Source organism: Artibeus jamaicensis, unplaced genomic scaffold (genome assembly GCF_021234435.1).
Source record: "Artibeus jamaicensis isolate MK-2021 breed Jamaican fruit bat unplaced genomic scaffold, CSHL_Jam_final contig_464, whole genome shotgun sequence".
Taxonomy (NCBI): domain Eukaryota; kingdom Metazoa; phylum Chordata; class Mammalia; order Chiroptera; family Phyllostomidae; genus Artibeus; species Artibeus jamaicensis.
In genome coordinates, this window is record NW_026521842.1 from 22,753,893 (window position 1) to 23,330,608 (window position 576,716).

Here is a 576,716-nt window from a genome sequence, read left to right on the forward strand (position 1 = left end):
GATCATGAACAAAGAGTGTGAGGAAAATATAGAAAATGCGTGGGTACATATCTACCTAGCTATCTTGACAACACCCTTACGCATGCTGTTGATGCATGGATCAATAAATACATTTCTGTACTCATTTAACAGTGTATTATTGAAATTAGTCTATAATTATAAATACTAATTAGAATTCAGTCCTTTGAAATGAAATGTGCCTGGCACATTTTACCAGGCTGCTGTAAATGAAGACGCTCAGATCAGTGGCCATTTATCAATTTTTGTTACACACTTTTATTGGGGTTTTATAAGACATAAGTATGGGCAGGGGGAGTCTCCAGGCTTCAAGAGACTATAAAATCTCATTAAAGTTGGTTTTCTGCAAGCCCAATAAAAAGGGGGAAAAAAGCCTCTTGAAGCTCATGCACTGCTGAGTTGGTTGAATTGAGCCAATTCTCATTTCTCAGGGTGTGGAACTCACCAGGGAAGACATGAGCAGACAGATGAAGCGCAGTGTATACTCTATGATCAGCTTCAGCAGAGTCCAACTGGGTTCTCAGCCTGTACTTTGAAATCCCCTCACCCTGGCTCTGAGAGCTGTCTAACACTCTTCATGGAGTCCCTGTGGTGCCTCACTCAGGCAGCCCTGCTTCCTTGATCATATAATGTGACATCTCCAGCCCTGAGCTACAGAACCTCAGGCCAGAGCAAGGTGGACCTCTGATTGCAGCTTCTCTAAGGAAAATGGGACGCTTTGGAGCTCAGTAACTTCAAGGGTCCCAGAGTGGAAGCAGACACATGGGGGAAATCGGAGACATCTCGGAGAAGAGGGAGAAAAGATACATGTTGAAGACTGGGGAGGTAGAATGTTGTGAAGAAAGCTCACTAGTCTATGCCAGGGTTTCTCAGCCTTGGCACTACTTGACATTTTGGGGCAAGTAATTCTTTCCTGGGAAAAATAGAAGGCAACAGGAAAAGAGGAAGACCAAATATGAGATGGACTAACTCCATAAAAGAAGCCATAGACATGTGTCTACAGGAGCTGAGCAGGGCTGTTGGGGACAGGACATTGTGGACACCATTATGTATAGAGTCACAAGGAGTGGACCTGACTTAACACATAACACACGATTCTTTCCTGTTAGTGCAGTATGTAGTGTGGTTGTGGGTGTGTGGTTGTGCTGGAGGATGTTTAGCAGCATCCCTGGCCTCTACCCACTAGATGCCAGTAGCATCTCCTCCCAAGTTGCACAAATCAAAAATGTCTCCAGATATTGCTTAATGTGCCATTGTTTAGGTGGAGCAGTGGCAAAACCCACCATGGTTTAGAACAGCTGTTTCCTACTCTACCTCTTAACAATCATGTCTTCTCTTCTAGAAAGAAGCAAGCCTTTACTTGCTGTGAGATTCAGATGCCCACCACACTTTTTTAAAACTACTCTTGATTCATTCAACACATGTGCTTTAGACACCTACTATGTACTATGTATGTCCTAGAGTTGGGGAGCAAATCATATTGACACAGTTCCTATCCTGGAAAAGCTTTCATGCTGGAAGGGGGCACCGAGACTACAGTGCACACCCAGAAGTGAGTGAGATGTTTGTGGTTATTGGGAAGGAAATGAATGGAGTGATGGGATGGGAGAGCTGCTGAGGAATTCAGGGAACAGTTTAACGTGAGTGGTCACAGCCCTGGCAACTGAGCAGGCACCTGTGAAAAGAGGAGATCAGAGCAGCCAGGCTGAGGAAGCATCCGGGGCAAGATCCCTGGCGTGGGAACAAGTTGGGTTTATTTCAGGAATCATAGGAAGGCTGGTGTGAGCTACAGTGTGTGAGCCATGGAATAGGTAGACAGATCTCAGATGAACTGTAAGAGGTCACGGGCTGACTGATACAGAGTCTACTGGACCAGGGTAAAGCATTAGGTTGTATTTCAGTGGCCTATCATGGTTCCTAACACACTATTTATTGTTGGAAAGAGACATCGTCTCTCCCTGATTAGGCACGTGGCCTTAAGAAATTTATTCAGTGTCTGTTTCTAAGCTGTAAAATAGCTAACAACATATGTCTTGGATTAAATAAAATGTGGTGACACTAATGAACATTATTTAATGAAACAGTAGAGTATTGCATGCATTATATCTGTTCATCCTCATAAAAACAGGCTTTGTTCCTACTATAATCATAGAGAAAAGGCAAAGAGTCGATGTTGAAGAAAAAGAAGAAGACCATTAGTGAAAAAACATGAGGAAGAGGACAAGGCATTCCAGGAAACAAGAGTAAAATGTGCAAAGTACATTTGTCCAAAATCCTGGAGTTGGAGAGAGTGACGTTAAGTAATTAGGTATGGCTGGAGTATAAGTTGCAAAGAGCAAGAGAAGAAAAACCTGCAGAAATAACTTTAAAAAAAAAGATTGTATTTATTTATCTTCATAGAGAGGGGAAGGGAAGAAGAAAGAGAGGGAGAGAAACATCACACACCCCCTCCCTGGGACCTGGCCTGCAACCCAGGCATGTGCCTTGACTGGAAATCCAACCAGCGACCTTTTGGTTTACAGGCTGGCACTCAGTTCACTGAGCTGCACCAGCCAGGGCAATAATTCTTAACATACTTAGTTTCCATGATGTTGCTAAAAGAAACTTTACTTCTTTGAGCCTTAATTTTCTCGTGTATAAAAAGGAGCAACAACGCTCCTTTCATAGCACACTTGTGAAAGGCAGCATAAAATGATCTTTTTTGACAGAGCCCAATGCAAAGCAAGCTCCAAAATTTTTAGAGATATAGCCATATATCTGAAGGATGCTTATTAGAGTGCCAATGCTTTTCTGAGCTTATTTCCAGTGATAAGCTGAAGGACTCGGCTCAGGTCTTTCCCATTCTGCATGTTGATGAATGACTTGAATGAGAACACAGATCAGAATTCTTTAGATTACCCAAGTTAGAATGGATAGTTAATAAACCAAGTAACAAAAACCGTATCTTGACAGGCCGAAGTGATTAAATTTAACACAGATAAATGCATGGCCCTAAACTCCTAGCCAGAAAAAGAAAATGTATCTCTTTGAGATGAGACAGATGTGGGTGAACAACCATTCATATTACATATCAAAGGGCATTTTTGTGGGTGAATGCACTCAATGAGTTACGAATGTGATCTATTTGCCCAAAATGCAAATGCAATGTTATTTTAGAAGCATTCATGGAGGTATGTGTCCGATAGAAGGATGTAATTATCTCATTTCAGTAGAACCAAAGAAACTTATCTTTGTGACAGGAAATGGCTGGTATTTATACATGGCTTGAATGATTGCACCTTTGAAACTAATGACTGAAGTGGACAGTATATTAATATCAAAAATCCATCTGTAGTTAGCGTCCATTTAGAATGGAAGGTGGGAAAGATCTTCTAAAGATGTGAAGAGCAGTGAGTGCCCTGAAAGGAAATGGAGTCCGTGATACTGACCTTTATCTTCTCTTTTGACTCTTGTAATTCCACTAGTGTTAAGGAGGCCAGTAGACCAGCTGGCAGATCTTTTCAAGGAAGCTGACCCTGGATAGCTTGCTTTTGACATATGGCCAATGGAAAGTCAGACTGCAATTTATCTGGGGAGCCTGGCTGAAATGTGTAATGATGGGCACGTCATGTGCTCGGCAAGAGTGGCGCGAGCCCACACACGGAAACAGGGAAGCTTACAAAGAGGGCACTCCACAGAGAGGGTGCAGAGAAAAGTACAGCCTTCATTTGAAATTTACTCTTAGTGAATTTCAAGAGACTGGAACATGTTTTAAGGAAATCTGGGCTTTCTTTCAAAAACAGGATCCATTTATAGTCTGAGGAGGATGCCACAGGAGGCTGGCTGAGGTTTACTTTGAATGCCTTGATTTTCCAAATTTGAAGCTCAGAGTCAAGTTCAGGCCCTGCTAACTGCTAGAACCATGAAAGAAGTTAAAAAGGTTTCTATAAGTCCTTGAAAATGTCACTACGGCTTGAAGGCTTTAATTCCGCCACATTAGTAATGGCGCCTGGGTTTGGTAATCCATGTGATACCACTCCATTTTACTCCCTGGTGCAGACTGCATTTCTTCCTTGTTTTGGGAAGGTATTGCTCACACAGGAATCACTGTAAAGTGTTTTACGTAAGACGATTCTTTTGAAGCCGTGCGAGTCATGACTTGCTTTGCATTCTTAAGGTGGATTTAACCCTCCACAGCCATGAAATTTTATAAGACCACATAAAAACTCTTTTAAGATGCAAGTAGAGGAAAATGGTGAGCATACATTAAGAACCGATGCATCATTGGCATATGAAATCTGGGCTTGAGAGATACATGATAAATAGGCAGGTAGATAGATAGATAGATAGATAGATAGATAGACAGATATACCCTTTTTGCTGTAGACTTCCCTCTTTTCATTTCTGTAATGTTTCACCTAATATGGCTTCTTGCTGTCAGTTTCACAGAGTGCTTCCAACTTAACTGGTCTTACTAAAACATCACTTGCTCAGCTCTTTTCCATATGTTAATGCCTATGTTCATTTTTACCCTTATAGCACAGTGCAGCCCTGTCAGCCAGGGGGCCTGGCTGACAAAGACTATGCCATGTTACGGTCGTACCTGTGAAGTGATCTCTCTAGTTGCGTCTCTCTAGAAGTATGGTATACATCAATTATATCCCCAGTTATATATCTTGCTGTACTAGAGACTTTGTTAAAACTTTCACCTGCAATGAACAGAAATGTAATACCACTGGAAGGAAAGCACTGTCAGAAGCAAAAGCCCATGCAATTAAAAAGTTTGGGGGAAGTGGGAAAGGTGAGGACTATTGTATAATGGTTCAGAAAAATGATGCACTGAATAAGATAGGCCAAGGGTGAGTAATCAACAGGTAACAGTTGAAGGCTGAGCCTAAACGCCAATGAGCCTCTAGAGTAACACATGAAGAGAGTTTCATTTTCTAAACTCTGAGGGCATAAAAGGCTGTAGTTCAGGCCCAAAGCTTACTTTTAAGAGTATCTCAACTCTAGAGGAGGTGGAATTTTCCATGTCAGCCATACCAAGCAAGGTCTGGCCTTAATGAAGCAGGAATGAAGTTGGAGGTCTGAGATACGGATTTCTGAGTCACCATACAAAAATCTTAAATCTCACCTCTCTCTGAAATCCCTGGGCCTAGAGAAGTGGTTACTTCTTATTGTGAAAGGCTATTGCTCGTTCCCCTTTGCCTGAAGATGATTTGGAAGTTTTTGCTTTCTATGCAAATGTGCATACCTTTAAGACCCCTCCCCAACTTCTACTCTGACACCACATCATTCCTGGGGTAAAGTCACAGATGGCGTGGCTCAGTGTGTGTGTGTGTGTGTGTGTGTGTGTATGCGTGCATGTGCATGTGCGTGTGTGTTGCAACAAAACACCAATGGATACATTCTTGAAAGAGCAAGCAGTGAATATTAATCTTGCCGATGGATTAACCTTTTTTGTAAGGCAATGGTTATGGGCCAGGGAAGAAAATAATTGGGAAATCAAAGAGGTTCAGAAAACATGGTTTATTCAGATCATCAGTTGTGATGATCTTTGAATCACATGTTAGTGCCCAATACAGTGCACTCACCTGTGTAGTGGGCAGAGTATGGCCCCTTGCCCCGAGATGCCCGCCTCCTTGTCCCTGGGATTGGTGAATATGTTACCTGCCACGGCAAGAGGGACTCTGCAGGTGGGATTAAGGTAGTATTCTTGAGTTGGTGAGGTTGTCCTGGTGTATCTGTGTTGGTCTAATATAATCACAAAGCTCCTTATAAATTAAAAAGTAAGGTCACTATCAGAGGCAATGGGATGAATGAAGCAGAAATTGAAGTGATGTCATTGCTGGTAAGCAGTCTTGAGTCCAGAAATGCTGGTAGTTTCTAGAAGTTAAATAAGGACTAAGAAATCTATTCTCTCCTAAGTGTTCCTCGTGGGGGCGACTTCCTCTCATGAGTTGCCCCCCCCCCCCAGTGGCACGGATGAGAATGAATGTGACAGAGATATGATGTGATCTGCTTGGGGAGGAGGGATGGCCAATTTCTCTGGGGACACAAAGGCCAGCAGCGGCCAGTTTCTCCGAGGAGAAAAAGGCCCAGAGCACCCTCTTCCATAGCCTTTTATTGGGTTGTAATACACAGGAATACAGGGCAGCAAGGATCAAACAATAGATAACATTTCAAAGAAATCTGAGGGCTTACTATGAGTCAGTGTCTGTCAGGAAGAGAGTTGCAGAAACTTTGGGAGACATACCCATTTCCTCTCAGACCCTTATCATATGAATGAAAGCACTCTTAGCAGAGCAGATTTCACAGGTTAATCAGCAAGTCTTTGTGGTGCCAGATTTTTCCCCAGGACATGCTCTAGGAAGACAAGGAGCTGCACCTCTCCCCAACAGGTATTCAGGCTTAAGGGGATTAGAGCCAGGAAGCGCTTCTCCCAGATGACATGGGGACTCGGGCTATGTCAAAGCCAGGGGTCGAGAGTCCATTGCTCTTTGTTGCAGCCCCCGAGTCCTTCCATGAAGGCTTCCCAGGTGATCGAGTCTGGCTTGGGTTGCCCCCCACTGTGAGGGGTCTTACCCATCACTGACTTCCGACCAAGCTTTGGGGGCAGGGAGAGGAACTGAGGCAGCATTTGCTACCAGAGACAGGCTTTGTCTCCTGCAGCTGGCATTCCAAAGGTCGTCTCTCACCCTTAGCCACAAGGAGTAGAAATACAATTCCTAAAATCAGGAAGAGCGGTCTACAACAGTTCCTAAGAAAACGCTGCTGACACCTTGATTTTAACCCTGTAATACCCTTTTCAGACTTCCGAAATCATAAAATAATAAATTTGTGTTGTTTTAAGAAACTAAGTTTGTGGCAGTTAGCATATACAGAGTACGGGTTACCCTTTCCTGCCTAAGGAGTTTCAGCCAGCCCTGTTGTCTAGAACTTATAGATGGTTGGAGACATCAACTTGGAATTTAGATAACATTGCATCAGGCCAAGGAATCTACTTTAGAGCAAAGCTGTTATGGAGCTGGCCAAATATCTTGGGATTCAGTGGCTCCATCACCTATGTACTGTACAAGCTGTCCGACTAATAGAGCAATGGAAATGATTACTGAGACACACCTTGAAGATGCTCCCGGTGTATATGAGACACATTCCATCCATACAGCGTACACCCTGAATCAATGTTCATTATGCTCTCCAGTGTACCCAATAGGTACAGTAGATGGGTCTGAAAAACATGAGGCAAAAGTAGAAGGAGCCACACCCATCATCTCGTCCCAGTGATCCACTAGGAATTTGTGCTTCCCATAATGCAACTCTTGACGCTACAGGTTTAGAAGGCCTGGTCTTTTGTCAAAGGACACACATAATCTCATTCAATTTTCAACTCCAGCTGCCATCAGGTTACTGCAACATATGTGTGCCAAGAAATCGGCAGTCCAAAGAGGAAGCACTAGCCTGGCTGGTCTCATTGATTATCAGAAGGAGATGGGGCTGCTTTCAGACCATAGAGTGGCAAAGAATATGGATGGTATGCACCAGATCCATTGGGCACCTCTTTCAGTGGCCCCTTGCCCAAATTTAGCAGGAAATTAACAAGCAAAGGAGCTTAGACTGAAAAGGGCCTGGTGACTAGGACATAAGAGTCCTTCAAATTGAGCATCTGGGGCAACTTGAATAGGTAAGCTATGCAAGACCAACAGAGGGGCTAGCCAAGGCTTACTAGAATCTAGAATGTGTAGTAGAGAGAGGAGAGGATGGCTATGAGTTTTGGCCTCCAGAACAGCCACAGCAGTGGGTGCTGACTCTGCAGAGTTGTCCCACATTGAGACACAGTGGCTGGGTATGTGTGCTCTGACATAGATTGTTCTTTGAATTTCCAGGAGGAAGCAGAGTCTTGGGCATGGTCAAGGTTCAATCCTGGTGAGGGACTCGTTTGTGAGCCAGCAGTAGCCGGCATGCCCATTCTCAGCAGCTGTGGGATGAGTGCCTTGGGAACCATGGAACCAGGCCACGCACTACAGCATCCACTAGAGAAAGCGATTCTACTAGCAACCCCTGGGAAACTCTCTGCAGCTCTGCATGGGTCCTTGTTGCAACCTGCCTCTCTGCGAGGGCTTACAAAGCTTTCGGTGAGTCAGCTTCCCCTCCTGTCTTCCTTCCAGTTTGCTTCGGAGGCCGTATCTCAGCTGCTTATGCACTCTTAATATATGCATTTCCAGTTCCTAGGGAGAGAAGCCAGTATTAGGTAGTATGCTGCTCATTTCTTGCTTAGACCTGGAAATTAAAGCTATCTCTTCATTTCCCTGTCCTGGGCCTCTCCCAAGAGGAAAATGTTGCCAACATCAAAGCACAGTCAGACCATGGAAAGCTGACTTAGTTGTAAAGATTTCTCATTGCTGTGATACACATGACCTTTTCATTTTGCTTCCACTTAATTCTGCCCCCTGGACTTGCCTCTAAGGTGAAGAGAAAGAATCAACTCTCGGCACTTCAAGGAGGATGCCTTTCTTCTCAAATTATCACTTGAGTGGACAGAACGATCCCTCTCAGACCCTTTCAAGTTACCCAACAGGCTTCCCAATATGAGAAATATAAATAATCATTGGTAATTCAAGGCATCTGGAAAAATGTGTTGAGGTGAATTATCAGTGAGAGTATTATAGGTTCATAAATATTTTATGTTTGAAGCTACTTTATTGATTTTTGATTAAAAGCTTCAACTTTGCACACACTGTGAAGGAGACCCATTTTAACTGTTCAGCCTCTACCTGTATTATTTTGAGCATATTAATTAAATACACTGAACCTCAAATACACCATTTGTTTATGGGGGGTTGCAATAGGTTACATATGGTGTTGGTGTTCTGCCCAGCATCCTCTTCCATGGCAGCGGACCCCTCCCCCCGCCACAGGTGTTGATTGCTCCCAGCATACACCTGCACTGTTCCTCAGATTCTTTCCTCCTGCTACTGAGGTTCAATGAGAGTACCTGGGTAGCTACTCACCCGCAACTCAGGCCAGTCGTGGCTGATGCTGAGGTGGGCATGTGTCCCAATTCTGACCAAAGAATTATGAAAGCTATCTACTGGAAATTTTTTCAACATTAGGGAAAGGCAATCTTTTTCATCTTCTGTGTGTTGCTTCCATGTACTTCATGAAACATATGTGAAACAGAGATTGAAGTTGTCAGAGCAGACAGAAAAAGAACACCCCCCAAATTGAAATTCTTGGTAATACAAATGAGTGCCTACATCAAATACTCTAGAGATTGTTCTGCCACTGGACTTCCTGCTATGCTTATTTTTTAGTGAGTTGATTCAAGGTTTCTCTTACTTGCAACCAAAGACAGGCTCACAGATACATTCTGTGTGTGTGTGTGTGTGTGCGTGTGCGTGTGTGTGTGTGTGTGTGAAGGTGAGGAGGAGGGAAGAAGGGAGAAAAGAGAAGAGAGAATATCTCTGGCATCTACCTTGACTCCCAATCTTGGTCTCCAAGGAAGCCTTACATACTTCCCCACACACTGCCCAGCTTTCTTTTCCACTTGAACTGGATTGAATTAGGTTTCACTAAAGGGGCCCTGAAAGAAAATATTGATTAATTTATATTTCAAAGTGCTTGGAACAGATACACTGTAATAAACACTCAATGACTATTAGCTATTCATAGCACTCTTCTTTACCAAGATAATCATTATTTTCTTTTATCTCGTCACAGCTTATGAAACCTAAGTGGTGGTTCTTAAAGTTAGTTTCACATTAATATTACCTACCAAGTTTTTTAACAATTAATGCAGCCCAGATTTTCCACCTCTTCCCCTATAATGGAGTAACTGATTCAGATCTTTCTTCAATAGAAATAACTAGGAAACTGGACAAGACACATACATCCACTTTTATCAGTATGATAGATATGTCTTTGGTCTTTGTCCTCAGTCCTCACACACAGCTCATACAAAGGGCAGAATCTCCAGGGTGAGAGGAGTATCCTTAGTTCTCATGAGCCCATTCCAGACAGCTTCTGGATGGGGGCTGGTTCTCAGAGACACCAAGGCATGACTAGAGGGTTGGAACTTTGAGCCCTGCCCCCTGACCTTCAGGGAAGTGGGACTGGAGGTGGGGCTCATTATCAAAGGCCAATGATTTAATCAATTGTGTCTACTTAATGACACCTCCATAAGCACCCCAAAACCACAAGGTGCAGAGAGCTCTGTGCACCTCCCCTTTACCTTGCCTAATTCATCTCTTCCCCATGGCTGTTCCTGAGTTATGTCCTTGATAATTCACTAGTAATACTAAGTAAAGTACTTTTGGAATTCCATAAGCCTTTTCGAAATGATCAGACCTGAGCAGAGGGTTGCATTTGATTTATAGCTGGTTGGTTGGAAGTGCATGTGGCAACCCTGACTTGTGACTAGTGTGGGGTCAGTCTTGGGAGACTGAACCCTTAACCTGAGGGGACTGTATGAACCCCAGATAGTTAGGGTCAGAATTCAACTGAATTCTATAACATCCAGTTGGTGTGCAGAGAGCTGGAGAATTGGTTGAGATAAGGGAAAAATACACACCCATACATTTGCTGTCAAAAATGTGGTGATTAAAAACAGCTCAATCAGATGTTGTACAGCAGGTGGCATAGGATTATAATACTTGAGAGAAGGAAGTAAATGAGGTAAACCTTATAATTTCCCATGCTTTCAGCACAGGGATCTTTGTAGAGATTCCCATGGGAATCTAGGGAACATTTCTAGACAGACCTAGGGAATGTTTCTAGACCTAGGGAACATTTCTAGACCTGCTTCAAGGAGAAAGAACTCCTGAAATTGAAGGCAGTGGAAGCAGATATCTGAGTTACGTATTCTAAGGTAGCTACTAAATGCAGAATACTGGGCAGAAGGAAGCTACGCAGAGATATCTCCAAGGGGCGCCATGAGTCTGTGACTGTGTCCACAGCTGTGCATGTGGGAGGGATAATTCCAGAAACCCAAAGGCACACTACCAGGGAGCTGTGAAGAAAGCAAATATCAGAGTCCACAGAAGGCTGGTAGTCTTTGAGTTCTGCCAGAGTGAAGATGGTTCATTGAACACCCGGAGCATTCTGTTGTAATGAATGGGTTACACCTTAGTAGTAGGGCAACGCTCCCTCCTGAATAACTGGTGGAGACCAACACAACCACAGTTTCAGAAGAAGCATGCCTGGGAAACCTCAAACTGATCCACAAGTCACTCTGGGCCAAACAAAACAACAATCAACTTTCATAAAGGAAGACAACAAAAGCCCTGTACTCGCCAATGTGATATTTACTGTGCTCAAAGCAAGTTCTGCTGAAATTACTAGGCAGATCATTTGTCAACAGAATATTAGGTACAAAAATTTGATATGCCCAATTTCTCCAATACACTAAACAATAAAGGACAAAATAACAAATAGAATACAGAAAGTAAAGCTAACAGTATAACTTGAAGACAATGAACAACTAAAATTGCCCATAAGTAGAAAAATAAACACCAAATTCTGGCAGTTCCCTCTGTGCTTCCTGCTGTAAGAATTTGGAAATCCAAGTACAGTTTGGGGAAATCTCTATTGAAGAAACAGTAGAGGGGCTGTTTGGGTCTTTTTTTTTTTAAAGCCAGGAAGAGAAAGTCCACCCTCTGTTGAAAATGCTTGTGGTATACAGGTAGATCAAATCAGGGAAAGGCTAAAAATTATGTGTGTGGGGGAAGGGGTAGAAAAAAAAGGAGAGACATTCCTTGAAAGTACATGGGGAAAGGTGGTGGAAAAGCAAGAGGAGAAAATTCAGGATTCTACAAAATGAAAAAAAGTAAAAAATACCAAAGACTGTATAACCCCTTTCTCTGCCCTTGAAAAAAAGAAAGAAAAGGAAAGAAAGAAAGGAATAGAAAATAAAAGAAAAGAGAAAAATAAAAGCAAGGAAAAGGAAATAAAACAAAACATGCATTTCTACTCTGACAGAAGAGGGCACTATTGAACTAGGAATCTAATAACCCATCAAGAAGAGGCAGGTCCAAGCATAAATAAAATAAGGTTGGACAGTCTTCCTCCACCTTGTGTGTGGGTCTCTCTGTGTGTATCTCAAAAATCTCTATAACATTCAAAGCTGAATCAAGCACACTCAAACATGCATTTAGGAATATGAAAAATAATTTGAACCAAAAATTTAAAATGTGAAGATGGAAATAGTTTTAGAAAGGAGAAGAAATGAAAATAAATAATGTTCTGAAAGAAATGAAAGAAAAAGACAAAGTCATATTAGAAATTATGACTAAATGACAAAATACTCAATAAAAAATGTATGCAAACTGAAACATTAACAAAGTATCGAAGAAAACAGGACAAATCAATGCCATAAAAATGAATTAAATGAGTAAAAATACAATATATGAGAAAATGATTGAAACTAAAGACAAAGAGAAAATAACATTTGTATAATTGGAGTCCCCAAGGATGCTAAGATAATGGAATACATCTCCTATTAAAATTGTTGTACAAGAACACTTTTAAAACTGATATGAAACTTGTACCAATATATTTAGAGTTCCCACCATGTACCTAGAAAAAAACTACCTGTGATGGTCAACTCCATGACCTAGTCTAGTAAAAGTTAGAGTCTCGAAAGATGCAAAATCTGCCTGTAAGGCATTCCAGTAAAAGGATGAGCTATCTCACAAGGGAACATGAATGAGACTGGCTCTGGACTTCTCCAAAGTGATATAATGAGAGGATAGTATGGACACTCATGTCCTGTAAACTGAAGGAAAACAGCATGAGACAAAGCTTTGCTTTTATACTCCCTTTTCCTTCTGTTATTATCACCAAAGCTGCCCTTCAAATATCAAAGTTATTTTTTTTAAGAAAGAGAGTTTTGAGAATTCTGAAACTAGAAACTCTTCTTGAGAAATCTACTCGAATATGAGCTTTATCCAACCAAAAGATGTCTGGGGATATTAAGCAAAGGATGAATGATAAGCATTGAATGTATTCATATATTAATTAACACTGTGTTCAGTATTAGACATTGCATTTATAAGACTAAAACTAATGAGGGCTGATATATAATTTATCCATTGTATGTTCTGACAAGTAGTAGTAATGCCACTGAAAAATGAAAAGAACAAAAGACAATGGAAGGTAGAATAAACTACCTATTTAAAAAGAAATATGTATGAGTAAAAGAATGTCATGAATAAATGAAAAGCCAAATATAAATACTTGAAATGTAAGAACTTGGGGTAAAGGGCATTTAAATATATATAAATAAAATGGTATCCACTAAACAAAACTACTCTCTTTCTAAATACTAATAAACTACAAACTTACAGAGCAAAAAATATATATCCCATAGAAAAAATATGTAACGTATAGCTGTAAGTACTAATTAAAAGATTAATATGGTAGAGTTGAAACCAAGCAACTCTACAACATAAAAAAAAATTCAGTCTGGCTCACAAAGACCCAGCTATATACTGTTTATAAAGGGCACATTTGAAACAAAATCAGTGATAGAGTTGAAAGTCTTAAGATATATCAAGCCAAAAAGAAAGATGAGAGACCAAGAGAGACTGGAAATTTCTTCAGGAATTTAACTAAGGGGATACTCTAAGAATGCTTCCACTGAGGATAAGAGACTAACATTACTACTACCCTTTAAAAAAATAGGTTAGATGTTCTTACATTACCTGTAACCAGGTAACTTGCCAGAGAAGTGTACAGCACACTGAATACCCAGATGGAAAAATCACATCAACTGGATGGAAAATACATTGATCTGTCTGTTCAGGAAAATGCACGTACTTAATACCAGCTGCATGTGAGGTACTCTGATAGATAATAGCCCCGTATATTTGTAAGATACAGTTCGTGTCTTCCAGTAACTTATCTGTTGAGAGACAAGTTCACAGATGAGATATTTCAGTAAAATGGACATACTGTGGACACAGCAGCAAATGCAAAATCGTGCTTGAGATGGAGGAGCAAATCAAGAGATCACGACAAAGCAAATGGAAATGGGGGTACAGCTTTGACAGATCAAAAGGTGGTTTCCTCGGATGTACAAGTGAGAAAGGTATTTGTTAGCTATTTCTGCAACTCTACTGTGTAATATGCAATCTCAAGACCTCAATGAAATACAATAGACATGTGTGATGGGGGACCCTCTAAAAATCAGAATTCTCTTCTGGAGGGTGGGACCCTTATAGTCCAGGCTCCTCCCACTAGGTGTGTTTTCTAAGAACCCATCTGTATCGATGTACCAGTTGGTGTTATTGTGAGAGGCTGCATTTGGCATTAGTGAATTTTTTCTGAAGAGTCTTGGAACACCTATTGCCCATTTCATGATGGGTGATTTAGGAGCGTACCTGCCCACACTGTGCTGAATGTTCAGTAGCTTTTGACCAAAAACATGAACCCAATGCCCTACCGTTCCCTTCTCACCCAATATTGCTCTAGGCAACTTTTATTTTTTGTCTCCCTGGATGAAAAATCCTCAAAAGAAAATATTTTGCTGATGTGGAAGAGGTGAAACAAAAAAAGGCAGAAGTACTAAAAGGCATTGAAATCAATGAGTTCAAAAACTGTTTTGTGCAGTGGGAAAAAATGTCTTGATAGGTGTATTATATCAAATGGAGAGTCCTTTGAAGGTGACTGAATTTAAATATGTAAGAATGAATACACAACTTTTCATAAATCCATTTTGTTTTAGGGGGAGTTCCCCCTCATACTACGTCATATACATGTGGTTAGGCTGGGCCAATTCCAATGACTGCAGCTAGACTGACCTGTATATTTCAGGGTGGCTGTGAGGTGCTCTGATCTTGGCTCAGCTTTGGTGGGTGGCTTGGCTTTGATCTGTGGGGCTGGCTGGGCGTAGTTCTTCACTGTGCCTTGTGCTTGAACTTTATCCAAGTATTGACTCTGTGACCATGCTGGGGGCAGCAGATCCAGAGGCAAGTACTTCTCATAATGTGAGCAGAAGGGCAAAAGTGTGAGCAGAGAAACTCCACGTCCCCGGGTCTAAAATGGGAACCGAGAAATGGCAGTGTTACTTCTTCCCACAGTGCATCATCTGTGGTTAGTCCTGTGGACGGTCTGGTGTCAACAGGGTGGTAAATTCATCCCCATCTGTTGCATGACACTGAAAAGCCCATGACTAATAGAATGTATAATTCTAATATATTGGGAACCGCCCTGCCTGGTTTCAGGAATAGGAAGTGCCTCCCATGGCTAAGTGAGCAACCTCTGGAAAGCAAGCCACAGGAGACAAAGCTTGTCTCTGGCAGCAAGCGCTGCTTCTGCTTCTTCCCTTGCCCCCAAAACATGATCGATCTCCATAGCAGGTACGACCCCTCAGAGAGGAGCAACCTAGGCCAGACACGATCACTTGGGAGGCCATCATGGAAGAACTCAGGGGCTGCGACAAAGAGGAAGTGATGGACCCTTGTCCCCCCTCGGGACATAGCCTGAGTCCCCATTTCCATCTGGGAGAAGCACTTACTGGCTCTAACCAGTAAGTGCTTAACCTTAACCTTTCAGGCATAGGTTAAGCCTGAAAACCTATGATGGGGAGGCGGTGCAGCTCCTTGCCTTGCTAGTGTGTGATCCGGGGTAAATCAGGCATGAAAGAATATGTAAAATCCTGTGAAACCTGCTTTGTTTAGAATGTTCTCATTTAAATGATAAGGGTCCAAACAAGAAGTTTGTTGCTCAAAGTCTTATGGCTCTTTAGCTATCTGACCCTGACTGAGAATAAACCCTCATAGTTCTTTGAATGCTATCTATTGTTTGATTCTTACCTGTATTCTTATACAAACGAACCCAACAAAAGCCCACTGAGCAAGGGGCTCTTGGTCCTTCCCCTTTGAGGGATTGGCCACCTCTCCTCCCCAAGCAGATCCTGTCTTGGTAGTTTCACTTTCATCCATGGGGAACAGGGGGACTTTGCAGGCAAAGTTGCCCCCACACTAACACAGGGAGGAAATGAAGAATTAGGAATAAGTGATTTAATCTACCACAGTATTTGCAGCTAATGAAATAGGATGAGCCAGAATTATTTTTAAAATATATAATACATAAACATATTAAATGTGGAGATTATAAGAATAATTAAATTGCTACATATACACATGTGATTATAGGGATCTTATACTTGTTCCTTTGGATTTGAAGGGGACAGGGGCATTGGCAAATGATGAAGAAAGAATCTGAGCTCTTTTCCCCCAAAAAACATTTAATTTCATTTTGAATTAGTGTTTGTTTCATAATCAAACATTTTTAAAAATTTGTTGTCTGCCATCTCTTATCCACAATCACAACCAGTTTTTTTTTTATTCTTTTATTAATGAACTTAACATATAGGAAAGAGAGAATGATTGTAATTTTTAGTAGGTGGTAAATCCTTGCCACATCTTAGTTAGCATTTTCATTATTATTGGTGGAAAAAAAACTCTGCATATCAGTTTGTGCCCTATGCAAGGCCACAAGGAACACAGATATAAATTGGAAATGGGATGAAACAGAATATTTAGAATTTGGACAACTAGCGATTTCTGGTATAGCAAATACTACAGGCTATTTTGTGAAATGAAAAACTCTGACATCTCTACCTTTCATCAGTTGGCTAAAAATGACACAGGGTGAACGTTTAAATATTTAAAACTGGTATAAATATTCCGTTACATTCCATTTCCAATTTGCATCAATATCTCTCCCTCTGTATCTCTCAAATGAAAATTCAAGTGTACCAACCTGTGGAGAAAACTGTATGAACAGGACTGTTAAAAGGAAGGAAAGAAAATGTTAACTATTTAAGTCTGTACTTTAGGGACTAAATATGACCCTGTAAGAGTTCCCCTGAACTGATTTTACAGCAAAATACTTGGGATCACATGGAATAGCAATTCAATATGATTCAAAATAGAATCATACATTACTGTTGTTGCAAAGGCTCTTTATTCATAATAATAAACTAAACCTTTTACCGATATATTCAGAGACCTTGATCTAGGTTATACTTAGCAGCTGCTAATCCAGTTTTACTTACATGATTTTATACATGAAGTCTTCAAAAAGGTCAGCTGGGGTGGGGAGCAGTTCACCGCAGTGTGTAGAAAATTGGTTTCTGCCCCTGACTTCAAGCCAACAGCACAGGGCAAACCCTGCTCACAACCCGAGTCTCTCTTATATCCCTTTTGCATCTATCATCCCGTCTTCCTCTTCTGCATTTGCAGATTCACATGGTTGCATTGGACCCACCCAGGTACTCCAGAAAAATTTCCCTGTTTTAAAATCAGCTGACAGCAACCTTAATTCTACCTACAGTTGGTAACTTCATTCTATTTACAAAGTCCCTTTACAGCGCTAGCAAGGTTAGTGTCTAAGAATGTGGTTTTCAGGGGAAGAACAAGGTGTCTTTAGATTCCATCTGCTGAGGTCGGTGAGTACTTCCTGTGCTTTCACAACAAGCCCACAAGGTCTGCACCAGTCCCCCACCCAGAGGTGCAGCCTGTCCCCTCGAGCCTGGGCAGCCCCAGGGTTCTTCTGGGACTGAGTAAAATTATATGTATATACATACATATATATATGTATGTATTTTGTATAGTGAAGGCACACCTAACAGAATCTCCATGAATAAAAGCTGACATCATTGCTGGTCAGTTGATAGAAACTCAGATGCTTGTGTAGACTTGTCTCATTCAGTCACCCTGTAAAGACTGGCAAAGGGAGCTTAAATTTTGAGGGCATGTGTGTAGATTAAAATCACTGTGATCATTAGAGTTGTCAGTGCATATTAAGAATTTAAGTAAAGCTCTTATTTTAGACTTTGGAGTTCAGATATATGACTAAAGAAAAACAAAGTGTTTCAATGGATAAGGAAGCTACAGGTATTTGCCATATGACCCTGGGAGGTTTACCTTGCTTATCTAGTCATCAGAGTTCTCAGCTATGAAGTGAGCAAAATAATACCTACAAACCTGAAGAAAAAAGATTGGAAAGGTACTATGCATCTTCTAAATAATAAGTGACTTTTCTACCCCTTACCCCCATTTGATTCCAACACAGATTTTGGAATCAAGACAAAAGAAGTGCTCTTTTTGGGTCAGATCATTATGTTCTTTGAGTCTCTACAATGGTTATAATTATGCTTACCTCATGGAGCTTGGGTCCATTAAATGAGAAAACGCCGTGATTTAGCGCTTCCTGACTTTCCCTGCTAAAAGAGTGAAGAATTTGTATGTGTTTAGAAACCCTTTGACTGACACATTTCCATCTCTCAGGTCACCTGTTGAGTAATATTAGTGTTCCAAGGACCATAATAAGAATGATTGTAAAACACAATTCTGTTCAGAAAATGTGCAGCTTAGCTCAACGCATTCCCAATATCCGAGCCATCACCCCGGGGGTTTACCCACAGTGCTTTTGTGAGCAGGAAGCTGTCCTTAAGTCTTTAGTTGGCAACATGCAAAAGAGCAGTGTCTTGACCCTACTGTTTATTAATATGTGTTATCTGTATTCTGAAAGGAATGTTCTGCATTTGTGTACTTTGTGATCACTAACAATGTGGCAAGCAAGGTCATGGGGGATTAGCCGGGATTTAATGTAATTTGATGTTTGACAATGATAACAAAGTGTGTGCTGTCTTGGAACTTTGCTTGTTAAACAGGAATAGATTTTAATCTGGAAAGTTTCATTCAAAATGTAATCACAATGCCAAACCCTAACACCAGCACGTTGAAAAAGGGAAAGAAATAACAACTTAGTTATCTGAGCTGTTCAAATATTTTTCCACTTTAAGGAATATATATATTCTATCAGTGCACCTAAGTGCCAATGTGTGTGAGGGTATGCGTGGGTGTGTAATGACATGTGAATTATTATTAGCAAAGGTATGTAAATGATATACCTATAAGGAGTACTATATATACATGTATGCATGTGATCAATGATATGCGTATAACTAGAATAGTATATGCTACGTAGGAGGAAGTGATCTATAAATATAATTAATTATTATAAGTATAAATTATATATGTAAGTTATATACAGGGTCCGCCACAAATACTTCCCCTTTTTGTTACAAAATGATAAGCATATAATTCTGTAACATAACAACATCACATTCAAGGACACTATATGACAATTTAGGCGAAATGTTCAAATTTCTGTCCATCTCATGCAAGGCATTCATGTACCCCACCAACCACACTCAGGCAGGCGTTACTTCTGCCAGACCCCAAATATTGATTATATCAATTCAGGGGACAATATTGAGCATGTACAAAATGGCCAATAAACTATTTGGATGGACAATAAGTGGCCCTCTAGGAAGAGAAGGCAAAAGAAAATGTGGAGATACAGCTCCTAACATGTGCTAGATAGCACAGTAGGTGCTTTCAGTAGGTCCTTCCTGAAGGACACATGCTTTTTTACTTAATCACTCTGCCAAAACTGTGAGATAAACAGCATCCTAATTTGTTTGATTACACTAATTAATAATTTCCATACTGAGCTTCCTGGATCAGAGCATGAAAACATTTCTATGGTTCCTGTGTACAATAATTTGGTTTTAGTAACTCTCATACAGAAAACACCAAAGAACTGTTTCTAATGTGAATAGGTTTTCCAGTCCTCTTTATTTCAAAGTTTTATTTCCTATAAAACCCAGTTGGGTAATAATGCTTTATTTCTAGATAGCAAGTGGTCTTTTTCAAAGTATTTGATGGGAAAAAAAAACAGTTTGTTACTAATAATTCTCCTTTTACTAGTAGATGTTGTCAAGGTAATTGGATTTTATTGTATTTGGAGATACCAGTGGGTAACAGTTAGGAGAGGATACTTTACAGAGATTAGCAGGCCATAAACTGGCTTCTGCCTGGGCCTTCGGACCAAGGGCATCCCGCTTAATCGAACAGCCTGCGGTGTGGAAACTGTTTCTTGAGGTATTCTCACTGAAATGCGGATTCTGAGAAGTGTCTTTCCGAGGTGCAGCACCACTGTGCTTTTCCAAAATACCACTGCCTGAAATATCTTCTCTCAGGGGATGGGAATGTCCATAAAGGAGAATCTCACAAGAAAGAAAAAAAGGTCTTATTTTAGAAAAATGTATTCATGCATTTAAAAAGCATTGCATTCTAGACTGGTGCTGGGACCAGGGGTACAGAAATGAAGAAACACATAGAATGCAGTTCCTTCTTTCAGAGGAACCTGAAGACTTAAAAATGATAGCATGTGTAAACAAGTCATTATCATATAGTGCTTACCAACGTTTATCCCAGTGATCCAGGGTACCTGGTAATCATAATAAAATGAGCAATCATTTATTAGGCACCTCGTCTGTGCCACACACTGAATAAATATTTACAAATATAATCTCATCAGAAGTTCACGGCAGCCTGATGCGGTTGGTGGGTATACTGCGTTCAGTTCATTCCTATTTTCCTGAAAGTCATCTGGGGTCAGAGAGTTGACTGATCTGCCTGAAATCACGTGAGACGAGCCCGCTCAATCAGAATCTGAGCTGTCCAAACACAAAGGCCCGGTGTCTCATCACTGGGCTTTGTTGCTCAACGGAGCGTGATATTATCTTTATTTTGGGGTAGTGGGGAGGCACGTGCTGGTGGCAGGCAATGATATTCAAGAATTCACAAAAGAGTAAGATATTAAATAAGCTGATAATAAAAAATAATAACATATGGTGAGCAGAAACTTGACTTTGGGTGGTGGGCACTCAGTCCAATGTACAGATGATGTAGCATAGAAATGTGCACCTGGAACTTCTATGATGCTATTAACCAATAAATGTCATCCTAATAAATGTCATAAAAATGAATAACAATTCACAAAAGAGTAAGATATTAAGCAGCTGATTTGAATAGGACAATAAATACATGTTTTCCAAGCAGACTTGGTAAGCATGGAGCATCCCAGGAGATGGATCCATCTCGTGCACAGATGGAGAAGCCTGAGACATCGTGGCTGGAAGGAGACAGACAGACAATTCAGCTTGGCTGGAAATAGGCTGTGAGGGAAGTAAGTGGCCTTACATGATTCTGGAAGGCTTGTCATGCGGCAGAGCTATAAAGCTTTCAGATTGGACATTGTCACTGGCTGCCATGGAAGAGGCCTAAGCAAAAGAGTCGTATGTCTGATTTAGGTTTAGAAAGACGGCTCTTCAGAGTGAGTAAGGGATTAGAGGGACAGCCTGAAAAAGGCTTTCCCAAGGAAAAGGCCAGTGAAGTAACTACTGGGGAGAGAAATTATGAACTAAGGCAATGGCCGTGGGCGAGAAAGGGAGGGGGAGACTGAGAAATACCTGGTTGGATAGGGACCAGTGATGTCCCTGGATATGAAGGATTAATGAGACTGTGCATTTCTAACTCAGGTGCCCATGTGGGAGAGAGGCTGAGTGTTGGTGCGGGGTTCTGGGGAGGGAGACAGGAAGCAGCATAAGGATGAGGATGCTTTGCTTGCATCAGACACTTAGTTATGTCAAATTCTGGGGTTACTCTACCAGAATAAACAAGGGGAGATTTTAATCCATTTTATTTCCAAATTAAAAGGGATTGATGGTTCAGCATTATCATTTAACAATCCCCGGCCCCATATTTTAAATCTATAACTGATAAAGCATTGTTTATCCAAGTCCAATTTTCTACTCAACAGGTTGTGGGGCTACATTTGATTTCATAAGGTTTCAGCCATACTGGATGCTCAGGTGAAATGAAAACCAGAGCAGCAATAATGGCAGTAACCAATACCCCAGAAGCACATTTGTCGCCTTTCATACCAGCACCCAAATCTTACTGGTGACTGACCTTCCTTTCTCATCATGACCTCTGTGGTGGAGAAAACTCCCTCTTCACTCCTAGTTTTTTTTTCACTTAGCTTCCGTACTTCTGTTCCCCACCCCTGTTGATGAAATGCTCCCTGCCACCACAAACTTCTTGTACAACAATTTTCCAAAGTTCATTTGGCATTATTCTATACACAGAGACTGCATGCTTGCCTGTTGACACATTACCTATTTAAAATATTTTTCTGTCCAAAGATATTTTGTTGAGAAGCTTTGAAAATAGGCAGCACAAACTTTATTAGGATTTGAAGATAAAGATGAAGGATACGAGTTATTCAGGTTCCACTCTCTGCATCCATAACACACACCACAAGATTGGCATGATTTGCCCATATTTTTAAGAGGAAGGGTGTAATGTTTAATGAGGTTAAATGCCTGATCACCATGCCACAACTTGGGAAATTTAATTCAGTCTTGCGAGGAGCTACAATACTGCTGCTTTTGCTTGCTTCCCTCTGGGAAGATGCTTAAAATTCATTTGTTTTTACCCCCTGCTTTCAGCTATGCCCCATCATGCAGGTGATAGACCTCAACAGAGTAGAGATGAAATGATCACTTTAGGGCCAACATGCATTGTCCTGAATCATCTTACTAATATATTCTAAAGTGATCATTTTATCTTGCTGTGCAGAATACAATGGGGGATTCACAGAATCCATTTCCTGGGTTCCTCAATCAACATCCAGATATTTGCAGAAGAGTTTCGCAGATGACTTATAAATGTTTGAAATATCCCCCTCCCTCTCACCTATGGGAGAATGATCCTTCCATCCTATATCAACTACCTTGTTCTTTTGGATTGCAGAGGATTCCAACATGCATGTATGCATGGGATGATTGGAAAGAAATGTGGCGACTCAAGTAATCTGCCTAATAAAATGCTGAGTTAGAAAGGGAAAAAGGAGAGAGAACTCCTCCGAGAGCTGGAGTTAATGACATTTTAGGTGTTTGGGGTAAGTGCAGAGAAAGGGTTCAAAGGGAGGAAAATATTGTGGAGAGATGGGAAAAGCATATTCTCACTAAATGTTTAGAGCCAGAGATTACTGTCTATCATTTCATTGTCTTTTAAATCCTTTTCCCTGCATGTTAGTATTTCTTTGGCATCTTATGGAAAAGTGTCCACATATTTAGTGGCTTACATTAATTATACCCATACAAGGTAGAATAAGGAAATGAGAAAAATTTAAAAGCAAAATGTGCACTTTAATTTCGGTTTTACCATTTTTTAATTATGTGGTTTTACAGAAGTAACTTAAACTCTGGGCCTTCATTTTCACATACACACGTTGAAAGAAAAATACTGTCTTCCTTCTGCTTTCCAAAGAGTAGCAATGTGAGTGATTCTGGCAAGAAAGAGCCATGCTGATGTTCACCGACTCAGCTAAATAATGCAGGAAGTTGCCCACCTCCTAAATAATAGCTTTGTAAAAATGCAGCCAAAATTCAAAAATGCAAATTGTAAATATTAGAATTACAAATTATTATGGTAATCTATTTCTAGAAAACTAAAACATGATATATCACTGATTTCACCTTATATTGTAGATGTGGTTTTACATGATATAATACCAGCTTCTTGTATCATTCCCTGAATTTTGTTCCTTTGATCTAAAATCAGACATATTGATAACTGGCTTAAGTTCAACCTTGTCCAGCTAACTCTAGACATGTACTGCTTCTGATACTCATTTTACAATATTCTATCCTTTTTATTTCATTACACTTCTATGGCACTCTACTTATCACTTCTGTAGTTACTTTTTCCTGTTGTCCATTACTTTTATAGATCAGGCAAATTTGCTAAATATTTAAGTGGTTGCAGAAAATGACGTGCTACTAATGTGGGAGGTGACATTAGGTGGAAGCGCTATGTGGAAAAATTAAATGTCGGTTGAATACAAAAGCCAAAATTAGGCATTAGAAAGGAAGTCCAGGGTGGCCACAGGTAATATGCAAATGACAAGTGTTTTGAAAATAAAATCTATGCAAACGAAAGATTAGACCTTATTTCTGTATGCACGGACAACAAAGATCCGGACAAGAGATGAGACCTCTTCATGACAAGCTTTCTGAAAGAAGCAAGTACAATCAGCAAAAGATTTCCAGAACAAAGAGAATATACAAAAGAATTACACAGTTTTAGCAGCTTTGATCAGGGAGCAATTTCAGTGCAAGGGAAGTTATGAACAGAGAGATGCAGAGCAAAGCTCTGATATATATTTCAATACATTTTGATATGCATCTGAATAAATTTCATTTGCAAGAACTAAGATAACTCGTGGAAATAGTAGAAACCAAGGCATGGCGTGTAGAACATTTGATAGAGGGGCACCTTGGGGCCAGACGGAACAGGATTCTGTGCCCCTTAGAATGTCTTCCTCCCCTGTCCGTTCAATTCTCGGTAATCTCTGAGTTTCTTAGAGGTGGAAACTTTGAATTACTTTTCAATCCATGAATATTCTAGTACTTCTGGAATCAAAAAGCAATATAAATTGATTCTAAGGTGAAACAAAAAAGAAAAAGAAAAAGAAAAAAGAAAAGCATTCTTTGTTCCAGCAGATTTTGGGTAGCAAGCCTCATGCTACCTTTCAGACCTGACTTTCAAACTTCAAACCCTTCCATCCCCCACATCTGGCCCTGAAGGTTGGGCTAAAGTTTTAATGACCATCTCAGCCATCACAGATGCACCCTTTTTTTCTTTCTCCAGCTAGTGGTATAATAAAGAAATTTCAAATCTCATGTTGCCTGGAAAAAAAAAAAAAAGGCGATATAGCCCTTTCCAGACATTTTTTAAAATCACAAAATATCAGTGTCTTATTGGTAGAGAGGGAATTTTTAAAAAAGAGGCATCACATGAAAATTCTTTGTTCTGTGTTCAATTTTGAGACAAACAAACATAGACACAGTGGGAAATGTAATAAATTATATAAACTGTGTTGAGCCTTGAAAGATTACATTTTTCAATAGACCATCAATTGAACATGTTTAGATTATTGTCTCTGAACTCCCTATTGTATTTTTCCCCCAAATTGGAAGGTTGTTGTTTCTTTGTTTGCATTTTCTTTTTAAATTTTAGGTGGTATGCCTAAAGGGAAAAACACAAGGAAGTGAATCAATAAAACTCAGTTTTGAACTTTCCAAGCTGATCCTGGAATTTTAAGTCAGACATTCAACTTTTTTGACCATCAGTTTTCTAAACAATAACAACACATTTTGAACAGCATAGTAGTATATAATTTTAGGGTAGAAAGTAACCTTATGTACTTCTATTTAGTTAAAGAATGACATACAAATTTAAATTTTTCCCTTCGCTATTCACATCCAGAGTGTAGGGGGATTCCCACAGGTGCAGCTCTCTGCTGTACTGAGGGATTTCAACCTCCCCAAACTAAAACCTTAGCTCATATGGCATTTTCCATATCCCCACATGGAGAGTATGTCCGAGCAAACTATGTCTAAAATCTGGCACAAGGAGCTAGTCAGACATAGTGGGTCCAGCATATCCTCACTTGGCTTCCAGGAGCCTTTTGCCCTGGCCTTTCTCTCTGGTGCATCATAAAGGTACCTTTTCACTTTTCCCCACCTCAACCCAGGAGCTTAGGACCTCTGCTCAATTATCTTGAGTCAACAATGCTAATGAGCATTTTTAATGGTGTTCATTTCTACCAGAATTTCCCCTTGACTTTTTACAACTCAAGGACAGCTACACTCCTTCCTCCCTGGAATGAGCTCTTAAGCCAGCCAGATACTCACTATCAACAGTTAGCAAGAAATGTGTGGTAGGGGAAACAGCAAGTCATTAAAGATGGTCAGTGGTTGGAGAGGAGATTGGAGAGTGGAGGGGATTCTACTGTCTCCAGAAGGCCAGAGCCTTTTAAGCCACCATTTAAGCTGCTTCAGGTCTGAAATAGTGTGGCAGTGGCTACGCCAGCCAGGGTTTATGCACAATGTTATGAACTTGCTTTCAATAATAAGCTGATGAATATCTAGTCTAAATAGCCCCATTTCTTCCTCTGAGGAGGGTGATTGAAGCCACTTTTGCAGTGTGTTTTGTAATGGCAAGACTGACTCAATGAGCACTGGTACCTGGAAAATCTGTACAACTCTATGCCTCCCCAGAACGTTGTAATAGTCTGTGATCTTCAGAAGAGAAGGCGAATGTCTCTGAGACATTCCAAGTCTCATCAGACAAAATGACCTCATTTGCTATTCTAGCTAATTAGTAGCTCTTTTTTTTCACACTAATTTATTGGAATCTAGTAAAATGAGTCTACTTGCAAACAATTGTTTTGGGGGGTGGAGGGCTGGCTCTACTCCTTCTGTTTTGAAATAGTTGGGGATACACAAGATACATGACAGTTGTGACCCGAAGATACCCTGAAACCACCTGATCCTCTCTGACATTCCATCTACATTAGTCATAGCTGATGGGACCAAGCGTGTCAACATATAGAAAGGGATAAGGTAAAACATGGACTTCTCTCGATATTTTTTTTCTGACAAAGTGAAATCTATACTAAGAATAGAAAGATGATCCTTGAGAAACATATTACTATATTAATATATTTCACCACCTTTTCTTTTGCTAAAAACTACATAATGTTGATGAAAAAAGTCAATGAAGATCTTAGTAAATGAAGAGACATACTGTGTTTATTGATTGAAAGATACACATAGTGAAAATGTCGATTCTCCCTAAATTGATACACTGGCTTAACACAATTCACATAAAAAAAACCCAGCAATGTTTTTTGTGGATAGAGACAAGATTGTTCTAAAACTTATATGGAAAGACATATGATCTAGAATAGCTGAAACGATTTTGAAAAGGAAGCCTGAAGGAGGAGGAAATCAATCTATGCACTTTCAAAGAGCATTACATGGCTGCATTAGACAAGACTGTGGAATTGTGGGAGGGAGAAACATAGATCAATGGAATAGAACAGAGAGTACAGAAATCAATCTATACTTTCTTAATAATTTGTATTAAAAGAAAAAATGTTCCTGAATCAATCCGATTATGGTGGTCATTTGGAGAAGGAAAATGAGGCATGGGACAGGCATGTTCTGATTTAAGCATTGGTGGCCAGACTTACAGACAGCAGAAAGCGGGACAGATCAACAACAATTTGGGAGAGGTTGGAGGGATGGAAAGAGAGAGAGAGAGAGGATTGAGTTTTGGTTTCTATAAGTTCCTTTACCTCTAGAGACTCCTCACTCTTTGCATTATAAAGGGTATTTTATTATTGTTGTTGCTATTGGCCCAAGCTACCAGCAACCATTGACAAAGACCCATAGACAAGTTACAAACAATTCAGCCAATGAACGCTTTCAGGTACAATAATGAACTGAAACTGGCTGAGAATTTCGGGTTTCCAGGGTCGGCCTGCAGGTGTCTGTGCAGAGTGTGATAGAGAGCAGATTCCAGGCAATATCGGGAGGCAAAGGTACATGACTTTCAGATTTAGGATAAAATTTAGAATTCTGAGGTGGCATATAGGAGGCCATAAGGACCAGTGCTTTAGGGACACAAGCAAGAGATGGAGCTTTGCGTGCATGAGAGTCCCCCTGACCAGGGCTGGACACCAGGTCTACAGGAAACCACCCTGGGCAAGTCACTTAACCTCTTCGACATTTAGTTAGTTGAGTGGATATAATAACAATAGCTATTCCACAGGATAGCTGTAATGATTGACATACGGCATATCTTTGGAATGGCATGCTGAATATTCAAAAGAGTTTTGGCAGTGTTAATATGGCTGGTTTTAATTTTTGTTGCCTGTCATTCGGTGAGCTATTAAAGAATGTCTATAGATGTAGACGTTAAAGTATCCTTTGTCAAAATTTCAAAAGTGGACGTGCAAATGCATAGCATTTACCTTGCCACTTGAAGTCACATGAACTTTGTGGGGGGGAAAGCCCAAGTTCAAAATGTCACCTGTTCATGGTTGAACTGATTTAGGGGTTTGCTCAATGCCGACTCTCCTTCATTTGATATGATTAACATGTAACAGGAAAGTAATGACTTGGCCCTTAGAGATGGATCATTGGTATGAACAGATAAAATGTATATTAAATGATTTACAAAGTTTTAAATACTATATAAGTATGTATGGTTATGATTTATAATTTTTGGCTCCCTAATGTAGTGCAAACGAGTTTGAAAGAAATTCCATTCTGACAGGCTAAGACTTTTTTCTACATCTGATTGCAAAATATAACTGCTCAGGAGTTGTTTGGTTTATGTCATATGATCTACATTAGCAGAAGTAAAAACACAAATTAATTGTATTTATTAAATAGCCCTTTTCTGACTGGCCTAGGAGATCTATGGGATTTGAGAGTCAAAAATGCACTGACTCAATTTAAAGTATATACTGTTTTTTTAAATATGGTACAATGATTGGTAGACATCCTGTTAAATGTTGTTAGACACGCAATTGATTGTGAAATATTTAATTAAATGAAGCATAGCCATTTAACTCACCTACCATGATTCCCAAGAATGTGATACAATTGAAGTCAAGGTTTTCATTTGTTACAGTTCACTGCTGTGAGCTTTCCTGCAATCTCTGCCCAGTGAATGAAATGAATATGGGTTACTTATTCAACTCCTCTGCAGTACTCAAAGATCATCAATATGTAAACCACTGGGCAGTCAGCTGTCTTAGTTTATACACCAGGCCTTCACTCGTGGGAGATCCTGGCCATTGCTTTTGATTTTACCCTCCCTGCAAAAAAAGATAACCTGAAAAAGTGTTTAGGATATAAATGGGGGTTAGGGGATAAGAAAAAAAACAGGGCAGAAAGCTAAAGGGTATCAGAAAAAGATAGTAAATGATGAGATAATAGATATGGGATAGGGAGAGAGAGAGAGGTATTGGGAATATTTTATCTTGTAGCTAAAATTCACACCTTAGAAGACAGATAACCTAATCCTGGACTAAAACTGACTTGGAGAGAAAGGCTTGAAAAATATTTTATATAGAATTCTAAATTGCAATTACTTTCCACTCTGTTCTCACTGGTCCAGGCCACCTCCCAACCATTTACTACATTATCATTCAAATCTACCTTCAGGATCCCGTGTCCACTCCCCTAATATTTCCACTCAGTCCTAATGCCCTTCACATCTACAGACTCTGCTGGTAGAGCTTGTGTTTGCAGTGCTCACAGCCTGCAGGGAGGGTAGCATCCTGACATATGAACTTACATTTATTTTAATACCCAATGCTTAGTAAATGTTTTAGGATGTTGTCGATACTCGAAGAAGGTTGGAAAACAAATAAGTGACTGAATAGACAAATGAATGGATGATGGATAAGTGGATGAATGGACAGATGGGTAAATGGGGGCACGAACAGATAAGCAAGATGACTGTCTGACTTTTGGTCACACTGTACTATTCTGTTGTCACAAAAATCAAAACATAAAGCATTAACAATAAATATCCAGCACCCTATGTTTATAAACGACCTCTTAATTATATACTTTATTGCCCTTTAAATCAGCATATTAGGGCAAATCATTCTCCTTAAAGTGATCAAAAACAAATTTGGAGAAAAAAACCCTTTCTTGAATTCAAGAAATATTGAACAACTGCAAACACCCTACAAGAAGCGAGATGAGATCCATTGATTCCATCAACAGTGTGCTTAAACATAGCTCCTAGAAATGAGACACTGATGAAAAGGAGTTTCAAAGCCATTGCCTTTACACCGTTCCAAAATAGTTGATGTTATTTCTTTCTTTCTCTCCTCTGAGCTTTCAAATACTCATGCTGAGATACTGAGATTGTATTCAGTTTGTGAAATTAGTGCATAAAGCTTCTCCAGCCACCCTTGTTATCTAGCACAAAGACGCTGAGGCAGAATTGAAATCCTATTATATATATTGCATTAAATTGGTTCCCAGCAGGGGATCTTAATTAAAATGTGCTTATTACCTGGGTCCGGATTAAGTGGCGTGGGCTGTAGCACAGTCTCTATAGTCAGAAAGCAGGGTGAGCTTAGGCCCTGATTTGCTAATGAAGGCTAATTGCCTGTCTCCTTCCTGATAACCACCGTGGAGGACTTTTATTAAAGAGAATACACATAACCCTATTGCCCTTTCTTAAGTAAATATGTGTAGGTTTTCAAGCATTACTCTCCGAAAGAGACATTCGCATCAGACCATCACTTTCTGCAATGTGGCGATAATATGGTTCTTCTACTGTACCTGGGAAGATTAGAAATGTTTACTAGTTTGCATCCTCTCCTTCCTATTATAGTCCCACTCCAATGCTCATGACATCACACGTCCTCCCACCCCGCACTTGCCGTCTTCGGACAAGTCTTCATCTCCCCTTTCAATCTGTCTAGAATCCTCCGAGCAGCAAACCAATGACCGATCAAGAAGTGGTTTATGAAGTTAGACTACACGTCAGGTTCAGTTCCCGAGACACAAGATGGCTAAAATACTGAGCTCAAAACTTTCAAATGGATTTTTATATATTATCTGTGATATGGGAGACAGAGAGAATTTCCATTTGGGCCACCCATACGACCACAACCATGTATTTTTGCAATGTCTTTTTTTTCCCTTTCGTTGTACTAGAAAGTACTCCCTTTCTATTCTGATATACATCTGGATGCAAAAACAGAGGAGAAGCCACACCAGTTGAGTATAACACATGGGAAAATCAGGACACTTTCTCGTCCAGGTAAACACCCTCTGGTTCATCCTCATCAATCTGTGAGTAAAATTTTCTCAAGTGACCTATTTTTCCCTCACACTTGAGTGCTTAGAAATCCTGCATATGAACTAAATATTCAGCTGGGTACCAAAGATCCAATGAAACAGCCCATCGAACACCTTTAAAATCCGTGTTGTTGGAAGAGCCAGCATAGCTACATAAATATTTGATGGCAGGGTCTCAGTTATTGGTGCTGCAATAATTACCTAAGTTGTAATGGTAATCCACTACCATTACCTACTTGTAGAGGGAAGGGCATTATATACTTCACTCAGAGATAGTAATAACAATATTAACAAAGTTCTGACACTTGGCAAGCCAATCTCTCCCGAGCTAGGCTCACTTGGCAATCAGGACCGCAAGATATCTTAGCAAACACAGATTTTTTTTTTGGCTGTTGCTCAGTTACTGGAGTGTCATAGAATATTTGGCATTTAATGCTATGGAAAGCGCTGTTCCTGTTTGATTGTTGTATACTATATAAGCCTTGGAGCATGACGTGAAGTAATTTAACAACTGGATAACAGGCATCTGGGACAAAACTGATTTCATAGGAAGGCTGATGACAGACACTCAGCCTGTTCATAAACATGTCACCTTGTTCTGTAATATCAAGTTGAAGATCAAGCTATGAGAGGGAAAAGCCAGTTATGGGAAAACGTCCCTCAACTCCCATCCCATGAAGTCTGTTTTTCACAATAATGCTATCTCAGCTCTCAGCACCACAATGCGCCTTGGTCTTTCTTGCATGTCTCTGTTCAGCTTCCAAGAAGTGGACAGTCTGGCTAATAAGTTTGTGTGTTTTACTGAGCTCTGTTCCATGCTTCTACAACATAGGACAGCTCTTCTTCCTGGTCACCTCTAACAGGTGCTGAAATAGTCTCTCATCAGTGTCTCAGACAGAGAAGAACAAAAGAAAAGAAAGAAAGAAAAGACAAGAAAACACAAGTGAATAAGGCAAAGGAGGAGCCATTTCTGATGACAGTTTCAGGAGCCAGTCCCCCTACTATTGCCACATTTCCAAAGTCACCTCCCTGGAGTACCTGTTGGGGAAGAGAAGGGTTCATCTTATGATTCCTAGACTCACCCACCCTGCGGCTGCTGTTCTGTCTCCTGCCGTCTCCCTACTAACGGATGCTTGTCACTGTCAGTAACTGTTTAGCATTGAGAGGACTGTGATATTGATAGAATCCCCCATGTTGAGCAGAGGACTGACTGTGAGAAAAAGCCATACTTCCCTTACTGCCTATCTGCTTTTCTTTCTTCAAAGAGCTGCCATGTGTTTTAGAATTCAGTGAACCCTTGGAGTGTAAGACCTGAAAGTTCCAACTTCCAAAATTATTCTTTATACACCTGCTTGCTCACCACCCGCACTCACAACAACCTACTCCAGGCCACCTTAATCTTTCACCTGGATTATTGGGGTCATTTTTCTTCTGGTCTTCCTACTTTTTCTGTTGCATGCCTAGATCCAGCAATCAATATGATCTTTAAAAAAGTTAAATAGGTACAAAACATCACCACACATATAATAAGTTAAGTGTACATTTAAAATAAAACAGACCAATGATACATATTATATACATAGACTTAGAATATATCTATCTCTCCCAGTTCAATGTACACATGAAGAGACAGGGACCTGGGTCTTGTTCTAACTAATTATTCTTGCTCTAAGTATTCACTTTAATACTTCTCAGTAACTAGACAACTTCCTAGCAAATTGTAGAACTCAATATACACTTGGTGAATTAATTACTATGGAGTATTCAACATCCCTATCTTTGCTCTCTGATTTTACAGAAAATTCTACATATTATCCTTAGGATATGGTCTTGTCCATGTCTTTCTTCCTGGTAATATTCCTCCCCAGTATGAAATGAATTTAGTCTCCAAATCAAAACCAAAAATAAACTAAGAATAAAAACAAGCTAAACACACAAGGGGAGCCTTTTGCTGGCCATGGCATAAATTCATTATGAGCTTTAGTAATGCCTGACCCTTAGAAAACTTCCCTATGGAACAGCCCAGGTCTCCAGCCTTCCAGTGAGCAGCTGGATTGCACGCACACACACTCATACACACACTCCATCTCCCACACACAACACAGACCTGGAAAGGATACATTTAAATAACATTATATTTAAATGTCACCATGAATACAACGTGCATAAGTTCGATAAATTCAAACCTGTTAAAAGAGAAGACCAAACTCCTGGTTGCTCCCCCATAACTTGAAAAGCCACTTCTCTACAATGTGGTTGCTACTTTACATCACCCTCATGGTGCATGCTTTGCATCTGGAGGGAAACAGGAGCACACACAAACTTGTAGCGCTCATTGCTTTTCCCTGAGATGCATGAAGCCAGCTCAGGCTCTGGAACTGTGGCTCATCAGAACCTCTCACCCCCTTCACCAAGCGCTGCCTTTCTCTCCAAGACCAGTTACGGAAAGAAGATGTTGTGCCAATGACAACCAGAATATCGGTGTTCTCTTTAAACTCTTCATGTTTTAAGGAAGGCACAATACTAAAATATTTTTAAATGCTTCTTTGGAGATACATTCATTATATTTTCTTTCATTTCTATATATCTTATGATGTTTTGGTATTTCCCCTTGGGCAATACTGACATACTAACCCAAGGAAAAATATCTCCCACCTGCCTCCCCTCCCCTCCACCCCCCACTCTGCCCAGCTCCAGCTAATTCCTGAGGGTGGCAGACAATTTGTCCAGGACATGTGTAGACTGGCCAGTCATGGCTGTACCCACTCACCTTCTCACTTAAATCTCGAACAAGCCAATATTTCCACTGCCCTAAAGGAACCCGGGGCTGGGTACCAGATGACCAAGGACAGTCCCTCTGTCCTAAAGCCTGCCAGAACTACTTAAACTACACAGTCCGACACTACTCACCTCATGCTGCTTTGCCTTTCCTGGGAAACCCTTAAAAAGCCTCTGGCCTTGGTTCCCCTTCATTTCTGCATCTGTCTGACCTAACCTAGCATTTCCCCTGTGGTCCTATGTCTTGGGCCAAGGCCTCCTCCATCAGGAGACACAAGAAATAAGTCCTTCTTTCAATGCCATTGACCTCTCCGTAACTTCAGATCACCTCAGGTATGACCACTTTGAGGCAGGGCTCCGTCTGGAGTACAATGACACATTTAAAGGGGCTCGTTAATGAATTAGATACTAACAAGACTTCTCCATGACTCGACCATGAAATTAAGGCAGAGCTGCTCTGATTGAAGTGCACACCGGCTGTTGTGTCCATCGAGAGAAAGCCACTTTTTGAGAGAAGTCATCACGCAATAGCCATGCAGAGTTCACAGTTTGGTTTTCAGAAGTCTCTTCTGCCACAAGCAATCGGGTCGTGTTCATCAACGTACCTTTATCAGGTGCAGCATGAGCAAATTGCTGGTCTCTGGAACATGAACTTCATTTCCTCTATCTGCTTTTCTTTTCTTTTAGTAGCACCTTTCTGGGGCCCATTAATTCCACTTTTGACATCTTAAAATAAGATAAGGAAAAAAAAAAAACCCAGCACTTAGTTCTGCTGCCTAGTCATTGAGTGTTCTGAATGATTGGCGGGAGGACAGAAGTATTGACAGGTGCCTGGTGGAAATCGGGTTTGTTCTCTGAGAATCAGAAGATTGAAAGTCAGGCAGGGCCTTGTGGTGCATGAAAGAGGCTGGTAGGTGCTTGGAGGGGTGGTAGCAAAGTGGAAAGACATGGCGTAGGGGCGGGGCACTGTAATAACTTTGAAGGCTAACCACGTACAGGATTATTAGGGGTTATTTTTAAGTGAGCATGGATTACTGCCTATAGTACAGAACTTCTGTTAACCAGAGTGTTGTTCCTTGTTCATCTATAACTTAAGAAGTGGAGCTTAATTACATAGGAGGAGCCATGCCTGGGTAGCACTAAGAATCTTCTTTATATTACTGATGCTTCTTGTGCGCTTTTTTCAGAGCTGACGTTATAGTCTCAGTTTTGTTGTAGCTGCTGTTCTGGATGAATATGAACACACTCCTGTGTGACTAATACCCTGCATTTTAGTACTCAGAGACTGAGCGGTTTTCATACTTAGAGAGACCCAATTTTATTCAAGGCTTTCAGGGGCTTTGTCTTCCTTGTCACCATGAATACAGCATGCAGAGGCAATAATTGGAATGCAGACTTTCTGACCATGGGGCAAGGCCAGGCAAAATTTAAGACTCAGTCCAAAAGGTCTGAGAGAGAGCAGACTGCATGAACTTGGGGCCCAGCAGCAACTCAGAATCTATTCACTCAAGGAGACTCTATGATGGAGACTTACATGCAGAAGGTTTGCTGGGGGAATGTGTTAGGAGATAACCCTGTAGGGAAGTGATAGAGGCAGAATCGGGAGGAGAGAGAAGCTGACTGACAACCAAGTTGTAACTATGAGGCTTCAGAAGATCCTCCAAGGAGCCAGCAGTGGGATTGCCCCGTAGAGTTGCCCCATATTGAGTTAAGGTGGCTCAAATCCGGGTCGGCCAAGAATGACCTGTGGCTGAGCTAAGACAACGCCCAGCGAGAAGCAGAGCTGTGAGCTGCGGCAGCCAGTGTTGCCCGCAGGTGGGGAGCGAAGGCTTCTATCCGAAGAGGAATCTGGGCAGGGCCCCATCCTGTGGACCACACTCAGCCCGGGTCTGGAAATCTAGAGCCAAGGGAATAAGAGAACCAGAATGCACAGAGAAGAATTAGTTGCTGTTTTTGTAATTAAAAATGTTCAATTACAGTTTACACTGAACATTAGTTTGCATTAGTTTCAGGGGCACAACATAGAGGTTAGACAATCCTATACTTGACAAAGTGTTCCCCCCGATATTCCCTGTACCCAGCTGGCACCAGGCATCACTCCTACAATATTATTGGCTGTAGTCCCTCTGCTGGACGTTACATCCTGTGACTATTTTATTACTACCCATCTGTACTGCTCAATCCCTTTGCCTTTTTCATCCAGTCGTCCAAACTCCTCCCCTCTGGCAATTGCCAGTCTGTTCTCTGTCTCTATGAGTCAGTTTATGTTTTGTTTTCGCTTTACATTATTCTTTAGATTCCACGCGTAAGTGAAATCCTATGGCATTTGTCTTTCCCTGACTGATTTAGTCCACTTAACCTCGTACCCTCTAAGTGCATCCATGCTGTCGCAAATGGCAAGATTTCATTCTTTTTTGTTGCTAATATCCTTGTATTATAGGTACGACAGCTTTTTTATCCACTTGTCTATTAAAGGGCACCTGGGTTGCTTTCATATGTCAGCTATTGTAAATAAAGCTGCAATGAACACAAGGGTGCATACATTCTTCCGAATTACTGTTCTGGGTTTCTTTGGATTGGTTTCAAACGGGGGGTGTAAACTTCTGAATGAATTCTGGGTCCCAGATAGACCTCCAGCAGGGAGAGTGAAAGCCAGCATTTTGGGGTGGGGTACATAGCACCAAGGCAGTCTTTATCAAGGTCAAGATAGCTGATTTACAAAGAGTGGTTGCAGGACTTTAACATATCCATTTCCTGCAGTTATTTTCTTGGGTTAATAGGGGATGCTAGTTTCATGGACCAAAGCTGGGGTAAAAATCAGAAATTTTATTCTTCAGCAGTGCAGACTGACTTCATGTGTGGTGGTATCAAAAAAAAAAGATTTTTTTCTTCACAAATAAGAATCCCCTTCTTGAAACAGCAACATTTAAAAGAGAAAAAAAATGAATAGAAATAAACTTTGGCTAAGGAAGCACCAAACCTAGTGCAGTAAGGGGGCGTTTTAAGGAACTCCCATGGGGTTCCTGAAATGGGGCCAGAGTGACATTTTGGAGTGGACAATTCCTTGTTGTGGGGCCTGTGCCCTGCTTTGCAGGAAGCTGGGCAGTGTCCCTGGCCCCTACCCCATAGACACTGGTGGCAGCAACCACATTTCCCCAAAGTCCTGGTGACCAACCATGTCTGTAGACGTGGTCACGTAGCCAGCAGGAGACAGAGCTGGCCCAGCTGAGAATTATCACTTGAAATACTCCTTTTTCCCTCCATTTCAGTTAGGGTTACCAACTCTCCCAGCTCGCTCAGGTTCCAGAGGTTCCTCTGGACTTGAGAATGTCACTGTGACCACGGGGACAGGACCAGGCGCACTGTTCATGTCTGCCACACCAATAGGGTGCCGTTTTGGAGTGCAATATGTTGGGCCTGAAGAAATATGTTACTGTATCAACTTAAATAATATGCAGAATTGCCTAGCAGGAATTGTCTTTTGCACCGAAAATGAGCTTCTAATTCTTCAGGCAATGTTGGGGTGACGAGCTGCAATTAAGAGAAGTGAATTTAATGTAATTTACCTTATCTGCTAAAATATATTTTACTCAAACTTAATTATATGGAAAAATGAATAATACTGTTTTTACTTACAAGAAAATGACAAAGTATATCTTTTAAAATGGCATATTTAAAAGCTCTTAAGAGATAATGGTATTGATAAAGAAGTTCTGATGTTGAAAATCCAAACATTTGAATAAAAATTAAGTCCAATGATTTATAACTGGGTTTCACCATATGTTTCTTAAATATATCGCATTATTTATCTGCTGCATTCATTTGCCCCAGTAAATTAAGCCTGCCAAAGAGAAAATGATTTACTCATGGGTACTCAGCTAGCATTATAATGTAATATGCAGGCATTCTAAATATAGTAATGCAAACTAATTGAAAATTTACTAATGATAGTAAAAGGAGGTCAAATTACCAATTACCAAAAATAAATTGGTTAATCATTTAACAAATACTTATGAGCTCTTACTGTTTGCTAAGGACACTGTCAATGTGGAAGGGAAGAATTTAATAATACTTTCCCCATGAGAGTGTAAACTTGATGGCCAAGAACGAATGACCAACTGTTGAAATAAGATCAAGGATTATTAATAACAAAAACAATAACAATAAATTTTATTTTTCACTGACTATGTGTTAGGTATTATATATATATAATTTATTAATAATCACAATAATCTTACAAAGTAAGTATAAGAACTATTCAAATTTTAAATATTAAATTATATATACTTATATATACATGTTTATATAAATACATACATGTATACACACATATATACACATATATACACACATACATACAGGGTCCAGTAGAAGTGACACCTGCTTAAGTGTGGTTGGCAGGGTAATAACATGGCTGTAATAATTTATAGTTTTACTTTGAACATTTCACCTAAAATGTCACATGGTGTGCTTGAGTGTGATAGTGTTAGGTTACAGAATTACATGCCTATGATTTTGTAATAAAAAGAGGGTGTTATTTGTGCTGGACTCTATATTCTGACCCTCAGAATCTGTGTGTATATTTGTCCTAAGTCACATAGTTTGCAGATGATGAGGCCAACAGTTTAACTCTAACTCTGAAACAATTATGCTTTTAAGAGCAACTCTGATTTTTAGCAAAATACATTACCTCTATGATTTTATTTTCTATTAATTGTAATCTATTGACATTTTAAATTGATAACTATGTGATCATTGATTTTGCAAATAGCCATATGAAGTATGTGTACAATAACCTTTCTTACATTTTCCAAAGTAGCCTTCATTTCAAGCATTTGGCTTTGTTTTGAGACTGTATTTGTCGGTTTGTGGTTCAAAAAATGTGGGCACTCTAAGAAGCCTCATTACTACTATTTATCCACTAATAAAAGAGGTCCACAGAAACGACTTGCCCAGGGTCTCCAACCTGGTAACTACGAAACCCGAGATTAGAACCAAAACACCGGTGTCGAGATCACTTTATCTAGTCCTCTCTCCCATGAAGTCGTGAGGAAGAATGAGAGACAAAGCTAGAAAAGAGATTTGAGAGAGACAAGTGCGTGCAATTTTTCTTCCGTGACTTTATGAAACACTACAGGTATTTTTTTTCTTACACTATCAATGAAACTAGTGTTAGAAGCTGGAACTAGCGTTAGAAGCAAGCAGAGGAAACCTGCCACAGGCACTCGAATCCCTCCACCATCTTGTCCCTAACTAATCTGGGAAAGGCACGTGTGAGAATTAAAGGATGAAAACCTTTCCTTGGGCTCCCTCACTTCCTTCTTACTATCATCACTAGTGAATACTGAGAAAACCTATTTGTTGCTTGGGTTTTATTTTACATTTGAACGCAAATACTGTCTTGACTGTCTTTGAAGGCAAGCGGGATTCTCTGTTGCTTCTTGGAGCTCCTGAACCAGGTCTTCATAAAAAAGCAAAACATGATGCTCCTTTATGGTTCATGAGTCCATGGTCCATGGAGCATGTCTCCAGAGCAGATGATTGGATGCAGAGGTGAATGGGACATGGTTTCCCCTGTCTGAGCACCTGTTGACCCAGCAGCTCATTACCAAATATAGAGCAGAAATACTATTGTTGTGAACAACTTGTTTTGCTTTAATCTTTTTTAACTTTATTTTTGTTATAGTACATTTTTTTAAAGCCAACTGAAGGAGACAGTCAAGGTTGTAGAAGGCATTCTTATAAGACAAGAATATGTATTGATCAGAAACGGGATTCTGATGAGGGAAGGGGTTTAACTCGCTGTATTTTGCCATGTATAATGTGCACTTTTTACCCAGATTTTTGAGGGAAAAATAAAGATACACTTTATACATGGGTAGTACTAATTCTGTATCTATATAAATGTTTTTAGTTCTTTTACTTATGGGTATACATTAAAAGTGTAACTCAAGAAAGCAATAACATTATCCATATGCAAAATAATACCCTAGAATATGATAACCAGTTTTTTCTAAAATATAAATAAATAATAATTGAATTAAAAATTAAAATAAAAGCTTTTTTTTTTCTGAGAGTTTGGGCCAAAAACATGAGTATGCATTATATACGACAAACTATGGTATTCTCTGGGCCCTGAAGCCCAGCAAAGTCATTGCCACATGCTCGGCAACCCTCAGCTCTATTGAATGGAAATGGGTTTCATGTACCACAACACAATCAACTGAATTTTACATATATCTAGTTTAAAGTAAAATAGATATTACTATTAAGTAACTACTATTGGTATAACTGTTTATACAGTACAAGTAGTTTAAATATACATAATAGTACTATCTATATATAGTGCTATTATAGAGTTCAGAAAGTAAGTAGGAGAACTTTGCATCTCCATTAAAAGGCACGATTTGTTTAACAAGTGACAGTGATAGGGAGCAGGACAGACAGGGACTTGAGTTCAGTCCAAGTTCTGACACTGACTAGCTGAGTAAAGACGGTAAGCCTTTTGGTCCATCTGCACACCAGGTATCAACCACACTTTTTTCTTTTGTTTTGTTTTGTAAGTTTTAAAAATTTTTTAAAATTATTTATTTATTTAATTGTTGTTCAAGTAGTTTTCTGTCTTTTACTCCCATTCCAGCCCACCCCCAAAATTGCTCCCCACCTCCCTCCCATTTCCACTCCCCTTAATTCTTGTCCATGTGTTCTTTATACTAGTTCCTGTAAACCCTTCCCCTTTTCCCCTGAAATTCCCTCCCCTCTCCCCTCTGAACACTGTCAGTCTGTGCTCTATTTCAGAGTTTTGCTTGCTTGTTTTGTTGTTTAGCTTCCTGTTAAAGGTGAGATCATGCGGTATTTGTCTTTCACTACCTGGCTTATTTCACTCAGTATAATGCTTTCCAGTTCCATTCATGCTGTTGTAAAGGGTAGGAGCTCCTTCTTTTTTTCTACTGCATAGAATTTCATTGTGTAAATGTACCATAGTTTTCTGATCCATTCATTTACTGATGGACACCTAGGTTGCTTCCAACATTGGGCTATTGTAAATTGTGCTACTATGAATATTGGGGTGCATAGGTTCTTTTGGATTGGTATTTCAGGGTTCTTAGGATATAATCCTAGCAGTGGAATTGCTGGGTCAAAAGGCAGATCCCATTTTTAGTTTTCTTAGAAAATTCCATACTCTTTTCCATAGTGGTTGTACCAGTCTGCAATCCCACCAACAGTGCACTAGGGTCCCCTTTTCTCCACAACCTCTCCAACACTTGTTTGTTGCTTTGTTTATGATGGCCATTCTAACCGGTGTAAAGTGTTATCTCATTGTGGTTTTAATTTGCATCTCTCTGATAGCTAGCAATATTGAGCATCTTTTCATGTGTCTCTGGATCTTCTGTATGTCCTCCTTGGAAAAATGTCTGTTCAAGTATTTTGCCCACTTTTTAATTGGGTTGCTTGTCTTCTTAGAGTTGAGTTGTAAGTTCTTTATATATTTTGGAGATTAAACCCTTGTCTGAGTTATCATTGGCAAATATGTTTTCCCATACAGTTGGTTCTCTTTTTATTCTGATACTGTTTTCTTTAGCCGTGCAGCCTTTTATTTTGATGAGATCCCATTTATAAACTTTACCAGCAGAATTTTCTTTTCAAATCTCAGGTCCTAGTATTATCTGGTCACAAGCTAATCCACACTCCTTTAGCTTTATGATGAGAAACCAGTTGCAAATTTTCTGACTTCAGAGCTTTCAAGAATAAAGAACTTTAAGCTCTTTATTTTCAGCATGTTGTAGATGCAAAAAAAAAAATGCAGTCACCTCCACTTTTTCTTCAAATTCTCAGCACTGTTCTGCAAATGGCACCATATGTTCTATTTTATAAACTCTGTTTTATATCCTTAAGGTGTTTTGTTGAAATGCAAAGTAGTAATTACTATTTAAGATCTGCAAAGATAGATTCGAAAGCAGGTTATTGTATTAAACATTGGAAAAGGAAATATATTGACATATCTAAAAATGTAGAAAGGAAAAGAACAGAAAGAAAACAATCCCTCATTATGCATATCTCCCCCTGGATTTTTTTCTTTCTTCTTAAGACTGCTCAGTCCTTCTGTCAATCTCCACTAAAGTGGATGTCTCTGTCAATTGTCTGTCACTGGTTAATGTCATTCTTAAAAAGATTTGCAAACTTTCTGAGTGACATCGTACCTTCAACTGATTTGCATTTCTGCCACAGTGAAAATTATTTTTGAAAGCGTGTGCATCCTTCCTAGGCTCTTTGAGGCCTTAATTGCTGAGAATGTCATCAGATCTGTAAACCTGCTGCAAGAGGTTCCATCAGAAGGGAACTCTGTGTGAGCATGTTTTTCATGAGACATTTTTTTTAAAGTTCTAAAATCTTGTCTGGTACATCATTATGAGATATTGAGATGACCTATTGCCATGGTCCATTGAATTACTTTTTGATATTGCAGACTTGGCAGGTGCAGCCTTCAAACCGGTGGTAGTCACTACACAGACTTAGAAGCCAGATTAAGTGACAACTGTGGACCTTTTACCAGTCCTGTGACTTCAGGTCCTTCCTACCAACTCTGTTAACCTTGCGTTCTACCTGGTAACCTTGGAGGTCAAAAGTGCCTAACTCACAAGGTCACAGTGTTGATGAAGTACAGTTCGACTTCATCCTTGGAACATTGTAGGCAATCAATAGCCACTTTTCTTGCTTTGATGGCTGTCTATAACATAACTTTAAGGGCCATTTCATAAGGAGCCCCAACCATGACACTCCAAGTCATGGGTGTGGTCATGGAAGTTTCTGAATATTGCTACCAAGTTCTTTAAAATGTTCTGTTCATTGCCCTGGTTGAGTGGCTCAGTTGGTTGGAGCATTGCCCTGTACACTAAACAGTGGCAGGTTTGATTCCTGGTCAGAGCACTTATCTAGGTTGCATGTTTGATCCCTAGTCAGGGTACACATGGGAAGCAACAGATGGATGATTCTCTCTCACATCAATGTCTCTCTCTCTTTCTTTCTCTCTTCCTTTTCTCCCTAAAATTCATAAATATATTCTTTTGGGAGGACTAACAAATTAGAATAAAAAATAAAGTGCTCTGTTGTCTCCATATATGCATTCTTGTCTGAGTGTATATACCATTCCTATCCTTTATCCTTCCCCCTTCCTCCCCTTCTTCTTTCCACTCCTTGCCTTTTTTCGTGTAAATGCTCCAGAAAATATGTACAGGGAACTGATGTAAAGTCATATATGGGTTGGCATTTACATTTTGCAGATGCAGAAACTGAGATACAGGTAAGTTTAGAAACTCACGCAAGTTCACTCAGCTGGCTAATGGTAGATCTGTGGACACCATTTCTCTTTGGTTTTTCTCCTGTACAAAGCAGCTCTATAGCAGCATTTTTTCATGGACATCCTATTAGTTTCTATGACCAAATAACACTAAGCCTGCACCCTCTTTTTCTCTTAGGGAAAGGCTGATTCCAGACCTAACGGCGCTATTAGCATTCTCATACAAGGTCCTCATACAATGAAAGAATAGCTTCAAGTTTAATTTCTTTCAGAGCAAACTTGAACTTGCTTTTCTATGGATGCTATGAAGAGGAAAATAGTCTTGCCCAAGGTCGACAGAGAATAGAAAAGTGAGGTTAATATAAAAGCAGAAGTAGAAGCACTTTCAGTGGTGATATATCATGTGCAAGCCTACAAAATAAATAGCAATTATCACGTTAGAAAAATGAGGTTCTTGGAATAGAAACTGTTTCTGACAACTCTATGTTCTACTCTCCTGTGTGTCTTGCTCACTTTGTGTTTCTTGTTGACTAAATCAATTCATGACACTCCCCACCCCTTGCTTAAGAAGAAAGCTATTTCATTCCATAACAACTCAATAATTAGGGACCGAACCTATGTTGTTCCCCAAACACCCCTTACATATTGACTTAATGGATTAGAAAGAACACTCTGTAGTATACTTTACTTGTATAGGAAACAAAGATTATTTGCTCATGTATAGTCTATGACATGGAAAAATAAATTCTTAACCAATGGCATCACATATTACATTACAGTATAGAAATGATAAGTGCTTGTTTTTTCTCTCTGAATCATTACAATAGCCCAGTTGTCAGATATCATTATTGCCATTTTACAGACCAGAAATAAGAGTTCAGAGAAGTGTAATGACATATTCAGTTTTATGTGCTGAAGAGCAGCCGATATAGAATTTAAACTCAGTTTTGCAGGGATACCATTTTAATCTTAAGTGTATATCACCTCTCTAGGTTTATTGTATAGAATATTCACATGTAAGTAGATTCTGGTCACTACCAAAGTCAAGTTTAGTTTTTTCAAAGCTTGGAGTCATTACTTCTGAATTTTTAGTAAAGTCTGATAAGAAAATAGTTCAGCATAAGTTCATTGTCACAATTTCCAAGTCATTTCCATCAAGTGAAAAAACTCTAACTGCTCTGAGACCCCTTAGGATGGACCTGTTTCCCCGTTTCGGAAACCACATGTAGTGGGAAACTTCCTGTCTCTCTCAGAACTGGAGTCCTCCAAGTAGGGTAGGACTCATGGAGGGAAGTCCTCTGCCCAAACTCTTCCTCCCCTGAGTGACTCGTTGTCATCATGGCCACCACCAGAGAGACCTCCAGTTGTGTTGTTAACAGAAATGCTAACATCATTGCGAATAATGGGCACTGATGTCTCCACAACAGAGGAAAGTTACATGTTGAACCACCAGCCAAGACAAAAAGGTTTTCCAAGGCTTGGAGCAAAGTTTGCCCAAAATAGCTTTGCCTCACTGAAATCTTTCTATGGAGCAACTGGCTTGGCAGCTGGGTGGAGGAGGAACAGAGAAGGGAGACTTTAGCTCCTTGACCCTGTTACGAAGCTGGAACTATTGTAGACTTTTTGTCTAGCTGGGAATGTCTGGAGGCCACTAGAGCAGTCCCCCCTGGGACTGGATCATTCACTTCAGATAAAGTGCAGGCCTTCCAGAAAGCGTCCGGGGCTGGAGCAGTCATTCTCAATGCGCCATTCTCAATGCGCCATTCTCAGACCAATGCTATGTGTAAACCTCTCTCTCAGAAAGCTGTGATGGGGAAGCGGGAGGGACGTGGTGTCTTCACGCAGAGGAAGGTCTGGCCAGTCATTAGATGTGGTCCCATGGTGACACGTAATTCAAGTGTCTGAGCAATTACTCCCCACAGCCACCTACTAAGAGGCACGACTAGCAGAACTTTCTTCGTAGATTACATTTTAAGTCAATGGGATCTGTTAGAAAAAAGTACTGCCTTGATGTCACAGTGATTAAAAGCAGCAGCTCATTGTCTAGTCACATTCTTTACAATGCGTAAATCAGACCAGGACTGAGTGAGGGAGATGCGTTCCCTGTTCTGGGGGCTAGAAATCCGAATCGCAGTGTCGGCCTGTTTGGTTTCTTCCGAAGACCGATCCTTTGGCTGGCAGATGGCCGCCTTCTCACTGTGTCCTCAGGTGGTCTCCTCTCTGAAGGCTCACATTCCTGTCTTGGTGTGCCCAAATTTTCTCTTCTCATTAGGACACCAGGCAGATTGGACTAGGATCACCCTAAGGGCCTTGTTTTAACTTAAGCTCCTCTTCAAAAGCCCTGTCTCCAAATGCAGTCGCAGTCTGAGTTGCTGAAAGTTAGGATTTCAACATAAGAAGTTTGTGGAAACACAATCTAACCTGGTACGCCCCATTACTAAGTGCTTTCTTTACACCACAGAGTTGGCTGGGTGCTTCACAAACAAAAGCCACCTGCCCGGCACCTATGATGTTTTCGGTTATATTTGGCCAAGTACTTTACACGCGTTATATCATTTAAATCCCACAACACATTTAGGTAAATCAATGATCAACCCTGTCCATAGAGTAGAAACAGCCACAGACAGTAATTCAACAAGAATTCTAACACAGATCATCACGTCTAAGTCGGCCTCCCACATTCATGATCTCATGTATCATTACATATCTGTAAAACTTCACGATAATTTATATTTGTACCTGGGCTTTACCCCGGCGATGTGGTATTTCTAGTCTGTGTCATGTATGGGACTCTACTCTCCTTGTAGTTGATATTAATATGTGTAAAACTACTTAAGAATAGACTGCAGAGTAATGGGGACAACTGTAATTGAACCCCAATAAAATTTAAAAAATAAAAAACTTCTAATAGTTGTACATGCATAAAACTAAATGCATTAACTTCAAACATGGTAATGTGATATACACGTATGTGCATGTTCCTACATGAGACTCAGATGTGTTGTAAAATGACTAAGTGTTTTTCACAGTGCAGAATTGGTTTTCAGTGAATCTCATGTTTTTCGATGAAAGGAATTAGAGAACAACTTCAGTTATAAAAGAAGGCTGATACTAACATTTACTGAAGGTTTTCTATGTGTCAAAACCTTTGAACATTTATTCCATCCTTCCTGCAGGTCTTAGAGAATCAGCACCTGAGCAGATAAAAAAAACAGATCCCTGGAGAAGTTAAATAACAAATCAGAGAATCTGACTGATACTTGCAAACTCTCCCAAGAGACCCTAAAGTAGGAAAATTCGGGAAGGTGGTTACTAACAGACTGGGGCTGGACAAGGGCTTTCAAAGCCCCTGACAAGCTGTCCTGGACACTATTTCATGAAGATGGCAGGGAAGTCAGTCTCCAGAATTAAAAGGGAGCTCTACATTAAAGAAACAGCCCATCAGGGATATTGGGAAGTCAGATGTCACATACTCAATAGAGCTTGCAATTTCAGAATTTTTAAATTACTGACTAACACATTCACGGTACATATGTATCAGCCAGATGCTTATTTAAAATATTTGTCTCTGACCACCCCCTCCCCCATGTTAGAAATTGTTATCCAGTAAATTTTGCTAGTGTCTAGGAATTCATATACTTTATGAATTCCCCCAGGTGATGACTAGAGAAGTTTGCCCAATTCTAGTTCCTATTTCCAAGATACCATATCATTAAGAAATATTTATTTATGTCAGTGGTTCATCAGCCTGGCTATTAGAACAACACTGAAGAGTTCTGCAGGGTGGCGGGTTGTTTGTTTGTCTATAGTTACCATTGCTGTGGCCCACACCTGAAGATTCTCCATTCATGGTCCACGTTGGGGCTTAGAAATCAGGATATTTTTAAAGCTCCCCAAATGTTTCTCATGGGTAAGAAAGGAGCAGGAGCTGACAATAGTCTCCCAGGCATATTATAATGGAGTCAGGAAGATCTTAAAGGCCAAACTGATTGTCCAAGTGAAGGTATCCCATTTCAAATGCTACTATTAAAAATAGAGACTAGGCTGACAGTGTCCAGAGGGGAAAGAAGGGGGAATTTCAGGGGAAAAGGGGAAGGGTTTGCAGGAACCAGTATAAAAGACACATAGACAAAAATTGGGGGTGGGGTGGAAATGGGAGGAAGGGGGGAGGACTGGGTGGGCAGGTGGGCTGGGATGGGAGTAAAAGACAGAAAACTGTACTTGAACAACAATTTTTTTAAAAAGTAAAAAGAATGATTATTTCCTCCAAGGTTAAGTACTGCTTTCTCCACTAATGACACAACTCTTCCAAAATATGATACTGCTATACTTAAAAATATAGCAATTTAAAATTCCTATGATGCAAAAAGTTACAGAACTACAGACAATTTTTATTAAAAGGAACTTAGGGAAAAGGAGCTTCAAAGAAAGTGAAATTGTCCAGAGAGATTAGAAAATTAAAGACAAAGAGACAAATTTGGAAGAGACTGTAGTTGTGACATTTGGAGAGTTCTTACATTTTTGTCAGGTTCAGTGCTAAACTGCTACCATGCAACACATTATTTAATCCTTGCAGAACTACTGTGGTATGTGCATCATCACTGGGTACATTTTACACTAAGAAAACTGCCCAGATTCTCAGAGAATGTAAAGTGATCCACGGGGACTAAAGTTGAAGGCTCACTGTTTATTACAAGACACTATGATTGCTGACTCTTCCCAGATCAACTTGTGGGGCTTCTCTGTGGACGGCAGAGATTTGGGCTCTGAGATTCCAAGTGAGACCATGGTAGCCCAGATGGGAAACCTACATGCCCCACCCACACCCCCAGGGATGAGCCTATCCCACTGCAGTCTGGATGCCAAGGGGGCATGTAAGAGACACGTGGGCTTCCTGACCCTTGCTTTGTTTTTGGTCTAGATGCATCTGCGTACAAGTCACTTTGCCACAACTTAACAGTGTGCTGAGTACTGTAGTCAGTCTGAGAACGTACAGTGCCATCTAACCTTCCAGTCTTCCCCATAATGAGGAGGAGTTGCCAAATACATTAAAGCAAAGGAGCATCTGTGCTAAATATGAGTGAAACCATTTTTGTGCAGGACAGATGACACAAGGAAGGGAGAAAAGAAAGAAGGAAGGAAAAGAGCAAAGAAGGAAAAACACCGATTTCAGAGACATAAAATAGCCATGTGGGGAGAAAAAAACCCTAAAAAATTGAAACTAGTTGCCTAATACAGTGGACTCCCCACAGAGAACCCACCCTCCTCCATTTCCTCTTGACTTTTTTTCTGAAAAAAGTAAAAGTCAGTATCTTGTGAAGCCTTATTGATGACAATATAGCGAACCTTCCTTTCTCCACACATCCATCCGTTCAGTCCTTCAAAAACATCCCAATGGATAAGAAGTGCTTTATAAACCACCCATTTCTTCCGAGTACTATCATTATGGGCCGATTCCTTTGAAAGTGTTTCCTAAAAAAACATTAGCTACTGACGAACAGGGATCACTCCATCAATAACAGAAATCTTTTAGCAAATATTTACCAGTGCTGAAAAGACACAATGCCTATGCCCTTGTTGATTTTTTTTCCTTCAAGTCTGATCTTTTTTTTTTTTTTAAATAACAAAATGTACTATACGGGCACTCTTTTTTTCAGATCAGTTAAGCAGCTCTGTTTTTTCATTCTAGAAAAAACTTTTTACTGGTTACTCCTGTTGGCTGGGGCTATTATTGAAAGAGATAGGAAAAGTAAAAATTCTAATGCCCTTCAATTGGTCCCAAGGCTTCTGCCCAGAAGTGTTTGCAACTCTGCTCAGTACCTGGCTCAGAGAATCTACTCAGAAACCACACACCCAACCATATGTCTTCTATTTCACTATATTTTCATTTTGATGGATTTTCATATTTCTTTCTGAACTTTATAACAGAGATAAAACAAGCTTGACACCAACCACTTGATATTAAAAAATGTACTGAACACTTACTCTTAAGGGAAAATTGGATCCGTGATGACTCTTTCTATTCAATGTCCCATGGTCACAACTTGTTAAGACCTGCTTTTCTTAAGACTGAAATTACACTTATAATGAAACTTCATTTTTAGTGTTTGGTGTGTGTTATGCAGCAGAACTCCATCTGTCAGTTACCTGTGGTATTCTTTTGCTGGACTGGTTCCTAATGTAAAGTCCTAATGTTGTAATGTTGTTCATTTAAATATGCAACAATATAAATTATTTTAAAATAACAGTGACTGACTGATACCTGCAGTCTAGATAACCATATCATCATACCAATGTCGAATTCCTGGCTTCGATACTGAGAAATGACATAGGATGTTATCATTGGGGAAATTGAGGGAACTTTATGTGCTATTCGTGAAAATGTCTGTGCACCTATAATTCTTTTATTTTCATTGTACTTTTTTACTTTTAACTTTATTGTGTTTTTCCCATTCATATAGCTTCTTTATACCCCCTCCCCACCACCATCACCACACTGCTGTCCTGGTCCATGAGTCCCTTCACCTTTTCTCTTGATCCCCTTACCCCCCAAACTCCCCCCACACAGCTGTCATCCTGCTCTCTATCGCCGAGTCTGTCTCTATTTTGCTTGTTAGTTCAGGGTTTTTTTCATTAGATTTAACATATAGTAAAAGGAAACAGAGAATAATATAAAGTAATAAATATAGACTTTGGAACAATGAAATTTGGGTTCCTGGCTCCACCATTTCAGAGCTGACTTGGGGAGAATTATTTGATCTCTCAAAGCCTGATTTTATTCATCTCTAACATGACAGAAATAGTCTAGGTTGTGAAATTAAAGTTAAAAAATTCTCCAATAAACCTTGTCTGGAGAAGCTGCTATAAAATGTGATGAGCCATTAGTGACATAGCATAAAGCCATCAACAAGAAAGAAACAAAGTCTGTGTTGAATTTCTTACATGTATGAGTTATCTATACCATACACAGTGGGCCTTAGGCAAAAGATGCATTTTAAAGTAACCTGGCCTTTAAGTCCTTCCTCACCTCTGAATTCCCTATTTGTGTCCCTGTCCTCTGGCTTTAAGGTGATTGGAAGATAAATGACTAGTAACAGGAAGAAGAATTTAATCTTTCTTCCTTCCTGTGTCCCCATTCATAATCCCTCCTTTAACCACCAGGTCGAGACCCAGACTTGTTGGCTAAATAGATTACCACTGCAAGGCCCTCTGATGTTAAAAATGACAATCTTCTGAATGCCCTCTTTTGCAAATAAAGCTGATAATCCATTGTAATTAAAGTTAACAATCCATTGCATTTCATCTTTTGCAATGAAAATATAAGCACTGTAACATTATAATCCTGAAGAGCCAAGAAGCCACAATTTTTTCCCACTGTAATGATAGAACATAGCATTGTAAAACACCATTTGGAAAGTGATATTGAGGCCCCTTCCTTGTTTTTCACTGGTTTCTTATTTAATTAAGAATGTCATATTATATTGGGATTCTTGTATTTCTTAAAATTTCTTATCATATTAAGTATGCCAGTGCATTCCTAAAGAATATCATCATTACAGACCAAATTCTCTGAAAAAATGCTCACAAGAGTACCAGATACAATAAATAGTCTAACATCTACTCTCTTGATTATGTTTTTTTAAAATGTATGTGCTAGTGCAAACATGTACAGATAGCATGTTTAATTCCCTTTTTAAAAGAAGCCCTCCCTCTCAGGTGAATGGATCCCTTTTCTTCATAGTCATAATGGAGTTTCATCCCTCTCTGTAGAATCTCCATGTCACTGTTCTTATCTTATCAAATCCTCAGTGAGGGGTTCGCCATCAATTATGAACCAGTGACTGAAAGTTGAAATTAGCACAACTCCTAGAGGTGTGTGGTCTTGTCAGTTACACGGAGATCAATTCTCTCTGTGTATTTTTGGCCTTGATTTCCATAAGTGTTCTACATCCTTTGACAACCACATTCCAAAGTTTTCACTGCAAGGGATGTTGATGAATTAGATGAGCGCTCTCACATGACCAAAACAGTGCTGATGGCACATAATGTACGAGCCAAAGGATGTCTATGATCTTACATAGGACCAGTAGGTAGGCTGAGACTCGTGAAAACAAGACTACCAGGCACAAGAGGCCGGTACCGAAATATTTTAAAACCACATTGTGAAAATCGTGTCTCATTTTGACTCATTTTGAATGAAGCCGACCAAGTCACCGAGATGTTGAAACCCAAACTCTAAATCAACACCCTCCCTCTTATTCCCTGAGTGAGCTCAGGTAAGTTATTTAGCACCTAAGTCTCAGTCTCACTTGTAAAATGAGAGAAACTTTAAAAAATAGCATTGCCAACTAGTGTGTGGGCAAAATGAGGCCATGGTTGAGAACTACTCCACATTACTTTGTACAAGTGAAGCTGCAATTGTTATTTTTTCCCCTAAATTGTGTGGACTTGACCACCAGCTATATCTAGTCTCAGTCTCTTGCCATTACCACCCTTTCTTTGTCCTTAAAGACTAAGACCCCTTGAGAACCCTAAGAGTTAAAACATCAGTCAGGCTCCTAGCCAAACCTGTGTGTGGAGAGAAAGGAAGGATTCTGGGGCTATCAGCTCATAGGACAACCAATATCTTTGCTATTAGAGGCCGCAAACTTTGATCTTCTATGGGATCTTCCACTGTCCACCACTGTGGCTTGTCTGAGTGAAGTCTCTCTATCCCAAATACTGAGAAGTCTTCTTGCAACAAGTGGGAATTTACTTTGCAGGTAAAGTGCTTTTATCAGTGATTTCTTTGAATAGAATTCCTTTTATTTTACATAGTGGAAGGCTCCTGCATGATCCCCCCCTCCCAGGCTGATGGGTTTAAGTCCATCAGGCAGGGCTATCTTCCCTGAGTGACTCCATCATCAATATCCACATTTCTAGTTCCAGGGAGTCCCTTTCCAGATGTCAGTTTCCATTTTTTTTTATTCCTCTAGAAACACCTATAGTTTTCTCCCTAGCGATGGAGCTCTCAATCCATATTAGGACTCTGGAACTCAGACACACAAAAGCATAGTTGGATTGCAACAATCACAACTGTGAATTAATTTAAGAGGCCAACCTTAAGCATCTTCCCCAAAAAAGGTTGTATGGTCTCTAAAAGAACCCTATTTTAATTCAAAAATATTTAAAATGCCAACGGCTACTACCTCGCCTTTCTTATGGTAACCAATCACAACTCATGGGGAAAGATTTAGATGGTGGGATAGTTGATTTTATGTGTCAACTTGGCTGGGCCATGGTGGCCAGATATTTGGTCAAACATTTTTCCCGGTGTTTCTAGGGGGTAATTTTATGATGAGATTGATATTTAAATCAGTGAGCTTTAAGTAGAGCAGATTGCCCTCCATAAGGTAGGTGGGCCTCGTCCATCAGCTGAAGGTCAGACTAGAACAAACATTGATCTCTCCTGAACAAGGAGGAATTCTGCCAGCAGACTGTGTTTGGATGCAAACCACACTCTTTGCTGTGTCTGCAGCCTGCTGGCCAGGGCTGCACATTTTGAGTCACTAAGACTTCATGATAATGTGTGATAATCTCTTAAAATGAACCATTCTTCTCTCTCTCTCTCTGTCCCCCACTCCAACCCTGTCAAAAGAGAGAAAGACATGTATACCCTATTTTGCCATGTATAATGCACACCTGTGTTTTTGGCCCAAATTTTAAGGGTAAAAAAACCCTTTTCTTTTAATTTTTTAATTTAATTTTTATTTATTTATATTTAGATATGTGGTTTTTTTGTATTGTAAAGGCATTTTAGCATTTATTTTTGAACATATGATAGTACGAGAAGTTGTCTGTAACAAATGATTACAAAACACTAGTCAGTAAATGAATGGATCAAAGAAGTATGGTACATATACACAATGGAATTCTATGCAGCAGAAAGAAAGAAGGAGCTCCTACCCTTTGCTACAACATGGATGAAACTGGAAAGCATTATGCTGAGTGAAATAAGCCAGGTGGTGAAAGACAAATACCATATGATCTCACCTTTAACAGGAAGCTAAACAACAAAACAAACAAGCAAGCAAAATAAAAACAATGACACTGAAATAGAGAACAAGGGGACAGCGGCCAGATGGGAGAGGGGAGGGAATTTCAGGGGGAAAAGAAGGATTTACAGGAACAAGTATAAAGGACACATGGACAAGAACTAAGGGGGGTGGAAATGGGAGGGAGGTGAAGGGCACAGGGAGGTGGGCTGGGCTGGGAGTGAAATACAGAATACTGTAGTTGAAAAATAATTAAATTAAAAAACACACACAAGAACAGATACAAGGTATTCCAGGTACTACCCATGTATGATGTGCATCCTTATTTTTCCCTCAAAAATTTGGGCCAAAAAGTGTGCATTATACATAGCAAAATACATATATACATCATGCTCATACAGGATATGTCTCTGTAGATACTGGATGTAAAGGTGTAGTTGCAGACGGTGATACCAGGTGGAGATGTAGAAACATGTAGGAATAAATATAGAGATAGATATAAATATAGATACAGGCATGTACACTGTTAGTTCTGTTTTTTTGTAGAACCCAGACTAATAGAGAAGGCTTCCAAGCCTCTTGCTGACTATAGCAGAAATGAAATTAAACCTTTACCTGGGCATAGTGCTATAACACCAGACAGCTGGTCTGATATACATATTAGTAGTCTTCTGCGTAGAATGAAATTAAAGCCTCTTAATAAACGTGTGGTCTCATCACGGTCCAGTCTTGCATTGTCTTTGCAAGCGTATGCTCCACCGAGCTCCATATCTGTAGGTGATGCTACTGCCCTGTCTCCTCGTCTCCAGGTCTTCTCCTAGGAGCCCTAGCATTCATTTGTAAACATCACAGGCATAGACAGCAGTCACATGGGTGGGAATCAACTGTAACCAGGGAAGCACTACACTCACGTGCTCTCATTTTCACCTGTAATGTGAAGTCCCGTGTAGAGAAAGAATGCCATCGTTCACGGGGACGCTACTGAGAACCTATCCCAAGCAAACTGAAGTTCACAAAATGAACCCGTTTTCGTGACTTTCTTCATTGTTTTACGGGTCCTTTTTCTCTGTTCCCTCAAGTCCCAATTGAACCTAGTCTTGTGGTCTAAAGTATTTGTTGAGTAAATGAGATCTCATTGCCTCTCAGGAGTAAAGCGAATTAGCCTTTTCTAATTTGCACAGATTGACAAAAGAGGCTTTGTCCTGAGTAAACTGAGGATGGATATCCAAGGTAGTGGGCTCCACATAATATTGAGTTTTTCTATGAAAAACACAAGAAGCAATGGATTCTGGTGCTGATCGTAGGATGGTAAACATTATGCTGCCTGCATCTACTTCCCCTAGACTTAATGTTGCAGATCATAGATTAGCAAAGCTTTGTTTCGGATATTAATTATAACACATAAGCACTGGATCAGTGATACTGAACTTTGGTGGTACTTGGATAGTTCTATCTTTTCTTTCTTTTTTTTATTTTCAATGCAAGACTGTGTAAGCACAGTATTTTAACCTTGATATAGCAAAACTATAATATAAAACACAGTACTTGACTATTGCCAAAAGTACCCTTTTACTGTGGCATTCTTGATTTTTACCTATTAGCTATTGTCAGTGTTAAAGTTATTCGCTGAAACTTTACTTGAAGAAAATAAGGGAGTTTCACAACTGCCTCCCAGTGCCATTCTCTAGGGCATGTTTTTAAAAAAATGACTCTGAGCCTTGTAGAAGTAGCCAGATACCAATGTTTATCAGAATAACAATTTCGATGGTATTTTTCGAAGACAGGCTGAGGAAGGCAGAGGCTAGTTTCTCAAGGCCAGACATAAACGTTCAAATTGTATATTTATTTGATTTAAAAGTCAAGTGAATAGTCACATTTGTAAAGAAAATGCCCATGGGTTAACATACAATTGAAAATGCATTGCACAATCAAAGTTATAAAATCCTTTAATTGTTCTTGTAAAATGCTGTAGACTTAGGCGTGAGCAAAGAGGACAATTCTTATGGAAGGCCCCTGACATTTAGAAGTATGAAATGTGTGTGTGTGTGTATGTATACTTATATGGAGAGAGAGTTACTCTGTGTCAGAAAAAAAACAACCTACAAATTTATTTACTTCCTGTTCTTAGATAACAATAATAAATGTTTAGAAATATCCAGCATTGCTTTTATTGTTAGCCGAGAACAAAGTTAAGGAAGGCACACTTTTTGAATCACATATAACAATGCAATGCTATTGAGCAGCAACCTAAGTAACTGCCGGAAGTTCTCCAGTGACACATGTTGGCGCTTCGTCTGCACAGTAACTCTGCAAGAGAGAACAGTTCCTAAAAGAGACAATTTTCGTAGAAGCAGCATAATGGGAGTTCAGTGAATAACCACCCTTCCCTTAGAAATGCGTTGCTTCGCTTTGTTTATTTAAAATCTTAGCAGGTATACAGCAATGGAGCCTTTTAGAAATGAGTAAAGCAAGGCTCAGAAATGTTAAAAGGCATTCTTCATTCACACATTTATTTAAAAACATTATGGAAAAACATTATTTTTGTCTAGTAGCACAAAGCATATCTTGTCAAGATAGGCAGGCAGATGAGTTTTTAGATTTTGTGGTGTTCAGAGTCAAGTGAGGGGCCAGGCATTGAGTAGGTGTTCACACAGTGAACAAAAAACGAAAGGTTGGTGCAAGCGTGATGAAAGAAGCCATGCCCTTCGATGAGAGTGGGTGCTATTCAAACTTGACTGAGCCTCCCAGGCCACTGGAAGGTTTTCCCAAAAAATGTCATCACTGGGATGAGATATACAAAAATTCATATTCTGGAATGGGAAGCAGGAACATTTCAATGGGTTCAAGCCATGAAAAAGTTTGCTATGTCTTTAGAGATTTATGAATTTAGAAAATAAAATGAACCAAGTCAAAACGAACAAAAAACTTAGCAAATCTCTACAGTCCACTTCAGTTGAAATTTGACTGCCTGTGTTTTTAGAGAGAGAAGGACCATAACAAGTACAGAGATTAAAAGTTTTTTTCCTCATGACAATATTATATATGATGTATGATATAATATGATATGATATATATGATATGATATGATATGATATGATATGATAGCCAGTCCCCCACACCCCTTCCCAGCTAAGACTTCTGGGCAGAGAAAAGCCCATCGATTTCACCACCACACTTTCATTTTTACTCTTTTTTTTTTTTTTTTGCTCCTGAGAGTCTTTTTTTGCTCCTGTAATTTATAGCCCAACTGGCCCTTCATAAGTAAACACCCCGATAAGCCAGTGTTGACGTTTCCACTCTGGTCAACGCTTTTACAAAAGAAGTCAAGCTGTCTCCACCAAACACCCTGTCCTCTGAGCATCCCTCCGATGAACATACCAGCGGGGTTGTTTCTAAGCACAACTACTCCAAAGGTGCAGGGCATTAGGAGGAACTACCTGGGCTAGCTGTAAAAAGGCTTCAGGAGAGACAGGTCAGATGGAGAGAAAGCCGGGAGGTCAGCACTGCCCTGACCAGCACCGGGCCCCCAAGCTGCCTTCCCCTGAGGCTCCAACCGCCCTCTGCCTCCAGAAAGCCCTGTGCCAATGAAAGTTGCCTCGGATCCTGGTGTAGCAAGACAGATAGGTCTTTGGATTGGATCCAGGAGGTAGTGGAATCAAGAATCATAAATTCCACGGGTGCTTTTGCCTGTGAACAGAGAAAAATACGGGGGACTGCGAGTGTGGTAACGGTTTCCATCTGTTCTCTTTATGTGTAAATGATGTAAGAAATTAGTGACTGCCAGAAGTCACTTGGTTTGCAATTACAGTGTTTAATGATATTAGTATAAACTAGGAAAACAAGCCACTCTATCCTAGAATGGAAAGCTCAAATGAAGGTGAAATTAGCATTTGAGATGCTCTCATCACCTTGACCTCCTTTGTTATTACCTAAAGCAATGAAATATTCTTACCTTACTTGCATAGCAGATGGAAAATCCCTAAGACCTGCTGATAGAAGACAAAGGAAACTATCCCCAGAGCTCACAAATTCTCATGGCTCCTAGGAGTGGCCTTATTTGTTTCTCGTGGGTCAAATGGGTAGCTGTAATAGAAATTAAATACGGTACAAAGCTGATCTTATTAGAAATTAAACTTTGACTCCTGGTGCTTGTTCTGTGTCAAAATGAGGAGCTATAATATTCATTCTTGTTTTTCGTCTGACTCTGGTAGATCCCATATTCTGGGGTTCTCGCTTTCACTAAGCCTCCTCACCAGCAGCATAACTGTCCCATTAATCCAGCGCAACCCTGGGTAAGCTATTTCGGTAAACTGAGAGTCAGAAAAAGCATGTGCGGAATGGATTTATTAATCTCCGCCCTAAACAAGTCACAGAAAAAATGGTACAGTGATTGCACATAGAGGCTGAGAATGGTCTTGATTAACCACACACTTGTGAATATTAAAGGTCAAAAAACATACTGTGTTGCTCTGGCTGGTGTAGCTCAGTGAATTGAGCATAGGCCTTGTGAACCAAAGGGTTGTGGGTTTGATTCCCAGTCGGGGCACATGCCTGGGTTGTGGACCATGTCCCTGGTAGGGGACGCACGAGAGGCAACCACACATTGATGTTTCTCTCCCTCTCTTTCTTCCTCCCTTCTCCTTTCTCTAAAAATAAATAAATAAAATCTTAAAAAAAACACAGTGTGTCTCTTAAGACACAAGTGCAGTGAGGAGTTATCTTTACAGACTATCTTTTTGTCAACAATGGAAAGAAGAAATCTTCAAGGCAAGCCACTATTTTAAGTAAATATTTGTCTGTGGGTGGCAGTAGATTTTAGCAGAAAATGTATGCACTTTGGAGGAAGATGGATAAGAGTTTGAAGGCCCAATCGGTCACTTGCTAGCTATATGACTTAGACTTCCTAACTTCTCCATGTCTAAAATTTGTAATTGTGGAACAGAAATAATTCCAACGCTCTCAGTATACCACACTGAAAATTATGTGAGGTAGTGAACATAAAGAACATGGCATGCAATAGGTCATTATTAATACTAGTCTTTTTCTTTAAACATCAAACCCCATACTTTTAGTAGAATTTTCTGTTTGGCAGGTCCCTGGAATTCTAATAAAAGCTTTCTTAAAAGTTGTAGACAAATATAACTGCTGAAGTTGTAATCTATTACAAGTCACAGGTGACTTGTAATCTATTAATAGATGCATCCATTTTCCATGCTTCCTGGCTTACACTCAGTGACTAGACACCAAGAAGATGTTTAGGGTGTTCAGAAAATTCTTCAGACAGTTTGAGAAAAAATTCGTAGAATATCTTCTATTAAAATATTCAAGAAGGAGTATTTCTTGGAGACTCGTTGTATGACGACTAACACTTTCTGAAATGAGCTACTGGAGTGTAAGATCACAACAAAGAACAGACGCATGTTTTGCAGCAAAACATTTTCTTCTGCTGCAGTTAAGTTAGCGTGATCAGAGTTATGATCATCAGCTCCCTTGCTCGAATGTAACAACCCGGCTGCTCCTGAGAGTACAGAGCATCTGGAAGCGGGAGAGAACTTCGGGACCACAAAATCAAACACTTGGGACATCCCTACTCCCGAATCCCTAAACTAATAAGTAATATTTCATAGATTTCTTCAGACATATGCTCTTCTGGAGGCTTTAAACATTAAAAAATATTCTTTGTTATTTATGGTACATAATAATGAAAAAAATCATTTCAATCATTGGGGTGTTTCTTTGAGTTATTAGGAAAACAAGTATTGGGGGAAATAAACGCATCTTTATATACAACTGAGTTTCACATTTATTATTGTACAATGAATAATTATATTATTAATAGCCATAATTACCATAGTTTTGCAAAGAGTCTAACTTGGGAACTACGCACGATTATTTATAACTACCCTTTTGAATAAAATGCTTCCTACTACACATTTATCTTAAAGTATTAAAAGTACCCTTGCAGAGTTTCTGGGTTTTTTTTAATATGCAATCTAAATCAATGGCATAATAAAACACTCTTTGTCTTTACTCAGAAGCAAAATAGAGAAATTGAAATAATTTCAGTATCAAAGATCTGCTTCTTTGGTTGCATTGATTCGGGACTAAGGTGGGCATGTCCTGCTATGTTATTCAGAGCTGGTAGCGTTCAGAGGCTGTGCTGCATACAGAGCAGCCTTCAGAGCCCACAGGGTGTCAACAAACAGGCTCAGAGCCCCATCGTGATGACCACGTGCTCTAGCGATGGAGAGCGCCACAGAGCATCACTGAACAGGACAAGCTGGTCCTCACTTGCACACCCGGGTTTCCACTGAGAAAGAAAACGTCTTGCTACATCTTTCATTTCCCACGTTGGTCACGGCTGGGTGTTGCTCTGCACTGACCTTTCCAGTTACAACTTGCATTGAAATGTGCGTATCTGTGAGGGAGCAGTACCACTGGTCGATGAAAGGGGAGGATTCTTCTGAGGACACAGGTACACTATCTAGCAGGTGCAGTCACATTGGCCAGTGGTAAAAGCAATACACAAATCCAAGTGCAAGTGCCCCCTTCCTGCATTCCTCAAAGAGCTCTGGAGAAGCCAAGGTCTCAGGACATTTTGGAGATGAGACTTGCAGGGATGGGGGCTCCAATGACTGGGTCTACCACCCCCATTTTCTCTGCAGCCCCAGCTTCCCTACATGCTTGGTCTCTCCATATTGAGCTCTGCAGGAAGAACCTATATCAAACACCTATTATGTTTGCTAACAGGCTCTTTGCTAAGAACCACAGATTCATAGGTGAGTAAGTGAAAATTGCTGCCCACAAAGACTTTACAGGCTTGCATGGGAAGAGTCACACCCAGATTATTAGAGACCAGGAGGTTAATAGCCCTCAGAGGTGGGGTATTGCAAATGGGAGCTCAAGACAGGGGCTGAATAACTCAGCCAGGGAAAGAATGGGGTTTCGAAAGTCTTCTTTTATAAAACGCCAGGCCTTCTCCGCAGAGTCCCCTGGAAGAGCCAACTACCTGACCCCACTCAGGAGAAATGTATCTCCACTGCCACTCTACCCTCATTCTGCAAGCAACGGTGACGGCAGTGACAGGAAGTCAATGGGAGCCTTCCTGCTGACTAGAGCACAGCAAATTATATGGAACTGCCTCGGGAGCATCCTGGAAGAGATTACATCTGAATTAAGCACCGAAGAATAAGAGCTGGTCAGTTGGCCAAACAGGGAGAAAGGGAAATTCATTCCAGAAAGAGGCAAACCCATGCCTCTTTGGTCCAGAAAGCAGGGCCAAAGTTCCATTTCTCTATAAAGAAATGTTGGTTTTGATTCAGCAGGTTGGCTAAGGGTCAAGACTGGGAAATGTCTCCAAGGAAATAGTAGTTTTAAGGGATATCGCAGGAAAACCTGAATGGGATGAGGATGTTGCCATGCTGTTGGAAGAGGGGAAATTAGATATGGTTCCTCTCTCTGCCACAAGGGCCAGGTGGGTTTCTATAACTCAGGGTTTTCAGAAGAAATAGATGAGATAAATTCTTGTCCCCATGCCTGGCGACTCATCAGCACTTAATAAATCTAGTTTCTTCTTTCCTTCACACCCCTCCCAAGTGTTCATTCTCAGTGCATGTGGTCTGAAGACCTCTTTTATGTGTCAGTAAACATCCTGAGAAAACATACAGAAGAACCTTTGTTAGAAAAGAGATATTGGATAGGAAAGAAAGATGTTGCTTAGAGTAATATGTTAGTTTTATTCTACTCATAGCCTTAAGCGCTGTCTTATAACAGACAAGAAAATAAATGAATTTCTTCACTCCTGCCTAACTTTCATGTACATGACACATAAATAATGTACAAAGGTGACTTCTGGCCTGGCTTGCTTTCTTTTTCACTCATTTCCCAGTACCTTTTCTGAATTCTAAGAATGTTACCTTATTATGAATAAAGGACCACATTAATCATATTTCCAAGACAGGTAAAAGCTGACCTGTAATGCTAGTTAGAATCCATGTAGAGCTTACTACATCTGGACGCCATTCTAACCCATTAATTTAACCTTAAATATAAGCCTATGTCCTGATGTTCTTATTCCCATTTTAAATATGAATCACAACAAATAAGCTATTTAAGGTCACGTGTCAAGTAGGCAGCACAGGCTGAACTTCAACCCAGGCAATAATGTTGATGTTTATGCTTCTAAGCACAATTCTAAAGAAAGAAACACATGACAGAGAAATCAACAGAGTGAAGATTTTTAGTGTCTTTCTTCTTCCCTCCAAACTCAGTTGATTAAGGTTAGGTTTGAAACAAGCCGTCCAACACTCCCTAGGCACACCCTTTTGAAGACTAAGAGAGTAGTGTGTGTAGGTGTGCGTAAGCATGTGTGTAAAGGCGCTTGTCTATACACCAAAGATGCAGATCCACTGAAGGTAACAACCAAGCAAACATGCCCACCACTACCTCTGTGACCTCCACTTATTCCCATGCACATTCTCAATGTGGATATCATTGTTCTCACGTTGCCAGTAAGGAAGCTGAGCACGGAGTGGCTGGGAGACTTCTGCAAGGTGACAGAGTTGAATGCAGCAGAGCCAGACCTGAGTGCTAATGTCTACATAAATGAGGAGACAGCATTATAAGAGCATTTAACAGAACGCGTCACATTTGCTGGAGGCAGAGATGGAATCAAAGAAGGCTTCCCAGAGAAGAGAGGATGTGCAGTGAGACCTGAAGAGTGAGTGACGTGAACTCATCATGGTGGAGCAGTGAGAGCAAAGAGACCCTGGCTTGCATGGGCGACACCGAGGAAAGGCCAGGGTCCCCCACCCTGGAGAAGAAGCAGGGCTGGTGCAGGAGGAGGACGGGTAGGTAGGGCCCGGACATTCAGGGTCTTGTGGTATATGACAAGGATGCTAATCTGTGTACTGAAAGAAAAAGACAACAACAGCACGGATGGAGAGAGCCTTTTGAATGGGCAGCAAAGAGGTGGGTAGGGCAGAAAGGAACAGATGTGTGGTTAGTGGGAACAGATTTGCATTCCTGAAAGCTGACTCTATAGGTAGAATAGCACAGTGGGTTCATGTATCCCGGTTCGGCAGCTCTGTTCACTTGGAACAGAGCAGTGGCAGGGGATGCAGATGGCTATATCTGAGGAATTATATAAGTCAACTGAACATACTGAGAGTGAGATAGGTGGCTAGAGGGACTTCAACGTATGGGCCAGACTTCTGGCTAGTTGTCCTGCAGCTTTGCTCACTGTGAGGAGCAGCATGGTTTAGGACGACCCACCTGCCGAGAGACACGTGACAGATACATTTTAAAGGCTTCTGAGTAATATGCATGTATTTATATCCAAACATTTTCATACACCCACCTACAGGCATTAAAAAAGAGGAGAAGCATCATGAAACCAGAACAGTAAAATCTGGTGAGCTGCATGCATGGCATCCCTACAATGGACATAAAAGAGAAACCTCCACCCCTTCCAGATCTCAACAACTGATTCCCTGCCTGTCCTGAAACCGAGGGTCTGGCAAGCACAAGAGCTCTAATTCCTCTGAGAAATCAGTTTTTCACTCTCTAGAACTTGATTCATTCCTGAGACAGAAGAGCAGGTGCTGTGCCAGTGATGGTGACCCCATCTGCAATCATCCCCCACTTTAGAAATGAGAAAACCGAGACTTGGGAAGCACAATACACGTGCAAAGGCCGCAGACTCATGGATCATGCGCCTCAGTGAGTTCAGGGTCCTTTACAACTTCTTGTACCATTCACTGCAGGCCCAAGGCACCCTGGTGCATCCAAGATTTTACACTCAAACACTGGCATTTGCATGAGACGCTTTTCTGAATGGAGTTTTGCTTCCTGATGGGGTTATGTGGCAGATTCACTGATGTTATGGACGTGAATCAATGCCAAGTCCAATATCCTATCATTGAACTTACTCAAAATCATTATATTCTATTTTGTAAACTGTGAATTTTTTTACATTTCCTCCTGTTCTTTTTATTATAAATAATAACAGTTGTCTTTTGCTTAAGGTTAAGATTTATATCAAGAAATTTTTGATTGTTTATTCATTTGTATGTACGTATGATGTATGCATATACATTTCACTTTTAAAAAAATTAAACATTTGTGCATGATTAGGAGTAGAAACCAGCATAGGTCATGGGTATTGGATGACCCTGTAATTGACTGACACCCAGAACTTGATATGACTTGTCTTCTTGGTTGTACACTAATCTTGAAGAGCCTGGGAAATGAAAAACTAAACAGTATTCATCAGGAAAAGGGCGTGCTCTTGTATCATATAACTTTAGGATTTCTCTCGAAGGGGTGAAAGAATTAAACCTAGATGCTCTGTTGACAAGGCCTTCCCTACCTATGGTATTGGCAGAGTTTAGGACCGAGGAAAGCCTTGGTCCAGGCTTGGGATGGATTCAGACTTTTGGGATTCCAGTCCTCATTGTTTATGCCCAGGCCCCGTGGCTTCTGGCACAGGTGGCAAACACAAGGCCTGCAGGCCGATTCTGGCCCTCCACCTTGTTTTATCCAGTACGGCACCTTGTTTCTACCCAGTGGCAGTGCCAAGCTCCTTGTCCCTAGTTAAGGAGTAGTTACATTTATACAGCCCCAAAATTACATTTGGCCTTTTAAAGGCAATGGTGAGGCTGATGTGGCCCCCCGGTGAAAATGAGTTTGGCATACTTGGCTTAGGGTAAAGTGCTGAAGTCTCTGAACTTAAGTTTTCTAGTCTATAAAGGAGAATAATAATTGTATCTACTTTGTAGTGGTCTTGGGAGGGTTAAATGAAAAAATTGCAATGAAGTATTCAGTGTGATTCTGGCATAAATGTTAAGTATGCTGATGATGATGACGAATATACATAAAGAGATGAGAAATACTGACCAGCTGGCCTAGTCAGTGCTCCGCAGACAGAGGTAATTCATGACCATGCTATTGGAAATTAAGACTTCTTCAGGTATCTGGGCCAAAGAAAACCAGGTTTGCGGTGGTATTCTGAACAACACGTAGTTGCTTCTGCAAATAATACCTAATTTCTGGGCAGGCAGGCAGTGTTCTGTAAGCCTCTCCCATTTGCTCTGGTGTACTACTCCATTGATTAGCCTCAGAAGAAGCATATGATAAAATGTGTATAATTGATTAACTGAGTGTATATTACATGGAGTGGGGTAACTGTAGATTTATAGTTGTTCATATGGAAAATAATGCAATAATGAATAAATAATAATACAAAAATAAAGTGTCACATACAACTGTAAACCTACTTTTGCCCCATTCTGTACACTCACATTTAATGTATCTCATATGCATATAAGTATATATATTGATATGTTCAACCTTTTTCATTCAGGCCATGAACATTAGGGGATACTTCTCAACGGGAAAACTGGCATAGGATGACTACTTTTACTCGGGGCACTGTCATGAAAGTACCTGAAAGATTTAAGTAGCAGAATGGATTTGTGGACATTATGATACAGGGTGCAGCCAGGAGGGGCCCCCAAAAGAAGTTTTGGAATGGTGTCAAGAATTCAGTGTATAGGAATATTGGAGAGACTTTATAAGATGTCCTCACCCCGCCCCCAGGGGGAAGGGACCAATACAGCCAGGGCCATTGAAAGCTGTTTTGCATAGCAATAGTTTTGCAGCTAACCTCTGGAATGATTATTTAACATATCTATAACCTTTAACTGGTTTCATAGATATGTTAAATAGCTGTGGCCAAGTTTGGAGCCAGGGAGAAGGGAGTAGCTGGGGACTCAAGATGAAACTAGGGGCTGCACTCCTGAGTGAGAGGGCCTGCGTGAGAGCTTGGAAAAGACTGGCTCTGGGACATGAGGGGATAACTGCCCAGGTGAGGACAGGGCCACGCCGTTTGGGGCAGAATGGAGATCCCTGCAGCCAGGTGAAGAAGAAAGCCGCATGCTTTTGGTGGAGTGCGGACTCCTGCAGCTTTGGTAGAAGAGTCCCACGAGGCTTTGGGGTGCCCCCTTTGGCCGCGGGGCCTGAAAAGCAGGAGAGACTTTGACTAGAACTTGGTAGAAAGAACTCTTGCCAGTGGACCGTGAGAAGGTGCCACATGACTGGATTAACTCGAGAGATCCTGCCTTCATGGTGATACAGCTGATGGTGCCAGCGGCCTGAAAAAGGGACGTGTGCTCTTTTGCTGATTTACGGTACCCGGAGTTGGGACAGTGGGAGAAGGGAGCTGTGTGGGTGTAGGTGTATAGTCCTAAAGGACTTTGCTATTTTAGTGGTGGTGTTAGGCCTTGAATAGCATTAAATAAACATTTCATTTCCTTTTCACAAATCTCTGGCACTGAGAGATGTCTTTCCAATTGGTGGCGGACAGAAGAGCCCAGTAGATATTAGTATTCTGTCCTTGGAAGGGGCCCCTGTTCTGTAGCAGTTTTTGGCATCCCTAGGTGGGCCAAATATTGTATTGCCCCTCCCTCGGACCTCTTGTGTGGTAACAATTATACAGGCTTTCAACGAAACATAGGCCAAGCCAAATTCCAGGATTTTTTCTGTTTCCCTGGGAAAGTTATTTAACCTCTTTAGTCCGCCTCATTTCAAAACCTGCACTCCTATAACCCATCGTGCAGTTTTTGAAATAGATGACAAAATAGATAATATACGTCACGTGCCCAGTGTATGGGCAGAGCTCAAACAGCGTTGATGCCCACCCATGTGGACTAAAAATACCACCTAAGTGGTGCCAAGCCACTTGTCTCTTCAGCAGATGAATGAAAGAGTAGATCAATTCTGAAACATACATGACATGAAAGCGCCCTGACCTGGGGGTCAGGAGACCTGGGTGTCCATTCTGGCCCTGAGCGGTTGTGGTTCGGAGCAACCGCCCACTTGATTGAGTAGAAAGTACGTGGCACTAAACCTGTGTGCCAAGGCCCAGCTATACCGGCGTTTCCAAGCTCCCTGTGTGACCCCCAGCAAGTTAAGTGAAGGACACAGACCTCAGCTCGCATATCTCTAAAATAAACCAGGGCCTAAGTTACCTTTAAGTGCTCTCCAAGCTATGAAATGCATCCTAATGCCTAACTTTAAAAATACTTCAAAAGGAACCTCCCTTGATTTTTCCTGGCTGTGTTTTAACATGGTGCAGAATGTTGGGCCGCTGGAGGGAAGTGTGAGGGGAGGCAGCCCCTGTACTTGCAGTTGGCACTTGAGTCCTAAGTCAGCTGGGTGTTCTGTTAGAGTTAACTTGGGAGAGCTTCTGGTAGTCCTGCACCTTTTTAAAACAATTTTTTTCTGTCCTCGAGGAAAACAAATGTATGCCCAGTCAGTGGCAGTCAGCCAGTGTCAGGAAATTCATGCGTGGCTCACTGTCCCTTTTACATTTGCAGAGTCAATGTGCATTTTAATTCGGAGCCCTTATACCACCCGGCTGCCCTCTCTACCTGCCTCTCAGAAATGAGTGGGGATGTGTCACAGGAGACAGTTGTCCTAGGTGAAAAGAACCAAGTGTATCTTAGAAAATTAACAGATACCCATAGAATAAGGGAAAAGCCCAGAGAATTCCCTTAAAATACCCCATTGTGTATTGAGCCAATATAAACATCCCAATGCCAGGGGCTCGGTTGCCACATTCAATACTCAGAGAAGTGGTCACTGTCACTGTTGAAGAGCCTCCCCAGGCACCAGTGACACTGCACACGTGTTATTTCACACATGTGGACATTCAAGTTCACGGAAGTAAAGGTATTATACCTTGAGAATGGAGAGCAAAACCTATGTCCCACTGTCTCTTTTTGCCTGATGAAATGTCCACTTCGGGGACTCGTATAGTGCTTGCTGTTCTGGTGACCGTGCCATCTGGTGGAGCAGAAAAACCTCTCTGAACAAAACAGAAAAGAACTGAATTAAGGGAGAAAAGGAAAACAAACGAGTGGTGAAAAAAAAGGAGAACCCAGACAAAAATTATCTTTGCCACAGTAGGTGAAAAGAAAAAAGGAAGGAAGGAAGATGGAGAGAAAGGATATAGAATGGAAGACATGGAAAATTATTGCTAAAAAGCTGAGAGCCGAAAGGAAGTCCCAGAGATGGGAATTTTGAGTGGCAATGCAGAAGCAAAAAGAAGGAGCTAGGGGATGTGTCTGTATGCATGTTAAAATCTAATGGTTTCCCTTAAGGAGTGGGTATTAATGTCTCTTTTGATCAGCAAGTCAATGTTTCAACTGTGTTATCACTGCCTTCCTTGTGGCTTTTCATAATCATTCTCGAAATAGAAGTGTTGTTGTGGAACGTACTGGGAGATGCTCTTCTGACTCGACTGATTATTTAATTCGCCCCAAAGCTGTCTGTCTGTCTGTCTGTAAGCCAAGGCGTTCACGCAGATCTGAAGCAAAGAAAGCTAAGAACAACAGTGACATCTTAGAGCAAATGAACTTACACAATGGCCCTGCCAGTCCACCCTCTCCTCAAAATCTATGTTGTTGGTTTATAAAGAACTACATGTGACATTCACTGGGTTTGCTTTTTTCGTGCACCAGGAGCTGTTCCAACTCCTACTAAGTGCCAGGCATAGATTAGTGCCATAGGAAATATAAGGAGTGATTCCACCACCCAACAGTAGTATACAGATGTTATGGACTGAGTGTATCTTGCCCAAGTTCATGTTGAAGCCCTAACTCCTAATGTGATAGTATTTGGGGGCGGGGCCTTTGGGAGGCAATTACATTTAGATGGGAGTGGTGTCCTTATAATGGGATTATTGTCTTCATACGTAGAGAAAGAGATATGAGAGCCTGTCTCCCCCCTTTCCTCCCTCTTCCTTCTGCTTCCAGTCTCCAGGAACGGCTGTGTGAGCACACAGGGAGATGGGGACCATCCACAAGCCAAGGAAAGAGCCCTTACCACAAAACAAACCTTCAAGCACCTTGATCTTGGACCTCCTAGCCCTTAGAACTATGAGAAATATATGTCTATTATTTAAGCCACCCAGTGTATGGTATTTTCTCGTAGCATCTCTAGCCGACCAGGACAATAAGTAATGCTAGGCACAAAGGTAGCTGTAAGCACCACAGACTGGAACAAGGAAGCCAGACGGAGAACAGCAAGGATTTTCTGAGTGCTGTTGGCCTGTGCTACCGTAGGACAGGAGGAGTGGCTGCCCTTGAGTGGCGGACATCAAGGAAGCTTCGTGGAGGAAGTGAGCTGGCAGGCTTCCTAAGAGTGAACCTGATGAATCAGGCTACTGCAAGCTGAGGGGGGCATGCAACCATATTTGGCAAAAAAAAAATTAATTGTCCAATTCGGAATGATTTTCTGTGGCTGTCTTAAGTGCAACCCCAACATAAATCATAAGAGTGAGTCCATACTCAGCTGTGATCAGTTAGATGCGTCTGCCGTGGTCACAGGACAGAAGAGGTACCTGTGTGAACTGCCATCACCAGTGTCTGGAGGACCCAGCATTGTGTCTGGGGCGGGCGAAGGGAAGTCTCACACTGGGGTATAAGAGGTGGTCAGTTAAGGGAATCTGGGGCGGGTGGAAAGGCCTGTGGACGTCAGGCTGAGGAAATGATACACAGTGAGAAAACAATACAGTCATAGATTTGGTATTCACTACATTCTACATAAAAGTCCAAGGGGACAAACTTTGTTTGACTTCAGCTCACAGCTATTCCATCCGTACACACAGATGTGGTCCACCCTTTATCATTCCCCAAATGTGAACAATCCTTTCAGACATTTTATTGTCCCTACTACATACTCCTTGCCTACAGGGTCCCTCTGTGGGTTAGTGACACGTTCTTGATCCCCAGTTGTTTAGTAGGCATGAGAGAACTGACATCAGGTATCTAGAAGATACTGAAATGTGCTCTAAGTCATGATGGAAAGACTGTGGAGGGGCAGAGACAGTGAGGGCTTGTTACAAGAGCTGCCTGCCAGGGTTTCTAGCTGGATCTCAGAGGTCGGGTGCATTTCTGGGTGTGCAAGCTACCAGGGACTGGGAGGGAGAACTTCTAGGCTAAAGAAATGAGCAATAATTTGGAGAAAGAATGGACAATAGGGGCTGCTGCCTGCCTGCCTGGCAATCCAGAGTCCTGTGTTACAGTCGAATAGTATACACAGAACCCACTGACCCCTCTGACCACATCCCGTGGTGCGTTTGGTAAACTGTTGTAAGCACCTGCTGTTTGCTGGGCACTGGGGCAGGCTCCATTAGAACACAATAAAACTAACAATAATTCACAGAACTCAGAGGGCCTGTACTGGAGCCTAGGGCTCCAAGAAAACATACTAACAATATGATAGGCAGAAAGATAGCAAGTCCAAAATGCACAGTCAAATAAAAAGCACATTTCACAATGCTTCAGCTTGGTTCAGGCCCTCCAATTCTCCTGCCTGGACTACTGCGGTGTAATATGATGGCTAAACATAGGATCTCTGAGTCACACTAGCTGTGTGATCAATGGCAAATTCCCTAACCTCTCTGTACCTCACACTTCTGGGCAGTCAATGAATTAAGTGCACTTAGAACAGTGCTATTTTACATATACTGTTGTTTTGTTATCATTGCAGCTATTTTAAAAGTGGTATTCCTGCCTCCCGTCTCCAGAACTATATTTTTACATGATTACCATAGAGGTGATGGATATGTCTACATTTCCTGGATGCTTTTCAGCGGAGGCTTGATAGATTAATGTCCAATTTTCTCAGCCTAAGAGTTAAGGCCCCTTGAGCTGGTCAATTTAACTTTCCCAACCCGCAACCCATCTTATATTCTCCCACGTAGCTACACTCCAGCCACGCCTGAGCACCTGTGAGAAAAGTTAAGTGATTCCCAAGGTTAGAGGGCTACGAGGATATTCTGGGAGGTTAAGTGACATCTCCAAGAATTCTCTCTAACTTGCAAGCCATCCCCATTTCTCTCAATCCATTCTGCGGCTGCTCCTGAGAGCTGTCATTGCGCCCAGATCGTTCACATTGCGTTTGCATAGTCTCTGCCACTTGACTGAGCTTTGAAGGACATTCTGTCTCATTCATCTCTGAGTTACCTGCGCCTGGTACCAAGCGGGGTAGCAACCTGGGAAAAACGCCTGCTTGATGAAAGCAAGTGGTCATGTAGACGTATTCATATGTGCCCTTATTGCTACATCAGTGAGACCCTGACTTCTAGTGGGTTAATCAAACAGATGAAATATTGCTACTGCTAAGCACTCACACGATGCCTTAGCTCTTAATGGGAAATGGCCCATAGTGAAATTTTTAAAGGGAGTGACGAGCCAGACAAGGGTGCCTGCTGACCAGGGAAACACCAGCCCTCACACACAGACCGTGGACTCTGGCCTCTCTATTTGCAATATCATTATGGAAAATGATGGATAATATGTCACTCAGAATTTCAGAAAATTAGGAAGAGTTCTACTGCTTTGTTTTGTGTTTTGATCTTCTATACCAACATAAAAAAATCGTAACTGTGCCCGTGTGTACAGTGGACATAGTTCTGTCACGTATATTTCACATTAGTAGCTTTTTACTAAGGTCTAATGACAGAGGTGAGACAAAGGTTATCTCTGCCCGGTTACGAACAAGGAGCCTGAAGTTCTGGGAGTTTTAAAGAGGGGTCATACAGCGGGTAGAGCGCAGTGTGATTGCGGAAGAAGAAAAGCATGAAATCTGTGTAGATATCCAAGTGACGTTGATAAAAGACCACTTTCATAAATTAGCATTCCCATCTAGACGGACTCAATCAGCAGGAACAAATTCACAGGGCAGGTGGAGGAGAGGACAGGGAGGGTCCTGTTACAATGTATCAAGCAATACCTACCAGAACCTCATTTTTCAAAGACAAACAGAACAAAAAGACATAGGAGCACGAGTTATTTCACTTTTTTTAATATAAATTCTATTTTTTGAGATTTTATTCATTTATCTTTATAGGGGAAGGGAAGGAGAGAGGGAGAGAAATATCAGTGTATGGTTGCCTCTCATGCGTCTCCCACTGGGAACTGGCCTGTAACGCAGGCATGTGCCCTGATTGGGAATCGAACTTCGATCCCTTCGTTCACAGGCCTGCGCTCAATCCACTGAGCTACACCAGCCAGGGCCTATTTCACTTTCTGAAGGTCTTGTACCCTAGTAAGCAATAGGGACCAGAACATGTCCCAGATTCTCTGACTCCAAACTCATGCATTTCCAAAATGCTTTCCGGAGTTGTGGCCTTGAAAGGAGATGTGTCTGCGTGTGTTTTAAAATTGGGAATATCCGCAGATATTCCCGAAGTCCCAGGGACCTGGCCGCACCAGGCAGACCCAGGGATCAAAAGAAGATCAGATAGAGTTCAGTTCTTTGCCTTTCTATTTTTCTCATCTCCTTTTCTTTGTAAAGTGCTTCTTCCTTTTTTTTCCTTTTTCTCACTCGGTAGAGTGCTAGTCAGTAATTCAAACAAAAGGAAAACATAAATGGTGCCTCAGTACTAAGTCCCGGGGGAAATACAGTGATTTATATTCTCTTTCTTCAGCAATATTTGCTGTAAAGCTACTGAAGATAATATTTAGAGGAAGTAGATATTTTCCCACAATTTCACCTTTTAATCCTTAGAGCCTTTCCTTGATATCTATCAGCAGTTCATAAAGACTTTAACATTTTATGAGCAATATGTTGACTTCCCTGTACAGTGGCAAAGAAAAAAATAAAAATAAACTCTTGTTGACGAGGACTACAATGTCTCCCCATATGAAACTGGGTAATAAACCAAATAAAATAGGAATAAAAAAATGGGAGTAGGTTCTAGTTTTCTGTTCATTTGCTTCCCATAGACTCTGCTACAAATCTGTATGCTGGAAAGGCTTTTCTAAGAAAAAGAAGAAACGACAGTAAGATTTCCATCCACCTATGTCGAGGATATTGACAGAAGGTGATGGCCATGTTCTGCAATATCCGTGGGGGAGGCAGGCAGAGATACAGTAGCGCCATACTGTTTGCACGTGAACTCTAAAAGCAGTTCTGCAGTGTCCAGAGGAAGAGATGGTACTGCTTACATTTTTCATAACTCCCAGGCCTGACATTTATATCTTTAAGAGTTGATTTTAGAGGAAATCAAAGTTGAGAAATCTGAAACATTTGGTATCAGAGAACAACTTTTTAACTCAGGAGGAATTCTTCACATGTGTATATCTTCAGGTTCAAGGGGACACTTGACTTGACAAATGCACTTTGAAAGGATGCTGATTTAACAGTTTTTTCCTCCCCTACCTGTAATCATTTGAATAGTTTGGGTGGGTGTTCCTTTTTAAAAGTCCGTATGCCATCTGTACGATGTAATTTTTTAATCAATTCACGTCTTTAAGAATATAAACATTTGTTTTAAAAGGGAACTTATATCTACACCTAAAAATAAGAAAATCATTTTTACTTGCCATAAATACAAGATAAACTTGGAAATAAAATGAATGAATACCAAATAATGTTCTTAACCTTCTAACAAGGCACTTGGGCTGTGCTTAAGGCTCTGAGCCTGAGGCGAGCATTCTGTTCAGAGAGATCAGCACTGGGAGGCTACTGAAATCTCTCTTGAGACGACCAGAGGGTTGAAAGAGAATAGAAAAGCAAGTACCTCCCCCACCATGAGCTCCAATGGTATTTATTTTCCGCATCTGTGTTCCACCAGAAATCACCGCGGGGTGCACACCTGCAGCGTGACAAACACTGGGGCCCCCTAACAGGTTTGGAAAGCCAGCGCTGGAATTGGTTTCAGTTTGTCTTTGACTGAGAAGTGGAGGTGATTTTACCTGCATTTCCAAACCATTGAGAGGGTTACGTGGAGTAGTGTTCTGTAAAAATGACGGCATACACTCATCGCTCAATTAATTCTGGTTTCCCTGAACCCTCAATATGGTTTGTGCTTTAATTCTGTCTATTCTATGAGCATTCAGGCTCCATTCATTTCAAGCCCATATATCCTTTCTTCACTCAAAAGTCTTTTTTAACTTGTGTAAGCCACCCCTCATTTTTCTAGGACACTCTGAGGCGTTTGTAGTCCCAAGGAAATCACATCCAATATTGTGACAACTTCCTCAAGTATATCTGTCTGTGCTATTAAAAGCTACACCAGCAGAATAAACAGCTAGACATGTTGGGTGCAATGAGAACAACACCAGGTGTTAGGCTGGTGGAGTCAGACCAGACCTTGGTTCAGCAACCTCCGTACTTCAGCTCTGGCTAGGAAAGAATTCAGAGCCAAGACTCCAGCTATAACAGAAAGTTTATTCAGAAAGTCACAGAGGTAGAAGAAGCAAGCCTTAGAAGAAATGGGTTCAGGAAATGAGTTAGAGGCAAAAGAAGGACCCTTGCGGCTTAGGAGGAAGGGACTTAATGCACCTGGGGTGGGGAAGAAGCTGGGGAGCAGCAGAAAGGAGCAGGCGTGCTCCTGGGAGGGAGAGTGCGCTGGATCCTCCATCTTAAGGGCTTTTAAGGGTGGAGAGTTTAGAGGAGGTCCCAGAGGAGGATCGCAATAGAATATTCATCAGCTTTCCAGGTGTGTCCTTTCAGGGTCTTGGTCTCCACTGATTGGTTGGCACCAGGGCAGAGGGTTGTTGGTCAATGTGCCTGATGTTAGCTCTGGCATTGCTTGTCTGGTTTCACTGCTTTTCTGGACCTGAAACAAGGGAGGTCCTTATTTTCCCACTTCTGCCCGTTGCTAGGCAGCCAGGGAATTCCCCTCTGGTGACCCACCTCCCTCTGGCCCATCCTCCTTGCTCAGCTCATATCTTTCTAACTGCCTACCACAGACAGATAAATAAAAAAATATTAATAATATAATAAAATACAGGTTTACTACCTCTGGGTAAGGAAAAGCGGAAAGATTTCGAGAGCCATAAGATGCTGTTCATAAATGAGACTTTGAAATCACATCACTTGGGTGTAAGATCTTGGGGGAAAAGGAAGTTTCTTTCTTAAGGCAAAAACAGCTTTAAAGTCTCATTAGGCTCTTTTTAAAAGGTTTCTTGAATATCAGATATCTTTTCCTGAACACTTCATTGATTTAAGTGCAAATTAATCAGAAATGCATGGTTTCCATTTCCCTGAGAATACACATGGATTTTTACATCCAGATGCAAAACACCTTCCTTGTTTTCCATCACTTCAACATTTGAAGGAGTACTTTAGGTACTCGAGACTGACTCAGTGCCAAGCCTTACCCTTGATTTTTATAAAACATGAGAAGCTGTGACTTTGACAAGAGATTTCTCTGGCTCTCTCAAGGAATGCTAAAGGAATGTGCATTCTTAGATTTCCTACCAGAAAAGAAGTAATGAATAAGCAATGTGACCTTGGTAATCTTTCCAGACGGTAGAGGCAAAGTAAAGAAAGCTAACCTGTGCCCTGACCAGTGTGGCTCAGTTGAATGGGCATGATCCCACAAAGTGAAAGGTTACCTGGGCTGCGGGTTTGGATTCCAGTTGGGGCAGGTACAAGAGGCAACCAACTGATGCTTCTCACCTCGATGCTTCTCTCCCTCTCTTTCTCTTTCCCTTTCCCTCTCTCTAAAAATAAATAAGTAAAAGCTTTAAAAAAAAAGCCAGTGTGTTCAAAGATCTCAGACTGGTCTCTTGGCTTTGACTCTGACTGGCTGTTTCTGGTTTCCTCATCTGAAATACGGGGGCACTGGACACCATCTATTTATCTTGCAGCTTGCCGTGGGGTAGATATGAGACGGTAAATCAACAAAAATTCACGGAGCATCACTTCTGTGCTACAGGGGATTAAAAAATAAATGAATAAAACACTTCTCCCAGATCTTCAAGGAAACTCCTCACTCTGGAGAAAGAAAGTCACTCTTTCCCTCAGAGTGAGGATGCGGGAATCTGTCTCCAAGCCTGTTCGTTGGGGCAGGGGCCCGTGTGAGAGAGTCCAAAGCTACAGAGACTGTGCACTCTGCCTGGAGGGCCACTTACTTCCTGCATGTGAAATTGCTTTGTAAACACTGAGGTGCAGACTTATGAGGCACTAAAGAGCAGATGAATTCTCATTAATACTTGGTGTCATTATAAGGATTGTTTCCACAAGTATTACTACTCTATTATGCAAATCGCCATTTGGGATCTGAGTTATTTCTTGATGTTCGCTCTTAATTGTGTCAGTTGGAGGCATCTTTAATTTCTTTTCAATTGTTCAGCCTCTTAATGCGTTATCTTTACCGGTCTACTTCTGTCCTCGGAGACTGAGTTTCCTGGTTGTGTGTCCTTTCCTTTGCTATGCCATCCTCTTCTATCCCTCTCTCCTTTCCAGAAAAATCTGTTCTGCTTGTTGAGTTCCCCTCAGCAATCTGCTAGGCCATCTAATTTTTCTGACTCCAAACCTAGATCTATTGCTGGCTAACTATTGACAACAGTACTCTAGTTACCTGTGTGGTCATATGTATTTGTTCATGGCCTGAGATAATGCAGTTCTTTGGCATCAAGAATATATCAGGCTTTGGGCTAAGTTTGGGATAACACAGATAGGGACAATCCTGTCTCGGCTTTCAAGGCGCTCAGGATCGATCTAGTTAGGGTGACAAATAAAGAGTGGAAGTCATATCTGAGATCCATCTGGAAAGATACAATGGCCACTATCCATTGAGAAGTATCCAGAGAGAGGAAGAAGGCCATTTCTCTATGCTCGGGGTCTGTTCAACCAGCTGATCCCAACGGCATCCTCAGAGTAGGAGTTAAAACCAGTGGCACTTCCAAGGAGCATCTCAGGGGTCTGGGGCTCCTCCAAAATTACAGTAGCACAATACACACACACACACACACACACACACACACACACACACATACTATGTATACACATATATAAATTGTTTTCTTTCTATGGAAATTCAGGTTCTAGGAATGTTTCCAGAGGAGCCATATCTCCTTATAGCCTCTACCCAGGCATTTCTTGGTCCCGACTTCTTTCCCCAAGACCTTTCCTTGTGCAGGCGGCTCATGTTCTAGTCTCCAAGGTCCATGACCTCTAGATAATTGGATAAATGAGAATTTTCCAGCAGAGTTCACTGATAGGAAAGAGAGTGTGAGAGGTAGCTCCTTCTTTGAAGCCCTCAGCTGACCAAGGGCTCACCTACCAAATGTTTGAACACAAGTATGAAGCCTAATGGCTTGTGCTTATCCCTGTCTGACTTCTAGTACCTTCCTGACTTAAAACTGATACCACGGCCTGCTCCACCAGAGGAGCAGAAGAGCTCTCTTCCCAGAAGAATTTTGGCCCTCACCCTTTTTTCTCTCATTTAGGCCTTAGGATCTTATGATTTCTCCTATACATCATTAAATGTAAAATAATAACTAATATATTGTTATCAGATCATGAGACTGATGCCAGCTTCCTTTTAATATTAGCTGCTTTAAGCCTCTTATTAATGAAGGGGTGAGGGGGAGTGAACGAAATAAGACAAACCACTCTTTTAATCTCAGGAAGAATTGCAATTGTGTGTGCAAGGTATAAGCTGTTGAGAAGTGATGCTCTGAAGGCAAGAGGCTGGCTTGCCTGGAGCTTGGGGTGCAGTGGAGAACAGTGGGTGAAACCATTCCAAGGGCTGACCGAGGTCTGACTCAGTGTCCTGTGTGGCCACAGGACAGAAATGTACAATTAAGAGGAGCAACTTCCCTGTAGGGATTTCTCCAAAGGCCCATGTTCTGGCCATCTGCTCTTTTTAGGTGGCTATTGATGGACTCATCTGAGAAGAAAGTAACGTATACTGAACACTAGACATTGTTTCTTTCATTACACCTTTTAATTAAGAAAAACCCTATGATTTCAACAGTCCAACAAAGCCTACAATTCCTTATCCACAGAGAATGGAGGAGACTCGGAGCAGTTATCAAACCAGTGAACCAGCTAGCTGGTCTGATTTACAGAACAAGGCATGTGTTCAGCCAGGACTGGAAACCACACATGTATATATATATATATATATCTCCAAATGCTTTGCTTTTTCTTGCAGGCATCATGCCTCCTACCCCCAAATAAGGAAGTGAACATTTTCGAAAGACCAAGAAAGGTCTCGTTTGGCTAATGCCTACAGGGCAAATAGATTATGCTATGAAACGATAGCAGAGAGATGAAAAGAGGCCTAATTGGGATTCAGAGAAGTAAACTACATTTCCCTTCGTCGCTTCTTCATCTGAAAAATTAGGAAGGTGTTGTGGAGAATAAATGAGATAACATATGCCAGTCAATCCCTGCAGAGCTTAGAAGGATGTTAAACATCCCATAATAAGAATACCTACAACTGCTAGAGCCATTTATCATCATGTTTTCCTCCAGGAAAGTGATCATATGTTTTAGGGAACTTCAGGAAAGAATACGACCTGGTGAATAATTAGGGTGTTCCCTGCTCGGGCTCAATGAGATCATTTGAGGGAAGAAAGCCAGGATAACATTAGGCGAGAAAGAAGGGCACAGCTCAACATCATGTTGGCAAGCCCGGCGCATCTGTTTTCTGCTGCTTTTGGAGAATGTGGGAGTCTGTTTTATCTCCACATGAAAGGAGTGGCTTCTATTTGGGTTTCCTATGGGAAGGTGACAGAATACGTGTGGGAGACATCAGAACATATGAGGGCACAATTATTTATTTCTAATGTGGTTGTCTTCCTCCAATTTCCCAATAACCCTCACTCCAAAATACGCAGCACACAAGATGGCTTGGATAGAGTGTTTGGAGCCGCATTAGTGAGCGAGGCTCCGGAGTATGGAAGTAGTTCACCCGAGACAAGACATGCTAGACTGAGCCAATACTAAGGGAAGGGGTACAGGTACTCTCACCAGCCAATGAAAGAAGGCCTTTTCTAGACTGCGTTAATCTGGATCTGAGTACCTGAATGATCTTTTTCCTTTGCTCCCCAACCCACCCCTCTCTTACCTCCTGTTCTCCTGACTTCATATTTTGAAGACTACTCAGGGTGTTAGCTTAATGGGCTTTTACTGGGCTGTATTTGCTGGGACAAGTGACAACCTGACTTCCAATGACCTAGGATCCGGTCCTGCTTTCTTTTTTGTTTTTTTTCCAAGAGTTAGTCATGTTACCTTAGGCTCAGAAGTCAAAAGCCTTATCCAATTCTTTTTCTATAAAATGAAGAGGTTGAAGCAGACAATCTCTAAGGACCCTTTTGGCTTTAAAAGCTTGTAACTCTATAACACCACGGAAATAATACCTCTTCTCTCCTCACACGATTATTGCAAGGATCAAATAAGAGGGCAGATGTACTTGGAAATATATGAAGGGCTATACAGATCTAAACAGTAATAGCAGAAGTCTGCCTTCACCTTGGACTCCAGTGCTGAGGAGTTAGACAAGACCTTGGAGTCCCTTTGGCTTCCTGTTCTTACATGGTCTCCAGAATGGTATTTGTTATGCTGAATCAGAATCACCTTGTTTGTTTTTTAAAAAAATACACATTGTCCTTGGAGACTCTGATTTAGTTGGTTAGCCATGGAATCAGGTTCATATTTATAAAACCACATGCAAGGAAGGAATTTTGATCCAGTTTGAGAACACATAATGTTCAGTTCATTTTGAATTGCAATGCATGAGTCTCTCTGATAATGAGATAATGTTATTTTAAAAGTAGGTTATGATAGTTAGTAGAATTTTAATTTCGAGAGGGAGTACTAGATTATATGTAACGTTGGAAATGCTGAGTTTAAATTGCACTCTTTAACTTAGTAACTGGGTATCCTTGAGTAAATCACTTAACTTCTCTGAGCCTCAGTTTTCTCGTACTTGAAAGAATACCAACAGTAGCCTATCCATTGATAGTGCCTCAATAATTAGACGGGATGGGGCACATTCAGGGTGGTATGGCCGTAGACTTTAGCACCTAATTAAAGAGACACTATATGAGAAGAAACTAATGGAGTGTATTATGTTAACTTGCCTCTTTCTTTACTTACCCATTAAAACTTCATAGCAATAAGGGTATTGGCAAAACAATGCTGCGTAGTAATCATATTATTAGTAAATAAATCTCTTTAGTTGCATAACAGGTGTTTAGATATCCTCCCACCTGAAAAGATTTCAATGCACAAGTTTGTTTACAGGTATCCCCTTCTCTCTCAGAGACTAAGTGTTTAGTGGGTGGCATTTGGATGAGTAAAAGTGCCTTCTGTTATTGTTAGCTTGTTTTAAAATTCACCGAGATATGCCCAAATGCATGTCTTGTAGGAATTTTGCCTTGACTTTTGCTATGTTTATTTACGCACAGACATTTTCCTTCTCCAAATGGTCCTTCTCATTTCCGGCCATTCTGTGTCTCCCCAGCAAATCCCCTATTTACAATACAGTTGTTTTAATGACTGGTTTATGAAAATAGAGATCCTGGCCATAGTTCCCCTATCAACTACCAAAGAATGTTTGAAACCCTCCTAGTAGATACAAGATGAAAGGCAAGTTCAGCTGTTTATCACGTTGTACCTGAAGAACCAATTTTTTTTTTTTTTTTTTTAGAAACCTCCATTAGGCCGAATACCACCCCCCTGAGGCAAGAAAGAAGTATTAGGCAGGTTTTTGGAGACACAGGCTGAAAACCCAGGGAGGGGCTAATCAATTTGCATCGCATGGCTTCTAGCTGGGCTGTGGTGAGTGAGGAGAACAAAACGGAATTTCTTCCTAGGCAGCGACTTACCTTCTTTTGATTTGTCTGATTACTGGAGTGTATGCAACTTCTGGAAAATGATGATGAATGCGCAAAAGAAACCCCTGAGAAAGGATTAGCGCGTTCCTTTACCGGTTTAGCCAACGAGAGATTTGTTTTTCATGCAAAAGCAACAGCACTTTTTTTTGTTTTGCCAAACACTTCTGTGGAAATGACCCCTTTGAGGAAGGAGAGAAGGGAACGCTGAGCGGTTCAGGAATGAAGACGGCGATTGGCAGGGAGTTCCTTTTTCTCTCCACCTCCTTTGCACGGAGCAACCTGCACAGATACTGCACGCTAGAGGGCACTTGAGGAAGCGGAGAAAAAAACGCCTGCACAGCCACTGCCACGGGACCGCTGGCCGAGGCAGGCTGCGGATGCATCCGAAAAACCGTGCGGGGTTTTGCACGGTGGCATAGCTTTCATAATTGAGCAAACAAAAAAACTCCTTAGGCAGCATTAGGCCACTTGGATTAATAAAGAAATACTGTTCACATTCTCGGCAATGCAATGTCCCTTCAACTTCTCGGAGCATTTGTCGAATACCAGTCTTCCCCGGAATCGCCAACTTGATAACAACTGATCAGCCCTGTAAACTCTATTTTAGGCATAATAAGAGATACTGGGCGGGGCTTTTCCACCCAGGCATCTGTATGCCTCTGTACATGCGGGGTAATTTAGCATGAGTGTACGTGTGCAAATTCCAAACGCTGGCGACCTCCTCAATCAGACTGGAGATCAATGAGATTGAATGATTAGGTTTTAATTTTGAATGCAATCAGATACGTGAAACTTGTAGTATTTCTGGGGAGGAGGGAGACTCCCCTTCCTTCCTCATTCTCTTTCTAATCTATTTTTTTAAAAGCACAACGTGAACTCTTTTTATATTTATTTTTTCGTCTTTATGGCTCCCATTTTAAAACAAGAGGGGTCTGAAATCTTCATCAAACTGCTCTTCTCTCGCTGAAGAAAAGTAAAAATGCTGAGTGAGTCCACAAAACCTGGGCTGGCTGATCTGATAGCTTCGTACCAGTCCCTTCAGTGACTCTACTGCCCCCCTCCCTCCCCCAGTTTCTGTTTAGAAGCAGAATCGGGGCTTATCTCTTTCCAAACACCTGGGGAGATGGGAGATAATGCCATTTTTAAAACCTTCTCCAAAAGGCTCTCAGCATGGATGTGGTTTTCACGAAAGTGTTTATACCTCCATTTACTGAAAATATAATGGCCAGCTCCAGATGAGTAATTCCAGTCAATATTAAGAGATCCAGGCCTAATTTCAGGGACAGCTAAAACCAGCCAGTGGCCGGCCACGAAATGTAGAGCATCACAAGCTGAATGGCAAGCTCACTGGTGTTTTCAGTTTAAGAAGCCACAACCACTTCCAAAGACATCAGTTTAGTCTTTCATATGTTATACTAACCTTGATGAAGTAATCACATGATACATTTAGTGTGTATATATGCTTTCATTTTATTTTTTTAAAGCTAGTATTTTGTTTCAGAATCTTCTTTATCTTCGCATAATTACAGAGGTGGAGATCACCAGGAAAAAACAAGACAATACATAAGGCAGTAGTTTCTTAAAGTTTAGCAAGCCAGAGAGTCCTCTGGAGCGATTATTTCAAACCTAAGTTTTTCAGCTGCACCCAGATGCAAGGCACAAGAATTGAATTTCTGGCAAATTTCTCAAGAATGGGGAGGCAGGACCTGGTTCAAGCTTGAGACACACTGTGGTTGCTCACACTCACGTAACTGGAGAAGCAGTATATCAGTGTATGATTTTAAGGAGGAAAAAAACTGGTTTAAAACAAACTCTAAAACTTAAAAAAAAAGTTTCTAAATTTACTCAAACATCAACAAACTTCTTTAGGCTGCTTTCTAAATTTTTTTTCATCCTTACACAATTGGAGTTGAAAATAAAATGTTAAACTTTCTTTTGTCTAATGCCACAGTTGCAATATATTACTGAGTCTCCCCCCACCCACAAAAAAAGAAAAAGGACATGGTTGCTTTTAGATTTCTTTATTAGGATTCCTTAACATAAAATGTAAAATAAAAAAAGGACTGAATTTCCTTAAAATATTACATATTAATTGGTGTACATTTATGTTTTGGCCATCTTCCTATTTTACACTATTAAAGTTTTTATTTTTTTAAGATTTTACTTATTTACCTTTAGAGGGGAAGGGAAGGAGGGAGGCAGAGAAATATCAATGTGTGGTGGCCTCTTGTGTGTCTGGGAACTGGCCTGCAACCCAGGCATGTGCCCTAACTGGGAGTAGAACCGCAGTCCCTTGGTTCACAGGCCCGGGCTCAATCCACTGAGCTATGCCAGCCAGGGCTTAAAGTTTTTAAAACTCTTATTTTCAAATACCCTTGGCAGGTGTTTCACATTATGAAATCCCTTTGTTCACGGAATCCAGACACCCCAGCTTTTTATGTGTAGGAGCAATTTCAGGAATGAATGAATGAATGAATGAGTGAGTGAGTTACTCTAAATTTGAAAGCAACTAATAAACCTGAAAGTTCTCAGTAATCATACTATGGTAAACACATTTTATTTGTGTTTGGTATTTTTTTAAAGATTATTTTAGTTTCTAAGCATGCACTAAAGAATGAAAAGGAGAAAAAAAATGAAGTCCAATGCAGCAAGTAATCTTTGTGTTTTATTCTACCATTCCCTGCTCCACCTATAGACGTTGGAGTCTCCCCAGCTCTTCTCCACCTTCCAAGCCTTTGCTTCCTATAAACCTCCTGATTCCCTACTCTCCAACTAACTAGCACTTCATTGGCTGTCTCCTGCAGTCAAAATGGTAGCCAAAGTCCCGCCCATAGTGGAAAAGCAGTGTTTTTTACTACTGGAGTGCCTCTGCATCTCATTCAATTGCTGTAGACTCCTCTGCAAAATTGCCTGCCTGTCATGAAACACAGGCTGGGGAACCTTTGCCTCATCCCACTCTGGGCATCAGTCGGCGAAGGGTATTCTGGGTGCAGTCCTCTCTACCCCATCCCCTGTATCAGATTATCCTCCTAACCCTTCAGATAACCCCCTTTCCTCCCCCCAAATGCTCCACAACACATGCAATTTCAGTGTCCATTCCAAAAAGCCTGTGTAACACAAGCCTCTTCCTGCTGGAAGTCTCTAACCCTGGAAAGGATGTTGAAGAGAAAAGACTTTCTTAAGGAGTTAGGCTCTCACCACTGTGACATTACACTGCATCTTATTAGGCGTGGGTGGAATTGTTAAAGAGGCAAATGCCTTGTCTTTCAGCATCCCTGATTATTTTAGACATATCCTTATAGGGCTTTATAACATTATCTTCATCCTCTTTCACACTGCTTAATCATCCAGACCTCTCCTAAGAATCAGGAGGCAATGAGTAGGAAGTTCCTACTGCAGTGCTTGGAGCAGAGATCCACAAGGATAGAGGGGACTACCGTGAATTCCAGTTGGCCAAAACTCAATGACCATGGCCATAACTGCTCTCAGAGTACCTGAGGACAAGGTGAGTCAAAACATACTCATCCTAACCCCAGGTACCAAAAGCCATTGGATTCTGATGACTCTCTTCACTTTGTCAAAACTGTTCCCCCCTGCACCCCACTTAAGAAAATGAGATTTGGGGATATTGTCTATCTCTACCATTCTGGCTTCCTTTGGGGATGAGTTTGTTGTTCGTGACAATACCCAGCCTTCAGCAAACACAAGCTTTTCTTTAGTTCTACTGATGGAAGAAGGTGCCCCAAGGAGAGATCCAGACCATTTGTTTAAAGTGCAAATGAGAGACTTGGGGGGGGGGGCACTAACTGGACTGGGGGAGGAAGGGAATGGGAACATCTGCAATAGTATCAACAATAGAAATAAAGAAAAACCAGTGCCAGTGAATGCCTGGAAATGAAGCCCAACCCAAGATGGGATTTATTTCTTTGTCCACGTGGGACTGCCTGGTCTAGCAGTTATATTGTGATTGAGGTTTGATGGCTGTTCTTTTTTTCAAGACTGAATTAGCTAGTTACTGAATTACTGTGCAAGCACACAGAGTCTGGGGAAAGAACAAACAGTTATTTAGTGGCTGTCTGGGGAGGAAAAGGGTACCTCCCGGTTCTCTTCAGCTCTCCCTCTCTGAAATTACTCACAAGTTTCTTGCCCATGACATCTAGAATGTGAAAGACAGATATGAGACTGAGTCAATATTCTTTTCAACATTTCACAATGGGTGTTAGATGCAGCACACGCACACACACACACACACACACACACACACAATGTCAAACCTGCATATACATTGTAAGCACGTTGTGTCTATTTTCTCATTCTGCCCGCTCTATCTCATTAATTTGAGTCCGACCGTGCAAGCTCTGCAGACCTTGTGTCTGGTCCTCCGCACCCTTTCCTCCATCTGTTTGGGCTCTGCCCCCAGATGGTAAAACCTTTCCTCAGAAAGCACTTCTCCTGCATAGGGAATGGACTCAATTGGGGCATTTCTATAGAGGGAGTTAAACAAAAAAAAGTAAGGATGACTTTATCTTTTTTTAAAACTAATTTTACTAAATGATGATCATAGTGGATGATCACATTTCCACATATTAGCCTCAGTGATAGGAAGAAAATGGACCTCCTAATTTATGATCCCTTCGTCTTACACCGGCTCTCCCAGAAGATGGCCATTTCTCAAGATCAAAGTGGAGTCCATCAGAGGACTTGAAGGAGCCTCAGACAGGGCATCTCTTGGCGGAGCTGCAGGCATGGTGCCTATGCAGAAATCTGGAGGCAGGACACGCTGAGACCTTTAGCGACGCCTCCCTTTATTCCCAGGCAACTTCTGCTCCTCTTTCCCCACCTTATTGCGCACCCCTCTGCTCTCCCTCATTTTGTCTCCCCAAAGGAGTAGAAGCCTGGGGATATCTGGAATGCGCTCCACCCTCAAGACCGCGACACTCGGCCTCTGAATATCATCTGAAAAGAAGACAGCGGTCTTACAAACATCTCACTGTTCGCAAGACGCTCTTGGAATGACAAGGAGATAAGCTACCCACGAGACGCCACTGCCCTGTGCTCCCTCTACCCGCCCCCCTCCCCACGGAGAACAGTTGGGGTCGCTGAGACGCTTTTTAAGCTAACGCCAGCCCCAAAGCTCAGGTAAGCCTGGAGAGAGAGCGCCCTCGGGTACTTCCTCCGCATCCTTTTAGCATCTGCCAGCTCTCTTAGCTGGGAGCTTGGCCCTCCGCAGGCTGCGCGCACTGCACGGAAGGGCGCATCTCCACCCGCCGCCGCCTCTGGCGGCGGAGACGCGCGGGGCGTGCTTGGTCGCGAGCAGCTAAAAGTTGTGCGCCCACTTGCTAAGGGGGAGAGCCGAGGAGCCACGAGCGAAGAGGGAAGGCTGGGAGGGGGCGGGGAGGGGGACTGCTTACACGAATTTCCAAGTGGTAGACCTGCCTCTGCGCTCTGCCCAATGAGATCCGTCAGGGGAGGCACCCGGTTCACTTTTCCACATCACTTCACAGTTACATTTGGCAGGCAGGCGGGCTCGCACGCCGGAGCGCTCAGCCCAGATTTAGAGGATTTATTTGGAATCTCCCTGCCTCCTCAAAGCTCGTCCTCAGTCGCCGGTTTGCGCCCAGACGGTAGAGTCCACCCCGCCGCTCCACTTGGGGTTGCGGACACCCGGAGCCCAGCGCGCCCGGTCTGCGTCTCCGCACCCAGCCCCGCAGCTTCTAGAGGCATGAACGGAATCCGGAGGCACCTGCCCAGCGCGCGGGGACCATTTGGTGCTCGCCGCCCTCGGGAACCAACCCCGAGTCCCTCCAGCCATTTGTGAACCAAGAGGCTTGAAATTCGCCAGCGCGGAGGCAGCCCCACAAGAGTAAGTGAGCCCCCTTTCTCCCATTTTTCACCATGCCCCGAGGACCCAGAAGGAGCCGTTCCTTTTAGGAATCCCCATGCCCCTTCGGACACCTTGCGCGCCTCCTTCCGCTCAGATGGTGGATGCGGGTTCCCTGTCCGGGTGGCGGGCTGTGCTGGATCTTCTTTGCTGACATGCACGACAGACCTGCCGCCTCAAGTCTTGCCTGACGATTTTTGCAAACCTCTGTGACAGTCGATCCTGGGGATTAGCAAAGCAGGCTGTGCCCCTCCAGTGTTCCTGCCGGTCTCCCTCCTTTTGGTCGCCCGGCGATTCCACCGCCCCTCGACCCAGGCAGGCGCAGCTGCAGCCGCGCGCCTTCACTGCAGGGGGCTGCGCGGTGAATGGGAAGCACCTGCCGCTGGTGGGGAGGCCGGTGAGAGACGGCGAGGAAAGGAGGGAAGGGGAATGGGGTGCCCTCTCTCTGGTCTGCTGCGTCTCTCCACCCCCGAAGAGAGGGAGGGATACACCCCCGCCGTGGGGCTGCGGATCACGACTCAGCGGCCAGAAACCCAGCGCCAGGCTTTCCCACAAGTGGCTGCTCCAGCCTGGGAGGCGCGGTTCCGGCTGCAAACTTGCGGGATCCCGCGCGCCGCCCCGCGGCTCTGCAAGCTCCCAGACGCTTCCCCGCATCCAGGCAGGACCGTCAGGCAAGGTCCTTTCTCAGGCGGCGAGCCTGAGCTTACGGAGGCCCCCAAAGCGGGGGACTCCTCGGTTCCCCCACCCTCCTCCCGGCGGCTGCAGAGCTTGAGCTGCGCTTTCTGTCATCTCCCTGCTCCCATCCGCCAACCCTTGGCGGGGTGGGGGGGTGGGGTGGCCGCGCCCCTCGCAGGGCCGGAGGAAGAGAGGGCTCTCGCCTGGGTTCTGCCAGCGCGTAACAGGTTCCTAAGGGACCTACTCCCGTTCTCCTACGCTCCAGCCGAGGTCGGGAGACAGTGAAAATCTGCCGCCTCCAACAGCGATGCCAACAGGTATCCACATTTCCCCCCGCCCTTTCCCTCCCCAAGACCGAAGCCTTCTCCTCCCCAGTCTGGCCGCGACCTCAAAGTTTCCTTGTGGTCGACCTTTCCCCACAAGCACAGAGCCGGCGGCAAGTCAAGGACTAGCCCTTTGCTTCCGCGAGCGGAGATGGCAGCTGTTTGCTTGGGTTGCTAAATGTAAGAAATCAAACAACATTAATTGTTTATTGTAGCCAACGCACAACATTAGTCTGCAATGGAAAGTCGGGCTGGCAGCTGCTCACTTTAGCTCCGATTAGAGGCTGGGGCTCGTAATCGGACGAGCGGGAGGGAGACAAGGACCTTTCAACTTTACCACCCTTTCCTGAAGATTCCACAAGAGTTTCCTCTTTAAGAGGCACGAGCTGGCAGTCCCTTAGCGCGCCCGAGCTGCTAAACACATCAGCCGGCTGCTTTCTCCGCCCGGCTTCTCAGCACTTGCGAGCTGACAATGGGAAGGAGGGGACGCGGGAGAAGGTAGGCGACAGCACTGCCCTCTCTGACTTCCGTAGGGTCGCAGAGCCCGGAGGAGGGACTGGGTTCGGTTGGGGCCCTTGGGAAGCACCTGTCCTCTTTACAAAGCTCCTGACAGCCGTCTCAAAGGTTAACAGCCTTCCTCGGGCTCTCCCCTCCGGCTCCATGATAGGCGCCTTTCAACTGGGAAACTATACGTGGGAAAGAGATATTTATGTAAGACCGGCGAGTGGGATTTTCCATCCATTCAACCTCACCGCTGTACCTCGCTGCAGGCACAGTGAGCCCTGTCGCTCACGCTAAACGCCACTGAGATTGCCGCCTGGCTACTGCCTTCCTCTGCCTGCCCACTTTTGCAGGGGTTTTATCTGGAGTGCGTGTGTGAGAGAGAGAGAGAGAGATTTTTGTAATGGGAGACCTGATGCCATTGAAGAATGCTCTCTGAGGGTTACATTGTTTTTTCCCCACTCGAAGGGAGTTCTCCATAATCATCATGTCCAGACATGTTTCTCCACTTTCTGGAGCTCTGTGGTTGAAAGGAATTGTAGAGCTACCCCCGTATTCAATAAGAATACTGATAGTAATATTCTGCCATGCTGCTTGAGCCCATTAGAAGTGCGTGGTCACATTAGCCATCCTTGCTGGAGCAGGTGCGGGATTTTAAATCACCTTTGATGTATTATTTTCTGGGCTCGGAAGGGGGCTTAGAGTTGAGAGGATCTCTGGAGAAAACAGAGGTAAGAGCCTCCCTGGTGGCTCCGAGGGTTGGTCTCCGCAGTCCGGGCTGGTCAGTGGCTGCTCTGCGCCCCCACACCACCTGCACCAGGGTGAGGGCGTCCCGTGACCATCACAGTCAGGCCAGGTGTTTTGGAGACCCAAGCTCATGTTTTCTGAAATTTGTGCAGAGATGCGGTGGTCCAAACTTCTGAATCTTCCTCCCTTGCAGCCTGGATCTTTTATTTCCAATTATTACTATCAAAGATCAATTCTTTATTTTAAGATCCTGCAGTCTCCTAAAACTCTGGAGACTCCAGACGGGTGCATCTCTCCACCCAAGACACTAGCCTGGCTGGGCTACATTTTTGGTGTCTGGTTCTCGATGGCATTATGAATTAAGCTGTAGCCCTCACTAGAAGGACCCTGCTCTGCAGGTATCAACTCTAAAGGGAAGTCTTTAACCTGAAAAATAACTTTACTGGGGTAATATGCAGAACTCTGGTTAAGGCAGTGGTCCTCCAAAGCATCCCCTAAAACAGCACTCTTTAAAGAACCAATGGTGGTATGCTGGGTCAAAAAGCAAAAAACAAACCATCAGATAAGTCCATCAGAATTGCTATACGCCACTTGAGAAAGCATTTTCAAAGACTGTTATATGACTGTGCTTGTGACACAACATTTCTTTGTCAACTAGTTAAGATACTCCTGGTTCCCGGGGAGCATCAGTGAGCAACACCAGGAAACCCCAAAGAATGAGGGAGTTATGATTCTATTTGAGAAGTTGTACCTCTGGGATTTGCTTTCTAGGTTCCTTTCACTGTTTGTTGGTGAGGAAAAAGAACAAGCACATAGAGGAAAGTTAGACTCCACATTCCATCAGCCGTTCAGAGAAGCTCACTCATGCTCCAAAGATAAATAATAATCCTTATTTTTCTACTCAAGGTGGCACACTTTATGCTTTATCAACATTCCAGTTTGAGCAAATTTTCCATGCCAAGACAGAAGCTTTTCATGGGTAAAATGACCTTCCATATGTACATCAGCAAAGTTTTGTGTTTGACAAATTCAGGGCCAAATAGAATCAGAGCAGCCTTTTAATGATTGAGGCAATATAAGGTCCCAAGACTTTCTTGTGAAAACACCATGTCCAATGGTGCTGCTGGTTTCAGTCATTTTGTATTTCTTACAACATTCGGAGAAGCAGAAAAATGTAGATTTCAGCACTGTCGGCACTGTCACCGCCGAAATGGACTAACTGCTTTTCAGTTTAGGAAGAGGCTCTTGACTTGGGCGTGTTGGACACCTCCTCCGCAGCGTGGGATGAAACCACGCTAATTCTAGTGCATACATGCACACACAAACACAACTTCCAGAACGTCTGCAAACATGCCCAGATGACCAACTCATTTATCGGTTCAGGTATGAGGTGGTTTTTTTTTTCATGTTCCTTTGCCATTCCATCTGCCTTAGATTGTTTGATTTGCCCTTCTGGCTCTTGGATTTGTATACCAACCAGTCTCTTTAAATTCAGTGTATCTGTTTGTGGTGTGGGCATCTGATCTGTGTATATACTTGTGAAACAGAATAATATTTTGATGTACTGAGGCTGTCATCTGATTTAGTGAGGTCTGATCAACCCAAGAGCTATAATATCGGTCCTCTCTCATTTCATTCCCATGGAAGTTGTGATAACCAATAGATTTCTGCTGAACTCTTGTTTCCCGCCTCTGGGACCCACTTCAGATGTAACCATGAGGAGCAAATTAGTTGAACCTGGCAACTTCAAAAGGTCAGAAAAAAAGTAAGTTCAAGGGATGCCCTGTAGCTTTTACTCCCCTGTGTTGCCACAAACTGAATTTCCCTCACCACTTCCCGGCAAAGCAGTAAGGCCCGTACAGTTCCTTGTTCTGATTGTATCCCAAGCTTTTGTTTCCCAAATTTTACATCATATGCTATTCCCTCTTGTAAATATCTCCCACCTTCTTGGTTTTAGAAGTCTTTTTCTTTCAGTCTGATTAGTAGGCAGAATATATAGATCTGATTTGAGGGTATCTTTTTGGAAAATCATCATCAGAGAGTCACACTTGTATTTAGAACCTTCAAATTCTTTCCTTGGCTACCTTTGCTGCCAAAGAGAACTGCAAACGTTAGCATGATGGCCAGTTGAGGGCTAAGCTCAGAGTTAGGGCTCAGTAAATGTTTATTTGATGCATTTGCATTTAGCAAAGATAATGCATTCTCAGTACAAGGGAGTGGGGGGCAGGATACGATCCTATCCAAAGTCTCATACTGTAATGATCTACTTCAGTCTTCTCTACAGAAGTTTTGTAAATTCCCCTGCATTTATTTTTAGACAGAGTGTCTCTCTCTCTTTAAAAAAATCGATTTTATTCATGTCTCACAAGGAATATTTTTCTTCCTTTTCAATCACTTTTAAATGATATGGGGATATAAAAGTGACATGAGTCGGCTTTGTAACAGTGAGACTGCCTCTAAAACTAGAGTTGCATCAGGCATGCTATTCGACTGTATGGGATGCAAGGTTATGTTTCACTGGGGAAAACTGCTCTAATTATGGAAGCGTTGCCTGTGTGAAAGGGTCCACTCCATTTCCTTGCTGGGGCTGTCTACAAAAATTACCAAGAGAAATTTACTTTTTATCTCCTTTCTTTGTTCACTTCCTCTTTTCTTTCTTTCTTTAATATGCTTTCTGTTTAATGAATCAGTTCATATTACCCTCTTGTGAACTGCAAGTCTGGGTGGCTTAGAAGATAATTCTACTCTCCTATATACTGCTTTTAATAAGCAAAGTACCTGGCCCTCTCATATATACACAGAGGAAAAATGTATATATTTATATATCATTCATTTCATGGTAAGGTGCTTTTGTGGATGTGTCTACTGATATTTTAAGCAAATTGAATATCTTGCAAAAAAAACAGTAAGTGGAGTCATTTTAATCCTTTCTATGTATATAATTAAGTGAAAATATTATCAAAGTATGTTCATGTGCTATTAGCAGTAAGAATAATATTTTCCGGGCATTGTTCTCTCCTGGAGAGAGAGTAATGCATAAAATATGATTATCTGATTCCTGATGTGACACAAAAAACATAAAATATGTAGATGAGGAATCATGCAAATACCATAGCGGCCGCTTTGCTTCCTGGTACATGCACCTTATCTCCAAAGTTGATATAACAACCACAAGGGTACGCCGGACTCTCTATTAGTCTATTACCGTTCCAGCTTGACAAACAGAATTTAACTTTTCTCTCTCCAAATAGGTCCATCTTCAAAATGGGGATGGTCAGAAATAGAAAAATATATATATCTATTTTTATTGTAGTGAAACATACTTGCTCTTGAGTTTCTCTAACATATCGTAGCTGAAGAAAGTCTACTTTTTTCAATCTGTATAAGCAGTTTAGTTCATTTTTATAAAATCAGTGCTCTTTGTGAAATCTCAGTGATATTTTTGTCAAACGATTGCTTGCTCTTTGACTGTCTACCCCATCATCCGTGTCTGTAGTTCGTGGTAACTGTCAGTGGGTGGTGTTTAAGCTGTAAAGTCTGAGACGCGAGAGAAGAACAGGAAGGCATACTTGCACGGTGGCTACTACACAGTCTGATCTAATGGGCAGAGTCTTGAGTTACTATCCTGGGTTACTTTTCTGCACTGCAGTCCCACCCTCACAGACTCTGCAGCCCTGGTTCTGTAAGAGACCTGATTATAACTATTTCCACCTTTCTTCAGCAAGAAGGGAGAGCTTCTAGTTTCTAACGATTGTCAGTTCTGCCAAAACTCCTTGAAACACATGAGAAAAGTTTGTTGAATACTTGTGGAAGAAGACACTACTTGAATCAAATCTCTAACTGGCATTATCTTTGCTGAGCTCCCTTTCTGAGAAGTGTTTAGAAATCACCTTGGACTCTTCTTTGTCTTAATAGGGACACCCTACTAGCCCCGTTTCACAGAAATATGCATGGTGATGAAACACAATGGGATTTTTCTTGTAGAAGAAAAGTACTAGGTCGTGTTTTTCATGAGTTGTTATAACTTGGTTGAAAGTGAACAGCTCTGGTGTGGATGTGCATTTCTTGCCCTTGGCCTTCTCAGGAGAAGATAGTGATGGGCAATGCCACATCTTGGATCAAAAAGAGACACTGGGTTGATATGGGGAGGGTAAAAATACTACCCTTTAGAGGCCTAGGAAAACTATTAGAAGTCATTAGTCATATGTTAGCAATAGGCAGGGAAAGCTATTTGTAAAATGCCATTTTATTTATACCTAACTTGGTTTATGCTATTCATTTTAAAATCAAGGGTTGGGAAATAGATCATTTTATTTATTACCCGTCTACACAGAACACAGCAAGAAATTGAAATAAAATCATTTTATAAAATTAGTTAAGATTCTTTGTAAAGCACATGTAACATCCAATAAATAGTATTATTTCTGACAAAGAGTTTTACATACCGTATCTTGTTTAATTTTTTTTCTGCAACCCTTTAGTTAGGTAGTATTAAATATAGAGAATCAGTTTCTTTCTCTGCTGCAATTGGAATAAAGTCACCCAGACCACTTATGTTGCAGACGATAGAACTGAGATTCTGGACTACTTCCGTCTGAGTCCAAAGTCAAAGTTCTTAACCACTGTGCCTGCGACCTCCCCACCGTTCATCTGTATTATAAACTTGGTGAGAATAAGATTGGCTCCTATTGGCTGCTGTGATTTGAAGGGTGTTGCTGACTTGCAACCTGGAAACCTCTGGACTTCTCCAGATGAGATTTGAAAGTGGCCCCATACACAGGGGGCAAGGAGAGGTGAGAAAGAGACCAACCGTTCCACATTGGGAGGTGGCGGTTTTAATCAGCAAGGGAACTCACATGGGGAGTTTAACGTGGGCAGCCACAGAAAAGTAGCCCTCTGCACCCTCCCAGGAGAATCTTAAAAGTTTACACAGAGGCCTCGATGGGGTCCAGCACCATGTTCAGTCTAGATAGATGGTTTCAACAATGCTTGCTCTGCAGGCTACATTCTTGAAGTGGCTCCTAATGTAAGAACAGTGAGCATAACCTACGTTCCAAGGACCAGGAAAGGGTAAAGAGCCTCCTCTGATTGCCCAGGTCCAGCTGGAGGGTCATTGGTGGTCCCATTCTCTCCATGGTCTCCTCCAACAAATCGGCAGTATAAATTGCTTTCTCTCCTTTCGTCTCTGACTATTCCACTTCGAGCAGGCGATTTGAAGTCAGCGAAGGATGTGGCTTTTAAATAAAGAAAGAGGGACTTAAAGTAGACTTGACCAATGCCTTCCAGGCATTGCCCTGTCTTTGATGAGCTTTGACTCACACTCATCTTTCTGAGATGATCTCAACACAGTTCTGCTTTAAGCAAGTTCAACACAATAGATTTATCTTCAATAACTTAACTAATGTTATCACTTGAAGAAAGTTTTTATAAATAAAGGCCCAGCTCTATAACTCTAGGAAAGGGACCTTATTTTGACCTTTTGGACTTTGTCACAGACCATGTTTCCCCCTTCTGAAAGGCCTGTGAGTTTTAGAAAAGCTTCTATGACAAAAGAAGGTCCTGACTCCATCTTGGGGAAAAACAGAAGGGATTTATTTATTTATTATTGCCAAAATAACCAATAATTATAGAACTTAAAGAAACTAATACTCCTGGCAGAAAAAGAGGAGCATGTCAGTAACTGAGCAAAATCGATCTGACAGGTGTTATTTTGGCAAATGATCTGCTTTTGGGTAGACAGACACAGCTGGATAAGGAGACCATCTGATGCTTAGGAAAAAACAATCAGAAGGACTGGCTGCTGGGAGAGAGAAATAAACAAATACGTGTATATGTGTGTGTACATAAAGCATTTGAATCCTGTTCTACTCAGGGAATCTGGTCAGGGAATCCTGAAGGCTTTAGGAAGGGTGATTCTCTCGTATTATTTATGCTTGGACACCTGTAAGTGCCATACCTTTCCAAGATCTAAAACCCATTTCTACCTGTTCTGCTCTGGTCTCCCAGTGCTCTGCCTGAATCGCACGGGGCCATGCCCCGAAACACATCCCCTGTGCTCCCGAAACACCACTTTGAATGCCGTGTGCATTACCTGTTTTTGAAACAGCCTGCTAATGGCTCTAAATTCAAGGTCAGAAACATTTTAAATAGAAACTCTCTGGTCCTGTGTGTCATTTTTTTGCCTCCATGAAATATCGTGGCCACTAGGCGCAGTGGATAATAAAAGCATAATTTCCTGTCAACCACAATAATCTTCTGGATGGAATCCTAAAGTGACTGTACAAGCCCATTTTTATTTTAGACATCACCTGTCTGTGTGTGGCTTATCATTTGGAACTTGACATTGTTTGCAAATCCAATGGTGTGGTATGTTTTTGCATAATGACTTACCGTATTTGAGAATTGACTGAGTTCACCTTGATCCAATGTTGGGTCAGGAGAGTCAGATCCGGGTTGTAATTAGAACTGAAATGTGAGCGTGAAAGAAAAGTCGGATTGCAAGTATCTTACCCAAGAAAAGATAGCTTCTTATGGGGGAACTCTAAAGACTTTTTTACTCGGAGGAATTCCAGAGAGGGTGTAAAATCTCTTCATCTCACTATCTGGGTATAAATCAATGGAGCAGCATTATAATAAAGTGGCCTGGTTGGCCAGGCATACATATTGTGGTTGGAAAACCTAAAAATAAATTGATTTTTTAACCCAAGCTTTACACCCTTGCGCAATTTCTTCTTCCTTGTATACAGCAAAGAAGTTTGGGTATGCCGCTGCCATTTAAAATATTTATTGATTCTGGTAACAGTGACAATAACACACGGCTGCGTCTCGAGAATTCTTTAAAACTATTATTGGATCATCAGAGAGACAGTATTAGCTCTGCCCGTGACAGAGATGCAAGACTGTAAATAATGTGATTCTAATTGTCAGAGTAGAGTTCCATTTCTCTCCAAGTGGCCGATGTTGCTGAAGTGAAGGGTAAGTCTCGCCACCTCCTGATAAAATGCATTCATATAGGGACATACCAGTCAGTGGGACAATTGTTCTTTTGTCACTCCCGCAGTTGATACGAAGTGTGGGAGGAATATTATGACATCATACAAAATCCTATATATTCATACACCTCAGTGCCGGGTTTTCAAAAGTCTGATGTCTGTGTGTGGTCTCAGGAGTAGTAAGTAGTTGATGGGCGTGGCTTTAAATGAGACAAGCCGGAAGTGATTTTCCCACCATCGAATCCTTCAGGTCATCAAAAGGAGATGGTCTGAATGGGGCAGCTGGTCTTACTCCCTGGAACCCCTGGCTTCTCAAACTGTGGTCCTCAATCAGTAGCCCCTCTCATCACAGGAGAGATGATTAGAAATGCAAAATCGCATGTCCCCACCCCTAGAGTCACTGGTTCAGAATCTGAGTTTTATCTGAAAGTGAACTAAAGTTTGAGAAGCGCCCACCTGGGCTGTGCTGAAGGTACCTCTCAAAGGACACATCAGAGCTGACGGCCTGATATTCAGGAACTTCTCCAGAGTTGGTTCATGGTCATGCTAAGCTTGAAGTTAGTCATGGTAGAAATATTTCTATCGTGGAAATCAGAAGTCAAGCATTTTTCAAATGTTCCTTTTGAGAGCTACTTATTAAATACTTAACAGCATATTCTTGCCTCTCATTGTCACTGGTCTGCCCTTTTAGCAAAGAGGGAGGTGTAATGCTTTGACAGTGTCTGGTTAGGAGAAAATAAAACATTGCTTATCATACCAATTTCTCTGTGCTTCCATTTGCTTTTCCTTAAAATGGGAATAATGCTGTTAAAGTCATAGTAACACTTATATTACAGGGCTATTTTGAAGAGGAGATATAAATACACACATGTCTGTAACACCTAATATGTGCAGGTACACATTGGTCTATAGTCTTTGTTGATGACTTACCATATCCAGACATACAGTGTGTGTGTGTCCGTTTGGTTGATGGATCATTACCCAAACATTGTCTAAGTGTTCAGTGTTCACTTTTATGTTTTACAAAAAATAATATTGCCTTTCCATTATTAAGGAAATATATTTTTTAAGATTTTATTTATTTATCTTTAGAGGGTAAGGGAAGGAGAGAGGGAGAGAAATATCAATGTATGGTTGCCTCTCGTGCGTCCCATGCTGGGAACTGGCCTGCAACCCAGGCATGTGCCCTGACTGGGAATCGAACCATGATCCTTTGGTTCACAGGCTCGGGCTCAATCCACTGAGCTACAACAGCCAGGGCTATTAAGGAAATATTTTTTTATAAGAAACTGTTTTAATAAAATGTGAAGTGATAGTAGAAGTGATTCAAGAACATGGCAACATTTGAGGAGGGGTAATCGGAGTGCTTCAGGTGCCAGTAGCTTTGCACAGCGGGGCATGGTGGGGATGACCAATAGGGAGGCAGAAGGGTCCCCGCAGAGTTGGGCTAATTTCTTCCTGGAGGTCTGCCAGGGCCCTGCCACCAACTAGAGGACCCTGGCCAAGTCATTTCCCCCTTTTCTCTGAAAAATGAGGGGTCCGTTGGAATAGCACTCATCTGCCTCCCATACGATCTGGGTGGGAGGGCATGCATTTTCTTCACAAAGCCTTGGAGAAATCAAATGTGCCCTTTTCACAAAGAACTGGCAGTGAGGAAGGCACCCTAGTTGATAAGTACTCTGTAGCCACCATGGCCAGGGTGAATGTGGTACTTAGGGAGGAGATGCTGTGCTCATGGATTGGCTGAGCTAGCAAGTTAATGATGTGAAAGCTACCCTAAGTGCTGATTCATTCAGAGATCCTGGACTAGTCAGTGGGCTTGTTCCTGTCCAGTGCTCGACTTAAATGTCCGTTCACACCTACCCCTCCCCAGCTGGGTAATCACTTCTCAAGGGGTAGATGACACGTCCTCCAGGAAGCCTACTGTGACGCTGCCCAGATGAGTGTCATGTCCATCACTCTGTGTGCCCCTCAGTTTTCCCAGATGGTGTTTCACTGAATATTGGGGGTAAATATTTCTTAGTCTTTACCCTTTAGACGCCTTGCTTCCTGGAGATAAGCTCTCTGACCTGTTCTCCTTTCTATTCCCAGTATTGGACACACAGCATGAAGCTCATCAGATATTTATATAATGAGGGGAGGGGCTGTGGTAAGAAGGAGAAGTTTGGAGTTGGACTACCTAGCTTGAAATAATGATCTGCTTATTGGAGGTATTCTTTGGGCGAGTCATTTAATTATTCTGTGCCTCAGTTTGGAACAAAACAGCGCAAGGCTTACTCAGATTTCTCTAATTGTAAGCTATTGTGTTAATGGATGAGATCTCTGGCTCTGCCTTTACTTATTAATCCTTTCTCTCTGACTCCTGAAGTTATGGCATTGTATGAAATTGTCTCATGGTCTATTATTACTTTTTATCTCAATCTGGTGAGTTCAGGAAGGACACCGATCATGTCACATTTCATCCTGGGTGCTACTTGATGGCTTCCATCACACAAGTGTCTGTTATGAGTTTAAATTGGGATTAAGGGTCCCTATCCCCAAATCATTAACAACACAGCAGGTGCCAGAGTACTCTTGCAGAGGATTTGGCACAATTTAAAGACAATGGTACCTTCCAGCTTTTCCTAATAGCTTTACCAGGATTGTAATCTTCTAATTCTCCGGGTAGGTATTATTATTATAGTTACTGTTATTGTCCTAGCTGGCCCCCCCGTTACACAACTGGCAAGTGTAGTTTTTTTAACTGGAATTCAAATTCCCAGCAGGCTGGTGATGCCCAGAAGAGACGACCACACACATCTTAGGACTCTGCCTCTTTGCACTCAGGTCAGGGGTCTTGAACATTCAGGTCTAGCCTACCGGCAACAAAATGTCTTTGTGGCAAGCAGAACGTCTCCTTTCCCTGAGCAGTGTTGAGGCTGAGGCCCCACGACTAGAACGAGCCCCCGCTTTGGTATAAAATGGTCCAGCTCCTTCCTCACCCCCATCACCCACACCCTCCCACATACCACCGTAGGAAGCCTTGTGTGACTGCCCCTCTGGTGCTCCAGCACCTTGCTAACCCCCTCTGCAGCGGTCACACAGCTTACTTCTTGCCTCGTTCATCTGACCTTCTGACCAAAGCCCCTTCAGGGCGGGGACCACGTCAGCACCACCCTCATAGTTTAGTGAGTGCTCCCCGTGTTCTGGCCGCTTTACGTGGGTCTTGTTTCTGAATCACCCTCTGCCCAGAGAGTTAGAATGATCCTTGTCACTTGGCAGAAGATGAAACAGATGCTCAGAGAACTCTAGTACGACTTCCATCATGGCAGGGGACAACGGGAGAGCCAGGATTCCGACCCAGGCTTTTCTGTCCCACAACAGACACTCTGTAGCGTTTCCACACTCCTTCCTCGGCACTGTCCCGCCCTCACAAACAGGAGACGTAGCCATGGCCTGTGACGTGTGCGCTATCAACCCTAAGTAAATACGTGCACTGGCAATTCAGAAATGTTTTAACATTTGGGGGTCACTTATCCAGACCTTTTGAGTTTTGCTTTTGAAGCCTGCCTAGGCCTGTCCCCACGCTGGGATGAGGAGAGGTCCTGGCGGAAATGGGCTGGAAGGCAGGCGTCGTTCTGAGCTGGTTCCCTGTGGAAAGCTTCTCCCCAGTTTCCGAAATGGCTGATGCAGGCATGGGCTCCTGTATTCAGCCCCAGGGTGGAGCCACTTTCGGGGTACAGAGTCCTAGGGATTGATCTGAGCCCAGGCAAAATGTGGCAAGCAGATCAGGTACCGCTTGCATTGACAGCAGGGTCTGGGTCTGCCCTTGACAGCCAGCTTCACTCAGCCTACGGACTAGCCTCTTCCCCCCCCACACCCTGCACCCCCGCCAATGCCAATGACTTTCTTGCCTTCCCACCCAGAGACAGAATAGCACCACGAACCCACAGGTGAAAGGTTCCCCACTTCATTATGAATTCCTCGAGCTACACCATTGCTAGTGGTGCCCTGAGGAATTATTTTCCCATTTAATTTAATTCAGCAAGGCTTCTGTCTGGGATCTGCAGTGAACATTATTTTTTAAATAATTTTTTGAGAGGGAAAAAACACATTTTGCCATGCCAAAGGTAAGCAAAAAATGTATTTGACACCTGAGGTAATGGGGATATATTTTTGGCCCATCCCTTTCTGAATCTCTTCAATTGAAAATTGTATTTTTACTATATTCTGTTCCCCAAGGAGCTTTTCATAATTTAAATCTCCTGTTCCACTGTGGAATGGGAGCCCTGACACTGTCCTGATTATGGCATACAGACTGGACACTTCAGGGTTTCTCTCTGGGGGCATTCCAATTTTATTCACTCAGTATTAGCATCCTGGCGGAGAGTTGCACTCTGCACCCGGAACTGGATGATCCCTTCTGATGGGTTGTGGCAGCGAAGACTGTAAAAAATTGGGGAAATTTCCCTCCTCATTCTCAGGCCTAAATTTAAACACACACACACACACACACACACACACACACATTAAAGGCTGGTTTCTTCACATGGTTCAGCATAAAGTGAACTAGAACAGATCTTTACAGTGGTAAAGAAAGAAAGAAAAAGAGAGGCAAAGGCAGAGGAGAAGGAAGAAGAAAACAGCAGATGCACACATGCTTTACAAGAATACAAGAGAGCTTCATTAGCACACAACCAGGCTTGCATTAGAAAGAAAAAAGAATGTGAGAAAAGTGAAGGGAAGGGATGGAGGGAAGGAAGGAAGGAAGGAAGGAAGGAAGGAAGGAAGGAAGGAAGGAAGGAAGGAAGGAAGAAAAGGGAGGGAAGAAGGGAGGGAGGGAAAAGCCAATTTCTATTACTATAGTCTAAGCAATTTTTGGTACGTAACATAGATAAAATATTAACACTAAAATCTAAGTGAAGCTTGCACAATAAAAGGGCCTGTTATTAGCTTACTTGCTCTGAGTTCTCAGATCAACTTCCTTAACTCAAGTTTCAGGAAATGTCTGGTGTTGCTCATGTAGCTGATTATGAAAAGCAGTGATTTTGTTTCAGAACCTATTTCAGTGGACTTTTTCCTCTTTCTTCCTCCTTTTTAAAAAAAAATTTTGCAGGACATTTCAATGAAAAGGAAAGCCGATGGATCTTGGCCTCAGACACTCTGCGTAGACCATGTCTGTGTCGTCCTGTGAGCACGAGGCAGACCTGTAAGTAAACGCTCGGCCCCGCGTGATGAACTGGATGGCTGCGGACCGGAGGCCAAACAAGTAATTGTCTCATTTCCGTGGTGATTTGCTTAACCGGCGGGACCATGCCAGAACGGCTCGTGCAAATGCTCTTGGATCTCTGGACCCCTCTAATGATATTATGGATTACTCTCCCCCCTTGCATTTACACGGCTCCGCTGAATCAGTCTCAAGTTGTGATGAGTGGATCCCGTTCGGAACTAAACAGGCTGAGCGAAGAACAGCGGATTTTGAACCGCTCCAAAAGAGGCTGGGTTTGGAATCAAATGTTTGTCCTGGAAGAGTTTTCTGGACCTGAACCGATTCTCGTCGGCCGGGTAAGTTTTGTCTTTGAGATCCCCATTTCAGGATCTGTCCCTTGTCTTTCCATCTTAACATCGGGCCTGTTGAAGTTGCTGACACACTTAGCTTTGAGTCCTTTTGGCCAGATGGTTTGTTCCTTTACCTATTGGCTTCCTTAGGAATATGAGTAATCTCATGGCAACAGTTCTAAGTGGAGACAGGCTGTTCTGGGGAGAAAGCTCATCCCCCCCATGCCTTCCACTCCATCATAGCCACAATAACACTTGTGTAATACACACAGAAGTAAGATGTTCTGTCTCATTTCATACAAGACACCTCTCACTTACAGTGCTCGGAGAGGTATACGTTGTTTCCGGTTTGAATTTATACCACCTTGATCCTTAAACTGTTATTTTCTTTCATTTTGTTTTGAGGCCATGCTTCTCTGACTTCAGGTAGAGTTGCTTCCTTTTGCATGTTAGTGTTTTGCTGTGCTACTCGTTAACCTGGGATTCAGGAAGGGAAATTTCTTGCCTGGAGGCCCGACAGCACTTTGTACTGTAACTCGATAAACTTGGCAGTAGGGACCTCGTTCGTTCACTGTCAGATGGAATCCAGTATATAGAATCCAAATTGTTCTGTAGGGGTGTATGTGAGTGCATGTGTTAGACTGGATTTACATTCGTTTCGTTGGTGTTGGCAGGTTAGACAAGTGTTTCTGGTGCAGATCAGTGCCGCCTGCTTCCCAGAGTCACACTGTGGGTTACTGAAGACCATGCATGTTGATTCTGCAAAACTGCTCATGAGCTTCTGTTCATTTTGACACACACCAATTTTGTAGGTAGAATTCCAATGACGAGCCTGCCAATGGCTGATTTTCTTGATAAGTCACATTCAGAAGTGAATCATGCCAATGGTTTTTATTTGCCAAATGCAGCAGTTTAAAAGAAAAATAGGAAGGGAATTCAATGTTGATCTTTAAGACTTCAGTTAACTCTTCATGTTTTGCTGGGAGCTTCTGCTTGCTTTTCTGCTCCTGCCTTGCAAAGTAAATTGAGCCCGTTCCAGGGGTTATTTTCTCATTTCGTATAGTTCTCCTTGGGCAGAGGAGACCTGAGTAAGGAGGTACAAATCATTCAAAGAACATTTATTGAACCCTTTCTATGCACCCGCCACCCTTTCAGGCCCACAGCAATGGTTCCTGCCTTCAACGAACTCACATTCTGGTCGGTACTGGGTGTTTTCTATAATAGTGTTGAGTACTGTTATAAAAGCACTTGGTGTGTATAATTCTATTCCAACAATAGTTTCTTCCTCCTCTCTCTGTGCACATGTATACCTTTATTTCATAAGTCCAGAAGACAAAGATCTCTGAAGGAAAATTTTTGTATGCCGGCCACAAAATCAGGCAGCAGAAGGACTTGGAGCTATTTATAGTCATCATGCATTCCAGGAGTGTGACTGTTCCTGTATCTGCCCGCGGAAATGTTTATGTGTTTGATTACAGGGTGCAGCCCCAGCCCCTACTGAGGGTGTTACTTATGGTATAGTTTTCATAGTTGGACATGTTTCTAAATATGAAAGATTCTGAATTCCAAAACACATTTGGCCCAGTGGGCTTTGAATACAGACTTCTTTTTTTTAAATAAATAAATAATTCATTAATTTTTAATTACTTTATTGTTGTTCCGTTATAGTTATCTGCATTTTCTTCTCACCATTCCATCCTGACCCCAGCCAAACCCACGCCCCTCCCTTGCTTCCACACTTTCCCTTGGTTTTGTCCATGAGTCCTTTACAGTAGTTCCTGAAAACACATCCCCCCACAGTCCCCTCCCCCTCCCCTCTGGGTAGTATTAGATTGTTCTTAATTTCAGTGCCTCTGGTTATATTTTGTTCGCTTTTTTTCTTTTGCTGATGAATACAGACTTCTTGACCAGCATCCTTTTTTTTTTTTTAAATAAATGCAGGAACTAAGACTTAGATGGATTAATAAAGCAAACCAAGATCATAGAACTAGTAAAGGATCTGAGTTTGAATTGAGCTGGAGATTCCCAAAGCCATAATTTTACCCACCGTATGTATTCTGTTATACCTTAGTCACTAGCTTCCACCTGTTTAAACTATAATTTGCACTTAAGAGTTACTGAGCATTGAATGTAGAGTCCTTACATTCTTAGTTCCTGGATATTGAGGACTCCTTTAGCCAGCTGAAAGGCAAATTATTTCATACCATGTGAAATTCTGGGTAATTTCAACATGCCTATGCAATAGACATCTTCCCCCTGTTTTTATTAGTTAACTCTTTATGGAGGGTACGTCATCACACCAATGGTATCTGTATAATATAAATGAACAAGTATGACATTCCCAGGAGAACTTTTTCCTTTTATCTGAATAGAAGAAGTAATTAAATTGGGTTTTATTTTAGACTCATAGACTCTGATGACTAAATTCACTTCCATTCTTTGAATGAAGTAATAAAGGCATTCAGCATCTTTTGTGACTTAGTAACACTCAAGAAATTCATGCTTCTTTGAATGGCAGAAATGTTGTTAGTGAACCCCCAGGACTTTGAAATAGCCAAAATGTTCCTGCATCTTCATGACCGATTTTATGAGTTTTCTTTTTTCTTTTCTCTTCTCTTCTCTTCTCTTCTCTTCTCTTCTCTTCTCTTCTCTTCTCTTCTCTTCTCTTCTCTTCTCTTCTCTTCTCCTCTCCTCTCCTTTCCTTTCCTTTCCTTTCCTCTCCTCTCCTCTCCTCTCCTCTCCTCTCCTCTCTCTCCTCTCCTCTCCTCTCCTCTCCTCTCCTCTCCTCTCCTCTCCTCTCCTCTCCTCTCCTTTCCTTTCCTTTCCTTTCCTTTCCTTTCCTTTCCTTTCCTTTCCTTTCCTTTCCTTTCCTTTCTTTTCTCTTTCTTTCTTTCTTCCCCTCCCTCCCTCCCTCCCTCCCTCCCTCCCTCCCTTCCTTCATTCCTTCCTTCTCTCTCTCTCTCTCTCTCTCTCTCTCTCTCTCTTTCTTTCATATTTTAATCACCCAAGGACATGATTGTTGGTTTTAGAGAAAGAGGAGGGGAAGGGGAGAGACAAAAAGAAATACTGATGTGAGAAAAAAACCTTGATTGGTTGCCTCTCATATGCCCCTGACTGGGGACTGAACCTGCCACCCAGGTATGTGCCCTGACCGGGAATTGAACCCACAGACTTTCAGTGTACGGAAGGACACACCAACCAACTGAGCCAACAGGCAAGGCCAATGAATTAGCTCTTTTCCTGCTCCCTTCCGTAGCTAATTCCAGAACAATTGCTAAATCAGAGTAAAACTTATTTTCTCAATAACCTCTTTCACAAATATTTCCGATCACCCATATTTACTCTTAAAGAAAAGTGCTCCTGAATTTTTACAGTTTAGCCTTTAAGGATCTCGGGTTGTAGTGAAGCCAGAAATACATCTCGGGCGGCTGCTTCTGATTACAAGGCAGGCTGAGTGTGCGGGTGATCGTATCAGGGTGCCCGCGGGTGCTTCGCAGCACTTTATCTCTGGGCACGCTCTTCCACACCCGGCTCTGAACCACTTCATCACGGGGCTTCTCCCCAGGAACTGGCTGAGAAGCACTGGTTGCTTTTGAACACACCTGCTCTTTCAAAGGCCCTCCTGGGAATCTCAAGGGTAAGGGCCTTTGGCCCAGCAGACCGAGTTCAAGCTCAAGGGCAGAGCTGTTTTTGAGTGATTGGCTCTTCACACATACCCTGAAGTCCTCCATCCTGTACTTTTCCTGTATTCGGTGGCAGCTGCATGTAGAGAAAGAGCTTAGCCTTAGAGACGCACTCTGCCGAGGTTTCAGTATTGGCTTTGCCGTTTTCTGGGTGTTAGGCTTGGAAAAGGTACTAACGCTTTCAGGGTTATGCAAGTAGGATACCTAATAAGAGTAAATAAAATAATGTATGTATGGTGCCTGCACATAATTATAGCCGTGATTATATTAATTGTATATGTGTGTATGTACATGTAGTTGGAGTGGTGGACAAACTGAAAATTACATCACGAAGTGAGCAAAGCCCTTTCAATTAGTCCTTAAGGGTGAAGGGGATTTTTAGGGGTGTCCTGAAGGATGACTCTCACTTATCCTGGAGGGGTGGGGTGGGGTTGGAGGTCAGGTGCCCCAGCTGGACAGAAAGGTCTAGGCAGTGTCACAGGGGTGGGGCAGGACTGCTGAGGGGTCCCTGGGTCAGAAGCAATAGAAAAGCCTGTGCATTTCCTGTTGAATTAGAATGAAGTTGAAGCTGAAAACCGTATTTGTAAAGAAGCCTTCCCTGTCCCATTCTGTCTGAAATATAACTGTCCCATTTTTGGTATTTGATATCCTTTGACTATGCTTTATTTTCAGTTCTTCTTGGTGACCATTATCTCACATTCTCTATTCTTTATCTTGTTTATGATTTTACTAGAATGTGAATGCTACAAAGAAAGGTTTATTTGTCTCCTTTCTTCTTCACTATATATCCCCAGGATCTAGAACATGGCCTGCACACAGGAAGTGCTCAGTAAATACTGTGCATGAATTAACGAATTCACAATGTACCTAAGCAATGGAGGAATTTGCACAAGAAATATAAATTCCATCAGATTTCATGCAAACAGCCCTTTTCAATAAAAAGAACTCCAATGCATTGCTTTCATGCTCTCTCTTTCTTGATAGTGTTTTACAGACCAGCTGGGTAGTGTAAACATTGTTTCAATCTGTTGAATTTAAAAGTCTTCCATTGAGGAAGTGACAGTCAACAAGTTGACTTACTAAAACAACTCTCCATTTGGAGGTTGCAGGCTTCCTACTCTGGGGACTGACCCCTTACTAGTGGCAGACTAGTGGGGGGGTGTGGCGGATTTCATTATCTTCCAATCCTTCTGCAAATTTACCCCTCGTGTTTGTAGCCCCAAGTACGCCAGAGTCTTCTTTCTGAAATTCTGCGAAGCAAATACCAGCCAAATAGGCTCCAGATCTCTGTAGAACAGGGCGGTTCAGAGCCTGTTCATAAACACATCCATGCCTAGTATCCCACATGGCCCAGGACCTCCAGTGTTGCCTTTCTCTGCCAACACGGCCAGAGATAAGCTGGTGCCCTGAGCCCTTTACCCCATATGCTTATTTGTTCTGCTTTCAGGTGCGAGAGAGAGAAAGACCATGGTGGTTTTTATAAATCTTGCAACCGAGACCAAAAAGAGTATCATTATGATAAAGTGTACATGGGCTCTTTCATAGCAACAGCTTGACAGCGTCCTGAGGGCCCTTCACTGGGAGCTACCAAGAGAGCCCCTCAAGGCATTCAACAAATGTTTGTTGAGCACCTACTATGGGATAAGCATTTTTACCTATGGATTCTCAGGTCTGAGTGGACAAGTGCATACCCCTCTCATGGAGCTAATGTGCTACTAGGGGAAGACAGGCATTAAAAAATAATTGTGAGTATAATTGCGAGAACAAATATCACATTAGCACAGAGATAAGCACTCTGAAATGAAGGAACATGGTTCTGTAGACGCTCATACAGAGGAAGCTGTCCTATTCTACGGAGTGATGGCATCTTCCCTAAGCTAATAACTTGTGAGCTGAGCAGCCATAACCAAGTGGACCAGGATATAGGAGTAAAAAGAGAGAGCATTCCCAACAGGAAATCACGTGTGCGAGAGGCTATGTGAGCAGCTGAGCGTGGGTCAGGGTAACTGGAAGATGGAGAACTCTGAAGGGTTGGAACCTTCAGGGTCACAGTGGAGAAGGTAGGCAAGGCTCTCCTGGAGACCTGGCTTCTTTCTTATTTCTCTGCTATAAAGTAGCCAAAAGATAAAGTCACAGGGCTTCTCTTGGCCACAGGTCTTCCCCTGTATTGAATAATTATATAGCGAACTGCAGAATGGTATTTAAAACATACATTCCTATGGAGTGAGGGGTGGGGGGAAAGCATTGTTAAAAAAAAATGTGCATAACATCTATCAATTTTTGGTCCAAGTTCCTTTAGCTCCCGTTATGTGGTTGTGTGATCCTCAGTTCTTCCGATTGCTTTATTTTGAGGAAGAATGGGTTTGCTGTCGAGGTGGTCAGAGATCTGTCATAAATCCTCTCTCTTACATAAATTCCTCTGCTCTCTTTCTCCCTGTCTTCCCTCCTACCTGGGCTTGTGAACAGTTCCTTATTTGGATATAATTCTCTGGATGGTGCTGCCACATCTATTTATAATTCTCTCCCTCCAAGGCACTGACTCATTTTCTCTCTTTAAATGTGACCTTCTAACCTCCCCTCTTCCCTGTAACATGGAAATCGTTTGGGTGGTGCTTAGTATGAAGGACACAGGATGCCAAATAATTATACTGTGTTACAGTTTACGGTGTCAGCGGCCGGGAGGAGAAATTGCATTTGACATGCCATTATTTTTGCTGGCTGTTTGCATGTTCAGAGCACTGGGCTACGCAGTCACAGCCAAATTGTCTCTTCGGCCTTGCGAGAACAATTCACTGTCAGTTTTGTGAAGCTTCTGCCTACTCAGACAGAGCCTTGTGCACCAATAATTTGGCAGGGATGCAAGTCAGCATTGCGCGTCTCAATCTGGCCCAACAATGAGGTTTGCCTGCTGCTTGCCCAGTGTCCTAAGTTACAAACAGCAGGCACCCCAGAGCTGTTGGAAATCTTTCGATGCTGGTATAAATAAATGGAATAATATTAGTCTTGTAAGTCAGCAGAAACCCTAACCACACATACACACATGCACACAAATGCATACATACAGTTTATTAGCTGAGTTTCTATGTGAGTCCATCCCCACTCATCTCGTAGTGAGGTCTTCCTGCAGCCCAGCCCCTCAGCCTGTTCATCTCATTCCCTAGCATGGGACCAGATGGCAGTATATGTCATCTTTGCTCATCTCTGTAGATGCACTGAAAACTAACTCACTCAGACTTCTCAAGAAAGGACTCCTGTATTTTTTGCAGGTTCTCTCGGGGTCATCTCATTGAGGCAGATTGTTTTCCAACTTGAAGGAAAACGAATGTAGCCATATGTGTATGGGTGATTATGTAAGCTTATGTTATGAATAAGTGATAATAATAGGCAGTCAGTATGAAAGTAAAAGAAAATAGGGAATTGATTCCCGGCACAAATTTGAAGCCAAAAGTCACAGGGAAGAATTGGGCAAATAAATGGTGAACATCTTGAAAGAATTTTATTGTATAGTCACACAGTACAATAGTATGAACCATTCAAAATTAGTATGATTTATAACCTGGAAACATGATTGCAACAGAGGCAAGATGTAAAATGTACATAGAATATAATTTAAAAATACAAGGGTGATATGAACAGAGTACCTGGCACCTATGTATTTATATACGTACATATGCATAAAATATGTATATATGCAAACATTTACAAAAATAACCCCTATGTACCATCACCACGATCATCCATATCCAACACTCTTCAGTATTCTATTTTTTAAATTACCCACCCATACCCTTGATTTTAAAAATTAATGTAAACAGAATTTTTATTATATCTATAACCACTACCTACTGTTTTTGATGTGCAAAAATATCCCCAATTGAAAATAACTAAAGATTATTACAAAAACCCAAATGCATGATTATATCTAATGAATAACTTATATTTAGTTAACACACATAAAATAAAGTAAGTTAATTTATGATATTGATTCATATTAATAACTATACCACAAATCAATGAGGTGTATCCTGTAAGAAAGTACATTAATATATTAAAACTTTTCCCAATACATGTGATTAGATTATCAGGTATTTTTGCTTCATATTTTTTTCTTGCATTTTATTTCCTAGGATATGCTATTATTGCATTATGAAACAAAATAAAATAGAGGAAAATAAATGACAATGTTATATTGTTCCATTTGCTTCAAATCAGTGCAATCTATTCATAGAAAATTCATGGGGACCATTATTTAATGTGAAACGCATTTAGTAAATAGAATCTTTATTTTTTTAAAGTACACCTGTAATATACACTTGGAAGGCCAGTCTCATCAATTCATAAAGTGCTAGAAAATGTAACTATTTTTGCAGAGGTATGAAGAGAGGAACAGCAACAGCCTAGCTATGCAGCTAAAGGCAAGTCAAATGATTCTCATTATCCCAGGACAGCCCACGGAGTAACCGGGAATGATTTTATTTCTGGTGTGAAATGGAAACTGTCTTTGGAAACTAGTTGGCCTGCATGTGGTTTGTAACCTTTCAATACATGAAAAGTTATTTATGGAATTATGTTATTAAGAAAGAGAAACGCGTTACAGGATTGGCTTGGCTCTGCGACTTTTTTAAGACAGTAGTTCCTTCAGCATATTTTTATCTAAACATATTATTCCCACTCGAGTTAATTTACTCCTGTCCACACCCGCACCCCCCCACACCCACGCACTTTGGCGTTATTTGCTCGTGCATCCTCTCGTTTCTGGCTAAGTCTCCATGTGTTTTGAAATAAGGGGAAGACAGTCTTGCCAACACTCCAGGATCTGGATATTCAGCGAGGATGGGATGTGTTTTCTCATCAGCGCTTGCTTTCTCACCTCACACATCCGAGCATTTAGATGCTGTGTCTGGGGGGAGAAATGAACACACTGTATTTCCATTCAAAGTGAGGCTCTGCAGACCAGCAGCAGCAGCAGTACCTGGCAGCTAGTTGGAAATGCAGAATTTCATTCACTACTTGGGTCCCTGACTTATGGAACCAGAAGCTGCATCTTTACCCATATCTCTAGGGAAGGCTGGTGCATGTGAAAGCATTCAAATAAAAATACATCTTTTTGAAAGAAACCAATCTATCGCCAAGCTCGAATCATGTTTTTTGCTCTGCGTAGCAGGTGGAGTAAAGTTTGAATACCACTCAGAGAAAAGGGTCCTGGGGCCTGAGGTTTGGAAAAGCCCCGGGCAAGGATTTTGGTAGAAGCTGCTGCTTATCTCATTTGAACCCCATGTGGTAGGTGCAGGACACCGTAAGCTGTGACATCAATTTGCAGATGGGACACCTTTCTGCCACAGGTGATGGTGGAGGCAAGAGCCTGTGGATGCCCCCAACCTCGATGAGTTAACGGAAACTCTTCCCAGCTCAGGTCCATGACCTGTTCTTCCTCTTCTTTTTCTCCTGCTTCTACTTATCCTTTTTCCTTCTGCTTCTCCTCCACTTCCTTCCTTGTCTTCTCCACCCCCTGCATGTATTTATCGCAACAGGCGGATGTGCTCTGAAATTTGCAGAATATCAAATATCACTGGGCTTCCGCAGGAATCAATAGCGAATCCAAATGAGCTTGATCAGAGAGCTGAGGAATATTGGGGGAACAGCAGGGAATAAAAGTCTGGGTGCATCTTTCTGTTTCTCTAAATCCTGAAAAGCCCACCTGCCTTGTAGAGATCTTTATTGCCATGAATATAAAGTAAAGACCAGGAAAGTCATAATGTTGTCCAGGGACATTAAAGTGGTGGGGGAGGAGAGAGAGGAGGTCTTAATTAACCAAAATAAGCAGATAGTATTATTGAGTGTTTATGATAAAGTTTGCTTGTCCAGTTCTCATAGCCACCCTCTGTTCATTGCCAGATCGGAAGAGAGTCACTGAAGGGAAGCATTATTTGCATTAGAAGTTATAGGTTAGACAAATAGTGAATAAATGGTGAAGCCAGGAGTCAAACCTGGGTATGGCGATCCTAGAGCTTGTTCCAGTAGCCATGGCAACACATCAGCTCATGTGAACCCCATGTGGGCAGTTCTCAGTGAGCTGGGCTGCCACACCAACTTGCAGGTAAGAGAAGTAGGACTCATTGAATTAAACCAAGGTGTGGTCTCACGACTACAACATAAACAGTTTAGTGAGGTTGGAACAGGCACAGCTGCCTATCTAACTGCAGAGCCACTATAGTGATTTCTTTGCTTGCCTCTTTAAATGCTTTGCTCAACACAGTCAGGGGCGGATATAAATCCTCTGAGAGAAGAAAAGTGTCCTTGAGACTTAGGCATGTGGTGACCCTTATTTTGTTTCTGGGGAGATGAAGCTTTCACAGTCTGCGCCTGAGCAAGGTCAGGACCAGGGGCAAAGTGACTGTGGATTGTTCTTGGGATACAGGGGCTAGTGTAGCATTTAACTGTCTTCTTTGCTTTCCCATTTTTAAGTATATATTTTAAATGATTCTGATGATGCAGTAAGAGAAAAATGATGCAGAAGAAGGGACAGCAAAAGGAGGAGAATATTTTTTGTAATCCTCACCGGAGGAGATGTTTATTGATTTTAGAGAGAGAGGCAGAAAGGAAGAGAGAAAAAGAAAGAGACATCGATGTGAGAGAGAAGCATCGATCAGCCACTTCAGGCTCTGACTGGGAAATGAACCGACAACTTTGGTATGTGCCCTAACCAGGGACCAAACCCACAACCTTTTGGTGTACAGGATGACACTGAGCCACCTGGCCAGGGCAGAAGGAGACTATTTTTATTGAACATTTCAGGCACCTGGCTACATGCTTTCAGCAGGTTTACAGAGAGAGTTCTTCTCCCCATTGGACAGACGAGAAAACTGACTCTTTGGACTGAAGTACATTCTCACTGGTTAGGTGCCTAGAGCAAAATGATGCTAGCTCCTGTCTGAGTTGAGTGGAATTCTTAACTACTCTGAGCAGCAGCATTACGTCAGAGAGTTCTGGAAGCTTCAGGCATGCCTGGACAGCATTGCGAGTTCCTCTCAAACCGAGAATCACCAGAACAACAGGAAGAAGAGTGGGACAGTTGAGTGGAAATGGAAACCCTGTCCACACAGGCAGGAGGTTAAAAGAAGACAGAAAGCTCGCTCCTTTCCATTCATTGAGCAAACCGTGTTGTTGCTGAGTTATTTAGCACCCATGCCTAGGGTGCTTGGGAACTGGGCTGGCGAACAACATCACAGAGGCTCCCGAGTGGGGTCTGCAGCTTACTCAGCTCTTTGCAGGGACTTCCCCGGTGCCTCGATCACCTGCAAGAGGCTTTTCCAAACGCACGTGTGTGTGCGTGCCTCTCTGTTCCATCTCTTCCTTCCGATCTCTCCTCAGGGTGGCCTTCCTCAGGATGCTGTTGCTCATGTCCTCTGCTACTGATGCACTTTGGCCACAGAGAATCACCCCACCATTCCCCTAGCAGATTCTTTGAGGACGTGTAATCTGGTGAAGGAGCAAACCTGGCTATTCCGAATGACTAAATCCTGTAACTCCTCTAAGCAAGCCAGACTCTCTAGCCCCTCAAAGGCTTTATTTGGAATGTGGCAGGGTTATTTATAGTGGAGTTTTCTTTGCTTTTATTTATTTATTTAGTGTGCTTCTGGGAACCCGAAAGGAGAAATGAATTTCTCATTGCAGTTTGCCTTTTGTCTTACTCCTGTGTGCCCGTGTGTGTGTGTGTGTGTGTGTGTGTGTGTCCTATTATTTCTCTCTGAGAGCAGTGTTGTTTTCACAGGACTCATCCTCTGATTGTGTCCCTGCCTTTGCAGGAACATTTATAATCAGCCTCACGAGGTGCTTTCAGAAATCATTATACATTTGCAATGGCTGGTCCTATTGATCACGGCCACTGTTTCTCTCGTCTCCTCTGCTTTTCCTGTCATTAGACTCTCACTGTAAAGGTCTTAGGGGTTTTTTTATAGCTGAAGCCATAGTCCGCATCCCAGCTAGTCCTTGGGGAATGCATTTCAATGTTCCAAGCTTTTCTTCCATAGCACGAGTTAGAGAAAACAAGCATAAAGGAGCCAAGAGATAAAATAATGAACATGGAGACGTGCCCAACCTTGCACCCCACCTGGACATACAAATACACACAAACAGAACGAGCTAGGGAGACAGGAGTGATGAGACAAGAATGCCGTGGCTGAGCAGCAAAGACAGTGAGACAGAAATCCCGAATTACAGAGACAGAATCCCATTACCAATGATAGAACACAAGAAAGGAGCCCTGAGGCAGAAAACATAGAAAGTGAGGAAGTTTCATAGGAGCACGGAATTTTAAAGCCACTCAGAGGATTGGAAAGCAACAAGAGAAAGGGAATGAGATAGACAATGGAGAGAGAAAAAGCAAACAGAGAGAAGCCAGATGGAGTGGATTTGGGTCCACTGGGTACCAACCAAGGCGTTGCCGTAGCCCCGGACGGATGGGTTTCTGCACACAAGGGCAGCATTTCCGATTACGCAGGTCTGCTTTTCCCGAGAAGGAGGCCTCTGATTCAGGCACTGCGGCCTTTGCTGAACAAGTGTGACCAGCAAGGCCAGGCAGGGCGTCAGGACAGTTTGAGCGAAGCAACCAACAGGATGATCTTCCCTCCTTCTAATTTTTTTTTCCCAGAGACACAGTTTGGCTTTTAAGTTTATTTACTTCTCTTGCAGTTGGTGCCGGAAACTAGATCTTGATCATTTTACTTGAAATCAGATATGGATTATAATAATTTGATAATGGGTCTTTCAGTGAAATCATCACACAGTTCATACTTCTGTACCATGGCGCTAAATTTACTTAGTAACTATGTGAGTTTATTAAAGAGGTAGGGAAGTGAGAAAGGATTATGGGTAAGCCCTTGGTCTGTTTTTGTCTTCTCAAACTCTCTAAAATTATGGAATAGGCTTTTCAAACATTAGAAGAAAAAAATGTTATTATAGTAGAATTTACATTTCTAGTATAAAAATTTAATTTATGCAAAGAATTTTAAATAATCTAAAATGACCATAGAGAAGGCTGAGGGTTTCTATTTTTGTACTTTACAGATATATTTGAAGATGTATATGTTTTGTTTTTTAAAGATTTTTATTTATTTACCTTTAGAGGGGAAGGGAAGGAGAGAGGGAGAGAAATATCAATGTGTGGTTGCCTTTCGTGTGTACCCTGCTGGGAACTGGCCTGCAACCCAGGCATGTGCCCTGACTGGGAATCGAACCACGATCCTTTGGTTCGCAGGCCTGTGCTCAGTCCACTGAACTACACCAGCCAGGGTAAAGACCTATATGTTTTAATGGCTTGAAAAAGAGTTGGCAAGGTAGAAGTTGGAGAATATGTACAGGTGGGACCAAGGGAACTAACACTTCTTAAATAGCCGGTGCCTTTCAGGATGTAAAATAATCTTATTTAGCCTTTACTTGGACTGTGAGATGAGGATGTGAACATCGCCCCATGTCCCCTTAACAGATAAGGAAACTGGGGTTCAGAAAGACTCAGTCACTGTCCCAGAGTGGCCATTTCAGTGGGGAACAGGGACAGGAAGGCAGAAGGAGCTCATTCCCAAACCTGTGCTTCTTCCCATCTCCTTTCTTACTTTATTTGGTTCTTTCTTATGTTGTTTGCACATGGATGTGTTCTTACGGAATAGGGAAACATCTCACTCTTATACAACACAATTGGCTCTTCCAAATATTTCTCTGCATCATCCCAACCACCCAGAGGGCTAAGTGGGGTAACCAAGATGCTCCTGGACCCACGCTGGAAACCAGGCTCTTGGAGACCTTCAGTGTTTCCTCAAACAACCTCACTGCCTGCCCAAAGTCTTCTTCGAGTCACTCAGTATCACAGAAGGTAGCGTTTCCGTCTGTGGTGACTCACCTTCATGAGGAAGTCTGCTGAGATGACCACGTTTCCAGGTTGCACTGCAGAGCAGGCTCCTTGACACATGGACTCCGAAAGCTCACAATGTACCACTGCCACCGGCTAGGCGTGGCCTGGTGAGATCAGCCTTCAAGTATACCGTGCACTCATTTGGTGTATGTGATCTCCTAAATCCAGAGACTGCATTGTTTTCCTTCTTGCAATGGAAGATGCAGACTGAGGATCGGGTTAATAACAGACATCCTCCCAGAGGGTGTCACTGAATGAGGCTTTCAAAGGCACGCCCTGCCTTGTGAGCTCCTAGCGTCAGGTTCCCCAGACTGTGCCCCTTGATACAGCCTAGCATGCCTGGGTGATGCATCATCCAGGTCAGGAAACCCCAGATGTAAGCATGCTGGAGAACTGTTTTGTGAAGGTGGGGGGCTGCCTTTTGTAGCTAAGTCTTTCCTTAGGAACATTCACCAGGCTTGGGTCTGGGTGGCAGAAGGTGGAGCATTGCTGCGTCACTTGGGAGGGCAAGCCCCGAGAGATGCTTTCATCCTATGACCTGGCAGAGAAGCTTGGTTGGATTTCCAAAGGAAATCTGCAGCCCGGGAGCTGCTCCCTGTGATGTGATGGGGAAGGAAAAGTCTGTATGTGAGGCGCGTCTCCCCTGAGAGAACTTTTGCAGTAGATGAAGAACGGCTTTCTACTTTGGGACTAGAGACTTTGAAAAGTCTCTGCAAATGCATAATCATCTGGCCCTGCTCATCAGCAAGTTCCACAAGGTTCTGCTGTTTTCTTTTAAGTTTTATAAAAGTGTCAGCATAAGAGAAACTTTTCTAACTCATTGAGTAAGGGGTTGCATGTCCATTCTCCCTCCCCCCAAAAAAACAAAGCATCAACATACCAAATATAGATTTCCCCTTTGGTGTTGAGTTCTGCCCTGGGCCAGTCCACCAGAGAGGAATACCACACAGAAGGACTACTATCTTTTGAGCTGGGTAAAAGTCAAAATGATTTCCTGAAAGAAAAATACAGTTGGGTATGACAAAGTGTTCTTGGCCTGCAAATACTGGCTCGCCATCATCATAATATGCATTGCAATGAAATATTAAATCTGTAACACCATGTAAGGAGCTTGCATAAAAGGAATGTTATTAACACATACTTGATAAAAGCTATTATACTGCAGTAACTTAGTGCCATGCACTTGCTGTTTTCTGCAAAATTTCGAAAGGGATGATCTTTCAATTCTTGAGCAGGTAAAAAAAAGTCTATAATTTGAAGTGTTCATTGAGGTAGAAGCTAACATTGGCACTTTTTATAAATATTGAATGGAATGAAACTTTGGATGCATAATTATTTAAGCATTTTTACAGCCATTCCACACATACATACCACCCAAACCCCATTTCCACTCAGATAATTAACTTTCCTACTAATGGATAATTATTACACTCAGTGTTTCGGATGAAGTATTTTTAGATACAGGGAGGGTTAAATTTATTCTCTAAGATAAATTATATTATACACTTACCTAAAATTTGCATTGACTTTTGTGTTTATGAAAATGAGGTATTTTACAAGAAGTCTAGACTGTTTCATAGGTATTTCCAGCCTGTAGACCCCTCTGAAGAAAATCAGGAAATCCGGTTGCTGTTAATAGAAAACTTAATGGTCAACGTTTTGAACACTTTTATGCTAACACTTGGATGAATACCATGGCATACCTTGTTGAATGCCTCCAAAATCCTTATGAAGTACTCTTGTAATATATTTCAATTTCTATAGACATAAACAACTTTAATGGAATTGTGTCATTTGCCCAAGGTCAGCCAGCTAAGAGTTGCTGACTCAGATCTCAAACATCACTATATTTGCTATTAAATGTTGCCCCCAAACTTTGCTAACATATCATCTCCCATAAAAACAGTTGAAGTTCATGGGTAAAATATTCATATGTATATCATTTGAAATAAACACACACAAGAGAATTCAGAAACCAAGATGACACTTTATGGATTTATTCACTTTTTACTTTCAAAATCAATGCAATTGATTAACTTGTTATTCTGAAGTGCCAACAGATAATTGGACAAAAGTAGATGAATGTACTTATTCAGCAGTATTTTGGGGGGCATACTATGCACCGTGGCCTTCACTGAGATGATCCAGGACTCTGGGTGACATCGACATTCTCTGTGAAGGAACAAGGCAGGAATCTGCAACAGTGAGGTGGTATTCACTCCTTGAAATAAATTTACCTATTTTTTAAAAATAATACCCACCCATCTTCTCAGCAGCAACATTGCTTCCAGCTCACCTGCATTACCCAGATTTCATATCACCCCTGGAAAGGAAATGACAATAAAACCAGCTCGAAACGGGGAGGATTTCTCTGCTCCTGACTCTTAACGGAACACATAGCTTGAAGCTAGCATAGCTTTCCGGGCAGGCAGAGAGAGGATCACTATGTAAATCATTAGCACTGACAAGTTAAGCCTGCAGTCAAAAGCAGAATATATAGTTTGTGTATTAACCTGAGGCTATTTGTCTCCATGTGGTAACTTTTTGAAAAGAAATACGTGCAGCAGGTTGATAGTCATACATATCCACACACACACATCCGTGCACACACACATACAGTGTTTTGTTCACGTCGTCATGGATCGAACGGCATTCCAAGGTTTAAATGACCCTCAGAGATGTGGACATCCATCTCTCCATCCTGACCCAGGAATCCCAGGTCAACAAGATGAAGTGAAAATTCCATCCGGAATGCGTTGTTATTTGATAAGCTCCAAGTATACTTTAATTAAGCATAGGGTTGGGGGCCAGGCAATTACCCGAGTTAATCTTCTCCTTGTAGGTGGTCACATCTGCTGTTCTAACCTAACATTCTCTGTTGGATCCAAATCATTTTCCTACATGTCAACACAATATGGAATGCTTGTGTTTCTTCACTGCTTATGTTGACGACTCCAGAATCTTTCCTGACCCTCCGTGAACAGCAGCTACCAGGCTGTGACCTCGGGGGTGTCATGTAATCATCAGACTCATTGAGAACATTACATTCAATGAGCTGATAGAAAAAAGATAGTGCTTATAAAAAATAGTACTACATAGTAGTGGCCTGTAGTTGTTGACTATAATAATGATAATAAAAATAATAATTGTCATTCACCAGCAAATAACTGGCACTGCAGTTACTACTGGAATTATTACTACTGCTCCTGAAAACAGTATGGAGTTGGTGTCTACAGATATTGCTAACTTTTCTCAGCAACCACGTGAGACATTGAGCCCAGAGAGACAAGAAAGGGGCTGAAACTCAGATGTCAGCCCACGGCTTGATTTCTCCTCTGTGCCAGGATAATCTGCTGCCGCCTCTTTCTGTTCAGTTTTTGGCAGATTGTGGGTATGTGATAAATGTATCTTAGTTGAGATATCTGTGTATCATTTTTTAGAACTTATAAAACCACTTAACAGCACTAGTGGGTGCTAAATAAATGCATGTTCTCTTTTCTTCTGGATGTCTCACATTTTGCAAACCTGAAGAGGTGGCGCATGAGCTGTTTTCAGCCATGCATTTCTAAGATAAGAAATTCATTATGACTAGTTTTTTTCTGAAGGAACACCGGACTCGCATCCTTACGGTATTTCTGTGAGCACAGTATGAACATCAGAAACATATGCAATGATATATGTACACACATTACCGTCTCCAGGGTCCTTGCCTGTCGTAATTACTACCCAATGCTTTACACACATCCTCTCACTTAGTTCTCATCATAAACCTAAAATGTAGGAGCGATGGTCTCCGCTGCCTGATGAGAAACTGATAATACTCCACCAGGTTAGGTAAACGTTCCAACTCAGTGAAGAGGGGTCTGGATCTCCTGATTGCCGACGTTTCTCTCTCTACCTCCAAAGCTCTGTTTTGTTCATCAAGCTGCCTGTTTATAAACAGCCTGTCACTTCTATGCTTTTCTTGCTCCTTCTACAGAGAGTTTCTACCCCCCAGGTCTCCAACCTCTGTTTGAGTAACTCCAGCCTGCAGATGTGATGACGTAGCAACACTGTGACGAAGTTCTGTTTCAGCCCCAGATGCTTGTGTCCCTGAAAAGTTAGTGTGACTTCTCTGGGCTCACTTTTTTTCATCTGTCAAATATGTGGTCATTTAACATTGTGCATGAAATGAGAGAACATAAGAAAACTACCTCACACAGGATGTTTTATGCATCAGGCACTTGGTACATGGTAGCTACCTTTTTATTTTTCTTAACTCTCCTGATCATTGTTGATAGTCTGATCATGTAGAGGCACCATGAATCGTTAACATTTTCTTTCTTCTAAGGCTGTGCTTTGGTTCTGTTGGCTAATGAAACTCTTGTACTAAACTGAATTTATCTGCTTTGTCATGGCCCAGCATCTTAGTTCTAGCTTGCATATAATATTTATCCTCCTGATTTCTTAGAACCCAATCTTTTTCCTTGTTCTTTACTGGTCTCACTACATTTTTGGCACAATGAGTCATTAGAATAATAGCTCTGCTCTCAGAGAAAACAGTCTTTGGAAACAGAAATCAGTTTTGTTCCTAACATCAAATAGGTGAATAGGGAAGGCGGTGACTTGACTGTCTTTTCCAGATGACAGGTAGCTTCTTTGTGTATGGCAACGCTATTACCCATCCCCAGTGGTTTTTGACATGAGCTAAGGTTGGATAGCTCAGCATTCTCAGCTATGCCAACCAGATGATGGGCATGATTTATTTATTTATTAGACCAGAGCTCAGGCACAGCTGGGAAGCAGAAGCAAGAAAGGGTTCCATGGAAGTCCATACCAGCCCTCTCTCTCTCTGGGTACATGGGGGCCTAGCTGAAAACAACATGGGAGGTTGGGAAGTCTTAGATTTATATTATAGTTTTGGATTGAAATTCTGATTCTGCCATTGAACTAGTCAGGGTTATCCGGAGAAACACAACTGTTAAGATCTCCAGAGACACATGGGAGGAGATTTCTTACGAGAGATTGGTGCATGTGATTATGGAGGCTGAGAAGTCCTGTGGTCGGCCGTCTACAAGCCGGAGGCCCAGGAAAGCCAGTGATACAATCTCACTCCCAGCCTGAAGGTTCAGGAACCAAGGGAGTCAATGGGGAATAAGGATTAGTTTGAGTCCTAAGGCCTGAGAACCAGGAGTTCCTGTGTCCAATGGCAGAGAGTGGGTGTCCTGACACACAAAAAAGCAAATTCACTCTTCCTCTTTCCATTCTGCCCCAGCCCTCCCTGGGTTGGAGGACGCCCACCTGTCTGGGTGGTGAGGGCCACCTGTTTCATTCAGGCTACTAATTCAAGTGCTAATCTCTCCCAGAAGGGTTGTCACAGACACATTTTACCATCTATCCAGGCATTTGTTAGCCCAGTCAAGTGGACACATAAAATTAGCCATCGTAGCCACCAATTAGCCAGGTGTTCTTATTGCAGAGAACTTGGTCTCTCTGAACTCTTGATTTACTCATCTGCCCGATGAGGAAAATGATACCATGTAGAGACTTAATGAAAAGCTTTAATTATTATTGCCATAGAAGGCTACATTTTATTGTGACATAATTTCAACTTTACATAAAAGTTGGAAGACCAATACAAGGATCTTTTTTATATTCACCAGTTTACATTTTGATCCATTGGTTGTGTCACTGGTTGTTTATCTCTACATATTATATATATTTTTCTGAATCATTTGGGAGCAAGATGGGGACATTTTGTCTATTACCTTGAAATACTTCAGTGTATTTTCTGACCACCATCTCTTGATTATGTAATTAACATAATCAAGAGATGTAACATCCACACAATATGATTATCCTATCTGTAACCATATAAAATGTTGTCAGTTGTCCCCACAATGATCTTTATAGATGTATGAATTTCTTGGTCTAGGTCAAGTGGGCATCCTGTGTTTGGCTGTTGTGTCTTTTTAGTTTCCTTTGATCTAGAGCAATTTTTTCAGTCTTTTTTGAATTTTATATTTTTGAAGATTATAGGCCAGTTATTCCGCAGAATGATCTTCACTTTGTGCATCTGACGATGCTCCCTATGAGTGCGTGGCATGCATTTCTGGGTGTCAAACCTGTAGAAGTGATTTTGTGTTCTTTTCTGTGCGTCATATCATGAAACGCGTAATATCGATTTGTCTCAATGTTGATACAAACTTTGCTCACTTGGTTAAGATGGTTTCTGTTAAGTCTTTCCACTGTAAAGCTACTATTTCCCCCTTACCAATCAATAAGTAATTTGTGGGGAGATACTGTGTGAAAATTTTATGCCTCATCAGACTTTCACCCAATAATTTTAACATCAGTTGGTGATTTTGTATCTATATTATTCCTTCCATAATTAGTCATTGGGGTTCTACTCTGAGGAGGTCCGCAGTCACTTGGCAGCTGTTCTCTGTTAGAAGAAAAAGCACAATAGGAACAAGAGAAAATATTGGGGCGTGACAGTCGGTGCATTGACCTTAAGTACTTTGATAGATAACTGTATGTGGGTACCTGATGAGTTACTTGATGGCCTGTGCTGTGTGATACAGGTAGGGCCTCAAAGAAACATGTATTGTGTTCTCAATTCAATAGGATATCTTAATTTTTACTGCAGACAATAGACCATAAGTCAGGATTGTGGAACAATGCTGGCGGGGGGGGGATCCCTGATAATCAGTAGAGTAGGCACTAGGAGACTCTGGATTGGTGGAGGGGTGGGAGTTTGATTTCACATTAGAATTATGAACTGTTTTTAGGAAATCTAGATCTTGAGAACAAAGAGACTAGAAAATCAGAAAGAGACTATTTAAAAATAATTACAAGTCTATAATCATAAAACACTTGACGAGTATTAACCTCACATATGAAAGAAAAGGAAGCGGGGATTGAAATAGCCAACGCTCACAATTGTTTACATTGTAGACCTCACCGGGGATCCCATAAACTACCCTCTATGCCCTTCCATAATCCACTTTGTCTTTTGAGAATTATTTTATAATTTAAATTCCCACCATACCACAGGTTTAAGGTAAAAGTGCTCCTACTTCTTGGTGATCATCTTATCTAGGTTCATGTTTCCAGGATCATTTCGGATTCTAGAATGAAAGCCGCTACCGCTTCAGGAAAAATATTAATATTATATGACTTCATATTTTCCCCAGCAAAGCCTATTGTAGATAAGCATTCTTAAATGTGCTGTTATGTCTCCCAGGAATGTGCTAATGGTCTTTCGAGAAGGGAAAGGGCTAGAGCGTGCCTTGGCTTCACCTGGCGTGGGCTGCTGAGCATCCTGAAGTGCAGACAGTCTCCGATGGAGGCGCAGATGGCCCCCACGTGCAGTGCTTGGCCCTCCCTGCAGCGGCAGAGAAGAATTGTGCGGTTCAATTTGGAGACCCGATTCTCCCACCCTGGGTCCAGTGGCAGCCTTGACGCTGTTATTTTTATCTCTGCTTCCGGGGATTGGGTTGGATGATCTGTCAGGTCCCTTCTACTAAGAAACAGAGAACACCCTGGTAAACATTTCCACAGGCCTTGAGTTTTGATGAATTTATCTGCAAGGATGGATTAGGTTTATTTTTCTTTGTCTCCAGGCGAAGGAGACATATGCCTTTAAAGCTGCCTGGCTGGACTGTCTTTTCAGCATGATTAAAGAACACAGGAAACTTTCACACAGGATTAGGATCAGTCGGAGCCGTCTGAGGATGTTATGAATTCGTTTTGGAGGGCCAGTGGTTGAGAGGACCAGGCGTGGATGGATGGTATCGACCAAGTCAGGCACATGAGAGGAAAGCTTGTGAGGCTGAACACGTTTTTTCCTCCATCTTTCTTTTTAATATACCCGTTAATTCGAATTGCTCAAGAATGAGAAAACACAGTATTAAGTATTTTAGCACCCAGTCTGCCTAGAAGATGCTGTTCTGTTTCAGTTTCTCTGAACGCAGGCTGAGGCGTAGGAGAGGTAAAAGGAACATCAAACACTTCTGCTCCCAGCATCGGCCCATCTTGGTTCTTAGAACTGAATGATATTTTGGGGGGAAACAGGAGTTGCTTTCTGTCACCTCTTTGAAAATTTGTTTTACATAGTTTCCTTGTTTCTGTAGTTTTTATATAGTTTTTCCTTCCTTCTTTGTTAGAACTGTAGGTAGATTCAAATGCAGGGGCTTTCTGTCATTCTTGATCTTTTCCCACAAGAAGTGCTGTGTCTTGCAGAGAGGGATGTTTGTATGTGTATGAGGCCTCTCTCTTTAATGAAACATTCCCTATGAGCACTTTGACTAGGTACAGGGAGCCTAGCATGATTTCATGCAAGTAATCACCTCTTTTGAAACTTGGTTCGTCTTTCTTAATCTCCCTTGAACCTACAGTTGGCCTTCAGACAGATCCAACTGCGGAAAGTAAGTTGGGTAGGGCACAATTAGAACTACCACCGCAAGACGGCGGAAGGAAATAGCAACAGGACAGGTGATACTCCGCCGCTTTGCCCAGCGGGTGGTTTCAATGTGCAGAGCAGCACTGATCACAGGAGGAGAGAGGATGCGAAAGAATTGAGGGACATATGCTCACACAGTGGTTCTGGATGTCGAGTGGTCGCTGGAGTCACACAGAGAAGTTGGTGAAGCAGGTGGTGGGCCCTGGCTGCAGCCTCTGATGCCTGTACCTCTGACTTGTGGTGTGAGAATTTGCATTTCTGACAAGTGCCCTTGTGTTGTTGACAGTGCTGGTCTGGGGACCCCACTTTGCATCTCAGGGCTTGAATATGTCTCTAGCATAGATTCATCTGGGTAGCTTTTGGCCGTAGTGGGGAGAACAATGGCTTGGAGTCATAAATCACTTTGTACTTTTGGTGAGGCATGCAATGAATTTTTCTTGAACAATAATGAGTAAGTGATGTGCTATGCCTATTGATAAAGAGATTGATAAGGCACGGTGTTTGCAATTGATGGTTAAGCAGAGGAGATACTCCAGGATCTCCACAATCTCCATATAGTGTAATAACCAATCTAATAGAAGTTAGTACTGGTCACTGTGCGGCTATGGGAGCCACGCACGACTCACTCTGTACCTGAGGCGTTCAGACAGGGTGTGCTTCCTGGGAACAGACATCTAAAATGAGTTTAAACACCATGTACGACTTACTAGATTGAAGCACAGTATTACGAGGCAGAAGGAGAGGGTCGAAGGCCTGAATGAGTGAAATGAAAGTGTAGTGTGAAACAATGAACAGTTTGGTAGAAATAGAACTTTCTCCCGAATGACTTATTCACTGTTCACTTCCCAGCCACGTGGATTGCTTGCTTTTCTTTGGGGTTTGCACTTTATTCTGTGGGTGGAGGGTGGTATAGGACATTGAAGATTTTACACAAAGGAGTAATGAGGTTAGACTTCCATTATGAATTCTTAAATAAGTTCTGACACATTCCTTCTGTAGAATAGTATGCAGCTGTAAAAAAGGATGAGACAGTACTACATATGTTATGGTCTGGTCTCTAAAACGGGATAGAAAAATACTGTTTATAAAATGGTCCCATTTGTGTACAAAGGAGACTGGAAGGAGAAAGAAGAAAGAATGAAGAATCCACTTCTGCATTTGTGGGTTCTTGCACTTTGAATATTTCTTTGCTTTAAATACAACAGGTACACATGTGCCAATGTGAAAAATTGAACTTGACCATAGTAGTTGCCTCTGGCAAGGGGAATTGGAAGGCAGGAGTGTATGTTGGGAAGGAGACTATACTTTGCGTGCTTTTTGGTACTATTTGACATTTTTTAACATGGACACATTTCATTTTTGATATTATCACATGTGTTTACTCCTAGTATTGACAAATCATTTTAGAGTAAAAATATTACTGTTATCAATATTTAACAAAAAAATCCTGGGAAGCAAGGCCAAAAGCAGGGCAGTTGTCTACTCTTTCAGTTTACATGTTGCTTAAAGTTAGAAAGAAAGTGGAAAACAGGATTTCGATCTGAGAGAGCTATAAAACCCAGGCATGTTCTGGAATCGCTGTATACTTATCAAATTTATCTTTAAATTTTGCATTTGTACATTAAAGATCTGTCTTCCTCACCAGAAGTTCAACTGAGGACAAGGGATTTATTTTTATGATTTCTTCTGTATGCCCAGGACTTTCTAGGTAGGTGCTTAGAAAATATTGTTAGATGAACAAACCCCAGGGCATCAATTTTCTCCTTTGATGAATTTTAATTTTCTGAATCACATATTAAAGATATTCCTCCCTCACTTTGGTATAGAGCCTCAGACTGAATATATTTCTTTCTATTCCAGAGCCCCAGATGGTAATATTTCCATTGTATTTCCTGCAGGGTTGACTCACACAAAAGACTTAGCACACATTTGGTTAGAAGCAGGTGGTTGCAGCGATACATTTAATATATTGACTGGCCAACATGTTATAAAAGCAAACCATCAGACAGTCTGTTGTCACTTAAGAACAGCTTGCTTCTCCCAAATAGTAGGTTTTGGAATTACCAGTTTTTGAAATCATATTGAGAGAGACAGAGAGAGAGAGAGAAAGAAGGAAGGAAGGGAGGAAGGGAGGGAGGGAAAGGAAGAGAAAGAAAGAAAGAAAGAAAGAAAGAAAGAAAGAAAGAAAGAAAGAAAGAAAGAAAGAAAGAAAGAAAGAAAGAAAGAAAGAAAGAAAGAAAGAAAGAAAGGAGGAAGGAAGGAAGGAAGGAAGGAAGGAAGGAAGGAAGGAAGGAAGGAAGGAAGGAAGGAAGGAAGGGAGGAAGATTGATAGATTTTGAATAACTCCCCAGTTTTCTGATTTAGGCAGAAGGTCGAAAGGACTTGACCACCACCTGTATCTCTCACATGTGTTGCTTTGGGCACAACTCTTACTCTCTCAGAAACTCTACCGTGCTCACCTGCAGAGTGGATGACCATATATTCTCCTTCTGCCTGCGAATGCCATTTTAAGCACCAGGTTAAGTGACCTATGTGAAGCATCTTGGAAGCATCCCCACTGCTATGGGAAATTAATACCATGCCATCCCCCACCTAAACTGAGTCTTTCCACATTTGCACGAGGTGTTCCAAGCACCTAGAAGCTTATGATCATAAGCATTCCTGCTTCAGTGGGTTTCTGTGGGGACGTGAAAGCAGAAATTTGCAGAAAAGGAAAATCTGTGGTACAGCCAGAGCGCACAAACGTCCTCATGCTCTGGCCGGGCAGATGGCGGTGCCTTAACCAATGTGCATTTCCTTCCCTTCCGCCCCTGCTCACCCCAAACAACTCAGAGATGTTAATGGTGGCCATTGTAGAAATTGGATCCCTGAACTTGCTGAGTTGGTTTAGGCTATGCATATATGATTTTTCTCTGAGTACTGTTAGTGAAAACATACTGCTCATGATGTCACAGAGGCCAGGGGTCAAAGCCAGACTCTATTTAAGGTGACTCAGCTAATGTGCACCTTCATATCTAACTCAGCTTCCCCTATCTGTAAAATGGGAATACCTTCCCCTTTATTGGGGTGTTAAGGAGTTGAGCTAAAAGGTGACTTACTTGTGAAAGGATTAGCAAATGACAGGTAAATCGATAAACAAAATGCATGGCATTTTTGATTCAGTGGCCTCTTTTTTTGATCCTTACTTGAGGATATTTCCATTGATTTCCAGGGAGAGAGAGGGAGGGAGGGAGGGAGAGAGAAAGAAAGACATTGATGTGAGAAACATTGATTGGTTGCCTCCCGTATGTGCCCCAACCAGGGACCAAACTCACAACCCAGGCACGTGCCCTGACCTGGCATCGAACCTGCAACCTTTTGGTTTTCAGGATGATGCTCCAATTAGTTGAGCCACATGGGCCTGGGCAGTGGTCCTTTTCCTAATCATTATAAGAATAGCTAATACTAACCCCCATGCAGTAAGAACTTAATGACAACTACTATGCTGTGAAAAACACTGTGCTAACCATTGAATTTGCGTTTCCTTGTCTTTCAAATGGGAAAATAATATTACCTATTGGTTAGTCTTCTAATAAAAAGATTGCATATCCTGCTGATAGCCAAAGATCCAGCATTTTGAGATACAGAGGTTGGACCTATTCTTGCTCGCCTCTGGAGAGATGGCTTTTACATAGCATGTAACATTCACTTTCCTAGGGGCATGAGAAGAATACAGGAGCCTGCACTCTGGTGTGTCTCAAAGACAAAATGCATCCCCTTGGACAAATCACTTAATACCATTAGGATCCTAAGGTTCATGCAGACAGCAAAGAAATCAATGGATTATGGGAAGGACTTAATTCATCTGCACAGAGTGCTTATTTGTCTAAACAGGAATGCAAAAGAAGGAATAGCAATCAGCCCATGCTTTTCATTCACTGGGCTCTAATGTAATTGAGTATAGTTAATTTATTTCACCACCTCCAGAATCACTCACAGGAGCAAAGGATGGCAGTCTGAACCCTCGGCTGAGACATAGCTGTAGGACCTGATGCTTTGGCTACACAAACCCATCTCTGGAAAGGATGTTCCAGGAGATTTGTGATGGGGCCCGGGGCACTGCTTTGATCTCTAGATGTTGTATGTCGCTCTCCTCTGCCTTCTTTAAGGCACGGTGTTAAAGTTGCTGTGAATCTCAGCATTTCGCCACATCATGGGAGTTCACTCTTCCTTCAAAGCTGTCTGTCCAAACTTGAGCATCAGTACTTGGCCAGTCACCAGCCTCCCTCTGTAGGGAAACCAATTTCCATCACTCATGGTATTGAGTTATTGGGAATATTTTGAATCACTCTTTGTCTTAAAATAACAATGTATCCATGGCACATAGTGACTCTTGCCAGAAGAGTATAGACATGTGGAATTAGAGCTGCAGCCTCCCTTCTGTTTTTCTTCCATCTGGTTTTATCATGCCACTTGACTTCAGCTGTTAGGATCTGTTTCTGGGCCCATTCACTTCCCAGGGTTTGCAGAAGTGCGCAGTTCCTTGCAGGTCTCCCGTAACGGAAGGAACTTGGTCAGTGAGCCCACAGAGCAAAACAAAAGTGCCGGTGTTTTCAGGAGCTCTATCCAAGTCTTATCTCTACCCTGACCCTTTATTCTTTCTCCTGCCAAAAAAAAAAAAAGCCAATTCCTTTTAGAATTAAATTAGATCAATGCAGTGATCTCATGTGTGAATATTACTGGCCTCAGCAGCTTTCTTTGTTGCTCCTCAGCCTAAAATTGGGATTTTCTGGATAACATTTCACAATCTTAAAGGGGTTTGAGCCACAGCACTAAAAGTTGTCAGCAAACAGTAGCTTGGCAGCCTTTATTACTTATTTGGGTTTAACACAAAATATTTTCAAGATACCTAATCCACATTGAAAATTCCTCACCTACTTGTTACAACCAATGCAATAACCTGAATTTTACTCGTAATTCAGTCTTGGTATTTCTTTCACAATGGAAGCATCTGATCGTGAGTGGTGTCTGCTCGGATTTGTAGCTCAAGGAAACAGGTCCAGGGAGGCCGCTGGGTGGTCAGTAACCACAGCCTGTTATCAGAAATGGTTTTATACTGTCATTTAAAATATTTACAATGAAATTGCAGGGTTGGTTTAGAGAGCACCTCTCCAATTAAGGATAGAAAGTCACATTTTGTACATGCCACTAGGTAATTGGTTGCCTTGCCTACCGATCCTATCCCTGACTGTCTCGCTATGGCCCTGTTTTTGTGCAGTTTTGTGTCTTTGGAAGAGAATTCTTTTTGGAACCACTAGTGAAATTTTGGGACAGCTGTTTCCCTGCTGAGGGTTGGTGGGGCACTCAGTCAGCTGTTTTGTTTTGCTTTTGACTGTAACTTCTAATGTTAAAAGTTCGCCGCCTTTGCCTTTAAGAACTATTTCTCAGAGAAATGAGGAACCAATAAAAGCAAAGTCCTGCATCTTCTGCATGTTGTGTTGATAGGACATTTTTGTTCATTGAACAACCTTATTCTAGAAGAATAAATATAAAATAAATTGATCAAAGTCCGGGCTCCTCCTGCTATGCGGTTAGAGAGACTTGGGTCATTGACTAGAAATGTAAACGTAGGAAATTCACTAAACTGGACTTCCTCCACTTGAAAAGTTGGGAAGGTATCACATCCCTCACAAGATTATTGAGAAAATGAAATAAGGCAATTTACAAAACGTGCCCAGCACAAAGTTAACACTTAGCAGATGTTCACTATTACTACTATTATTAATATAAAACTAGGCAAGGGTGAACAATTTTTAGAGACTCAGTGTGTTTTCCAGTCTAAAATACTGGGCTGATTGTAATCACATACATAGGGAGAGTCATGTTTTTGACATCAGATTGTAATGAGAGGAGCAGGAGACTACAAAGTCAGCCTGACATGTACTTAAACTTCCCTTCCAATACCTACTAGCTAAGCTTCAGTTTTCTACCCTACCAAAATGCGGTAATAGTCCTCATCTCCAAGGGTACTTCTTAGGAGTTAGTGGTAATGTCTTCAAACTGTATCAACCCATAGGGAAGACCCAGTACATTTTCAATCCTTTATACACTTTATTTTAAACTCCTCACTATGAATTAGTCACAGTGTGTAGGTTAGTACAATGGGAACACCTTCTTTCGCCTAGGTAACGTATTTTGTTTAACTCCCTGTGAGCCGAGAGCAGAAGACACTTGTTTAAGAGTCCAATCTTAGGCGATCTGCCTTGATTGCCTAGTAGAAGTAGATTGGAAATCTACTTTTCCACTGTTGTTGAGAAGGATGGGTAGGCCAGTCTACCTGAGCTTTGTCTCTGAAAAGCAGTCACAAAGTAGGAGTTAGAAAACTACATTAAAATGCCACAGGGGAGGGAAGTTGTGGGACTGGGTGAAAACGGTACAGGGATTGAGAACTACAAATCTGTGCTCACAAAATAGTCCCAGGGATGTAAAGTACAGCATAGGGAATATAGTCAATGATACTGTAATAATTGTGTACGGTGCCAGGTGGGTACTTGAAATACCAGGGGGAACACTTTGTGAAGTATATGATTATCTAATTACTATATTATGTACATGGAACTAATATAAAATGATATTGAATATAAACTATGATTAGAAAATGAAATTATACAAAATAAGATGCGTAGACAATTTCCCAGGATTTTATATATGAACGCCTCTTCTTGATCCTTTCCATGGTAAATGGCCTTCCCAGGCAAAAGCATTCAAGGTGTTTCTCGCCCAGCGGCCAGAACAGTTTCACGGTCAGTGGCCCCTAGAATCCATTGGCTCTGCTGACTTTCTCATCTACTTTCACACAGTCCTGGGCTCCCTGCCTCCTGCCTCCATGGATGCTTCCCTTCTGCTCTACAGGATCACATCCTGACCCTGTAACTCCGGTGGCTCAATTTTGAACACATGTCCTCAGTAGTTCTCACTCAGATTTAGTTCTCGTAATTCCAGGGATGTGTCACACACACACAAAGTTTTTAAGCCCTTGTTAAAGAACAAAATCCAACTGAATAAATTTCAAAGATTTATTGGCTTTACTCAGTGATTTGTCAACCAGATGGCATCCAACTTTAGCAGATAGAAAGGAGCCCCGAGGAGATGTACAATGCAAGAGGGTTTTATACATAGAACCAAGCGAGCAGTGATAAGGAGGTTGTACCGGGCATTTGCTGATTGGTTGAAACAGGGTTACTCTCCTTATTTGGGGGACAAGGAAGTCTTGGAGCCAGTCAGATAACTTGTGCTGATCAGGCAAGTGCTGCTTCGTTGGACTAGGACTTTCTCATTTCCTTTTCTGAGAGAGTCGAACATAGGAATGTAGGGAAGTTTGCATTTGTTGACTTGGCCTTAGTGCGGGTGACTCCATTCTGGGCCTACTGAGGCTACATCAACACCCCAAATAGTATATACTCTTTCTTTTATTATTACCTATACATATGTTGTAAGCCTCACTGCCTTCTTTAGCTATTTCAAGGCAAACAAAGACCCTAAGAAAAGTTTGTTATTACCAGGCACAAACTAGTAGAAAAATCTCACCCTAAAAATTACCCAGGAGATTCAAATATGAAAAGAGTGAAAAGGAGAGGGAAATTCAAATAGGGGAGCCATGGAGTCCAACTTATTTTTGGGGCAATTGTGGTATTTCTGCTTAATATACCTTTATTTTTTAGCTCTTCATCTATTGGACTGAGGATAGTTATATTCAGCAACAAAGACATTCCATGCAGAGATTGTCAAGAAATGCAACTATTAGGTAATGTAGAAGATGAAGGGGAAAAGAACACTGAAAATCAGACTTTATTGGGTTTATTCCTTTGTGTTTACTTCAAAAATGAATGAACTAACCATCTTTGATGGTTCTGTACTGATGGTCTAAGGCATCTCTCTCTAATAAAACCCTCCCTGGTAAGGAATGGTTTTATGTTCAATATTTATGTTTTCCAACATGGTAGTACCACCTACTTGTGGATCTTGAACTTGTGAAATGTAAATAGTGTGACTAACTCAATATTTAATGTATTGAACTTTGACTAATATAAATGTAATTGGCTATATGTGTGTAGTGACTACAGTTTTTGTGAGCTCAGATCTAGAATGTCTTCTGGCTTTGTCAGAAGACCTTAAACTCCTAAACGGTTAACTTGCATACCTCCCCTGCAATAAGATTTCAAGCTTCTTATTCACAGGGGAGACAATAGGCATCATTAAGAATCGCAACAGTTGAAAGAAATGTTATAGAAATAAAGGTGTGGGTGGTTGCACTAATATATTTCAAGACTCATTGGAAAAGCAACGCACATCGTGGTCCTGACTTAGTGACAGCCAAGTAGGCAGTGGAACCGAATAAAAGGGTCCAGAGATATGCTGTTCACCTGCTGAAACTCGACACACAACAGAAGTAGCATTGCAGGTCAGTGAGGAAAGAGAGGCCAGTGGATAGATAGCTCAGGGGTGATTGATTATCTATATAAAAATGCTGTTCTAGGTGTGAGTTTCGGAAGGCATATGAAAAACTGTGTTTGCGCCGTTTTCACAAGGAAGCATCTATTAAACAACCAACAAATAACATAAACCTTAAAGGGAAAAATTAATCACTTTTACTGCATAAAATTAGGAGCTTTGGTTCAGCCATTATAAAGTTATAAAAAAGTAACGGGGGGAAGTACCTGCTACATGGAACTGTCAAAGGATTTTTAGTGGAATTGATGACAAGTAAAATGAATGAGTAAGAGACAGGTAAAAGTGAGCAAAAGAGGCAGAAAAAGAAGCATGTTTTACCCTTAAACATATTAGAAGGTACAGAGTTCACTAATTACCAGCACATTGAAAATTGCAGTTAAGTGACTATGATTGTGTGCTCACCCAATAAATTGCAAAAATTAAAAGTTGAACAATACCAGGTGATGAAGATGTTGAGCAAAGTAACTTCTTATAATTTACAGGTAGTGTGTGAACTCATAAAATGATTTCATAAAACAATTCAGTACTCTCTGGGAAAACAGGAAAATTGAAGCAGAAGCTATATCTATTAGTGATTTTACTATGAGGTAAATGCACTTTCATCACTCTCTTAGTCACGGGCACCAGAGTTCAAATGAAAAGCACACATAGGCATTGTTGGTAATGCTAACATAAAGTGGGAGTAACCCAGGTTTTCATTTACTGTTGAATGGATAGGTTTGGCACTGTCTTACTCTAATTTGGTGAAAATGAATGAACTGCAACTTAAGCAACAGCATGAATCTCAAGAACATAGTTAAGCAAAAAGGCAGTCAGAGAAGTATTTATAGGCTTGAGCTCCAATGGACAGAAGGGTGTATTCAATACAGAAACCAGGTGCTGGTTATTGTTATTAGTGAGAGAAGGGAATGCCCTAGAGTATGGTCATATCTGAGGCTTTGAAGACATTAGGATTGCTCTGTTTTTATCTGATTGATTAACTCATGAGTGTTCCTTTTAGTATCATCCTTTAACCTTGCTTTTATTGGTTACATGTATATTTTCAGGTAGAGAATTTATTAACAATAAAAGTGAATATTAAAAACAGAAGCAATGCTTTTATGGCAGGGTATAAATTGCTTTATAGAAATGTACTTTATTAACAAACAGTCTAGCCTCACTCATAAGCTAGTTTAGATGTTCTTTTATTTTTTTTTCAGGCTCAGATTCACAGTTTCTAAGATTCCATCTGTTTTAGAAAATTTACTAACTCCTATATGTTAGCAACCTCTAAGCATCATTTACAGATGGCTAAAGTAGCTCGCATTTTACCTGGAAATAAGAATGGCTTGTGTCTGTTGAGTGATCACTGTGGATTGGGTATTTTCCAAAGCTGAGCACACATGAATTTATCAAGTCCTTACAACAACTCAAAGAAGAGGGTATTACTATTATTATTACTATTATTATTATTATTATTATCCATCTCCTCTCTGCTGGTAAGGAAGGTAAAACCCAGAGTTTAAATATCACCTGATCTCCCACAGCTAGTGAGAAGAGAGGACTGTTACTCAGGCCGTATGACTTCAGAGGAAGAGCTTCAGCTGCTACATTGTAATAATCTCCTATAAATAACACCTGGTAATTTTTATATATGAAGTGAATTTGCAAATTTCGTTACTCAACACATATTATTAAGCACTTACCATGTACCAGTGATTATCCTAGAAAATGAGGGCATGGTGACAAGAAAAAGAAAAAAATGATAACGCCTCTCATCTGAAAGCATGCTCAGATGGAAGGAGGGCGGGGAGAAAGGAGAGAGAGGAAAGAAAAAAAGAAAGGGGTTATGAAGAAATTTTATGTTCTCATTACCAACAGAAGGTAATTAAACAGGTTCAGTGGGACAGACAATGTCTTTCACTTTCTGATTTGAAATTATTCCAAAACCTGAGATTCTTTATTATATTGCTTCTTAGACATTCTTTTTTATTTTTAGTTTTTAAAAATTTTTATTTTTTAGAAAGACAGGAAGTGGGAGGGAGTGGAAAGAAAAAATTGTATTATTCTACTTATTTATGCATTCATTGGTTGATTTTTGTATGTGCCTTGACCAGGCACATACAAAAGGTCGAACCTGCAACCTTGGTGTATCAGAACGAAGCTCTAACCAACTGAGCTACACAGCCAGGGCCCCCAGGTACTCTTTTTTTTTTCTTTTTTTAATATATTTTTTATTTTATTGATTATGCCATTACATTTGTTCTATTCCCCCCCCCTCTGTTCCCCTCCACCCTGCACACCCTTCCCCCTCCATTTCCCCCTTTAGTTCATGAACACGTGTCTCAAGTTCTTTAGATTCTATATTTCCCATACTGTTCTTACCCTCCCCCTATCTATTTTCTATCTACTGTCTATGCTACTTATTTTCTGTACCTTCTCCCCACTTCTCCATCCCCCACTCCCCTGTTGCTAACCCTCCACGTGATCTTCATTTCTATGGTTCACTCCTGATCTAGCTGTCCTCTTAATTTGCTTTTGTTTTAGGTGTGGTTGTTGATAACTGTGAGTTTGCTGTCCTTTCACTGTTCATCTTTTTAATCTTCTTTTTCTTAGGTAAGTCCCTTTAACATTTCATATAATAAGGGCTTGGTGTTGATGAACTCCTTGAATTTGGTCTTATCTGAGAAACACTTTATCTGTCCTTCCATTCTAAATGAAGACTTTGCTGGATAGAGCAATCTTGGTTGTAGGTCTTTGGATTTCATGACTTGGAATAGCTCTTTCCAGCCCCTTGTTGCCTGTAAGGTCTCTTTTGAGAAATCCGCTGACAGTCTGATGAGGACTCCTTCGTAGGTGACTGTCCCCTTTTCTCTTGCTGCTTCTAGGATCCTCTCCTTCATTTTAATCTTGGCTAATGTCCCCAGGCACTCTTAATGCTGTCACTTCTGCCTGGAATTCTTTTCTCATCTCCATCCTCCCCCCCCAACCCCCCCCCACACGTATACCACAATAATAATATACATCTTTTTAAGGTTCTGCTCAAATTTTATGTATTCTTTGAAAACTTGCTGCCCCCTCCACTCTTGCTCTCTGAGAAGAACAGATAGATCATTCCATGTTCCTGTTGCATTTAGAGATAGGCAACGGACTCCACACAGTATTCTAGAGGCTCTTTCTCTGTACCCCTTATTTGATGATGTGTTTTGACATCCCATGTTCAAGTTTAGATTCCTACAGACCAACCACACAGAAGCCATGGAACTGAGAAATAGAAATGTTCTTGAGAACTGTAGGTTGAGAAAAACAGTACTGACTAAGTGTGTTACAGTTATAAGAAAATGATGCCACAGCCTGATAAATAAAGTCAGTGCCCTTGACTGTTATTGCATGTTAATATAGTCACAGTGGACGTGGTACTTTTGGTTATGATTTGCATTCTTCATTAGACAATTTTCCTATGGTAGAAATTTCCTTATTTTGCTGTTAAAATACTGTAGATCAGTTTGGTTCTGTTGCCAAGAGGCATGAATCATAATAGCTCATTTTTCTTTAGTGCTTCCCATGTGTCAGGTACTCTACTGAATATTTTGGATGTTTTCTCTCATTTAATCTTTGGCATAGGTAATATTATTCCTACTTGCTGTGCAGGTGAGGTGTTGAGCCACAGAAAAAGCAACCTGTTCAAGGTCACCTCTCTGGTAAATTGCAGAACTTGTTATCAAACTTAGGTCTTCCTGAATCTAGCTTCTTTTTGTTCTTTTATATGTTTTATGCATGAGAGGAGAGAATATCTACACTGTGTAATTTTCTGATATTATGTTTTAACAAAAATGCATGTAATCTAGGCAGTGCTCTAATCCAGGAGTTGGGAAGTATTTCCAGATAAGGCTATATAAGTAAATACCCTAAGTCCTGCAGGCCAGGCAGGATCTGTTACAACTATTCAGCTCTGCCCATGGACAGTGAAAGCCACCACAGACACATGCCCATGAATGGGGCAGCTGTGTTCCAACTCATCTTATTTACAAAAGCAGTCCATGACCATAGTCAACTGGGGTGGTAGATTGTAGATTATGGTTTCAGGGGGTTTATGAATACTCCCATTATTCTTAAAAATAAATCAATACATAAATAAATAAGCAACCAAGCAAACAATATAAATTAAATTAAGAAGAGATATTACTATTATGATGATAAAAATTTTAACATATCAGGAAACTGAGGTGCGTAGAATTAAAGTAACTTGACTGGTATGCATTTTCATAGATCTTTTATCCCCTAAAAGAGAGAAAGAGAGAGAGAAACCAGTGACTGTTGTAGAAAAACCTGGGGGTAGAAAGAAAAATGAACAAAAACATTGAGTATATTCTCTATCTTTCATGTTTGTAGTGGCACTTAGCTTTTTTTCCCCTTCTTTGTGCCTATTCCAGTTGATTGACAGAAGCTGATTTGGAAGGTTGTAGTTATAAGGATGTTTAAACTAATCCCAGCCCAGTGGAAATGAGTGCCTCAATCGATTAATGATGTCTGCCATGTGCACAGGAAGGCAGAGGCACCATGCAAAGTATTTTCTGATCTTTGTCTAGAATGGATGCTGCTCTGTAAATAAAGATTCTCACTTTCCTAGTCAGTGGGGAAACCTCTAATTTGATGACAGGCTTTATCTGGGACTGGGCTTGTCTAACGTTTCTCAGTTTCACTCTTTGCTTATGTTCCTTTATCCACAGGGGGCACGGGAAGCCTTCTACCTCAATTCTGAAAGTGCTGCACAGTGTCTCATCTTTGATATCTGAAATGCATGTTGTGAGAAGCTAAGATTTATGGCAGCGCCTACCTTACTGACTGCACTTCTACTTGGGACCTATCTTTGCTGGCTCTGGCTCTGGGCTGGGATTCTTTATTTCTTTCCACTTCCTTTTTTTTTTAGGTCTGAAAGCAAATTGCTTTTCAAAAGTTTGAGGAGAAACTAGAATAGTTTTGGATGGGTTAGAAATGGGAAAAATGGCTCATTTCATGAACAAATATTTGCCTGCGGCTCTCCACCTCGCAGACTCAAACAGGGATTAAAAGGTAAAGATTGGCAGGAGGGAGGTGAGGAGGCTTTTAGGCAAAAAAGCAGCATGTGTGTCACAGCTCCACACACAGAGAATGCAATTTCTTCTTTGTTAAAAGTAAAACCAGCTATAGGTAGCCCTTTGTAACTGTCAGTGAAGAAGATCAGTCTAGTGGAAAAAGCACAGGTTTTGAGCCAAAAATATCTGATGGATCACTTACAAGAAGTGGGAGCTTGTGCAGGTAGCTTAAGGTCTCAGAAGGTCAGTCTGCCTATCTGTGAAATGGGACCAAAGCGTGCAAAGTCTCCCACCGAGAGCCTGCTATGCAGTCGATAGTCAGCAGTTAACCCTGGGTCTCTTAATGTTGCCGTAAAGGAGAATTGAAAAGGGCTAATTACAAGCCAGTCAGAATTATTCAGTTTTGGAACACTCATTTGAAGCAACATCCTTAAGCATTGTATTTATCTAATATATTTTCCAGGTAGAAACATAAGACTATCACCACAGTCACCACCAACAGCAACATAGCCACAGCAGGAGCAATAAAACCATCAATGGTGACTTTCCTGTGCATGAACAGTCAGGGAGACAGGTCTTATCTTCTTTTCTAAATGGGTCAAGGAAAGTGTGATTTGTGCAGAGAGAAATTCACACACAGGTATAATGAGAACATTGTGTTTCAAAACTGCCAGGCTGAAAGGCTCACTAAAACCCTGGCTTATCTTTTGAAGTTGCATTCAGATTTTAATAGACAATTAAAAGAAACTATTGGTGTATACAAAGATAGTACAGCTTCCTTACCAAAAAAGACATTATAAATCTATCAGCTCTGAACCTCAGTGGAGCATGGATATAGGTGGGAAAACCTTCATAATGTACTAGGCATAGTTGACATGATTTTGTGCTGGAGTAACAATGTCCACAAGAATAAATATAATATGAAAAATGACCAAGAAGTGCTGAAGGTAACATGTCCTGAATGCTTACTATAGCCAGGCATGTGGCAAGCTCTTTAATAAACTGATTAGAATCTCTGTGCTGTGATTACAGAGAGAAAGGATCTGTTAATAAATACAGTCTGTCCATGAACACACAGTTTTATGCGTGGCAAATCCAGTATCGGAAGCCGAGTTCGGAGGCCTGATGGCGTTGTTATGGACACCTGTGGTCGTAAAGACTATCCTTCACTCCTACACGCTTATCTAACATGTGAGGAAACTTACCCAGATCTTTCCACTGCATCTCCTAACACTTTTTAGTGGGGATTTCTGGGGTATTTTTTTCTCCCAAGTTGAATTTTTCAGTTTCAGACTTTGAAATATTTCATTATATGTATTCTATTTGAACTGATTGCAATTTCCCTTAACTGCAAATTTGCCTTTTTCACAAGGAGGAGTGCTCCTTGACAGTTTTTGACATCGTGTTTCTTTAGGACACATCCGAAGGAAGAGGCTTCTCTTTGAATTGTTGGGAGAAGTCGTCGAGGTTAATGGTCTTAGGAAAATGTATTTAGAAACATACCTTCTTATTATGGAATCTTCCACTAATGATTTTCAAGACCTGTCCTCCCCAACTGTCTGCCTCATGCTGTCTTTTGTTACCCAGACACACAGGCGAGCATTTATTATGCTGTAGGTACTGCTTGGGGCTGAAGCATCAAAGGCAAATCGAGTGTCTCTCAGCCCTGAAGGGGTTGCCAGCCCAGTAGCTCTCAGGAGTTTAACTGCTGCCAGAGTGGGAGAAGAGAGAGGCACCCCTTAAAGGAATTTAAGTGACTTATTGTAAGCCCACAGCTGCGAGAGTTCACCCCTTCTTAGACAGATGTCGCTGGCATCGCGTGGCTGTGTGCTCTTTGCTATGATGCTGGCTTCTCACATTCTGCAGTTCAAGAACCCATAGACATGCTGTAGGTGTTCTGGAAGGGAATATTTATACTGGAGGCCTACATTCTGGAATGTTTTGTCAAATGGATTCGTGCGTATTTTTTAGAGGTATGTCAATTGCTTGTTTGTGTGGGCCCCCTAAGGATAAGCATGAGTTACCATGGATAACAAGGGATCACACTTAAGAACTCTTTAGATGCTCCTGTTCTGCTAAGTTTGATTTGCAGTTAAGGTCTCCATCACTGCCCAAAGTGACATAGATAGATGCTGTTGCATTCTTGGTGCAGCTATCACCAGATTATAAGCTATCATTCTGAATACTGTTTCTATCCAGGAATTTTTTGGCTTAGCAGAAGCAATGGCAGACTGTAAAGAGGTTCACAGAATCGATGAGAAATCCATTTGAATCTTAGAAAGCACATTCAGATCCTGAAATGGTGATTTCTTGATAGTAGCCCTGGTCCCAAAGCTCAGTCCTGGAAGTCTCAAATCTCTCCCCAGGTTCACACATAGTGGTGGATTTCCAAGATATCAGGAGAATGTTCAGAAGCTGTGTAGCCTGAGAGAGAGAGAGAGAGAGAGAGAGAGAGAGAGAGAGAGAGAGAGAGAAGGAAATCTGTTACTCCTCCAAATCACTCTGGACTATTGAAACAAGCTATATATCACTGAAATATAGCTATGAAACCCAGAGAGATTATCACATATATACTGCTACAGAAATATTTGCAGAATGATTTTCATCCCTGTTTTGCCAACTAAGAATTGGAATTTAAGCAACCTCCCCAGGTTGCACGGCTAATAAAAGGCTGAACTCGGTTTTGAAGGAGAATGCTTCAGTATAACATTCTCTCTGCAGTGCTTTTTTGAGTCTTAAGCATAGGGCAAGCAGTACAGCCCCAGGAGGCAACTGGGACCAGGGAGTTCTCTCAGGCACTGGAGAGGGCTGATGCACTTCCACCAGTGATGTTCACTCTACTTCTTATCTTCATTCATTAGAAGAAACTTACAGCTCCTTGACCCCATGTTTCTATTCTCCTTTGGGTATTTATACCCCAGATATCTGCTGGAGCCCCTTGTTTTACCACCATGCACCCAGCAGAGTTGGGTAGACATGTGGGAGTTAGATGACGTTGGCCAGACGTTCTCTTTCTTACACTGACCATGTTTGTGACCTTCAGGAAATCAGTCTTCCTGAGCCATCACTTCCCCTGTATGCAGGAATAATATCCTGAAAAGGAAAGCTTCCTAAGTTCAGGGCCAGATCTAATTTTTCTGCCAATTTTGAGCACTGTGTGAATGAATGAGGGAATGAATGAATGTTAATTCAGTCATCGGTAACACAGCTCTATAATACATTGAAAATGGCTTTTCAAACTTTCATAGTAGGTATTTTTCCATGCTATTGTATTCGTGCTATTTGATCGTTTTTCTTAAGTATATCCCATCTATTATTTTCACCATTAGTGCTCCTTAACAGCTGCCTGCTATATACCAGTCCCTACACTTCCCCTACAGCATACCCTGAATCCCTAACGGAGACAGTCATCCCCATCATTCAATAGGAACACTGAGGGACAGTGAGCACACTTAGCTGGATATCAGGTTGCCCTTGAATTTGAGCCCACTCACTATGTTCATGGCTACTTTTTTTCCTACCCCAGCATTCCACATCTTTCAATAAACAACACACCGGTATGTATTTTCCCCTTTGAATTTCCAGGGTCAAATGCTGAGCAGCCTCTTCTTCTTTTCTTTTTTCCCTTTTTGAAAGGAATATCTATGGCACTTTCTGTCCAGCTTCGTAGACAATCACAGAACCTCGATGATCTTAAGGAAGACAAAAAAGATTTACAGCTTCTTGAGATAGTCTCCTGCTTCACTGAGAATAAAATGAAACTCTTTGTACCACACTTCAATATACTTGACATCCTTTATTATTTTCAGGTCATACACATCTTTCTTCTTATAAAGAGAGTCATCCTGTAAGCATTCATTCATTACTCTTAAGGTCATGCCAGAAAGAATCATAGACTTTTTGTCAACACACTCAGAGTAAAAATACAGAACTTTTTCCCCCCACAAAAAGCCTTCCATATGTTCTTACCCAGAAATCAATGTGCTCGTGGGGCATGGAGGACAGGGAGACTCGGAGAAATTTGGTGCACTTTGCCATCTGCCCGAGCAGATGGAACTGGGATTGCGTGCACGCACTCTGGTCTCAGATCCGCTGGATATTATCATCTTGGATGTCATCAGTGCTAGAGTTATCGCCCATGAAAAAGGTACCATTTAAGGCACTGCAAACATGTGCAGGAAGCACTTTGCTGAGAAGCGGTGTCTATATTTTCTATACTATTTAATTTATTCCACATGCCTTGGGAGTTTAAAAAACACACACACTGAGACTGTCATACAAATTTCTTTCTTTTGAGTATGTGTTCAGACTTCCCAAAAGCTGGGATACTAACAATGGCATGGCAATATCATGTTCTGAGTGGCTGGAAACTTACAGAACTGGGTATCTTGCATTTCATGGTATTTATTGCATTTCATGGTATCTATTGCAACTTCTCCCACATTACTTCTTGATTTTTGTGACCATCTCTACCCTGAGTTGCCAGGTCTACCAGAAGCAGATGCTCTTCTATACTCAGACCCTGATCCTTGATACAGGCTGGTACCCACCCTTATTCTCAGGGTAACACAGGCCTAGTGCAGGGAGGGATATCTGTCTCTATTTAATAAAATATTCCACTATCCAATGGCTGGCTATTACAAACACAGTATGAGCCCTCATTCTTCTTCAAAACTCTCTTTTATTGAAAACCAAATGTATATTCTCATTTCATGAATGCATTTCTTTCTATGGTCCTGCTGTTCATAGCCTCTTGAATTATTATATAGAAGTATCAGCTAGGCACATTATGAGTAGCATTGGTTAAGTTATTTACTTTCTCTAAACCTCAGATTCTTTCATCCAAAATGGGACTAATTTTAATCTATACCATAAAACACTTGTGATGGCTAGTACTTGCCAAGTGCTTGCTATATTTTTGACACTGGATCAGTGACTCACAAATGATGAGTCTGAAAATAAGGCAAACCTGATGGATAAGACAAAGAGAGGAAATGGGATCTAAGGTTCATTCAAAATCTTTCAGGTACAGGCATTAGGTCATACGAGGTTCTTAATGTATGAACAACTTGAAAACTTGTTAAGTGTAGAATGGTTGGATACCAATTTACAAATTATAAATCTGAGGGCAATTTAGTCTATAACTGAAGACTAAGAAGTTGTGTGTCTTTTCTTCAGATCATCATGCAGGAAATTATGTCTCTGGGTTTATCTCGTTTCATGACCTCATTTTAGTGGACCACGCTCCAGGTTTCTTAGCAACCTGTGGATGATTCCTCCATAGTTCTGTGCATGTGGCTTTACTGGGCCATGAGCTCTGTGATGTAAACGAGAGGTGGGCAGAGCTCCAGAAAGTCAAATACATATTATTCAGGATTCTGAATACATATTTAGCCACCTAGTTGGCTTCACCTAGTGAGAGCATTTCCTCAATCTGTTTCCACCTCTGTGTGCAAAGGCTCATGTGACCTCGGCAAAGCTCCGTATATTTTTCAATGTGTCATTTCTGCTTTCCTCTCTGAGTGGAAGATGTAAGGTAGAGTGCTTTTGCTAGGCACCCTGGTAAGGGGTTGCTGACACCTGTGGGTTAACTTTTTCTTCAGACTCAAAGGACAATAAGAAAAGTGATGTCTATTATCACTGAGCAGTCTATGTTATCCCTGGAAAGATTCTGATTAGTCTTGATGGCGTGATATGTTTGCTCACAGTTCAATCATATTATTATGGACAGTGATATTTGGATCATTCTAAGAACCAGACCCAGTTTTAATAAATGAGTGAAACACCTATACACATCATACACAATGTGTTCTCAGGAGACCCCATGTGTCTTGCTAATAGAGTAGAGGAAGCACATATACTCTCACTACATGGTTGACCCTCTCTTCTCCTCCTCACCAGCTCTCCTACTGCCTTCCAGAATAATACATGATGCCAATACTATTCCACCCAAAACCAAATCTGCTGCAAAAACAGAATCCCCTGTATGATGCTCCCCAGGGAGGGGACAGTGTTTTTTTCTATTTTCCTCTTACTTTGATGCACTTCATTCCTGTTCCTTCCTTGGCTTTGGAGATTCTGTGTGGGTGTGTGTTTTTTTTGTTTGTTCATTTTTGGGTTTTTTTTTTTTCAGTTATCTCTGCTTTTTTCTCATTTTTTTATGCCTTTGAAAATCTGTCTTCAATATCCACTCATAAAAAGAACCACTCTCCAATATTAGCAGTGTCCAAACTGTTGGTGTCCCTGGGCCGCACTAGAAAAAGAAGAGCTTTCTTGGGCCTCATAGTAAATAGACAAAAACTAGAGAAAACAATAGAATCTCATAGTGTTTTAAGTAAATTTATGATTTGTGTTGGGTTGCACTCATAGCCATCCCAGGCTGTGTGCAGCCCACAGGCTGCTGGTTGGTTGGACGCTTCCGTTTGAATATCCATTTTCATCTTTCCCTTGAGCTTGGGTTCTCTTTAGATCATGGTAAACACATATGCATCCCTAAACCAGGGCTCTCTTTTCAAATTTTCTAAACCACGTGGATAATGATAGACATATCTTAGTGCAACTAAAGTACGTGGATTATGATCCTTTATGCATCTGCAGTATGCTAAATTTAGTCATGAGGTGATTTTGTAGAAAATAATGTATATTGCATAGCATGTTTAACATGGAGAGAATAACACAGGCTTTTGAGAAGTGGTTGCAAGATGAGAGATACCGTGTGTGAAATCCTGAGCACATGGCATTGAAGAAAGTTACCATTGTTATTAGGACTGCAAATTAAGAGAATGACTTTCTTGCTCTTATAGCATCCACACATCAATCCTAGGGAAGCATCTTAGTTGGAGGCCTTGAATCACATAACTATGTCTGGGTCAAAACATTATCTGAAGGTAGGACCATGCTTGACTCATATTATCACATCAGAACCTAGGATTGAACTTTCACGTACTGCTTTTATATCCATGCCATTGCACTTAGAGGTCACAACATATGGTCATGGGAACAGGAATGATATTATATACATTCCAGCCCTCCAGTGGTCCAGTACAGAATGAGTCTGTTAGCTGCTCGGTAAGTTTTTACTAATGAATGAATGAATTGCAAACAATAACAAATATGAAAAATCACAATTGGATTATTGTATGGCACTCCCAAAATTAAGTCTATTAAGAGCTGGGAGAGATTTCAGAAAGGCTATTTAGTACGTTCTACAGACACCCATGTAGGACCTCTCTGCATGCTGGGTATTCTTCGATGGATTTCAAAACAAAATTTAGACAATATTCAAGGGACCTTCTACATGCTAAAACATGCAATAGCTCCATTGTCCCAAACAGTATGTGATTACTTGTCTCATTTAGCAGTGTCTCCAAGCAGTAACTTGAACAAAAGTACACAGACTCCAGAATCAAGTCTATGCTTCTATGATTTTGAAAGAGAATACTCTACTATGAAATCTATTCTCCTCATTCGCAACTTTGTATTTTATCCTACCATATCACACAGAAAGAAATTCTTTTCAACACCTCAAGGCCTCAAGGAAAGATTCATCTACCCCAAAACCCAGTCAATGCTGGATCTGCCACCGGAGTTCACGTTTCCTAGTGATTTACCATGTGTGTGTCTGTTTACATTCCTAAGTTCTAAGGACTCTCGTGTCAGATGTCAGTCTCCATGCCCTATCTTCCACTCTGCCAATAGGAAGTCTTTATTTTGAGTCATCTGTATCATTATTGCACATTTCAGCATAAGGACATTTAACTCAACACAGAGCAGCGCAACCACATTCATTTTTCTTTCTCCTTAAATAATATAACTCTGCCTGGGAAGATTGGTTCTGCCTTGTGTATGTGTAAATGCAAGCTCTAGATCAGTGGTTCTCAAGAATCTTGGACTCTGAATATTCTCCTGTGATCTTTTGCCAGGAAAAGCAGTCCGTTTGTGGTACAGGGGTGTGGGGAGATGCCCCATCCTTTTGTGGACTGGGGGACTTGTTCTAGATGAGCAGACAGCACCCGGGCAGGCTTCACGCCGTCTTCTCAAGCAGCACTAAAGAAAATGAACTAATGATAGCTGATGTTTGTGAGAGGCAAGCTCCCTCCCGCCGTGCCGAGTTGGAATGTGAGCGAGAGCTGTGGGGGCCTGGGCCGAGCCTGACAGAAACAGGTTTTTAACAGCATGAATTTATGAATCCAGTCAATGCAAATGAGAGTTTATTATGCTTGAAGTCTAAAAACGATGCCTCATTGATTGAATTAAGCTGCAGAAATTCTATTCAGATAATGTTAAATGATAGTTTTTGCTGTAAAAGCTAGACTTCTGTCGGTGTATCTGATAACTGGATGTTGTTATTTTATTTTATTTTATTTTATTTTATTTTATTTTATTTTATTTTATTTTATTTTATTTTATTTTATTTTATTTTACATTCTTGCTTAAAAAGAAGAAGAGAGTACAGATTTGGGGATGGAGCATGCTGTGACTGCAGCCTAGTAAAACTGGACTTGAAATGCAATTAGGACTTTTATCTGCTCTGGGTCTCTCAGCTTTTGACATAGCTCATATCGTCTTTAAAGTAGGCATGATGACATAAACTGTAAGACTGATGAATAAGAGTAGGAAGAGAGAACTGGACTGATAGCGCAATAGGCCAGAGTGAATAAAAGGACAAGAGAAAACCTACAGAGACATACATAATGTAGATAAGTGTTTCTCACAAAGCGATTTCTAGGCCATGTGCTATAATTCCTAGAACTGATCACGGGAATCTGCATAAACTATCCTCAAAAGAACCCTTAGTCTAAAGAACCACTGGTTTTAAAGTTGTGCTTTCTGTTTCAATCTGGCTATATTATAAGTAATATAAATGTTTTAACCTTGGCATGAGATCTCTTACTAGGTTATTAACGATCAGTATTGACATGTTGGGAGGGGATGTGGTAGAAAGACAAAAATAAACCCTACACACTGTTTGAAGTCAGCTGTATGTGGAGTCTTTTCCTAGCATGACTGTCTTTCACTGGTATTTGATTCGGGTTAGTATTTGACCCTAAGACTCAGTTTTGTCCTCTCTAAAGTAAAAAAATCCTCATGGAAACCTGCTTGCTTTGATGAACAGATGAAATCATGATGGGGAAGGTTCTAGAGTTTCACAGGTGGTGCTTTTAAAATGCCAGCCTTTCCTCTACCTATATCCTAAATCAATGATTGCTCACTATTTATATCTGTACTTGGGAACATAATCAATTTGATTAATGTAACTTTATGGTTTGACTCAATGTAGCTTTTTGTATTCTTGTTTGGACACAAATTTGATAACGATAAGTTAATTATCAAGTTGAATATTTAGGTGCCTGTATGTATGTCCCCAAATGACCACACCTTTTTTTCATTGCTGTTTTATATCAGTATACAAGTCGGTTTGCTCTCTAATTAATAACACCCCATGTCTGTACATAAGAAGCTTAAGAAATATGTCAACTAGAGCACTGTTTTACATTCTTTTAAAAGCAACATTTTTAATAAAGCAGTTCAGCCTAACAAGGCCCCTATGCAATAAAACTGTTCACTAACAGGAGTTTTAATTGATCATTTCTTTTGAATCCTGAAAACATGGCTTTTCATCCCAAGAAGCCGATTTTGCTAACCCTTTAAGGGTGTCAACATTTGCAAACAAGGCATGAGGTGTTCTCAGGACAATTAGCTGTTCGGATTCAGGTATAAACAGGAGGGTCATTCACAACTCTGCATCCTCCATCCATGTTCTGCTAAAGTGCCACTGCAGATGAGGGGGGCTAGCCTGCCTCGTGGCCCATTTTCATGAAAGCGCCTGCTTGCAAATGAGCGTGCTGGGTGGAAATGTGCAGGCACAGTGCTCCCCAAAGGGCACTAACCTCCCCCGTCCTTGTCAGCAAGGGCGTTTTACCAGGAAGGCCAGCAGCTGCAAGATAATCTTGTGTATATATGTGTTTTAGGTCTTACTTTTGTCCTTTCACTTTTCTTCTACCATATTTTACCATGTGTAATGTGCACTTTTTGGTCAAATTTTTTAGGGAAAATTCAGGATGTACATTATACATGGGCAGTGCCTGAAATACTTAGTATCTATTCTTGCGTTTTTGTAATTATTTATTACCTAAAATTCCTAGTACCATAATATGTTAAAAAATAAATGCTGAAATTTCTTTATAATACAAGAAAGGATTTAAATACAAATGAATAAATAAATAATTAATTGAATTAAAAAATTAAAATGGGAGATTTTTTTTTCACCCTGAAAGTTTGGGCCAAAAATGTGGGCACTCATTACACACAGCAAAGTGTGGTGCTCAGAATTGAGTTTATTTGGCACCAGGAGACAGGAGTTCCTTTATGAGGCATCCATCCCCGTTATGCGGATTCACTGGAGAGTTCACCTTCTCGTTTAAGTTTTTGGAGCCCTTGTGGCCTCCTTATCAAAAATTGGGTCACAGACACTGAACTGAGAATGCCTTGCTGTGACAAGAACTCTGGGAGTCAGCACCGTGTCTTTTGCTGGAGACACTGAATACACCTGTGTGACATAGGCCGTCCTAGGCCTTGCGCTGGCCCTGGGGTCCCCACAACCCCCACACTTAAGTGATTGTAACCTGCAGGTTAAGGTGCCTTGCTGCCAACCCTGCTTTTCTGAGGAGGATATAACCACACTAATAAATTAAGCGTCAGGATGAAAAGTCATCTGAGGTTGAAACAAACAGGGTGCTGATCGGAAGTAGCAAAAGGGTAGGCGTGGTGAGGAAGGGAGAGCTTCCTGCAGATGACGCGGCCAACCCTGGACCATATTAGACCTTTAATTAGACTGCATTGCCGCCCATTGGAGGGAATTTGAAGGTGCCGTTTCTTTCTTCCATGTTTTGAGCACTTTGCCCTCAGCTTCAACCCCCAAAGTCGTAAGAGCAGCAGATGTGGAGTTTGGCTGGTACGGGGGGAGCTGTTTCATACAAGAAGAACAGCACACAGCAAAGGCTTTGAGGAAGACAGAGGTGGGAAGGCAGGAAATATGTACGAGGAACTGAAAGGCTTCTGCAGGAGAGGCCAGAGGACGCCGGCCAGGCAGATGTGGATTTTATTGTTTGTGCACAAGAAAGCCCTTGGAGGATTTTAAGTGACAAGGGACATTAAGTAATTTACATGAAAAAGAAATCAGTCCATCTTCTACCGAGCAGTGAGGTGAGGGGAAGAGGAAACTAGCCAGTGGACCATCTGGAAGGGTAAGACTAACCCCGGGAGAGGGTGTGGATGACGTTCATGGAGGGGAGAGGGGGAAAGATGGCCTCACTGGGTATTTGGGGGCAGAATAAGCCCCAGAGAGGGCAGTGATTTGACCAAGGCCACAGTCAAGACTGGAGCTGGGACTACAGCCAAGTATCGTGTTCCCTGAAGGCCATGCCCACTGCAGATAGTTGAGGTTTGAAAGACTTCCTAGAGGGAAAGGTCCCAGCGTTTAATTGTGCTGACCCTGGCTGCCTCTTGTTTGGTCCAGATAAGCCAGATGGAAAGATGTTAAGCAGCCTTGAACGTGGGTTTCTAAGTGTTCATTTACATCAGATGTGTTAGAAGAGTCTCAAAGAAACAACCCCAAAAATCGATTAACATTACTGGAATATTTGGTCCACTGAATTTCAGAGACTGTGGGAGCTTGGGGGAAATGTTAGAAATCGGGTAGTGTGTTATTCCCCAAGCCATTCCTCCTTCCTTTGTCTTTCAGCCCTTATCACAATGGAGAAGAAAGCCTCCGTTTATCGATAGTCTTTAGTGAGAGCTGGGAACAGAGATTAACGCCTCCCTGGGCCCGAGGTCCACCTTTTGCAGGCAGCGGCATCTAGATGGAATTTAATATCGCTGCTTTATTTTCATTGAATTTATTTTTGTGATTACATTTATTTATGGCCTATGATATAGGTTTTCCATCATAGGAGTGATATAAAGTTTTCCTTTGAAATAAATTTCAGTAAAAGTCAATTTAAAGACAAAAGTATAAAGAATATAATACATGGTATGGGCATATAACCGGCATAATGCAGCATTTTAGATCCTTGTGCCAATCACTCGGGGAGGGTCATGGTGGCTTAGCAGTGACATGGGGGGGGGGGAGTTGCGTGCCAGGGCCCAGCAGCTGGTGGCTGCAGTCCCCACCCCCTGTTCCCTGCCCTTTCTCTACTTTTCTTGTTACTCTTGGGGAGGAAACTTTTCCTGTGCAGCGAGATACTGCATAACTGGGCTTTATTCCTCCCATTTCTATAAAGAGAAGAAATGGCGTATTCACATTAACATAGATGTATATAGAAAATGGCTCGGAAAATGCACATGGGGAAGTTATCAATTACTACCCCAGGCAGGGTTGGGAGGCAGATGTGCAGAAAAGCTTACTTTTATTCTGCACAATTTTGTACCAGTGTTCCATTTTGCTCTCTTATGCCATACTTGACTCACAAAAATAGGAGAAACAGCACATGTTCAATTTTAGTAGGAAAGGAGTGAAGTACCAATGTTAAGTCCAAGTCCACAAAGCCCAGCAGTATCAGAGACAATGCTGTAGGCTGCAGCCCAAGACTGAGCGGCTTGTAGCAGACTGCTCAGCACTCTTCAGAAAGCAGTTCCGTGGGGCTCACGTGGTGGGAACAGGGAATGCTTAGTGGGGCAAGGTCATGGTCGTGGCTCTATCCCAGTGAAAACTCAAGGCCACACCCACTCACATAGAGACATGCCTTCTGAGTATTTGCATTTTCTCCACTTTTAACAACTTGAACACACATTGAGTGAGTGTCTGCCTTTTGTGAGGTGCCATTCTAGGTATAGGAATTTAAAAGTGCACCAGACAGTGTTGTCTAACACTAAGCATGAAGCAGATGATTACTTGGGGAGGGAAGAGGACTGTACTTGCATAGGTAAGTGTCATGCATATGGCGGGGTAGGAGACAGAAGTAACACAGTTAGAGGTTTCTGCAGCAAAGAGGTAATGTGAGCCCAGGGAAAAGTCTTCCCCTGAGATGGGGTGCAGTTGGGCAGGTCTGAGGAACAGGAGGAGACAATGACAGCAGGCAATGGTGTGGGAGGAGAGGGAAGGGGAGCCGGAGGGCTGGAGCCTCAGAACCCGGGAAGGGCTTTGATTAGGAGATGCGGGATCCTGAGTCACTGCCCTTGGAGACCGGGGCTGCGAAGGAGTCACATGATCCAATGCAGGATCCAATGCATTTAGGGGAATGAACTGCAGTGAGGCAGGACCCCATTTGGGATGGTGCTCTGATTTCCTTAGAACTTTCATCTTAGGAATTTAGGGAATGCAGATCCTCAGAGAACACGGTGCAGGGAAAGGGAGGGAAGTGAAGCTGTGGTGTTAAAGCTAGCAGAGAGACCTCTGGCAAATATGTATCTTTTTAAAGTACGAAGTATACTGCTCAGCTTAAACACAGGGACCCAGCCAGTCAAGGTTGTGGTTGGTGATGAATGATAAAGGAAGGAATGAGAAAGAAAAGAAGGGAGGGAGGGAGGAAGGAAGGAAGGAAGGAAGGAGAGGAACAGGTAAGCAGCTTGAATAAAAAATGGGCACCGGCTCTGACTTGCAGCAATTCACCCATTCTTTCCATTATTTACGCTGCCTTTCTTCCACTACTGTTGTTGAGCATTAGGTTATGGGTTCACTAGGCCATGATGCACCACCCAGAAAGATCTTCAATAAGCCTTTATCGGGTGTTACAATGTGATAGGCTCTACGCCAATGACAGAAAACAAAAACAGGTGAGGACTCAGGTCCTGGGGAGTCTGGGCTGGCTTCTTGCACGTGCAACCTGTAGACTCACCCAGGTGTTTGTTGCTCAGAAGGACCCCATGCCTGGACTAACACTCTGCTGTCACTGCCTTGAAATTGTGAGTTTTTGTCACTGAGGTCCGATGAAACACGGGAACATACACATAAACAGAAGCGCTGGGTGGAAGACAGGAAATACTTTATATTCGATACCTAAATATTTCTCCTGCTTTTTCTCCACATTGCATCGTGTGCTGAGCATCCCCAGTTCTGTATTTGACCTGGCAGCCAGGCGCGTGGAAATACGAACCAGTCATCACAGTAGACCCTGGCATTTCCCGCGTGGGAGGCGCTCATGGACAGGCACAGAGAGAAGCAATGGAGTTGGACAGCATGGGGAGGTGCAGGGGCTCAAGGGAGGATTTCAGGAACAAGTGAGACCCGGGTTGATTTTTGAAAGAAGGTCAAGCGTGGGACAAATGTGAGAGAGGGCTTCAGACAGAAAGAGCAACCGTCTGATGTGTGAATGTGGAAAGTCGTGAGGGTGTCGTGCCTGGGGATGGAAAGTTGTCATTAAGGCTGTCGTCCCGGGAATGGCCTGGGAGGTTCTGGTGACTGGAGACGGAGAGAAATGGTCAGGCCTGGATCACAGAGGGCCTTCGGTGCCACACCACTGAATAGGGAAGCAAACTGTCTGTGAAATACCACTCTTGGGAGATAACCTCCTGATGCTCAGGCAGTACGGAATGTTTTCAGCAGAATAGAAATTAGTGTTGGGTATTACATGACCCTTTTTTGCATATCTATTCATTGCATTACTTCTTAAGTTGTTTTGGAGATTTCTAATATTCCGTATCATGGCAGAGAAACTGAGGTTGACTCTGTTACTCCCCACGGAGGTGACCTTGGAGAGATTATGTGGGAGACTGAGATTCATGTCAAGTATTTTGAGCCCAGAGTACGTGCTCTTACTCTCCATGTTTTTTTTGTTGTTGTTTTTTGTTTCATCTTCCATTTTTTTTTTGTATCTCTATGGAATGGTCAGTAAATAGCAATGGTCTTTGATAAATGGACAAAGCTCGGCCTAACTTACAAAGATGCAGAATTTTTAGTGTTGCTGTTTTGGATGAATGTGATGATGCTGTTAGCTCAGCTCTGGGTAGCTGCTGTCCTACCTGCCGCCACACTCATACAGACGATTCGACTTCCACAGAGGTCAGAGGGCTCTCATCACTTCAGACCTGCGCAAGGTGCTTCACTTTGGGTGCCAGAGACTTCCAAGCACTCTTCTATCCGGCTCAGTGTCTAAGGGCCCGCGGGAACTACCGCCAGCATCCAGAATTCCCCCCGCCTCCTGTGCCCCAGATTTGCTTCTCTTTCCCAAGTTTCCTCAATCCTCCGTGCATTTCTATCTATAACCACAGAGATTTCTCAGTTTACTTCTCTCCCTTTCCCACTAGACACGAGGTTTTGGAGGACAGAAACTGTTTTATTTCTGTGCACCATACTCAGGCCCTGGAACAACCTGTGGTATAGTTGATGCACAGTTATATTTTAGCACGTGTTACCGTCAGTTACCCAAGTCGAATTCCCCATGGAGTGGAGCGCCTGATGTCAACAGACAGACGTATGGAGTGCCTACTATACGGCAGATGCCGTGCTAGGTTTGGCGATTATAGAGATAAAGGAAAAAATAGGATAAGGAAGGATGGGAGACGGGAGAGGAAATGACTTTCAATCTAGTGGAGGTGGGCTGGCATATGTAACCTGAGAGGAGAGAAACCAGCTACCTAAAGTTCATGGCAGAGTATTGCATGTATTGAGGAAATACCAGTTGCAAAGGATCTGAGTTACAAGAAAAGTTGTCCTGTTCAGAAAGTTTGTGTGTCTGGAACAGAGCAAATAAACATTTAGGTGTGTGCACACACACGCGTATGTGCTTGTGCTTGTATACCTATATAAAGTTCGCACATATTTGTCCACGGTGTCACTTCCATGCTTAAAGGCACCCTCATCTTTTGTACCTGAGCTGGATGGCTACTTAAATAGCCTGGAGTCTCCTGAAGTCACATTCACTGGTGTTCTTTTTCACAGAAATAGCGAAGCTGACAGATAGGGAGGGTTTTTGATGTGTGCCTTTTAAGCTACACTTTGCTGCTGCTTCAGGCTCTTAAATCGACATTCTTTCTGGCTTCCTTGAAGGGAACAATCAGATAGACTGTAGGTGGTCTTGCTTAGACATGTGAAGCTTTATTCTTAGACAAATACTGCTGGGCCACGCTTTGATTCCGGAGAGCAGCTAGAGCGTTTCAAGGGGTGTGTGAGTGTGTGTGTGCTTATATGTCGAAGGGGAGGAGAAAAGACTGTTAACTTTGATCTCTCGAGTCTCTGATTGTGTAATTAAGAATCAATTGACCAATACCTAATTTTGAGTACTCACTTGGCTTCTGCTGAAATGATTTGCCAAGCAATATTATATTAACATCTAATCTGCTCTGCAAATCAGTTTGACATACTAAGTTACCCAGGTACACCTGATGTTTTCAACGGAGCGTCTACATTGTATTAAACACAAGCCTTGCCTACTTCACACTTATTTAGCATGAGGGATGACCTAGGAACAGGGATTCTGTTGACCACAAGGAGGATGAAAGGGGATTAAAGAGACAATGTAGATAATCCTGCAGCGATGTGCTTTCCAGACCCTCCAAACCCCTGGCAGTCCGGACCTCCTGCCTTAGTACTTAATGGTTCCTCTCTGTTGGCACAAGATGAGGAAAATCAATAGCAATAAACGCAGTATTGAAACTGGAACGGGTGGCACAGAACTGAGCATTTCGCTTATCTTTTTATTCTTTTTCTTTCTGTTTTATCCTAAAGAAGTAAAATAACTTCTTCTTGCCAAGCAAGTACAAACTTGTTAAGAGGCACCATAAAAATACTGTTCAGGGAGTTGGTATTTTTGCTGTAAAAATAGATACTGCTTTGTGCTTATGCAAACGAGGCTTAATTTGCCCTTATAATGTAGAATTTGCATTACCTTGGGTCTGCTGTTTGGAAATTAGGTAACATTAAAGGACATAATAAAACACGATGTAAATTTACTCCTCTCTTTCCTTTTTCCAAGATGGATTTTCTTAAAGTCTAGTGATTAGGTGAATCAATTCCAGGCATTTTTTTCTATGTTTACCTTAGGATTTTGCTGGGGGAGGTTTCTGCTTTTTCAAAGACTGTCTTGCCCGATTTAAAAACAAACACACAACACTTCTGTTCTGCAATGAAAACTTTCGAGACATGGGATTAAATTAAATCTATTGTTTTTAACTTTCAGTGTGTAGATATTTATAGATAAAGGGTGGATGTGTGTATGTATGCATGTATACCTTTTTGGCAACTAATTTACAGGGTTGATACTGCTATTGTCAATCAAATTATTAAAATAAATGTAAAAATTTATATTAGAGAAATGTAAACACATTTAAATCATTTCTTTGAAGGTATTAGTGTTTATTTGAACATTGACAGATTACATTTAAGTGATCGGATATAATTATTCTTAACCTTAATGGTGTTTGTATCAATAAAGGGATTTAACTTATTTTAACATGGCACTCTGTATCACTCAGTTTCAGTGTGAAATAGTTTTTTCCTGTTGTTACCAGGGATGCCCCCCCCCATCCTTGTTTTGGTTTGTCTGCCTGTGTGCACCAGTCCAAAGAAAGCGTGAGCAGGAGTTCTCAGTATGGAGAAAAAAAAGGTTTAATATTGAATTGGCCAATCCAGAGGCAGGAAGCTCCTGATAAAAGTCCCACTCTCAGAGGGTGTGTAGGTTACAAATTATGCAGGGTAAAGTCATGAGGCACCCTGGGGTAGGGGGTTTGAAGTCATGCTGGGAGCTGATTGGTCAGAGGAGAGGTAAAAGTAATGAATACTTTCTTTAGGTCTTGAGGATACTTCTGAGGTCTGCTCTGGAGTCCCTCTGTATGGTCCCATGGGAAAGTAGCCAGCGTGTGCTTCCACTTTAGGGCTCGGGAACTGATACGCAACTTACGTCAAGCTATGAGCCTTGGGTTGCCAGAGGTCGGCACAGGTGCCCTCTGTAACCCTTGGGGGTTGCAGATTGTCTGGGGGAAAGGCTAGGTGTCCAGTGTCAGGAGGAGTGGAGAGGGCGGGAAAGAGAGATGATTTCTAAAACTAACGTTAACACTGCATTCAAGCAAACACGTGAGGACCCTCAGATTCACTGTTTCACATGGCAACCTTGCTACCAGGGCTGTCTCGAGTGGGGGGCATTTGCTGGTCACGTGATTCTTCCAGTAGTACTTAAGCATTTGCCATGGAGAGACCCAAACTGTTCGGATTTTCCCAAGGGCCCTGCAAGACACATCATTACAAGATACTAGGCATTGTGGCAGAGATGGCTTGATTTCCAATAGGATAGCAAAAAACAAAACAAACAAACAAGCAAAAAAAAATTCTTCCTGTTAGGATTTCCCTGTTCAAACTTATCCATGTTTCTTTGCAACCACTTTTCAATCATGTTATACTAAAATCTTCCTTGTAAGTTGTCAATAAAAAAAAAAGACAAAATGAGAAAATAGGTGAGAGCTATAAGGCTAGGTCTATGAGGGCATCTGAGTGAAAAGCAAGGATCCTTTAGTTCTATGAATGCCAGATATTCTGCAGTACAGGATAGTATGGTCTTTATTAAGTGGAATTCTACTTCTTATGCACTTAGTAGGTCAACGGTATTGGTTAGGTTATTTCCCTTACACTCTTTCACTTCCTTTTCTATAAAATGGAGCCAATACTTACTTTAGAAGGTTATTGTTGAAATACAACAGTGGTCATTTATTATGTGTTAATTTTTAGGATTGTTACTGCCAAGCAGAGTTTATATTTACAGATGTTCACATGATTGTTTAGATGTTTCCCTTCTCACACAGTCAAAGTCTGGGACTCAATTTTCCACAGTCAAATATAATTGTGTGAGCTTGAACTCATTGTCACAAGTATTTTTGTTCTGGAAAATTGTTTGGAGTATTTAACATGGGCCAAGTTTAGTCCCAGTGCTAAGGGTATAAGATGTTTCAAGCGCTGTCCTCGTCCTTGTGGAGAGCACAATATTGAAATCACTGTTGGCACTGGGACTATAGAAATTGTTTCAGTGCGAAATCCTGAGTAGGTGAGAGACCGTGAAACCACCAGCGGCAAACACTGTGTCTAGTGTTTTATGCCTCCTTTCTCTAAAATGGATAAATGAGAGGTAGACAATTAGCTTAGAAACGTGTTCTCCTGAGATGTGGGAAGCCCTGCCCTAAAAAGATTTCAACTTTGTGGAAGACTCCACTCATCAGCCTCTCCATAGGAGAAGCGTATTTTCAAATGTGATGCACACATTGAGATGGAGTCATGAAGCTGACCATGATAACATTAAGGGAAATTGGTAGCAGTTACTCTTCATTCAATTGTCAATGCTTTGACATTTGAAGGAGAATTCCTCTATAGAGTAACAGTGTGTGCTGAACACGTAACACTTAACCAATATCTATTTTGAAAATAGGGAATCTGTCTCCTGCTCAGAGGTTTTGGGGGGATCAGAGCTAGTGTTTATGTGTAGAGTGGGACAAAAGTAAGTTTGCAGTTGTGAGTATGTAAAACACAAACTTTATTTTTGTGTTATTATTTATTGATTATTGTATTTTCTATATGAAAAACTATAAGCCTACTTTTGCCCCATCTTGTATTTTTACTCTTTCACTGCATTTATTTTTAATGTGCTTTTTATAACACGATGCTAGTCTCCCAACAACAATTGGATATATTATTTTAAATTGTATTTTAAATAAATATTTATTTTACTTGAAGAACAGCAAAGTAATGGTATTCTGGTACAGAAAAAGATCAAGTAGAAGGAGGGCCAAAGCTGAAGTATGGCAGCTACCCTGCTCTGGGGAGACTTTCTATTCTAAATACGTCTTGAGTCCCTCTGCTTACCAACTGCCCTCTTCTACCCTTGGGGCCCAAACAACCACCTACTTCCATGAATTGTTGGAAAGGTATCCCAGAGGATTTCCTTGCATTGTTTGCTCCTTTTCCCAATCTGTATCTCAGCATTTTATCATAGAGCTCATATGAGTTAGTTTCCATTTTGGGAAGATCGTACAGATTATGAGAAGTGACTAATTTTTCATTGTTTAGAGGAGATGAAATCCCGAGAATCTGTAATAGACACTGCATGAGTTTGCCTGCCTTTTTACTCAACCTTCTATGACCACGCCTCTTCATCCAAAGTATCTGTGCTCCCCCGATTCTGACTTCCGTTCATTGCTTGATGTTTGCATGGGTAGTTTCCTCTGGATTTTTGCATAGGCTTCTCCTTCTACCTCGGAATTGGCTCCTATGCCTTTCCAACACCAGCCTGTGAACTCCCAGCCTTTGTGGAAATATCATTCAAATACCTATTTAATTGAGAAGTCTTCCCTGGCACCCCTGCATGAAGCCAAAAATTTTTATTAATTTTCATGTGCTACCCAATACCTATCTTTTGTAACACTTAGCAACACAAATACCAAAAGTAAACACAAGTGAAACCCTAAGTCTGTCTCTCAAATCAAATTGTATACTATTATTTTCTTGGTGTTCACCATTATGACCTCACCTCTTACTGCATGAAGAGCGCTAAAATCTATTTATTTTTTAATTAATTAATGGGATTATCCTGTGGTACTCTTTGTCTGGGGTCCAAGAATGTTATCTCTATATGAAAAATTTATTCAAGAAACTATAGTTTATGTGCTTATGGTTTAACTCATTAATGATGAGAACAGTTTTTACAAACCTCAAAACAATGTTTGAATTAATCAGACAGTTGTTAAACATCAGCTCTAAAGAACTCTGCTTCAGAAGCTACGCAGATGAGCAAGAGTACATGGCCAAACCCTTCAGGATGTCCAATAATATCCAGGAATTGATTTGGATTTATTGTATTTTTCTGCACATCAAAGTTTTCTACCAGTGAATTCAGTGGATGAATTCCAGCAAAGTTGGCAAATTTCAGTGAAGCCAATCCCATTTTCTCATGGACTTCCATTATTAAATTGGAATTGCATTTCTTTTTGGCACGAGTGCCTGCAGTATTCTCTTGCTTAGCACAGGGGTTCATGGGAAAATCATCTCACTTTAAATGAGTAAAGAGAAAAGGAGGGGCAAGAGGCCTGATAGGTCTTGTTGACATCCTCTAAAGCAGCTACGGTTAAAGCATTGTGGTGGTTTAGAAGCTCTTCCAGGCTTTTAGCAATTAGCATAATAAAATGTGAGACTCAGTGTTTCCACACCAGTTGAACGATCTAGCACAATTTACTTCGAGTTCTATCTTCTTCAAACATGAAAAGATAATATGGGAAGTCTCATAGGTGAAATGATAAGATTAAATAAAGTGTATATGTATTGCTTAGCAAAATGTGTTGTTATAAAGGAAGAACTCTTTTGAATACTTATTATTAGCAAAAGGCTAGAGTGTGGAGTGTTGGTGACTTAAAGATATAAAGAACAATAAATGATAGTTGAATTGCATTAGAGAGGAAAATAAGATAAAAAGTAGTCTTGCATATTGATATATGTATCTTTATGTTGTCATTTTCTTGGCACTAAACCATTAAAATCAAAAGCAACGGGGGTGGGGGGGATAGACACCCAGTCATAATCTCCATGGTGCTTTGTGCTCATGTCATGTAATCTTTTCAATGTTGATTCACTCAACAAACAACTATTTGAATTTCTCTGCACTTTTACTAAATACAGTAAAATCTGGTACCCACCTGTAGTATTTCTCTAAAGGTATCTTTCTTAGGAAGAGTTACTTCTTAGCTAAAAAACGTTTCTACTATCTGTCTTCTCTCTAGAAACTTCTCTCAACACAAAAGTCAGAGAGGGGAAAACAAATCCATTTGGGATTAGAAGTTCTTGCCTTCTGTGTTACAACCTAGATCACTTACTGGGAATACGTGGGAGCTCATCTTTTATAGACAAAAAGTGTGTTATCGATAATTTGACTGTACAACCTCATTTACAGGTCCCTGGTTGTCTTGATTTCAGGCTAGACGTGCTTCAAGAAAGTAAGGCACAGGAAGTTCAAGTGTGGTGCTGTAGTTCATGGACCATAGATGTCTTAACTCTGACATTTACCCCAGTGCATCCTTGGAGGTACTGGCGGATGTCACAAGAAACACAGTTTCCCAGTGTTGACCTCAAAAGCCATGAGTTAATTATATTTTTCTTTGCTGGAAGGAATCAGAACTTTTAACATGCAGATCTTTTGTTTGTGTCTCCAAATGAGAGATAAGGTCTAGGGTCAACATAGCAGATGATTTTTCCAACATGCATTTCATCATTTGTATAGAAGATTATTTTTTAAAAACATTCACTTCTTCTGCAACTTCCCCCAAGGGAGGCACATACTCTTCTGCCCTACTTTTTGTCAAAAATATTGAGAGATGAAAGCAAACTTAAATATAAAATACAGCACTGAACAGTTCGAACATGCTCTTGTATTTAGCATTTCCTTGAGCAGAATGAAGCGCTGCACAGGTCCTCTGTCACTGGGAGCCCCAGTTGTGTTCTGGTTGCATTCTGGTAATATTCAGCACACAATGAATGAATAGGGTGTCTAGCAGTGGAAAGACATTATACCAGATATTAAGTTGGGACTGTGTTCTAAGCCCTTTTTGGATGTTTCTTCCAATACCATGCATTTTTTAAACCCAAAATGATTTGATCGGAAGAATCAGACAAGCAAGAGCTCAGAAATCCTCTGAAGCTAATTCTTCACATGCAGGCTTCAGCTAACCTTTTTACACATAGATTATTGTCTTCCTGTTTTATTGTGTTAGTCTGTATAGTATCAGCTCCCCTAAACGTCTGCTGAGGTTTCCCTCCAACTTGCTGCCATCAAATCTAGTTCAGCCGATAATTTCCGACTGATTGAAGGGCATGTGATTTTTCACCACGTCGCCATTATCGGACTGGGGTTCTTAATGACTAGGTAACCAGGCTGGAAGTGTGGACAGGAAAGAGTTCATGAGGACTGTTAACTACCTGTGATCAGGAGTCCATGTGCTCTCAACCACGGAGTTCGACTGTCTCACTGTAACATAAATTCCATCAGATGAACTTGCCCTTGGATTATTTTCATGTTTTTGTAACAAACAGAGACATAACAGCCTTTTAAATTGACCAATAGCAATTTGGTGTTGAAATGTTAAAGCCTTTTTTATACTGTGTGACATTAATTTTAATCACCAACATAACTTACAATAAATATTATAGAGTAATGAATAAAGCTTTTTGTAAAGAATGAATTCAAGCAAATATGCAGAATGAGGGAAAAACTTGCATCCATATATTTGATCTGCGAAGGAGTGCGCTATTTTATTTAGAGGGAGCGTGTGTATATGTTCTTTCAGATTTACACAACGCAAAACCTGACTTCTATTTTGATTTTCCATGGACTTACATATTCCAGGATGAAAGAATTGCAACTAGAATATGAACTCCTTAAAGACAGGGGCCATTTTCTAGTTGTCATCTCTCTGTGTAACTCCTCTGGAAAATAATAGTCACTCAATATTTGTTTGCTTAATCTGTGTGACTCTAAAACAGCTGAATCTAGCTCTAAATGGTATAGTTACAAAAAATATGTACTTGGGGAATGATCAGCATTTTTCTTGACACACTTAATATAATTTTTGTTCAGAAAAATCGTATTTGCCTTACTTTCTTGTGATCACCGTGTAATAATAATCATATTCAAGCCATATGTACTTCAATTTGGAAATAGTATGTACAATAATATTCATGTATGGGGAATAAAGAATAGGTTGGAGTTGTTTTGGTATTGCTGTGATACTGTTTGTGAGCAGTCTTGAAATTCTTGACTCTAAGAAACAGAGAACTGTTTCAAATCCCTCAGCAAGAAACTACTTGATAAACTAGCGGAAACACGCTGCTCCAATCATGGGGGAATCTTTCACCCAGAAAATAGGAGAGTTGAGCACTTACCTGGAGACGGGTAATCAGATTTGGCCAAGCTTAGTTACCCTACAGTCTAATTACAGATTCCAGCTAAATTATTGATCACTTTTCTTCTCTCTAAATGCTTCACATAAAATTGTTCTGTACCAGCCAAGAAAAGAAAAGAAATATTGTCATTCAGTTCAGCCAGTGTTTATCAAGAGGCCAAATTGTGGAGTTGCAGAATCTGCAGATCACTCTACAAGTGTCTGCCTCCTTGGACAAGTCACTTCGTGGCACTGAAGGGAAGAAGAATTCTTGCTCCCCCTAAATTGCAATCTTGTCTTCAGAATCAAGAGGGCTAAGGTGTCTGAGGGGAAATAGTGGAAGGAAACCAACATGCATTTATAGGTTAATTGTATACCAAAGAGTGTACCTTTCAAATCTCAGCTTTCTAATCTATGAATAAGTATGTTGATACCCATCTACCTCAGGGGAGAGAATAGAAGCTTGAACAAGCATTAGCTATTAGAGCTTCCACTGAAGTACTGACATGTCTGATTCTGAAATTTCTTTTTTTCTCTCTCTCTAAATTGCCTCTCCAGAAATACTGTAAATAAAAAGATTGAAAGCATTCCTTTCTTTAAGATTCTACTAGGCACCATGAAGCATACAATTTCCCATTCTAGTGGTTTCCACACTTTCTTGTGGATATCATTTTCACTGAACAGAGATTAAAAACTAGAGTTCCCAGTTTTGCTCAAACTTTTTGTTGGGTCTTCTGTGGTTTAATTTTTGGATAGGTCTTATACCAAAAGAGACAAAAGCATCATTAGACATGTTACCGGGCTAAAGGAGTCTGTTTGAGTGTGTCAAAGCCACAAAAGCCTTCCAGGTATTTCTAATGTGTATCCCAGGCTGAGAACCACTATTCATAGATGTAAAAGCATCTGTCTACCTCATTACATCTGCTAATACAACTAAGCACTGGCATCACACACTGAAATATGTTCATTCATCCAATAATGTTAATGTCTATTCTATACCAAGCACAGCTGTAGACGTGTGAGACACATGAATAAATAAGAGAAACATAAATCAAAAAAAAGAAAGGTATGAACAGGAGCTTGAAGCAAAGAAAGTAAGGGTTTATTAGTTGAGAAGGTGGCCCACACCAGGAGACGCAGGTGAACTAATGCTCAAGGACCTGGCTCTGGATGGTTTCCATGATGCAGGGACTGGGTTAAACAGGTGGAAAATCATCAATCATGATGACTAAGGGATTTGGGGTCATAGTCAGGGTCATGGCCTCTACTGATCAGTCAGTGCTAGGGTACGGGTAGCTGATTGTTGCTTCTGGTCCTGAAACAGCCTTGGCGTGGCTTTGCCTAGTGTCATGAGGATTTGGTAGGTGGGGTTGCTCTGGAGCCAAAACAGAGCTGAGGCCTGAATGTAATCTCTAGTTTGGCTGAAACTCTGGTATGTGTGGTCAAGAGACTGAGGCTTTGTTCGTAAGGTTATCTGACGCTCACCAGAACCTCGCTGTTTTAAGGCCTTAAGGATGAATGAAGGGTGTAGACCTGTGAAGGAGAGAGGGGCAGGTGAATGAGGGTGCTGGAGAAGGCTGCTTTGAATCAAAAGGAAAGAAAGAAGAAAAGGTCATATTAATGAAGTTTCTGTAGTTGCAGAGGGAACACCTTGTAATCATCCTCTGAACAGTGGGGCAGTCTTTCGTGACTTGGGATGATTTGGCTCCCGTGTGTGTGTGTGCGTGTGCGTGTGTGTGTGTGTGTGTGTGAGAGATGGTAGGGCTGCACTGTGGGTGGTATGATGCTTTAAAGTAAGGAAGCCTCAAATTTTTGGATGCTTTTGACAGTAATTTTGAAGATGTTGGAATTCATTCCGTCTGCGACTTATGAAAATGAAGTGAAATCACAAAGCATCTTTTGATTCAGACACGTTTCTTCCCACATTTTACAGCCATTCATTCCACCGCCTTCTAAAGGACTTGGAAAAATAGAGCAAATAATGAAACAAAGCAAAACAAAATTTCACCGTGCCTGACAAAGCTGTTGCAAAGCTAGTTCTCTGTAAACAGCTTGTCCTCCACCTTTTAGCAACACACATTTGCACCAGCTGCTTGTTGCTAATTTCTCCTCAGTGTCTTGGAATAGCTCTTTTCCTTAGAGCTGATGTCTCAGCCGTGGCAGATGACTCCCTGAGTTTGGGACTCCTCAAGGAGGTGTTGGGTCTCCTCCATGTTCTGTGCTTGCCTGTGCCTCTTGTTTAACTCTTAACCAAACTTAGACTTCACGGCTAACCTTTGAGTGCGAGAGCCCCTGGAGACCCACATTGCCTGTGAGTTTGGGTGACCTTTGGGGGTGAGACTGATGGCCTGTCAGTGTGGCTAAACCTTGAATCCCTAGCTTTGATCATGCGAGGCACACAATGAAATTGACTTTTTGGCAGGGCTGTTGGAAGCCTGAGTGCCCTGCTACCTTTCTCTGAGCAGTGACAACAAGTTTTAATGGAGAAACTGACTTTGTGACCATTTAGATGCAAATTTTATCAACCATAAACAGAGTATATTTCTCTTGTACTAGCATTTAATTTTCACAAGGGTCCTGCCAGGTGGATGCTCACATGTGTTCTTTATTTTATTTTTTTAAATATTTTACTTATTTATTTTTTTAGAGAGAGGGCAAGGGAAGGAGAAAGAGAGGGAAAGAAACATCAATGTGTGGTTGCCTCTCATGTGTCCCTTACTGGGGACCTGGCCCACAACCAAGGCATGTGCCCTGACTGGGAATCGAACCAGCGACCCTTTGCTTCACAGGCCCATGCTCAATCCACTGAGCTACTCCAGCCAGGGTTCACATGTATTCTTTAAAAACAATGGGAAAGAAGCTCCGAAAGCTGATACAATTGCTACTATCATGTGGTTTATAGGAGTAAAACCTCAATTTAAATCCATATTGTGAAACTCAAGAGCAAAATTTTCTCCCGATCGAACAACAATGTCCACTCCTCTATTGTAATAAATCTGATTAAATCTGATACACTCGCTGTCCTTTGAACCTATTTTCTTAGCCCTTGGACCATATTTTCTTTTGTCTTCCTTTATTGTCAATAGGACTTTAATTTTACACATATATTTGCATATATATTTCTATGTTAATTGTATAATTATAATGTTCATATATCTTTCACCTTTACACTTTAATGTCTGTTTTGGTATTATCGACAGACTCCTTCAATTTGAGAAAACTTGTTTAGGAAGTGAGGGACTCAGAGCCACTTCTGGCTCGTTGGCCCTATTTATGGTGCCTTTTGCAGATATCAATATCTTTTAATAAGTTCTTTGCATGCATTGCATTCACTCACTCCTCACAACACCTAATGAATTAGCCACTGGCATTATTCTTGTTTGAAAAGGAGGAGTGAAGACTTAAATAATTTGGAAAAGGTGGCACAGCTAATAAGGTCACATGCAGGCTGCTGTCCTGCACACCCCCTGAAAACAGCCCCCCCTCCAACAGTGTTTGAGAAAGAATTTAGTGTCTTAATGCAAAGCCAGTGAGAACTACAGATTCTTTGATAATCCACATTCTGCCACTTTAACTCACTTCTTGTCACTCTCTGCCTTTTCGCCGAGTGCTGCAAACATTTCCTGGGCACGCTGGTGCTGGAGAATGTGGCATTTCATGCTTCATGCCTATTAGCGTCTCAGTTCAACCTCATGGTGCTTTGCTGAGTTGATGAGCAATGCACTTAAAGTCTTCATTTCCCTCCTCTGTAGAGGGAGACAATAAGGAAGCTTCCCAAAGATGCACAGTTTATACCCGGTGAAGCTAGAAGGCAAACCCAGTTCTGCCTGATGTCAGAGCATCCACTCTTTACTGTTATACTAAGCGATTTACATCATGAGTCTATTTCCATCTATCTACTTAGGGTCTCCCTCCACAGGCTTTGGTAACTTACTGCTCTTCTTTAGTTAATACCATCCTTGATTCTATTTTTCTCGCTTCTCACCTCACTCTTAAGTTGCTGTGAGAATCAGATCAGGCATTCACTTCTATAAAGTAAACCCTCTTGTATATTTAGCCCATGGGCTCTGTAATGCTCCCAATAATATAATTTTACTTACATGGTCTTATTTATTGTCCTACCATCTCCATTAGACTAGGAGATTGGAGAAAAGGGGCTATGTCTCAATTACATTGTTATTTTTACAAACCCAATATGGAACATGGAAAATAGAATAAACAGTTATTCAGTGCACATCTCTTGAGTGCCTTGCACGTTTGAATCAGTCCATTTCTCACCCAGATATAGTGGTAGATCATCTGGTATTCGTGTGAGCAACTAGTGTTCACTCAGAGTGGAAGGCTACTCTATCAAAAGCTCTGAACCATTTTGACATGAAATTGATCTGCAAACACCTATCCTGAATCCCAAACTAATCTAAGAACATATCCTCTGAATGTTATCTTCCTGAAGTGCATAGAATCTAGATGACAGAAATTCATTTTCTTCCGCCATAGTTGTCTCCATTACACAGCGCCTCGTATCGGTGACGTACTCTTGTAGCTGTTGAAGTGCAAACTGAACGAGACAGTTAAGTCCTCCTCCCATGAAGCTTGTGTTCTAGTATTTTCTGTTGGGGAGTAAGAAAATAAACAAGGTGAGGCTCAGGGATGCCATACAGAGTGACTGGACGATTACTTTAGTTTGGATTGTCTGGAAAATCTTTTTTGAATAGGAGATTTTTATGCTAAGACATGAATCAGCCATGGTGCAATGAAGGGAATTAATGTCAAACTTTCAGCAGGGAACGAGGGGAACTTGTTAGAGGCACAGAAAGATGTGTAGACTGACTAAGGGAATGGTGAGTTAGGAGGAGAGTGGTATGAGATGAACTTGGAGTAAGACCAAGGTCAGGTAAGAGGCCCTCCAGGCTGGAGATAAGTTTAGCTTGTTTTCTAAATGAGATGAGTGAGTATGGAAGAGGCATCACCATGTATTTTGTTGGTGTTTGTTTCAAAATGAGCACACAGGCTGCGCTGTGTAGAATGGACCTTAAGGAAATAAGAATGGAAGAGGGGAGACCGTGTAGGTGGCTCTTAAATGATCCACTCAAGGGATGGCATTTCATTGACTTGAGGGTGTGGGTAGTAATGGAGATAAAAAACAGACCAGTTCAGAGATGTCATTTAGAAGACAAACAAACACTTCTTTCTCTTGGGATGTAGGACTTCTGAGAAGAGGGGCTCAGGGAGGACTTTCAGGTTTTTGCTTCAGACAATTGGGTAAATGGTGTTGCCACCTAGTAAATGAAGAGCAGGTTGTAGGTAAGAGAGTTCAAGGCATTGAGTGGTTAGGTCATATAAACAGTGAGGCTCCTTAGAAATATCCACATGGGAATGTCAAGCACAATGTTGGATATGTGAGTATTGGGTCCGGAGAAAGATCATTCATTAAACAGGTGCTCTCTGGGTCATTGACTTTGAAGATTAGATGAGATCACCCAAGAAGGGTGTGTCCATACCTGAGAAGATGGAGAACACTGGCAGAAACTCTATGCTTTTGAAAAGGAGGGCCTGTCAGCAGAGGAGATGTGTAGGAGCTGGGAAATTGAAAGTCTGGGCACCAAAAAAGAGAAAGCATTTCAAGGAGAATAGGACTCTTTGTCTTAATTGCTCTTATCATTATTTCAATTCAAATTGCTTTGGGTCAGAGCAGGAGCTATTTGGAGGCACTCTTGGAAGAAATCTCATCTTTCCAAAAAAAATAATAAAAGGTATTAGCCATATTTTTAAGTCACCTCTCTGGAAATTTTACCGTACAACTCAAACTGTTTTTTATGTCTGCCCATGAATAAAATAAGGACGAAAGATGAATGCAGTCTGCCTCAACTGCTTATTTTTCTTGTAGATTGTGACATAAATATTTGTAAACAGTGTCACATTACTGTAAAATTACTGTATATTTTTCTTTGTCAAGGTCAACATGATTGAATTCTTTGTGCCTTTAAAATGATACAAGATGAATATACTTACTTGTGATTCCCATTATTTTCCAACATTTTCTCATTATTAGTGTTACTGCTATTATTATTTTTACAGTCTCTTGTCCTTAAGATCTGAGACTCCTTAAAGCTTGAATTTGTAATTCTGAAAAGGTAGACAAAGATGGGGTAGAGGGCATCTCTGGGTGTGTTCCATGTGGCATCCTTCTGCCAAGAATTTGATGTTGAACCAGCCATGGCTATCAGACCCACAGAAACAGTAGGGATTCCAGCCTCTGTACTGGGTCTCTTTTATCAGATAAAACACCCATTAGCACAGCTCTCGCAGCAAGGATGAAAACTCTAGCCCTGTTGAGGAGCACACATACTCAGAAGCCAATTCAAGTCAGTAATGAGATCTTTACTGTGCAAATAAATATTAGATGGTGTCAGGAGCACAGTGTGACTGATCCCGCGGTGATTCATTTAAGTGGCTGTGCACCATTGGACAGGAGAAAGATGTAACAGGAGATGAGTGTCAGGTGTCTTATTTTTAATATATTCTTCATTATGTAAAAAAAAAAAAAAAACTCCGATGAATTATCCAGGAAATAGAACTTGGGTTTTCTTTCTGGTGTTAGAATTTGTGATGTGTTAAAAATAGTGAATTAGTAAGAAACTATGCCATACCTGATAATAAATCTCTTGCATTTCCTTTTGGAAGAAAAGATTTGTGAGCTGGGAAGCTCTGGCTTGAATCCTGGTCTCATCACTTGGCCTCTGTGCTCTGGCACAAGTTCCTCAAATTCTTCTGGGTCTCAGCTTCTTACCTATGCAATGTGACAACTCATGGTTATGTCCCTGAAAATGGCAGATATTTTGTTCATGACAGGTATTTATGACATTGTTTTATGTTTTTCTTCAAATTGCTGAACCTTTAGCCTTTTTCTGTAACTTTATATGTAGCAGGAGAGAGGCAAGTCCATTTGCATAGCCCATCATTTTCAGATTAGGGTAGGGCTTGGTATTTAGCTTTTCAATATTAAAGTCAATTACAAATGATTTATTAGCTACTAGAGAAATGCAATATAAATAGTAAACTTGAAGGTTATAGATAAATTATGTTTTTAATTGGAATGCTAATAAATTATAATGTCACATTATGAAATAAGTAGCTGGATACTTCAAACATCAGAGTAAAAGTCATCTGATGAAAATTTATCCAATGATGGCATAAATTAAATGTAGCTGTCAGAATAATATCTGCAAAGGAGGAAACATAATGCTTCCCCATCTCCAAACAGTTTATTTGAACTTAGAATAATGTCTACCTTAATAAATCTGCAAGGCCCAGAAATCTTTTTTTTTTTTTCAGATTAGCTAATACTCATTTTTTTTTCTCTAAATCCTCCCTTTTTTTTTCTCCTTGAGTTGGGGAAGCCATATTTCATTGGCAGACAGTCTCTGAATTGACATTTCTGACTTCACTGTTATTAGAAACAAGTCAAATTGTTATGATAAATGGTAACCTTTCTTTAACCCTTCATCTTTCTGGATTCAATATCAATATAACATCTTGAAGCAACAATCCCAAGAGCACTTGGCAGAGGGAATCACCTCTAGGAAAAGAAACTCAGATTCTGAACAACAGATTAGTCCTCACCCTGCGGGAGATCTGTGTTGATTTTCTCATCTTCCCTGGCTTTCTTTTTTCTAAATGACAGAGGAAATGTTTATATGATGCGGTGAGATATAATAGTATAATGACTATCATTTAACTAAATGCTTACCAAATAACTGGCACAATACTAAATATTTTGCATAGATCATCTCATTCAGTCTTAACAAACAACCCCAGGAGGTCTGATCTAGCAGTAGCCTGTTGCCAGGTGAGCAAATGGCTTCAGGTCCCACCGTGGTACATAGATATTAAGACCAAAACACAAACATGCTTCCTACTGCGTGCTTCTCCTCAATTCAGTAGCACTGTCCTCAGCGTGAAAACACCTTGGGGATGAAAAGCCCTTGGAGATGATGCTCTCTGGACACGAGTGATTTTGCTCACCTGTGATGGTCAAAAAGAGATTACCAGGCAAATGTGTTTCATGGTTTTATTCCCGTTTTAATGATGGATTGGTCATTACTTTATATTTTGGTATTACTACTCCTATATATAGTTTACTAACACTGACATTGAGGAAGTTTCTTTGCAATTCTTAGAGACGTGGCCAAGGCACAGGGCCTCTGGTTCTATGAAGCAAAGCAAAACAGCAGGGATCTGCCTCTATCTCCCACAGATGCCAATAGAAGTGTGGTGGGAGGTGGGGGAGGAGGGCACATCATTAATATCTCACTGCAAGGAGTCAATGCTATGGTATTCTTCTCCATGAATGAACTAACTACTTCCATTCTGAAAGGATGGGTATGAACATGAAACTCACGTGTATGGTAAAATGAGTGCCATTTGGGGTAACTGAGCAATTAATTCATTCCTCATCAACTTGTCCACAGCTACTGATGCATTACATAGATCTGAGCTTCCTTAGGCATCTGTGAGATACACAGTCAGTGACATCCTTTCACATGTGTTTGGGGGAACTTACAAAAAGCACCATTACTTTAACTCGATGATGCAATGTGAGGTGTTGCAGCTGTCCAGGCACCTGCGAAATACGGAATTGTACCATTTTCTACCACTTTAATTGTATTACGTTTAATGATATTTAGTACTTACAGGGTATCCTCTCCTTTCAAATGGAAATGTTAACTGCTGTCTTTAGTTCTCCCTGTATTTCTCCATTCTACAAATAGAAATAGAAATAAAGCCATTAGGGAGAAGCCTACCCTTGATCAAAGGAAACACAGTTAGGTGGTCAGCCTCTGACTCAGGACTCCTGAGTCAGTGAGTGTCTGGTAGGAGGTTTTTTTCTCTAGGGATGGAAGCAGCTCACATTACAGAAATTGTAGCTTATCCCTAAGCTCAATCAGGTGGGAGAAGATATCGAGTCCCTGCACAGGTATTCTGGATGAAGTGCTACCATTATGGAGGTTTGATAGTTAATGACAGTGTAGGCTCCTCTCCACACTGAACTGCTGTGATTTTTTTATTCTTGAAAATCTCGACTATAAGTTGTCTGCTCTTGGCTGTCTTCTCTGACTTCTATGGCTTTTCTAAGGTCTGAGGAAAGGTGTGTATAGTGAGAGATGGGGGTGGGGTAGGACCAGATGCAGGAAGATTGCTGTTTTGGTGGTGATGTCTCACTTTAAGACTCATCATCTCTCAGTTGGACTGGATCTCAAATTGGTCAGTCTGATTCTTTCTAAACCTTGAACCTGAGCACGTCCTACTGTCCTTCCATGGTCTCCTTTCGTCTTCAGGAACAAATACAAGCTCTTTTTCCATAGCGTGACACAGGCCACAGTCGATCACTTCTTGTTCCCTAAGTCTTTGAGGACTGTACATCCAGGACCATGTTTTCAAGTTCATGTATGCAAACATGCCAGCTAAAAATTCACATTTCATGGAGGCAGTAATTGTACTTGGAAAATCACTGTTTTATAGAAAAGCGGTATAACAGTGGTTTTATTTCCAGTAAACAGTACAATCACCCAGCAGGCTTTAAAAATACTAATTCCTGGTTGCCACCCCAATCCACGCATTCTGAATATGGAGAAGTGGTCCAGAGCATTGGTATGGCACACATTTCCCTGGGGAGGATGGTCTCAGTTTGCACCCAAATTTTAAAGCCACTTTAAAATAATGCAACATTCTAATAAAAAATAATATTAGCAGTTAAGAGCAAGGGCTAGGGGATTAAACTCCCCTGAAGTTCTTAATGTGTTCCTAAATGACTTTTTTTAATTTAAAATGTATTGTTTTTTAATTTAAAATTTAATATGTATTTAGAGACAGAACAGGACTTTGGAAATGATCAGCAAAGTAGGACCCCTGGTGGCAGGCAGCAGGTTTGTCTCTGAGCAGGAAAGCTGGCCCCTCCAGCCCCCACTGCTTAGCAAGACCAACAGCCTTCAAATTCACACGGCCTATCTCTCTTAAATACCAGCCAGAGCAACAATCCATTCATACTTGAACTTGCCTGTTTGGCAAGCAGACACCCTTCCCACTCTAAATGGGTTCTCAAATTATTCTCGCCTGCCACACAATCCTCTCCCTGATAGACTTGTGAGAAATCTAGTGTTTTCCATCCTGTTAAAAAGTCAGTGATGTTTTGGCAAAACGAACATACCAGCCCTGGGTGTGAGAAGGAAATAAGACAATGGTATATATGGTGCAGTGTTTGCCAGTGTGAAATGTTCAGTACGTGTTGGCAGTTATTATTTTCATTTTCGGTGCGAAATAACTTTATTTATTTTCCTTTTTTAAAAATATATTTTACTGGTTATGTCATTACAACTGTTCTATTTCCCCCCTTCATTCCCCTCCACCCTGCACACCCCCTCCCCCACCATTCCCCCACTTTAGTTTATGACCACGTGTGTCAAGTTCTTTAGATTCTATATTTCCCCTACTATTCTTGCCCTCCCCCTATCTATTTTCTACCTACCATCTATGCTACTTATTTTCTGTACCTTCTCCCCACTTCTCTTTTTCCTACTCCCCTGTTGCTAACCCTCCATGTGATCTTCATTTCTGTGGTTCACTCCTGATCTAGCTGTCCTCTTAGTTTGCTTTTGCTTTAGGTGTGGTTCTTAATAACTGTGAGTTTGCTGTCCTTTCACTGTTCATGTTTTTTATCTTCTTCTTCTTCTTAGATAAGTCCCTTTAACATTTCATATAATAAGGGCTTGGTGATGATGAACTCCTGGAATTTGGTCTTATCTGAGAAGCACTTTATCTGTCCTTCCATTCTAAATGAAAGTTTTGCTGGATAGAGCAATCTTGGTTGTAAGTCTTTGGATTTCATGACTTGGAATACTTCTTTCCAGCCCCTTGTTGCCTGTAAGGTCTCTTTTGAGAAATCTGCTGACAGTCTGATGGGAATTCCTTTGTAGGTGACTGTCCCCTTATCTCTTGCTGCTTCTAGGATTCTCTCCTTCATTTTAATCTTGGCTAATGTAATTATGATGTGCCTTGGTATGTTCCTTCTTGGGTCCAACTTCTTTGGGACTCTCTGAGCTTCCTGGATTTCCTGGAAGTCTATTTCCTTTGCCAGATTGGGGAAATTCTCCTTTATTATTTGTTCAAATAAGTTTTCCACTGGTGGCTGTTCCTCTTCCTCTCCTGGTACCCCTATAATTCAAATGTCGGAATGTTTAAATATGTTCTGAAGGTTCCTAAGCCTCTCCTCATTTTTTTGAATTCTTGTTTCTTCATCCTTTTCTGTTTGGTCATTTTTTTCTTCCTTCTGGTACACTTCTTTGATTTGAGCCCCAGTTTCCTTTCCATTACTCTTGGTTTCCTGTGCATTTCCCTTCATTTCAATCAGTCTAGCCTTCATATGTTCCTCTAATTTGTGACTAAAATCAACCAGTTCTGTGAGCATCCTGATCACTAGTGTTTTGAACTGTGCATCTGAAAGTTTGGCTATTTCTTCGTTGCTTAGATTCATCGGCTCTGGGGCTCTGAGTTGTTCTTGAGCCATGTTTTGATCTGTTCGTGCCTGTTACGTATGAGGAGCAGAGCCTTAGGTGTTCACTAGGGCGGGGCCACCCAGGTTGCTGGTTTGTGATGCTGTATGTGGGGGCGGGGTCAGAGAAAGACAATGGTGGTCCCTTCTGCCACTTCCCGTCGCTGGGGCCTGCGTGGTCCATCTCACTGCTCGCTCCTTCACTGGTTTATCTGCTCACAAATGTGTGACCAGTGAGTCCGCTGCCTTGTGCCCTTAGTGGGTCCGCCTGCTACTCCACACCTGAGATCCGCCCAGGGCTGCTGGTGCAGCTGGGTCAATCACCCCGGTTGGTCCAGTGGATCTTTCCTGCCTGACCCCACTCTGCTGCTGGCTTTGCCCCCTTACCAGTTTGGCTGAAGGGTTTGTTGTTGTCAGACTTCCGTATAGTTCGATTTTCTGTGGTTTGGCTGCATTTTTGTTACTAAAAGTTTGTTGTTTTTAAACTTGGTTGTGTGAGAAGGTAGAGTGCCTCCATCTTGGTGGAAGTCCCCGAAATAACTTTTTAACTGAATGCCTTATAACGCCATGATTCTCTCCTTACTTATAATTTCTGAAGTGCCATTTGCTTCTCTTACCAGGGAAACATACAAAGTAAGAGCTGACCTATTTCATGTGCTTACAGTGTAATGGGCGTGGCCTTAAATCCTTTGTGTATATTTAGCTTCTTAATAATTATCATTTATTTTAGTAGTCATCTGAGGATATATCCATGAATTTCAGAGAGAGAGAGAAGTATCGATGTGAGAGAGAAAAACAGATCAGTTGCCTCCCATACATGCCTCATCATTGGATCCAACCTATAACCTAGGCATGTGCCCTGACTGGGAATCAAACCCATGACATTTTTGTTTATGGGATGATGCTCCAACCAACTAAGCCACACCAGCCAGGGCATAGTTAGCTTCTTTAAATCTTATACCTAGAATGTAAGTTTTAATATTGCCCTCATTTTAGAGATAAAGGCACCAAGTCACTCAGAGGACATGTACCTTTTGTAGGGTGCAGCTGCTATGTGGCGAGTCTAGGATTTGAACTCAGAAAGTGTGATTCCAGAGCTCGTGCTGAGAACTGTCACAAAACTGATCATGTCACCCTCCTGAGGTCTAACTTTCAAGTCTTGTTACGGTGTGAATCATGGACACATTCCTCCTCAAAAGAAGAGCTATCTTCTTCAGTGTCTTCTATACAGAGATAATATGTATTTATGGTGCTATATGACAGGGGCCCCCCAAGAAACCCAGAATTGTATTCTGGAGGGCAGGCCCCTTATAGTACAGACGTCCCCCACCAGGTGGGTTGTAGGAACCCATCTGGACCTGTGTACCAGCTGGTGGTGTTGTGAGAGGCTGCGTTCAGCTTCAGTGAATTTTTTTGAAGACTCTTTCATTGCATTTGCCCACTTCATGATCGGTGATTTACAAGCTCAACTGCCCACCTGCATGGAGTGTTTAGCAGTTTTTGATCAAAAACAGCATGACCCCTGTGCCCCACTCTCCCTACTCACCCCATATTGCCCGAAGCAACCTTTTTGTTTGTTTGTTTCCCCGATAAAAAAAGTCCTCAAAGGAAAATGTTTAGCTAGAATGGAAGAAGTAAAACTAACACCTGTAGAAGCACTAAAAGTCATCAAAGTTTATGTGTTCAAAAACTGTTTTGAGCAGTGGGAAAAAAAATGCCTAAAATTACATCAAATGGAGAGCACTTTTAAGGTGACTGGAGTTTAAACAGGTAAGAATAAATACACAGTTTTTTATAAATAAATTCTGTGTCTTTTTCCCCTTGGGTCCCTCCTTGTACTTCATGCATTCACCTCTCAAAGAGCGCATAGGCCACCAGAGAAGTACAGGCGTGTCTTATGTACTTCTGTATCTCCGGCCCACAGTGAAGAGTCTGACATACACTAGGTGCTCGATGGATGTTAACAACAGAACCAAAGAAAAAAGGGAGTAGTTGCAGTCATAGGAACTAGCTACAGGAAGGACATTCTATCAATGTCTAAGACATACGAGTTGTATTTTCTTTTCCTGTCCCATCAAAGGTATCCAGGTATGAGTTCTCAGTGAGGGTGAGGATGAAGGAAATTTAAAGGTCTATTTCCATTCTCAATGCTACTTTGCTAAAGTCTAGGAACAGCTTTAGAAATACAGGGTGGGGCAAAAGTACGTTTACGGTTCTGAGTGCACAAATCACAGAATTTATTCTTGCATTGTTATGCATCAGGTATTTTCATAGGAACAGCCGCAAATCTAATTTTGTCCCACCCTGTATGTTTTTCAATGACATGCCACTGTCATACATCACCACTAAAGTTTTCCACTCAGAACTCGTCCACGTAAATCTGTATTTGGGTCTAATGGAAATTTAGTGAAAACATGTAGGTTAATTCATTTCATAAGAAATACTATGGAAATACTGTGATGGCTGTATTTTTCTAGTTCAGCACCATACATAAACATCTTAAAGCTCGCCCATGCATTCCAAATAGGATAACGACATCCTCCTTCTGCGTTCATCAGCTTGCCTGAGACATACAGCCTGCAACTGCTCTGCTTTTGACTCTTCCACAGTTAGCCTGCAAAATGTTAGAGCATTCTCATCAATAACGTCATCTAATGCCCCATCCATACATAATCGTCTCCTTCCCTGTGGAGGTGGTCTTCCCTGTGGCCACAGGTTTTATGCAAAAGATGGCAGGACAGCTCATATCCATGTTAACAAATTCAAAATATTTCCAGCAGGCTATGCTGTCAGCACAGTTTGCTCTCTGGGCTGCTGACTTTGGGCTTGGCACGGGATCTCGCTTTGGGGCCATGTCCTGACGTTGCAATTATTGCACTGGGAGCTGAAGCTCACAGTTTTATCCTTGTGAAGCTTCAGGTGACAATCAGACTTAAATTCTCAGATTTTAGAGCTTGCGATCATCTGGTAATTCTGCGGGCATGTCTTGAATAGCGATAAGATGCTCAGTCTTGTGTTCCATTCCAGGGATACAAAGGTGGGTGGGATGTGGCCAGCATTTGAGATTCATTTAGGGGAGGAAAGGGAGCACGGTACTCGGAATGAAATAGTTATAAGCGCAGCACCCATTCACCAGGTGCTACATACCAGACATTTACCTCTCCGAGTTCTATTATGTGACTTTCTACAGGGTCCGGCTGAAGTAACACCCGTGTGAGGGTGGTTGCGAGGATGATAATACAGGTGTACTGATTTACAGTTTTAATTTGAATATTTCACCTAAAATGTGGTATGGTGGTGTTTTGAGTGTGATATTGTCATGTTACAGAATTGCGTGCTTGCGCGACAAAGTAGGGGCTTTATTTGTGCCCAACCCTGTATTTTCCTATGTGAAAAGTATATAGAAAAAGTCAATTGTTTAAGGTTAAGTGAATAACATATGCACCAAATCACACATCGGTGATCTATAAGCCATATTCTTAAATGAATGGATGTAAAAGAGCGTAGTGTCCTTCCTCAGTTCTAACCTTACGCTTTCCTTTATCGCTATCCCTCAATTTATGCTAAGTATTAATAGTATAAAGTCGCGATGTCCTCAAGGGACCAGAGAACCCAGCAGTAAGCAGCGAGCAAAGACTTGAAGGATGGATGGGAGTCGGTTTAGATTTCCACCTGCTTCTCATATTTCCCATCTCCACCTCCTTTCTGAAACGCGTTGCTCCCCACCTCCACTGCCCACACCAGCAGAGGTGGGGGTGGGTATTTATTCAGCAGTCAGGACCTTCGTGAGATAGAGTTTTGGGACAGGCAGTTTGGCTTAGGCATGATATGGGTGCTGGGAGGTGTTGGCGGGGGCAGCTTATTCATTCTGTCTCCACCTCCTTAGTTCCTGCCTTATGCCGCCACCGTCCAAACACCGAGGCTCTGCCACTGACCCAGCCTGCGGACGGTAGAGGGTTCCCGCCGCGTCGGAAGCGACAGTGTCTCTACATCACAGGTGCAGGGGCCTTAGCTGCCCTCTCCATTCAGAGAAAAATTAACCTGTACGTTTTTAAAGGGTTCTCTCTGTGCCACTTAAAATTAATTTGTGTCTCTCCCTTTGGGAAATGCAGTACTAATGGGAAATAGACACAGCCATCCGAGAACTTAGAGCAGCACAAGATTTCCTGGAAGGTCGTCTCTTTCGCCAGTGTAAAACAACAAAACACAGATCCAGGCAGGTAAAGTTAAGTAATATGCCCAGTAATATTTTGTACCAGTAAATATTTCTTAAGTTTTCCCATGCCACTTTATTTTGCAATTGCCGCCAGAAAAGCCACATTTCTTTCCTTGTTTGCCTGGTTGACGCTGCCATGTACTTTTTAAAATGTGTTTATTTAATTGTTCAAAACGTCTTTCCTGAGCTCAAAATCACACCCTTTCAATCAGTTTTCCACACTGTAGTTGGAGTGATATTTTAAAAACGCGTATCTGGACATGTTATTCTTCTGCTCTAAATCCTTCGTTAATTTCTTCAAACGCCTCTGGGGAAAAGTCTAGCGTCCTGCATATTATCTGTAAGATGCCCAGAAGCCTGCAAATACCACCACCTACAAATGCAGCCTCTCCTCTGACACTCTCCTCATTATCCTCTGTTCCTCAAATACTGTGGACTGTTTCTGATTTCTTAAAATTCTTCATCTGATATCGGTCCCTTTAGCTCGGTGCACAGAGGGGTTGGTTGCAGAGAGAAAGAGGTTTAGTCCGGGATTCCAATTGGGCTGTGCAATTTCTCTTTGTCTAGGTGGCTGGACATTTCCCATGGACACGAGAAGGGCTCTTTCTCTGGTGACTGTGAATAAGAAAGAGGAAAACTACCTCCTCAGTAAATACAACTTTCTTGCCATTGCCCCTCATTTTTACATCCGAAGAATGGATTCCTGCCTTGCCAATCAAAGTATGTCCCCTGGGCTCTGTGGCTCTCAAAACCATGCCACCTGAGAGCTTTATAGACTCTCAGGTCCCATCATATACCTGCTAAATCAAAATTCCATTTTAATGAGGCTCCCCAGGTAATCTGGGTACACACTGGGATCTTTTTTATTAAATTTTTCCTGGAGTTGGTTGTATTTTTTAAATTACTGTGTTTTCTGTTGTGGAGATTAAATCGAGCCATCAGGTCAGGTAGAATGTGTGTCCCTGGGGGCAGGGGACATCTATGACTTACTCATTATGGCATCCCAGGGTTTAGAACATTACACTGAATGACAGTCTAAAAGAAAAAGTAACAGGGCCCAGATATAAGTCAGGACACAATTGCCACCACACTGAAGCCACGCTTATATCCTAATCCTAGCTCTGGGTTGTTACATACTGGTATAATATTCAAGATTCTGTATATGTCAAAACTCAAATAATTCCAGATTAACTGTCCACAGAGCAAATATATACTTCTGCATGGAGACTATTTGGGGAAACATGAACTTACCCCACATATATTTTAGAGGATGTAAATCCAAAAGCTTTGAATTGCATTTTTGTTTGAATAATGATTTATTATTTTTTGTGTGTGTTTAATGTTGTCTCTAATAGGTCCCAGAGAGTGCTCTTCTAAGTTAATAATATGATATGTCATGAAGATTTTCATACTTTCTCATTATATTTTATAACATCTCATTTCTAATCCTGTTATTGATTAGATGTGTATGTGTATATGTTCAGCACAAAAACCCAGGACCACACATTTAATACAATTGATTTTTAAAAGAATCTTATAAATGTAGGTTATATTTTTATGCTATTTTTTGTTTAACATTTACCACTGTTGCAGTCAGCAAAATCCCTCACAAACTTTCTGGTGGACCTAAATGACTTTGTGGTTCACAGTTCCTGACAGTGGACGTGGGTGTTTCTAGTATCCAGAAAAAGTAACACAGCTGTGAGACCAGAGTCCAGTACAGCTACACATCACTGACACAGTGTTCTGTGAAGCCAGGTGGTTCCTCCTTAACCCTGACCGAGAAGCTCCACAGAGCATCGTCCCAATGTAGCAAGGTTGCAGATATGATCAATCAGAGCACATAAAAGGATCAACCAATGAGTATATAAATAAGTGGTTAAGTACAACAATTTGATGTTTCTCGATCTCTCTTCCTTTTTGTCTCTAAAATCAATACATAAAAATTAAAAGAAAAAGGAGTTCTAATTTCAACTTTTTTTCTTTTTAAATGAGACATATTGATCTTTTATTTATACCTCACCGTTTTGAATTGGCATAATCAAATGCACAGGAAAAAAAAACATGCTCCAATAAATAACATCTTTATGTGCTGTTACTACTCAAGCCATGTTATGAGGAATAACATGAGGAATTTCACTGAGGGTGACAGTTATGGCTTTTTGTTTTGTGTTCCTGCCTTTAAATACCTAGAGACCACTTTTCTTAACTAGAAGAAAATCGTAGGTAGAAAACTCCTAATGGTCTGTGAAGAAAGGAATGATAAAGTACAAACTCTTGCTTTAGTTGCTATTTTTCCAGGATCAAGAAAGGGTTTATGGTTTATTTTTTATAGAATAAAAGGTTCACTCAGTTCTCAATACACATTCTAAGCCCAAGCCAGTGTCTTCTATGTTCTGTCAGTGATGAATCCAGATTTCCAAAGGTCAAGGCAAGGTTGCGAACTTACATTCCTTTTGCCATGAAGAAATGAGCTCGTTTCAGACACTTTTCAAGCGTGCAATGGCAAGTAGGCCATCTAATTGTTGTCTAAGTGAAGGCCAGTGACCTGATGTGCCTATTACAAGGAGTTTTAGTCCAGTTATCAAATTGACTGTGTATTTAGCAACAGTTGGTTAACTTTCATCGAAAGATAATATGCATTCGAATGTAATCCAATTGTATCTCTCATTTAAAAATACAAAAATATATATACACAGACATATATACATGTGTGTGTATATATATTTGTGTGTGTGCGAGCATGCATATTTTTTCCTCTAATTTTAGCTAATTTAAACATTTCCTGGACAGTTATTCCACAATAATACAATTCTTACTTTTACTATTCACACTTCTTCTTCTTTTTTTTAAATAATTTTATTTATTTATCTTTAGAAGGGAAGGGAAGGAGAGACAGAGAGAAATATCAATGTATGGTTGCTTCTCATGTGACCCCTGCTGGGAACTGGCCTGCAACCCAAGCATGTGCCCTGACTGGGAATCGAACCGCATCTTTTGGTTTGCAGGCCCGTGCTCAATCCACTGAGCTACACCAGCCAGGGCTTCTTCTTCTTTTTTAATTTTAAGCATTTCTCTTTGCTCTTGGCTCTGCATAATGCAAATTTAACTAAGCACTAGCTTTTGAGCAGTCATTTGTAATTACCACTGTGATTACGAAATGATTCATTATCACCCTTCAGTTGGAATAGCACCCCTTGCATTCAGTGGTCTCCCTTTATCCATGGCTTTCTTTTCCATGGTTTCCATTACCTGTGGTCAAGTGTGGTCCGAGAATATTAAATGGAAAATTCTGGAAATACACAGTTCTGTGTAGTGTGATGAAGTCTTGTGCTGTTCATTCAGCTCCATTTCTTCCAGGATGCGAATCTCCCCTTTTTTCCAACTATCCACGCTGTCTGGATACGCTACCAGGCACTGGTAGTCACCCTGGTGATCAGTAGGGTTGTTTCGGAATCATAGTGCTTTTGTTTCATTCGAGTGAGTCTTTTTAATAAAGGCCCCTGTGTGCGAGGGTCACGATGCTAGTGATTTGGGTATGCCAAAGAGAAGCTGTAAAGTGCTTCTTCTACATGAAAGATTAAAGTTCTTGACTTAATAAGGAAAGAAAAAGTATATCTCTGGTAAGAATGAATCATCAATTCATTCTGTGAAAATGCCAAATTTATAAGTTAAACTTTATCATAGGTATGTATGTATAAGCAAAAACAGCACATATAGGATTTGGTACTATTCATGGTCTCAGGCCTCCATGGAGGGGTCTTAGAACATAGCCCCTTCCAGAAAAGAGGGTGATGCTGTGTATTTACTGTGGAACAGATTCACAGAAGGGTTTTTCAGATATTAAACCTACCTGTGATTATACTTACTGCATTTTGGCTTGGAGCTTCATCATGTCATTAACATAGATTTTGTATGTATTAATCTATTAATTTAAAAACTGATTCCCTTCTCATTAAGATATAAGGCATTCCTTTGTCTAGATATTTACATTAGTGTGCTTACCAGAGATCCCTCCTGGCAAGTTTAGCACAAGAATCTGGGACTCATACAGATGAATGGTGATGTTTGGGTAAGAAAGTTGAGAATGAGAGCACCTAGCTCAGAAAATTATTGTTGTAGAGCATGGTTAAGGGCAGCAGTTCTAGCGTCAGGATGGCTGGGTTGGCGTCAAGGCAACTGGATGGATCGCCACAGCCCCACTGTACCCATTAGGGAACCAAGCTCTGGGTCTTGTACAAGTTCATGCGTAGAAAGTATATAGCAAAGTACCTAACAATGGGTAGAGCTTTTTTAAAAGTAAACTGTAAACTGTACTAAAGAACTATCTAGTATTTTTAGTTCAACAAATTGTTCTGCTTCTTCATAGATGCCCCCTTTTTAAATCTGTTAGGGGCCATCTTAGAACCAAATATGTTGGCCTCAGAGAATTTAGAGAGAGAGGAGGATACTTTGACAACATGGCTTATACAATAGCACCTGTACCTTGAACACCTTCAAAAATGTCCTCACATCACTCACTTTCATAGGATGTTTAAAATATAGTGCTACTTCTACTTGCTCATTTAAAAGGATGCTAACCTCTCCTATTGGCAGTTATTAGGTTCATTAATATATAGGCCGCTGTTGGAACTGGGGAGTGAGGCCACACTCAGTGGCTGGGTGTGCAGCGCTTGTCTCTGGGACAGTTGCAGGAGAGCTAGCAGGAAGCAACAGAGGGGAGGTCGAATGCAGACACACAATAGATGCAATTACCCAGGCCAGCCAAGGAAGGGTCTTCAGAAGCACAGGCTGTCTTATCACTTTTAGAGCTGACCAGGTTCCTTGATGAAGAAGTAGAATTTTAAATAGAACATCTGGAATGTGCAATTAGCATATACATATGGTGGGTAAGCATTTGAATATCTCAAAAGCAAGGTTCCCATATTGACAGCAGCATGTTAAAGCTTGCCACAGATAAAAATACATATTTTAAAAAAATAAAATGAAAACAATGATAGGACTACATAAACAAGTAATAGTGTGGGTCAAAGTTATGAAAATGGAAGACAAGCAGGAGCCAGAATGGTACGTGTCTAGCAGAGGAAAAGGGGTTGGGAGAGGCAGGAGAGGGTAGACAGGGGAAGGAGATTTGACTTTGGGTGGTGAGCACCCAATACAATATACAGATAAGGTATTATAGGAATGTGCACCTATATAATTTAATTGATGAATACCACCCCAATACATTCAATAAAAATTTTAAAAAGGAAACAAATAGACAAACAGCATCATTAATTTAGCTAATACACCAAATTACACAGTAGAATTGCTATACATCTGTTGTTATTCTATTTGCTAAATAGAGTTTCCATAAATTTGAATACCATCAGCTTGCCCCTCAGCTTGCCAGTGCCGACTGTGAAGTCTAAAAGCTGATTAGCAGTAGACATCAGAGTATCCTTAAGATAAACTCACTTATCTTGAGAAACTTGGTCACTGCCACAGTGTGAGGACCAGTTATTGCCACGGAAGCATCTTCTGCCTGCAGTACACCGGGCAGCCTCGTGAGCAGCCTCCTGGACTTGGCTGTAGAATATCACGGGGAAGTGTTTCATAGGGCTTTTAGTTCCTGTCATTCCTTAATGTAGGTCACAAAAGTAGAACTACTGCATGTAAAGTGCAATTCAGTGGAACTAACTCTACCAACTCTTCGGAAGGCAAGGACTCGAGGTACAAATGACATTGTCCGTGGAGCTCAGGGATTATACTTTAGTCCTGGTATGCAGAGCAGTGATTGTCAAATATTTTAAATAGCCTACCCCTCTTGTCAAACAGTGCCTTACGTAAAAACAATTAAAGCTGATAAATTTGAAGCTTCAGCATTGTGCCGCAGGCCGTGTAGGTCCATGGGGCCCCGTGTGCTCCATCTCTGGAGGCATTTCCCAAGGCATTGTCACAAAACCTGCCCCTGGCGTAGACAGAGCTGGGCCACGTATTTATGTGTAGATCATGCCGACGACTTCACATGTGCAGGTGTGTTTAACACCAACTAAGTACAAGTAGAAATAAAATGATGTTGTTAAATCCAGACCTGCACCTACCCTACCTAGGCTCTCACCTACCGGCACCTACACACCTGCTATTGTCCATTCACAGACATGCTTCTGCTCAAGGTGCATCTCACACTGACTCCATGAGACACTCTTATTTCTATGGGAAGTAGAAACTGAAGCTTAGAGGAGTAAAGTTACTTGCCTAAAGTCTCACAGTATCTGAATCACAAAGCCGATGTTGGGATTGAGAGCTAAGTGACTTTGAAATCCACATTCTTGCTGCTATATCATGAACGACTTGAGGAGTCTTAACAGCGGGGCTCTCAGACCACAGGGGGTAGGTAGCTCATGCAATGCCTCCTAATGTGTCTGTTGTTTTTCCCTCTTTGTCCTTGAAATTGTCATGGAAGGTATTTATGGCAGAGTTCAATGGCAGTAGTTAGCCATTTGAAATAAAAAGTGCATAATGTCTTAAATGAGACCTTTTGTACCCATCTTTTCCTCCCAAATGACACCATTAACTCGGCACACCCTAGATGCCAATCTCCAGCATTGCCATTACTGTTAATGAGGCTTCCACAGGCTCACAAAGGAAATAATGGAACCTGCTGAATCAAAGTTATGAATCCTTGAATAGTTCTTCCTTGTGACTGAGCAACATTGCCTCCTGGTGATTCCTGTTGCATAGCCAACAATTGTTTAAAGGCTGGGTCACTCGTGGGCAGGTGCTCCATCTGTCAGGTGTCACTGAAACCTAAGGACATAAAACAGTCCTTCTACCACCTAATGGTTTTCATCTGTTTGGTGAATTCGAGAGGTGACCCTTTCGAAGAGATAAGTAACAAGGACAGAGATCAGGGTGTTAGTTTGGAAGGTGTTACAAAGACAGGGAGCAAAGCGGTCTATAAATAAATCAGAGACTTTGGAAAAGAATGGGAGTCAGTGGAAATGAGCAGCCTGTTACCAGGCACACTTGGGTTCAAATATCTGTTCTCCTGGTTGGTATCTTGCAATCTACTGAATCTGCCAAAGGATCAATTCTCAACCAGTGTTCATTCTGATTCCTTTTTCTCATACTTACAGCATAAATTTTTTTCCAATTTAAGAGTCACCAACAAAGTCAGATGAAAAATGTAGAGTGATTATTCATTTGAAATGGAGAAAAAGAATGATCGAATGATTGTGAAGAAGTGCACACGCCCACACACCCACACACACCCACACGGAGGCGCACACAGCTTTGGAGTCCAAGACCCAAAGTGCATGCTTCTGCTTTTTATTAACGTGTGTGTCTTAGAACAGGTTATTTAACTACTGTGTCCCAGATTTCTTAAATGCAAAATGAGAATAATAAAGATGGCCTTGGAGTGTGAGGGGGAAGGAATGCATTTAATTAATCTGAGCGGCACACAGCACAGGGTTGTTCTGTTTGTCTCCAGCTTTCCTTGTCCTCCGTGTCTTCTTTTTCTTTCGACTTATTCTGCTAACCCTGGCCTATCCTGGTAAGAATCATCAGTGAAATAGTAACAGTAGAGATGTTTTTTTTTTACTTTGTTTCCTCCCCTCCTTAACTAAAATACATATTTCAGAGGTCAAATCATTTATAGGGTAAACACTTATCTCTGTGAGTCTTGATTTTAATGTTTCATAACATACATTTCCTCTAAGAAACAGTAGGTTGTGCTTCAGCAGACGAATGACCCTAGTTTCAACTCCCCCTGAAGTTCATGTTCCACTGTGCTTTGAAATAAATGTGAAGTGATTCCTGTGTATTTACACATGATGCACGAGTTATTTCCCAACATGTGCAAATGGAGAAAAGTAAAACTGAACCAAAGTAATGTAACGTCACATTATTCTCTTTCTCTAGAGCCATCCTAAAGCACAATCTCGAACAAGTAGAAATAATTATTCTCCTCCACATGGTCATTGGTTTTGGTCAAAAGTGGCCTTGTGCTTTGGAGCCATTCAATATTGTCCACAATAATATATCAGTAACACATTGACCAGGATAGGGAGAACCAGTGAATACCCCGATTTCCACGAGCTACTTGAAGTTCCCTTAAAACAGCAACAAAACCAGTTTTTTTTTGCCTTGTTATTTAATCAGCCTGGTCACATCTGATTGGCATTTGACAACGTTGCTGCTCCCTGGTCTCACCTGCCTTAATCGGACACTAACACTCTTCCACGAGAGTAAACATGGCTCCTTGGTCTGCCTCTGCCATCTCTCTCCCACATACATTGTAATTACATGTGTACCTCAATGTGCGAGACTATAAACATATGCTATGTATTTCAATAAGAGTGCTGTCAACACTTTGTTTCAGAAGTGTGTTCATTAGGACTGAATAATCATGCGGCTGGTAACTCAGAGCAGCATCCTCTGCCTGGCTGATATTTCCATCACCCAGCAGGGCTCAGTTTCATTCTCGAAAGAAGGAATTTCCAGGGAAGGAATAATCAGCAACCCCACAGGCGTGGTCTTACAAGAATGTCTTATAAATCATCCTCAGCAAGACAACGAACAGCTCTTTATCTTCCATTGTGCCTTGGCCTAAATAGGCAAAGAGGTTAGAAATTGGCCTAAACAGGCAAAGAGGTTAGAAGGTTGAATTTCAGTTAGAGCTGTAGCAACTGAAATGACTACATGCCTGGGTAGGAATATGTTTAAGTGTTGATCACTTTTCAAAAGTGCTTATAGCTCTTTTTAAAGAAAAATGCGGAGGCTAATATTCGTGTATCCTGATGACATTGCTCCACCAGTCACCAAGATCCTATTGAGTGAGGAGCACAGTGTTTCACTTGGATTCTCTTTGACGTTCACATGCAAACGCAGTGCTGATGCCGGGACTAATTATTATTTCCAGCCACTTTCAGTAGTGACGGCGAAAGTTGGGGGTGGGGAAGGGACTTGTTATCAAATATCCCAGGTGCCTTGCATCTGGGCGAGCGGGCGTCTTTGACTTGGTGTTTAACCCTGTAAGAACGATCTTCCTTTGGGGTACGAATCAGCTGTCCTCTAACAAGAGCATCGGATGAGAACCTTCGTGCTGGGCACAGAGTCGAAGCCCTATAAATGTTTGCTGACTGTGTTGCAAAACAGACTATGTAGATAAATATGAGCGACTATATTTCTACATAAGCGAAGTGCTCTAGTATTGTGGCAGCGAATGCTCAAAAGCCCTTTAAAGTGTTCAGAGCCTAAAACTGATTATTTCCAAACAGAAACAATCTGAACCATGTATTAAAAATAGCACTTGTCATTATCAAATAAACAATTCCATGGAGCATAATTTAGAATTTTATATTTTTAAAAGACTGTGTTTACTTATTTTTAGAGAGAGAGGAAGGGAAGGAAAAAGACAGGGAGAGAAACATCACTGTGTGGTTGCCTCTTGTGCCCCCGGGGGACCTGGCCCACAACCCAGGCATGTGCCCTGACTGGGAATCAAACCGGTTACTCTTTGGTTCACAGGCCCGTGCTCAATCCAGTGAGCTACACCAGCCAGGGCTAATTTAGAATTTTTAAAAAATCATAGAAATAAAACTTTTTTGATCTCTAGGTAAGTGTTTCTCAACGTGTTTGCACCCCAAATTTGAGCAGCAGCTGCGAACTTTCTAGAAATTTGGTAGTTTGGACCCCACCCCCAAATTGATAACTAGCATCCAGAAATCTGTGCCTTTGCTCATGTTTCTGATACTCATTAAGTATCCACTGCTCCAGGCACTCCTATGAATGTCTGTCCTTACCTACTTCCTCTAGCCATCTAGACAGATTGTCAAGGCCTCATAATAACCTGAGATAATATTTATCTGTGATTTGAGGTGAGTACCCAGCATCTCAGAAGAATTGCTTTCATGTGCAAATTATTAAGTTTGCTTCAAAGAAGGACATTTTGGGCCGAGAACTTGAATACGCTAGTTTTGTGCTTGAATTTGACATATAGCATTTCATTTAATATTTACAAAGTTTCAGAGAAAAGGGAGTTCATTTTCCCATTTGTAAAAAAAATGCCTCATATTGAAACCAGGCGAGTTTGTTTTCACCAGGGTTATACATAGAAACTTCCCAACCTAGTTTTTATGAAGCACCCTATACTTTTTTTCAGAGAAGTAACTAATGTTTACAATATTAAATTAGATCGGTTTTAAAAATATACTTCATTAAGGTATAATTGTATTCAATTTAGATAAGTGGATCTCAAAATTTTGGTCACAGGATACCTTTATACTCTTACAACTCATTAAGAGGTGCAAATTTCTAGTCATAAAATAAACCAGTCACGGGATACAGTCTACAGCGCAAGAAATACAGTCAACACACTGCGAACACAGTAGGAAAGGAAGACGACTTTGACCTCCTGGGTAATCTGGAAGGGGCTCAGATTCCCCAAGGTCTGTGGCCCTGGGCTTTCAGACCTGCTGCTCCCAGCCGCTCAGTTTCTCCCAGGGCTGCCCTCTACCGTCCTAATGGAGCTGGTTCCCACAGATACAGGGCGGATCTACAGCTCTGCTTGTTGCCAAGAAGCTTTGCTTCTTGCCAGAATTTTTCTCGTACCTGACAACAAAGACTGGTCTAAAATGTAACTGTAGGTGATTTAACGTTAACCACCACGACCACACCAGCCTCTCATCTAGCTCCCCAATACTCGCTCCCCTGCTCCCCAACTTCCAGGTCACACACACCCAGGCACACAGGTAAATGATTTATAAGGCTGAGCCGCATCTAACTCTTATCTCAATGTATGGTCATTTTCAAAAGACCCTCAATCTCACAGCCAAAGATAGCCGAAAAGCAATTTACTTCCTTTAATGTAATCACCCCATAATATGACAAAGTGAAATTGATATTTTTTACTGTTCACGGAAATGAAACCTTTTAGAAACCTGGCTCCTTTCTTATATCTCTGAAAATCTTTCCCATTAGTGATAAATTTCACCAAATTTCTTTTCTCTCCTCAAACATGCCACAGCTGAAAGTAAACAAATAGTACACTAAAAAAAAATCTCCCCTAAACCCCACTGTAAATGCTGGTCTTTCCATGGCCTCTCCTTCCCATGTCTATTATTTTTGTGTGTAATAGCTCTTGAATTTCTCATTGCAGATAAAACTAGCAAATCTGATTAACAGGAAGAAGATTAAAGGGACCATTCAATCTATTTTTAGTGGCGTGAGAGTCTGCCAGGCCTGACCAAAGTTGTCTTATGATTAGAGTGAGTGAAGTAGTGAGATCCTTTCTTATCACAATTGCATAGAACACCAGGAGGAAGAAGTGATGTGGAGTAGAGCTTTGTGCTATATTCAAAATTATATATTGAGCATCCATTATGTAGCTAATCAATGTGGTCATTTTATTAATGTTGTTAGGTGTGGAGGACTGTGTATCAGTTTAATTTTTTTAGGAAAGGTATGGACAGATGATCATTTGAATGGATATTTCCCATGGATAGATTCTGATTTGCAAGTGTATCTAAAGAATTCTTTAGCTTGACATCGTTTTTTGTAAATCCCCCACTTCACTTCCCAACATCTACTGCCACTTGTAGTTTTCTCCCCGCCCCCTTCTTCTCTGGGGAGGTTCCTATTATGAAGCTCCTCCCACAGGGGAGCTCGGGGATCTGTCACTCTGAGGTGTTAATTGGGTGTTGCCGATTCCCAGAGGTCTTTAGATGCGGGACTCTCATTCCTGTTCTGTGCCAGAGCAATGACTGCTCTTACCTTGACTTGAATTCTCATAAGATTCCTGTTAAACCAACAGGTAATATGTAAAATACATGCTTTTGTAATTTGTGTACTTACTTATTGCCAACATTTCTCTAATTTAAGCATAGCTGGTATACAATAGCATATTGGTTTCAGGCGTACGGCATAATGATTCCACATTTTCCAACCTCACAATGCAGCTACCCCACTAGGTCTAGTCATCACCTGTCACTGCAAAGCGATCACAATATTGACTGTAGTCCCCCTCACCTTTTCCACCCCATGCCCCCGCCCCACCCCCACCCCCATAGCAATCAGTTTGATCTCTATTTTTTGTGTGTCTGATTTTGATTTTTTGTTTTGTGTTTTAGATCCCACATATTAGAGAAACCATATGGCATTTTTATTTCTGTCTAACATGGGTGCACCTAGAGGATATTATACTAAGTGAAATGTATGTTTTAAAAATAATCACTAAACAGGTTATTGTTTCGTGCACATTGAGGTCTTTGGTTTCAGGTGGCTTTTTTATTTTCTGCTCTTACGTTTTGTTCTGGCACATAACAGTAAAACAATCCAACACGAGCTTGAGAAGCAGGTAGACTTGGATTTGGATTCTTTCTCCATTGTTTGCTGCCTGTGATGTTGAGCAATTGCTTATCTTTTAATCCTCAGTTTCTTAATCTGTAAAATGGAGAGTCTAGTATGTACCTCATAGGGTTGTTGTGATAATTCAGTGAAATAGAAAATGAATGTATCTAGTGTAAGGAAACCCTAAATGTCCTTAAAAACCATACTTTCTGACAGTGCTGGAGGCTGGAAGTCCATGGTCAAGGTGTCAGCAGGTTTAGCTGCTCCTGGTGCCTCTCCCCTAGTCTTGCTAATGGCTGCCTTCTCTCTGTGTCCTTGTCTTTCCTCTGTGCCCGGGTGTCCCTGGTGCCTCTCTGTCCAAATTCCTCTTCTTGTAGGGACACCAGTCAGAGTGGATGACAGCCCATCTTCACTTCATTTTAACATAATCATCTCTTTAATGGCTCAGTCTCCAAACACAGTTACATTCAGAGGTAGGGGGGTTAGGGCTTCAATTTATGCATTTTAAATGGAAACAGTTCAGCTCATAATAGAGGACCTGAAAGGATTATCTTTGTTTCTGTTCATCAATGACCTATTTATTGCCCCTATTTACTGCCACGGTCAATGTCCTATTTATTTTCACAAAGTATTAATAGTATCAATAAAGCAGTCAATTTACAGATTTCCAGCAAATCCATAGGTCTGTTCACAGTGAGATCTCAGGGCACTTCCAGCTTCCAAATCTCCTTTGAAGTCCAGTTGTGGTCATGACTGTCATTCCAGCTGCTCTTCCATATTTTTCTCAGCACACTTCCAGGTTGTGTTCTCAGAATGGAACTGATGTAGATAAATATACATGAACACACACACACTCAAACACACACACAGTCACAGCATTGCGGGCTACATTATTAGTACCTAATTCTCATGATCTATGGCATTCACTTTAGGGACAGTAATACTTGGAAGAGTAGGAGTTAAAAAAACTTCCACATACATGCTATTCTTCAAACAATCTGAGATAATATTTTTGATAACGGTGTCAATGGCCTTGTTAGTATCATTTAACAAGTGGAAACTAAAACAGGGAAAATTTTGTAACTTGTTCACAATCATATCTAATAGTTGTAATGCAGAATAAATCTTCATGTTCTCATTTACCTAAAAAGAAGGATGTTTGTGAATCTAGTCAGTCAGCCATCTTCCCATCCACTCTTTCATACACCTATACATATTCTCCCATTCTCCTCTTCCTAATTATCTTATCAACACATCCACCCATCCATCCATCCATCCATCCATCCATTTATCCACTCATCCATCCACTCATGTACTCAAGTGTGACACTGGAAAGTGAGATTATTTTTGTTAAGTCTGAGCTTTGTCCATGACCCTCTGCTTTCTTTCTAGACTTTGAACAAGACAGCTTACAGTGCTCAAGGGCTGGGTGTGGGTGACACAGCGACATTATTATTATTAGCCTTTTTGGTCACATAAGAAAGATGATTTGCCAGTGTCACATCCATTCCAGAGCCCGACTTAAACTCCAGGTGTACGTCTTTAACTTCAATTGCAACATTCTTCCAAGTTCATAGCATTTAGATTATCCCATGGTCTCTTCATAAATAAAGGATTTCAGAGAGAGTACATGACTGTCATTTGGTTACCCACTGTGCTCTTCCCCACGGTGCTCTTGTCAGTTATTTGGGTAATAAGATGCACCCTATTTGGCAAGTAATTGTGATTACCACATCAGAAATCTACTTCATATTTTTACCACCTATTAGTGCTCTGGTGAAAGTTCGTTAGAAGCATAAAGAACATCAGCAAGACATTCTCTTAACTCTTCCCCCTTTTTCCACAGTACAACTAAATTTTCCACTGTAAACCGACCTTTGGAAAATATCATGAATATCTGTTTTAAATATCTGCCTCTGTTTAAAATCTACTTCTTTTGTTTGGACAGTAATTCTGGGTGTCTTTCTTTAGTCCTACTCACCTTGTTTACATAGTGTATTACTACATTGTGTATTTCTTTGGCACAAAATATTCCCCACCCATGTGTCTGTCTGTCTGTCTATCTATCTATCTATCTATCTATCTATCTTAAGAGAGATAAAGAGTTTATTTTTTTCCAGGAAACTTTAGGAGAAATTATTTTGTTGAAAATTAAATATACACCAGTGATCTTCATATAAGAATTTCTTATAATTTATTGTTGAACTTCCAAAGACTGTGTTTACTTTAGTGTAAGGCAGAGAATAGTACTCTGAGATAGAATCATTTATGTTTTTTTCAAAACCAATCTTTTAGTGAGAAACTCTATCATTTTTCTAGCCTACCCACTCACCACATGTCCATCTGTTTATTCATCCATTGATTCATAGTATTTAAGATTCGTTGGAAGGACAGCTAAAAACTTGTTTAGTCAGCCATCACTTCATGTGTTAATTTCTTTATCCTTGCATTCTCCAATAAAACCATCTAACCATCTTCCTCTTATCAACAAATTTATTCACCTGTCTATCCATGCACTCCTCAATCCATTCACCTAAGTCTCTATTAGTATTTCTTAATACTATTACTATTTACCTACACTTTTGCCCACACAAGCATTTATTCAATGACCTCCTACTTCTAGACTTACAGTTACTAAGTAACAAGAAACAAAAACAATCTAACATCAAATGCTTTACAGTTTTACTTAATAAAGCTGAATATAAAGAAATAAAAACTTCTACTACCATATTCACTGAATAAGTGAATAAGTACCAGATAGATATGTGATTATGTGGTATGTCCAGTGTAAGAGTTCCAGCCCATATTGTCCCAGGATCATTTAACTCAAAAATTGGCATTCTCTTCTTTAATTGAATTTATTGGGGTGACATGGTTAACAAAATTATACAGATTTCAGGTTCACAATTCTACAACACATCACCTGTACACTGTATTGGGTGTTCACCACCCCAAGTCAAGTCTCTTGTCTATCACCATTTATCCCTGATACCCTCCTTTATCTCTGTTCTTTCCCCTCTCCCCACAACAGTTTGACAAAGGAGGCAAACACATCCAGTGGGGTAAATAAAAATAGTCTATTCAATAAATGATGTTGGAAAGTTGGACAAATGAATGCCAAAAAAAAAAATGAAACTAGACCACCATCTTATACCACACACAAGAATAAACTCAAAATGGATTAAAGACTTAAATGTTAGGCTTAAAACCATAAAAACCCTTGAAAAAAACATAGGCAGTAATATCTCAGGCATTTCTTGTAATAATATTTTTTTCTAATATATCCTGGGCAAGGAAAAAAATAAACAAATGGTACTATATCAATGTGCTAACAAGTTTTTCTTCAGCAAAGGAAGCCATCAACCAAATGAATCAACTGAATGGAAGAACCTTTTTGCTGATACATCTGATAAGGGGTTGGTTCCAAGCTTGATAAAGAACTTGTAACATTCAACACCAGAAAAATTGACAATACAGTTAAAAAATGGGCAAAGGACCTGAATAAGTGACATTCTTATTTTTACTACAAGCCGATGTTGTATGTTGAATCCAGACCCAGGATACATCATTAGGTATATTTTTCTTGGAAAGAACTTCCAGGTTTGGCAGGACCTACCATTCTCAAATTCAGACTTCACCAGAACTCATGCATTTTTATTTGAATGTCTTAGTTCCTGGAGCTATCAGACCTTTATCTATTATCTATTATCACATTTTAACTATTACAAAAACCCTGTAGTTAGGGTTATTGAAACCTTTTACAAATAACAAGACTGAGTTTGGGGGAGGTTAAGTATATTCCTTGGTATCTCAGAGTTTGTTCCAATCTCTCTGTTTGTTATCACGTGTTCATTCCAGGTCCCATGATCTCAGCTACTACTTTGCACATTTTTGCTTGACTTATGGAAATGTATTGACATCCAAGCCCGCAGCATGTTATATATTAACTAGGCTGTTATCAACATACATAAGAAAAGGTACCCAACAGAAGAAGGTTCACTGCCTTTTTCTTTTCTCTCTTGTAGAAGTGCTTGTTTAAATGAGGATGTCTCTACCTCAGTACTTCAAGGGAAAAAGAAAATTTGAGACTATGTAATCTGAGCATTCTTGGAGACTTTTTAAAACCATTTTATTAGATAGGCAAACAAAAGATTTTTCTATGGCATCATTATAGAATTAATCCATTTAATTCTCCTTTCTCTGAATCTTATCAACAAGGATGACTTGGCTTTGAAATGCTATTTACTATCAATACTTCACTTTACAAAAATTAGACTAAGTGACTTCTTTATTGCAGTCTGGCTCAGCAAGATGGATTTGCTGTGGGGTGGATGCGTCACGCTGCCAACCTGTAAAGCCGTGGTTGGCATGGAAGATAGTAGCAAATTTGCCAACATCTTGGATGTCAGCTGGGGAAGTCTCTTGGGAGACATCCTGCCATCTTCTCCTTTGTCAACATTCTGTCTTAGCATCCCTGTTAGCTGACCATATTGCCTTTTTATTTCCATGTCTGTTCTAGTTCAAACTTCCACAGGATGTATCGGGTTCACAAAACGTGTCTGTACTATATGATTATATACACATGGTTTCTACATGAATATATTAAACCTCCATTGCCATTAGGTACAAACTAGGGGATTCTCCATTCTGCGGTCCTTATTTAGGGCAGCAAGAGGCCCCCAGACTAACTAGTTAAGCTTTTTGGATGGTCTCCATAGAATTATGCTAAAATGCATTGGCTCTGGAAGCTGATTTAGCAGGAGGTATCCGGTCCTGTCATTTGTTAATTGTATGAGCTTGAGAAAGTGAATACAGTATTTACTGAACCTGAGCCCGTCATCCATTGGAAATGCCTGGCAAGGTGTAGAGCGGTGAAGCTAGGTCCTGTGCAGATATACATATGAATTTCAATGAGCGTTTACTCTGTGCCAAGTGTGATGCTTGTTGGAGATCGTGTTGAATAATGTACATCGAAGCCCTGCCCTTGTGGAACTTACCATTTAAAGAAGAAGCATGAGCCATACATCCCTTTTTTCTCACTGTATTTTCAGGTCTTTGCAGCCAAAAGCAGCATTGCACTTGGACTTGCTTCTGATTTTCTGTTTCTCCGGGCACTTGTCCCCATGGCCAGGTCAATCTGTTCAGTACTCACACCGGCTGCTGACACAATGCAGAGAACCCGTGTCTGAGACAGCAAGATGCTACACATTGTCCTGCTGTGAAATGTTAGGAAATATATTATTTTGTGAAGCAGTCGCCCTTTTCAGTGTGGGATGTTCCGTTTCATCCTTTTAACCAGGGGTCTTTTCTTCATTTGCCTCTCACCTCTTCAGACACATTTGAGGGTAGCGGGGTTTTTATGTGAATTACTTTGATAACTGCTATTATTCTGCACAGGTATTTCCTATAATGTGTGATGATAAAAATAACTGCCTATTCCCAACTCGCTCTTACTAGCATGGTGGGGTGTTATTATGCCTGTTACCTAGCTTTGCTGTTATGATATAATTTGTTTCTGGAACTGATTAAGAGCAGGGTGGCTGGGTGAGAGCTAACTGTGCTGGAATTACTCGGGTTTTCTGTGGTAGCATCATGTTGCAGCATGTAAAGGCACCTGACACGTTACGTAGCCTGTCATGGCATCCTCTCCCTTCCCACTCATCTGCCATCATCATATGATGCTTTATAGAGCTCCAAGTCCACCTGAACAAGTGGTTTTCTCCAATTGGTGGAACGCAGTGATGGGACCAAACTTGTTCATGAATGGGCCGTTTCAGGTCTGGTCAGCTTTCTTCAGGAGGAGGACTAAAGTTCAAGTCGAACTCCTGATCCTTAGAGAAGATGGAACTTCACATACAGGGAAAAAACTGATATCCTCTTGTTGTTTCTCTTTATCTGCCTTTTTCCTCTCCTAGCTGACTAAATAGGTACCTGATGTGGATTGAAATCCTGTATTCTTATCACCTCAGAGACTTAGGTCAAACACTTATAATGTGTCAAAGTGCCTGGCACCATCTTTGATAGTGAATGGTTGTGATGTAAAGATTCCATTATCAGTCCGTTCACTGATAGACTCATAGCTCATAGCATAGTTTCTCACTGACAGGCACTAGATATCAAGAATGTAGTGCTAAGATATAAATTCATTCAAGAAAGCTACCTGTGTTCTCCAAGGATGAGCAGATTCATGAAAGTCAGACATTAGTGAGTAACAGAGATTCATGCTGTGGTGACCCCTGGTCATCTCTTTGGGTTCAAAAAGATGATGATGATTCTCTTCTGATAACCTATATCCTTCTCTAGAGGAAGAGAGGCAACTTGAGAAACTCTCCTGTGATGTCCTCTGGGCAGAATGGAACTTCAAAATAGGTTCTGATGTCAGCACTGCCAGATTGTCAGAGGAGGAAGTGATTTTCTCTCTCGTTCTCAGAATACCGTTCTCCATCACTCACTGGAGAGGAAAAGGTGCCTGGGCGGGGACTAAATCATTCCTTGGTACTAACATAGGCACTCAGAGGAGACTTCATCCTCTCTGGGCTCTGCTGTCCTAGGAGTACTTTAGGGATCCTGGACAAGAAGGGGGGAGTGCAGTTTGTACCTTTTTATTTTCAGGACAGAGACATGGTGCCAGCAAAGACTGGGGTGAGGTGGCGCTCTTATTCTGAGAACAGCGATATCTGAGGATGAGGTCATTGTCATCTATCCTCCATCCATTATCCATCCATTTATCCATCTATCCACTCTTTCATCCAATGGCGTCCCTTCTACCGACTCAGCTCTTGTGCAGGGCACTAAAGTTGAATACGTATTTGAAGGGACGCAAGGGCTTTGCACTTGGAATGGCTCAGATTTGAGCTCATGGGGCCTAACTTTCCTCAAGTCTTTGCTCCCTTTCTAAAATCATTGTTTTGAAAATCAAATGAGAAAATGTTCTTTTCTTTCCTTCCTTTACATTCAACTTACTCCATATTTATTGTGCTTCAGAGAATTTGACAGACCCTTGACTAGGCAAGGTGAATACAAAGGAGGAGGGAAATGCAAATGCCTCCTACCATGACTTCCAGAGTGTGAACTTATATTTTAATTGGGGGGTGGTATGCAAATATGTGGGAGATGGTGAAGATATAATTAAACTGATACTCGCGGTTCAGCTCAGTTATGTAGGAGTCCTGTGTTGATCCCTGAAATTGAAGCCTTCATATAAAATTCTGGGATTCTTTATTGCACACCCAGCACTATGATTCTCCAGCCAGGCCACTGTGAATGACCAGAGGGATCGGAGATTAACCTGCTTGTAGATGTGACATGTTGGGTGCAGGCGGAAGGTGAGAATCGAAATCAAAGCAGCTTTGTGAATCGGTGTCTAAGTTTTCTCTCTGACCTCCTCTTCCTCTCTGATCCCAAGACCTTGGCTTATAGGCACACTGCCACCACTGTGACGTCATGAAAACAAAATTATTACTATGTCAGGCTCCTGACCGAAACCTCGTGTTTATAGATTCCCCTGTTGCTTATTTATAATCAAAGCCAACCTCGGCCTCTTGGTTTCAAAATTCCACATAACGCGGCCCTGCCTTGTTTCCTATTCTTACTTCTTGCCACCTCTCTTCTCCCTCACTCAGGCTCTGGGCACTTTAGACATCCGTCATTTCTCTGACTCAGCATGCCCTGTCTTATCTCTGGATCGTCACCCCGCTGTCACCTGGGCCTGGCGTGCATTTCCTCCCTCCCTGAGATCTGCAGTTTTAATCCTTACTGCTCTGGGGAGGCTATTTCTCTCCATCCTCAAAGGAAATTATGGGCAAAGGAAACTCCTTCTCTCCTTTCCTGGGCAAAGGGAACTTGCTATGCACTCTCGCAGCCCCCTGTTCTTTCCTCATCATTGCCTCTGGAGCCTGCATATGAATCCAGGAAATTTGGTCCAGCTCAGGGCTGTTAAGGTGGTCACTTCCTGATAGTGCATTCAGTGGAAAAGTTCCCTAAAAGTCTCCGAATCTCACTCATTTTATTGGTGAATGGAGAAATGTGCGAGAATACCATTCTATTTATCCTTAAAATGTGTTTATTGAGTGATAAGTAGTCAACATATGTAATGATAATAATAACTACTATTATTATACTTCTTTTTTTAATTTATTTTTTAATTGATTATGCCATTACAGTTGTTCTATACCCCGCTTCATTCCCCTCCACCCTACCCCCTGTCCCTACCATTACCCCCCCTTTAGTTTATGACCATGTGTCTCAAGTTCTTTAGATTCTATATTTCCCATACTATTCTTGCCCCCTCCCATCAATTTTCTATCTACTGTCTATGCTACTTATTTTCTGTACCTTCTCCCCTCTTCTCCTTCTCCCACTCCCCTATTGCTAACCCTCTGTGAGATCTTCATTTCTATGTTTCCGCTCCTGATCTAGCTGTCCTCTTAGTTTGCTTTTGTTTTAGGTGTGGTTGTTAATAACTGTGAGTTTGCTGTCCTTCCACTGTTCATGTTTTTTTAACTTCTTTTTCTTAGATAAGTCCCTTTAACATTTCATATAATAAGGGCTTGGTGATGATGAACTCCTGGAATTTGATCTTATCTGAGAAGCACTTTATCTGCCCTTCCATTCTAAATGAAAGTTTTGCTGGATAGAGCAATCTTGGTTGTAAGTCTTTGGATTTCATGACTTGGAATACTTCTTTCCAGCCTCTTCTTGCTTGTAAGGTCTCTTTTGAGAAATCAGCTGACAGTCTGATGGGAACTCCTTTGTAGGTGACTGTCCCCTTATCTCTTGCTGCTTCTAGGATTCTCTCCTTCATTTTAATCTTGGCTAATGTAATTATGATGTGCCTCGGTGTGTTTCTTCTTGGGTCCAACTTCTTTGGGACTCTCTGAGCTTCCTGGGTCTCCTGGAAGTCTATTTCCTTTGCCAGATTGGGGAAATTCTCCTTTATTATTTGTTCAAATAAGTTTTCCACTGGTGGCTGTTCCTTTACCCCTTCTGGTACCTCTATAATTTGGATGTTGGAGCATTTAAAGATGTCCTGGAGGTTCCTAAGCCTCTCCTCATTTTTTTGAATTCTTGTTTCTTCACTCTTTTCTGTTTGGCCATTATTTGCTTTCTTCTGGTTCACTCCATTGATTTGAGTCCCAGTTTCCTTTTCATCGCTATTGGTTTCCTGTGCAATTCCATTCATTTCAATTAGTTTCGCCTTCATATGTTTGTCTAATTTGTGGCTATAATCAACCAGTTCTGTGAGGATCCTGATCACCAGTGTTTTAAACTGTGCATCTGAGAGTTTTGCTATTTCTTCATTGCTTAGATTTATAGGCTCTGGGGCTTTGAGATCTTCTTGAGCCATTTTTGGTCTGTTTGCGCCCGTTATGTATGAGGAGTGGAGCCTTGGACTCCTAGGTCGCTGGGTTGTGATGCTGTATGTGGGGGGTCTTTGAGGGTAGAGTGTGTCTGTGCTTTCTATGCACAGGCTCTGAGCATGTTTAGTACATGAATGGCCTTTCTGTGTCATAGCCAGACGAAGGAGACTTCCACCCCAGGCCCATTTGCATGTGACCTTTGTCCTGCTCTAATGAGCAGAAGCAGCCTTCGGGAGAGATGCTCCTCACTCTTCTCAATGAGGTACAGTGTGTGGACGTTTGGTACATTTGAGAGTATCTTTGGCCCCGTCATCTCACAGAAAGGGTCCTGGGGGGGGGGACATTAGTAGAGGCAGGGTTGATCCATTACAGGGAGCAGGTTCTGGCAGACTATGCACCATGAATCTTTCTGAGGTCCAGACCTGGAGTCTTACAAACATTTGATGCCTGTCTATTGCTCTCTTTGCACACCCAGACACCTGTATTTGTGATGGCACGCTGGTTACCTGAACAAACATGTGCAAGTGTGTGTGTGTGTGTGAGAGAGAGAGAGAGATACACAAATACTACAATGAAATGAATGAATAGAGAAATACAATAGTCTATATTTCAAGGTTACCATTAGCCCGGGGATATGGATTTTACTGAGATTTTGCTACAGATGAATTTTCATAAAAAAGAGGGGGTGTAGTATTTTCTTTGTTCTTTTTTCCCCTGCTGTTTCAGGATGAAGGCTGGGGAGCCTGCCTTCACTTAGGTTGCAGCGGGGCTTATCTTCACTGTGTCTTCTGACACCTGTGTATCGTCCAGCACGACATGAAGTGACATGATTTTCATTATTGCGCACTTAATATGTCTGCCTCTGCTTTTCTCATTTTCAAATAGATTATAGATTCTTTTTAAATAGAGTTCTAAAATCAATTCTTCGGGGTAGATGTTTCATCTTCATATGATAGGCAGAATAACTGAAGCTCAAAGAAAAAAGTTTCATTTCTCCAGTTTACGTAGTTAGACCTAATCTTAACTTTGCCTTTTTCTTTTTCAAAACACTGCTTTTCTTTTCTTCTGTCTGTTATTTCTAAACACAAGGGACCTCAAAACTTTAGTTAAGATATAATTATAATTTAATAATTGATAAATATTATTAAAATGTGGCACAAATAAATTCTAACAGGATGATAACACTGTTTTGAGGACCTAATTTTTAATAGCAAAAATGTTATTGATAAGTATAGCACACACCAATAACTTCTGTGTCTCAAGAATGCTTTGTATATTAATGAGAGCCTCCAATAATGATATATTATTCAAATATTCTTTTTTAATAAAAATGCTAATAGACATGTTAAAATGCACATAAATTAAAATGATCATAAATTAGGATTAATATCACATTAATGAATTATAATCCCACATTCATTAAGATAAAGTGGCATTTCAATATTTGCTCTTGTTAATAAATTTGATACAATAAATGAAGGGGATACATTTTGAGATTCAATAAATAATTGATGTAATCTTAGGCTCTAACTTTTTAAAATATTCAAAAGTAAAGTAGGAGATCTAGATGCATTTGAATTCTTTGTTACTGTTTTATGTCTTTTTAATAATCTTTTCTTTTCATTTACTGAAGCGCTAAATACAATTTAACTGGCAAAGAAAGCAATAGAGCCTGTTCTGAATGCACACAGTCCCAAGAGGGTACAATAACTTCTGAGTTTCTAAGAGTTTCTTTCCACAAGACAGTTTATTTTTTTAAAGGGATAAATATTTGAAATTTCATGATGCAATAAGCAGAACTATATTGGTATTTAAATAACTGAGTTAAACTGAAAACATGAGCACTTTGTATGTTCCAACTATAATTCAATGACTTTTTTTAAAAAAGCAAACTAAAGATAAACATTTTTGTTTTATTTTACATTTTTTAAAAACAGGAGTCAACATAAAATACAAAGAAGCACCGTTCATCAGAACAGTCCTGTCTCCCTCTTGAGAGTAAACTGAACATGTTATTTTAATTTTTTTAATTGTCACTTGAGGGTATGTCTTTGTTGATTTTAGAGAGAGAAAGGGGCAGAGAGAGAGAAACACTGATGTGAGAGAGAAACATCAATCAGTTGTCTCCCATATGCTTCTCAACCTGGGATCAAACCCATAACCTAGGTATGCAAGTGCCTTGACCAGGAATCGAACCCACAACCCTTTCGGTGAATGAGATGACACTCCCACCAACTGAGCCATCTGAATAGGGCTAAACTGAACAGTTTAAAAGCTAGTGTGGTTCTACAGCTGCCAAAAAGGTTCAGGTGGGGCGGCATCAGTGACTACCTGTCGCCATGACCCGAGGTAGATCTGGGGCGCTGGTGCAAAGCTTCTACTTTTCTAAGCACTGTTAGTTTTGGGAAGCATGCTCGCCTACTGTGGCCTCAATGTTCTACTTTATAAAAAGGGAGTGATTTTCCTGGACCTGAAGAGTTGTGTGAAACAAAGTAAAAATCCTCCTAGGCAAACATAAGATTTAAAAAAAAAATTTTTTAATTTTATTGATTATGCCATTACAGTTATTCTCTTCCCCTCCTTCATGCCCCTTCCCAAAGAAGTTGGACCCAAGAAGAAACACACTGAGGCACATCATCATTACATTAGCCAAGATTAAAATGAAGGAGAGAATCCTAGAAGCAGCAAGAGATAAGGGGACAGTCACCTACAAAGGAGTTCCCATCAGACTGTCAGCAGATTTCTCAGAAGAGACCTTACAGGCAAGAAGGGGCTGGAAAGAGGTATTCCAAGTCATGAAATCCAAAGACCTACAACCAGGATTGCTCTAAACAGCAAAGTTTTCATTTAGAATGGAAGGACAGATAAAATTCTTCTCAGATAAGACCAAATTCCAGGAGTTCATCATCACCAAGCCCTTATTATATGAAATGTTAAAGGGACTTACCTAAGAAAAAGAAGATAAAAAATATGAATAGGGAAAGGACAGCAAACATAAGATTTTAACAGACACCAGACTATTAGAATTATTTTTGCTTTTGTAAATGTAACGGGCAGATCTGAGTTGAATTTAGGATCCACCAGGCTTGATTCCAAACTATGAGCCTTGGGGAGGTTGTCATATCAAACTTCCTTTTTTTCCACTTTCATATGAAATATTTTAATTCATTTACTTTCTGGTAAAAATCAAGGGAACTGTATAAGAAGTAATGCACAGAGTTCTTGGCATACAAATTAGTGATCCATAAAAGGCAGCTATTAATAACACCTTTAAATAAATGTATTCATAAATTGAAAAGAAGCCATATATTTTTGCATTTTTCCTTCATCTTTTTATCATTCTAAATGCATATCAGTTTATACTACACAGGTCAGAGTATTTTTTTAAGTGTTCAAACTTAATTTTATTATGTTTTATCTTGATTTATATACATACAGTTGCACAGACTCTTTGTACAGCTACTGTTAGCAGAAATGGATGAAGTTACAATGAATGTAAAAAGAACCAAGCAGACATTCAAGCAGGAGGTGGTTTAAAAAAAATAAGGTCACAGCCCTGGCTGGTGTAGCTCAGTGGGTTGAGCACTGGCCTGCAAACCAAAGGATCGCCAGTTTGATTCCCTGTCAGGGCACATGCCTGGGTTGCAGGCCAGGTCCCCAGTAGGGACTACGTGAGAGGCAACCACACATTGATGTCTCTCTCCTCCTCCCTTCCCTTCTCTCTAAAAATAAATAAATAAAATCTTTAAAAAAATAATGTTGCAAATTGTCCCATCACTAACTGATGTCACTTTTTATTTTAGCTACACACAGATCTGGATCCTGGGAGCAAAAAAATCAAGTATATCCTATCTGGCGATGGAGCCGGGACAATCTTTCAGATAAATGATATAACAGGAGATATCCATGCTATCAAAAGACTTGATCGAGAAGAAAAGGCCGAGTATACCCTCACAGCTCAGGCAGTGGACTGGGAAACCAACAAGCCCCTTGAGCCTCCTTCTGAATTTATCATTAAAGTTCAAGACATCAATGACAACGCACCAGAGTTTCTTAATGGGCCCTATCATGCCACTGTGCCGGAGATGTCCATTTTGGGTATGTATGCTTCCAATTTCACAGAACTATTAGGAGTCATCTTTAAAATAGCCCCTGGCATCAGGGATAGTGTATCGCTGAATAAAAGACATTTATTACTGTCTTATCTCTAATTTGCATTTCCAAATCCCCTTTTTTGGGCTCAGTGCCACAGCTCAATAGCTCCCATCTCTTAGTAATAGGAACTGGCGAAGCAGTTTTATTAAAATATCTCTTTTTGCCCGACAGTGCTTCAATAGGCTGAATTTGTATGCCTCACATAGACTTGCAGTTGAAGTATTGTTACTGAGGCGGATTTATCAAGATTTGTTCCAATATGCCAGACTAATCCTATTGATATTTGCTTGATGTTTAATTATTTGTTTGTGTGTATTCACAGGCAGATGCAGTGCAGAGAGAAACAGAAGCGTCTGGGTCTGTAGTCAGCCAGATATTGAATTGAGTTGGTGGGTCGAGTCGAGAGTGGATTAGGAAATCGGTTACCAGAGACTTCTGTGCTGTGGCTGGCTTACCTTAACTGAACTCTTTTTCAGGAGTGCTACCATCACCAAGGGCCCACTCCCAATTTTTCTGAGCCGTTAAAGTGTCTATTACATTGTACAGAGCAGTATATATTTCAGAACATGATTTTCTAGTCCTTCTTTTTTGTTGTTGTTTTGGATCTGCTGCTCTCACCCCAAACCCTGGCCTTGACCCTGGAAAACCCCCTGATGTCACCCAGACTTTATACTAGAGAGCTCTTCCTTATCTGACCAAATTAGCAGGCAGGCTCCAAAATGCAGAGTGCACAACCGCTGTAGTCATTTTAATATATGGAATATAGACCCTACTTAGTTTTAAATTACAGTTGGGGCCACCAACAAGGATACATACATCAAAATTAAAATGCAACAAAATGACATAAATTTGAATGAAGCAGGACAACATGATGAGACAAATAAAAACCACATGTAGAGACATAAATTGAAGGTCAGAATTAGTTAAGTAGCTTGGGTTTATTTGATAGCTTTTTTTTTGGACTTCTGAAGGACAGTTTATTGTTGTTCTTTTATTTATTATACATACTTGGGCTCACCCATTTAAATATCTTTTTATATAGTTTTTGCAGTTTAGGTAGTTCTTTTTTTTTCATTTTTTAAAAAATTTAATTATTGTTCAAGTACAATCTTCTGCCTTTTACTCCCATCCCAGCCCCCCTCTCAGTGCTCCCCACCTCCCTCCAATTTCCACCCCCCTTAGTTTTTATCCATGTGTCCTTTATACTTGTTCCTGTGAATCCTTCCCCTTTTCCCCTGAAATTCCCTCCCCTCTCCCCTCTGGCCCCCTTTTTACTCACAATATAGCTTTGGTAGATATAGTCACTGCAGCAGCAAATCAGAATTGATTGTGAGCTTTCACATCTTACCCAAGTACTTCTGCCAAGAGTCTACTTTGCCTATCTTTTGTGCAAGGAATTCTACTTTTATTAATTTCTTTCTTATCAGATCACAAAGCTTCTCTATGAATGATCGAAATGACACTATTTCTACTTGTATGGCTTTTTAGCAGAAAGTTATCTCTCTCTTGTTACTATTACCACAAATAGAAACCCACCAACAAGCAAAAACATCTCCATGTGTCTACTTCTTTCAAATTCTGATATGTAAACAGAAACTGACAAACACTAGATTTTTTTCTTGTTGAGCTTGTATGATCAGTCCTTTAGGGCACAGAACTTGCTTCCTTCATCCTTTCATCTGGATTAGAGCAACATGGTTTTAAATCGCTACGGGCACCTACAATACACAAAGAACCCTTTATTTTAACTGCAAACAAACAGTGAAGGGGGACGTTGTTACTTTTTCCTCCTTATTGTGATTTGTACCTCTTCATGGCCAAGTCCATATCTATTTATTGTAAATGTGTCAGAGACTTCCATTTCTGTGTATGTGAGTCACGTGCCTGATAAACATTTGGAGAAAGAAGTTCCCCCGCTCCAACTTCGGCACACTCCAAGGTCAACTTCAGCTAAGGAAAGGAATTGTAAAGATATTATTAGCTCCATTATGCAACATGAATGTGCACCTATAAATACACAGCATATAATATTTTCCTAGCTAAAAGATTTTTCTTGATTGGAAAGTAGAAACTAAAAGAAATAACCTACACTAACACACACAGCTATTTTTCCTTAAAGAACTGCCTTATCTATGATATCTCTTTCAAAAACTCCATGGGCTGTGCTACAGTTCAAACTATAGGTTGGGAAGTTAAAAAGATAGAGTTTTGAATCCTGGTTTTATCCCTTATTATTTGGCTGACTTTGAAGTTCAGGGAGGTTAAGTTATTGCTCGTTTTCCTTAGCTACAATGGGAAGATAATAACTTCCACCTTGCTTTTATTGTGTGAGAATTGTGTGGTAACATACAAGGTCAAAGTGTGTCAGAAAGTAAACAAGTATTCAATAATTGGTTGTGTTGGTGGTTTTCGCAAAATTATTTTTTATTACTCTCTTCCCCACGTTTCCTTATGTATCGATTTTATGCATTGGGTATAAGGTTGCTGTTTGACTCCAGACTCTCTGGTTAAAGGAAGCAGAGGCAGCTGCACTATTTTATTGTCAAGTGTGAATTATTCCCTTCATTTCTCACGAAGGTGACTATCAGGATGAAGGTCACTTCTATCTCCTTTCTCTCCTCACGGTGCTCACCCAGCCTGTCTCTTCCCTCCCCTCCTTCCTCGTTTCATTTTTCTTCCTTTGCTACTGCAAAAATGCCAGTCTCTGCACCTGTGCGTCCTGAGGAATGCCAGCCAGGACTGGGGGAGTTCACTGTGCTGAACATGAAAAATAAAATTCTCATTGAGAAATTTACCAGCATTAAATTGAAATGAGTGTGATGTTCAAGAACAAGCTGCCAGTTGACAGGCCGTCAAGACAAAACACACGTATATATTTACCCAAATGGCAGCTAAATTATTTTAGAAATATCTTATTTGGGAGCTGGAGATACAGCTCTTTTATATTCAACTGTGAATTGCAGAATTTGATGAGAATTCACTTTTATGGCAATGCAACATGAAGAGCGACATGTGAGCTTGTCTGATTTTTACTGTGGATACCAAGCTAGCTCTGTTGAAGTTGGTTATTCAATGAAAATTTACCTGTACTCATCAATTTTCAGATAATTTAAGTAGGTATTTTCAATGCTATTGCATGTTGGAGTGAGGGGTTTTAACCTCTTTTTTTATATATCTACACCTGGGTTTGGGTAAAATAAGCTTTTTACTTGATTTTAGAATGGAACCTCAGATTATATGGCCTAAAATTCGCCTTCTACTTGCATAAACCATGTAATCTCACTTTCTCTACCTGTATAATGTGTACAATAATACCTACCTAAAAACCTATGTTTGGGAAAATTCAATGATTATTTTAAAAGAGATACTAGTTTCTTTCTAACTGTCCATTTGTGAATCTTACTGGTGTGAATCAAAAAAAAAATGCCTATATGATATACATTGCCTATATAATACAAATGCTCAAGAGCCTTAAGTTTATGTTTCACAAATATGCATATTGAAATAAACTCTATTTTGTTCAAAAGGGCATATGAGTGAAGGTAGAAGTAAAGAGGTGGGAACGCCAAGTGCAGTATTGTCCCTTTATCTGTGGGGGATACATTTCAAGACCCCTATTAAATGCCTGCACCGGAGAATGGAACGAATCCTCGTACATCCTGTTTTTTCCTATACATACATATCTTGGAGAAAGTTTACTTCCTAAATTTGGCACAGTAAAAAATTAACACCCATAGCTACAATAAAATTGAGTAATTATAACAATATACTTTAGTAAAATTGATGTGAACGTGGTCTCTCTCAAAATGTCTGGAATTTTCCATTTGATATTTTCAGACTGCAGTTGACTACAGGTAACAGAAGCCACAAAAAGCAAAACTGCACATAAAGAGCGACCAACTTCTGCAGCGCTTAAGCTGCAGATATTATTGCCTTGTTGAGTACACGGTTATATAAAGCATGACACTGGGGATTTTCTGAGTTTACTTTTAGATTCAGGGCGCCTCTAATAACGATTGATATGTAATGAAAAGTTGCTGTATGCCAGAAGCTATGTTAAATGCTTCTAACATCCACAACAATCCCACAACATTGGTCGTGCTCTTAACTTCCCTACTTCTCATTATTTTTCAATCAGAAAACCGGGGGAAATTATAGCTAATCCAAATCCAGATATTAAGTGGAGGAACAGGGATTTAAAGCTAGACATCCGACTTTACCTCCTCCGGGTTTAACCAGGAGGCTCGGCTAATCTTTCATAATATCTCTAGGGAACCGGGTTTATGTGAACACCAAGATTCTGCTGCATATTAATCATCGTTAACGTTTTTTCCGAGGTGGAGGTGCTCTAGAGACCAGCACACTTTGCAAACTAAATTGAAGAACTGGAATGGGATTTGGACAAGGAGAAGTTTAGGGGAAGTTTTATGTAACTGTCAAGGTAGGAATATAAGCACTTAAAAAATGTAAGAACAATACACCACATAGAAATTTAAAACAATGAAATTAAGAATAACATGGTGAATAACTGGGGCCGAAGTGCCATTCATATGGTAAAGGAAAAGACTAAATAGAGGAAACTGGGATGGAGCCTAGATAATGCAAAAGGGGAATGCACTCTCCACCAAAAAATAATGATCAAACTGCAACAGTTCAAGAGATGACTTAGTAAAAAAATATGTTTAAGAGGCTTATACCTGAAGGGGTTATGAAAGTTAGTACACAATATACAAGTGAATTTACTCTTCTTGAAAAGTAACTCAGCCAAAGAAAAATGTTCAAATTTGAACATAATTTCAGGCTCTTCCCTTCTATGTGCTATTCTCATTCTTCTGTCTTCTCTTATCTTTAATTTTATGCCTTTTCTTTGTGACCATGTCTTTCTATGCTAAACATCCTCAAATTCTCATTTGGCGAAAGGCCCATACAAAATACATGCTACCGCTTTTTTTTAAATTACCTTTCATCTGGAACATGTTTTATCTTAGAGAAAAGTTGCAAATGCAGTTGTCCAAATCTGTTTTTCCCAAATTACTGGAGAGTAAGTGGTTGATAGGATGCTTGTCGCCATGGGAAGCTGGAGTAAGTCCTTCCCATGCAGAAGTTTCTCTACCCAGCACAATACAAGCATCAACATAAGGAAGTTCATTTTGCTGCACCATTGCTATGGAATGCACCACCATCAGTAAGATATCTCCAATTGTTCCAACAATGTCCTTTTACAGTAAAAGGGTCAAATCCATGCTGTACCCTAAGTTCACCTCTCTCTCTCCAATTCTAGAGCAACACCACATGGTTCATTCCAATTTTCTCTCTTTTTCCCAACAGTGAGAAATTTGAGGGTTTTTTATGTTCCACATATTTATCATTTGAATACCCTTTGGGCTTTTAGCTCATCTTCTGACTCCTGCACACAAGTGTTTACCTGGTGTCCCACCGTTCCCTCCCCTCCCTGCCCGCACATGGATTCCTACTTTGCCCAGCCACACCTAAGGATTTGTGCAGTGGACAGTTCAGGTGGCAGACAGACAGTCCAGAGTACAGGCAGGAACCTACACTGCCCTCTGCTTTTGTTGTCCTCTACACCTAAATCACTTCTTAATATATAATGAACCCGTGGCAATGTCTTTCAATCGATATTTAAAATAGTTTTACTGAAAAGTCAAGTTTGATTGGCAAACACTGAATTAAAGAAAACAAAATGTTCCCTATCTTCAGTCTCTAAAGTATAAGTATATCACTATTTAATAATAGGTTAGGTTCCTGCACCCAGTTGTGATCTGTGGGTGTGTTTATATGAGAGGGGGCCTTCCCACACAACACCAAGCAATTCTTGGACAACTTCGTGGTGTCTTGCAATTCAGCTCAATTCTGACACTTGGTCAGAATTGAGATTCCAGAGACAGCATCAGATCCCACAGGTTGAGGTAGTCCTATCAGGCTGTGTACCCACCCTGCGTCTACTTCATAGGCCAATGACAAGTCCAGGTCATCACCTGTGCTTATAATCAACAAGCTGTAAATCAGAGGCCCCCCTGACCCATCTCCTTGGGTTCAATTAACTTGCAACAATGACTCACAGAACTCCCAGTCATTTGCTAGAACGGCTCACAGAATTCACTAGGTTATCCGTTTATTATAAAAGGCTAGAATTCAGGAAGAGCTAGATGGAAGGGACACATCAGACAAGGCACACAGGAAGGGGCGTGGCAGTTCTGTGCCCTCCCCACGTGTACCACTCTCCCAAATCTCCAGTTGTTCACCTCTGCAAGTGCTCTCTGATGCTGTCCTTTCAGCTTCTGTGAAGGCTTCATTCCATGGTTGGGAGTGATTTCATCATGGGCCACTGACTGTGGATTCAATTGCCAGCCCCTCTCCTCTCCCTCACAACCGTCTCTATGCACTGCCACACGTTAATTTAGCATGCAATTAAATAGTGAAATTTGCAATTTCTATGGACCAAAATGAAAGTTATAATAGCTTTAGCTTACATGGATTATTAGCTTGTTATTCTTGTCACGATGCCGGTATATATGTTAGTCTGATGTAAAGAAGATTCCCAAAGTAATAATTAAAGAGATTCATTTTTATTATTAAAAATTATGTCACATAAGCTTAAAAGATTAAAAAATGTTCATACTGACAAACTATCTTAAATGCCACATACTTTTTTCTTATAATTTAGAGGGTGTGGCTTGCTTTCTCTCTCTCAGCTAGATATGAAGAGAATCCGGCAGGTTTCTCTATTTTTAAAGGGGGGAGAGGCAAAGTCAAAAATGTATATTGGTGATTTTGGTTATATTTTTGTCTTGTCTTCGATTCAGAGTGATGAACAAAGTTGAAATTCTTTGGGAAAACCTGGGAGGGAAATCATGAAGCCTGAAATAAACACCCTCAAAAGACATCCAGCTGGCCTACCTGATATGAATTCATACAACAGCCGTGGTCCCCAAACTCTGAAATGGGGTGAGGATCGCGCAGTTTCTATTCTGTATAAAAAAGCTAAACCTCTACAGGGACATGGAGACAGTTGTCTTGATAGCTGATTTCTTTTTTGGTAATGAGTTACAATCTACTGTCTGGATTTACCAGAGTTCGTTCACCTGCTGAGGGACATCTTGGTTGCTTTTAAGTTTTGGCAATTATGAAGAAAACTTCTATAAACAAACAAACAAACAAATTACTAGAGTATTCAAATGACAAAGTTACTGGCAGTTAACAGTGAGAGGTACCTAAAATGTATTAGTCTTCTAAGAGGCATTATGTTACTGCCACATTTTGACCAGGAACAAGCTGGTGTATAATATGGGAATATAAACAAGATTTATTTGAATGCCTTCTGAATATGAGGAAGCACCTTCCATCATTTTTTTCTTTAATGATTACTCCTCTGTTCTTGCCAAATTATAAAATGCAATTTCATTAATCATTGATAGCACAGTAATTTAATTAATCAATTTTATTACCCCTAATGAAACTATTTTTAGGGCCTTATAATTGTTAATTCATATCTGATCTCTTTAAAGTTAAGTCCTCTAATCCAAATATCAACCCATAAAAATATGCTAACACAGGTAGAATGGCTTAGGGAATTTTATTATAAATTTTATACATGCTTCTGTTTCTCTTCAGATCAAATTTTATAGAAATCCAGCTTTTAGTAAGTTGAAAAGAGTTAAAATTCTAGAACTATTTTTACAGGATTGGCTCAGAAGCCTCAGGTTCCATTACTAAGAGAGAAAAGATGGAAATTTTCTATCAAGAGTGGTCTCCTCTTGTATATTTGGTCTATGAATTTAGGAATTTCAAGTAAGAAGTTGAAATCTTTACATTATTTTTAGAAGATCAATGCCTAATCACTAGCCAATAAAAATTCTTCAGAATGGTATAAATCACCAGAAAATATAATAAAATACCTCATTTGGTTTTACACACATACATTTTGCAATATTGACATCACTTTCTTTTTTTTAACTTTTTTATTGATTATGCCATTACATTTGTTCTATTCCCCCCTCCACCCTGCATGCCCCTCCCCCACCATTTCCCCCTTTAGTTCATGAACACATGTCTCAAATTCTTTTTTTTTAAAGATTTTATTTATTTATCTTTAGAGGGGAAGGAGAGAAGGACAGAAACATCAATGTATGGTTGCCTTTCATGCATCCCCTGCTGGGAACTGGTCTGTAGGGAACCAGCTTGCAACCCAGGCATGTGCCCTGACTGGGAATCGAACTGCGATTCTCTGGTTTGCAGACCTGTGCTTAATCCACTGAGCTACGCCAGCCAGGGCTCTCGAATTCTTTAGATTCTGTATTTCCTCTACTATTCTTACCCTCCCCCTACCTATTTTCTATCTACTGTCTATGCTACTTATTTTCAGTACCTTCTCCCCCCTTCTTCTCTCACTCCCCTGTTGCTAATCCTCCACGTGATCTTCATTTCTATGATTCACTCCTGATCCAGCTGTCCTCTTAATTTGCTTTTGTTTTAGGTGTGGTTGTTGATAACTGTGAGTTTGCTGTCCTTTCACTGTTCAACTTTTTTATCCTCTTTTTCTTAGGTAAGTCCCTTTAACATTTCATATAATAAAGGCTTGGTGATGATGAACTCCTGGAATTTGATCTTATCTGAGAAGCACTTTATCTGTCCTTCCATTCTAAATGAAAGTTTTGCTGGATAGAGCAATCTTGGTTGTAAGTCTTTGGATTTCATGACTTGGAATACCTCTTTCCAGCCTCTTCTTGCCTGTAAGGTCTCTTTTGAGAAATCTGCTGACAGTCTGATGGGAACTCCTTTGTAGGTGACTGTCCCCTTAGCTCTTGCTGCTTCTAGGATTCTCTCCTTCATTTTAATCTTGGCTAATGTAATGATGATGTGCCTCTGTGTGTTTTTTCTTGGGTCCAACTTCTTTGGGACTCTCTGAGTTTCCTGGATTTCCTGGAAGTCTATTTCCTCTGCCAGAATGGGGAAGTTATCTTTTTTTATTTGTTCAAATAAGGTTTCCACTCGTGACTCTTCCCCTTCTGGTACCCCTATAATTCGAATGTTGGAACATTTAAAGATGTCCTGGAGGTTCCTAAGCCTCTCCTCATTTTTTTGAATTCTTGTTTCTTCATTCTTTTCTGTTTGGCCATTATTTGCTTTCTTCTGGTCCACTCCATTGATTTGAGTCCCAGACTCCTTTCCATTACTATTGGTATCCTTTGCATTACCATTCATTTCAATTAGTTTCGCCTTCATATGTTTCTCTAATTTGTGACTAAAATCAACCAGTTCTGTGAGGATCCTGATAACCAGTGTTTTGAACTGTCCATCTGAGAGTTTTGCTATTTCCTCATCGCTTAGATTGACCGGCTCTGGGGCTCTGAGTTGTTCTTGAGCCATTTTTGGTCTGTTCGCGCGGTGAAGTAAGCAGAGAGACGCCTCAGTTGTTTACCTGGGCGGGGCCACCCAGGTCGCTGGTTTGTGACGCTGCGTGTGGGGGCGTGGTCAGAGAGGGAGCAATGGCGGTCCTCTCCGCTAGCCCAGTTCGTCCAGTCCCACCACTCGCCTCGGCCTGTTTATCCAAGCAGAGTTGTGGGAGCCTGCTGCCCCGCGCCATGCGGTCTCAATGCTCGCCTCTTCACTGGTTTATCTGCACGCAAATGCGGGACCTAAGGCAGACAGCCAGCCGCGCCTCTTCCCTGTGTCCTCCCATATCCAGCCCACATCCGCGCCTTCAGCTGCTTGCGCACCACCAGGTCAGGGATCTTTGTGGTCAACCAGCTTCGCTGCTGGCTTACCCATTTAGCCGAGCATTTCGTCCTTTTTTTGGACTCCGTATTGTCCATTTTCTGTGTGGTCTGGTTGTGTTTATCGTTGTTAAAAATAGTTATTCTTAGATTTGGTTATGCACGGAAGCAAGGTGGGTCCACCTACGCCTCCATCTTGGCGGAAGTCTCGACATCACTTCCTATAAATTTGATAAAATACTGTGTAAAATTGTATCTTGATAAACTGTATACCTGCCTGAAACTTGAACCTACTGAAAATAAATTTAGCAATCCCTGCCCCTAACCCACAGCCACAGGTGAGGCTTTACTCCCTGTGGAATGGAGTCTGTTCCCTTAGTCTAATTTAGAATGGGACCTGTCTGTCCCATTCATGGGTATCTCATAATTTAAACTGATGTTTCAGAGGATTAAAATTAAAGCATTGACTCTGCGTGAGCAATGTCTAAGTGAAGAGGCAACATTGATTTTCTATGTCAACCTCTGCCTTTAAACCAGGTCAGCCGATCAATATTCCAATTAAACTGTGGTTTACTGGCCCAGTCATAGCAAGAGCTAATGCTAAAGTTCTGTTTCTTTCCCTTTTAACTTTTCCTTCATTGTGTTCCTGCACCTGCTCGTTAGACTTAAATCCGATTTAATTGAATAACGATTCGATTCTCAGATTGGTTATGTAGGTGTTGTCTCTTCAAGTTTTCCAGAAATGTATCTTTTGGCTTCTTCCTATTTCTGGATTTATTGGTTAAACTTTCTGAAAATTACACCTCACTCCTCTCTACTCAGAGAAATGTCCTATGACCAACCCTTCATCCAGGCCTACCTAGAGCCCTTCTGAGGAAAATAAGATCTGCTTTCTACTCAAATAATCTTCTGGTACTTCAAATACTGAAAAGGATTCTTGCATCAGTAAATCTGCACGTATCATGAGAAAAAAGCAAAACACTCAAGACAAACTTTTTGTTGTAAATGGAGGGTTGAGAAACCAAGGTGGGATTCCACCCAGATGGCCCCACGATCCCATTCTCTCTCTTGTCTCTTTGTTCTCGTGTGAGGTTTGCTATTTTAGGATACAGCACATTTATTGATTCTAGTGGCAAAGGGCAAATTGTTGTTAAATTATTCAAGCCATGTCTGTGTGTACAGCTCTGTGGATTAGCATCAACACTCGCAGTGCTATGAATTTTTTGTTACGTAGCCATTTCAGGAAATCATGAATTATAGGGACTGAGGAGTAAAAAACCCATCAAGTTTAGCTTTTGCCCACACCTGCCCTTTAGAGAAATGAATCTGCTGCATGTCAGGGCAGATCCCAAACATGCATTTGTGAAATTCTGAAGTCTTGGCCGAAAATGAATGTGGGACACCTTTGTCAGTATATTTTTATGTGTGTATGGCGGCAATTTTCAACATTTTTCATATCATGGCACACATAAATTAATTACTAAAATTCTGTGGCATACCCAAACATATGTCTTATGCTGATCTGACCAAAAAAAAATAGGTATAATTTCGATTCATTCACACCAGGCAGCTTTTGTTAATATTGGCTGTGGTCATTTTTTTATTTGACAATGTAAGGAAAAAGAAGTCAGTGCACCTGACTAAGTAGTCAGGTATTGCATGTTTTAAAAATTCTTGCAGCACATCGGCTGAAAATCACTGCCATATGGTATGCTCTTCTCAGAACCCTGCCTCTCAGAACTGATAGTGCTTCGTAAGTCTCTCTGTGTGTATTAATATTATTCTTTAACTTTAATAGTCCTGGGCTTAACCATTGTACTCCCTGGATTCACTGAACTTGGAAAATTGCCATTAGATCTTTAGATCCCTGTGGGTGGTGGGAACACAAGGCAATATACTGATCATGTATCAGAGGGATGTGCACTTGAAACCTGTGTGATCCTATTCACTGGGATCACCTGACTAATTTAATTTGAAAAGTTCTTTGTAGACCAAAATGCTTGTATTTTTTGGTTGGTTAGCAATCACAGTTTTATCAGATATGTGCCTTTTCCCATTATTCTTTTTACCAATACCTTCACAGAGAGAAAAACAGGATGACATCTGTGTAGCAGGACAGCCACATGCATAAATAAACAGAGATCAGCACATAGAAAATGGTAGAGAAGATTTGCAAACAATTAAAACAAGGATAAAGATACAAATACAGACTTACAGAGAAAAATATATAGATTGTGTGTGTATTTGGCATAATATTAGATATCCTTAAAAAAGGGCAAAAACAGTTACATTGTGAGGCTGGAAATGAGAGTGTATGGATGGTCTCAGATACATCTTTTATTCTAAGGGGATGAGATTTCATTCCTTGTATCTGTACTCAAGGAGTTTAAAGTCAGTAAAATCATATTTGTAGCCATGTTAGAGATGATTTTATTCATTTTCTTTTTATCAGGGAGCATGAGACCCAGGAATCTTTCTCTTTATAACCATGTGAGACTTTTCAGATCTCATCATTATCTACCAGTGATGAATCTTTGCAAACCATAAGAGTGGTTTGTGCTCAGGAAATGTGATGGGGGAGGGGAGGGTGGAATTCATAAAATAAATGTCTTTGAAATAGGTGTTGAAGCATTGGTGCATATTCCTTCTGAAATCCAAAGCAATGTTATTGACTTGAGGCCAGCATAATGAATAATTACTTTATTCCTACATAGTAATTAATATTTAACGTGTTTATGCCAAACACTGTTCATGTGCATTCATTTAGTCCTAACAACCTTATGAAGTGAATTTTGTTACTGTCATTTTTAAAAAGAGAAAACAGAGGCAGACATACAGCCATAACATAGTTTATGCCAGCTGATATTATTGGTAAAACTGAGAGCTTCACATCAGACAAGGAGGATCACTAACAGTGTACAGAGTAAGAAGGGAGTTATTACAGGGATCAGACCATTTGCAGTTACTGAGCTGCTATAGAAATCTAGGGAAAGCTGCTCTTATTGCCTCGGGTATGGGAAGGAAAGCTGAAGGTGCAGTGGGAGAGGCCAGGAATGCAGTGGAATCTAAGAGGACAACCTGAAGATTGTGTCTGCCTCTCCCCCTCAATTTTCCATGGCGTGGGTAACCACAAGAGGATGGGGTGCCTTTCTCATAGGACTACACACATATGTGGCCCAGGATTTGGGGAATGGAAGGAACGGATCCTATAGTCATTGAAGAAGCTGTGAACTTGGATTCTGCTCTCAGCCAACATGGGGAACTTGAACATCTCCTGAATTTAGCATGAGCTGTCCTGGTACCTAATACCCTGTCCTGAATTTCTATCTGCCTTCTCCACTTCTGCCTTTAAAATCTCAGGCCAAACCTAACCAGCACAATACAGTCATCCCTTGGTGTCCATGTGGGACTGATTCCAGGGTCCACACCCTGCCCCCCAAACCAAGGATGCCCAAAGCCATAGATGCTCAGGTCCCTTGGCTGGTCCTCTGTCATCCTGGGTTCTGCATCTATGGATTCAACAAACAGCAGATCCTCAGATGCACAACCCAAGGCTGAGTGTTTAAGGAAGGGAATTCTGGAAATACCATCTTAGGTTATCTAACTAGGGACAGAAGCCATGACAGGTACTATTTATTTAGCTTTCACTGTAGGCTAGCTACTGTGTCAAAGCACCATACAGATTTTTAAAAGGGTATATTATATATATCAAGTATATAATGTAAAGCATAATTATTGTACATTATATATTACATGAGGATTATATAGCATATAGGTCAAGTGTCACTGTCACATGTAACTGTACAAATGTAACTAGAAGGGACTTGTGTTATGAATTCAAATGTGGTCCCCAACATTCACATATTGAAGCTCTCATGAACCAGGACCTCAGAATGAGACTCTGAAGGTAGTGCTTTGAAGAAGGTAACTGAGGTTAAAAGAGGACTTACGGGCCGGCCCTAACTCAGTCCGACTGGTGTTCTTACATGAAGAGGGCGTTTGAAGGCACAAAAAGATGCCAGGGGCACACAGAAACAGAGGCACAGCTATGTGAAGAGGCAGCCAGAGAACAACCATCTGCAAGGCAAGGAGAGAGACCTCAGGAGAAATCAACTCAGCCAGCACTTTGCTCTTGGACTTCCAGCCTCCAGGACTTTGAGAAAACACAGTTCTCTTTTATAAATCACCCAGTCTGTGGTATTGTTATGGCAACCAGAGCAAACTAATGCAGTTTGACCAAATTAACTTAATTAGGAAGTCCTAGAGACAAAATTGAAAAGCAGAGATTTATTCAATCAGGTACCAATGTTGTCTGTTCTCTAACTGCAGAGTCCCTGAGCCCGCCTTGAGGTAGAGTCATAACTCTACAGACGTATTGAGTACAAACATCTGTTCTCCGCTATGGAATGGTTTAAAGGGAAGCTGTATGTTCAAGCACTTGGAACCTCTTGTTTTGAAATAAACCTTTTATTTCAGTGTAGTTTAACATGTATGAAGAAGTTGGAAAACCCCACAGAGGGCTCCCACATACTTTGCCACTATTACTAACATTTTACATCAGTGTAGGACACACTTGTCAAAGTGAAAGAGTCCATATTAACACAGCATTTTAGCAGTTGTGATGAGTGCGTGTTAAATATTTTTGTAGAATTTCTCTCATTTTGGCTTTGGTTAATGCTTTGTTCATAATGAGATTGGGGTAATGTGTTTGGGGAAGAAGACCACACAGGCCAAAGTGCCATGTTATTACATTATCTCAAGAACATATGAGTAATAGGTTTATGCCTGTCAAGGTTCATTTTGTCTACCTGGCCAAGGTATTGTTTGTCAGGTTTCTCTACTGTAAATTTACTCTGTTTCTCTCCTTTCCATGCTGTACCTTTGGAGGAGCTCACTAAGTGTGACACATACATAAATCGTGGAAGTTACACTCCTCACTCCCCACCTGATTAACCACATTCCTCATTATCTCCTCTCTCTCCCTTCTTCCCTCCTGCCCTCCTTTCCTTTTTCTTTCTCTCTTCCTTTCTCTCTTCCTTTCTTTCTTTCTTTCTTTCTTTCTTTCTTTCTTTCTTTCTTTCTTTCTTTCTTTCTTTCTTTCTTTCTTTCTTTCTTTCTCTCTCTCTTTCTTTCTCCTTCCTTCCTTCCTTCCTTCCTTCCTTCCTTCCTTCCTTCCTTCCTTCCTTCCTTCCTTCCTTTCTTCCTTCCTCCTTCCTTCCTTCTCTCTCTTTTCTTTTTCTTTCTTTATCTCTTTCTTCCTTCCTCCCTCACTCTCTCTCTATTTCTTTCTCTCTCTCTTTCTTTCTTTCTTTCTTTCTTTCTTTCTTTCTTTCTTTCTTTCTTTCTTTCTTTCTTCCTATATGAACTCAAAGTTGTTTGATGTTTTATATTTGGGATTAAAATCTAATACAGCTTTATTTCCTTGCTTACTTTTTTTTTCATCTTTGACCATTGGGAAATCCTTTCATGGTCTGACATTGTGTATATTTTTTTTTCTTTTTCTTTTTTTTTAATTAATATTTTAAATTGATTATGCTGTTACAGTTGTTCTATTCCCCCCTTCATTCCCCTCCCCCTGCCCCCCATCCCCACCATTACCCCCCTTTAGTTTATGTCCATGTGTCTCAAGTCCTTTTAGGTTCTATATTTCCCATGCTATTCTTTGCCCCCCCATCTATTTTCTATCTACTGTCTATGCTACCTTATTTTCTGTACCTTCTCCCCCATCTCCTCCTCCCACTCTCCTGTTGCTAACCCTCCTTGAGATCTTCATTTCTATGTTTCCACTCCTGATCTAGCTGTCCTTTTAGTTTGCTTCTGTTTTAGGTGTGGTTGTTAATAACTGAACTGTGAGTTTGTTGTCCTTTCACTGTTCATGTTTCTTTAACTTCTTTTTCTTAGATAAGTCCCTTTAACATTTCATATAATAAGGGCTTGGTGATGATGAACTCCTTGAATTTGATCTTATCTGAGAAGCACCTTATCTGTCCTTCCATTCTAAATGAAAGTTTTGCTGGATAGAGCAATCTTGGTTGTAGGTCTTTAGATTTCATGACTTGGAATATTTCTTTCCAGCCCCTTCTTGCCTGTAAGGTGTCTTTTGAGAAATCTGCTGACAGTCTGATGGGGACTCCTTTGTAGGTGATTGTCCCCTTAGCTCTTGCTGCTTCTAGGATTCTCTCCTTCATTTTAATTTTGGCTAATGTAATTATGATGTGCCTTGGTGTGTTTCTTCTTGAGTCCAACTTTTTTGGTATTTTCTGAGCTTCTTGGATTTCTTGGAAGTCTATTTCCTTTGCCAGATTGGGGGAAATTTTCTTTTATTATTTGTTCAAATAAGTTTTCCACTGGTGGCTGTGCCTTTCCCCCCTTCTGGTACCCCTATAATTCGGATATTGGAGCGTTTAAAGATGTCCTGGAGGTTCCTAAGACTCTCCTCATTTCTTTGAATTCTTGCTCCTTGACTCTTTTCTGTTTGGCCATTATTTGCTTTCTTCTGGTCCACTCTATTGATTTGAGTCCCAGTTTCCTTTTCATCGCTATTGGTTTTCTGTGGAATTCCATTCATTTCCATTAGTTTAGCCTTCATATGTTTCTCTAATTTGTGGCTATAATCAACCAGATCTGTGAGGATCCTGATGACCAGTGTTTTAAACTGTGCGTCTGAGAGTTTTGCTATTTCTTCATCGCTTAGATTTATCTCTGGGGCTTTGAGGTCTTCTTGCGACATTTTTGGTCTGTTCTGGCCCTTTAAGTGAGAGAAGCAGCGCCTTGGACTCCCAGGTCGCTGGGTTGTGACGCTCTATGTGGAGGCGTGGTCAGAGCGGGGAAATGGCGGCGCCCTCTACGCCGCGGCTGGTCCAACCGCCCACTCCCTCGCCTGTCCGCTCTCGCGCAAATAGGCGACTGCAGTCAACATGCAGCACCGCCTCCCCACTGTCTCCTCTGCAGTCGCTCACCTGGTGGGTTGCTCGGTCGCTCACTAGGTCCAATCCTGCGTTTGGAACCCGTGCGTCTGGATTCGCGCGTCTGGATTGCGCGTCTGGATTCCGTGCCTGGGTCCATTTGACCGAGCCCTTCTGTGCAACCCCTCACCAGACGCCGGTTTTGCCCCTTACCGGTAGGGCTGAAGAATTTGTTGTTAACGGACTTCCGAAAAGTTCAATTTTCCGTGTTCTGGTTGTGTTTTCTGATGCTAATATTTAGTTGTCTCTAAACTTGGTTGTGTGAGAAGGCACGGCACATCCACCTATACCTCCATCTTGGCGGAAGTCCGTATATTTTCTTTTTTACAGGGAGTTTGTTTTTTAGGACTTACTTTATTAGTTTTTTGCACTGCGTGATGCTCCATGCTTTTCTTATATATTTATCACCTCAATTATAGAATCAGTTATCTCTCCAAAGTGCCCTGTTTTCTTTTATTGGGGTGTTAGAAACCAAAACCTAAGTGTTAAGCGTGCTTGCTGCTACTGGGTGGATTTTGCTTTTAAGCCCCTCAACTGACAGAGGGAAAAATATATGTGGAGATACTAATATGTATGCATGTATACACACACACACATATACACACATAAATGTGTATGTGTGTGTATGTATATATACACATAAATGTGTATATGTGTGTATATATCTATATGTATATATGCACATTAATGTGTATATGTGTGTTTGTCTTCTTTTATCTCTAAGCCCTTCAGTACATTTCAAAAGTATATTTACAATATGGTACATTATTTTGTCACAATTTGCACTACATCCTGGGAAATCCCAACATCCTAATTAAAAAAATACATATATTAAGGTTCACTCATGGCTCCGTGAAATTCTAATGATTTTGATAAATATGTTGTACCATATACCCATCAACATGGGATGGTAACTGCACTACCCTGGAAACAGTCTCTTGGACTTTCCCCATGAACCTGCCTTTCTCCCTGAGCCTCCAGCAACCACTGATCTGTTTACCGACTCTGTAATTTTGTATTTTCTAAAAGGTTATGTCAATGGAATGACACAGTGTATAGACCTTTAACTTAGCAATATGCACTTAAGATTTGTTTTCACCTGGCTCCGTAGTTCACACCTTTTAACCACTAAATAGTATGTCATTGTACAGGTTCTCACAGTTTTTATTTTAACTTAATCCATTCACCTACTTAAAAGATGTTTTGATTACTTTTGGTTTTGTGTGACTACAAAAGCACATTGTAAATATCCACGTACAGGTGTTTGCTTAGAAGTAAGTTTTCAACTAAGTGGGGAAGAGAGCTGGGGATATGACTGCTAGATCCTATGGAAAGATTTTGTTTAGTTTTTTTGGAAATTATAATTGTTTTAACCAAAAATACTGACCACATAGCCCTATCACTGATATGTAAAATACTGTAAAGATATCTGGTATTGGTTAGCAGGCAAAAAATTTTTAAAAAAAGAAATAGAAAAATGGTAGGAAACCCAGAATAGAAAGCAGTCCCTCAATAGAGAGATGAACAGAAGGACTTGTGTGGGTGCTGGTGACTACCTTCTAAGCAGGGAACTATCTTAAAATGTCAGATCTCTGTGCTTTGGGGAAATGTTACCCACGGGGGCTTTTATTTTACCTTTCTTTCAGTTAAAATTGTCCCTTGGGCTTCCATACTTTGACAATGCTCGTGAGCACAGGCTGCCGATTCCATGGTCGCTCTCCCAGCCTGGCTTCAGGAACATTTGTGAGTAAAGGTTACACACACACACACGAGTGAGTCATTTGCAGCCTACAGCCCTCTCTGGAGAATCTCCCTCTTTTGAGGCCACAGTGAATACCCTCGGAGCATCCAACTCATGGCCTGTGTATTCTCCACTGACTGTCTACCGCCCCATGGATAATATGGCCAGCCAGCCACCACGTATATAAAGTTGCTTTCTGTTCTGGGCTACTGAGGGACATTTGACCAAATTTTGTTCAAGTAGGCTTAACCCCAGGTGTTTGCCATGAAGACCAAGGCTGTTGAAAATATATCTTTCCAAGTAGCTCAACATAAAAATATGAGAATTGAGGTTCCCATTGGGTAAGATGTCAAAGACATGACCATTTCATTTTATTTATATATATATAAATAAAATTAAATATAAAGTATATATATACTTTATATATATGTAAAGTATATATATATATGGTGACACACACACACACACACATATATATATATATATATTAGAGAATCAAAGAAAAGCTACACTTCTCAGAAAAGGGAAGAAATGAAGCAGGTAATAAAGAGAAGAAAAATGAGAGACTAAGATTTCTTGGTCTCTGGTTCTAGAAACACACTGGGAGCCTCAGACGATTCCCATCTTTGGCCCCCATGCTACTTCCACCTACCTGCACACGACGAGTCAGAAAGGGGAAGGACATGCTATACTTCTTAAAAGCAAACATTAGATTCTATTGTATGTTGCAGGTACCAGTCGAAAGGAGCCATTCAAAGGAATTTTCATCTATTAGAAAGGGCATATAAAAATTATCTTTCTCCCTGGCTATGTAAGCAACATATAAAGATGATAACTATTCCCACTCAAATTCTGCATGGTTTCCCCTTATATGGATCCAGAGGACAGATTATTCTTCTTGTGTCTCCTTTGTGAGTGATCATGGCTCCCCACGGCAAGGCATGGTATGGATATTAGTAATATGTGGTGTGTATCTTCATAATACAGCAAGATTAAAAGAGAAAGTTATTTTCCCCTCTAGCTGCCATTGACGCCTGCCTGCGTAAAAACAGTGAGCTGAAATGTTGCATTCCTGGGAAAATTAGAACCAGAGCGGGGGCTGGAATACCCCTCTGAGGGGTTTATGAAAGGATCTTGCTTCTCTTTGAACTGGGAGTGAAAAAGAAAATGAGAAAAGAGATATTCTCAGTTCGTTCTGAAAAAAACCTCTTCATGCTGAGTGCAACACCACTCCTCCGTCCATTTGTATTCACAGGTCCTAGTAATGGATACGAGATAACCTATGGTCTTCGGTGCTTTGTGCTGTTTAAAATTACCCAGACAGAAAAACCAGTGGGTCAAGACCAAAAACGAAGGGCAACATTGATTCCTGAGCACGTCTCTATTGTCCTTTTCCTTACCTTAACAGAATCATCTGAATAATGATAATCACATATATATATATACATATATATATATATATATATATATTTGGCATTGCTATTTCTAAGTAGTTATTAGGGCTGCCGATACCATCAGGTGACAATGAAAGAATACCCAACAATTCCCCCACATTTATGTATGTATGTGTAACAAGTTACAACGTTACAGTTAAAGGAAAGGAGAGTGCTGGACATCTGTCCGTCTTTAGAGGGGCTCTCCTGGTGTCTCTCAGATCCGATCGGTGCCACAGAAGTGCGTGGGGAGGGCCTGTTCGGGGCACGACCCATCAGGAAAGTATAAGATCATATGACATGACCCTGGTGTTTCCTCCACTACTTGATTTTGCCCTGAACACTTTGGCAAGGTGGGTATTTTGTAGGCACAGCCAGCATTTCCTCTTCTTGTTCAGGTTCTTCTACCTGTTCACCTTTTCTTGTCCCTGCCCCCATCCGTCTTTCTAGATTCTGCATTGAAGAGTAACTGCCAAACAGTGAAATGCTCATGACAGCACCAGTGCCCATGGTAAACAGACTCATGTAATTGGCACCTAACTAGAAAGTCAGAACCATACAGACCCTGCAAACCTCCTCCCGAAGACTCCTTCCTGTCACTGTTCCCGTGGATCAGCCAACCTCTCCTCCCCGTTTCTAAAAGCACCGAGAGCTGGGGCCAGCGTTGTGTTCTAGACAAGTGGGCACATCCACTGCTTTTGCTCTTGTGTCTGGTCTCTTTCTCTCAGTACCCCAAACAAGCTCAAAACCAGGTCTGCCGAATGTATTAGATGTATGAGTGAATCAATGAGTATATTGGTTATTATATTCATTTATCCTGTTCCTCTCATATCTCCCCATCTTCTCTTTTTTTTTAATCCTGGTTCTAGAAGGTGACTTTAATAATATTCCATAGAGTAGTTTGCGTAGCCTTTTACTAGGTACCTAGCTCAAGGCAGCTAAGTGGGGACTCCCGTGCCAAAGCCAAGACTGTGCCTCAAGCCGATCACCGGCATCATCTCTTAGTTCTGCCTGTGGTCAGTCTATACCTGTGGTGAGTCTGCGTTGAAAAGGTCTGTGATCAGCCTCAAATAAATCTCACCTTTTTCCCCGGTAGGAATTTACGTATTAAAACTACATTCATTTCAACAAAAAATAATATAAAAGTATCCTTTTGCCTCCCCCAGTTTCTTTATTTTTGTTTCAACCCCCATTTCTCCACGTTCTCCAGTGGGATCACAGAGTACATTTAACATTCAGTTAGTGAGCGTCTGCAGTGAAGTCACAGAGATGAAAGCCGTGATTTCGGATGGGAAGACTGCATGGTTAGGAGTATTTTCTGGAGTCAGTGGCCCTGTGGCAAATCCTGACTAATTTTCTTAAAGCACATAGAACCTCAGTCTCCTGAGGTTCACATCCAGACTTGTGTCCGCTGTCCAATATGTCATTAACCGACACAGAACCTTTTGTGTTAGAGAAATCTTGATAATTATATTTATATATATATAAACTGTTTATAAAGTTTCCCTTTAAAAAGGAAACTTTATCTTAGTACTTGTACTAAAAATAGAAGATCAATGCCAGATAAATATAACATTGGATCAATGTAATAAAATATATTCATCTCACTAGACGAATATAGTATAAGCTATAGGTAAATATGGAAGTAAATTAACTTTGGTATAGACCCCGCTGCCTGCTGGAGGTTCTTGTCCCCGGGCCTGCTTGGTTTTTGCTACACAAAGTGCTATCGGCAAACATCAGAACCGCGTTAAACACACACTAGCTCAAAACTGAGAACCCGCCGTTAGTGGAGTCAGAATGGTTGGCAGGAGGATTGAATGGATGCACCTCTGTCCCAGTGGATTGAATTCATCTGTGCTGATCCTCGTGCACCTGGGGTGCCCTGTGGGAATGAGTGTCTTATTTTGCAGAGCAACACGTTACGCAAAATGCATGTTCCTGGTTTGGTTTATGCCAAGCAAAGCCTCATAGAGTCCCCGTTCTAGCTTAACCATACCTGCCTCTGAGAGGCATGGTGTTGGCATTGCAGGTGATAGCCTTACCCTTTGTTTCCGGGCCCCCCACCTTCTCTTTTGTTATTTTTTATATTCGCCCTCCCAAACTAACGTCTTGTTTCTGAACTTTTCTCTGAGCCCCAGGCCTATGGGACGTGAGACTGAGGGACCTTTTTAATAATCAGCACGCTTAACACTGAATGTGTGTATTGTTGCTGTGTAACAATATCGCCACAAGCTTCATGGTTTTTACCAGCACACATGTGCTGTCTCATGGTTCCTGTGGGTTGTTCCATGCAAGGGGTCTGTGGGTCCTCTGCTTTAGAGTCTCACAAGGCTGGGACCAAAGCATCAGCCAGGACGAGACTGAGGTCTCATCTGAGTCTCAGTGAGTTATGGATCCAGTTCCGTGGTTTCCATCCTGCTCGCAGTATTCAGGTCCTCGAGGGTCCCAGTTCCTTTGCTGTGCTGGGTGGCTGCTCTCCTGCCTTGCTGCATGGCCCATCCATCCGGCAGCTCAGAACACGGCCAGCAAGAGAGGGTGTGTCCGGCATGACACACATCACCATTTCATAGATCATAATCACATCATCATGACCACAGGCGACCAGTCACCTTTGCTGTATTTTATTCCTTAGAAGCAAGTCCCAGGTCATCTGTATTATTGATCACCTCCTCTCTTGGCTCTAGCACCAATGACTATTTCCAAAACCTGGTTTTGATCATGGCTTGCCCCAGCTACACACTTGCGCATGTGTTTCCATAGCTCTTAGAAGTAAATGTAAGTGGACTTGAATCATTTTATAATTAATTAGGGTCACCTTTTTTTCTCTCTGTCTTCTCTCACCACCTTAGTCCAAGAAAACTATTATATTTCACTCGGACCCCTGCCTAGCCTTCATCCTGGTCATCCTCATTCACTACCATTCACTACCCTTCACATTCTAAAACTTTCTCTGACTGCATTCCCTGTTCCCACGCATGCCCTGCAAACAGAGCCTCAGTGTCTCTCCACTGCTCTTTAAATATAGTTCACAATTTGTACCCCGGCTGGCTGAGAATTCTCTGCACAATTTACCATCCTCCCATGTTCTCAGGCTGTGCGTCCTCTGCCTCGCAGCCCTGCTCTTTGTTCTTCACCTGTGAAGGCCTCAGAATCTCCACACCTTCCATCCATGTGGCCAAGGTGGTGGTTCTACCTCCCGTTCATCCTTCCCGTCTCAGCTAATCATCGCTTTCTCCAAGCCTATTACAGGTTTTGTCTCATTCTGTCTTTTCCTTCACACAAATGAAAATTAATTAATTACTCACGTAGTTGTCTGCGCTTGGCTGTAAGCTCCCTGCTGGCAGAGCCTGTGCTTGTTTCGTTCCTTGTTGTCTTTGAGCGCCTGTCACAGAGCCAAACCCATAGCAGGTATCTCCGAAAATGTGTCTGAAACAAACAGACAAAATAAGGAAGGTAGGCCTAAGGTAAAGAGCTAGGTTCTCTCTAAAGACTTCAGTTGCGGTAACGAAAACAGACAAATAACCTTTCTGCAGAGAGCTTAGGTGTGCACAGCGTTGCTTTCTCATGATGTGTGGTCCTCAAAGGTGCTGAGGAAGAGACGGAGAGAGGTTCAGCAATGACCAGGGCACAGGACAATTTGTGAGGATGCTAATAAGTAGCCAATGCACAGACAGCGTCCAGGAAACCCAGCAGGGAAGTAAACTTCAATATCTGTTAGAAACACGAGGCCTTAGGTGTTGAAATTTTATGCAGATCTATATTGCCTCTCCGAGTGACAAGGCAGCTGATCCCAGGATGTGACAAAGAGGGAACTTCTTTTAGATGATACTGGTCTTCAGTCTTCCTGCACCAATCAGATTGATTAGAAATGAGGAAGGCGCTCTCGGCCGAGCTGAGAACATGGTCATGGCTGCCTTGTTTGCTTTTCTTTCGACTCTCAAGGTTCTCCCTCCTACTTAAGAGAAATTCATCTTCTACCAGAACATTGTTTCCCTGGATGAATCAATAGGAATGAAGTTGATTATTATTTTCTTTTAATTTCTGGTCATTGGAGGTAAGACCACTGTGGAAAGCCGGGCTATAACCATGTAGCGGTCCATGCCTGAGGAAACTCATTTGCGTAGAACTTGCACAATGAAATATGAGACTCGCTTTATGATCTTTTATTTTTCCGTGGCTTTAGAAACTTAGGCAGTACATGGGGGTGAATACATTATTCTTATTCAGATACAAGGGATCAAAATCTTCAGGCAGTAGTTCAGACAGCACAGTATAAACTAGGATTTAATGCCTAACATGTAATGCTTAATGGATACTCACCTGAGGCAGCAGAAACTGTGTGAACTCCAGGCAGTGAATCATGGACCATGGAGGCCACTTGTTAAACATGTAAATTTGGATTCATTGTTTCTCTTCTCTGTGCATCCAATTTATTTTTTAAATGGTGCTTTTTATTGTTATTTTGGGAACTAGTGAACATGCATGAGTGACTTAGGAGACATTCAGTGACTGATAAGTAAGAAATAATATCATGTATAATACCTAGGTTAGTGTGTCGCACACAGTATGTGCTTGGTGAATCTACATCATTAACATCATCATTTCCTCATTGTCATTCCTGCTGCTGTGAACCAGCACTGCACTGGGCCGTGTCATTTGCTCTTGTGTCCACAGCAACTGTGCCAGGCATGGTTTTGGGTTATTTTTTGTTGTTTTTTTCTTTTTCCTTTTTTAAAATTTCCTCCCTCCCTCCCTCCCTTTCTTTCCTTCCTTCCTTCCTCTTTCATGTATTACAAAAATGCAATACAGCAGCAAGCTCAGAGTCTTACAGGAAAACATGCAGTGAAGCTAAGATTCAACTCCCTGGTCTTACCACAAGCCCATTAATCTGGCTACAGCATGATTCTCTACATCCACCAGAAAGAGCACATTATTGTATATTTAATATGGGCACGTTGTTACTGTTATTAGCATCACCACTGCCTTTAAAGTAGATATGGCACCTCTCACTTCTCATTATCCTCAGACTGAAGTCTCTGTAGTTATGTTGAAATTTCTAAAACCAGGTGAAGAAGTCCAAAGTCCTTCCTCGGTTTGGGCATAACTGATTCAGGGTGCTTCTTGAACCATGTTTTTCAGGGTACCTTCTCTAGGAATAGGAAATGGAATTCATTACTCAGTCTCCTGCCATTCACTAATGAACATAAATTAAATATTCAAAGAGAAGCTCAAGTTCACCTGGTATCTGACTAGATGGTCAGGTCTGTGAAGGCAGGGCCATGGTTCATATGTCTTTGGTGTGGTGTTTGCATGAGTGCCTTGCACACAGCAAGCGCAGTACATGTTTGTACGTCATTTTTGAGCTGCGACAAAGAAAAACTTGTAAGAGCCTAATTAGAGTCCCCTTTCTTTGTAGTTCTTAATGTGTTGTTTACGAATTGCAGGTTAATGCAGTTTCCAAAAGTATTTCTCTTAATCCTTCAAGGAAGCAAAATGCTGTAATATTTTCTTTTGCACACACACCCCGCTCTCTCTCTCTTACACACACACACACACACACACACACACATGCACATGTACCTTGTCCCTAGATTCTCTCTTATTTCTATATGTTATAGTGTATGTGTGTTTGTGCGTGAATTTGTGTGATATATATTGCCTAACTTGGAGAGAAAATGATGCTTTCTTTCCAAATCCAAGAGAAAAATGTGTGGAGTCTAACAAAAATATCTCGCTTGACTCACACTCCGTCTACTCTGAAATATAAATTGTGTCCTGAAGGGAATTCTCTCTTCTGTCTAATGTAGTCTTCTCTCCGCACATACACACATAGGGGGAAATGTGCAAATTCTAAAGTCTTCATAGAAACATGAGCGATCATTAATATCGTAGTATCTTTGCAAAAATGCTGGTGAGAAATTATTTATATTGCTAGCTCTTGTTCAAGGCAATCAGGTTCCAAAGGGTTGGATTTCAGCAGATGCCCAGGATGCCTCTGTCTTAATATTCCACATTACCCCACTGACTTCTTTTCCTTTATGAGTTTGTCAGTGCCAATGATAATATACAACATTAGGCAGTTTTGTTCCAAGGTGATGAAATCACTGCTTTATGTCGGTGCTTAAGGTAATCATGTTTGATTTCAATGGGTTTTAGAAATGTAGTAAAAAAGGGTGTCTAAAAAGGGACATTATGGTGGCAGTGGAGACAGAGGTTTAGATATAAGGGACCTGACGCCCAATGTGTAAATACAGGTATTACAATGATCTGTGTGGATTTCTTAATGTTTGTATGAGGTTTTCATGTTGTAAAACAGGGTTGTATCTGTTATCTCATTGGTTCTTCATGATATTGCACTCACGCGGGTGAAGTAAGTAAATTAGACTCAGAGGGTGAGTGACTGGCTCTAAGTCTGTCTGTTCTAGCCGTTATCTTTGAGCTCCACCTACACCGACCGTTATGCCAAATGTGCACCCCATGTCTTTTCCACCAAATCTAGGAAAATGACACTCCCGTGAGAAGCAAGGAGAAGGGGACAGACAGACACAAAGGGAAAGTGGAGCTTAACTTTCGGGTTGTGGTTGATGAGTAGATACTTGCTTAGTGATGAGAAAGGAGAACATCTTTATTGTGAGAATGTATGTTTAAGGGAATTCTGTGATCACCCCTCATGGTCTTGCTTCTTCCTCTGTCCCCTGAACAAGCATTTAGAAAGAAAAGAGCTGAGCCCAAGCAAGCAGAGGCCACTTCCCTAATAATGGATTCAAGCATGCTTAGACTTCATCTTGAAGGTTATTTGAAAAGTGTCATGCAAGCAAAATGTCTAGGGTTTGGGTATTTAGTTGTTCCCAAGCCCTAACATGTGTGGGTGCTTTGTAGAATGATTGGGGGAGCAGGAACTTGACCAAAAAAAAAAAAACGAGAGGTATTCCAATCTGCTATAGGATCTGAGGAAATAGCAGTTGTCAGCTGTTAAAGGGTTTGTGAAATTCTGTGCCTGGAAATTTATGCTATTTAAATTCTCATACAAAATATCACAATGTAATTTTAATGACTCTGCTTAAATATGTTGTAATATATTAATTTTGGAAAAAAGTATAAATAGCATGAAAATGATATTCCCTCTTGTATTTCTTAATTTACCATTAAAAAAAGCCCTAGCTATTCTGTTCACGACATCCTACCATTTGGTGGTAAGATACTATAATTACTGGAAAGCATTGGATGAAAACAAGGAGATTTATTAGCTATATCTTTCCTGACACCAAACCGAAAATGTAACACATACTAAGAGGTTACAAAGCATCAAGTAGACATATTCCCAGCATTAGTAGCATCAGTATTTTCTATTCAACCTTTGAATATAAAGAAGTTAGGGGAAATTTTCAGTCTACTTGTCTATAAAATGAGCAACTTCATAATTGTCTTACTTTACTCAGAAAGTTGTGTGGTTACCAAAAGAAGCTGAAGCATTATCTAGCACATTCAGTGAGTGGCTTCTTTTTTAGGTGGACATAGGTGTCGACATAGATACCTATGTCAATCAGGTGTAATAGTCCTGGAACTGTTATGGTTACTTTTCACTTAATGCACTGGTTCCTAGGTGAGAGTATACATCCCAAGGTCATGGAGAACTGGTTAAAATACAGTTTCTCAGCGTCACCCTCAGAGTTCATGATTCGGAAGGTCTAGGGCAGAGGTGAGAATGTACAGATTAAAACATTTCCCCTGTAGGAGGCTAATGCTGATGGTCCGGAAACCCCACTTTGCTTGGTTTTGTGAGTGACTAGAACACTCTGGTTCTTTACTCCAAGCCCCTGGTAGTGTACCAAGGGACTCTGCATACAGAATTAGACAGGCATGACACATCTGTCAGAATATCTGTAAAGCTGTTTCATATTTTAAAAAATAATGCTGCTCTATATTAAGGAATAAAGTGCAAAAAACTGCATGATATATTCTGGAAAAAAAGGACAAGACTTAAGAGTTGTTCCAAGTTTAAAATCGTCTGCTTCTCCCTATGAGATGTGTCACCTGACATGCTGTTGAACTTACTAGAGCATTTTTAAACATGTCCACCCAAACATTCTAAAGTGAAGGACTCCAGGAGGTCAAGTGCCAAGTTTGTTTTCCTATCCTTGAATCCCTCGTTCTAGCTTTAGGCCTGGCAAGAACAGAGGCTCAACCATTTCATTTGACCTCTCTGTGTTTAGTTGCCACATAAGGAAAATGGAGCCAATGATAGAACCACATCATAGCCTTGGCTGGTGTAGCTCAGTGGATTGAGTGCTGGCTGCAAGCCAAAGGGTCTCCAGTTCAATTCCCAGTCAGGGCACATGCCTGGGTTGTGGGCCAGGTCCCCATTTGAGAGCATGCAAGAGGCCACCACACATTAATGTTTCTCTCCTGCTCTTTCTCCCTCTCTTCCCTTCTCTCTAAAAATAAATAAAAAAAATATTTTTAAAAATGGTTGAGGCCCTGGCTGGCGTAGCTCAGTGGATTGAGCGCGGGCCTGCGAACCAGAGTATTGCAGTTCGATTCCCAGTCAGGGCACATGCCTGGGTTGCAGGCCAGTTCCCAGCAGGGGACACATGAGAGGCAACCACACATTGATGTTTCTCTCCCACTCTTTCTCCTTCCCTTCCCCTCTCTCGAAAAATAAATAAAGAAAATATTTTTTAAAAAATGGTCGGTAAGATCATTTTCCAAGTGGGGACTTCTGGTCTTGATTGGAGACCATATTACTTGAAAGTGCCCAGTGTCGTAACTGTGGGGAGGGCGTTCTCTGTGTAGCACAACCAGGTTGATACAGTGAAGAGACGAGTCGATGCAGATGTCATTCTACCTGAAGTCCTTAGTGCAGGCCATCTGGAGATTTCGTGCGGGACCAGCTCTCAGTAGGAGTCTTCATTACGTGGCCTGTGTGGTTCACCATTCAGAAGACTTCCTTCCTTCTATAGAGGGACTGCGGCAGCCTGTGGGGGAGGGGTATGCCAGCAAATATGGTGCAGAGGGAAATACAGCCTACCTCAGGCTTGTTTAGGTAAATTAAGAGTCTACTAGACACCCTGGTGCTTGCCGAAATAGCTCATCTTTTTATTATTTATCTACTATGAGCAACTGTAGACATCATTTATTTCCATGAAAAAACACGCATATGCATACAAGCTACTCTGTATTGAGAGAATTAGAAGTGTCCTCCTGCCTTGGTACTGCAGAAAAATTACATCGGTTTCATACTTACAAAAGTGAAGTTTCAGTTGTTCTCTTCAGTAGTTTTCCAGGCTCTCCTGGCAGCTTTTCTGTGGTGGATGCCCAATCTGCCCTGCACTGTACCCTCTGGAATTCAGGTGCTAATTAACTCCTTAGCACCTCTTTGCACAGCCCTAAAAGGCGAGCCTTCTCACTTCTGTGCCTTCTAAGGTGTGTCTTTGAGTCATCTACTAAAAAGAGTTGTGTTTCCCAGTATGTATTGCTTTTGTAATTAAAACTTGAAATAACATAAAATCTTTTGAAGGGCGGAAGCACCCCTTTCTCTTTCTAGCTCACAAACACAAATGCTCCAAGGGCCAGTGTGATGTGAAGTAGATTTCTTAGCCCCCTCCTCTGACTTCTGATTTGGTTTCCATGCGACAGGGCCTGGGAATCTGCATTTTCAATACAGCCTGCCCAGGGGAGTCTGGTGCTGGTGGGGGAATCATTCATCCGGAGCGACTGGACACGTCTCCATTTTCTGACATCTCGTACTTTGATAATTTCAAAATATGTCCCATGACAGCCTTCAGATTCTGATTCTCAAATTGCTGCTGATTCCCGTGTGTTTCAGTCGCACGGGATCAGTATTGCGTTGTGCATGTTGTGTAGTGTGTGTTACGTAGCACGCAGTACGCAGCAGCTTGCCTCGTACTCCTCCCATTAGAACCAGCTTCTGACTGTGGGTCACACATCTGTTGGTTTTGGAAGCCCAAGCTAGTGACCCAAACATTTCATTTGCCTTGTTGTTTTTGTGGTCAGTATATTTTCTCTTACTTTTCTTTTTCTTTTTCCATTTTGTGTGTCCTACTTTATATCGAGCCTTTTCTCCATTTAAATATTTACCATTAACTATTACTAGTGATATTCCAACTGCTCTTAAATATTTATTTGTCCTATCAGAATACAGCAGAAGAAAAGTAAAAGGCTCGCTCATGTTTTAGATAATTTCTTTAGGGTAACTTCCAAACAATGAAATGACTAAGTCAAATATTTTGAATATCTATTGATCTATTTATTTATCTATCATTTATCTATTCATCTGTTTTGTTTGGCTATACCATCAGTGTGCTCGTTATATAATTATGCTATAAATATACACAGGGAAAACACATCTGTTACTGAGTTGATGAAAGGATTAAGCAAACATATTATAACTGAAATATAACTTCAGTTATAATTATGTTTGTATATATGTGAGTATATACATATATGTATATGTGTGTATATATACTTATACACACACGCATATATATGTGTGTATATATACATATATATATACTTATATACTTATATATAGCTCACAGATGTGTACTACATTATGGTGATAGCCAGAGGGAAAGGGAAGCAGGTGGAAGCTGGGCAGTGGGCAGAGGGGGTCAGTGGGGATGGGAAGAGACTTGACTTTGGGCACAAGTACACAATGCAGTGTGCGGATGCTTTGCTGAGGTGGGTACTTCAAACCTATATGGTTTTCTTAACCCATGTCAGCCCAATACATTCAGTGAAAAGTAAAAATAAATAAAAAAACATTTATGCATACCCATTTACTGCTATCAATTTTTAGGAATCTGAAAGTGATCTAGAACTAATGTTTAGGGTTTGCATGAGGTCTGAAGAGTTGTGTCAGGTAAATACTTGAGCCAGAAACATAGCGGCTCCTCTATATTTCATAGGAATGATCAGTGTCTAATTAAAAGGAAAAATTGATATTTGAATGTAAAACGGGAGATTAACAACGGATTAAAAACTTGGAAGTTAGAATGATATGGAACTATAGAAATTTGTGGATGTTTTCCTTTATACTTCTCCTTTTCAGGAGCATCATGTGTGAAATTTGTATTTAATGACTGCCCTGATTCCTAATTATTTTCTTGGGAAGTCTGGAGGGCTAGCAAAGGCAGCTTCACCTCCTGTATGAAGTAGTTCTGGAAACATCTCTTGGGGGGATTCAAAAATAAGAAAGGGCCAGGTTCCGCTGGTTTCTGGATATATCCCGGTACTCCTCATTCCGCACACTTATACTCAAACATGTACAAAATACTTGCTGCCACATTTTTCTTGCTGCCTGGAGAACAGCTGTAAAGATATTAATTGTGCTTCAGTTATAAATGGATTGCCAAAAGGGACTGAGCGGGTTATGTATCTCATCAGCAGGCCCTGTCTGGTATAAATAATGAGACAGGAACTTGGTAAATTGGAAATTTGCGATAAAAACGAGATGTGATATTATGAAGTCCTACCAGTTCCTCCTTCTGGAGGCATTGATTTTTGAGGCGTTCTGCAAGAATGCTAAATCAATGGTTGTCCGTTACAAAATGTTGGTTAAAAGGGCTCTATTACTCGGGTCAACTACAAATTAGCCCAAAGGGTAAACACAAAGGTAGAAGTGTTAAAAGGGGGGGGAAAACCCTCACAGATGTTATAAAATAGAGCTGGAGAGGCACAGATATTATAAAATTTCACTGGAAAGTGTATGGAGTCTTTTCCCCCATTTCACCTGAGATTCTTAAATATGGTAACTAGGAAGAATTGGAAATGGAGATATAACTGACTTGAGTGAGGTACTTTATTGTATCATTTCAGTTATTTTTTAAAAAGAAGTTGGTAGTCTAATCAGTGTTTCCTAAAATTCACTGTGTTTCTTTCAAATCTGCTAATTTTTGCTTTTACCTTTTGTTAGTGTCCAGCAAAGTCACCCTTTCCCACTATGGCATTATGATTAAAATTTAAGTAAATCTAAATCAAATCAATATCACAAAATGTGTTGGACAAGTAAACTGATGTATCTTGAGTTGTTTTCTAAGTGAAACCCAATTTTGGAAAAAGACTTAGTTTAATGCAATCACCATTTGGGGATGGGATTACAAAAACCTTCACATACCTACACACAGGCATGTATACTATTCATTTCTTATGGCAAAGCCAACATTCTGAAATTATAGGATATCCTTGAACTTAATCTACTTGTCATGTCACACCATCAGGGAAGGGTTTATTTACCAACCTTTAACCTGCCCTTCACTTTCCCCCAGCAGGACTAGAGGCCAATATCCTCTGTACACACACTGCTTCTTGGACGTATTTTAGCTACAGGCTATGCAGTGACATTTCTTTCCAAGCCTCTCCCCCTGGTAGTCTGTGAACTCACCAAAGGCCAGGAAGGATACGTCTTTATTTTTGATATCCCAGGGCCAAGCACAGGTGGAAAGTGTACAGCAATCAATAACCATCTATAGATTGAGCAGAAGACACCGAGGAAGGGAAAGTAAACAGACAGAAAGATATAAACAAGGAATGAAAGGGCAAGATGAAGAAATAAAATATCAATCTTCCTGCTAATATTTGGTTAAACTACTTAAAGGCACTGTCCACATCACATTGATCAGTGCTGCTTCAGGGCTAAAGTAAAACCAATCAGCCCATTTGTCTCTATTTCACTGTTTCTTTTCTTTCCTTTTTCATCCTCCCAATCTCAAAAACAAACAAACAAAACCCTTAAGGTGATGGCAAATCCTTAATCACTTTTTGTAAACTTGCTTAGCCTTTCACATATTCTTTTGTTTTTGCCAATATTTTAGTTAGGCAGGTAGAGTCTCCGATACATTTTTTTCCCTAATGGTCTCCAGGCAAACAGGTATCCAGGCCTCACCTATTCTTCCAGTATTTTTGCTTGTCTGCTATGCTCTGCTTGTTTAATATGACCACATTGAACTTCTTCAAGTACAACTGGAGAAGTCCCTTTTCTTTCATGCATCTTTTAGGATGATCTGGGGGAAAAAACATAGACTCTTAACTGGCATCCAGGAATTCCTACAACCAGGAACAAGCTGGTCACACCAGAGGTACAAAGGATGGGGTTAAGAATCAATGTGAATCAACTTAATTTCAAATCAAATTACTAGTTTTCTTTGAGGTGAGGATTCTTTGCCAAGGCAAATTTTCTAACAGTAGCCTTCATCACACCGTTGGTTGTTTGCAAGGATTATATATGCATGGATTTCTTAAGTTGCATGGATAGGGTTCAGAGAAATGGGTAACATTGACCATTTATAGGAAGGTACCAGAACTTCAGAGTCCAACACTCTAGGTTAGAGGGGAAAACGAGACTGAGTGAGAATAGTAATAACTATATGTTTTAATGTATTTATTCCGCTTCTTTGAGTGTGTTTCCCCATCTAAAAATGAAGATAGCATCCACTTAATAGGTACATTGGGAATGTGAAAGTACGCAAGGGAAGTGACGTAACCCTGCATATTTCATAGCATATAATTGGAAATAGTTAATGGTGACACTGTCCTCATCTCAACCAGAATATGGAATTACGACCGGTGATATCTCACTAACTCATTCTAGAATGAAAGCATTGCTTTCATAAGAAGTAAAATTTAATTTAAAATATACTAATACCAGAATACAAATACTGTATGCCTCCTCTTCCTAATAAACAAACAAACAAACAAATAAATAAAGTAGAAGTGTTGACTTTGAGTCAAATGGAGTTTGACTTTAATGCTAGCATCTTAATTTATAATCTGAACCCTGGTAATTGGGGATGGCAATACTCTATGCCTTAGTTTTGGCTGTTACAAAAAATTACCATAAACTGGGTAGCTTAAATAATAAACATTTATTTTTCACTCTACTGGAGGCTGGCAAGTCCAAGATCTAGGGGTCTTTGGTGAGACCCTGCTTCTCACCTTACAAATGGCTGTCTTCTCGCTGTGTTCTCACTCAGTGGAGAACAGAGAGAAGCAAGCTCTTTTTTCTCTACTTGTGAGGGCACTAATCCTAATATGAGAGCTCTACCCTCATGACCTAATTACTTCCCAAAGGTTGCTTCTCCTAACGCTATCCTAATGGGGCTCAGAATTTCAACATGTGAGTGGGGGATGGGCACAAAAATGCACTTCATAGTCTCCAGTTTATGACTTTCCCCCCATAGGAATTAAGGAGCTTCCCTATGTAATATTAGTAGAACATCTAGCAAGAAGTAGTTTGAATACAATAAATGCTATCTACATTTACTTTTGCCAGTTTAAGTTGAATTTCCTCAAGCATATACTAGCAAGTTAAGCAGAAAATCCTTATTCTTATTGATCATAACAAAATCTACAGGGATTTACTCATAACAAGAAATGATCTACCAGATTTCAAGCTCTATCATCAGGGAAGGAGAGTCTAGCCCTCCACCATTCCCCTCTGCCTCTGCCATTGACCATTGCACTGCCCTTCATCATCCAATGATTCTGCTGACGCATGCTCTAATGGCATCTCCTGCTCAAGTTCTCTGCTGGGCCTGTGCTTGCCCAGAGGCTACTCATTCACTCTATGATAAACTTATCTTTCATGCTCAATTTTCAGACTTCAGTTTTACTAATGAGCCTTCTTGGGTGTGACCTCACCCATCCTTGGTGCAGGATTGTAAACCCTAAACAAGTTGGTCTGTCACGGTTGGCACTTACCATCTTTGCCCTTCTTCCTAGTCCTGGGAGGGATTTTATACCTGTTAATGATACTTTCCACCTTCTAAACTCCCCTCCCACTGCAACCAAATAAAGTCACCAGGCGATAGGAAATTTTTATGAGCTCCTATAAGAGTTTGATGTCATACTAGCTTTTGTTTACCTTACAGCTGCAAAAGTACACCCATTGATAAGAAGACAAGGTCATGACTACCATCCTAAGAGGAGGAAAAATCCCTCTGGTTTCTTGTCTAATTATTTAATTCATGAAAACGAGGCAAAACAATAGAATCAACACACAATTTAAAATACCATTGTACCAACTTGTCTTATTAATTTCTGAATGTGCCTCCCTAAAGAAAATAGCCATTCATTCATTTATTTATTCACTTAATTAGTTAACAAATGTTTACATGCAAGAGAGCAATGTAAAAACATCGGGCCATGTCTCATGCACTTTAAGGTGTAAAATTCAGAGCCGATATAGTGTTTATACAGTGGTTACAAAGACCAGTTTGGGGACCTCTCTGACTGGTTTTGAGAAGACGTTCTTCCCTTCTCTTTGACTGGAGATAATGGTAACAGATGCTCAAAGGCTTGTTGCAAAGATTAAACGAATAAATATTTTATAGCAGACATTGTTCTTAGCATTTGTACACCTAGGACAATGTAGGGCTATGCTTATGATGTGAAAATAAGGGATGAGACTACAGTAAGGAGGAATGGGTTGTCATCCTCTGATACACAGGTTTGCGGGTAGGACCCCTGGTCAGGGCACAAGCAAGAATCAACAAATGAATGCATAAGCAAGAGGAACTACAAATTGATGCCCCTCCCCCTTCCTTTCTGTCTCTAAAATCAATAAATAAAACAGAAAAAAGAGGAGGAATGGGTTAATTCTGGAGAGGAGGATTAGACGGGGAAGTCAAGAGAAGAAGAAAGAAAATTATTCTTCTCTGAAGGGGAAAAACCTGTCTGCACTGCAGTTTATATGTAAAAGTAAAAGGTGCCCCCGGAGACAGTCAAATAAAGTATTTTTAGAGCTCAGAAGAGGAAACGATTGAGTTTAGGAAGGACTACATCTTAATCTGTATCTGAGCAAACTAGGGCAGGGGTTGGAGAAGCGGAAGAATGCCCTTGCTTGAGCAAGTGTGCGGGTAAAAGAAGTAGCTGGGAAGGTTAGAAAATTCCTGTGACGGGAGTAAAAGAGCTGTACAAAGTCCTTTTCTAACTTTCCATTTGCTTTTGATAATCTCCAAACCAATTAACCTCTTTTGTGGGGATTCTTCCTGATTTGTAACCCCACCTGTGAACCCGGACTCCAGAGCATCCTTTTTCTTCAATCTTATCTCAGTATCTTCATCTAAGCAAAATCCAATCTCCTCCCGCTGCACCTTGCTTTAGCCGTGTCGCTGTCCCTCCTGCATTATCCAGGGTCTTCCTTTCACCTCCACACTTTATCACATCACTTGTTAGTGAAGTGTTTAACTTTCTGCCTTCCCACTAGTCTGCCCTTCAAGAAAGCAAGAATCCTCTAATGGGGAAGTTTCTTAGGTGCCTCAAAGAAGGCTCGACACACAGCGGGAGCTCCATGAAGGGCCCCAGCAGGAGATAAACCCAACCCACCTCCCATTTAGCCGCATTATGGATGGCGCCAGGGGCAAGATGGCATGTTTCGGGAGAGTTAGTGAATACCTCTTTTTTTAAAGTCTCCTTGACACTGTAGCTCCGTAACGATTGCCCAGTAAAACCTGTTGTTTCCAGGACTTTCCTAATAGCCCAAAGGTGCAGTGGCTTTGACTCAGTCAGGTTTGCAATTGGGTAGGACCGTTACTCATTTTGTCTTTCACATTTAAGAGGAAAAAAACCCAATAACAACCCACAATTGTGTGAGGTGATGGATGTGTTAATTTACTGGCTTGTGGTAATTATTTCACAATATATACCTAGAGCAAATCATCACGTGACACACCAAGTTAAATGTATCACAATTTGTTTTGCATCAGTTATACCTTCCTTAAAAGTGCCCTGGGTTGGGGCAAGAGAGTCGAGCCACACCCACGCTATGGCCATTTTTAAAAGTCTGGCTTTTCACTAGATTCATGAAGCTTACTCGTAAGAATAAAAAAAGTGAATAGCTACTGCAGTGGGTATATGTATTTTTCCTTCTACATCTTGGCCTCAAATTGACTTATCAAACATTAAGTGGTATGCCCTAGATAGCCTGGGCTGTGGCCACACCCACGGTCCCTTTCCCCAGGGGTCCCTGTGTGTGTGTTATCTTCACCAAGCCTCAGAATAAGAGTAGGAAGTAGGTGGAATCATTCTCACTTTTTGGATTGGTAAACTGAGTCTTTTCTCTTTTTAATTTTTAGACAAAGGAGAAGGAGGGGAGGCACTCAAGTTACCTCTTGAGTGTCCCTCCAGGGGACCTGGCCCACAACCCAGGCATGTGCCCTGACAGAGAATCGAACAGGCTACCCTTTGGTTCCCAGGCTGCCATTCAATCCACTGAGCCACACCAGCCAAGGCAATAAACTGAGTCTTAATGTAAAAAAAAAAAATTCTTGTTTCCTGAGAGTGACAAGTCATTGATGTAAAATATGATCTCAGTCTTAGAACGTGAACAAAAACTTCTGACATTATAATTGTATGTATGTGTTTTCCACTACATCATGTCAAGGTCTTCTAGAGATTGATTTAACAAAGATTTTCAGTTTCTTTTTTTTTGTTTGTTTGTTTTTTTTCTGGACACGAGTTCAGTTTTTTTTTTTTTAATGTTTATTTATTTCCAAGATTGCTCTATCCAGCAAAACTTTCATTTAGAATGGAAGGACAGATAAGGTGCTTCTCAGATAAGATCAAATTCAAGGAGTTCATCATCACCAAGCCCTTATTATATGAAATGTTAAAAGGACTTATCTAAGAAAAAGAAGTTAAAGAAACATGAACAGTGAAAGATTTTCAGTTTCTAGTAACAGTGCAAAACGGCGTGGAAACGTCACTAAAATGACCTTCAGGACGCAAACTCTGACTCTGCCGCATGTCCTTGTACTTACATCTTACCTTGGCACTCCACACGCAGTACGCACGAGGCAAGTAGCCTTGTGTGGCTGAAGGAAGGAGTTTCTATAATGAAACAGAATGAATGAAGCATGCACCTACTGCGATCTTGACACCTTGTAGAAGGCGCCCGCGGTGCACCTGGTAGCATCATTTTGTAAGTTCAGGATGGCAACAGCTGCCCATCTGTAGCACCAATGATGCCGGTTTACCTCTGGAGCATTTAGAGGATTTCATTCCATAGGTAACCGACGAGCAAAGGCTTGATTGCTGCGAAGAGGCTCCACAAGAAAAAAGAAAATATGCCCTTTTCCTTTTGTGTTCTAAAAGAGTCCTTCCGATTCTGAAAGGCTTTATTTATACACACGGAACTGTAAAAACAGACAGCTTATTAGTTTTCACAAGCAGGCCTCCAATCGTCCTCATTATCTGCAAAAGCAGTGGGTAGGCCTGCATCCCGGTGTTTTTGGTGAGGGTTGCAGAAGGTACTTTTCTCCTGTGCATAGTAAACATGGCTGAGACTTTACAGTTACACCTCTTCGTACAATATTTTCCATCTCCCTCACCCGATGCACATTACAGATGTTCGCTGCAACGATGCACGGATGAATAGAAGACATCTGTGTGCTCAAATGCATTTTCCGAAGGTTTAATTGTTCCAGAAACTTTCAGGCTCATTTGAAAAACAACATGTTAAGTGTGTATGGATGTTTCATTAAGTGACAAAACTGTTTATCCCTCTAACTGTTTCAGAACAGAATATGCAAACCGAGTTTTATTTCCCTAGCCTAGGTCCCAAATCGGAGCGCCAGGGAAACGACAGAATCCACTTCCGGGCTGTCCGTTCGCCCGATGCCTAAGCATCTGTCCCTGTTCCTGGGATACACCCCACGTGAAGCGGGCAGCATTTGGCCGCAGCATTTCACTACATGCTGAGTGCTGGCACGGGAAGAGGACACCCAGCAAGCAGCGGGGAGGCCTTTGCAAAAGCAGAAGTTCATGTGAAGCTTTAGGATTTCACGGTGCTGCAGGGTGTGTCTTTAAAGAGAGGCTTCTGAAGTGCAACGGCAAACACTCACTGCCTCTGCCCCTTATTCAGCTGGCTTTTCTCAGTCACAAGGCTGGTCCCCAGCAAAAGGGAAGGATTTGGTCTCCTGCTGTCACCCCAACATGACTTTCCTCGCTAGCCAATGGCCATTCAGAGCAGAAGCCCCTAGAAAGAAGGGGGTCCTTGGCTTGCTGCTTATGGGTGAGAGGTACAGTCCACTGTTGCTTCCCCTGGAACTTGGCTGGGGAAGAATTCTCCAAACACAGGGTTAAAGAAACCAGCTGCTATTTGTACTGATTCATGTTTAAATCCTCTTCATCTTTCAGAGACCCCCTAAAGTGTCCCCAGGAGGTTTGGATATGAGGCATTTGTCCTCTTTCATTAAATAACAAAACTGAGAAGAATATTGCTGTGACTAAGGCCATCTTTCCCACTGGGGGATGTGCTTAGAGCCCTTCCGGACACATGGATGTTGAAGACCGTGGTGTCAGAGATGGGAAGAATGCCCTGGCTGCTTGCATATATTTCTGTCTACTGAATCTAGGTTCTGTTGTAATTGGGGGTGGGGATGTTGGGAGGAACCACAACAAACAGACAAACAGACAAATAAACCTCTAGAAGTACCTGCCAATCAGGCATTCGGGTAACTCGGAGCATTGTCCCATAAAACTAAAAAAAATAGTGGATATGTCATGACATTTAAAAAAAAACTCAGCGCCAGAGGCTTCAGCTTCTAGTAAGCGGTAATTTAAATATCAACAAGTTGTAGAGGTCCTGGGAAATTATTGCTCTGGTATTCAACAATCACCACAGAGGGTTTCCATGGCGATGCCTGCACCCCCTGGACCACCTAATACTTGGGAAAATAAGTAAGGAGGATGAGGGAAGTGGGGGGAAGGGTTGAGTTTTATTAAAATGATCAAGGCAGTTGTGTTGTTGCTAGACCTGCAAGGCCTCTGGTCTTCGGTGTATGGGGATGTTTAAGTAAGACATCGTCAGAGGATAATGCCAGGCACTCTGTCTGTGGATTGTACATACTGAACTTGGATCAGGGCAGCTAGAAGGTCAAATAAAAAGTCTGAAGATGGCCCAGACTGGTGTGGCTTAGCTGGCTGAGCATCTTCCTACAGAGCACAAGGTCACTGGTTCGATTTCCGGTCAGGGCACATGCCTGAGCTGTGGGTTCAGTCCTTCATCAAGGCACATGAGAGAGGCAACTGGTTAATGTTTCTCTCACATATCAGTGTCTCTCTCCTCCTTCCTTCTCCTTTGACATGCATGCATACATACATACGTATGTTATTCATGCCATAAAAAGTTTTAAGGCGGTAGTAATCTACCGCTATTGGCGAAGGCACTGCTGCTCCGTTTCCCGACCTGCCATTGGAGTGCGTATTCTCTGAACAGGTACTGCAGGGCTGTCTGTGCAAACGGGGTTGGTGGTGTTCTCATCATGAGAGTTTCGCTGCCCCAGCCTGCACATTTTCACGCTGCACCAAACCTTTGTTTTCCTGCTCAGGGTGTTGGTGCCAGCATTTTTCCTTCTGAATAATGTGCAGAGCCTGTGTGCTGACTTGCTCATAAAAAAGGATAGCCTAGCTAACAGAGCCGCCCTGCTCCGGACCCCAAACCTCTTAATTTCTTGAAGACCTTTCATCTTCATTTGGCAGCAGACTGGAACCTCTAACCTGTTGGTATAGAGTTTTTGATGGTTAATTTTGCTTGTAATGTTTGCTTTCATTATTGGGGGGAGCATGTATGCATCCTGCTGTTAATCGGAGGAAACTTGAAGGTGTCGTAAGAAGCAGATGCTACTGTGAGCCCTCTGTTTGTTAAAGTCCAAATGGCACCCTGGCCAGTCTCAAGCAAAAAAAAAAAAAAAAACCGGAATGCAGAAAAATGGGTCTATTCAAAGCAGAATTCACCTTGGAATGGACGTGTTCATACTTGTTACTGGCAGGATGAATTGCGGTGACAGGGATCATTTTTGTTGACAACAGCTGGAAATACAACAGCTATATTATTATAATAGGATCAGCATCGAGTTGGATTATAATAGGGGCTTTCTTGGAGAAATGGCACGGTGTCAAATTTATAGTCACTCGCTAAATGAGTCTCTTGTATCCTCGACAAAGGGACAAAAACTGTTCCAAATGAAAACACAAACAGAGAATCCTGTTAGATTTTGTGGGTATTACTCAGGGTCCCATTTATCGCACAGCAACACTCGCTGCTTTGAAGAAACATTATCTTGCAAGGTTTACACTTTTCAATTGGCCTCTGTGGTCTGCCGACTGCATGCATTTCCAGGGAGAAGCCTATACCGCAGCTTGACGGGAAAGCGTTTTGCCTGCAAGATTAACCTCAAAGCATCCATTTCCCCCCCTCCGGGTAATCACTTGACAAATGCATCCACAGAAGCTCCACGCACATCTATTCCCACGTACAGGTGCATCAACAGTCTTGAATCACCATTAGGAGAAATATCATCCTTGACGGAAAGTCATGCTACCTTTTCATTTCCAGATGTCTCAGGCGGAAAGAGGCAGGTTTCCTGAGAAGCCGCACATCAGGCGGAAATATCCTGGATGAGGATGTGGGTCAGAGCTGGCCTGAGCTGCACTGCGGTCCCCAACCCAGTAGTTCACCTTGGCAAGAGTGTGGGATTTGCCCGGGGCCAGGAGATTGGAATGACATCCATTCAAATGACATCAAGAAAGTGACATGGACAATAATGGACCCAGTGCCTGTCTTTGTGTTTATGACGTCAAAACACATTTGATTTTTGAGCCCAGAGCAATTTTATATCACAGAGGAAATGGACATGAGCTGGATGGACAGGAGAATGGGACATTGTGTTTGTGCGTGGGTGTTTTCCTTTGTATAAGGACATGGACGTACTGTTACATTGAGGAGTGTCTTTTTGCCTCCGTCCCCCAAAGTAAGGAAATATCCTACTATGAAAACGATTAGGCAGAACTACACTTATGAGTTGCAACATCTCTACCACTTAAAATTGGTTTATTATTCAGTCTCACGTACATACACATAATATACCTAGAACTGTGACGGTAAGCTTTCAGAAATATTGTGTTAATAACTCTTCTGTACCCTTTACATAAATTATTGCATTTAATTATCTCAACAAGCCCAGGATGTACCAATTATTATCATCTTCCTTTTTTTTTTTTTTTTGCAGATTAAGGAACTGAAGCTTAGTAATGCTTTGTTACTTGGCTCAGGACACGGAATTAGTCAAAGTTGGGAATGTAATATAAACCGAATGATCTGGCTCAGACAGTTTGACTCTCAATTTACCTTCTCAGTCAGTCTTCTACACTTAATATTTTCTCATTGGATCCTCATGCAGATCTTTGAGATCTGCAGAGTGAAAATTACCATCTCTGTGTGTGAAGAAAACCGAACCACAGAGCATGCGGACGATGGAAATTTGCCTCCTTACTCCCGTCTTCGTGTTCAGTAACGCGACCACGGGCTGCCTCTCATTATGAGACAGCATCCAGTTGCAGTCATCAGCAAAAATAGATATGATGATGATCAGTCTTGTGGCAGTAGACTTCTGAGGAAATGTCGCCGACTCCCATTTTGCGGGAAATAGTCTCCATGGTCCTTTACCCAGTAGGAATAGTCTAAAAAGACTTCACAACCACATCCGAATTAGAGTTTTTAAAGGAATCACAATAGAAGTTAATGTTCCTATGGCAAAGAGTAGCATTCATTTTTTTAATCCTTACCTGAAGATATGTTTTTTGATTTGAGAGAGGGTTGGGGAGAAGAGAGAGAGAGAGAGAGACATCGATGTGAGAGAAACATTGATTGGTTGTCTCCCCTATGTGCCCTGACTGGGGATCCAACCCACAACCCTTTGGTGTGTGGACAACATGCGAACCAACTGAGCCACCTGACCAGGGCTGAAGTTAATTTTTAAACAGTCTGGTGCCCAGTATAATCATGTGGAACTATAGCTTTGTATCAGAATTGCTTAAGAAGATTTTTGAAAATCCTCCACCATCATCTTTGTCTTGCCATCTCATAGATCTGAGAGGGACCACAGGGATCTAAGTATCATTCAAAGCTAGATTCTGATTAGTAGTTAGAGTTTCGACACCCAGGTTTAGCGTGTGGTAATTGCTAGGCCCCTACACATATTACTGAGTTTGACCTTCTCCCACTGGAAGGTCATTTTGGCGATGACAGAGGTTTTTAACTATCTCTTCCATTCTCTTTTCCCAGTGCCCAGGCAGTGATTGGAACTTAATGCTCACACTCATTAATTTCACGTCATACTGAGAATAAAACTTGACTTTATTTTTCTGATAATGTGTTGCTTCATGGTGAGGGGGAAACATTTCTCCTCAAAAAGAAAATCAGAGAAAATTACACACAACCAAATGCAGCAATACAAAAAACACTGAGGCACGTCCTTCTGCATGGAAGGGCTCCCCCTTCTCATCTGGCTCTGACCTCTGTCAGCACTTTCAGTGGCTCTTGAATTCATTCTTGAACCTTTTTGCAACTAGTTTTAGACTCAGAGAAAAGTTGCAAGAATAGTTCCTGTGCACCCCTCACTCAGTCTACTCGCCATTGAACATGTTACGTACACTTAGTGCAAAGGCCAGAACAAGAGTATTCGCACTGAAATCCATCTTCGTCATCATTCCCTGGTGGCAAGGTTTTATCACCTCTCATCTGGACTGCAGCCATGACCTCCTAACTAGTCTGCTTACTAATCATCTACATCTCTGCCTCCAGTTGAGTCTGGGAGCAGGAACAGAGAGAGACCCACCATGCAGGTCTGAGCTCCAAATGAAATGCCCTCCCCATCTTGGCCTTCACATGCCCCCTTTATCTCATTCGCAGCTGCATCTCCAACCTTAGCTTTGATGGCTGACTTTTCCAGTCCCCTCTCCCTTAAGAAATCATTTTGGAACTTTTATCTTACTATACTCCTCTCACCGGGAAAGTTTTTTGCTCGCGTTCTTTGCCATCCCACAGGGCATTCAAATAACTACACAACTATACTTTCACATGTTACTTCCCCCAGCTAGTTGATGAGCTACTTGTGAACGTGAGTCTGGAGTTTGTTTTTATAATGTGGTTCCCAGTGTCTGGTGGAGTGGCATTTGGTGTGTTTTCCTTCTAACTGTCGATTTTATAGAACCTGTGCATCATTCCTCTGAGTAGAAATTTTAGAGGTACAGATCTATCAACTGCTCCGAAAATATTATTGTTATATATTTCAGTGTAGCATCCATAATTGAAAATTCATCAAAGATTTTGACTGGCAGGATCTTGAAAAAGCTCTTTCTTATTTCAGTAAAGAGAGAAGTTTGTGGCTCAGATCCACCCCTGACTTCCTGCCACAGAGAAACATTCTTGCCTTCATTGCTAGGGGTGTTCCGTAGGTGGCCCAGGGTTGCTTGTCCTTCAGCTGAAGAGAGCTGCCTGGCCCAAGGTCAAGGCTCCTTTCCGAGGGTGGGGGAGTCCTAGAAACCTGACCTCATTTCCACAATGGCGTCCCAGCTCTAGAGTCCCCAGTGGAGGCCACTGAAGCCTTTGTTGTGACGGCATCACAGCCCAAGTGCCAATATTATCTTCACTTCTCTAGACATTGTTGGAAGAGGACCACCCGCATACGAATTCTGCACAGAATCTCTAGCTCAGAGTCTGCTTTCCAGGAAACTCAACTGGGATGCTTCCCTCATGACATTGTTAGACAATTTATTCATCCATCTACTCATGCATTAGCAAATATATATTTGATCACTGTCACATGTCTGACAGTTACCGGATCAGGAAGACACTGATGCTGCCCTTGTAGAACACGATGCTTGCTATTACACCAGAATCTGATTTCTCCCCCATTTCGGTAGTTCCCAGAATTACCCACAGTCTCTGGGAGTATTTTGCCTTCACTTATACGTGACCTATTGCTTATCATTTCTTACCTGCCCTTCTTCTGGTTGAACTCCACCTGCCTTGAGTGATCTCACTCAGATGCTACGTCTCTCAGAAGTCTGCCCCTGACCACCTTTGCTGCAGGACAAAGTGGGGTCCAAAGCTAGTGCCATTGCCTTCAGCTGGATTTCTCTACATAGCTGCCTGTCCCACCCCCGTTCCTTCTCACCACCAAACTGTCAACTTCTTGCCTCTAGATTTTGTCTTAGTATATATACTTCATGTCCAGCAAATCATATGTGCCTAACTGCTGAAGGAGGGAATAAAAAATAGATAATTAATCTGAAAAAAAGAAAAGATTTTGCTTCTATTATTTGTAAGTCCCCATTACCTAAACATATGGATGAATTGGTGGTTCCAATCTTATTTTATATTCTGAGCAATGAAATAAGATGGATAAACTATCCCTCTGATATTTCTGGACAGCTTTTACCAGCAGCCATTTTTTTGTATATTCAGTTGTGCTCTTGCAAAACTTCAGTGCTACATGTTATGTTATTGTATTATTAAACTTACATTTCATATTTCTTTGGTATATTTCCTTTTCAATCTTCTCCAAGCCTACATGAGTCTGATAGTAGCTTTGAAATGAAAACTACAAAGAAATCTTAAACAATAGAGATTCTAAAAGGGCTATCTTTATGTAATACACCAGTCCAGCAGTACTCTTTCTTTTAAAAGACTTGAATAAGTTATGATGGAGTAGTTCTCTCCATATCTTTAAAAAGATTTCTTTTCTTCCTTATTCCCACACATGGGTTTCTGTATGATATGCTTAGCAAATTTTAGCTCTTGGCAAAGAATCATGTGTTAATTACTATCTTTCTCACTTTCTCTCTCCTTTTTTTTTTTTTTAGGTACGTCTGTCACAAATGTAACAGCCACTGATGCTGATGACCCAGTTTACGGCAACAGTGCCAAGTTGGTTTACAGTATCTTGGAAGGGCAGCCTTATTTTTCCATTGAGCCCGAAACAGGTTTGTGAGCTAAATTTTGAATTCTATTCACCATGTTATTGCTTCAGGGAAACATTTTTCTTGGGATTTGGATTATGAAATGTTACGGTTAAGTACTTTACTGCCTGTATCAATAATATTTGAATGTGTTATTTCTGTGCAGTGTGAGGTACTTGGCAAGCCCGACAATCATCTTGATACTGATTAAAACAAATTGCAGCCCCTTTGCACAATATCACCTATTTAACAGATGGCCTGCCACCGTATTTTATCCTGGGGGGACAAGGGGCCTGTACATCAGGCAGGCTTAAATACCGCATTTAAGAATAAATTTAGTTACTCTGCATTGGCTGTAGGATTCTGGGCTTATGCATCTTCCTAAGTTTCAACCTGCACATCTGTAAGGTGGGCATGGAACCCACCTCATAGTGTTAGGGTCAGAATCAGATAAAGCAATAAAATCAGCCAGATGGTTATGACACGTGGTAACAACTCAATGGCTAGATACTTTATTTGCTATTAGATTCGCCTTTTGTAAAACAGAGACATCTACCCACTAGAGTGTTTAATAAAGATATTATTATGTATTCTAATATAATATATTGTTATATTATAGATAATGTTTTATTATTATTATTACCAATATTAAATCTAGTCAATATTCTGAGTCTGGTGGTATAGATTTTAGGAACCATAATTTTATAAAATAATAGATTTTATGAATGAAGATAAATCTTTTTATTATTTAATTTTAATAAAATACTTAGAGCCCTGGCTGGTGTAGCTCAGTGGATTGAGCACGAGCCTGTGAAGCAAAGGGTCGTTGGTTTGATTGCCAGTCAGGGCACATGCCTGGGTTGCAGGCCAGGTCCCCAGGAGAGGGGACACATGAGAGGCAACCACACATTGATGTTTCTCTCTCACTCTTTCTCTTTCTCTTCCACTCTCTCTAAAAATAAATAAAATATTTAAAAAAATACTTAGAGATTAAAGCCATTTTGTTAGACTTTTTATAATCCACGGGCTATTTTAGTGGCACACTTGAAAACTACCATAAATAACAATATCTTTTGTGTTTATTATTCTTCTCTATTTGGTGGTTTAGTCTGCAAATTTCCAAGTAAAAAAAATTAATATAAAGCCACATACACATGTAATATCATCTCTTTGATTCATGAGTTTTCAGCATTACTGAGATAAATTTTCATGTTGTACCATGAAGTCAATTATTATTTAAATTATTAAATTAAAAATTTAAAGGCCCCTCTTTTCTTTAACTCAAAGAGTAAAATTTGCATCCATTTAAAAGTGAGAAAAAATGCTTTTGTACATAAATAGGTCATGGCTTAAAATTGAATTGAGATTTGGAAACAAGAAAGAACTCTCCTAAAGTGTATTAATTAGGGGCATAATTACATGTTCTTCCTCAGTGAAGGAGGAGTCTGCCGTAAATTCCATCTCCTCTGGGCTCCTCGATGACCCTGGGGAAGTGGTGGAGCTCTGGGTTTCACAGGAAAAAAAGTCGGAATGTGTTTCATTACTTGGCCAAAGTCAGAGTACAGAGTTGAGATCAGAATTGAAATTCACAGCCAGGTCTTTGCTTTCAAAGCCACTGTGAGATGTATCTGAATGTCACTTTTTTAAAAAAAATGTTGTTCAATTGCAGTTGTCCCCATATTTTCCCCATGACTCTACCCTGCCCTGCCCGTCCCCCTCCCACATTCATTCCGCCCCTCCTCTTGCCCCCCCTCCCCCTCACTGTTGTCCTTGTCTTTGGGTTCTTTAAACATGTTCCTTGACTTAACCCTTTCCCTTCTTTCCCCTGTTATCCCCTCTCTCACCCCTCTGGCCACCATCAGTTTGTTGTTTATTTCCATGTCTCTGGTTTTATTTTGCTTATTTGTTTGTTTTGTTGATTAGATTCCACTTGTAGGAGATCATATGGTATTTGTCTTTCACCGCTTGGCTTATTTCACTCAGCATAATGCTCTCCAACTTCACTTTTCATGGTCAATAATTATGAAACAGGGGCTTCTGTAAAACAGAAACATGTTGACTATTTTTTTAAGTGGAGTTGAATTATTTCTCCTTTACTCCTTGACTATTTGTTCAGTGGGATCTTTCTTACACCATTTCCAGTATAATACAGATATTAATCCACCCCATATCCATTCTGCACTCACTCTGTGCCAGACACTGAATTGAATACAAGGAGGAAAAGTCACAAAGGTTAATCTTATCATGCAAGTATCTCACAATCCATTTTGGAAGACAGATTTTTATTCTCAACATAAATAAAAAGAAGCATGGTGATATCATATAAATAATTCATATCTTGAAAATAAATTACCAGGAGAGAGAGATAATACAAGACATCCCCCCACCACCACTAAGTCAGAGGACTTGCTACTTCTAAGTCTCATTGACTTATTGTGGTCATTTGTTTGATGAAGCATTGTCGGCATTAATTTATTAACATTTACACTTTACCCAGCATATGAGAGTCTGTCTCTACATTCCTTCATTTCAGTTTTATCATTCCCAGTGCGACAGATACAACATTATTTGATTTATATTTTAGGAAGTAAATTCTGGTACTGCTGTGAACACTAGTGGAGAGAAATGATACTTGACCAACATACACAGTAGGTGCTCAATAAATATTGGTTGAATGGTGTTGAGTTTTTCAACGAAAGCAGATACAGTGCAGAAAGAAAGAGAGGCTCAATCTGGGAACCAATAAAGAGTCATCCCGAGTCCTTCCACTGAAACAGAAAGGCACAGCAGTGAAATAGAAGCGCGGCTGGTGCTGGTGCAGTTACCCTTGGGTGTGCTCCGGGCAAGGCAGGGTGCCGGTTGTTCCCAGAGAGTCTCAGAGGGACCCTCTCTGGGAGGCCTTTTCAGTCTTTAAAAAAAAAATGAGATTGGTGCAACTGTGTGTGTAGGAGACTATACAAAGGGGGCATGCCAAAAATAGGATTTATTTATAAAAATTGTGTATGTATTCTTACATGTTTAAACTTCAATCACCTTCAAAGTACTCTCCATTTGATGCAATACATCTACAGAGACGTTTTTCCCACTGCTCAAAGCAGTTTTTGAGCTTGTCGATTTTAGAGCCTTTTAGTGCTTCTGCCATTTTTTTCCGTTTCGTGTCTTCCACCTCAGCAAAATGTTTCCTAATGGAGGAGTTTCTTCATCCTGGCAAACAACAAATGTCTCTCGGGGAAATATCAGGTGAATGGAAGGGTGGGGCAAAGGGGTCGTGCTGTTTTTGGTCCAAAACAGGTGAACACTCAGGGCAGTGTGGGCAGGTGCACTTGCAAATTACCCATTGTGAAATCAGCAAAGGCTTCGAAAGTCTTCAAAAAAAAAAATCACTGAAGCCAAACACAGCCTCTCACAACAATGCCAGCTGGCACACTGATATAGATAGTTTTCTAGAACACTCACTTAGCAGAGGAATCCTATACTACAAGGGTCCCACCCTAAAGAAGATAATTCTGGTTTTCGGGGGGGGTTCTCCCTCATAAGTGCCACGCAGAAACAGATTAAGAACACTTTTATAAAGGTTTGTGTTAGAAAAACAGAAAAATGTACAAAGGCCATTGAGCATTTGGCTTTTTCATTTTGTAAGCAAATGGAAAGTGACTAAAGGTGTGTGTCAGGTGTGTTCTCTGGGGCATGGACTCTGATACAGAGTTAGGAGGAAAAGTGGTTCACTGGGGCTTAATGTCTGAATGATAAAAGCACTGTATTAGTCCATTCTGGCTGCTGTAACAGAATATCATAAACTACTTGGCTTAAAAAAGAACAGAAATTGGTTTCTCACAGTTTTGATGGCTGTAGTATGAGATCAGGGTGCCAGTACATTCAAGTTCAGGTGAGGGAGGGCTCTCATCTGACTTTGCTGACCTGTGTCCTCATGGAAAGAGTGAGCTCACTCTCTGGCTTCTTGTTATATTGGGCACTAATACTCTTCATAAGGGCTTCACCCTCATAATCTAATCACCTCTCAAAGCCCCCATCTCCAAATACCATCACACTGAGATTTGCATTTCAATGTATGGATTTTGGACCCACCCAAGCATTCAGTTCACAGCAAGCGTGAAACAGGATTAGGCAGGGAAACCTGTAAAACAGCGGGCAGGTCTGGTACCCATGCAAGTTAAGGGAAGAGGAAGCAGGATCGTGCAGGGCTGCTTTAACAGTATCCCTGTCAAACCTGTGGGGTCCCTGGAGCGAATATATTTTTTAAGGAGTCCCATGTCACACAATAATAGCCAGTCTTTAGTCCAGCCCACTATGCTTAGTCACTGGCTCAGCTGTGTCTGGGAAGAGGACAACCTTGGCTTGAATCCTGAAACCAACTCTGAAGATGCTTCCGGTGTGAGGTGCCAACTAACCACACTCTTAGGCAAGTTCTTCCTTGAAGAGAAACCAAGCAGGGGCCTCAGTGGCTGCCAGAGCATGTGGAAAAACAAAAGAGAAGGTAACTTTCACCCTATCAGATCCAGGAAGGTGTTAAAAAGAATAATGGGCAGGCTTAGCACATGTTTGGTGAATTAGTCAAAACCTGAGAGTAGCAGTGTTAATAGGTGCATTTAATGAACACACTTGAAGGCTATGGATCAAAAACATTAAGAATGTCCACTAATTTTGACCTAGAAATTTAAATTCTAAACAAATAATGAGTTTCAGGGATGGGCATAGACTCGTTGCATGAGACATCTGTGACCCTGACAGAGTGCCCGGCGAGTCGGTCCTCCAGGTGGTTGGTCTGCCCATGACGTCAAGAAGAAGCATGTCGCAACTCAGTCCAAAAGCACTGGCTGAATCCCAATGCACACTGTTCCGATGTGACATCATCCTCAGTTTCTTTCCTTCTTTTTTATTTGAAGACCCAGGACAATGACATTTATATTTGGGTAATAATTTTGAAAGATGATTTCTCTTTAAGTTAAAAAATGTGTTTGACTTAATATTTTTAGTATTTGGTTTACAGTGAAATTGAGAGGAAGGTACAGAGATTTCCCATGTATCTGTTGCCCCCAAACGTACACAATTCCCTTCATTATCAATGTCACTCATCAGAATGGTACACTTTTTACCAAGAATCAACTCACACTGACATATAATAATCACTCCAAATCCATTATTTGTCTTAGGGCTCATTCTTTTTTTAATCTGCACCCAAAGATATGTTTATTTTATTTTTAGAGAGAGAGAGAGAGAGAGAAATGTAAATGCAAGAGAGAAACATGGATCATTTGCCTTTCACACATGCTCCAACTGGGGGATGAACCTGCAGTCTAGATGTGTGCCCTGACTGGGCGTTTGGCTGGAAACCTGGTGCACAGGACCATGCTCCAAGTAACTGAGCCACCCAGCCAGGGCGTATGGTTCAGTCTTCATGTTATATACTATATTGGTTTGGACACATGAATAATGACGTATGTTCATTGTTATAACATCCATAGTATTTTCACTGTCCTAAAGTCTTCTGTTCTCCGCTTATTCATTCCCCTAAACTCAAGTCCCCCCAACCCCTGGCAACCACTAATATTTTGTCTCTAAACTTTTGATTTTCCAGAGTGCCGTGTGGCTGGAATCGTAAACTATGTAGCTTTTGCAGATTGCCTTCATTCACTTGGCAATATGCGTTTAAGGTTCCTCCTTGTTTTCTCATGGCTTGATATCTCATTTCTTTTAAGAGCTAAATAATATTCCATTGTCTGGATATATCACAGTTTATCCATTCACTTATAGTAGGACATCTTTGTTGGTCCCAACTTTGGGAAATTATGATAAAGCTACAATAAGCATCTGTGTGCAGGGTTTTATGTGACCGTAAGTTTTCAGCTCCATTGGGTAAATGCCAAGGACCATGATTCCTGAATTGTATTGTAAGGATATATTTAGTTCTCTTTTGCATTCCAACCAGCAGCAAATAGGAGTTTCTGTTGCTCCACATTCTCACCTGCATTTGGCGTAGTTCGTGTTTCAGATTTTGTCCATTCTGACAGGTGTGTGGTGGCATAGCATTGTTTTCATTTGCATTTCCCTGATGCCGTACAACACAGCACATCTGTTCATATTTGTAAAGATTTAAGGCCTGTATTTAGATCTATTCTTTGTATGTGGATGTCCAGCATTATTTGTTGAAGACCCTGTCTTTACTCAATGGCACTGTTTTTGCTTCTTTGACACAGCTCTGTTGACTGTATTTATGGGGATTTATTTCTGGGCTCTCAATTCTGTTCTACTGATCTATTTGTCTGTTCTTTCACCAGTCCACCCTGTATTGATTGCTGTAGTTCTCCAGAAAGATTTAAAGTCAGGAGGTGCCATCATGCCAAATGTCTTCCTCTCCTTTAATATTATGTGGGCTATTCTGGATCCTTTATCTTTTCATATGGAATTTGAAATTAGCTTGTCATAGTCCCTGAAATAATTTGCTGAGATTTTGATTCTGATTGCATTCCATCTAAAGATCAACTTGAGAAGAACTGACATCTTCATGGCATTGAATCGTCCTACCCATGAACCTGGCATATCTCTATTTATTTACTTATTCTTTGATTTCATTGATCAAAGGCTTATAGTTTTCCTCATATAGCTTTCGTTCATGTTTTGTTACATGTATACCTAAGTATTTCACTTTGTGTGCTAACGTAAAAGTTATTGTTTTATCATTTTAAATTGATTGTCATTATGTAGAAAAACAATTGAACTTGTATTCTGCGATCTTGCTGTAATTCCTGTTAGCTCCAGAAGAATGTGTGTGTGTATGTTTGTCAGTTCTTTGGAAATTTCTACATGGACAATTATGTCATCTTAAAAAAACCCACTTTTATATCTTCATTCCCAAACTGTATACCTTTTCTTTTCCTGTTTTATTGCAATAGTAAGGATCTGTAGTACAATGCTGAAAATGGGTTGTGAGAGGGGACATCCTGTGTTGTCGCTAATGTTAGGGAAAATCTTCAAGTTTCTCACTTTTAAGTATGTTAGCTGATGGTCTTTTGTAGATAGTCTCTATCAAGTTGAGAAAGTTTTCTTCAACTAAGAGTTTTACATCCTGAATGGGTGTTGGACTTTGTCAAACACTTTTTCTTCATGTATTGATATAATCATGTGATTTTTTAAAAAATCTGTTGATATGATGTAGTACCTCAATTAATTTTTGAATGTATGATGTCTAACTCTTATACTTTTCTGGATTTGATTTTCTAATATTTTGTTGAGGATTTTTTACATCTATGTTCATGAGATAAATTAGTCTGTAGTTTTTTTTTTTTAATGTCATTGTCTGGTTTTGCTTAGGGTAACGCTAACCTCATAGAATGAGTTAGGAGGTATTCCTTCTAAAAGAGACAGTACAGAATTGGTATAACTTCTTCATGAAATGTTTGGTAGAATTCACCAGTAAACCCATCTGGGTCTGACCCCATTTCCTTTTTATAACAGGACTCTGGCCTTACTAGTGAGGGCCAGGCATTAGCTAAAATTACCCATATTACAACAGTGATCATTCCCTTACAGACTGTGAGACATGAGCATGTCCATGACAGTCATAAAGAAGGAGACTATCCACCAACACTGTCGTTATGTCCTTGATATCAAAATACTTTCAATAAGGACAAGAAACCAGAGGAAAAGAGATAAGAAGTCTTTTATGTGTCTTGTGATATCCTCACAGGAATACTAACAACAGAATTCTGGACTTTGGGACAGATAAGTTCTCCTGTCCTCTAGCTTGTTATATTCCAAACCTACAGAATTCATTTCTGTTGCCATAACACATTAATCTCTCTACCTCATGGAGAGCTTCTTCTCTTGTTTTAAGTACAAGCTTAAGACTGTATGAAATCTGCTATTTGTTCAATTAATTTTCTTCTTTGAATGCATAATTGGTGGTTATCTTATATATTGACTTATTTATATTTTTAGGTCACTTTTTATGCTACAGTGCTTCATCTATGAAAGAATGGGGGTTTGTCTGATTTGGTCACTTTATTTCTCTATGCCTAGCATTGTGTTTGGCAACTAGAAGTCCTTTGTTATGTGTTTTAAATAAGAAAGTAGAATGACAAAAGAAAAGAAGCAAAGGAAGAATAGAAGATGGAAGGAAGGGAAGAGTGAGTGAATATAAAGAAAGGGAAAAGCTTGCACCAACTTGTAGAGAAGATGTGTAATGAACCCTGTAGGGAATACAACTTGTCTCTAGTTCATATTTCTACTGTCTCTTCCTCTGGTGGAAAGAGCATCATTTCAGCCTCAGATGTAATTCCTGTTTTTGTTGTTGAGATTTACTTAGGACTAAAATGTTTGCATTTTCAAGTTTCGTACTATGTCTTACATATCTAGCCACTGCAGTGCTATTCTTGTACTTGCAAAAAGGAGCCTTGAGACTGTGATAAGCTCCTGCCCAGATTTAGTTCTAGATCACAAGTTGGGATAGAAAGTCTCAAGGGCCATTACACAAGGAAGGAATGGTTATTAATGTGCCTTCTTATTTCAGAGGTCCCTGTGATAGTAACAATAACTACAATAAACAAATGGAACATGTATTTGTGTTTCTACACTCCTCTAGATTTGATAGAACACTAAACCACACTGGAGGAAAGAATTACTCTCTCCATGTTGCAAATGAAAAAACTGTGCTTTGTAGAGAGTAAAGCAAAATGTCTTCCATCTTTAAATCAAATTCCCTGGCAAATTATAACAACAACAGGAAGAATAAAAACAACAAAAATATAAACAAAAAAACCCCTCACTTATTGGACTCATTATGTTCTTGGCATTGTGCTAATGGGTTTGCATGAATTATCAGTTTAATTTAATTTAGCTCTGATTGATGTGGCTCAGTGGGTTGGGTGACATCCTGCAAACCAAAAGGTCGCTGGTTTGATTCCTGGTCAGAACATAGGCCTGGGTTATGGCCAGGTCCTCACCGGGGGTGTGTGAGAAACAAAAATCAATGTTCTTCTCACACATTGATGTTTCTCTCCCTCTCTCTCCCTCCCTTCCCCTCTCTATAAAAAATAAATAAAATCTTAAAAATTTTTAAATTTATTCATCACAATATTTTGACATAGATAGTATTGTCATCTCAGTTTTTTACATAATAGTACAGAGGGTCAGAATTGACAAATTTCTTGCATAAGATGTTTGATTTAAAGTGCGTCTGTCTGATTTCCAACTCTCATTTTTCAATAGTCTTCTGTACCCCAACCTGACTGCCAAGCAGTGTAGCTCCTGCTTGGGGCTGCCTTTGCTTTATCCAGGGACCTGTAGTACTTGGAATCAGGCCCAGGTCTCTGCTATACGTAGACCCTGGAGGCATTTTGGTGACAGGAAAGATGTAAGACAGTAGTAATTGTAAAATAAATTGTCATTTTTTGGTGAATAGCTTCGAAAGGCTCGAAATAGCTTATTTGTATTGTATAAATGTTTTTTTTTTCCTTTTTACCAGCCCCAACACCATATGTTTCCTTGTAACATCTTAGGCACAGACAGGGAGAGATGTGGCATTTATTTTAAAGGCACTAATTTGAGGACAGTCATGAGAAAACAGTTGCAGTCCAGTGTAAGTGATTGAAGATGGAACGTGTAAATGAAATGCAAGGCATGTGAATAATAAATGCTTAATTATCTGGAAAAAGCACCGTAAACTTGCAGGACAGTCTAAACTTTGCTCCAGGCAAGCAAGAGTATGAAAAATGACTTGCTTAAAAATAAACTAACTTAATTCATTGACCTTTATTTTGAAGCTCAGACCATCTTTCTTCATTGAATACAAGTAACATGTGTCTCAGTGGAACCTGTGAAAATAAGCTTCAGAAAAAATACTCCTTGGTAAAGAAAATCCATGCAATGAATGCTTTCCTTTTAGAAAAATGAAGATAATACATGGAGACTTCATGGAATGCCTTCAAGGAATTGAGTCAATTTTATGCGTCCTGAGTCAAAGTGATAAATTACAAACACACAGGGTCTTTTTAAAATCAGAATTGCATAGATTATCATTTCCATGGCCAAGGAAACTGACTGGCTAAAGAATTTTTTCAGTGCAGACCTTTGAGAAGAAATATTCAGATAACTCAGGCAGACCAACAATGCTAAGAGAGGCATTGATAAGTGAGAATGTCTTTGTAACCTACATCAATCTGCATTTGGTCAGCATTTACACTCTGTAAGTCGTGTTCTCAGTGTTGAGGGTGCAATGTTTGTGATAAATCCTAAAAAGAAACCCATGTGGACAATCAAACTTGTGTGACAACATAGAACACTCAGAATGCATAGCATAGGGGTGGAGAGGAGTGCCAGCTGAGCAAACTTGTATGAAAAGAAGACAGCAAGGAAGCCTTTTTAAAGGTCCTCATGCTGAGCCGGGGCTGGCATGGCTCAGTGGGTTGAACTGTTGTCTGATAGACTGAAGGGTTGCAGGTTCAATTCCCAGTCAGGGCACATGCCCGAGTTCCAGGTTCAGTCCCAGGTCAGGACGTGTGTGAGAAAGTGGCTGATCAATATTTCTCTCTCACATCGATGTTTCTTTCTATCCTTCTTTCTTCCCCCTCCTCTCTCTCTAAAAACAATGAAAAAATGTCCTTGGGTGAGGGAGGAAAAAAGGTCACGCTGAAGGCTGTGTCCTGGAATACTTGTGGCACTTTTGACAAGTGACGGGTGCAGAATAGGATAAAGTTAAGGCATTTTAGCCAGAACAAATGAAGGGATATGTGGTCAGAAAAAAATTAAATATTGGGGGAAAAATAGTTTTCACTTCCTGAATGATATCAGAATTTTTTACTCTAAAGTGTTTTTTGGTGTGAAATGAATGTAGGCTAGAATTTAAAAATCGAAATTCTCTTATTAATTTTCTGTGTGACTTCAGATGAGTGGTTTCACCTCCTGGAATTAAGTCTGCAATTTTTAACAACGCTGATAATAGCACTGACCCACGCGTGGCTCGGTTGGGCATCGCCCTGCAAACTGAAAGGTCACCAGTTCCATTCCCTGTCAGGGCACATGCCTGGGTTGCAGGTTCGGTCCCCAGTGAAGGCATGTATGAGAGGCAGCTGATCAATGTTCGTCTCTTACATTAATGGCTCTCTCCCTTTCTCCCTCCCACCCCCTCTCTCTAAAAATAAATAAATAAAATCATGTACAAAAATAAAACAAACAATAAAACCACTGATAATAAAACTGTTTCCAAGCATTCATGATACTGAAAAAAAGCACTCCATACTTTGAATTTGGTCTTCACAAATTAAGAATAACTCTAATATTTTTTCTATTTTTATTGTATTTAATGAAACAAAGTGTGATATCCATGGTAGGACATTTCTACTTAGAAAAACCCCAAGCTGTTTTTTAATAGTAAATCAAAAAGTACTTTAGTGATATTAATTCCAAGATGCCAGTTTTTATTAAGAGCCTTGAATTTGTAGTTGAAAGTTTGACTGAAAGGCAGGAGTGACATGGGGAGGAAGGGAGCTGGTTGACCAGTTGTCTAGAACAGTTATATTGTAGGAGATAAGGACTCTTTCTAAGAGCTGGTCAAAGCTGAGGTATCTTTACCCATCATATGACTGACTCACTTAAAAACTCACAGAACACCCCAGAATAGGCCCTCCCATAAAGTGGTGGCCAAGGGTGGGGAAGGAGGAAAAGTGGCTTTTTCTATAATACCTGGAGTCTCTTCCATGACTTCTGGGAGAAGAACAGGAGTTCTCCCTAGAGAAGTCAGGCAGGAAGTGACTAGACAGGAGGGTTTGGGAGGGAGCCAGACAGTGCTTTTCTCACTACGGGATGCCCTCCTGATGCTCTCTTCATCCAGTATCTGTCTTCTTTACACAGTGTAGGGTATAGATTTCTATAATTTGGGAGGGAAGAATGTAGGCAGAGAGACAACACTCGCACATACACACGCATTCAGAACAACCAAGGGGCAAAGGAAATATCAGTGTGTAAGTCTATGTTGTTTTTTTTTAATCAAAAGAGAATATAGAGAAAGACAGCTGCCTGTCTCATGTTCCTTCCACCTCAGGTAGAAGAAACACCAGTGGATCCTTAGTAAAAAAATCATAGGCAATAACAATTACATGCCTGTGTCTTGGTGTTCTTATTTAATCCCATGCTATGCAAAGTAGCTGTTTTGAAATATCTTATTAAAGATGAGGAGCATAAGGATATTGATGTTTAATGATATGGCAAAAGTCAGACAGTTGACAAAGTTCAGTACATAGAGCTCACAATCAATATATGTTGAACAAATGAAGGGGTGAATGAATTAATGAGTGACTAACAAGAATCTAAAGTGTGTAATTCACGTGGTACTGTATTTAAACCTCACTGTGCCACTGCATCCAAATTAGATGATGTTGATGATGACGATTGCAAAACTTAACTTTAAATATCTCATAGATCAATAGTCTAGTTGGTTCAGTATGTATACATAGGATCCCACACAAGTGCTATTCCTCCCCAGTTTTGCTAATGATCGGATCCTCATATCCCACTGAGCATGACAGCTGGCTGCTTGCACACCCTGCCTTAACAGTCACTTCCCTGCTTGGAGTCTCTTGTGGGAGGTAAGGCAGGGTGAGTAAGCGTTGTGTTCACATTAATTGTTTTGTGATTACCAAAAATAATCTCAACCCACGCACATAAAATCATTAAGCTGAATGTAGTGCGACTGTCATTTTACTTACACCTTTGAACAAATCATTTTTATGCTCAGAGGGAGCCTGCAGTGCTGACTGAGGCCAAAGGGATGCGTTCTTAGTGAAACCGAGGACTTTGGAAGTGCATGGTGAATTAGAAGACTATGAACCACATGGACTCCTGAACATGTAACACCCACTGTCACACTGGGGTGCCTTGGGATGGGTTTATGTGGAAGGAAAAGAAGCAAATACTTACTCCCCAATGACACCTGTCCAACCCAAGTGGACCAGCTTGGTCAGGAACTTTTCCAGTTACTGTGCATCACGTCCAGGCAGGGTTTACTTGCAATTTCTATTTCTATGCCGATACTTCTTCTCTCCTTTGATAGATAACTTTGAATTTCATTTGTACTCCTTCAAAATGACTGGCTGAAGGAGGATAAAGATGTGTTTTCATTGATTTTGCAGAGAAGGGTGGTTTATCTAAGAATATCAAAGACTTACCAATAAATAAGAGGAGTAAATTTTTGACAACCCTTTATATACTCAAAAATCATATATATATATACACTCACACACACACACACACACACACACACACATACTTTTGGTGTTTTCATTTAAGGACAGCAGGTTTTATTTTTATAGTCCCACCCCCTCTCCCATCCTCATGGCCTCACTCTACCTTCCCAGCATTTGAGATTTACCTAATGCTGTATAGAACATAACACTGGTACTCAGTAATTGTTTTTAGATGTTGTGGTAACTGTGACTTTAGATGTATTTTCCAAAAAGAAGGATTGGAAACCAGAGAGTTAATATCATCATGTTGTCCATGATTACATACATATAATTATGGAAGCTCAGAGGAGGGTGTTACTTAATACAGGACACCGCTGTCCTTTAAGCAGAGGTAGGTCCTGTGTGCAGATTCCCAACCCACTGAGAGGCCGGTAGGAGGAATATACAAACACCCCATCTGTTTCCTTGAAATTCAGATTCCACAGACATCTCTGTGAAACAATTTCTTCTAGCTAAAGCCTAAAATATTACCATGTCTCTTCTTTAAAAATGCTATTTTTTAAAAAGGAGTTTCAACTCTAAGTACAGGGATCTTATCTAGTTCTTACCACACACCCCAATGCCTAGCACTGTGCTGTCTTCTGATATTCCAGAGCCACATTATAAATGAACAAATAAACACAATTAACTCAGAGATGAACATGGTGAAAGTATGAGCTTCTTTAAAAGTAATTTGATGCTGTCAACTTCAGATTCCAAGAATTTTGGATTTGAAGAATGGATGCTTTTAAGATGCCTAGAATATAGCTTTGAGTTCTCTTCTCATATTCAACATGTATCAGCACTTGATCATCTAATTATTTGGGAATGGTAGCTATGGCATTACTGAAAACAGACCAGGGACACAGGCTGCTACAGAACAACATCCCACAGCACAAATGCCTCTTCTTTAGATTGGTTTCTTCTTCCAGAATCAGTGACTTCTCACTTACCACATTGGCATATAACTGTAGATATTATGAGTATATTCTGTTCAAAAAATCAAGGGAAGAAAGGTGACTACTCACTGATCATCTACTCTGTGCCATTTCTTATCATTTTTTGTGACCATGTAAGTGGGTGCTATGATCATCATTTTGCATAAAAGAGATTAAAGCTCTGCACAAATTAATAAAATTAAATTAAAGCTACTCAGGTAGTAAAAGTCAGAGAGGTATCTTGACCAGATTTGTCTGATTTCAAGCTCTCATGCATCAAGCTTTCTATCTTCTGATAGAAAGGCTTAGGAAAAGAAAATAGAAACAGTGACAAGTCCACGAGTCCAGAAAAAGAAGTAAAAGAAGAGGGAGCCTCGAAACATGTCAGTGTCCTCCTTTAAATTCATGTTTATTTTCAGTTTAGTAAATAGGTATTCACTGATCACTTCCATGCTCAGGAACGGAATGATGCATGGGGTAGGCACGCCCTGACTTCATGGAGCTTCCAGAACAAGCAGAGCAGTGTCAGCATAAATAATCTTATTATAAATGCATCTTGTTTACTCTTTTCAAAGTGCCTTGAAGAAAATACGTAAGGGAATGAAATAATTGACTTCTTGTTGTTGTTGTTGTTGTTGTTTGAAGGATTGTGTCAATTATTTTAAAGGAAAGAGCTAACATAACAGAATGTTCTTGAATAATAATTAGTTTAGATGAATGCAAATATGGGTGAGTCAGGAATATTGGGTAAGGGGTCCAAAATACAGCTACTTAAAGAGAATAATGTGTCTCTAAAACATCAGTCCTTCACTTTTTAAAAACCTCAAAGACTTCCCACTTGGGGTAAAAACCCCAATTCTTAAGAAATTTGAGTATAAGAACTGATCAGTATTCCCTTACAGTTAGAAAATTTGTGGTTATAATATGGAAATAAATGGACATTTCTCCCCATACAGGTTTAATAAATATTTATAGAGTAAGTGGATTTTTCAGACTCTTACATGCCTGATACTATGCTTGAAACATGTCAAATAGACATAAGGTTGTAGTTCTCATAGGCAGAGACTTAGGAGCATGTGGCTATATAAATAACACATTGAAAAATGATTTAAGAATCACTTTACAATTTATGATGATTTCCCATAATGTATAATTTCCCATTCAAAATCTTAAATATGATTATTTTATTACAAGCTAGGCTTTTCTATATGGCCACAAGGAGCAGAAATGTAGAATTCAGTAAATTAATGATATTAGTGTGCGGAAGGTTAACAGGATTGAACTTGCTGGTAAATGTAAGCGTCACCTTTATTACATAGATTTTTTTATGTAGATATATCTGGAGAGTTTCTTTAAAAGTAGTTTCCATGAGTGGTAAAATTTTATTATGTGTGATAGACTTCTATTGAAACTTTCCTTTCCATCCTATTAACTTTAGTAAAGTGGCTGTGGTATTTATTATCGATCTTAAAAGCTACCTTTGCACCCTGTAAAGGAACCTCTGTGGATCCCTGTAAGCCAGGAATTGAGATCGCCTAATTGTGCTATTTCCTAACAAATATGTTCACAAGCTATAAATAAAAATAGTAATGACTGTATTTACATGATGAAACAAAATGCAAATTGGAAACCTGGGCTCTCATTCTCAGCAGAGGATCAAGTAGCAACACCAGACAAGAGTAGTAATCACAGCAAACAGTACTATTTACCAGGCCTGGGACGATAAAGTGAAACCATTTAGTAATTTGGAAGAGCTGAGAACAAACCTCATGGGTCATCACTTCCCCCTTTTCGAATCCGGGTCAAGTAAACCTGTAGTCCCATCTAGTTCTCATAGGAATAGCTTTGCTCTGTGTGTGGCTTCAGTCAAGTCACTTGAGTTTAGATGACTTGACATCAAGGTAGCACTCTTATCAATCATGTTCTATGAACTTCACAAAGTCACACAATAGTCCCCACTTATCTGCAGGGAAATAGGTTGCAAAATCCCCAGTAGATGCCCGAAACTGCAGAAAGTCCCACCCCATGCACACACACACACACACATACATACATACATACATACATACAATGTCTTTTTCCTGCCCATACGTACCTATGGAAAAGTTTAACTTATAAATTAGGCACAGTAAGATATGAACATCAATAACTAATTATGAAATGGAATAGCATAACAATATACCTTAATAAAAATTATGTAAATGGCTTTGAGGCCCTTAAAAAGGAAAACAAGGGTTTCTTGAATGCAATCACTGAGATACCAGGGCAGCTGATCCAATAAGCAAATGGCGACTAACGGGCAGGGAGCATTTCCAGCAATGGTACGTTGCACAAAGGGCTAATTCACGCCCCGCATGGAGTGGAGCAGGACGGCGTGAGAGTTTCTCATGCCACTCGGGTGCACAGTTGAAAACTTTGAGTGTTTGTTTCCAAAAATTTTTATTTCATATTTTGCACCAGTGCTGACTGTAGATAACTGGAAATGCAGAAAGGGAAACCGTGGCTAAAGAAGGCTGCTGCATTTTCAAAACCTTTCTCTTAACGTGGTAACTGAACGAGACCATTAATCACCAGGCAGTGAGAGGATGTTTGTAAGGCTGGTGCCTGCTGAGGTTTTTATCTCACTCTCTGTGTACATATCAGTAGCTAGTCTACAATAGTTAAGAGGAAATACTTTCCCCACCATGTTCCAGTCCCTATTCATCAGGTATATGAAATTGCAGTAATAATATATTAGAATTGTCATAATGGAATCTTCTAAAATGGCATCACTTTCTATCACATTTGAAAACAGACATGCGGAAAAAGAGGTTTAAAAACAGCATTTGTTGTACTTACGTTTCATACGAACTCTAAAGCAATGTACCTCCTACACACTGGCAGGCAGTTATTGAAGACTGTCATTGAAGGTAACTGAAAACTGTGCTGAAAACACGCAAAAAGACAAACAGAAGCGCCGTGTCGCATATAAACATTTATTTATAACAAAGCTAAGCCTGTGCATGGTCACCATGTTTCTGAGGGGAGGTTCCAGTGGGGTGACAGTGTGGGTTACAGCTTCAGAGGAGATAGCATGGCATGGCCCCTGAAGGCCTGAAGGTGACCATGGAGTTCAGGTTCAACTGTTCTCTCATGCAAAATTCTCTGCAGGGGGTGTCCAAACTTTTGGCGTCTCTGGGCCACACTGGAAGAAGAGTTGTCTGGGGCCATGCATTAAATACACAAACACTAATTAAAACAAAAAATCTCATAGTGTTTTAAATAAATTTATGGTTTTGTGTTGGGCTGCATTCATAGCCATCCTGGGCCGCATGCAGTGGCCCACGGTCCACAGGTTGGACACCCCTTCTACAGTATGCCCATCACTAACATGTTTCATATTCCCCAGGCCCTATTCTTATTCTAAGGACGGATGATCATAGCTACTGTCAGCACTCTTTAAAGTTCAGATTTTGAAAACATATTTAGTGCACTTGGTCCATAATTTCCACTCGAGGACTTGAGTTTCTAACTTAACAAAGTCAGGGTTTTCATTGAAAGGTATGAACTCAAATGCCACCCCCTTGAATCTTGCGTTTCTCATTACTGAGTCATACCAACTGAAATTGTTGGTAACATAGATCATTGGCTTCAGAATGAATTTGGGTGGAAAATTGAGGTTGGTTCACGTTTAATGCACACACACAGAAAAACCCTCCCTCATTATCTTGGTGGAGCAGCTGCTGACTGCAGGCCAGAAGGCCCAGCTGGATGCTCAGACCTCCGAGAGGGTGAGTGGGAAATGGCATTTTTAGGGCCAGCTCCTACCCCACCCCCATTAGATTCTGGCTTCTGCATTTGTGCTGTACCAAATCCTGGCTGTCTCATTGACAAAGAACTGTCTCCCTGCTGACTGCCAACACCTGTGGCTGAGTCAATCTGTCTCATTTTTCCATGGGACCATTTCAATGGGTGTCAAGGTGCTGAAATTTTACATGTGCAAATATTTACGTAAGAGTGAGAAGAGGCACAACAGTACTCTGATCCTGAGGTATTTAGCGTGTTTCACAGGTGGGAAGTAATTACACCATGCGTTCCCTGGTAGGCAGACAGAGATGCTCTGGTTCTTGAGTGTTCCACAGCCAGAGTGTTCCCTGTACCGATGGAGAAGGGGGGCAAGTCGGCTGTGCTCACACCTCCACCCACCTTCAGAAGAGCGGTGCAGGTAGTCCTTTCCTTGTATGTGTTTATTTTTATATCAGATCCATCACTAGCTCCCATGAGAAAGAAATGATACCCATTCATGCACTGAGTCACTGAAAAATATTAAAATGGACTGAAAACAGTAGGTGCCTTGGGAGCTGTTCTAGGGGCGGGGTAAACATTAGTGAACAAGCAAAATCAATGGTTTATTGTCTGTGAGCTGCTGCCAAGGATCTGTAAGGGCCGAGAATTTGACAGCTGGGTAAGAAAAAAGAGGGGGCCAGTGAGGGTGGCTATTGCCTTTGTAAGGGCTGGTCAGCGAAGCCTCACTACTAATTTGACCTTTGAGTAAAGATATCATAGTGTGGTCCCACTGTCTGTGGTGCTCCTGGCATCCAGTAGGTGTTGCGATTCTAAGTATGAGGCTGTCCTGTTACAACATGGAATCATGGGAACCACTTGTATCTAGTCTCACAGTATTTATTGTACCAAAGTGTTCCAGAGACTAGACGAGGGGTAAGTCATATAGTTGAGGAGTGAAAAAAGACTGGAGCAGGACCGTTTTTATAGAAATGAAGATGCTTAAAGCCTTAGAGAATGATGTTGACAGAGAGGGGCAGGCCAGTTAGATGCTGATGTAAGAACAAAAGCACATGCAGGACACAAATCCGGTGGGGGGAGTGTTACGATGGAGTGACACACACTAGATAGCAGCATCCAAAGAGGGGGTGATAGATTTTCATGTTGGTGGGCAGTTGCTCACACCTGCCTCATCTTTGGATTGTGAACCGTCTCACACCATAGAACTGTCCCTCATCTGGTTTATATCTCCAACCATTATTACAGTGCCTTTGTCACTAGCGGTCCTCTCTCAGTGGTCATTGATTTCAATGGCGTTATTCACATGTTGCAAAAATGAGAAATTAAAAATAGTTGGGGATGGAGGCATGGTTTCTTTTTCTCCTTTCCTCCTGTGATAAGAAATTAGAATTGAATTTAAAATGTTTTGATAAAATTAGCATACATAGGAAAGACCACAATGGAAAAAAGTGGATTTTATTTACTGTTTCCTGATTTTTCTCACATAAGGATTCTTTGAATATTAAGTTTACTTACAGCAGAAATGGTCCCCTGGAATTCCTTCATAAAAACAGGTCAATTGCAAAGTCTAAGTACTAAAAGGAAAAAAAAAACAGGTCATTTGCAGACATGAAAATAGGGAGGGTTATGAAATTTTATTTCCCTCTACCTATATAAAACAACAAGAACAACAACAATTTCATATTTGGAGAATATGTAATGATCAGGCAGTAGCTATTGGAATAATAGCCGATAGGTTCAGAATGAATCAACAACATCCCCTTACAGCTGGGACCCTTTGGGACTCTCACTTAGTAACAATTTCCAGGGGAAAAAGGAAAGAAAATTAAACATCTCAGTAATTTTCAATACAGTATGCCATAGCTGGTACATAGTGTAATTTTCGACTTGTTCTGCAGGTTTTCAGCAAATGTATGTTTCCCACAAGGTTAGATGAGAAAGCACAGTGTCGCTTCCATACGTGCTTACCGAGAGACATGTTGAAATTGGAGTTTAAAAATTCTGAATTCCAACAGAGGTTCTAGTACTGAGACCCTGAATAAGTCACTTATGAAAGAGGAGGAAAAATGTGTCCTCAAGGCCATTTCACACACATTTCCCTAACTGAACACTTCGCTTGTCTGAGAACAAAAGGTTTATGTTCTTCATTTAATGCAGCAAAATCATGATGAGCGCAGACAGGTGACTTTTTCGAAGTTCCCCTAAACCTAAATGTCAGATTTGAAAGTCAATTTATTCTTCTGTCCTAGTCCAGAATGTTTCCTCTGATTCACATCATTTCTCTTAAATATGTTGCGCTCACGTGCACATGCAGAGGTTACTTCTAGGGGTGAAATTTTACTCAGTATTTCACTACATACAATGACACGTGCAAGTAGTGACTGCAACTTTCTCAGATCCAAAGGCTCGCATCCTTTGTATTGTGACAAGGTCAAAAGCAGACAGATACACACACCTCTGGTTCTATCATTGCCATGAGCAACTGAGAGCTGGAAGGAATTAGTCTGTCAACTCTCAGGGGTATCTCTGCTACAGAGAATTTTTTGCGGTTCCTCCAACCAAGGCTAATAATGCTTAGCAGATAAGAGGCAATGAATGAGTGTCCCTTACATTGAATTGGAGGAAGCAGACACATAGAGAAGGTAGAACTTCAACGTCTGTTCATTCAGATTTGGAATCCACACACCAAGTAGAAATTCCCAAATATGTATATTCACTTAGGTCTGTTGAAACAAAGGCGTTAAAAAGAAGTATACCACAGAGTAAAAAGAGAAGAGAATAGAGCATGAGAAGAAGTTGGTAAGAATCAGGAAAAAGAAATAGAAGGGAGGGGGTCATATAATTGGTAAAAACCCAGAGCAGGAAAAGAAAGATATCCTTATTTGTTACAGTTTTAAATTTTAATAAAGAGAATGAAAACCACAAGGTACTTGATGTATTTGAAGAAACCTAGCCCTGATATATTTTGACAACTGTTACGAAGGGAACAATAAATCTATAAAAATCTGTTCTTCCTTAACCCTCGTAAGTTAACTCTCTATTAACTAGAGCAACTACCTCAGGTTCCCTTCCCTCCCAATGATTTTGCCTCTGGCTTGCCTCCCAGGAAGGTCGGCAGGCCTCTTGTTTACACAAGTGTAATCATCCTTTTCCCGGAGGGATGTAGAGACCCAGTCCCCTGTGCCTACCTCTCTGTTATAGACCATAAGCATATCTGGATTTCAACACTGGCCGCGGCCTGTGCTATTCATAGTTAAACCTTGCCAGTGTATACGAGAACCATTTATAATGAACAGCCCTCGCTGCTGACATATTTTTATGTCACTTTTATTTATATATTTATTTATATGCTCCTTTTTTTTTCTGCAAAGTAAGAATCACTTTAGGTTTACAAATGAAAAAAAAAAACCAAACCTGGAACCAAGAAGTTTGCCAATGGGGTATGAGCCTCATTGCCCTACTTTGAGTAGATCTTAAATCCTTAGAATGTAAGGATTGTTATGTTAACCCCCCTTTCTGTCTCCACCCCCCCCACCATACCCTTAGCTCCTGACACTATATTTGATATGTAGTACATCCTCAACAAACATTTGTGGAGTGACAGATTTAGTCCTTGCGACAGTGCTTTTTATTCTGCATAAAACAGAGCCCAGGGCATTTCCTGCCACCTGCCCTTGTTGGTCCACGAAGGGGAGCATTGATTGCGTGGGTACAAGTAACTTAGGGTGGGGAAGTTTTTTAATAAAAAAAAATGAGAAAAGCTAAAACCCGTGATGATATGCAAGAGTGGAAAAGAGGGGTAACTGTCATACCAGGCGACGGCAGCTGATGGTATTTCTTGCACAGACCCTGATATGATTAAGAAGCAAACACACAGCAGCTTTGTTTGAGAAGCGGCATGAGGAAAGGAGGGAGAAGGTTCTATTTTAAGAGATAGTGTGAAGGAAAGAAGAAAACTCACTATGCTGGGAAGAAAGACAGCCTGCGGTCCCAAAGTAGAATATATGGTGATTTCAAAAGCAGAACTTGGATAAGACAACGAAGAGGTCAAGGAGCGTATTGGATTCAAAGGCACAAGAGGAATGAGGAGGAGGTTATCTAGGGATAGTGGGGAGATCCGTGCCCCTTGAATTATTGTGGATGAATCAAGTTGTCAGAATTGTAAGTGCTTCTCATATGTAACTTTCAATACTTGGACGTTTTCCACTTCTGTGCATCTCGGTGTTTGATAAACATCGTTGGCCGATAAGGACAACTTGCACTGTAAGTAAGTGTGGCAGTGAGGAAACCAGAATTTGGTTAAGCCCAGTCTGGTTGCTGATCCTGACTTGGAAGGAAACTGGGGCCAGTTCTCAGCACATGTTTGATACTTGCTGTGGCAGCTAATTAAAGGAAGACCCACCCCTTCTTGGCCAAAGCCCTCGCTGAAGTGGACTTGCCCTCTGACCTGTGTTAAAGCATTTGGATGGAAAAAGTTGTCCCTCATCTCTGAGCCTTGGACTGTGATTTTATGAATGGGAACCTTACCCAGCCACACCTACAAATTATTCAGTGATCATTTGTTGCTGAATATGCAATGACCCATGGGCCAAGACATGATTTAGTAGCCAGAAATTTCTCTAAGAACTGGAGGTTACGGATTTAGTTAATTGAGAAAATCTTATCAGCAAAGGCAGTCTTTTTGCCAGGATCTCAGTGTCTGCATTTCATAGAAATTTGAAATCAGGATTAGTGGGTCAAGTGGGGATTTCTTGGGTGATGTACTGAGTTGGATTTTCTCTCTGGGTTAGAGATTACTCAAAGAAGAACAGCAACGGCTACCATGTGAAGCTAACAGGCAAACCTACCAATCAGAGTACTGTGAAGTCAGTGATTTGTGATCATCTACAACCTCCAATGTGTAGGAAAGACCAGCTGGTGAAATGGGAAGTGCTAAGAAGAGCATTGGATCTATTACTACCTCAACCACAGTGAAGCTCTCAATATAAATCATCTAACTGGAATCACAAAAGTCCCTATTTCTGTATTATTTAGTAGGAACTTTAATTGTTATGATGGTCGTGACATGTAAAGATGAGGTGAGAGTGACAATAATTATAATTTGATGCAGGCGAATGTCTACTTTGTACCAGCTAGTACACTAAGCATCTTATATACATGAAGACTTTGTACCTGTCTAGAGCCCGGCACAAAGAAAGTTCTACAAGAGTATTCGTGTTTTTATTGTGATGGATCTTCACAATTACCCAGAAATAATATGGTATCAGTGGTAGTTATAGCCTTAGTAATAGTCATCAGCTGATTACTGTTTTATTATTGGCTGAATAGTAACATAATATGTGTTATTAATAGATGTTAGTAAGTACCATAAATAATATTTATTATCTTTCTTAATCATCATCTCAAAAACAAAAAATAAGAACTATTTTGAGATAAACACACCTGTATGTAGCAGAAGAGAAATGAAAACCATGTCTCAAACACACTAAAGAATTGGCCTAGGTTAATGATAACATTTGGAAATGGAAGGGCCAGAATTCAAACACATTGTGTGATAGCAAATCCTGGACTCCTAAAATGCCACGTTCTACTCGTCTATATTGGCAGGCCGTGATCAATAGGACATGATGTGTCTGACCAAGATCTAGGGCCAGAAAGTTTCAACAGGGCAAAAGAAGAATCGGGGCCACTCTAGCATTTCCGGGTAACATAGCTTCACTTAAAATTTGAGTCTCTGTCATGATCTGTGGACAATGTTACATGCTTTTTCATGTAATGAGTGGTAGGTGTTAAAACCTCTGTTAAACAGATGGGGAGATGGAGATTCCAAGAGTTGAAAAGAGTTGCTTAACTTCGTTTAGACTCAGGTTTCAATACCAGCTTTCTTCATGGGCGGCTGCAAAGCCTGTTTGTTATCTTCTCTACACCCCTGCCATTCTCCTTCACCTAAGTTCTGAATTGCTGGGAGAAAGCATCCAATTTTTAATGACTTTCACTTTGCTTCTTTAAACCACCCACATTTATTATAAGTGTAATTAGTTATTGGAATTATGGCTTAAGGAGAGAATGGAGCCATCATGTGCTTCACAGAAATAATTCCACTTGATTGAGGATCATCAGTTCTGAATAGCAATAATTGCAAGTATTTCAGTGTAACGAGAAATTGGTAGTTTGAGTAGCATCAGTTATTGGCTAGTCATGTGTTGATGCTGGAAATGGGGGCCTGCACAGAATTGTTTAATAGGGGACTCCAGGAGCTTCAGAACAGACAGTGTACACACTGAAGTCATTACACAGTGTGCACAAAGCCCTGGAGACAGGGCATTCTTGTTAATTCACTTACAAATATTTCCTGTGTCATTCCCTATGGATATAGATACAGACATCCATGTGATCCACACAGTGGGTGAGGAAGAAGTTGTAGCTATTTAGTCAAAGAATACACAGCATTACAAGACAGGAAATTCACATGTAAAGAAGCAAGTTGTACACATTGAGGTACCTGGTAGAGCCTCATGGTCTAATGTGAAGCTCTGAAGACTATGGTTCTCTAGCAATAGTTTTCAAGCACAAATGGGGAGGGTCATGTAGAGTTAAATATATATAAAATCTACGAGAAAGAAGTCACGTCTGTCAAACGGACTCATATTAAGATGCTGTGATAGCATAGGAGGAGATTGTTGGAAAAATACTTTACTCAAGGAAGTAGATTATTTCACTAACATTTATATCTAAGGTCCTACAGGCACAGATTTGGAACCTTGCCCAGCCCAGTCTGTGTGACACCGCCCAAGACCATTCTCACTGCTGGACCAGATCCCAAACCCCTAATATTTGTCTAATAAGACATTGTCAGCCAACTAATTTTACCTATAATATTTTAGGAGAATATGGACAGCATATCTGTATATATACCAAGAGAAATAACTAATAAGAGAACTTGAAAAATAACAACTCAGACTAGGGCATCATTGGTAAAGCGTGTAGATGAAAACAATTATTTATCACAAATTCACCCTCAATTAATTAAATTCATGAAATGTTAGTAGGATACTTAGCCCATCAGCATTACCCTTTCATTTGAGTAATCCTGAGATTATGAGAAATATTAGAACACCACACCATACATTTATACTGAGGCGTTTAGTAAACAACTCATGTCAATTATAAAGTGGATGAAATGCCTAGAGAACCCGTGGGTTCTTCAATCTGCACAGCATTCTCACCTCATTGGCATTCACCAAGGTGATGTGCCCTTCCTCTGGCAAACCGGCATGACCTTAAGATGTAACTCCTGAGATGGTATGGACTAGCCCTTGGGCATTTCTTGAGCCTTGAAGGCTGTGAGACTTAGGTCCAAATCTTGACACCCTCCTCCCTACCTCCTGGCTCTTTTATTTATCACTGTATCTGAATGTCTCTGGTCCCCTAGACATGGCAGTTATTAACCTTTATCAAAGTGTTTACGGACTCCATTGCTGAGTGCCCAAAACAGTTAAGAAAAACTCTATTAGCATTCTTTTCTGCCTTTCTTTTCCTCCACACTCTCTCCTACCTTCTTTCTTTTCCATTGTGTTATTTTCTTCTCTCTTCCATTGGTTGAGTACTGGGTACGTGCCAGAGATTGTGTTTGATTCCGGGCATCCAGGGCTAAATGAGACATGGTTCTTGTCCACAGTAATGTACTCTCAGGACAGGTTGAAATCATAGAGAAAGTAGTGAAATGGAAGAAAGACATAACAGTAAATGGCATGAGGCAGTTTCTAGCAAAGGTACAATAGATGGGAAAAAAAGAGAGTAATTGGTTCTACCTAAGAGGGCCTCTTGGCCTCCAAAACATCGGATTTAGACCTGAAAACAAGTATGGGGTTCTAAGAGGTCCCATGAGAGCCATAGGTGGTCTAGGCTGTTATCCACACAAAGTTGTGGAGGCACCAAGGGGCTAGGAAAGTCTGAAGAAAGGTAAGTATCTTGTGGTGGTGAGTGTTTAGTGTACACATAAATATCCAATTATAGTGATGTACAACTGAAACTAAGATAATGTTATATGTCCATCATATCTCAATTTTTAAATAGCCACACATTGCACACAATGTTATAGTAAAAAATGAGTTTGAGCACACATTATGCAAAAAAATATTTTGTTACCTGGAAATCCTTACAGAGGCATACCATTCCCCTGGCCTCATCTGAGGACAGTTTTTATTGCTTTTAGAGAGAGGGGAAGAGGGAGAGAGAAAGAGAAAAATAAATGTGAGAGAGAGAAACATCCATTGGTTGCCTTCTCATAGGTACCCTATCTGGGATCAAACCTGCAACCTGGGTAAGTGCCTTGATGGAATCAAACCCACGACTTTTGCTCTGCGGGAAGACACTCCATCCAACTGTGCCACACCGGCCGGGGCTGGAGGCGCACCTTTTTGAAACTGGTGAAGAATGTTCACATCTTACAGAATCACTGAACATAAACCTTGTTATTAATTCTTTACATAAGTTTATTGTTATACAGAATTGATTCCTAAATTTTACTTACATAAAAATGTATAAATAGGTATATATTTATAAAAAGTGAATGCAAAGTTATGTATAAATATAGATCTGATGAGTGTATATCTGTATGCCCATACATTTATGTACCTATATGTATAAACATAAATATAAAAATATGCATATATTTACATCTATATCTCTATGTACAGACCTCTAGCTACATATAATAAGATCTACGTATGTGCAAAGTAATACATCTGGCTTTTTACTTCACATGTAATAATACCAAACTCTTGTTGTGCAATTAATAACATTTCACACATGCGATTGGAGAGCCTCAATGAGTTTCAGGGACCGGCCCAAGAACCCATGGCTGGTAACACTCCTACGGAGTCAGTTCTCATCCACCCGACCCCAGAGCCAATTTCTGACAGGCAGAGCCTGTGCTTCCCATCACGGAGTCCTGGGAAGTTTTGGGGAGGGGGGTGTCAGAGTGTGGGATGTGTGGACCTTCAGTTCCTTTACAAAACACGTCACATTATCTTTAGGTATACCCTTTGCCAATTTTTAGAAGCACATTATAATATCAAATAATCCCGACAGGCAATATTTTAAAATGAAATTTAGAAGTGATCAGCATTGTGTGTTGTTACAGAAATTTCTTGCGTAATTTTAAGCATCTCCTTAACATTGTATGCCTCGGATCTCTATGACCGTAACCACTAATTTACTGTTCGCCTATTGTTGCATATTTAGATCACTTGCTTTTAAAAATGTCACGCAAAAAAATGTGAACACAATCTAAAAAAGCGAGAAGGGGAAATGTAAATTTTCTTTTGAATAAGTTCTTAGTTTTAAAAATACCAAGTATACAAATAAGCCTTTGATTACTGATATATTTAACCCATTTGTTTTCTAATTACATTGTTATATTTTACAGAAGAGCCAGAGAGAGATGAGAAATTTAGTTTCTCCCAGTACAGGCCGTTCTATCACCCATGTATGTCCGTCTGTCTGTCTGTCTGTGTGTCTGTCACCAATCATCACCCATCCATCTAATTCCTGCTTCTAGCCACAGAGAAAGGAACATGCAGGAACTTTTTGTACCCTTTGGAGTCGAAACAGTTTTCTAACATGTCACTTTCTCCTTTGTGATATATTTGCACAGGTTTGGCATAATTGAAGTTATTGTATTGAAGGTATTATTCAGTGATTAGGTGGGCATGGGTTGAAACACCTCTGGGTATATATCTTTTATCCCACGTAACTGGTAGAGACCCCACAGTTAGCAGAAACTGGGGGCGCAGTATATGACCTTTGCAAATGACATCACCAGTGAATTCGTGCCACGTAATCTTATCAACAAAAGATCCCTTTTTGCAGATATTAAGATAATAATTGCACATTGAAATGGCAAGAATTTGCAGAATGACAAAGCCAGTGGCTTCACAACCAGGATAATGTGCTCCACAAGTCTTATTCAGAAGAGGAGTCTAGCGCAGCATTTTATATCAACTGCAATCTTAGAGAAGCACAATCCAGGGGACCCACAGAAAGCGAATTACAGTAATCAGCCTTCAGAATGACAAAGGCGTTAATCAGTGTCTCCTTGCCTTTCTCATGAAGCCTCTCAATCTGGTGATAGCACGGAAATTATACAAAGAAGTCTCCGTGATGGACACAAAATGCTTCTCCAGTGATGATACCAAAGACAATGGGAAGGGAAAAAAAATACACACGCAAGTTGTAAATTTGGGGGATGTCTGAACTGGGTTCTAATCAGACGTACTCTCTGAATGATGAGGCACCAGGAGCAGCTGCTTGGCATTTAAAAGAACTCAGGCCAGTCTAGGATTTAAAATCTTAAACTGCTGCATTAGAGAAATCTCCACTTGACTGAGTCAATGTAAGATAATACAGTATCTTTTAAATAAAGGAAAATGAAGCATCATAAATACGTGAGAAAACTTGTTTCTCAAAATACAGATTATTATTCTATCACCCACCTATTATATCTATCTATCTATCTATCTTCTATCTATATTTCTATCATTAATCATCACCCATATATCTAATTCGTAGTTCTAGTCACAGTCTATTTTCTGTAGGATAATGAATGTCAGTTTCAGAGCAAGATGCTTCCCCCCTTTCCTGTCTTAATCTTCCTATGAGGGTTCACCTCAATTCCCATACCTTCCCATCCCTGCTCCCCAATGCCAGTTTCTGTTGAATTAAATTCACAAAGAATGGACTGTTCTCATTAATTGCTTTTTCTGATTAGATTTTCAAAATGAAGTTCCAGGGAAAGTCTTCTGAAATGTATTTGTTTATGTTTCTTTTTCCGATTCAACTCTGCAGTTAATGTTATTGAGAATCCAGCAAGGCAGGCTTATTCTCCTGAACACCAATTGTGTTATTATGGTTTTTTTTTCCTTCTCAGCATATGAAAGCCTCCCATTTTCAAGGAAAAAAGTGTACCCCAAGGATGCCCTGCAATTTACCCAAGGGTGACTAGTGACAGGGTCTAAATCTAAACCCTGAAATCAGTTGCTGATTTGGAAAGGTGCAAAAGCCAGAGAAAACAGGTGTGATATTTTTTTAGCGGACCCACTCCAAGCCATAGCTTGAAATTTCCATTTCAAAATAATATGTTGATTTTCGTTTTTGCAAGGTTATTTAGCAAACACTTACATTAGGGAGTTTTACGCACTGGCCCAGAAGAGAAAATGGTCTTACACTATGTACCATAAACTGAAAACCCGAATTGGTTGCCAAGTTGATATAATGGGTGTTTCAACACAATGCTGATGCTTCTGAACACATCGCTGGGCATTGAGAATGTGTGACTGGAAGCATGTGGGGAGGCCTGGGCCCTGGTGCTGCTTGACCATGACCGTGACCAAAGGGGACCCAAGTCATACCATGGGCAATGGGAAGCTATTTAAAATTAGCACCATTACAAGGTGTTTTATATTTGTTTATTCTGGCAAAAGGGTATTGGGGAGCTCCCATCAGCCTTTTAAAAATCAAAGTATAAAATGGGTAAACATACCACTTCATTGAGCACTTTAGCAACTTTTTTTTTTTGTCTTCATGGGTCAAATTTCTGATTTCTCAAGTCTAACAGGAAAAACAGCCTTATTCCTATATTTTCTGCTCTGTGTTGGCTGGTATTTAACACCAAACAATGTATTTTTCTTTTAATTACAGAAGTTCTCTCATCTACAAAAGAAACCGCCTGAAGCTCCTAGTGCTTGGGGAATTTGTGAGCCAAAGGAAATAATTTATGGAGAAGGAAAAGGAAGTTTTCAGGCAGTTTTTAAACTTATAGTTTAGAAGCTTATCAATATGTTGCAATATTTATGCAAGTGGATTGGTCTGTCTTTTGAATAGGAATAAAAATAAAGTTAAGTAACATGTATAAATTAGCCCCAACCCAATGGGAAGAAAAATAGGACTAAAGGCCCTTGTTGTGTGTTTTTTTTCTATCTTGCCTTTACAGCCACAGAGTCGCAGGAAAATGTTCCAGAAATTCTGTCTTGGATTTTCTAATGAGTTACTGCTAGTTGTAAGGTTGAAGCTAGAGGCAGGGGGCTCAGACAAAGCCAGAGCTGTTGAAGTTTACCCAGTTTGTACTGGAGCCAGTGAAGCATGCTGCAAGCCCTAAGGAACCCTTGAGCGACTCCCTGCTTGCCTTAGAAATCAGGAAACCTACTGCCAACATTGTATAAGAAAAGAGGAAATGTGAAGGCTCCCAGATGTGCTGCTTCCCAGCTGGGTCATTTTGAGCAACTGACTTAAGTGAATAGGTATTATTCTCCTTTTTAGAGCTAGGGAAACAAATGTATGCCCTGCTAATCTCAAGGAGTGGTCCTTCGGACAGTCCGATGCTATTCATTGAAGCACTTTTTAATCAGCAGATGTCTGTGGATGAATGGTGTGCTGGGACCATGTCTGACACTTGAGTAAGGGAGTAGGATCCTAATCACATCTAATAGGATTCCGGCAGGAATGGAGATATTGAGGAGTGTTTAAGGAACTATTGACCACACCATGGCCAGATGAAGAGAGATGGCCATACCGTGGTCAACAGTTCCTGAAGGCCAAGGGATAGTGAAACATCCCAAGCTAGTAAAGGAAGTGTCACCATCATCCCTAGGCTTGAAGGAGCAAGGGAAGGGGACAGTTATTGGACTCTGGAGTTGTGCTCTAGCAATATCCCAAGACAACAACTGCAGAAAGACCAACCATGACATTGAGGTATTTGGGGAGACTGGGGGGCAATATATAATCTCACCCTACTCCACCCTCACATCTTCTAGGGCAGTGATTTCCAACATTTGTCATCTCTGGACACATGAAAATTAATTCCTAAAATTCTGTTGACCCCACCAAAATAGGTATAATCTTGAATTATAAAATAATAATAATAAAAGTAATTGCCTACCCTTTTTGCTCCAAAGTGACTTCCTAAAAATCAGGTGTCTATATTTGTGTGTAAAGATTTTTAGTACTGAGAATTAGCCAGTCAGATGTAAATGTACTTTTTGGTCATGTTGGCCATGCCACATGACCAAAATGACGCAACTCTATTACATGATGTATATGTTTATGGTTCAAGATGGAGCGTTGGCACCAGAAGGCTACTGCTGTGTTGACGGCTGTCACTTTTTTATTTGACCATCTCAGGGAAAAGAGGCCAGTGCCTCAGACTAAATAGTGAGGTAGTGCATGTGTTAAAAATTCTTAGCTCCACACCAGTGGAACATGGCTGTCCTAGGCTAATGCACGTTGGTTGAGTCTAACACAAAGTCAGAAAGTAAGTGAGTTAACTGAGGCAGTCTGTAAAGTGCACTCTCCTATACCAAGAGGAGGCACAGAATGCTGGAGAGAGAGTCTGGAGAAGCAACTGGAAAACGTCCAGCATTCTAACTACCATCTAGATAAGCACTAGATAGATTCTGTTCGGGAAGGAAAAACGGGGAGGGAAACAGCGTGATTGGTAACTATTGTGTGCCAAGGCCTTTTCATGAATTCTGTCACATAACCTTAGAATGCCACAGCAAGAGGCTGGTTATTATCTCCATTTCACAGGACATAGTATTGCATCCTGGTGGGTTTAGTAATTTGTCCATGATCACAAAGCTAGCAAGTGTGAGAATAATATAAAAAACCAAAGTTGCTTGACTTCAACATAAGGAACCTCTTGTAAAGGAACTCCAACTTCTCAATAGAGATGCATCTTAGGTAGTAAGAGGTTGCACAGCTCAACGGTGCAGGGTGTGAACATTTCTGTAATAGATTCAGACCCATGGAGCAGGCTCATCACATCCTGTCGAAACAAGTATCTCCATCATGATGCTTCACTCACATCCTGATATAACTCATAAACACTAATCCAAGTATGCTGTTTTCAGCTGAGCCTCAAAACTGTTTTAATTCTGCGTGTCTGAGAGACACCACTGTTGTACTTTAGTTTACACTCTCATGATATATCATCAACACGATGAGAGTGACATATGCCAGTATTTCAGACTAAGAGCATTGTAAATATTGTCCTAATGAACTAACGTGAGAGGACTCGAGTATAGACCTGAACCCAATTTCTTTGAAAAAAATGTTGCTGTCTTCACTGAAAAATTATGTCAGTTTCCTCTGATTATTAAAAGTTCCATGTCAAATTCCAAAGCCCCATGGATGGCTTTAGTTCACAATGACCTAAACTTTGTAAGCACTCATGTAATTGTCATGGGAATAAAACAAATTTCTAATTCTTTCTCCTGGAATTGGGTTCATAAAGAAGATATGCTGAGCTAGAAAATATGTATCCATAGCAGAGTTACCATATTGGTACCTCATCATCATAATAATTAGGTTTTGCTGTTGTTTTTGTTGCTACTTTTTGCTCCTATGTTTATTTTCTCCTCAAAAATGTCTCACATTGATGCAAGTCTGAGTGATTGCTATATTTCTTATTTTCTTTCTGTTTTTGTTTATAACTGTGTAAGTGTGATATATGGAGTTACATTATAATATAATCAAATCCTTAAACAAACAATTGTAATGAAAGATGTTATGATGTTCCCATCCACATTTTCAAATAAGCATGAATATCGAATTGAATGCTCCCTGAATGGGAGGCTCTGATATAAAAGTTATATCGAGGTCTAATAAAGTGCATAGGAACTCATGGCTCTTCCTTGAGCCTGCCCGTTGCCTGGCTGGATTAGATTTCCCTGGACACTCTTGAGCTTTGCCTGCTACTCCAGTGATTCAGGGACTTGAACTCTTCACACACCTTTTACAGACAGCCGATTTAATTATAGCATATGAGTCCCCTACCCCCAAAACAGAATTACAGCTTCAGAAGTGGCCGAGAGTGTGGCTCATCTTCAGTTTGAATTGGACATCTGTGGTGTGCCAGGGTTAGAAGTAAAGGGGAATTATGTTTAATCAGGACAGTTTTCTTTCGCCTGGGCCAGAGATATAACACACATCCGTTCAATAGGAATATACTAGGCTAGTCATGATCATTTTTCTTACGGGGTTTAGGCAATCTGGGGAGGGGCATCTCATGACAGAGTTAAGTAAAAATGCAGGACACGGAAAGATATAGTACCATTATAAGATATCTGATTATTATTTAAAATGAAAAAATGGAAGTAACTGTAATATCTATTAATATGGGACTAAGTTACTCACCGTACATTCATAAATAAACAATAAGAAGTAATGAGCTGGGCTTCTGTGTGCTACCAAGAACATATCTCAGACATATCCATTGGGTGAATAAGGTCCCAGATCAATGCCTGTACCATGATCATATTTGTGGTGACGTGTTTCTATACACATATGCACAATTGTATGCATATATAAGTAATAGCCTTAGAATTATACATATGTATCAGCAATATTTATCTATGGAAAAAATATAAGGGCAAGAAAAGTACTAAATGCAGATTTTCAAAATAAGTTCAGAATCTCTGCACATTTTGAATCTTTAACAAGAAAACTAAATTACTAGTACAACCCACAAAAAGGCAGATAGATAAAACCCTGAAAATGTATCAAAAGAAAAAAACACTGACATTTTAGCACTGATGATTTTATGTAATTTTATATAATTTCATATTTTGCCCTGTTTTCCTTTTTCTGTATCTTTCTATTTTTGTCAAGCATTTATCTATTTGACAATAGAGGAGACGTAAGTAGGCAATTAAAATACAAATGCAATTGAACAGTACCTTAGGATTTAGACTCTGGACTGCATTAATTCTGACTGGTGTCTTATTCATCTGAATTGATTCTAATATTGCATTTACTTCTTTCATCTGTAATGTAAATGTGAGCTTCAGAATAATTTATTTTTTACCTCAGGGCCTTCAAGCTATTTGTGTATTTACTCCTCCCCTAGGGGAATTGGAGTCTGTGATAAATTGTAGGATTCTTTCACTTCTGGGATTTTCCTGGGTAGAGGAGGCTGTGTAATAATTTATTCTTTAATTTGGTAAGCAAGAGTGTGCCACAAAGCTTACTTTCAAAGGTCTATTTTTGCAAGTTCATAAAAACATTATAAAATGGATTTTTGCAAGTTATCTACTTCTGTCTATGACTACAACCTTTCTTACTATTGGCTCCATAAATGTATACCAATTAAATGTCAAAACAAACAAACAATTATCTGAGTACGTACTTGTATGGACATATATGTGTGCGACTGACATATTTATTTCTGAATGAGCTCTCTGTCTGAAAGTCATTCTCCCATTTTTTTTCTCCCATCAGCAATTATAAAAACTGCCCTTCCCAACATGGACAGAGAAGCCAAGGAGGAGTACGTGGTCGTTATCCAAGCCAAAGATATGGGTGGACACTCCGGTGGTCTGTCAGGGACCACGACACTAACAGTGACCCTTACTGATGTTAATGACAACCCTCCAAAATTTGCCCAGAGTAAGTGAATTTCTGGCACTGGATGAGAACCTAAATATGATGTTTTCATTTGACTGTATGTTCTAATTTTCAGCAGCATCCACAAAGCCAGTTGCAACCATTGAGTACTTATGACATGCGAGGTATGAAAATTCATGTATGTACATGAACCAACCAACTCTCCTGTTATTTGGTACTAAATGCATCCTCATTGTACAACTGTGAAAGAAGTTGAAAAAACTTTTCCAAAGATCAAGCATGTAGTTGAGTAGTGGAACTGGGAATTAGAATCAACGCGTGTGACGACAAGATGTGCACTTGTTTCTCTCTTCATGGTACCTTCCATTAACAAAATTTGAGAGAATAATAAAAATGCACCTGAGATATTATTCTATCATAGTTTCACTTCTTGTATAAAAGAAATTAAATCTTTAGCGTATGAGGTGGAAAAGGCAGATATGTAGTACATTTGCTGCAAAATACACACTTTCCCTCGACTGTGGGGACAACAGTGACCGTGGACTGTACTCTCCCTGCTAAAGACATGCTCTGCCTCAGAAACCTCAACAGCATTCTAGGCAGCCACCACCAGAGAATAAGGGACACGGGCAGTATTTGCCAACTTTCTTTTACTTGGACAGAACCCTTTTCTTTTGAGTAGTTGTTGGAGTAACCTGCCACAGAGAGATGTTTTGGGGAGGTCTTTCTGGCATAAAGACTCTTGCCTCGCTATATGAATGATGACTAGGAATTCACTAAGACAAGGTGAGGTTGGGGGATGGGCATTGCACCTCGAGGAAAAGGGTGTCGGAACACCCCCTGGAAGGGGGGCGCACACAGGGACAGGATGAGAGTGGATGGAATGTCACTGCCACCAAAGCACATGGGCTGGGGAGTGAGGTGAGTCAGGAATTAGCCATTTAAGGACCGTGACCTTTATGCTGATGCCACTGGGAAGCATTAAAAGGCTTGAGTCATAGTATCTGATCCCAGGGAATCAGAGGAAGTGAAATCTGGCCTTCACCACATGGCAGACAGGTAAGGGGTGATTATAATCATTCATGTCAAAGGGGTTCCAGGGTGGTTGCAGTGGAAATAGGGAAGAGGCGATAGTTGTGATAGGTATTTGAGAGGTGATGATAACAAAAATCTAAGAATACACTGCATTTTTAGTTGAGGAGGTGAGTTCCATTTCCGACATGAGAAATTAAATGCAGGATGGTGCTTTGGGCTGGGGTAGGAACTACTGTAGGAGAACCAGTTTTTGAAAAGAGAAAAGAGAGGACCCAGAGGAAGAAAGGGAGAGAGGGAAGGAAGGAAGTGGGTCTTGCAAATGACAGAGTTGAGATACCTTTGAGAATTTCTCTTCAGAGGTTCCAAGTAGGAAGAACAGAAAGGATGCATTTTCATTGAGAAATTTCACCTCTGGCCATTCATGAATCTGACAACAATGCAACCCTCTTTAACAAAATTATTAGAATGGAGAATGCCATTTCTCCTATCCTTCCCCAATTTGTTATTTCTTCTCTAGTTGCCATTATAGTTAATGCTCTAATATGCAAGTCTTCTTTCTCGGAAGAATGATTGTTTCAATTCAGCAGTGGCAGATGAGTTTCAGAAGTGTTCGCTTTCTTGGCGGTAATAACTATTAACTGTGATCACACTGATAGAGATGATGGGAGTGAGCAGAATAGAAATGAATAAAGAAATCTCCCATTTCCTTGGTTTCCCAAGACTCTCTGAATCACAGCTGGCAGCAAAGTGAGGTCCCTTGCTGTCTTATTTACTTGATAAGCATACCTGAATGAATCATCTCACACCTTACCTGGAATATAAAGTTTGAAAGAAACAGAATCATTACACCAATTATGAGAGAACTGGGAGACTTGTGCTCAACGTGATGATTTTCATTGTCTACCTCATGGCAAAATACTTGGAAGGAACATTTTATTCCCCAGTCCCATTATTTCATGATTCTAAGGGACATTTTTATGTCATCATTGAATAAAAGTGTCTTAGTGCTAGAAGAAAATCTTACCCATCGTCTGAACTAATCTTGTTACAGTGGGTAAAATGAACCTTCGTTTATCCAGGGGACCCAGTGATTGAGTTCAAACTACAATTAGGTAATGTTCTCCAGATTTCATTTTTCCTTCTGGGTTTACAGTTCATCGAATGTTTATTTTCCCCTTGTTTTTGTTGCAATGGGACTAAAACTTCCCGGCTGTCTGGGTCTGGATTCCCCAGAAACAGGCACTGAGATAAGAATTTGATTATAAGTAGTTTATCTTGGAGAGGATGCTGAGACTGGCTGGTAGGGCAGTGAGGATGGGTGTGAGAGACCGAGAGAGAGTCTCTCCCGTGCATCAGCAGCCCACTACCACTGTGGGTGGCTGAAGCTGTACCCCCTTGGGGCAACTCTGGAACGGATACTCAGCTATTCCTGTAAGTACACAAGCAAAAAAAAAAAAAGTAGAAATATTATTCTGCCAGGGAAAGGAGGAGCCGGGGATATCATATACTAACTTGTGTGAGTTTTTGAGGGGTGCTTCTGGCGGGCACTAGTTCTCTGACAGTTCTGGGCCGACAGGCAAGTGCTAAAGTGAGTTCTGAAGGCCAGAGAAAACCCTCGGGCAAGTCCATGCAGGAGCTGGCAGTGAGGGGCAGAGCAGAGCTGCACTGAAGTGGCACTAGCCAGGGGTTGTGGTTCCCACAGCTTTCCCTGCACCCATGACAAGGAGTAACACTAAGAAAACGACAACTAACTAAGGATGATTCAAAGAAAAACGCCGCTGATTTGACGCGTTTGACTGCCCCCGTGGGAGAGGGAGCATGTGCTGTGGTTGTATTTTGCCTAGAGAGTTTAGAAGGTAGGATTTCTGGTGTTCAGAGCGATGAGGAAGAACTTTAGTAACAAGAGGAGTGTTTCATGTGTCTGAACAGCTTGCTTCGGGGCAGAGCAGAAGTTTAGTAATTGGATTTTATCAAAAGTGGTCTACAAGTCTGTAAATACAAAGGTAACTTCAAAACCGACTTTCAGTGTGTTACACATTGCATCTTTCTGTGCTGAAATTAGCTCACTATTTTATGTTGGGCAACGACGACTGTCCCCACAGGCAGCCGATGTGATTTTACAGTAAATTGGAAAGAACATTCACAGAGAGTCACTCATATCTTGATATAACTCTGCTCAAACTACATACTTGGTAAACATGGAGTTGAATCAGTTCCATATCTCAGAAGAGTCTTGAAGAAAGATCGCTACTTCTTCTGTGATCTCTTTGTCTTTGACTCACTTAGAATATTGTACATCCTGTAGCAAAAGGATTTTTTTGCCCTTGACATTTTATTGGTGGCATTTTACAGGGGTGCCCAGACCAAAAGAGGTACCCAGTAAATGTTCGCTAAATGAATGGATGGGCAGATGGAATCCAGGCAATGATCCATTTCTCTCCTCTTTCCTAAGGTCTGTATCACTTCTCAGTACCTGAAGATGTGCTTCTTGGCACTGCCATCGGCAGGGTGAAGGCCAACGATCAGGACATCGGTGAAAATGCACAGTCGTCTTATGACATCATCGATGGAGACGGCACGGCACTCTTCGAAATCACCTCTGATGCCCAGGCCCAGGACGGCATTATCAGACTGAGGAAGGTAAGCTAAGGCAGATTCGTTCGCATTCAAAACGCCTCTCTGGCCCTTGAGTTTTCTGAAGTTTGGGGAAGGTGGGTGGACTTTCTGATATAATCTTAGAGCTGACAGAGGTGCTGCTTCTTTAGTTGTGAAAGAAACAGGGTTTGTTTTATATATCAAACCCCTTGGGCGACTTTAATTTGTGTTTATTGATTTTAGAGAGACAGGGGGAAGGGAAAGAAAGAAAGAGAAAAAGATGGATTTGCTATTCCACTCATTTATGCATTTAATAGTTGATTCTTGTTATGTGCCCTGACTGCAGCTCAAACCTGCAACTGTGGTGTATCAGGATGATGCGCTAACCAGCTGAGCTACCTGGCCAAGGGCCACTTTTGACCCCACTTTATTTATTTATTTATTTATTTATTTAGATTTTATTTATTTATCTTTGGAGGGGAAGGGAAGGAGACAGGGAGAGAAATATCAATGTATGGTTGCCTCTCATGCATCCCCTGTTGGGAACTGGCCTTCAACCCAGGCATGTGCCCTGACTGGGAACTGAACCATGGTTGTTTGGTTTGCAGGCCCACGCTCAATCCATTGAGCTACACCAGCCAGGGCTTGACCCCACTTTACATAACAGTTAAAGCTCTGGCAGAGTCACCATGGTGGTGCTGGCCTCCCATGTCCCCCATTATTTCTCTTCCATCTATGCCACGCTGCCTGTCCCTAAATGGCAGGGATTTGTAGAGAAGTCAGAACTTGAAGAGCAACCTTCAAGCAGTGGACAGTTCTTACTCTTTTAAGAAATTATTTTGAGGCATATTATCTATAGTTTTAAAGAAGAATTCCAGAGGAAAGAAGACTCAGTTGCCCACAGAGGTGGCAAGTTCAATGGCTTTCAATCCTTCTATTAACCCTCCCCATGTCTGCCCTCATGCTTCCTGGGATGTCTCCACAAAGTGCACTGAAGACTTGTTTGCAGGATCTGCTTTCAGGGAAACCCAAAGGCAGAAGTAGCATCAGCTCAGGAACTCTGGCTAGTTTGGGGCCCTGGGAGAACAGGGCCAGTCCTGGTACCATCACCATGCACCAAACGTCCAAGCATCATGTTCATTGAAGCTCATCTTTGCCTTGCTGCTGGGTGCAGGGCTACCACTGTAGAAACATCTCCACTAATAATGTACAAAAGATGCATTCAATTTATGACTGCTTTCGCCAGCAACCATTTCTTTGTTAGTTGTGAAAAATTCTGTACAACATATCCCATATTTATTTTTCCTTGTGATATCTACATTCATAAAAATGTTTAGAACAGAGAGTTTATTATTTTTACAGACACAGGCATTTGCAAGGGAAGACACCCTTTTACTCTCCTCGAGAGTATTTTGTTTGATACTGTTCTTCATATCTCTGCCGTGAAGTAGTACAAATTAATTTTAAATAGCACTGCTTGTTCATGTACAAGAAGAGAGATGGTGAACCACACTAGTGGGATCCCCTAATTTTTCCTTTTTTCCTGATGAGTATCACATTGGCATGACTCCAAATTTACTCCGCAGTCCTCTTTTCCTTCCACTAAGTCTGCCTTCCATGTGCGTGCTCTTAAAACCCCCTGTTGAAGAGATATTGGCTATGGAACCTGGAGTTTTCTGGATTTTCTTTTGTATACAAAATAAATTTTAAGATCAATTTTGAGGAAAAATGGCTGCATTTTATTTACAGCTCTCTACTGAGCAATACCACCTTTCTACCCGGCTTGAGTTTAGAATTAAGCATCACAAAGTATTTAAAAACTCATGTTTGAAATACAGCGCAGTATATTTATACTTGAGTCAATTATTGAATAACCCAAAGCCACATTTTCCTTGGTTAATGATTCCTAATGTCATTTTTATTGTTATTATGAACTGCTGTCCTTTGTTTCCATAAGGTGCTTTTATAAACTGAAGCAATTAGCCACTGGCTGTATTCTTATTCACTGTTATTCACCAACTGAGAAGCATACACTATACATCTTAACACCAAAAACACTTGGGTTTTACACTAGAGAACACTGGGTAGGAGCCATGTTTCCATAATTTATGGGTCCTCTTTTTTTGTCTGATCAAATCCTAAGGGCACCAGGATGTTTGGGGGTACATTATTATTTTGTCAAGAGCCAAGACTTAGGCAGAACATGATCTGTACTTACCAGTGTTTTCGAAGAATTTGAAATTGCCAAAGTGTTACCGCAGGGATGACTGGCAAAATGCTGATGTCATATCACCTACGCACTGGTACACATGCCAAGTAATTTCAGAATAGACAGGGAAGTGCGTATTTGTCTCATTTACTAGAAGACATTCCAGATGAAGCTAAGTCCCGCTAGAACTGAATTCAATGATAAAAATCAGTGCAATATTTTAAAACAAGAATACATGTGCAAAGCTCATATGGGAGTTCTGAAAGAGTTCACAATGATGGTTTGTGTTCCAGCTTAAAAAAAAAACAAAACACTGCATTGCAGATTTAAAGTTCTGTCTCTGAGAGGAGACTGCAGTGAAAACCTAAATTGTGTCTTTGAACCTTGACAGGTATACTTTCTTGAAATCTGAGGTATTATGAGTTGCCAGGAATTGGACTGGAGGGGTTCTGAGGCAGATGCGTTTCTGGTCATTTAAGGGGATTATGTTCTTTTGCTCAGCTATATTTACCTAGGTCATTAAGTAAAGTCTCTGTGGCTTCTCAGGAATGAGTTATTAATCTGTCAGAAATATTGTCAGTAATGGTGCAATGAGGTAATTTCAAATTGCTTTCAGTGGTTGGTAAGACCTCGGTATCTATATATACCGCTCTCATCGTCCCTTCTAAATATAAACACAACTACATATGTGCCTGCATGCATATTTATTTATATGCCCACCTGCTTCTTAGCACAGAACTCATCATAGAGACCTTCTCTGAACACTCCCCAAAATAACAGACCTCATTTTAGCCACACAATCAATAGAGCAGCAATGCTTTGGAATTGAAATAAGAAAACACTTTTTGTTGAGATTAGTGCTAAATTATGCTTTAGAATGTCTCCTTGGACTAAACAATGATTATTTCTAGTTCTTCACATTTCACACGCTGTTGCAGAAATGATAAAATATTCTTCTCCGATAGAGATTGTGTCTGATGCTGCCTTATCTCCCACCAGCAGAGGCTCAATTAACTGGCTGATTGGCATGCAGGTCATGTTATCACTGGTAAAATTTGATTATGAATCTAAAGTGAAACTTTGATGGCACAATCCATGACTATGAATATTTTGTGAATTCCAAGTGAAATGAGCAAAACAAAACACAGCAATAGGAGATTCGAGTCACTGAACTTGTGTAAAAAACAGATATCAATAAATGCCTGTAAAATTTACAGGTGGAATTCAGAGCAATGGAGAGGGATCCCATTAAGGCTCACAAATGGGCTTAAATGCACAGAACTACCATCCATCAGCATTACACTCATTTGTTCTTGCTGCTGTGGTCATTAGTGAGAAGCATTCGTCTTTGTCATTTCTTTTTTTTTTTTTAATGGAGAAAAAGTTTATTAGAAAAGTTCACACATATAAAGCACTTCATTCCTGAAACCTGATACTTTGAATTGTGATTTCTACACTTGTGGGGGAAATGATGCTTATGGTAGAGACAACTGACAGAGTGACAGTACTCATGTTAACTCATTTGCATTCAACATCAGTATTTCTAGGTTGACTGTTCAGTTCATTTTCAAGTCCACTTGTTTCTTACTATCTTGTTCATATGGTTTCAGCATTTCCAGTTCTTTGGTTGTAGAATCTACGGCCTTCTGTTGACTTTTCCTCGACTGTTGTTTTTTGTTCATGTGTGGCTTGTAATGTTTTCACATTACACTATGTGAGTTTTTTCATGAAACATCAATGTTAGGGATGAGGCCATCCCTGCAGACACAAAATAAGGAGTAGGTACCCGGATGACATGGACAGACACTTAAGCTGTGATGAACGCTGTGCTACAGCTGTGCCAGTCCCTCTTTCTGCAGATGAAATTGCTCACATGCCTGTTGATTCTTTCAACAGCATGCTAAGCAGGCACTACCTGACAGATTTACAAGTGTCATTCATCTGTGATATTAGACAAAGAGGAAACAATGAAGTCATCACTCAGAAGTGTCATAAGCACAAACTGGACATAATTTTGAATCTAGGAGGTGAGGTGTGTAACTTACAAGCAAAGAAGCAAACCCTCAAGAGTAAATGAGCCCAGTGTGACAAAGCTATTAACGTAATGGGACAGAAACTGCATGGCTTTTATCGTGGTATTTCAGTAGGTTAAGAGGTAATAAACATAGACCAGTCAATCCAAATGAAGATGCTCTTCGATGCAGCCAGGATGGAATTATACCCAAGGAACTGGTGACCTTGGGCCACAAAAAGGAAACTCAAAAGGGAAAGAGAAAACATGAGAGAAGTTAAAAATGGATGGATTTCATTAATGTGTATAAAGTAGTAATGTTCAGATGATACAGGGATTACAAACCATTGAAACTGTTTCAAGGTTTACCTTGTGTTATATAACTAGTTAAGTACTGCCCCTTGAATCACTCAGTTAATGCTATATTTTGAAGCTTGTATGGACAAGTTGAGGATTTCGAGATCAGAGTGGTGGGAAATCTGGGGAAGGCCACACCTTTCTGCAAAGTCCTTCTGTGGTATACGACAATTCATAAATATGTACAAAAAGCAGGGTGCTGGGAAAACTTGATATGACTATCCAGTCATCTTGGTAGCCATTTTTTGGTAGGACGGTCATTTCAAAAATAGCAAACCGTAGATGGAATTATTTTAAAACATCTTTGTCATTTCTTAACAGCCTCTGGACTTTGAGACCAAAAAATCATATACACTGAAGGTGGAGGCAGCCAATGTCCACATTGACCCACGTTTCAGTAGCCGGGGGCCCTTTAAAGATACGGCAACCGTCAAAATTGTCGTCGAGGATGCGGATGAGCCTCCTGTCTTCTCTTCACCGACTTACCTCCTTGAAGTTCATGAAAATGCTGCTCTGAACTCCGTGATTGGGCAAGTGACTGCTCGTGACCCCGATATCACTTCCAGTCCTATAAGGTATTTATCTCTTACTGGCTCCATCAGGTGACTGGTGAGGCAGTACAGAATGCAATTATGTGTGCATCCCATGTGGCTGCCTTCTGGACTGACCTCACAGGACCAAAGAGCTGTGGTCAAGATATGCTGTGTGTGCATATATGTGTATGTGAACATGGAAGCACACACATGTGCACACACATCTACTCAGAGCTACATACAGTGCCTGAAGCCAGGGGTATCGAGATGAAGAAAGCTATTGCTCCTTTCAGAGCTCTCAATGAGAATGCAAAACTACGTGTGTTTTGTGATCCCTTTGGGTGGATCTTTTAAATTATTTTGTTCTTGCTGGTTTTTGCATTTTTTTCTAGCATTATGAAAATGTTGCTGCTTTTTCTTCTTTCTCTTGACAGTTATAGTGAATCATATATAAGAATTTAGAGGCATAATGTCACTGTCTGAAGACATTAAGAAGCCCCTATCTTATGTCTACATTTGGTGTTGGGCTTTGAAATTATCTTTTTATCACTGCATGAGTATTTCTGGTAGATCAGCATATCTGGATTGGCGACTTTCAGACAAAATCTTTCTCTCTGCCATTTCAAAGATACCTTTTGTTTATACTTCACCTGCTCAGAAATTTTTCCCAAGGTGAGAAGTGATCCTTTATGAAGTTTTTCTGCCTTTTCTAGAAATGAGACTCAAAGTTTTTGCTATCGAACTGCATACAACTTTTCTCTTTTGCTGGTCACCCAAATGACAGAATAGCACTCCAGCTAAATAGCTTTTGTTCCCAAAAGAGCACTGCAAATCTATAACTTGTAAGCTGGTCTCCAAGGGTGAAGTGTTGGCTAGTGATGTGTGTGAGTGTGGATTTCCAATATTGTCTTGAAAACGTTTGTTGAAAAAAGGCAAGAGAAAACCTAATGAAGGAACAGTTTTAGAGAATTGTCCAGTTACTCTGAAAGTCTGAAGCCAGCTCATACCCAGCTCATTCCCTGGGGTCATAGAAATGTGAGACTAATATCCTTCTAATTACTTTATTCAGGGAAACTCTAAACAAATAAATGATCTGCAGATTTTATTTATTTACTTCTTTTTTACGTATTACATTCTCATCCCTCACTAGAGGTGCTGAATTGATGAGGCTGGAAGTGAAACCCAGCAGAATAGTCTGCTAGTGCCCCAAATAATTTGAATTTGGGCAAAAAGTAATTTTTCTCAGATCCAGAAAAGATATTTTAACTCAAACCATTTCTAAATTCAGGATAATAAAGACTGTATCCAATAAGAATACAAAAAAATAAGCTTCTTTCAAAAGAGCCCAAACTCTAAGAAAGTAAAACACCACCTGGAGATTTGAGGAATGGTCATTTGTCTATTCTCATTTCTGAAGGAATTCAATAAGCTAGAAACACACAGAATTCCTTGCATTTGGCTAAGAGAATTATGTCTCTCAAAGGTCAAATATTGAATACAAGGGCAAGAAGTAACCAGAAAAATAAATTGACAGGGGCATCCATTTTGTGACTAAAACAGTGAAGTTATGAAATGGATTTATTTTCAAATCATGTTATAAATTAGAGGCAATGCTATTTTTTTAATGAGTGGATCTGCTTCATTTTCATGTTACTCTGCTTTCTCTAAAAAAAAAAGAGAGAAGAGAAATGACCACTTTCTGCACATAACCAAGTGCAAGTGCAGACCGTGAAGAGGATAAGCAACATTGGCCCAACTTGGAGACCTGTCAAGGGGCCTGTTTTGGCACTCAATTTGACAAGATTTCTACTCTAGTTAGCAAGGAACACAGGGGGCTCAGGAGTATGCCAAACCAAGCATCCTTTGGAAAAGTGAAGAGTTCAGATATCAGGGCAATTATGGGTAAACTCCAAACATGGAACCCATAGTCCCAGCAGGAATGGACTTCCTGCTCAGAGGCATGTTCTCAATCAGCTAGAAGTGAGGTGTGAGGGACTTTTCATACCCCAGTGCCAGGCAGCTCAAAGGGGCAGTACTGGGTAAAAAATCAGGTTCGTCCTCTCCCCACAGGTTTTGAATCCATCCATTCAGTGGTGTTAAAATAGACATTCTCTCATATTAATTCTAATTCACAGAAAATCAAGTGACGATCATCATTGCAGTTGATTGTTATTATTATGGTGGTGTTATTCTTATACCTGTGAACCGGTATGAAAGGCATGTGTAAAGGAAGCATGGAGCCACTTAGGAACAATTGCCCAACTTGAGAACATTTTGTTTTGGGGCAAATTAAAGGGGACTTGGCACTGTACTATCAGAAAGAGCTGAGCAGATAAAGTTCCATTGGATGACACAGACATATCTGTGCTTTGACAGATGTCAAGCAAGTGCTAGTTCCTTGACATCTATGGTCCCTCCCAAAGAAGGGGTGGATGCTGTTTGAAAGCATTTACCAGGCAAGCCCCACAGAGTTGTGACTGCAGGTGGAGGCAGATTTGAGTAGATGATTTCTTGACTTGCCAGAGCAGCGCATGGTTCCTCATGAGATGGGCGGACAGATTGAGAGACATTAACCTTTTCGATCAGAACTAGAGGCCATGGATATTCAGGGAGTTACTGAGTCACAAATAGTGAAGCCTTGTTCTCTCTTTAAGACTATTGTATTTTGTATCTATGACAAGAATGCATCCATCTTTTGGTGGAGTATTTAGTTGACCATCCAGCAAGAAATAGGCATTTATTGTGTCATAGGTCATGTTAAAACTTACAGTCATTTGTTGTTTGTTTGACTTACCATAAGACAACTCAATGACTTTTTAGGGCACATTGTCAAACAGGAAATATTACGTATTTTAAAAGTCTTATACTTAAGCCTCTATCTATATCTGTACCTGCATCTAGGTCTAATAGACTTGCTTCCAGGAGAAAATAAAGACAAAATCCATGCTCTTACCATCTCCCTTCTAGGAACATGAATTGAGCATTTGCTATTTTCTTGAGTACTATATATCTTATGGTAGTAGAGAATATAATTGTATAAATTATTGGAAAGATGATATATTTTGAACTTAGGCTGAGGTTCAGATCCTATCACTGGTACCTCCCCGTCAGGCAACTGATCTCGGAAGTTCTTTGAGACTTGGTTTCCTCATCTGTGTATTGGGATAATATCATCTTCTTTACAGGTTATTAAGATAATTAAATCAAGTCAGCAAATAAAATATATGGTAACAGTATTGCCAGTTAATAAAAATACCATCAATATATCATAAATACAAATTGAAAACCTAGTTCTTCTATTAAAGATTGCTGAATGGGTAAGGATTACCTGTTTTTTTTTTCTTTAATAGTTACAAGCTAAATAGTCTAACCTCATTTCATTGAATTTGGCCCCTAATCCTGCTGTAAATATTGTCACTGGTGAGTGCTTATTAATATGTGTCCAGGAGACAGTAAATACACCTATTCTATTCCCTAAGAGCTCTGCAAGATGATATGTACACCCTCATTAACAGATGAAGAAACTGAGGATAAAAACAAACTCCCCCAGGTGCACGCAAATAGCCAGGCACAAGTGTGTTCCTGTGATGCATTCCTGGGCTTTCCTGACCACTCAGTGCCTGTCCTCAGTAGCCACACTACACTCCCTCCTTTTTCCAGTGATCTCTGTGACTTCAGCTGGGTCTCTGCAGCTTCGTATGGCTTAGCAGGACCTATCGTGATTGGAATAATGGATTATTCATCCTCTAAATGGCCTCACTCAAGCCAGGATGCATTCCTAGAAGGAAGGAAAATACACCAGGTGTCCAAAATGAATCAGAGTGTGGGTGGAGTGTTCTTGGCTCATCCATCCAGCCCCTTTGCATGGGTTTGTTCTTATTGGCTATGAGCCATATTGTGAGTAGGAAAGTAAAAAGACAAACAATAGTACTGTTATTCAATGCATCAGACATGTTTCTGTTATATATTATTTCATTGAATTCTTTATGACATTATGATATGATTCCAGTTTAATGAAGGAAGAAGCTGAGAGTTTGAAAGGATATGTTTCCCGTGCATGGTGACTATAGCAGGTAGCTGCAGGGCCAGGGTTTAAGCCAAATCTCTTCTTTCCAACGACCACCATGTTCGTGCATGCCTTCCTCAGTTCCGGCAGCTTGTGTGAAGCATAACATAATGACAACCTCTATTTACCGAGTCTGTTCTTTGTGGTAGACACTCTGAAATGGTGTTACATGCAGGAAAATTGTTTATATTGAAGGTAAAACTATCACAGAGTAGATATTGAATGTAAGTCAGTGTTTTCATATAAACCTGTTCATTTTTTCCTCTCAATGCCTTTATTTTAAGTGTGCATTTGGAGCTGTCGTGGCATTGAGATGGCACGTGTTTTCTTGATAGTTGCTTCCTATTTCTTTCAGAGCACTCCCTTTGAGTAGGCCTGCATGCGTTGCTGTAGTTAAGAGTGGGGATGACGGCCACACAGCAGGTGCAGGAGGTTGACACAGGATCATGGTGGCCTCAGAGCTCTGTTGTCCTAATTCCTCTCTTGAATTTAAGTGCCCACTCAACACAAGAGCATTGCTTTTTCCTCCCCTTCCTTCCATTATGCCAGTTTTATGATTCACCTCAATTACCAGGCTTGCCATTAATGAGCAGTGAAATCAACACTCCTTCCTGAAAACACTCCTTCGAGTCCTGGTATGCAATGATGCCAAAGGGGAAATATTTTCTACTGTACAAACCTGGCATTAATTGGGAAGGGAGACTCTGTATTGATTGAGTCTGTCCTCCGTCTTACATTAACTTCCATTTTTGGTAAAGACCTGGTTGGGTGTGTGTTTAAATTATGATAAGAACACTTGCAGACCAGTTAAGAGGGCAGATACCATGTTAAGTGCACAATACAGTATTGCTAACTGTTGACACGGTGTCACACAGTGGAGCTCCAGAACATACTCTTATCACTGACGCTCCAGATCTATCAATCAGCAAATGCCCTGCCTCTGGCAACTGCCACTCTGTTCTTCTGGAACTGCCTAGTTTCTGTACCTCCTGTAAGTGAAATCATGTGGTATTTTTCTTTCTGTGACTGTCCCATTTTACTTAGTGTAATACCCTCCAGGTTCATCTATATTGTCACATAGTAAAGAATTCTTTTTTTCTTTTTAAGGCTAAATGACATTGTTTTATACAGAGAGCACATTTTCTTTATCTATTCATGTTGATGGACATTTAGGCCATTCCCACTTCTTAACTATTGCAAATAATTCTGTAATTAACATGGGAGCGTGAATAGAGCTTTGAAATCCTGACTTTCATTCTTTTCAATAATATCCAAAGCTGGGATTGTTAGATCATGTACAAGTTCTATGTTTACATTTTTAAGAAAGTTACATACTTTTTTCCTAGAGCAACTGCACTACTTTGCATTCCCTCCAATGGTATATAAGAGTCTAGTAAAGGGACTAGGTCTTTTAAAAATAATTAAACATGTCTCCCAGTTCAAAAGTATCAACTCTTCCAAGTCATTGTTTTGAAAAACTCATTAACCTGTGAATTCAACTATTCATAATTATTTACTTAGTTACTTAATATATTCACTTAATCACATAACCATCTCTTTATTCATTCACTATAAATAAATAAATAAATATATATATATATGTATATATATATGTTTGTATGTAATTTTTAGCTTATTTATGTAGTTGTATAAGTAGTATCAATAGAACCCAGTTTTTTCCCAGAGAATTTCTGTAAAGACAGAGCCTCTTCCCTCCTGGACCTTATTCTCTGGTAAGGAGGCTGGCTCAATAGCCATGGAAAACCCAAGTCCTTCCCCTTTATCAAGCCAGCCTTTAATACTGAAAATGAAGACTAAAACTAGATTATAGAGCTCTAGGGTCACATGGAGGAAGGAATTCCCTAGTTACCTAAAAAGACTTTGAATAGAAGCCAAGGATAGCTGTTCAATGATCTTAAAGGGGGAATATCTCACACCATTGAGAACCTCTTATTAATGTGGAGGATGGACTGTGTGCTTATAACTTTCTCTCATTTCTTTTCTTCCTTCTCTGTCTCTCTTTCTTACTATAAAGAAATGCTTTGGGTAGAAAAAGTCTCCTTTTTCTCCTCAGAGGAATAATACATAATAAGTGATTCAGGGACCTTCAAATTCCAGAACTAGCAGAACTCAAATAATATTATTTATTAAAGCAGTTAGAGCAACCAGTAGAGCAATTAGAGGCAAAAAGCTGAAAACTTGTAGATGGAATTTTTGAGACTCAAAGAGCACACAAGAAAATGTTAAAATGGTTTCTTTAGGTGTAATAACAAAGGCTAGAATGAAATTAACCAGGAGAAAGGAACAGTTGGAGTTCAGTGAAATATAATAACTGATTCATAACTAAGGGGTTTATTTCATTACATGTGGCTCTAAATAGCATCTTCACTTGCAGTAGGCTCAATAATTGTATCTTCCTATAAATTTTCCATATAGAGGCTGCAAACCAATGTTGAGCAAACCATTTTTATAACATAAAAGTGCATTTATGCCTGTTAAATTTGAAAAATAGATACACACTGCTTTCCTCTAAGAGGGGTGTCCCCTAACTGCCCCCTGAGGAGTTCTGCAGGGACTAGAGATGGAGTGGCCACTTCAATGGGAACTCAGGTGTCGCCCAGGTAAGTTCATTTGCTAAGTGGTGTGGGGCTCTTTAAAAAGCAGAGAAGGTAAGCAGTGCGATTCATCATGGAATGTGTGGTTTTGCAGAGCATCAGAAGTGCAGGAAGTGCATGCACTCCAGGCATCCGTGGTGCTCTGTGGTACCCTTTCTCATGCATTGAGCATGTTGCAAATATTATGATGCTTATTCTGATAGGTATCATGGATTATGCATCTTTCTATGACTAAATGAGCCCCCGCTCCCCTTTTCCTTCCTACAGAACTTACATGAGGGAAGACCTGACTTTGTTGAAAACTTTGACTCTATTACACTAGGCCAGGGGCCAGCTAACTATTGTCGGTGTGCCAGATCTGGCCTGCCACGTTTATAAATAAAGTTTTCTGGGAACACACACTCCCTGATGCTTTTATGCTTTTCAACTGTGGAGACAAACAGTTAGGATTTAGACGGTATGGTCTGCAAAGCCAATTTTTTTTACCTGACATAGAAAAGTTTGCAACTTCTACACTGGACTGATAGGGGTTTGGATTTGTATCAGAGAGTCGAGTAGCTTGTCCTCACATAACTCTGGGATCTAATTCTGACTCTGAAACTCAGTAAATGTAAGATTTTAAAACATATTTTAAACCTGTAGCAGTCAAAGCAATTCTTTGCATTAGAATTCTGCTCTGTGTGGTGGGGGTTGACTTTTTCAGGCTTGTCATAGTGCCCTTGTGACCTTAGTCCTCATGGGGCCCATTACAGTGTCACTCATTGTTGACTTGGCCAGAAAAACCTGGCTTTATTTTGGGGAAACCCTCATAACTAACATACAGGCTGCAAAAGGACATCCTAATATATATTGTAATGCTTACCTGCTTGGACTGTGGAATTAATTAGTTTCTTGCATGAAATGATGATAAAACCCTGTTTTTCTAGACCTCAGTGATTATGACAATAGTGAAGTCTTAGATTTGGGGCTGGTCACTGCCCCAGCCAAATTCTGGTCTCTGCAGTGCAATGTGTTTGCAAATTCTCTGACTCCTGCAGCTCTTCTCTGGCTAAAAAGCATGAGGCAGCATAAAATAGAATCTCACTCGGAAGAGACTTGCTGTATTACGCCTGACAAACTAACAGGCATTCTCTCATAGGGGAGCAGATTGGTAATGAAAGTTGCCAGAAATATTTTGTGAGTCTTTATTCATGCTTATTTAATAGATTAGTACCATGCCCTTCATGTATATTGCATTTACACTTTATCACATTAACTTCACATTTACACACAGTGTTCTTATTCCAATTAAACAAATGTGTTATAGGCTGTTTTCCCAGGAGGTCAACGGAGTTTGAGGGACAAGCTGCTCATTAGGGATCAGTGCCTGTGAATGGAAGGGGACAAAAGTGGGATGGGCGGGATGAGACATCGAACTGCAGTGCAGCCCCTGCAAAACCTTGGGCCAACCCCGTGGGTCTCTCCGCGATGACTATGGATTATCAGAGCAGTTCCGCATCATGCCAAAATGACACACCTTTATTTGTCTGCCTGCTTAATTTTCAGGTTCCTTCTGTAGAGGGGGCTTTCAGTAAATGAGGCGGATGCTTAGAAGTGGTAGCTGGAGGCTGTCTCCTTACTGCTCCCTACTCGGCTCTGACATCCTTCCTTGAAGAGGGGAGGTCTGTGTGCACAGCCTGTCTCGTGCTGATCATGGATAAGCCCACCGAAGCTCCCTACCAGTGATGTTCGGTGACTAATCTCACACAGCTCGCCATCTAGCTCCCAAACCCTCCTGTTACCCCACAGTGTAGCGTCTTCCCTGAGCAGATACCTATTTGTCCTGTATTTGGAGACGCAAACACTGAAGGGGCAAAAGGACTTAGCTGAAATGATATTTGTGTGGCACAGTGCACGTGGGTGGTAATTCTCAAAAACTATTCAACTGCGTGGATTAATGGAATATTGTAAAATAAGAAATTTAAGGCAGTAAAAATAGCATAAGAATCTTGAGAGAGTAAATTCTTTTGGAAAGTTCTGACTTGGTGTTTGAAAGTTTTTATTTTATTTTATTTTAATCAATGGGTGAAGTCTCTGTCCCCTCTATAAAATAAAATTTAATAATGTTTGTAGTCTGAGAGAAACAAAGATGCTTGCATGAATGGCACAAGCAGTGTTATCTAGCATTATTATACTCAGAAAGCAAAATAAATCCCCTATTTTGCATCTCAACAAAGGGAGATTGACATCCTTATCTGATGTTCAAATATTTATGGGAGTCGTTTCAGCCGACCCTTTATTTTCTTACGTATCTCTACATTCTGCATTCTATATTTCTGTAACATATTATACAACCTTGCTTTTGATGAATGACAGTCAGATTTGACTTAGTGTTACAAAGGAAAATATAATATTGCGTATTTTAAGAAGAGAGCATGTTCAAAAATGAGGAAATGCCATTTCCATTCATCCATTAGATGTCTACTGGCTTTACATCAGTTTGCTGGGGGGTTGGAACAGGTCTAGTTGAAATGCCTTTCAAATGCACCACAGGATACAAAGCAAGTCCAGGGTGTCTACTAGAGTATGTGGACATTCACAGTAAATACGAACAAGATTTATAAGTGTCTTTGAGAAGGATCAACATTGTGGAAGATATATTTAATGGTACAAAGGACAGCCAAAGAGCCAAACACTCTTCCAAAGACAAGGGTCTGAAATCGGACAGAACAAGTCTGGTGAAGGAGCAAGGCCCACAGTGTAGCGAAGCTGGAGGTTCTGTTTGTTGGCAAAAGGGGAAGCATGTCTGGATCACCTTTATTAGATGCCAAGTGTGTCATATTGGGCTTTGAACTTGCTTCAATGCACATGATTAGGTTAGACCATGTGGGCACACCATTTTTTTAGGGATCAGTATTTTTAAATATTATCAAATTTTAAAAATATTTGTGTATTTATATTTTAGAGAGAGAGGAAGAGAAAGAGAAAAGGAGGTAGAAAAACATCAGTGTGTGGTTGCCTCTCACACACCTCCGACTAGGGACCTGGTCAGCAACTCAGGCATGTGCCCTGATTGGGAATTGAAGCAGCGACCCTCTGGTTCTCAGGCCAGGGCTCAATACAGTGAACCGTACCAGCCAGGGCAGGGATGAGTATTTTTGGTCTAACATACTGTTGTCTCCCTAGAAGAATTACATTTGCTTGCACACTATAATTGTTACAGAACAACAGGTCCAAGGAGGGGGGGCATATTTGGCTCACCAAGGGATGCCAAATATTGCTACAGAAAACAGGGGCCCCTCCCAAGGACAGAATACTAATATCTACTGGGCTCAATTGTCTGCCACCAATTGGAAAGCTATCTCTCAATGACAGAGATTTGTGAAAAGGAAAGGTTTATTTAAAGCTGTACAGACTTAAAAGTAGTGACCCAATGCCCCCATTAAAGTATCAAAGTCCTTTAAGATAACCACAGACGCCCACAGCTCTTCCTTCCTCCCTGCCCTAATTCGGGGTACTGTATCTCAGGAAAAGAAGCACATGTCTGTGTTTCAGGCCACTGGCACTGTCAACTGTGTCGTCATCCTGGCAGAATCTGTAATTAATCCAAAGTCATGTGGCACCTTCTCATGACTCACTAGCAGGAGTTCTTTGTACCCATTTTTCCAGTCAAAGTCTCTCCTGCTTCCCAGGCCACACGGCCAAAGGGAGCACCCTAAGGCCGAGTGAGCCTCTTCTACCAAAACTGCAGGGGTCAGCACTCTGACCAAAAGCATGTGGCTTTCTTCTTCACCTGGCTGCAGGGGTCTGCAGTCTTCCAAAACAGCGTGACTCTCCTCTTCACCTTGCCAAGAGGAGATCCTTACTCTGCTGAAGCCAAGTGGCTCTCTCTTTTTTTTTTTTTTTTTGGCTGCCGCATCTGGGTTTAAATCTCTGAGCCAATTCTTTTTTGCAACCCCATTTCCAACTCCTCCCACAATCAGTTACACCTGCCAGTATTTCTGTATTATTACAAGTTTACTGGGCTGCCATCATTAGTCTGGGCTGGTATGGCCCCATGGCGTGGAGCCAATCAATTCCAAGCTCTCATGCAGGCGCTGTAACTCAGGGGACCAGCCCCCAGTTACATCCTGGGTAGAAGCCACTCCCTTCTCCCTGGCTCAAAGCATGGCCACAGCTATTTAACATATCTATGAAACCAGTTAAAGGTTATAGATATGTTAAATGACCATTCCAGAGGTTAGCTAGGAAACTGTTGCTATGCAAAACAGCTCTCAGTGGCCCTGCTCCATTTGTCCCTTCCCCTGCGGTGGGGTGAGGACGTCCTAATATTTCCTGGACACCCTGAGCTCTGGACCTCATTCCAAATTCTTTTTGGGGGGCCCCCTTCTTGGCTGCACCCTGTTACATGATGATATACTTATGTTTTACTGTTGTCAATTAGACAAGTAAACAAACTTATTTATTTCTCTACAAATGCATTTCTAGCCTTAAAAAGTTAACAAGCCACATCTTGTTCACCTATTAATTGATGTGGACATAGGCCTGCTGTGTTTGCATCATTGTGGACGAACTAAGACATTCACAGGGACGACTGAGTCCTGTGGAGGAAAAGGGCAGCATGGCTTTTCTTTCAAGGGGAGCAAAAGCCACAGCCCTTGCCCAACCAGCATTTATTGGGTTTCTGGGCACATTCCATGATGGTCCTCATTTACTATGCACAGGTTGCTTTAGGTGGTTACCTTTTACAGAAAACAAAGGGGAGGATGCTGGTAATCACATCACAGAAGGATATTTGCAAATGAAAAGGCAAGAGTGGTTGAACTGGTTACACTGCTCCTTGAAAGGGTTAGCATGGATTTTAGGAAGTTACTTTGCAGTAAATGTTTGCCGCAAATCCAGGTGAGGGAGTTTTTAGCAAAAAGCAAGACTCAAAGCAGTCTAGGTACATAGCAGGCCTGATCCCCAAAGGGAGAACTTACCCATGGGCGTGGGTCCTGTGCATCTCCCAGTGGGAGCTGGGCCCATGCCATGCAGAACGGTATTTAATTAATTAATCCCCAGTACTTACTATGAGTCTTTAGTATTTACTAAATGACCCTAAAGGTCCAATTAAAATATCAAAACAAAGATAACTATGTCATCTCAAAAAAACCTGCTTCAATATAGTTATGTAATTGTTACATCCCAAAATCGCGAGAGAAAGGACGGAGACCTTCAGAGGTTCAAAGATGTTACTTTATTGGCCAAAGTTTTACCTGCGCAGGGGCGAACTCTTGGGGTGCCTCCGGATGCACCAGTGCCAAGATGGCTGCAGATGAGAGTCGCGCCTAACGCTTACAGGCTAGGGTTCTTATAGAAGCGAGCAAGCAAGCAACTTCCAGAAGCAAAAGGTGGCAGTTAGCTATTGGCTCAGGGGTTTATGCTAGGGCTCGTGATCTTGCTGATGATTGGCTGGCAGGACTCATGAACAGCTCGTGCTCAGGTTAGCCATTGGCCTAGGGGCTCATGCTAGGGGTAAAAATTTTCCCCCCTAACGGATGTTCCAAGAAGCTATCTGCTTGATCATCTGCTTGACCAATTCTTATTGCTTCATGTTCTTTTCTTAACTTCCTGCAACATTTGCCCATTTGCCCGGGGGTGGGTGCGGTCCCCCCACCCAAGCTTGAGCAAGCAGCTAAGGTTGAACAAACAACTTAGTTTTCTTAAGACTATTTCCCTTTGCCCCTAACATAATACTGTTATTATTTCTTGGGTGTGCATGCTTTTCATAAACATTTTTGTAAATAATAAATTACCTAGACCAAAAATTAGAAAACTTATATAGTCAAATACCGTTATCCTCATAGCTCCCTAACATTTAGTAAGAATTTATAATGTACCAGATACTATGGTCAGGATGGTATGCTGATCTCTCTGACTCTATGAGTGGGGAAAAATGCATATTACTCTAATTTTACAACTACAAACACTGAGAATCAGAACTGCTGTATGGGCTACTCAAGTAATTTATAGGGAGGACTAAATGAGAAATTATTGTACAAGGCTTACTTAGCAGAGAGGCTGAAAATTAAGAATGCCACAATAAATACATTCAATATGTAACTAAATCACAGTTCTGGGTGAGGTAGGGTGGTCCAGACTGCCATATAATGAGGCATCTTCTCTATCTCACACATCTATATTCTATTGTCCATGTAGCATTTAGCATTTTAAAACATCCTTTCATAGGAAGAAATGTTGTCGTCACTGGCGTGACTGACAACTCCACAAAGATTTTTAGGGATTAAAGGATTCTCTTGATCCTAAATTTCTGCTAACATCCTTAGGTCATTATGGGCTTATGGATATTCATGGGAATTGGTCAGGATTGCTATGACCCTTGGGTGAACCAACAAAAAGGATCAAGGTCATCATGGGATCTTCAATATAAATAACTCTATCCTCACAAATCCTGACCTCCCATTTGTAGAAAAACATACACCAGAAATACACTTCACTTAGCCACTGCAAGTTACAGACGTCATGTATTTCTGGAGAACAATTATTATTTTTTGCTAATACTTATGTGAATATTTATGAGCAGTTTGGTATATTTTATTTGGTTACTACATAAGTGGCCATGAGGAGTTAAAATGGAGAAGTTTGTCTCAATTGAAAGCAATATTGGTTAACAGAAGGGGTTATGAGCCTTTCACAAGGGTGTTTCCCCAATATTCCTCCCCGTCCTTTACCTCCCACATCCGAATCATCATGGTGTCCTACTGTGTTTTGTTTTCACTCCTTTGGTTACAGGCGCCCCATTCCTTGGTCTCCTACCCATTACCACACACAGATGTGGAACTGATCTCTAACTTTCTCACTTGTCATTGACTTCCGACCAAGCTTTGGGGGCAGGGAGAGGAAATGGAGGCAGCATTTGCTACCAGAGACAAGCTTTGTCTCCTGCGGCTGGCACTCCAAAGGTTGTCCCTCGCCACAAGGGGTTGAGATACAATTTCAAGAACCATGGCAGAGGGTCTACAGCAGCCTTCCCCAACTGAACCTTGAACTTCAACCACCTATCTCTTGTCAAGGTCTCTTCAAAGACACTGAATGCTTTCCTATCTCAGACTTTTTATATTTACTGTGTATTTTGATTGGAATACTTTTGTAATATTTTATACTCCTCAGACCTTTTTTTCTCCACTGATACATCACTGTAAGTTTTGAAAAGCCTTATGCACCTTTGTTGTCTTTCTCTACAAGTAGACTCAGTTACAGGAGAGCAACTCTATGTTGGTCTTGGCACCTAACACAATGTCTTGTATGTAAGAGATACTCAATAAAGAGTGAATGAAGGAAAGAAGTAGAGCTAAGATGGAAAGGGAAATGGTAGGATGCTTGTCTGTCAGACCTCAGCTATCACCACACTTACTTGGGTGCTTCAACATGATAGTTTCCAAAACATTCTCAAGCTCTCAAGATTTCCTACATGAATTTCCTTCTGCCGAGGATATTCTCCTTATGTATGCCACCTGGAGGAATTCCACTCTTTCTTCCTGCCCCTAGACAGATGCTATAGTTTCTTGGTGCCATCTCTGACCACCCCTCACCCTATCCCAAGTGCATTTGGAGACGCTTACCCATTGCAATGTAAGTGTGATTCCATGACAGAACCTGCCACCTTTTGTTGTACGCAATGAGAAAGTCACACCAATCTGTGCAAGGGGAAAGGATCCATTCAAACATTTAGCATCATAATTAACCAAAAGAAGCAGTCATTAAAATTATTGGAATTGAATAAAATTAACAACTTTCAACTGGATCCCTTCACAACATCTAACACTGCATTATTTTTTCCATTGTATTATATTTAGAATTCTGTTATGAATGACTATTTTGAAGACACAGGGAAAAAATAGAATTTCTCCAAACATATTGTATAAATATTGAAAAATTGATCATGAGTCCAATTTTACCTGGGATTCACTCTAAAGAAAAAATTTTTGGCTCCATGGCTACAGAAATTTACATATGCAATTGTAGCTTTAGGATGCTATTTTTCTGAGGTATTTGTGGAACAAATTATAGAACACAATGCATACTCCAGAAGTACGATGTCATATGAACACACCGATTTGTAATCAGAGATTTCTATAAGTAAAGTAAAAGGTACCCCAAAATGCTTAACATGAGAGTAATAGAAAAGACACCCTTAAGAAAGAGAAGATGAGAACAGATTCAGGTCAGGGGGAGAAGGCTCCGTGGGTGTGGGGAGAGGTGAACTACAAAACTTAGTGTCACCTCTCACCTCTTTAGCTTGGATTCTAGGCTGTATGGAGATACTCATAGTAGCGGATGAAGGGGGTGAAGACCGGGATAGACGCGGAGAGTGTTGGCATCTTTTTCTGGTGTCGCTTGCAAAATTCTGTCTTTTCTCAAGCTTCTAAAGGATGTGAATGGTAGTCCCTGTTTCTGTTTTTCCATTTCTGGATTTTCACTTCTGCAGTTCCCCTGGGCTGAAAGAGATCACTCACAGAATGAAAAATTGGCTTCTTATTTTAATGATTTGTTCATTCACTTGTTTGTTTTTTTTGCCTAGTGCAAGTCTTAGAGTAACTCATGAGCCACCAAGCACCTCTCTGTGAAGTAGGTGTTCCCTCTTCTTTATGGATAAGACTATGAGATGTGAGTAGTTAGTTCCAGTGCGCCCCCACAGGGGAGAGCCCACTGAGGATTCCCTGGCTGCGTACCCTCTACTCTACGTACTGCCGCCATTGAGAAAGACATGGGCAACTCGCATAGAGCAGAGTGGCTTCAGAGTCTACTTCCGACACATCTATCCAGGATGACGTTCTGGGAACATACACGGTACACTGGATTCTAAAACGTAATTTGTTTCTCCAGGTTCCTCATGTTTAACTCACTCTGTTTTTCTTTGAAATTATTTCCTGGTAATTGGCTTAAGGAGAAACCTTGTATTAGAGTCTTACCATGAAGTATTGCCTTTTACTGCTGCAGATGCAGCGCTGTTCCAGAATGAAATGAGTAAGGGGCACAGCAGAGAAACTGAGAAAATGCAGTGGATGGTGGCAGCTTAGACAACCAGAGGAAAGCAAGCTGAATCTTTGCAACCAGAGATGGCCCGAGGGAAAGGCAGACGGTGGGGAGGGGGCTGAGCTAGTGTGTGTGTGTGTGTGTGTGTGTGTGTGTGTGTGTGTGTGTGTGGGCTGGAATTGAGCAAGCATCTTCTGAGAACATCCCTAAAAATGGCACACTATTAGTTTCTTTTTTTTTGTATTATACTTTTATTTTTTTTAATTGATTATGCTGTTACAGTTGTTCTATTCCCCCCTTCATTCCCCTGCACCCTATCCGCCCCCGTCCCCACCATTACCCCCCCTTTAGTTTATGTTCGTGTGTCTCGAGTTCTTTAGATTCTATATTTCCCATGCTATTCTTGCCCCCCCATCTATTTTCTACCTACTGTCTATGCTACTTATTCTCTATACCTTCTCCCTCTTCTCCTCCTCCCACTCCCCTGTTGCCAACCCTCCTTGAGATCTTCATTTCTATGTTTCCACTCCTAATCTAGCTGTCCTTTTAGTTTGCTTTTCTTTTAGGTGTGGTTCTTAGTAACTGTGAGTTTGCTGTCCTTTCACTGTTCATCTTTTTTATCTTCTTTTTCTTAGATAAGTCCCTTTAACATTTCATATAATAAGGGCTTGGTGATGATGAACTCCTTGAATTTGATCTTATCTGAGAAGCACTTTATCTGCCCTTCCATTCTAAATGAAGACTTTGCTTGATAGAGCAATCTTGGTTGTAGGTCTTTGGATTTCATGACTTGGAATACCTCTTTCCAGCCCCTTCTTGCCTGTAAGGTCTCTTTTGAGAAATCCGCTGACAGTCTGATGGGAACTCCTTTGTAGGTGACTGTCCCCTTATCTTTTGCTGCTTCTAGGATTCTCTCCTTGATTTTAATCTTGGCTAATGTAATGACGTTGTGCCTTGGTGTGTTCCTTCTTGGGTCCAACTTCTTTGGGACTCTCTGAGCTTCCTGGATTTTCTGGAAGTCTACTTCCTTTGCCAGGTTGGGGAAATTCTCCTTTATTATTTGTTCAAATAAGTTTTCCACTGGTGGCTGTGCCTTTCCCCCTTCTGGTACCCCTATAATTCGGATGTTGGAGCGTTTAAAGATGTCCTGGAGGTTCCTAAGACTCTCCTCATTTCTTTGAATTCTTGCTTCTTCACTCTTTTCTGTTTGGCCATTATTTGCTTTCTTCTGGTCTACTCCATTGATTTGAGTCCCAGTTTCCTTTTCATCGCTATTGGTTTCCTGTGCAATTCCATTCATTTCAATTAGTTTTGCCTTCATATATTTGTCTAATTTGTGGCTATAATCAACCAGTTCTGTGAGGATCCTGATCACCAGTGTTTTAAACTGTGCATCTGAGAGTTTTGCTATTTCTTCATCACTTAGATTTATAGGCTCCGGGGCTTTGAGCTCTTCTTGAGCCATTTTTGGTCTGTTCATGCCCTTTAAGTGTGAGCAACGGAGCCTTGGGCTCCCAGGTCGCTGGGTTGTGACGCTGTATGTGGGGGCGTGGTCAGAGCGGGAAATGGCGGCCCTCTCTGCAGTTTTGCACCGCTGGTGACGAGCAGCGCCTTAGGTGGTTCACCGGGGGCAGGGCCACTCAGAGTCCCTGGGTTATGACGCTGTACGTGGAGGTGGGGTCAGAGCAAGGAAATGGTGGCGCCCTCCCTGCCGATTGCCTCGGGGAACAGCTGGGTCCCGGTCCAATCGCCCACTCCCTCGCTTGTCTATCCCACACCGTGACCACAGTCAACCCGCAGCCCTGCTCCCTCGCTGTTTCCCCCAGGTCGCTGGCTTGGTCGCTCGCTATGTCCAACCCTGCGCCTGGATTCCTCGCGCCTGAGTCCGGCTGGTGCAATCCCGCTCCACCAGGTGCTGGTTTCGCCCCTTACCGGTCAGACTGAAGAATTTGTTGTTAACAGACTTCTGAAAAGGTCAATTTTCTGTGTTCTGGCTGTGTTTTCTGTTGCTAATATTTAGTTGACTCTAAACTTGGTTGTGTGAGAAGGCACGGATATCCACCTATGCCTCCATCTTGGCGGAAGTCCTTTTTGTATGATCTAGTTTCTTTTTTTTTTAATGCCAATAATCTCTATGTTATTCATTTTAAAATTATAAAAATGTTATTTATTTTTAACTATGATAAAAAAGGTCATATGTTATTCAATAGAAATACAAATCACATATGTTTGGGAAACCTTTGAACCTGCAATGGTCCTTTCATGGGACGAAGATTTGGGTCAGAAAAGTTGGTGAAAAGATAAACAGGAAAAGTGGTGGCAGAAGTACAGGTATCTGCTTCCTCACTTGCTCTCACTCCTCAGCTTTATTTTATCATTTAAATGAACATCTATCTTCTATATGTGTGTTTCCACTGATACAAGAACCCAGATAAACTTGTTTAGGGACAGAGAAGCCAGGAGTGAAAGGCATATTAGCTTACGCCTGAGAAGGAACTGGGAATCAGCAGTGGGAGCCTATTGTTTGCAGATAAGTAATAATACTAAATATTTTAAATATATACTTATTGAGCACTTACTATGTGCCAGAGTCTGTAAAAGGTGCTTTATGTGTAATCCCTTGTTTAAACCTCAGAAAACCTATTATAATTCCCATTTTACACATTAGGTAACCATGGCACAGAGAGACTAATAACACAACTAAATCATAGCTAATTAAGTGATTTTCCTTTTGTTCATTCTATAAGAAACAGAAAAGAAGGGCGTAAGAGGGAAAAGGCACCTAACAAATATGTGCTTGGTGCACATTCGGTGTCTAATATGTGCGTGTTGACTATGTGTGTGGTGTCTAATGTTTGCTTGTCAGTATTTGAGGCTGTGCAGCAGTTCTTGGGAGCCTTCATCAGAAAATCTACCAGGCAATAAAATCTGCAAAATGTCTACAGAGGCAGCAAGGGGCTTCTTGAAATAGTTGAGGTAGATTTTAAACTGAATTTTAAACAGTCATTTTTCCCCATCAAGTTCCTCCCATTGTGTAATCTTATAATATTATGACATTCTTACCTCTGATCTTACTAAAGGGCTGTATTTATAGCTGGTTTTATAAATTCTTATGACTCACCCCATAAAGTCTGTCATGAACTGGAACTTGAAAAGATGAGAAAAATATCCTTGTCTGTGTTAGAGTTATAGGAGTTAAATAATACTCAAACTTTCCCCCCAGTTTTATGCTATTTATAACTGTTAAGAAAGGAACCCTCTCCACCATCTTCCAAGAAGGGAAGTTCATTAAAGTTCTGTTTACTGGGACATGATTGTGGTGAGGATGATGATGAACACGTCCTTATTGCTTACTCACTACCAGAGACTGATTTAGGCTTTATTTTTAATCTTCACAACCACCCCTGGGAAATGGGTGCTTCATATTTGACCAGTAAAGAAATCAAGGCTCAATGCATTTATTAATTATCTAAGAAATAGCAATATATCAATGATAAAGATATAATATACTCAAAATTTGAGGTCTGCATAATGCAAATTTAAGTAAGGAATTAAACAAACCACTTAAAAACATACCAACTTCCCAAACTCTGTCATTGTTCTCAGTGCTTCCTCTGGGTGAGCATTTCTAGGGCATCTCTGGGCATCAATCAAATAGCCAAGGAGCTTGTCTCAGATTTGAGATCCATGAGTTTTCGTGGTTAGACTGACTCTCCTTTGCTGTGGCCTCTGGGAAATCGGGTGATACATGAATGTGTGAAACGCATCAGCAGTGAGTGCGATAATAAAATCTCTACAACCTGGCAGTGCCTGCAAAGTTTATCTATAACTATGATGCAGAAAGTGATAATTAATCCTCTGGATATTTCTTAGCTCTTTTAAGAGTCAGAAGCTACGTGATAGCTGGAGCAAAAGACACGTCTGTTTAGTTCTTTTACAGTTAAACTTGGAACCTCACGGGTCTCATCAGCAATCATTGTTCCCCAGAAAAGTGGCTTTTGGTCTTCTTTCCGTAATACAACAGATTGAAATGCTTTGTAATGAGCACTTTCCCATGCTCAGGATTTGGTTGAGAGCACTGTTGATCCATGCATGCCTCTGGGTTCTTAAATCCTTCCTGAGTTTCTCTGATCATCCTGGACACGGGGTGTAGGGTCAGTCTGTGAATGCCTGCTGTAGAGATGCAAGTCAGCTTCTTAGTTTTCTTTGTAGCTCTTTACTAAATCAGAGGTTATAATTTCATTATGCAATTTTTCTCAAAGAATTTACTATCATCAATAAAATTAAGTACTTTTTAAATATTATTCCAAACTGTTCAATAATGCTTGTCTTTCATGGGAAGGATTTAACATGGATGCCTTTTTTCCGTGGTGTTTGCATTTGAAATAAAGAATGTGAATACCATTCTAATGAAAAAGAAATCACTAAAAAAAAGTATTCTCTATCTATGTATTTATTGATCAATCTATCAGCTGTCTATTTATCTGATGTCTGTCTATCTGTCTATCTACTACCTGTCTATCCATCCTTCCATGTATCTATCTGGTAATCCATCTATTGTCACAAGTAGATATAGAAACAAATAAATAGATGCACATATATAAGTAGAGATGTATAATATATGTAAATATATGCTGTTTGCAGTGAGATCCACTAAAATATTAATACCACAAAACTGTAGGCATAAAATTGTGGGGGTTTTATTTTTCCTCATTTTCTTATAGTCTAAACTTGATTATATAATAAATTTCATAAAAATGTATAAAAAGTAAAATATGCTCAGCGCCAATAGCCATGAACCATGTTTCTAAATTAGGGTCAGTGAATATTGGTGAGTACAATGATTTGATGGGCACTTCCTAAGAGGCCACCTCAACCGTAAAGGCTTTCTTCAGTGGCCCTCTCCTAAAACAGGATTGCACATGAACTTCAATTTAGTTTGGGCTGCTGTATATATGGAATGCCATAGACTGGTGGCTTAAACTGCAAAAATTTACTTCTCACTGTTCAGGAGCCTGGAAGTTCAAGATCAAGGTACTCACAGCTTCTCTTTTTGGTGAGGACCAGATTCGTGGTTTGCAGATGGTTGTCTTTTTGCAGTATCACTGGTAGGAACCAGAGAAGCATTCTGCATCAAATCCTTTTTGTTTAAATAAGAGAATTAATGCCATCATTAGGGCCCCAGACCCATGACCTAATGTAATTATAATTATCAGCCGAAGGAAAGACTTATTTAGAAGTTCTAGCACATTGGGAGTTGAGATTTTAACATGAATTTCTGGGGGGCACAAATATTCAGTCCACAGCACCCTACTTTGGGCCTTCATTCTGTCCTGTTTCAGTTGTGTTTCTTACGCCATATATTTGGTTGTATTTGATATACTAGAGCCAAAGCACAGCTCTTAGCTTATAAAAAGGATAAATGCCCCTGGCTGGTGTAGCTCAGTGGACTGAGCACAGGCCTGTGAAGTAAGGGGTCGCTGGTTTGATTCCCAGTCGGGGCACATGTCTGGTTTGTGGGCCAAGTCCCCAGTAGGAGACACATGAGAGGCAACCACACATTGATGAGTCTCTCCCTCTCTCCCTCCCTTCCCTTCTCTCTAAAAATAAATAAATAAAATTTAGAAATCCTCTTATTTAAAAAAAAAAAGGATAAATGCTGTGGAACAATAATTTCTATATAATCTCAATACTTAGTATAGCTTCAAAGCAGATGGCTCTAGACATAAAATGTCATAATGTTGCATTATTTGAAAATTTGTCTCAGTATAGGAACTACTAAGAAGTCCATTTAAAATTCTTAATTTCACAGGATCTAGTATTATAAAACTTTTAAAATGTGTATTCCAACTTAAGAATTGTTACTACTAGATACTGGATACTAGAGAATCCACAACTATCTGACTTCTATGTACAAAGACTAATAAAAAGCCTAAGTACATAACTTTACTTAAAATAAAAACAAAACAAAACAACAGCAGCAAAAACAAAAGCACATATATGTTGTCTAGTCAAAATAAGTGTAATACAAACACCTATTTCCTTCAAACTGCAATAAATTACATGCTGCCTAGCACCATCCTGCTTTGGACTGGAGTTCATTGTTTTATATATTTTGTGGCAACTGCTAATTATCATAAGCTGTCCAATAAATGTGATGGATTATCCAATTAACTCTTCATCAGCATCCATTTTGGAAGATGATACCTATTGAAACTGATGGCAGTTTATGACCTCCATGTTGCATGTGTAGCTAATTACTCCTTGGACAGTAATTATCAAGTTTCTTGTGCCTCATTCAGTCATTTTGTTTTACAAATTATGATGCCACTGAGTCTCCCAATTCATTCAACTTCACAGTGATGGCTCTCCGAGGATGACTGAAGGTCTGCTGTGGAATGTGGGGGTTACATGCACATGGAGGTAGATTACAGATGTATCTGTTTTGTAGGTTTTCCATCGACCGGCACACTGACCTGGAGAGACAATTCAACATTAATGCAGACGATGGGAAGATAACGTTGGCAACACCACTGGACAGAGAGTTGAGTGTATGGCACAACATAACCATCATTGCTACTGAAATTAGTAAGTGCCTGGGTTTAATTTCTCCTTTGCGTGACTGGGTTTGCTGTGTGCCGAGTAATCCCATGATAAATGGTCCCTGTTTTTGTTAGATAGTTTTGGCACTGGAATGCATTCTATTATTCCTAAGGGGCCTTTGAATGAATCACATCAGCGAGAAATAACTTACATGGCGTTACATTACCGAGGGTTGCAATATATGTGGGAAGGAAACTTTTTTATATTCAGATATTCTTATAACTCATACCTATTATTCAATCACCAAAAACAATGTTTTACATGTTAAAATATAAGAAAATATTTAGTATAAGAGAGTGGGTAAAAAATAGAACTCAAGGACTATACACTATAATTTAAATAAGCAGACACTAACATATATTTATACAATAGGGAAACTATCACATATCTGAATCTCACACATACACATAGATAGACAGAACCTTCATACTTTCAATACACATTATTTTGGGAAGGTGAAATTATAGATGACTTTTTATTTTGGTTTTTAGAGTTTAATGTATTTTACATACTAATTATAGACCCTTTAAAATTGTATCTCCAATATAATTTTTTTCATAAATCACATGCAAAAATGTAATCTTTTTTTGTGACGACATTCTAGGGTTGTTAAAAGAACACGTTAGTCTTTCTGTGCATTTTTATGCTGGTGGCTTCTTTGATTGCACTCCACGACACTACTGTTGAGCCTCTAAACAATGGCTGGGTGGTGATAATGCTTTGGTCCAAAATGCCTATACTGACTTTGAAAACGTGCACTCTGCCTTAAGATGTTCATTATTATATGAAAACTTGCAAAAGGGACATGATATTCATTTTACTTCTAAACAAAACATATTTTGCCTGTTGTCAGATCCAAAAAAAGACGTCCAGTTCTTGAGGAAGCTGGGAATCTGAATAAGGAAATAGAAATTGACATGAGGAGAAACCCATAGACGCACATACAGTGTAGAAGATGTACATGATAATTACAGGGTGCAGAATCTAAAATCTTCTCTGTCCTCTGTCCTAAATCTGCTTTTTGTATTCACAACTAACGTGAAATTGGGAACTATCTTTGAGACACACAATGGATTTGTTTGTACCAATGAAAGTAACCCAGGCCTTCAGAAAGGATGTGGGGTGTTCTTGTTCTGACATGTGGGGAAAAATGTCCTCCATGGGGCCTTAGAAAATGAAAATGAAGCAACACTGTGGGAAAAGGTGAAGATTCAAGAGTGAAGAGTGTGTGTGTCTTACAGCAACTTCAAGTGTAGGCACAGAAACACGCAGTGGAGCTGATGTGTAGTTTCAACTCTAGTGCGTAGAGGGAGCTGGGGAGAGGATGAGCTTTGGACACCTGGATGCTTTTCCCAGCTCGGAAGTACCGTTTTTTTCCTTAGTGTGTTGCCATGGTAGTCATTTCCCCTTGTACCATTCAGGGACGAAGCTAACAAAACATACCACCGGGTGACCTTGTCTTATTAAAAGTGTTAACCACATCTTGAGAAGTACAGGCATAAAGTTTTTGTAATTTATAACATTGATGCTGCATGATCACCTCAAGCCTCTGAGAAAAACTCTATCTGTTTAGATTGACTTAAAGGCTTATCAAAATGCTCGAAAGGATCAGTTTTCTTTACAGTATATAGGTAGTAATTACTTGTAAAATAACTTTCTTATGTATTGAATGCAACCTAGTTGAGTTAGTTTTCATCCATGACACTGTTGCATGAGACGGATGCCTTCGCTTAAATATTTATCAAGGAGGCCCCAGTTAGAAGGATCCACGTACTTCATTTTAAGAAAAAAAAAATCTATGCATAAACAGAATAGTGGTTAAGAAACAATCCAGAGCCCTGGCTGGTGTAACTCAGTGGGTTGAGCATGGGCCTGCAAACCAGAGGATTACAGTTCGATTCCCAGTCAGGTCACATACCTGGGTTGCAGGCCAGTTCCCAGCAGGGGACACATGAGAGGCAACCATACATTGATGTTTTCCTCCCTCTCTTCTTCCCTTCCCATCTAAAGATAAATAAAATAAATCTTTTTTAATAAAGAGAAACAATCCAGAAACACAAGACTTATTTGCAAGAAATCACAGACAAGTAGGAAGACAGGCGCAAAAACTGATGCTGAAGGGTAATGAGCTGTGAATTCCAGGTCAACAGGAGTCCCAACCCCAGGCAGAGAAGATGGGCATTTGTTCATTCACTCAGTGATTATTAATTGACTCTAAACTACATAAGGATAGAGCAGTGAGCAAAATAGGCATAAACACAGGTGCTCTTGGAGTTTTCGTTCTACTGGCACCTGGAAGCCCCTGCACCTGAAAGAGTGAGTAGGAATCTGCTGAGTGATCCGTGAAGAATGACACAGAGGTGAGAAATAAGAACACAAGTGTAGGAATGACAAACAGTTCTGTATTGATGGCATGAAAACAAGCGCCACAGCATACCTCTCTCAATGGACCTATGGTTATATTTAAAAACTGTAGCATAATAAATATGGAAAATAAGACTTTATGTCTATTGGTAAAATAAATATTAAGGTTAGTTTTCATTTAATCAAAGTCTATATATTTTTACATTCAGTGTTATTTCGTATTGGTTTCCCATGTGCAGCATCATGGTTAAACAATCAGGTACTGTACAAAGTATTGGCTGATATTTCCAGTATCCACCTGGCAGTATCTGAAGAAACTCAAAACACAAATGTGAAAGAATATCTGTACCCTGTGTTTCCTGCAGTGTTATTTATAATCACTGAGAAATAAAAGCAGCCCAAATGCCCATCGATAAATGAGTGGGGAAAAAGAAAGACTGTGGTACATTTACACAATGGAATATTACCCAGCCCTGAAAAAGAATGAGCTCTTACTATCTGTGACAGCATGAATGAACCTACAGAATTGTACGCTAAGATGGCTAAGATTATTTTTAAAGTAGCACAGTTATAATGGTTATTATTATTATTATTATTATTAATACAGTATAATCAAATTACAAAAAAATTAAAATGTATACCCAATAAAATTTTCTATATAGCTTGAGAGAAATCACTATTTCCCAGACTCAGGTTCACAGTTGTCTCCAGAAAGAGAAAAAGTACAGAGAAGCTCTGCCCACATGGACACCATGAGCCTGTCTGTGAACCATGAAGAATTTAAAATCTATAACCCAACCTGACATTATTCTGTTCTAATAATGAGAGTTATCTTACCTTTTCAATTAATTAATTAGTGTATTTGTTTTTACTCAGAGATTAAAAACTAAACAAAATGCATAGACATATTTTGGCCGAGAAGGAAGCTTAATTCAGGAAGTTGACATCTCAAGAAACATAAAACTATAAGCTTTGATAGCAAAATTAAATTTTTTTAATTTTTTTAAATTAAAAAATTTCATGTCACTTTCTTACATTCAGAAAGATTAAGAGTTCAAAAGACAACTTTAATTTTTAGCTGCAAAATATAAGCTGAGGTGAGCATAAATTTAGAAACTTTAAAAGTGCAATTAAGTCATCTTTTTCTAAATCATGAAAAGAGGTAGAATACAACCACAGAGAACCTACAAAAAATCGCAAGTACTAAGAAAATGGCTCTGTAACTTGTTTTGCCTTGATCTGATTATTTAGCTCATCACATAATATTTACCTTGCAAAGCCACACACCAGGTCTTGGGGAATAAATATTAAGGGGAGATTTATTGTGTCTGGATGAGATGAATATTTAAAACCACCCAGGACAACAGAACCCCTTAGGGAGAGATTCTAATAAAGTTAAAGAAATATTTATTCCAGGCAGAACAATTTAAAATTACTCTCAGAACACCATCTCATCAGGCAAAGATTTAAACAAATGAAATTAAGCTAAAAAAATGGATTTTAGGGAAGTCCATCTGTTAGCTCTTAATGAGAATGAAGATGTTGTCTTTAATCCTCTTGTGTCAGATTCACTTAACTGAGGCTGAGATGCTTCAACTGTGTTCATCTATCTCCCAAGTATTTCACTGCTAATAGATCCAGCTTGCCATCACAATCAACCAGAGTGTCTCATTACAGGCGCTGGCTGTTAGATGCCCAGGTGCTAACAAGAGATTGGGCTTATCTAGCGTATCTCTGCTAAATTTCTCTGCTAGTGGCAACTCCATCCCCTGCAACTGTAGGGCAGGGCTGCTGTTTACCATGGTGGTGAAGGTTTAAGGTACATTTAGCTGACTAATTAAACACCGAAGAAGCATTCTGGAAGCCCTACGATGCATTTAATTCTCACACCACCCTGTGAAAGTAGGTTCTATTACTATACACATTTTTCAGAAGAGGGAACTAGACACCAGCTAGGTAACTTGCCTGAGATTTCATAGAGAGCAAGGGTTGGGTTAGGGGAGCAGGAGCAGCATTCATGCTGTTTAAAGGCAGGTTCCGAGTTCTGAGATGCCTTCCATGGAAGAAACCTCTTCTTTGCTTTCACTCTCCTGCTTACATTGAGCACTGACACCAGCACATCCTGTCCTGAGCAAGTGAATGAATTAGTTCTTCTGTGCAGAACAGAAGGCAGGTGCAGGGACGAGGGTGCAGGGGAGGAAAGAACAAGCACGCATTAGACCTGGCCCTTCTATTCTAACGCCTGCAATCCATGGCGGGAATAGTGTCTAAGGGACAGAGCAGAGCTTTGGAACCATTCAGGCTCAAATTCCCCTCCCACTGTAGAGATCAGGAATGGAGTGACAGGGAAGGGAGAGAACACAGAATTCCCTGTAGGGGAGAGCATGTTTCAGTGAAGAACACAGAGAGGTTAACTCACCCAGCTGACCCAAATCACCTGGGTAACTGTTAAAACCAAACCCACCGAGTTCTGGGTCTTCCCCAGGACTTCCTGCATCCCAGTCTCAAGGCAGGGACTCAGGAAGGCAAGTTGCAAAGGTTCTTCCCGCCTCCTCTCTACCTCCTGCCCCGCCCCATCAGATGTACATTGTACCAACACTGTGAAGGCAGGCAGGCAAGGGTGAGGTGTCCTGTTCCTTTCATTGAATGTATTGGGATGACAATAGTTAATAAAATCACATAGGTTTCAGGCATAAAATTCTATAATACACCATCTGTATATTGTACTGTGTGTTCAGTGCCCCAAGTCAAGTCTCCTTTCATCACCATTTACCTCCCCTTTATCCTCTCCTACCTCCCCCACCTTTCTTTCCCTCTGGTAATCACCATACTGTTGTCTGTGTACCTGTGTTTATTTTATTTTATTTTCTTACTTGCCTCATCACTTCTCCTTCTTTTTTATCTGCATGTTTTTGTCTTTACTTTTTTTGCGATTCCCCTGGTGATCAGGTGACATTTCTATGAGCTGACATTCCAGCCAAGTCTCTCAGGTGACACAACAGGATCCCTTTAGGCTGAGCAGACCTACGTAAGAGCAACAGTGCATCGGCAGGGGAGAGAAATCACACTGTGGGACAGAGTCTCTGCAGCGGCAGCGAGGAGCACTGAATGCCAATTCTAGGGGGTTTTCCCAGAGGAATCGGTGATGTGGCGTGCAACGTGGAGCAGCCCGCCGACACCGTGTCCCGGGGATCAGCCCTCGGCATGTGCAGAAAGCACACTACTCTGGGTTACCTGAGAGTGTTTTAAGGCGGGAGGCATATAACTGCCCATTAAATTAATCTCTTTCAGTTAGCAGTAATGTGTTGCTCTGGCCCACTGCAGTGGGCTGCACACAATATTACACACGAAGCTTTTCACTAATGATGGTTAAATCTCCCAGGGAAAACACTAGTTTGATAGCACTTAAGGAATGTTTCTTCCTGGCATAGGGCCCAGCTGTCAGAATAATTGCTTTGTCCAACCCAGGATGCTTAGGGAAAATATATCTTTATGGGCCACTCATTATTTAGAGACATCTTAGGTCCTACGGTTGGAGGGAGGTAGCCATGTCCTGGCCGTATAACCTTGGGCTGATACCTAATTTCTCCTTCCTCGCTGTTTTATCATTCCTGTGATGGGAATTACAGTTGTTCCTTACAATCTTGGGTGTAGTGAGAATTTAATCAACAGTGATAGTACTTACTCAACCTGCTCTCTGTCTTCCTCCAGGCTAAACCTGGTGTCGCCTCTCTCTCACCTTCCTTGTCCTCTTACTAGTCCTGTAGGTAATCTTTCTATTTGTCACTCATTTCTGTCTTTTATCCCCAAGCCCCTTGGGCTTCAGGAGAAAGGGAACTGAAACTGTAATATAGACACCCCAATTTGTATCGGTTCCCTCATTTAGCATAATAAACTATCTCAAAATTTAGCAGCTTAAAAATAATAAACGTGCATTTCTCTTGGTCCTGGGAGGCAGCTGGGTAGTTCTTGGTCTGAACTGGCTTTGTTAACCTTTCTGGTCAGCGGGTGGCTCATGTGGGGCTACATGATCTATACTGGCCTCACAGGTGTGTGTAACAAGCTGGTTAGACCAGGGTGCCAGAGTTGGCATAGGTCTCCTCTGCCCCATATGGTCTCTTGTGCTCTAATAGGCCAGCTCGACAATGGTGGTGTTCTTAGGATTCCAAGGAGCAATGAAGGACTGGTGAGAAGCACTTTCTCAGTCTCTATTTGTATCATGTTGAATAATGTCACATTGGCTAAAACAAGGGACATCCACCAGACCAAATTCAAAGAGTGAAGAAATAGATGTCACCTGTTGATTGGAGCAGTTGGAAATGTTATGGCCATTCTTTTTTTTTTTTTTAAGTTTATTTCAGATGAGGATGCTGAATCAGTGTGCATGCCAGAGAAGTGAATAACAATCTGTAGCTTACACCTAGGTACCTCTCAGTCCTTTTCCTAGAAGCCTCTCTTCATTATAGTACATGTGCATCAGAATTCTGAGCATCAACCCTTTACATGTTTGGAAGAAAGTATTAGACATAATATATCTAATAGCCATCAACTGGTTAACTATGGGTTCTTTAGAATTTCAGACTAAATAGCAATTTGTATTACTCATATTAAATCTACAAGTGCATTTATACTGTTCCAACAACTCACATAAGTGTTAGTGTAACCACTAAACTTCTTACTATTTCTTGATATCCATGTTGGGTCATTCCTTTGTTATAGGTTCTCACACATCCTTGATCTTTTCTTTCCACTGACTGGTTGAGACTCATAATAACCATTTGTTTGCTTGTACTATTGATAATACATTTATAAAGAAAGAAATAGGTAAAGTCCTTGCTCTAATAAAACATTTTTATTATTGCTTTATTATTGATTGCTGTTTGATCCTAGGATCCTAACACGGGGCTTGAGGTTCCCAATAAATATTTGCTAAATTAGCCAATGGATAAAGGAAACAATGTGGTAATATCACTAGACAGTACCCTGATGATTTCTGACTCTAAACATTGTCCATTGATTGGTGGAAAGGATTTTTGCCTTAATATATCCCACTCAGCTCTTTGTTCAAAGTCTCAAGAAGACAGGCACATGGGCACTATGGCTTCCTGGATTTTTAAACTCATTCTTTCCTGAGTGACTGAAGCTGACACATAAAGGGCAGGAGCAACTGCCCACTCCTTGTGTGAAAACTGGGGGGAGGGGGGGGGCACTGACTGTGTTTACAGGGAAAGATTGCCATGGAATGCTAACCAATTTGGGAGTCTGAGACCATGGGAAAGGTGCTGGTAGGAAGGAGCCTGAGGTCCCCTCGCTCCTTCTCCAAGGAGCCAGGCTTCTGATCTAATAGCTGTTATTTCTCTTTGCTTCTGAGAGCCTTGAGGAAAGTCCTGAATCCTGCCAGCATGTACTTCATTACCCAACAAGCCTGTTTATCATTGAATCTAATCTGTATTGAACAAGTAGAAGCAGGTTACAAAGCAGCAAAGCCAAAAGAATGAAAATGCAGCATGTTTTCTGATTATAGGAATCCCTAATCCAAAGCTTAGAAACTGGGGCTAAAAATAGGTACCAATTCCATCTGCATCCATCCCCCCACCCCCACCTAGCATTTCAGGGCCAGGTCAGGTGGCCCTTCAGCCAGAGGGTAGAAATTTAAACTGTGATAACTTGTTTCCACTTTATTTGCGGTGGCAGGGCATTAGTTACTCTATACCCTCATTTATTATACTGATATATCTTGTTTCTGGAGCATCTGTAGGACAAGAATCCACCTTACATTGCCCAAGGTCAAAAGTAATGCTATTTGTCACAGAATAGGTTGTGCCTGCTCCTCGTATGACTGCAAATGCTATTTACCCAGAAATTCAAATCAACCTAGAAAGAAGACATTGACATTCATTAGCACCAACTCTGGGCATGGTGTTGAGCACTTGACAAGCCCTGTTTTACTTCAGCCTCACAGAAACACACAGAAGGATGATGAGGAAACCCTCTGAGATGGGAAACCAGCTCCCCAGGCCTCCATGGCCAGGATTCACAGAGCAGGTTCCCCCCAACATAATACTTCCACCTCTCACATCAGTATTATTTCTCTAAAGCTTCATAAATCAACAAATCCCCAGAGCAGATAGGGCTCAGCTCATTTCAGGAAGTATTTCACGTGCAACTTCTATGTATGAAGAGTTGAGCACTTGGAACACAGTGAGATATGACTCCTTAGCTTTGAGCCTTAATAGTGAAGTGAAGAAATAGAATACAGGGCCCTTTCTTTAAGACCTGGGTTTGAAACTCTGCTGTTTTATTTAGTAAAAAAAAAAGCTTGTGATTGGGAGTAGAATGAGCATCCTTCCCTGGACAGGAGACACCCTTCTCTGGAAAAATCCTTTGTGGAAGATACATTGACATCAGGATCATTAAGCAGCTGTAGGCTTTTGTTAGAGCTGCGTTTCCAAACTAAGAAATGTCTTATTCAAGAGGAGGAAAGTTCAGAATATTCTCTGAAGATAAGGGAAATCGGGAGAGAGAAGAGGATTTGGTTGGAATGCTAAGTGAAGCAAATGATGGTTGCTTTTAAATGCTGAATCAAGAAAATGATCTTACTCTCTATCTTGAAGGGGCTCATGAAATACATAGAAATATCAAAATAAGGGAAATGCAGGGCTCAGAATATTAACATTCAGAATGGGGAGTAGAAGAGATCATGATGGAAGGGAGGGACAAGACATGGAAAATGGGAGGGAGAAGAATAGAGCTGTGAGCTGGTGTTTCTTAAACTTTGTGATGCATAAACCACCTGGAGGGTTGGTTAAAACATAAATTTTTAGGCCATCGAATTTGTATTTCTAATGAGTCTCACTGTGACACGGATGCTGCTGGGCCAGGGACCAGACTTTGAGAACAATTACTGTACTCCCTACAGTTCTAATTCTGAATAAAACTAAAGCTGCGCTAGAGATAGAGTGTGAACGAACAGAAATTGGCATCTGGTTAAAACTAATGAGCAAAGAAGAGAAGCAAAGACTGCTAGAGAGTGTAAGCCTTGGCAACGAGGATGGGAATGACACATTAAAAGTGTCACCGCTTGCTGTATGCGAGGCACCATTCTAGACCTTTCTCTGGCATTTTTCATGTCTAAGTCTCACAGCAATTCCATAAATTGGTGCCATCAGTTCTTTCATCTAATAAAACAAAAACACCAGACTTAGAGTTCAAGTTCAAGCTCACCAGATTTAGGTGGCTGAGTTTGGATTAGATCCTAGGCGTGTCTGGCTCTTCAGCCCCATCTCTGAACATTTAGCCTTCTCTTCCGAGTGATAGCTGAGTCCTTGTTGAGATGTGGCTCAATTCACAAAAGATGACCTACCATTTCCAGAGTTGAAGAATCTACAGCTTTTCTTCAACTAATTCTTCATATAAGAATGTCAAACACAATGAGTTACTATCAATAGGCTTTCATCCCCACTAAAGTAACTGAATGGGGTGAATCATGGCAGGGGGTGGGGGGGAGGGAGTCCAGGTGGGGTAATTTATTCAAAATTAACATCTGTGAACTACCTGTTCCAGAAGAATTTGGATTTCTGAGAACCCACAGTTCCTCAATTGAAAATAAATTAAAGTCTAAATGAGGGGCTGATACTGAAGTGTGAATGTTCCTGCTACCCACTGAGATAATCCTGGAATAGTGCTGAAGCCTGCTCCACACACCCACTGGTACAATTTGACAATGAATGCTAAATAGTAGCCTGGAGAAGGAAGACCTGGAATAAAACCACAGATGACAAGTGTAGAGGAAAAAGGCTCTGACTTTGCAGTCAAATAAATATAAATTCCAATCTAGGTTCCATTTACAGCTATCTTCTTGAAAACAAACAATTTCTCTGGATAATCTAATGTATTTATTTATTAGTAAAAAGGAAATTTTAAATTTCCTTTTGGCGGTTGTAGAGAATGTATGTTTTTTTATACATATGATGATAGATTATATTAATATGTTAGGATTATTACATTATAATTTATATATTATTTTATTATGATAGCACATGACTTAACATAAATATGTCCTCTGTATCTATTTTCAGCAGTGTTCATATCGATAAAAGCCTCATCACCTGCTCTTTCAGGTGGGCTGTGATGAGCTTGCTGTTTAAGAGACACTGACAGTTTAGAACCTTTACTATCTCAGCTTTATTTGACCGTCTTGTGTAGCAAAAATGGATAAACAACTCTAATACACTGTAAAGGAAACCTGTGGGTTTTTTCTGGCTCTTAAATAAGGCTTGTCATTAGATTCTCTGTTAGGCACAGTATCCAAGTCTTCTTGCTCGTTCATATTTGAGTCTCTGGATATAAAAATACCCATACTGAGCCAGCATTTGATTTCCTGCTGAACTGTTTTTCACATTTCCAATATAATTATGTAGCCGTTACAAAGAAAGACTGAACTCCACAGAATGCCATAGAAACCCACATTTGTTTATTTTTAAAAAAATACATGAAAAGCATCTCAGATAGAAACTGGTGACTTCTCAGGGAAACTGGTACCTAAAATAAATCTGAAGATAATATGGATATTTATCAGAAGCGATTGGTTATAAATGGATTTAAAAAGGCAGTTAGATATGGTGCTACAAATGGCCTCTGGTATATAAATAGACCTTAGTGAAAACGGGAAGTACTGAATTAGAGATTTTTATTTTGTCTTTGTTTTCTGAATGATTGGTTTTGTCTCTGGTAGTGGCATCCATCAGAAAGAAATTTAAAATCTAATGAAGTAACCACTAGAAGTACCAAGTAATTATTGATTGAATATACAAAATACTAGAGAGTCAAACCTTTCTGCCCATCTTGACTAAGCACTAGGGTCACAGGTCATTAAAGACCTAGTTCCTGGACTGGAGGCGGGACTTCTGTAGTGGAGGAGATGCCTGCTGGACCAGAGTCCAGTTGTCTAATGGAAGGAGACAGAAAGCATCCAAACAACACATCCAAGGAAAATGAGATTTCTGTGAAATGCTTCTCCAGTGCCCTTTGCAGTTAGGCTCAATGCTGTCTTGAGACAAGTGAAGAAGAAAAGCAAGAATGTTACAGACAACAGGAGTAGCAAGAATCCAGCCAGGATGTTTTGTGAGTTTTGTGATGAAAAGAAGGGATTTGACCTGAGCCCATTCTATTCCTGGTTATGGTAACCTCCATTGCATGCACATCTCACTTCCACGTAGCCCTTTCCATTGTGCTTTAGGAATGTGTAGTAGATTGACAGGGAAATATAAAAGAATGCCTGAGGCATATATTTTCATTGCAAAAAGGCCAAAGAAGCTTTCTGTTCTTTGAATATTATAAGAATCATGAATTAGGAAAGATGCATGAAGGCAAAAGAACAATGGGTTTTTTGCTAACTTTCTGATGACCGCTATTGTCTGCAAAACTGAGTAACGTCTGGTGTGACAATCAAGGAAATAAACCAGAATTTGAGATCCTACCTGAATTGCAGGCAGAATGCTAGTCACTGTCTGCAAACACTTGTCTCATTCCATCCTCATGACAGCTTTGCGATGGACGTATCCTTGAGCATTTTTTCAGAAATGTGTGAAGCAAGACTCAGGGAAGTCAGAGAACATGTATGTATAAGGTCAGAGTTCTAATAAAGTGAGGTTTGTTCACCAGGTTTAATGCCAACACCTCAACCCTTTTTACTTTTTGCTGCTTTCTATAAGCAAGTGTGACGGATGGGCAAAGAGGGTGACTATGCTTTGAAAAACATTAATTTTTGTACAGATTTGCCCATGCACCAGTGGTCACCAGACTTCGTACTAAGGACTCTGTGAGTACCTAGCAAAACAAAAAATCATGGGACAAAAAATCATGGGGTCAAATTGCTTACTGTCTACTTGAGGTAAAAATCATAAAAACAAGTAAGAGTAGAATAAGGTAGCACTTTTATTTTATTCATTATAATAGGAACATCTAATTTTAAGAGGCAAGGAGTTGAGAATGATTAAAGCTATCCTTTTGGGAGATTGAGGTTCAATTCCTGGGTCTGTCATATTTGTAAGTGGGTAAAATGAGACAGTTTCTCAGTTCTCATTCGCTGGTTGATGGATCTTCAGTGGCTGCCTCAAGGCATGATAACAAAGAGCACGGGTTTGGGGACAGAAAGATACAGGATTGTGAACAGATTACAGCATCTGTAAGTCATGAGATCTTAGGCAAAGTAATTATCTTTTATAAGCCTCGATTTTTTCATTTGTAAGGGGTGGATGACAATGTCTTTCTATATGGTTGCCCTATTGCACCTAACAGCTATTTTCAACCTTTTTCATCTTATGGCGCACTTTAATTACAAAAAATTCTGCGGCACAGTAAAAAATATATAACTTTTTTTTGCCGATCTGACAAAAGAAAACAGGTATAATTTTAATTCATTCATACCAGATGGCTATTGTGTTGGCTGTTGCCAGTTTTTTATTTGACAATCTAAAGGAAAAGAGGTGAGGTCCCCTCCCTGTCTAAGTCGTCAGGTATTGCATGTTTTAAAAATCCTTGTTGCACAGGGGTTGAAAATCACTGACCTAACATAGTGCCTAGTGTTAAAAAAGAAAAATAGAATGAGGGAACGACATGAGGGAACATCAGGGCAGTAAAAAGTTTTGATCCTTTAAGACAACACATTCAAAGTTTGCTCCAGAGAGACTTAAAGTCTTTGAGGTTCTTTCAGGGTTTCCACAGGGTCAAAATGCATTTATAATAATACAAAGATGCTGTTTTCCTTTTTCTGTTTTGTGCACTTACAAGCGAGAGTGGAGTTTTCTGGAGGCCACAGATGTGTTGATATCATTGCTGAATGGCTAATAGCATGTGCCCTTGTGTATTGTTATGGTTTAAAAAATTAGCTGTACTTTCTAATAGGTAAATATTGAAAGATAACCCAGTTTGGAAATAAAAGTTTTGAGGGAGGTTAGTAATTTTTAAGTGTATAAAGAGATCCTTAGACCATGTTCTTTAAGAACTATTGCCTTAGGAAGGCATTTATTTTCTCAGTTAATGGGGGTAATTAGTTGAGATATAGTAATGATAACAATTGTTAATAAAAGCCAATAAAAACTATATCTTGGCTATCACATCCTTAAAATAATTTATCACTTATAAAATGTATGATGAATATTGAAATAAGTAATGCATTTAACAGCTTTAGTAGGATTCTTGGTATAGTGTATATAATAAACACTCAATTAATGCTGGTGATTGTTAACAGCAGAATAAAAACAAAGTTAACTCCCAATGGAAATATTTTAACATTATAATTTACATTTCCAGGGTCTCATCAAATAAAGTTGCCCCCTCTAGAGACAGAATTGTTTCAGGCCAGACCAAGACTTGCCTCCTACAAAATCCCTGGCGTGAGTGTTTCAGAGAAACATATGAGCAGACATAGGGAATTAAGAGTATCACATACTCTTAATGTAAGAGTATAAGAGTATGTGATACTCTTAATTCCCTATGTCTGCTCATATGTTTCTCTGAAACACTCACGCCAGGGACAGAGGTTGAGAGGAACCATTTACTTACTGCATGAGACAGACACCCTTTCTCTAAGGACCAGGCCAGAAGAAGCTCTCTTGCCTCTAGCAATAGGCAGGCTACCAGAGCATAAGGCCGTGGAGATTTGATTACCATCTAACTCCCACTGCTCTCACTCCATGTTTCTCAAACCACAGTTTTCAGGATTATTTATTCAATTTTAGCAACAGCTGCAACCATTTGCACTCCCAGTAACCATGCAGAAGGGTTTCCTTTTCTCCACATCCTCTCCAATCTTCATTGCTTGTTGGTTTATTGATGATCGCTGTTCTGACAGGTATGAAGCGGCATCTCATTGTGGTTTTAATTTTCATTTCTTTGATGCTTAGTGACATTGAGCATCTTTTCACATGTCTATTGACCATCTGTATGTCCTCTTTGGAGAAGTGTCTATTTAGGTCCTTTGCCCATTTTTTAATTGGGTTATTTGGTTTTTTACTGTTGAGTTATACGGGTTCTTTACAGACTGATGGTTGCCTAAGGGGAGGAGGGTTGAGGGACTGACTGAGTGAAAAAAGTGATTGGATTGAGAAGTACAGATTGGTAGTTACATAACAGTCATGGGAATGTAAAGTACGGAGTAGGAAATACAGTCAATAACATTTTAATAACTATGTATGATGCCCACTGGGTACTGGAAATATCAGAGGGAACACTTTGTAAAGTATATTATTGCTAACCACTATACTGTACGCCTGAAACTAATACAAAATAATATTGAATGTAAGCTGTGATTTAAAACTTTTTTAAAAGAAAAAGAAAAAGAAATAGCTGCAATAAAATACACTGATACCAACAACACCCAACCAACAGCAAATATCATTTCCCCATTTCTTTTTTAAAATATTTTTATTGACTCTATTGGGATGGTATTGGTAAATGAAATTGTATCGGTTTAAGCTTGGTGTCAGTGCTGGGGCTGAGGCCACTCAGCAACAGTCCCGGGGCTCACCAAGTTTAGCTGTCACCTGCTGTGTGCCCGCCAACCTCTGTAGGGGGCCGGGTCCCAGGGAGTCATCAGGGTGAGGGGAGCAGAGTTCATCAGGCCCAAACAGGGCTGGATTTGGCCCTGTGAAAGGAGGGCTCTGCACCAGTTGGTTATGCCAGGGGAAAATGACCACATCCTAAAGCCACACAACTCAGTCTGTCCCAGATTCTGCCAGGTGTCAAGCTCAACAGGGCGGGGGAGTTGGGAGGGTGGAGCCATTGGATCTTGAATGAAGGGGAAGCCGTGGCAGGGTTGGCAGGGACAGGACATTCCCTCATTTCTCGAGTTTACTTTCTTCCTCAGTGCTAGACACAGTCTTTGAGTAGAGCAACCCATGTAGTTTACAATGGCTCACTATGTGTTTGGGGAACAGATTATCAAAACTGTGAGAGTGGGAATTTTTTATCGCTATTGTATGTCTCAGGGATGCCACAATGGGGGCTTGATGGAGCCAGGTGTTGGACTGACATTTGTGTGACCGCAGGAACTCTGCCTTAACAAATATGCTGCCCTGTGGGGCCTTTACGAGACACTTTATGTTTCCTTGTAAATTAACGTACCAGTTTTCTTGTTCATCAAGTGTGTTCTGAGAGCTTGGCTGAAGCAACATTCACTTTAGGAAGGCACTCCCAGACTAAAGTTTCTGTTTCTGCAAAGCCAAGGACAAAACCCCAAAATCTCAGTGACTCTGGAACACTGAATGGTATTTTATTTTATTTACTTTTTTATCCTCACCCAAGGGAGAGAGAACGAGAGAAACATCAATGTGAGAAACATCGATCAGGTACCGCTTATATGCATGGGCCCCTACCATCCAGGGACTGGACCCAGGCCTGGACATGTGCCCTGACCAGTAATCGAGCCCTCAATGTCAAGCCTATGGTTCTAACTGCCTGATGTTCATGGGCTGATGCTCCAACCACCTCAGCCACACCGGTTAGAGCCAGGTGAATGATATTTTAGAAAATTTAGTCACAACACAGAGGCCCTTCCCTGATAAGAATAACTTTAGCCTCTAGACTTTATTTCTGCTAGTAATAAGAATCCCTTACATTTCTATTTTGACATAATATACTTTGTAAATCGATTCTTTCTTCTTTACCACACTGAAGTGTCAAAATAACTATGAAAATAGGCCAGGGCTGGCAGTGTTATTCTGTGTTTTAGGTGATGCTGCCCGAATGTTAGAAAGCTTAAGTTGTTTCCTCAGGATCATTCAGCTCAACAGGGCAGAGTGATTTGGCAAGCCTAAGGCTTTTCACGAATTCATAATTAGAATGTGCTTCACTAATGTTCATTTTGACAGAACAGATACACACCAGATCGATTCTAGTGATACACACAGGGACAATGGTAAGAATAATGGCATCTCTTGCTGGTCACACTGTGTCTTGCCATCCGTGCCGTGGAGTGGTTATTTTCCTTAGGAAGTGTGTAATCACACTCCCTTGCAAATCATGCAGAAATCATCTTGGTAAACACCTTGAAGATTGTCAGAATATCAGAAGAAATAAAATTGAGAATGTGTGTGTTTCCACACGCTTCAAGGGAGCAAGCTGTCTGCTGTCTCCTTGCAGAGTGTTCCTCCTCTCATCCTCCAGATCGTCCTGTCCAAAGTAAACACATGCATCTCTGCCACTGTGCATGCTTGGGTCTCAAAGGGATGGTCCCGCCTTTATAGGTTGAGGGATAATTCTGGCCTGAAGCTCCTCCCTAATAGCGTAAGTAACTCACACAGATAAAGGCATGCTGACTTCTTTAGCACAATTTCCTTACATATTATATTGAGACAATAGGCTGTGAAGAAAAAAGGATGCACCATTCCCATTTTATAGCATTGAAGTGTGCAGAGGTTCAGTGATTACCTCAAGGTCATTGAACTAGCAACTTATGGAAGAAAAATGTCTACTGAGTCTGTCTTTCTATGACAATAGACTATATAGCAAAGTCAAGGTCACGTGGACTTTTTGGAGATATCCAGCTTCATTCCAAATATATTCTGAATGTAGACTGATTCTTCTCTCACTCTAACTTCTTCCTTTCCTCCCATGGAATCAGTCTTGAGTTTCTCAAAGAAATACAACTAATTTAAAAAATGCATACAGGTCCATTCTTGAAGTAGTGGGTCAGGGCAGATGAGAATCTCAGATCCTTTTTCGTATTTTAAAACAATAGAATTACTTCTCTTATTATAGATGAAGCCCAGAAGGCAGGAAACAATAGAATTATCTTGCATCGATCTGAGAGCATTTTTAAATGATTATATCCTATAACTATGCAATGCATAAACATCTGGAAGCAAAAACCAAAAATGCCCATGGGTAAAAATTAATTTTTTACATTAATTTTTACCCATGAATATTTCCCCACACACAGCCATGCCACAGATATGTGGGGAAGGCTAGATTGGTATCTCCACTAATTTTGAAGAATTAAAGAAAAAAGCCCTAGTTGTCTATTTACTAAGTCTTTGGGATCATGGAGCTAATGACAGTAATGTCCTTTGAGGATTAGGTGCCAACCTGAAGTGTCAACCCTTGGCACTTGAAGCTCATCCCTCTTTTGATTTTTTCACTTCTCAAATAGGTTAGCTATTCCCCCCCACCCAAATAAGTTTGATTTTCTGGATCTATTGGAGATTTAGACTTTTGACTTAAGCACTTGATTTTCAACAACAAAGGCCTCCTTAAAAATTACATTTACTCCAACATTCTTGTATCTGCCTCATTCACAAAGGTTGGGAGGGTCATGGTTCCACATGGCAATTTTATTTAAAGAATCCAACAGAGTAACAGTGATGATCTCTTCATTCATCTGGCTTCCAGCTCCGTACACATATTTCATTAATCCCTGCACCACTGCTCTGAAGTCTGTAAAGGGCAAGTATTATTGGACCCATTTTTCAAATATAGCAAACAAGATAAAATGCGATAGAAAATCATTTTCCTCAGACCTCATAAGAGCTTTGACCAAACCTCTCCATTTGTATGGTTGCAGTGTCGCTTTAAAAACATTACGAAGAGTAGCTGATTAATTTATGTGGAAAATATTTGTTATACTTTACCATGATGAGGTATTTGTGTGTGTGTGTATCTGTATGTGTGTATACACACACACACACACACACACACACACACACAGATATTGCCTGTGTTTATGTTCTGAGGTTAGGAGGAAAGGGAGTCATTTCTACATATCAAAAGGAGCACTGGAGAGCTAAGAATTAATTTACATTAGTTCATCTCTGTGTCCTTCATGCTACCTGTCACATTAACTGTACATGTGTCAATTTTGTCTACTTCCCTCCACCCCCAATAGCTCATGAAACAACAGACTATGCGGACCGAGAATCTCAGGTGTACTGTGGTGTTGAGACATTAATCTGACACATCTGTGGTCATGTGTGAAGGTTATTGTGCTGTGTCAGTAATCGGATGTGAATAGTTAGCAATTCCTGTAGACGGTAGTAATTGGCCTTACTTTTCCAAAGACAAATTCGAACCATTTGGAACCATTGGAGGGAGAAACACAGGAAAAGCACTGAGCTTAGGTAGCGCTCTTTGGTTTGAGTCTAAAACCCATTTCTTTCTCAACCGACTCCTCCTGTTGACCTCTTCTCAGTGCCGTTTCTCACTTCTGTTATCCAAGAAGAGTTTTGGGCAGATAGCCTTGTGTTTGAATTCTGTGTGGGCTACATGTTTGTTATGTGCCTATGGGAAAGTCACATCATGTTTCTGAGCTTTGGTGTCTTACTTCATGAAATGTGAATGATAATACCAGTATCATAACAACGTTGTGTGATCTCAAATAGATAAGCTACCATTTTAGTGGGTAGTACCATGCCTGGCACATTGAAATGGATGATTAATTATATTAGGTATATTCATTCACTTGATTTTTACATATTGCTTATTCTAAACTATTCATCTCTGAATCTCCAGGGGCTAGCAGAAATGAGAACATGATGCTCAATAATATTAGTCGCTATTATTAAGTATTATTAATGATGGTCTCCCTTGCTCCATTAGCCATTTATTTTACTATTGGAGGTATAACCTTATGTATTTATTCTTTCACTTCTGAGGATTCTGTGAGCTATCCAGAATCCTATTTTTCTCACAGCTTTGAAGCATTTTCCAGCCATGCTTCCCTACTAATTCAGCAAAAGGATTAAAAAAAATCCCAACCTATCCCTCCTCCATAAAATCTCCAAACCACCTACTCGTTGTGAATTTTGCTATTTTCTCGAAGTTAAACCCCGGGCATAAAAATGGTAACTGATTTTTCACACTGTCAGTTGTGCGTTCAGATAACACTTGATTCTGCCTGTGCACTTCCACAGAATTGAAGTTTAGAAGGAAATTCAGCCAGAGACAGTCAGAGATTTCCCTTTCAACTCTACTTTCCCTCCCAACAGTGTGATTTGAGAGCTAACATGCACCCTGGTGGCTTGGAGTCTGCGCCCTGGCAGGCACAGGGAAGGGCTGACGAGGCCTTTGGTAGAAGGAGGGGGGCGTACAGGATCTTTGCAGTCCTGAAGCCAGAAAACCCTGGATGGCACATCTGATGTTCCTGTTATGAGCTTAGTGTCCAGGTAGTAATACAATCAGAGCTGCTTGAGTGAATGATGATATCTGTTCTGACCCTGACACGTGCACACACAGTTCCTGACATTCCCTTTTGTAAAGGATTGGAAACCAGAACTAGGCTCAGGAGATGTGGTACTTTTACACAATGGGATACTACTGGGCCGTAAAAAAGGAAAGAAATCTTACCTTTTGTGACAGCAGGGAGGACCTGGAGAATAGTATGCTAAGTGAAATGAGCCAGTCAGAGAAAGACAAATATGATTTCACTTACATGAGGAATCTAATGAACAAAATAAACTAACAACCAAAATAGGGACAGACTCATAGATGCAGAGAACAGACTGACAGCTTTCAGAGGGAAGGGGGATTGTGGGGCTGGGTGAAAAAGGTGCAGGGATTAAGTAAAGAAAAAAATACTCATAGATACAAACTGCAGTATGGTGATTACCAGAGGGATAAGGGGGGAGGAGAGGTGGAAGAGAATAAGGGGGATAAATGATGATGGAAGGAGACTTGACTTTGGGTGATGAGTACACAGTACAATATACAGATGATGTATTATAGAATTGTACACCTGACACCTATATAATTTTATTAACGAATGTCAGCCCAATAAATGCAATTTAAAAAAGAGATGGAGAAAGCCTGGACAATTTTGCAGAGTGTTTACAAACATGGGCCCTGGGGGCCATGGTCATACTGTTCTTTTTCATCCTGTCTGCACGTGCTGCTCTGTAAACTACAAGGGTTACTTACGAGGTGTGTGATATACATCAACTTGTTTAACATCCCTGTCCTGGCAGGGAGCTGGGGCCCTACTGTGCTCACTCTCACTAGGAACAGAGCTGCCTTCGGATGGAGAGCACAAAATAGTTGTTCAGCAAATCCTCCAGGGCAGTGCTTCTCCAGCTGGAATGTGCCTCAGATCTAGCTAATTACCTGACGATCTAGTAAAAATGCAGATTTGAATTCTCCTAAGTCTGGAGATCCTGTTCTGGCTTTTTCCCAGGCTTCCAGGCAATACTGACATTGCTGGTCAGTAGATTAACTTTGAGTAGCAAGGCTCTGTTTGGGATATATTTCACAGTTATCATAACCACACACAACCCCCTGCTAATGTTGCTCACAGCTCAGCATACCCCACACTCACCTGGAGGGCTCACTGAAGCAGACTGTTCGACCCCACCCTCAGGGGTTCTGATGTATTGGGTATGAATTGGAGCCTAAGAATTTGCATATTTAACAAATTTCCTAGTGATATTCATACTTGGATGTACACCTTCAATTGAAAACTGTTGACCTGTCTGAAAACTTCTGTTAACAGTTTTGAAAAACACATTTGGTTTTCCAATATTAGGTACATGATGATCAGTAGGAAGTTGGTTGTTTTCAATGAAATTTTTATTTGAAATACTTGTATATAGTAGTCCCCCCTTATCCATTGGAGGTACGTTCCAAGATCTGCCCCCCTGTGGATACCATTTAGACATGCATATACATATATACACATATATATGCATGCATGTATTTTATATGATATGTTGTATAAAATATGTCAGGACATGTCTTTTGTGTCATGTAATATTAATTCAATTTACAAAAGGAATTATGGGCAAATTATGGATGTGCAAAATGAGACGTTGTTCTTAAAAACAGTAACTTCAAATTTTTGTTCTTTGAGTGTTTCTTCTCTAAAATATTCTTCTCCTGAAAGATAAACCTGATGAATAAAATAATGTCATTTTTATTTCTTCATACTCATAATTAACATTAACCCAAATTTTGAGTGGGTTTTATTTTACTTTTTAATGTTAACATGTCAGGTGCTTTGCTAGATATTTCTTATACTCCCTTCGGTAATTGTGTTTACACTAGTCATGACTAATATGACAAATAATTAGTTGATACTACCTATGAAAACTAAAGCAGGCATACTACTTTAATATTTTTAAAGTTTTAAATTCAGAAGGGGACCTCTTCTAAATATCTATCACTGCTTAACAAATTATACCCCAACTTAGTGGCTTAAAACCAAAGCAGCTGATTAATTTGCTCCCGGATCTGTAATTTGGGCAAGGCAAAAGAAGGACCACTCACTTCTGACCTACTCAGGGTCACCCGGGCTGGCTGCACTGTGGTTGGAAGATGTGCGTGGCTCACCCGGAAGGCTGGGGAACTGACATTTGTTTGTCTCCTTGGGGGCTTCTTCAGGGGCTGACTTCATATCGGGGTTCCGTGGTGTCTGCATTCCGAAAGCAACAAGCGTTGGAGGGTGGAAGCGAGCCGCTTCTCACGGCCCGAGGAGCCTGGTACTGACAGAGCTTTACTTCTGTCATTCTCTTAAGCAGAAACAGGGCCCACATTCAAAGAAGGACCCTGAATGTGAGGATATAGAATACTCTTATGCCATGTTTCAAATCCGCCACAAGCTACCACTGATCCTAAATTATTTCATTCCTATTAAAAACATTTCATGTTTTGCCCTGGCTGATGTGGCTCAGTGGATTGAGCGTGGGCTGTGAACCAAAGGGTTGCTAGTTCAATTCCCAGTCAGGGCACATGCCTGGGTTGCAGGCCAAGTCCCTGGTATGGGGCGCACAAAAGGCAACCACACTAAGATATTTCTCTCTCTCTCTCTTTCTCCTTCTCTTCCCCTCTCTCTAAAAATAAATAAATAAAATCATTTTTTTTTAAGTGCCATGTTTTATCTCAGGGGTTAAAGCAGTTCCTGTTAGGAACTGGACCATACAGCAGGAGGTGAGCCTGAATGTGATGCACCTGAATTATCTCAAAACCATCCCCCCTACCCCAGTCCAAGGAAAAATTATCATTCACAAAACCAGTCCTTGGTGCCAAAAAGGTTGGGGACCACTGTTTTCACTCAAAATCGGCCTGAGGTCCAGGAGCCCATCATCTCAGATGCAGGTGTGTTTCTGTGTGGCCAGCCTCTGGAATGTAGTTCTTCTCCATGGGAAGGCCTGTGGGAAAACCAGACAAGCTGCCTGCACTCCATATGCTCAGAATATAACTGATAAGGGTAACTCCCACAGACACCATGGTTCCAAAAGAGAGAAGCTGGAAATCACATGGAAGTCACTGGTCCATGGCACGTCCTGCATTCATCTGGGTGCAGGTCACTGTTCCTTCTGTTGAGTACTTCTCTCAAAGATGGACCCTTCTAGATTCTTGGCTTTACCCGACAGCTCAGTTCGGCACTCTGAATCACTCTTCTTCTTTATCATAAACAAATGTGTTTGTAGTTGCAATATCTCCTCAATTTGCTTTCTGCCTTTAAATGGTTGAGAGTCTATGGCCCCTTTTCATTATTTACTATCTCTTTTAGTTAAGCCCAATATGTTTTCTTTAAAGACTTTATAAGTTTCCTACCGATCAACCTATAATCCACTTCATTAGACCAAAGTTACACTCACAAATCTTTTCATGATGAGCCTTGTTTGCCCTTTGGGAACCTATTGGAATTGCTGTGCTCTAAAGATTTTTAACCCACAGCCTCTGTGGGACATGCTCTGACCTTGAAATCCTCACAGACTTTTATTTCTCTCAAGTCCCTGCGAAGAATCTGGGATCTTTCCAAGATGTTAATAACGAAGGACCATATCGTCCCATTCTATGTTTGACACGTGGACTGAAACGTCTATTAATTTGAATGTTGTTTTACTATGGAGAAACTGGAAATGAAGGATTTATTTTTCAAACCCACCTAGTCTTAGTGAACAAGTTCCTTCTTTACCTATGTCTTTCCATTCACATTTTATTTAGGCAAGAAGAAGCCATGTGATTTTTAAAATGTTTTTGCCTCTGCCTGGAATTTAATGAGATAATCAAATCTGTTAGATATATTTAATTTTTTTCTACGTGGTATAGAAATGACATGGTCAAAAATCTAGCCACTATTAGGGTCTCCTTTCCTCGGATTTTTAATATTTTTTTTTCCTTTAAGACCTCACCAACAGCTTCCTTAGCAGTGTGTCCAACCATTTGGCATCTCTGCACACACTGGAAAAACAGAGCTGTCTTGAGCCACACATTAAATACACTACAACACATAATCACAGAAAAATCTCATAATGTTTCAAGTAAATTTACGATCTTGGGTTGGGCCACATTCACAGCTGTTCTGGACTACATGTGGCCCACGGGCTGCAGATTGGACACCCCTGTGAGTTTAGTGTTTCAACACTGTCCCTGGAGTCCCTTAGGCTTTCACCAAGAGTCTTCTAATCTATAGAACCCCTGTCTGTCACCTGGTCTCAAAGCCATTGCCACATATTTTAAGTTTTCATGACAGTAGCATCATACTTAATGGTATAAAACAACCACAAACATTTATTTTGCTCCCAAATCTGAAAGTTGGGGAGGGTCTGTCAGGGTCAGCTTGACTCTGCAAAGTGTGGCACCAGTGAGGAGAGCTGGACCATCACTGACCACAGGATTCCAGCGGAGCTTCCTTACAAGGCCAGCTGGTGAACTGGTGTTGGCTGAGAAGTGCCTTTCAACTGGCAGCCTGGGCATCTTCATCGCCTGCAGTCTGTGTTCCAACAGCAAGTGTTCTAAGGGAGAAAAGAAGTGAAAGCTGCTAGCTTATTAAGTCTTACATCTAGAAATTGACAGAGTGTCCCTTTTTTCAAATATTGTTGATCCATCAAAGTGCACATTCATGGGAAGCGAACATGCAGCCCACTTTGGAAGGGCAGGCATGTTCAAGAATTTGGAGGTCATGTTTTTTGAAATTACCACATTCATTTGGATCATATAAAACCATTGTCACAAAATATAGTTAAGACAGTCTCAAACTACTTTTTTTAAATTTTTTATTTAATTATTGTTCAAGTACAGTTTTCTTTTACTCCCATCCCAGCCCACCCCCCGAGTTCTCCCCACCTCCCTCCCATTTCCACCCCCCTTAGTTCTTGTCCATGTGTCCTTTATAGTTGTTCCTGTAAACCCTTCCCCTTTTCCCCTGAAATTCCCTCCCCTCTCCCCTCTGGTCACTGTCCGCTTTTAGGATCTTAAGTAGTAATATTTAAAAGTACTGATCTACTAATAATAAATATTACTAAATGTTAAATATTGTAAAATACTTCTAAAATTTCTTATAAGCCCTTAAACTTTTAGCATTCCAAAAGCTGAAAGTATCCATGGGGTTTCCACGTTCCTTCATAAACTCCTTTAAATCTATTCTTTATGCTTTATCTTTCGATAAAGTAAGTCCTTGTTTTAAAGCTGTTCTTTACAGTTTAACCAGAAATGTGATCTTGGTGTTGTTTTTTCTACACACTAAACCTTTCATTGTTTTGCTGTAAACAAAGACAATGACACCTGTGTTACTGAGTGCAGAGGGACCTGTGACAGTCAGCAGGGATGAAGTATTGGAAATGAAAACAGTAACAACACAATGAAGACATTCATGCAGGGTCTGTATTTCCTTACTGCAATGACATTTTAATTCGGATGTCTGGTTTTCTAATAAGAGAGACCGAAGTAGCAAAGTGTTCGTGTCTGCAAGGGCCCAATTATGTGAAATATGTTTGGATGAAAATATTTACAACGTGAGATAAATGTATGCAGACAACAAGCATGAGTTGTGTTTGTCAGACTTCCAGGAGGCTAAGAATCCCATTTCCCGAGCCTGGAGATTCTTTTTTAATTAAATCCATTGGGGTGACATTGGTTAATAAAACGAAATAAGTTTCAAATGTACAGTTCTATGACATCATCTGCATATTGCATCATGTATTTGCCACCCAAAGTCAAATCTCTTTCCGTCACCCCATTTGACCCTCTTCACCCTCCACTACCACCCCCCCGTCCCCTTCCCTCCAGTAACCACCATACCATTGACTGTGTCTATGAGTTCTTGTGTGTTTATCTGTCTTGTTTTTCACTTGTTACTTGCATTTTAATAGTCTGCCTGTGAGTAAAATTATATGGTTCTTGACTTTTCCTCTCTGCTGTGTTTCACTTAGCATGGCATTCTCCTGATCCATCCGTGTGGTTGCGAATGGCAGTGTGCTCCTCTTTGTCACGGCCGAGTGGCTTCCCATTATGCATAGGCTCTGCATCTTCTTTATCCAGCCATCTCTCAAGGGACACTCCAGCCTGTCCCTTCTCTTGGCCACCGCGACTAAAGCTACAGTGCATAAAGGCGGCATATATTTTTGCAAATAAATGTTTTCAAATTTTCCAGGTTCGTACTCAAAAGAGAGTTGCTGGGTTATATGGTGACCCTATTCTCAATTTAAAAAAATCTAGATATGGGTTTCCATAGTGGCTGCACCAGTTTACATCCCCACCATCAGCGAGTGAGCATTCCGAGAGTCTGATCCACTGGGACTTTTGTCGGATGTAATTGTATATGCTTTTCTCAAACACTTGTAGAAACTGTGTGGATGAAGAAAAATGAAGAGAAACTAGAAGTTCAGGCAAAATATGCTCCCCATTTAATCAAATGGCATAGAACAGTGATTTACAACTCATGTGCCGCTGGAGGCATACTTATGTGCTACAAGAATTTTTAAAACAAGCACTACCTTGACTGTTTAGTCAGGGGCACCGACCTCTCTTCCTTTAGATGGTCAAATTTAAAAAAATGCAACAGCAAACACAGCAATAGCCATCTGGTGTGAATGAATTAAAATTATACCTACTTTTTCTTGACAGATCAATAAAAAATGTGTTTATTGGTGTGCCGCAGAAGTTTAGTAGTTAGTTTATGTATGCCGTGACATGAAAAAGGTTGAGAATTGCTGGCATAGGACATTATGTTAAATGTGACATTATCAGGATGAGAATTTTGGCCTTGATATTATATATGGAAGATAACATTGCAATAATTCAGCATTGAATAATGATACCTTATAGCACTGTGTATGTATGTGTACGTTGCTTCTAAAATCGAAAAAAAAGAAATTCTGCTCTCATAATGATACCTTGTGATTTCTTTAAGTCTCTCTGAAAGTGTTTTCAATAATGTGAAAAGTGAGTTGGCAAGTAGAGGATGACAGTCGTATCTTATATATTTGACAACAGAGAAATCTTGCTGGGTATTGGGAAGGGAGAAAAGAAGCAACTGGGATAGAAAATGTACAAGAAGATCTTTCTATAATATATTATAAAGACACAAAAGTATGGGAAATGACAGTGGTCTAAGAGACTGGAAATAACAACTTGGGTAAGAACACTCTTCATAAAAATAAAATATAATTCAGTTATGTTTCCTTGGTTAAAAATACAATGCATGGATAATACAGATAATATAAAATAAGTGGAAGAGAAAATAATTAAATAACAAAAATACCGACATAATTTGGTTCACAACCTAGAGACAATCCCTCTTAAACATTTAATATAGTTCTTTTCAGTATTTTTTCTATAACTTTTACTCACTATATATGCAACTTACATGGCCACATTCCCTTGCTATGCAAAACCTTTATATACATATTACTATGGTATTACCCTATATGACTAGACAATAACTTATGTACATTTTACTTTAACGTGAAAATTTATATAGTTAAATATATGCTATTATTGCCATTATTTTGAATTGCTTAACTAGAAGAAATGATATAAAACTATGCCACTACTATGAACATACACACATATATATAATATAAACACACAGAAAATAGTAACAATCAGTCACATGATCAATGAATCGGTTTCTGATTATTTTAGATACCTTCATTGTAATTTTCATGGTAATTACACATTTCTGAAGACAGGAACTCATTCACTGACCAACAGCTGGCATTGCCCAGGCTTTGTCTTCTCCACTGGACCTAAGTCACGTGGATCCCATGTCCGAATTCTTATTAACCGAGTCCACTGTGAAACTTGGCTTTTGATAAGAGTGGTTGTTTGCCTTCTGTTTCTTACATTACCTTATGCTTCTGAGCTGTTATATTTTACACCAAGTAAAGTACACTGCTTTTGACAGTGTACTTCTTTTGACTCATCAGTCCATCCATTCGCCGGTGTATCCATTCAACCATTTACCTGCCTATTAATTATATTTTCATTCAGCTAGTAATTTAAGAAGCATTTATTGAATACTTTTTAGCTAAAAACACAGGGCCAAGGTTGGGGTGAGATGTGAAGGCAATTAGAAAGGAATCCATCTCTGAGAAACCAGAAATTTTTTCCTAGGCGAGAGGAAGATTTGTCTATTTATGAACAGAGCTCAAACAGAACTCAGTTTGAGACCATACACTGAGGCCCAAGAATGCTGGGAATACTGCCTTTATCTCTTAAAAGTAGTGTTTACAGTTTCTTCATCTTGAATATAGTCATACTGACTTAATTTTCAGTAAATAAACATGAAAAGAGTAAGGGGACGTATATAATAATATCTAATATGACACCTTGTAGATGATCAAGACATGAGACTAGTGCTATTGTTTCCATCATTATGTATCCTTATTATATCTCCTACCACAACTCACATAAAGAAGTACTTTGCAAACTCATCCTGACAGTTTACATGCTCATCCTTTTGCTCACATTTGACTTCACTAGCTGAATTTGAGTCATAAAGAGTATTATTTATTGATTGATCATAATTTAGAGATTCAAAATAGATATACGAAGTCTGTCCAGAAGGTATACAGCCATGTAACATGAAAAATAGAGACATTTATCGAATGTGATACAAGATATAATAAACACTGTACATAGGACAATGATGCCTCAGTCCCCTTCAAAGTGGGCACCTTGGGACCTCACACAGTTCTTCCAAATCACCATCTGCTGTCCTGTCATATTTTCCTGAATCTCATCAACATCTGAAATCTCTTCCCTTTCAAAGGTGATTTTAATTTGGGGAAAAGCCAGAAGTCACAGGGCACGAAATCTGGGCTGTAGTAGGGTTGAGTCACCTGGGCGATTTGGTGTTTTACCAAAAAATCTCTGCACGAGACGTGATGCATGAGCAGGTGCATTGTTGTGATGAAGCTGCCAATCACCAGTTGCCCATGGTTGTGGCCTTCTGCATCACCCAAATAGTTTCTGTGGAGGAATGTTCAAGCTTAACACAAAATTTGATGCAGATTCACTACTCTACTTGCTCAGTCATTTTGAATGTGATAGCCATACAGTATACAGACTCACTCAATGGCATGTACCTCCTCCACTGACTAGTACAGTGAAGTCATCATTGTTCACACATGTGCATTCCAGTCCACGCTCCTTGGCTGCCAGCTTACATCGATGTTGCACAAACCATTCTCATTATATTAACAATGACTCGACTTTTTCCAGACAGACCTCATATGATATGTAATATACACTCGTAATTTCTTACTCATCATTTTATAATGTGCATGAACATATACTGTAAAGGCCTCTTTATGCAAAACCCTTTTTTATCAAAAGGCCTCTTTATCAAAAAACTTAAATGATAAATTATTCCTTTAGAATACTTAACGTCTCTTAGAGATATCACTTACCAATAATGTGTGGCTATGATTTTAAACTGAAGGAAAATATTTTAAAATAAAATACTATGAAAATTTTATCATCTCCAAACCACATAGATATGGATGTCTTATATCTACCCAATTTTATTCAAACCCTCAGTGCTTATCACATGTCCCTCCGGACCTTTACTCATAACATTATCTTTTTCTTCTTGATTACCCCATCATGTCTGGGCATCTCCAAATCTAGTTTTCCTGAAAGGTTCAGTCAAATGTTACCTTTGTTTGCAAGCCATACACGTTGCTGCTGCTAGGAGAGAATTCAGAGAAGGCATTGATGATCTAATTTATAATTATAGTTATTTGTTTATGTGCCTTCTGTTCTCTCCCAGGCAAATGTCACCAAGGGCAGAGAGTACATCTTACACTTTTCTATAATCTTCGCATCTCAGAGCATACAGAGTACCTCATTATAAATGATAGATAAATATCATTAACTTCATTGAATGAGTAAATAATCTTAATGGATACCTTTCGGATACATTACAGGATTTTTAACTGCCTGCTCATAATATGCTCAATACTATTCTGAAAGGGGTAAAATATACCAGCCCATTGATACATGGAAAAAAAAAAGGGCACAGAATTCTTGCAAAACTTCTGAGGTGGGCATATATCAGAGGAGGGATTTCCTAAAGAAATAAAATATCCTCTGGGAACAGCAGTTGGTGCTATACTTTAAAGTTAATAACCCAAGCCTAATTCTTTGTTAAAACCTAGAGTACTTTTGTCTTACATTATCTGAATTCGGTAATCAAGTAAAAGATGTTGCTTAATTCTCTTTGCAGTCTGTCACTATTATGCACAAGTCTATTACTACCCCTAAGAAAATAATTTTCCTTGCTAACCACCCAGAAATCTGTGATTGACTGTTCCAAATGTTAGTTGTGTTCTCCCTTTAGAGTCTTCGCAATAACTGTTTCCTGTGCCTGGAATACATTGCCTCTTGCTATAGTCCTGATGAGCTCTATCTTTGGGTCTTTGTTCAAATAAGCTCTGCCCTTACCCAGACCAGAACTAGATCTTCCTTTCTCTGCTTTGTTTCTAATTAGCCTTTGTTTCTATTAGCCTTTCATTTACTTATTGTTATGTATATTTCTCATGAATTCTTCCCCATGGATAGAATATTTTATGCTGTAAATTAATAGCTCCCCAACAGCTAGGAGAGTATTTGGTGGTAAATATTCAATAGCATCGAATAAATATTTTTTAAATTCAAAAAATATTTACTGAATGATGGAATGATTTATTAAATAATGAAAGAAGGGAGAACACGTAAACCAGGACTAGACTATTACCATGTATCATTCAGCTTAAAGAACATTGGCTAAGGCCTAATCACAGTGTATAATTAACTGGTATAATCACGTTTAGTTTTCATAGACATCTTCAAATATTTGAACTGGAAAAGTCACCAGAACTCAATGTAATATCATGACCTTTCTGTTTTTAGAAAGTGTAGCTTGAAGCATAGGCAGAAGGCATGTATTTCCTGTTACATACAAACAGCAAATTAACAACAACAAAAAAAACTTGTTATTAATCTCGGCCTGACCCTGCGTTCTAGCCCAGAGTCCTTGTGTCTATGCTGTTTTTAGGCAGCTACTTTCGAAACAACGTTTTACTCTTCTTACTCTTTAAGGTAACGCACTCTGCACATATGGACCTTTTGGTGTATCAAGATGGTTCAAAACATGGTTGGGCAGTCTTTGATCTTACAGGAAGGAGTATATGTCTCCTTTATGCCAATGGTTTTCTCTCATACTACATGTTTTGTCTATTTGTTTTACTTTTTTGTTTTTGTTTTCTCATGGAGGGAAGGTGAAAGGAATTTGTGGCAAATGATCTGACCCCGGATGTGCTTCTGGAGAAAACCCCTTTCTGTGTGTGTATGGGTTTGTAATTCCACATCAGTGCTTTCTGTGTCAAGTTCAAATTTAGGGCATGTATTCTACATCTGCCAGTGGTTTGGATGCTGTTTGGAGTGAGTCACAAGTGAATTTCAAACCTGTGTTGCATCAGTATTTTTTCATTTTTTGACTCCAGGGAGGTGAAATAGTTTCTCAATACATTTGTTTTGCCATCTGTATAATGGATACTAAGACAAGCTGAATAATAAGTACTAGCTTGTATCATTTTTAGCTTCCTTTTTCCTTCTCTTCTTTTCCTTCGTTTTCCCTGTTAACCTGCAACTATATTCATTGTTATTCATATGATGAAATGATTTGTTTAATTGCCTTAATACATTAGGTAATTAATTCTTTGTAGTGTTGAGCAAATTGCAACAATTCCCTGAGAAGAAATTATAATGAAGATTTATGTGCAAGAAATGAAAAGTTATATAATCTTTTTATCCTCTCACAGTTGTGAAAAATCACCTTGATAGGCAATATGTGAGATTACAAAATTCTGAATTGCTTTCGTGCATTTAATTAGAAATAAATATGGATGTTGGGATGAGAAACTATACAGTGAAACTCATTAGCAGAGGTGTGTTATTTTGGGTGGCAGAACTTCCCAGTAGAGAATCCAGGGACCCACATCATCACCAAAGACTCAGGCTTTACTGGGCAGACATCGTGAGGAGACATATAATAAATCAGAGTCAACCTGATTACAGGAAAAACAAGTGATGTGCGGTGCTGTGAATGCGTGACCTGTAACTTCAACGTGGGAACCAGACGAGGAGGAAAATCACTATGGCAATCACTAATACAGTTTCACTGAGTCAACTCCAACTACAGCTTAGCCCAGTTAAATGTGGTAGTTAAGCAGATGTGAAGATACAAAACAGTGCTTGTTTTAATTTGATGATTACTATATATATATATATATATATATATATAAATTTTTTTTAGATTTTATTTATTTATCTTTAGAAGAGAAGGGAAGGAGAGAGGGAGAGAAATATCAATGTATGGTTGCCTCTTGTGTGTCCCCTGCTGGGAACTGGCCTGCAACCTAGGCATGTGCCCTGACAGGGAATCGAACCATGGCTGCTTGGTTCCCAGGCCCGCGCTCAATCCACTGAGGTACACCAGCCAAAGCTGATTACAGCATATATTAAAACCTAGCCCATGTCTTCTGTCTGGTGCTTCACTTGCCCTTCCGCAGCCTTGAGGTATGATGGCATTCTCACAGGTCAGGCCCCATGCCCTTGGAAGACTGATGCATTTCTCTCTTGAGCATCTGTGCTAGAAAATACTTCCTTAAAGTGAGTCAGAATGTGCCTCGGTGGATAAACGAGTCTTGGTCTCTCCCTTTGCCTGGTAAATACAGAGTTTCTTGGGAAAAAATGTTTCTAAGACATGGTCTTAGTTCCCTGGCATAATGGCTAAGGAGAAAATGGTGTTGGTCGGATTTGGCACAAGGCAGGTGACAAGACCTCAGAGAAGTTGAGTCAATAAGGATGGAACGTGAAAGTCTGGAACGAGATACAACATGACACAAAAACAGACTCTTATAAATTATCTTTAAATTCTGCAATTTGATTTGTGTTTTCATATATGAGTTCTTTCAGTCCTCTGAATAACCACAACAGATAGATATTGTTTTAACTTTAGGGAGTCCTACTATGTGCTGGGTACCATTATATGTGCTGAATATAACAGTGAACCAAACAAGACCTAAAATTCTTATCCAAGTGGAATTTATATTCTGTTAATGACAACCAGGCTTTGCCAAATGATAATAGCTCCTCCATACCGGTTGAAATCTAAACTTCTAGTTCTAGAGGAGATGCTAGGACAAGTTCTATCTTTCTAGAATCAAAGCATAAAAGAGAATGTATAAAAATACAGCAAGCATTAATGCTGTCGTCCAAATCCTCATATGATCCCCAATGTAGACAGAGAAAGATTCTTAAATGAAGGAGGGATTTTCTCACTATATTTTTTATCATATTGAGCCTGCTCAAAGCTCTGGAATTTAGTTTTTATTTTTATTTTTTTTCTTCCTAATAAACATTTCTGGGCTCAAAACCCAGACCCATTGAATCAAATTTTACCACATATTCTGCTGTTCCCAAGAATTCAAGAAAAACTGCCTAAGCTTTCACTGTAGCTATTTTAAATGAAGCAAATTTACTATTCTACCCCCAGCCCCTATTGTAGCTTCCAGCTTGAGTAGCTGAAATTCCATAAACCCATTTGTTCCCTTCATAAAAGGGAATCAGAAAGAAAATGATATGTTTCCCTCACATAGACTATGCCCCCGTCAAAGCACCAGTTAATAGGAGTGTATGTAATGTGTGCTTGGCCTTTGACCTTTGGAAATCATCTCTCTGATCTCCCTCTGTGCCAGCAGGCATCTCTGAGATTAAAGACAGTTTTCTGGCAATCACCAAGAGAAAGAAAGCGGGTCTCATTTCTTTTCCACATTGAGGAGAAATGCTCAGATTTATAAGTAGAGAAAGGAGGGAAGTGATGGTTGAGTTAAATGAAAAATAGAGAAAGGCGATCAACACACCTATAACTTGATTCTGCGGCACCGTATGTATCATTTGTATGCAGGAGGGAAAAGAAGTTGGGGGGTGAAATGATGCTTACCTACCAGGGCTCCATACACCCTTCTAAACTTTCTCTCTTTCACTTCATCTTCATGGTTGTATTTTGACCATGAGTTTCATCTCTACCTGGGAGTCTGTCTGCATACGCAACCCCAAGGAGGTATGCCTGCAACTGAATGTGTTTTATTTGATGGGCTTTGCTGTTCGGTCTCTCTTGTCCTAAAAGAGGGTCTGGCACCCAGGAAGGAAAAGGTCAGTGTTTGTTGATTAAATGGAAGTTGGGACAGTGACTTTTAAAAATTAAAATGATCATATGTTAAATGTTTATAGGAGAGGCTAATCATGTTACTTTATCCATAGAATTGTATAAATATGAAAGCATGGCGACTGAAAGCGTTTTTTCCCCCTCTCACCCAAGAACATTTTTATTGCTTTTAGAGAGAGAGGAAGGGAGGGTGAGAAACATTGATTCAAGAGAGAAGCATCAATTGGCTGCCTTTCCTATGCACCAGAAGCAGGAAGTGCCCAGACCGGGGATGGTACACACCCAGACGAGGGAATCATCTGTGCCTGCACCGGGTATCAAGCCCGCAACCTTTCAGTTCCTGGATGATGCTCCAACCGATTGAGCCACACCAGTCAGGATTGAAAGTGTTGAATAAACAGCAGTATCTTTAAGATGATGATGATAGTGATGACACCCTGCTGTGGCAGGCATAGATTATTAATGGAGTGAGGTTTGGGTTTGTCAGTAGGATTTCACTATCCATGGGATTGTAATGAGAAAGACATATAAAGAGTCCTCGGAGGTTGGGCCCTAATTGTACGATTTTCTGTCTCACTCAGTGGAGCACAGAAATAGTCAACTTTTAAAGAGGTTCATTCTCCACTGATTGATTCCAGAATCTTGATGGACAAAATCTACATCAAGATGATTAATGTTTTAAGGGGACTATGCCAACAGATGGAGAAAAATCAGGTTACTTCTTACTTTGTTCAAAAATGAACCCCAGTCATGCCAAGCCAGGTCAGCAAGGAGACCGGCACCACTGAGTGGATTATATGCAAAAGTTAAACTGCAGAGGCCAAGCACAGGGCTTAGCATTCTGCTTGCAGTACGTTTTTCTCATCTTTTTTAATAATATCTTGAGAAAAAAATCACTTTTCACTTTTGTTTTTGACCTGTTCTTTTTTTCTAGACATTAAGGTGTTTTTGGTAGCATACAGAGCTTTTTGTCATCTCCATAAATTCAGGGGGGGAAAAAACAACCTCCAGCAGTTTTTTCTTTTTTTCATTATTATTAGCAATTGTTTTGCTAACGACATTGAGGATTCTGGGATTGGTCTCTGTGTTCCCTCATTTGCTTGACATTTTGCGCCTTTATCAGCATCTCCATTGTCTGTATTACAAATTTGCCTGATGGATTTCCTAAGTGCAGAAGGAGCTTATTAACCTTCCTTTAATCTGGCAGATATTTTAAAAGTGAGTTTTGTGCAGCTAGCAACTAATTTTTACCTGGAACCAGAGAGAGAGAGAAATTTAGACATCCTGAATTGCACGATGCCATTATGAACACGCTCTCTGCAAACACAATTATTTTAAAAAAATACATAGTGCTTCCTATCATTTATAGATTTGCATATTTTGCCAAATGTATCTTCTATATCTTTTTCACTTTATTCAAAGAACAGATAATATTCTGTGTCTATTTACCACTCTAATATACACGGATGAGCAGATGGTTTTTGTGAGTGTGGTCAGGGACATGGCCTGTGAAAGAATTCACAAAGAGAAGAAAAGGCAGCGAGTAAAGGTAATTTTTACTTTCCCAAAGGAGGGAAAGGTCTAGGTGTGGAGAAATGCACCAGCCCCGAGGGGTCAGGGCTTTGGGCTTTCATCAGGTAACAGGGAGGTTGGAGGGACGTATGTTTCTGTTGGGCTGCAGCTTGTTTCAATGTCATGTTTGGGTGCAGGGAGCAGGGTCCAAGGTCTGGTTGTTGTGCTCTGGTATGGGCTCTGGTATGGTTTCCTAAATTCCCAGAGCCTCTGTGCCTTCAGGGCACTTCCAGTAATTTGCTAGCCCTGAGGATTAAGGCTCATAAAACCACTAGGGTCAGTCCCGCTTAATGGGGTCCAGCCAGCTCTGGGAAAGTGGGCCTGAGAAACCGGCTGTTGTCCTATGAGCTTTGTGGGTACAAGTGCAGTTGGCAGAAGGAGTGATGTATAGATGACGGTATGTTTGCATTCTCATGTATTAAAGCCATTTAATAGTAACTTCTGAGAATACGTCAACATCATTCCTTGATACTGAGGAATGTCCTTGATACTTATCATGTCCTTGATACTGAGGTGGCAGGTTGGGCTGCCATCCCACCAAACCCCTCTGCTAATCATTTGTCTTGAATTATGTATTTATTTTTTAGCTCAATAGCTTGGTCCACTGTCCCAATAAATGCAGAATTTATTGTGGCCAGAGCGTAGACTGAGGAAAAGCAGTCTCAAGAGCTCTGTCTGGCTTCGTAGTCAGAGCGTTAACTGCAGATAACCCAATCTTAATTACCATACATGAATTTTTCTGGGCACTGACTCGTGGAGGATTAGGGTCATTTTACAGTAGTATATTTTGTCCATCATTCAACAAATAGAGGGTGACTTACAGTTTAATTTTCTTGGGGAAATAATGAACATATAATGCCCCAGTGTGATGAAGAAATAATTAAATATTTTTCTTATGTCTATGATGGTAGCTTATATCCCACTAACTCTCCCACTGGGAATAACTATAAAACTGGGGGGGGGGGGCAATATTTGAAGGCATCCAGTTCTTAAGAAGCCACTATATTGAAGAAAGAAAACCAATCGAGGTGACTTCTCAATATAGCACTGTTCATTCCCTTCAGGGCGATTGAACTCACCAGGGCATAGAATCCAAGCAGAAATCAGTGACCCAGGGTGGACGATGCTCTCATGGGACTGTGCAGACAAAGCTGCACTCCAGGGCTTCCAAGGTGTCCCGAAATTGAGAGGCCAAGTCTATAGTGAGGAGGTCACTGAAGAGAAGCTCTCGGAGCATTATGGTGGCTTTTCCCCTGATACACTTACCGATTTTTAAAATGTGCAGGAGAATGAGGATTTGAAACTTACCAGATAGCATGTGCTAAAAAATGAAACAGGTATTTTAGCAATTGAACAGACAGGATGGGCTCCAGAAGTAAAGGGAAACCAGAAATGATTATAAATCAGCCCTTACAAATTCTGAAATTTATTCTTGACGGTAGCAAGGTGATTCATCTTCCGCACAGCTTCCTGGGAGGAGACAATCCATTCCTATATGAAGGAAGGTAATATCTTTCATTCTCCTTTCCAAAATGAAGGCCCAGATACAGGAAGGGTGTAACAAACTGGCATAAATAATCAATGCATCGTACAGTTGCTTGCATTGCATATAAAATGTTTGGACATTACCTAAGGCATATTCTAGTAAGTCAAGGACACATACATGCATATGCTATTTAAGGTTGCCACCAAAATACTGTTAACATGAGATTCTAATGTACAAAATAGAATCATTAAAATGGATTAGTCTAGAAAGATAGAAAGGAGGGAAAATAAGAAAGAACCGATGAAGAAATTTTAAAGATACAATAAAAATTAAAACCCAGATATATAAACATTCACACTAAATGCAAGGAATCGACATCATACGTCAATGAACAGGCATTCATTATCAGACTGAAAAAGAAACAATTTTCAATCTTTATTTGGGGGAGGTTGCTAGTACTGTTCTACATTTCTTATTAAATGTATTGGGTATAAATTTCAAGTGTACAATTTGATAAAACATCATCCATACACTGCATTGGGTACCCACTACCTCAAGCAAAGTCTCCATACCCACTTCCCCCACCCCTTTGCCCACCTCCACCCACCACCAGCCCCCTTTACTTCGGGCCGTCACCACTGTGTCTATGTGATCACACACACACACACACACACACACACACACACGCACATCTGTTTGCTTAATCCCTTCACCTTTTTTTTCAAATCACGTTTCTTATTGGAGATAAACCTTAACTATAAGAGCACATAAGGACTGAAAGACTTGAAAAAGATCTATACAAATTTAAGCCAAAGGAAGGTAGTTCAGCTATAGGTGGAGCAAAAATATTACCAAAAAGATAAATTTCATAATGTTAAATGATTAAATTCATCAGGAAGATATAAAATCCTAATCCTGTATGTGCCCTAAGACTATGCTTGCTAAGTATATAAAGTGAGCAGTTGACAGAAGCAAAGGGCAAAATAGACAAATCAGTTTGTAGAAAAAGATTTTAACCTCTAAGTCGCTAGTAACCAAACATCTACCCAGACAAAAATGGTAAGGACAGGAGTGTTTAAATATCATCATTACTAAACTTACTCAACTGAAATGTCAGAAACACAGCACTCAAAAATTCAGGAAAAATCATTCTTGTCAAACACACTCAAAACATTTCCCCAAAATGGTCAAAACAGGGACATAGAGCAAGTCTCAACATGTGCAGAGTGTGCTTGGAATTAAACTAGAAATAAATAACAGAAAAATTCATTATCCCCAAGGATTGGAAATTAAGCTATAGCCTGACTTCTGAATGATCCATGAAATACAGAGTAAAATCACCAAAGGAATTAACACAATTTAAAAACAATGGCACAGTACCACTTGTGGAATACAGCTAATACAACGCCTGGAGAGAAACTGGCCCTAAGTGTCTATACAAGAGAAGAAAAAAATGCTAAAAATCAACAATCCAAAGGAACATCCACTTAAAATAGACTCTAAGTAAACAGAAAATTTAAAAAAGTAGTAGAGAGATGCAGATAAATATAGGACTGAATATAATGAAAACACATACAGTAGTGAAATCTAGCAAAACCAAAAAGTTATTTTATTTGCAAAGATAAAGTTGATAAAATCTTGCAAGAAAAAATAGTACAAGTTACCAATGTCCACAATGATGAAGGAAAGATCACTACAGGTTCTATAGATGTTAAAAATAATAATAACTGGATATTAGTAACATAGCGATGCCAATAAGGTCTAAAATATATGTGATTAGGGCTACGTTGAAAAATGCAGTCTCTCCAAACTGGCATAAATAAGAAAAAGAAAAGTATGTCTATCACTTTCTGTATCAGATAAATTAAATCCATGATTGCTCATTCTTAACACAGAAATTGTCATGTGTAAATGAACCCGACACAAGCTTTGTCAGAGAAGTAAAAGAGGGAGCCTTTTTTTCTCCTCTTGTCTGGAAGCCAGAGTAATCTTAATGCTAAAACTGACAAGAATATTACAAGCAAGGAGAATCAACAGCCTGCTTCCTGCTATCCTAGGCAGCATATTAGCAAATCAAAACCATTCATAGAAAATATAATATTGCACCCAGAGAATATAAGGACAGATTTAACACTTGAAAAATCTATTGGTATAAATTAAAATATTAAGAGAAAAAACATAAGATCAAGACTAACAGGTGCACAAAATGTTATATACTCATTTCTTCTTCATAAAAAAGCTTTTTGCACACTAGAAATAGAAGAGAACTTAATCTGATAAAGGGAAGCTGTAAAAAAAACACAGCAAATATCCAACCTAATGGTAAAATATTGAAAGCTTTCTGACTGAGATTGGAAATGAGATAAGTTGTCTGCTATTGCTACTTTTATTCAATTATACTGAAGGTTTTTGCCAGTACAATCAGATACAAGTAAGAAATAAAAGTATAAATATTGGAAAGAGAGAAATAAAGTTATCACTATTCAAAGAGAACATGATTGAGTACCTAAACTTGGAAAAAAAACTACTGTTAAATTTATAAATAATAAGTAAATTTGTATGATTGTTAGAATTATAGAAAAATCAGATTTTTATTTTCTACTAATTCTCAGAAAATAAAATAAAAATACTGCTAACAATACTAAACTGACTCCAATTAAGTAGTAACAAAATTTAATGAGCCCTGGTTGGTGTGGCTCAGTGGATTGAGCACTAGCCTGTGAACCAGAAGGTCACCAGTTCAATTCCCAGTCAGGGTATATGCCTAGATTGGGGGCCAGGTCCCCAGTTGGAGACATATGACAGGCAACCAACTGATGTTTCTCTCCCTCTCTTTCTCCCTCCCTTTTACTCTCTCTAAAAATAAATAAATAAAAATCTTTAAAAATTTTTTAGTGAATGATGGTCAAGTCCTCTAATGGAAAACTGTAAAACATTACTGAAGTTAACTAAGATCCAAATAACTAAATGAAGTATTTATAAAGTTCACTATTTGAAGATTCATATGTAAAACATGTCAATTCTGTTTAAATTTAGCTGTAGATTCTTTGCAATATCAATCAGAATTCCAACAGTTTTGTGTATGTGGACACAGACACACAATTGGGTAAATAATACTAAAATGTGCATAGAGATGAAAAGGAAAAGTAATCAAGAAAATATGTACAAAGAAAAACAAAACTGTTGATATTATCATAGTTATAATTTCAGTATATTGACTTTGAGCATTTCTTATACAGAGAGAGTTACTGAGAGAGCATTGCATGAGCATGAAGACAGGAAAATAGAACAATGGAACAGAAAATTCCTGAAACAGGCCTGTATAAAAATACCCAACTGATTTATGAGAAAGATACCACAGATGATCTTTCAATTATGTTGATTGTGAATTTGGATATCTGTACTAAGTAAAATAAAAACTTTACCTCTCAGTCTATCGATATTAGTAATATTCAAGTAAATCAGAATTATAAATGTCAAAGATAAAATAATATGACTTCTAAAAGGTAACAGAATTCTCAAATTCTGAATCAAGCCACAGAGAGGGGAAGGTATTATGATAGCCATATCTAGCAAACTCATATTCTTAATATATTTTGTATGATGATTATTAATTAAGAAAATATAGACAACCCAAATTAAAAAATGACAGAAAGCTGAACAGGTACTTCACTAAAGAAGACATCCAACTAGCTAGTAAAGATAATAGATCCTCTACATTTAATCATCAGGATATTGCAAATTAAGATTTCTCTTAGCCCTGGCTTGTATGGCTCAGAGGTTGAGTGCCAGCCTGTGAATCAAAGGGTTACTGGTTCAATTCCCTGTCTAGGGCACACACCTGGGTTACAGGCCCAGTCCCCAGTAGGGGGAATGTGAGAGGCAACCACACATTGATGTTTCTCTCCCTCTCTTTCTCCCTTCCCCTCTCTAACAAATAAATAAATTAAATTAAAAGAAATATATTTTTCTTAAATGCAACTACACACCTCTGCAGTGGCTAAAATGAAAAATGAACAATAAATAATTGGCTTTGCCAAATGTTGTTGAAGATGTACAGCAACATGAACCTTTATGCATTGCTGGTCAGAGTATAAATTGGTACGTCCATATGGAAAAGATATTTGGAAGCATGCACTGAAGCTGAAAGTGTGCATAGCCTATGTTCTTTGAAGTCTATTCCTAAGTATGTAACATACCTAGATCCATATATTTGTGCACCAAAAGAAATGCACTAAATATTTATAGTTGCCCTTTTCAGAATAGCATGAGACTGAAACAACCCACATATCTACCAGTAAGAGGATACATAAATTGTAGTACATCTATCCAGTACAGTTATTTTCCAAATAATGGAAAAGAATGAACTATAGCTATATGCAAACACATGAATAAATTTACAAATAGTATATGGAGCTAAAGAGACCAGATACAAAAGTGTGTGTGTTCTATTGATTCAATTTCTGTAAGGTTCTTGCACAAGGCAAACTGGTATAGTGTTGAGAAACAGAGAAGTTACACTGAAGGACATCATGGCTGAGAAGGGGTACACGGGAAGCTGTCAGGTGCTGGTCATGCCAGGTGTCTTGACCTGGGTGTTGGTTGCATGGGGATGGTAATTTTATAAACATACACAAGAATAAAACCTTAAGATTTGTGCAGCTTATTGTTTGCGTGGCTTACCTCTACAGAAGCTGACCTCATGCAAACAATTGAAGGAAGTCACCCCAAGAATTTTTTCAAGTGTGATGATTACATTTCTAAATATAAATTCAGTGTTAATAGAATATTCATTGTTAATAGAATCATTAAACCTGTCCTTTGATATTGCTTATTAACTGTCTTGCATTGTTCAGAAAGTAATCCATAATTAAATGATGGTATTTTAGAATTATGTTTAATGAATGCTAAACTGAAGAAAGCCTGTGGGGAATAAGCAAGGTGCTTTTTTTTTTCTTTAATGTTTGTTTTTTCACTTGTTGGTCAGACTACCTGGAATTCTATTTCGGCTTTGCCACTTCCTGGCTTTGAGTGGATATGAGGAGGCTGACTTGAGGTCGTAAAATTGGTAATTTTTTAGGCTCATTGGGTATTCACAAAGTGGTACTTTTTTTACTGTCTATTAAGATATGTAACTCATCTAAGTTGATTTCAGTTCTTACATACTCTGAAATCACATTCCCATTTGAGAAAGTGAATCTTCATAGTAACCCAATGAACTTAAAGGATAACGTATAACAGGTCATGCAATACTTGCTAGGTGGTTTACAATATCAATTTCCTTCCCTATAAAAGTGCATGTGTGTTTGTGTGTACATGTAAGTACCAGGGGCACCACTGGCTACTGCAAGCTGATATTGAATGAGCATTTATACTGAATATTAAATGAATCTATACATCAAATCCTCTTGAAAGTATGAGTCTCCATAATTAAGATTCTATTATACAAGGGGTTTAAGTTGAATGGCATTACAAAAATAATCTCCAGAAATTTAGTTCCTATAATCCTGAGTCAATTCTATTTGAAATAATTAAGGGAAAAAATTACTGAGGATTTTGTAATGGAAACATAATGCAATTTGTTGGCAGAATTAGAGATTTTACAAAGAAGACTTAGATTACCAATGGGTACCTAGGGAATAATAAACTCATTATAGGATTTTATTTCCCTTACGTCTTACAGTATGGAGAAAGATGAGATCTATAAGAAAATTATAAACATGTACTTAAGGCTGTGAAAGGAGGGAAATCGATTTTTGAGTTACAAATGCAGCAGAAGCGATGTACACACTGGTGAGGCATACCTTTAACAAAACAAACAAAACCCACGCGTGCCTGTACACGTACACACCACAACACAACAAAACAAAAAAGAATGGACAGAACAGAGAAGAAGTCGTATGCATCGTTAAAGAATTAAAACTAGGCAATACCATATACCACATTAATAGAAAATATCATATTCCCATTCTTATTAGTACCAATTTTATGGATAGGCTGTCTTTATATGTATGCATGTCGTTATATGTTATCTTTATTTAGAGTGTAACTTAGAATTTTACGTTTAATACAAGTAGAGTATTTCAGAGGTTCATAAAGTCACTTCTCACCTCAGTGCCCCCGAAGCTTCTTTCCATTTGACCAAAATGTTACGCCCTAAATGGGTGACCTTACTCTCCACACCCTCAACTCTTGTGAGCGGGAGTGAGCATGATGAGGATTCAGTGTAGACACGTAGGAAAAAGCAGCAGAAGGCTTGCTGAGCGGTTATGGCGAACTCTACTACTTCCAGGTTCACTTAAGATGAATGCAATAAATCAGAGGCCCCCTTCCCTCCCCATTTAGAAAGCATTTGAAACCACTGTGGCCAGGTAGCCTGCTTTTTCCCCTTCTGTGGGGAAACAGGACAGGGGTCAGCGAGGACTCAACCACAGCCATGGACGGAGAGTCCTTTTGTCCTGCGAGTTTAAGGAATTGTCAAATACGTGTAAGTCCACAATTTTTGTAGGGAGGGAAAGCATCGTTCTTCCTTTCTAGAGAAAGCTACTCCTTAGTTAATAGAAAAGCTAAAGCACGTCAGCTCTGCCCCTCTGACACCAAAGCCCCCCTCTGATTACTGTTCTAATTTTGTTCTCCAACACTGTACAACAATGACTGAGATTTTAGGGAGCAAAACAGCGTGGCTCTGCTCTATCATCTGGCTGGCTGGCATTTTCACAATCCTGTAGTAATAAAAATTATTAAAACTCTGGTGCTTGACGCCTCCCTCTGTGCACACTAGAAGACACAAATTTCTTGGTATGTATTGGAGGGAGGCATAAGACTGGGTATGAATTAGAGCATTCATTTCTTTGCCACAAGAAGGGAAAGGTAAGGCCTAATAAAATATTGTAAAGAGCACAACCAGTCAACGTTATGCCTGGTAGCACCCCTACCCTACTGGTGCTTACTGGTTATTGTATTATAACTTGTTTGCTAATTAATAACTTGTGAATTGGTAAGCAACCACTAGTGATTTAGAAATTATCAAGCCATTTATGGGCAAAATGTACATCAAAACATTTCATCTTTAGTCACTAAGGAGCCTAAATCTACTGCTGAAATTATTTTCCATGACCTTGCAAATCCCCATCCGTTTTACTGTAAATTTCCTAAATTGCTTACTTCTCTATCACACATTCAATCCACATCTTCCTACTTGATAAACTTCCACTGTACCTCCATCCCCTTATTCAATTATAAATTCTCTTATTTGGCATTCCCCCATTGACTGTAACTCACTGCTCGTGGCTTTCACCCTCCTGCTTATAGGAGGCTTGAGAATTATTTATGGAGCCTCACCAGTATATCTAAATTTGTCAAATCATTTTTCTCCCTTATAGTCTGAAAAGGAGAGGCTGTTTATTTCAATCGATGCCTGTGAAAACAGCAGCTCATGGCAACTAGTTAGAAGCAAATTCCCAAGTAACTTACGCTTGGCCCTGCTCCATTACCTTTGATTGTAAAAGGGCAAAATTAATGGGCAATTCATGAGGCCCTGAGACAGGGAGGTGATGGGAAGTCACTGTGATTCAAATGGCAGGAGTCAAGGAGCTGTTTACACTAGGTGCCATTTCAGCCTCTTCTTTTATCATATGTAAAAACACTCTGACTTTTGTGGTCGACTGAAATGGGCTTTTCTTTCCAGTTCACTGTGTCACATCTCTGGTGTTTAGGAAATTAATCTTTAATGAATGCTAATCAAGTTTCTAATTATAATATCTTTATATTTAATGTTTGTGTATCAGATGAAAGGCAAACATTTTGGGGCCAGTCACAAAGGACATGAATAATTTTCTTAGAAGCTTAATTAATGAGTTTTATTGCTCTGTAATATCTTTAAAATTTGAACTGCCATCATTTCATTAATTTAGATAAAAGTGAATTTCAGCAGTTAAATATGACATGTGTTGAAAATTATGATAAGTTGCACTAATTTTAATCATGCATGTTCATTTCATAGAGATAGCAGTGATATATTTTGGGGATATTTGAGGGATGTGGGGTAGTAGTTTCTTGTTTATCTTTTTTTAAAATATATTTTATTTATTATGCCATTACAGTTGTCCTATTTCCTCCCTTTATTCCCCTCCACCCTGTACACCCCCTCCTCCACCATTTCCCCCCCCTTTAGTTTATGTCCACGTGTCTCAAGTTCTTTAGATTCTATATTTCTTATGCTATTCTTGCCCTCCCCCCGTCTATTTTCTACCTACCATCTATGCTACTTATTCTCTGTACCTTCCCCCTTCTCCTCCTCCCACTCCCCTGTTGCTAACCCTCCATGTGATCTTCATTTCTATGGTTCTGCTCCTGATCTAACTGTCCTCTTAGTTTGCTTTTGTTTTAGGTATGGTTGTTAATAACTGTGAGTTTGCTGTCCTTTCACTATTCATATTTTTTAGCTCCTTTTTCTTAGATAAATCCCTTTAACATTTCATATAATAAGGGCTTGGTGATGATGAACTCCTTGAATTTGATCTTATTTGAGAAGCACTTTATCTGCCCTTCCATTCTAAATGAAATCTTTGCTGGATAGAACAATCTTGGATGTAGGTACTTGCCTTTCATGACTTGGAATACCTCTTTCCAGCCCCTTCTTGCCTGTAAGATCTCTTTTGAGAAATCAGCTGACAGTCTGATGGGAACTCCTTTGTAGATGACTGTCGCCTTATCTCTTGCTGCTTCTAGGATTCTCTCCTTCATTTTAATCTTGGCTAATGTAATTATGATGTGCCTTGGTGTGTTCCTCCTTGGGTCCAACTTCTTTGGGTGTCTCTGAGCTTTATTTTATTGTGATTATCTTTGTTTCAACACTTTAAAAAAAAAACCATAGTAGTATCTGGGACGCTCACATATTTAAGAAAACCAAATAAAACGAACAATAACTTCTCCTGCCAAACTGCCTCGTTGCTAACTTTTACTATTGTAAATTTCAAGAAATATTTCATAAGCTTGTAAATGATCACATGATATAGTTCCTATTCATTAGCATATAACAGAAGACTCTTCCTGATTTGGCCTCAACTTCCCATCCTGAGGTCAGGACCAGCCACTTCTCTAGACACTGCCACTGCTGGAGCTACTGATTTTAATAAAGGTGGGTCTCTGGACTCCTGGGCCTTTTTGCATGTGGCTGGCTATCTCTGAAAGATTTGTCTACCTTTCTTTACCTAGGACATTTCTACTAATTATTTAAAAATCTTTCCTGTGACTATAGGAAACTGTCTGTCCTTTGTATAGTCTTCCACAACATTTCGTAAGGGAATCATATGTAGGGCAGATGAGGGTACAAACAGACCATTACAACGTGGTATTTTTTTTAGTACAGTAGATTCATTAATCACAGGATCTTTGTCTTAATAACTGTCGGAATGCAGATGTAAATACTTATTAAACAAATTAAGACAAGAATGATGAAAGAGTAAATGAATGAATGACAAAATTCTCAGAAGGGAATCAGGAGTTATTTAACCTCTGTGAACTTTTATAATATTTTAAAAAATTAATTTAAGGAAGAAGTGCAACTAAATTCATTTCACATACCTTTGTTTCCCAGGCCAAGAGGAGGTTTGTAATTGTATCATTCTATTCAGCCACAAACATCTTAACTTTTGGGAAGAGGGAATGTAGTAGGTTGAATGGTGGTCCTCAAAAAGGTATGTCCAGGTCCTAACCCCAGGTGCCCGTATAAATATGTTGGAAAAGAGTATTTGCAGATGCAATGAAGTTCAGTGTCTCAAGATGAGATCATTCTGTATTACCTGGGTAGGCCCTAAACCCAATGACAAGTGTTCTTAAAAGAGTCAGTGATCTAGGAAGAAAAAGATGGATGATCTTGTGATGATGTAGGGGAATCTGGAGTCATGCAGATCCAGCCAAGCAATGCCTTGGCTTCCCCTCAGGGTGTCTTTCTGATTCTCTATGGTCACTAGCTGGACCACAGTTTTAGCCCATATCTCTAAGGAATCTACCAACTCTACCAATCTTCTCCCATTTGCCTTTCACAACCTTCATTGTTTTGAGATCATTGATGACATTGAACTCCACATTCCTTTGCAAAGGAAGTTAGTTCCCTCATTAGAAATTCAGAGCTCTCTGCTTTATGCTTCTCTTATCCATCCCCAGAAAAAATCAGAGCCAAGTCTCTGGAGCAGATAAGGGACACTTTTGCTTTAGAGGCTGAGTGTGTTGTGACAGCGGGAGGGAGTGGCCTCAGTCTTCTTGCAAGAAACCTCCACCTCTGAGCCATGGCAAGGGTGACAACCCCAGGATTCTCAGTGACACATTGTTCAAGGAGTAGGGACTAGGTGGAAGAAGGCAGCCCCCACCTGTAGTTGCCCAGAACTTAAGCTTCAGCAAGCAGTATCTGGGCAGGATAAGAAATGCTAACATCCCAGCTCTCCAGGGTAGATGGTCCTAGACTAACTGCTGGGGAGGGAGGGAGCCCTCTTTCTTGGTTGTATTAGTCTGGAGTCTATTTCCCATTGAGCTGAGCTGTGACAGTGAATGAAGTGAGCAGGTCTTATTTCAAATACTACAGACTTTCTTCGAATGTTTTTGGTTTTTGTTTTTCTGTATGCTCTTAGGATCTTTCCCATGGAATTTAATTTTTTTTTTAATAATTTTCACCAGTTTTTCTGGGGGCCAATAGAGCACTTATTCATCAATAAAAATGAATTATGTGATAAAAAGCTTTTTGGTGGCTTGGGCTGAATCATAAAGGCAACAAAGAGTTGAACAGTCAGAAAAAGGAGGGATTATATTATATTGAGTTCGGGCAAACTGCCCTGTATGTTTTATGTAAACTGTAAAGCTACAGAAATTGTAACCGTCTCACCATATTCCCTTAGCGTTTCACTTTTTAGTGTTAGGATAAACTGTTTAGGTTTTATTTCTTTTAATTATTTTTTATTAATGAGCTTAGAATGTAAAGTACTAAATTAAAGGAAAACACCTAGAAATGTATTCAATTAAAGTACACAGGAAGACAGACATTAATTTAGTCAATTTGGGGAATAGTTGAGAGAATATAAAACATACATTCAATTTGTGGTATATATAATATATACAGTTCTTTATAGCTGTGAGAGTTGGATTTCACATTTGGTTTTGAGGTTTTGATAGGCCATATGGAAGAAAGATATATAAGCATTTACAAAAACCTGATTGTCCATTATATTTAAACAGATTATTTACTTGTAGAGTTGTTGAGACAGATTAAATATGAAAATCAGAAGAACATTCTCTGTCATTCATGATCTTCTAAAAGTATTAAGTGACAGCTCCCAATCCCACAGTACATTCAACGTCTATGAATACAACTAAAACAGGTGCCATTATTCTAGGGATCTGGGCCCCTGAACAGTGAAATATGACCTTGTCCCAGATACTATTTTACGTACAAGAAAGTGTGTATCACTTTAATGTTGAAAGTTATCCGAATAAAAAACCTCACAGAGCTTCTTCACCTTCTATGTTTGAATTTTACTATTGGCTGATCATTAAGATCTAAGAGAAAATTGCAATTAATTGCAAGTGTGAGATTAACAAAAGAGAAGAGAGCAAACTAAGAGCATTGGCCTCAGCATAATTATTCTTTTGCCAAAATGGAGAAAATAAAGCATGTACATGCATGTTTGTCTGTGGGGTGTTTGCACGTGTGAGCATGTGCTCATGGTCATGTTTGGCGAGAGAGGGGGGAGACAAAGAATATCATGTCTAGTAGACTCCACCCAATCAACTGTTGTCTGGGAATCTGATTCAGTAAGATTAGCCTTTTCTTCATTTCTCAAGGAGCAAAATCATGTTTAAGGAGTTCAATAGCTTTTCCTTGTAGTTGCAGTTTTCTAAGACTGTGTACCTATTGTTCACTATCTATTACATATCTGGACTTTATAAAGTCTATACTGATCATGAGCTATTTATTAATCAAATGGTTAGAGAGATTAAAGACAAAATATAAAGTAACAGAAGGCTTTTATCATTATGTACAACACAAGAATTGGTCTAAGATGGGGAATAGAAAGAATGACTATTTTATAAATAAATAAATAAACAAACAAATAAATAAATAATAGCTCTTAAGAGTTGAATACAGAGTATTACAAAGTAAAATTCATTAATTAAAGGGACTATACTTGGGTGAAACAGTACCATGAGCAAAAGTATATATGTTAAGTTGGGCAGTCTCTCAGAGAAGCTTGCAGGTTATTAGCACAATTCTGAGAATATAGATCATGGTACAATGCTTTAGATGTATCCAGCTTCGTATTGGATATCTGAATACAAAGTTCAAATAAAGATCAAACTGGAGATGAATATTTATAACAAGCATATAAGCATTCTTGAGGAAATGGCTGTGACTAGTCACCTGGCAAGCAAACAAAACAAATACATTCTGAGTTGAACTTTATCAATAGTATACTGTGTGAAAAATGGTCATGTTTGGAAGGCCAAAGCTACATCCTGGAGTTAGTTTACAACTCAGTAATCTTGGTAAAGGCATGTGATCCTACAAGTGCCAGCTTCCATCTAAAATATGGGATTCACATTACCTGCTTCATAGCTCTTTAGCAAGGAATGGATGAGGTATGATTTTGTGAAATATCCCTTGCTGTGTGCAGTCAACTCTCAGTATTCATGGTGCTGATGATGTTTGTGATTACAAAAAGCAAAGGCTAACATGCCCTTGACTTTGTGCCCAAAACTATTGGAGCACTTTTAATTTTTTCTCATAAAATGTTAATCACGATTCTGTAAATAATACGTTAAGTTCTTGAGTTTCAATTTCCTCAGGAGTAAAATGAAATCAAGTAAATTGTTCAGGATCTTGTAGGTAGTAGGAGACGGGGATGGAGCTCTATACATTGTTCACTGCAAACACTATATTTATTCCCTCTCACTCTCCAGTAGCTGCTCTTGAGCATGTGGTCAGGCTAAAAGCAATAGACATCTCTAAGCATATAATTATACCTTATATCAAATACATTATGCCTTATTTATCTGATTTATTCAAGTAGATAAAGCACGGAATATAAGTTCCTTATCTTAGGTTGATGCGCTATACTTTTAAAAAATCTTCTCCTCTGTCAAAAGTTGGGAGGCTCTTGCTTCCTCTTTGAATGAAGAATGAATTGATTTTTTTAAAATATTTTTTAATTTATTTATCTTTAGAGGGCAATGAAAGGAGACAAGGAGAGAAGGAGAGAAATATCAGTGTATGGTTGCCTCTCGTGGGTCCCCTGCTGGGGACTGGCCTGCAACCAGGCATGTGCCCTGGCTGGGAATCGAACCGCAATCCTTTGGTTTACAGGCCCACGCCCAGTCCACTGAGCTACACCAGCCAGGGCTGATTTTTTTTAGATGCAAGAGAGTAAAAGAGAAAGGATGGACCAGTTAACACATTTCAGGCCATTGGCTTGATGTAGGGGAAGTGAGGTTATGTTCCATTTTGGAGGTGGTTAGAATTCCACAGGATAATATTCATCCGTCCTTAGTTAATCAAATTAGAATCTTGGAGAGTAGCCATGGTAGTTAACCAAATTTAAAACTTGTAGCATTGCCAGTAGGGTTAACCACATATAAATTTGTAACATGGCTCTGATCATTTGCTGTGTGCTTTAGAAATACTTCCATATTTAACAACAAAAACATGAGTATTTGAAGGTTTTAGAGATCTGAATTGAATCAGTGATCCAAAAGAAGGTCTGATATATCAAATAAAACTGTTTTCTTCCCATTCAAAAGTCAAACACTTTTCTCTTCTTGGCTTGCTTATAAATATTCAGTGCCACAGAAACACAAATATACAATTGGCCATCTCTAATGCATTCTGTATAATTTACAAGAGATCAAAAGATTATACAGTCAGAGTCAGACTATTATATTTACTACAAAAGGAAAATCATTACATGGCCCAAGTCAGCGATATATTAATGGGCCAGACTTCTCTGTGCATGTGTATATATAACTTTAAGGTCTCGAGGATTAAGGAATGCATATTAAATTCTCTGCTATTGGAATTGGCCTGGAAAAATTAGATTATTATCTATTTACACTGATGAAAATGTTTATGAAAACTACAATATTAAAATGACTTCTCCTTATCCAAAAAAAAATCCCAAAGTCAATTTTTAATAAAAAATAAAATTTGCAAAAGATACAATCCTCCATCTTTAAGATGATTTATTTTACCATTGTTAAGGACACCCTCTTTGCAACTGATTTGGCTCTACTCTTATGCTGGGTTTTTGATGTTCATCTTTAATAGCTAAGCAGTCAAACAAGTGATAGCACACAATGGGTTATAGTCTACCCAAGATAAACAAAGAGATAAATCTTTCTTGCCTACAGCATTTTTTCTTTTGTATCACAGACTTTCTCAATAAAGTGAAGCTTTCTTCATCAGGGAAAACTTCTAATTATTCAAAGATGGTCTTTATCAGGCAAAGTTCCAGCAAATGGTGTTTGAAATAATAATATATACTTCTTTTTTTTTAAGCAGTGAAGCGCTTGATTATTTTTTTTCTCATTGAGTGGTCAGATTTTATAACCACCATGTCGAAAACACCCTAATTAAGGGAAGTTGAAACAGACACACCTGCTTTCAAAAAGAAAGTTGAGTTGCACGTTTAAATGAAATGCCCTCGATGCTGATGTTATTTTTTCCTTCCCATAGGGAACCACAGTCAGATATCACGAGTGCCTGTTGCTATTAAAGTGCTGGATGTCAATGACAACGCCCCTGAATTCGCATCCGAATATGAGGCATTTTTATGTGAAAATGGAAAACCCGGCCAAGTAAATATCTCCATGTTGTTAATGCTGCTATGTTTGTATACAACTGTCTCATATTTGATTGACCTGCCTGATAGTGTGCGTTTGCATTATTTACATTCTGCAAAGTCACAGGCGAGAGGCATCCGAATGGAAACAGAGAGGGAGTTATTTTTCTGAGACGTTGATTCTCTCTGCTTATGACCAAATTGGCTCTGGAAGTGGAACGACCTGCTGTGCTGTGAACCCGGAGCCAAAGTACGATCTTAAAATATCTCTGGATATGGATGTGAGCAGGGGAGGTATTAGAGTGTTGGGGCCAGAAATATAACCTTCAAATGACAGGAGGCACAGGGAAAGCTCGTGGGGGAGGGCACACGCTTGTTCCACATCGAACATAGGAATAACTCCTGATAGTAGAACCCAGGACAACCAGTTTTGGGGAAGTGGTATGCAGAGAATTTTGAAATCTCTAAAAACATAAGAGAATGTAGTTAAACATCAGATAAACAACATGTTTTGGACACACAACTATAGTCTCTGATAAATGTATATACTGACAGGATTTTTTTTTTACTTGTCTCATATAGCATAAATAGGAGGGAGGAAGAGAGAGGGAGGGGAAGGGGGAGGGAGAGAGAGAGAAAGGAAGGAAGAAGGGGGCAGGGAGGAAGGGAAGTTGCGAGGGAGGGCTGGAGGAAGAGAGTTATGAGCAAGAACAAAACGACGAAACCTGCTATCCTCTGAATGTCAAAATGGAAATAGTCTATGTAAAGTTCGAAAAAAACACAAATGTAATAGACTCATTTGCACAAGGTACCCAAATACTGTATGTTTAAGAAATTTATCATTTTTTCAACTTTCTCATTTATTTCTGGATGGTGACATTTTAATTTAAATAAACAGCAGCTGACAGCATGACACTGGAGTTGTTAATCCAACTATTCTCGGGCCTCATGTGGGTGTTAGGAATTAAGCGTACTGTTTGCTGAGCAGTTTACCTGACAAGAGTCAGATTTGTTCCGCCAAAAGAAAGGAACAGCACGGTAGCTTTATGCTTTTATTTATTACAAAAGACCAGTGTGGTCCTGTCCTGTGAGACAGTGAACATTCCCCCTTAGATTTCTCTCATGTATCTGAAGCATTAGCATCATTTCTACCTACCAAAATAGCACACTCACACACAGAGAGCAAAGCTATAATTGTAACCATAGAACTGATGAATTGCAAACATCTGGACATCATAAATGTTATTATCAAAACCTTAACCTTTCACAATGATAGAATTTTTAATACTATAACATTTCGTATAATATTCTAACATTAGTTGAAATGTTTCTTAATTTCCTTGTCTAGCATATGTTTTGAGGACTTTCATTTGGGACCCTTCAAGGAGGGAGTGTTGATATATATACAGGGTGGGGCAAAAGTAGGGTTACAGTTGTTTGCCTGAAATATACTATCATAATTAATTCATAATAATAAAAGAATAAACTGTTTTGTGTCCATTCAACTGTAAGCCTACTTTTGCCCCACTCTGTGTAAGTATGCCAGGTAGGTATGTGTGTTTATATGGCAGTAAATACATTTAGCTAAGTTGGTAGATTGAGTTGGCAGAGAGTTTGATCAAAATATATGCGGGTCAGTTTCAAGCGTACGTTTGTGGGATCTGGATTCTTGCTGGGGTCATGTAGCCAATCACAGACTCATAGGCCAGCCGCTTTCAATCATACCGAACCGTCAAGTGCATTAGAATTTAAATAAAACGCCATTGTTCATGCGGGACTCATCACACAAGTTTAGAGAGTCATTGGCATTGGTATTTCAGACATTCGACATTGGCTTCACTTGTGATATTGATGTGCACGCCTTCAGAACTCCAGGAAGCTGGAGTTCTAGCTGGTGGATTTTCACCGTTTCCAAGGTTTTAATGATTCCTCAGCAGTTCTGACCCTCAGGGAAAAAATCATGTGGTTTCATCACCTTTCCTATGCAAGATCAAAATAAAAGAAAAGTTGATTCTTTGGTTTATGAGTTTTGCAAATCAAAATGACTCCTGGGAAGAGGTGTGTGTGCTGTGTGCATGTCATTGCACTAGCCTCTAATGAGTCTGTGCAGGTGTGTTTCTTAGGAGTTTATTTTACATGAAGAGGGGAGATCTTTGGCTGGTCAGCATCCTTGTTGGACATGTGACTGACTGGGATATGCATCCGCAGTCGTTCATCTCCTGGATTCCCTGATTTCTTGGTGCTAATCAGAGCTCATATTTGATTCATTACATCACTCCCAGGTCACGTTCAATGGCTTGAGTATCTCATTTTTATATTTCATGTTTTCCAAACATTCATCTTAGTTACCTACACCGGTGTTTACTTATGCAAGTTCCACATAGAGAACACCTTTGATCATTTCTCCTCATGCCACACAGACTTCTGACTCATTTTGAAATCAGAACGTTCATTCTCAAAGGATCACACACTCATGAAAAACAAATGTCAAAAACGGAATCAGCACTAGATTCATAAGCACTCAATATTTTTCAACAATCACGTCTGCTTTAAAACAGCCTCAGAGGAAGGAGCGAGGGGCCTTTGAAATCTGGTTTGCCTGGAAAGTATGGATTCAAGCTAAATTCAGAGGGGATTAGGTTTCCGGGAGACAATATAGCTGGAGATCATTGTAATAAACAAGACCAGCCATTCAGAGTACCCAGTCTCAAAACTTCCACATGGAGATTGCCTTCAGGAGGTCTTTAAAACATCTCACAAGACCAAACCAGTGTCATCATAAACATAGACAATTCTATTACCTTTGACTCTCTTCCACTGGCTTGAACTTATCTAAACAAAGAATCAAAAAAGAAAGAAAGGACAGAAAGAAAGAGAAAGAAAGAAAGGAGGCCAGTTTCCTCTTCTCCAGTATAACTTTCCAGTCCATGTTGTTATCTGTGCTAAAATCGGCAAAGGTTCACTTTCAAAGTAGAATTGCAAATCATGTCAGCCCCTATTGCCCCCTCATGATTCTCAAATGAAAGATGACTTTTTCTTGAATCTGTTCCCTTAGGAGAGTAACAGCCACCCATGACACAGAAAAGTAGTTCACATTCCATATTATACAAAATCAATGTGAATCCCTCTGATTAGAATCCTTTTAAATCTTTCCTCCATTACTTAACTAAATGTCAGTATGGTATTTTCAGACTACTGGTTACTTTTATATTTAAAATGTTTCGATAGTTATAGATAATTTATCTTAAGTCAGAAGATCAGAGATGGCATCTGTCTTTAGTCCCTAATGCAATGATGGTATGGTAAAGTTGACTACAAATTACTTGGCCCTCAGTTAATAGGAAATATAAAAAGATGGTCTCTACTTCCTTGAAATCTCTAATGACCAAGGCAGGTATGAGAGTGTGGACTCAGGATTTCAAAATTAGAAAGCAAAATGTATGACTGTTCACATGTAGGTTGCAGGCAATCAGTATGAACTGAACACTAACTATATGCCAGACCTTGGCTTGGTACTGGGGATTTAGTGGAAAAAATGTCCTATATATCAGCATGTTTCCCTCCTACAGTTTCCCCTCTGTCAAACACACAATAAAATTAGAAATGATGGAATTGCAAGAAAATACCTCAAACTTTTCTAGGCAGAAAAGAAGACCGAGGAGATAAAGGAAATGGAGCTATCTGAATGAAAAGACCTTTTAATGTAGGACACGTTCCACCAGAGACAGGAAACATCTGTCAAGTACTGGAAAGGAGTCAGCGGGGAGTAACCCTAACTCTGTCTGAAGAGGATGGTGATCTGGGTGGACAGGTGGAGAAACAAGTAGCAGATGTGGAGAAACCATGAACTTCCTTCGTTATGCCTGATAACACCGCACTCAAAGCCAAATGTGGAACAGAAACCGAGAACTTCAGCGATCAGCGCTGGCCAGCGGGCCTTCTGTGATACTGGTCTCCATCTCTTCTCCTTAATATGGCCGTTGTAGGGTTTTATTTTCGATGCTGGCCTTTTGCTTACCACACATACGGGCTTAAGGTAATTTGGTCCAGATAGTTCACTGACACAGGGGTTGAACTAGAAACGTATTTCTAGGAGTGAGTCGAGGTCTCGTGTTTGCTCTCAGACGGTATTCACTGTTTGATAATTAGTTAGGCAACAACCTGCTTCAACTCTTTTTTCTTTGGGAAGGAGATTCCTCTGTTACTATAAATAAATCTAGGGGAGAATAACTGAAGCTTCATCACCTTCTATGGTAGTTGAGATGCACTATTTCGAATCAAGTTAATTATGTCTGGGTTAAAAAAATACTTCAGTTTACCTTTTTTAATCTCTTCTTTCTCTGACCAATACGGCAGTATATAAAGTTAGCTTATTACAGAAATATCACAGCCTCCTTCTCCCCCCAAAAGATAATAGCCTATATTTCTGGATATGTATTTAACCAGTGCTTGGCATGTAATGGATATTCACAGAATTTAAAAATAATGATTTTGATTCATTTCATTCAGCAATGACAGTTATTTCAATAATTAGTTTCTCAGATATTACCATGGAAACACTCATTCTACCCACAGATACGCAGCACATAAGCTAACCTCTTCAAATGAAAAATCATTCATTTACTTATTGAACGATATTTACTGTGCCTCTACAAGATGCTAAATATTGTAATATAAACCTGGGGAAAATACTATGAGGACAAAAACCAACTCTGTCTAATAGAAATTAATAAGAAAGAGAAGTTATTTTTTAAAAATAAAATGAATAAATAACAGGTTTAAATTTTGAAAACTGAGTCAAAGAAACATGAATGCAACTAACTAGTCTGGAGGAAACAAAGAAAAAGCAAAGATGTATTTTACAGAGTGTTGTCAGAGAAAGTTACTTTGTATATTGGTATCATTTGAGCTGAACCAGAAGAAAGATGGAAAAAGGCCAGGCATGCCAGAGCAGAACAGGGTCTTCTAGCCAACAGCATAAGCTTGTGCAAAGACCGTGAAAGGAGAAAGACCTTGGTTTGTCTGAAGACTTGAAAACATAAGCGTCCTAAGCAAGTATAATAATAAGTATGATACGCAAGTATGAGATTGGACAGAGAGAGCCTGATGTTTCAATAAAATGTACATACACACACATACACAGGTGCACAATTAATCAGGGGGAACATTAGGAAGGTTGTACATGCAAAAGATTAACATTAGTCTGGTCTAAGGTGGTGGCAGCAGAGATGGAGAAAAGTGATTATAAAAGTGCACAGATGCAATAATATATACAAATATCTAACATATAATCATCACTGATCTAGAGTTTGGGGTGGCAATCACATTCCAGATGGGGGGGCTGAGGCTGGAAAAGGGTAAGGCTCGTTCGTGCCTGAGGCCAAGGAATGGGGCAAAGCTGTGTCTCAAAGTTGGTTCTTGAAGGTGCCCAAGTCCTTGCACTTTCTCGAGTCTCACCACACTTCCCGAGGAGGAAGCAGACACTGAAACTCCATTGCCAGTGAGGCACACTTCTTGCAAAAATAGTAATGAGAACGAGATTCTGATCAATGTGAGCATTTTCAAAAGAAAACCAAGATCAACTCCTGTGACCAGTAACACACTGTATTCAAAAGCATGCCATGAAAACTTAAGTGAAAAGAAATAAAGCTTAATAAGAAAAGATAATTATCTCTTGCTAAACACCAGCAATGAATGAGTTTGCTACTTCACTTATGTATTTTTCCGTTTTTGTTGATCTTTAATAAATGCAAAACAATGAAATGCAATTATGGCATTTTATAGCCTTCATGAAGCAGTAAATATAGGAGAATTAATTTTAACTTTTCTGCCAACAGGCATTTTTCAGGACCTATCTGCATACACAAGAGGGAGACAGGATTGGTTTTACAGCGGATGAAATTGATGGCCTCCACAAAATGCATAAAGTACTGTTTTCATTTTATTTTGGCAAGAGTAAGGAGATGGTAAATTAGTGAAATGCATAAAACGATATCTGAGAAAATCATATGTAACAAAACCTATTTCAAGAGAGCCATTAGTAGAAGTATGACTTGAAGAGCACAACTTTGTCAGGAGGAAAAGCCTACCTTTCAAACACTGTGGAAAATTGGAAACTAGAATGACCTCAGTGCGAATCACAGCTTTATCACTTACGTGTTTCTCGAGTTGGGGTCTCAATCTTCATTAGTTTAAGCTTAATCTTCATTATTTTAGGGATGTGTCATAATTTAGATGCTCAATAAATCATTGTTATTATCAGTAGTATCTACTTGAACTAGTCTCAAAGTCAAAAATACAAATATTAGCATTGTATTTGTTGTTTTTATTGTTGTTGTTATTGCTGTATTTTTATAAGCTTTGATTTGAAGCAAAACACTATAAGTCATCCCTAAATGGGTTGATGTGATAAGACCATCTGTTCCCCTATATCAAACTCTTCTTCTATAAAACATTTCCTTACACATGCTTCTTATGAAACATTTACACGGGTCTTGTCAAGGGTGAAGCAAGGGCTCCCTCTTCATCGCTCCCAATATGATTTGGTGAGTTAATATAACTATTCTTTTCAAATCCACTGGAACCAACTGGTAGAACACATACTTTCTAAATTGATTTTGAAGGCATGCTGGCAGCCTCTGCAGGGGAGGGTTGCACCTTTTGGGGGAGTCTGTATTCCACAGGTTCTTTCTGGCCCCTCACCTAAATGAGATCGATGATCCACAGGGGAAATGGTGTAAAGGACTGTTTAAATATTTTGAGTCGCTGCAGATTGATGCATTCTCTTGGTTTTGTGGTCAACCTACAAGTTTCCAAATAATAATTTAGGGAGGGAGTGATGTGGGCACATGCATGCTCATTTGTTTCTGCTTGTCCTTGGAAGCCGAGTTCATGTGCATGCCTTTTTGAGGAAAGTAAAACTGACACTAGAGAGTAGAAGGTTTTAAGCTTGGTGTTAATGACATAGATTGGATAAGATCTGGTACCAAGAGGAGCTGACATGTTATTAGAAGGACAGAAAAGAAAAAGGAGACAGGCTATAACCACCAAACTATGTAGACAGGACACCTTCCTAAGGTCTTTACAAAGTCTTTACAATGTCTTCCAGGCCTTTGGATGGGGTTTGAGAGGATAACTATTTCTACATTGCATGCCTGAGAAACACATGTAGGGCCTAGCATGCCAATGTATGGTGTGGCGTCTGTGTGTGTGTGTGTTTGACCTAATAAGTTTGGGGCATTAAACAAAGTTTGGGGCATTAAATACTATTTAACCATATTAAACAAAGTTAAATAGCATTACCATTTGCTGGTTTTGTTTAACTCTGAGATTCCCTTGCATTGATAAATACACATGAATCACCAAAGAAGTATATTATAGTATGTGGCATTTACCAAAGTTGATTATAAAATCTTTTAAATTTCATTCAGAGAAAACTATAGAACCAGTGGTAAGTGGAACTCAGTTGGAAAACTCTTTCTCCAGGAAAATAAACCAGAGGATGCATGTTCAGTGTAGGAACTGCTGTGTGTATGGTAAGGGAGTATCAGGAAATGTCCCCATGGACTAGTGGGGCGTAGAAGATGGAGAAGCCAATGAGAGGGTAAGAGAGTTCAGACCTCAAAGCTATGTTAAAAACTGTGGATATTATCCTGTTAATGATGTTTTCAAAGCAAATCAAATGATGGAGTGTTTAGAAAAAAAATATTGATCATTTCAGAGGTGTAATAAAACCCATAAAACACGCAGAGCCTAGCGAAATAAAACAGGAGGCAGGAGGAACTGGAAAATCCACAGTTTTTATGAACACATTTTGCAGGAGCCCCTCCTGTGTAGTATTTCACCTCAACTTAGTTTTAGTAAAGGTTTGGCATGCAAATGATCAAAAACATCCAAAAACTGTGTATTAAGTGGCTATGAATGGTGCTTATACTTGAACTATGATATACAGTTTTGAAATAATTGAGAGTAATTATTATAGTTTGGATTTTAGTATAATTTCTCACATTTCCATATTCTTTTTTTTCAATTTATCATCAATATCAAAACCTGCTTTATTTTGTATGCATATATATATTTTTCATTTTCCAAGGCCCCTCTGTTAGGAAATGCTTCTTAACATTTTTTCCCTCTCGGTTGTGGACACCATTGTGAAAGCTATGGATTTTTCCTCATAGATGGGCATATATAAATACTTTCATGCAATTTTACCTTTTTAAAAAAATGTATGTGTCATTGGTATACAATTCTATTTGGTTATATTAGTTTGGGGTATAAAATATAGTGATTCAATATTTTTATATACCTTACAATGTGATCACCCTATTAATTCTAGTAATCTGTCACTGTGTAGATTTACCATAATATTATTGACTATATTCATTTTCTTTCTTTCACTCATTTCTCATCCCTTCTCTCTGGTAACCATCCTTTTGGTCTGTGCTTCAATTTTACTTTCAAATTGAGAGATTTGAACTGTACAATGCTCATTCATGCATCATCTTTTCCTTTTGCAAGTTTACAACTGCTACTCTAAGAACTAGAAGTTAGTACTTCAGGAAAGCTCATATTGATAATTAGGAATAAACAAGCAATTATAGAAGAATAAATAGAACACCAAAAATGAGTGCTGGTCTTTCTGCACTGCCTTTGACTTCCTCTGTTCTCATTCACCCCTGAAAGATTTTCTAAGAAAGAGAAACTTAAGTTTTACCCAAGAAAGCAACAACATAGATGTTTATTCCGGAGCCTTGGGAAACAATCCAACAGTTGCAATAGATTAGTCCTCTCTCGTCTTGCACACACTCACAAAGAACTATGATGTCTAAGCCTCCTTTGCTGTGCTATTAGAATCAGAATGGAACCTTATACCTATAATTCAAAGTATGTGAGCAGCAAAAATGGTTGAGTTCATCCTTATGCAAAATCTTGAAAGTCTAAGCCCTGATTTAACCAAAATACATGGACAGAGGATATGAATGTCAACGAGATTCTGAGGCCTGACGTATTGGGGCAGGAGGATGCACATAGTTTATTATCAGATATATCTGGGATCAGATGATGCATAGAACGCCCTTGATGCACTATGGTTCTAAGTCTTCTCATTCCTATCTCTCAAGGTCATGTAAGAATCAGTGATAACGCTAAAACATGCCTAACATAATTCAGTTATTTATCCATTCATTTATTCATTTAGATAATAGTTATTAAATAACCACCATGTGCCAGACATTGTTGTAATAGCAGTGAGAGGAGAAAGAAAAAAAACACAAAAATACCAACTCATCACCTAAGGAAAAATCAACAAACAACATAAACAAGAACTCATAGGGGATATTCTAATAGATCCCATGATAGTTTTATGGTTGTTAACAAATAAGATCATCAAAAGTGTGTTTGTTTGCTGCCTACATGCCTTTTAAATGGTTACTAATGACAGGAATGGCCTACTGCTATTACATATTTTTGAGTTCATATAAAATAATCTGAAATAAAGTTTAATAAATTCTGCCAATGAGTATCTGACTTAGGTTTAGTGCGATTGAGAAACAATGAAGAGTTCTTTTAAAAACAGAGTCAGAATTATGATATGGCCCCTCGGTTCTCATTGTTTTTCTGTTTCGTGCCTTAGAAAAGTTATTCCAAATCAGTAGTATCAGAAAAACAAATAAAATAATGTGATTCTGCAGACATCCAAGAATGGCCCTGGAATTCCCTTTCTTATCCCAACATCCACTCATGCCTTGCTTTTCTGATAGAGAAATACACTAGCTTGCAGCTTCCCTTTAAATTGCTCCACAATAAATTATTAAACATTAGATTTTTTATTGTATTCTAACTTTTTTGGTAGAAAGAAAAATATTTTAAGTATATGCATCATATGTACTCCTAAAAACTTGTGAACTCTCTAGAATGTTTTTGCCATATTCATGAAATACTTGCCCAATTACTTAAAAATTAATTGATTTCATGACAGCTTACAGTGGGAAAGATGCATGGTTTCCCTTTGCCATCTCTTCAGTGTGCCTGTAAAATCTTGAGTGAAGGGGTCCTTCCTTGAGTGAATCTGCTCTTTTTCTTCTATTAATTAAAGCTAAGTGTGTTCAGTGGTTATTGCATCAGTGAAAATTTCATCCTTTTTAATATGGATATCTCAATGCATTTTAATAGCATAAAGTCCTTCAAGTGATCTACCAGGCATCTACTTTGAGATAAAATGACCAGACAGTGGCTGTCTGCATTAAAATGAACTGAAGTGTCGGAAATGGTTTAAAACAAAGTCTTGACTATTACCAGTTCACAGGATATTTGGAAGTTGATTTAAAGATTTATCATTTCATCACTTTTTCCTCAACACGTTATGCACTAAGCATGGTGTGAGGCTGTGATGCAAACTCTCCAAATGAATAATAATGTGGGAGCTTGGAACACCAGTCTCTTTTTTGGGCTCAAACAGTTCTCAGATTTAAGTATGTAGCAGAATCACCTAGAAGACTGTTTAAAATGTGGATTTCTATGCCCCCCGAGACTTTGTGGTTGAGTAGGCTTAAACCATTGCATGTATAACTGAGTTACTGGCTTAAATAAATGGTGGAAAAAATATGTTCATTGTACGTGAAATAGTTAGACCAAACATCTGAGATATGGTATAACAGGTAATTATACGTCTTTCTTTCAGGTAAGATAAAGTACTGCAATTTTTTTTTGTTTTGATAATGGTGGCTTAATTAATCAAATAGCTCATGAGATACACCGGCCAGCATGTATGATTCTTTTTCATACAGATCACTTCCATATAGAAACTCGATTCATGACATATACTATAAGAATGCATTTAGTTATGAATGATTTCCACCACAGAATATCAAGAAATCTTCTATTCACCTTTATTCTTCACATGTTCTCACACAATTTAGGACTTACTTGTTCAACAAACACTCCTGGGAATAGAAGCCCTTCTGGAACAAAATTGGGTAAAGGGGGAAGAGGACTCCACATCTGCTCACAAGTAACTTCTTGCCCCTCTGTTCTTTAAAACTGCCTAAAAGAAGGCTCTTACTAAATTCTCCTGTTCAGTATGCCTACGTCCAGCCTGTCCACAAAAGAGTTATCAGTGCTTCACGGCTTCTCCCCTGGTGCTTTTATTCTTTCATTTTTATAAAACTGGGATCCCAGGGCATCTCTCCACACTTAAATGTCAAGGCAAATGTGTGAGGTGTTTCTATAGAGCAGGTAGAATGGCCTTTCCGTACAATCTGATGAGGTCGAGGGCCTCTTTGAGTGACATCAAAGTTGTACTTATGAAGGTGCTCGGTCATTAAATAAATGATAGTGACCCTAAAGACAAAACAATAATCATGATGACTGATGTTCTACCACTCATTGAGCATTTACTATGACCTGGGCACTATGTGAAGAAACTGACATGAATTTACAGCATCAGTAGTCAAAGCAACCCTAACAGAACAGTACTCTCATTATTTGTAATTCAGGAATGCAAGGACATGGAACTTCAGAGTTCAGAAAATCCCTTCGTGCCATGCCATGAGTAAAGGGTGAAGTTATAACTTCTATCAGGATGACTGTATTTCAGGGTCCATCATCTTAATTGACTTATTCTGTCCTAACCATGAGTTACATTTTATGCTATGTTATATTATTACTCAAGCTAAGTACAATTACCAGACAGTTCATTAAGTCCTTAACAAAAGTAAGATACCTATGAAGTAAGATATGTTTCATTTTTAAAAAATGGGGAAATAGAACAGAGAGGTTATTTCATGCATGCTTCAAAAGCCTTAATGCCCTGCTTGTCATATACCATGTGCTTGGCACAGTGCAGATCTCCACAGTTACAGAAAGTGTTCTGAAATTGCCATTCTTGCATTTGTTTAGGTGAGAAGGTACAAGACAATGAGTCGCTTTCCTGAAAAGAAGTGATCCATTGTTTCCTCTTTAATGAAACCGGCAAAGTTGAATGGGATATAATTGTTCAAACAGACATAGTTTATTAGGCATCACCCTTACAGTCTCTAAATTTCATAAATGTGAGAGCTTTCGCCTGTTAATTTTTTATGGTAAATTTGATATCACCTTGACTGTCATGCTTCATAGACATTTCTTGTAGAAATTGTGTTGTAGTGATTCATAATGAAGTATAAGCTGTAATTTTTCCTACATTAGCTATTGCCCAGAGTTTTATATTGAAGTGATTAATATCACAGAATCATAAATATGAATTATTAAGCTAATTCTCTGACATCCCAAGAAATAACTTAGCCCTAAGTTAATGCAGCTTTGCAAATGAAAGAAGCACATTCAACCGGCACCAATTCCGAGTCTGCATATCTATCCAAACAGTTCTCTGTACAGTGGTAATTCTTCTAATCCCTATAATTTATTCATCTCCGGATACACTCCAAGGCATTGTTTGCATGTGTTATCCACTAGCTTTAAAAACAGTCTTTATTCTTGGGTGGGAAAAGATGCAAGTCTTTAGAAAGGTTTGTTGAGGTGATGTTTGTGCTGGGGAATGTTCTTATACTTGGCAAACACTTGCAACCTGACGAGAAAAATTAAAGAGAAATTGTGAGGGTTCAAGATTTCATTCTTCTACCTCCAAGGTTGTCCCCAAAGTCACACTATACTCACTATGACAATTCCAGATCCCATTCAAGATGCCTGTCTATACTCAAATTGGAAAGAAACATATAGTTGTCCAGTGGGAATTTTCAAATACCTTTTAATATGCTATGGCGAGCCCCTGACACCCAATGGACATAAAGACAATGACCTTAATTCTCACCAACTAATCAAAACAGAGGTTTGAAAGTGATGAATGTTTCTCCCTATTCTTGGTACCAACCATCCATGACCATTTAGAAAATTGAGCAAAAATTCCTTGGACCAGAAGGGATGTCACTCAACTTTTAAAGGCAGTTCAAACCATGGATGTCATCAGAGATGCTGATGTCAAGTTTTATGTTACAGGTCATTCAAACAGTGAGCGCCATGGACAAGGATGAGCCCAAAAATGGACATTATTTCCTATACAGCCTTCTTCCAGAAATGGCCAACAATCCGAATTTTACCATCAAGAAAAATGAAGGTAAATATATTAGCATTGTGAAACAGGGTGGATTATAAATTGGGAAATAAAATGTGAAAATATGAATAACATTTTTTTTTCATTCATGAGCAGTTGAAATCCAGCATATTATCTTAATGGCATAGTAACAACATCACTTCCTCTTTTCAATATTGAAACAATAGATATGAAAATTGTTAATTCAAATGCTAATTTTATGCCGTGGTATACATACTTCAATCATTTTATTAAAAAAATAACGTGGACTGTAAGGTTTAACCCTTGTGAAAGTTCCAAGAATTTTGAGATATCTGTTAGGGGAGGATCTATCTGGCTTATACTTTGCATTTGTTAAGATTTAATTGGACATTTATGAAGTCTTTAGGGAAAGCCTAATCTAATTGTGCTTGGTGTGTGGGTACATATTAGAAATATTTGTTTTAAACTGTACCAGTGTTTACAATAACAATTAGGTCAGAAAATCATTTTCAAAGGACATTCCTTATTTTGGAACTAATATGAACTGATTTTATTAAGTATTTCACTCATGGAGAACATTTCATATGTATCATTAGTTCTTAAGAAACAAGTTTGGATTGTTTCCCTTAACTATTGTCTACTACATGTAGAGGTCATATATTATTATAAAAAGTATCTGAAGGGAAGGGGGTTGGGGAACTTGGTGAAAAAGATGAAGGGATTGCAAAGTACAGATTGGTAGTTAGAAAATAGTCATGGGGATATAAGATACAATATAGGGAATATAGTCAATAATATTGTATTAACTATGTATGGTGCCAGGTGGGTACTGGAAAAAAAACTCTATTTTATCTGTACATTTTTGCTTGCTAAGCTGCTTTCTATTTAACAAGGAGTTTTAACTGTTTGTACTGGCTCAGATGTGTTTAAGTCTTATTTTTAGCTGTTTTAGAATGGTTAGCAAAACAGATGTATTATCTCAGACTCTCTTATGGCTTTACTATAGGCATTTGTTTAGATTTAGGAGTGGTCTATATAAAAGCTATGCTCAAGCAAAAGAATAAAAATTGGTTCATGGAATTTGTTTAGATTATTTGTTTTTTTCTTTTAATTATATTTTATTGATTATGCTATTTCACTTGTCCCAGTTTTTCTCCCTTTGCTCCCTTCCACCCAGTACTCCCCACTCCCTCAGGCAATTCCTATACTATTGTTCATGTCCATGGGTCATGCATGTAAGTTCTTTGGCTACTCCATTTCCTATACTGTACTTTACATGCCCATGGCTATTCTGTAACTACCTATTTGTACTTATTTATCCCCTCACCTCTTTACCCATTCCCACAGCCCCTAACATCAGGCAACCATCAAAACACTCTCTGTATTCATTATTCTGTCTCTGTCCTTCTTGTTTGCTTAGTTTATTTTTTAGATTCAATTGTTGATAGATATGTATTTATTGCCATTTTATTACTCACAGTTTTGATCTTCTTTTCCTTAAATAAGTCCTTTTAACATTTCATATAATAATGGTTTGGTAGTGATGAACTCTAGCTTTTTCTTTTCTGGGAAGCTCTATATCTGCTCTTCTGTGCTAAATGATAGCTTTGCTGGGTAGAGCAATCTTGACTGTAGATCCCAGCTTTTCATGACTTTGGATATTTCTTGCCAATCCCCTCTAGCTTGCAAAGTTCTTTTTGAGAAATCAGCTGACAGTCTTACCGGAACTCCCCTGTAGGTAACTAACTGCTTCTATCTTGCTGCTTTTAAGGTTCTCTCTTTATCTTTCACCTTTGGCATTTTAATTAAGCTGTGTCTTAGAGTGGTCCTCTTTGTATCCATCTTGTTTGGGACTCTCTGTGCTTCCTGGACTTGCATGTCTATTTCCTTCACCAAATTAAGAAGTTTTCTGTCATTATTTTTTCAAATAGGTTTCCAGTTTCTTGTTCTTTCTCTTCTTCTTCTGGCACCCCTATGATTACTGTTGGCAGGTCAATGAGAGGGGTTTACCCAGGCCAGTCAGCTGCAAGGACTGGCTGTGACTACTAACCACCAACCTCTGCCCTCCATGGAGGATCAGCTGTGCAAGGGCAGGGTGGTGGTGCTCCAGTGTGTCTGTTGCTGTCCACTGGGTGCACAGGCTCTGAGGTTTTCTGGGTGGTGCAGATGAAGGTGAGCCCCCTTCAGTGCTTTGCCTGGGGCCACCCTGCATGAGCATAAAGCAATTTGAGATAGCTGCTACTTGTTCTTGGCTTGGAGATTCCAGGTGAAGCCCAGCTGTGAATCTAGACCAGATGCTGCAAGTGCTGGGTCTGGGACCAATTAGCAAGAGGTATAGAGGTTGGGGGCTCACAGAGGCCAGCTGTTGCTTGTTTGAGAGAATTTAGGAAGTTGTGAAGCATGAGACAAGATCAACCATTTATATGGAAAAGTTATGGCTAACAGTTTGGGTGGGCCCATAAGTTGGGTGGGATGGAGTCTGGGGATCTCCAGGGTGGGGCAAACAGTGTTAGCCAGATTGATGGAGTCTCATATATGGTATCCACCTGCTGGCTCTGTGGCTCTGTGGGGGGAGGTCTCAGAAAAGGGACAGTGGCCTCTGCCTGCCTTTCTGTCTGAAAGAAAGCTGTCCTCCAGCTCTTGCCCTGATGCTGGTGAGAGCATTATATTACCTTTTAATATAATGCTGCTTAGTTTTGGGGGGGGATGCATTGATAAATGTGGATACATTACACAAAAGGAAATGAGAAAGTTGCTATAGAGATATTCCTCATTTATCTGACTTCCACTCTCATGAACTCTAAAGAGACAAAATCCTGTTCTTTCTCATCAATAATGGAATAGTCATTTGTTTTCTCCCTTAATTAGCAACTCTAATCCAGGTACATTGCCTTTGTTTTTCTGTGAACACTATTTTCCATTACCAAGATTTCTTTTTTCTGGAAGTCACATAAGTATGGCTAAGATGAAAGTCCCCTCAGAAATTCTGAACGGAACTGACAGTCCACACACATGCACTTCATGCTTACTTTAATTGTGAGCTAAGAGGTATCAGCTACTATTTTTGCATATAAAATGTCCTACATTTAAAAATTCTCTGTGAAGAAATGTTTTTCCATCCCACAGGTTCTGAGCTTTTGGAGTTTTTTTGTGCTTTCTGCAGTTTCAAGATATGGCCCATTGAAGGCACTAGATAAACATACTTGAATGGATGAGAAGTCGTTATTGGGTGTCAGTGAAAGTATGGTTTGGTAATATGTTTACTATTCCCTAAACCCTTTTAAAGAGGACATTTCAGTCCCACAGTGAATGTGTGACATATGTTAAAAGTTATGCACTTAGGAAACCATGTTTTATATTTCAATAAGCCTGGTAATAGAATATTTAAAGGCATGTAGGTTATGTTTTATTTTGGAACTAGAAAGCGGAGGCTACAGTTTTGACTTACCACACAGGTTTGTGTGTGTGTGTGTGAAATAATTGAGGAAAAAAGATGTCAGGGCCTGCAAAATTCCTCAGGACAGGAAGCAATGTCTGTGTCACAATTATGCATTGTAAGTTATGTGTTTATTTATTTTGCAAAGAATAGCTGTATAATTTATTACTTCAACTGGGACATTTTTTAAAGTGAAAGGGGTCTCTATTCATACTTATATTTTGCCTGTGAAAACCATAAACTAGGACTATATTATGTTCACAGTAGGAACTATGTTCACCGTGATTATGAGTTTAGGACCCAAATCTTCAATGTTTCCACAGGATAAGCTATGAACCCACTGGTCTTTGGAATAGATATGTCAAGTTCCTACTCTATATCACATTTCCTTGTACTAGAAATTCGTGACTTTTGCTCCATAGACCACCGCTTTTTGTTATCTGGACAGTTACTGTGCAATATAAAAAGCAGTTTCTCTCTTCTCAACATGTAAAAACAAAGTAATGAAAAGAAAGTGTCATATTTAAAATGTTGGGGATCAATAGGGAAATAGATGTCTTGTGAGACTGTTATTCAGTCCTCATTGTCAATGATGAGATGACAGACACATGCAAAACCAAAAGTCAATATAATAGATATTATTTATTTTAAAATGGTGGTATATTTTATGTTTAAAACATGGAAGGAATCGAATGGTATAAGATGGCTAGAATTATTTCTTTTTCTTTTTACAATGGACTTTAATATGGTCAGTACCCGATGTTTCTCCCCTAAGAGCATCATAATTTACAAGACCCTTCAGACCAGATGAAGGTTAAGATTTTGAGATAGCCAAAGCATTCAAATTTGTAATGGGTGGGTAGATGATCCCCCTTTTAAATTAAATATTTAAAGGAAATGGTTACAGTATTTGATGTTTTCTAAGAAACTTGCAGCTGTGTCTTTCAGCTTGAAGTTACTGTGATCTTCTTCTCTCATATACATTGGTCCTACTGCAGTTTTCAGCCAACTAATTCAAAATCAGAGACAGAATGAGATAGAAATTAGCTGTCTCTTGTCTCCTACACAGTTGAGTGATTTCACATATAACTCTGGTCTGAATATATGAGAATTATATTTTTGCCAAAATAGGAAGCAAACCTTTAATATGATTAAAGGTGAAAGCCAAGGTAAAAAACGTGATGAGTCATTTATATCACAGGTACATACCAAACAATCATAACACCTTGAATTGTCTAAATTATATGGCCCACACGATGGTTTTTCCATTTGTCTGTTGGGTGAATTTAGAAACTAAAGCAGTTTTGCTGACTGCTTATCAGTATTGCTTTACTTTGCTATTTTTTTAAATTGTTAAATTACCATTGTCCCAATTTTTCCTCTGTTGCTCTCCCCCACCCTGCCCACCCCCAGTGATTGGTTCATTCCAACTGTAAAAGTGGAAGATTCTCAACAATTAAATATAACAAGACAGGGAAGATAAATGGACCTTTTACAAGTACAGAAACATCTTGCCAAAAATTTGAGGTCTGCAAAAATCTGACCTTATCCAACCTGCACTTTGTAGGTAAATGATTTGACTGGAATTGCCAGAAAGCAGTCCGGTGGAGTGGGAATCTTCAGGTTTTATATTGAAGTGCCCTGGTACTCATCGTTAGTTTGTTTGGGAACTTGTGATGCGTGCCAAGACCAATGAGTACCAAACAATTTTTCCCATAAAAAATTCTATCTGGTCAGCAGCATCATGACTCATGCAAGTTCTAACAAGTGCTATGAGTCCCAAGCAAGGGCATTTTTTTTCTCATCAAAATGCAGTGAGTGCTTGGGTGTGACTATATTTGAATGAAGTGTAGAGACCGTGCAAAACATGAAACTCTGCTCTCTAAGGAGGGCTTGTGGGAACAACAACAACAACAACAAAAGTCGATGGTAAACTTGACCTTAATTACAGCTTGGTTAGGCTTCAGAAAAGACAGCATGGAGACCAGATTATCTGATGACAATAATATATTTTCTTTTCTTGAGATCTTCATTCTGACCAAAATGCTATTGATAAGTATCACACCCTAAAGTGAGATACAATGACCTTATCTCACAATGACCATAATCATGGTAATTGATTTAGATAATATAGATGTCGACTAAAGCTTTGGAATAGATGCACTTTGGGCTATCTCAATGTCTATAACATGGTTACCTATTTAGGATATAATTCACGTTTTGTTTTGGGGGGTTTCCATTTCAACTGACTGGCCAATTTCAAGCACTATGTGTTTTATGCATTCCTTGCCAGAACACTAACCACAGGCAAGTTATTGTATTTTAAGCCTCCGTTTCCTCATCTGCAGTAGCAGGATAACAATACCCATCTGCCCCCTAGGTGTGCTGCCATGGACGTGCATAACCAAGAGCTTAGATAGTTCTTGGCACAATGTGCAGCCCATAGAAAAACACTCCTTAGTGAATGGGGCACGGTCCTCATTACACAAAGCCATTAATTCCTAGATTCACATTCTATGTTCTATGTCCTCCACCTTATCATTCTCAACCTGGGATCTTTGCAGTTTTAATTAACCCATTGATTTTTGAAGGTGGTAGAGTATTCCTAAAAATGGGCTCTTTGGCAATTGAGAAAACCCTGATCCTCACTAGGGTTCGTTGCAAGAAATCTGCTTAGCAATGTGTTCTAGTCTAAAGGGTTTTATAATAGAAGGATAAAAGGAACAAAAAGAGGAGGAAGTGGAGGAGGAGAGAGTGGGAAAATAATGAAAATATTTGCCAGCCACAAAAAATAGCTGTAGGATTTCTGGATCTGATTTAGAATATGAAGGCTTTTTATTTTCTCTTTTTCTCATTTGCCAGAATAAAATTCAGCTTTCTGGACACAATGCCTAACCCCAACTTCCAGCTTGTTAAGATTGCTTTCCATTCTAGCATATCAAGTTGTTTTAAATCACCCACAATCTTCTGACACACATACTCTGTGGGAATCATTTTGCATAAGCTGAAAAATTAAACAGTCTTCCTTTCCTTTTTTGAATAATGGCAGCTTATCTCAGAGTTCTCTTGTCACAAAATGAAACTTTGCTGCCTGAAAATGGAAATGGATTTCCCTGGTCCCAGTCCAGCTGGAGTTGACCCTCTGTCCTCCATCTCTCTCAGGCTGAGTCCTCCTGCATTCCTCTCCTGTACTCAGGATGTAGGGATTGAGGCAGACAGAGTCTTCCTCACATCTGTCTTAAGCCAGCTGTGCCCCATCTTGGCTGAACTGGATCTGATCAGCCTTTCTGATGATCCACATAGCAGAAAGGGCCACCTTGTAAGCTAATTGTCCTCTCTCTGGCCACCTCTGACCTCCCTAAGTTCTTTGATTACTCCAAGCCGCTTTGAAACTAACAGAGGACTTTCTGAAATAGCATGTCTTTCCTCAAGTGGCCTTTACAAAAGCCTCCACCCCTCAGCTAAGGAGATCCGCTATTATTGGGTTTCCCAGGCAACCATACCTAAGCAACACGTGAAAACTGTGCTTTTCTAAAGGCAATAATAAATACCTGTGTTTTCAGTTTGCTGATCCTGTCTACTCTGCTCACATAATGGGCCTTTCCACAACACCACACACAACACTAAACATTGACTTAGAGGTCCTTCTCATGGAAAGTTCAACACTTATCTGCATGAGGCAGGGCACTTAGTCTCAGGGTTGAATCATAAAAGGCAGTGCTCAATTTGCATGAAGCAGGAGATCCCATTGGGATCCCCAATATGCAGAATCGCATTATGCATACATCATGTGCAAAAAATGTTCCGCCTCAGTTATTCATAATTTATTGTTTATGCTTCCAGCAATGTCCCATTGATAAAAAGTCATTTATGTTTCATTTTGTCATCTAAACTGTAAGTAAGGCCAATGTTTAAACCAGAAGAAGAGATAACAGATCTGTACTTCTACTTTCCAAGTCACCTATGACTATACAGTTTGGTCCTGAAAACTAGATTTTCTTTGCTGTCAGTACTTTCTATAAAAGTCTTGTTATTTTGTATACTGTCCACATCTTTCTTGTTCTTCTTAAAATGTTAGTACAAGACTACCTTCAGAAGTTAAGAATTTCCTTTGCAAATATTGAAAATCCTAAAATTATTGCTCTGGCCAGACATAGACTGACCTTAGTGTCTATTTTGCAGTGTGTGTTGAGAGCAATTTAGTTCTCCTGTTACTAACTCCCAGGGATATAATTTAGATGCATGGTGCACAGACTTATGCCTCTAGTTGTCCATCCACTGTTCACAATAATGAATTGATTAGGAATTTCTCTGTCCATTGGCTAGCAATCATTTCTGCTCCTTACAGAGCATCCTCATTCTGAAGATTTTGGGAAGAGAAACACCAAGAGATAAATTGGCACAGCCTTAATTCATCTTAGGTATCTTGAAGATGCCTTGGGGCATAGAGCCCTTCTGCTTCAAAACAAAAATAAAGGGATCCATTAAACATCAGGAGGAATGTAAAAAATTATTCAGAGAATTTTTTTCAACTTACCAAATTTTGTTTGGACCATCTTGTTGCTTGTGCCATTAAAATAATATTATTTACTGATTTATCATCTATTTACAAGCATGAAAATAGGCCTCAGAATTTTGTGAGCACTGACTAAACAAGACACACCAAATAAACAAGACTGTCCTTTGGTAGGCACAAACAAAGATTAAACTTGAATGAGGAAACAAAATGTGCTGTCCTGCTATGCAAATCCTTCTTTTGTAAAAAAAACAAAAAAATAGTATTAGACGTAGTTGACAATCATTGCGGTTCCTTTCAGCACAGAGGTTGGCATTTGGAATTCATTTGAGCACTTAACTGACACAGCATCAGGCATGCAAGACATTCTGTTGAGGGATGTGACCTGAGGACCACATACCACATGCTTTTGACCCCTCACTTTATAAAAGATGATAGGGAAGGCAGAGGAGTAATTTGCACATATAAAGGGGACGCTCACATAGATGAACATTTAAAGAGTTGACTTGAGATGAATAAGAATAGATGAGAAAAAAGAGGCCCTGTGGACTGTAGGGCTGCACAGACCACACAGGTCAGGGTGTTCAGGTTGGAACCCCAGCCCTTCTGATTATGAACTGGGAGAACTTGCCCAAACAACTGAGTAAACTTGACTCTTTATCTGTAAAACTGAAATAACATTTACCCCGTGTTGTTTTGACTCAGAAAATATTAACTTAAGTAAAAATAAAAATGAGCCAAGTTCAGTTTCTGGTCAGTGGAAGGTACTCAGTCAGCCTTAGTTTCTGATTTCTCCTCTGCTCCTTCTGCTGCAATGTCATGAAACTTCTGAATCCCTCTCATTCACCCAGAGCGACAAAATAATAATAAGGAACTTAAAGCATTTGGATGATAACTATTAATGTGCTTCCCGGAGGAGCTAATGATCGAACGTGTCTCTAAACATTGGCCATGATTAAAGTGAAGGGAAAGGGAAAATGGGAAGGAAAATTGTTTGTGTAACTTAAGTTGTTCTTCAAATATAACTCATTATTGTAATCTGACCAAAGAATAAAAATGAAGAATATTTAAAAACTGTAGATTTACATAGGACTAGATTTTTTATATCTAGATCTGATTGCACACAGCTCTCATTTCATTGGTAAATGGGATATCTGAGGGTGGATGAAGTGATAGAAACTAGGAGCCCTTAGGAAATAGCCAGGCTATGAAGTTCATCAATGCTCAATACAGCATTTCAAGCTTTTTTAAATGTTTTATTTTTTAATCCTTACTCAAGGATATGTTTATTGATTTGAGAGAGAGAAGCATTGATTAGTTGCCTCCGCTGTACACCTCACCAGAACCCCAAACCTGCAGCTTAAGTGTGTGTCCTGGATGGGGATCTAATAATGCACAGCCTTTTGGCATATGGGGCAGCACTCCAACCAACTGAGCCACCCTGCTGGAGCTCAGAGAGATTAAAAACTAAATAAATAAAACACTGACACTGTGCTTTGAAAATTGCAGTGATGGTGCATGTTTACCTCTGCAACTTCATTTTCCACCACTTTCAACCTTATACCTAGTCATCTAATATACCCCTTATGCAACCTTTGGCTTCAACGTGTGAACCCAGTGATGCTTTAAAAACCCTTCCTTCCTTTTCCTTTGTCTGGAATATACATCCTCTGCTACCTCCCTTCTCTATCTAGCTAATTTCCAGTCATTCAGAACAAGGCAGGTTCCCCTCATCTGTGGGCAGAGCAGGAGAGTGATTAACAGTTACTGCGAGATTTATTATTTTTGCTTTGCTCTCTAGGACAATGTGCTAATGGCTAAAGCAGACACATGAGTCAAGGAATGGTTCCTCCACTGTCCTCAAGGTTATTAATAACAGATCACATCTTTACTCACTCATTCGACACCTATTTTATTATTATTTTTTTAGTATTTACCATGAAGCCGAGATCTACTGTGGAAATTGGGAATTAAGCAGTGAATAAAATAGACATCATTTTATCCTCGTATACAATATATTTGTTCTCCTAGGACTCAGTCCTATTCTAATTTAAATTTTCAGAGAAGAGTGCTGTAATTTAAAATGGATTTTTGTCATATAGTGGAGAATTTCACAGGCTAGCCTGCAAAGTGCTATGATTTTGGAATGATTACATACTCCAACTTCTACACTGCCATAAACAAAGTTTCCTCTTAGACCTTATCCAACTCGTGAAGCTGGTCTTACAAAAAGAAGAGTTAAGCTTGCATAGATTTCCTGCGCCTCATTTTGACAAAGCATTTGGCTAGTCAGGGTGATGATACACATCTGTGGTCATAGACAGCTAATTCCCCATGTGAGTTCCAGATTACTGTCCTCATTATACCTGAGTTCAGCAAACTGTGTTGAACTATACAATTCCATGCGTTTCTGGATGCAGTCAGAGTGTGTTGGTGAGCTTTCTCCAAATTCACAGAGATCCATAGATATTAGTGTACTTTGTGATTTAGCACTGATGATCTTTTTTGCAGATTTATTAGAATCTATTATAGTTTTGATTCAAGTCTCGTTATGTGCAGTTCATGCCTTTTCCATTTCCTGTGCACAGGCGGTTCAGATACCTGTCTGTGAGCAGGTTTTTGCTAACCTTCATTGTATAATGTTTACTGAGGGTCCCAGGCAACTAGAAGATGCTGATTTCTGGACATGACATTGGGTTCATTTTCTCACGATTTTCTATTCTCTTTGTTCTCTAAGGTGCCACCAGAATGAATGTGCTGGTGCATTTTATAGACGAAGATAGTAATTTCTGTCCTTGGACCTTTCTGGGTTACTCATTGCCTTGCTTTCATCCTAGTAGATTGCCTACTAGAATTTTCTTTCTTTATTGCCTGAGTACATTATTCTCAGCCTTTTGAAGGCACTTTGAAAAAAAGGGTGATGTTGTATGTGGTGTGCTGAGCATAATCATCCTTCCCTGAGTTTTATGCTTTCACTTGGCCAGTCACTGCTAATTCCATCAAGGTTACATGGCAATTTACCTCCCCCTGGACTTCAGACTCCTTTTGTACAAAATAAATGGGTTTGTGCCAGGGATATAAGCAGCCATCTATTCTAATATACTGCACTCGCAAAAGTGTGGTATTAGAAGAAGAATCACAAACATTAAAATCAGGCAAGTCCCACATCTACTGATTAATAAAGATGTGACTCTGAGCAAGGCTTTTAACTGTCCCTAGCAGACAGTGTTTGACAGTATTAAAACAAAATTGCTATGATGAACAAAGTGAAGAGTGTAGGGTAAATGCCACAGGCATTACCCAGAACTCATGTGATATGCTATGTCTTTTTCTCTTCTTTATCAACCTTCAAAAGAAATGATGCATATGAAAGTGATTGTTACAATAGAAATTACCGTACCAAATATCAGATAATTAAAACATATTCTTGTACAATAGTATAGGTCCTCTTTCTTAGTATATTCAGGCAGAATTCTGGACATATTGAAAAAACAAATTCTTCTCGTGTACCAAAAGAACTCAATATTAACATATGACACATGGTTCTAATAGCTCAGAATACGCAAGCCTTCCTTATCTTCTCAGGCTAGAGACAAGGGCATATAAGAGTTTTAAGAAGATATTTAATTATTGGGTTAAGATTTGACTTATCAGAAAGATCTCTCAAAGTGCTGCCTAAATAAACTTTCGCAGAAATGAAACGCACAGTTATATGTAGAGTTGCCTGTCACAGTTAATACAGAATGGCCACATACACAAATAGTTAAAAGTGAAATAGGGAAGAGCCAAAAATGTTTTTCAGAGGCAAGTGAAATGAAACACTTTGTGGAGATTCATAAACTCTGTGATCATAAGCCTTTACTTGATTTCCAAAAGGAAATTAATGAGGTAGTTCTTAGTATTTTGAATATATCTATATCTATTCTTGATGTTTTTCACAGGATAACAAATGGATCCTACACATTTAGATTTTTACACACAGACACACACATACAAAAGTTACCAGTGGGGCTGGGAGGTAAATTGCTATGAACACTATATATATATATATATATATATATATATATATATATATATATATACACACACTAATATGTGTGTATATATACATATTATGTGTGTATATACATATACATATATGTACATTTATTCCTATATACATATAAATAACATATTTATTCATGTACATATATACATTTATTCAAATATGTGAACAAATTTATCAGTGCATTTTTTATATCTTAAAAAATGTTGGTCATGTTCTAAAACATGTGTTTAATTGACATGAAACCTACCTTTGTTATAAATGTTGGTAGTCTAGAGTTCAATAAAGAAAGTTTTAGAATGGTTAAGAGACAATTATCTAAAATGCATTTATCTTTCCCTAAAGTAAAACAGAACACTAAAATATACGCAGGTAATTATAAAGTTAAAATGTGATTGGGTAAAGGAGAAATAACTAGAAAACTCATGCCCTTATTTTACTGTTGTTATAACTGAACTGCCTTTCTAAAATAAATGTGTATTCCAAATGGACATTTCATTTTGCAAGAACACATTTCAAAGAATAATCTAACATTTGATACCATCGGAATATAACTGCTTATGAAAGAACAAAGCGGTCATAAAGATTAGAAAGCATGCTTATTTTTATTTTTAGGATTTCAATTAGAAGTCCAGTGGTTATTTTAATACAAATCTGCACTCTGTTACCATAAAAGATCTATTCGTCAAATTGCAAGAAATGAAAACAACAGCTAAAGTCTATTGACCACCTATTATTTCAGATAATTTACATTATATCTATCCATCTATCATTACATATGAATGTTCAAGGTGAATACTATTGTCATTTTAGAGATGAGGAAATTGAAGCGCAGATATGGCAATAGTTGGCCCCAGCATGAGATGCACCGACCAGCATGCTAAAGCTGCATTCTCACCCGTGGCACATCTGCCCTTCAGAGCTTGCACTTTTCTCCTAGAACATACTCAGGAAAACTACTGCTATCTTACAGTTTGCAAATACCTGTGCTTCTTTTTTTTCAAACCATAGAAGGTAGAAATCATCAGCTAAATATTGAAGAAGTCCATCACAGCATTAGTTGAGTAAAAACTAGACACATCAAAAAATAAATACATACAAATGACCTATTGCAGGTATTATTGTCTTAGAACACACAATAATTATTATACCTCTACTTAACATCTACTATGTGTAAAGCATGATTTTAGACTGTAAGTGTCTGATACAACAGTCTTTGCAATTCATTGCAATGATGCTGGGTAATTAGGAAACATAAAAAGCATTAGTTCCCTATGTTTAGGAAAACAACAGTAACTCTTGCACTGGGCTAATGGCTCTGATTCAGTCTTGCACAACTTTCCATACTACATTTAATGAAGATACATAAAATGTAAATAATGACACAGAAAATATAGAAAAATGAAAGCCAAAACAACAAAATTGACAGTCAACTTATTGTCCCCGTCTGAAGATATGTCAATTAAGTGAAAAGCTGAAATGTCTAGATTCAAAAAATAATAGGTATGGCAACACCGATATGATGAGCCAAAGATAATCTATCAGAAACAGAAAATCTACTTTCCATTAGGTTGGTGGGAAGGCCTGTAGTGGTCCTTTGGTAAAGAAACAATGTGACTTATTCATAAAAATTGAGTATCCATTCCTATATGAGTGCTCCTTTTGTTCTTTTCATATCTTCTAAAGCACAGAAACTCATAGAAACCAGTTCAACAGAAGGTATCTAATTAATAATCATGGAAAATTGCAAGATAAAACCACCATTTAATCCTGATTATTCATATTTTATTTGCTTCTTGTTATCCTATTTTGCTGATCATGTTTAATAACCCAAACATATATGCAATACATTGAAAAAGAGAATACAAATATATCACTTAGCCTTTTAAGATACAAACTGTCTAAAACACATTAAATGAAGAGAAAAAGCATTTAGAAATTTTTGCCATTTTCTGAAAATGGGGCTTTTTGTAGCACTGTGATTCCACATAAACAGTTTTTACACACATTTTAGTAAAATGATGTGACATGTAAATGATCTAAAATTCAGGACATGGAACCGCTTGACTCCTGACCTAGATCAGTATTCTCTCCATGGATAGTTCTAGGGTTATCACGGTACGAAATAGGAACGTAACCTGTGTCATTAGACCTGTACATCAGTGTAATCTAGTGAACCGTGTGTGCTCTAGGGCAATCCTGTTGGCCGATACTACAGCATACCTCCACATTGCCTCTGCCTCCTTTGATCCAAACCTAATCTCGTGCCTTAAAACTGTAATTTCATCAAATGCAAAATACAGCTGAATTTTGCCACTAGTTTAGGTCCAACTAAAAGAAATGTTTCATTAAGGAGCTGACCATTAAATTCTCTGTGCCATCAACTGTAAGACATACACTAAGTTTAGAGATATAAAAATGTGAAAAAGAAAAAGATGAACCAATGAAATACAGTATTCTGATGAATAAACTGTAAGGAGAATGCTTTGGCTTATGAACAAAATGAGAAGGAAAGAACAAGAACCGAAGCACAACAATAGTGCTGGGTTCCAGGTGGACGCCCCGCTGCGATTTGAGTTGTGGATCAACTGTAAGGGTTGGAAAGAAGCACATTTCCAAAGGCAGTCCTGGTTTTTATTATACACTGACTAGCTTAATCCTTTAGCGCACCCTCTTCCAAATAAGAAAAGAACCATTAACAAGGAATTACATATTCATTTTTCTCAAAAGCACAAATGCTGATGTTAGACTTGTGCGGGAGACCATTCTGCGGCGTGGGCCCAGCTCCCACTCGGAGATGCACAGGACCCACGCCCATGGATAAGTTCTCCCGTGGGGAATCAGACCTGCTATGTACCTAGGCTGAGTTGAGTCTTGCTTTTTGCTAAAAACTCCCTCACCCGGATTTGTGGCAAACATTTACTAAAAAGACACTTTCTAAAATCCATGCTAAACCTTCTAAGGACGAGTGTAACTGGTCCAACCACTTTTCCCTTTTCATTTGCAAATATCCCTCTTCTGTAATGTGATTAGAGGCATTGGTGCCTTTGTTCTCTGTAAAAGGTAACCACCTAAAGCAATCTGTGCATAGTAAATGAGGACCATAAATGTGCTGAGAAACCCAATAAAGGAGGGTCACAGCAAGGGTTGAGGCTTTTGCTCCCCTTGAGCGAAAAGCCATGCTGTCCCCTTTCCTCTATCGGACTTGGTAGTCCGTGTGAATGTCTCATTTCATTCATAATTGTTATAGGAAAATGAAGCAACTAGACACCGAGGGATTCTGGAGTACGAGGTTTATTATTAATGTGCATGGGCCCAGAGGAGTCAGTCTCCAAATTCTGAGCCCCGAACAAAGGATTCTTGGGGGTTATATAGCCTAGGGGTCTTCCTGTCTGCGTGGCAAAGCGGGATACAGAAGCAGAATGCAATAATTAGTTCTATCTACGGGGCAGAAGCAGAGTACAAAGGCTAAATGTGAAAATTGGTTCTATCAGCGAGGGTGCTAGTCCCAGTCCTACTGACTATCCGCCTGTTTGCTTTTCCCAGACGGCCTTATCGCTCTCCCAGGGCGCCTGGGGTCTTAGGTGAACAAAGGTCTCCTAGGGCTTCTCCCTTCATAATGACGCAGACATTGCAGGCCAGTGTCCACATCGGAATTGCAGAGGGACAATTTAAAATCCAGATATTGGCTGTACAGTGTTCTCCTAAAAATGCATTTTGGGGGTATGAGCTGGGTCTTGTTTTTAACTATAGAACATGGAGTTTTAGCACCATAGAGTTTTTTTTACCAGGGTCCTTCCTCCTTAGAAGTGTGGAAGGCTATATAAAAGTAGTAGTAGAAGATAGGAAAAAAATAGCAAAGGTCTTTAGTATTATAATTCAGGTGGACAAAATAAAAGTTGGCAAGGAAAGAAGGAGGCTGATGTCAGGTAACGATGGATTTCATGGATTTTGCTAGCTATATAAAACCTCCCCGGAAATGCATCATATTTTTCCATGTAAAATGTACACCCACATTTTTGGCCCAAACTTTCAGGAAAAAACTTTCATTTTAATATTTTGATTTAATTATTTATTTATATTTGGATACTTGTTTTTGTGTTATAAAGAAATTTTAGCATTTATTTTTTAGCATATTATGGTATGAGAAATTGAATGTAACAGTTACTGTTATATCCACCAGATGCGAGAATAACTTTCGAAGACCTTTCAGGGTTTTGATCTTATTTTATTGGCCAAGCTTAACCTGCTCAGGGGCGAACTCTCAGAGTGTCCTGAGACACGGTGCCCAGAGGGCTGCAGATGGGAGTCTCGACCGAGCGCTTACAGCTAAGTCCTTATATAGGGGCGAGCAAGCAAGTGTTGAACAGAAGCAGACGTGGCAGTTAGCTGTTTGCTGACAGAGACCGTGCGCGGGGAACAGGGTGGAGTTTCAAAATTCAAAGCTAAGCAGATTACAATCAGCCTGTTTTGCTGTGGTCAGGCTACGTTCTCAATTTCCCAGATCTCAACATTACAAAACACAAAAACAGATAGAAGGTACAAGAAATTTTATGTACTACTCATGTATAATGTGCATTCTTATTTTTCCCTCAAAAATGTGGGCCAAATGAGTACACATTATACATGAAAAAATGTGGTATTGTAAATCTTAACATACTGATCCCAAAGAGGAATTAGGAGGGTCAAACTAGAGAGGATGATACGGCAGCAGGAATTTCCAAAAATGTAAAAAAGAAAAAACCCTCTCATTACTTGGACAGAGATGCCCTCACTTCTTAGGAGTACCACCCAGCCGGGGTGCTTGTTATTCGGGCTCCCCATGGCTCCTCAGAAGGGCAAAGATGAAATCAATAAAGCAGGATTCCAAGGCAGTCATCAGTTCTACTAGGAGATTCAGTGGAACTCAGGAAACCAATCCCATAACCTGATTAGGAAGATTAAGCACGTAGAATCCATAATTTCCTTGTCAATTCCTGGGAACCCACTCAGTAGGCCCATTAGATGTCGGGTGTACAGAAGCAAGACCATTCACATTTGAGTGGTTCTGAGTCTAAGATATTCGGCATGCACTAGCATGTTCTCTTGGAGGGCCGAGAGGGGAAGATGTTATGATGCAGGGAAGATCAGAGGAGAGGGGTAAGGCATGGGGTGGCATAGCTGTGAGTCTATTATCCTTGATCCCACACAATTTTTATCTTCCTTGGGCTTCAGATACATAAGATATTCTCAGCGGCAACAATGATGAAAGTGAGCACCGACAAAGGCAATCAGGCATGGCAGGGAGGCCATTTCCCACAGACTGGGCTCTGTCTGTGGGCTCTGTCTGTGGGCTCCAATACTTGGTAGCTGATACTGGATAACGCTGGCATCTCTCAGCCTAGTCTTTTCTTAAAAATCATAACTTACAGTATTGCAAGGACTTAAAAAAATTAACTCAGAGTATAATGCATGGCCTCAAAGGGAAGATCAATAAATGGTGGCTATGTTTCAAGAATGTAAAAGACTCTTAAATGAATGAATGCATTTAATCTGATGTCACACAAAAAGCTCATGAGTTTTCTCTTAGGAAAAAATAGATGGAGAGAGTACATATATTTATTAAAACATTTGCTTACAAGGCAAAGAAAACTCCACTTGAGCTACCAGAACTATAAAGGCAAAGGGGCCCAAATAGCAGAAGAACAGAGTTTAAATGGCTTCTCTACTAACCAGACTCAGGCCCCCAGGGATGTTGTAGGACTCTGTTCTTCTCCTTTCTTTTTCTGTCTTGCCTTCCATGTATGTTCTCTCCCAAGAGTAGGAGTAAGAAAGAAAGCTCACAGCAGGAGTAGGTCTATGCAGATCTTACCACTCAGGGTTTGGATGAGAGATCTTTTACCCCAGGTTCCATATCAATTCCTCATTAAAAGGTCCATGTTTGGTCTAGGAGATGAGCATGTGCTCAGCTGAGCCACTCTCTGTATTTATGGGGCTGAAGTATTCTCAGGGCTGCTTTTAGAGCTGTGAGAGTTGTTTCCTGTTCAAGGTCCCTAAACCTGGGACAAGTGGCAATGAAAACTAGCCTCTCCCTTCTTGAGAGCCTATTACCCCAGTGATATCTCCTTTGTCTCATTATCAGAGAGTCATTATCTTATCACCACATCCTTGAACCCCTTAAGGCTATAGCTTCCTAAAAATGCATCCATCTATTTTATTTTATTTTTCAATTACTGTTTATATTTCATATTATTTTGTATTAATTTCAGGTGTACAGCATAGTGGTTAGACAGTCATATGATATTTCAAGTACCACCTGGCACCATACATAGTTATTATGATATGATTGACTATATAGGTGAATCCATTTACTAATTAACACAAATACAAGTATTGGCTAGCCCCAGCCCTGAGACCCCTGATGGGTCAGCCTGGGTCCGTCCCCACCTCTCACTGGAGGTCAGCCTCTTGATTGACAGTTTCATCACGATTAGAAGAAATGGAGGAAGGCCACTTTTAAAAAGAAGGCAGGTTGGAAACCTAAAGAACATGGACAGAATGAGAAGATGAGTCACTAGCAGGCCAGCAACATCAGCGCTGTGAACAACCTCAGCAGAGGGATTCCTTTATTTCCCTTGGGAAGCTGCTCAGTAAAAAATGACGCGCCCTGTTCAGAAAGTTATGGATTGCAGTTGTCTATTATGTGACTTACATTGCATTGCATTGCAATATGTCATTGTGAGATGTGACATAATATAATGTAAGTGACAGGCAGCTAAAATTTTACAGCAAGAAAACTTTTTGTTATATCCAGGATCTGCTATCAAATTTGATAGCAGCTATCAATCCATTTTTTTTCCTGCAAATAGATCAAAAATTTGATGTTCATGAAAAGCAGGTCATTTTGAAACATCCACAAACACTTCAGTGCCTGCACAACTCAGTTACCATAAATCAGTTAAAAAAAAAACAAAACCGTAAACCCAAACACTCTAAATCTCAAAGCTGCATCAGTCTTAACTCAAACTCTGTTTTTTGCTTTCTGAGTGTAATATTTTTTTTTAGTTTGCTTTTGGAGATCTTTAGGAATGGATGATCAAGTTAATAATTTTGTGCCTAGATCTGACCAGTGGTTCACAACTGAGGTGGCTTTGCAGTCCAGGGGACATTTTGTGATGTCCAGAGTTGTCACTACTGGGGAGGAGATGAGGCATGACTGGCTTCTAGTGGGTAAAGGACAGAGATGCTGCTACAGACCCTGCGATGCACAGGACAGTGGCCACAAGCTTGTTCTGCCTAATATCTTGGCATTGCCTCTGATGCTAGAGGTCATTGTTGCAGTGAATGGGTCCAAATATGGCCACAACCTGGTCTAAAGGTAGCCCAAGTTCAATTTCATTACGTCTAGACCTGGTTACTTCCATTCATTTATCCTCAAGACGGGCTGTGGTAATATATTATTTAAATAGTCAGCTAAATCTTTGGACTTCAGAGCAATTAAAAGAATCTCTGTGCATAATCTACTAACGGCCTCACTGCCGGTCCAACCGGGACAAAAAGGCAGGATTCTGGTTTCTGAGGTCTAATTGTACCTGTAGTATACATTTCTCTTGAGGGCTTTGGAAAATGATTTTTCCTTTCATGACCCAATGGTCTCATCTTCACTATAGGAATTTGCATACAGCAAAAGTACTCAACTTGGTGGTTGTTTTTTTTTAAATAGAGGAATCCTTTTATTAGGCTATACTTTTCAATGTACTCTAATTATATAGAGCACATAGACAGGAAGCTTTGGTGATTAAAATACAGGTGGGGGCCAGGGCCAGAGACCCTGTCCATCTCCCATTGTCCCACCCCCCCCCATATCATAGAACCCAAGATATAATAACTTGAAAACCAATGATACCAAAGGCTTCCTCCAAGGGAAATTCACTTGATCTTATGAATTATGCCAGGCAGCGACACTGGGAAGTCAGTATTGCTCAATGTAGAACAATGGTGCATGGACAGCTCCTTCAAGCTTCCCCTTTGCTGCAACAAGGCCCTTCTGGAAACAAAGCAGACCGTAATCTATGGCCAGTGTTTGTACCTGACGAAGAACTCTCACGGTCCAGGACTTCCGTTCACCAAGATATGGAGTGGCACCATAAAGAGCACATAAGTTATAGATGATGCTGGTCCCAAGAAGGGCTCCTTGCTCAGTCACAACTCTGTGGGACCATTATTTAAGGTCTGGGTGCTTCTGTTGCTTTATTTGTGAGGCTGGCTTAATAACGCCTCCTACAGAAATGATCTTGAGGATCAAATGTGATAGTGATATAAAGCATTTACCAGAGAGCATAATATTTAATAATAGCTAGCATTTATTGACTGCCTAGTATGATAATTGCAAGAATTACAGATAATGTGTGTAGAATGCCTACCCTTTAGATGATGCCGCATATACAATAACTGTATATTATTCACTAGAATAATATACTGTTCACTAGAATAATTGACTTATTATTCAGCCAGAACTAGCAACCAGGAAGAGTCCTGGAAACATTTGTAAAAGGGAGATGGTTTAATTTCGTTCCCTTGTATTGCATCTTATTTCCTTTCACCCATCTTCATGCAACAGAATCTCTAGGCAACCCCTGTGATCTCAGTGTCTGACTTTGACACTCAATACACTTTAATTTGACATAACATAATAAGAGCAACAACATCTGAGTATCTAGCATTTTTTTTATGGGGAGTATCTACATTTTGCAGATGAAGAGACAGGGGCAGAGGTAGGTAATGGACCCCAGCCAAGGTCAATTAAGCACTGAGTGATGAATCCAAGATCCAAGTCAAGGCAGTCTGCTCTAGAGCTTAGTGTGTGAGGCATATAATTGAGAGTTGCCTAGTTAAATGCCTCTTAATAATGAGACCCTGCAATGGCATAAAACAACAACCCTGTAGTGTAGTCACAATTCTGTGTGCCAACAAGTTGTGCTGCTGTGCTTAGCTTTCTAGTTCTGGTGTGGGCTGGGCTCAGTGACTCTCACCTTGGTTCACTCACCTGTGTGAAGCTTTTGCTGGGGGAGCTGAGACCTCATTTTAAGTGGTTTCTTCTCTAGAAGATTAATCTGAACTCATGTGGTTTTCCAAACTGAGAGCAGATTCCTCGGGTTCTTATGATTTCTAGGCTTGGAACTTACATGTGGTCCCATTCAACACATTCTTTTAGCAAATCAAGTCGTGAAGCCAGCCTATGTTAGGGATGGGAGAAGAGATTACACTCTTTGATAGAGCAATGGGTATTATCTGTAGCCTACCACTGTCTACCTTCTGCCCGTAATCCTTCCTACTCTTCTCACATTTCATGTATGTTCACTCCATCCCAGGATTTTCCCCCACACCTCTTGCAATTGTAGTATTAGCTTATCCTGTGCTGGGAGAGATCTGAATGCAGATGAGATTTCTCAGCTTCAGCTTCTCTCAATCAGGAGATTATGAACCGAAGACACATTATATGTCCCCATATGTTTAACATGTTGTTGAGTTGGTGCCAATTCCTGGTGACATTAATTCCCTATTAATCAGTGACATCCACAATGTCCTGTTGTCAACATCCCTGCTCAGCGCTTGCAGGCTCATACCCATGGCTTCTTTTATGGAGTCAATCCATCTTATATTGGGTCTTCCTGTCCTGCTGCTTCCAATTTTTCCCAGCATTACTATATTTTCCAATGACCCCTGCTTTCTCATGATGCACTGAAGTCAGACAGCTCCAATTTCACCATTTTTGCTTCCAGCAATGTTTCAGATTTAATTTGCTCTAAGACCCACTTGTTCATCGTTCTTGTGGTCCAGGGAATCCATAGAGCTCTTGTCCAACACCATATTTCAAATGAATCAATTTGTTTTTCTCCCAGCCTTTTCACTGTTCAACTTTTTTATCTGTACATCGTCATTGGCAACATGACAGAGTGAAGGGTCTTACCTTTGGTCTCTAATGACACATCTGTGTTCTTGGTGACCTTTTCCTAATTCTTCGATTGCTGTCTTCCAAGTCTCAGCCCTCCTTGACTTCTCGGCCATAGTCCTTATATGAATTAAAGACTGAGCCAAGGTAAGCAAAATGGTAAAAGTCAAAAAGGATAATTGGACTAGAGATTCCCATTTTAATAGGGGAGGAGTGTGAGCTATGTAGAAGTCACTGGTCCATGGCTATTCTAAAATCCACCTGGTTACCTGTTCTCAGATCTTATTATTTCAAGGGTAGGGAGTGAGCCAGGTGTACTCTCTGGATGTGGCTCCAAGTTCATTGTTTGTTCCTGCTCCTGGCTCTGCCCCCTATGTTTTTGGATGTCTCTTGAGAAATCCTTTGTTTTTAACAAGAAATATTCCTCATCAGCTGAGTATTCTCATCTGCCAGTTGTCTGAGGCTTCTTTTTAAATTAAAACCATTTCAGTTCATTTTAGTCATGCCAATGATCCTTTTAATACTTTGTAGGGTCTCCTGTGAGTCCAATTCAGATCCAGCCCATGTCTCCAAACACCCCATCTATGATTCTCTTTGAGAAATATCTCCTTTTGCTTTCCGTGTGTCAGCCTGCTTTCAGACAATGCTCTAAAGATTTTTTTCTAGTCAAGGTGCTCTATGAAATAACACCTTAAATCTTTCTAATGTTACCAAAGAAAGGGTAGTCACACCCTTTATTTGAACTTTACCCCATGAGAGGGGTAGGCAAACTTTTCCAACAGAGGAGCAGGAGATGCTTTGTGCCCTTCCCTATTGCTGCCTTTCTAGTGAGAAAACAGCCAATACCAGTAAATACTACATAAGCCAATGGGCATGGCTATTTCCAATAAAATTGTTTACAAAAACAGGTGGCAGGCTGGGTTTGGCCCAAGAGTCATGGTTTGCTGACTTCTACTCTAGGTCATTTTATACTCTGAGACTCTTTTACTATTTGAGAGACAGGAACTGAGAAACAATTTTATTTTCTAATCCAGTAAATAAACCATTTTATTTTCTAAGCTCTATATCCAAAATTCCATTAAATGGTGCTTATAAAATAAATGTTTTTGTTGTTCCTGTTATTGTTTTGTTTTAGTTCCTCTCTTTTTTTCCTCTGCCTTATCCTCTGTTGCTAAAAGAAGCCAGTTGACACTTTCGCCATTTTGCCTGGAAGATAATTCACCAAAGTTGGCACATTAATTAGGGGCTTAAAAACATTTTTACATAGCACTAAATATGTTTTGTTACTACATAACTCAGGAGACCACTGTGTAACTGGTGACTACCAGTCTGCTGTAGTGGTTTCCTCGCCACTTGTATAGCCTCCACTGAAAAGCTAGTGCTGTCAGTTCGCTTTTCCTGCATTTGCTAAAAGTTTCCTGACCTCTTTCCCAACCTCTGCACTGGCCTGGTCCTCAGGCCAATGCTACATGTCCTAGATTTTTCTTTTACAACCACCCCTTCTGAAATACTTGTTATTTTAACAGTTGGCTATTCTATGTAACAAACTAACCCCAAACTCAGTAGCTTAAAACAATACACTTTAAAAATTTCTTATGATTCTATACATCTTCTGGGTCATTTTTCATGCCTGGGCTGATTTAGCTAGGGCTGGATGGGCTAACATGGCTTCATCACTGTCATGATAGCTTAATATTAGCTGGGCAATAGGACCGGTTTAACAATGTGTGTCTCACCATTCATAAAGCTGGTCCACACTTGTTTATATGGTGTTGGTTGCAAGATACCCAGGTGCAAGAAAAAAGGGCAAGCACCAAATACTTGGCCACATTTTCTATCATCCCATTGGTCAAAATAAGACCCATTGTTAATTCCAGATTCAGTGTAGGAGGGGATGATCCAAGGGCATCCTTAGGGAGAAAGTTATTGCAAACGTATTTGCACAAAAACATCTATAGCCAGCCTACTCGTTATTTGACACCATCTTTCTTCAGAGGAAACCAGATAAAACTTTCTACGAACTAATTGATGTTCATTGCTTGTTCTATTATTTTTGCGTGGGGAGGATGGCTTCCAAGGACTTTTTGTTATTGTTGTTTAACCCATGACTGTTTAAAACACAGTCAAAATACTAGGGGAAGCAGGGTCTATTCTCTTTCACTCAAGAAAAAACGGTAGTTTCTCTTTCCATCTGGCAACATCAAGGCACAACTCACAACATGGCCAGGTGCCTGTACATACTTACTTTGCGGGGGCAGGGGGGGCGGGCACAGGAATTTCAGCACACTCAACAAGCTATGGACATGCTCTTCCCATTCTCTCCAAAGGGGGAAATGTACAAGAGTAGCGAGATAGTAGACATTTACTTATAGAGATAGACTTGTAGGAAGGAAGCCATCAAACTGTAGTAATCATGCATAGCAGGAGTGAGTGACTAAGAGAAATATGTGATGGTTCATAGGCGGTCTCACACACTTAGGCTGAAATCTCGGATAGGAAGGATCTTTACAGGGCTGGACATCATTTGCCTTTGGAAATTGAAATTTATGTCAGTAAAGTGACAGTCATAAACCCGTTGCCTTTCCCCTCTGGATAGGCTAAACTTTCATCACAGTTTGCCAAGTTGGTTCCAGGTGTATTCCAGTTGTTGTAGCAGCTCTATAGTGGTTAACAATCACTTCTTTGGTTTCCAGTATATTTGGGTGGTAAGTTATATGGTCACCAAACCTCTAAGCTACATCTGCAACTCTATGATTAAAATGACTGATTTTGCTATATATTAATAATTTCCAAGTAGATAACAATATACTTCCCCTGAACACAACTTGGTTATCATACACAAAGCAAAAATATTCAGTGACTGTCAATACCTAGTAAGGTGGTTAAGAAGGCAGTCAAAGCAGTCAAGAAATGTTGATTGAATTGTTAGATGCATTCAACTATGTATTTTTACCTTATTCAGCATGTTTTCTAAGAGTGTTATGATCAACTTATATAGAAACTATCTTTCATGCATTTTTTCTTTTATTCATTCACTCATGTACATTTTGGAAGTTTTTCATTGTATTATTTCAGTTACCATTTAGTTTCCTTTTGCCCCTCTCCCTGCAAGCACCATGCTGTTGTCCATGTCTATGAGTCCTTTTTCCTTTCTGCTCAATCCCTTCACCCCCACAGCCTCCTCCCACTCTGTCATCCTGCTCTTTATCTATGAATCTGTCTCTATGTGGCTTGCCAGTTCAGTCTGTTTATTAGATTTCACATATGAGTGAAATCATGGGGTATTTGTCTTTCTACGACTGGCTTATTTTAGTTAGCATACTATTCTCCAGGTTGATGCATATTGTCACAAAGAGTAAATTTTTCTTCTTTCTCACAGCCTTGTAGTATTCTACTGTGTAAATGTCCCCTAGTTGTTTTATCCACTCATTTGCTGATGGGATACTTGGGCTGCTTCCATATCTTGGTGATGGTAAAAAACGCTGCAATGAACATAGGGGTGCTTATGTTCTTTCGAATTAGTCTTTTAGGTTCCTTTGGATATATTCCCAGAAGTAGGATAGCTGGGTCAAAAGATCCATTTTTAATTTTTTGAGGTCTCTGTATACTGCTTTCCACAGTGGCTGCACCAGTCTGCATTCCTACCAACAGTGCAAAGGGTCCCCCTTTTTCCCCCTGCTCACTGGCACTTGTTTGTTGATTTATTGATGACAGCCACTCTGACAGATGTGAGGTGATATCTCATTGTGATTTTAATTTGCATTTCTCTAATGATTAATGATATCGAGCATCTTTTAATATGCTATTGGCCATGTGTATGTCCTCTTTACAGAGTATTCATCAGGTCCTTTGCCCATTTTTTAGTTAGGTTGTTTGGTGTTTTTATAAGTACTTTATAGATTTTGGATATTAACCCCTTATCTGAAGTATCGGTGAATATGTTCTCCCATTATATGGGCTGTCTTTTTATTCTGTTGAGGACTTCCTTTGTCATGAAAAATGTTTTTAGTTTGAACCCTGGCTGGTGTGGCTCAGTGGATTGAGTGCCTGCCTGTGAACAAAAGTGTTCCCGGGTCAATTCCCTGTCAAGGTGCATGCCTGTGTTGTGAGCCATGGCAATCATACATTGATGTTTCTCTCCCTCTCTTTCTCTTTTCCTTGCCCTCTGTCTAAAAATAAATAAATAAAAATCTTTAAAACAAAACAAAAAAAAAACTTTTTGATTTGATGTAGTCCTACTCGTTTATTTTTTTCATTTGTTTTCTTGCCTGGGAGATATATCTGATAAAATATTGCTACAAGCATATTGATCTATTTTAAATTTATTCCTATGTTTGGTATAAGAAGGTGGTCTAGTTTCATTTTTCTGCACATATCTATCCAATTTTCCCAACACCATTTATTGAAGAAACTATCTTTTGCTCATTGTATGTGCTTGCTTCCTCTGTCAAATATTAATGGACTATAAAAGTGTGGGTTTATTCTGGATTCTCTATTGTGTTCCATTGATCTCCATGTCTGTTGTTATGCCAGTACCATGCTGTTTTGATTACTATAGCCTGATAGTATAGTTTGGTATTAGGTAGCATGAGTCCTCCAACTTTGTCCTTCTTTCTCAGGATCACTGTTGCTATGCTAACAAGATTCCAATGATGGACTTCACAGAATTAGAACACACATTTCAAAAACTTATATGCGATCACAAAACACTCAGATCCATGTAACAAAAGCTGACTGAGTTCTGTGGCTTGTGAGGAATAGCTAGTGTGACAATTATGGGGCATACACGATCCATGTGATGATCCCTATTTTCAACAGTGCAATTGGCATTCTTTCCATCTTACCTATTGGTTTGCCTCTCTTAAGTCTGGGGTTTTCAGAAGATACAACGGGGTCACAGGCAAAGGAATCTCAGTAAGATTGGGGTAAGAAAGGGGAACAAATGAGATTTCTAGGAGAAGGAGATATCTGTGCTGAGTCTTATAAGGATTACTAGATGGAGAAAGGAGAGACCTACTGGTGCTTCAATCCAAGAAAACAAAAACTGGGAAAGAGATGATATAGAAGTATAATGTATGTGTGTACCAACCACAGTGCCCAGTAGCGCAAGCAGAGAGGTTCAGTTCGGCAATGGCCCAGGTATACCAAAAGTAAATGAGGACATTTTCCTTAGCAGAGGCCTTGAGAATAAATACTAGTAATCAAGGCAACAAGCAGGACATGGTTTGATTAGAACATAGAAAAGAAGCATGGATATTGAACTCTGAAAGAGGTAAATCTAGGCTAATTCCTTGAGTATACTTATCAAAGTATTTGACTGACTCAAGTAAATAAGAGCACAGTTCATCCAGAACAAAGAGGACAGCTTGACTAGGACAGCCACATGGATAAGGAGACCCATAATCTCACTGGCACCAGTCAACTCCATATTAAGGGGGCATGTTGGCATTAGTGACTAAAAATTAGGCTGGAGAGAGCCAGGGAGATATGAGGAGTACAGAGTAGAGACAATCAAATAAGAAATAAAAGGAGGCAATCCTACAGTGATTGTGTATATTGCAGTCAGTCTTGAAGGAGGAGTCACCCATGCAAAATAAACTAGCCCTGTTAGGAAAAAAAAAATCCCAGAGATTCCAAATATAAGCTATATAGATATGCCCATTCTACCTCTACATTTTTCTTATATTCAACAGTGATCTTACAACAAATAGATAGTCCTATTAATGAACATGTTGCTTGGCCTAGGAAAAGGAAAACAAACAAAAAAGATAGAGAAACTGAGTGATTTATTTCAAAAAGGTTTAATCAATAGCAACTGTAAAGGTGTGTGTGCTTATCGAAGGAGCATAAATATTTCACAGCTCCCATTTCTGCCAACACTGGCCAAATGCTGAAGATCATATCATGCATATTGATGGAAATGGCGTTCTTTCGAACTTCATTTTGCTCGGATGAAATAGGAGAGCTTATAGAGATGAGGGAGACCATTTGAGGATCATCCAGGTGCGAGAAAACTCATTTAGCAAGGCAGTTTATAACTTGCCACCACCGTGCCAAGTTATTCCAAGGTTTCAGAGAGCCAGTAGTGACAGGACTGCAACAAGGATCAATAGAGAATCCAACATTCAAGACAAGAGGGAGAAGCATTATTAACCTTTACGATCTATCTTTATTCCTCCTTCTCAACAATGCCTCCAAAAGTTAGATAGGTACATCAGAGACCCTCTTGACCCAGGCAACTTGGCCATCTTTAAAATATGGATATTAGATGGCCCAAATGCCAATAAAGATCCCCTATGGTGCATTATTTATTCAGCATATGTTCAGTGCACCTCCTTTTGCCTATATATCCTAAAGAATTTCAACTTTAGTAGAATAGAGCTAAGAATACAGACATAGACAGCCGTAGTTTAGCTGGATAACTAACATGAAATTCAAGTTCCTAGAAAGTAGAAGGCAGACTGGATCAGTGATTTTAGGGCATGATTAGACTGTAACATATATTAGTGGTGTGACCTTGAGGAAGTTAAATTCTGTAAAACTGTCTTTATCTGAAAAAGAAAAAAAACGCTAGTGAAACCATCTTTATAAAATCGTGATTTATGTTTATAAAAATCTTCAGAAGGACTCAATACCTGTTTTCTCTGTATACAATTCTGGCTATTATTATAACCATTGAAGCAAAAATAAATCTGCAATGCTAGTAGACAAATAGGGAATATCTTCTTGACTTACAAAGTGGTGTTTTTACTTCCACTGCCTCATTGGTTTCCCCCACAAACATCCATGAGCAGATAGATATTGCTGTGATCCTTAGTTTAGAGCTGCGGCATCTAAGCCCAGGTGAAGGTGTCTTTAAGTGACTGACTGCCCTAAAGCACAGGGCTAATCAATGGAAATTCTAAGTGGACAAGCTGCAGTTTGGGAGGAGTTTAAGGGAGAAAATGAGGTTTGGGGTAGAGGTAGGCTAATATTAATTGTGTGCCTCTGATGGTACTTGTATATATCGTATCTCATTGTAGCCTTATGACCTTCCTAAAAGAGAGGTATTACTTGCTCCATTTTACATAAGAAATGTAAGCTGAGTGATGTGAAGGGGCTTTTTTCAAGGTCACAGAAGAGCCAATTATTTTGATTCAAAAGCCCTTAACTTAATTAGTATTTCATTGTAAAATACTGTTTGGGGTACCAGAGAGGATGCTCATTTCTTCAAACTGTCAAGCGAAACAGAGGACCCTACCTGTATATTTGGGGCAACCTGCCAATCTACATTTCAATGCATCTCCCTTTATCCTGTCACCCCTGACCCCTGCCCTTAGGTCTCTCACCCATTGTGTTCCATACTTTAGGCTGTTCCTGCAGCCTAAAGCACTGCAGATATTCCTGGTTGGAGGATTGCCTGCAACACTCGGAATTAGAAGTAAACATAAACTGAAAGAAAGTAGTCCTCCTGTCCACTTAACCCCTCCAAACCTACTGCAGGCTTTTGGCTGAAAAAAATGTTTAGGCATAGAATAGATTCAGGACTTCTAATGACTTTGAAAACTTCACTTTGAAGACGATAAGGACCATTTGAATTGATGTTAAGTGTGGTTTATCCGCTAAAGGCAGAAAGAGAAAAAAGACTTTTTTTTTTAAATAGATTTCATTTTCTCTGTCAATCAACCTAAGCTCCCTCACTACAGAGTATTCCCTAGCTGGTAAGAGGGTAGAAGGGAGCTCACACTGTTTAAAACTTCGTATCCCCTCTGTCGTCTCGGTGGAATAATTCTGCAGAAGCCCGAACCACAACAGGAGACTAGCAGTGACCTTCAGCCCTCAGGATGGCTATATTCAGGGTTATCTCAGACAGTAAGTGCATTCCTTTCCACCCACTGCTCCTTGGTCCATCAACAATATGAAAAAGCAAGCACTTGTCAAAGGAGCAAAATTCATCCTTTTAAAACTCCTTTCAAAATAAAGGAGTTTCAAAACATTGTGCGGAAAAGTCTGGCCCGCCTTGCAGGAGGTTAGAGGCATCGAGAGAGTGTCTGCTGTACATGTCTTGAGTCCTTAGCTTCATAGGTAAAGAAAGCTGGGATCTTTCATTAGCATTTCCAAGGACATGTAGGCAGTAGTTATCAATATATCCTTGGCTTGCATCTGACCCGCATGAGCGAGATATAAATTAGCTGCTCTGGCAGAGGGGTTGGAATAATGGAAATAACACTGGCATGCGTTATAATGAAAGGAATGAGTGAATACAAAGTGCTGTGGCCCTCCTTGCTTCTTCTTTTACTTCCTCCTGCAGAGTCTAGAAGTTCCTTGGAGGAAGAGGTTTCAAAGTGTTCAGGACAAACGTTCAGGGAACAGAGAAAGGTGGATATGAAGCCCTTCTAGCCAGTTTCATGGATGAGCTTTTTCACTGTCTTTATTCTCACTTGTTCTCATTTGCTAGACAAGGCAAATAATGGTCCCCTGCAAAAGAGATGGGAGTGGACTGAAGTACTGCATGGTAAAAACAGGTATGATAATAGCTAAATGAGATGAAACCCAGAACAGAATCACTACAATTCCTAGCTTATCTATTACACGTATTCCATAAAATCTTTAGAATTTACTAAGGCTAAGTACTGTTGTTTTCTCCTCTTTACAGATGATAAAAACTGAAGCCTGTAAGGGCTAACTTGCCCCAGGCACTTAGGTGATAAGGGCAAAACAAAGTCAACCCCAAGCAGTCTGACTGTAGAATGCACAAGGCAAAACATGGTGTTAGTATGAGACTCTCGTAGTGTAAAATGAGGATAATGACTCCTGGTGGGAAGGTTTGTGTGAGGACAAATGGACTTGCGAGTATAAGATCATCTCGTAGGATGTTTCCGTTGATAATATCCTTCTCATGATAATCAGCAAGATGTTCATAACGTCCTTTAAATTGATGAGAACAGGCTTTAGCATCAGGATCCCAGATGCTCAGTGCTGTTGCCAAAGAACAGAAAGGCGTTTGGAAAGTTACACAGACTGCTGGAGCCTTGGAGCCCTAGTCTACAAAATGGGTATATAATTATCATTCCTTCCTTTCTACCAAAGATTGTGGGACAACACATGTACATGTGCAGTGCATGTTAACTCAGGGCATAATCTCTGTGAGTTCCGTGAAATGTATGGCTCTGATCATTTTTGGCTTTGAAATGAGGCAAGGACTGTCAATTGTCAAATTTGATTTGCAATTGCATTTCCTCCTTTTTTGTTATCATGGTGTGAAAGGAAGAAGGAAAATAAGTCAGACTAAAATTAATTCATTACCAGCCAGACATACTGTTCAATGCATCACAGCCTTTAAGGAAAATGCCAACGCTATTTTCAAGTTTATAGAACTGAAGGAAAAGCAGTTGTATAGTTCACGTACAATTCTGTGGTGAGGAATCTAGGGAGTGGGTCTAGAGGACCTTTTATAAAACCCACTGCCACTGATCTCAAGACAGCTTAGTCACTGGTGAGAAACTTGTTATTTCCTCTTGTTCCAATAGCCATTTGTTTAAGCGCAAATTCTGCCTTCATACCTCAAAAGGACACACACAAGATGCAGAATTGTCCTTGTGACTTCCAAACATACACTACAATACACCTACAATACATTAATTCCAATAAATGTAAAGAAACACAAACCCCAGCCTTGTCCAGGTTTCCAGCTGCAAGACTGCCAATTAAAAATGTCTCCTTTTCTGCACTCAAGTAGCATTTTCAGCATAGATAACAATTTTACTGCGGCATCTTTAATACCGTTAATGATTTGATCTTTCTGCAGAGAACTTAAAAGCCTGTTGCAGACAGCGACAGACCCAAGGTAGGTAGGTGGAAGGTTACACAGCAGCTGTGTCTAGCGATCCGAACACATTAAAAAGAATGGACCAGAATTAAAGGAAGCAGATGAGGGGCACTTACAAAATAGCACTGGTATACAAACCGACCGCTGATTTTTTAAATAAGAACATTGGCATGAGAAAGTGGATTTGCAATTTCTCTCTGGCTTTATTTTCACGGGCAAAAATCAAACGGAGAGTTGAGGCCATCAGTACTGGGAACAGTGCCTTGTACAGAGTAGGTGACTAATATATTTGAAACATGAGAATTCAGGCATAAAGAAATCCTGCTGTCACAAAATTAGAGTAAGAAAAATGGGAGCATTCTTGCATGAATGGTGATCATTATTTGAATAATTGTCTAAACGTCCACAGTATCTTTGTGTTTATAAGAGGTGGCTTTACTTTGGTTTTGAGAATCCAGATTCCCTGACACAGAACTGTCCTACCCCGAAGAAACCCTTTTGCTTCAGCTATGTATGACTGAAGGCTGGTACCTTCCCATTGACTTAATTCCTCCAGAATAGATGGCCCGGGGGGACTAAAACATTCATCTTTCATTCCATAAACAGTCAAGTCATTTAAGACATGACCCCCTGCCCACAAAGGAATTTACCATCTAAGGCCAATGAACACAGGAGTGATTAATTGAGTTAGTTTCATTTTCAGGTGACAGAGCCAGTTCTGCTTTGATTTAGAGCCACTGATTCTGCCCTAAAAACCAACAATCATCTTCCAAGTCTATGTGGAGTCAGGTAAACTCCTAGTCTCCACTGATGGGGGCAACACCCAGGGAAAGCAAAACATAAAAGAGGCGATAATAATAACAATAAAACTGCATCATTACCACGCATCCAGGCTGAGTTAAACACCTTGCTCTGACTCGCTAGGTCTCTTGTTACTTCCTCTCCTTTTACTGGCTTCAGATCCACTTCACTCCAGCTGCCCCCAGTCGCACTGGCTTCTTTCTTATTGAGCTCACTGAACGCATCATAGGCATCCTCACCTCGTGGTCATTGAACTTACTGCTCCCCCTCTTGACACACTCTCCTACATCATGTCATCCTTGCTATTCGCCTGTGTGGTAAGTGACACTATCATTTCCATTTTATATAAAGGGAAACCGAAGTCTTTGTGTTCTAAATAATCTTATTTTAGTTTCTACATAGTTTCCCTATGTAGAACTAAGTATGTGGCCCCTTCTTCTTTTTTTGATTATTTTTATTGCATTTATAGGGGTGACATTGTTAATGAAAATATGTAGGTTTCAGGTGTACGATTCTGTAATACATCATGTGTACATCATATGTGCGTTCACCCGCCCAAAGTCGAGTCTCCTTCCGTCACCATTTACCCATCCTTCACCGTCTTCTACCTCCCCCCACCTCGCTTTGCTTCTAGTAATCACTACACTGTTGTCTGTGTCTGTGTCTACAAGGTTTTCTTTTTTCTTTTTTTTTTTGCTTAGTCCCTTAACCTTTTTTTCACCTGGTCCCACAACCCCACCTCTCTGGTGGCTGTCAGTCTGTTCTCTGTGAGCCTGTTTCTATTTTGTTTGTTAGTCCATTGTGTTCACTAGACTCCACGTATGAGTAAAATCACATGGTACTTGTCTTGCTCTGACTCGCTAGGTCTCTTGTTACTTCCTCTCCTTTTACCGGCTTCAGATCCACTTCACTCCAGCTGCCCCCAGTCGCACTGGCTTCTTTCTTATTGAGCTCACTGAACGCATCATAGGCATCCTCACCTCGTGGTCATTGAACTTACTGCTCCCCCTCTTGACACACTCTCCTCTCACTGACCCACCTCACCCCCATATACCTGCATGATGGACTCACTCATGAGATGCCTCAGATATGCTCAGATGTTCAAATGTGACGTTCACTGAGGAAGCTTTCCTCTCCTCTCCTACGCAGTCCCCCCAACCTGCTTCCTGCTCCTTCATAGCAATTCTCACTTGCTATGGTAGCTCACTGCCATTCTCTTACACCCAGTTCTCCTCCTACTTAAACTAAGTTGGATGAAAGTTTTAGATTATGTGCTTCCAGCACAGACCCTTTAGAGGAAACAAATCCTTTCCTCTCAAGTATTCTGTTTTTGATTCAAAATAGTGTATTGACCAAGGACCCTACCAAGACAAGCCAAACCACTCTGAGAATTTGAAACAGGAAATTTACTACGAGGCCAAGATGACAAGGAATCATCCTGATCTAGCACCAAGATGACAAGGTGCTAGAAAGCCAAAGAGGGAACAAGGAGGCAACCCAAAGCTTGACAACAAAAGGAAGTTACAACCTCTCCTAAGCAGAGACAATAAAAACATATGCAGAATTACTCCATCTCAGGGCCCGGACTTACTAGAAAAGTTAGAATCACAAAAGGCCAGTGAGAGGAAGGGGAGCTGAAGCGGGCTTAGCTGCTGCCAGAAATGCCACTTGAGAGAGAGGAGAAGGGAGAGGAGTCACTTGGAGTGGACTTTTCTCCAGCCCTCTGTTGCCCATGAGCTGAACCCAGCCAAGGTCCAGATAACAGAGGGGCTGTTAGGTTAGCACCTCTCCCACTACAGAGCAAAGCACTGGACCTTCGGGAAAGAAATCTGAAAACAAGCAGCCTCAGTAACGTATTAATATGCAGCTTCAGGTTGCTATGGGGCCCCTTCGTAGAGAGCCTCATAGGCTTCCTAAGGTAACCTGGCTTCCTTCTTTCATTGCACATGCAGTAGTAAAAACTAATGAAATGTATGTGATTTCTGCATTTATTATTGTTACTGCATAAGTATGTTACCCACCAGATAATGAACTCCGTAAAAGCCACTGAACCTTTTTATTGCTATATCTACAATGCCTAGTTCGTAGAAAAACTTTCAGAGTTCTCTTAATAAATAGCTGATGGGTGAATAAATGAGTGAATAATCCAAGATTTAGCAACAAAATGATTTATATACACTTTATCATCACATTTCAATAATAATTATTTGTCTATTTTCTAACTTCTTCTAATGTAATAAAGGCAATAATATAGAGTTGATTTCAAGTTTTGAGATATTATTGGGTTGGCCAAAAAGACACATTTTTTATTTTTACCCATAACTTTATTGATTTGGATATTTTGAGAATGTTGGCTATCTCTTTCATGGTATAATGTTGATTGTTCCCAATTAATGTCTTGATTTGATTGATATCAACTTCAACTGGTCTACCCAATCATGGAGTATCACCATCCAGCAAGAAATCTCCAGTACAAAACTTCACAAACCACTTTTGGCACATTTGATCAATCACAGCACCTTCTCCACAGACTGCACTATCTTTTTTTTTTTTTTGCATTTCAGTTGTGTTTTTATCTTTCTTGAAATAATAAAGCATAACATACCAAAAGTGTTGCTTATTTTCTTCCATCTTCAATATTTAAATGGCTACACAAAAATTTACCAATTTTGATAAGTTTTTTTAATGCATGCTGATATGACAACTGTCAAATACAATCTAATGAAACTGTTTTGAATGAAGTTAAAAACTAAGCACTACTAGAGCCCTCTTATGGAAAACAATGAACTTTTTGGCCAACCCAATATCTTCTAGCCTCTACAAAATTCCAAGTATTTGTAAGAAAGCAAGAGAACAAGACAATAGCAGACAATTCTGTGGAAACAGAAATCATTTCTGCTGGACACCAAGTGAGTCGTGGCAAGCCAATCCTGGAGGGGAGCTTTACTCAAGGATATTTATGTTCTGTGTTCCCTGGACTTTTCTAGAATTACCAATTACAGATCCTACCCCTCCTCATAGTTGATGAGGATGACTGAAATAGTGCCTTTTATTATGAAACTGCAGCTGAGTAGCCAGAAGCTAAAATGGATTTCAGAATCTTTTCATCTATAAGACCCTTAAATGGAAGGACAGCCAGCAATCTGCAACCAGCAACTCTAAAAAGGTGTGAGTGAATGCAGTGCATGATGAACTGAATAATACCTAGGGTTAGCACCACTAGAAAAAAACTTAGTGATATTCAAAGCTTCTTTATACTTTTAAAGAACCCAAATAGTGATTAGTCTAATGACCCTACCTCTTTCAACATGCTTGTCAGACAAACTTTGATTGTGGTTGGTTGGAAAATACCAAAGAGAGATGGAAATTCAAATTTATGCTTCAATGACGGCAATTAGAACAACACTGTATTTGAGGGTAGACGTGCGTTATGTCATCTGATTCTTATTTGAAAGTACAAATACCTCCTTGAAAGTTTTATAAATTAAATCATAGGTACCGTTTACTGACTTGAGGTTTTTTACCATGCTATATTTTTACATGTATTTTTACTATCTCTAATCTCCCTAAGAGTTCTATGAGTCGTGTGTTATTATTCCATTATTCAATTAAGAGAATGAAGATTCAAGGAAAGTAGAACATCTTCCCCAACTCCACAAAGCTAATAAAGACCAAAAATGTAATTAGAATTAGTATCTAAGTTATTTATTTAACATGTCATTATGGCAAATATCAAAAGTACATGAAAGTAGACAAAACATGTTATGGAACTCCACATACCCATATCTTACACGTCATAAATTGTTAACTCATGCCTGAGCTTATTTCATTTATTTCTTTACTATTTTCCCACTTGTACTTCTTTGAAGCAAGTCCCAGATATGACAACATCTAGTATAGTCTTTCTAGGCTCTTTTTAAATTTTTTTACGGATTGATTTGAGAAAGATAAGAAGAGAAAGAGAGAGAGTGAGAAAGAGAGAGAGGGATTTGTTGATCCACTTATTTTTGCATTCATTGGTTGACTCTTATATATGCCCTGTCTGGGGATCAAATCCACAACTTTGGTGTTATTAGGATGCTGCTCTAACTTACTGAGGTGTTTGGCTAGGGCTTAGGCTCTTTTTTAATGCAACAACTTTTGTATTGATAGATGGAATATTTTAATGGAGAACTAGTTATTAAGGGAAAATGTTAAAATCTACCTAAAACCTATTCTCACTTTTAATCGTCACTGGTGATTTATCCATTTCAGCCTTTACATAGATGGGGGATTTTTGTTCCAAAAGTTAAGGAAGATCATTATAGATGTTCCATTGGCTTATCGAACCAGAACGAGAATTCACAATGAAACAAATGTACGTCAAAAAACACGTGTTGTATTTTTCTCTAAATGCCTTTGTCTTTCTGTGAGAGAGAATAGTAATCAAGGAAGAACACCATGATTGCAGTGAACTGGAGGATTTAATTGGAGATATTATGAGAGAGAATTTGAAAAACTGATATTCAACTGTAAATGTATGGTAACAAAAGCAACACAAGAATTTAAGTACTACTTCCACATACTGCTGTGGGTACTGAGATCTTGGCAAATGATTGTTTAAAAGGAAGAATGCAGAGTCATTAGCAGAAAATCCACTTATGAAATCCCTTGGGAGCCTTTTGGAGCCATGTCCATTTATCCTTAGTTTTTAAAATATTTTTCATCTTGAATTAGAAAAATAAAGTTATATATGTATATATATACATTTTTAAATAAATAAACTCTCATTGCTTCCAATCACTAAAAAGTAATGAGCTGTTGAACATCCACAGAAATTGTTTCCAGTCTTGAATTACTTCTTGTAAAAAAAAAAAAAATGGCTGTGACTCTTTTCAAAAGATTGGCTTAGATCACATTTTTCACAAGGAAAAAAAGTGATTATCATCTTTTCTGTTATAGAATGGCAAGTTAAACAGAAGGATCTACTTATTGAGTCTGTAAATACCTACTTTTTAAAAAATATGGAATATCTTCAAGAGCTCATCTGTCTTTTACATAAAGAGATTATTTTCCCAGAGAGTCAGCGAAATTTTCTACAGTTTTTGCAAGGCGTCCCACATACTGGCAGGGCGGTCCCAATTACCATATGGGACTCACCTCATTTAGGAGCCATATATTGTCAGCTGTCAATCCATGCACAGTACGCTTGAAGGAGCACTGTGTCAATAGGCTTTCAGGACATGATATTATTGACTAGTCTTGCCATCTGCAAAGGGTTAGCATGTGCAGATCCACTATGTGAATGCTAATACGAACCTGCCAGTATTCTTTTTTCTTTTTCAAAAATTTAAATAGCTTTTTCAGATGTAATTTACATTTCATGAAACTCACTTGTTTTATGGTATACTGTAATGATTTTCTAGTAAACTCACAGAATAATGCAACCATCACAACAATCGAATTTTAGAATAATTCTATCCTCTCAAAATAATGGCTAGATGTATTGGGATGAAGGCTAAAATTGTCCTTCAATTATGTTTCTAAAGCCAAATGCAAATTTTTGCAATTTTAATTTTTCAGGATAGCAGGTTGTTTAATTCAGCCACTGATATGTGGCATCATTTTCTGATTTATATAAAGTTACAGTTGAATGTGGGATCATTGTAAAAGAACTTCTAAGAGGGCAGATGTACCTAAATAAGATAAGCCTAAGAGCTCTCAGCTGAGGACTTTTTAACAAAAGGCACCATTTACATTAAATGAGTTAAACATGGTGGTGGAGAAGGGCGATTGAGAACACACGAAGAATCCTGGTAAAGAAAAACATCAGCTCTTTCTGTCTCCCTCTCAGAGACACGAGGCACAGACCATGACAGCTATTGTATACCAGCAGTGAAAGCTTATGCCCTTTTCTGGGACCTGTGTGTGTGCTCTCTGGGACAGACTACCAACAGGTCAGAATTAAGGACACTAGAGTTTCTCTTCCTTCTTGAGGCCATTTCTACATTTTGGGAATGGCAGGGAATTTGTACAATTCATCTGAGTGGTGGAAGCTATTGTCATGAAACTATTTTATATCACTGCCTTACTTCATACCTGAAGTTGGTCATTTGTATTTTCTCTTTTGCTTCCTGATTCATTTACTTAAGTCTTTATAACAACTATTGACCGGTTCCAATGAACGATATTTGATATCATTAGGTTTGTATAGTGTTTGATTATTTACTCTTTCATTAATACTCATATCTTTGTTAAAATTTTTTTATCTATATACCCTGGACTTTTTTTTTTTTTAACTCAGATGGATTTGCACTGATTTAGATAAAATATTTCCTTGGAAACCATTTTATATTGCATTTGGATACCATAATAACCTCATATTTTATTCTGGAAACTTCCTCAGTGTTCATCTTGAAGACTCTTAATATACTTCTTATCATATATTTTCTTAGTTTTTACTTTAGATTTTACTTTATAATTTACTTTTATTCCAACTTTGAACCTTTCAAATAAAAATTCATGATAAAGTATGAAAGGATGAAACCCAAATATTCTTAAAAGACAAATAGTTTTTTTGCTTTATCTCAAAGCTAAGGTAACTGATAACCTTACATACATTAATAATAACCACTATTATTTTAAGTTTTATTACACAGTTTGCACATCACAGGCCCTGAAAATACGTTTTAGGTGGAATAACATACTGATTCCTCAAACACCTACTGACACTCGGTTCCCTGATTAGTAATTTGGGCCCAATAAGAGTACCCACCAAGACCTTGGGGAAATTACTGAAAAATGCAACCAGGTAAGTAATGAAATTGGAATGCAAACACAATTAAGAGTGAGTCCAGAGCCTGAACATTATCTAATATGATATTCAGAAGCATTCTGAAATACACATTCTAAAGAAATTACACCTAATATAAGCTATTCAGAAATCAGAGCGTTGAAAAGGGAACACATTTTCCTAAATGTCTCTCTCTTTGCTAGCCATACCTCTAATAATTCCAAAATGCAGAGAATTTGGTGGCAGAGATCTTTTTATCCCTGCCCAGCACCAGGGTGTACCACACATTCCTTGTCAACAGGGGATGGCAAGCTGAGAAAATCTAATATTATCTTGAGAATATGTTCAAAGACTCATCAAAATATCCTTTTTATTTTACAAGAAAGTATTAAAATGAAATCATGCATGACTCCAAAATTTATTCAGATTTCTCCATTGCATTTAACAATAGGGAATTTTATTCGATTACATTTTCAGTAAGAGAAGAGTTTGAATGAGTTTGATGTGATCTTTATTTCAATCATAAGGGTGACCTACATGGGTATCTTTTTCTTCAATCATTTTATTTCTGCTCTTGCCATCTGTATTTAACCTGTTAATATGTGGGTGAATTTGAGGAAAAGGAAATCAGTTTGACCTTTAAGGTAAAGTCATTTTTGTATGATCGAAACAGTACTCTTTCCCAAACTATAAAGAATGTGGTTTTAAGATTCAAAAGCATGTGCCATTCTGAGCAACCTGGGAAGAATGATAATGTGACCACTGCTTGAACAATAATTTTATCTACATAACTGCCTTCCATTCTCTAACCTGCACTGTATATTAAGACTTCTGCCCAAAGATATATATTTAGCCAAGCTGTTTTAATATAACGTATCAAACTTTAAAATGATTCAAGGACAAATAGTGGACTTCAGCTCACGGTAGGATGCCACATTTTCTTGCATCATTTCCCTCCTTATTTAGCAACTATTTTCCCATGAAAGTAGAAAAGCAGGAATTATGGAGGAAAATTGCTCTCAGCCCCTACCCCTGCTGGACTGTAGGACCCAGAGCAGAATAGCTGCCCCGGTGGGGCCTGTGAGGCCCAGAGCAAAGCCATTAATCCCTGCTGGCAACTGAGGGGAAAATGGAATAGACGAGAGCAGCTCTCAGGCATCCCAGAGAGTTTTATGCAAACAAAATTTATTTACAATGCAGATGTCCAAGGCGTATCCCCAGAAATTCTTACTCAGTTGATTTAGAGTAAAATCCAAGAATATTGCATTTTTGTAACATGCTCAGATATTTATATCTGATTACTGCCTGAATTTTGCAGTGTGGTTTTGTTTGTGTGAATATTTGCTCAGACACAATGATGATTAAATGGGCTTGAAATTTGGGATGTCAAGGTAGACCAGATATATCGGAGTCTAGTATATAATAGGCACTTTACTTTTATTGTTTTAATTGCTGTTCAAATACAGTTGTCTGCATTTTCCCCCTACCATTCCCCACCACAGCCACTCCCACCTCCCTCCCCTGATCCCACCCCCCGCCCTTGGCTTTGTCCATGTGTCCTTTATAGTTGTTCCTGAAACCCTTCTGAGAACAAACTGACAGTAACCAGAGGGAAGGTAGGAGGGAATGATGTAGGGAGAAAGGGACACTTTATTTTTAAAGTTAATATACTAGTAAATGCAAGATCAGTGCTATATGCTTCTCTCATTGCATTCTATATGTGTAGGGTTAGATATCTTTTGGACTTCTCAAGGTACTGCCTCCAATTTTAAGCTCTTGTTGCACATGAACTCACTCATATGCACTGATGTCTATTATTTATTTATTTAACAAACCAATTAAAATCATCATTTACTTTATAATCAAATCTCCATTACATCTCTGAATTAGACACTCCAAAATCCTAAGGCTATGTGACCCCATTGCTTCCTTTGTGGGAAGTAGTAAATTTTCAGCCTACTACCAAAAAATAATAAAACTTCCCTACATTGAAAAGGAGGATGTGAGGTTATTAGATACAAGGGGAGGAGACGTGCAGAATTATACAGCCACAAAGATGGTGCAAGAAGTTGAGCCAAAACAATTTTTGGAAATGGGAAGACTAGGGATTATATATTATAGTTCTAATTATTGAAATATTGAGTTTGGGTACTGAAAATCCGGTCAGATTATGTCCAATAGATGAGTGCAGGAGGCAGAAGGCTAAAATTTTAGGGAAAAAACATACTGGGTGGTATTCGAAGTCAGGTAAGTAAGTAAGATTCAAACAGTTATAAAGAGGTTAGAGACAGGACTGGGGACAGATGTCATAGAACAGAAACATGGGAGGAGGGAGAAAAGGGGACATCATTCTCCTCCTTTAATAAAGCAGACTTTCCCTCTAAACCCAGTTTACATCCCACTCCTTCCTTAAGGCCTTCTCTTGTGTCTATGATGATAGAAATTTAAATCAAGGAGCAAATGGCATATTGGACTACAGGACATGGGAGCTTCCCCAAAAGACATGGACCACAATTAGAGAAGAATGGACTGTCAGATTGTAGGCTATTTTCTTCCTTCTTCTGCATCAGAAGCTGCTTAAGATCAGTAATTATATCTTCACTTACCTAACTATCCACTGGTTCACTCCACAAAGATTGATTGAGATCCACACATGGAGACTTCTACAGTCACACATAGGGTAGCCAATGGGATGCATTCACTACAGAAGGCAAAATCTCGGTTGGTGAGACAGAAAACCATCCTATCTGGCTTTGTGGCAGCGTGCTAGGTGAGACGCGTGCCAAGAAAGACTTTCCTCTGACAGCCATGTCCTGTAGACAATAGGCACTAAATAACTGGGGAATGAATTAACCATGAATCAGCGTGGATTTGAAGGAAGTTAAGAGGAAGTCATGCATGGATCTGTGCCTTTTTCATAGCTTCCACTTTGTCTTATTTTCATATATGCAAAAGAAAAATCTTCAGGGAGATGCTGGTATCCAACAAGTAATGACTTCCAGGGCTATTTGACCTCCTTTAAGTCAGAAGAGGTTATTTAGATAACAAACTATTTTTGGTGCTTCCTCTTTTCCTTAATCCTAGCTCTTTGTTTACTAGATTTAATGATTCCAATGTCTTATACACAATGTATACTTCAATTAAACTGCTATTCTAAAACAGTGTTACTCTCTGGTCCACCTACACTATATATCAAATGTGTTAATGAGCACAGATGTATCAGCTCAACTGCAAAATGGATTCATCTCTGACTCCCATTTTCTTAAATATTTAGAGGTATCTATTCAATCAATGGACATGTTGTGGGAAAACTACTCTTCAACAAATGCTAGTTTTCCATGTCTGGGTTACTAAGCATTAGGGTTTTTTTTTTTTTTTCCTGACATTTTCACAAGAAACTTGACTAATGACCTTCGTGTTTCTTAGTTTTGTTTTGTTTTTTCTCTTAACAGTGTGCATACTTTTTTAAAAAAGGACATTCTTTTCACATCTTCATAAATCCTAATCTAGAAATATTCTTTTTCAGGTTGGTGGCTATTTGTAAAGGCTTTAAAATTTCCATTCAAACAAAAGAGAAATTGGCTCTTTTTTTTTTTCCTTTGGGCTTTTTTTTTTTTAAGAATTTTATTTATTTACCTTTAGAGGGGAAGGGAAGGAGAGAGGGAGAGAAATATCAATGTATGGTTGCTTCTGGTGCACCCCTTGCTGGGAACTGGCCCCTGCTGGGAACTGGCCTGCAACCCACAAATGTGTCCTGACTGGGAATCAAACCGCGATCCTCTGGTTCGCAGGCCCGCACTCAATCCACTGAGCTACACCAGCGAGGGAGAAATTGGCTCTTGATATAGTTTTCACTTTCTTGGCTTAGGTAATGCCACTATTCTTCAGATAAATGAAGGTTAGAGTATTAAGCATCACCCTTCACTCCTCAGGGCCTGAAGTTGATAAATCTGCCTTTCTCCAGGCACTAAGGATCTGAATGAGGTGCATAGAGCATTCTAGTAAGAGCCTACATGCAAATTAAGTGCAGGGGAAAAATAATCAGACTCAGAGACCTTGGACAGTGTGATTGTATCTAGCTTGAAACTTGTACTCTGTGATACTTGACTTGTTCTCTGGCCCCCAAATTGACACCTGGATGATTAATTCAAAGTTACGTTATGCAATGCTACTTTAGGGGTTCGGAATAAGTTGTCCCAAATTGGATGCTTTGCCACTCTTGCCAAGATATGCGGTGCTATGCTATGTGATGTTGACTCTCAAGATATGGGGTTTTGATTCCTAGAGTGCTGTATTGAATATCTTAGTTCCTTCTAAAATCCTGTATGCTCCCGTACCAAGGTGCCTCTCCTACTTTGTTTTCTTGTTGCCTCTGATAAGAGTGTCGTGGCATGAAAAAACCTCCCTCCATGTATTACTTCCTTTTTATCTTATCTTTGAGCTTTAACATAGCCTTCTTAGACCTAATTTTCCCTTGTCTTCTCAGGTGACTTTTGTGAAGAGGACAGAGAGAATGTACAGAATATATTAAAGTTGGTTGTAATTCTTAGCTGCCAGCTGAGGAAGTCGCTTTATCCCCCCAAAACCCCATTCTTCAGCCCTGACTGGTGTGCCTGGGTGGATCAAGCGACGGCCTATGAACAGAAGGGTTGCTGGTCCAATTCCTGGTCAAGGCACATCCCTGGGTTGTGAGGCAGGTCCCCAGTTGGGGGCATGCAAGAGGCAACCAATCAATGTTTCTCTCCCTCTCTTTCTCCCTCCCTCCACTCTTTCTAAAAATCAATAGAATAAAAATCTTAAATAAAAAAAAAAACCTGTTCCTCACATGTAAAATAGGGGTAAAAATGTCCTTCCTACCTCTGTATATCATATTTAATTAGATTTGCTGGTTGTATTAACTTTCTAGCTTTGCCATAACAAATACCACAAACTAGGAGGCTTAAAACGACAGAAGCTTATTGCTTCACAGTTCAGGAGTCCAGAAATCCGAAATCAAGTTGTTGGCAAAGCCACACTCCCTCCAGGGACGCTAGAGGAAAATGCATTCTTGGTCTCTTCCAGCCTCTAGGCGTTCAGCACTGCCTGCCAATTACGGAATGGCCACATCACGCCAGTGTCTGCCTCTGGATTGGTGTTCCCTCTGCCTTTGCTTTGTGTTAAACCTCCCTCTGCCTCACTCTTACAGGGATGTTCACGTGATTGAACTGGATGTCCACCCAGTACTCCCAGATGAACTCCTCACCTCTGGGTTCTTAGTTTAATTACGTCTTCAAAGGCCCATTTCCAAGGAAGGTAACACTCCCAGGTTCTAGTGAATGGGACGTGGGCATGCTTTTGGAGGTCACCATTCAGACCACTACACTAAAGACCATTTTTATATACATAAGCTAAAACAACGATTTTATATCGACAACTTAGTATGTGCAGCTTCTAAAGGAAATTTAAAGATTCTTGAGTTCCATAGGTCACCTGATGCATCGTAAGTTTCATAAAATAAAAGGCACAGCCCCCCCTGTACATTTCCTCTGCAAAATAACAGTTGCTCAGCTATTTATAGGACTATCGTGAAATACCTTTTTCTTTTAAAAATGTTCTAATTCACTCTGTGTATTATAAATCGTTGACTAAATCCTAAATCGGATGTTAGTATAGGAACTTGCAAAGGAACTAGCAGTATTTTTGTAGAGTCAAAGTAAATCTTGGACAATATTTAATGGCTAGTTATATTCTGTTATTAAATATTAGGAGATTTGGCCATGAGCCAACACCCAGGCAAACACTGAGATTATTGACATCAGGTGGCATGGTATCAATCTAATGAGGGAAAAAAGGGAAAAGGGTGATGAGCTAATCAGGTAGCTCCACATATTCAGCTGCCTGTTGCAGGCTTACTGCGCCGGTCCACTGTCAGCGAATTATGTGGGCAGTTATGGCGGTACCAGGGGAAACAGGCTTTGCAGAGGCTTCGTTTTCATTAATTCATTAGAGCCTGATTGTTTCCAGTACAACTTTGTGTCCAGAGTAATAAACATATATAAATGGAGTGTAGATGGTGTGCTATTTGCTTCATATTTCTAGATACTGGATACTATTTATATATGCATCTAGTCTGCTGAAAGCTCATGGATTTAAGTATCTTTATTGCTTTGTCGGGTTTTTATAAATAAGCAACAGATACAACAATGATAAGAACTTGCTTAATTAGATCTCTCGTCCCCTGAACAGAGTGCCATTTTCCCTTTGTTTTGACCTCCTTGCCATGTTCATCTCATTTCACTTGAACAAGAAAGTTTGAATTCACTTTGCAAGTCAAATAACAAAATACATTTCTCAAAAAAAAAAAAAAAAGAAAGAAAGAAAAAAGCATACTAACTATCGATCTCCTCTTCATCTATTCCTTTTTTGTCATAAGCGTCTGTCTGGTAAGTGCCTTCATTCACTTGGCCTCTGTGCTGTTCTTGCTTACATCCGACATGGTGAACAGCAGCCTGAGCTCCATGATTTCAAACAAATGGGACGTAGACCCCAGCAAAAGCTCAGCATCAGGGAGACCAAGGGGGATAAAGTACGTGGAAACAAACAGAGAATTTAGGTTTTCCTGCTTCCTTTTCTCTGAAATAAAAAGAACAGTGTGGAAAAAAAGTGAGATATTTAAATAGCAATAATAATAACTCTTATTTTCTTAAAAAATACAAAGTCAATAAATGGAAGTAAGAAAAGGAGGAAGCAAAGAAGGAAGGAAGGGAAGTGGGATGATAGTTGGTAGGTAAAAAAAAAAATTATAAAAATAAAGCTGAAGAATTACCCAGGTAGGCTCAGTCTGTCTCTTCAGATACACTTTTAATTTTTCATTGACTATGCATATAGAATTAACTAGTGAATACAGTACTATTGTACTTGACTCAGGCTGCTATAAGAAAATACTGGAGACTGGTGGATTAAACAATTGTTTTTCTCTGTTCTGGAGGTGAGGAAGTTGAAGATCAAGGTGCATGCAGACAAGATATTTCAATCTGAGGTCTTTTCTCTCAGCTGCCTGTAGGGGGCCACCAAGTTGCTATGTGCTTGTAGGACCTCTTCTTTGTGAACCCATGGGTGGAGAAAGAGAGCTCTCTGGTGTCTCTTCTTAAAAGGACACTCGTTGTATAAAATCAGACCCTACTCTGATGACCTCATTACCCTTAATTACTTCCTTAGGAGCTCCATCTTCAAATACAGTCGCAATGGGTGGGAGAGGAAGGGCTAGGGATTCAACATAGGAATGTGGGGGAGGGGCACAAACAACATCCAATCTCTAACAAATACTTACTGGCCTATTTACTAAAGGAAACTTTTCTTATAGGGACATTTATGTTGTAGGAGAGAAGGTCCTTTGATTTCCATCTCTAAATGATCCAAAAGCCGAATATCAATAATCAAAGAGGAAAGTCCTCCCAGACTAGCCATAGGAGATACTTGTTCAGACTATGTGCCCCCATCTGAATGTCAGTCATTCAGTTTCAGCTCAGCAAAGAGAATTCTGGTGTGTACGTCTTTAATATAACGGCATTTCAGTGCTTTCACAACCCATTTTTCCTCTCTGAGCCTTCTCTATTTGAATCTAATCATCTTCAGTTTATTGCTCATGTTACATGATATGAAGAATGCCTAGAGGAAGACTTGGAAACTATCAATATTGCTCTTAAATTTCCACATCGTTTCCAATAGCCTGAAATTGAACTTCCTCAGCAACTTATTTTGAACCATATATAATTCACTATTGCAGAGTAACGTAGGAGATATAAATATGAGACCCACGAAATATGGCCACTGATTACATGGCCATTTATTTATTCAGCAAATATTGGCTGAGTACTCACTATGCATTTAAAGTTGGTTATTTGTTACTGAGAAATTCCCTAGTTTATTTCTGTATCCCTAGTGTCTATTGGATCCCCATTGCTGTATCATTTCTTTATAATAAGACCTGTGATGAAAAATAAAGGATTGTTATAAAATTACATAACAAATGTATCTGGGGAGATGAGAGACAATGAGTGAAGGGAATTAGCCACAAAGAAGCAGTGTTAAGCAAAGATGTAAAGAATGCATAAATATGAACAATTCAGATTAAGGCTAAAGAGGGTAGAGAGATCGCAGGAAGGAGAAAAAGCAAATATGAAAGCCCTGACGACAGGAGATTCTTGGTTTGGAAGAAGCTGGGTTGGCTGGAATTCAGAGAGAGAGCGGTGGGACATAGGCTAGTGAACAAGGCAGAGAAGAAAGATAAATCTCCAATCTGTAATAAAAATTCTAAATGTACTCAGCAAACTTGTAATGAATCAATTAGGTATTCAGTTCCTTAAACCTGGAAGCATTCCATATAAAAGTAGGTTAAGCAACACTACCAATGCCATTATAAGGATTTTTGCTCCATGCCAAGTCCTGTGCTGGACAATGGGACTAGTTTCCATTGTGACTAAGGCTAGTTTCCCTGGAGAGGGTTATAACTCTCTAGTGAGATAACACACACATTTTATTGAATAGTGTCTATTTGGCTCTATAATGTCGCAATTATTACATAAATGTTTTAAGAGTTAATTTCAAATTGACTGCCTTTTTCAGACAGCCTCTCTAACAACCTCCATTAAAATTCTAACAAGTGCTCTTGAAAAACAAAATGACAAAAACTAAAACTAAAAGTGAATTTAAAAAACAATCTGTTGTCAGAATACGAAAGAAATTTCACATGTAATGGCATAACTGTAATGTGATCTCTGGAATAAAACAAGACTATGCACTCAAAACTCAGTAAGTCTATGTTCCTATCGTTTGCCTGGTGGTCTCTTCCTTATTATTATTTGGTATATAATTTTTGTTACTCAGCCAAGGAGTAAGGAATACAAGTGTTCCTCTATTTTAGAAATATTATCATTTGAAGTATGCCTGGTCCTATTAATCTACTTTAACTCCCCATCAGCTCTTCTCTTCCATGGTTAGTTCACAACCAGAAACACATGGGTGTAAGCTGTGAAGTAAGGTTCTAAAAATGGAGTCATTTATCCTCCTGGGTGTAATGCTCCTAAGTGAAACATTCAGGAAGAATGAGAAAACAGGAAAGTCTCTAAGAGGGATGTAATGGGGAATACAAATATGTCAATATTTCACTTACTGAGATCATCAGACAACAAATGAATAGTTGCCTCTCGTATGTGCCCCAACCGGGGACGAAACCTCCAACCCAGGCACATGCCCTGACTGGGAATGGAACTGGCGACCTTTCTGTTTGTGGGACGACACCCGCCACTGAGCCACACCAGGCAGAGCTCTCATTTTTTAATGTCAAGATCAAAGTACAGGTGTCTACCATAACTTATTATACACAAAATTATATTAGATGTCATAGTAGGATAAGAAAAATAATTAATATTGTACAGGCACTTAAAGCTATATATAGGTTTTCCTCTAAGCACTGCCTTAGCACCATCTCTGATCTTTTGATTTGCTGTATTTTCATTGATCTTGCCTTGCAATATTTTTAAGTTTCCTTTTGAGCTCTTCTTTGACACACTGGTTATTGAGAAGTACATCATTTAGTGTTCATATATTTATGAGTTTCCAAAATTTTTAAATATGAACATATAATTTTATTTCACATGGTCAGAGAACATACCTAATATTATTTGTATTCTTTTAAATTTATTGAAGTTTTTTTATGGCCTAGTCCATGGTCTATACTGCATAATGTTCCATGTGTACTTGAGAAGAAAATTTTCTGGGTAGAGGGTTCTGTAGACATCTGTTCGGCATAGCTGATTTATGCTGTTGTTAAAGTCTTCTGTGTCCTTTTTGCTTCATTGTTTTATTCATTATTGAAAGTGGGATACTGGGTTATTCAACTATGAGTATGGAATTTCTAGATATTTTGTACTCAACAATATATTATGTATATATTGTTTCATACAGTTGATTATTAAATATAATATTATGTATATTAGTATAATATACATAAATATAATATTGTGTATATTATTTCATACAGTTGATTTTTAAAACACTTAAGAAGAAAAAATATGTATTTAAGCTGCCTTATATAGTTACATAGTTACTTTTCTGGAAGCTCTTTTTTCTAATGTGATTTTGAATTATCACCTATACTTATTTGCTTTTAGTCTGACGAACTTCTTTTAGTGTTTCTTATAAGGCATTTCAGTTAGGTACAAGTTTTCCCACTTTTTAAAAAATCTGAGCTTGTCATATCCTTTTTTTAAAAGATAGCTTGTTGAATCTATACTTCTTGGTTAAAAGCTTTGGCTTTAAACACTTTAAATATGTTATCCCACGACCTTCAGGCCTTTATTGTTTCTTTAGGAAATCAGTTTTCAATCTTATTGGGGTTCCTTTGGATGCGATAGGTCCACTTTTTCTTGCTTTTAAGATTTTCTTCACGTCTTTGACTTTCAGCTCTTTTACTGTAATGTATCTGTGAATCTCCTTGTGTTTACCATTTTGCAGTTCATCGAGCTCTCTGAACATGTAGACAAATGTTTCAAAATATTTTTTCTTGTTTTTACAGATTAAAAAAAAGATTTTATTTATTTATTTTAGCGAGGAGAGGGGAGGGAGAAAGAGAGGGAGAGAAGCATCAACGTGTGGCTGCCTCTCTCGCACCCCCCACACCCACTGGGGAGAAGCCTGTAACCCAGGCACCTGCCCTAGACCAGGAATCAAACCAGCGGCCACGTGATCTGTAGGCCAGCCCTCAATCCACTGAGCCAGCTAGGGCAATGTTTCAAAAATTTTTGAAGTTTCCAGTCACATTCTATTTCTTCCTTTCTGGCACTCTCATTGCACGTATGTTAGTAGTGTACTTCGTGGTGTCCCACGTGTTTTGGATGCTCTGTTTATTTTTCTTCATTCCTTTTTCTCTCCATTCTTTGTCTCGCATATTTTCTTCTGAGCTATCTTCACATTCACCAGTGCTTTCTTTTGCCAATTCAAATGTCCTGTTTAGCCACCCTAATTAATTTTTCATTTCACATTGTCCTCTTCATCTCATATTGTCATTTGAAGCATGGCTGGTCCTATTATTTCCAGAATAATAGAATTTCAAGAATTTCCATTGTGTTCTTTTTAAAAACAATTCCTATCAATTTATTGATATTCTCTGTTGGCTGTGACATTGTAATCATACCTTCCTTTCCTTATTTAATCAGAGCTTGATTTAGCTCATCGAACACCTTTATAACGACTCCTTAGAAATCTGTGATTAATCTGGCATCTGGCTACTCTCATGGACAATTTCTTTTTGTCTATTTCTTTATTGTGTATGGGTCATATTTTTCTGCTTCTTTGTGTCTTGTCATTTGGGGGGGCATTGGAGACAATATACTTTAGTAAATCTAGATATTAAAGCCCCCCTAACACAGGGCTTCTTATTGTTATTTGTTTATTTGATTAATGACTGGCCGGGTTGTTTTAGAGGAGTTATTTTCCCCTCTGCAGTGAGACCCCAGCCTTGGGTACGCCTCCCGTCAGCCTGGAATGACGGTGGTTGGGCAGAATTCTCTTTGTCTCTCTCCCTGACCACACACCAGTTGTTAAGCCTCACGAACTGCCAGATTATTTCTGAATTGTTTTCCATTTAGGGGGCCTAAATGGTTCTACAGATGAATGTAATCAAATGTGGGCCTCTTCAAACAAGCATCTCCCTTGATCAGTGGTCCACGTTGGTTATGAAAGAGGTAGACTCCTCATCTCCTTCCCAACTTCTCTGCCCCTCCATTGAGGCAGGACCCTGAGCCACTGGTTCTGGAACTGAATTAGATAGAGACTATATGTATTTTTTGGCATGATACCTCGACTTTAGGAGCAAACACTTAGTGCTGGGGGACAGCAGCATCAATTCTTTCTGACTTGCCCTTCCCAGGGCGGAACCACTGCCTTAAAGGCCAGGGCAACGGTAGTTGGGGCCCTGTGTTTCTCCCTTATATTCTCAATGGAGTTGTGCCCAGATAGAGCCTCTGTTATGCAGGTAGGTGCCATGAAATAAAAAGGAGCCCCATACCTTGGCCACACTGACCCAGAATGTAGTTTCAGCAACAGGTAGGCAGGAACAGGATAGGAACCACTGACATCTTTTCTCTCCTGTTAAGATAGTCTTCTAACTGCTAGTTGTGGGAGAGGAAGCCCTGGGTTCTTGGCTGCACTAGTTTGGAAGGCAGTATCCACCTCACAGAGTTGGGAGAAGGGGTGGAAGGGGGTGGGTTCTGATCCACACACCACAGGCCCCACGTTCTTCCCCAGCTCAAGTAGAGTTTCTTGATTAAGTGTTGACTAATGTTTCTTGATTTGCTGTTTGCCTTCAGGGCCATTTAGGGATGTTAAATAGTTTTCCTCTAAAAAAATCAATAATTAAATACGTGAATTTAAAATGTGCTGGTATCTGATGATTTCCTTATGTATACAATAATGGCAATTGTATTGGGTCTAATGAAATAACTAAATCATTAATAAATACAAACACCAATCAAAAAATAGTTTTTTTACAAAAGCGAGTTGGCAAATAAGGAGTTGACTTTCCCTGGAGGTAGCAGGGGAAATTTAGCAAAACTGACGCATAGACTACCTTTACGCAATCAATAATGTTTCTAGAACAATATATGCAGATGTCAGTAGTAAAAGATGCATGTGGGTATGTGGTTAGCATTAGACCCACTATGCCCTCTCTACATAACAAAGGAGATAGCTTTGTTCTGCAAGAATAATATTCCTGCTGCACTTTCTAAATTATCATTATAGATTGTTCTCAAGGGAGAATATGGAGATAGTTTTCTCATATAAATAATGTCAGTCACCAAAAAGAAAAAAGCCGAGTTGTCATTTTATTCATTTTATCTTGAAGAACAACCCCCATCTTCTGTTTTGGACTATAGTATAGAAAAGCATCCACACATGTTCCTGGCACTAATTAACTATACTCAAACTCGTCACACATTCTCTGCAAATTGGACACAGCTATGTATTCCACGTTGGATTTGAGATAATGTTCTCTTTTTAGCTTAGTGGTATTTCCTTCTAGGTCATGGAAATGGAGATCACTGGACCATTTGGTATATCACTGTTTAACTCTATTAGAGACTCCTTTTCAATCTTCAAATTTCTAATTAATGAAGCACAATCAGAAGAAACTTTAAAAAAATGTTCAGTAAGACCGTCTTTTTCTGTCAGACTGCTTAATAGTAAGGCATTACAGGGCCATTTATACCTTAAACAAAGAAAACTAAATATAATAAATATAATGCATGCATCTGTTTTAGGGAATGTCTGTCATTTTTTGGAAATCTTGGGGTAACACTATGTGGAACAGCAGATTTAATGTGTTGACTGGAAGTCATTTGAGCAGACTACATGTTCGTGTATTTGACTGTTCTGGAAACAATAAGATGCTGATGATCAGAATTGGATAGCAATGGTTGGGAATCTCTGCCCTTAATACACAACAGCGAGGTAGCCAAAGGTTTTGGGGTCTGCCAACTTGCCAATATGTGCAAAGAAATTCCAACTGATATAATCATTTTGCCCCCCAAAATTACACATATTTACCAAAATTATGTTTATTTGCTTTTGGCTGGAAAACCAGTATGAGATAATTAATATTTCTATTTTGAATAGCTATGTCTTTCACTAACAAAATGCAAAAATAGATGAATAATTAATATATGTAATGTGACTATAGTTTGTGAGCTGGAGATGAAGACAACAAAAAATACATCATTTGGGGTGACATTAGAGAACCATAAGGCTAACATGGGACTAACCTCACTGACAAGTTTTACTTTGAACTGAAGTATGCCCTTAAATATTGCTTAAATGTCCTTAAGCGTTGCTTCAGATAGCCGATATGTATGTCCCTCTGACTAATTGACATGTGCAAAATGGAACACTTTCTCCTATAACTTCTCACTTTATTCTTTCTTGTGTAATCACTATAGGTCTTCTCCACAACATTTTAATATATGTGTCGTATCTCCTCCAACCGGCAATGAGTAGGACTTTTTACTGTAGTATAAATGCTCGGGGGGGTGAATGACTTCTTAGGCATCTGTGGCTAAGAAGTTTTATATGCCATATTGTCACGTAGCCTATCTTTGAACACAGAGCTTCTCAAACATGTCTTTCAAATGTGGCGATATTCTTTCCAGCCAATTTTGCATAATCAGGATAAATGAGGGAAAATTAAACTTACTTATGGTACATGGGGTAATTTGTGTCTTCTGCAAGAAGGGTATTTTTTTAAATAAAAGAAATATGTTGGATTTACAAGATGATGGTAAAACTCCATTAGTTCATCATGGGCCCCATTCACTGGGCCTGTTAAGGTGTAGAAGTTGTGGTCCATGCCAACCGGGGAAATGGGCAGAAGGGACCAGTGTAGCTGGGACTGTCTTACAGTTGGCAGAGGATTCATGAACTGGAAAATCAAGTGTTGTTTGGGTGGCCATTTTTGAAATGATGCAAACTCTCATAATTTTCACCTTTCCCAGACAATTCCCTCAGCATTATGGCAAAGCATAATGGATTCAACCGTCAGAAGCAAGAAGTCTATCTTTTACCAATCATTATCAGTGACAGCGGGAACCCACCTCTGAGCAGCACCAGTACCCTGACCATCCGGGTCTGTGGCTGCAGCACGGACGGCGTCGTCCAGTCTTGTAATGTCGAAGCTTATGTCCTTCCGATTGGACTCAGTATGGGCGCCTTAATTGCCATATTAGCATGCATCATTTTGCTACTAGGTAGGTATTTCCTTCATAGCCTAATGGTCGCCATTTTTCTGGTTCATAAATGTTTGGAATTAAGGACAGCAAACCTTGACCAAGCCAGGTGAAGGCATTCTTTTGGGAAGAGGAACTTGCTTGTTCTTCCCCAAGCTCTGAGATCTTGAAGAGGTAGGGAAATTAAAAGCAATGAGATAGTCAATCTCCCAATTGGAGAGGAGTGTTTGGTGCCCTTTGCAACCCCATCACCGACAAAAAATAGATGAAGCACCATGGTGGCAGAAGTGGGGATGGGCTTCACTGTGGTTCCAAGAGCATCTGTAATAAAGACCTCCAGAACTTTGGGCGTACCCCAGTTTGCTGCAATAAGGGTTCCCATATGTCCAAAATACCCTTTTATCTAAACAGTTCGTACATTGGGTTTCTGAGTCCATCCATTCACACAAAGTTTAGTGTGATAAAAAGAAAACAACACATATATGTGTGTGTGTATGTGTATGTACATATATATATCTTCAAAATTACATTGTCTTCCTCAGATATTTTTCTTGATATTAAAATCAGACAGTACTCACTCAACATTCAGTGCTCATCCTTCACAAAGGTGTTTTGCTTCAATTCCCGAGTCATCATTATTAAAGCTATACATACGCTCATAAGTTTTAAAATACCGACCCCATCTCTGCACCTACATTGTGCGTTGCTCATAAAATTGTATGTGACTTTAGCTGTTATTTCCTGCTTTGCTTCTTTTTTCCCTTTTGCAGTCATCGTGGTGCTGTTCGTAACTCTGCGGCGACATAAAAACGAGCCATTAATTATCAAAGACGATGAAGACGTCCGAGAAAACATCATCCGCTATGACGACGAAGGAGGAGGCGAGGAAGACACGGAGGCTTTCGATATCGCAACTTTACAGAACCCGGACGGAATTAATGGGTTCTTACCCCGTAAGGACATTAAACCGGATTTACAGTTCATGCCAAGGCAAGGGCTTGCTCCAGTCCCGAATGGTGTTGACGTGGATGAATTTATAAACGTGCGGCTCCACGAAGCTGACAATGACCCCACGGCCCCGCCCTATGACTCCATTCAGATTTACGGCTACGAAGGCCGAGGGTCCGTGGCCGGCTCGCTGAGCTCCTTGGAGTCCACGACCTCGGACTCGGACCAGAATTTTGACTACCTCAGTGACTGGGGTCCCCGCTTTAAGAGACTGGGTGAACTCTACTCTGTTGGTGAAAGTGACAAAGAAACTTGACAGTGGATTCTAAATAAATCAGTGGAACTGAGCATTCTGTAATATTCTAGGGTCACTCCCCTTAGATACAACCAATGTGGCTATTTGTTTTAGAGGCAAGTTTAGCACCAACCATCTATAAATGCAACTACATTTTAATGTTGAACCAAAAAATCAATAATAAAAAGTCTACGTTAGGAGGTTATAAACCTTGTGGAGTGTGAATTACACTATGTGGAGTGTCTAGAAGTCTTTGGATATTTGATATTTACTTGGCCACTGCAGACAAAGATTGGGATCCTAACTCATGCTTAGGAAAATAAAATGGTTTAAAGAGAGGAAAAAATAATCAAAATTAAAAGGTGCTTTCTTAGGAAAAAAAAAAACGGACTTGCGAGGAATTTGCTGCTGATACGTGTCTTCTGCAAGGATTTTTATATATGTGAATGGTTTTTTTCCCCTTCACTAATAAGGATCCCGCCACACATGATAAAGCAATACTTGGTCGGCTGTACATTCTGACTTTTGGGAGTTTGGGAAGGCCTCCTAGATTACACGGTACGGTGACCACACATTGTACATAATTGTTGGCCCCACGTGTCAGAGACTGAATAGCATCTTTAAGCATTGTGTCGAGCCTTAAAATATTCACATGTTCGTAATCCATTCCACGGTGGGGACTGCCAACTCCGTGGTGGGAGGAGAGATATCCCATTGAACAGGCTTGTTTTTTGGAAGCAGGATTACTCACTCCTTCCCTCCACCTCACCTTCTTCCACCAGAACACAAAGATAAACTGTGTCACGCAGTGGACGACATCTGAGACAGATGGTTTTATTTGTTTAATCCTCGAAAATAAATATTTTATTGATGTCCATTAATGCTTTTATTTATTAAGGTCGGTAATCTATAGAGTAAGGGACTATATGGGAAAAAAAGCTAAGTTATATCCATTAATAATCCTTTAGATTGTTTTATATAAATATAAATATATATATATATACACAATGAATGTTTAATACATGTACATTTTGATGAGATGAGTATGGCAGGCAATATTATCAAAAGGGGAACGAATAGTCTCTTTAGCGTAGAAAAGTGTCACATGTGACTGGTGATGGCAGGAACAGCATTTTCCCAGAGAAACTTTTGGACTGTTTTCTATTTTGTTCATAATCCTAGTATTTGGTGTTTTTACTACAAGCACAAACATCCGAAAGTATATGGATTCCTGTGAATATTTAAACTCTAGACTTTTAGATACCTACACGATGCCCTGCCCAATAAACACACTTCAAGTTGTCCCCCAACGTTTGAGAGCAGGAACTGATTTGTACATAATTTTACCGCTTCGGTTTTTAGCAGTTCTCTCTCCCCGATCTTCATGGTGATACACAGGACATCTTAGCCTCCGAGAGAGGACAGCCCTAGATGATATGAGCATATTCAGTTTGTAATGCAAACCTTAGGAGTAGGAAATGTATGACGAAACTGAAGTACTACATGCAGATCATTTTAATTTTCTACTTTGCTTTAATGCAATATTGTTTATTTACTCCATGTATTGTATTCAGAGAAACTCCTGTATTGTTTCCTACTTTGTGAAATATATTTTTATAAATATCTTTGTTGTCTTTACTTTTCTTTTCCCCGATCAGGTGACGACTCTACCCCTGCAGTCTTCCAGTCTAAAGAGGATTGTAAAACATTCAACTAACTCATTCCAGGCCTCACCTTTATTTGTGAGAGTCTTTCAGCCAAAGAACCAGGGAAGTGAAATGGCTTGACAATGACCACACAGCAGGATACCAACAAGGACATTAAAGGGACATGGTGTAGGCCAAGGTTAGTCCAGCTGGGACAATATGATCACCATGTTTTCCTGGAATTAGACAGTTGGATCAGAGTTAGGAGCAATAAGTAAAAGAGGGAAGAAGCAGGAGAGAACAGAGAAAGTTTTCAGATGGGGAAATAAAATGTAAAAAGCTAGAAGATATAAAAACAAAGGGATTAGAAAGCAGAATCTGGCAAGAGGTCCTTAGACAGCATTCCGGACCTGACGAGTCTCCGCCAGCCAGCGAGGTGGCTCTGAGTGAAGGATCGCCGGTTAGAAAAGTCTTCATGGGTCAGACACAGGTGACAGTTCCCCTCCCCACCTGCCTGAGAAGAACATGATTATGGTGATTGGAGGTCAAAGTGACTGCCCCAAAAGACTAAGCAAAGACCTACAGACACATTAATGACTGTATGTCCCACCCATCAGTCATTTTCCACTATTGAATCTTATCCCTGCCCAGGGGTTTTCCACCAGTGCAGAAGAACCACTGATTTGCAGCCAAGTGAAACCAAATCATCTCCCTCTGCTTACGTCACAGTCTAGGGCTCCTGTCTGGGAGGTGATCGGACAGTGCATGGAATCAATCCAGCCTCCGCCCTGTCTACTAACAGGTCAAATCAAATTACCAAAGTGTCTTTTAAACATCCATATATGTATACGCTACAATATTAAGAGCCCATTCTTTATAATAATCTTTGATGAGTAGAGTTATTGAAGATTAAAAATAATTCATAAAGCATAGTCCAATTATGCTAGAAATTAAATTTAAGTGTTCATCTTCCTCTCCAGACTTGTGATTTCTAGGATATGAACTTGACAATGAAAACGTTTTAGAAAGGAATGTGTGGGTGTTTGCGTGTGTACAAAATAAAAGGAAACTTCGATTCGCTGGCCTCACCAGTGAAGCGAGCATGCTTGGAAAGAGCCCGGCGTGTCTTTGGGAGAGTTTGTTTAATCAGATGCTTAAAGTAAGGCAAGTCTCTGCGTGAGACTTAGAAGTCTCCTAGGAGCAGCCAGATTTCACACTGAGTCTCAATAGCGTCCTGAGCAACGCCGTATTTTGGAGAAGGAAACGCGGGTGCTGAGAGCTAAGTAGCCAATTACTCTTTATAGCCACATAAGGACTGGAGGCAAGTAGGCCCTTCCAACAAGTTGTATTATGCGATCACTGGCTTTGCAGGGAATCTCACAAATGTATAACCTTCTGATTGCCTTTTTGATTGAAAGTTCCATCTGAGATCAGGGCAGTGCAACCAGTAATACGATTTCAAAAAATCCCATCACTGGCTCTGTAGGAAAGGCTGAGCATGACTGAAATCCCATTTTTGTCAGGCAAAAAGATAAGGTGACAGGGAGCATCACTATAAAAGCCATATAAATGCACAATTTAAACAGGAATATCAACACTAAAAAAAACATATATATGCGCATACACTCATCTTTCTTTATATAGACACATATATCCAATTGAGTTACCAGGGATTAATTTATATGTGTAGTTTCCTGTCTCACAATCCCAAACACAGCCCCAAACCTGGAACAGTGGCTTTTTGTGTTCTGACTCTAACCTTGAATTTGAAAGAACTTGGACTGAGGGTGAAGGGTTTTCTTTGAGAACAAAATAATAGCTTATAATACCCAGGATTAGAATGAAGTATATGACATTGTGAAACTGGACTTAGCTGTTTTTATTTTCTTGTGTTGTTGTGGAAGAAATAATTATAGAATGTACTTTTCAGGGAGTAGTTTTCAACAGTTTTATTTTCCTAAATTACAGTACCATTTTATTGGTTGTACAGAGTTTCTTTGCTAAGTGACTCAGTTGAGCAGTGTAGCATATATTTGTCTGTGCAATCGTGGTTCTCTTTTAGTGAAGACTATTGAGATTCTATCATCAGTAGACTTTGACTTTTATTATTTTCTTTTTAGTCAACACACATTTGTATGTTGCATGGTACACTGTTTTACATGAATATACCCTTGGTATTAAAGATACGTTAGTCCGTGTATTTTTGACCCAATCCTAGTATTTAATCCATGCAATTTAAACCACCCCCCCCCCACTGGATGGGTTATTTAAAAGGAAACAATTGTGTCTCCTACATATACTGAGCACCAACCAGCTCAGGAATTAATCTGTAGAGTGATGTGGAAAGATTCAATCTTTGATGAGATGCCATCTCCAAACCTGTTTTCTCTATTTATAAAATGGAGCTAATGAATCTCATCCAAAACTAATGGTTGAGACCCAGCTGCTGTGGCTCAGTGGGTTGGGCATCATCCTACGAACCAACAAGTTGTGAGTTTGATTCCCAGTCAGGGCACATGGCTGGGTTGTAGTTCATTTCCCTTGGGTGCATTCAGAAGGCAACCAATCCATGTTTCTCTCTCACATCAGTGTTTCTCACCCTCTCTTTCTCCCTCCCTTCCCCCTCCCTAAAATCAAAAATAAAATAAAATGTTTAAAAAATACTAATCGTTGAAACATTCTTTGCCAATGGTCTGGTAAATAGGATTCCAATCTAGCTTTAAACTTACATTGGTCTGACATAAAAGTCCCATATCTTGTGACTAAACAACATTGTCTGTAATTTTTATGTGAGACTTAAAATGATAAGAAATAGAAGCTAACTTGTCTACAGTGATGTATAAGAACCGAGGAGGAAGTAAGTGACTTAGAATGGAAGACCCAAAAAACCTGAAAGGAGTTTTCAAAAAGGTTGGAAACTGAAGAATGGGTGTCACAGAAATCAGAGCTTTGCAAACACTGAAAACTAAGAGGGGATTTTTTTTGTAAAGTGCCATGTTTATAAGTTAATGATATGTTTTTGAACATTCAGAAAGATCCAGAAAGTGGGAGCTCATAATGTAACAGGGTGCAGCCAAGAGGGGGACCCCAAATAGGGACTTGGAATGGGGTCCAGAAGCCAAGGTGTCCAGGAAATATTAGAAAGACATATAGGATGCCCTCCCTCCTCCCCCACAACAGGTGTGAGTAGGGGGAAGGGACACATGGAGCAGGAACACGCAGAGCCATTTTGTACAGCAACAGCTTTGCAGCTAAACTCTGGCATGGTCATTTAACATATCTATAACCTATAACTGGTTCCACGGATGCATTAAATGGCTGTGGCCATGCTTTGAGCCAGGGGGAAGTGACTTCCATCCAAGATGTAACTGGGAGGCCACTCCCCCTGGTTACAGCACCTGTGTGAGAGCTTGGAGATGATTGGCTCCACACCATGGGCCTACACCTGCCCAGACTCACTATGGCAGCCCAGTAAAGCTGGATGGATAGGGGAGTGCTGGCAGGTGTAACTGATTGTAGGAGGAGTAGGAAATGGAGGTACAGAAGAAGGTTAGGGGGGGATTTAAACCCAGACTCAGCAGCCATGTGGGGAGAGAATCATGAGGCTTTGGCAGAATGGGGACCCCCGCAGCTTTGGTGAGCGTGAGGACCGCGTGGTTTTGGGGTGCTCCCTTTTGCCACATGGTTTAGGAAGCAGAAGAGACTTTGCCTGGAAGAAAAGGGGTGAAAGGACTCTTGCTGGTGGGCCAAGAGAAGGTGCCACATGGCTTTGGATTAACCGGAGATCATGGCAGTGACACAGCTGATGGTGCCAAGGGCCTGCATCACAGACTTCTGCTTCTTTTCCCGACATACAGTACCCAGATTAGGGCAGAGGGAGAAGGAAGGACTGTGTGCGTCTGTGGGCATCCTACAAGACTTTAATATTTTAATGAAGACTTGGGTCACTACTTCAAGTCTGTGTAGCTTTAAATAAACATTTCCTTTCCTTTTCACAAATCTCTTGCATTGAGAGACGTCTTACCTCTGGCAGTGGGAACAGGGAACCTAGTGGGGGGTGGGTGTCCTTTCAGTAATATTATATCGTACCCCCTCGTCTGTTCTGTAACGATAAGATCCACTTCAGTGTACCTAAATTGCAACATGTTTTACAGGTGAAAAAATATATATAATGTTCAGAGATGTCTTAAGGATTTTTTCAGAGTTAAAAGTAAACATCCCATAAGTGGGAGAGAGCGAAGTCCAAATCTGGTTTTCCACCTCCTAGTCAGGGTTGAAAGTAAGTGGTAAGTGTTTTTGTGCATGTGGGCTGGCTCCTGTGCTTATGGAAGGGTCATCTGGGCCAAAAGGCCAGCAGTCATTGGCTGGAGGAATTGGTGTCTGGTGCTGTTGCCCCCACTGGAGTTGCCTGCCATTAGCTGATGCACACGTTGACTGTAAGTATTACCTCTTGTGGGAATCTTTATTAATGGTGTGTAGCAAGTGATCAAGGCCAGACAGATCTACTTTTGCCTTCAGTAGATGGAAGAAAATGCTCAGAGCCATGGGGATGCTGGACATGCCTTTATTCACAGGTGGGTGAGCCATGCATGCCACAAGCTGCGTGCCTAACTAGTAGCAAGCCCCTACCTGTTTAAATACTAGAAAAGAGCAAAGCCAGAAAACTGCCAAAACCTCACATAGCATAGCATAATTCTGCATATGTGAGCCCACTTTATGTTACACGGTGATATTTGAGTTGCCATGATAAATGCAAACCACAGCAAAGTTCTTGGAAAAGTTTGTGTTGGTTGTTCTGTTATGGTGCTAAGCAGATGGACATACACAGAAAATAAAAGTGAGGTCTGGATCTCAGTGCATGAAGGTCAAACGGAGCACAATATGGCTTGGAGAGCTGGTCAGAGACGATGTTCTAGGAGTCCTTGTCAGACAGGATAAGAAGCTCAGACTTACTTTATATTAAATAGGAAGCACTAGAGGGGACCTAGAGGCAAAGAAATGACCTGGCTTATATTTTTAGAAAGATAACTCTGGAAATGGGATTACAGCAAACAAGAATAAAATCAGGAAACCCAGGCAGGAGACTGATGCAGTAGCCCCCACAAGAGATTATCTTCACAGTAACCACTGAGGTGGTAATAGAAATAGAAAGACTATATAGAATTCAGATTTATTTTTGACATAAAACTGGCAGTATTGGCAGTTGCTTTAAAGCTAAAAGAAGGAAGTATTTTACATTAGGGTTTTTGACTTGAACAACTATGTGATTGATGGAACCATGTAGAGAAATTAGGGTGACAGAGAATCTGGTTATCAGAAACAACATCTCGACCCCTCTAATGATCCACAACAGAAGGGGTCACAGAAACTATAGTCCTATAGAAATTTCCATGTGGGGCATGTAAAGAACCTTCTAGGAAACATTACTACACTTTGATATTTTGTTATACCAATAGCTGAATAAATAAAGGTCACAAGTGACATGCTTAGTCTCAGGCAGAAAAAGTTCAGCAGATTAGTTTTAAATTTTATTTTATTTTGCTTTCTAGAAATGGGCGAAAAAGAGGCTCCATATTAGTGAGTTCATTCTTGGCTGGAGTATGATGAGCTCCTTATTGGAAATGTTTCTTAATGGAAATGAGGACTGATATCTTGAAATATTTATCTATGATTGTTGAGGTCCAAAACAGATGTTGAAAAGGGACAATCCCGAACGAGCCCCCGATAAAGTTAGGCTGACCAGGAACTAAAGTTAGGCTGACCAGGAACAGGGAAATTTTTACTTCCTAAAAGGGCTAACCACCAACTACACAAAGAGCCTTTTGAATTTCCCTAATAAGCCAATGGCAATCAGCTGTTTAGAGCTAGCCAAACTAACGACACCCAAGCCAATGGCAACACTTAAACCAAAGCAACAGCCACGTCCCTAATAAGCCAATGGCAATCAGCTGTTTAGAGCTAGCCAATAGCTAACAGCCACATGTTTAAAGCTTGCTTGCATACCCCTATATAAGGACATAGCTGTAAGCGTGGGGCACGGCTCTCACCTGCAGCTCTCCTAATTATAGTGTCCTCGGACACTCAGAGAGCTCGCCTCTGCACAGGTAAAACTTGGCCAATAGAGTAACATCTTGAAAATTCTGAAAGTCTCCGAACCTCTGTTTCTCCTGACGGCAGACGCAACATTTTGGAGGCCCCAGCGAGATTTCCCTCGGGAAGTTTCAGGTCGGAGATGAGTAGGACGGCTCGAGCTGAGTAAGTAAATGCGAGGATCCTCTTTCGGTTTCTGATCTGGTTTTAGTTCAGTTCTGAGAAAGTGTGACCGGTCAAGTCAGGTTTTGTTTCCCGCTGTGCTGCGCCGCGAACCAGGGTTAGGCTTTATGTCGAGAGACTGTGTATTGTATGTGTTGTTGTTTGCCTTTGTGGTTACCCTTGTTGTTACCGTTCTCGTTTCCGAGCTCCCTGAGGTTTTTCGGCGTGCACAAATGGGTCAGCAAGAATCCGTGCCTGGCTGTCCGCTAGATTGCTTGCTGAACAACTTCTCGGACTTTCAGAGACGAGCGAGGGGATACGGTGGGCCACCACCAGACCCCGAGTTCCTCCGGGCCCTGAGCGAACTTGAATGGCCGACCTTTGATGTCGGTTGGCCGACCCAGGGCACTTTTGATTTGCCCGTCCTCTTCGCTGTTCGAGCCACTGTCTACCGAGTCCCCCACCCTGATCAATTGGTGTATATTGATGTCTGGGTAGATATCGCCACGGAGCGCCCAGGTTATATTAGACAATGTATACAGGGAAATCGGAGGGGGAGGAGAGCCATCCGCCTGGCTGCAGGAAACGGCCCGCGAGGGTGCCGCCATTTTGCCCCTCCGGGCAGTGCAACCAGGGCCCAATGCGCCACCCCGGGCACCACCCCGGTTGATATATGTTCCTTTTTCTACTAGTGATCTGTATAATTGGAAACATCAGAATCCACCCTCCTCTGAAAAACCCCAGGGTTTAATCTCCCTCCTCGAGACCATCTTTCGGACCCATCAACCCACCTGGGATGATTGTCAACAGATTTTGCAGACCCTTTTCACATCAGAAGAAAGGGAGAGAATTAATCGAGAGGCGGTAAAAGCCGTAATGGGGGAGGAGGGAGACACGGCCGCAGGGAGAAGAGAAATGGAAGACATCCTTCCCTCGCAACCCCCAGCCTGGGACCCCAACACTGCAGGGGGAAGGGATGCGCTACTCCAGTATCGCCAGGCTCTACTTAGGGGGCTGAAGGCAGCGGCGAGGAAGCCAACTAATTTTAGTAAAGTTAGTGAGGTCATTCAGGGGAGGGAAGAATCCCCAGTGGCTTTCCTCGAGAGGCTAATGGAGGCCTATAGGATATAGACCCCTTTAGACCCTGAAGTGGAGGAAAACAGGAGACTTGTTAACATCGCCTTTGTGACTCGGGCAGCTTCAGACATTAGGAAGAAACTTCAGAAGATAGAAGGATTTGAGGGGGAGAATAGGAGTAAGTTATTAGAAATAGCACAGAAAGTATACATAAACAGGGAGGATCCGGAGGTAGGTAGAGCTAAAGAGGTTGCTAGGATCCTGCTTGCCGCCCAGAAGACCCCCGAGAACAAGAACAGAGGAGGACAGCCAAGGGGCCATAACAGGGGGCCGTGAATAGGCAAAGACCAATGTGCCTACTGCAAGGAGAGAGGACACTGGAAGAGGGACTGTCCAAAGAAGCAGGGACAGGCTTCTGAAGTCCTGCTCCAAATCTTAGACTGATGGGGCCAGGCCTCCATTCCCGTTGGCTCCTAGGAGCCCATGGTCACCCTAACAGTCGAAGGTAAGCCAATAGACTTCCTGGTCGACACGGGAGCCACCTTCTAGGTCCTCAAACAACCCCAGGGACTTAACAAACTTCTTGCAATTATTACCCATAGATGAGGAATCAAGGGTTTGATCCACGACCAAAAGAAATGGGGGAATGTTGAGGTCCAAAACAGATGTTGAAAAGGGACAATCCCGAACGAGCCCTGGGTAAAGTTAGGCTGAACAAGAACGGGGAAATTTTTACTTCCTAAAAGGGCTAACCACCAACTACACAAAGAGCCTTTTGAATTTCCCTAATAAGCCAATGGCAATCAGCTGTTTAGAGCTAGGCAATAGCTAACAGCCACATCTGCTTCTGTTTAAAGCTTGCTTGCATACCCCTATATAAGGACATAGCTGTAAGCGCCGGGGCGCAGCTCTCATCTGCAGCTCTCCTGAGCAGTGTCCTCGTGCTCTGGCCAGCAGAGCAGTCAGCTGGAGCTCAACCACCTTCCTGTAACAAATGGTTAGAGGGGACAAGAGGCGCGAAGAATGACAGCAAGACAGTAAATTCTGATCAAGCTGCAAATTTTATTTTTCCATACTGGGTATATATATAGGGAAGAAGGGAGAAGAAGGAGATTATGCTGCTTGTTATTGGCTGGCTTAAGACAAAGGAGGGCTCGTTTATTGGTTACTCTGGTGTAACTTGTGCTCGTGGACACCGCATGTGTCTGTAGCTGATTGGCTGGTGAAGCGCGTGCACACGGGGGCTAGCCGGAGGTTATTTGGAAAGTCCCTGTTGATTAGATGTTTCGATGGTCAACGGACTGTGTCTTGTGGCTAACCGCAATGTTCTTAGCTAAAGGCCAGGTGCTCAATTCGGGGAAGTGCGAGACCTGGGCAAGGTTCCCAACATCTCCTCCCTTTTTATTATTTTGAGGGCGAGGAGAATGTAGGTAGGGTAGACTTTAACCGGCTGGGGGAGGTACAGGCTTGACTCCTCCTGAGCTCATTTTGAGCTCTGGGGTAACTTTTGGGAGGAGAGGAGTTGGGTACCAACCTCTTTGCAAGTCAGCTTACCTCTGAGGAGACTCGAAGTGGCCATATATATGGGCCTCTCCTTGCAGTGCTTTGCCTTGCACCCAGCGGTGTCTATCACAGCTACTTGGCTGTGATGCATACCTTCGAGGGTTATGCTGCTCCCGCAGGAGGGGAACCTGGCAGGAATCGCGGGCTAGCACCCAAGCGGCGGTACAGCTCAGTCTGTTCCATGTTCCAGCATTTCTAATGGATGATAGTGTACTTGAATAGGTCTTCCTAGTACACTGTTAAGTTGGTCTTTGACTAAGTTGGTTATACGTCTAAGAATCCAGGGGGCAAAGGAGAGGATGAGGGTGATAGAAACTAAAGGTCCTAAGAGGGGAAGGAGGTAGGGGAGAGTTCCGTTGAGTCCATCCCAAAGGGGGTGTTCAGAAAGTTCTTTTCTTCTTTTTTCTAAGTCTTCTTGTAACTGTTTTATCTTATCTCGGACGATGCCTGATTTGTTGGCATAGAAGCAGCAGTGTTCCTGTAAAGCCAAACAGATACCTCCCTGTTCTGCAGTAAGTAAATCTAGACCTCGTCTGTTTTGAAGGACAACTTCTGCTAGGGAGTCTACTTGGTCTTGGATGTCACTAATGGTACTGGACAGAGCCTGGACATCATCAGTTAGTTGTTTAGAGAGCTTTGTGTATGAATGGACTGCGACTCCCAATCCTGCAGTCCCTGTGGCAACTGCTCCAGAGACGCCTAATCCAAGGTATGAATGCTAATGCTCTTTTTTGTCGCCCCGCAATATGGTCTAAGCTGGGAATGGGGACAGGCTCATCTCCGGGGAGAACATCTATATCTGGTAGTAAGGTAGCCAAGACACATAGCCCGGTCCAGTTAGCGGGCAAGGCTGAAAAGGCTAGGTTGTTTCCACAAATGAATATTTGTCTATGACCTGGGCAAAGGGGGTCACTATAATTGGTTATGCTGCTACAATTAGTAAATTCTATAAAGCTGACGGGAATGTTGAAGCTATTATTTTGAGCTATGCCTTGTAAGCACTGGGAGGGTGGGAATATTGTAGGTTGGACTCTAAAAGGTAAAGTAGGGTTACATTGTAGCTGTGATTCATTAAGTGTATTCTATGGGGAGTTGGTGGGCTCAATATGTCCTGCTGCAAGCTGTTCCTGTACTAACATTATGGCAGCTAAAGTTTTTTCATGAGTAAGAGGCCATTGATCAACCCAAACAGGCTCCGTAGTTTTCCAAAGGATTTTATCTGCATGGGGTACAGGACTGTCAATGGCCGTCAGGCAAAATTTTGTTGGTACTCTAGACCTGTTTTGTCTTGTTTAGGGCTAATGGCGATGGGTTGGGTGGTTCCCTGGCCTTGCTTCCCTAATCCCTGTCCAGGTAAGAAACCTTGATTTAGCATCTGGGTTGTGACAATGTCATTGGGGCTACACATTATTAATTTCATCTGGGAGAGGATGTCTCGCCCCCAAAGGTTGACAGGTAAGTTTGGGAGGACGAAAGGGGTGACTAAGCCACTGTTTCCTTCTGAGTCTTCCCATTTGATTGTTTGAGAGCTTTGTTGGGGGTTTGTGGCATGTCCAATGCCTCGCAAATGAGTGGCAACTGCAGTCAGTGGCCAGGATTTTGGCCAGTTGGACTGAGCTATTACTGTGGCATCTGCCCCTGTATCTAGAATGCCTGTGAAGAGTTTTCCATTAAGCTTGAGTTCAAGTAGGGGGCGTTGGTGAGATATTTGTTGAATCCAATAGGTATCAGAGGATCCAGGGGTGCTGGGTCCTCGAAAGGTTTGTTGGAAGTTAGAGTTAATACGATGATGGGGAAGAATAACTGTGGGCTAATCTAGTCCCTCTAGGGATGGTGATTAAGTTTTGGGAGGTGAACAGGATTATATGTATCTCTCCTTCAAAATCATTATCTAGAACGCCAGGGAGGACTTGAACTCCTCAAAGGGCTGAACTGACTCGGCCAAAGATAAGACCAAAGGTGTCAGGTGGTAAGGGGCCATATATGCCAGTAGGGAGTATTAGGGGGCTATTATTTGATGTTAATATTGTGTTGGAGGTGGCACAGAGGTCCAATCCTGCGCTGCCTGCCGTTGCTCTCCAAAGGTCTGTGACATGGAGGCGTGGTTGATAATCGGGAGAGCAGGGACTGACTGGCGGTATGTCTGAGGGGTGAACACTGCGGGTCAGTCGTCCCCTCTTGGGGGAACCAGGGGCACGTTTTGAATATAAAGTCAAAAAATAAAACTAAATCTTTTTTCTTAACTCGGGTTCCTCGCACCTTGAGAGCTTGCTTTAATTGACTTATAAAAATACCATTCTGTGAACATGCTTGTCCCATGATTGCGCCTTACCTGGCTGAGTTCACCATCGAGGGGAGGGGCTCCTGGATCCGTCTCGCGGTCGAGTAGTCGCCGAGATCTGGCGGCTTTTGGGCCCCACGTTGGGCGCCAATTGCTCTGGCCAGTAGAGCAGTCAACTGGAGCTCAATCACCTTCCTGGAGCAAATGGTTAGAGGGGACAAGAGGCATGAAGAATGACAGCAAGACAGTAAATTCTGATCAAGCTGCAAATTTTATTTTTCCGTACTGGGTATATATATAGGGAAGACGGGAGAAGAAGGAGATTAGGCTGCTTGTTATTGGCTGGCTTAAGACAAAGGAGGGCTCGTTTATTGGTTACTCGGGTGTAACCTGTGCTCGAGGACACCTCATGTGTCTGTAGCTGATTGGCTTGTGGAGCGCCTGCACACGGGGGCTAGCTGGAGGTTATTTGGAAAGTCTCTGTTGATTAGATGTTTCGATGGTCAACGGACTGTGCCTTGTGGCTAACCGCAATGTTCTTAGCTAAAGGCCAGGTGCTCAATTCGGGGAAGTGCGAGACCTGGGCAAGGTTCCCAACATCCTTGGACACTCAGAGAGCTCGCCCCTGTGCAGGTAAAACTTGGCCCATAAAGTAACATCTTGAAAATTCTGAAAGTCTCCGAACCTCTGTTTCTCGTGAGGGCGATGCAACAATGATGATCTTAAATCGGGGGGGAGGAGGAGGCTCACGTAGCTGTGTATGTAAACGTAATATGTTGTCCAGGAAGCATTGCTGAGGAATGTCCTTTCTCTTTGTACTGAATGCTAATTCTCAAGGAAAGAAGCATTTTGTCTTTGTGGTTTAGCTATAATAAAAACGTCAGAAAAAAAAAACAAACAAATTTTGTTTGTTTGTTTATTGCCACGCTAAGGTCTTTTGGATGATAGCCCAGTGACATGTCTTCTCTGTCTGTTTCTTACCTTTCATTCCTGTAGGGATAAAGGGTGACAGCTAGTCTTCTGTACCTGCTTTGTGCTGCACCTGGACATCATTGCCGGGTACCACAGAGGAACAGAACTTTTCTCCATCTAGTCTAAAATCAGTTTGGTTGTCACCAGGCCTAAGCCCAAACTGTTCATGGCCTATCACCTGTATTTTGGTAAATTCTAGACTCTTTGTAAGAAAAGTTCGCAAGCAATTTAAAATTCAGGGTTCAATCCAGAGGGTATTATGCTAAATGAAATAAATCAGACAGAGAACGACAAGTAACAATGATGTCACTTACATATGGAATCTAAAGAACAATATAAATGAGAATAAAAAAGAAAAAAAGCCAGAAGCAGTCCTGCTTGGTGTGGCTCAGAGGACTGAGTGCTAGCCTGAAAACCAAAGGGTTGCCAGTTCAATTTCCAGTTGGAGCACATACCTGGGTGGTGGGCCAGGTTCCCAGTTGGGGGCATGTGAGAGGCAACCACGCATTGATGTTTCTCTCCCTCTCTCCCTCCCTTCCCTTCTCTCTAAAAATAAATAAATAAAATCTTAACAACAACACAAAAAAAACCCTACAGAAGCAGACTCATAGACACAGAGAACAGGCTGAAAGTTTCCAGAGGTGAGGGGGGGTTGGAGGGATAGGTGGAAAAGGTGAAGGGATTGAGAAGCACAGATTAGTATTTACAAAATAGTAATGGGGATATAAAGTACAGCATAGAAAATATAATCAATAATACTATAATAACTATGTACGGTGCCAGGTGGGTACTGGAGATACTGGGTGGACCACTTTGAAAAGTATATGATTGTCTAACCACTATACACCCAAAAGTAATACAAAATAATACTGAATATAAGCTGAAATTGAAACAAAAATAAATAAAGAAACAAAATGCAGGGTCTACAATTTAGAAGTGGAATTGATCTGAGGAGGCCTAGAAGCAGTGGAAGCCATGTGGGTTCAGAGAGTCTAACTCCATTCCCTGTCTGATCAGTGAGATCAAGTTGACCATTTTCTGTCAGCCAGGTGGCTTTATCTAACAGCTTAGTTGAACTTTCTTCAATGATGCCACTGACGTAAACATAAAAAGCAACAAGATGTGTTATCAAAGGCACATACTCTTCCCTGGTCCAGTAGAAGGTAGTCAAGGGCTATCCTGTTATCTAGAAACATTTTTGGTAAGCAATGAGTAGAATTTTGTAATGTTTTGAAATCCAGGCCTTCCTCATCAGCTAGCACGGCCATGGTGGCAGTGACTTCTTTAATTGCTACAGTATCATAAATGGTGCCTCCCACTAATGCTACTAATGATCTTATTAAGGTGATGACCCCAGCAGTGAGGAGCCCTGCTCTTCTTTTCCCTCTTTTCCCTCTGGTTTGCTGAGGAGCTGAGGTAGTATGGTCATAAATCTGTACATATTTAGGGTCTGAGTGGACTCTTGCTATTGTACCCACACCGCCCTCCCCCCACCTGTTTATGATTTAAGCACTGGGCTGCCCAGCCCTTTTTGTCGAACCCGGCCCCACTCCCTAGGTTTGTATAACCTTCTTGTAAGATCGCTGTCTTGGGTTGACTATGGATCTGGTTTAGGTAGAGTATTGAACCTGAGGTGGACAGCCAGTAATCCAAGGGCTGAGAACCATGGCACCTCAGGGACCAACTCCACACACAGTGTACCCTGCAGCATCAGGCTGCCAATCAAACCTGTCTTTCCTATTGTTCAAAATCACAACTCATTGTTTACGTCGCAATAATCACCGAGTCTTGTTCTACTGGCTTCAAGGGTTCGGCACTTTGTGCATTCCATATGATCTCTTTCGACTCAGGGGTGTCCAACCCTTTTGGTGTCTCTGGTCAACACTGGAAGAAAAAGAGGTGTCTTGGGCCACATATTACATATATAAACACTAATGAAAACTGATGTGCAAAAAAAGTTTTTAAGTAAATTTACAATTTTGTGTTGGGCTATTTTCATAGCCATCCTGGGCTGCATGCGACTGTGGGCCATGTGTTGGACACCCCTGTTACAAAATAGTGATGGCATGGGAAATTGATAACAAGCTCATTAAAGTCAGGGTCTGTGTTGATATACGAGGACAACTCTATTGCTTGGAAGCACCATTGGGCAGGTTCCACTTGCATGGCTGGGAGCAGGTTATATGTTTTGGGATCTCACAGGCAGGGAGTGTAGTTGCTTATTTCCTCTCCCGACACAGGGGAGGTATGTAGGAGTTTCCCTGTTTAGTTTGGGTTGTTGGTGGCAGATCCACCCGTCAATAAAGTTCCATCCCTTCTGAATATTTTGAGTGGTATTATAAAGGAGATTGGTTTGCCAGGTGAGTACAGGGTGAGGAATTTGTAAGATGGAGAAGATATCTAGGAGGGTAGTCACAGCTGGATATAGGCCTTACAACAAATTAGTTGGAGGAATGAATGAAGTTAAATCAAGTAGCTATCAAGAAGTTAAGTCAAGAAGTTAAATCAAGCATTCCCAGAGGACCACAGATGAAGAAAAGAATAAAGAGCACAAGCCCCTTCTAATAGAAGGCAGAAACCCAAGATCAGAGCAGACTTAAGATTCATTACTTATCTTATATGGTGTCCTATCAAACAGTATCTTCAGGTCAGACACTCGTTCAGTGCAGTACTGTGGGGCCTTAGGGTCTTGTGGGGCTTACACCAATGCTAGTCCAGGAGCTCATTTTATCCAAGTGTTATGCACGCACAGAATAACCCCCTGTGAGTTTAGAGCAGAATTAGCAGATAAACCTACTAGATAGGGTCTCTTCCACTTTGGTACAAGTTGGTCTTGAGGGCTGTGAGTTCTCCATGTCTTGAGATTTACCCATACTCCAGTTTGGGAGGGATGAAGGGTTAAATCTGTGGGAGCTGGTAGTTCTTGATTTTCATGCACTGTAAGGACCTTCATGCTTTCCAATATTTGGGAGGTACATTTAAATTGCTCTGCTCATGGAGGGTTGAGTGATTCCTGTTCTTGGATATAAGGGATTGGCCTTCAATACATTAACTCAAAAACACTTAATTTTAACTTGTTGTTTGGAGCAAGGCATATATGCCGTAAAGCTACTGAAAGGAGCCTTATCCAATTCTCTTGTGTTTCCTGGCTTCATTTGGATAAACTTCTCTTGGGAGTCTGATTAGCCCTTTTCACCTTTCCTGATGATTGAGGTCTCATCAAGCCGAGTGTAGTACCCACCTGACTCTTAAGGCTTTTGGTAACATCTCTTGTAATCAGAGATAAATGCCGGCCCATGGTCATTCTGTAAAGATTTGGAGAGTCTGAACCTAGGAATTATTTCCTTCAGTAGCACCTTTATCACTTGAGTCGACATCTCAGTCCTGGTGACGAAGGCTTCCACCCACCCAATGTACTAAGAGGTATCTGAAATTAACTGGCACCTTAGACATGACAGTGAAGTCCACTTATCTAGGCTCACCCCAGAGATCAGGGGAGGCCAAGTGTTCAGGTCACTGGCCTTGCAGGTTGGGCAAGCGTGTAATACCTACTCAGAGCCCTCATACCGTGGAGCTGCCATGGTGTTTATCAGCCAGTGGTAAAGGCTTTCCTCCCACAGTGGCTTCCTTGATGGGCCCTCCCACACGACACGCACAGCTACAGTTTTAGAGAATAAGGATTGCCCGTGTTGGTTGGTTAGCCACCCACTATTGACAAGGACCTGTGTGAGGCTCCGCCTTTCTGTGTTATGGAGTTCCCTCTCTGGATATGTTAGGGAGTAATTAGATGGGTTAGGCTTTCCAGGTAGAAGGAGCCGTTGCTGGATAACGTCGTTTGAAGCAGCTCTTCTGGCCACCGCCCCATCTGCCTTATTATTTCCCTATTTCAGCCTCTCCCTTTTGGTGTCCCTGACAGGAGATGAAAGTAACCTTTTGGAATTGTCGAATGGGGAAAGCATACCAGGAGTCCCTACAGATGTTCAAGGCCTTTTGACAACTCTAGGGCCTTAGTGAGAGCTATTAACTCAGCCTTTTGAGTGGAGATCCAAGGAGGTAGGGCTTCACTTCCGTAGTTTTCCTTAGGGTGACAGTTGCATAGCCTGCCAGTCTTTTACCTTCCTTTATGAAGCTGCTTCTATCCGCAATCATGCTTTTGCTGCATTCGGGAGGGGCTCACTTTCTAGGTCTGGCTGGTTGCAGTATATTGTATCTATTATTGCTATGTGGCCATGTCCCAGATTTCCCAGCTCAGTTGAGAGTCAGGTGGCTGTGTTTAAAGTGTGGCATGTCTTTATGCTGACAACTGGGTTGTCTAGAAGCAAGGCCTGAACCTGGATTGATCTCCCAGGTTACAATCATTCTCCCCCCTAAAAGTTTATCAGGGCTTGAACCTGGTGTGGGTTCCAGGTGGTTCCAGGTTGTCCAAGAGTCAATTTTGTTTGCCTCTTTCAAGGGAGGGGCTGTGGTAGCAACTGTCCGTGAGGCACAGGTGAAAAATGTCGAGATCTGGGAAATTGAGAACATAGCCTGACCACAGCAAAAGAGGAACAAGGAACAGCATGCAAACAAAGGCTGAGCAGACATCCTGCAGCTTGTGAGTGCCCTACTTAGAGCAAGATAGGCAGATTGTAATCTGTTTAGTTTTGAATTTTGAAACCCCGCCCTGTTCCCCGCACGCGGTCTCTGTCAGCAAATAGCTAACTGCCACGTCTGCTTCTGTTCAACGCTGCTTGCTCATCCCTATATAAGGACTTAGCTGTAAACGCTCGGCGCGACTCTCTGGGCACCTTGTCTCAGGACACTCTGAGAGTTCACCCCTGCTCAGGTTAAGCTTGGCCAATAACATAAGATCAAAACCCTGAAAGGTCTTCGAAAGTTATTCTTGCATCTGGTGGATATAACAAAAAACACAAGCCCCCCTCCCCCCCAACCCAGCCCTCCACCTTATTTTATCTGGTCCAGGCACCTTGTTTCTACCCAGAGGCAGAGCTGAGCTCTCCTTAACTGTTAAGGAGTAGTTACATTTATACAGGCTTATAATTACATTCGGCCCTTTGAAGGCAACCTTGAGGCTGACGTGGTCCCCCAGTGAAAAAGAGTCCAACACCCCAGCCCTCAGGCAAGGAGGCCCTCCTTTGGTTACCTGATCTAATTGTTCAGACGTCCAACTGAGTTAAGACCCCACCCCCAGTGCTATTCTCTGTCTCATCAAAAGGCTTTGTTAAACCTGGGCCACCTAATGCTGGAGCTTGAAACAGCTTTCCCTTGAGTTCCCTGAAGGCCTTTCCACATGCTGCGTTCCATTCGAATTACTACTCATTGTCCTTCCCTTTCTAGGCCTTCTGGGGAGGCTTGGCAAAGAAACCAAAATTAAGGATCCAAATATGAGGGAATCCCACTATCGCCAAGAACCCTCTAAGTTGTCTTCTTGAGGCTGTAGAGCTGATGGGGCTGGTGAAGCTGCAAATGGTCTATTCCTTCCTGAAGCAAGCTTGTCTCTCAGTTACAATAAACCCCAGATGAGTAACTTTTGTCTGGGGTATTCGAGCCTCTTTCCTTGAGGCCTGTATCCCTCAGCAGCCAGGCAGTCTAGGGTGGTTGTAGTGTTCCTGACCGGTAATTCTGTAGTAAGGCTATCAATAAATGCCATCTATATACTAAAGGAGGGCACCCTCCTCCAAGTGTAAGTCCCTTAAGTCTTCGGCCAGGGCCTCCCCAAAAAGGATGAAAGTGTTCTTAAATTCGTGGGATAAGACCCTCCAGCAGAACTGCCATTTTTATTGAGTAATGGGGGTCTTGCCACTTAAACACAAAGCTCTCTTGGGATTCTGGGTTCGAAGAAATACCAAAGAAGGCACCTTTCAGATCGAGGAAAGCACCAAGTTCTATTGGATTGTGGGTGGATAGTAACGTGTAAGGATTGGGGTTCACCAGGTCGGTGTCTTTAGTGGTCTCATTTATTGTCCTTAAGTCTCATACTATCCAAAATTATCCCACCCTGAGAAGGAAGGGGTGTTTCAGGCTGGCTGGCAAGGTCTTATAAGCCCCTGCTTGATTAGGTCTTGTATTATCGGGGCTATTTCTTCTAAGGCCTCTCAATGCAAGGGATGTTATTTTTCGTTAGGACAGCTGTGTCCTGGCTCTAATCAGACAATTATTAAGCTAGCCTCTTTGTCCCGTCCTATTGCCCCCAAAGCTCTTGAGCTTGTACATGGACATTTGGTCCTGGTAATTCAACCTCCTCATTTACTGGAGATTCTTTTTGTCCCCTATTAACTAGGAACATGACCAATTCATTTCTTTTCTCAAAAGGGACATTTACTTCCATTATATTTCCATTCAGATGGAAGGTTGCTCCTGGTTTATGCAGTAAGTCCCTTCCTAGTAGAAGTGTAGGACATTCCAGGATGTACAGAAACGAGTGACTAAGTCCCTTCTGTCCAATTTACAACTAAGGGGTACAATGAACTGTTTGCCTTCTGAGTTCCCTGACACTCCCATAATGTTACATTTTTTACTGATGAGTTTGCTTGGTCTGGTGTTCAAAACCAAGAATGAGGCTTCTGTGTCAAGTAAAAAGTAAACAGCCTTACTCCCTGTGTCCAGTGTCAGCTGGGACTCCTCAAGAGTTACCTGGATTTTCTCGGGAGACAACTGAAAAGCCCTGGGCCCTACCAGCCTTTGTCTGTCTGGGCCATCAACAGCTGTTTATCTGACGGACTCCATGGAGACAACCCACCCCCCACCACCATGAGGGCAGAAGGAACATTCTCCTTTCTAATGGCTTTCCGTCCTGAATATGGCACAGCTGATTAGCCCCAATTTCTTGGGCCAAGTCATTATTTTCTAACTCTGGGTTGGGGTAGAGCTGGAGCGGACAAATAAGAGACAGTAGGCCCTGAAGTAGAAAGTTTGAGTACAGGTGGATATAACATAGGAGCAGCACTGGGGTTCCTGCCTTGGGTGAGGGAAGGCGGTGGTAAAGGAGCAGGTAGTGGGAATGCCTGGATCAGCAGGAGGTGTTTGCCACTGAGAAGAGGGAAGGAGATGCAGGATCTTCACGGGAGAGTCGAGACAGACTGATTTTCTTTGAGGATGATGATAGTGGCCTCTAGTTTGCATTGCTGTAGAGGCCCATATCTTGATACAGAGCCATAAAAGTCTGAACCTAGGGAATTTCGTCTCATTTCCTCGCATGCAGGTTAGCAAGGCCAAGGTGGCCACTGCCCTAAGGGAGCTTACATTCAGTTGCAGGAGACAGATGAAGGGGAGCAGAACTAGCCACCCAAGACATGCCTCTTTGGAATGAGGGTTATTTTAGGCTGATCATTTTTAAAAAATAGCAGACACAAAAAAGCGCACACAAGTAGACACAAAAGTGACTACACAAGTAGACACAAGTAGACACATAAGTGACTACTCTTGTTTGCTGAAAACTCAAGACGAGTTACCATTTTGAAGAGACATTTACATTTATAAAGGAATCTCCAATGGTGTCTTCTCAGCCCCTAAAAGAGAAGTTGACAAAATCTCTAGAAACTCCAATCACTGGAGGAGGCATGGATGGATTAAGTGTACATACATAATAACTACATTCTTTCAACACTCTCTTTAATATTTTAAAAAATTACCAGGGCATCGTATGAAACTTGTTCTCAAATATATGAGAAGTGTAGCTGGTCTCTCTGATAACTGGTGAATTACTGTAACCTGATGTTTCAGCTGCTTACAAAGTTCTTGGTTCTTGAAATATTTTACATTTCATTAGTGTAATGATAGAGTTTACAGTTATCTACAGTCTGTAATTGCATCCATTAACAGTAACAGTGCATTTTTACATTAACTATAATGAGAAGTAATGGGTGGTTATATGGCTTTAAGGCTACAAGGAAAAATTTTGGTACCAATTACTCTTGTGTAGATGAGAAGAAATTTATGTAAAAATTTACTTTGGCAATTCTTTTAGGAAATCTTGAGAACTTAAGTTCCAGTAACCATGACTTATGAAAGTTAGAAAACATATATATTCTTTGATATCCACAAGAGAATGTGGACCAAAAGTTTGAGGCTGAGAAAGGCAAGAGGTAGCTGTGGAAACTATATTTCATGGCCCATAAAATCAGAAAGATGTCACAATTTTGAATGGGAGACCAACCACAGTAAGCACATTCCCTCCTGGCATACATATTATCTATAATAAGGCAAAATGAATCTATACACATCTCAGTGAAATACGGGGAAGTGAGATACTAAAATTCTTCTAGGTTCCTAGGGCTGGTTAAAGGGAAATTAATGTTTAATATAAATTATTACCATCCTGACTGGTGTAGTTCAGTTGATGGGGTATCATTTCACAAAGCAAAAAAGGTCAGCTGGTTCAATTCCCCATCAGGGCACATGCCTAGGCCGTGGGTTCAGTCCCTGGTTGGAGTACATACCAGAGACAGCTCATTGATGTTTCTCACTCATGTCAAAGTTTTCCTCTTTTTCTCTCTCCCTCCCTTTCCCTCTCTCTAAAAATAAATAAATAAATCTTTTTAAAAAAGAAATTATTATTAATTTATGACTTGCAAAATACCTTCACAGGTTTACAGGAAGTCTTACTCCCTACATATCTCTCAGTCTCTCAGACTCTCTTTTTCCCTATCTCCCTCCTTCTCTCTCAGCTTTGTTACTCAAAGTGACCGCTCTTGCTTGAAAGTTTTGCAGTTATTTTTTTCCACTACGGGAAAAGAGAACTTTGTATGCATTTTGAAGTACTTAGAATCGTAATAATCTCGGTTTCATTTATTAAATCAGTCAATCTTCATATCAACCACTGTTGTAGTTACAGCCAGGGCTATTATCCTCCCCTTCCCCTTCTTTTTGCATCTGGCAAATATTTGCCTTGGACTCTATTAAAATGCATTCCCCTTTCCTCAATCACTAAGGTGTCTCCATCCTTTCAGACCATAAAAACAGAGGAATAATACCTGAACAACCACTATGTTCAGTAACAATCCTTTGTGTGAATTTGTCTTTCTTCTCTTATCTACCACCTCAATTAAGAACACAGCAAAATTGAGACATTGAGAACAATCAATGCTCTACCACAGAGGAGATAATCGGCATACTCAAAATATCCAAATCAATAGTTACTGGTGAAAATGAAAAAAGAACACATCAGCATTATGAAGCAAAGATAATACCTTGACATTTTCCAAATCTTGACAAAAGCCCAGAGCATTCAGTAATGAGACTTCCATTTGCTCCTGCCTTTCTCACTATGGGGTCTATAAGTGTTCCATGCAGATGGCTGCCTAGCAGGCCGGAGAACAATATTACACACAAGAGCTTCCTGGTGGAGCCAGAAAAAACCCCTCTGTCCTCTGTGGAGATCTGAAATGGAGATCTGCTTGAAGTCTTTGCCATCATTAGTGGAAAATTCTGTACTTCACATTTGGAGACATGTGCTCAAGGAATGTAGGTTAATGTTCTCTAAATTAAGTTTATGGTTAGATCTCAGTCCTAACATCCTGCCATATTTAGACTCTTCAAAAACCCAATTTCTTCCAAAGGGAGCCTAATTGAGTCTCTCTTCTAGGTGGGCCCTTGGACACATTTGCCATAGCATCGTGAGACACCCTACACCTCTTCCTTCACCCTCATTGCCCTCATAAGGGGTACCAAATTTGGCTTTTCCACCATGAATTAAGCAGCGAGCAGTGATCTGAGAGATTTCACTTGGACCTTGTATGGCACCCTATCTGTTAGATATGTACTTGATCCAGGGAGAACTATTTTGAATTCATTAAATAAACCAGTCTTGCTGAATCTCTTCCCCAGCTGTAGAAAAACAATAAGCTCATATCAGTAATTAGAAAGTGACCATCCAACTCTTCATTAGAGGAGAGGCCAATTGGAAGGTCAGTGGGCAATCAGTATTCACATGGAATTCCAACCAAACCATCTCAGCATATGGTTGGGGAGTACTTTCCTTGCACATGCTCTTTTCCCTTCCTGTAGGAAAATAAAAAAGGGAGCCTTTATAGTTACTGAAATAAAACATTTTACCTTCTAATAGTGAAAAATTGTCATTGTTGATTTCAAACATAATTAGCAGAGCTAAAAGATTGTGATTTCAATGTTAGATCCCTTTATCCATGTATCCATTCATTCACTCATTTAACTAGCACTTGTTGTCAGTTTGTTTTCTGTGGTGGACACTGTTTTAGACAATTGGGTATTATCACTAAATAAAAGAGATACAGTTTCTTCTTTCCCCTGTGTTTATAGCATTATGAAGAAAATACACAATAAGTATAAAAATATTGTGTGGTTGAGATGTTTATTTACTAAAAGTTAATCTTACTCTTACTTTCATGTCAATATTTTAAAACCTCTCTGGGTCTATTTATCCACAAAACTCTACTTTCTTAAAGCACTTGTAAAAGACAAATTGGGGTGTGTGTGTGTGTGTGTGAAGAAGGGGTAACAAAAGTGTAGCAATTCACTTAAATTCAGGTATTAGCTAATATATAAACAAGGAAACTGAGAAACAGGGTTCTAGCTATTCTATCTTGAAGTCATTCTGTTCTACTATGGACACTACCTCTCAGAAACAACGCCACAGCAATGCAGGATTTTTTTAAATGCCATTTTCCTGTATATTATATGTTTCTGAATAAAATTAATTACCAATTCTACTTTTTCTTTGTTCTTTCTCCTTTTTTTCTGTTTTCCTTCCTTCGTTAGTCTCTTGCTAACTCTTTTCTTTCTTAAACTTTCCTTTCCTACAACTTCCCTTCCCTTCTTTTTTCCTTTTTCAAAAAAAATAAAATAATAAAAAACGAAGCTTCAGGGTCACTAAGATTAATTTGGTTAAAAAATTATATACAGAACTTCCAGCCCAGATGGAGGTGTAGGTGGATACACTGTGACTCCTCACACAGCCAAAAGAAGGACAACAACAAATTTAAAAACAAAAAACAACTAGAACTGACAGAAAATCAAACTCTATGGAAGTCTGACAACCATGGAGTTAAAGAAGAAACATTCATCCACCCTGGTAGGAAGGGTGGACACAGGCAGGAAGGGTGGCGAGGACTCGCAGCAAGGTGGCCAAAGGACACAGGCAGCCAAGGCAGTGGCTGGCAGAGCTGGTGAGGTCGTGGCAGACTGGGTGGTCCCACATTCACATGCAGATGAACCGAGAAGAACCGGGGGTTCCAGTGCAGGAAAATAAAGCCTCAAAACCTCTGACTGAAAAAACCTGTGGGGGTTGAGGTGGCAGTGGGAAGAACTCCCAGACTCAAAGGAGAGTTCATTGGAGAGACCCGCAAGGTCCTAGAATGTACACAAGCCCACCCACCAGGGAATCAGCACCAAAAGGGCCCAGTTTGCTTGTGGGTGGCAGCAGAAGTGCCTGAAAGCTGGCAGAAAGCTGAACAAGCCTCACTGTTCCCTCTCAGACCCCTGCCCCACATACAGCATCACAACCCAGTGACGTGTTGCCCCACCCTGGTGAATACCTAAGGCTCCAACCCTTACTATGTAACAGATGCAGGAAGACAAAAAAAAAAAAATGGCCCAAATGAAAGAACAGATCAAAGCCCCAGAAAAAATATAACTAAGCAATAAACAGATAGTCGACCTATCAGATGCACAATTCAAAACACTGGTAACCAGGAAGCACACAGAATTGGTCAAGTATCATCACAAAATAAAGGAAAAAGTAAAGGCTATGAAAAGTGAAATAAAAGAAAATGTACAGGGAACCAACAGTGACAGGAAGGAAACCAGGACTCAAATCAATAATTTGAACCAGAAGGAAGAAAGAAACATTCAACCGGAACAGAATAAGAAAAAAAGAATCTTTAAAAAATGAGGAGAGGCATAGGAACCTCCAGGACATCTTTAAACATTCCAACCTCTAAATCATATGGGTGCCAGAAGGAGAAGAGAAAGAGCAAGAAAGTGAAAACTTATTTGAAAAAATAATGGAGAACTTCCCCAATCTGGCAAAGGAAATAGACTTTCAGAAATCCAGGAAGCTCAGAGTCCCAAAGAAGTTGAGCCCAAAGAGGAACACACCAAGGCACATCATAATTACATTATGCAAGATTAAGGAGTGATGCAGACAATGGCCCGCAGTCCATGTCATTATGGATGAAATGAGACATTCACACGGACTACCAAGTCCTGTGGAGGAAAAGGGACAGCATGGCTTTTCTCTCAAGGGGAGCAAAAGCTGCGGCCCTTGCAGTGATTGGCCTTTACTGGGTTTCTCAGCACATTACATTATAATCCTCATTTACTACCTACAGGTTGCTTTAGGTGGTTACCTTTTACAGAAAACAAAGGAGCCAGTACTGCTGATCACATCACAGAAGAGGAATATTTGGAAATGAAAAGGAAAAGTGGTTGAACTAGTTACACTCCTTCGAAGCTTTAGCATGGATTTCAGGAAGTTATTTTGCAGTAAATGTTTTTCACTGGGGGCTGGGCCCACACCAGGCAGAATGATCTCCTACAGAAGAGAAGGAAAGAATTTTCAAAGCAGCAAGAGAAAAGAAGACAGTTACCTACAAAGGAGTTCCCATAAGACTATCAGCTGATTTCCCCAAAAAAAACCTTGCAGTCAAGAAGGGGCTGGAAAGAAGTATTTCAAGTCATGAAAGGCAAGGACCTACATCCAATGTTGCTCTATCCAGCAAAGCTATCATTTAGAATGGAAGGGCAGGTTAAAGGAATTCATCATTATCCACCCTTATTATATGAAATGTTAAAGGGACTTATCTAAGAAAAAAAGATAAAAAATATGAACAGTAAAATGACAACAAACTCACAACTATTAACAATTAAACCTAAAAAACCCCAAAACATGAACAAACTAAGCAAACAACTAGAACAGGAACAGAATCACAAAAATAGAGATCACATGGAGGGTTATCAGTGGGGAGGAGAGAGGGCAAATAGATACAGAGAATAAGTAGTATAAATGGTAGGTAGAAAATAGGGGGAGGTTAAGAATAGTATAGGAAATGTAGAAGCCAAAGAACTTACTTGTATGACCCATGGACATGAACTAAAGGGGGGATGTGAGTGGGAGGGGGTGTGATGGGCAAAGGGAAATAAAGGGGGGGGATGAGACAACTGTAATAGCATAATCAATAAAAATATTTTAAAAAACTATATACAGATTTTTGTCTATATTATTTGAGTTTTGCCAGATTTCCAAGCCTTGTCTTCCACAGAAAAAGAAGTTGAATTTTTCTTTCTTTGTTTGTTCCTTGACTTTCTCACATTATTATCCTCACCCTCTAAAAAAATCCTCAGGGGCTCCTTTTCCCTCCAAAGTAAAGTTTGTACTGAGAATTCTTGGACTTTAGCAGTGGGGCTCAAACCTGTACTTAATTTCACACACACATACACAAACACACAATAGACACACATTTTCTACTTTGCAGTGAAACTATAGTTCCATAGATAATAGAGATCTCCTAACATGGTGTGAGTCCATGTGTCATTTTCCTTTCTCTATATTATTTATTTTTAAAATAAAATGTCACCCCTTCCTCCCCATCTTATCTTCAGGAGTCCAGTCCAAGTATCTCCTCATCTGAGTTTTTAAAGTGACTTGCTACCCCATGAAGCATGCAGATAACTTACAGTCTTTGGCAATTGCCTATATACTTTTCTGATAAAATATAAGCTAGTACTTAAGAGGTGTGGATTAGGGGACAAAGTCCATGAGGAAGGTAATCATCTCCTGACACTACACACACATGTAGACACATGTGAACATAGGTGCGTTCAACACATTATCCCTGTTGGACAGCTCCTTCCCCCAATCCACACACAGCTAGATACTATGTACAGTGAATGCTTCAGAAAATATTTGTTTTGGACATGTTCACATTGTTTAGTGAGCCCACGGATCTTCACTGGGAACCTATCTTAAATAATCTTGTCAGCACAAAATAAATTAATAAAATAATTTTTTATGCAATATAACCACCCTCAAATTTTTTAGGTTTTTAAGTTGTTTATGTTCCCTAGCTAGTTACTAAAAGTATATGTATGGGTATTAATATACATACTGTTAGTACGCAATTCAGGGGCCAGAACCTCCCCCTCAAGTCTCTAAAAATATGTTCATAATATAATTACACCAAAATTACTGTAACCTCTTATTGGAAGGCTTCAACTTCCCCTGCCTCCATTTTTTTGCTTAGACTAACCAGGTACATTATCAATGGCTATGTCACTCTGCCCCTCTTCTTACCATCTGGAAACAATAAAAAAGAAAAGTAAAAATTAGCAAAAGGTCAAGTGACCTGTCATATTTTCAAATTTATATAAAAATTCTCCATAAGTGACATGAACTTGACATTTTCTCAGTAAAAGTAATTTTCAAAAACTGTTTTATATAAAGTACAGTAAGACACTGGTGAAATTTGCAACTTCATCTTCAATAAAATGAGGATCCCAATGACTACCAATTTTACATGAAATATACCAAGTCCATGGTCTAAATTGCTTTTCCAAACTCATCTCCTTCTACTTTCCATGGCTCCTCATTTGTACTTCTACGGTTCCACATACATACTTTCCTGCTACTTTGAATGCCCCAACTACACCTCATTCCTTGCACATCTGTTAAATTCCAGTTCTTCTTCAGAGAGTGATGCTGTTGTGAAGGCTTCTCTGAGTCCCAGGACCTCCACTCCTGACACAGACAGGGAGAGATGGTGGCAACTGAGATCCTGTGGTGATATATTTCACAGCCAGGTGATAAGTACCAAAAACAGAATGAGTACAATCATTTATTTCCATTCCTGCTAACTCACTGGACCATGGACTCCTAGAGAAACGAGCTGTACTTATTTTCCCAGGACCTCATGGAGAGCTTCTAGAACAGTGCACAGAGCATGAATGTTGGCTTCACAGGAGCAACACTGCCCTACTTCTTCAATCTCACCATAGACGAGAAGTTCATTGACGAAGTTGAGGGATCTAATTTGTCTACTGAGCATATCATTTAATAATAGTGTTTTAAACAAAACAAAAAAATTAACATGCAATGAAATAGGAAAGCATGGCCTTTATTAAAAAAAATCAGCCAATAAAAAACTATCCCGAGAAGGCCAAAGTTGTACCTAAATAGATAGACTTTAAAGGAAGTGGCAAATATGCTTTAAAGACAAACAAAACCTGCAAAAAACCTGAAAACTTCAGATGTAATATCTTAAATGTAACATTTTGAAATTTTATGGAAGATACATAAAATTATAGTTTACGTTTTGGAGAACTAAGCTCATAAAATCACTGACCAATTATAATTTGATCCCCAAAATAAAGTTTAAAACAAGTTTGTTTTCCTTCTGTTCTTTTTTCATTTATATTCATCTGTTCATTTATGCCTATGTTAATTTAACAAAAATCCCTGAGCACATTTACTGAATAGCTACTATATGTTAGAACTTGAGAACTCAGTAAAGATGGATATGGTCTCTACCATTTACAATTTAATGGGAAACAATTAGGTTTAAATAAATGAAGCATAGCCTATTGGGATATTTCTGAAATCTGTTAAAGCAATAAATTTAGTCTTGTTAAACTAAGTAAATACCCTGTTGCGCAAATTTTTCATTTTGTTTCACTATGAAATGATTACATGGTTTATAGTTTACAAAGTAGAGTCTACAACTCCAAGTCCCTGACTCTCGAATTATTGCCTTTTCAAACTCAATTATTAACTGTAAGATGGATTTTACCATTAAGAATTGATCATTATTATCTATAAATACTAGCTGGTTTTTGCCCTTTTCCCTTCTTCTTTCAAAAAGGTATCCTAGCCTTTGCTTTTATCAAAATCTGATTCTGTTACTTCCTAACTATGTAGCCTTGGCTGTTTCGGTATTCTCATCTCTAAAATGGTAATGATAGTATCTACCCCACAAGTTGTTCAAGGAATTCAGTAGGCTTATATATGTGGAGCCCTTAGGATCAGGCCAAGCATATTAGAAAGTATTCGACAGGTGTTGTTAAATACCTGTGTGGGTCTATTTGTCCTGTAAATCCTGTGATTAGTTTTAGAACACTTCTTTTATTAAAGTTATATTTTATTGATTTCACTATTACAGTGGTCCTGATTTTCCTCCTTTGCCCCCCTCTACCCAGCATCCTCCACTCCCTCAGTCTCCCTACACTATTGTTCATGTTCATGGGTCATGCATATAAGCTCCTCAATTACTCCACTTCCTGTGCTGTATTTTACATCCCCATGGCTATTCTGTAAATACCTATTTGTACTTATTAATCCCCTCACCTCTTCAACCATTCTCCCACACGCCCACTCCCATCTGGCAACCATCAAAAAGCTCTCAATTTCCATGATTCTGTCTCTGTTCTTCCTGTTTGCTTAGTTTGTTTTTTTGATTCACCTGTTGATAGATATGCATTTACTGCCATTTTACTGTTCATATTTTGATTTTATTTTTCTTAAGTCTTTTTAACATTTCATATAATAATGGTTTGGTGATGATGAATTCTTTTAGTTTTTTCTTGTCTGGGAAGCTCTTTACCTGCCCTTTGATGCTAAATGGTAGTTTTGCTGGCTAGAGCAATCTTGGCTGTAAGTCCCTGCTTTTTATGACTTTGAATATTTCTTGCCAATCTCTTCTAGCCTGATAATTTTCTTTTGAGAAATCAGCTGACAGTCTTATGGGAACTCCGCTGTAGGTAACTAACTTCTTTTTTCTCATTGCTTTTAAGATTCTTTCTTTATCTTTAACATTTTAATTATGATGTGTCTTAGAGTGGCATTTTTGCATTCATCTTGTTTGGAATTCTCTGTACTTTCTGGACTTGCATGTTCATTTCCTTCACCAAATTACAAAAGTTTTCTTTCATTTTTTCAAATAAATTTCCAATTTCTCACTCTTTCTCTTCTCCTTCTAGAAGCCCTATGATGTGAGTGTTGGACCTCTTGAAATTGTCTCAGAGGCCACTTATACTATCCTTTTTGTTGTTCTGTGTGGTTGTTTTTTACTTCCTTAAGTTCCAAATCATTAATTTGATTCTCAGCTTCAGCCACTCCACTGTTGTTACCCTATAAATTGTTCTTTATTTTAATTAGTGCATCCTTCATTTCTGCCTGGATGTTTTTTACGCTGCTGAGGTCCACACTAAATTTCTTGAGCATCCTTGTAATCAGTGTTTTGAAGTTTGCATGTGATAGATTGCTTATCTCCATTTCCTTTAGCTCTTTTTCTAGAGTTTTGATCTGTTCTTTCAGTTGGGCCACATTTCTTTTCCTCAATTTGACAGCCTCCCTGTGTTTGTTTCTATGTATTAGGTAAAGCTGCTTTGACTCCATATTCTGGTTGTATGGCTTAATATAGTAGGGGTCCTGTAGGGTCCAATGGCACAACCTCTCTGATCACCCAAGCTTGGTACTCTTGATAGACCCTCTATGTGTGCTAAGTACACCCTCCTCTTGTAGTTGAGGCTTAGTTGTGATTGGCAGATCAATAGGAGGGATTTACCCAGGCCAATAAGCTGCAAGGGTTGGCTGTAATCACTTACCTCCAACCTCCACTCTCTGGAGAATCATTGTGCAGGGGCAGGGTGGTATTGCTCCCTCATGGTCTACAGCCACCTACTGGGTGTGCTACCTTGATGTGTTTCCTGGGTAGTGCACACTAAATTCAGCACCCACCTGTTTTTTCCCCAGGGCCACACTTCCTGAGCTCTAAAGCAATCTGAGATGGCTGCTACTTGTGCTGGGCTCAGAGATTCCCAGGCAAAGTCAAGCTTGTAAATCTAGGCTGGCTGCTGCTAGTGCTGAGCCTAGGGCTCACAAGGGCAGCTATTGCTTGACAGGATCTAGTAAGTTATGTGGTTTGAGCCAAGCCCAGCTATTCATATGAAAAAGTAGGTTGGGTGGGCTAGTAAGTGGGTGGGGCAGAGTCTCTGGGTATCTCCAAGGCAGGTCAAACAGAGTTAGCTAGGTTGGTGGAGCTTCAGTATGGCACCAGTTTGCCAGCTCTGTGGCTCTTTTGGCGTTGGGGGGTTTATAAAAGGAACAATGGCTTCTGCTTGCTTTGATGCATTCAAAGGTCTTCCATTCCAGGCTACTGAGTACCACTATCCCCCCCCCCCCCCCGCCAGCCACCCCCGCTCAGTTGCAGGCTCAGCTGTCAGAGTAGGTTGGTTTCCCTGTAATTCCTTTGCTGGAACTCCCATCTGGGGGGTTTAGAAAGTAGAAAATACAAAAGAACAATTTGTAAACATGTGTTTCTGTAGCTCTGAATACAATGTGGAGGAACAAAGGGAGTCAGAACTCCCCTATCTAATCTTTGAAATTGTAAAGAAGTCATGACTATTTTAACTTACTTAATTTTGTGAAAATAACACTTGAGTGTAATGTGACTGAGTTTCCATGTTCAAGCAAGGTTTCCATGCTTGAACATTTCTCTCATTTAATGACACATAGACTAAGTGATAGGAGCCCAATTATTTCATATAGGTGTTAGGCATTTTTCTTCAAAATATGTAATGTTAACCATCATTTAATTTGTAGAAAGGTGCTATAAAAAAGCCAATGTAAAAAGATACTGAAAAGAGCCTTGGGTAAAGAACCAGAATGTATGTTTGTTGTGATATTTCCCCCCACCAAATGCAATGTGTTTGGCAACTTGTACTAAGCACTTCACTTATTGTTGAGGAGATAGATCATTAAAATTCAATTGCTACTTTCTAGGAGCTCAGGTTTCCTGGGGAGATTATAAATGGCACACAGATTCTAGGATATATGAGGTGAAAGATGATATAGAAAGAGATGCTTGCAATAATTTGATGCTGGAACAAACAGCCTTAAAATTTTCACATTACAGTAAAACAACATGTTGCCAAATGAAATCCCATCCCAGTACCTAGGTTAGTGTTCTGAGAGTTGGGTTTGGAAATGGAAGAAGCCAGCTAGAAATAAGACACTTTGAAATCCTGCCCATGACATAGGCCAGAGAGGGAGTGAATTTTCTACATGGGTTCTCTCTTCTCTCTTCTCACAGGAAATTTTATTCTCTTTTCTGGGCCTTGGGAACTTCACTTAAAAAAACAATGACTTCAGACAACAAGTATCTAAGATATCTTTTAGGTCAGACAGTCAAAGTCTACTGAAGTCTGTCTCCCAACCTGTTCTATTTTTTCAGCATGTTTATCTAGTGTGTTCAATTTCTACCCAATTTACAGAATAAAAAATACTCTCCCAGGCCTTAATGCTTACTGAGAAACGATTTTGAATGGGCACCACGCTATTACAAAGGTGAGAAAATCAAATAAATTGAGAGACAACATAGAAATATCTAATTCTCAGAGTTTTATAAGTTGTTTTCTTCTAGAAAAGCATTATAAATCAAACACATAGTGACAATATATAATTTACTTTTTGAAGCTGTTTTGTGAGTGTGCAGCAAAAATTAGCATATGATTGTATAAGAGCAAAGAAAAATGAATAATAAAACATGCAGTGTTGTTTTGAGGACTAATTAGGTTAACTTCTCTCCTCGGGGGCGCATACAGCTGAGCTCCTTGGCTATGGCTCTTCTTCCATCTGGGTTACTGGTTCAAATCCAGCACATGCTGTTAGCAACTAAAACCCAATCTAGCAGATCACTTGTTCAGTATCTGCAGAAACTAAATAGATGGGCAAATGTCAATCTTTTGAGCCACTGCTTGTCACCAACTCATACACTGCTCTTGCATTAAAAAAAAAAAAATCAAGAGAGAAAGTTAACTCAATCCAACCTTACAGTCGAACTTCTCTTTCTTCTAAATCATCAGTGAGGTATCTAACATTGACTGATTTGCTATACTTTGCAGATATTTACTAACTGCCATTGGACATAACAAAATGGCCATGTTGTTAACTCAATCCAGCCTTACAGTTGAAATTCTCTTTCTTCTAAATCATCAGTGAGGTATCTAACATTCACTGATTTGCTACACTTTGCAGATATTTACTAACTGCCATTGGACATAACAAAATGGCCATGTTGTTCCTTTTACAGAACTTACAATCTAATAGAGAAGGTAAGTGGTAAATGAATTAGGAGGAAACTTACTTGCTCATCATCATAGAAACTAGTACTTTGTCAGTGGGTTGGTTATTCTACCACCTACAATCATTTTCATCCTTTTCATCCTTTTTGGTCTTGCTGGGAGCCCTTTGGTGGGGTAGGGGGTGATAACAGTTGGACAGAAGTATCTAGGCTCCTTTGGATACCAACTGAGTTTGGGGCAATGGGAGGCACCAACCAGAGATGAGAGAGCCTGAGAAAGGAGACGTTGGAGTATTCCTTTCTCATCTGTTTTCCTGCATGGCTGTGGTTCTGGCAAGGGCTGAATTCTTTTACTTCTTGCCATAGTTCCTTTGAAGCAAATTCTCTTTCAAGGTTCCAGAGTGCTTGGCTCCAGTGACATCACTACTTCCTTTTCCACTTCAGGTCTGAATTTTCTACTTGGGTTCTACAGGGGATGGGGATTCTATCCAGCTGGCGGAAGTGAACTGTTTTACTGCCCATTGTCTGTTTCTTTAAACTGGCTTGTACCTCCGCAAATGTTCCTTCATTAAACTCTCATGAATTAAATCATCTCAGTGTTCTATCTGTTGAAACTTGATGATATGGTTAGCAAAACTAATGTGGTTCAACTGGGAATCAAAACAAATATTCAAACTTAAACAAAAAATTTTGATTTAAACATATAACTTTATACTCGTCTTTCAAATGAAGGAAAATATACTTCTCAGTATATGTGCTTATTGATTAAAAGTCAGACTTGCCTTTATTGCATGATTCTCACATATAATGAATGCATCCTGTCCAATTTCCAATTTCAATTTCATCAAAGGGAGAAGAGAGCTCGCACTTGTGAAATAAGTACAACATCCATTTGAAATTTCTCCTACTCTTTCATATTGCTTCTTGTTCACCTGAAGTAGGAATGCTTTTTTTTTGCAATGCTCTTTATTGTGTCTTTATAAAATATTCTATTTTGTTCTCATAAATGCAGCAATGCTTTTTTTCCGCACTCTAATTAAATATTACATAAACAATAAAATACAGTAAATAATTGCCATGGCAAGTACAAATGGAATTAATGGGGTTGGAAACCAACACATCTGAATAAACAAACAACACAAATAGTGGCATCAAAGTGTCAGGGCACCATAGAAAAGTCTGTTGGCTTTGCATTTACTTTTTTACCCAGGAAATGTACAGTGTTTGTTAAACCAATATTTTGGTTAATTAGAAGAGGATTATAAGAGTTTTACTATTTCTGTGAATGCGTATAAATAAAATTACTAAGAATATGAAAGTGTGGAAGTATGTACCTAAGAGCCTGGGGAAGGGAAGTCAGGAAGCATTCCCAAAATAAATAATGTGAAAGTTAATCTATTTGAAGGAGGAGTAGGCTTTTTAAAGCAAAGAGAGATTATTCCTCTAGAAAGAACAACATTAAGATGTGGATGTACGAAAGGAAACACTAGATGTAGAGAAAAGAGTAATTTCAGCTGAGATGTGAAGCCAAGACTTACTGTGTGATACAGTATTATACCCTCTGGGCAGTATTTTCACCTTTACAATTAGATATTAAAATCCACTTCATAGGGATGAATGGTAGTTAAGTGTGATTGACACAGATCTCATCAGATCACTGGGGAGGCAAGGAGGGACCTCGGGAGGAGGTTGCCACAGGCAATGGTAGAGTCCAAGATGGAATTGGCTGAGAAGCTGAATGCCTCCAGATCGCATGGAATTATGGGCCACAAGATTTAAAATAAAAAGGGCTCTTGAGCTCTCTCTTCCTCTAATATGCCTTGATGGTTATGCTGCAGCTGCCTGTATTTCCCAAAGGATGGTATTTTGGATGGGAGAAGAAGATCCAGGTGCAGCCTAGGATTGGACTGGCCTGACAGAGGGTGGCAGGGTTATTCTTTTTGGGTGTTTTAGAGGGGACAAGCTCTGGAGCAGAAGCCTGCCATTCTTCCCAAATTGGGTTGTTTTAGTATCTTATGTAGTTTTAGTTTGTAAACTAACCTATAGAAATAAGATAATTAAAAAATAATGGGGGAAAAAATGCTAGGAAAACTCAGGTGTTAGAATTTAGCTTTGATTGACAGGCTTAAGTGATTAAAACTGTAACTAAGGAGTCAAGGACTTTAGACTTAATTGACAAGCTTAAGTGACTAATGCCTGTGGAAAGCTGTTATTCCAAACTTGTGTAGCTTTTGAATAAAGACTCCTTTCCTTTATCACCAAACCTTTGCCTGTGCAATTTTGCCTAGAGTGTGGCAGCAGGCCGCAGGACTCTACTTGCTGTTTGGTAACACCGTGGCATACGTATAAAGTTCTTAATAACAGCTGGGTTACTTAAGGAGGTTAATCTACTGTTGTTAATATCCAGGAGAATGGGTTTGTCTTACATTGTCATTAAAGTCCTGGAGAGACACAATGTACATATGATTCAAGTACAACCAGCCCCTGTATAGAAAGTTGAAAATTCCAAGATTGTAATGAGGTAGCAGCTGTTCACTTGGTCATTATTAAATTTCTCACGAATGATGTATTTTAAAATATGAAAGAAAACACTCTAGGTTTCTACAGATCTGTGGAAAATGGTAATGTTTTCCCTGTAATAATGACTATGAGAATTACCAACATAATGCCTATTATTTCTCAGAACTGTTTTAATTGTTCATAAGTAGACATATCATAGATATGCAGAAAATTACATTGTTAAGCATGACTTGAGTTGGCCCTCTAAATCTGCTATGTCCTCAATAAAATAAGAGCCAAGTACCTGAGATTCAATCATATCGGATTTTACCTCTTTGCCGCCAGTCTCCCCACTGGCCCCTCCTCTGCACCCACTTTAATTCTCTAGCTGTGAAAAAGGCAATATCCTGCTTGTGATACTGGAATGATGAAAATCTAACAGGCTTGAGAACTGAAAATTTGTTTTGTTTTGACTTTTAGGGCAATATACTGTGGTTAATTTTTCACTTCTGATAAATATTGCTCGGTAAAACCTTATAAAGTATTCTGAAGAAAAGTTTTCCATGCAAATTCCTGTGTTCCTTTTTTTTTTCCCCAGCATACAATTTGAATATAAGATTTGGATACTGACTTAAAATTCTTTCAGGTAAAGCTGAAACACCAAGACTCATGTACAATATGCTACTTGATGTCCTGTGTTTCTGTAGGTGAGAGAAGGAAAAATTATCCCCAGGTCCCACCCTTACTCAAAGAAAAGAACCAAGCTAACCTGTTTGGATCAGAATCCCAAGAGATGGAAATCTTACTTAGGGATAGGGTGTTAGCTCTTGGATATACATACTGAAGAGCTTACAGATGCACAGATAAGACATACTTGATCTTTGTTATACTTGTTTAGAACTTGGTGTGTAGATGAAACATCAGTGGCCTTATTTTGATAATTGATAGAGCTCCCTGATGAGCACACTAGCATTCATTAAACAATTCTCTCTGCCTTTGTGTGAGCATACAATTTTTGAGAAGTTTTTGTTTGTTTGAAGTTCACCCAACTTGGTTTTATGTGGGGCTCTCTCTCACCCTGTACTACCTTCAATCAGACACAGCCACCAGATCATTCATACTCACCTCTCCCTCCCCTGTTCCTCCATCCTGTGCACTGGCTCTGCAGTCACCCCAGGCTCTATCTACAGAGAAAGGAGGTTAACGCTGGCTATAAGTTCTGGGACATGACAATGACCTTCTGCCTCAGATCTAAACTGTACCCCCACCCCCATTTGTTTGAGTTCTGCAGTGAGCATTTTCTCAGTAATATTAAGAAAATGCAACTCAGTTGCCAATTGGACATGAATCATGATATCTCTCCCATGAGGGTCTCGGAGGAACAATAGCTGGATTGAGCTAAGATCTATATACTGGCCTCTTAGTTGTACACAAACTAAACAATACTAGACTGTACCATAAATGCTAGTATATCCTGATCTTATGCATCCTGATAAAAAGCACCACATAGGCAGTTGTGGATGTAAAGGGGCCACATACAGAACATGACAAGCTCAGGGGAGACCATCATGACAGCCCTGCAAACTCAGAGATCTAAAGTAACCACAAAGGATGGTCTGAAGTTAAAACTCATTAACTAAAAGCAGGTCATGGTGGACAGTCATTGCCCTAAGTTAGCACCTTCTGTGGCAAAACATCAATCTTTACCTTAATTGAGCCTATTGTCTTGCATCTATGATAACACACCATTGGAATGTCTGGTAACTTCCATTTTCTCCAACCCCCTGGGGCACACCAGCACTACACCAGAGCAGAGACCACAAATCCCCTCATTTGTATTACTATCATGTTACCTATTGACTGGTAACTATCCTATATCCACCTGTGTAAAAAAAGTACGTGCCTATCATCTCATCTTTTTACCCAATCCCAAAGGCGCCCCACTGTTGCCTCTTCCCGCCTCCCTTATCTATCACCAAAGGATTTCATGTAACCCCCTTATACCTCCTCTTTTGATTGTAATGTGTAAATTAAGATGCAAAACCGCCATTATCTGGAGCATTTTCTCTGTCTATGGAGGTTCTACTTCCTGGTAGTTGTCATCAGTTTTTTTTTTAATTTTTTAATTTTATTGATTATGCCATTACAGTTGTTCTATTCCCCCCTTCATTCCCCTCCACCCCCACCATTCCCCCCTTTAGTTTATGGCCATGTGTCTCAAGTGCTTTAGATTCTATATTTCCCATACTATTCTTGCCCTCCCCCATCTATTTTCTACCTACCATTTATGCTACTTATTTTGTGTACCTTCTCCCCCCTTCTCTTCCTCCCACTCCCCTGTTGCTAACCCTCCATGAGATCTTCATTTCTATGTTTCCACTCCTGATCTAGCTGTCCTTTTAGTTTGCTTTTGTTTTAGGTGTGGTAGCTCATAGAAATTCTTATAGGTTTGGACGTTCCTTATGTTGACACAGTCCAGGTGCATATCTAAGCCTCATTCAAATGTTCTTTCAATAGCCCCAGAGTCACTCAATTCCCATATAGAAATAATTTTTCTTCCATGTAAATGAGATGTTCTACCTCTTCTTCATTTCTGCTCACACCTCTTTTAATTCAGAATTGATTATTTCTGGTCTGGACAATGTTAAGGGCAAATTTATGAGAATTTTTGCCTCCTGTCCAACACCAGGCTACCCATTCTCCAGATCTCTAGGTGGTCAGGGGCTCTCTATAATTCAAGTATGAACTCCTATTACCTGGAAGAATGTACAAGACTGAGGTTATGTCTATTTACATTGCTGGATACCTGTCCTCTCCTAGTGCTGAAAGACATCCTCCTTCAAGAAAGTGATATTTCTCATTAGGATACACATGGCCCTATATACTGTGTCTGGTCAACAAGCAGCAATTCCCATGATGAGGGACTCGAATATCAGAAAATTTTAGTTTAGATAATAGCTAATAAGTTTAGTACTCAACATATATAAAAAGCTATTGTTCCAGGAACTGAAAATATGACCCACCTTGACTCTAGGAGACCATAAGCTGTTCTACCTTTGTGCCTCAGGAGGACTGCAAGCAATTGAAGGTGGTATCTGAGTCATTGTGTTCCAGGGTGAGAGCCCACTACCCTGGACACAGCTAAAGACTATCGCCTGGGGCACAGATAAAGAATTCTGCAGCTTTTACCTGATTAACTTTTTCCCTGAATTCCAAACCTCTTACCTACACTTTTTTCTCTTTATGGAAAGGGTTGATTTAAAATGGAATTTAAGACAGTCTGCTGGGTACATAACCTGGCATCTTCTCAGATCACTGGCCACCTGAATAAAGGACCAAAAAGATTCAATCCCCATCTCTGCTTATTGGGTCTGATAGTGCCAGGCAGTATGAACACCAGCCTTTCCAATCCCACCCATGCTCCAGTGACAGCAAAACTTGGATCAGACCTCAGCCGTGCTTCACCTTTCATACCTCTCCACTTTTACACAGTCTTTCCTTCCTCATATTCCTGTGAACACCCAAAATAGTTATTCTAAACCCTGTAATTTGCACTATCCCAAGTTCCTTAATGAACAATATAACTTATCAAACAAAACAAACAGATTCATAGATACATTGATACATAGACACAGAGCACTGACAGCTATGGAGCAGTGGGTCAGAGGGCTGAGTGAACAAGGTGAAGGGATTAAGCACAGACAACAGGGAAAGGGGTGTTGGAGGAAGTAGAAGAGGGTAAAGTGGGGGGAATAAATCAAGATGGAAGGAGACTTGGCTTGGGGTGGTGAACACCCAATACAATATACAGGTGAAGCAATGTAGAATTATACACCTGAAATCTATATAATTTTATTAACCAATGTCACCCCAATAACTTTGATAAAAATGAGTCAACATTGAAATGATTTGCACTTCAATAAGAGTAGAAAATCTTTCATGCATTGGGCAGTGACTGTGTGTGTGCATGTGTGTGTCTGTTTGCAATTTGGTGCATTAACTTTCCCATGGCTAACTTAACTATTAGAGACTCTTCATAATCCTTTTGAAAGTCTGTTTATTGAGTACAATGTTCTGCAACACCAAGATAAAGAAAAAGCTCATAAGCATGGCATGCAAACTCTGCCAGACTGGGCACCCAAGCTACTCTCTAGGTTCAACCCCAGTCACAGCTGGTCCTAATTTAACCTTTGTTACTCCTAAAAAACTACACACCTTGCCTTTCACACCACTACACTTGCTCTTTTCTCTTTCACCTCTACCTTTGCTTACCAACTTCCACCTAGCATTTTAGACTCAGCTCAGTCATCACCTTTTATAGGCTCCCAATATCTTTATCCATACACTCCCCTCTTGCAGAGATGCCAACAGACTACTTGCTTTCATTTGAGTGATGTGGAAATCTGCCAGGCAAGGCAAACAAGTCTCTCAGCAAACAGTAAAAAGTGACTTTGGGAAATGACATTAGGAGTGGAAGAGTCACACCTGAGGCAGATCTTTGATGGTGCAATTTCCTTTGATAAATAGGAGACAGACACTGTGACAAGCTTGAATCTGGGACATAAGAAGAGGTGTGAGGGCTACTGTTTGTTGACCTTGTGCTTCATTCAACACTGAGTTCCTAGTGAGCACTATCCTGTGCCTGGCATGGAGCTAAGTAGTGGGGTTTCAGAAGTCAATGAAACATAACCAATCAAGACTTTGACATCACAGAGTTCGCTGACCAGCTGGAAGACAGGTAATTACTCATCAACATACTGAAGTGGACAAAGGCTTTGAGAAAGGACACCCTGGAGACATGGAAGAATGTACAAGACTAAGGTCATTTCATTTTTGTTGGGGTTATTTCACTGGCCCATGAGGACTAGCTTCAGAGCTGGAAAATGTGCTGTGAAATACAGAAAGTATATTTTTGTGGAGACCTAGTGTTTAGAACTGAGGTTCATGCTTGCTTACATATGAAAGGAAAGAAGACTGGATTTGAAGGCAAAATGATAACTATAAGACCCAGTTCTGCCACTGCACCATTGAATAACATTGAATAAATCACAACTCTTTAAACATGAGTTTCCCTGGCTACAAAATGTGAGCACTAACATCTAACTTGACATATATACGGGCTGAGAGAGGCTCAATTAGGACAATAAAGGAGAAAATACTTTGTAAATCATCAAGAACTACGTGCATTTTGTTAGTTGTACTGTTGCTATGTGAACCAGCCTAGGAAATCTGGGACTGAGCAGGTTAAGACTTAGAATAAACATAAATGACTAAACAGATGGATATTTCTGACTTCTAACTTTCAAATCTCCCTGCATTTCCACACCAGAATTCCTCTTGTTTTAAAGGTTTGTTTTCTTCCCTGAAAGAATGAATTTTTAGGAAAAATAATTGTTATTGTTAGACTTTGTGCGGGACTCTGGCAAAAAAAATTATTAGATAAACATGAGTCAGCCACCGGAACAACCTTGACTCTGTTTGGGGGCCCGTAGTGGGCATTGACAATGTTCTGTCCAGGCCCTACCCCAGGGCGTTCTTACTTGTTCAGTGTGACCATCTGCAATCTGTGTCTCCTGTCTTGTATTGATATCTGCATCCTTCTTACAGGACAGCCTTTGGCCATTGGAGCTACTTTTGCCTGAAAGCGCAGAAATTAAAATTGTCTGATGGTTTATAATCCCCCTACCTCCAGCCAAGGAGAGCTCAAAACCTGCGACAGACCAGCTCAGAAATATGAAAACCCAAGTTCATTTACTAGACTTGGGTCACTTCAGCGCTCACCTCGATATTGGGATGAGGCTGGGACTGTGTCTAAATTGTTACCCTTGTTTCTTTTACATTTGGCTTCTTCATGCCAAATTTTCCCCACTTTGTGTTGTCCTGTCCCCCCACTATTTCATCTAGTTCTCTTAGGAACACAGTTTTAATGAATGATCCTCATTTCTGGGACTGCTTCAGGGAAATCCAACCTAAGAAAAATCCCTTTAATTTTGGGAAGCTTAGGTACATGTGAGCCCCAACATGGATTTGTCTAAGTAGTTGGAAGATGATGACTATAGAATGGAGACAATTATTTTGGTAACCATGCAGGCACTATCTCAAACTTTTTCTCTTCAGACCATATTGAATGAAGTTTAACATTATTAGATGCGTTTATTCAGTAACTACTGAATAGGAGTAACTACTGAATAACTCTCCTATATTTAACGTAACAGGCAATGAGAGCATATAATACACGATTTTTGAAACTGCAAGAAGAAACATGTTATTTGACAATAAACAGACTGGAATTTTATGCTGTACTTAAACATTAATAAATACTGTCTTTGTAATTTGTAAAGTGTGAAAAAGCTAAAATTTACTAAACACAATTTACTTAGTAGTCAGGGTGGGGCAAAAGGAGGTTTATAGTTGTTTGTATGGAAAATAATACAATAATTACTAAATAATAATACAAGAATCAACTTTGTGTTTCACATACTCACAACTATAAACCTACTTTTGGCACACCCTGTACATTATTGCATTCAATTCTCATCACAACCCTGTGGAGCAGTTATCATTCTCCTCTGAAGATTAAGTGAATAACATGAAAGATACAGTAACGTACTATGTGACTGATGCACTGCAACCTAAATCAACTGTACTTCAAATCCTGAGCTCCTTGTTCTGTGCTGTAGAGTTTTGCTGAGTAGAACACAAGACAAAAGTCAGGAAGGAAGGAAGGAAGGAAGGAGGAGGGAAGGGAAGGAAGAAAAGTAGAAAAAGAAAAGCAAATAGCAACAATCTTTTCCAAGCGATGTAATAAAATACTGCATGACAGAAGCTTTGTCTCAGCCCCATTCAATTGGATGGTGCTGCACTTGAACACTGATGTGTGAGTGCACAGGCCTTTCATCATCCTCTTATTCAGTAGTTTTTAGTGTTGGGAATCTCATTCTCAGGTACCACTGCTTTTCCGAAGCAAAGATACTGGCAGAACTGGCTTATAGATAATGTTCTGGGAATATAAGACATAGTCTCCATTTTCACTGGAGAACAGAAAAATTGATAGGGGACTCGAGAGTTGGAAAATTTTAGGTTAAGGTAAAAAGTTATAAGCCTAGGAAGCAATGCATATCTTAAAGCTTTTGTTTCAGAAACTACAGATGAGGCCCATCCTGGCTCCTGGGAAAGCAGCCCACCTCCTAGGGCGCTGCTAAAGATCACCGCCTGGGGACAAGTGGAGGCATTTGGGCCTTTGTGTTCCAGGGAGAGACAGATGACCACCACCTGCCTCTGGGGACAGCTAACTGCCCAGGACAGGGATGTTGCAGCTTCTTTCACCTAATCCTCCCTGAATCTCAGAGCCCTCACTGCACCTTACCTATTCCTTGATATAAAAATCTTGGCTTGGAAAAAAAAAGACAAGATGGTCTGTTAGGGTATGAACCCGCCCTCTTCTCAGATCCCTGGCCATCTGAATAAAGTGCCCATAAAGAATCAATCACTGTCATTGCTTATTGGGTTTGGTAGTGACGGGCAGCCTGAACACCCGTGTCTCTAACAGTTTTAAAATGATTGTTACCATTATTATGCATGAAGACAGCATTAGGTCCAAATCCCAGCTTTGACACCTGTGGGTTATGTGATCTTATATGAGTGAAACTCTGTGATCCTGAGATTTCATTAGGGGTAAAAAGGGCATGATAAAACTCTCAGGAGTTGTTATAATTAAGAGAATATATATGTTTAATTAAAAGAATTAAAAGAAGAATAAGAAGAATGTATGCTAAAGTACTGCTATTTATTTCACCCTTACTTTTTAAAATGAAATCCAGAAATGAATATTAAATCATAGTTACTTGTGCTCTGGGTCAAATAAAAGACAAGAGGTATTTTGGGAGACAGATAAGTTCATGAGGAAGTTCAGAAGAGGGCAAGGCCACTCCTGCTGGAATGTCCAGCCCTTTTTTGGACACAGGCTTTATGTAAGGTTTGGCTGAGAATTAGCATAAAGCCAATCCCTGTATGCTGGTTACTTGGGAGTACCTTGTAATTCAGCAGATAGTTACCAAACTGGGGGGATGGCTAACGAGCAGCCCGTGTGTGTGTGTGTGTGTGTGTGTGTTGCCCACATCTTTAAGCACTTAGAACAGATATTTAGCATCTATAATCACATTCACAGAACAAAAGTGTGTTTCCTTAGACACATTTTCAGATATTTACATTTTTAGTAGTTAATTTAAGAGATGATATCTAACACTCAAGAAATATCTCTGCTTCTTTGATCGCCCACTGAACAAAGGCCAAGAGCAACAAAGAGGAAAATGCTGTTTTTTCAACTCCCTGGAAGTAAAAACCTCTGTGTATTTTCTGGATTTATTTGAAAAAAAAAAAAACCAAAACCAAAAAAAACACAAAACCACCGACTGAATCAAGCAAAGGGTGAGCAAAGCTTGTTTACTCAATGCCTGTGATGTAGCAGTGCCTTTTCTCACTTAATAACCCATAGAGAAAGACTTGCCCTTTGTTCTCTTGTTCTGCAGAAGGGTCTCAGACCATGCCCAAAGATGATCACACCTTGTCTTTGATTCATTTGAAAGGCTGTAATTGAGCAACTTCAAACCCCATTGAAAACCTTTCTGTGGTACTCAGAGGACCCATTTAGGAACAAAGAAAGGTTTCTGTTAACTCTTTGTTAAAACAGGATCTTCTGCCACAACCTCAAGGTGGGCTGTGCTTTTCTGGATATCTGAAAAAAAAAAAAAAAACAGCCCTAGGAATATTTGACCATTTGGAAGCTCATATCCATAATTTCATTTTCTTTGCAAAACAACACTAAGGATGAGTTATAGCAGGCCTTTTGTTGCTTGAGTTTTACAAGATTAGTAAAAGATAAAGAATGGCCTCGAAGCAGAAATCCTGTTTTAAATCCAAGGTTCTCACTCGGCTCGCAAGCTTATTTCAAGCAATTTCCTTCTCCCGAACCAAATACTGATAATCACCCAAACCCCAGGAACTGTAAAATTTGTCAGGGAAAAATAAGGAGGATTTTCCCCCCTTATAGTTCCTTCTTTCTGGATCATGAAGGAAGAAAGTAAGAATGCTGTTAGGCTGCCGGGTTCTCTGGGCAGGATTCTCCCTCCGAGCACAGCCTTTCTCCCCCTCACATCCTTCACTGTTTTCCTAAATGCTTCCTCCTCCTTCTCTCCTAATTTTGGAAGATAACGAAGGCTATCAATCACCTGACACACCGAGGCTGGTCTCCAGACAGTTGGTAATTACATTTATTTACACTGACTTCAACAGAGTCCGGACACTTTTTATAGGTCCTTCCCCAGAATCACTCTCCTTGTTATTGTTTAGTCGATTGCATTATTATTTCTCTTCACTGCAGCAGACATAGGTGGCAATTACATACCATTTTTTAAGATCCAGAAAGGGAAAAAAAGAGATGGATGGGAGATTATGGGAGGAAAACACTCCACAATAATCAGTGTTTTCTTCCCATAATGTTATGCATCATTCTAACATAGGTATTATGATGTATACATACACAGGTGTATGTAATATATACCATGATGTTTTTCAACTGTTCTAGAAATAATGTTTGAGATGGTTTTATAATATTGTAACCTAATTAAAATCTGTATGATACTATAATTCATAAGATAATTTGCCAGAGCTTATTTAACCTAAAGGTCAAATAATAGGTGATTGTTCCACAGACTTTGTTATAAATGCATATATTACTATCTATGAACTTTTGTTGGTGTGTGTGTTGGATGGAGTTTTAGTGGCATGTATATCTCAAAAATGATTTATTAGCTTTAACACTGTGACATTTTTTAGGATTCTTAATACATAACTTTATATTGTTATAATGCAGTTTTACTAATTAATATTCACCATGTTTCACATAGAATCAACCATGTCATTTCTGTATCTGTGCTAAGCACTGCAGTTGAAATTTCTAAGAGCAAGCATGCTTTGGATATCTTTCACAGATTGCCCTGGTTAATAATTAGATCCCACCGACTACATGGCTTTAGTATGATCTGTCAGGTTTATGTAACCTTTGTCTGTATATTCCTATTGTTACGGGAAATGAAGGGACCAGACACCGAGGGATTCTGGAGTACGAGGTTTATTCCTTTTTACGTGCACGGGCTCAGAAGAGTCAGTCTCCAAATTCTGAGCCCCGAACAAAAGATTCTTGGGGAATATATAGATTAGGGGTCTTCCTATCTACGTGGCAAAGCAGGATACAGAAGCAGAATGCAGTAATTAGTTCTATCTACGGGGCAGAAACAGAGTTCAAAGGCTAAATGTGAAAATTGGTTCTATCTGCGGGGGTGCTAGCCCTAGTCGTAGTGAATATCTGGCTGTCTGCTCTTCCTAGATGGCCTTATTGTTCTCCTATGGCACCTGGGGTCTTGGGTGAGCAAAGGTCTCCCAGAGTTTCTCCTATCACTATATCATCTCTTTCTCCTCCTGAACCCCAACCTTCAAGGAATACACAATTCTTGTGTATGTACATTTTCAGAACAACTTTGACACAGTCATGTGAACACATAACTTGATCACAAGCCTCCTTACCTAAGCGCCTCACGGGGAACCCCTACCTGCTTCAGTTTTGGTACATTGTTCAGAAAATACTAAGTGTCACTCATACACTGAGGTCCTTAAAAAAGGCTCAGGACAGCAGCGTTCCAGGAGTCAGCCACAGGTGCAGCTCTTTGGAGCAAGATTATCAACCTGGCAAGTTTTTCATTTGGAGTAATACGTTGGAGGAGCTTCTTCTGTTCAGTGAGGTCCTGCACTGCTTATTGGGACTGGGGCGATGGGAAATTAGCATCATTCAATTTTTCCAGTATGCAGTGAACTTCACTGTGCATATGAACATAGGCTTTCAGTTATCCTTCTAAAAGATACAATGTTAAATATTGAACAAAGAAATAATAAATGAGCAAGTGTCCGAGTGGGATATTGAAAGATGGGAGTCTCAAAGTAGAAGCTTACAAAATATTGCTTCATTCACACTTAACATTTTTACACTGAGAAAATATGTATGATAGGCATCAAATTAAAACATTACAGTTACTTCTTTCTGTCTCTTTCTAAGTCATGAACTCAAGAACTCTTTGAGAAATGAGAGAATTTTGTATTTGCCTTATCCTCAGAATTGAGCACAAGTCCAGTCAGGTAGTAAATACTCAGTAAATAGTTTTAAAATAAATCAAAGACCACACCAGGGAGAGCCAAGGGAGGTGACGCACCCTGCCATGCACAGGGGCCTTTCCAGACAAACAGTTCTGCAGCTCCAAATTTCAGTAATGCCAAGGTTGACAAACCTGGGTCTCGATGAAAGCATTAACGATTTATGAGAAAGATTTTAATAATTCATACTTGGGTTTTGATTAAGAGTGATTAATGAAATCATTGCCATCTTTGGGAGATAGTTGTCAAACTTTCCAAAAGACAAGAACAAGAGTAATTGGGTCCAGCTTTTAAAACGTTGCCTCTGTGAAGTGATGAATCCCAAGGACGCCAGAGCGATGGGCGTGTACTTTGAGAATGGTGGCTGACCGCACCACCACGCCCTCTGATAGCCTTCTCTGTAGCAGTCAGTGCAGTTGAAGCATCTATGCTCCATGTAATTGCCCCACTCAGGATGGTGCAGAAGCCAGATCTCATAGCGAGTCACGTTGGTCCTTCCTTAGACTCCTGAGGGGAGATGACCTTTTCAGTTCCCAATAAAATATGACCTTCCATTTTAGCCAATTTTCAAGTTTTCACTGCTTTACTCCATAAAAGAGATTCAGGCTATGAACACTTCATGCTTGATGAAATTGACAAATAGAACCCTTCTCAAAGAGTGGATTAGAGCTGGGTCCCTAACGCTGCATTCATTTAAACACAATCATTTAGTGCTTCTAGGATCTAGTTGTCCTAATATTCAGGTCCTTCTGTTGTGGAGAGATACCTGACTCTGCTCCCCTCCTTTGGTCTTCTGTCTCTTGGAAAATGATCTTGATGACTTTAAACTTTAAACTTGCCTTCAGCCTCCATGCTCACTCCCCTGGAAATCATTTCCACATTCTGTACACCCTTTAACTGTTGAAGACAGAAACTGGCTACATATATTTTTATCTTTTTTTTTTAAAGCAAGACTTTCTAGGCCTCAGTGTTCTAATAGAGCACCTGTGACAAATGATGTGATTTTCTTTAAAAATGTTACAGCACAGAGTTTGATTTAGCAATAGACATGCAAGCTGCAGTCTTTGGAGAGAGAAGAAAATGAGGATTTGAATCCTAATTCTACACTCCATTCTTGGCTTTGGTGAGGGACATGAAATCTATGAACACCTGCATACTCATGGATAAGACAGGAATACCCATCCTACCTACTAACAGGGCTGTTTGACCCGTAAGAAAAGTATTGAGTGACTTGTAATGAACAACACAGCAATAAATCACAAATAGGAATCCCTAGTAGAGCAGAACTCTATCAGCCATGGTTCTTCACACAATCAGAACCAATAGGATGCCTGTGTATAAGTGTCTATAGTATCACCAGAGAAGACTCAGCAATACAAGGACCCACAAGATAATAAACTGTTAACCTTCTGTTTTCAATTGCATTTAATCCAGAAGCACTGCTTCTACCATATGTAAATACTCAGCAGATTAGAAAGTAATTATATCTGTGCTTTTACTATTTTAAAATTACTGTTCTTTTAGCTTCTCATTTAGAATGCTATCCTCCACATGTATTTTTTTTTCTGTCAATGCTCCCAAAGAGAACATAAATTTCCTTGGCCAGTCTTTCAAGAACTTTTGACATGAATGTAAGGGGCATGTATGCAACATGTACTGAAAGTCCATTGTTTGCTATGGGAGTTCGATAGTCATTTCCTTCTAACAGCAGACTTCAGGACAATTAGATTCTTTACCCGGAAAGTAGGAATAGAGATGCTGAAATGTTGAAACTTGCTCCAGATTTCTGAACTAATAACCCAACGACCCAGTATTTTTACCCAAATCTGTTTAATTACAGATCTCAAAATATTCTTTTAAGATGTCCAGGAAAATGGTCTAAGTTGGAGCCACAGATACTTGGATTTCTAAGTTCCTCAGTTGGTGGAACAGGTTGAAACAATCTCCCAGAAAACTTTCTCAAGATGAGACAAACATCGCATATGAGTTCAGGATTCAGAAAGAGGTACTTAGGCACTGGCAGCCATGCTCACCAAGGGATTTTGTTCTGAGATCTTATACCAGAACCCTCAAAACACCTGCAACAGAAAATATGGGGGAAATTGGCCTGAAAAAAATGTTCCGTCAGTCCCTTATCATTGCTTATGTCTTTTGCAAGTCAACTTGTACTAATCTAGAGTGTCTTCAGGTAAATTTGTCAACTTTCCAGAATAAAATATAGGACAGTTAAACTATTCACATACTCCTGCTACACAAAGGTCCAAAAGATGTAAGAAACACTTGCTTGCCACTCTGAAAACAGTCGGATTCAGTTTACTGCAGGTTGGTTTGGGCAATGTCAGGACATAGTTTCACAAGCTACGCAGGTGCTTCAGCACACAGTTGGAAATTCTGTTCTCAAAGGTAGTACAGTAAATTCTCAACAAAACAGGACCTGCCCAAAGAAGAGAGTCCCTGTTTATGGCAGGTAACTGTAATTCTTCACCTGGATTAGACATCCAGTTCCAATAATGACCATGAGCAAATAAATAGAACTTTACGTGCTTTCACTCACAGCCAGGCAATAAGTGTTGACCTTGGTGGGTCATGTGATCAGAAGCTGAGGAGCAAATTGACGAAAGAGACTTGAAGTCACAGTGAATCTACCAGCCTTTGAGTCATGCCAGGTATCCCTGTCAAGAAATTCTATACAATGCCATTAGTACAACAAGGAGAAGGGAGTCAACAGCCAGGCAAAAGGGGTCATTCATGAAAGAAGAGAAGAGGACAAGCGAAAATTACAGTTTTGACATTAGTAAGTGGAAATAAATGGGATGCTCTCAGAGTGGTGTTTGTAAGCAGGGAACGGTAATTGCATATAATAAATGCCCTGGAATTGTCATTCTTTGAGGGCCGGTGTGCCCTTTCCCTTTTTCATGGCCTCTTTTGGAGAGTGGTGAGATTTGTCTTACTTTCTCTCTTGTCTTTGAACTCCAAATTGATATTGAGGCCTCAGAGAAAATAAGTCTCTCCTAGAAATTGGAGTCTCCCTTCTGCTGGTAAGAAGAAACAAAACTCCTGTAAAATACATGTTTCTTCCCCTTAGTAGCTGCAATATAATCCCCCAAGTAATTTATTCAAACACACCCTTTAGGGTCCTTTTGTTAGGTCCCATGATGAGACAACTCATCTTTGAGTTGCATATTGTTCAGTGGGGAAGACAACCGAGACTTATGAACATTGCATCATGCAACAGACACGGTACTAGACTCTCCTCGTGGCCTCATCTATTATCAATCACAACCAAGAAGAAATTCCAAATCCTTGAGTTGACTTGAGTGTAAAAAATAAAACAAAGATTAAAATATGAATGTCCTTATGTATCCAATGCATATGTGACCCATCTTTTCCTAATGAAGGACCTGACAACATTATTGAGGATACGATTTTGGGCTGGCCGCTTTCATGGTTTCAAGAAGAATGCAGAAATTTTTAATATTGACTTTAGGGAGAGAGAGGTTGACTTGTTGTTCCACTTAGTTATGCATTCATTGGTTCACTCTTGCATGTTCTCCAACCAGGGATCAAACCCACAGACTTAGTGCCCTGGGATGTCACTCTAATCCACGGAGCCACTGGGCCAAGCTGAATGCAACAATTTTATGTGTCACATCCAAACATGACAGATTCAAGCAGAAGAAAAGCAGCACTGTCCTGGGTAAAAATCTGTTAGAAACCTCTGGCATCTTTTCTCATTGGAGAGGTTATGTCCGAAGCATGTTACTAAACCACTCTTTGACAGAACAAATACGAACATCATAATTGACTCCAGCAACTACAGGCTAACTTCTTTAGAGAAAGACTAGACTGCTCGGGGAAGGAAAGATAACTGCAAAAAAATTGGGATTTTATAAGGGGGAAGGCAGCAGACAATGAATATATTCTAGAACCACTGCTTCTTTTAACATGATATAGAGCAGGGGTGTCAAGTTCATTTTCACTGGAGGCCACATCACAGAGTAACTACTCCTTATGTAAAAAATGCACCTACTCCTTAACTAAGGGGCAAGGAGCTCAGGGCTTCCACTGGCTAGAAACAAGGTGCCAGGCCAGGTCAAACAAGGCCATCTGGATTTGGCCCATGGGCCTTGTGTTTGCCACACGTGATATATAACCTCTAATGACTCTAATGGCATACGAAACTTAAGCAAAGATAGAATTTGCACACATTTCATTTAGTCTCCGTATCCATTATATTCTCCTTGGTGGTTTTTCTTGATTCCACATGATAGTTTGAAGCAAAGGTTTGCAGGAAAAGGGGTGGGAGGGGCATGTGATTATGAAATTCTAAATCACCACCTTGGCCCATCAAACATTTGAGAAATCTGTACATGAAAATTTCATGTCTCTCAGACTGTGTGAATTGACTTGAATTCTTCGTGGTTTGCTGGAAACAAACATAACAAGTCCAAAGCTTGTTCACTAAAAATGAGAACTTTATTGGATTCTACAAAAATAGATACAAAGCAGCCGAAATACAATATGTGGTTAACCACAGACAACGCAGTCCCTTCTGCTTAGCTCTGATGCCATCTAGAAATTTTTCTGGGCCACTGCTACTCTGTTAGTTCTAGTCCAGTAGCTGACCATTTGAATAAAGTGAATTAATGTGAAGTTAGCATGTTTTTATTTCGGGGGGAGGATGATGAACTTACATAGATAATCAGGTTTCATTAACCTGTAATGGGTTTATAGTTTGTCTTTTCTCTTGGAGACGATGAAGGATTGAGTTTTGTTATATACACCTTGAATTATCCAAGTGTGCCATTCAAAACTAACTGTCAGTCTGAACATGAGCCATAAGCACTTGTCGGCAGGAATGAAAGAAGATGATAAAGTCAAGTCCAACCCAGCTGGACTTCACCCACTGTCAAAAGGCAAACACAGTTAAGAGCGGGTTTAAATTGAGAACTTTAAGATGGCATGAAATTCCTTTTGTTTTGTAGATAAATGTCCTAATTTAGAAGGGAAGAGAATTGCCTAGTGTTATTACAGTCATAAAACAGTAATGCATCAGCGTGGCCTACGGACTTTTGGTATCAGTACGTGCTGAGGAATGACTATGCTGATTTCAGAACTTCAACGTAGCAAGTGGGGCGTGCCAAATACACTCCAGTTTACATTCTCACTACTATATTTATGAGTGGTTCTTCGACCCGAGGACAGCACAATACCTGACTTTTATGGCTGTCGTACTGATAGTTAATTAACAATGCATGTATAGATTCAATAGAGTGGTAAGAGTACAAGATATATGAAGCTTTGAAGAATCTGTGAATCAAAAAGAGAGGGTATCTTGCAGCACGCTCATCTCATGGCTGTTCGGCCTCCCTTCTACAGAGACCAGTCTCCCTTCCTGCTCTGCTATGTGTTGCGGGTGAATTTCCTCTGAACAGGCTGCATTTCTCCCCTCTAGGCTGGTCTCTGACTGATCTCAGTCTTTGGAAACCTCTGAAAAGAAGTGACAAGAAGAAGAAGTTAGAGTTAGCTAATGGTAACCTACCATGGTTCTGCTTGCTAATATCAGGGGAAACCTGGTAAAGTTTATGTGGAGACCCTATGTACTATCTTTGAGTTTTTTTCTGTGAGTCTCAAATTATTAAAAAATAAAGCATGTACTTAAAACATTAGTAAATGAAAAAATCAGGATACTTACCTGCCCCCTTCAACAGTAGGCCTCCCAAACAGTGACATATGTCCCCCAGGGCCCTAGTGACCCTCAGTGACATACCCATCTCCATTTTCCTCTGAAATGTTAGCACTGCTTCCATTTTTTTTTTCCTTTTAAGCTGGTGATGGTAAAAGCTTTCTTCTGTTGCTAATATCTGGCATGCCTTATGGTTAGCTATTTGGCTTTCCAAGTGTTCATCAACAGAGTAGTTTTCTCCATTATTTCTCTTTTAGAAATTCAGAGTAGTGCTATTTTTTTCTTGATTGGATCTTGTCTAATGCACTTAAGGGAAGTTTCCATACTAAAGGTTATTATATCCTTTCTACACACAAAGTCCTTTCTGGGATTTGATACTATTGATCAAATGAGATTGCAAATCACACTGGGGAGATGAAGGCTAGGGTATGAAGAGTGTATCATGAACAGGGAGCTAAGAATGTCAGAAACATCTATTAATATTATCTGTTTTGGTGACAAGATAAAAATATAAAATGTAACAATGGGTTTCTCAGGCCCCATTTAATGGTCTAATAGCTGCTAAGACAAAAATCCCTCTGGATAACATACATCTATTAGTTCATCATCCTTCAGGGTATGAAGTTAACCTACACATTCTCTTTCCATTAGTTGAATATATTCAGTTAAAATGTAATTAAGATGGTTCTTTAATGGGCGTGCACTATGAACCAGAAGAGTTAGTTATAGGAATTCATTGTTCAAAGATATAAGGATAGCACAGTTTATATGCTCTTCTCTATAAGGGGAATATATCTGACATAAAGCCAAGATAATTCCAAGACTTCCACGTGGACAAGATAGATAAGACACTATGCAGGTGGGGTCAACAGCTTCACATATGACTGTCCTCCCCCATACTTTTATTAATCTTAGAACTTAACCCATTGGTCTTACTGAAATGTTTTATGTATTGTAATTCATTTGATATCCAAATCGTATTCTGTCTGTTGCATATATTCGTGCTGATAATTGTATATAGCTTAGTCTATGTCTCGCTTCTTATTGGGCATTGTATCCATTGGATGATGTGTGAATGGTATTTTATTGTTATTCTATTATTGTTGCCATAGCCTATATATATTGCGTCACTCCAAATAAAAATGCCATAAAGCTCCTCAGAGGACCAACGTAAATTTCTAATTGCTAGGTTCCCAGAGATCTGGGGTCCAAATTCATCAGACAAGTCCTAATTATCCTCGTCATGGCTGTCTTCTGCTCCTCTAGAGCCTACAAACAATTCCCAATGGCTGACACACTAGCAACAGTGGGGGGAAGTACAGAGTGGGACAACCATCAGCACAGCTCCTTGCTGCCCATGTCCTCTCTCAGTTAAGGAGCACCCAGTCATGGAAAAGCTCATGGGAAGAGCTCAGGCTTGGAAATCAGAATGCCCTCGTTGTTATGGCATTAGAAGTGAGACCTACAGCAAGTCACTATGACCCCCAGTGTCATCTGTGAAATGGATGAGATTTTATAACTGTTATGGATTAAGTAGGGGTAATTTATAACACTTTATACAGTGCTTGAGATACAGCAAGTATTCAGTGATCATTAATCTCCTGTCATCCATATGGAGAATAATCCAATGCATTCTCCACTCTCTTCTCCTGGATCCAACAAGAATATAGCTAACAAACATCTAACAGAAAGAGAAACAATAATGCTCAAATAGTATGATAGCTGGTTTCCTTAAACATCCTAAAATTTTTCATTGTGACAACTTGTAAACATGCCTCATGTTTTAAGGATTCTGATGCCTGTGCAGATGTTTGAGGTCAAACCTAAATTCAACTTGTATCTGCTAAATACTTTGATTTCTTTATTGGGGGTTTGGTCAGAAAGGAAGTAGGTATAAAATAATACCATAATAGAAAGACATGTGGAGTCTGGCAGATGTGGGTTTGAATTTTTTCTCTGCCAATTATCTGAGATGCTCTGGGGCATGTCTGTTCATCTATAAAATGATAATAATAATTACTACTCTACCAGGTGTTTATGATCATGAAGAATTGAATGCAGTCATTGACTTAACAAGGTACAGCCACACTTGGTAACAGTAGGCTCCATCATTGGTATTTATTGTTGTTACTATTGAAGGCATTTTCTTAGTTTTTCAGTTTGGGGTGGTCTTGGACCTAGAGGGTAGACAGGGAGATGTATCCTAGATACTCTGCATCGGATACTGTACTCTTCTGTCAAAGTCATGGGCTATCACCCCTTCCTCCTACAACTGGCATGTCTCCTCACCAGGCCATTCTCCTCTTAGCCATTTACATCAAAACTTTCCTGGGTCAGTAGACTACTAACGAATTCATAATTTCAGTTCTGGAAAAGAATAAAATTTACCATGCTTTTGCTAATTATTATTTTTATTTTTTATATCACAACCCTATTTTCCTACACTCTTAATTTCCATTAATTTCCTCTAACTTTATTTCTGTTCCTAATTCCAAGTGTCTCTTGTAATTGCTATTATACAACTGTCGTAAGAACCTGGGAATAGCTGGGAGCCAATCTACATAATTGTCACTCCCTAAATAGTCTAATGACCTACTACTCTCTTATTCCTACATGAAGAAATGAGTTTATGATTTCAATATGACTTTCCATGTGACCATTTCTTCCAGGAATTTCCCTTTTTTCCCTTTATATTCCTAATTAAGTATCACATTCTTTTTTTTAAATTTTTATTTAGTTATTTTTCAATTACCTTTTTTTTGTCTATTTCTCCCATCCCAGCACCCCCCCATCTCCCCCCTCCCTCCCATTACCCCCCCTCCCCCAAGTCCTCATCCCTGTGTCTTTCATACTTGTTCCTCAAAATCCCTCCCCATTTTTCCCCTTAAATTCCCTTCTCTCTCCCCTCTGGTCGCTGCCCATTTGTTCTCTATTTCAGTGTCTTTGTTTTTATTCTGTTTGTTTGTTTCTTTTATTGTTTAGCTTCCTGTCAAAGGTGAGATTATATGGTATTTGTCTTTTACCACCTGGCTTATTTCACTCAGCATAATGCTTTCCAGTTCCATCCATGTTGTTGCTAAGGGTAGTAGCTCCTTCTTTCTCTCTGCTGCATAGAATTCCATTGTGTATATGTACCACAATTTTTTGATCCATTCGTTTACTGATGGGCACCTAGGTTGCTTCCAACTCTTGGCTATTGTAAATTGTGCTGCTATGAACATTGTGGTGCATAGGTTCTTTGAAATTGATGTTTTAGGATTCTTGGGGTATAATCCTAGCAGTGGAATTGCTGGGTCAAAAGGCAGGTCCATTTTTATTTTTCTGAGAAAATTCCATACTGTTTTCCATAATGGTTGTACCAGTCTGCAATCCCACCAACAGTGAACTAAGGACCCTTTTTCCCCACACCCTCTCCAACATTTGTTGTTTGTTGCTTTGTTTATGATAGCCATCCTGACTGGTGTAAAGTGGTATCTCATAGTGGTTTTAATTTGCATCTCTCTGATAGCTAACGATATTGAGCATCTCTTCATGTGTCTCTGGATATTCTGTATGTCCTCTTTGGAGAAGTGTCTGTTCAAGTCCTTTTCCCATTTTTTAATTGGGTTGGGTGTCTTCTTAGAGTGGAGTCATGTAAGTGATTCTTTGTATATTTTGGAGATTAAACCTTTGTCTGAGGTATCATTGGCAAATATGTTTTCCCATACAGTTGGTTGTCTTTTTAATTTAATACTGTTTTCTTTAGCCATGCAGAAGCTTCTTATTTTGATGAGATCCCATTTGTTTAGTCTTTCCTTTATGTCCCTTGCTCTAGGGGACATATCAGTAAAAATGTTGCTGCGTGGAATATCTGAGATTTTCTTGCCAATGTTCTCCTCTAGGACTTTAATGGTGTCACGGCTTATATGTCAGTCTTTTATCCACCTTGAATTTATTTTGGTGTATGGTGTAAGTTGGTGCTCAAGTTTCATTTTTTTGCACGTAGCTGTCCAGTTCTCCCAACACCATTTGCTGAAGAGGCTATCTTTACTCTATTTTATGTTACTGCCCCTTTTGTCAAATATTAATTGACTGTAGAGAGTTGGGTTGATTTCTGGGCTCTCTGTTCTGTTCCATTGGTCTATGTGCCTGTTTTTATGCCAGTACCAGGCTGTTTTGATTATACTGGCTTTCTAATACAGTTTGATATCTGGTATTGTGATCCCTCCTACTTTGTTCTTCTTTCTGAAAACAGCAGCTGCTATTCGGTCTCATTTATGATTCCATATAAATTTTTGAAGTGTTTGTTCTATGTCTGTGAAATATGCCATTGGTTCTTTAATAGGTATTGCATTGAATCTGTATATTGCTTTGGGTAGTATGGACATTTTGATGATGTTAATTCTTCCAATCCATGAACACGGTATATGTTTCCATTTGTGTCTTCCCTGATTTCTTTCTTCAGTGCTGTGTAGTTTTCTGCATACAGGTGTTTTACCTCCTTGGTTAGGTTTATTCCCAGATATTTTATTTTTCTTTTTGCTATATCGAATGAGATTTTTTCCTTGATTTCTGCTTCTGCTGATTCATTGTTCGTATTCAAAAATGCCTTTGATTTCTGGATATTGACTTTGTATCCTGCTGTTTTGCCAAATTCATTACTTAGTTTGAGCAGTTTTTGGGTAGAGTCTATAGGATTTTCCATGTACACTATCATGTCATCTGCAAACAGTGACAGTTTTGTTTCCTCCTTTCCTATTTGGTGCCTTTTATTTCCTTTTCCTGCCTGATCACTGTGGCCAAAACTTCTAATACTATATTGAATAGAAGTGGTGAAAGTGGACATCCTTGTCTTGTTCCTGATCTTAGTGGAAAAGCTTTTAGTTTTTTCCCATTGAGTATGATATTGGCTATAGGTCTCTCATAAATGGCCTTTCTTATGTTGAGGAATGCTCCCTCTATTCCCACTTTGCTGAGTGTTTTTATCATAAATGGGTGCTGTACCTTATCAAAAGCTTTTTCTGCATCTATTGATATGATCATGTGGTTTTTGTCTTTGCTTTTGTTTATGTGATGAATTACATTTACTGATTTGTGAATGCTGAACCATCCTTGCATCCCTGGGATGAATCCCACTTGGTCATGGTGTATAATCTTTTGGATATATTGTTGGATGCGATTTGCCAATATTTTGTTGAGGATTTTAGCGTCTATGTTCATCAGTGATATTGGCCTGAAGTTTTCTTTCTTTGTTGTATCTCTATCTGGTTTTGGAATTAGGATGATGCTAGCTTCGTAAAAGGAGTTTGGGAGTTTTCCATACTTTTGGATTTTTTGGAATAGTCTGTGAAGAATGGGGGTTAGCTCTTCCTTAAATGCTTTGTAGAATTCTCCTGTGAACCCATCTGGTTCCGGACTTTTGTGTGATGGGAGTTTTTTGATTACTGCTTCAATTTCTTTTGCTGTTATTGGTCTATTCAGTGTTCTACTTCTTTTTCATTGAGTTTTGGGAGATTATATTTCTCTAGAAATGTGTCCATTTCCCCTAGGTTCTCAAATTTCTTGGCATACAGTTCTTCATAGTAATTTCTTACAATCCTTTCTATCTCTGTGGTATCAGTTGTAATCTCTCCTCTTTCATTTCTGATTGTGTTTATTTGTGTCTGTTCCCTTCTTTTCTTGATGAGCCTACTTAAAGGCTTGTCTATTTTGTTTATCTTTTCAAAGAACCAACTCCTGGATTCACTGATCCTTAGAATTGTGCTTTTAGTCTCTATGTCATTTAGTTCTGCTCTGATCTTAGTTATTTCCTTCCTTCTACTTGCTTTGGGCTGTTTTTGTTGTTGTTCCTCGAGTTCTTGTAGGCGTAGAGTAAGGTTGTTTGTTTGAAATGTTTCTGTTTTCTTTAGGTAGGCCTGTATTGCTATAAACTTCCCTCTCAGGACTGCCTTCACTGTCCCATAAGTTTTGGGTTGTTGTGAGATCATTTTCATTTGTTTCCAGAAACCTTTTGATTTCTTCCCTAATTTCATTCTTGACCCATTTGTTGTTTAATAGCATACCATTCAGTCTCCATGATTTTGGGTGTTTTGGGTTTTTTCCTTTAAGGTTGGTTTCCAGTTTCAGTCCCTTGTGGTCAGAGAAAATGCTTGGTATGATTTCAATATTCTTGAATTTGTTGAGGCTTGTTTTGTGTCCTATCATATGGTCTATCTTTGAGAATGTTCTATGTGCATGTGAAAAGAATGTGTATTTAGCTTCTTTGGGGTGAAGAGCTCTGTATATATCAGTTAGGTCCATTTCATCAAGGGTGTTGTTTAATGCCGCAATGTCTTTGTTGATATTTTGTTTGGAAGATCTGTTCATTTTTTATAGTGGGGTGTTAAAATCCCCCACTATAATTGTGTTGCTGTCTATATCTTTCTTGAATTCCTCTAAGATTTTCTTTATATATTTTGGTGCTCCTATGTTGGGTGCATATATATTTATGATGTTAATGTCTTCTTGGTGGATTCTTCCCTTGAGTATTATGAAGTGACCTTCTGTGTCACTCTTTATGGCTCTTTTTTTGAAGTCTATTTTGTCTGATATGAGAATTGCTACCCCAGCTTTTTTTTCTTGTCCATTTGCTTGGAAAATTTGTTTCCAGCCTTTCACTTTTAGTCTGTGATGGTCTTTTGTCCTGAAGTGGGTCTCTTGTAGGCAGCATATGTGTGAGTCATGCTTTGTTATCCATTCAGCTATTCTGTGTCTTTTGATTGGAGCATTTAATCCATTTACATTTAAGGTTATTATTGATAGGTACTTATTCATTGCCATTTTTGTACCTGTGTTCCTTTCTGTCTGTCTCTTTTCCTTCCTTTCCTTAAAGCAGACCTTTTAGTATTTCTTGTAGAGCTGGCTTGGTGGCAGCAAATTCTTTTAGACTTCTTTTGTCTTGGAAGCTCCATATTTGGCCTTCTATCTTGATTGAGAGCCTTGCTGGGTAAAGTAGCCTTGCTTGTAGGCCTCTGGTTCTCATTACTTGGAATATTTCTTGCCATTCTCTTCTTGCTTGGAGTGTTTCCATTGAGAAGTCAGTGGCTAACCTAATTGGGACTCCCTTGTATGTTATTTCTTTTTTCTCCCTTGCTGCCTTTAAGATTCTCTCTTTGTCTTGGAATTTTGCCATTTTAATGATGATGTGTCTTGAAGTGGGCCCCCTTGGGTTCCTCTTGAATGGGACTCTGTGTGATTCCTGGATTTGTGTGACTTTTTCTCTTATCAAATTAGGGAAATTTTCTCTCATTACTCTTTCAAATATGTTTTCTATCCCTTGTTCTTCTTCTTCTCCTTCTGGTATTCCTATTATTCGGATATTATTATGTTTCATATTGTCTTGCATTTCTCTTAATCTCTCTTCATTCTTTCTGAGCCTCTTTTCCCTTTCCTGTTCTTTCTGTGAGATGCTTTCTACTTTGTCCTCCAACTCACTAATCCGATCTTCTGTTTCATCCACCCTATTTTTAATGCTTTCCACTGTGTTTTTTAATTCAGAAATTGTATTCTTCATTTCCTCTTGGCCCTTGCTAATAATTTCCATTTCCTTTTTCATGTTGATATAGTTCGCGGTGAGATCATTGTAGCTCCCCTGTAGTTTCTGGTAGCTGATTGTGACCTCTTTGAACTTCCTGATAACCAGTGCTTTGAATTCGGTATCTGATAGTTGACTTGCCTCTATTTCATCTAACATTCTTTCTGAGGATTCATCCTTTCCTTTCATTTGGGGACTGTTTCTTTGTCTTCCCATTGTTTGTGAGACTCTTCTTGTTAGCCTCAGCTTCTTAGATTAATCTGTTTTGACACCCTGGGTTTATGGTGTGAAATTTTGTGGTGGAATGCCTGTGAATTTCAGTGGTGCAGTCTCTTTTGGTTATCCTGTCGTTCCCTGCTTCCACCTACTCAAATATGCAGCAACTTTTGGCTTCTCTCCTACAACAATGTGCAATTTGTTTCTCTGACTCTACTATTGGGAGGCCTCTTCTATGGCTCCAGCTCTGGTCTTTTCATATTTTCAAGTTGATTGTGACTCTCATGGGTAAAAGAAAGAAATGACAAGGAAAGAAATAAAAGGAAAAAAGAAAAAAAATGGTAGGGGAATGGAAGAAAGAGCAATAAGTTTAGAAAGAAAAGAAAAAGAAATAAAACAGAAAATCCGGGAAAAGAGGACAAAATCCGTGAAAGATGAAACAATAATAAAATTTCAAAGAAATAACAGATTACTTTAAAAAAGCAAAAATATAAAGAAAAGGAATGGAGAAGGAGGAAAAGTAAAAAAAATAGAAAGAATAAAAATAAAATAAAGTTTAAAAAAAACAAGAAACAAAAAACAAAAAACGCACAAACAAAAATAATCTCTCAAAAACAACATCAGAAAAGGAAATGTCACTTGTTGGCTTCAAACCAGCCAAACCGGTTTTTCTGGTTGCAGTTGGCTGAGGGTCGATTGTTGTGATTTTTTTCAGCCAGCCCCTCTCAGGATCCAGACACTTGGTGCCTCTCCCTAGCTTCCTACAGTGGGGAACTAGGACTTCCTCACAGCGCTCCCCTCCCAGGGGTTACCGCCATAGGCTGGTTTGCTGTGTTTGCAGGCACCTGCACTGGCCTAGTTGCCTGGTTCCCAAGGGATTGAGCACAGACCTGCCCCTGTTCCGTTGGGAAGCCCCAGGCCCTGTGCCCAATACTGGGCTCGCTGCCAAGCTGGGTGTGAAGCAGACCAGGCTGCCCTGTCTACTAGATTCAGAGCCCCAGGCTGCACCTCTGAGTTCTCCTGGGCTGGCAACCACAGAGTCCTTGGTTGGAACCCTTTGTCCTCTGCACCCTCTCCACAAACTCTATCTAACAAGTCTCTCCTGGCACCATACCTTGCTTGGCCGGAAAGGGAGGGGGTTGAGGGTCTCAGCTCTTTTCCCAGGACCCCTCAGTGCCTGGGGCTTCCAGATAGTCTGAGGGGGGTGGACTGGAAGCCGGGAGCCGATCTGAGGACTGGGTGCCGACCCAGAAACTCTATGCGCATGTCGCGGCACGCTGCGTGGTGTGTATCCCTTCTGCTCCTGTGTTTGTCTGGGTCCCCTGGCCAACCTCTGTCAAAAAAAAAACCTAGGGATGGAGCAGCACCACGCCGGGCGCTGGACCCAGAACTGTGCAGGCTGAAATCTCCTCTGCTCCCCTCTGGTTGGGTCTCTTGGCAGGTCTGGGCCCAAAAATCCTAGGGAGGGAGCTTTCCGGGCACTGAACGTTGGTCTAGGCGCCCTCAGGCACTCGCCCAGATACACTGCGTGTGGAGCGACTAGTTCCCCAAATTGTGCGCAGACTGAAATTCCTTCCACATCTCTTTGCCTGGGCCACTTGGCCTGCCCAGCAGAAAAATCCCAGGGAGGGAGCCGTCTGGGCACTGAACGCTGTCCGAGGTGCCGTTAGGTACTCTCCCAAACACAGTTCCCACCAGGCCCCGGACCTCCGAACTATGCACAGGCTCAAATCACCTCTGCTCCCCTCTGGTTGGGCCACTTGGCAGGCCCCCGGCCCAAAAATCCCAGGGAGGGAGCCGTCTGGGCGCTGAAGGCTGTCCCATGCGCTGTTGGGCTCTCGCCACTTGGTGCTGGTTCCCCTACCCTGCACTGGCTGTTTCTCTTTGCTCCGTCCCTGAGACTACTGTACCGCTGCTGTCTCCCTACCGTCTGGTTCCTCCGTGACCGATGAGGTTTCTGGTCTCTTATTTTCATATATGCTTGGCAACTGCTGGCTTGCTGGTTTCACCTCCTCCGATCAGACAGGTTTCTCTCTCTTTTGTACTAGAAACTGTTATCTGCTCCGTCCTAGTCCACCGCCAACTTGAAAGCCCCAAGAGTTAGTCTCTCACATTCTTATATAGGTCATAGGTCAGTCATAGTCCCTGTTATCAAGAGAATTTATGTCATATAACACAATGATACTAAGATGATACTAAGGGCTTGAAAGCATATTTTATAAAATTTAAGGGTCTAAGCTTTAGACTACATCATAATTTATTCATTTAATTCACTAATTCTTCCTTAATTTACTAATATTTTTAACAAATATGTTTGAGCAATTCCAGAATTGAGAAAGAACCCATGTATATTCAGAGGAGAAAGGACAGGACTTAAATGTAGGACAACTGAATTCACGTGTTGCTTTATCCTCAGGAAATGGATTTAATTCCTTGAGCATCAGTTCTTTAGATTAAACAAGAAGAATTTGAGGTATTGTATTTAACATGTTTCACAGCATCTGCCACACTGTATGTGCTTAATTAATGCTGTTCCTCTTTATTTTTTGTTGTTATTTTCTGGCTAATGTGAAATAGATGGGCCATATTTAGAATGACTACAAAAGCTCTTCATTTTAACATTATGAAAATAAGATGAAAACACCATTCATTTTGTGCTCTATAATTACTATAATTAATTCCCTCTAAGTATTAACAAGGGACTATGGCTCCAATGACCCAGACGACACATGTGTCAAGAGAGGTCTGTGCCCTCCGAAATAGCAGGTGTACGTTTGTGTGTAATGGGATTGTTTCTGAGTGAAACTACAGGCACTTAGAAAGGAAACTGCGGTTGAAATCTGGCAGATGAGTCACTTTTGAGACCTCTGTGTCCACAGAGGATGGATCACAATGATGTAATGAGAAGAGGAAACCCAAGCAAATAGTCTTTTCACCACTGCAGAGAAGCAGAATCATGGTACCAGTATAGAGATCCGTGAAATAGTTGTTTTAGCTTTCAAAAGACTACATCACTGATTAAAAATATATATATATAAACAAGCAGAACTATTGACATCTCATCAGGCTGCCTACAGTCTATCATTTTTTAAATGTCCATTCTAAGAGGTAAAGATCTGACAATACGAGAGGAAAGTTAGTTCTTTGGATACACTGTACCTACCATTGAAGACTGTGCATTCCAGTAGTACATGCTGGCTTTCAAAGTATGGAAGAGATGTTGTGCATGCTACAGACTCTGGTTTAGAGGTGTCAGTAGGATTTCAGGTACAGGCAAGTAACAACTCTAGATCCTTCCCTATATATAAATGCTTGAATTAATACAGGGTGGGGCAAAAGTAGGTTTATAGTTGTGAGTGCACGAAACCCAGTTGATTGCTGTATTACTATTTATTAACTGTTGTATTACTTTCTATACAAACAACTGCAGATCTACTTTGCCCCACCCTGTAAACAGGATAAGTAGCTACTTTCTCACATTAGTAATGAAAAAACTGAAAACTCAGAAGTTAAGAGCAGAAAGAAATCATGGCCCACGGAGCTGGGTGTTCCATAGGAGTAGGTATACCAGATTGCAAAATGCAGAATCAGCCAAGAGGAGCCAGAGCTCTCGCTGGGTATTTCAGTGTGAAGGGTGATTGGGGAAGACAGAGCTGCCTGGTAGCAGCATCTCTCAGAGGCAACCTAGGAAGCCAAAGGAAAAGTAAGAAATGTATAACTTCTACCGTCTTATGGAATGAAGCATACCAGAAGCCAGAGAAAAGAGGATTCTGGAAAATATAGGTACCCTGAATAAGAAAACAGAGCAATGAAAAGGAAGAGAATAGATTAAAAAATACACAGACAATTCACTGGCATGCTCTCTAATCCATCTTATAGAGGGCTTCGGAGTCATTAGCAGAACAATTAAATTTGATCCTGACCTTATCCTGTCAAAATTTCAATGGTTCTTTGTTTCCAGTTTTGCACGGCCTTATCGCCTGCATGTCTCCATTTTGCAAATTATACTTCAGCGTTACTCCTGTACTTGGTTTTGTAGTATTTGCAACCCTCGTACAGGCTGCTTACATCCTGAGGGGAACAGGAGTCTGTAGATAAAAAATTATTCTCACCTGAAGTCTCATCAAGGAAGACGTCTTCTGTGTTTAGTCCATAAACCAACACAGCCACCACATAAAAATGCAGGACACTCCTAAAAACAAAGCAGTACATCTTGTGGGTTGTCATTTGGTATGGTCACTTTGTCCTACACTGGGACTGACAGCTTTGTTAGCACCTACTGCCTGGTTCATCTCCATATTTCCTGCACCTGATACTGTGTGAGGGGAGACCCCCCCAACACCCAAAATTTATTTATAAAAAATTGTGTATTTATTCTTACATGTTTAAGCTTCAGCCGCTTTCAAAGTACTCTCCATTGGATGCAGTACACCTATAGAGGTATTTTTTCCACTGCTCAGAATAGGTTTTGAAGTCATCGACTTTGATGCCTTTTAGTGCTTCTGTAGTTTTTTGTTTCACCCCTTCCACACTAGTAACACATTTCCCTTTGAGGACTTTTTCATATGGGGAAACAGAAAAAACTCACTCAGGATGAGATTGGGTGAAAAGGGAGGGTGGGGCACGGGGGTCATGCCATTTTGGTCAAAAACTGCTGAACACTCAGCGCATTGTGGGTAGCGGGCTGGCAAATCACCCATCACGAAGTGGGCAAACGCAATGAAAAATTCTTCAAAAAAATTCAATGAGGCCAAATGCAGCCTCTCACAATGCCAGCTGGTACGCTGGTATAGATGGGTTCTAAGAACACTCACCTAGAAGGGGAAGCCTGTTCTACAGGGGCCTGCCCTCCAGAAGATAATTCTCTTTTCTTTTTGGAGAGGCGGTCAGTCACCCATTATATGTGATATGTGGAAACTTACTACATATATACAGAATAAATAGCTAAATAATGAAGTAAAAAATGAATAAATTTGAAAGCCTTTGCAATGTTCTCTTTAAAAATCTCATTACTTTTCTTATAATTATATGTATTATAATTATAATACAGTACGTTAACTCTTGATAATTGCATTATAAAAAATGTGAAATTACAGTATCATAATAACATGCAAATATATTATTGGGAGTGTCCCTTAAAAGTCCACTACATTGTTGTAGATCCCCCTGACAAGTTTTGCTCTTTTGACTACAATAGGTTACCAGGTAGTAGTTCAACATGAGTGACCTTCAGGGTTGTTCCCCTTACATTGTATTCCCATAAAGACCAATATTATCTGAAAGACTGGGTAGCACATATTCATGTCTATGTGTCCACCTGAAATTCATGTCAACATACCATGTAGAATTCTAGTTCATGGTTAAATATCTCTTTAAAAATTGTATGCTTAAGCAAACATTAGGAAGCTGCTGAGATGACATTTAAGTCAATCACCTCATTAGCTACCAGCTTTTAGAATAGCACAGAATTCATAGAAAAATACTTTTCAGATTCAACATCAAATTTAATTGTCTTGGGGTCTTCGCCATCCGATCAAGTGTCTCCTTTGGTGACAAGTCAATGTTTTCCACTAGAAAATATTAAAGCAGGTAACATTCAGTGTTGGTTTGCATTTGTACATATTTTGTTTTCTTCTCTGTTCTCCTTTTGCCAAGCTAATGATATAGGAAAAAATCCTGGTGACATTAAAATCAAACTTCTCTATAAGAATAAATAACTTAAGACAGATTTTGAAAACCTTGCAATTAAAATTCCCAAGCCTCATTTTAATGAATACTTAAGACATTGCTCACAGTTTGCTAATTTTTTCCCCTTGACTTTCCAATGTCCCCACACATGGAGATAAAAATCCATGTGTCCATTAAACTACATTTTATTATCTTTAGGTTGTTTGACCATAGGTAGTCTTAGCTTATTGAGGTGGCTATATAACTAAAACATGATAGATTGGGTGGCTTACAAAATAAATTTATTTCTCCCAGTCCCAAAGGCTGGGGAGTACAAGATCAAGGCTCTGGGAGACATAATGTCTGGGGAGAGCCTACTCCGTCATAGATGACTGTCTTTTTGCTGTACCCTTACATGGCAGAAGGAACAGGGGACCTTTCTTGAGCCTTCCTAATAAGGGCACTAAACCCATTCTTGATGGCTCCCACTCTCATGACCCAAACCAACTCCCAAAGTTCCTGCCTCCCCATAACATTACTTTGGGGCTTAGAATCTCAATACACCATATGAATTTTGGGGGAAGGGCATGTTCAACCTGTCATGAAGACATTTGGTACTCTTCCACTTGCCCTCTTTCTCAAAAGAGAAAAAAATATGTGTTGAACAAAGTGATAGCAATCTGGGGTCCTGTACGTAAAGTTTATCTTATCTCTTTCTGTCTACTGTGTTCAGAATTACATATCTTAACAACTGAAACTGCATATAGACTCAAAGGAATGCATTGACTATAAACTAATACATGTAGGAATGGTAGCTAAAAAAAAATACTAATGAAGGGAGAGATAAAGGCATTAGCTTACTATCCTTTCTTCTTCTTTTTTAAAGTTTTACTTCGAAACCTGTGAAGCATTTATTGGCAAGGCCAATGAAAACTTTTCACAAAAGCGGAATGGGAAATGTAGGAATTGTAATACAGAGTGTGTGATGTGTGTGTGTGTGTGTATGTTTGTGAAAGGGAGGAAAGAAATGAAACAATTTTCATACCAATGAAGTATGAAGTATATGTTGTTTCATACTGTTTTGATGAGGGGGATAAAAAGGAGAACCATAAGAAGGTGCATTGTGAAATGAACCACGAATTCTTCTGCTGAGAAGAGCAACATTTACATTTCCCCAAACCCGAAGTTAAAATCCCTTCCCAATAATTGGGTTCTATTCAAGGGACTGTCCCCAAAGAAACCAACATCTGATGTGGAATTTTACCACCTTCATATCAGATGCAAAAAGCACAAAGATGTACAGCCAAACTGTTTACTTGTTTACATGTTTTACAGGGATGACATATCTCCTGTAATGGTGTTGAATAAATGATAGCATTCTCCATTTTTAGATCAATAAAGTCCATCTGGGTCTAAAGGCAAAAAGTAATGTGAAAGCTCATTGTTGTTTTTTTTTTTTAAAGACCAAATTAAAGTAATAATTAAAACCCTATAGCTTTAAACAGGATTACAAGCCTTGAAAAATATACAGCATTATCTCCTGGGCCAGGAACAAATAACTCACCTAATTTGTTCCTTATTAAGTCTAACTGACTCTATTACTTACCAGCCTTCAGCAAAATGGGGTGGTGGTGTGAGGGGAACTAGAAAATATTATTTCCTTTTTTTAAAACATTTTGTAGATTAAGGTAGTGTTTAAAGGCTTCAGGCAGTGAAGGCTAGGTGATTCTGACCAACCCTTTCACTCAGTAACTAGAAAAATTGAATTTAAAAAATTGAAGTTACTGGGAAAACACCAAATGGGAAAAGTGAGGGATTCGGGGATCACCTTTGAGATGAAAGAGCAGGTCTGGAGAGGGAGTCCAGCATTTCATACTCACGGCATGTTCTTTGGGGTGCTGGTGATCTCCAAACATCAGCCGGAAGGCCAAGCTGGGCAGAGCTTTCCACAGCTGCGTGTGGGTGGGGACCCACGGAGCTCTGGGCCCTGGCGGAAGTGAGGGTCCGGTAGCACCTTCCTGACTGCGCCGCGGCAAGGGCATCCTTCAGTGAAAGGCAACAGGAATAAACCAGTTTGGCAAAGAAAGACTCCATTGGATTGGAACAACACGGAATTACGGGAGCCCACAGACCAACTGCTAGCTAGAAACAAATGTTAATTCCCTCTAGAAAAATGTGTTATCCTCTACAGTTATCAAACTACTTTTACTATCGTTGCATATACAAAGTCCAGCATTTAATTTGAAATAGGAAAACATGACTTTTTTAAGAAAACCAAGCCACATGATAGAAGACAAGAACCATCAAAAACAAGTAGAACAAAAACCTAATATGAAAAAAAAAGACACTTGGAGGACAAAGAGGTATAGCAATAGATAAAACACAGCTAAAAGATGCTTGGTAGATTTGAAGAAAAGTCAGGCAAAGTTGTACAGACTGAGGGTTGTAACATTAGAAAACAGTTTTATTAACTACTACAGCTAAACATACACATACCCTATAAGCCAGGGAGTCTACCCTTAGTTATGTCCACAACAAAAATGTGTATACTCGAATACAGGGTGGGGCTAAAGTAGTTTTACAGGTGTTCATATGGAAAATATCACAATGATTAATGAATAATAATACAAGAATAAACACTGTGTTTTGCATACTCACAATGTAAATGTACTTTTTCTCCACCCTGTGTGCATACATAAAACCACGTACAAGAATAATTATATTAGTATTATTGGTATTTGCCAAACATCTAGACACAAGCTGTCATGAACAATAGTTTGGAAAGTGAAATGGCAGTATATTTACATAATTAATTAGTATACCATAATAAAAATAAACAATAAATATACAAACCATCTTGGGTACCTATCATAAACATGCTTATGAACAAATCAGCCAGAGACAAAAAAGGCCATACTATGTAATTTTTACTTACATAAACTCAAAACAGAGAAAAAAAATCAATCTGTATTTAAAATAATAGAGTGAGTACTCTGGGAAGAGCTGCAGGAGCATGTTGGGGGTGCGCAATTGGGATTTTTGGGGGGTTGGTATGGGAGGGAGTATAATCAATTTGTGAAAACGCATCGAACTTACCCTTGTGATTTGTGCACTACCCTATGTGTGTTTTGCATAGAGAAAATACAAAAAAGGTAACTGCAAATGTCAAAACTAGAAAAGGGCCCTATTTTAGAATATATAAAAGTATTCTGCAAAGTAATACAAAGATAGGCATCATAACTTAAACAATGGACTGAAGATTTGATTGGCTCCTCGTCGGAAAGGCTTAGAGTAGGCACTGCATAAATTTTGTTCTGCATTTAAAAATTCAAGGAAAAATACTTAAAGTAGAAACTATTAGGAATCTCAACAACCTTTCTCTTAAGTGGCTATCTTTCCAAGACACGGACACCCCACTTCTTTTAATCTAGACTTTTGTACCAGAAAACTTTTCTTGCTAATGCTTCTGCCTAGCACGAACTGTACTTTAGCACCCAGTCCACATACCCTTTGTGAAGCACAGATCAGGGAGGCTTACATCAGATAAGTCCCCTTTTTTCCTCTAATGTTTTCCACTTTAACAGAGGCTGAGAGCAGAGGCAGCCTTAGGTACATCGGTAGCTCCTGAGAATATCGTTATTACAGATGGTCACAACACAGAGAAGGGGTTTTCCAAGTGGATCTCCAATGTCCCTTCCAATGTTGCATAGAAATGCATGTTCTCACTGGGGAGTCAGGGATTCTAATCACCAATTGTGATATGAAGGGCTTTAACTCCATTTTGACCTGATTTACCCAGAGGTATGGTCAGATTTCACAAGTTAAGGGGTCAGTCCTACAAGACTTAGCCCCTCACACACCCCAAACAACAGTCACAAGCCCAGGTTACCACCTGTGTTTCTTACCAACTGCTGTAGAGCAGAGATTCCAAGGTTGGTTTCCGTGAGTGGATTGGCTCAAGCAGCTCACAGAACTCAAAGAAACATTTACTTACTAGATCACTAGTTTATTATCAGTATAGAAAGAAAGAAAGAGAGAAAGAGAGAAAGAGAGAGAAAGAGAGAGAGAAAGATAGATAGATAGATAGATAGATAGATAGATAGATAAACTCAGGAACAGCCCGATGGAAGAGATACACAGGTCACAGGATGGGAAGGGGCTTGGAGCTCCCATGACCTCTTGTAGCCTTCTACTCTCCCAAAACTCCACAGGTTTGCCAGTCCAAAAGCTCTCTAACCCCCATCCTTTTAAGTGTTTATGGCAGTTTTATTACATACTCAATATTGATAAAACCATTGGCCATTGACAATTGACTCAACCTCCAGTCGCCCTACGTTGGAGGGTAGTACTAAAAGTTGCAACAACCCTCTCATCACAGGGGAGTCCACTGGCCTCCATCCCCATCCTTCCTTTACCTAGTTCTTTCCCAAAGTCACCTCATTAATATAACGAAAACACTTTTGTCATTCTTATCACTTCAGGAATCCCATTGGTTTTAGGAGCCTGGTGCCAAAATGGGGACAAAGACCAAATATACATATTTTTATTATAAATCACACTATCACAAGGACCTAAATCATAAAAGTTCAGATATAAGTCTATGAATTGCCCTACATAAAAGAAGGCAAATAAATGTGCAATAGCCCAGAAATGTTTGCAAGCAAAGTACTTTTCTCCTTAAATTGGTTTAGTGGCCCTATTATATAAATAATTTAAATATAGGGAATTATGTCTTTTTCAATCACAAGGAAAAAAACAGTCATCACTTGGGTATTTTATATAAATTTGCTAGCATATAAATGTATATTGCAAATATGAGTATGTAATACGTAATTTATAAGGTTCATCTTCACGATATAGGCTGAAACTTCCAGTAAAGCATTTTGAGTGTCCTTCCACATGAAAAATGTCAAAGAGGGCATGGTATCGTAGATGGTCAGGGAAAGGACAGAAAGCTGGAGAAAATGAGCAAAACCTGGGGTCAGTCACTAGAAGTAGGATAGATGGAATTTTGTCTCCAATACTTCTCCTTTCCCAGTACCTGTGTTCTTTGCCATGCAATTTTGCAGTGTCTCCTTCCCTCTGAAGTGAAGATGTATTTCCCTGTTTCAATTTGGAGCTAGGTTTGTAATGCTATTTAGCAAATGAAATGTTAGCACACATAACATAAGATGGGGCTTGGAAAGTGCTTGTGCACCATTGAACTTTAGCCTCTTGACTTCTGCCATCAGCAAGAGAAGAGGTTTCCTAGACTAGCTTCTACCCCATTAGTCTGGGCCACGCAAAAATCACACAAGGCCTAGAGCCACCAGCTGGGCTCAGGCTGGAAGAGTTTCCCATTATGCCCAGAGAGCCATGTTCAGGATGATGGTTAAGTGACTGAGCTTTGAGATGGATCTTTAGGCAGCAAAATTGTGGCACTAGCTTATCGACACACAGGTTGATTCAGCTCAATCCTTATAAAACTATATGGTAACATGTCCTTATAACATATCATAAAGTTTTTAATTCAGTGATCTCATTATAATCCACCAATATTTGTTTCACACAGGCAGGAAGTCATGGCATTACTTGATCTCACAGATGCATAAACTGAGTCTTAGGTATTTGACCAAGGCCACAGCTCCTATGGAAGATCCAGGGTTCGAAGCCAAGGTTTGGTTACCAAGGAATTGCTCCTCAGGTTCCTGCAATTCTATTTCTCTTTGCAGCTTGTTAAAACATCAGGATGAAGGGACAGGGGGAATAATAGAAGAAAATGCAATGATTATATAATGTATTCATTCCAAAACAAATTGGATTTTTTCTAAATGAGTAGATTTACTAACAGATCTGTGGGAGAGACTTCCTTGAGAGTCCCCCCATGTGCCTCGGACGAGAGTGAATATGGCGAGACATGATGGATCTGCTTGGTGAGTAGGGAAGTGAGCAGTGGCCAGTTTCTCAGGGGAAAAAGGCCAGCAGCAATGATCAGTTTCTCCGAGGAGAAAAAGGCCCTGAGTGCCCTCTTCCATAGCCTTTCATTGGGTTGTAACACACAGGAATACAGGGCGGCAAGGATCAAACAGTAGATAACATTTCAAAGAAATCTGAGGGCTTAGTATGAGTCAGTGTCTGTCAGGAAGAAAGTTGCAGAAACTTTGGGAGACATACTCATATCCTCTCGGACCCTTATCATATGAATGAAAGCACTCTTTTCAGAGCAGATTTCACGGGTTTATCAGGATGTCTTTGTGATGCCAGATTATTCCCCAGGACCTGCTCTAGCAAGGCAAGGAGCTGCATCTCTCCTCATTAGGTATTCAGGCTTAAAAGGATTAGAGCCAGGAAGCACTTCTCCCAGAGGACTTGGGGACTTGGGCTATATCAAAGCCCAGGGGACGTGGGTCCATTGCTCTTTGTTGCAGCCCTCCCCCCCAGTCCTTCCATGAAGGCCTCCCAAGTGATTGAGTCTGGCTTAGGTTGTCCCTTGCTGTGAAGAGTCTTACCCATCACTGACTTCTGACCAAGCTTTGGGGGCAGGGAGAGGAAACTGAGGCGGTGTCTGCTACCAGAGACGAACTTTGTCTCCTGCAGCTCGAATTCCAAAGGTCGTTCCTCGCCCTTAGCCACAAGGGATCGAGATACAATTCCTAGAACCATGGCAGAACAGTCTGCAACAGAGATCTAAAGGCTAACTTTATTTCTACCTTTTCCATTTTCCATTCTGTCCGTGACAAAAGCCCACAAAGAAATGCATTAGGAACTAAGGACTGGGGAAGAATGCAGAGAAAAAAAAAACAAAAAAGCCAAAACTCTATAGCTAGATAATCCATAAACTAAACAATCAACTCTTCATTCAATGCACACGTGTAGACTGAGGTGCCTGCCTAACAGTGAGGCAGAAGGCAATGATAAATGACTGCGAGAAATCAGTGAAGAATCCTTCCCGAGCTCCAAATTGTGCCCTGAATATCAAAATCTGCTGGAACAGGTGACACGTTGCCACAGGTTCTGGGGAGCGGACAGAAGAAATTGCAGATCTGCCAACAATTTATTTCCAAAGACGGAGAGAAATGGTGATGTAGCAATGTCACAAAATAACGCAGCAGGCTTTTTTTATTTTTCCGTCTGTCTGAGGAATGGTGAGCCAGACGATAGTTTTATTATCTGAGCTACAGAGAAAGACAAAATGCAATAATTAAGAAATCCAAAGACTGTCATAAAAGACAATACAAAGCAGGAAGCTGAACAATTACTGAAAGTGCTCAAATAGCTCAGCTCAGAACTTCACTGTTTTAAATATTGGGGGGGGGGAATGAAGAGTTATCTCAGGAAGAGGGAAACATTAAAATCCTAGAAAAATAAACATGAGTACAGAAAAATATTTATTCAGTCATCTGCTGAATGTATATTGCAACCCTAAATGCTCCCAAACATATATTTTGTAAAGGAAGAAACATGAAAATAGCTATTTACTGCTCTAGGTTCCCAACACAGGCAATTCCAGCTCTGAAATTCCTAAATTTGGTAGCCTGATTTTTATTTTTGCTTTTATTTTCTTCAGTAAAATCACTCAGAAAATTATCTTGGTCTTCTACTTCCTTTAAAACCTGAACTTTATACCAACATAGGTGGTCCTTAGGTTGTGGTTGTATTTGTTGTGGCTACTGGTATGTGTGTACGTGCTCTGAGATACAGACACACTTGTGCAGCCTCCTTGACGCCGTAGAACTTGATCCAAATTCAGTGGGGCCACATTCTAGAAAACACAACCAGAAAGGCAGAAATACTTTCAAGTCAGCTCAAGTGTTTTACTTCTATTTCTTGAGCATGATGTAGAGACTCTTCAAAAATCACCATTTAAAAAATCATTTTATTGTTATTCTCTTATAGTTGTTCCAATTTTTCTCCCTTTGCCCTTCTATGACCAGCCCACACCTCACTCCCACAGTCAATCCCTACATGGTCGTCCATGTCCATGGGTCATTCATACATGTTCTTTGTCTTGTCTCTTCCCCTTCTTTCTATCATTATTCTCCTCCCCTCTCCCCTCTGGTCACTGTTGGTCTGTTCCATGATTCCTTGCCTATGGTTCTATTCTGTTCCTTAGTTTATTTTGTTTATGAGGTTCCACTTATAGGTGAGATCATATGGTATTTGTTTTTCACCAACTGGCTTATTTCACTTAGCATAATATTCTCCAGTTCCATCCATACTGTCACAAAAGGTAGGAGACCTTCTTTCTTTCTGCTTTGTAGTTACTCCATTGTGTAAATGCACCATAGTTAAAAATGGCCATTTTTTTCCTCCTCATCCCTTTTCTACAATCCATGGTAATTCCTATGTCCGTGTGCCCCCTCCATCAATCATAGCAATCATGTTACTTCTCTTCTTACCTCTGCTCTGTCTCCAGATTTTGCACCAAAATACCCACAAGAAACAACTGGCAAAGTACTGGTGCAGAGAGTGGTGATGGGAATAAACAGTGTAGGTAGATAAAGCTGAATCTTCCTTATAGAAGAGAAAAGATAAAGGCCAGCTTTACTCATATGCAAACAATGTTCATCCAGATGCATTAAAAAAATTACCCTTTTCCTAAGAGTACATCAACATTCACAGTTGCTTCAATGAAAGTATCAAGAGCTCTTTTCAGAGACAAAGTGTCTGCTGGCTGATGCATACTGTTTAATAATAATACTCAAGCATGTCAGACACAACTAATAGCCTTCCTTGACTCCTGTTATAGCTGGAAACCCATTCAGAAGGTGTAATTCATTTATAGGGTTTAAAAAAATTAATGCATAGAGTTTAGTAAGCCATTCAAAAAGTTGGGCAGGGAAATCTAATAGAGAATTTAGAATCATCCTGTCTGATTGAAATTATGAACGTCCATCTCCATAAAACTGACTGACAGACAATAAAATAGGTAATTACCAACAGGACACCATCAAATGGGGGATAAGATTAAAGAATTAGATTAGAACAGTACCTGTGAAGGCAGAATTTAAACATTAAAGTACATTTGTAGCCAGACAAGCAAGCATTTAAAAAGCACTTTTTATGTACTTTACTAGAAGATAAAATACAGTGAAACACCAAGAAAATTTCTTCAAGTTCAAGGTTTTTCCTAAGCATAAAAAGAACCAAAGATAGTAAAACAATGTCCACACACAAAAGCTCTGTGCAAATATTGATAAATGCTGTACTTATTCACTGGAAAAGTGGAAGCCAGGAAGATATCTTTTATAGGTAAATGGATAAAACAAATCTTGACCTATTCACACAACAGAATCTTACTCAGTGATGAAGGGAGCCGTGATGCCATACACAAACACAGATGAATCTTAACTGCACAATACTTAGTGAAAAAAGCCAGTCTGAAAAGGCTACATATGGTATGCTTCCATTGATAAGGCAACCTAAAAAGGCAAAATTGTAGAGATGTAAACCAATCAACTATGGTTGATAAGGATCAGGGGGGAGAAGGGGTGAAGCAGGTGAAACACAGGATTTTATAAGGATGGAGAAACTAGTCTATGAAACGCTGCATTGTGATATATGCCACTATACTTGTAACATTGTATTGCTGATACATGATGCTATAGAACCTGTAGAACCTGTAGGAATTTACAGCAAAGAGTGAATGTTCATGTCTGCATATTAAAACAAAATAAACAAAATTGTGGAAGAGGTTGGGGGACACCAGGATGAAATGTAGAATGGTACCAAGGAGTCAAATTGTAGTAGAAATGTATTGAACAACCTCATTAAAGGGGTGGAGAAAAGGATTCTGGCCACAGTAACTTTGGAGGAAGCACAGTATGTAAGACTTAAGGCAGGCAGTACTTAGTGTCAGTGAGCATTGTACTATAGTTGATAGAGTTTCCCTCCCCAGTGGTATAGGTCAACATTTCTGAAAACACTATACATGATATGTGTACTGGAATTGGATAGTTAAGTGAATGGCTGGTGAATGGCAAGATCCAGGTTTCCGACCACTGGATTTGGAGATTACCATCAGCATGAAAAGCAGGTACAATAATTCAGGTAGGAAAAGTTACAGTCGGAGACATCAGCATAAACTCCTGTTTGGTTTAATATAGACTTAGACATATTTATTCATATGAAATCCTAGAAGCAACAATATCTCAGTAACAATGACCATGTCCAGTGTACGGAACTCTGTTTCTGGTACCATTGTCCAAAAGAGGACTCAGAGTAACCTTGGAGAAATGGCTGATTCTAAGTCCTAGGTAGGGAAATGCACAAGATGAACTTGGAGAACCTTACTGTGCCAGAAAAAAGTATTCCACACAGACGCAAACGGGGATGAGTGGGTGACCAAGAGACGCTGGAGCCAGCTGGAAGAGCTCCCAATGGCAACATTAGGATATTCTGAACGGAGTAAATAAAGTTTTGAATTATAACCCAAAGTATAAAATAAAATAAGTGTCCATGAGTCCATATAAATACAATTAAAAAATTAACAAATGGGACAGAAGAGAATAGCCTCTCAAGGTAGTGAAACATACCCCCCAACACACACACACATCTGGACCAATGCCAACGTTAACAGTGACGAGTCATGTTAATAGTATGGGGACTTGATATGATATGGTGAGAATCACACTTCACATCTATGAATTTCCTCCTTCAAATCAGTTTACTAATGAGAAATAGTAGAGAAATCCTGGCTTAAGAACATTTTGCAAAATACCTGATTAGTTCTCCTCACAACTTTCAAGGTTATCAAAAATAAGAAAAATCTCAGAAACTTGCAGCCAAGGGGAGCCTACAGACCTGATAACTAAATGTAATGTGCTGTCTTGGATAGGATCCAGGAACAGAAAATAAAAAGCAGGGAAGAGTTGTTGAAATATGAATAAGTTATGGACTTTAGTGATTACTTGTGACAAATTTGTCTTAATAATGGCAGATGTTAATAAGAGTGAAAAGTATACGGAACTCTCTATTATCAACTCAAATTTGCTTAAATTTAAAACTGTTACAAAAAATCTTACTAAAAAACTATACAAGGTTTCTTAGGAACTTTTTTTTTAACTTAATAAGCATAACCCAATGCCAAACACTAAAAGAATCCAGGAACTCTCTCTTATAACATTGGACAATTTGATTTTACAATCTCTCACATCCTCTCAATACTAGCCATAAATTTGAGGACACTGGAATGTATCTTATTTGTCTTTATAGCCACATAGTGTCTAGCAGATTATTTTGTAAATATAAGTGCTCAAAAGATTTTGGTAGAATTGAAGTCACATACATTAATGGTTCCATAGAAATAGGTAATGAATAAATTGACAACAAAACGAATATGAGCATTCATAACTACTGTAAAAAACCAGGTGCATCATTCATTCTAAAAGAAATTGTTGAACACAATATAGATTTAGTGGTCAGTAGCTATAATTAATATTTCCTGCAGACTAAAGGGAGGAGTTTAAATTTCAACTAGTACTTGGTATTTGAGGCATTAGTAGAATAGTACTTCCAGAGGCTCTCAAAAAGAATCTTACACTTAAGACTCAAGATTTTCAAATTATTGGTAGAAATGAGTATGCCATGTATGTTCACAGTGACCCAGTAAATGCTTATTCAAATGAAAACATAGTAAACTTTTAATATGCGCCCACTTAAAGGCCACCATTCCTACTTTGAGATGTATAGTATGAAGTCAGTTTGAGAAAAGTCAATGTCCTACCTGTAAAATTGTAAATTGCTACTTGGTTGGTGAGAAGAATTCACTTTGCTAATTTTGGGGCCTAGCTAAATACCCAAGATCTTCATTTCAAACTAGTAGTGTTCCTTTGTATTAAATAGTCACAGTACACACTATACCTTCCATCTATAAATTGCTTTCTAGCTTATTTCAGTGGTTTTAATCTTTATCATATTTTTTCTATTACCATTTAGCCCCCTTATACTTTCCTTTCCCCAGCAATCACCACACTGTTACCCATGTCCGTGAGTCCCTTTTCCTTTCTGCTCAACCCCTCCCTCTCTTAGCCTCCCTCATCCTTAGCTGTCAGCCTGCTCTCCATCTATGAGTCTGTCTCTATTTTGCTTGTTAGTTCAATTTGTTCATTTGATTCCACATATGAGTGAAATCATAGGTATTTGTCTTCCTCTGACTGGCATATTTCACTTAGCATAATGTTCTCCAGGTCCATCCATACTGTCACAAAGGCTAAAATGTGCATCTTTTTTTAAATTTTAAAATTAATTTAAGATTCCAGTTATTTATTTATGGAGTGGGGAAAAGGGAGGGATACATAGATGTGCGAGAGAAATATCCATTGGTTGCATCTTGCATACCCCAACTGGGACCTGGCCCACAACCCAGGTGTATGGTGGGACCTGAAATCAAACCAGTGACCTTTTGGGTTGTAGGCCAGTACTCAATCCAGTGAGCCACACCAGCCAGGATAAAACTTCTTTCTTTTTTATGGTCGAGTAGTATTCCATTGTGTAAATGTCCAGTCGTTGCTTTATCCACTCATCTACTGGCGGATGCTTTGACTGCTTCCATATCTTGGTGATTGTAAATAACACTGTAATGAATGTAGGGGTGCATATGTTCTTTCAAAGTAGAATTTTGGGTTCCTTCAGATATATTACCAGAAGCGGGATTGCTGGTCAAAAGGCAGGTACATTTTTAATTTTTTGAGGTATCTCCATACTGCTTTCCACAGTGGCTATACCAGTCTGCATTCCCACCAACAGTGCACTAGGATTCCCCTTTCTCCACATCCTCACCAGCTCTTGTTGTTTGTTGATTTATTGATGATAGCAATTCTGACCAGTGTTAGATGATATCTCACTGTGGCTTTAATTTGCATTTTTCTGATGATTGGTGATGTTGAGCAACATTTCATATGTCTATTGGCCATCTGTATGTCTTCTTTTATTAAACAATGTCATCCCAATATATTTGAGAAAAAACAAGAATATGTAAATTATTTTAGAAAGTTAAAATAAAAACAAATAAATAAAGTAAAGCTTAGCTGGAAAGGAGCCTTAAATTCATTCTTCTCTCACTAAACAGTTCTCTCAGCCCAAAGCCCAACTGAAAATAAAGGGCAAGAGGCCAGTTGATGAGGTGTCCAGTCATTAGCTTTCTGATGCCCAGAACAAGATCAGAAAAGCTTGGAGAGTGGATCAGGAGGGACAGAAAAACAAAAACAAAACCAAAAAAAACCCCAGCACGTTGTATATTCACAAATGTGTATATTCAAGTTCTTGCTTTTATTCCACCAGGAATATTAATGCTCTACTCTAAGAAGAATATACAGTCCCAAATGGATAAGGAGTTTCATGCTGGAGTGTGGTGGGAGATAATATTGTTATAAATGGGACCAGAGACTTCTTTAATCTTTAAATACCCCAAGCAATAAGCCTTTTAAACACTTTATTTTTAAAATGGGGAAGTGTAGACCTAAAATAGTGACTTGTAAAAATGTAGGTTTCATAAGGGAAAGGGCTCGATTCTAAATACAGCAAAGCAATCTTCCCAGACCCTCCGCCGTCTCTCCACCTGTTCATGGAATGTCTTATAGAACCGACGAAAGAATTTACACTTTCATATAGAAACATTCATTTTGAGGTTAGTCCTTCAGAATACCTCTTTTCAGGCAATCTACAGCTATTTTAGATAAATGCAGTGCTCACATAGAAAGAAATATGTGGAAATGTTTTAGACTACTATCTTAGGCTAGTGTTCTTCCAACACTTTATTTCTTGGACAGAATGTGGGGTTTCCACCAAAATGTTTAGTAAAGATGCTTTAACTTAAAAAAGGTACACATATATGCATGAATGATTTCATATGTATACACCCATGTATGTGTGCCTATGTGTGTACTTTACTATGTTAAAAATAAACAAATCACATCATAACACAGAATAAAAACATGGTAATTTGCTTTAAAAATAGGCACAAGAAAATAGAATGTGACACGGACTTCATTCATCACAATAGTATTGACAGTTAGATATGAACGGCAAACTAAAGAATTCCCAGAGCGGGACGGACTTCCAATCACCTCCTAGCCCCCACCCTTTTGCATATGAGAAAATTCAGGAGGTTCAGTTAAGAAAATAGGACTCTCTTATTTGAGAATGAAAACTGAACTTTACAGAGCTTTTGCCAGGATCAGAAGCTAAAATTAAAAAAAATAATAATAGTAAAAGTATTGGCTGGGCCATGGGGTGAAAAATGTGAACACAAAGAAACCAGCTCAGTAGCGAGAGAGGAGTCAATTGCAGCCAAGCAGAGTCACGTGCGAGGAAAATGAGACCTGAGACAGAGGAGGGAGCTTCGAGGTCCTCTCTGGTCCTGGTCCCTCTGCATCCTGCTTGCACTTCTGTTTCTCCAGATAGTCTGTCCTGAAACCACATGCTCACATGAGTAACTGAGCTACTAGCTTCCACGAGTTAGTAGTTTTGGTACTAAAATAGAGTTGACTGGAATAGACGTTCTCTGTGTCCCCATATGCCATTCTTCCTCATATCCCAAATTTCTGTTCCACTAAACTTAGTATTGCACCGCTCAACATGTCCAGGGTTTCTGAGGGCTCTACAGCATGTAATAGAAACCCCAGAGAAAACACAGATTGTAGACACGTCCATACAAAGCAGAAGCGAGTTCTATGAATGGAATATTGAACCCAGAGATTCCCTCCTGTGAATTTTGCTCCATCAGCTGCAAGTGTTTTCTGAAACCCAGAGAACTCATGTGTTTACTTATTTTTAATTTTTTAATGTTTTTTTCCACTGTTGCATTGCCGTGTCCTAAACAAAATTTCTGCATACACACCCTTTGTAGGAGTATGACCATAGAGATTCAAAGGGCCTTCGTGTTTTCTAATGTCTTGTGGTCACAGTGAATGTTCAAGAGCTTTGACCAACTCTCAAAAGCAATTAGAGAACAAAGCAGCTAGAAGCTCCACTACTCAGTACAGCCAGGATCTAAGGAATATTAAAGTTTTGGAAAATCTCAACCATCTGCTGTCAAACAAAGGCTTCATATTCTGGGTGCTTTGACTCTTCCCCTCGGTCCCTGCAGATGACATGACGGTTCATTAGAGTTTGACACACTCTCACAACCTAATTTTCTATTAAAAAATGCAAAAACTGAAAAAAAAAAAAAAAAGAAAAGAAGTGAAAGAGAAATGAGGGGAAAAGAATGCCAGCCTTGAGACCCTAAGGATTCTTAAGATACTTTTTCAAACATCTTCCTTCTTCCTTAAAAATTTCACAAACAATCAAAGGCTGAGAGAGTGAAGGGCAATTTCCCCAGGGTCACACGACTAATTATATGACTGAATAGATCTCCAGTCCCTAGTATCTGGTTTTAGGGTGTGACGAATAAGAAAATACATCGAGGCCTGCGCCAAGCCTGATGTCCAGCACAGGTGCCAATTGGCTCGAGTGTTTAGATCAATCAGTCCGCGGCTCCCTGCCTAGAGCAAAAGTTGCTCAGAAGTCTGTGGCTAAAATGTACCCAATGACGTGGCTTTGTTTTTGTTTTTGCTTATCTCCCCCCCCCATCGTCACTGAACTATTTTTACTTGGTCCCATTACTGAAAAATAGATGGATTGCCCATAAAATTCTGGATCTCTGGCCTCTCTAAGATGAATGCACATTGTCAACCAGGGGCCAGCATTGCTGGCTTTGAGGTGTAGCCACTCTCTTCAGACAGGAAATGCATGATTTAGTTCCCCTTCGCTCCCAGCCTGCTTCATCCATTTCAGTTGCTTGCCTGGCACTGACATTTGATATTCCCTCCGGTTTCATATTACCAACTCCGTGTCACACGGGTGTTGCTTTCGAAAGACTCACATTGCCTCTCCACATGGAATGCTTCTGCACACAGTGCACCGTATCATCCAATATCTCAGTGGACTTTGGGGTCAGACCGCTTTGATTCGAATTCTGGTTTTACCACTTCCTAGCTGTGTGAGCATGGGCAAGCTTTTTAACAACTCTCGCCTCAGTTTTCTCATCTACAAAATGGGGTTGGTAGTGCTACTCTTGTGAGTATTCAGTGAGGTCATAAAAATACATTTGTCAGAAAATGACCTATGTTCTTTTACATATGTTTGCTATCACTATATGACCTCCTTAGATACGACTATTGTCCCATAAAATGCAAATATGATTCATGAAGTAAAGTCAATATGCAAAACTCTGGAGTCACATGTATAGACTTTGTTTTATTTGAAGAAATGCTTTTGTTGTTATAGAATGATCCTTTCATGGTAGCTTCCTTCCTAATTTTCAACTGCATTGTGTCTAATACGTATATTATGACTTTAATATCTCTGCTCCTGCACTCTATTCTGATACGATAACAACTTTGGAAGATAAAATAAGAAATAAACCAATTAGGGATAAATCAAATAAATGAGTATATTTCTTCTTTCTTTCTCTTTTGTCTTATTTCTTGTTTCCTTTTTTCCCATATAAGACACCAAGGATGGAAAGTATCTGATATCGAAACAAAGGTAATCTCATCCTGTGCCCCCTGCAGACAAAACTAATCCATCAACATGCTCTTTCCCAAAGAGTTTAGATCTGACCATTCAACACTCATCAGAGTGGTTCAAAAAGCTACTACCATATAATTGCAGTTGACCAATCTACTGAAAACGACTATTCAGTTATTCCCCTATCTGTTAACTGTACTGCCATTCTGCCACACAATTTCAAAATCTAAGAGCCATTATCAATTCCTTTCTCTCCCTGGACACAGCATCAGCTTCAACATCCTGCCAGTCATACTTCTACAGAATCTTTGGAAGTTGTCACCTCCTCTCGGGTTTTCATTGCCATTGTCTTGGTTGGTTGGAGCTTTCCTTTTCTGTCACTTGGGTAGGATCACTGGCTTCCTAAGCTTCCCTGTGTCAAGTCCCTTTCTGGTGATTCTACTTGAATGGATTTTTCTAAGAGCACAGGTTGAATCATGTCCCCTTCAGTGTCTATTCTCTTTCCAAAGCAATTACAGTCCTGTCCTCCCAGTGTTGAATACCTCCTGTGCTCCGCAACCTCATCTCTAACTGTCTTTGAGTGGAGCACTGTTGCTAAACTCAGTTTCCTCAAAGTGATTTCTAATTTTTTTGCTCCTTGTTTGCTCATCACATGTCTATCTCCACATTTAAAATAAATACTCATCTGCCTAATACCAACCCCTCTCTAAAGTACCTGAAGCACTTTTATTTAGTAAAACTCATAGATTCTATGGATTTAGATAGTGTTCTGTATATATTTCCTCATAAATAACTATATATCACATTGTGCCACATATGCTAGTTGTGTGTGACTTATTCAACTCTTAGAAGGGAGAAACTGTACATTAGCAAGTATTTTTGAATACCCACTTTGTCCATATCCACATTCATAAGATACCATTTTAATGGACTTAGGATTCTCAGCTATTCATAGGTGGTTCATAGAATGAGATATCAATTGGGTAGTGAACTCAGTATTTCATTACCAAACAGAATTAGGCACTCAGATCACCAAAAAGTCAAGACATATCTCAGCTAGATGATAGGATTGCCACTGTAAAGAATGGTGCCCTGTTCTAGTGAATTAGAGAGGCAACCTTCAGGGCTGCTTTCGGGGAGTTACAACCAATACAATATGCAAAGCTTGGGAAGACAACAACATCAAACTGTTCACTTCAGTGTTGTCCTCAGGCTGACAGGATTTTTCTTAGCTTGACAAATTTTGGCAGTCTACTTCCTCCCTAGTTTTGCAGTGCATTGTAAGTATAAGATATCCATTCAATTGTTATTCTACAAATCAGATGTTACAGATATGTGAACGCTTCCACTACCTAGTACTTAAAATGTTAATGCATCCTTGCCCAGGAGCAACAGGAACATCTGGCACTGTTCTAAATGAAGTCACTGGTGTCGTTCGCCTCCTGAATGGGAATGTGATGAACTGAGCTGGAGGGTAAGCCAGTGGTATGTGTGACAGAGAGCGGGCGCAGTGGAAAAAGGAAGGAGAGATGTTTGCAACATGCTTCCTATAAAAATGGCTGGAACATCCCATAGATTCTTATTTCATTTGCAGATGATGCTCATCCACTTTAAGTAATAGTTTGAAATGCTCACCTATGCATATTGAATAAGTCAAATTACTCCTCGATGGTGATGAGGACTCAAGAACCACATGGCGACAATTTGTATCTTTCTCAATTAATGTGGATTGTCACCACACTTCAAATTGAACAGTTGAGTCTTACTCAACTGAAAAAGCTTTAGGCGATAATGTTTAGAACTCTGGATGCCCATGATCGCAGGGAGAAGGAAATGAGAACACACGAATGTAAAAGGTATAAGATATTGTATATGACATGAAAAATAAGGATTGTTTTGCTGACAACTCACAAATTCACACTTTTACTTAAGAGAGACACATTCAGTTAGAGACATGATTGTTCATACAACACATATCAGAAGTCTTGTGACCTAGGCTTTGGAATTGCTATAAAACTTACTAAGAAAAATAATTCTATACTTGGAGGTAAAGGATAGTCTGTCTAAAATAAGAAAGGAACTTCTTTACAGCTCTGTCCCCACCCCTTTCAGTGCTGGTGCCAAAAATTACATCTTTATATATAGATTGTGTGCTCAAAAACATAAGCTAATTTTTAAATGGCTTAACCTTTTAAATTATGAAAAAACAAGATTTGGAGCAACAAACCAAAGCTATAGTAATATTAGCTTATTCAATAATAATTGTATATTTTTGTTAAATGCCTTAGTTTCTGAAATCATGTAAAAACAAAAAATGCAGTGACAAACATTGTCACAACAATACCACCTCCTGTACTCGCCCACATGTTTACTTTTTCTGAGACCTTATTTCTCCACACAGCTTTAATTACTGTCTAGTGCTTCATTCCACCTTGTGGACTCCCTTGAGCATTTCCTGCAGGGTAGGTAGAGTGGACACAAACTCTCTCATCTTTTATCTGTGAATGTCTCAATTTCTCTCTCACTTTTGAGGATGGATAGTTTCGCCAGATATAATATTCTTGGTTGACAGATTATTTTCTTTTAGCATTTTGAATATATTGGCTCACTATCTTCTGACTTCTAAAACTTCTGGTGAGAAATGTGATGATACTTACTGTAGATTCCTTGTATTTGACAAATTGCTTCTCTCTTCCTGCTTTTTTTCTTTTTTTTTAATTGTATTTTTTCCATTAGCTTTTACCTCCTCCTTACACTCCCCTCCCCCCTGCAATCACCACACTGTTGTCCATGTCTATGAATCCTTTTTAAAAAAAGATTTTATTTATTTATCTTTAGAGGGGAAGGGAAAGAGAGAGGGAGAGAAATATCAATGTGTGGTTGCCTCTTGTGTGTCCCCTATTGGGAACTGGCCTGCAACCCAGGCACGTGCCCTGACTGGGAAGCAAACTACAGTAGTTTGGTTCGCAGGCCCTCGCTCAATCCACTGAGCTACACCAGCCAGGGCTATGAATCCTTTTTTCTTTTGGCTCAATCCTTCCACCCACTAACCCCAGTCCCCCAAAGTTGTCAGCCTGCTCTTTATCTATGAATCAGTCTGTTATTTTGCTTGTTAGTTCACATTGTTTATTACATTCCACATGTGAGTAAAATCATATGGTATTTGTCTTTTTCTGATTGGCTTATTTCACTTAGCATTTCTCTGGTCCATCTATTCTGTTGTAAAGGGTAAAATTTTCTTTTTTACAACTGAGCAGTATTCCATTGTGTAAATGGGCATAGTTGTTTTATTATCTACTGATGGACACTTGGTCTGCTTGCATAAGTCGGCAATTGTAAATAAATCTGAAATGAACACAGGGGTGATTATGTTATTTTGAATTAGTGTTTTGGGTTTCTTTGGATATATTCCCAGAAGTGGAATTACTGAGTCATAAGGCAATTCCATTTTTAAAATGTTGAGGTGTCTTCCATACTGCTTTCCACAGTGGCTGTACCACTATGCATTCCTATCAACGGTGCAGAAGGGTTCCCCTTGCTCCGCATCCTTGCCAGTGCTTGTTCATTGATTTGATGATGGCCATTCTGACCACTGTGAGGTGACATCTCATTGTGGTTTCAGTTTGCATTTCTTTGATGATTAGTGACATTGAGTATCTTCTTATATGTCTATTGGCATATGTCCTCTTCAGAGAAGTGTTTATTTGGGTCCTTTTCCAACTTTTTAATTGGATTGTCTTCTTCTTGGTATTGAGTTTTATAATTTCAACGTTCCCTTTTTCTTTGACTTTTGAAAGTTTGATTATAATGTGTCCTGTGGTAGGTCTCTTTGAGCTCATCTTTGAGTTCATTGAGCTCCTTGGATGTGTTTATTCATATTGTTCATCAAATGTGAGAAATTTTTAGCCATTATATCCTCAAATATTTTTTCCAACATTTTTTCTCTCTTCTCCTTCTGTAACTGCCACAATGTATACATTGGTTCTTGATGATGTTCTAACATCTCTTAGGTTCTGTTCACATTTCTTCAATCATTTTTCTTTCTGTGGCTCAAACTCAGTAATTTCTACTCTCTCATTCCAGAGTTCACTGATATTTTCTTGTGCCTGATAAAATCTACCTCTGAATCTCTCTAGTAAAATTTTCATTCAGCTATTGAATTTTTCAGATTGAGAACTGTCAGATGGGATGGGTGTTGGGGGCTGAGTGAACAAAGGTGAAGCGATTAATACACACACACACACAATGGTATGTTGATAGCCAGAGGGAAATGTTGAGGAGTAGGGGCAGGTGGAAGTGGGCAAAATGAAGGTGGAAAGAGACTTTACTCTGGGCAATGAGTGCATGATGCAGAATGTAGATGTTTTTTGAGTTGTATGATTTTATTAATCAACATCATCCCAATAATTTTTTTAAAAAGAGATAGAGCCAGGGACAGAGAGAGGTCTCTATCCTGTCCTTTAACTCTATTTACCCTCCCAAACATGAAGTTACAAATTCCCTACCTAGACAGACCCCACTTGCAGTCGTACAATTTAGCAACCTCAGCAGAAGACAACTAACCTTTTCAGTAGCTCCAATGGTAACCTGAAATTGTGCTCCTTCGGTCTCACCAGTTTCGCTTGCCTACCTCTGAACCAATTCACAGAGAGCAGGAGGGAGTAAAAAACAGGTCCAGAGCTCAAACCAGTTACATGGCTTAAAGGTGGAGAAGCCACTGTTCCCTGAGGAAAATCGGGGTTTTATCCCCAGCATGAAGGGACTTTGGTGCTGATTGAGTCTAGTGTCCAAACAGGCTCCTTGCTTCCATCTCATTGCAGTTGTGATGGAACCTGTTCTCCCTGAGCATATTCTCCAAAACACTGCTCTTTCAATGATGATTCATGTTAGACAAATGATTTTTAATTTGTGATGAAACGCTATCAGATAAAGCATGTTGAAAGCAAGACGATGAGACTCATGGAGTAGTTGGTCAACTGGTGAGACTCTACAGGACAGCTGCCCAGTTCCCAACTGCCAGCATTGCTGAGTCCACCCCCAGCACCACTGGGTTTCCGAAGCTGAACCAGGACACTCCCTTCCCTCACTGTTCTCCTTCTAGTACCCTCTGTCCTTCCTCTGCATCACAAAAATGATTGCCTTCTGAAACACTGCTAATTAGCAGGGATAGGTCTATTCAACAATAACTGTAATTAGTGCTAATTACCTTCCCCTAGGCTCCCCGGGTTAAAGAGGTTTCCTTATTATTATTGTTATTATTTTATCACAACTGGAAAAGATGAAGAGATCAAATGTTCTCAAGAGGCCTTCATGTCTGGGAGGTAAAGCTTGAATTTATTCAACACGCACATCTGTGCATATATATCTATGTTTATGTATGCAGAATGACAGATTCACACTCACACATGGCCATACACAAGCACGCATACTTTTTAACAGATTTCTTAATTATTCAGAAGGAGAGGAGCTGCTTCAGGTTCCGAAGCAGGTAATTCAACTAACTTATGACACCATAATGCTTACTCTAATTTACATTTTACAAATAAGCCTAAATATATCCTCCCTTGAGCTGCAGCAGTAATTCAATTTAGGCTCGCTGTGGAACTTAAGGTAACATTCTCTTTCTGAGGTTAGAAATTATGCTTAATATATGCAACGTTTCTCTTTTGTAATGCTAATTAAAACAAAGACTGAAGCAGGGAACAGATTCCGGTTATTTATGTGGCACTACCTGCAATGCCCTCCATTTTCAGCAAAACCTAATACCCAGCTGGCTTCTGCTTACACAGACGGCGGTATCATTGTTCCCTCCATTTTTACAGGTGACACGTTTGAAAGGGAAGGTTTGAGTGTAATGTTAACGGAACGTCAATTGTCAGGTTTAGTCTAGCACCTTACAGATATGTCCCATTTAAACTATGTTTAAATACTCAGTAACAGTTTTAATGGTGAACCTGAATGTCTGCCTATTTACTGCTTAAAACAAGAACTTGACCACAGTCCTTTGGCATGATGTAATAGAAACAGCTGTGGCTTGGGAGGAAAAACAAAGTCTCTAGTACTGATACTTTTGTTTTTTCAGTTAAACCAGAGGTTTGGAATGGACAGGATGTGATTACGTGCATGAAATACCTCCTCTATCATTAAACGGAGGAATTATCGACAGGTCATTGTCACTTTCAAAAACAAAAGGAGCAAGTCATTTCCTTTTGGGTTTTTCCAGAGAGTCTGACTTTTAAAATGTCATGAAGTACTATGGAACCCAGGCTTCTGCCACCCCAAACACAGAGGGCACCGATGTCCTTGGATAAGGGACCGGAATGGAGCTGTTCTCCCTGCTGGCACTGACTGCAGCCCGGGCAGAGCCGGCCAAAGCCAGCGTCTGCAGAGGGGAGTGCATCTAAGCGCTGAGGAACCCGCTATGGCTGCGCTCTGCCTGTGGCCCAGTGATCAAAAACATGCTCCACCTGGAAAAAAAAAAAAAAAACAACCCTTAAAACTAGACATTTACTGCAATGTTGGCTAAGTGTATCTTCCCTACTTCCCAAAGAGCATAGATGGTGGAGAACCCTATGTATGGATTGAACCAGTGATATTCTAGGGACTGGTGCAGAATATCTCATGTCCATTAAAATCGGGTGGGGTAATGAAATCCATCATCAGAGTGGTTGGTTTCCGGGTCGTTAGAATCAAGAGTGTTAGCAACGTTGGTGGTGGTGATGGTAGTAATAGTAAGAGCAGTGATAGTACCACTATTAGTAGCAGTAGCTAATTGGTCCAAATGACAGGCTATTCTTTCAGTGATACCTTTTGTAATAAATCTTGGTAGGAATCTTCCCAGATGGCAGAAACTCCCCATGCTCTCTTACTGGTTTCCTTCATCTGCTTGACTGAGTTCCTGTATCCACACTGTATATTAAAGCTCACACACAACCTCTAGACACAGTTTTTATCTTCACCTCTGAGTCGAGATATTTTTCTAGCTAGAAATTACGAATTTGGGCTATCAAATATTATAATATGCCTTTTCCTGGAGAGTCAAAACTCATGTTTTCTTCGGGGGATATTTTTTCTTGTGGGCTGCACAGTAGAGTTGGGAAAAATTTCATGATTTCTAGCTTCTCTTCCTTCTTCTGTCTGCATTCCTGCTCTTGAATTCCATAAGATATTTTAATAATAGCATTTGGATTTTTGTTAAAAATAGCTTAGTTGGTTTTTATGACTTTTTTTTTTCAAGGAAAAAAAGCCCAAAACACCTCAACTAATGAATGCAGTTGATTTAAGCAACATGGTATCTTATAAACTCTATTATTATTATTTACTTTGTGGAATAGGCTAAGGCTTTTCCAATAATGCATTCTCGTCCTTTATAAGAATGTAAGGTATGAAAATTTTTGAAGTTGTATAATAAGCAAACATCTAGACTATGAAAATTTTATATAAGTAGGTGAGATTAGATGCTGGAGCTCAATCAGAGAAGGCTTATTTTTTTTTCAGAGTGCTGCTTTCCAGAATTGTAGGATGTATTTTCATCAAATGCCTTACAACTCCGACTTCACTGAGTATAAAGACATCACAACTGTGCTATTTAGACATTCAAACTAGGATGAAGGAAGAACAGTTGACATAATCTATCACCTTGCCCAAATATAAAATTTTGTTTTAATTACACTAATTATAAAATAGACTTTAAGAACTGTGCAAAATTTACGACAGGATAGCAACATAAACTTTTTATGTTTCCCAATCAGTTAGAGAACTGTGAAATTCCCCATCAGTGCCGTTGCTAATTCATAAACCTTGTACTTATAAGCGTATGTTAGCTCTTGTTTTTTAAAAAATGCATGCTTGCCTTTCTCTACGGGTTACACAGGGATTAAAGGATGAGTATCCAAATAGACTCTACCGGTTTGTGTTCACTCTGCTTACGGAATTCTCTGTAGGGCAGAAGTTCTTACACTGGGGACGCAATGTTGCCCCCCTAGGGAACACCTGCCAAATTTCGAACACACATTTTTGTTCTTATAACTGGGCAGAGGAGTGCACCTGGAATTTAATGGGCAAAAGCTGGGGATGCCGCTAAACCTCCTACAATGCACAGGATGGTTCTGCACAAGAAAGGGGTCTTCCACCTAAAATGTTAACAGCACTGAGGGTGTGGGAACTCTGCTGTTGGGGGTCCCATATTCTCAATACATCTTTCAGTTATTTTGATTAATGTCTGAGTGGGATGTGAGGCCCCTATCTTGCAGCTGACTGGGAGAAGTCACGGATAGAGGACTTCACAGCATTATCAGGTATGGGCCTCTTGGAAGATCAGGGCACTCCAAATTTTTTAAAAAGTTTTTTTTATCCAGTTGCTTCTCACATAGGTTTTTGTAATTGATCTCAGAAGAGGAAGCAGCAGGGTGTTTTACTTTTCCCTTTAGGTTTAATGATGGTTATTGAAAATCCCCAGCAACAAAGTGAGAACAGCTAGTATTTTAAAATTGTTTTCATAGAATAGCATGCATGTGTCTCCAAGAACTTAACAGATTTTTGTTAATTAGATATGTTAAAGCGTCTTCAATGTAAGAAAAATAGGTAATTTTAGACACGGAAATTATGTCTCGCGATTAAACAGCCAGCAGGACCCTGAAATAACTACTTCTGCAAAGAAAGCCATTTCATTGCGTGATGCCTAAAGTCTCACAGCCCCACGCAAGAACCTGTGGCTTCCCTCTGAAACCCCAAGCAGGAGCTGCCTCTGCCCATTGAAAGGAGAAACTGTCACCCTCCCCAAGGGCCCGTGTGGCCGCCAGTGTTGATTGTGACAGAGAAGGTGACAGGTGACCCACACAGACAAATCTTTCAGCACACAAAATCGCGGAAGCACAGGGAAGCCATTCCGAGCCTTGTAAGTAAAACAGCCAACTCGAACTTAGAGCAGATTGGAAGCAAGCAGCGTCTCCATGGCAATGACGTGACAGTGTTTATATTTAAAGGGACCTGCACTCTTCTATTGGTCACTTTGTGGTTTAAGTGTGCCATTTGCAGAAAATTCTTGGCCTGTGCTAAGGCTCAGAAATGTGAGAATATCCATGACACTAAACAATGATAAATAGAATAAATGAGCCAGTGAGGGGCACACACATAGTCTCTTCACCTTCCCAACTATTGTGTGGACTTAGGTGCTTGTCATCTCTTACCAACATTCTTGAACAATATGATCTAAAATGATCTGTCTGCCACCAAGGCCAACATCTCTCTCTCTTGCTCCTGCTCACTCTCCCTCTTTCATACACACACATAATACACACAATTACAATTTTAAATTGAATGTGATTCTGAAAATCAAAAATAAATATTAGTTCGCAAGCGCACCCCATTCTAATTAATGATGTTTCTACATTTTCCCCTTCATTTTATTATTCCTGTTCTAACAGTGTGGTAATTGAACAATATAATTGTTAATTCTAAGTTGTTCTCTCATATATAATAACATTTGTATTTGATTTATAATCTTCATTACCAGAGTTTTTATCAGTATAGTACAATTTTCAATATAGTTAGCGTGTCACAAATTCACTGCTAATAAGAATGTTTTTAGGAATCCTTGCTTATTACTTTGTTCTCAGTATTTTTAGATGAAGATGCTCACTGCAGTGTCACTTAATCGGAGCAATTAGGATGTTTCTAAGAATTTGCCAGCAGCTACTCAGAATTACATGGTGAACACATGGAATTACCCATACATACCCCCAATTTCATGAAAGTAACCAAACTACTTTCCAAAAATGTAGCAGCTAACAACTAGATTCTAGTAACACATGAATATGTGTTTTAGAATATTTTCATTTGCACTTAGTGTTGCCTTTATTATTAACTTTTATTAACTTATTATGACACGCTGTTCACTTATCTGTTACACTGGAGTTTTGCATAGTAAGCCTGACAGTGTATCATCTTAAAAAGGCTCATCCTTGGATATAGTCAGAATTTAGTTAGCCACATTTTATTGTGATTATTCATAAAACATAGCTGAGGGACACTTGTGGGCAAGACTCAGCGATATCCATGCAAAGAGGAAACACGCAGCCTCTGTCTTCCGTGAGTTTGTAACTGGTCGAAAAGACAAGTGGCATGTTCAAATAATGATGATAATATGAAATGTGATAAAGCACAGACCAGAGAGGTTATAGCGATGTAACTTTAGGACCCAGAAATAAAATAGCGAAGGCTTCAAGAAGCTTTTCAGCTGGCATTTCAGCTGGCCACGAGGAAGGAATTATCTAGGGAAGGAAGACAGGGTGTGTGCAGGGTGGAGCAGTTTAAGCCAAGGCACCAAAGTAGAAAACACAGAGCAGTATTTTTTAACGGGGGAAGCAAACCTGTACCCTCCAAAATTACAGTGAACATTGTGTGGATATCTGTGTACTTTTTGTAAGTGACCCAGAAGTTTCCATCAGATTTTCAGAGTTGTCACTGCCTTTAATACAAAAGAAAATTAAAAAAGAGAGAGAGAAAAAGGAAGCTTGAAGCAATAGGTACAAGAAGGAGGGAATTATAAAAGATAAGTATACATTACTCAATTTACACATAAGTGGGAACAGGATTAGCTTACAATGCCCTACATCTTGAGTTTATTTTAATATCAGCATCTTTATTTAAATATTACTCTTTGAGAAGCTAGAGTGAAACTCACTTTTTGGAAGAATTAACATCCTATGCATGATAACTCTGTTTTTCCCTTTAAAATTCTCTCACTTCTCTTTTTCATTTTCTAATATAAATCTTTTGAAATAGAACTGGGACCCCACCCTAGTCCAATGAAGAAGAATACTTATTTCTTATACATTCCATATACATATAGTATATACATTATATATATTATATATGTCATATATATATCTCCACATATTCCCACTTTAGAAATTAGAACACTAACATCAAAATAACTGAAGAACTTCAGGATTCCACAACAATGCAGTTGCAAGCTGGGACTTCTCTTTGGAAACATGTCACCTATTCCATCTCCTCACATTCTATCACCCACCCCAGATGGTAAATATCCTTGGAGTTGCATGGTTGGGCTTCAGTGAAGGCGAGGGTCACTGTAAAGCTACTTCTCTCTACTCTCAGTTCTCACCTTTGCACTCCCTCCCCTTCCCCCTCTTTTCCTACTCTTCCATGTGGGCCACTTCTCCGTTTTCTTGTGCTATTTATTTTTTTGGCATTGTCGAAGAAGTCATTTTATTTTATTTTTTTATTGTAGTATAAACCCTAACAGGAGAACTACCCTCTCAGCAAAATTTTAAGTGTGCTTACAGTACTATTAAGTATAGGCACAGAGTTGTACAGCAGATCACTAGAACTTGCTCATTTTGAGTAAGTGGAACTCTACAGTATTGAATGCCCAGCCCCAGGCAACCACCTTTCTGCTCTCTGCTTCTGTGACTTGGACTATTTAAGATGCCTCGTATTAGTGAAACTGGGCAGTATTCATCCATATGTGACAGGCTTATTTCACCGGGCATGGTATCCTCCCATTTTATCCATGTTGTAGCATGGGTCAGGATTTTTTAAAGGCTGAAAAATACCCCATTGTGTGTATATAACATTTTTAAAAATTTATTCACTTGAGAGAGATCCATTTATTCTTTCACTTATTTTTTTCAGCTTTTTTAAACATTTTTAAAAAGATTTTATTTATTTATCTTTAGAGAGGAAGGGAAGGAGAGAAGGAGAGAAATATCAATGTATGGTTGCCTCTCCTGAGTCCCTTGCTGGGAACTGGCCTGCAACCCAGGCACGTGCCCTGACTGGGAATCAAACCGTGATTGTGTGGTTCACAGGCCCGCGCTCAATCCACTGAGCTACACCAGCACAGGGCTGTTCTTTCACTTATTTATGCATTTATTTGTTGTTTCTTGTATGTACCCTGACCGGGAATTGAACCTGAAACCTTGCTGTATGGGGGCAACACTCTCACCAACTGAGATGCCCGGCCAAGGCTAGAACATTTTCTCTATCCATTCATCCATCAGTGGGCATTTAAGAAAACAATTGCATTAATTAACATGGCGTGATGCCGGCATAAAGATATCCATTTTCCTAAAAGACAGTTCACTCTTGTTTTCTTCTTTTTCCTGTGCCCATGCTGTTTGACAGTTGCTGATGAAATGCCCCGAGGTAGATTTTCTGTTGTAAAATGCTTGTCCTAAAACATCAATTTCTCTTCCATGTTAGCATTCCTGGAAACTAACATGATGTATCTCTTTGTACCCTGGATGTGGACTAAATTCCAGGTATTGCACTTTTTTTTTAACTAAGCACTAAGTAAGGGAAAGGGGAAAAGGAAGAGATCTGATGTGCCGTTGAGGAATAGAATGGAAACACAATGACTAATTTCTGAAGTGTCTCAAATATAATAAGCAGAAGCTGTCTCTTGACAATTTAATAATGCAGAATAGAATAACTTGGTAGAATTGTCATTTGAAAATGGAAAATTAGGGTTTTATAAAAAATATCGTATGATCTTGATTATTATTCAGACCTAATGTGAATTCACGAGCTCTTTAGGAGCCTGGGGATTTCAAATGCTCATCTTTTGTTGATTGTCAAAGAAATCCAGCTTTTCCACGGGCGCCTGTCAATACCTGGAACACGGTGTGAAGGCTTCTTTGGTGTTCAGTTTACGATTTTAGCTGTGGTTTGCCCTCAAGTTTCTTTTTACATTGGTAAAGAAAACAACTATTTCGTATGCTTTCAAATACATGGTGTTCAGATAGTCTGTCAAAATGCATTGGAAAATGTTGCTAGAAGAGACCAGCTCCTTTTCACCGCTTCTCAGAGTGCCAGTGATAGAAGATTAAGTGAATTTCGCTGAGATTTCCCCACAATAAGGACCAGATAAGAAGGTTTCATGTCACACTGCAGGGGGAAACAACCCTGAGGCTTCTTGACATGCCGTGGTACGTCGGGTATCACAAAAGAGTTAGGTACACCTAGATTAAAAGTTTACCGCCGCAGGAATCGGGTGGTGTATATAGTTGGCGTGCTGTTAAGCCCCGCACAGGGCGAGCAGCCTGCCCTGGTTTGCTGGGATTTTCCTAGTTTGTAACTGAATGCCCCATGTCCCAAGAATACCCTCTGTTTGGGGCAAATCAGGACAGTTGGTTATGTTACCTCCACATCAAATATACACTCAAACATCATGTAGGCTTAAGAGAAGGCAAAGGATAAGTTTTTTCTCAGGTAGACTTGAGAGGAGACCAGAGAATCCAAAGAACCATCTTTACAGCATGCATAAATAGTTATGTGAACATGATCTATCATTCTTACAATAACATTGCATCATAGATATTATCACCTCAGTTTCATGGATTAAAACATGTTGATAATGATGCCTAAGGGGCCACCATTTGTATGGAGAGCAGATTCTCAAACATGAGTACCTCGAATGCCATTCCATGAACAAAGTACATCCATCTTCCTGGTCTCAGTCGATGGAAGCACAAAGCAGACCCAATCAATATGGAGTCATCCCCCCGTCCCCAAAGAGCTGTCATTGTAGGTTTGGTAATTAAAGTGAAAATTCTGGTCAGCCTGAAGTTCAAGTCCATCTACCCATGACAGGGATGGGAAAGTAATATTATAAGCTCGATTCTTTTTAGCTCCCAAACCACAACATTTGAAGCAAAACACAGAATAGGATACCCCTAAAATACGGCTATTTTTTTCTAAGCTATTTTTTAAACTCAACCACATCTCACCCCTTTCACATCATCATCCTTTCTCAAGTCTCTGTGTCTCTTCTTCCTCTTCAACCATCTCTATTCTGCACAGTATCCAGAGCGAATCTTTAAAAGCGTAAGCACATCCAGCCACCTCTTCCAAACTCCCTAATGAATTCCACTTGCACTTGGCATGAATTCAAGCCCTAAAGCTAGCACGAGCACCCTCTTTCCTCTTCAACTTCGTATCTTGCATGGTTGCCTTTGTCCACAGTGTTCCAGCCACGCTGGTTTCTCCAACAGACCAAACCTACACCCTCCCCTCTGAACATGTGACCTGCTGCTTGCCTTGGAACAGTCTTCTTCCAAATCTCCACCCCACTATATCCCTCCTATCATCCAGGACAGCGCGTATGTCTCACTCGCCAGCCAGGTACTCTGACAACCCTTTCTAGAGTCTCTATTCCTTTGCCTGGTTAATCTTTTTCATATCAGAAAGCTTTTTATTAAGCAACAAATAAGATGATTTTTGATAGTGAAATTTCATTTCACTAGCAAGGATTCTCTGAAAACAGAAAATGTGACTATCTTCTTCTAAGCACTGGGGGTTCAAGGCTTAGTTGTATCTTGCAAATACTAAATATTCAAATATTAATAAAATTACTGAAGTAGGAATGTCAAATACATCCTAGAGGGCATACCCATGTGACGGATCACCAGTTAAAAGGACCAGATGAACGGATAGTGGTAATGACATTGGGTAGTTTGCACGTGTCGAACATGCCTTTGGGGTAAGGGAGGCTATACCTCTTTACCCAGTTTACATGGGTCTCTGTGAACCTGCACTCCAAGTTGAATTCTATTTTTTTTCTCCTGGAAATACAGATCTCGATGGAGACACACACCTACAGAATGCAATTTAAAACAATGATCTGATGGAAGTGAAAGTAGCAGAAATTCCTGGGCTGGGCAACATTGTCTTCCAGGTGCCCTAACTTTTCAATGTGTGTCTTTTGCTTGTGCAAGCTTATCAGAGTTCTTTCTGTTGCTAAGAACTAAAAGACTGCGGCCAGTATGGGAGGGACATGACAGTGAGGGCCCTTGGGGAGGCAGAGGGATCGACACACCAGGGAAACTGAGCTGGAGGAACAGCTGAACTGTTGGAACACTGCCAGGGGTGTTCCGATCACCCCAGCAGATGTTTAGATGGCGTGAGTAGGATCTGTGCCTCCGTGGGCACCGTCGATTTAAAGGGACGTGAGGGGTGGGCAGTGGAAGGTGTGACAATGGCCTCTAGATGCTGCCGGATGCACTAGCATTTTTTAAAAAGGAAAACAAAGATAAAAATACAAAGAAGAAAATCTTTTTTGAAGGTTCTCGTGATCTTTTGTTATTTAAATCACTCTGACATTTTTCTCGAGTGAATTTCTCCTCAGGCGTTCTAGTCACACTTTAAGTAGCCCAAGCAAGCAATGATCTCTACATAGCACCCCTAAAAATGTATGCTACACAATAGAAATGGGGTTCCTTGGAATGCAAGTCAAACTCCCATTCTTCTCCTTGATATGTGTGTGTTTCCCGGGAGCCTGTATGATTTGGGTCAATTGATTATAGACACTTAATATCTCTGTTCTTCCAGTGGGGATTTGGTATAAGCAGAGCCCAGTTAGAACAAAGGCGGTTGCATTACACCGGATAATTACATTTTTAGATATAATTGTCTCCATTGGGATCGTATGAAAACAAAGCAGCAGAAATGTGCACAAGCTAAGGATAGCCTTCTATTAATTGAGGAGAAGGTTTTTAATAGAAAAAAATTATCCAATAACATGTTCTCTGAAATGATACGCTATGAAGCAGTGGTTTTCCTTCTGCTTTTTATTTACCTGTCTTACATTCTTATTCAGTATCTGTGTGGCCCAGCAGTGAGTGGTTTAACCCTGTTAAAACTATTAACATTGTTGCACAATTCACTTAGATCTATTTCCTTTTATATGCATGCCTCGCTTTGTTATTGTGACATGGAATATTATTGACCTTCAACATCAGGAACAACTTACATTTGAATAGTGTTCTTTGGTTAACAATTTGTACTCACTTCTAGTCACTCAGCTGATTCTGTGCAGCAACCTGTGTTAAATATCAGTGTATTCATTTTGCGGGTAAAGAAAATAAGGCTCAGGCGTTAACAATATAGACCAAGTTCATGTGATTAGCAACTGAAAGAGCAGGAATTTGGTACATGTCTGCAGGATCTCCAAGTCCACGTACCTTTCCCAAAAATCCTAGGTTAGAAAAATTATGGTTATAGGCTATATGACATTTGGGGAGAGAAAAGAGCACTCAATGAACCAATTCCTCTCCCTCCACTCTAGAAAAATTAAATTGCTATTTTGCATTATCATAGTTAATCCACTGTCCTTGTAAGGACTCTGATCCAAATACTCCACCAAGAAATACTCTCTTTCCAAACAGATTCAGGACTCTCACTTTTGTCTCATCTATTCTCGCTACTAGTGCTGTTGCTATTATTTTTACGATTAAGTGGGTACAGTATTAAAAGGTGGGTGTTTTCTCACAGTAATCAGACACGAGGACAAGTATTTCTCACCTGCATGGCTGACAGGCAGCCGAAACCTGGGAAGCACGTTAGTTAGCACGCCCTCCTCGGTCCCGCTGCTTCAAGTCTTCGGGCTGACTCTCAGCGCACAGCAGCTGCTAGTGGTTCTCGCCAACAGAACAGTGATCCTGAATGTTATAAATAGGTTGTTTGATCACAATATTGACAACCTAATTGAAAAATATATATCCTACTGTTTCGCTGTGTGCTAGCCGGTGAAATAAGACAGAAACCCGGAGGAATCGCAGAAGGCTTTATATGACCTGCCACTTTGACTTATGTAAGTGCATTACCCCTGTGAACGGAAGGCTTTGTGTATTTTTAGTTTCTTATTTTTCCCCATCAATTTGGTCTATGAGGCAACTGTAAAGAACACATGTTGAAAGGACAAAAAAAGGTTGCTAAAACTCTCCCAGCTTCAGTCTTCATCTGGGCTCTTCGTAAAGAGGCAGAGGAAAAAATTCAGATCCACCCGCACCTCTCCCTCATCCACACAGCACAGCCATGCGCATGCCTGGTTGTGAATGACTATGGTACCGAAGCTACCAGTGAGCAAAATTGACATCGTTTAGTAGGTTGGGGACCTGGGAAGCATTCCTTACCTTCTGCCGTCCTAATTGATCAACGATTAATTCTCCACATCATAAAGTGTGCCTTATAAAAGTGGAATGTGTTGACTCTTTCAGTTTGTCATCAGGAAATACGTTGAATACTATTTGGAACAAAGCACCAGAGACGTTTCAAACCTGAAATACAACCGAAAGATAGGAATGCTCACTGAGTCCCCAGACATATTCCTCTCAACATGGGGCCATGGAGGAGCAAAACAGACACGTGATTAAATTTCTCTAAGCTATAGGTTTTTTTCCTGCCAACCGGGGATAAAGTATATTTACTTGGAATCTTGTCATAGAAAAAAAAAAACCACAACACTCAAATTGTATGCTCTAGTTCCCTACTCCTCAATGTTTGACTTGTCCCTAACTAACTCTAAACCTTCCCCTTCTTTTCAACATATCACTCTGTGATCTTAAATTAATACTTTTAAATTTTAGGGGGCACGGATTGCAATTCTTCCCCCAAACTTCTTGTCCATATTATCTCGTAGTAGAGACCACTAAAATAGTCATTTTATTTGTCTTTAAATAGTCATTTGTCTTTAACAGTACCTGAAAAATGTGTTACGTGTATTTTACCGCAGTAATGAGTATTCGAAGAAGGGAGAGAGAAACAGAGAAAGAAAGTGATTTCCTGGCTTGTTTCCCAAGCAATTGAATTTGCAGGAGGAGGAGAGAGTTGACAGCAGGCAGTCTGAGAGAATAAGATACAAATTCATTTTTATAGAAACCTCTCAGTTGGATCAAGGATTTCCAAGGTCAACTTCACAGTTGGAAAAACTTAGGCCCAAATAAGGGAATTGGCACCTTTGGGGTCACAGTGATGGAGCCAAGTGCTGACGGAATCAACATCCCCACCCTGTCTCCAGACTGCCTATCTCATTCATTCTGTTGAGCGCATGCCTGGTGTGGTCCTTGGAGATATTTCTCCCTGCCTCCTTTTCTGTGAGGCAACTGCAGACTGAACATCTGGAACCCTCTTTGCACCTGTCCCTTGAGTTTCTCATAAACAGAAACCGAGACCATTTTTTTTTTTACATATCTGTAATTACAAGGTGAAGGGCGGGGAGGTGTTAATACCTACTATGTGAGATAGAGACACCATTAATTACTTGTTAGGTGAGCAAAGTAAGGCTCAGTCAGTTAAGGAAAATTACCTACACTCACACAGCTCAGGAATTACAGCTACGCTTACAAATAATCTGAATGCCCTCAACGTCTGTGTCGCTTTGTCAACACCGTGAGGCTCCTGATGAAGGACGCGGCTCACTGCACACATTGCTCCGAGGAATAAAAGACCATTAAAACTGGGATTTAAAATCCAAAAAGCCCGGACATTCTTCACCTGAAGGTCCCTCAACGCTCACTGATGCCTGAGTGTCAGAGCTCGATTTTAGAGTTAGTTTTGCCCAAATCTAAATCATATACTGGTTTGCTTTAAAAATGTCTGTCCTGAGCTTGGAAAAAACTAGCTCCATACATGTTGTTTTGGGGGGTCTCTAACTCAGTTTCTCCCCCCAGTTGTCCCACATTTGTAGCTCACAGTCCCCCCTCCCCTACTAACTGCATGGAATTCACGTTAAAGTAAGAAGACAAGACAATATACCTTAGAGTACTGAGTCCAGATTTCTCCCAAGTGAAAATGGTCAAATATGAATTTCTATACAAAACAAATATGCCAGGAGCAGGAACAAGACAGGAAAGTCAATTAAGACAAATATTTTCCGAAGTCTCATTCTGTGAGTGTTAGACAAGATCTCGTAGTATTAGACAGGATCTTGTAGATCCTCCACAAGATCTTCATTTCTATGGTTCACTCCTGATCTAGCTGTCCTCTTAATTTGCTTTTGTTTTAGGTGTGATTGTTGATAACTGTGAGTTTGCTGTCCTTTCACTGTTCATCTTTTTTACCTTCTTTTTCTTAGGTAAGTCCCTTTAACATTTCATGTAATAAGGGCTTGGTGATGATGAACTCCTTGAATTTGATCTTATCTGAAAAGCACTTTCTCTGTCCTTCCATTCTAAATGAAAACTTTGCTGGATAGAGCAATCTTGGTTGTAGGTCTTTGGTTTTCATGACTTGGAATACTTCTTTCCAGCCCCTTCTTGCCTTAATTTGTCAATTAAAACAAATATTTTCCGAAGTCTCATTCTGTGAGTGTTAGACAACTGTCAGTCCCGTCTACTCCTGAGCAAAAGTAGAGAATTGTTTGATTCATAAATATTAATTCGTAACTCCCAAGGAGAAAGAAAGTCAAACTTTGATCTCTCAGGCCCTGCAAGGGAGTGTGACTTAGCCAAGTCGCATCTTTCTCTTGCTTTGGATGGTAAAATGGGATCTAATGGATGTCCCTGGCTCTCTGCTCTTGCTCTTATAAAACTCTTTCCACAGAACCAAAAGCTTAAAAATGTACATTGGATCAGATCATCCTTCTTCTCAAAACCCTCCAGAGATGCAAGATGCAGCCTAGGGAATAGTCAATAACATCCTAACAAGTACATGCAGGGCCAGGTGGCTACTTAAAATATTGGGGGGACCACTCTGTAAAATACACAATTGTCTAACTGCTCTACCATACACCTAAAACTAATACAAGATAATACTGAATGTAAACTGCAACTGAAAAATAAAAAAATAAAGCAGATCACTTGTCACATCAAGAAAAAATTAAAGCCTTACTTTTGCAAGGTCTACAATGTGTGATTTGACCCTTGAACTCTTCTGTGACCTCTTGTCGAGTATCCCACCTGCTTCCCTATGCCCAGCATACTGACCTTCTCTCTCATTCAGCACAGCGACTGGACCCTGCCCTGGGGGACTTCACCTGCTCATCTCCCTCCCAGGACAGTCTCCCCAGATCTCTTCATCACTGGTTCCTCACACGCAGTGCCTGCACCCAAGTTCCTGCCTCAAGGAGTGCATTCTTGTCCACCTTATGACCTCCCCTTAAAAAATGTAATAAAGCACACGTAATATTATAAAAGCCATCTTACCCATGCTTCAGTATATAGTTTAGTAGTGTTAAGTACATTCACACTGTGTGGGAACGATCTCCAGAAGCTTTTCATCTTGCACAACTGAAACTCTACATCCATGAAACGACAATTCCCCGTTCCCCTCTCTCTTCTGTCCCCAGCAGCCGTTCTTCTGCCTTTTGTTTCTGTGTGTTTGACTGCTTTGAATAGCCACTTGGCTTTCTGTGACTGGCTTATTTCACTTAGCATTAATCCTCCAGGTTCATCCTTGTGGCACGTGCCAACATTTCCTTCCTTTTTAAGGCTGAATGATACTTTATTGCAGGTTTATGCCGCATTGCACGTGTTCACTCATCTGTCATTGAACATTTGGGTTATCCCAACTTTTGGCTACTGTGAGCAATACTGCTATGAACATGGGCCTATTGGAAAACTTGCTTTCAATTCTGGTTTTTTATTGTTGTTCAAGTACAGTGGTCTCCATTTTCCTGCCACCACTTTCCCCCAACCCGCTCCCCCACCCTCAATCCTTCCCCCCTTTGGCTTTGTCCATGGGTCCTTTATACATGTTCTTTGATGACCCTTCCCTTTCTTTCCCCTGTTAGATTGAGTACTGGCCTGGGAACTGAAAGGTTGCTGTGCTTTCAATTCTTCAGACCAAGAAGTGAGTCGTTGGATCATGAGGTAGTTCTAACATATTTCAGGAGCTGTCATGCTGTTGCCCACAGTGGCTGCCCCACTGGACATTCCCACAAACCTTGCACAAGGCTTCCCATTTCTTTACATCCCCACCGACAGTTATTACTTTCTATTTTTGTGATAGCAGCCATTCTGTTGCATGTGACGTGATATCTCATTGAAATTCTGATTTTTCCCCTCCTGATTAGTGATATTGAGACTCTTTCAACGTGTTTACTGCCCAGTTGTATATATTCTTTGGAGAAATGTTTAGTCAAGTCCTTTTCAATAACATCTTAATATTCTATGTCTAACATGGGTAAATTTAGGCTGTTTATAATGTTCCCCTGTTGTACTTTTTTTAAAACATTTTTTTATTGATTATGCCATTACATTTGTTCTATTCCCCCCTTTGTTCCCCTCCACCATGCACACCCCTCCCCCACCATTCCACCCCTTTAGTTCATGAACACGTGTCTCAGGTTCTTTAGATTCTATATTTCCCCTACTATTCTTACCCTCCCCCCTATCTATTTTCTACCTACCATCTATGCTACTTATTCTGTACCTTCTCCCCCCTTCTCCTCCCACTCCCCTGTTGCTAATCCTCCATGAGATCTTCATTTCTATGGTTCACTCCTGATCTAGCTGTCCTCTTAATTTGCTTTTGTTTTAGGTGTGATTGTTGATAACTGTGAGTTTGCTATCCTTTCACTGTTCATCTTTTTTACCTTCTTTTTCTTAGGTAAGTCCCTTTAACATTTCATATAATAAGGGCTTGGTGATGATGAACTCCTTGAATTTGATCTTATCTGAGAAGCACTTTCTCTGGCCTTCCATTCTAAATGAAAGCTTTGCTGGATAGAGCAATCTTGGTTGTAGGTCTTTGGTTTTCATGACTTGGAATACCTCTTTCCAGCCCCTTCTTGCCTGTAAGGTCTCTTTTGAGAAATCCACTGACAGTCTGATGGGAACTCCTTTGTAGGTGACTGTCCCCTTAGCTCTTGCTGCTTCTAGGATTCTCTCCTTCATTTTAATCTTGGCTAATGTAATGATGATGTGCCTTGGTGTGTTCCTTAGTGATGCGATGATGCCATTGCACATAAATATTGATTGGTAATTCTGATTTTGCTCTCTGAAAAAAATTAAGAGATGAATCACAATAGCAGGTTAAGATATATGAATATTTTATACATTTCTACTAAATATCCTAATTTGTATTTTTATGCTAAATGTCCTGACTCACTAGGATGCCTTTTGTTCTCTGTAATTTGGCTTTATTAACTCTGATAATGGGGAAAACGTGGTGCTGAGACTTCTCAGGAGCTAAAATTCACACATCAATCCGTTCTGTGCTTCTCCCAATTACTTAGACACCATTTCTGAAGAACATACTGGTTTTCCACACCACCATCACCTGGAGACGGTAATGACTGATATCATCTGGAATGATCATGTGGCCTCTCTAGTTCTGAATCAGGACAAAGCCAGAGAGATATTAATTCCAATGCAGTGTTGAGAACTTACAGAGAACCAGAGTATTATTCATTAATTCTCTGAAGCAACTTAGGAGTTGAATTTATATGTTTGTAGCACACTTCCCAATACTGTTCTAGAATTCCCTGTGGCACTAAGAGAGGAATTAAAAATCAGCTGGGGACAAAGCAGTGATGTTACAATATAACCTATCTCATAATGTCTATAAAAATAACTCATGGCTATTTCACTGTTCTTTTGATTTTCATAATGCCTTATGCAGCTGTTGGTCTTCAGCCAAGGCAATGAAGAGTTCAAGTCACTTATGCAAACTCCACAGATGCTAGCTGGGATTTTTCCACAGAAGCATTTCTTCCCAAAGCTAAGCCTCAGTGTTTTCATCTGCCAAAGTGAAAAATGCCCCAAGCTTGATAGATGCTTTTACCTTTTGATCTCTCAAATGTGTCAAGTTTTTTTTTCTTTTACCTCGCAGTCAGTGCATGCTTTTAAACATAGATAATGTTAACTTCAAATTATTAACGACTTAGGGCTTGACAAACATTAGTATTATTGAATTTTTGAGCTTCCATGCAACCAGTAATATTAATGAAATAACAGTTCTTCTTTCCCTCCAGCGCAGAGTAAGAAAACCAAGGAAGCACATCAGCAGATGCGTGGCACAGACACTGTTCTTTCCTGCACTCAGTAACTCTCCTTTCCTCTCCTCTCTCTCTCTCTTTAAATTGTGGTTAAGAACAAATAGGTTCATTCCTTATTTGCATTGTTTTATGATAATTATATGCTCCACTTTCTGGGAAACCATGAACTGGGCTGGTTAAAGCTGTTGTAGGTCTAGAATTGCTCTCTGGACAAAGCATCTAATTCATAAGCAAAGAACAGACATGGAAGAGAAACAATGACAGTAGCGGCCATGACACTGCCCATGGTCAGAGCCTTTATGAATTTGACTTCTCCATCTGATCCCATGTTTTACTTAGGCAGCTTTCTTGTCATCCCAGTCCACCTTCACCTAGATCTATTTTTCAAATTTCTTTTTTCCTCATCTAATTTCTAGAACTACCATTGATTACTTAATCCTTGTTCTTCTCTCCCTTACCTTTCACTCCCCTTCTGAGCATTTTGTTCTGTGTGCTCATGCAAAGGAACATAATTTTTTCTTGGCTTAGTTCCGTATCATCATCTATCATATGTTGCCAACAAGTCAAAATATCTTTGTGGAAAAGGGATAGAGACCGTAAATTATTTATAACATGGAGATGATGAAAATGGTGGTGATGGTGGTAATAGTTATGGTGGTGGCAGGGAAATGATAATGATTATATGTTATATGATTGAAAATTATATTTAAAGGGTGAATGTAAGTAAAACTACTCAAAGATTTTCTGTATACAAGTGTAAGGAACTTTATTTGGAGCTGGTGGGTTAAGGTGCCCCAGTAAACAGAAAAGTCAAAGACCTGGAGCTGATTGTTTACAACCTATATAGATTTTAGGTAAGATAGATGAAGCAATGTGTGAGCAAAAGCCTGCATTCAAACTAATGTATGTAATTTCCAAAGTTCACTTCCTATCCTTCCTCTCCCCATGTTTTTGGGAAAACCATGTTATCTTGTGGAACTTTCTTTCTCCATCTGTAAAAAGGGAGTATTGAGCTGCATTTATAATTCTCCAGCTGAGTTCACTAAAATTGCAAAGGATTTTGCAATAGAGTAGGTCATTAGATTTTTTTCAAGGTCAAGAACTATTATATGTAAGATCCCATAAACTATAAAACTCTTATAAAAATAGCAATACACTTGGAAACAACTAGACTAGGTAGCTTTCTCCCTCTGAGTCTACAGCTCTACTCTTTTCTTTCCACCTCTCATTGCATTTAGCTACTAATGTTCATGACAGTGGCAGGAAATAGAGAAGAGATGAACTTCTGGTTAATTACTCTTTTCTTTATTTTTTAACTGCTAATACATATTTTCATGCTGCAATAACCTGTGTAACTTACATGTCAGCTGGGGCCTTTGGCCCTTTTTTTGTTGATATATCTGCTCAATGGCCTCTTTTTAATCTCTATAGAAACCCAAAGCTCTTCAGTAGCTAAATTGTAGCAAACAAATGTTGAGTACAGAATGGGAAAGGGTAGGGAGCTGTCTTTCCTGACTCCTCTGCTGGTCCCAGCACATGTGTGCTCTTTCTGTTCTGAAAAGTACCAAATGCTATCCCTGCCTCAGATCCCTTTGAAATCCTGTTTCACAGAGGGCCCTGTGGAGAGTAATATATTTTACAGAATACAGAAGTATGGACTTCTGCTGGATTTGTGGGAGGTGGGCCATATACAATAGGCTGACATCGCAACCACCACGACTTTGAAATACATGTTAAGTACATGGCCTTTAAAACAGACGTTGGCGATCTCATCATGTAAACAAACTCTTTTTCAGTCCCCACTACCTGCAGAAGATGGTCCCTCTCACTCTCTTACCCCATTTCTCTTCTTTCCTCCCCTTCACATGGGTTACCAGGGAGCTAGTAGAGTCTTCTCACTCAGTAAGGAACACTCGTTCCTTTCTCTTGCACTCTCTCTTCTACAATCGGCTCTGGGCCCACCTTCATGCACCCAAGCTTAGCAGAAGAGGAGAGGGTCCATTTAATGAGATCTACTCTCTGACAAAACACGGTGGTGGAAAGTAACCATATTGTTTTTGTTTTATGTGTTTCTTTATCCTAAGTTCTTCTAGGAAAATGGATACATGATGATGATCATTCACATCAGTCATCTGGGTATTATTTTACATGATTCATGTTTCTAGTGTGTATAATTTAGTGCTATCATTATGTAAATGTTTGTTTCCAATAGTTTGCCACAGGTATTTTGCCCTTCAGTGTTCCCATGTTTCTTTTAATAACCCTGTTTCCTGATCTCCAATGATTCAGGACTTTAAATGGGCATTCAAATACTATGTCAAATCCATTTGTAAAACCTTTACGCAGTTTAACAGCAACAAATCATAAGTTTGCCTTGGTTTAATCTATCAATTTAAGGTTCATCGAGATAAGGGATGACAAAGCTGAAAGGGAAGGCCTTTCTTTTCTTTGAAAACACTTACAGAATCAAGTGCTCAGCTGTTTCCTCATTGCAGACGGCTTTGGAAATGTCAGGCAAGTGCGACTGTCAAAGCCATCAAAAATACTGCTGAAATTGCACGGGGAACAATGACTGCCTTGGGAAAACACAATAAGCTGTAGGACCCAGGAGGCTGCTTTTCCTGTAAGAAGGAAAATAAGTTTTGAAAGGGTGCGGTGGGAGAGCCAGGTCCTCTGGGGGAACTTTACAGATTCTGCAGTTGTGCTGAGAAACGACACACAGCTGTCTTGTCATGGTGTCCCTGCTTCTAGGAGACCCCAGTTTCTAGCCTACTCTCCCCACCTCTGCCAGCCATACCTTCTCCCAAAATCCAGAAAGCCTCAGCTTGTCTTTCCTAAAAATCTTCAATGGCCTTTTGGTGGAGAAGTGCACTGGTCTGGTGCAAAGATCAGCATTTGAGTGATATAAACAGTAAGTTTCAAAGGCTGGATATAATTGTATCAAATGAACGTAAGAAAATAATTACGGTGCTGGTGAGGATGTGGAGAAAAGGGAACCTGGTGCATTGTTGGTGGGAATGCAGACTGGTGCAAACACTGTGGAAAATAGTATGGAATTCCCTCAAAAAATTAAAAGTGGAACTACCTTTTGATCCAGTGCTTCCACTGCTGGGCTTATACCCTAAGAATCCTGAAACATCAATTCAAAGAACCTATGCACCCCAATGTTCATAGCAGCATTATTTACTATAGCCAAATGTTGGAAACAGCCTAAGTGCCCATCAGTAAATGAGTAGATTAAAAAACTCTGTATATTTACATAATGAAATACTACAGAGCAGAAAGAAAGAACTGCGACCTTCTGCAACAGCATAGATGGAACTGGAGAATATTATGCTAAATATTAAGCCAGTAGGTGAAAGACAAATACCATATGATCTCACTTATAAGAGGAATCCAATGAACAAAATAAACTAACAAGCAAAAAGAACCAGAGACATGGAAACATATAGCAGACTGGCAGTGGCCAGAGGGGAGGGGAAGGGGGGTAATGATGGAAAGAAGGGGAAGAGAGTAGTTAAAGAACATGTGTGACTAACTCATGAACAACAGTGTAGAGATTGACTGGGAGTGGGGGTTGGGGCTGGGTGGAGGAGGGCAAAGGGGGAAAAATGGGGATAGCTATAATAGAAAAAACAATAGAAAATGAAGGGAAAAACCCCAAAATAGTTACCCAGGTGCCGTGGGTATCTTAGATCTCTCCTGAAAGTTGAGTCTAAGACAAGGACTTAGCTCCTGTTGTAGACAACTGGGGCTCGATCCTTCTGGCTGCTTTGGTGAACTTGAAAGGTCCATTTGGCCAAATGGTTTAGTTTTTTCTACCTAGAGAAGCTAAGGCCTAGAAATGGAAAAATATCCTAAGGAAATGCTGATCAGATGTATTGTGCTTTTGACAATCTTACATAATTTTATATTTTAATTCCCAAATGTCCTTTTTTAGAACAAGTTGGCAGTTGAGTCATATTTGACAAATACCTACACTCTAGTAAATATAACTGAGCTGATAGGCTTCTTCAAAAACTCTTTTTCTCCCGCATGTGCCTGAGGGAAATTATCTTAGAAGGGAAATAGTAGTCTCTAAGGAGACAGAGCTATATTCTAAATGTTGAAGTGTAGCAAAGATTTTTAAACAAACTTAGAATAAGCTAACAACTGTCTGCTTCCTCCTGGTTTCCCCAGTAGGTCAATCCCAGTATCCGAGCTTTGATCTAAGGGCAATGACTCTCCCTGCCTTTGGACTTTCATTTCCGAGAACTTTGATGCTTCTGGAAGGAAGGCAGTAGAAATGGCCCTGTAGTGGTGAACAAAACAAGTGCTTTCAACACGCCTGCTGTGGTGTTGGGCACAAACTAAGAGCTGGGTGTACATAAGTATCATCATTTAATCTTTATCACCATTGTTACTACTCTTGAGATTTCTATCTTTAGTTCTCTTTTAGCAAATGGCTGCTGATCTCCATTGATAAGTTATAGAACCTCCCTCTGCTCCCCCCACACACCCCATTCTCAGAGTTTAATGACATTCATGGAGGTTTGGTGAAGACTCGGTCCCGAGAATGGCACAGGTTTATAATACATCAGCTGTAGGCTTAGTAGCTTTGTTTATTCGGAGCTCAGTTTCTCTGGAAGACAGAATGAGGCATCTGGGCAAGAAGCTATTTCATTGTACTTTGGCCCCTCATCTAGCGTTCCACGGTCTCAGGGGGCTGTCTCCAGGGAGGTGAGGGAGATTGGTACCTTTACCATCCATTAATCCTGAAGTTTTCTGATTTATCCCCTCAACTTTTATGAAGTAATTACTCGCAAGAGCTCTTCCTTGTATAAACTGTAATAAAAATGACTTAAGAAAAACGGTTAGTCCTTGCATAAAATTAAGCAGACATTAAATTAAAATGCAGGACATCTGTTCATTTCACATCAGGCTTTTGAAGATGTTCCCAATGAGTTGTAGAGATTGTGATGATAACGAAAATTGGGGCAAAATTTGATTTTCAAAACTGACCTTTCTTATCTCTCTCTGGTCTCTCTAGCGGTGGGTCTCTCTAGTCCCTATTTTTTGCCTGATCTGGGCCAAAACTTCCGATTTTGACACCAGGCAGTCCCATCAACTGATGGCTCAACTCGGTCTCAAGAGGAATCTTTGCCTCTTCAAACAGACTTATCCAGGAGAAAAGAGTGCCAGCTGTGGCTCTATGATAAAAAATAATAAGACAATGACATATAATAACTATCATGTATTGAGAACTTAATTTATATCAGGGATTGCATTTACATTGACATTCATTATTTCTGTAAATTGTCAAATCAAACCAGTGCATAATGAAATAAGTCCAAAGGGTTTGCTTGAACCATGGAGCCATCTTTACAGAAAGGCACCAAAAGACTGTGTTACAATTCAGGGTCATAGGATCTAAAGTTTACTGAGCCCATGTTATACATAAAGTAGTGAATAAGAGGTCTTTGACCTAACTTATCTTTTTCAGTGACAGACAATTCCCATTTTCTAGATTAGACATATCGGTCTCAGAGAAATTAAGTAATTAGCTCAAGATCGCATATTAAGGAAACTCCACTGGGATTACAGAGTTGTAATTAAGTATCTCTTGCCTCTTCCAATTCAGAAACAGTCACAGGGTCACACTGCTTTCCACCTAGGACAGTGATTTTCAACCGGTATGTTACAAGAATTTTTAAAACATGCACTACCCGACTATTTAGTTGGGAGCACTGACCTCTTTTGCCTTAGACTGTCAGATTTAAAACATGACAATAGCCAACAGGACAGTAGCCATCCAGTGTGAATGAATCAAAATCATAACTATTTTATGTGGTCGGATTGGCAAAAATTGTATTTTGGGTGCACCACAGAATTTTAGTAATTGGTTAATGTATGCCATGAGATGAAAAAGTTTGAAAATCTGTGAGCAAGGGGGAGAATTTTCCTTCATGGAGACAGGAGGGCACAGGGAGAGTGTTCTCGGGTAAGCTGGATGCAGCATCACTTGCTTTTATGGCCTCATCATGTAATTTCCAAGACGGACCAAAAAGACTAGTGATCAGAGGTTATTTCATGGAACTGATGTCACTAAGGAAGGTGGTAATGACAAAGGCAAAGCTATTGTATTCTAATATAATGAAATTGATATGACCTCAACAAGCCTTTAGTTTTCTTATACATTTCTTTGTTTTTCCTCAGAATGCAAGAAAAAATGGAGTTTATTTCTTTTGTCAAACCATTTTTCTCCAGGTCAGAAAACCAATCACAGAGTAGAGGCAGTTTTCTGGGAGCAGGTAAACCACTGTTACAAATTACTGAGGATTTTGGAAGCCTATTTTTTTCTACTAATGTAGTCTGCAGAAGGAAAGATGGATATATTAAAGGAACTAAAATGGCAGAAAATGAAGGAGGGAAAGAGGGGGAGAGAGAGAGAGAATAACTTCAAAACAAAAAGAAGTCTTCCTGCTAAGAAGCCTGAGAGTTCAGGGAATGAAGGGTTAATAAGGAGGCATCTGCTGAAGACAGCTGGTGGCCCAGCAGAAAGGGAAACAAAGGCTTCTGGTGTCAGAAAAAGAAACATAAATAATAATAACAATTATTTTTTAAAAAGCCTCTTAATTCCACGCTTTCATTTTGGTAGGTGTCCCCATTTTCAGTGAGACTAGAGTTTCTCAAGCTTTTCACCTTCATGCATGCCTCCTCATGAAATGTTGGTAAGAAAAAGATGTAATCCAAAGAGTGAATTCATAATCCGATGCTGTAGATAGCAAGCATTCCCAGAAGTATCAGGAGGAGAAATGTTACCTTAAATAGAGGTTTTTAGAAATTGTGACTAGGAGCCATTGAACAAGGTACGCTGGAAAAAGTCTCCCCTCATTACTGAACCTTGAGGAGAAGAGGGCTTCCCTTTAAAACAGAAACTCACTGTCTACAGAAACAAATGTCAGGAATGTCCCTGCCAGTACAGAAGTGAACTCTTTTCTGTTTACTCACAGATGCTTAGGTTTCACAGTCACTAAGGTGAAGTTGTTTTAGGGTTCCTCCCGGTCCCTGTTCTGGGCCAAAATCGGAAGTTTTTTCCCAGATCAGGCAATTGTACCCTCCTCAAGCAAAATTTTGATGATCAGCTTATCTCTTCCATCACTTTAATTATTTATTGCAGGAAATTTGACAGATGAATACATTTTTAAAAAGACACATACATAGCCCTGGCTGGTGTGGCTTGGAGGATTGAACGCTGGCCTCCAAATCAGAAGGTTCGTTTCCAAGTCAGAGCACATGCCTGGGTTGCAGGTCAGGTCCCCAGTAGGGGGTGTGTGTGAGAGGCAACAAAACACTTGAGGTTTTTCTCCCTCTCTTTCTGTCTCCTTTCCCCTCTCTCTAAAAAGAAAATAAACACATTTTTTAATGTACAAAAATAGAAATCAATTAAAATATGACCACAGAGGTTCTCTGCAGAGAGGCACTGACACCATAAACTCTCTTTCATTGGCATCCAGTGTATGATGGTATTACTTACTGAGGGCAAAGTGAGACCTCCTTTCTGTGAGAGTCCAGGGGCCTTTGTAAATTCTTACTTGCTCATGATTGCTCCTCTCTTTTAATGCTAGGTCAAGAGAAAGCTGTCCCTGCTTCAAGAGTTTCTGGGCAATTGTGGGAGCTTTTTCAAACATGCTTGCTTTTTATTTGTGCCCTTTCTTCTACTTTAACGACCTGGGCCTGGCGGTTGCCAGCTAACAATTTACTCACAGTGGCTATTGATGCACCTGCCCTTCTGGCATCATTGATGCACTCACTGGGGATTCTCTCACATGCATGGGAGGGGGAGGGTCTTGCATGTAGTCAAGAACCCCTTAGAGTTGAAGGCCTCTATAAATACCAAATAATTCTCTGTGGAAGGAAGATGTCTGCAGAGGCTAGAGACTGCCCTCTGGAGATTTCACTCTGGCTGCTGAGACCCTGGTGGAGCCTTAGGAGGGTCTGGGTGTTCTAGAATGCAGATGCACTTCTGTCTCTGAAGGATGGTGTCCAGGGTCCCTGGGCCTGTGTTGGAGGACTGTTCCACTGCCAACAGACACCTCAGGATGTTACAGGAACCAATGTAAAAGTAGCTCCACTGAACTGCAACTGAAATTATTTTTTTGTGTTTTTAAAGATTTTATTTATTTATGTTTAGAGAGAGGAGAGAATGAAGGAGTGAAGCATCAGTGTGTGGTTGCCTCTTGTGTGCCTCCTACTGGGGACCTGCCTGCAAACCAGGTACATGCCACAATTGGGAATCTAACTGGAGACCCTTTGGTTTGCAGGCCAGTGCTCAGTCCACTGAGCCACACCAGCCAGGGCTGCAATTGAAATTCTTGAACCATTCTTGAATCTTTCTTGAACCTCTGCTGGCCCACCGAGAGAACACTGCTAGTTGGAGGCCTCTGTGGTTGGGCCAGGAAGCGTTCTTTTGGCTTCAGGGAGCCTGAGTTAAGCTAGTGTGTCCAAGAAGTTCTTGTGTTGGCAGCCCATGAACTGATGGCAATGCACAAAGAGGTGGCCTTGACTTTGTCACAAAGCATCTGAAAGCCCTAATATCCTGAGCAACATGATTACTTTCTCTCAGAACAGTATGATATCTAAAAACCAAGTCTTTTTTCAAGGTTAAGCTCAACTTTTGTCTTCATGTCTTGGACAATGTCTGTCTCTCCAAGGGGCTTGAATCCATATGCAAATTAAACAGTGGGCAGGTCCATCATTCCTCTGTCCTATCCAGGCTGTTTTCGGAAAGGTCTAGGCACCAAGACAGCTCAAACTATCACCTTTTTTTCCAGAGTCCATCTAAAGACATGGTATAGATAAAGAGACACGTAGAAACTAGAGTCCCCAGAGTATATGAATATACCAATATTTCCAGCATGATCCATGAAGAGGACACATGGCTGTGGACTCAAATTACCTTAGTGCTTAACAGTGGAGATAAAAATGCCAGGGTCACATTGCCATAGCAACCATAAAGTGATGTGCCCTTTGTTCTGATTCCGTCATTGCTGAGATACTGTCCATTTACTATACCCCATCCTACCTCAATCTTCTCCCCTGCCAATCATGTGCTAAATACATTCCTGGGTGTAGAGGAGACAGCAGTGAATTCAATAGACCATGAAGTTTCTACTTCTGTGAAACCTGCATTCTTAGAAACAAAGCAAACTATCAACGAATGAATATATGACATTAGATTGTGACCCACACAACAGAGGGCAAGGAAATGCTGCAAGGGGGGGTAAGAATGCTGAAGGACAAGGGGCTGTTATTTTACGTGGGGTCCTTGGGGAGAACTTCACCAATCAGGTGGGGAACAGTTTAACAGGGAGCTGAAAAAGGGAGGGAGTAATCTTTCCAACCATTGAAGGAAGAACATCTCATGCAGAGAGAATAGCTCATACAGGAACCACGAGGTGGGAAAGAGCCTGAGAATTTCTGGCAACTGGGAGTGAATAAGGAACCGGGAGACAGAGTGGAAAATAAGGTCAGAAAGCAGCTGAAGGCTCAGCATGCGGGGGCGGTGGGAATTTGATCATTGTGAATTTGCTGCTTTTACTCTAAATGAAAAGAGACTTTGGAGGATCAACTGGACAGTGGAGCTACATGATTTCATTTACATTTCTACCAGGATCATTCTTTCTAGGAATTTGACCAACAGGCCACACAGCAATGAAGTAGGAGATATGATGAGGGGGCAATAAAAGTTTTTATCGTGTGGAGGTTAAAAGCATTTTTATGTGAGCTTGGAGCAAATCCACCAGAGGAGAGAGGGGTGTTGGGTTTTAGGATGCAGCAAAGAAACAGGGGAATGTCAACAGTGATGAAAATGAGAGAAAAGGAGGGTTAGAATCTAGTACGCTGGTGGAAGGCTTCGACTTACATGAGCAGCAAGGTAATCAGCTTAAATTATTAGGAGGGGATGCAGATGAATCCATAAAGATGAATGTGCATGGTTCAGCCATCTGCAGGTCTGGCTTTTTCTTGGTGACATAGGAATCAAGATTATTAGCTGAGAATGAGGGTTAGGAAGGTCACCTAGATTTTTGCTTCCAACCTCCTCCTTAGTCCAAGTTCTCTGAGCCTCACTCCACCAGATCTACAGCAGACCCTACCTGCCCCACCCCTGTCTCAGCTCTGGGATATCCACGTTCTCTGACAGGATGCAAGCACAGGATCAGTCTACTCAGGAAAAGTCAGTGGGACTCGCACTGCAGTCAGAGTACAAAACTCTTAACACAAAGTGATTTTTTTTTCACTCAGAGGTGCCTAACCTTCTTTAACTGTTCTCTGCAGAAGCAATCAGATCCAAATTCCTATCTTTAGAAAAGTTGTGTTCCTCTTTCTTCAAGTGAACCAAGCGCATAAGAAGCATTCTTATAATACAACAGCCCGCTAAGCCACATGAAACTGGACCCTTATTATTTGTGTCCTCGTAGGTATTTTAGCCTTTAAATGGTGATACTATCATTTTAATTAAAGCTGAGGTTTCTTCAGCACTCCATTCAAAGAGACTGCAAGGCTCCATTCTACAATAGAAACTAAATCCTCAGTCCACGAGGAAACAAAATGTTTGTACGAAGGCAGAGCTGGAAGGTTTCAAAATTTGATAGTGAGAGATTGATGTCATGTACACAGGACAAACAGATACTCCCAGAATCATGAAAATTACATGAATCAAACTCATTTTATGAAATATATATATATATATATATATATATATATATATATATATGATGAGATACAGGAAAAGCTAAAACTTGGGAGCTGATACAGAATGAGATAGATGGCGAGAATCTTAGCTTACCTTTTTTATAAAAAATCTGAGAGAGTCCATTAATATGCCCATTACATACATATGGAGATACTGAGATCTCTAATGTACAGAATACTGGAAAATGATTAACACGGACCGGGGTTTTGCAAAATGGCATTATGAACAGTTGGAGTTAGAAAGTGCGTTGTTAGAGGCTATTCTCCGCATCTCAGTCTGTTCAGCAGCTTGCCTGTCCTGTACCCAGTGGATATCAGTAGCACCCTCCTCTTTTAAAAAAAATATTTATTTAATTATTGTTCAAGTACAGTTTTCTGTCTTTTACTCCCAGCCCACCCCCCCAGTGCTCCCCACCTCCCTCCCATTTCCACCCCCCTTAGTTTTTGTCTATATGCCCTTTATACTAGTTCCTGTAAACCCTTCCCCTTTTCCCTTGAAATTCTCTCCCCTCTCTTCTCTGGTCACTGTCAGTCTGTTCTCTATTTGAGTGTCTTTGGTTATATTTTGCTTGCTTGTTTGTTTTGTTATTTAGGTTTCTGTTAAAGGTGAGATCATATGGTATTTGTCTTTCCCCACCTGGCTTATTTCACTCAGTGTAATGCTTTCCAGTTCTATCTATGCTTTGCAAAGGATAGGAGCTCCTTCTTTTTTTCTGCTGCATAGAATTCCATTGGGTAAATGTACCATAGTTTTTTGATCCATTCATTTACTGCTGGGCACCTAGGTTGCTTCTAACTCTTGGCTATTGTAAATTGTGCTGCTATGAACATTGAGGTGCATAGGTTCTTTTGGATTGGTGTTTCAGGGTTCTTAGGATATAATCCTAGCAGTGAAATTGCTGGGACAAGAAAAAAAGTCCCATTTGATATAGCAAAAAAATAATATATCTGGGAATAAACCTAACCAAGGAGGTAAAAGACCTGTATGCAGAAAACTACACAACACTGAAGAAAGCAATCAAGGAGGACAAACGAATGGAAACCTATACTGTGTTCATAGATTGGAAGAATTAACATCACCAAAATGTCCATACTACCCAAAGCAATTTACAGATTCAATGCAATACCTATTAAAGTACCAATGGCATATTTCACAGACATAGAACAAACACTTCAAAAATTTATATGGAACCATACGTGACCCCAGGTAGCAGCTGCAATTTTGAGAAAAAAGAACAAAGTAGGAGGGGTCCCAATACCCGATACCAAACTGCATTACAAGGCCACTGTAATCAAAACCCTCCTCTTAACTGTAACAAGCCACGGTGTCACCAGACATTGACAAACATCCATTATAGGTCAACATCAACATCATCCCTGGTTGAAAATCACTGATATAGACTAAGTGCCCAGCATGGTGCCTGGTGATATTTCTTACTACAGAAAAAGAATGTTATAAAAGTAATAAAAAACAGAACTTTCTCCCATTTCCAACACAATAAAGCGTGGATTTTTTATACATATAACTCCAGGTTGGCAGTGACAAGTGAGGAGGTTGCTTTGAGCCCAGAATGGGACCCACACTGAGTTCATTGCTCAGGGTCTTCAAGGATGATCAGTCTACATTTGACTCAAATGACAGAATTGAATGTAGGATCCCTCAGCCAAGGACTCGTCCTCACTTCTCCCATGAGTTCTCTTTGACATTGTGCTAGTGACAGATATTGCCTAGAGAGGCTATTGTATTTTGCCACGCATAATGAGCATTGTTTTGCTCAGATTTTTGAGGGAAAAATAAGGATGTGCATTACGCATGAGTTTAATGATTACATACCATGGGTATAATAATTCCATGCATCGTGTACATAAAAATGTGAGTGTGCATTATAAACAGCAAAAAAAAAAACCCCTAGTGATATGGATTTTATTAACATATTGACATAATTATCAACATTATCAGATAATAAATATACCAGGGGTTATTGATCTAACACTGTGTATTTCCAAGTGTCCCTAACACCTCTCAACAAATTTGTGTGTGTGTCCATACCTGGATTATCCTTGGAGAAGTGTCTATGGATTTCCTTGGGTTCTGAATAGATAAGTAATACAATTTCCATATTAGCTTTGGAGAAGAACTTGGGTTAGAAATTGTGGGTTTCCTTTGAGCATCAATGCACTGATACGCTAGTTCTACAAAGATGTTTACCTTTGTAAGTGTTTAGACATTTCCAAACTTTGCTGCAAAAGCTTTTATGTTTTATGAATCATTAATGAATCACACAAAGACTGACATGTTTAAAGGTAAAGCAGTAGGTTCAGGGCAACAGTGATCTCTTTTTTTAAGAGCCAGTCCTCTGATCTCCCTTTCCCAAAACTCCATTTCTCCCTGGCCCTTTCTGAAAAAGTCTGGCTTTGATGCAGGTGGCTGCACAGGAAGGAACAGACTTCCTGGCATAGCTGCCTGTAACTTGCTGCAGTTTGCATATCAGATTTGCTCTACACGCTGAAGGTTCTAACTGGGTCAGATCATTTTTGCCTTCTTGAATTTCAAATGTGAACACTTCATTAGAGGACATTTAATTAAGGTTCTCATCCTAGACATTTGTGACAGCTGGGTATTTTTGCACTACTTAATCCACGACATTCCCCTTTCAGCGTACTTGTTCCGTGAATGGTGTGTCTTCGTCTTCCAGCTTTTCTATGAAGCATTTCAAATTCCATTAGTGTTTCATTACTGAATCTGCCTAAGTTTTGATTAACCCCATTTTCAATAAATCACTCTTTTTTGATTCCTGCGGATGCCTATGGCCTCACATGATGTACAATGTACCACAGTCAAAGTAGAAAGTGAAATGTCAAAAAATCTTGGCGCTGGAGAGAGAGCTAAGACTTTTAACACCAATCACGAGCTGAACAGAAGTCTCATTTTTACTGTAGGGCAATTCTGTGCTGCAGTTACTAGCAACCCCATTTTAAAGGTGAGAAAACTAAGGTTCAAAGGAACACTCGCTGGTTATTTCTAAAGAGAGAAGCAAAATTACACTCTCTGGGGTCACCAGAGCATATACTTTGTCTCACATTATTTTGAGCTATTTCAAAAGAGAGAAGAAAATAATAAAAGGGTCCTTGTTGGGGAAAGAAAGGTCAGGAACCACAGGACCATCTGGCTGTGCTCTTCCAAACCCATGGAGTTTATTAAATAATAATTGACTACCAATTTATTATTGATCAAAAGCACATATAACCCACAAATCTTAGCCTTTTTTTGTTTACATAAGAAAGCCAAAGTTATCAGGCTTAGTTCAAATAAGAGCACACATATTAACAAGAATATGAGGATGCTTTTGTTTGGAGAGGAATTTTTCCACTTCTATGATTCTGAAAATCTGTTTTTAAAAATACGGTAAAAAGGCTTGTTATTACATTTATAGATTATTTTTAGGGATCCTAGAACTCAATTTGAAACCAATGGCTGGGTGACACTCTGATTTGAGTAAATAAATCTTATTTTCACTAAATACCACAAGAGAAATAAAAGGCAGAACCAGAATTAAAACCTGTGCCCTCTGCCCCCTGGATCATTATTCTCATGATTACTTTGTCCCTTTGCCTCCTCATTCATGACCCAAATACTATCTAACATTACATCCATTTTATTTCTTTAACCCTTCTTCCCTAGACATCATTTTCACAAGAAATTTTAGTAGGAAAATCTGAGAGAGCAGGAAGGTCATAACTAGCAAAGGAAAGCTTAGATATTTGCATTCATTTTGCTAACGACAGTTTAAATAAGATGTCTTTTTCTAGTGAATTGAAGCATCTACTAATTTTAGAAAGACATACAGAATAAAATAGAAATAACGTGAGTGAGAGAGATTTATTGGCTTATGTAAGTCAATAAAAGGTAGTTTGTTTCTGGCCCCCTTGGGCCCAGGTGACCCGATCGCGTGCTCAGGCTCTGCATGCCCTTCTGCATTTCCCAGGGGCTCTTTGTCCCATGTAGAATTCTCTCTGAATAGGCCTTACTCGTGCCATTTGGAAGATGACCAAACATAGCACTAAGTTGAAGCGGTTCTTGGGACTCGCCTTCCTAGAATCAGAAGGTGTCCTTTGAAGAGTACTACTCTAGTCTAGTTTACCACACTTACACCCATAGGGTGACCATTACCAGGGTTACATTCACAGAGCTGAAATCTGATGTTCCAAGGCATTGGGTGATTTGTACATCATTTGTACATCACTGAGTAAACAGAGCCAGACATTGAACAGGAAAAAATGTAATGGACTATTCTCTTAGACATTACCCTATCCAAGTACCTTTTCATGAGTTTTGTGTAAATGCAACCCTCTTTGTCAAAGCATGTAGATACGCTTCATTTTTATAGGCTAGATTACATGATTTTTTCAAGTACCACATTTTATTTTGATGGAAAAAATCTTGAAGACAATCTAAACATTCATAAATAAATAACGATTACACACAATGAGTATCCTTATACATTTACTGTCAGCAATGGGCAAAGAAGTCTGTTAAGATCAAATTGCGTTTGAAGATTTACTCACACAAAGGCTCTGTACACTTAAAACTTAGTAAATACTCCTCAATTACCTTCTGAAAAGTTGAATAAAGATACATTATCAGCATCGATATGTGAAAATTATGTTTCAGAACATCTGCTTCAACAGTAGCTATTAAACATCATCTGCCTTCCACAGAACATATTAATTGGCTTTAATTTGGAAAAGTAGAATAGTTGTAGGTTTCTAAAAAAGATACCTCACTGAGATGCTGATTTAATAATTTCATCAATAAGTAACTCTTTGTAGAAGACAAACAAAATGTCTTGCAATTTTTTTTTTTACTAACAGACTGGGAACCTATTTCAAAATTCTTGAGAGCTTCCACTGACATGCTTGTCTCTGGTGTGTGATTTTTCTCACAAGTACAACAAGAAGCAAGTAAATATCACCTAAACATCCCCTTTCAAATAAAACAGCATAAAATAGAGGTGGGAACAAATGAAATTTCCTTTTAGACAGAGGCAAGCTGTCTGCCAAAAATCTGACCTTTCTTCTGAATTTTCTTCTTATGTTACCCCAGAGGGTGACATATGAAAGAAGAAGAATTTTTGCAGAAGCATGGTGAGGGTCAAGGGTCATGTTCATGTCTAAGCCAGATAGACACCAGACAGCCTCTTTACATCCATAAAACATCTATTTCTAGCCATATATTTGAATTGAAGGTATAAAAAATAATTCCTGTAGACCACATTGATATCAAACTATGTCACAAGGTTCTGTCTTATGCCTTGTGCCAAAGAGCTTAATATATGAACCTTAGGATGTATGGAAAGAGTCAAGATTTGAGAGACCAGTTACCACATGTTAACTGTACTTGGAGAGGTCCTGACTATATTGATTCCTTGAATTTTCTAAGACTACTGACTGAATTGCATTATGTACATATTTTTGAAAAAGAGAAAAAATGTATCTTGTAAAGCAGATCACTGTCAATGGCAACAAATAATGATTCCTTTTCTAATTTATTTCGTACTTCTTCAGATTTGGAGGTAAAACATATAGGTGTGCTTTAGGCAATTTAAGCTGTGTTTGTGTGTGTGAAATAAACAACTCCTGGTTGAATGTAAAGCTGTGAGATGTTCATCAAAGCATGTTATGAATACAAATAAAGACAAAGACTGTCTTTTGTACACTGGCTCTGGGCTAAGACAGAAAAATCAAAACTAGTCACTATTATTAGAATGGTCATTTAGGAGCAGTAGCCAAAATACCCTTTTACCTTGGAAAGACTTAGGTCTTGAATTTCTCTTTGTCTCTTAATGTTCCAAGTGTTAGAATAAAACAATTTCAAGAGCCAAAGGGGGGCAGGTAGCAGGGGCCAGAGTCAAGCACAAGAGCCAAAATCAAGCACAAAGGGAAAGTCCTACATTTCTCCGCTGAATGAAACCAAATCACCAATGAGACAAAAAAGTCGGATTTCAAGCAACAGAATCACCTCCTAGATTTGGTATCTAGCATGGCTTTGTCAGCTTTAACATCCCTGTTAAATCTGAAATGGGAGGGTCAAATAGTGTCACATCCAAGTTTCTTGGAATAAATGCTCTGTCTGCCTAGGCTCCGGCCCCTTTGATGTCTTTATTTAACTAGTCTCGTTGGCTGCCTATCTACATGGTCTGACAAAATGATTACAAAAGGGAGGAGACAGAAAAGACATGTTGAGGACATGAAAATATGATGCTGTTTTATTGTTGAAGTTGCTATGTGTTTATTCTGTCAGGCACCACGTTGAACACCTAACTACTACAATATGCCCATTCCTAGATACTTGCTCTCTGTGAAACCCCACCCCAGTACTCACTGCTTGGGTTTTCATGGGCCAAATACAGTTCACTTCTGCTGCCAGACGGAGCTAAGTCTACCCCAGTGACGATCCTTGTGGGGACGTGAGAGATAGTAATTCTACAAAAAGTTGACATTTACAAGAGCTTCTAATGTTCCAAGAATTGTGCTGAGTCCTAACTGCTGTTCACAATGATAATGATTAGTCTGTGAGGTGGATGCTATTGTCTTCATTTTATAAGTGAAGAAATGACAACCCAAAGAGTTTCAAGTGACTTGGCCTGGGTCACCAGGAAAATGAATAAGATTGCATGCAAATCCAACTCATAGGCTGATTCCCTAAAACTAAAACCTTAATCCTTGAGGAGATATTTTATCAGCTCAACATCCAGGATATTTCCTGGATTGTGCAGAAAATCATTATATGCACCTGTAGGAAGGTAGTTCCAAGTTAATATCTTTTTATTGTCATTGGACAGGAAGGGAGGCCAAAGCCACCTTGTCATTTCTCCAATACAATCCTTTTTAAACTTACCTTTTTTTTAAGGGTTTTAGAAATATTGAATGCTTTCCATATTATCACTAAATTATATTACTAGATAAGTGGATAAAGGGTATTAACAAATATGGGGAAATCATGTAATGGATTCATGTACTATTAATGCACTAATGGATGTGCCAAGCTATTATTGTCATTCAAATTGATAGGGCATTTTGTCTTTAATGGCTTTGAGTGTTCATCTCCTTGAGAAGTTTAGATCCAGGCTAATGTTTTTATATAAGTCCTTCCTGTTGATATTTCACAATTAAAGGAAAAATGCTCTGTGACTAATGTGTTTAAAAGGTAGTGATCAGTATCTTATGAAAATAATAAGTCACAATTTAGGAGCATCTGTGTTTGCTGACTTGCAATTATCAAGGTGAATTAATATTTAATTAGGGGGCATATTTTGATTTGTGATTTAGAAACACCTTAGCTATATACCAAAGGGAATGGAGGAACTACAGTAATGGATAGTCAAGCTTTACTTTTTAGGTGAAACAAGTACTTCAGAAGTATTACAATAAAAGAGGAACAGACACAGGGAAAATAGAGACACATAGAAGTTATTTCTAAATTGGTTTAATTTGTTCTCATCTAGTATCTGTAACTAATCATAAAGGTATGAGAGTGTTGTCATTCTAAAGCTACTCTCTATCAAAATATGTCAATGGATTCATTTTTCTTGTTTTGACTCTATCAGTCACATTGTATATTGATCATTATTAAAACACGGGTTAAATGTGATGTGATATAAACTGAAATATTTAGACAAATAGGTTCTCTCTTTTGGCTTATATTTAAGAAGAAATCATCTTTATTTCTGAAGGAAATTTCTGTATCTGAGCTTATTTTATAAAACCCAAATTTCTTTTAAAAATTCATAGGAGAACCAACTACAGTATTATTTTAGAATATTGGTAAAGAATATTTATTACAGAACTTAAAATAATGTTTGGGTAAATTAAATAATTTGATACTGATATGATTTCGAAAATGAGAATTAAATCTGCTATAAATAATCTTCTTAATCCAGCTACAATTTGTGTGTAAAGCAAATTCCCTAGTTTAGTTTGGCAAACAATAGTTTTCTTAAGGGATGAACAAGTTTATAAAATATTGTGATTTAAATATTTAGTAAAATACATGAGAAATCAACATTTCCTTTAATCCATAACACTTTTTAAAAGATTAGTAGATATAAAAGCATTTCCCCAACATGCAGCAAATGTTTAAACTGTTATCAAATCAAAGATGCTTAAAACCTTCTCCATACACACTAAAAGTCCCAACCCTTTTTTCCTTTGCCCATTCAAATATATCCTCACAACTGACCACCTTGCAATTTTTTTAAACAATTTAAGGTCGATGAAAGATTTCAAGATATGATAATGTGTCTAGGTTAAATCTTAGAGAAGCACTGAGAATTAACTTAGATTCAATAGGCTTATGAATTGAAACAATGGGGAGTAAAGGAGTTTAATACATTGAGAATATAGTACACAGTCATTGAGTCCCTGGAAAGTTTGTTCCAAGTAGCAGGAGGACAGACACTGAGGTGAGGCTTTCATGAGGGTCTCTGTGTCTGAGCCTCCCCAAATCACATACTTGACAAGGGCTCCATCTCACCAGGACTGATTTAGAAATCACGTGATTAGGTCAGCCATGTGATCTCATAGCCAGGAATTCTTGCACATTACAAAGTGATAAGTTGTTTTCAAAGTCTGACTTGTCCGGTAGCACTTGGTTAGGTGTTGGGAACACAGAGATAAATATCTAATGCTGTGCTCTGTTGGACCTTAACCTCTAATGGAGGAAAACAACAAGAATATCAACCATCTGCAAACATCATAGTCACCAAGCTTATAGTCCATTAAGAGCAAAGGCTCTCAAAGTCTGCTCTAGATTCTAGAGGAAATGAGTCCTGGCTCAGCCACCTATGCTTAACTGTCTTGACCTTGAACAGTGTACCAGTTAGAAAAGAGAATCCGTGCTAGATCAACAGTAGAAATTTAATATTCATGACTCATTGCAAATGCTGATAGGACAATAGGAAAAATGAGGTAAACAGCAGATTAATATCAATAGGAGCCTATTATTACCCTATGATTTGGGGGAAGAAAGGGAAAGGTGAAGTCCTCAGAGTCCAGCAGCTGAAGCCATTTGACCTAAATGCCAGGGAATATTGAGTAGGCAGTATACCACTAAAGACTACAGTCACTGCTAAAAAAGTGCTCTATAGAGAGAAGGGGGACTCTACTGGCTTTTTCTACTTTACAGAAAAAATTAGAAAACAGTTGGAAAGGGAGACTAGGGAATGTAAATTTAAAGACTTTCTCCTACACCCCAGACAGAAAAAGTATATGGAAAGTACCAGAAAAACAGAAAAATATGACCGTGACGCTCTAATTTCTGTTTAAAAAAACCTACCTAGGGGTTTGACAAATTTCTCACTAAAAGTATATTTCAACACTGTACTTCAAAACAGGATTCCATTATTTAATTATAGATTTGTTAATCAGGGACACTTGATTCATTTTATTATTAAGATTTACTAGAATCATGGTGATCACCATGATTTATTAATGATCAGGATTTATTTATTTATGTTGGGTGATTTTATTATAAATGCATGCATGGCATGAATACACAGAAACACAGTTTCTCTTTAATATTTACCAACTACCAGTTGGTAAAGGTCTTCTGGTAATTTGAAGTCCCATCATCCTTTTAAGTTCTTACTTTTTGTAATCATTGCCTTTCATTCTTTCACTGGTCTCCTCAGCTGTTTCCACAGACCAAGTTTGTTTTTGTTAGATGTTAGATGAAAGTACATATTTCTCTCATTTGCAAAGTAATGCATTATACTTTCATATTGGACAGTTTGTGAACACAGTGAAACACTGCTGTAAAGACCTGGGGCAGGTGAATTGTGTCCTAATTCCATCTCTAACTTTCCAAGGGTTGTAACTTTAAAAAACGTACATAAACTTTCTAAGATTAATTTCTCATCTCCACTTTGTTAATGCTAGTATGAGTATTAACAGAGAAGCAGACATATAAAACTGAGAAGTTTTCTGCCTATCACCACCATCACCACTAATCATCATCATAATATTTTGCTTTTTGTTATGATCAAAATATTGATATTGACTCTTAAAATTTTACTGTGCAGTAGAGTGGTATTAACTGTAAGGAAAAGCTAATACAACAGATCTCAACAATTTTTTTAAATTTTGCATGACACTCTACACATTAAAGAGCAACTCCCCTTTTCTGCCTTCCCCCAGCTCCTGGCAACCAACATTCTACTTTGTGTTTCTGTGAATTTTGGCTGCATTAAATACCTCTTATCAGTGGAATCGGGCAGTATTGGTGCTACCGTGACAGGCCTATTCACTTACCGTAGTGTTCTCAAGCTTTGTTGTTGTATGCGCAAGAATTCTCTTACTTGGTATGTCTAACTAACATTCCATTGCATGTGTATGCCACAGCTTCTTTATTAATCCATCTGTTGTGGACATTTAGGTCATTTCCACATCTGAGCTACTGTATGTAAAGCTGCAATAAACATGGTAGTGCAAATATCTCTTTGAGATTCTGAATTCAATTATTTTGGATAAATACTCAGAAGTGAGAGGCTAGATCATATGGTAGTTTAAATTTTTTTAAACCATCCCCATACTGTTTTCCTTAGCAACTGTACCAATGTACATCCCTACCAACAGTAAATGGGGGTTCCAATTTCTCCACATCTTCACCAACAATATTTGTTATTTATTTATTTATTTACTTACTTATTTGAGAATGAACACCCTAAGAGGTTCAAGGTGATGTCTTATTGTGGTCAGTTTGCATTTTCCTGATGATTAGTGTTTGGGATCTTTTCATATACCCGTTGGCCATTTGTATGTCATCCTTGGACAAATGTCTACTTAAGTCCATTGGTCATCTTTAATTGGGCTATCATTTCATTGAGTCATTGGCCGCCAGTTCTCCTACTTGTTTCTTCTATAACTGTGTATCATATTGACCCTCCAACAGTGTTCTGTATTAGCACCATGGATCTGCTTGGTAGTTTTATTACTATTGAGCCTAATCCTGACTCAGATCTTTTGCAATTGCTGTTTCTTTTGTTTATAAAGTCTCCCTCAGACACCCACATAGCTTGTTTTCTCACTTTCTTAAAGTTTCTTCTAAAAAAGTAACTTCATCAATAACTTCAGTAATTTATGAGGTATATACCATGGCACACTAAGTATCTAGAATAATGAGGAACATGTCTGTATGATATGGGTACTAATATAGAAAGGTCCCTAACATTTACTGTTAAGTTCTTTTTAATAAAGGCTAAAAAATATGTAATACACTGCTCTAACATTCTTCTTTAAAAAAAGAGTAGGGTGACTAATCTTATTAGCTTTTACACACATAAAAACAGGTTTTAGAGGAATAAAAAGACACTAATGATCTCACAGAGAAAGAGTAAACACTGGGCAGAAGGGAGACATGGGTAATACGAAGGCATTTGAGAGCGTTAATTAACAAACAAAATATAATAGAATGTCACACTATTAAGGCTTTTTTCTGATCAACATGAATAAATTCTCTAGTCTCCTTTCCATGTTTTAATTTTCCTCACAGAACTTATTGCCAATAAATAGACAATGAACAAACAAGAGTGAGCATCACTCTTCACTAGTAGGTGAGTTGGAGGAGGACAAAGTGTTGCCTGCATTAGCATGTACTATATATTTACGCTCCAAATAATGCCCAGAATATATTGAAGTCTCAATTAAATATAATAAAAAATGAAGTATAAAAATACCAATAACCCCTGGCTGGTGTAGCTCAGTGGATTGAGTGTGGGCCTGCAAACCAAAGGATTGTGGTTTGATTCCCAGTCAGGGCACATGCCTGGGTTGCAGGCCACTTCCCAGCAGGGGACACACAAGAAGCAACCATACATTAATATTTCTCTCCCTTTCTCCTTCCCTTCCACTCTAAAGATAAATACATAAAATCTTTTAAAAATACTGATAACTACTTCATTGCGTATCCTGAGGATTACATGAGCTAACATATATGAAGTTCCCTCACATAAAATAGTTGCTCAATGAATGTTAAAATGACTCTTCTCATCATAGGGTACAAATACTTGGACTATCTTGTGATGACAAGCACAAGTCCTACGTAGTAATAATGAAGAAAAAAGTTCAGGCAGACAGGATCGATCCATTTTCTGACTCATAGATATAAAGGTCGAATAGGCCAGAAATTTGTACTCAGACCTCATCTACCAGGTCCGACGTTGGCATCTCCCCACTAGGCCATCTTCCTTCAATCATAAGAAGTTTGGCCTTGGATGGCATGATTTCTTATTCTTTTGCCAAATACATTTTTGTTCCTCAGAATGTGAGCTCTAGTTGAAGCTCTATAAGTTGTCTAGATTTGGGATGTAGGCCAGAACAGATATAGAAGATAGTTTGATGACCACCAACAACCCTCCCATCTGTGGATGGGCACACCACTACATTCTTCAAGGAGTGGAGTCTACTTCTGGCCTAATAACTGGTTGGGCCAATAGAATGTGGCCGTTGTAACATTGTGCCACTTCTGGTTTAGCCTATCTGAGGTAGGGAGCTTCTGGTTTTGTTCTCTTGGAAACCAGTCACCATAATCCACTGAACGATGAGAGGCCACATGAAGAGAGAGTGAGAGAGGTCATGTGGACAACAGGTAGAGCTCCCCAGATGGTTGTCAGCACCTGTGTCTCTGACATGTGAGTGAGGTCATCTTGAACATTATAGGCGTGGCCAAGTTCACAGACAGATGAAGCCCTGCATATGAGCGACCCCCAACTGTAGTGCAAGCAGAAGAGAATCATCTAGCTGAATCCAGCCAACCTAAAGGATTATTGCAAATGATAAAGCATTATCATTTTGATTTACTATGAAGCAATAAATAACTGAGATGGTGGATCTGTTCACACTCCCAGGGTGCAGTGGGGTCAGATGCAGGATGAGGATGAGGATGGGAATACAGGCATTTCCTGTACGGGAGCTGAGAACCTGCCTGTCAATCTTCTTCATTAGAACTCTCTCTCTTGGTGGGGAGAGACTTTGTGTCATTTACCAAAATTCACTGTGGCAGTAAAACTAATATAATGCATGGTGTCATCTTCTCTTTTGTACACTTTATTAAGTAGGCTTTATTTGACATCTGCATTAGGAAAATGAAAGGATTAAATCTGGGTGACCTTTCCTATTTTGTATAGGGTTGCTCTCATCAGCTTATCTCAGTTCTTGAAAAGGTCATTATCACTTGTACTATGGGATCAGCTAATAATATATTCATATTTGCTTTGTGGGCTGAGGAAGTATCCATAAATCAAAACCATAAACATTGGGAAAATAGAGTTTATAGCTATCTGAAGCAACTTGTGTGAGGTGGATATGCTAGTTGTACATAGATTTATTGTCTGCCAGTTACTACAGGAGAATAGTGATATAAGTCTAAAATGCTACCTTTTTTGACGCACAAGCCATGATGAGCGATGTGATATGATGGGGGCCATTGGAATAAACTTGAGCCGCCTGGAGTGGAGTGCAAATTCTAACACTGATTCCATGACTGGAAACAAAGTCCTTTGCCTCTGAGTTTAATACTCTTTGTCTACACATGGTGATTAATCTCCTTTCCAGGCCTAACAATAGTAAGGCTGTGAAAATCAGCTGCAATACTATTCAGTGTTTGTGGACCACAAAGCTCTTTATGTCAAAACTTGCCCAAAACTAATGAATGTTTTGGGTTCAACACACTGGGTGTGTGTGTGTGTGTATTAGGGATGATGTCAGGCATAGCTGGACTTGAACCTGATCTCCGCTGTTTGACGCCCAGTTGAACTCTAGTTCCACTCGGTGAATTCCTTGAACTGATATATGAGATAATCTCCTGGCTATGGGGGGCTTAACTGAGGTAAAGCATTGCGCATGATTTTCTCCCTTTCCCCTGAATACTCAGTCTCTTCTCTCCACTGCTCCGTGTCCCCACAGTCTGACCTCTACACTATGTACAGTCTGGGCCTCCCATGAAATTTGGCTTCTTGTTAGGTTAGTGGGAGCCACTCATAGAAGACTGTAGAATAGGAGGAAAAGGAGGTCAGGTTTTTGCGCTTTTCTTCTTCTTTTTTCCCCCTTCTGGTGGTGCCTGAATTGCTCCAACACTGAGACTTGTGCCTTCTCCACTATTCCAGCTCTCGCCACCCTGCAGTCTCTCCTTTGCTTCTCAGGCTTCCTGGTGTTCAGACTTCTCACTGCCAACTTTAGTGCCTTACCATCCTCCTTCATTCGCCAACTCTTTCAATTCTTTTTATTTTAGACATAATTTCCTTGTAAACCTTTTCTATCTTTTTCTTGGCAGGACTCCAAAGTGCCAATCACATACTAATATCTAAAAGCTGTTAGCACATATTATTATAGTAATTGCAATACTTTCAGTCCAAAAAAAGTCTGACCTTTATGAACCTGCTCTTACATTTCCTTTCCTTCTCATTTTTCTATTGCTTTTTGGAAGGGGAACAGTAGATACCTGAAATCATGAGGAGAAGGAAAACAGAGGCCCCGATTTGTGGAATATAATGGAGTAAGAAAGAAGTCAGAGGAGACCATTGTCTTCAAGGAACTGGATGGAAAGGTTGATCTCAGGTCAGCTGACAGTGTGGGTGACTACTGAGACTGATTTCTGAGCACACGTAACTGTCCTAAACCTGTGCCATTGAAATAGTTTGGCCCAAAGCCCAAGTTTCCACTTCATTCATGTCCACATTCGATTGGGCATCTGAGCAGGGACATATCACAAGCCAAACTCTGTCTCCTCAGAGACCAACACAGTGGGCATGACTGGTAAGATTTAACTAACTAATATATCTCTCTGGCTCACTATACAAAAATGCCTCCCATTTCTTTGAGCTTTTTTTCAGTTGCTCTAAGTCACTCTAAAAGGTTATTAAAAGCAGTAATTATCTTCATAATGCTCCTCATTCTCCAGGTAAAAACAGAAATTTAGCTAATAGATATTCAGACAAAAATATACAGTAATATTTAGATAACACATTTATTAGATAGTAAGATAGACAAGATTGTAATACCATGGTGTATTTGTCTCTGGATATTTTAAAATTTACTTCACTTTAAATGGCTTTCCATTACAACCCTATCAAGAAAGAAATAAACCTCTGATCTTTGTTCAAGTTCTTTTTTCCAGGCTGCTACACTGCTGTTGCCATGGGTTATTCAGTCAATGTTTTCTTTAGGGGATATAATTTTCAGTATCTCTACCACCAAACCCCCAATCTTCCCCCAAATGCCCATTAAATATCATCTAAAGCATTTTATTTTGATCTGCCCATATTTCAGCTGCTTTCTCTTTGTTTGCATCTGAAATGGGGCAGATATCTTGTTTACCAGAGAACCTAGGGAAGTGAATTCACTTATTGATTGACATTATCAAGCAGTCAGACATACACTGCAGCAGGTAAAATTGCTTTTTTTTTTGTGCTGTTGTCTGACAAACTTTACCAGAGAAAGTGATGTACTTTTGCCAGGCAGGGCTACTATACAAGCAGGTAATGGGTCTTAGAAATGCTGCAAACATTAATGGTGTTAGATCAATAATATTACTAATACAGGTAAAATGCTCTTACATATATTATTAAGATCTCGCTCAGAATGGAGTGGCTCAAAGGATTGCGAATGTACAAGTAATTGCTATATCATTGGTACAATAAAATGCTAATGGAAATCTGTCATACAACATGCTGTGTATATTTTTTTCTACAGGATTTTATAAAGAGTAGTTTTGTATTAATGCATGATGCAGACCCTCAATTCTTCCATCATAGGCTCAGCTTTCCCCCAAACATTAGCAAACTCAGAAAGCCAAAGACGCTATTATTTTCCTCCTCATTCATTACTTTTGAAAGATCTCTCATGAAGTAAAAGATGAAGAATAGTGTAAGTAGTCATTATTATCCATCATTTTCTAAATATTTAATACATTGATTAAATAAAATTGGCCTGAATACCTTCATCTCAGCAGAGTGTAGCATTAAGTGTTAGCTGCAGGGGACATTTTAGATTTCCACAGAAAGTTCTGTATTTACTAATGGATTCCAATGGTAAAGGAATATGTCCTTTCCACGGAGTTAGTAAAATATGAGCTAGACCACTTCAATCTGTTGAAAGAATGTTATTCGAAGGCAATAGTTACCGTTAAATTAGTCTTTATATGTTCTATTGAGAGAAAATGTAGACATAGATGATAAAAATATAGGTAGATGGGCAGAGGGCTCAATAGATATGGGAAGAACCCAGATTCTAATTGTGTAGCTCTCTTTCTTCAACTCATTTGTTCACTAATTTCTACTGCTTTTAGCATTTAACTCTAGGTTTGCTTCTTTTGTTGTTGAAATTCTGTCTTATTGATGAAAATAAAGGCAAATAAAAGGAGGAAAGAAGGAAAGAAAGAAGAGAAAATAAAGGAGGAGTAAAAAAAAAGAGAGAGAGAGAAAGGAGAGAAAGAAAGAAAACAAAGGAGAAAAATTCACTTAGTCATGAATCTGGAAACACAGGCCAGTTTTGGGCAAGAGTCTTACGGATTTCCGGAAGAACTTCTTTAAAACTTATATTCAATTCTATTTCTAGCTCAAGCAACTTGAGCTCTGTATTCCTGGTATCAATTTTAGCTTGTGCAAAATACAGCTGTCTAATTGCTCGCTGAGGGAGAAAAAAATACATTTTTCCCCTCAAATTTCTGATGATCTCCATTGGTTTCTAATCTTGTCACATCTTTATTTGAAAAGTGCATCCCTTTTGTCTGTCCTAATAATTGGATGAATTTGTTATTGGAATAGATTTCTATTATTTGAACATTCTAAATTAAGGAGTTTATGATACAAAAGAGTACACTGCTGTTGGTAGAAATGGGAAATAATTTTTCAACTTTTCAGCACTCTTATTCTATAAAACACCAATGCAGATGGGAGTCCAGGTCAGGCAGTAGTATGAAAAGACAAATTACTCCATGGGGCAGGTAGCTAGCCCCTGAAATTGACCAGGGGCTCCTTCAGAACTCAGCTTTCAGAATCAATGTGTTGACCCATGTACATGCCAAACTTATTTAAGGTAAATCTACTTCCCATCAGTAAGCCCAGGTCAACTACAGAGATCTCCGATGCAGAGACGTGGCAACACATAATTTCAGGTGCAAACAGGGAAGACACCAAAATCAATTTCCAGATTTTTGGAAGAAACAGTGATAACAGGTATGCAAAGATAGAAAGAGAAAAATATAGTCAATCTGTAAGTAGGCTGGCAGGAGAGCTAACCACTTGTGGGGACGAGAGCTGCCAGAATATTACACATATTTATATAGACTTTGTGGTCACTGGAGAAGGGTACACCTGAGGGGCGTTTAAAGACACAGCCAAGAATCATGCTCTTGAATGACATGTTTGTTTATACTCATATTTATTTTCATACTTATGTATGTCATCTTAGTCCATATTAAATTCATTCTGGAAACACTAAAGAAAAGTATTTGAAATGAGAATCAAACTAGAAAGCTTATCCATAATCAGTGCTGGAAGAAGGAGGATTCCTGCACTAAAGGAGCTGGGACCCACAGACATGGTCTCGAGGCCACTGGCCTGCGAGATCTAAAGGGCAACACGACGGTCCGCAGGTCTTTTGTTACAAAGTCAGGGAAATGAATGGAGACACTTCTAGATTTTGAATTATACTAAAAGACCGATTCAAGGGTAGAAAGTACTTTATCAAACAATATACCATAGAAATGTCTAAAATACCTTTCTTGAGTATTGAGAAGTGATAAATAAATGAATAATTAATGACAATGACTTTTATGGTCTAGTGCCTCGTGTGTATTATCCCATTTAATCCTCAAATAACATCCATGACAGAGATCTGAATGGTATCACCATTTTTAAAGGTGAGGTAATGCCTTTTCCCTAAGGTCACCTTCTGCCTGAGGGTGCAGAGCTGAAATGTGAAACAAAGGGTGGTTCACACCAAAGCTCAAAGAATTTACACCTACTTCGTATGTTTAAGTTAAAAAAATACCCATCCTTACTAGTATGGAAAAAGATGATTTGAAAGGTTGGAAATTTTTTAGTCAATCTAGTAAGATGTTTTAAGTTCAAAGACCAAGAAATTACCTGTCTTTTACATTTTAAGATAATAACTTTATCTGCATGATCCAACTTTAATTTGCATACCTACATTAATACGCATAGCTTATTTCTGGAAAGGAATTCAGCATAGTATTGGGAGAATAAATACAGTATTTCCTTTTTCTCTGTACCCTACATAGGGCCATTTTGGAAGCAATAATGCATTTAAGTGTTGGTAATTATTAAGTGTGTCCAGGGACAATTGCTACTTCACAGAATTACTCTCCTACAATCTTCTAAATGTTGTTAGTCTCATTACTTTAATTACTTTTGTAATTGATTCCTAAATTTTGCCATTAGATAATTTAATGAATGATTCCATTGATAAACGCCATGTTGTTAAGAGTATTTTAAAAATAATCTTTCGGTTTGGGCAAAGAAATTCTGGATTCGAATTTTTGGGTTGATAATTATGAAATTGGTACCCAGAGCACAAGAACAACCCGTGGGCAATTTTCAGTTCTTGTCAAGTAGAGAGCATTGAAAGAACTCTGAGTGTGGATCAAGTGGAACACTTCTCCAGTGATTAGAACATCAATGAAGATTATTCTCTACCCCTGCTCTGATAGGTAAAAAGGAGAGCAAAGGTAATTACAGTCCAATAGTAATCCTAACCATTCACTAGCTGCCTCTTCTAAGTAGGTTTATATCTGGGAGGAGGAGACTAACAGTTGTTTACTTTTAAAAGCATGTATCTGCGCATATCTTTTCCTTGCTTAAACCCTTTGCATATCTTGCCATTGTGCCAAAGATGAAGCTGAAAATACTTAGTGACCATAGCGGGCTGTGCCTCATCTAGACCCTGCCTACCTCTTTACACTGATGCTCTGTCTCCCCGCCTTCCTGTTACAGAGTCTTTCAGTCCCTCATTCATGATCCTACGATTCTTTTTGGATCCAGGGCATTTGTATTCATGTTGCCTCTGAGCAGAAATCCCTGTTCTCAGTGAGTCACTGTGTTTATCTTTTCAAAGTGAAATCATCTTTAAGCATATATAATTCCAGATTTCTTATTATGAACCTCTGAGCACTGTTATTTGTGTACCTCATTTGTAGTGATTAGGATTATAGCTTCACATGTATGTGTAATGATTCGATTAAAGTGTCTCCCCTGTTAGACTGTGAGCTGTATGGGAGCAAAGACCATGTCTGTTTCTACTCACCAATGTGTTCCAGCAATTGTCATAAAGCACAGCTCATTTTGATTACTCAACAGATTCCTATAAATGAATGAATACATGGATGAACAGATGAGTGAATGAATGAACGAATGAATGAATATGGAGTAAATGTTAGCATATCTAAGAATAGTACATTACATCAAATATAATCTAGTTGAACTGAATTGAAGGTTAATGTAACAGGTGCTTTAGAGACAGAACCAACGGTTCAAGTGATGCCTCTTCAATTTGACAATTATCTCATTTGCAGAGGCAGCATATTATCAAACGGGGCAATTTTGAGGATTAAATGAGTTAATTTTGTCACTGGGCCTCAACTGAATTTAGCTAATTAAGGAAATGCTGACAAACAAGTGATTTATTAATTCATTTGGTATGTATTTATTGAACATACATTGTATACCTATTAGGCTTTGTGTTCTGGGGGTAAAAGCAAAGCTCTTCAGGACTATTTCCTGCATTCACAGAGCTTTACTGAGTCTATACTAACTGCAATACCACCTGAGCCATCAAAAGGCTAAAAGAAATCCGTGAGCCAGCTTGAAATCACGTAAAACTATAATACTTTAGATTCATATGCACGATGGTGTATTACCCATCATGCCTTTATATAGTGATGGAATTATGTTTTAGCTTTTGACATCCAGGGGCTCTTTGAGTAAAGATCCACAAACTCAAGTCTGTCATTACGATCCTACAGTTTTAGGTCTGAACGGCTATTGGAGTTTACGTAGCAAACTCAGTGGGGTTTTTTTGTTTCCTTTTAGGTTCTCCTGGTTGAATGACTACCTCTTGATGCAGTGACTCCTCACTAAAAAGAGTGAGAAAGTGATGAGTCATGCAAAGTATTTTCAACAGATGACTGAAAAATGGAGCGACCTGGATGTAGAGTACAAAAAGTGAACGGCACTGGCAAAAGTTAGTCTTGGAGTTGCAGCATTTCTATATCTGCCTACAAAATGTTCTCAGTATAAGAAAGTCTCAACGGTGAGAGGGATGTGGGATGTGAAGCTCACTTTATAAGTGGGGCTTCTGCACCCTAGAAAGGAGCTGGTTATACAACTGATTCTTTCTGTTTGTTGAACAAAAAATTATTTTGAACGTGAATCTTAAACTGTATTTTGGGGGACACTGTGATAGTATTTATAGACATACATTCCGGCAAAGGAAAATATGATATCTGGGGCTTTGAAAACAGCATTTAAAATGAGATTAAAAAAGGGAAATATTAGTTAATTAATTAATTGCACCAGGCTGTGCGTGAAGAACCACCCAAGATCCCAACAGCCGAAAGACATGCACATTATTTTCTTTCCATTTTATGAATATGAAAATTAAGGGTCAATGATAATAAGTAACTTGTATAAATAACATGGTCAATTAATTATAAAACCAATTATTTATTAATTGGTTTTCTGGGCTAGAATATCACCTCCATGAATGCTGAAACACCTCCACGTTTAAATCACAAAAAAAATTCTCAGAACTTCCCACATGGCAACAACAAAATAGGTGCTTAAAGTATATTCTTGAATTAATGAGCTATTTTATATATTTTAAAGACTCATTACAAATTATGATTGGAAAATGATATAAAGGGGTTATAAAATGTTCACAGAAGAAAACCCAGAATTGTAACTCATAATGTGACAACTTTGCTTTATAAAGGCATGTCCTCATAAATGTTGATTAAGGTAGATGTTTTCAATTTTCCAGATGAGGGAATGGAGGGAACCTCAGTAACTTGTCCAAGACAGAGGCTCTGCTATGGCCCAGCAGGTTCCCAGACTTTTCACATCCAGCAAGAACATTCAGGCAGTGCTAAGCTCTCATTTTACCCAGTGATGTGAGAGGACCCTGAAGCCAGCCCCTTTCTCATATGAGGAACAGGAAGAGGTATCTCAAAAACAAGGGAAGACACTTCTACCGTTGGCAGAACACCTGTGATACATATCTGAGATGATGCTGAATACCACGAGCTTTGTGGTCCAAGGAGAAGACCTTGAATCTTGATTTTACAGTTTGCTAATTGCATGAATAGAGAAAAATTACTTTTATTCCTTAAGCCTTAATTTCTTTATCTATACTATTTAGATAATATAGCTATAATATGTAGATAATAATAATTACCTTACAGGGCTATTGTTAGCATTAACAGTTAATATCAACAAATAACTTAGCACACTTACTGCACTTTGATTTTTGCAACTACATCTATAAATATAAATCTCAGCATATAAATTCAAAAATGTATTTATAACCCCAGAGGTGCTCAGAATATTTTCTGATTCATGTTTTAACTTTATGTACTTATCTTTAAATTATAGTTGACATGTTTGTCAATTCTTTATTTATAATATTAACAACCTGGGAGCAAGGTAGCTATGCTCAGAATACAGAACTCAGAAACATTTATGCATGTTATTGTTTATATTGCATATCTATAAGGTATATTACCAAAATAGATAATTCTATATCAATAGGTATTTCAAGATGCATAGTTTTATGTCCACATATATGCATCTTGAAATACATTTTTATATAGAGATATCCATGTTAGTAATATCTTATAAAATATTCTCCCTGCATATATGTATATATATACATATATATGCAAAAATGGATCTTAAACCTATGACCCACAGAATACAGCAATATCATCATTAAGTGGCTCACACCTAAAGATCATCCAGGTAATGACCCATTGGCCCGAGTGAGCAACATGACCAAGGCCAGCATCTGTGTGAGAAGGGAGTGTACAAAACTGTATACATGGAAAATGTAGGGAGGGCACTAATTATTGTGACCGTATTTGCAAACCACCTACCTCGTAGAAATGTCAAAAATAATAACACCTACTTCACAGATTTTTAAAGATTAAGCAAAATAAAGTATAAAAATGCTGAGGACAGGGCATGATTCGGTGGTTAACATTTATTAAACCCTTATATTTGAGCTAATGTTGCTAATGAGAAATGGAAGATATTTTAGCTGGAAAAGAGAAGAAAAGCAGAATATAAACATTGCCTTCATATATGCATAATTAATCACTCTTAAATGTCCTGACCTTTCACATTTCTGCTTTTGGCATCTGGAAGTATATAAAGAGATGGTGCAAATTTTCAAACACTATTGGAAAATGTGGAGGAAACTTTGCCTGCAAAGTCTCCCCATTCACCACGGATGAAAGTGAAACTACCAAGACATGATCTGCTTGGGGAGGAGAGGCAGTCAGTCTCTCAGAGGAGAAAGACCAGGAGTCCTTTCCTCCAGGGGCTTTTATTGGGTTGTAATACACAGGAATATAGGTGGCAAGGATCAAACAGTAGATAACATTTCAGAGAAATCTGAGGGCTTAGTCTGAATCAGTGTATGTCAGGTAAGGGGGTTGCAAAACTTTGAAAGACATACTCATTCCCTGCTCAGACCCTTATCATATGAATGAAAGCACTCTCAGCAAAGCAGGTTTCATAGGATTTTACATATTCTTTCATAGGCCTGATCACCCTGGATCCCGCTCTAGCCAGCAAGGGGCTGCTCTGCCTCCCCCCATAGGTTTTCAGGCTTAAGTGGATTAGAGCCAGGATGTACTTCTCCCAGACAGAAATGGGGACTCAGGCTATGTCAGAATAGTCGGGGGATGAGGGTCCATCACTCCCTCTTTGTTGCAGCCCCCTGAGTCCTTCTATGATGGCTTCCGAAGTGATCGTGTTTGGTTTAGATTGCCCCCCCCCCTTAGGGGGGTCTTACTGGTCATGGACTAACCGACCAAGGGTTAAGGGCAGGGAATGAAGCAGAAGTAGTGTTGCTGCCAGAGACAAGCTTTGTCTCTTTAGTGGCTTGCATTCCGGAGGTCACTCACTCAGCCTTAGCCATGGGGGGCAGTTACAGCTCCTAAAATCAGGCAGAGCGGTTCCCAACAGGAAAACAGCATAAATGCTGGCTTTAACATCAGTTATCTTATGTTTTAATACTATGGTCAAGATCTTAAACTATAGACTAGGAATGCACTTAGATGACTACAGAACTTATTTTCTACCCTCGGATGTCACGGTAACAGTAATTAGAAAGTGACTATAAAAATATTTGCCTTTTAGGAATACAACAAGAAACCCACATCCACCTGGAAGGATGAGGAGAGAATTCATGAAAGGAGAGAAAGTTAAGGTGAGGTGAACGGGCCCCTGAAAATCCTTGTTTATCCCATTTTCCTCTATCACACTCTTGCTCACATGAGTAGTTGTTTGGAAGCATGAAAATGGATTGGAAGTAGAATGAGCACAAATTCCTTGGGATTACTGTTCAAGTGTGTTGGAAAAACAAGGAAAATTTTCTATATGGAGAAATAGGAGTCATTTGTAGAGACCAATCGGCCTTTTATTTTCAAGTCTGGAGAGACAGAGATGGAAAGGCGGCATTTATTTACTAGGTACTAAACTATTTATGAATAAAGCCAATACCTTTCAATTCTTCCATGTAGACCTTGACACATATGCTCAAAAGCCAATACACAGTGCTCTTGTCTAAACTCAAAGCATTCAATTAAATGGAAGCCCCCAGTTTGCGGTAGTAGAATGATAATATCCAACACAGAACTACCACAACTGATGTCTTGCCACACCCAACCTCATTGCATAATTAATGCAGCTTGTATCTTATGAATGCATAGATTCGGCTCTGAACTTTTTATCTGGAGGGTCTTATATGATCAATCCAGTGGTTCTCTTTCCCGTGTTAGTGCTACAAATTTATCTCCCCTTAAGTACTCGTTACTAAAGATGAGTTGTGGACTTTTCACGCCCTTTCTAAGGAATCAGATCAGTAGTCCCTTCAACATTACCTGATTAAGTTTTCCTTCGAACTGCAAGTGACAAATCATAAAGAACAATTTTGTAATCCCTTAAACAATGAATCCTTTTCATTATGTCCTTGCTTTCAAGAGTGGTTGAAAAGAGTGTCTTTATTAAAGACAAAAATATAAAACGCCTGGTTCCTGTCTTACGAAAAATATGTTGGGGTTGGTAGTAAAGCCCCTGTTTGGGGGTAGGAATTGATGCCAAGTTACTAAGTAAAACCTTGAGTCAGAATTCTTTATGAACTCCTCTGTGAGGAATTACATTAGCTTTATCATTTAGGATTCAGAGGCCATGCTATGCATTATACAATATCTAAAATATATTTCCCCATGCAAAGTTCCATTAAAATGTATGATAAGGAGGGGTGTTGGGAACCTTACACCTGGCTTCTAGCTAAAAACATTGCATTGATTACAGGAACCTGTGTGCTCCACAAAGCCAATCAGCTACAGGTACATGAGGTGTCCACGAGTACCAGTTGCCCCCAAGTAATCAATAAGCGGGCCCTTCTTTGTCTCAAGCTAGCCAATAGCAAGCAACCTAATCTCCTTCCTCTCCCTCCCCCCCTATATATATACCCAGTTCGGAAAAATAAAGTTTGCAGCTTGATCTGAATCTTTTGTCTTGCTGCCATTCTTTACGCCTCTTGTGTCCCCAACTCATTTGTTCTAGGTAGGTGGTCGAGCCCCAGTTGATTGCTCCGCGGGCCGGAGCAAGTGGCGCCCAACGTGGGGGCCCGATAGCCACCGGAACAAAGCGCCGACCCCGCCAGTGACTTCCCCGCACAGATTGGATCGCCGCGACTACTCGACTACTCCACCGCAAGACAGATCCAGGAGCCCCTCCCCTCGACGGCGAACTCGGCCAGGTAAGGCCCCCAATCATGGGACAAGCATGTTCACAAAGTGTTATTTTTATAAGTCAATTAAAGCAAACTCTCAAGGTGCGAGGAACTCTAGTTAAGAAAAAGGATTTAGTTTTATTTTTTGACTTTATATTCAAAATGTGCCCCTGGTTCCCCCAAGAGGGGACGATTGACCCGCAGTGTTGGAACCGGGTCGGAGATTGCCTTAATGACTATTATCGAGTCTCTGGCCCCGAGACCGTCCCTATCACCGCCTTCAGTTATTTTAATCTTATTAAAGAAATCTTAGTCACTCATGGGCATTCTCCGGATGTCCAGAGCCTCTGTAAAGAGGGACAAGAAGTTCTAAAAAATCAATCCTGGTCCCCCCTCGAGGGCCCCTTCAGCCCAAAATCTCTGTAAAGAGGGACAAGAAATTTCAAAAAATCAATCTCGGCCCCCTTCCAGGGCCCCCTCAATTTGCCCCTCAATTTCTATTAACATAGAGGAAGAGATTTAAAAAACCCCTAACCCTTCCCATAATTCCTCAAATAACCATGTCGACCAATTAAACCCAGCAGAAGAGGCCGAACTCGAAAAAGAGGCAGCTTCTTACAATAACCTTGACTGGCCTCCTCTCTCTTCTGCCCCCTTACTTAAAGATCTCCCAGCTTTTCGGCCGCCCCCCCATGCACCCTCAAACCTACCGCCCGCAGCCACCCGTATTCTGGCCCCCATTCTAAACAACCCCGAGCCACCAACAATCCACCAAAAAACCTCCATTCAAGAAGCCTTAATTCTCATTCGAGAAATCAAGGCCGTGGCTAAAGAATTCACTGATTTGACCGTATCCACCCCCACTGAATTACTCGCTTTCCCCAAACCGTGGGGAGTAGACCTAGATACCCAAACTGCTGACATTTAAATAGCCACACATCAAGCTCTTAACATATCTAACCCTCACCTAGCCGAGGATTGCTGGTTATGTATGAGCCTAGGCACCCCCATGCCTTTAGCTATTCCTGTCAATATATCCACCCTTAATAAATAACAGCTACAATGTAACCCTACTTTACCTTTTAGAGTCCAACCTACAATATTTCCACCCTCCCAGTGCTTACAAGGCATAGCTCAAAATAATAGCTTCGACATTCCCTTCGGCTTTATAGAGTTTACTAGTTGTAGAAGCATAACCAATTATAGTAACCCCCTTTGCCCAGGTCATGGACAAATATTCGTTTGTGGAAACAACCTGGCCTTTTCAGCCTTGCCCGCTAACTGGACCAGGCTATGTGTCTTGGCTACCTTACTACCAGATATAGATGTTCTCCCCGGAGACGAGCCTGTCCCCATTCCCAGCTTAGACCATATTGCAGGGCGACAAAAAAGAGCATTAACATTCATACCCCTATTAGTTGGATTAGGCGTCTCTGGAGCAGTTGCCACAGGGACTGCAGGATTGGGAGTCGCAGTCCATTCATACACAAAGCTCTCTAAACAACTAATTGATGATGTCCAGGCTCTGTCCAGTACCATTAGTGACATCCAAGACCAAGTATACTCCCTAGCAGAAGTTGTCCTTCAAAACAGACGAGGTCTAGATTTACTTACTGCAGAACAGGGAGGTATCTGTTTGGCTTTACAGGAACACTGCTGCTTCTATGCCAACAAATCAGGCATCGTCCGAGACAAGATAAAACAGTTACAAGAAGACTTAGAAAAAGAAGAAAAGAACTTTCTGAACACCCCCTTTGGGGTGGACTCAACGGAATTCTCCCCCTACCTCCTTCCCCTCTTAGGACCTTTAGTTTCTATCACCCTCATCCTCTCCTTTGCCCCCTGGATTCTTAGACGTATAACCAACTTAGTCAAAGACCAACTTAACAGTGTACTAGGAAGACCTATTCAAGTACACTATCAACAATTAGAAATGCTGGAACAGACTCTGAGACGTACCGCCGCTTTGGTGCTAGCCCGCGATTCCTGCCAGGTTCCCCTCCTGCGGGAGCAGCATAACCCTCGAAGGTATGCTTCACAGCCAAGTAGCTGGGATAGACACCGCTGGGTGCAAGGCAAAGCACTGCAAGGAGAGGCCTGTACATACGGCCACTTCGAGTCTCCTGAGAGGTAAGCTGACTTGCAAAGAGGTTGGTACCCAACTCCTCTCCTCCCAAAAGGTACCCTAAAGCTCAGAATGAGCCCAGGAGGAGTCAGGCCTCTGCCTCCCCCAGCCGGTTAAAGTCTACCCTACCTACATTCTCTCGCCCTCAAAGTAATAAAAAGGGGGAGGAGATGTTGGGAACCTTACACCTGGCTTCTAGCTAAAAACATTGCATTGATTACAGGAACCTGTGCACTCCACAAGCCAATCAGCTACAGGCACATGAGGTGTCCACGAGTACCAGTTGCACCCAAGTAATCAATAAGCGGGCCCTTCTTTGTCTCAAGCTAGCCAATAGCAAGCAACCTAATCTCCTTCCTCTCCCTCCCCCCATATATATACCCAGTTCGGAAAAGTAAAGTTTGCAGCTTGATCAGAATCTTTTGTCTTGCTGCCATTCTTCGCGCCTCTTGTCCCCCCAACTCATTTGTTCTAGGTAGGTGGTCGAGCCCCAGTTGATTGCTCCGCGGGCCGGAGCAGAGGGGGCTGTGGGCAGATGGCAGAGAATACAGTGGGGATAAATGGTGATGGAAGGAGACTTGACCCAGGGTGGTGAACACACACCACAGTGTACAGATGACATGTTGTGGAATTGTGCACCTGAAACGTGTATAATTTTGTTTCCTAATGTCGCCCCAATAAACTCAATAAAATGTTAATTCAATAAAATGCAATAAATTACAATAAATAAAATTTAAAAAGTCAATAAGAAGGAGAAAATCCTGATGCAAGGAGGTGGCCTCATAACATTATGCACTG

General features: G+C 40.1%; 1 protein-coding gene across 3 annotated transcripts; it reads left to right on the top strand.

Moving 5' to 3' along the window:
• Positions 1-84,891: 84,891 nt before the first annotated feature.
• CDH8 (cadherin 8) lies at positions 84,892-433,686 on the top strand. 3 transcript variants are annotated; one of them, XM_053666794.1, is made up of 13 exons: positions 84,892-85,228; positions 99,580-100,028; positions 200,700-200,994; positions 246,593-246,712; positions 280,920-281,087; positions 284,533-284,720; positions 289,574-289,827; positions 311,936-312,072; positions 363,655-363,776; positions 369,598-369,687; positions 376,751-376,868; positions 430,661-430,912; positions 431,662-433,686. In XM_053666794.1, the coding sequence occupies exons 2-13, from the start codon at positions 99,777-99,779 to the stop codon at positions 432,153-432,155; spliced, it is 2,490 nt and encodes an 829-aa protein (XP_053522769.1). In that variant the 5' UTR covers positions 84,892-85,228; positions 99,580-99,776; the 3' UTR covers positions 432,156-433,686. The 3 variants fall into 3 exon arrangements, with proteins under 3 accessions (XP_053522769.1, XP_037017870.1, XP_053522770.1); XM_053666795.1 differs by lacking the exon at positions 84,892-85,228 and adding an exon at positions 86,123-86,238; XM_037161975.2 differs by lacking the exon at positions 369,598-369,687.
• Positions 433,687-576,716: the final 143,030 nt, after the last annotated feature.

Bases quoted from the DNA above. Each gene is read 5' to 3' on its own strand.
- CDH8 (XM_053666794.1), top strand. From the start codon at position 99,777: ATGCCAGAACGGCTCGTGCAAATGCTCTTGGATCTCTGGACCCCTCTA. The intron at 100,029-200,699 runs GTAAGTTTTGTC...TTTTTATTTTAG, and splicing joins AACCGATTCTCGTCGGCCGG to CTACACACAGATCTGGATCC. The intron at 284,721-289,573 runs GTAAGCTAAGGC...ATTTCTTAACAG, and splicing joins GCATTATCAGACTGAGGAAG to CCTCTGGACTTTGAGACCAA.